Source organism: Molossus molossus, unplaced genomic scaffold (genome assembly GCF_014108415.1).
Source record: "Molossus molossus isolate mMolMol1 unplaced genomic scaffold, mMolMol1.p scaffold_m16_p_12, whole genome shotgun sequence".
In the NCBI taxonomy this organism is placed as follows: domain Eukaryota; kingdom Metazoa; phylum Chordata; class Mammalia; order Chiroptera; family Molossidae; genus Molossus; species Molossus molossus.
This window is the reverse complement of record NW_023425347.1, coordinates 99,517,783-100,094,498: the sequence shown is the minus strand read 5'-3', so window position 1 is coordinate 100,094,498 and position 576,716 is coordinate 99,517,783. Positions and strand designations below refer to the sequence as shown.

The window sequence follows — 576,716 nt, the reverse complement described above, 5'->3', positions numbered from 1 at the left end:
GCCTTCAGGATGAACGGATGGTCACCGCAGTGACACCCTGACCCAGGTCGCATTCCTGCTGTGCAGAGAGAGAGAAGCCCGGCCAGCTTCCTCTTACTGTGAGAACATCGCCAGTCTCTAGGTTTAACCAAAAAAAAAAAAGTCTAAAACCTGAGCATAAAGGAATTAAATGTAGCTGCGTAAACACAGCCACGAGCAGCCGGAGTGGAGATTTGCGTTTGATTTCTGTTCCCCACATTCGGGGAGCAGGGCGGGCGTCACTGGTCCGGGATGTTGCAGAGAACACCCAGGCTCAGGGCAGTGCGGTCCTTTGCTGGAAACACACAGCCGCCTGTTTCCACAGCTGCCCGCTGACCAGCTCTCGGGGGATGACAGGCTCGGTCCAGCTTGGCTGAGGGACAGCGTGGACCAAGCCTCTCTGGTCACAGAAATCCCGGCTTTCCTGGCTCAGGACATTTGAGGGGGGCCAGCCTGAGGGAGAGCCAGTCAGCCGGGGAGGACGGTCCCTCGGCCCAGAGACCTGGGATGTTAGCAGGAGAGAATCTGGGTGGAAGTGAGGTCTGTTAGGGTGGACCAAAGGGTCACGTCATTAAGGCAGAAAAGTGCTTGCATTTCTTTTTGTTGTTGTTGTTGTTTTTTATCCTCACCCGAGGACTTTTTTCCATTTTTTGTTCAGATAGAGTGGGAGGGAGGGAGAGAGAGAAGCATCGACATGAAGGGACACATCGAGTGGCTGCCTCCCGCATGACCCAACCGGGGCCGGGGACAAACCGCAACCGAGGTACGTGCCCTTAGCGGGAACCGAACCCGGGACCCTCTGGTTCGCAGGCTGAGCTCTAACCGCTGAGCCAAACCAGCCTGGGCTGCTTGCATTTGTTTAAAAAAGTGGAACAATTATTCAACTTCTTTCATCCTGCCAGGTGGACCGGTTTGATGGCCTTTGAGTGGTCACTGGGGATTGCACCAGGGCCCTCAGCCTGCTCCTCCAGCCGGCCCCTCGGGCTGCTCACGTGTGTTGCGAAGTCATTTCCGCTTGAACGTTTATACCCAAGGAAACCCATCCACACTGACGATCAAAATAACGCTAAAAAAAGAGACGAGAATGACAACATTTCTGCCAACTGGCCGGCACACGCGTGTCCCCAGATTTCTCAGTCGTTTTCACTCGATCAAAGTTAAATGTGTCCAAGAGTAAGAATGTAATGACAGTGGTGCCCAGTTTTGCTGTCATTTGTTAGGAATAAAGATGCTTCACGGCCCCAGGTGCTTTTGATGAGCAGCCCTTACAATCCACGCCTGGGACCTTCTCTCTTTATTGGCCATGCAGAAGCAAAAGGTGAGATCGATCGATCGATCTATCTCCTCAGATGTTAAAATTCTGCAAAGATTTCCAACAGTTTCTAGTCAAACCAGTTGCAATGTTGATGCCATAATGCACACTTCACTTTGGATCTAAATTTCTCACAAAACAGATCACTTTAAAATGTGTTGAGAGTCCGGCCGGTGTGGCCCAGTGGTTGAGCGTCGCCCCATGAACTCAGAGGTTGCTGGTTCGACTCCCGGTCAGGGCACATGCCCAGGATGTGGGCCTGATCCCCAGTGAGGGGCATGCAGGGGGTGGCCAATCGATGTTCTCTCTCATCGATGTTTCTATCTCTCTCTCCTCCCTTCCTCTCTCTTAAATTAATAAAGGAAAAACATTTTTTTTAATGTGTTGATAAATCACACTCTTCCCGATGGTTAATTTGAAGTAAATGAAGTCGTGTAGGTCTCTCCTTAAAGGTGATCAAGTTGGAATCATGTTTTTGTGTGAGTTGAGGTTTGGGGGTTGCAGTAGAAACCCACCGATTGGCACCGAGAGGGGTGGTGTGGGGGAAGGGCTTTAGTTTCCAACATGCCCTCCCCCCAGTTCTGGAATTTCCATCCTCCACCTTCCAAACAACCTGAAAACACCGTGGTCTGGAGGTGCCAGCGTCTTGCTAGGCCTACCCCCCACAGCAAAGTTAGCGGTCTTTGCCTGGCACCCACCAGACAGCTGCCCCGGCTCTGACAAGAAAGGCATGGAAGAATGTGTGGGGACTGTGCCCAGGCTCAGAAAAGGGAGGAAGACCTGAGTCACCTGCTCTCAGAACAGCTCCGTGGGCACCAGGAAGCAGTGGGCAGCCTCTTCAGAAGCAGAAGTTCCCATTTTCTCAAAGCGTTTGATATCCATTGCCAAATTGCTTCTAGAACAAGGTAGGGGCCTGTGTCTTGGTCCATTTGCCTCTTTCTTCTGCAGCTGCTCCCAGCTGGGCGGGCTCCCTGGTGGTCTCAGCTCTCCCCCAGGTTTCACATTCAGATCCATCAGAGCTCTGACCTCCCGGTGGTGTGAACAAGGTCGCCAGGTGTGATCACCAGGCCTCATCTCCTCCACCTCTCTTGTGACCCATCGATCCTGAGACCAGATGCCTCTAGAGCCACTGCTTTTGGCCCCTGTGTGTGGCAGATACCAGCTATCTTCCTCCTCTTTGTCCTCACCTTCCTGCTTGAAATGCGGATGTGAGGCTGGAGCTGGAGCAGCCATGTTGAGGCCACGAGGTCCAAAGACATGAAACCAAAAGCACAGGTTACGGATGGGGAAGCAGAAAGATGAAGGAGTGTGGCCTGGGTGTTGGGCAGGGGCCTGCCTGAGCCTCCGTAGGGCCTGGGCAAGGGCAGAAATGGAGGCCGACGCGTTTGGTCTATATTTTAAACATTACCAATCAAACTAGTAAATGGTAAACGAAGCAGATTCTATCCCCGTGCTTGACAATGTATGTCATAATGATGAAATCCGCAGTCTGTCAAGCCACGGTTTTTGCGTGAATTAAAGTCATATAGTGTTTTGGTACACGTCTCTGTATTCGAGCGCAAATTAATCAGGAATTATGACTCAGGACTGCACTGTGTCCTCACATCAGCACCTCGAACAGTAGTCACTGTGGGGGGTGCTGGACACGAGGGCGTGGGTGAGGCATAGCACACGAATAACCCAACTAACCCCAGAACCTTCTTGGAATTGTTGGCCTTTTTTTCTTTTTTAAGTAGATCTTGAACTGAGGCTTATTTCATTATGATTTATGTGCTTTTTAAGAAAAAGGAAAAAAGGGCCAAAGCCGTTGGTTCCTCGCAGTCTGGAAGGGGTTCGGCCTGCCGGCAGGCGGCTGCCTAGAGGCCGGGCTGGGCTCGGGGTGGGGAAGACGCCCGGGGCCCGGGGAGCTCTCAAGCCGACTGGACGGCCGTTCCCTTTCCGATGGCAGCCGTGCAGCTCGGGCGGAAGGCAGACTTAATAGGCAGCTATTATGTGCAACCACAAAGAACTCCGAATTCTGTGGCGGCGGACCCTCTGACCTCAGCGCCAACGCGGGGCCTTAAATAGTCCTGTGGTTTCAGACTCAGAAATGTCGGGTTCCACAGCCCTGCTCTGAGTCGTCACAGGAAAATGCTTCGGAACCGCAACTGGGTCACGAGGGGCTGGGCCGTAGGCGGGAGCATCCTTGTGCCGGGAGCGGACTCGGGCTTGCAGGGGACAGTCCTTACCGAGATCTCGTCGAGAGGGCGGCCGAGCCTGGCCCCGCTCCATGGCCTCCGTGAATTCCAGATCATTTCTACACGTGGTCGAGATTAGGCTCTGGCCACGGCTTTGGGACGGTCACGTCATCCACCACTGCGTCCCGGGAGACGGAACCCACGAAGAGGAGGGTGCGCACTGAGGACTGACCTGTGCCCCTCCATCGAAGCCCTGATCCTACTGTGACTGGATTCGGAGAAAGGGCTCTTCGGAGGTAATAAGGTTAAATGAGGTCACAAAGTTGGGGTCTTAATCCGATGGGTCCTCAGCCAGGGACAGAGCTCTCCCCAGAGCCCCCAAGCTGGCCCGTCAGCTTCCAGAACGTGAGAAAACAAACGCCCGTGTGTCTGGGGTTTGGTGGCCCGCGGAGCCTGCTGTGGGGTCCCCTCCCAGTTCGCTTCTCCTGACATCTGGGACAGGCTCAGTCCACACTCCTCCCCCGAGCTAGCTGCCAAGAGCTCAGCAGAGCCACTGGTGTAAAAGTGCAGGAGGCTCTGGCCCCTTTGGCTCAGCGGTTAGAGCGTTGGCCCGCAAACCAAAGAGTCGCGGGTTCAATTCTGGTCAAGGGTACGTACCTTGGTTGGGTTTTGGTCCCAGGCCCTGGTCAGGGTCGTGTGGGAGGCAACCAATCGATGTGCCCCACTCACACTGATGTCTCTCTCTCCTCCACCCCCCACTATATCTGAAGATAAATGGACAAATATCCTTGGGTGGGGATTTAAAAAAAAAGTGTAGGATAGTTCATATTTGGCTTTATGCTTTGCTCTCTCCTTACCTTGTTCATTGTATTGGAAGTAGGAAAGAAACGATTACTATTTGGCAAGCTGTTAAGATTGCCTACTTGTCTTAAAAGAAAAAGAACTGAGCAGATTATTGTGGTGGTAACAACCCAGGTTAACCTTCTCTAGTTCACAAACACCACCCACATGCGATTGCATTGGTGACTCATATTAACTCTTTGAGGCGTAACACAGCTGATAGTGTGTCCATTGTAGAGATGGGAAAACTGGCGCTGGACACGTCAGCCAAGGTTGAGTGGCTGCTGGTGAGTGCAGACTCAGAACGCAGTCTCACACGGTGAAGACAACGGGTATGCTGGGAGGTGCTGGGTAAATGGGATATTTGGGGAAATTGCGGTAATAAACAGAATTATGTCCTATAATTTAAAGAAGCTCCAAGGGAGAGAGAGTCTGGTGGTGTCTCCCTTCCCCCGCCTCGGCACGTGCTGGCCTGGGTCCCATTCGTCACATGTGGGCTGAAGGCCACCTACTCTCGGCTCCAACTCTCCTGACCTTTATCTGTAACTTCTTTTCAAAACAACAAATATTTTCCTAGAACTAGACCCATTTGTTATCTCTCTGGGTCATTCCTAAAATGTTCAAGCAAAACTCTTGGTAAAAGAAGCCATTCAGTGTGGCTTTGCTCAATAGTTTGCTTTTTCCCCTCCATCAACTCTTAGCAATCCCTCTCAAAACAAAGAACAAGAAACTGAAACCCAGACTCAGCCCCACACGAAACTGGGGTCCTGCCCCAGCTGTCGGATCACCTGCGGGGCTCCAAGATGCTGACGTCCCACAACCGTCCACCCATGGGTCTTCCCCAGGGCTGTGACTTCTGTGACCAGGGACGGAGGAGAAGGCCCTGGGCCGGCCGACCGCCTGTGCCCTTCCCCCTCTGTCCCTCGGGCTCCGCCAGCCCAGGCAGCAGGTGTCCCGTCAGTCTCGCCTGTCTGGAGAGGCTGCCGTTTTCCGGCACAGCTGAGTGGGTGCACTTAATTCTAGGGCACGGTGCCCTTGGCCAGCAGACAAGGAGCCGCCTTCTCGAACAGCCTCAGCAGTGAGAAGGCTGGTGTTTGGATCCCCATCTCCCTGACTCCAGCACCCCTTTCTGCCTACTTTCCCAGGGAGCTCCTGGGAGGGCTGGGCCATCAGGACGATGGAGTAACCAGGAACGGGCCAGAACCAGGCAGGCAGGAAATCCCGGACAGGAGGCTGCAGGAGCACGTGGGCCTTCCAGGGTGGCTGGGGTGGGAAGTCCAAGCACAGACCCATGCAGCCGCCAGGGAGTCAGACTTTGGCTGGGATCAGAAAGCCCAGGGCCCAGGAAGGGTCCTCTTGGAAACAAGAATGGAACCGACTGCTTACCAGGTGAAGTTAGCCATGTGGAATGGGGGGGCGGGGGTGGGGTGGGGAGACCACACAGGTGCAAATACAATGAAGGAAGCCCACATATAAATCAACTGATTAACTTCGGGACAAACAGAAAGTTATAAAAGAAAGAAAATAGAATCATAGTTTATTACTCGACTCGGCAGGGAATGCTATTTACATGGTCCTAATCATATAGATGTTGAATCCTGACCTAACCCAAAGGAGGGAGCAACAGTGGTAAATCCTTACCCCCAGAACAGAAAGGCAGTTGATGATGTCTACAGTGGGTTAAACTGTGCCTGAAAACACGATGTCACTATCAGAAGAAACAGCGAAGAGGTACAAGTATCCAGCGAAATTCTTTCTACTCATTTCTGCTTGGTAACAGGCCTTCTAACACTGCTTGTCAAAAACAAGCAGACAAAACCCCCCAAAGAACCAGACACTCATATTTCACTCTGATAAAAAAAAAAACAAAACAACAACAACAACGAAACATTTTGGGCTTATATTCAGTTCAGATCTCACAAAAGGCAAGCTTAACCCAACATATGCCCCATGAAGAATTTCTGCCCCTTTAAATCTCTGGCTTATAACCAAACTAGGCACACTCTAAGTGCACAGTTAGAACATGTCATTGATAATGAAAGCAATTAGTTGTATACTAAGAACTCTGTTGTGTTATTAATAGCAGAAAGGACAATTGTGTCCGCTTATTTCTGAGAAACAGCCATTTGAGTTAGATTCTACGTAGAATGCAAGATAACCGTGGCATTTGTCATCGGCACCCTCATGGGGTAGACCCCTGCTGAGTTCCTTGCCGCCCCACAGCAATGCTGGGTCCGTATCACACTCCCGTGCACCAAGCATGGTCCATATGCTCAGCCAGACCCCTGATAAACTTGATTCTAATTGGCAGGCTTTCAAAAACTGATGTTCTATGGTGTGAACTATCTTTTAAGCTTATTTCATTACTAATCGTACTTCCATCTACTTCCAAAAGGGTTGAGAACCAGCTTACAGTAAAATAGTAGTAGCGGAAATCATAGCTGTATTCATAATTGCCAAAAGTGACAAGCCCTCAAGATGCCCTTTGGTAGGTGAAGAACAAACAAACCGTGGCAGACAGTGGGAGTTTCTTCAGTGATAAGAAGAAACGAGCTATCGAGACTCAAACACCGGTGGAGGCTCAAACACGTATTTCCAAGTGAAAAGGCTGTATAGCCTATCATTTAACTAAATGCCATTTTGGAAAAGGCAGAACTAAGGAGACAGCAGAAAGATCAGAGTTGCCGAGGGTTACGGGGGAGGGCGGGATGAGCAGGTGGAATAGGGGGATTTTTAGTATGTAAACCATTCAGTATGATCCTGCAATGTGGACATGCCATTGTGTGTTTGCCAAACCCACAGAATGTGCAACACACAGTGAGCCCGACTGTAAACTATAAACTCTAGTTAATAGTTATGTATCAATACTGGCTCATCAACTGCAACTAAGTACCACAGTAATGCAAGATGTTACTAACAGGGAGTGTATGAGAACTCTGTGCTTTCTGTTCATTTTTTTCTATGAACTGAAAACTGCTCACACAAATGAATTAATGAATTTATTGAAAGAATCAGTATCTCAGTAAACCCAAAACCATAAAAATAAGAATGAAATGACGGGTACAATTACACTGGAGAAGTTCAGTTAAGAAAACATACTTAGCTGAACACAGACTTTTATTCTGAATTCCTGCCCAACAGGTCCGAGGAGAGATGGCGCACAGTGACTTGTCTACAGAAAGGACGTGGATCTGTTGGTTTGGAGACACAGGACAACTTGGAGGTGAGACTGTCCCACAGTTTCTATTTCTGAGGGACAAGGAACATAGGTGATGACTCTGCGTTTTCACTAGAAGTTGTAGGCATTACCATTTTGTATCAACCCTCTGGTTTAAACATTTGGGGTGGGCCTGATGTTACATTGTAGCTAACAGAGGCACATCTGTGGGGTGCGTGGCATGGAGGATAGAAACATCTGTCTTCTGGATGAGTGCTTATCATTGTTAAATTCTATGCATATTGATTTGTTCCTCAGCTTCCAAGTTGAGTCAAGGCTGGGCCGGATACATCTTCTATCCTTATCTTTTTTTTGAATCCTTACCCGAGGATATGTTTTTATTGACTTTAGAGAGAGGAAGGGAGAGAGAGAGAAAAATATGAATCAGTTTTCTCCTGTATGCACCCCGACTGGGGATCAAACCTGCAACCTTTTGGCGCATGGAACACAATCAACCAACTGAGCCACCAGCCAGGGCTGCTCAATTTTTTTTAAAGGGCTGCTTTGAAAATCAACGCATAAGCAGTGATCTTGCTATTATAGATTTAGGGCTTTAGTATATAATCCTCACGTTCCTTTCCTTGCATTAGCCGAGGAAATCACAATGCCACAGATATTAGAGTGGAAGGGACTTTGAACAGCAGCCCCCCACCCCACCCCGTTTACCAGTGAAGGGGCCCAGGTACATGTAGATGATGTGTTCGCTGTCAACAGCTGGTTAACACCAGAGCTGGTTCAAGTGAAGTGATGTGCCTGACCCTTCCGCTAACATAAAGTTACTGCCTGGGTCAGGCCAAATTCTAGGGCAGGCAGGATGATGCTGGGTGGGGGACAGTACCCAGAAGGAGGATGCCAGGTGACTGATGTAAGCAGGCTGCTGACTGCCATCTGCATGGCCATGCCATCCTCCTGAAGCAGCCTGCCTGGCCCTCAGGGAGACATGTGCTATTTGCACCTGCAGGTTTCTGAGCAGCCACGTAGAAAGCCCCATTTAACCCGGCGCCCGCTGACCTAGGAGTGGAGAGATGGGTGCCGGCTACAGACCACTAATGAAAGGACCAGGACATACTGATGCACACCCCCACCCCAGCCGAGCAGCAGCGCTCTCTAATTCAGCCTCCAAGGAGAGTCCTGCCACACTTCCTGTTGGCCTGACCGCCGAGTGTCATGAGTGGGCCTCAGGGGACAGCCGGAGCCATCCCAAGGCTCCCACGGCTGTGACTTGGTCTCTGCACTCTGTGGCTGAGCTGACATTCCTGGTGGGTGTTTATTTGGCCTGGTTGAGCACAGCCCCCACTTGGGGGTACTTCTGGTTCAGTGTTGATTGAAAACATTTTTTGTAACTAAGGGGTGGGTGGTGCAGGCGAACCTTACGGCCAAGGCAACGGCCTTTCCATGTTGATTCCGCACCAGTGACTGTCCCCGTTATCCGGAGACCGCTGACTCCGATGCCGGGACCCTGTCTGACCGGAGCTCCGAAGGAAGTGATGCCTGGGTTTTCTCCATCCCCCAGGACAAAGGACTTGTTCATGAGCATCCCCAGGCCCTAGTGGGCGGAGCTTTCAGGAGTGATGGATGGGTGGCCGCTCCCAGGGAAAAGCCCACCTCCCATACACGCAAATATCATCTTGTGACAACAAAACCCGTGCTGCATATGCAATAATCCCATTGTCAGAAGTGAAAAATCTAAATTGCATTTTTATCTTTAAAAAAATAAGACGGATGCGATTGCAGTTTTGCTTTCTGAAATCTCTCATTTCTTTAATGGAAGAAGGAAGACTTTTTTGTGTGTGCTACATCTTGGAAAATGATATGTTTTTATTTATTTATTTATTTTTTATTATTTTTTTTAATCCTCACCCGAGGGTATTTTTCCATTTTTTGTACAGATAGAGTGGGAGGGAGAGAGAGGAAGGGAGAGAGAGAGAGAAACATCGACGTGAAAGGACACATCGAGTGGCTGCCACCCGCACGACCAACCAGGGCCGGGGACAAACTGCAACCGAAGTACGTGCCCTTAGCGGGAACCGAACCCGGGTCTCTCTGGACCGCAGGTCAACGCTCTAACCGCTGAGCCAAACCGGCCAGGGCGGAAAATGATATGTTTTTAAAGAAGAAGAGATTATATATTTTTTTCAGAAATTTTTTAATTACGTATTTTTTGGAAAATGGAAATATATATATGTGTGTGTATATATATATATTTTAATATATATTTTTTAATCCTCACCCAGTATATATATCTATTTTAATATATATTAAAATAGATATATATTTTTTAATCCTCACCCAAGGACCTTTTTCCATTTTTTGTTCAGATAGAGTGGGAAGGGGAGAGAGAGAGAGAGAAAAAGAGAGAGAGAGAGAAACATCAACATGAAAGGGACACATCGAGTGGCTGCCACCCGCACGACCAACCAGGGCCGGGGACAAACAGCAACCGACGTACATGCCCTTAGCGGGAACCAAACCCGGATCTCTCTGGACCGCAGGCTGACACCCTAACCACTGAGCCAAACCGGCCAGGGCTGGAAATATTTTTGAAATAACGGGAAGTTACAGAGGGAAAATAATAAAAAGGGAAAAGCAATAAAATGGCATTGTCCTTGATTATTAGAAAAACACAAACCACCTTCTGACTCCCGTCCTCCGAAGAGAAGGTTCAGGGAAATTTACGTCCTAGACACTGATAAGGACCCAGGGTCCACTTCCTTCTTTTCAAAGAGCCCACCGGGCACTCCCCAGTGGAGCGGACGATGTTCAGGTTTAAATTCGTTTCAGGCAACGTGGGCTTTGCAGAGACTCACACGCTGGTGTGTGTTCTCCCCGCGTGGGCTCTGTTCCCAGCCAGGCCGAAGACACCGGGCAGCTGAGGCGAAGGCCCGGCCGCCCCAGGACAGGCTGGTCTGTCTCCGCCTCTGAGAGCTGGTTTGCAGGGGGGAGGGAGCGGGGAAGGAGGCACGCAGTGTGCAGCCCAGGCCTCCGACCCCCACCATCCACATAGAATTATTGCGTCTTGAACATAATCCACTGCGTTGTAAAGAATCTCTGGGGGCTCATGATGAGGGAATCGTACCTGGAGGTTGGGCTTCTCTCTCACAAAGGGGGCTCCTTCTGTTCCAGCTCCATGAGGCTATTTTATGAGTCCTATACTTTTCTCGTATTAACCAAGCAACATCCTGCTGGGTGGCTGGGGTAGGTTTCGCTGTGGGTAAGGGAGGTGCTGACCGGCTCATGCAAATATTCAGGTGCTTGGTGTGGCGCAGTGGGTAGTCACACCGCTCTTTGTCCCAGGTTCCTGGCACACCGCCCCTAAATCCCTTGGAATCTCTGGGGTGATAAGATTGCCTTTTGTATGCCAATGAGGTGCTGGGGGCTGGGGGCCCCTAGACAGCTTGAGCGTGGGGCTGGTTGACCCGGGCACCATTGGAACATTCAGCACCTCCCACCACACCTCCGTCTAACCTCCAAAGAGGGAAGAGGGGCTGGAGACTGAGTTACTAATCCATGGCCCGAGATTTAATCCATCATGCCTGCGCTCTGAAACCCCCATTAGAACCCTGCACAAAGGGGCTCAGAGAGCATCCTGGTTGGCGAACACACCAAGGCGCTGGGAGGGTGGTACGCCCAGAGAGGGCACGGAGCCCCGAACCCCTCCCAACACATTTCCCTGTGCGTCTCTTCCCTCTGGCTGTCCCTGGGTTGTATCCCGTGTGATACACTGGCGATGGTTCTGTGAGCTATTCCAGCGAATTATCGAGGTTGAGGAGTTCACTGGCTGAGAACCAGTCGGTTGGAATTACAAGTGGCCTTTGGAGTGAGGACAGTTGTGGGGCTGAGCCCTGAATCTGTGGGGTCTGATGCGATACTCCGTGGGGTGTCAGAACCAAGCTGAAGCCTTGCACACCTGGTTGTGTTGGTGTGAGGAAAACCCACACAGAGACTCATTCTGCGATGAGATGTGTTCTCAGGACGCTCCCGCTGGGTCCCAGGATGCCCACATCAGTGTGCGCCGGTCCCCAATCTGGAAACCAGGCACCTTAGCCTTCTCTCTCCTTGACACTGCGACCAGCCAGTCTCCAAGTCTTCCACCAAAACCCCTGTAGCACCTCCCTGAACCTCCCTCCGCTGGTGCCCACATCCAGGTACTCAGCCTCCCTCTCACCACAGGACAGCCACCTGGGTGGTCTTCCTGCCTCCTGGGTGGTCTTCCTGCCTCCTGGGTGGTCTTCCTGCCACCTGGGTGGTCTTCCTGCCTCCTGGGTGGTCTTCCTGCCCCCCTTCTTTTCTAAGCATTTTCGGTTTCATCCATCCTGAGGCCTTGATGGCTCCTCCCATTGCCCAGAGGAAAACGGTCCCTGGCTGGACCTCCACATCTGGAAGTCTCTGCACAGTTCTCCTGCTGCTCCTGTCCTCCACTGACCAGGGCTTTGCAAACCACGGCCCTTGGCATGTTTTTTTGTTTTGTTTTTGGGGGGGAGAGTTTTTTGGTAGAGAAAAAGGTTAGGATGGGCTAGGTCAGGCCACAGTCCCCTACAACCTCCAAATCCTACATGACGTGTCCTGTGTGGCCCGGAAGTGTCTGTAGTCAGTCACCCAGGCAGGGGTTCCAGCGGCACAGCTCCGGTGCGAGGCGTGGCGCGCTGGTCTAGGGCCGCCCGAGAGCGAGCCGGCGTGCTGTGCGCAGACCACGTGCTCCTCGAGGGAGCTCGGTGGGATTCTTGTCTTTTCCACTCTCATTTTATGTTCCCGGTGACAGCTGTAACCATACCATATTCTTCTTTGTATCTTTTATTCTTAAATGACAGTGGACGTCACGCTGGAATTCTTAAGTGACGTTTGAAAAGTGCTCCGGGTCCCTTTCTGGCTGCAGCCACACATCACTGTTGTCTGTCACTTTCACGAGCCCTGTTATTTCGGGGAAAATGACACGAATTCTTTCAGTACAAGTATGACTTACCCAAACTGTGTCCGCACAGAGCTGTTGGCTGGATTTCAATCACGGAAGCAGTGTGATTCGGGCTTCTTAGGGTGTATTCCCAGGAGTGGGGTCACTGGGTCAAGTGGCAGTTCCATTTTTAATTTTTTGAGGAAACACCGTATTGTTTTCCACAGTGGCTGCACCAGTCTGCATTCCCACCAGCAGTGTACTAGAGTCCCCTTTTCTCCACACCCTCGCCAACACTTGTTGTTTGATGATTTGTTGATGGCAGCCATTCTGACAGGTGTGAGGTGACACCTCATTGTGGTTTTAATTTGCATCTCTCTGATGATTAGTGATGCTGAGCATTTCTTCATATGTCTCTTGGCCATTTGTATGTCCTGTTTGGAGAGGTGTCTATTCAGCTCCTCTGCCCACCTTGTAATTGGGTTCTTTGTCTTCCTCTTGTTGAGCTGCATTTCTTTGCATGTTTTAGAAATTAACCCCTTGTCAGATATATCATTGGCGAATCTGTTTTCCCATACCATGGGTTCCCTTTGCATTTTGAGGATGGGCCAATCAGAAAGAATAGATGCACCCCCACATTCATAGCAGCACTATTTACAATAGCTAAGATCTGGAAACAGCCCAAGTCCCCATTAGTAGACGAGTGGATAATAAAGCTGTGGTACATATACATGGCAGAACACTATGCAGCTGTATGGACCTAGAGAGTATTATGCTGAGCGAAATAAACCAGTCAGAGAAAGACAAGTCTCACGTGATCTACGGAACAAAATAAACTGACGAACAAACTAGATCCGCAGGCTTGGAGGCAGAGAGCAAGCTGATGGATCTCAGAGGGAGGGGGAAGGAGGACTGGGAGAGACTAATCAGACTTCATGCACACCTGCATAGCCCATGGACACAGACCACAGACAGGTGAAGGCCTGGGGTGGGGTAGGAGATGGGTGTCGGGGGACAAACCGGGGAAAATGGGGGACGTCTACAATACTCTCAACAAACAATAAATGAACAAAACAAACAAAACCCTGTGCTTAGCCTCACTGTGGCTTGTCCAGGAAAACCATCAGAGACCTAATGTCCCCGCAAGGGTCCCGTGCAGGCCGGCCACCTGGGGAGCAGGGCCGATTCTCTTCAGTGACAAAGAGTGAGGAGGAACAATGGCCACACTTCAGGGCAGTGACTTCATAACAGCCTCTGGGCCAAGAAGACCAGGTGCACAGGCGTCCTCAGCAGGGAGTGCGGAGCTGGGTTTTATGGACTGCACACTCCTCTCGGCCTTGATAACAGTGGTTCCAGGCCATTGGTCCTCCGCTGATGGGAGAAGTGTTTCATAAGCCTCCAGTGTGCAACACCTACGCGTGAGTCATGCACACAGGCGGCTCTATCTATTGGCATAAACACACATACACACACACACACACACACCCCTCCCCCCAAGACAGACATGCACACCTTAAGCTTCGTAATCAGGACTTCCGAGGAAGTGGTGAAATCAGACAGATAATGTGCGGACCCCTCCCTCCCTCCCAACTTGCAGCCAGAAAGTGAAATCTGATGGAAGAGGTGGTGAAGGGGGAACCAGGAGACAGAGCTGCGTACAGACCAGGTCATTGCAGACAGCGCATTGCTGAGATTCTCGGGCGTGAGCATCCCAGTGGGCTGTCTCCTTGTACCCCACCCACAGCCTGCTCGGGGCTCTGGTCACCTGGTCCCTTCAGAAGGGCACGCCCAGGACAAACTCACTGCAGTGGCTTCTCAGCTTGTCACACAGTCACAGTGACTGAGGCACAGCTTCTCAGAGTTGGGCTACGGACGTGCGTGGGTGAGGACGGGCATCTCAGCTCTCGGAGTTGTCAAAAACCTGAGTGTCTTATAAATAGCCCTCTGTCACCCGCACCAAGTTCCTCGAGGGCAGCATCGGCGTCACGATCATCTTGGGGTCCCCACCGCACCTGTGCGCGAAGATACGCGTAGGGCAGCCTCTCGGGAGAGCGGAGTTCAGGGAGCAATGGAATTTTCCACCAGAATCTAACCCTCCAAAACCTTTTCTATTGGGGGCTGAATCTTCATTGAAATGAATAAAATTTAAAGCTCGTAAAAATTCCCAGATTGCGACATTTTTCAGGGATTGGACCTGTGAGATGAGTCCGTCACCGCGAAAGCTCTGGGTTAGATGACAGTCGGCAGGGTGCGGTCAGAGGGTCTCTGCCCCAGCTTCTCCTCCCCGGGGAGCCTGAGCTGGGGGCCTCCGGTGGCTCCCCCTCCTCTGGTCTGGTCTGCACTGTCCCAAGTCAGACTGAGCACCGCAATGGAAACGGGGTGAGGAGACAGTAACAAAGTCCGCCAGCAAGTTTAGGGTCCACAGCCACTCTCGGCATGAGGAAGAGGAAGAAAGACAGTGAGAGAGAAGAGGAGGGAGGGAGAGAAGGAGGGAGGGAGGGAGGAGGAAGGTAGGAAGGAAGGAGAGAGGAGGAGAGAAAGAAAGCAAGCCTACTTCCTGGCACCATGCCAAGCATTTCACCCACAAACTGGTTCAGGCCAGTGAGACAGGATGTTCTGCCAAGATCACGTGACCACGGTGTGAATAAACACATGGTGTATCATTAACAAGACGCAACGCTGCCTTGCGTCGTCTCTGCGGGGTGTCAGTGACCCAGGCAATTTAATTAAACACGTAAAAAGTGACAAAGGCCACAGTTCTATCCTGTTCAAACTCGACCTCATCCCCCAAGCAGAGGCGCTGTGCTGAGTGCACGTCCTCATATCTGCCCGGCGATCGGTGACGTGTGACCGACGTGCAGGTCTGTCCCCGTAAACTGATCTCTGGTTCTGCAGCTCCGTGGATGGCAGCCCGGGCACACTGGCCATCCCTCCCTCTTCCTCAGGGGAAGGAGTGCCAACTGCAGGGAGTTCAGGGGCCGTGAGGACCAGCCATGCGTAGGGTGAACCCTGAGCACACACACACGCGCACACACGCAGGTGTCTGGTGTCACCTTGGTCCTAAGAAGCTGACTCCAGGAGGCCCAGGAGCCCAGACTGTGGCTGTGGGGGAGCCCATGCAGGTGCTTGGCACAGTGGTCACCCGAGGCCCTACTCTGCTGTTGGCAGCACAAAGTGACGGTCGGGGTGCGTGGTTGGGGCTACAAAGCCTTCTGTCCGAATCCCTGCTCCACCACCACCAGGGCAGGCAGGCGGGCACCTTACAGAGGTGGTGTCCCTGTCTCACCTGTAGAATTGTGACAGCGTTTGCCCTTTGGGAGAATCAGTGGGGAAAGCGGGTAAGGGTCCCAGGGTGGCCTTCTGCACCCCACGTACTCCAAGCACCATGCAGGTGAGCGCGGTCCCTGCCCTGAGCGGGGTCCTTCCCCAGGGGCACTGCCTTCACCACCAGGGCTGAGCCGAGCCCCACATGCCAGCTTCGCAGCAGGGCGAGCGAGGGGGCTCTGGGCTGCAGGTTGCATGGGAAAGAAAGGGACAGGCAGAGACAGGAGAAAAGAGCCCAGTGTGATGGGGGCAGAGAGAAGCTCCCTGCAGCTGAAGGGGGTGGCACTGTGGAGAAATCACAGCTCACTTGCAAAGACACCAGCTTGCCAAGACTGTGTGACATCGGGGTCTTGGTGTCCAGGCAGAGACGCCGCCGGAGCCCCCAAGCACGGGGTTGGTGTGACGAGCCCTCTTCAAAGGCGCCCCGGGCTCGTGTGGAAGGAGCGTGGGCGCTGCGGGCTGAGGGCTTGCAGAGGCCTGGAGAGCCGAGCACAGCGCAGAAATCTGGGAGAAAGACGGAGGGTTTGGGGAACTTATATAACCACGGGCTTCCTGAGCATGTGAATGAAATCAGCCAACTTAATCCTAAACACAGATCACGAGTCTGAAGGACGCGTTTCTTCGTCTCACTCGGGGGAAAGGCAATTTGGGTGCCGTCAGGTGCCGACGAGAAGCGCAGACCTGGCCCCGAAGGCTTTCGAGAGGGATGCGCCTCTGTCCCACGCACAGCTGCTCTTAGACCAGCTGGCTGAGCGATCAGAGCCCACCCCACGATGAAGCATCCTACGCCCTCCCTGTCCTCTCAACATTCACTCACGGTTGTGCATAGTAACTGAGCGCCCATCATGTGCTCTGGGCCCGACGCCGGGGGGTGAACGAGGACCCTGACGATCTGGCCCGGTGAGGCTCCAGGGGGGGAAGGCAGACAGAAAAACAAAGAACAACGTCCTGTGGGGTGTAATTACTGTAGATGGGGCAGCCGGGAAGATCTCTGTTGTTAGACTGTGATCTGAATGACAAGGAGAATCCAGCAGCATGAGGAGTTGAGGAAGAGCCTTCCAGGCTAAGGCAACAGCTTGTGCAAAGGCCCTGGGGTGGCCACGAGCCTGGCCTGTTTCAGGAAAGCAGGTCCATGTCGCTGCTGTTCCGGGAGCAAGAGTGCGGGTGGAGCAGAAGGCGAGGCGCGGGGAGGGTGGCAGGAGCCAGGCACAGAGGGTTTTTAAACCCGGATAAAGGGTCTGACTTCCGCTCCAGGCGCACGGGCCAGCCATGAGCAGGAATGATGCTCACTTAGAGCATCCAGGATGCTTGTGGAGAATGGAGTCTGGGTGTCAGTGTAGAAGCCGCAACCCAGGGAGGGGGTTACTCAGAATCACAGTGACACGTGGTGGTTCCGACCCAGGTGGGGCCACAGAGACGGCCTGAAGTGGGTGACTCGGGACACACTCTGGACCGACAGGACTCTCGAGGAGCGGAGTCTGAGGGAGGGAAGAGAACAGAGGTTCTGAGGTCAGGGTGTGTCAGAATCACTAGGCGATTAAAATTCATAGCCGGGCCCTAACCCCCGAGTTCCTGACTCAGCAGGTCTGGTGGGCCCAAGGACTTGTGTTTCCAGCACATTCCCTGGAGGTGCCGGGGCTGGTGTGCAGTGGTCAAGGAGAGGGTGGGCGGGTCTTGGCGACTGGGAACGCGAACACCTGGAGGGCTGAGGGGAGTGCCCAGGCCTGCTGACGCCCACTGAGGTGCACGGCCAGAGTGGTCCCAGATGCAGTGTTAGGGCCCGAAGCTAAACCCACCTCACGCCAGTCAGCAGGGCCGGGGGCAAAGGAAAGCTCGGATTGGTCCGACATCACCAGACGCTTATGATTTAGTTTTGCCAGGATTTTGAGCTCTGTAGTGATGGCATCATGCTGTGCAAAACCTTCTGGAACTTTTCTCTCCATTTAGCAGTTTGTCTCTGGGGTTAATCTATGTTATGACATGCAACTGATTTTTTAAAATATAGCTCTGATAGGCAGCCACTTTGTTAAACGATCATGCTATCTTTTAAAAAAAATTCTTGTCGCCCTGGCCACTTTGGCTCAGTGGTTAGAGCATTGGCCTGTGGACCAAAGAGTCACAGGTTCGATTCCGGTCAAGTGCATATACTTTGGTTGCAGTTCGTCCCTGGACCTGGTTGGGGTGATGCAGGAGGCAACCAGTCGATGTGTCTCTCTCACATCGATGTTTCTCTCTCTTTCTCTCTCCTCCCTCCCACTGTGAAAATAATTGGAAAAATATCCTCGGGTGAAGGTTAAAGAAAAAATTTCTGCCTTTCTTTGGGGTTTATACATAGAAAATTAATCTGCAAATAGTGACTGTCCTGCTCCTTTCTTTCTAACCATTATGCCTGAGACTTCTGTTTCTTGTTAATCCATTCTCTAGAAGGCCAGTAAATCTGGGCGGAATCTGTGATCTAGGCATGCTTGTCTTATACCGAATACCTGGAACATTTGTAGATTTATTTGTTTATATTCTCTACCAGATTGAAGGAGTCTTATCTATCAGTAGTTTACTAAAATACTTTCAAATGAAAATGAGTAGACAATTTTATCAACACCTTTTGTGCATTCATTGAGATTATCAAATAGTTTTTCTCATTCAACCTGTTATTAGGGTGAATGACTACCCAAAGTTGGCCAAACCCACGCGAAGGGCACAGTCTCCAGACCACCAAGCCCGCCCCAGGCTTCTGACACCAGGTGGAATCCAGGGGCTCCCAGTGCCAGCCTCCCTCAGAGCAGCTGGCTACAAATTTGGGGGTCTGGACTCCTTCAGTCTCACTGGAATGACTCAGGAAACCAGCATTACTAGTATTGTTTTATTAGAGCGACATGTATCTGCTCTAATTATTCTGCTCTAGGTATCCCTTTTTTCCAGAGCAGAGCCTGGAATGGGGAGTGTTTCAGACACAAAGTGTCTAGGACCTGGGGATGCTCTGCCCTCCCAGCAACAATGTGTGGCAATACGCAGGGTGTAGCTCGCCCAGAGAACGCGCGTAAGCTCAGTGTCCAGAATTTTGATCAAGGCTCCATTATATAGGCATGACTATTGCTCACATAGTTGACTGCCATTTCCAGCAACAGCCTCCAACTCACCGCCGCCCCCTCTTCCTGTCTTCCCCGCTGGACTGATTTCAAGTGGCCCAATGCCCCAACTCCCTAATCACATAGCGGGTCTTTAGGGCATGTCCAGCCCACTCTGAGTCATTTTAGTATCATAAACTCTCATTGTGGCCCAAGGGACCTACCGTGAAGAACAAAGACACTCCTGTTACTCAGGACATTTCAATAGTTTAGAGGATACCTCCCTGGAGCTGGGACAAGGCCAGATCTCTCTTCGGGTAAAGTTAATTTTTCACTGCACAATAACAATCATAGGTTTTCTGAATTCAATCCAATCGTGTACTCCTGGAACAATATAACATTGTCTTTTAAAAACATTGCTGGCTTCATTTAGCTAATTTTAAAAAGAATTTTGCACCTATGTTTATGAATCAGACTGACTTTTATTTTTCTTTTCTCTTACTGACCTTGCTCAACTTTTTAAATTAAGATTAGACTGGCCCTGGCCGGTTTGGCTCAGCGGTTAGAGCATTGGCCTGCGGTCCAGAGAGACCCGGGTTTGGTTCCTACTAAGGGCATGTACTTCAGTTGCAGTTTGTCCCCAGCCCTGGTTGGGTCGTGTGGGTGGCAGCTACTCGATGTGTCCCTTTCACGTTGATGTTTCTCTCTCTCTCCCTCCCACTCTCCATCTGAACAAAAAATGGAAAAATGTCCTCGGGTGAGGATAGGAAAAAAAATAAAAAAAGATTAGACTGAGTTCACAGAGTGAGTTGGAGAATGTTCTCTCTCTCTCTCTTTTTTTTTTCCCTGTGTACTAGAAGAATTTTTGTTAGATTGGAATGATTGTCTCTGTAAAAATTTTGAGGAACTCAACTGTAAAACTATCCAAACCTGTTTTTGTTGTTGTTGTTGTTTTGCTGTGATAGGACTTTTAATATTGTTGCAGCTTCTTTAGTAATCGTAGGACTATTCAAGTTTTCTATTTCTTCTTGAGTCAGCATTAATAAATTATATTTTTCTAGACATTTGTCTGTTTCAGATAATTATCAAATAGCCTTGGCCAGTGTTCTCAGTGGTTAGTGCGTCAGCCTGCAGACCAGAGAGTCCCAGGTTCAGTTCCCACTAAGGGCACGTACCTTGGTTGCAGTTTGTCCCCGGCCCCGGTTGGGGTCATGTGGGTGGCAGCTAGTCAATGTGTCTCTCTTACATCGATGTTTCTCTCTCTTTCTCTTCCTCCCTCTCTGTCTGAAGATAAATGTGAAAATGTCCTCAAGTGAGGATAAAAAAACAAACAAACAAACCAAAAAACTGTTTATTGTATCTTCTCATCTTTTTTTTTTTACTCTGCTGTATTTGCAGTTAAATACCTTCTGTTAGGTTTATGGTTAAATATTTGTGCTTTTTCTTGATCAATATTACCTGAGATTTTTAAATTTTATTAGTCTTTTCAAAGGACAAACATTTGTCTCTGTTGATTCTTTCTACTATATGGTATTCTGCTCCCTGCATTCACTGATGCCTACTCTTTACTTTATTATCTTCTCCCTTTTCTTTCTTTGGATTTATGTTGGGTTTTTGACCTCTAACTTTTTTAGTTGGACTTAGCTCATTAATTTTCAGCCTTTATTCTTTGCAAAGAATAAAGTATTTAAGACTATTCATTTTCCTCTGAGTGCAGTTTTCACTATAATACACAAGTTCTATGTGTTATTTTAAAAAATGATTGTTCCAAACATTTCTAAATTTTTATTATGATTTATCTTTTGATCCATGAATAATTTAGAATTTCATTTTTAAAATTCCAGTATATAAAAACTTATCTTTTTGTCATTGACTTTCAGTGAATTACATTGTGTTCAAAGAATGTGGTGGTTATTTTTTTTAACTTGTTGAGATGTGTTTTATGACCCAATATCTAATCAATTTTTGTAACTGCTCCATGTGTGTTTAAGAATAATTGAGGAGAGTAATGCTAGCATCATGTGGAGTAAGGAGACTTCGTTGTTCCTCCCCTTAAATCTACAAGTTGGACAACTATAATTCAACAAAGGACCCCTGTTCAGCACATGAACACACCTGAAATGTACAGAGAAACAATCCATCAAATACCATGAACAACCAGTAACTTGGGAGCGCAGGAAGAAAATGAAAAATTTCCAAAAACCACATCACAGTCATGGAAGACTGTAGTAAAAATGACAGACAATTCAAGACTGCAGTTATGAAGAAACCCAACTTGGGAGCACAGGAAGAACATGAAAAATTTCCAAAAACCACACTCACAGTCATGGAAGACTATAGTAAAAATGACAGACAATTCAAGACTGCAGTTATGAAGAAACTCAGTGATCTGCCTTTCTGAGTTTCTTTGTATACCAATGAGCTCAGGAATAAAATCAATGAATGTCAGGAGTACTTTACGAAAGAGCTTGAAACTATATAAAAAGGGAAAAAAAGTACCAAACAGACATTCTGGAGCTGAAGAACTCAAAAATGAAATGAGAAATGTATTACAGAGCATCGGAGATAGAATGGTCCCAATGGGAGAGAGAATTAACACACTCGAAGATAGACCTAGAAATGACTCATGGGGAAGAAGGGAGCAAACTAAGAGTTAAAATAATGAAAGAACTCCCTGATGACACTAGAAAAAGCAACCTAAGGATAACAGGTATACCAGAAGGAAAAGAAAGGAGAAAGGGATAGAAGGCCTGCTGGAAGAAATAATTAATGAGAACTTCCAAAACCTATGGAAAGAATTGAAAAAAAATGAAGCAAAGAGAACACCTAATTATATCAGTGCACAAAGACCTTCTTCAAGGCATATTTTATTAAAACGGTCAGAACTAATGACAAAGAAAAAATACTCAAGGCAGCCAGGGGGGAAGAAGACTATAACTACAAAGGAAATGCCACTAGGTTATTACCAGATTTCTCAATAGAAACACAGGACAGGAAAGAGTAGAAGGAAATATTCAAATTACTGAAAGAAAGAAAACATCTGCCAAGAATACTGACATTGATATACAAGAAACTCCATGATATACAAGAAAACTCAGAAAGGCAGTTTCTTCATAACTTCAGATTATTTGCCAGACACTGTGGTAGGCACCAGGGCCAAACAGGCAAGTGGACGTAACCCCTGAGGAGAGGTGGAGAGGACTCCTGCCCCAGAGGTTGACCCCCCGGCCTTGGGCTCGGGTCTCGGAGCCAGTCTCTGGTATACCAAAATATGGAGGCCTGAAAACTGGCTGCTAACTACAGAAAAAAACCTGAAATAATTAATGTTTAAAAATCTATGAAATTGCCCTGGCCGGTTTGGCTCAGCGGTTAGAGCGTTGGCCCACGGACTGGGGAGTCCTGGGTTCGGTGCCCGCTAAGGGCGTGTACCTTGGTTGCAGTTTGTCCCCGACCCCGGTTGGGGTCATGAGGGTGGCAACCACTCAGTGTGTCTTTCTCACATCGATATTTCTCTCTCTCTCTCTTCCTCCCTCTCTCTCGCTCTATCTGAAGATAAATGCGGGGAAAAAAAAAAAGTCCTCAGGTGAGGATAAAAAAAAAATCTATGAAATTAGATCAACATTGCTAGCTTAGAATTTATAAAACATCTCATCACACACATTTCCAAGTGTGCAGGAAGACTGCCGAGAAAGTCAGAGGCCATCATAAGTTAGTTATCTGTAGACTAATAATCTCAAAGGCAAAATTATAAAAGTGGTTGCAAATATTTTCCCGGAAAGAGGTGAACTCGGGGATCTGTCTGGCGTGCTGTGGGAGGGGCCCCACCTGTAAGAGTCCATAGACCTAAGGCTTTTGTTTTATTTTATTTTTTAAAAATATGTTTTTATTGATTTTTTTTTCTTTAGAGAAAGAAATAGAAACATCAATGGGAGAAACATTGATTGACTACTTCCTGCACACCCCCTACCAGGGATCAAACCCACAACCCAGGCATGTGCCCGGACTGGGACTTGAACCAGGACCTCTCAGTGCATGGGACGACGCTCAACCCACTGAGCCACACCAGCTGAGCTAGACCTAAGGCTTTTCAAAACAGTCCTGGAGCACAGAAGAGCTGTGTCCTGTTTCCCTGATATACAAACGCACAGTCTTTGCACATGTCCAAGGATATGAGAAGGCGTACACAAACGGAGAGTGAGGGTCATCCCACACTTAGAGACGACCACTATTAACATTTTGATTAGAAATACTTTCCAAATTTTCCTATGCCTCAATACATATAAACAGGGTTTCCCCCACATTCCAGATATGTTTTATTTTATTTTAAATTTATTTTTATTGAAAGTATTACAGATATCCCTCCTTTTCCCCCCATTGACATCCTCCTCCCGGACCCTGCCCTCCCCCCACCGCACTGTTATCAGTGTCCATTGGTTATGCATACATGCATATAAGTTCTTGAAATATAATTTGCATGCCATTCAATTCACCCTCTTAGAGTATACATTTCAATGGTTTTTAGTATATTCGTAGAGTTATGCAACCATCATCACAATCACTTTTAGAACATTTTGTCATCCCCAAAAGAAACCAAAAGTACCCATTAGCTGTCACCCCATATCGCCCCCCTAAACCTCTCCTATCCCAGCCCTAGGCAACCACTGATCTACTTTCTGTTTCTCTGGATTTGCCTGTTCTGGACATTTCATATAGTCACCCATGCGGTCTTTAGTCTCTTTTTGCATTTTTTGCTTCTTTCCCTAAGCATAATGTTTTCCAAATGCATCCCTGTTGTAGCAGGTATCAGAACTTGATTGCTTCTTATGGTAAATAAAATCTCATTGTGTGGATAGATCACATTTTACTTGTCCACTCGTCAGCTGATGGACACGCGTTGTTTTCACTTTTTGGGTGTCATGAGTAATACTTCTACGGAATCCGTGAACAGACTTTTGTGTGGATGTGCATTTTCGTTTCTCTTGGGCATTTACCTGGAAATGGGATTGCTGGGTCACATGGTGACTCAACGTTTAATCTTTTGAGGAAATGCCAGACTGGTCTCCAAAGCAGCTGCACCGCTTCACCTCCCTGCCAGCAGGGTGTGAGGGCTGCAGCCTCCGCGCATCCTCCCCAGCGCCTGTTGTTTTCGGTTTTAGCCACCCTAGTTGGAGAAGTGGTACCTAAGCCGGTTTTCAAGGAGGAGGGTCAAATGTGTGGATAAACCGATGTTCCTCTCTCACCTGTGTCCTTGAAGACCATGACTGTGGATGACCTTGGCTTCCACGGGCGCCCCGCAGAAGCAGCCCGGCCCGGGGACACTCGGGCCTCCTCCCCTGTGACCGCCGAGTCTGTGAAGGGAGGTGAGCCCAGCTCACTGAGCCAGTTGCGTCCAGTCTGGTGTCTGATGAGCCTAAATCCCAATGGCAACACTCTCCACGGCCAAGACACTTTTCCATGGTGACCGGCCGGTATAGGTCCTCATTTCAAAATGGAACGGAGAACCCAGGAATTAACGAGAAAAATGCATCTCACCTGTGCAAACAAGGCAACCTGGTCCGTAGGGCAAAGATCGGCCACGGGAGGGCTCAGACATCATCCCGGGAATCAGGATGTGCTGTTTACCATCTCCCCGGGACCCAGAGAGAGGGAATTGGTTAAAACTGTAACAGGAAGTTTACAGTATAGTGAAAAAAAAAATCCACCCACAGTAAGTTGTTCTTGATAACATTATTGTGGTTCTGGGAGGACGTGTGTTTTGGTCCCTGCCTCCCGGCGATGGTCTCCAGCACACCCTCTTGTGTGGGTTCCAAGCACCGTGCTTTGAGGCTCAGGTGGATCAGAGCCTCGCAGACCCTGTTTATGAACCGGCGTCGTGGGCGAAGGCCGAGACGATGACAGACGTTTGCACGGCTGCCTGGGCCAGCCGGCGGAGGCATCCTGCCCGGGTCGCTCCGCTGTTGCTCCGCGCAAAGGCCACTTTGGCATTTACTGGGCATTACCTCACTCTCTTGTGACTTTAAATCCTTATGAAATATCAAGAAAGAAGGAATTAAATTTGGGGGCCTGGGGGCTGGGAGACGTTTAGCTGCAATGACCTCACGTAAGGTGACATCAGGAGGCTTATTCACCCGGCCCTTCCCTTGTTTGGACAGTGACTGGGCCATTAGCTGTTTTTGAAGCGACTAGAAATAGAATCAGTTGCCGTGTGCTGTGACATCAAGGGCACATGTCCTGGGCTGGGAAAGAGAAAACCGAGAGGCAGCAGACCATTAGAGGGGCGCTCGTCTGGTTACGCTCTGCACCATTCACAGACATGATGCATGTTCTAACATCCACGCCAAGGTTTTAAATCCGCTTTCTGAGAAAAGTGACACGCGAAGCCACCCAAGGCGCCCGCAGTTCCTGTGGAGCAGGTCACAGCAAGGCCATGTGGGGGTCATAGGACGATGGCCTCTGACCCTGGGCACAGACGAGGAGGGGCCCGAACCAGCCCGAGGTTCCTGCTCTTGTCCTTTTAGTCTCGTGGGCTGTCCCTCCACGTAAGTGAGGTGAGCATGAGAATTCCTTTTGTTAGAACTGAATTACTCAGAAATAAGGAAAACCCAGCGAATCAGTGTGGAGCCTGTTACACCCACTGCGCGGGCAGCAAGGTGGCGGAGCCAGGGCCCCAGGGCGGAGGGTCTGGATGCCCAGGATGGCCCCCCACATGCTGAGTCAGTGCCCTGTTGATTCAGGGGGAGTTCGTGCCCTGGGTAAACTAGGAGTGGACCAGGGAGGAGGTCCGAGGCAGGGCCAAGGCCAGAACCTTTGGATGCAGGGAGGAGGGGTGAGGGAAGAGGGAGGAGGGAGGAGGGAGGAGGGAGGAGGGAGGAGGGAGGAGGGAGGAGGCAGCAGGTGAACCAGAGGTGCTGGGCTCGCAAGGGAGGGAAGTCAGCCCAGGCAGCCTGGAGTCACACAGTGGGGGCTGGGAGACAAGGTCACCCTGGCCAGGAGGAGGGATGGAGGGCTGGCCTGGAGAGGAGGGGGTGTCGCTCTAGTTAACATTTAAAACACCAGAAGCACCCACTGTGTCTCACACTTCTCCTCTGCACAGTGAAGAACCAGGCAACCCACCCCTTCCAGTCTGCCGCCCGCAGCCCCGACCTCTCACCTGATGACTGATGGGATGACCACGTGAACTTCTGCGTAGTGACAGTGGCAGCTCTCGTGTCTCGGGGAGGGTGAAGGAAAAGCCAGCGTCAAGTCCTGGGTGTGTGTTTGCTTTGGCTCCGCCCTGGTGGAGGCGCAGGGAAGTGCCATCATTTCATTCCAAACCCCTTGGAGACTTGAAAAGGTGTGTCTTACAGGAGGAAGGGAGGTAAAAGCTTTTTTATTTGAGGCCCGTGGAGGGAGATTAATCGGATTGTCCCTTTGGGGAGGGAGGAGGACTCGCCCAAGGGGACAGAGGACAGTTTGGCAGAAAGCTTCTGCGTGTCCGGGAAGCGCAGGGCTCTGGGGAGTGACCAGCAGTGCAGAGAGACCCTTTGTGGGAAGGATGGGGTTGCACTTGACCAAGAGAGGGGAGTGAGGGTCTCTGGAGTCAAGTCCCTGGAGGGCTTGTGAGAGCGGGTGTCCACAACCTGAGAAGACTGGGAGGGGACACCCACTGCCTCAGACCAAAGATGGGCCCCTCCCCTTCACCGGGGACTCTGGGCCAGGAAAGACAGAGCCTTGATGTGGCCGAGGCTGCCCTGCCTGGCCCTGCAGGCATTCAAAGCACCCAGCGCTGTGGGGAACTCACCCCTGCCAGCCCCACCCCGCCCCCACAGCTAGAGAGGAACCTGGGTTTTAATGGATGTATACGCACATGGTCAAATCCTTCTTTCTTACATTTCAAATGCATTATGTATACATTTCTATTGTATATTATGAAAAATTGCAAACACACACACACACAAAAATAGTTGCCAACTCACACATAACCCTGTTCAACGCTAGCTGTCTTTGCTCCCTCTGTTACTACTTTGTGCGTCAACTTTTCAGGGGAGGCTAATATTATCTTAAACAGGACTGTAAGTCAGCTCGGTGAACTTCCACATCCTCTGGGCTCATTTAGAAGCAGCTTTGTCCGTGACGTCACCGATATGTTTTGTCCTCGTGTATGTGTTGACCGTGGCCAACTGCACCTGACGTCTGGTTTGCCCTCCCGTCGTGTCTCAGTGTGCAGCTCAGACAATGGAGAGGAACCAGAGAGGAGGGAGCACAGGGGAGGGTCAGAGGCAGCCCAGAAACAGATCACCGCCCAAGGGAGGTTTCCAGGCACCCTCTGGAGGGTCCAGGAATTAACCGGGGGGCCCATCTGGAGTGAGGCTATAATCTGCTTCCACGAAGGATGGGGACACCCAGCCGGAAGACCCTAGGCTAAATGTGTGAGCACACGCAGCACAAAAACAGCCACCAAACAGTTAACAGGAGCCCTCAGCGGTCACAGGTGGTCCCAGTCCAGCCATTGCTCAGGGCCTTGGTATATATCTATATTAAGTGTACAAAACCAGGGTTGCTGAAACTTGGTCCATGTTAAATAGTCAATCTTGTTAGAGTATCTTTGTATCCATATTTTCACTTGGTGATGATGAGAGAGTCTAAATTCAAGGTCCTGCTACAATGTAACACGCAGGTCCAATGGTCTGCCTGGGAGAAAGTAATAAAAGATGAGAAGAACAGGAAACAGTGTGCAGTCTGGGAGTGTCAGGTAAGTTCGGTCGTTGTATCGCAGCCACCAGGACTTTCTCGTCCTGCAGCAGGGAAACCGTCACCTATCATTTTCAACAAGAATGGTCGGAGAACTGAGCCGTCACATCTGTCCGAAATGACATGGGTACATCTGTCCAAAACGAGACGGGTGCGTTCGTCTTCTGTCACCATGTAGCTACAGAAGGCAGGAAAGGGACCCGTGGGTCATGACTCTATACCTGACACCAGAAAGGCTCTACAGACAGAAGGTCCCGTTGCTGTGGCCCCCTGGGCACCCTCCCTGCAGGCACAGTGATGACAGGGTGGGGACACAGTCAGTGAGGCCAGGTCCGGGCTCTGCAGCTCGGTGGCCGGCTCCTTTGCACCGAGTGACTTCTGCCTCAGCCCCACGAGGGCCAGGCAGCACCCTGCGGTCTGGAGAGAGTGGAGAAGGGAGCTGGAGGCCTTTCTAAAGGGCACAGCGGGGCTCCGGGCTTGGGCGGGTTTTCGTGTTTAACCCCGAGGCCTTGGACGGAGCCCAGTCTGTGCGGAGCTGTGGGCGAGGGCTGTGGACGGGCTGCTGCAACTCCTCAACCCGATTCTATCATTCTTATTTACATTCTGTCTTCTCTTTCAAGACTATTTTTTTGACATTTGCCTCCTGGCAGAGCCGGGCCAGTGAGTAGGAGTTCCAGGGAGGTGGACTTGGCTGAGCACAGGGAAGAATTTTCTTAGTCAGAGCAGCCCCAAAAATGGAACAGTCTGACTCAGAACACTGCGTGTCCCCAGCCCGGCGAGGTCCTGGTGCGGTCCCTCGGGGGAGCCCTGCCGGGTGCTGGGACATGTGTGCAGGGTGACGGCCACCCGCCCTGGAGCGCCCGCTGCGTATGAGCACCGTTCTGGGCACTGACTCATTTCGTCTTCACACGGCCCTCTGCGGGGGATGGGGATGGCCCATTAGTCCCTTCATTTCACAGCAGAGGAAACTGAGGCACTCAGCGGCTTCATGGACTGTCCAAGCTGACAGGGCTGCTAAGTGAAGGAGGCAGGCAGTGCCCTGCTGTAACCTCTGTGTCTGGGGACGTGGATGTCATCACCAGGGGTCCAGGGGTCACATGCCTGTCCCGGGGGTCGTGTGGTAAAGGGGCTTTGGTGGCAGTTGACCCAATATAAGTGCTCTGTTAGAAGCACAGGAACCTGGTCAGTGTGGCTCAGTGGTTGAGCATCGACCCATGCACCGAGAGGTCACCAGTTTGATTCCCGGTCAGGACACATGCCCAGGTTGTGGGGCTGATCCCCAGTGGGGGGCATGCAGGAGGCGGCCAGTCGATGTTCTCTCTCATTGATGTTTCTCTTTCTCTCTCTTCTCTCTCTCTAAAAATCAAAAAAGGGGAAAAAAAATGTAGAGGTCAGGAGGCTGCTAGCTACCAGAGCCCGTCGCTCGCAGTCCACCTGTCACCTGGCTGGGTTTGCTCAGGACAGCGGGCAAGTGAAATGAGGGACGCCAGGCCCGCGGCTCCCAGCGTTGGCATCCAGGTAGCTCTGCCCACCTGGCGCCCCGGGTTAGTGAGCAGCTTCATGCCTGTTCCTTCAAGCCATCCTCCGGTCTCAGGAATCCACCCCAGGCCTTCCCAGAGGCCGAGGCCTCTCCTGGGTCATCTGCCCAGGACACGGTTTCTCTGAGTGTGGCCCAGGGGTCAGTGACAAGAACCTGAGCCTTGGAGTCTGGGCTGGGAGCCTGGATCTCCCACCCCCAGGAGAAGCTGCTGACACTTCTAATCCTGGATTCCCGTGGCCGTGGGTCACCATGTGCCACTCGGGAAATCGCCCACTAGGTGGTTGGCCCCTCAGCTCTCCCTCCACGGACCGAGGGCCCGTCCTGAGCTGTGCACGGAGGACACGTGTCCACACAGTCCGAGAAAGGGTGCTCTTCCGTGTGAGGCCACCCGCGGTGGAAACAGCGAGTGGGCCGTGGTTCGGGCCGTGGACCGTGGTTCGGGCCGTGGGCAGGCCGTACCAAGTGACTCCTCTGAACGACGCTTTGAGTCAGAACACCTGGTACCAGGACCCACTGTTTGTAAAAAGAGAAAAGACCAGCATATCCCTACAACTCCTTCTAGCTATAACACATTCTGATTTACGACCGCAGGAAGGAGGAAAATTGTGGAACAAAATAAAAATACTTTCTGCTGCGGGCCGAGAGAACCCAGTGCCTGGCCTCCCGGCACAGCCCCACGCGATTTCAAGTCCCTGCTCCTGCGTGGGGTGGGTTTCCCTGGGCTCTGTCGTCATGAAGGCCCCAGCAGGGACATTTACAAAGTCCCCGACAGCAGAGGCTGCGACCCGGCAGCATGAGGCTGCCTGCGGCCTGGCCATCGTAGGCACTGGGGTGACAGTTAGCTACACGCCAGGTCCCTCTCGAGCATTGCCGGGCGAGGTGGAGAATACTCCACGGCAAGCTAAAAGCACTTTTTCTGACTTGGCACCTGGGAAAACTATGTACTGGGACAGGTCAGTCCATTTTTCAGAACGTGTCAGAAGAGGTAGGAGTTTCGATCCTGGCTTTTTTTTTTTTGGTCTCAAATTGCTGCACCTGCTATAAAATGAGAGCTTCTGAAGGGTCGAAATGGAGGGTTCTGTCTTTTCTCTTCCTTTCAAGTCACCTGGGACCTGCGGCCAAACCTTCGCTTAGAGTGAAGGAGGAAATACCTTCATGGCTAATGTCACTGTCTTGGGCAATAGTTTGGACCAGACGTTGTAACAGTATGTGTGCTCTTAACCATCTAAGCATCTGCTGGGATGACACCGTCTTTACAGCCTCCTGTTAGTTTCCCTGATGCTCACCTGTCCCGCGTGCTTCCCCCACGGCCGTCTGGCCCTTCTCCCTCGCCAGCTGGACAAGACACAGTGCCGGGCTTTCTGCGGTCCCAGCCATACTCTACCCCAAAGAATGACTTCGCTCCCTGGTGCCCGGCGAGTTGTTTTAGAACATGGGGCTCCGGCAGGTAGCAAAACAAAAAACTGGGACACTTTTATAATATGGGGTAATTATCAAATCGGAAGGACTTCAGATGGCAACACAGGTGCCCTTTCATCAAAGCCCTTTCCAGCCTGGCTGGGTGGCTCAGGGGTTGAGCGTCGACCCTAGGCACCCAGAGGTCACTGGTTCGATTCCTGGTCAGGGCACGTGCCCAGACTGTGCACCCAATGACCAGTGGGGGGCACGCAGGGGGCAGCCAATCCATGTTCTCTCTCATCGATGTTTCTCTCTCTCTCCCTCTCCCTTCCTCTCTCTAAAATCAATAAAATCAATAAAGAAAAAAATTAAAAAATTTTAAAAAAGCAAAGCCCTTTCCAAATACACAAATAGAAACGCTCTTCGTGTGGGACATTTCACAGGGTGGAAACACGGCTGCGGAGACTCTGTGCTCCACTGTAGAGGAGTGTAAAAGCAACCTCAGGGACTTCTGAATATGACTCTTGTCCCTGTGGGTGGAAAATTGTCTGTCACAGATCTGGGTCGAGAGAAAGGTCTCAGACGCTCGACGGCGTCACATTTCCCACGTGGGTTTGGACGGGCCGAGGGCGCGTGTCCAGCCCAGGGAAGGACGTGCCGGGCGCAGGAGGCCGCGGGGTTCTGAGGGGTCCTTGCCGGGGTCTCTACAGCACGCAAGGCGTGGAGCAGGCCGGCGTCTCCATTTCTGGGTCACTTTGGGCTTACGTCACGATCGGGAAGGGAAGACTTTGCTACCCACCTGGAACTTCCTTCCACCTTTTCTGAACACGTTTCTGTGGCTGTGGAGAATAATATCAGGGCGGGCCCCAGTGATAACACGCCACGCAGCCCACGACGGGCCCTGTGGGTCCACGCCACGTCAGCGCCTCTAGGGTCTGATGCTAAATCAAGTCTCGTGTTCTCCGTCTCCGTAACACAAATGCTAAAAGCGAGCAGGAAGTATGGCACGTTGGCATGGACAGGGTGTTGGTGACTTTCTATGCTACCGATTTGGTCGCGGCCCCTCCTGTTCGGCCCCAACCAGCAGCAGGACTGGTAGCAGCCTCTCCCTTCACCGCCCAGGGCCTGAGGGCTCCGAACCTCTCAGCCCCCAGCCCGCGGCACGGAGGGGCGCGTGCTTCCCACCCAGAGGCCCGGCCGTGGGCCCCGCCCCCCGCGGCACGTGTTTCTCGCCCGGGCGCCGGCGGCTCCTGTGCTGTCTATAGCCCAGCTCTCGCCGGCAGGAAAGGGCCCCCCACCGCGTCCTCAGAACCCTAGGAGAGTTTCCAAGAGAGATCTTGAAAACCATGTTGCCAAACCTCTTCACCGCGAGGGAGTCAGGCCTGGAGGGGTGACGTTGGGCAGCGGTGGCCAAGCCCCCAGGACTGTGGGGCCGAGTGGGGTCCTCCACCACCCCACGCGGACCCGGGCGATGGGTCTCTTGTCCAGCTTTGACACACAAAATTCTAAAATACAGGAACCTGAACGCATCCACCCGGCTAGCTCCTCCACGTGACACTCCGATGGCAGCGAGGGTCCTGTGCGTCTGCACCGCCACACGCCCAGAGGTCAGGGCCTGGCAGGAGGTAGCATCCGGTGGGGACCTCTGCGGTGGCCCCGGGGTGACGCAGGCTGGAGTGTCAGCCCTGCTCCCCTGCAGCCTCTGGTCCTGACCGCCCTGACCCTAAGGAGGGGGGCTTTGGGGTGGCCCTCTCTCCGAGGGCGTCTGAAAGAACCCCAGGTTCCCGGGGGAGTCCTGCAGTTTCCGGAAGCTCAGCTCACCCCTGGGAGGAGCGCTCTTCTGAGAGGTGCGCAAAGGGGTTGGACACGGCCCTTCCCTCGTGCACCCGAATCTTCTCGTCTGGGAAACATTTACGGTGACATCCTCCGGCCTTCCTTCCGGGGCTTCTGCGTCCACCTGGACGTGGGTCCCTGCTCTCTGCTGGGCTCTGTGGGCGAGTAACACTCAGTCCTGGTGGAGCCTTGGGATGTAACCCACAGAGACCCATGAAGCCCTCTGATGGTGAGCACCCCCTAACCCTAACCACCCCCTCAGTACCGGCTCCTGGAGCGGCAGGCCCAGGTACTTGACAAAGACAGAAACTTCCTGCGTCCAGTCACAGCCCTGGGGGACAGGCACTGCCATCCCTCCTGTCCTCAGCTGCGCAGCGACGCCCAGAGGTGAACCAGGGCTCACGGCCAGGGAAGGGGCGCGGGAGCCAGCCCAGCCTGTCCAAACCCCCGAGCCCCGGCTTCACTCCTCGTTGGCGTCGAGGAGGGGTTCTCGTCCGAGGAGGGGTGCAGGGAGAGCTGCCTCATTACCAGTCTGCCAAAGGCATTGAGTCACGGAGCAGAGACGGAGGTGATGAGCTCGAGATGCTGAGATACAGTCTGCAGGGCAAGCAGCGCCCTGGCGCCCCCCTGCCCGCTTCAGGGGGCTCATCACAGCTGTTCCTGGAGAAACTCAGGGGTTCCCCTTCACTGCTGCGGCCCCCCTCGCCCTTGGCAAATGTGGGTCTTATCAGCAACCCTGGGAAATCTGATTTTCTCTCCACCAAGTGCTACTCCGGGCTATTGGGCTTGGGGCCGTGACTATGGGCAAGCCGGCAGCAGGGGCCCCTCTGTTAGGGTGGGTGCTCGGGGCTCAGGTTCGAGGAGGACTCTGGCTCCGGGGCCTCTCTGTCTCACAGCTCGTTAGCCTGGTGGCTGGGCGCCCAGAGGGGGCTGGGGAGGGACCCTGGCTGCCCTCTGGAACATCATACACCTGCAAACCACGCGCTTTGTGTTCAGAGACAGTTGCCAAATTCTCGCCCTTGAGCCAATTTTCCCGTCTCCCTACTAGATAAAGGCTGAATTTGGAGGATGAGGGAGGGAGGACATATGAAGACCAGGAAGGAAGAGCCGAGTGAGATCCAGGCTTCAGGGACTCTGAAGGGCAGAGGGTTTATTCCGGGAGCCTATGCTGGGGGCAGAGCCTCCCCAGGCCCCAATTCTGCAAAGTGGATTTTCAAAACCACAGCGGCAGTCAAGGGCGTGCACATCTGGACGTGGGCATCACTGGTGCAGGCGCCGGGACCTGGGGCCCCTCTTCAGCGCTGGAGAACCGTGTTTACTCAGCCCCGCAGCCCCCAGACGTGGGGGGCACGCGCGCCGCCGGTCCTCCCTCCCCGCTCGGCTCCGCCACGGCTCTGCCGAGAGCCGGGGGACACTGAGTCACCCGCCTCCTTGTCAGCCGATGTGTTTCTGGGAATGTGGAGAACACTCCAGCGACGACATTCCTCAGCGTGTAGTCGGAAGGCAACTCCCACTTCCTTTCTAGTCACGTTGCATCATCTCTTTGAACAGGACAGGATGAGACAGATTTATTTGAAACTTACATGCCTTTAAGAGAGAAAGGCCGGGAACGCAGCTGGGCCCCACCCTCTGTGTGGGGCACCCGAGGACCCGGCCCAGGGGGCTTGTGGGCGGGCCACCAGCAGCTGCCCTCTTGCCTTTCTGGGGACAAGAAAGACAGACATTATGTACCTTCTCTGTTCCTCTCCTCATCACAGAAAAGCAGACATGACGGTCATGACACACGCATGTCACAGGCGTCCGTGGGTGCCCCCGTCCGGGAGGGGCACTGAGGGTCTCTGTGCGCATCAGCTCAGAATCCGCCCCGGGAAAGGGGAATGATCTCCGGAAAACCCTTGGCCTGTGGGTAGGCTTTTGTACATCGACATCCCAGAAGAATGTTATTGTTTAACAGTGCAGTTAACAAGCGAACATCGGGCTTTGCGGAGGGGAGCTGGGCGGTGGGTGCACAGATGGGGCTCTGCTGTGCCGAAGGGGTGGGCTCGCCACATCCCGCAGTGCAGGGTGTGCCGCGTGTGGGCTCGGGGGCGGGGGTGTGCTGAATGCCACCTGGCGAGGATTCGAGGGTTCGGGAAGACAGCTCCAGCGGGGACATCTGCGCTGGGCCGCGAGGCGCTGGGATGCTGGGGAAAGGTGTCCGTCGGGTGGCGGGACCGTCGCAGAGAGGATGGGAAAGAACAGAGAACAGACAGGAGGTTGCACAGTCCGGGAGAGGAGGAAGGAAGCAGGGTGGGTGGGGTGCGGCGGAGGAGTGACCCGGCCGGGAACGTGCCAGGACAATTCAGGCTGTAGGTCGTAGGTGGCTGTGGTTGGGAGCCGAGCAGGGTGACAAGCTCCGGACACAGCGTGGCCGCATGCCGAGAGTCGGCCTGGGAGAGCTGACATGGGGACCGGTCGGGGCTGGGCGGGGCTGGCCCCGGGCTGGTGCCCCAGCAAGGCCGGAGGGCGTGAGAGGCAGTGGTCATCATGCTGATGACAGCTTCCCTCCGAGCACTGACCTTGTGACGCTCGGGACGCGAGCACCTGCGTGAGCGATCTCGCGTCACGTGAGAGCCAGAGACTAAGTGGCAGGTCTGCTATCAACCCATCTGGCAGATGGAGAAACTCGTGCTCAGCAGTGTAGGCAGCAGGGCCGGGATCTCGACCTCCCTGTGTGGTGGGAAAACACAGCTGCCCGAAACCCAGCTGACTGTGTGTGGGGGGGTGTCCTGGTGGTGTGTGCCTGGGTGCCCCGGGTGACCATGACTAAGGTGGGGACAGGCAGGTGGGGAGCAGGAGCTTGTCACTAGGTTGCTTGGGACCAAGGGCAACTGACACCAGCAAAGTGCCATGGGCGGCAGTGACCGGCTGTGACGCAGCCCCGGGCCCGAGGTTCGCAGGGAAGATGCTGGGATAGATCCCCGGGTGGGAGTCGGGGGCAAACAGGACTGCAGGAGCATGGCCAGCCACGGGCTAAATGCTTGTCATGCGTTCTCAGGGCAGCACGACAGCCTGTGACACGCTGCTATTGCCATCGTGACTTTACAAGTGAGACACTGAGGGACTCGCCACAAGCCACGCCGCTCGTGGGGGTCCTGCTGAAGCCCGACTGGAGAGGCACCCCCGCAGGAGACCCAGAACCTCCCGCGAGGCTGCATGAAGCGCAGGAGCAGCCGGCGGGCCTGTGGGCTCCGCCCCCCCCTTGACGCGCTTGCTTATCTGTGTCCTGCCAGCAGTTCACACGCACTGTTTCTGTAACAGGACGAAAGTGTTTCGTTTTGTTTTTTATCCTCACCCGAGGACACTTTTGCATTTGTCTTCAGATAGAGCGGGAGGGAGAGAGGGAGGAAGAGAGAGAGAGAAACATCGATGTGAGAGAGACACATGGAGTGGTTGCCACCTACATGACCCCAACTGGGGCCGGGGACAAACTGCAACTGAGGTACGTGCCCTTAGTGGGAACCGAACCCGGGACTCTCAGTCTGTGGGCCGATGCTCTAACTGCTGAGCCAAACTGGCCGGGGCCTTTTTATTAAAATCCTCACTGGGCATGTGTCCTGACCGGGAATCAAACCAATGACCTCTTGGTGCACTGAGCCACATCGGCCAGGCAGAAAGATTGACTTTTAAACACTTTTTAAAACAGCAGCAAAGGCAGAAGTAGGAAGAGGAGAAGCAGGGGTTGGCTCAAGAATTGAGGGGAGGGTCTCCGGAAGCTGCCTTTGAAGGACCTCGGGGACCAAGACCGAGTGCGGTGAGGGGGCAGCCGCTGACGACCTTACGATTCCCGGCAAGAACGTTTGTTTATTGTGATGTCTCTCCAGCCACCGTCCTCTCTCCGCCACGACCCACGTTTTCCAGCAGCACCTCCTCCTGCTGCCATTGCCTGGCTTGGTGTGGGTAGCACACTCAGCATTAGACCTGCCTGCTCTCCATCCTCCCTGGACAGTCCGACGGGCAGACGCCAGGCTCGTCCCCTGGACTCTCGTCCGCTTCAGCTGCATCACTGGACAGCCAGTCATTCTGGGTTCCTTCCTACCGCTCCCTGTGCACATGTAAACGGCCCTTCAGCCATCCCAGTGACTGAGCTGTCCTCGCTAACCTTGAGGCCATGCCCTTGCCTGGCCTCCTCATCTCTGCTGGGCCAGCTCACCTCCGCCTCAGCCCTCAGCCCATCCCCCACACCTGGACGGTTCTGAAGGCGATTAGACCAGCAATCTTCAACCAGTGCGTGGCAAGAATCTTTAAAACATGCAATACCTGACTAGTTACTCAGAGGCACTGACCTCTTTTCCCTTAGATTGTCAAATAAAAAACTGACAACAGCCCCGGCCGGTTTGGCTCAGCGGTTAGAGCGTCGGCCTGCAGACCAGAGTCTCAGGTTCGATTCCGGTCAAGGGCCCATACCTTGGTTGCGGTTCATCCCCGGCCCTGGTCGAGGTCATGTGGGAGGCAACCTATCGATGTGTCTCTCTCACATGGATGTTGCTCTTTCTCTTTCTCTCTCTCTCATCCTCTGCCCCTTTCTCTTTCTCTACCTGAAGAAAAATGGAAAAATAGCCTCAGGTAAGAATTTAAAAAAAAACAAAAATGACAGCAGCCAACACAATATCTATCTGGTGCGAATGAATCAAAATTGTACCCATTATTTTTTATCAGACCAGCAAAAAATCTATTTTTTTGGTGTGCTGCAGAATTTTAGGAATTTGTTTATGTGCCAGGAGATGAAAAAGGCTGAAAACCGCTGTATTAGACCATTTGACTCACTCATAACACCTTCTCTCACTCTCTCCAGAGTAAGGTCTACCTTCCTGAAAATATTGCAAATAATAAAGCATTATGTTCGTGCAACTTACTTTTTTTTTTCACTCAAATTATTTCCTTAGGTAGATTCCCAGGATTTAAGGATTTGGGATATCCTTACACACCCACACTTCCGAAGCGAACACTAATGTACCCCACCCGTACATTCATCCCCGACAGGAATGTTTTTACAGTTTGCAGAAAGTTTGGAAATCTTCATTTTCGTGCCCTGACCCTGCCTTGATTTTTACCCCCTCTCTTTTAAACCAGGTCCAAATTATCTTTTGACTGAGAAAAAAAATATTTTAATTTGGAAACATTGTTTTTAAGCACCCCTCCCCCACCCTCCAGTGCTCTGTTTGTGTTGGGATTTTGCTTTTGTGTGGTTGGCTTCGGGTTAGAGAAACCTTCTTCTGTAGACTGCAGGCATTTCGCACGTTTTGCAATATGGCAATTTCTCCCCGGAGAACTCTTATTTATTTATTTATTTATTTTTGTTATTTTTAATCCTCACCCAAGGATATTTTTGCATTTATCTTCAGATAGAGTGGGAGGGGGAGAGAGAAACATCCACGTGAGAGGGACACATCGACTGGTTGCCTTCCGCACGACCCCGACCAAAACCAGGGACTGAACTGCAACCGAGGTACATGCCCTTGACTGGAATCAAACCCGAGACTCTCTGGTCCGTAGGCTGAGACTCTAACCACTGAGCAAATCGGCCAGGGGTCCCCAGAGAACTCTTAGAGAGCCGGACAGGCGTGAGTGGGAGGCTGGGCTTACTTTCTCCAAGCTAACAGTAAAAAAAAATTAAAAACCAGGGAGGGTGACATCTGTGTGCTAGAGGACACTTCTTTCTCACTAGCCGAATGAGCCATTTTCTCTTTTAAATCAAGAGCGATTTAGTAGGCAAGACCCTTGAATCAGGGGATATGGAAGATGCCCTGTGAGTTGCCGATAGCCGTCTTGGCTAACTTTGGATTGCCTGAAATTTTCACTAGGATAAAATGATAACTAAATCGGTGATTGGGACATTCTTCCTCTCCCGCGGGATTCAAGAATCCTACCCGAGAACGTCAGCGCCACGGGTACTTGCAAATGCTGGACTGATTTTATTTGCTCTTCTGGACCAGTGGAGACATTTCAGAAGAACTTGGATCATCAGTATAAACGATCAGCTTCAAATAAAATGTACTGTCCTGGCCACTGTGGCTCAGTGGGCTGGAGCATCATCTTGCATACCAAAAGGTCATGGGTTCAATTCCCCGGTCAGGACACATACCCAGGTTGTGGGTTCGTTCGATCCCTGGCTGGGGCGTGTATACATGCAGCAGGCAACTGATCAATGTTTCTCTCTCACATTGATCTCTCTCTCTCTCTCTCTCTCTCTCTGTCTGTGTCTCTCTCCTCTCTCTCTGTCCTTTTCTCTGCCTAAAATCAATTTTAAAAAAGAAAAAAAAATTACCATCTTTACATCAAATATGCATTTTCAGTGACATATCTTTTTCTCAAAACAGGGAGAGTCTGGAAATGCTATTTAAAAAAAAAAAAAAAAATGCTCGTATCAAACCCTCTCGGCTCTCCAAGCCTCTGACCTGCTTTCTCACCCCCGCAGATGACCCAGAGATCATTGTGGAAGCCTCCCAGTTTCCGCTACAAACAAACAAACCCACCCACATTTGTCCCCACCCTGCCTTCCCTATCTGCTCAATAAAAATTCCTGGAAGGAACCCTGACCTTCCTGCCCCAGAGCCTTTGCACATGCGGTTGATTCATCCCTCATGCTCTCTGCCCCGCCCCGCCCCTCCATGTCAGCTCCTCAAAGCCTGCTGGGCTGCTCTGGGTGGGTGAAAACCCCTCTTCAGTGCCCCTCCTGGCACAGTGTACCTCCCGCTCCTCGCAGGCTGGAGTCTTACCCCTTCATGTCTGTCTCTCCAGTGGACTGCCCCCGACGAAGGCGGGGCGATGTCTGTGATCACCTCGGGGGATACTTGCTATCTGAAGTGATGAAGGCCGACGAGGAGCCCCGCCTCCAGCACCTTCCGCAAAGTTAAACACAAGAGGAGCCTTAGAGCCCCCGAGGTGGGAGCTCACACGGACACCAGGAAGGTCCTGGGGTGCGATTCCTTTATTCTGGGGTGTGAATATGTACTGATACCCCAGGAGAGGTGGAGATGGCGGCTGTCCAGGGACAAGCATTTTCATCAAGGCCTACAAAACGCAGATCGGCCACTTTCATCCCCGTTGCCACCACCCTGGTCCAAGCCTCCATCAAAATGGAAGATGATCGGCGGGCCATTCAAAATCTCCTCGCTGCTTGCCCCGCTTGGACCCTGCCCCACAAAGCCCGCCTTCAGCAGGAGCGGGGGTACCTGTCTGCCATCTACAGGGAGCTGGGTCCCTGCTCTGCACCTGGCTGCGTGCCTTATCGCCCCAGCACAGGTCCCAGCCCCTGGTGCGCACCCCTGCGCCCACCGGCCCTGGCCTGGTTCTCATGCCCCTCGCCGCCCTGGCTGCTGGGGAACCTCGGAAGCTCCCCTCTGCCAGGAAAGCTCCGCACAGCTACCCCTTCTCTCATTCAGGTCTGCATTTCATTGTCACTCCCTGGAGAGACTGTCCCCGTCCTCAGGCACACCATTCTCGTCTGGGCCTGTTTTATTTTATTTTTTAAACGCTTCGCGCATTTGCGTGTCGTCCTTGGCCAAGGGCTGCGTTGATCCCGTATCATTCCAGTTCCGGTCGACGTGCTGCCACCGCGCGCCCACCAGGCCTATATCAGCTCCTTCCTGCTCCTTATCTCTGTCCGAGCTGTTGTTTATTTTCTTGCTGATGTGTTTGCCCACATCTTCCTCCCAGGGTGCTCATTCCTAAGAGCAGGGGCCTCCGGAGCTGTGACCTGGTGTGCAGGCAGGAGGGGACCTGGGACTTAGTGCGGACGTGCTGAAGGAGGAACACACTGAATTATCTCCAGGGACCATCACTGTGACCTGAGGTGGAGAAGACACACAGCCTGTTAGGAAAGCAGGGGTCCTGGGATCCATCTTATCTAGTGGAGTATCCCTGGGGAAAGGGTGGGGAGGGGAGGCGGGGGACCCAGACTCGGCCGGACCTCTTGCAGGGACCAAGGGCTCATTATTACTCAAGGGAGGAAGAGGCATGGACAAAAGTAGTCAATGCGGTGACGTTACCTAATTTCCCCGAGCCAAATACATTAATCCCACCCTGTTCACTATCTGGCATTTATTAAGCACATAGTCTATGGGGAAGGCAGGCAAGCAAAAACCAAGTGAAGTCGGCACCCCAGGAGAGAGGACCTTCCCTGCCTTGGGAACGCAGCCGGTGCAGAGCCCGGTCCCAGCTGTCTCAGTGTCGCTTACGTACAGTGCAGATTAAAAGGATGAGGTCAGGAAATGGCCATAATGCCTGGCACATAGTAAGTGCTCAATAAATCTTTGCTTGAGTTTTCTTGCAGAGCAGACAGCAAGTATTTCTCCCGGGGCAGGTGACTGTGGGTCGTGGGCCTGGGACCACCCTGCTAGAGATGACATTGCCCTTGCAGCTGGTGGGGCTGTGTGACCGATCCTGGCTGACAAGCGCTCCGGTGAGCTGTGCGCCTTTCTGGTAGGGCCGTAAGGCTCTGGGCATGACCCCTCACTCTCCTGTCCCCCCACTGTCAGCCGGGCAGGGACCTGGTTTCAACCACAGTGAGGGTGCAGCGCCTTCGAACACAACAGAAACAAAAAGGTTGACAGCCCACCCGCCTGGCGGTTATGGGGCAGGGGAAAGAAATGTCACTCGGGGGAGCTATTGTTTTCCAGGCTCTTCGTGACGCGACGTCACCTTTACCTCCCTAACACACGAAGGACCGGGGAGGGCTTCGCCCAAGGTGCTGAGGTTGGAACTGGACACTGAAGGATAAATAGGAATTCGTGGATGGTGGGGTGGGTGCAAATTCCAGAAAGAGGGGACCACGGGGTGTGCAAAAGTCTAGAGGCAGAAAAGCCTTGGCTGACCCTAGCCTGCTGTTTCTGCATTAGAATCTCCTGCCTTGTTATTTCAAATCCTCAGCAGAGGAAATTTTTCCATTTATCTTCAGATGGAGTGGGAAGGAGAGAGAGAGAGAAAGGGAGAGACAGACATCGACGTGAGAGAAACACATCAACTGGCTGCCTCCCGCACGACCCCAACCAGGGCCGGGGATGAACCGCAACTGAGGTGCACGCCCTTGACCGGAATCGAACCCGCGACTCATTGGTCCGCGGGCCGACATTCTAACTGCTGAGCCACACCGGCCAGGGCCGGAACCGCCTGCTTTTTGAATACCGAGCCGGGCTCCTGCACTCCCCACCACTCAGATCTTCTAATCAGAGTCCACAGGGCTGGGCCAGGAATCTGACCGTTCACCCAGGGCCTCAGGTCAGTCTGTGACCAGCAAGTCCGGGAATCGCGGAGCTGGGCACGCGGCTGTAGGGAGCTGACTGGGAAAGCTGGATCGAGTCAAAGTCAACGGTCCTACGTCCTGTAATGAACTTGAACTTCCACACACAGGCCACTTGCTGCTTCTCTTTTGGGAGAGAGGTCACGAATTCTTTTAGAAATTTGATGAAAAGTATAACCCTTTTCTCAGAAAATGCTCCCTCCTCCCCTGACATTAACATTGTTTTCAGGCAACCCTGGCTCGTTCGGCTCAGCGGTTAGAGCATCGGCCTGCGGACCAGAATCATGGGTTCGATTCCGGTCAAGGGCACGTACCTCGGTTGTGGTTCGGTCCCTGGCCCTGGTCAAGGTCGTGAGGAAGGCAGCCAGTCGATGTGTCCCTCTCATGTCGATGTTTCTCTCTCTCTCTCCCTCCCTCCCGCTCTATCTGAAGATAAATGAAAAAATATCCTTGAGTGAGGATTAAAAAAAATTTTTTTTTCCGGCACCGAAGAATCTGCTCTTTGAATCCAGTGGAAGGACTTTGGGGACACAGTGATTTCAGTCAAGACAGGGACCTGCTCGCATCAGATAGCTCTCACGGCAGTGTGGGGACAGACGTCCAACAGTCACATCTGAGCCAGAGTAACAAGAAAATAACCAAATTTAGTCCCATGCACGCACAGGAGCCTCACTTACACGAGAGAGTCAGAGACCTCCCCCCGCCCCCCCCGGAAAAGAGGTGTAGGCGACATTCTGAGCTGACAGTCACGTTGGGGCGTCAGAGGGGAGAGAGGACGAGAAGAGCAGATGGTCAGTAATTAGAAGTGTGCCCTGCCATACTGATACGTCAGAAAAAGTTATTCGCAGTGTTAACTCTTACTTTATGGGCAAGACTCCTAACTGAAATTCTTTAGAGGGAGGTAAAAGTTTCTCATGAGCCCCCAGGGTCTCAATTGCCTTCAGCTCAAAATAACTCCCGTGCCAAAGTGGTACATCTTGGGGAGGCCTGTTCTGAACCCCCACATGGGCAAAGGGCTTCAGGTGGGAAGTCCAGCTAACAGGCAAGGGAGGATGGGGATCTGGGCCAGGTGGACGTCATGGGCTGGAGTGGATGAGTCAGAATGCAGGCAGCCAGGGCGTGTGACCAATAACAGGGCAAGGGTCTGGAGGGGCAGAGTTCAAAGGTGAGAGTGCAGGGACAGTGACTGCAGTGTTCGGTGCGACCAGTTGACAGTAGGAGTGGCAGCGTGGCAGGGATGCGGGCAGTGGTCCCTAGGAGCCCGCGGGTGTTCAGGGAGGAGTGGAGAAGGCCCAGGATGGAGAGGCCGTGCTGGGTGAGTATGGCTGACGCAGGGGAGCCCACGGCCGCCTCCATGGGGACACCGGAAAATGAGACACAAGGCAGGGCCCTGGAGAGACTCACCTCTGAGGGGAGGCAGGAGAGGAGCCCGAGAAAGGGGAGAATCAGAGGAGAGAGACAGGGAGACAGAGAAGCCAGGGGACCGAATGGTCAAGCCAATGAGCCCCGCGAGGCCACTGCACCAGGCAGCTCAGAGGTCCCTGGACATTCTTAAGAGAGTTTGTTTTTGTTTTTCTGGTTTTTTTGTGCTAACTGTGCTATGAATGTCCTTAGCCAAACACTAGAGATAAAGAATTGTGAAGTCTGCAATTCACTTGCAAATACATACATGAGTATTAGGTGTACACACCCACATACCACATGTAAATGCACATATACACAGGGATACACAAGTACATATATTTCAACAGGATGAAGCCAATGTGGCACATGCGCACAGCTGAGACTCCGGGTGAAGGGTTCCAGGAGCCCCTGCATATTGTCGCACCTTCTTTAAGTTCATGCAAAATGACAAACACAGAGATCCTCTTGTTTGAGGGTATTTGAGCGAGCGCAGGGTGCCAGACTGGGGTGGGTCCGCCCCTAAACTGAGCTTGGAGAGGTCTGCAGGGAAGGGACAGGAGGGCGCTGGGCATGGAGGGCTGAGATTTCCTTAACGTGGGGAAGAGTGGGTGCTGGAGCACATTTTAGGGCTGAAACAGTCCCAGAGAGGGGGGCAAGGACGAGGGAAGGGGAGGAGGAAAGGTGTTGGGGATAGAGGGAGAGGGATGGAGGGAAGAAGGCCCAACTGGGTTGAAAACGTAGGACCAAGCCCAGAGGTCAGTCTCGAAGCCAACTGGGGTCTGGGGCCCGGGCCCGGTGACAAGGAGCCCCCTGCCCTTGGGTGGCTGCGGAAGCGGCGCCCCCTTAAGGCGGCGGTGAGCCAGGCGCTGGGGACCAGCTGTCCTCGCCCCAAAGCCCGGGGAGGGGGAGGGGCACACAGCGATTGAAGTGACTTCTAAGCATTTAGGGTTTGTTCAGTGAGCCCTTGCGCGGTGGCACCCTGTCCTCTCGCGCTTGTGCCTTGAAGAGCAGGTATCGCCCGTGTTTGCTTTTGCTGTGCCCCTGAGCTTCGCCAAGGGCTGTCGGAGCTGGTCTCCTGCCCCAGGTCCCGTCACACGTGGGTTTTCCCTGGGCCCAGAAGACGGACCCACCGAGTTCAAGGCTGGGCCGTCTGACCGCCCCCGCTGCCGGCCAATAGCCACGTGGGCCACATCCTGCCGGCCAGGCCTTCACCTTCCAGAAGCCCTGTCCCCGGCCCCTGTCCCCGGCCCCTGTCCCCCGACCCCTCTCCCCCGACCCCTCTCCCCGCCCTTAGGGGGTTTCCCTGTGAGGTCACCCGGATATCACACTTTTGAGGAAAGGGATTTAGCGTTTGAGTCATACACACTTCCTCTGACACTGGTGTCCTCTCTTCCGGGCTCACTGCGGTGACCTGGAGCCCCAGTTCCCAGAGAGTGGTCCCCAGGTCAGGTGGGTGGGTCCCCAGGAGATGCTCCCTCTCTTGCACCCTGGCCTCGGATGGCCTGTCCCTCTGCAGGAGCCACTTGGGAATGTGAGAGAGACCAGGGGTGAGGAGCCCCCCAGCTTCACGGCTGCCCCCTCTGCTGCGTTAATCACCGGGACTTACAGAAACTTCCCAGGGGCTGCCCAGGGAGGGCGTGGACTCCAGTCCTGGAAGTCACTTCTGGCAACCACTCTGCCTGTAAGTCGTTTGCTGCCTGCACCGGGTGGCTGGCTTGTTGGGGCTGGTGGAGCCCTTCGGGGTGCTCTTCCGGCTCCCGGCCGCCAGGCACAGTCAGCCCGAAGAAACTCCGTCTTGGACCTTTGCTTTTGTCCAGAGCAGAGAGCTGGTCCATTATCTCCCGGAGTCAGGGCCTTCAGAATTTATTTTACGTTTATTCTGAAACAGCCTGGAATTGGCTAAAGCCGCCCCATTCCGCTGTAGACTGTACCCCATTCGCCCAGCAGCTGTGTGGAGAAGAGAAAGGATCGGGGTGCAATGCTCTTTTGCTTGGTGTTGCTTTTACTCTTTCCAGGAACCGGGTGTGTGGGAGCGGAGGGGTGGCAGACCCCCCGTGGAGGCAGAGATTCCGCAGCTCCCGGTCACTGGCTGGGGCGCTTCCCAGTGAGGAGCCGGGGCGCTTCCCAGTGAGGAGCCGGGGCGCCCTCCCTGATGGATGGGCGAAGGGCGGGAGCACTATTAAAAGGGGGGCCGAGAGCTCGGGCGGAGACCACCCTCCTTCTGGCCGCCTTGAAGGTTCTCAGGCTGGCCCTGCAGGGAGGCCATCCCGGGCTGGCGGGCGGCGGGCTTCAGGTGTGGTCTGTCTCCTCCATCTCCACCTGGGCGCGTACTGCACCCCCTGTGTGCGCGTGGTTGTGGGCTAAGGTCTAACCCATCCTACAGGGAGTAGGCAAACACCCACCCTGAAGTCTGACCTGAACGGTGGGCTATTTAAACAGTGCTTTCTCCCCTTGATTTCAGTCCTCTGTGCCTCACCAAAGAGTTCTTTATGGTCCGGCGGGTGTGGCTCAGTGGTTGAGCATCGGCCCACACCACAAGAGGTCGCCTGTTCGATTCCCAGTCAGGGCACAAGCCCAGGTTGTGGGCCCGATCCCCACAGGGGGGCATGCAGGAGGAAGTTAATTGATGTTCTCGCTCATTGATGGTTCTCTCTCTCCCTCTCTCTCTAAAATCAATAAAGGGAAAAAAAAGTTATTTATAGAACAGTTATGAAAATTATAGCAATCCTCGGAGCAAAGGGCAAAAAGTACCTCTGACGTTCTAGTGGGTGTAGCTCTCCAGTTCATCTGGTCTTCTGTCACTTGGGCCTAATTAATTCCATCTTCTTACCTTCATGTTTCAGGAGGTGGGAAGAGTATGTTTAAATTTTGTTTCTATATCGATTTTAGAGAGAGAGGAAGGGAGAGGGGGAGAGATAGAAACACGGATGAGAGAGAATATCGGTTGGCCGCCTCCTGCATGCCCCCCACTGGGGATCGGGCCCACAACCTGGGCATGTGTCCTGACCGGGAATCGAACCGGTGACCTCTTGTGCATGGGTCCACGCTCAACCACTGAGCCACACCAGCCGGGCTATGTGCGTGTATTCCTACCTGGAAAGTGCAAGTTGGGGCCCAACCCCACCTTCTCACGGAAGTGAGGCACAGTATCAGTGTTCAAACGAGGAACATCACTCACATCACACGTGGTCAGGAGGTGCAGCAGGTGACCTCCAACACCGAGAAAATGGTCTGGAAGTTGAGTAGACGCCAAGCTGGTCCACACCCTCATCGGGTACGACTCCCCCTTTCATGAAGACAGAGACACATTCCACACGGTCACCACCGTCTAACCCGCGATGGGACAGGTGGTCGGATAGCTCAGTGCTGAGTCATTTACGGGACAGATGCTTTACTAGTGGCTTCCAGATGCCTCCTGGAGCCACGTGTCCATACCCAAGATAGTAGCAGAAACAAAACGAAGGCATCGGATGCAATGACTAGTTCTTGTTTGCTCCCTTCTCCCAAGGCCTCACTCCGATTCCTTTCCGTGTGCCCTTTACCCTGAGAGTGCCTTTGTTATTCCTTCGTCAGATATCTGCAGGGGGCTTCTGTCTGCCCACACGGAGCTGGGCACCAGGTGAATGGCTGGAGGTGGCTGGAGGGGGAGGCCACAGAGGGTGGAGAGAGGCAAGCCAGGCTCTTTGATTGCAAAGAATAAAACTCCAGCTAAAGCGATGAGAAAGGAAGGTTGGAGGAAGGTCCTGGAAAGCTCATAGAAGTTAAAGCTGAGCATACAGGAGCCCGGAAAGAAGTGGGGGGGCAGGAGTGAGGGGCGAAGGGTGGGTGAGCAGGAAGGACAGGCTGTGAAAAGAACAGCCTACTCTCCGGGGCACCACCTTTGAAAGAAATCTGCTCCATTGTTTTGTGGTTGTAAATTCTAATGCCACAAGGGTCAAGGGTCAAATTCCAGAGCAGGGAGTTTGATTGGCCAAGCTTTTGCCACACCCTCCGGGAAGGTGGGGCATATGGTTGCCACCCCGTTAAGGAGACAGGTAATTCCTCCAAGGAAAGTCCGTTGCATTCTTGTGGGAGAGGCATGATCAATTCTGATGAAAGAAGAGAAGGAGGTGCCATGATCAAGAAGAATACTTCTTAATGGGGTGGTGAGGCGTCTGGGATGACGCTGAGCTTCGCAAAGTCAAAGCCTTCAAGTGACAAAGAGCAGGAGCTGAGAAGGAACTTGAAGGCCCCCTCGATTGGAGGGGGTTGGAAGACAGGAGACAGGACACTGTATGGCGTTTGGGTTTTTTTCTCACTGTGTTAAGAATCCATAGAAGGTTGCAAAAGGAAGCGACATGATCTGATTTTCATTTTAAAAGACTGCCCTGGTTGGGGGCAGGGCACAGAATTATTGGAGTGTGCAATCAACAGAGTGCCCTTTGTGGTGCCCAGTCCTGGAATGTGTAGGGGAGGAACACTTTTCCTCTACCCTGTTAGACCCTGTATCTGGGGCATGCAAATGAAAATTAGGCTGACAGCCTGGCCAGTTTGGCTCAGCGGTTAGAGCATCGGCCTGTGGTCCAGAGAGACCAGGGTTCGGTTCCCACTAAGGGCAGTACCTCGGTTGCAGTTTGTCCCCGGTCCTGGTTGGTCGTGCGGGTGGCAGCCACTCGATGTGTCTCTTTCATGTCGATGTTTCTCTCTCTCTCTCTCTCCCCCTCCCATTCAACCTGAACAAAAAATGGAAACATGTCCTCGGTAAGGAAAATAAATAAATAAAAAATAAAATAAGACTGACAAAAGACAAAGTAATAAGAGAAAAGGCACAGAGATGTAATTCTTATTTTTATGTGTATGGGAGCATCACAGGAAATAAGTGAAAACCCTTTATAACGTTATAACTAAAAGCAATATATCGTGGGAAAATGTTGAGACAAAGGAAAGGGGTTTGAGGGACAGTAACATGAGGGAAGGCAAATATATGGGGGGGACTAGTGGTAGAGAAGTTTCGTGGGGTTAGATGAGAGTTGTGTTTGCAGATTCACCTTGGTACTATCTCCATCTCTGCGGCTAAGGGTTGCTCTCCTAGTTGGGAGAGGGGCTACATCTTCATAAGAGAGTTTATGCCCTGCGTTTAGGCAGATAAAAGGAGGGCAGAGAGCCTTTCCTGTGTCTGCTTTTTCTCAGTTCCCTTCTGCCCAAAACAATCCTCGTGCCAAAGTGGCATGTCTTGGGATGGCATATTCTAATCCTGTACAAAGGCATGGGACCAAGATCAGGCTGTTCCGGGGTGGGAGGGAAGGTCAGTTAGCGTAAGAAGAAGCAAACAAATATCACAGATGCAGGAGACACAAAGTGGGAATCTGAGTTCTTTGGCCCAAAGAAGAGCAAGCAGATGTCAGAGCCAAGTCCAACACCAGGGTGTCCTTGAAGGTGGGGAGGAGCCTGCAGGTATCAGGCACCCAAGTAGGCAGGTCACAGAAGAGGAAGGAACGGGAGACGCTGTGAGTCTAGGTACACAATTAGGTCCAAAGTCTGCAGAGGCTGAGACAGGCTGAGAGGAAGCAATGGGTCTACAGGACAAGTGCCAGAGACAGGCTCTCTGTCCTCTGTGCCCCTGGTTTGTCTTCTTGCCGGAAAGAAGGTGATGCAAAGACCCATGTGCCCTAGAGGATCTGGATTGAAGCAAGTACCATCTTCCTGAGTCTCCTTGAGGGAAGAGCAGGGTGTTCAGGAAAAGGGGTTTGAGGGTTAGACAATGGAGTTTAAAACTAGGAATTTTCTTATTTACCTTACAGATGTGCCTGCACAAATGTACAAAGATATATGTTCAAGGACGTTCATTGAGGCAGTATTTGTAATAACCAACAAACAGACTAATAAACAAATAGGGAAACAGCTTGAATGTTCCTTAGTAAGGAATTGTTTAAACCAATCATGGGCATCCATACAGTGGAATACTATGCAACCATGAAAAAGAATGAAGTAGACCAATGTGTACTGATATAGAATAACATTCAAGAGATTTTATTGGAAAAAAAAAAAGTAAACTATAGAACAGTATGTATGGTGTGAACTATTTGTGTGGGGGGGAAAAGGCATATAAATATGTGTTTGTATGTGCATTGAAATTTTTTGGAAGGAAAGACAATATGTTAACAGCGATTTTGTCTGAACAGAAGGGCTGGGGCTGAAAAGGTCATTCTACATTTCATCTATTTGACTGCTGTTTCTCTGAGCATATCTTATTTTCATAATAAAATATTAATTAATAAAACTATTTTAGAAACCAGGGTAAAGATTCATAACTCACCAGAAATAGTCAGGATCTTCCATAATTGGAGGGCAGGGACATTTGCTGAAAACTTACAGTAAATATCACACTTCAAGATTAAATGAGAAACATTCCTTTAATGTCAGGCATGAGGACAGCAATGCCCACTGTCACCACGTCCATTCAGGTGGATTCAGGTCTAAACCTCTGCATTAAGAACAGAAAAAGTTAGTAAAAGATGTCAGGTGGAAAGGAAAAATACAGAACTGTCATAGGTCACAGATAATATGATCGTCTACATAAAAATCCAACTGATTTTTAAAACTAACAAACTTTTTGGAACTAAGAGTTTACATGGTTGCTGGATTTCAGATTACTATTTAAAACTCAAGTGTATTCCTATATAACAGCAACACTGTAATGTTAAAATTACCATGTTCAAGAGAATTTGTATAACTAAGGAATAAATATAACAGAAAATGTGCAAGACATTTATAAAGCAAATTATAAAACAATAATGATAAAATTTATAAATTATACAGTTTATAAAATTGTTTAAAATGTGTGTATTGAGACAAAAAAAAAAAAAAGGAGGGCTATGTACTATGTTCATGGATAGAGTCAATATCTCATAAAGATGTTAGTACACCCCAATATTAATACACAAATTCAGTGTCATACAAATCAAAAGTGCCATAAGGAATTTTGAGGAATTGACAAGTTTACCCTGGAGTTTAGATAGAAGAGCAAACAGCCAAAACTAAAACCATTTTGAAGAAAGAACACAAGGCAGAAAATTGGCGGGGGAATTGCCCTTCTACATATCAGGACTTATTATAAACTTACAGGAATTAGGACATCTGGTATTGGCCCAGAAACAAACAGACTACAAGAATAGAGTCCAAAAATACACCCACAGATATAAGATATTATTTATGTGATAGAGATGACATTATCGTGACAGGGTTCAAGACACGCTCCCCCAAGATCATGGCACCTTGGCATAGTGAATGTTTTAAACTGAATGTTTCAAACTGCATTTGAGAAATGGCAGATGTAGGAAGGATTCTCTGACCTTGCCCTGAATTAGGTCATAACACCGTCATGAGAGGTGCCTTCCCAATACCTGGGGGAAAGGAGCATCCTTATCTCCAAAGACAGAGGGGCACCGAGAGGAAATGGAATGAACGGGCCTTGCTATTTGGCCTCCTTTACCACCCTGAGCTCATACTCCTTTGTCTTCATATTTTCCCACAACTTTCTACTCTTCACCAAACCTAGTACAAAAACACTGAGGTGTAACTGTTTCTCTGGGTCTTCATTTCCTTAGGAAGGCTCCAATGTCACATAAAACTTATATTAATTTGTTATGCACTTTTGTCTGTTAATCTTGTGTGGCAGAGCCCCAGCCGAGAACCTAAGAGGGTTGAAGGGGAAATGTTTTTTCTCCCCTGCAGTAGATCAGCTATACAAGGATGGGCTAGTCAATACTTAGAGCTCAGCAGTGAATGATACTTGTAGAAAAAATAAACAAGGACCTAAATAGACACCTCTGCAAACAGGACATACAAATGGCCAAGAGACATATGAAAAAATGCTCAATGTTACTAATTATCAGGGAGATGCAAATTAAAACAACTATGAGGTATCACTTCACACCTGTCAGAATGGCAGCCATCAACAAATCATCAAACAACAAGTTTTGGCGAGGGTGTGGAGAAAAGGGGACTCTAGTGCACTGCTGGTGGGAATGCAGACTGGTGCAGCCACTATGGAAAACACTATGGTGTTTCCTCAAACAGTTAAAAACTTAACTGCCAATGACCCAGTGATCCCACTTCTAGGAATACACCCTAAGAAGCCCGAAACACCAGTCAGAAAGAATATATGCACCCCTATGTTTATAGCAGGACTATTTACAATAGCTAAGATCTGGAAACAGCCCAAGTGTCCATCAGTAGATGAGTGGATAAAAAAGCTGTGGTACATGTACTCAATGAAATACTGTGCAGTTGTAAAAAAGAAAGATCTCTTATCATTTGAGAGGACATGGAGGAACCTGGAGAGTATTATGCTAAGCGAAACAAGCCAAGCAGAGAAAGACAAATATCACATGATGTCACTTATTTGTGGAATATAATGAACTAAACAAACTGCTGAACAAAATTAACCAGAGACATAGAGGTAGGGTACAGACTGACAAACCCCAGAAGGGGGAGGGGTTGGGGGGGAGAGATAAACCACAGAACTTACATGCATGTGTGCATGACCAATGGACATGGACAACAAGGCTGGGGAAAGGGCAGGAGAGATGGAGAAGAGGGTGTCAATGGGGGGAAAAAAGAAACATCTGTAGCAAAAACAAATTAATAAAAATAAATAAATAAATAAATGGCCAGTTTGGCTCAGCAGTTAGAGCGTCGGCCCGCGCACCAGAGAGTCCCAGGTTTGGTTCCCGCTAAGGGCGCGTACCTCGGTTACGGTTCCTCCCCAGCCCCGACTGGGGTCGTGTGGGTGGCGACCAGTCAATGTGTCTCTCTCACATCAATGTTCCTCTCTCTCTCTTCCTCCCTCTCTCCCTCCTGCTCTATCTGAAGAGAAATACAAACATGTCCTCGGGTGAGGATAAAAAATTAAAAAATAGAAGAAAAAAAATAAACGAATTTACTTCACACCAAACACACAAGTAAATTCCAGGCGAATTCAATGTAAGAAGCAAAATTGGAAACATTTGGCAGATTAGGAGAAAATGCTATTTTAAAAGGATTTTTTAAACACGACTCAGAAGCACGAACCACAAATAAACAGATGGACAGTGGATTAAAATGAGAAACTCGGGTCCGTCCAACAGCCGCCTGAACACAAGGGCAACGCAAGCGACGGACCGGGGATCAAGGCAGTTTGTCATCAGCTCACGATGAGCGTTTAGAATCTACAAAGGACTCCTACAGGGAATTAAGTAAAAGAGACCCCAGAAGAAAAAGGGGGAAAGGCACTGAGCAGGGAGCTCCCAAAGCAGAAACCCAAATGCCCCTTAAACGAGCATTAAAAGCAGGGCCGCGGCCGTTTTGGTGAAGTTTTATTGGAACAATTGGAACACACCCCTTTGCTCTCCTCGCCGAGGCTGTCGGCTGTTGTACAGCTGCCGTCACTGTGGGGTAGTTGCCGCAGGGAACATTTGACCTGCAAAGGCTGAAATCATTATAATCTGATTCTCAGTCTGTTGACCCTTGATCTAAATACTTATCGGGGTGTAGAGAGTAATAAATGCTGGTCTAGTTTAAAAATAAATGCTATATGTCAGTGAATATAGTCGGCCACGGCTACCTGTATCAACGTGGCTAAATCTAAAAAACATGACGTTGTAAAAAGCAAATTACAGATCGATGCATACATACGGTTTGATGCCATTTGTATCAAGTTTGGATACGTGCACAAAATTGGGTGCGTGTGTGTTTGTCGTGAGAGAATTAAAATGAGCGTGGAAATAAAGTCTGTAAAGTAGTTCTTCCTGGCAACGGAGGGGCCAGGATCAGGGACTGGGGAGCGGGGTACATAGCTTTGAACACACCTTTAATATTTTATTCCTCTTTTTTTTAATCATCACCCGAGGATATTTTTCCATTTATCTTCGGAAAGAGTTGGAAGGAGGGGGAGAGAGAGAGAGAGAGAGAGAGAGAGAGAGAGAGAGAGAGAGAAACATCGATGTGAGAGAGACACATTGACTGGCTGCCTCCCGCATGACCCCGGGACTGAAGCACAACCGAGGTCCATGCCCTTGACCAGAATCGAACCCGAGACTCATCAGTCAGTGCGGATGCTCTAGCCACTTAGCCAAACAGGCCAGGGCTAATATTTTTTTCTTTAAATGCTGTAACAGGCAAAGGTGAGAAGAAAGTTTCAAAGCTGGGTGGTGGGTTCGTGCGTGGTCATCAGATTTTTTTCTATACTTTTCAGTGTGCTGGAAATACGTCATGATTCACAAAAACCACAGCTCTAGTGCCCGCTCCCCAGTCTGGCTGGGTCAGCTTGCCCAGGCCACCTCCCGCTCTGCTCCTCTTTTCTCTGTAAATTTGAGGGTTGCGTTAGGGGGTCTGCCACGTCCCTTCTGGTTCCAACGCTGAACGGCGGTCGGCTGGTGAGTGGACAAGGCGACCGTGGTCTCTCCGCCCCAGGGGTGGTTATTATTTGGCAGGGAACGGAATGAAGTTCTGATACATGTTACAACATGAACCTTGAAAATGTGCTGAGTGAAAGACGCCAGATACAAAAGAACACATACTGCCCGGCGTGTGGCTCAGTGGATTGCAGGTCATCTCACGGACTGAGAGGTCCCCTTCAATTCCCGGCCAGGGCACGTGCCCGGGTTGCAGGCTCGATCCCCAGAGGGGCCCTGCAGGAGGTAGCTGATCGGTATTTCTCTCTCACATGGAGGTTTCTATCTCTCTCTCCCTTCCTCTCTCTCTAAAAAAAAATCAACAAAAATATATTAAAAAAGAAAAAAAAGACCACATATTGTATGATTCCTCTTACATGAAATGTTCAGAAGAGGTAAATCCATGGAGACAGAAGGTAGGCTGCCCAGGGACCAGGGACAATGGAGGGCTGCAGGGGTGACGGCTAAGAGGGGCGACTTTCTCTTTGGGATGATGAAAATTGTGGTCTTGGTTGCACACCTCTGTGAATATACTAAGAGCCATAGAACTGTACACTTTCAATGGGTGGACTTTACAGTATGTGAGTTATGTCTCAATAAAGCTGTTAAAAATGAAAAGGTTCCATTTTCAAAAAAAATGTTTTTCCAGGCATCTGGTATTCATCCTGAAACTATTCCCTCCATGAACCACTAGCCAATGTCATAACTAACACAGGTTTCCAAGCGCGGCTCACTTGCTAGAAAAATCCGGGACAGCTTATATTTGTAACGTGGGCTCTTGGTGTCTAAGGCCTGCGGCACCTGAGATGACTTTCGCAGAGCTCAGGCTCCGTGCTGGAGAGAGAAAGGGACCCCGGCGTCCCTGGGTCACTGATGAAGGGGACCAGGAAGCGGAGGGCCCTGCGCATCACAGCGCACATAGGCAGCGGAGGGGAGGGGAAGAGAATTCTGAAGCTGGTGACTGCCATCGCCACCAAGAAAGAAAGAAAAGCCCGGTCGGTGCGGCTCAGTGGCTGAGCGTCGACCCCTGCACCAGGAGGTCGCCGGTTTGATTCCCGATCAGGGCACATGCCCAGGTTGTGGGCCCGATCCCCAGTGCGGGGCATGCAGGAGGCGGCCAGTCGATGTTCTCTCTCATCGATGTTTCTCTCTCTCTCCCTCTCCCTTCCTCTCTCTCTAAAACCAATAAAGAAAAAATACTTTTAAAAAGAGAGAGAGCAAGGAAATGAAACCACTGGAAGCGAACGGGAAATTGAGCTTTCTGTGGTTTACTCTCGTCCGAGCTCGAGACCACAGGAGCGCTGCTCGTTTTGCAACCAGCCGAGATGGTTTCCGACCGCGAGGGTGCTTCGTGCTGGCGTCCGTGTCAGGGCCTTCCCCCGAGGGTGACACGGGAGGCGCCGTGAGGGTGCTTCGTGCTGGCGTCCGTGTCAGGGCCTTCCCCCGAGGGTGACACGGGAGGCGCCGTGAGGGTGCTTCGTGCTGGCGTCCGTGTCAGGGCCTTCCCCCGAGGGTGACACGGGAGGCGCCGAGGAAAACCTGCCCGTCATCCGGGCGTGCTCCCTGTCCACCCTCCGTCCGTCCTCCGTCCGTCCTCCCGCCTCGGCCAGCCGAAGAGCGAGCAAGCAGTGACATTATTCCGCAATAAAGCCCAGCATGTCCACAATAAAAGTTAATGATTAGGCACAAGGGCTCAGACATTCAGAAGAGTCTAGACTGGAAACACCGGGAGAAATCTTCGTACGTTCACTCCTTAGAATCCCACGTGAGTAGGATTCTGCAGTTATTTTAATAGCAGCCGAAAGCCATTACTGTCTTGTTTTTTGATTCTTTTGTCATCCAAATAGCCCCGCTTTGAAAAGTTCTGTTAGGCACCTCGGAACAGGTCCCGGCTGTAAAATATAGTTCAAGCCATTGAAAAGCAATAATAGCATGAAGACACACACGCCGAAAGGCAGGACACGTTAAAATGAGAAAATCCTTATTTAGTCCTTCCCCAGTGGGAAGAGAAGGAAGTAGAAACAGAAAGTCAGCAGTTATGTTCTGACATAGTTGTAGAATTTTAGAAGTAGGAAGATGATCCCAGGAATCATCTGGTTCAACTCTTTATTTCATAGAGAGGGAAACCAAACCTCAGAAAGGTCAAATGACTTGTTCAAGGTCATCAGCTTCAGGCCTCTGTGGGGGTTAACACATCAGGGTTCATGGACGACTTTATACATTTGAGACCATGACCTCTCACAGTTCAGGTAGCACTGTGATACTTCAGCCATTCATCCAACATGCATTTATTGAGCACCTACTATGTGGCAAAACCGAAAGTTTACCATCGCACCCATTTTGAAGTGTGCAGTTCAGAGAGACGTTGGTGGCAGTGAATGTGGAAGGACCATGTGCAAGGCGGGTGCAGGGCGGGTCTGGAGGTAGAACTGGAGAGGCCCCACTGACCGAGAAACGACCCTGGACGCCCCCGCTGTGGGGCAAGACCACGCGTGTGGTCTTGCCGTCTGTGCCTGGGCAGGTAGCAGGTGGTAGAAAGCAGAGACCTGGCGGAATGCTGAGGGGGCAGGATGCGGATCTGAGACGTTTCAGGGGTGATCAAGAAGATCGTCGACACACCGAACATTGGGGCGAGAGACGGATGCAACAGGATGGCCCTGGGTCACCACCTAGAGAGAAGGTGGTGCCGTTTTGTGGGAAAGGTCTTTCCTTGCCTGTCACCGCCTCCGCTTTGGTTCTGGGTGGGGTTCGTCTCGCTCACCGGAAGAGCACGGTTGGCCTGCACGTTTTATTTACGTTCAAGTTCAATGTGTCTCGCTCGCAGAGACTGTGGACCATGCCAAACCAGTGTCCGAAAAATAAGGTCCTCCGTGTCCTCTGAGAAATCACGCAAGGCCACGCAGAGCTCTTCACGTCTTCCAACGCCCGGAGAACCCCGGGTGCTTGCAATCAGCTCCCGGGCCCCCATCCTCCTCAAATCGCTGGTGGGACTGAAGACAAGTGTCAGACTGTAAACCGACAGTGGTGCCCGAAAGCAGCCACACCTGCTGAATCACTTCTTCAACAATCGCAGAAACAACAATTTCTCTTGTTCCCAGCACAGCTTCAAGCCGCAAAAATTAATTACATCACCTGCGAAATTAGCCCCGTGTTTTGTATCCAAAGGTCAACGTTCAGCCTGAGAAATGGTTTAGTGCTTCTAAACGCAGGGCTCAGCATATAAATATTTATCAGAGGAGGACAGGAACTCATTGTACGCGCCGTGTTTACCTTATCAGGCACTTACCTGAGCCAAGGAGTCCACTGTCTGCTTCCTGTCCCAATTTCTCTTGCCCAAGACTTTGGGCAATTGTTTATTTGACAGAGTGTTCTGTCCCTTTCTCCTGGAAATGAAAACATGTGTGCTGAACAAATACAGCGCCTGATCCACCTGGCTGCCAGAGGGGAGTGAGTTCTAGGTGTTTGCTAGAAAGATCCCAGAACAGTTAGGAAAGGGAGCCGGGGTGCTGAGCCCCGGAGAGGACGCAGAGCACGTGTGTGCCCCTGACCTGCGCTGGTCTGCGCGCTGGTTTGAACGCTCTCGGTGGGCTTTGTGGGATGTTCGAGGTTCTGATCGTGGAGATGATGTAACAGGGCTATGGGCAAATAATGATCACACACATGATCGCTGGCAAACATTTCTCTCTTATGACTGTTTTCTGTGTCCATAAACCGCACATGTTGGAGTGACACTGGCCAGGTTGGCTTTACCCCGGCCACGCTTAGCTGTTATTTAGCAAATTCTTACTCTCACTAGCTCGGGCCACTGTTACAGAAGGAAGCCCAGCTGGGCCGGGTGTCGAACGTTCAGCTGGGCGTTCTGCCCCCCACGGGGATCCGGAGAAATGACCTGTGGACCTGAACGGAGAGCTGGGGCTGGATTTGATGAGCTGATAGGCAGGGAACCTCAGCAACTATTCTCAAGTGTTGGTTTTCATAGCCTGCCATATCCAGGTTCTCAGTAATCGCTCGTCACATACCCTGCGTGGATTTATCAGGATCTATTTCCAATCTCTCTCTTCTTGGTCTCAAGTCGTTGGTCACTCCCAGCTGAGGAGCAACTGAGCACTGCTCCTTTTTAATCGGCACGTGACTTTGCATGTATTTTTATTTGCGTGTAATTTGTTTGCCCATTTGTCTCTCTCCTTCTGAATTGCCTGCTGTCCTTTGCCTATTTTTTCTATAGGAGTTTTAATATCACAGTGAGAATATCAACACTTCTTTTGTTACAGAAAGTCACCAACCATCCTTTGGCTGCCTCTCTAGTCCTGGGCACTGTGCATGGGTTTTTCTCCTTTTCTTTTCTTTTCTTTTCTTTTCTTTTCTTTTCTTTTCTTTCCTTTCCTTTCTTTTCTTTTTTTCTTTTCTTTCCTTTCCTTTCTTTTCTTTTCTCTTTCTGTCTTCTATTTCTTTTTGGATGGATTTTTCTGTTTCTTCTAAATGTACTCCTTCCAAGTTTCATGAGATAATCTTCCAATATTTGGCAAATGAATTTATATTAACATCCAAAGATCCCACAAGGGCAAGGCTTGGTCTGTCTTGTGCGTTTTTGGTTCCCGCATCTCCGGGACCGAGCAGGCGTGTGATAAACACTGTCTAACGGACAGAAACGCTATGCAGAAATGATTCTCTAGTTTGCCCCTGAACCATCCTCTTTCCAGGCTAAAACATTAAAAACCAGCAACAACAAAACCTAACCTTTTTATTCTAACACCAACATCAGCTTCTAATTCTTGTGATTATTTTAACAGTTCTTCCCCAAGACATGTTCTTGACATACAATAGTTAAGAATGCATATGGTAGTCTAGGTCGCATGCGAAAGTAAGGACGCATCTCCAGCTTTGCTTTCCAAAGTCCTTCTTGATGTGTTTTATGGGCTTGTGGCCCTAGCGATCTATTAGCCAATGTCTTCATTAGAATGGTCCACTCAAACTCCCCGAAAACGGATATCCCAGAGCTTATTGTCCTATTATAATAATTGGTATTACAATGCCAAGTTCCCCTAATTCATTCATTTGCACTTGTTCACCTGTATAGAGTTTTCAGGGCTATGCAGGTCCTGGGCACATGGGAACAGGTGATGTGTCGAGTCTGTGGACTAAACCGAGGAATTCCGAGAGGGCCCCTCTGGCCACATTCAAGTTCAGCGGTGCCTGGCTTCCACCTGCGTTCAGCCGTCCACTGTTTGTTGAGTGACATGTCAGGTGATACCGGAGACATTCTCTTTTAAAAAGTAGGTTCAACTGGGATAAACACCCCATGAATCACGGATGCCTTGGTGTGAATCAGTTCACGAAGTCCCTCATAATGTATCGATTATCCCTCAAGGTCAGATTGCTCAAGGTCCCTCAGCACTGTATCCTTGAAGCTCACCACGCCCGGGAGGGGCGGAGCCAGCGTCCCCACCCAGGCAGCCCGGCGCCGTCCAGGTGTGCCGGGGATGACTGTTGCCCTGCGTGGCATCCTTCCCCCAGGGCGCACACTTGCTGCAATGACCCTGCTGGCCCACAAGCATGTCTGGAATCTGATTAGAAGTGGAAGCGCTCAGGCTCCAATTCCAGCTCTATTAGTCAGCAGCCAGGACATCGCAAGAGACCACGCCGCTGCTCCAGCCCCTGCTGTCTCGTGGCCGAGACGAGGAGTCCAGACCCGGTCCTGCAGGGCGCCTCCGGCTCCCACAGCCAGCGGTCCTGTCTAAGCCTCAGCATCTCCTCCCACCAGGAGCTCGACCCCTGTGCTCCTCTCTGCAAGCTGGGGACATTCGGACTTGCCTGGTCCATCTTGCTGGGTTGCCGTGCGGATTGCGTGAAATAATGGCTTTGAGAACATTGGAAATATAAAGCACTAGATGGGTGTAGGTTGCAGTCCTGTTACTTTACGTCGCCTGGTCTGCGGGCTGCCGCTGCCTCCCCCAGCCCGCCACTCACTTTGAAACTGAATTTATAAAAATGTGTTGAACATCTACACTGTGGCTGTGCTTTGTGGGGCTCTGGAGAAACAGTGGGCACAGCGCTCAAGGAGCTTACCTTCAAGTGAGAGACACACGCACTTGTCTAAGATCAGAGAAGAACAGTCAAGGACACCAGCTAAAGACCGAGCTGAAGACTGACCGCCCACCTGGAGCGCTCAGCAATCTTGGAGGAAGGGATGTCTACTCTGACAGCTAGAAGTTGCTGTTAGGTTGGAGTCCTGTCCCCCAGTACCTGTGCATGCGACCTTACTTAGAAATCAGGTCCCTGCAGGCGCCGTTAGCGAAGAAGAGGTCATAGTGGACCTGGGTGAGCCTCAGTCCAGTGTGACTGGTACCCTTGGAAGAACAGGGAGTCAGCACTGAGGACGGTGCCATGTAAAGACGAAGGCAGAGACCCGAGTGACGCAGCTACAAGCCCAGGGATGTTGGCAACCGCCGGAGCTGGGACAGGCAGGAAGGACCCTCCCCGACAGTTTTCAGAGGGAGCGTGGCCCTGCCAACACCTTGAGTGTGGGCTTCGGGCATCCTGACTTGTGAGGGGTACATTTCTGTCACCCTAAGACACCCGGTGTGCAATGATGTATTTGTAGGAGACCGATAGCCGCGTACAGAAGCCAGGCACAAGGAAAGGGGCTGAACAGGGTTCCAGGGCTGAGGCAACCACTGGGCAAGTTCAAGGGCCCTGACGAAAGCGCATGAGGTCCAGCTGGGGCTTCCCGGGGACCTGTCTGGGTGCCCGCGGGGTGCAGGGTGCCGTGGGGGGCACGAAGCACAGGAAAGCTGAGCTGCAGGACGTGGAGGGGATGAGGGGCACAGGGACCTGGGACCTCACTGGGGGATGATGCGGGGACAGGGGTAATGGGCGGTCCTGGAGTGCAGGTTGGAGAACACAGCCGACTTGTGTGGGGCGGAGGAGGTGTGGGTGTCCTGGAAGGAGGGGAGCACACGTTTAACCGCGGTCATGAAGTGAGTGTCTGGGCTGCTGGACGCTCTTACGAGAGGGGAGGAGAGGAGGGCGGTGCGGGTGGGGTGCCGGCAGGACGCTTTGTTGGGCTGAGAGTACTTGGCCCGGTCTCTCCTCTTACTCATCAAACTTGGCTGCAGATGACGAGGCCGATTCCAGAGCCCCAGCCCCTCGTCCTCCTCGCAGGAGGAGCTGCGTGAACCCTGAGGCAGATACTCATGCGAGTGTCTTGCCCCGAAACAGCAGAGTCAAAAATGTCCTTCCAGAGGGCCTGCTCAGTGACTCAGCCTCCGGCTTCGAGGAGGAGAACACCCTGTGAAGAGGCGTCCCGTGCACAAGGTCGACCCCGTGGCTTTCTGGCCAGAGCTGTGAGCACGGGTCGGGAGGCCCCTCGGCACACGGCAGCGGGCCAGCTTCAGCGCCAGCCCCTGTGCTTGTAAACAAGCAATAAACGCCTTTTCCCTTCTCATTTCATTGGGGCTTCGGCAGCGCCCCGGGAGCTGAGACCGCCTTGCTGGAGGAGCGTGGGGCGCGATTCCTGGCAGCGCGCGTGGGGCCTCGGCCCCCCGCTCGGCCCCCCGCTCGGCCCCCGGCTCGGCCCCCCGCTCGGCCCCCCGCTCGGCCCCCCGCTCGGCCCCCGGCTCGGACCCCCGCTCGGACCCCGGCTCGGCCCCCCGCTCGGCCCCCCGCTCGGCCCCCCGCTCGGCCCCCCGCTCGGACCCCCGCTCGGACCCCGGCTCGGCCCCCCGCTCGGCCCCCCCGCTCGGCCCCCGGCTCGGCCCCCCGCTCGGACCCCGGCTCGGCCCCCCGCTCGGACCCCCGCTCGGACCCCCGCTCGGCCCCCGGCTCGGCCCCCCGCTCGGCCCCCGGCTCGGCCCCCGGCTCGGCCCCCGCTCGGCCCCCCGCTCGGCCCCCCGCTCGGCCCCCGCCGGCCCCGGCTCGGCCCCCGGCTCGGCCCCCGCTCGGCCCCCCGCTCGGCCCCCCGCTCGGCCCCCGGCTCGGCCCCCCGCTCGGCCCCCCGCTCGGCCCCCGGCTCGGCCCCGGCTCGGCCCCCGCTCGACCCCCGCTCGGCCCCCCGCTCGGCCCCCGGCTCGGCCCCCCGCTCGGCCCCCGCTCGGCCCCCGCTCGGCCCCCCGCTCGGCCCCCGCTCGGCCCCCGGCTCGGCCTCCGGCTCGGCCCCCGCTCGGCTCCCCGCTCGGCCCCCCGCTCGGCCCCCCGCTCGGCCCCCGCTCGGCCTCCTGCTCAGCCCCCGGCTCGGCCCCCCTAAGCCCTGCAGGGATGTTCACGACACTAGAAAGTGTCTGGTTACGTGGTGCCATTTTCACAGGAAATACTCTGTATAGAGCGGGGGTGGGGGGACTGTAAGTACAGTGTTTGGGATGGCAATAGAGAGGTACAGGCAGCCAGCCGAACCACAGAACAATTATATTTAAGATCACATGAACAACCATGTCTGTGCCAGGTCCCCGTTTCTCTCATGCCCCCTGGGCAATGCCATCACCCTGAGGGCTTTCGTTCTTATCCACATGGCTTGGTGACCCCAGAAACTGCACGGTTCGATGCCTGGTCCTGGTCCTCAGCTTCAGACGGGTCCCCGGTTCCAGCTGGGTCTCTGCAGCCAAAGGCTGCAGAAGTGACCATGGCCGAACGGAGCGGGTGGCCCCTCCCACCTTCTCGTCCCCGAGTTCTTCCCCCTGTTGCCTGACTTCCCTCCCCTGCCTGCCAGGGCAGCAGGCTCCGGGGTTCAGTTCCTAATCTTCACACGCACACCCTGTCCCCATTGCCAGCACCACTGTCCGGGCCACCAGCATCTGTCACCTGCTTCAGTGAGTCTCCTCGGCTCACTCCAGTCTCTTGCCCTCCAATCCGCTGTCTACACTGCAGCCCGATGATCTTTCAGGAATGCAAATCCACACGTCATGATCCTTGAAAGAAAACGACCCTTTGAAATCTTCCCATTTATTACTTTATAGGTAAAGCCCAATTTCCTTAACTCGACACTCCGGTCTAATTCCTCCTCGTCCTGCAGAGAAACCTCTCCCTTCCGCCTCCCCTGACCTTGGGCTGAGTGGAGTTATTGGGGTGCCGGGGCGTTCTGTGCCTTCGTAAGGCACACATTCGACAACGCATTGAGGCTGCTGGTTTACCATGTGAGTCTTACCCACACGTGGAGCATGGAAACATGCATCCCTTTTCTTTTTTAATGTTTTATTGATGTTTGAGAGAGAGAGGAAGAGAGAGAGAAATATCGATATGAGAGAGAAATATCCTGCACGCCCCCCACTGGAGAGCGAGCCTACAACCCAGGCATGTGCCCTGACCAGGAATCAAACCGGGACCTCTCAGTCCAGGGGACGACGCTCCATCCACTGAGCCACACCAGCTGGACTCATTTCCTTTTCAATCAGATTTGCCTCCAAGCCGGAGTCCTGCCAGGCAACCTCCATTCTTGGGGTTCCTGACTCTCATCGTGTCCAAGTCCAGAGCCCTACCCAGAGTGACACATGGGAGACAGCTCCTCCCAGGGGAGGGCCACACCTGGAAGGTCAGGACAACTTGGCCCAGCCCACTCTGCCCCTCGCCATCCCTGGACACTGGCGCTGGTGCCCAAGCTGCCCCGACTCTCCCCAGCCAGGAGCAGCCAGCTCTCTCTCCCCAGTGAGCGCAGGCTTTTCTGGAACACTGGGAGAGGGGTGGCTTCCACATAATTCTGACCCCACCCTGGGATAAGGGCTCTTGGCATGGAAGATGGGAGAATGCAGTGAACCCAACACAGACCGGCAGCCCTGGGACCCTGGATGGCGTCCCCGCTCAGCAGGGGGCTCCGAGACTGGCGGGAACCTTTCCAATGGCCTCGAAGGGGGCCTGGTATCCAGAGAAGCTCCACCCACCAAATGTCCATCCAGTGCACACGAGGACGCGGAGAATCGGGAGCCCTGGGAGGCTGCGGTGAGCTGTGCTCCCAGCAACCAGGTGGGAAGCAGGACAAAACATTAGTAAAGTTACAAATCCCCGCTCCAGTCACCCCACGATTCCCGAGCCCGGGGACCCCCGGGGGTTCCTGGCAGCACTGTCTGCAAGCATGAAAAACTGGAGAACCTGAGCGCCCCCCAGCAGGTACAAGACAAATCATAGAGTGTCCTATGTGGAGCAGCAGGTGGCCGAGGGTTCCAACGTGTTTGCTCGTGTGTTCCATAACGGGGCTCTGTAAAACTGTGCCCCTCCCAGCTTAAACTTGACATGTAAAACCCATGATCTTGCCCTGGCCCATGTGGCTCAGTTGGTTGAGCGGCATCCCAAGCACAGAAGGGGCTTGTGCCCTGCCCGGAATCGAACCGGCAACCCCTTGGTTCATGGGTCGATGCTCAACTACTGAGCCACACCGGCCGGACTAAAGTAAATTGTATATTAGTGTTTCGTATACTTTTTTTAAAGAAGACATTGCCTTTTGTTGTGTAACTTTTTAAGTATTAAAACATGTGTAACTATTTCAACAGATTCGAAAACAAATTTAAAATGTGGTTCCTCTTTGCCCGGCTTGTGTGGCTCCGTGGTTGAGCATTGACCCATGGACCAAGAGGTTGCCGGTTCGATTCCCGGTCAGGACACATGCCCAGGTTGTGGGTCCGATCCGCAGTGGGGGGCATGCAGGAGGCGGCCAATCGATGTTCTCTCTCACTGATGTTTCTCTCTCTCTCCCTCTCCCTTCTTCTCTAAAGTCAATAAAGAAGAAATAATAATAAAATAAAATAAAACGGTTCCTCTCTGTCCACTCCTAATTTTTCGTCCCTTGAGCTCAGCCTCTCAGGCGTCTCTGCCCTGCGCTCCGGAGAGCGGCTCGGGGACTCACTCCGGCTGGGGACTCACCCCGGCTCGGGGACTCACTCCGGCTCGGGGACTCACTCCAGCTCGGGGACTCACTCCGGCGGGGGGACTCACTCCGGCGGGGGGACTCACTCCGGCTGGGGACTCACTCCGGCTCGGGGACTCACTCCGGCTCGGGGACTCACCCCGGCTGGGGACTCACCCCGGCTCGGGGACTCACCCCGGCTCGAGGACTCACTCCGGCTCGGGGACTCACCCCGGCTGGGGACTCACCCCGGCTCGGGGACTCACCCCGGCGGGGGGACTCACTCCGGCGGGGGGACTCACTCTGGCTGGGGACTCACCCCGGCTGGGGACTCACCCCGGCTCGGGGACTCACTCCGGCTCGGGGACTCACCCCGGCGGGGGGACTCACTCCGGCGGGGGGACTCACCCCGGCTCGGGGACTCACTCCGGCTCGGGGACTCACTCCGGCTGGGGGACTCACTCCGGCTGGGGACTCACCCCGGCTCGGGGACTCACTCCGGCACGGGGACTCACTCCGGCGGGGGGACTCACTCCGGCTCGGGGACTCACTCCGGCTCGGGGACTCACCCCGGCTGGGGACTCACCCCGGCTCGGGGACTCACCCCGGCGGGGGGACTCACCCCGGCTCGAGGACTCACCCCGGCTCGGGGACTCACTCCGGCTGGGGACTCACCCCGGCTCGGGGACTCACTCCGGCGGGGGGACTCACCCCGGCGGGGGGACTCACTCCGGCGGGGGGACTCACCCCGGCTCGGGGACTCACCCCGGCTCGGGGACTCACTCCGGCTGGGGACTCACTCCGGCTGGGGACTCACCCCGGCTCGGGGACTCACTCCGGCTGGGGACTCACTCCGGCTGGGGACTCACCCCGGCTCGGGGACTCACTCCGGGGGGACTCACTCCGGCGGGGGGACTCACTCCGGCTCGGGGACTCACCCCGGCTGGGGACTCACCCCGGCTCGGGGACTCACTCCGGCTCGGGGACTCACTCCGGCTGGGGGACTCACTCCGGCTGGGGGACTCACTCCGGCTGGGGACTCACCCCGGCTCGGGGACTCACTCCGGCTCGGGGACTCACCCCGGCTCGGGGACTCACTCCGGCGGGGGGACTCACTCCGGCTGGGGACTCACCCCGGCTCGGGGACTCACCCCGGCTGGGGACTCACTCCGGCGGGGGGACTCACTCCGGCGGGGGGACTCACTCCGGCTGGGGGACTCACTCCGGCTCGGGGACTCACTCTGGCTCGGGGACTCACCCCGGCTGGGGACTCACTCCGGCTCGGGGACTCACCCCGGCTCGGGGACTCACCCCGGCTCGGGACTCACCCCGGCTCGGGGACTCACCCCGGCTCGGGGACTCACCCCGGCTGGGGACTCACCCCGGCTGGGGGACTCACTCCGGCTGGGGACTCACCCCGGCTCGGGGACTCACCCCGGCTCGGGGACTCACTCCGGCTCGGGGACTCACCCCGGCGGGGGGACTCACTCCGGCTCGGGGACTCACTCTGGCTCGGGGACTCACCCCGGCTGGGGGACTCACCCCGGCTCGGGGACTCACCCCGGCTCGGGGACTCACCCCGGCTGGGGGACTCACTCCGGCTGGGGACTCACCCCGGCTGGGGGACTCACTCCGGCTGGGGACTCACCCCGGCTCGGGGACTCACCCCGGCTGGGGGACTCACTCCGGCTGGGGACTCACTCCGGCTGGGGGACTCACTCCGGCTGGGGACTCACCCCGGCTCGGGGACTCACCCCGGCTGGGGACTCACCCCGGCTGGGGACTCACCCCGGCTGGGGGACTCACTCTGGCTGGGGACTCACCCCGGCTCGGGGACTCACTCCGGCTCGGGGACTCACTCCGGCTCGGGGACTCACTCCGGCTGGGGACTCACTCCGGCTGGGGACTCACCCCGGCTCGGGGACTCACCCCGGCTGGGGGACTCACCCCGGCTGGGGGACTCACTCCGGCTGGGGACTCACCCCGGCTGGGGGACTCACTCCGGCTGGGGACTCACCCCGGCTGGGGACTCACTCCGGCTGGGGACTCACTCCGGCTGGGGGACTCACTCCGGCTGGGGACTCACCCCGGCTCGGGGACTCACCCCGGCTGGGGGACTCACTCCGGCTGGGGACTCACCCCGGCTGGGGGACTCACTCTGGCTGGGGACTCACTCCGGCTCGGGGACTCACTCCGGCTCGGGGACTCACCCCGGCTGGGGGACTCACCCCGGCTCGGGGACTCACCCCGGCTCGGGGACTCACTCCGGCTCGGGGACTCACTCCGGCTGGGGGACTCACTCCGGCTGGGGACTCACCCCGGCTCGGGGACTCACCCCGGCTCGGGGACTCACCCCGGCTGGGGGACTCACTCCGGCTGGGGACTCACCCCGGCTGGGGGACTCACTCCGGCTGGGGACTCACCCCGGCTCGGGGACTCACCCCGGCTGGGGGACTCACTCCGGCTGGGGACTCACCCCGGCTGGGGGACTCACTCTGGCTGGGGACTCACCCCGGCTCGGGGACTCACTCCGGCTCGGGGACTCACCCCGGCTGGGGGACTCACCCCGGCTCGGGGACTCACCCCGGCTCGGGGACTCACTCCGGCTCGGGGACTCACTCCGGCTGGGGGACTCACTCCGGCTGGGGACTCACCCCGGCTCGGGGACTCACCCCGGCTCGGGGACTCACCCCGGCTGGGGGACTCACTCCGGCTGGGGACTCACCCCGGCTGGGGGACTCACTCCGGCTGGGGACTCACCCCGGCTCGGGGACTCACCCCGGCTCGGGGACTCCGTTGCTATGAGCGGCCTTTGCATGTAGCTGCTTTAACCAGCCCGTAGCTTTTGTTCTTCAGCAAGAATGTTCTTCTCAGATTGTCCCCAACTAATCAGAGAAAAGACACCGCTTTTCCTTTCTGGCCTCCCTTTACTCTTTTCCAACAGGAGAACAGGCCAAAAGTGGGAAGAGTTATAGCGTGTCCTCCCCCAAAGTGGGGAGGTCTGCCGGCTGGCTTCTCTCCCCTAAAGGGAGGGACCCTCCGCTTTCTCCCTAAGAAAGAGCAGCGCGTCTGTCTTCTCACGAACATCACCCGCTGCCGGGTCTGCCTGAGATTTATACCCGTGCTCTGGTGTTTTCCCGGGAACTTTATCGACTGCCTCAGATCTGGACGACTTTAGACACCAGAGTCCTTGGCACTTTCAAAGGAGGGTGGAGCCTTCTAGCAAAAGCCCATTTTAAGAGATTTAAGCAAAAAAAAAAAAAAAAGAAAGAAAAAAAATCAACAGGTTTATTGGTGTTTATTACACTCTCTAAAAAGATACTCAGTGTGAAAATGAACATCTTAAAATTCCTTCCGTGACAATTTTTGTAAAATCAGGAACCAAACAAGACAGTGGCCCCTGGAGCCAAGTGCGAACTGAGGCTACCGCACGTGACATGCGCCGTTCTCGAGGGACTGGGGTGCAGCGGGCGGGGCGGGGGCGGGGCGGGGGTGCGTGGTGTTCAGACCATGACTTCAACCTGGAGCCTATATTTGGAATTGTGTTCCCTGTGCTCTCATGAGAACCTTCCTTGTTTGATTTATGGGCCATGAAGGGTCTCACTGTGGAAATTAAAAAATGTTCTGCACTGGATCGTTCATGAAAACTTGAATAATTTCAAGAAGGGGGAACTAGACCTTCATAGGTTAAACCCCAGCCATGGAAACAGCGCAGGTGTGTCGCCTGCCAGAATCACACAATAGACGTTAATGTTCCCAAACTCGCCCCAGACCGAACATTCAGCGCGGTTAGCAACCTCTCTTCTGGGGCCGCTGCCCCGTGCATTCTGATGAAACCGCCTTCGGAGGACAAGAGCGACGGGAATAAATCTGCCCCGTCCCCTTCCTCTGAGTGAACGTTGCCTCTGTGGGCCTCCCCAGCCCCTCGCAGAAAGGGGGTGTCAGAGATTCGCCAGTGAGGAGCGGGGCACCATGGCGACATCCTGCCATGAAATGTCTTCTCTCGTTTTCAAAGTCAACAAATGTTATTGCCACCAGGAAACAGACCCCATGAAAAGAAAGTTGGGAACATGGAGGAGCTGCCCGGGCAGTAATTCTTCTCCGTTTCCAAGTTCATTACCCTCGTGAACTCCGGCCAGCGGGTAGAACAAAGCGTTCTGCAAAGCCCCTGAACGCGGCCTACGTATTTCAGAGCCGGGCTGCCAGACGACGAGGCCACCTCCTCCTGCCGCCACGCACGCCTGTCCTGACAGCTGGGCGTCGTGCTGCACTCGTAGCTGTCACACAGTCTGTGCCTCGGGCTCACGGACCGTCTGGGGGCGGGGTCAATAGTCATAACCGTGGTTCGTGGTTTTTGCTATTACTTTTCTGAAGAGCGTGTTACAATTTTGCTGTTGACATTATTATTAATGTTGATTTTCTGTCTTTTCCCTCTTTCTGCAGCCAGTATTTCTCTCAGTTCTCAGTCATGTCCAAAGACCCTTGAGATGCTGGTCGGCTCGAAGCATTGTGTGTGGAGAGCTCAGCGAAGGAGGCCGCTCCACCCGTGTAGGAAGAGGACGGACCCCAGGTCAGCTGCCCCGCAGCTGGGGGTCTGAGTCACCTCAACCCACAAAGAACGGGGAGCCAGCCGAAGGGGGACCTGCTGAAGGGGAACCTGCTGAAGGGGGACCAGCCGAAGGGGGACCAGCTGAAGGGGAACCTGCTGAAGGGGAACCTGCTGAAGGGGAACCAGCCCAAGGGGGACCAGCCCAAGGGGGACCTGCCGAAGGGGGACCAGCCCAAGGGGGACCAGCCCAAGGGGAACCAGCCGAAGGGGGACCTGCCGAAGGGGGACCAGCCCAAGGGGGACCAGCCCAAGGGGGACCTGCCGAAGGGGGACCAGCCCAAGGGGGACCAGCCCAAGGGGAACCAGCCGAAGGGGGACCAGCCAAAGGGGTACCAGCCGAAGGGGAGCTAGCTGAAGGGGGACCAGCCCAAGGGGGACCAGCCCAAGGGGCCGGCCTAGGGAAGGACAGGGTTGTAGGCATGAACTCCATACGTGTGCCTGCTGGTCCCTGATCACTGTACCTCCTCTTGTCTCTCCTCACCTCGGGGTCCACATAGCGTGTGTTCGTAGGGGCTCTGTGCACCTTTAACCTGCAGTTGCATTGTATCCGCATGGGACTGTGACAGACCCAGAGGGCGACCAGGGCCTCCTGATCCTGAACTTGAAGCCGGAAGCACCTGTGGGCGAGTGGCTGGGTGTTGGGGGGTAAGGAGGCTCATCTTCGTTTGCACAGATGGTGCAGGCAGTTCTGGGCCTCCCCGCAGACGGTGCTCGAAGCAGAGTGGGCAGCCGAGGGGTGGGCGGGCTGCCTCCCTCACCTCTGGCCGGCCGTGCTCTCCGGTTGCTGATACAGCCGGCTGATACCGGTTGGGAACCTACCCCTCCTGTTGGGTAGAGGCTTCATAAGACTTCCAGGTACAATGCCCCTCCCGAAATCGGACCCCAGAGCAGAAGCATGCCCAGGTTTCTAGTGGCCGGAGTTAGGTGATCCCCAGAGGGAACAGCCTGGTGAGACTGTCACTGTGTTTCTGTTCCCTAGGTCCCTGGTCTTGTTCTTTCTCAATCTGGTCTGCACCCCTCACTTCGGCCCTTCGAGCTGCTCCATACCCTCCCGGGAGGTTCCGTGTGGGCTGAGACTGGCCGAGCCATCGCCTCTGCGGCTTGAACAGATGGCGTCGGGTTCAATCACCCTCGCAGGGCGCGTGGTAGGAACAGAAGAGGAGACGGCAGAGATGACAACCAGCAGGAGACGCTGGGAGGCCGGGTCGGACCTGCGGGAGGTCCAGGGATGCTAGTGCCCTTCGGGTCTGCCGGTGGGTTTTCACCATGAGCCTCGATACGAGCACATCTCAGCTTGGTTTCAGGAAAATGAGGGGTAGAGAGCGAGCAGACGACATCCTAATTGATCTAGGCTGGTTGCTTCCACACGGACATCGGGCTCAGGCAGGACGGGAGGGTGACTTCTCTGTCAAAGCCCAGCGTGCATCAGGTGAGTGGCTCTGTCCCCTGAGCTCATCCTGAGGCTCCGCTCCTTTGACACCTGCTGTCCCCGAGGTGTCACCTATGCCCACCTGGTCAAAGCCAGCGCACGCCCTCGTGTCCACGTTCCCGTCCTCAAGGAGGGGGAAGGAAGCCGGGCAAACAGCCTCTTTGAGAGACGCCCCAGGAGCTGCCCACGCCCCACGGGCTGGAGCTCAGTGCCGTGGCCACAGCTGCTGGCAAGAGAGGCTGGCCCCACAGTCGCCAGCATGTGGCCAGCCAAGCCCAAAGGGTTTTACTTCCAAAAGAAAAAAAGGGAAGGAAGCCCTGGCTGGTTTTGCTCAGTGGTTAGAGCGTCAGCCTGTGGTCCGGAGAGACCCAGGTTCGGTTCCCACTAAGGGTATGTACCTTGGTTGCAGTTTGTCCCCGGCCCTGGTTGGGTTGTGCAGGTGGCAGCCACTCGATGTGTCCCTTTCACGCCGATCTCTCTCTCTCTCTCTCCCCCTCCTACCCTATCTGAGCAAAAAATGGAAAGATATCTTCAGGTGAGGATAAAAAAAAGGGAAGGGAGTAGACAATAGGGAATCGATAGCAGTCACCACCCCGGGTCACTGGGCAGCCGCCGGGCGGTGACGGAGAGAGACGGGACTGTAGCTGGAGGAACACTAGGGTCCCTGGTCCGAGGGGCTGTCAGACAGATGTTGAAGATACAAGAATAAGAGATGATGATGAGGGAGAACTTGGCCTCTCGTGGGAGGAGGGAAAGGAGGAAGGTCTGGGAGCGAGGGAGGCAGCCGGCTTGGTGTTTGTGAGACGGGGGTCCGTTAGAAATGACCCTGTTGAGGAGGCAGGACTGGGTGCAGCTGAAGCTGACGGCGGAAACCCTAGTCTTGGTGGCTGGGAGATTTGGGTCAGAGCGAACCAGGTCCAGGGTTTGACGCAGCAGACAGTGGGTTTCTCCAAATCCCTGGGAGGGAAGAAATGAGGGTGTTTTTATTGGAATAGTCACATAATCACTTCAATGTGTCTCCCAGAAAGCAGGACAGAAAAAAAAATTGCTTTATTTTTGCAATAGGAGGTCTGGGGAAAGGTATTGGTGAGACTCAGTCCATCTATAGAGTCAAATTTCTGTTTTTTATTACTTAGACCTTTTGTATAAAAATGTGTGCATTTTTCTGAGTGACAGGCATCATTCATTAAGGTGACAAAAAGATCCTTTTCGTTACGTTCAGAAAGCCATGGAGAGGGGCTGGCTTGGCGCGGGGTCGGGGACAGGCTGGCTGCCCGCGGTGTGGGGGCCGCACAGGAAGGATGTGACCGTCAGCCCTGGACCGTCGGTAATTGGTGAGCGTCACGGGGAAGGAGTTTTATGGTCCATAATAGTTTTCTGCAAATGGAAATTGCTCCTCCTCGCCGGGCAATTTAGCTCTATCTGAGTTAATCCAGGAAAGTCTCATTCATCCGAACTCTGACACATATGAGTCAGTGAGTGTCACCCGGAGACTTAAAGGGGCCTGCTCCCCTGTCAGCTCCAGGACAGTCACCTCCAGAGGCTGGTTGTGCGGTTTCGACCTCTGGTGGAAGCGAACGGAGTGACTGGTGATGGATGGGGTGGGGCAGGGGCTACCGTAGCCTTTCTCCTCCCAGATTTAGCCAAGTTCATAGGCTACCTGTTGAGTGTGGCCAGTGACTTTCATTTTCTCTTCTGAGCATCTCCCTTACTCATTCGATTTCCCCGAGGAACTAAGTTCTTGACCATGATTCTTGTAATATTAATAACAATAAAAAACAGTGGCGTCTTTCCTCAGTGATGTCCCCCATGAAGTCTTCTGTCATTTTCCCCAGGGAGACCCCCAGGGAGAAGGGAACCTCCCACCTGCTTTTCAGTTTTTCTGGAGGTTCCTGGACTTCCGCCTGTATTTTGTCGCATGTGTTTTTCCCTGAAGGGCTCTGTGCAAAACATGTCATCTTCTGAAAGGTGGTGGAACCCGAATCGTTGAAGTTTACACCAAGAGTGGTTCTCTGCTTGGCCCAGGGCAGCAGGCGCTCCTGGGCACCCCCACGTGGGCATCCCCGAGACTCACACCGCGTGGAGCCACCTGCCAAGCAAACTGCCTTCACCCAGCCTTTCTTAAACTCGACTCTTGAGAGAACCCAAATCAAGAGTAACTTGAGTTCTCGTCAAGAAAAATCCCCCACTTTTTTATTACTTCTAACATTTTAATTTCCTATCCATAGAAATTAAATTGTAATATTCCATAGCAGTTTTATCAACTGAGCGTCACTGTCTCATAAGGACACCTGCTGGAACGGTGCTGGTAACGACGAAGTCAGGTGTCCGCCCAGGAACCGTGGGGCAGGGTAGCGCAGTGGAAAAAAAATGGACTTTGAGTTTCTAGTCCAGCCACACCTCTTACCAAATGTGTGACCTTGGGCAAAAGCTCTCTGAGCCTCATTCATGAAATGCCATTAACTCAATCAAACTAGAAATTAATGACAAGTAAAAAGAATGAAAAGACCTTTTACTTGGAAATTTTAAAACTTCTAATAACTCAAGCCAGTGAAGAAATATAAAAGGGAATTACAGAATGGAAATAACAATGATGAAAACAAAACACGTCAGAATGTCTGTGATGGAGAGCTGAGACGTGGAGGAAGGTTATAACAATCATACCTCTGTCGGCAAAGATGAAAAGATGGAAATGAGTTAAACACCCAACACAAAATGGAAGAAAAACATACAAGAGAGGACAAAAGCTTATCTTTTCAAATTCAAAGAAAATCAACAACTTTCTGGAAAGATTGTTTGTGGGGAAAAGAAAAGATAAGAAAAAAAATAACACTAAGAATAAAAAAAAAGGACAAAACTATTAAATCAGCAGAAATGTAAAACAGAGTAAGACAGTATTGTATTTTACTTTGTGCCAATGAAGACAAGGACTGAGACTTAATGGGCAAATTTCTAAAAAATATATAACTTGTCAAAACTGACTGGAGAAGAAATCGAAAGCCCAGTCCCCCCTAAACTAATCTGTAGCACCATCTCAATGAGAATGGTATCTTGTTTGCTTCTAGAACTGGACATGTTGATTATAAAGGTCATTTAGAAGAATGACCACAGTATAGCCAGGAAGACCCTCCCACACCCACAGAAAAGAAGGGCAGTGTTGGGGGGCGGGTTGACTAGCATACCCAGAGAGTGAGCACATTCCAAAGCCTGTGCTGTATGTAGACAGGTAAACTAGAAAGAGAAAACACAGAAACAGACCCAACAAAATACAGACATTTAGTATAGATTAAGGTGAGATCTTAAATCAGTGGAAAAATTTTAATGGGATATTGAGATACTCAGAAGGCCCATTCCTACACCATGCAGACTTCATTCTGAGTAGTTTGTAGATTTTGATGTGAAACGAAGGAAACACGGGGAAATCCCTCTATAACATAGGAGTTATACAGCCAAGAAATGCCCGAACATGACTCAAATCCCAGAAGCAATAAGGGAAAGGGTTGATTAATGTGTTTACATAAAAATATAGTATTTGACCGGCCCAAAGCACCCTAAGCTAAGTCAAAACACAAATGACAAGGTGGGGGAAACATTAACAATTATTATTGCAGACAAAAGGGATTAATACATTAGGCCGATCCATCTGAAATTGCTGATATTTGACCATGTTTGAACTAACAAAATAGCCATTTCATATGGTTCGACTTAATACCTCATGTGTAAGGAACTTCTAAAAATAAAATGGGCACTATCCCCACAGAAGAATGGACAAGAGATACGCACACACAGTTTACAAAATAAAAAAGCAAATGGCTTGTAGCCATATGAAAAGAGACTCAAGCATCTCATGAGAACCGACCCCAAAGATACACCTGCGAAAATGCCCAGAAGCTACGGCAGAAGCAGCAGTTCGGCAAGACCTGGACACGACACAGGTGTCTTGATGTCTGTCGTCGGTCCTCCAACTTTCCCCTGGGGATCTTCTTGGAGATTCTTCAAGTTTTATATACATTTTAAAAATCTGTTTTGGAATTCTCTCTCTCTCTCTCTCTCTCTCTCGCTCGCTCGCTGAGATTTGTATTGCGATTACATTGATTACATTGAACCTGCTGACCCATTTGGACAGAGCTGACATCTTTACAAAATTGAGTAGTTAATCTCAATAATGTTTTATAGTTTTATATGTAGAGATCTTGGACGTCTTTGTTAGATTTAGTCCAGTGTCTTTGCTATTCTTTTAAACTTATAAATGGTATCTTATTTTTAAATTTTATTTTCTAATTGTTACTATAATATCGAAATATGATTTTTTTTAGAATGACCTTATATTCAGCAACCTCTTTTTTTTTTTTTTTTTTTAATCCTCATCCGAGGACATTTTTCCATTTTTTGTACAGACAGAGTGGGAGGGAGAGAAAGAGAGAGAGAGGGAAACATCGATGTGAAAGGGCCACATCGAGCGGCTGCCACCCGCACGACCAACCAGGCCGGGGACAAACTGCAACCGAGGTACATGCCCTTAGCGGGAACCAAAGCCGGGTCTCTCCGGACCGCAGGCGGACGCTCTAACCGCTGAGCCAAACCGACCAGGGCTCAACAACCTTTTTAAGTTCACTTACTAATTCTAATAGTTTGTCGGTCTGTTTAAACATTTTTTTTCTTCCCAAACCATTCATGAAGTCTGTGAATAACGACAGTCTGTTTTCTGCTTTTGAATCTTCATATCTTTTTTTTTTTTCTTTCTTAATTTAGCAAACTGGCTATCGGGTTTTTTGCTATAGGGTTTTTGTACATACACTTTATAATATTAAGGATGTTCCCTCCTGTTACTAATTTGCTGAAAATGTTCATCATGAATGAGTATTAAATTTTATCAAATAATTAGGGTGGTAAACACACAATATAATATACAGATGATATAATGTAGAATTGTACCCCTGAAACCTACATAATTTTAACCAATGTCACCCCAATAAATTCAATAAAAATTTTTAAAAAGTATCAAATGATTTTTCTGTATGTATTGAGAAGATCATATGATTTTCCTTATTCTGATAAGGTAGTAATTTGAATAGCAAACAAACCCTGAATTCCTGAAATAAATCTAATGTGGTCATGATACATAAATTTTCATCATAACTACTGAAATTAGTTTTTGTTTGGGATTTTATTTAAAAAAAAAAATCACAGAACTGAGTTGGGAAATGTTATTTCTTTTTCTGTTGGTGTTTCTTTTTCTCTACAAATTCAAAAGAATTCACTGATAAAGTCATCTGGGCCTGGAGCTTTTTGTGGGAAGATTTAAAATTATGAATCCAATTTCTTTAATAGCCATAGGTCTAAACATATTTTTGGCATGTTGTATTTTTCCAGGAATTTGTATCTTAATTTTCAAGTTCATTAACATAGAGTTAAACATACTTTATCGTCTTTACAACATCTGTAGGAACTGTAGTGATGTCCTCGGTTTCCTGTTGCACGTTGGTTAGCTGGGCAGGCTCTCTTTTTTCTTGATAACTTTTCACGGAATCAGTTTGAGCTTTGATGATTCTTTCTTTTTCACTTTTGTTTTCTACTTCATTAGTGTTTGCTCTTATATTTAATATTTCTGTCCTCTTACTTTCTTTGGGCTTAATTTTCCATTATTTTCCTAATTTTTTTGGTGGAATATTTATTTAATATTTATTTATTTATTTTTTTTAAATATATATTTTATTTCATTAGTTAGTTATTTTTGTCACAGATGTTTCTTCTTTCTCCAGTTGGTGGAACATTTAGATCACTGATTTTCAGCCTTAGAGTCATCTTTTTCGTCACTGTACTCTGAAGACTGTGAACCCTCCTTTGGCATGTTGCCACCTCCTACCTGTTTTACTTCGTGGTATATTCATTTCATTTAGATCAACATAGTTTCTAATAAGTTTTCTTCTTCGACTCTGGTTATTAGAAGCATGTTATTTATTTGCCAAATTTGGGAGGAATTTTCTACCTATCTTTTTCTCTTAATTTCTAGCTTAATTTTACTGTTTGCAGAGAACATACTCTATACAATTGAATCTTTTGAAATGTGTTAAGACTTGTTTTACATTTTTGTCAGTCTATGACCAATGAAATCACATTTGTTAATTATGTCAGTAAAATCTTCTTTATCCTGAAGGATTGTTTCATCGTGTTCTATTAGTTATTGAGAGAGGTTAAAATCTCATACTATAAATGTAGATGTGTTCATTTCTCCTTGTAATTCTGTCCAGTTTTGCCCCGTGGTAGTAACTACATTAAAATGTAGCATTTTGTCTTCCTGATGGAATGTCTTTTCTAAAAATCATCGTTAGGAAATGTACCTTTGTTTCTGTAATGATTCTTGACATAAACTCTACCGTGCCAAGTTAGCCAACGTAGCCAAGCTGGAACTACTTTTGCTAGAATTTTCTTCCCTGCACAGCATGGATTAGTGTGGGTGGCAGGAGACATTTGGACCAGGTTCCGGCGACAGAAGCAAATGAGCTGTCGTAGTGCAATAACACTCAGAAGGTCCGGCCGAGCACGGGGGCTGCTGCAGCTCGCACACCTTGACATTTACGTGCTCACTCACTTTGCAGGAGTGGGCATCAGTCAGGTCCCGTCGGATTTCTTCGTTCGGTCCCTCCAACTCCCAGGACAGGTACATTTTCAGCTCCATGTCCAAGGATTCCAGGTTCTTCTGCAGGACATTCATCATCAGCATTGGAGTCTTGGAGGTAATGAGAGACTAACACGGCTTCCAGTCCCTCCTTGTGGGTCCCCGTGTCTTCCTATCTGTCCTATTGACTACAGCGTCCGAAACAGGAGAATCTAACAGTGTGAGGACCTCCCAACACTTTAACTGGATGTACCCTTTTCCCACCTTGCCACATTTTCATTCTATATATATTTCTACACCTTTAACTCTTAATAACTTACCATTATGTACTTTATATAGTCAATATTTATTTAGATGTATTCATTTCGACTTCCCACCTTCTCACTTCTCTGTTGCCCTCCGATCCTTCCTGTACCGCCATGCTTCCCTCTGAAGTAATTGTCCCTGTGCTTAGAGAATTCTCCTTAGTATTTCCCTTAAAACGAATCTGCTCATGCGAAATTATCTCGGCTGTTATTTGTCTTTAAATGTCTTTATTTTGCCTTCGCGTGTGAAGCATATTTTTCTCTGGGGATAGAATAGAGGTCAATGCGATGCCTTCCGAAACTCTAACTGTCTTTTTGAAAAGGGAAGCCTACCCTAACATTCACATGGAATTTCAGGAGACCCAGAACAGCCCAAACAATCTTGAAAAAGAACCAAAATAGAGGGCTTATACCTCTTGATCTCAAAACATATTACAAAGCCTCAATAATCAAGACAGTGTGGTACTGGGATAGGTTATAGATCAATAAAATGGAATTGAGTCCCCAAATATAAAAACATACATCTATGGTCAATTGATCTTCAACAAGGTGCCAAGACTGTTCCATGAGGAAAGAATGGTATCTTCAGCAAATGGTGAGCGCTGAGACTACTGGCTAGCCACATGCAGAGAGGGGAGGGGGGGGGAGAGAGAGAGAGAGAGAGAGAGAGAGAGAGAGATCAGACCTCTACCTCACACCATCTAAAAATGTTAGCTCCAAAGGGATCAAGACCTAACTGTTAGAGCGAAAACTATCAAACTCCTAGAAGGAAACATAGGCTTAGGCAACTGTTTCTTAGATAAGATCACCAAAAGCACAAACAACCAAGGAAAAATAGATAAGTTAAAAATAATCAAAAATAAAACTTCTGTGCATCCAAAGACTCTATTAAGAAAGTGAAAAGACAACCGACAGAATAGGAGGAAAATGTACAAAACACATAGGATCTGTGCTCTGAAATACAGTGCAGCTCAATAATAAAAAGACAGATGAGCCCTGGCCAGTTTGGCTCAGCAATTAGAGCGTCGGCCTGCGGACTAGAGAGTCCTGGGTTCGGTTCCCGCTAAGGGCACGTACCTTGGTTGCAGTTCATCCCCAGCCCTGGTTGGGGTCATGTGGATGGCAACCACTCGATGTGTCTCTCTCACATCAGTGTTTCTCTCTTTTTTTCTCTCTCTCCCTCCTGCTTTGTCTGAAGATAAATGCAAAAATTGTCCTCCTGTGAAGATAAAAAAAAGACAGCTGACTTCATTGAGAAATAGACAAAGAACTTGAGCAAACATTTCTCCAAAGAAAACAGGCATATGGCCAATAGGCACATGCACAGATGCTCAGTGTCACTAGTCATCAGGACAATGCAAATCAATACAAAGAAGAACAATGTGGCACTAACTTCACATCATTAAGGGTAACTATGATGTTTTAAGTGGAAGAAAACAAGTGTTGGTGAGAACAGAGACACTGGGAACCTCACGCACTGTGAGTGAGGATGTAAATGGTGCAGCCTCTTTGGAAAGGAGTCTGGCAGCTTCTCAGAAGTTAAATAGTGTCGCCATATGGCCCATCAATTTCACTCTTAGGTATGTATACAAGAGAATTGAAAACACATGTCCCCACAAACACGAGTACACAAATGTTCATGCAGCATTCTCCGTAGTACCAGACGCAGAATGAAAACAAATGTCCGTAAACCGAGGAAGGGATAAAGGAAATATGTCTACCAATCAACGGAGTGTCATTCATCTGTAAGAAGGAACGAACCCTGCACCGTGCTAAGTGAAAGGAACTCGTCACAAAGGCCGCAGATGGTGTGATTCCATTGATAGGAAGCCTTCAGTATAGGCAAGTCCAGAGACAAAGAGCAGATTAATGGCTGCCAGGGGGTGAGAGGAAGGGAGAATGGGGAGTGTGAGGCTTCTTTTTGGGGTGATGAAAACGTTCTGGAGTCGGTTGTGATCATTGCACAACCTTGTGAATATACTAAGACCGCTGAACTGCACACTTCAAATGGGTGACTTTCATGGTGTGTGAGTTGTATCTCAATTGAAAATTTGGGGGGAAAAAACCCCTTGCATTTCTCGGATATTTTCAATACATTATATCAGTCTTTTATTTATTTAGGGTTTTTGCAAATCCATTCATTCATGAGACTAATCTATAATTTCCTTGTATAATATTGTTTTTTGTTCTGTTGATACTCAAGGTTCAACCACAAGAATGAAGTGGATAGTTTCCCTTATTGCTATTCTCCGGAACCGTTTCTTTTTTTTTTTTTTTTTTTTTATCCTCACCCCAGGACATTTTTCGATATTTTGTTCAGATAGAGTGGGAGGGAGAGAGAGAGAAACATCGACGTGAAAGGGACACATTGAGTGGTTGCCACCTGCACAACCCAACCAGGGCCGAGGACAAACTGCAACCAAGGTACATGCCCCTAGCGGGAACTGAACCCAGGACCCTCTGGTCCACAGGCCGATGCTCTAACCGCTGAGCCAAACCGGAGGCCTGGAACCGTTTCTATAAAATAACAGTTATTGCCCTGGCCGGTTTGGCTCAGCGGTTGGAGAGTCGGCCTGCGGTACAGAGAGACCCGGGTTCGGTTCCCGCTAAGGGCACGTACCTCGGTTGCAGTTTGTCCCCGGCCCTGGTTGGTCATGCAGGTGGCAGCCACTCGATGTGTCCCTTCACATCGATGTTTCTCTCTCTCTCTCTTCCTCTCTCTCCCTCCCGCTCTATCTGAACAAAAAAGGGAAAAATGTCCTCGGGTGAGGATAAAAAATAATAATAATAAAAAATAACAGTTATTTTCCCTTGAGTGCATGAGCCTAGCTCTTTTGGTGGGTGTGGAGGGTGGGCTATGTACTCTTTGACCATCCCTTCTCTCTCTTTAATTACTGCAAGTGGAGTCATATTTTCTATTTCTTCTTGAGTTTTATTAATTTATATTCTGCCAAAATATTGCCTGTTCATCTAACTTTAAAATTTTCTGGCATTTGCTTATTTGTAACATGAGCTGATGTTTTTTATATTTTATATACAATTATGGGCCTTTTGATTTAAAAAAAAAATTTTTTTTTCTTTATTGATTTTGGAGAGAGAGGAAGGGAGAGGAAGAGAGAGATAAAAACATCAATGAGAGAGAACATCAATTGGCTGCCTCCTGCACGCCCTGCACTGGGGATCAGGCCCACAACCTGGGCATGTGTGCTAACCAGGAATCGAACCAGCGACCTCTTGGTGCAGGGGTCGATGCAAAACCAGTGAGCCATACTGGCCGGGTGGACCTTCTGATTCTTAATGCTGTTGTTGATGCCTTCTCTTCCTTTTCTTCATAACTCTTGTCAGTGGCTTGTCTTCCTCTATTAGACTTTCAATCATCCCTTCCTTGTAATACATGCATTTAAAACAATAAACTTACCTTGAACTGCAAAAAGCTTTGAGATGTGGTGTTTTCATTGCTAGTTCTAAATATTTAATATTTTTGCCCTGGCTGGTTTGGCTCAGCAGTTAGAGCATTGGCCCACAGACCAGAGAGGCCCGGGTTCAGTTCCTGCTAAGGGCACGTGCCTTGGTTGCAGTTTGTCTCCAGCCCTTGTTGGGGTCGTGTAAGTGGCAACCACTCGATGTGTCTCTCTCACGTTGATGTTTCTCTCTCTCTCTCTTCCTCCCACTCTTTCTCCTGCTCTATCTGAAGGTAAATACAAAAATGTCCTTGGGTGAGGATAAAAGAATATATATATATATATATATATATATTCAATATTTGCTAGTTATTTCTTCTTGTATAGTGTTTTTTTTATCCTCACCTGAGGACGCTTTTGCATCTATCTTCAGATAGAGCGGGAGGGAGAGAGAGAGGAAGAGAGAGAGAGAAACATCGATGTGAAAGGGACACATCAAGTGGTCACCACCCACACGACCCCAACCGGAGCCGGGGGACAAACTGCAACCGAGGTACGTGCCCTTAGTGGAAACTGAACCTGGACTCTCTGGTCCGTGGGCCACCACTCTAACCGCTGAGCCAAACCAGCCAGGGCTAGAAGAATTATCTTAAACCTACCTTAAAAATAACTTCTAAATCAATTATCCTATGGTCAGAGAACATTGCATATAGTATATCAATTCTATGCATTTTACTGAAATTTCTTTATGGCCCAACAGTTGGTCAACTTTTACTAATGTTATATGTACTTGAAAAGAATGTACAGTATCCAATAATCAAGATTTACTATATATATGTTATATATAATATATATATTATATTTTCTTAATCATTATTATTCAAAGTATCATCTTTAATTATTTAGTCCATTTGCTATATTGATGTATTTATTTTAAAACTTTAAAAATGTTTTCAGTTTAGGGCAGAGTAGGGAGACTACGTTTTTTTCTTCGGATAATGTGCATCGTAGTTGCTTTGGTGTCGTGGGTTTTCTATAAGAGATCGTGGGATAAAACACTCACACATGAGACCTCTCACTCATTCTTCCTCCCTTCTCAGTTCGTCTCTGAATTCTGTGCCTACTTCCGGTGGGCTGGGGAGAAAGGTCCACACATTTCTAAGAAGCTGGAAGTGCCCGATGGCACCTTCATGGCCCAGCTGGTGTGGCTCAGTGGCTGAGCGTCGACCCAGGCAGCAAGAGGTCGCTGGTTCGATTCCCGGTCAGGGCACATGCCCGAGGTTGGGGACTCGATCCCCAGTGGGGGGCATGCAAGCGGCAGCCAGTGGCTATTTCTCTCTCTTTTTTTTTTTTTTTTTTTTTATCCTCACCCGAGGACATTTTTCCATTTTTTGTTCAGGTAGAGTGGGAGGGAGAGAGAGGAAGGGAGAGAGAGAGAAACATCGATGTGAAGGGACACATCGAGTGGCTGCCACCCGCACGACCAACCAGGGCCGGGGACAAACTGCAACCGAAGTACGTGCCCTTAGCGGGAACCGAACCCGGGTCTCTCCGGACCGCAGGTCGACACTTTAACCGCTGAGCCAAACCGGCCAGGGCGCTATTTCTCTCTCACATCGATGTTTCTATCTCTCTCTCCCTTTCTCTCTTTCTCAAATCAATAAAGAAAAATATTTTTAAAAAAATAAAAGTAAGAAGTGACCGTATGCTGGGAGGTGCCACCTGCACAGGCCTGCTCCATGCCTGGCGCCTGCCCCCCAGAGAAAGTGGCTCCTCCCAGCCAGTGCCGGTCCCCCCGCTGCCTCCGCTCTGGCCGCTCTACTCCACGCCTGCCTGCGGTTTGGACCTTGACCACCGAGCCCACATCTTCCCAGCACATATAGAACATTTCTAAACGTTGACCAAATATAGGCTGTAATGAATCTCAGTAAGTCAAACGGATTTGATATAATGCAGACCACATTCTCTGGCCATATGTGATTCATTTAAAAGTTTGTTGCTGTTTAAAAAAAAATAGCTAAGTCTTGGCCGGTTGGGCTCAGCGGTTAGAGCGTCCGGCCATGGACCAGAGAGTCACGGGTTCAATGCCAGTCAAGGGCACGGACCTCGGTTTCAGTTTGTCCCCAGCCCTGGTCAAGGTCGTGCAGGAGGCAACCAGTCGATGTGTCCTTCTCACATCAATGTCTCTCTTTCTCCCTCTCTCCCTCCCACTCTATCTGAAGATAAACAGAAAAATATCCTCGGGTGAGGATTTAAAAAAACAAACAAAAATAGACTAAAAAATAAATAGCTAAAAGAACCCCATAAGCCTAACATAGGGGAGGAAGGACTTCTGCTCTGCCCTCCGGGGTTCGATAGCCAGGTCTATGAAATACACAGGGACAGGCAGATTGGCAGGAGAAAGGGTATACGCATTTATTAACTGCATATCGTGTGCATGGAGCCTCACAGAAAAGAATTCCCAAAAAAGGGGTTAGGTTTGAAAGATTATGGACCATTTAGGGGGAGAGGGGAGCAGAGGCAGGGCTCGGGGAGAGGAATTGGTTCTAGGTCCTCAGAAGGGTGAATGGCCCTCAGAAGAGTAGACGGCAGGTGGGACAGATACTTTGTGACAAAGTCTAGGGGTGGCGGTGACTCTGGCCTCCTCTCCCGTGATAAGCTCACCTTCCCTGGTAATGAAACTGCTGGGAGGATCTGTGACCACTGAGCTGCTGTCGGAGGATCTGTCGAGGCAGAGGAGGGGTCCAGAGACAGCCCCTCCCGCACGGGCTGGCGTTCAGGTGTCCGCAGCTCAAAGCGAGACGTCAGAGCGACACATTTGGGTGGCGGGTCCTGAGCTCCTTTGCTAGCACTGTGCAGGACAGACTCTAAACGGAAAGTGTTTGCATCTACTCTCCTGCTGCTCTGAGTTTCGGGAGGCAGGGAGGGTTGGTTTCTCCAGCTCTGTCGCTGTGACCACTTTCGGGAGCCTGTTATTTCCTGGTGCCCCAAGGTGTCCTCTCTGGAGAGCACGTGTCCCCGGTTTGCACTGCCGCCCCAGCCCAGCCTGTCCCCCGTGGGGCTCCGTCACAGCAACCCACGCAGGGCTGGCAAGGTGGCCGCCAGGTCTGGCTAATTTCATCTGAGGTGCCGCTTTCTCTGGAATTTTTATAAACTTGTTTGTTCAGACCTTCCGCCTCCCCCCTCTTCCGTCCGCGGGGCGATGGAAACGCAGCCTTTTACGATGCTTCGCTCTCCACGCCGGCGGCGGGGTGGCTGCCGCGGAGGCGAAGGGTCGGAAAGTCTGTGCTGGGCTGGCAGTGTGGCCCTCTGGGGACGAAGGACGTCTGCAGTTGTTTATGGGAAACGACAGAGCCGGGCCGTGGTGCTTGGCCCCGCTGGGATTCAGACCAGACTGACAGACAGTCACATCCCAGAGCGCTCTCGGCCAGGGACGGCGGCCCGGGCCCTGAGGTGGCCCTGAGGTGGCCCTGAGGTGGCGGCCTGACTTCCCCTAACTCCGCTTGCAAGGCAGATGTTCCCGGCATGGCCCCTTCCAGAAAGACCTCAGGCTAAAACGTCACCATAGCTGCAGGAGGTGTGGAGAGATTGGATGAATCTAGATCACACAACAGTGAGATGAGACACATGCCACAGGGGTGGCCGAGTGCGGCAGGGATGGGGGGAACCCCTTCCTTGCCTGGGACCAGTCTCCCAGGGACACTGGACGGAAAAGTAAGGCAGTGACCGAGTCCAAGGCCAGCTCTTTCCTTCGCAAGGGGCCGAGCGTGGTCTGAGACCCAGGACTCGGTCGGAGTGTGTGAGATCCACCCCTTGAGCTCAAGGAGCTCACCGCTGACCCCGGAGGGCAGACGGGGAGGCGCACAGGGCTCTGCGGGGCTGGATCCCTGGGCCAGAGGTGGGGGGAGGGGTTGGACGTGGGAGCTGAGCCCCAGCTGCCCCACTCCTTGGGGGGCGCCAAGGCTCCTACCAGGCCTGGGAACACTACTGTGGACCTGTGGTGAGCAGACCCTCACGCTGAGCGTGGCGGTGCCACCGTTTCAAATGCCCGCTCTCTACCAAGTGGCAGGACTGTGCACAGTGCACCGTCTGAACGGAGCCTGAAGGACCCGCGGAGGCCAAGTGTGCCGGCCGGGACCTCAGGTCTCTCCAGCGTCCTGAGGCTGCCTGAGCGGATCCCCAACAGGCCTTCTGGGGGACCGCAGGGCAGCCCACAGGCCGCGCAGTGGGTTCTCCAACCAGGGTGGGAAGCAGGTCTGGCTGTCTCAGGGCTAGAAGTGGTTTCCCAGCTTCGCACCCAGCACCTTGAACGCTGTCCGTTGTCCAAGAGAGAATGCTTGTGAACGGCAGTGTCTGGAGACTAAGGACACCTCTGGAACCGCGCGGGACGGCAGTCCGTTGCTTCCAAGCAGACTCCTCTGGGCCTCCTGCCTGAGCAAGGACTGGCCGCAGGCAGGGCGCTGAGCGCATGCCCTCCCCTCCCCTCCGGGGCTCGCAGCCGCCCCGGACTCCTCTCTGCCCGCAGCGAGCCAGCTCGTTGTCCTGCACACTCCGCCAGGCCCTCAGGGAGCCCGGGAGGCCGTCGGGGCGGGGCCACAGCACCCAGGAGCCCGCCAAGGGCCACCTCGAGGTGCCCCCGCAGCCGGGCCCTGCCGGAGGAGTCGCTGCCTCGGAGATCCCAGGCCTGCCGTCCAGGGGTCTGCGCGGGGGTCTGGGCCCGGAGCCGCTGGGAGCGAGTTACACGGAGGAAGACGCATCCCCGGGAGAGAGCAGCGTGGGCTGCGTGGGCCGGGCCACGAGCGGAATTCCGCGGGGCAGGAGCGACTCTCGGGACCGGCTGTGGAGCCCTAGAGAGAAGCTTCCAAGAAACAGAAAAATAGTCCCGGTTCAAGGTCGGGGAATAATGGGGCGTCTGTCTGGCGGCAACTAGAGTGCTGGGTCCCAGGGAGGCTGGAAGTGGGGGTGAGCGCTCATTGAGGGGAACACAAAGCCCCGCATTAGTCCGAGCCAGCGGCTCGCCACAGAGGAGACGTCGGGGTGGGAGGGCCGCGTGGAGATTTGTGGGGATGGGAGGGTCCCCACGCCCCTCGCCGGGCAAGTGCGAACGAACACAGGGGCCTTTGCTGCCCTGGTCCGGCTGCTGGTGGACACAATGCCACCGGGAGAGACGCCGGGGACCCCGAGCCCCGGCTTGGGGGACTTCGGAAGGCACTGACTGATGTGGGGAAGTCCTGTCGGGGAACAATGCTGGGAATTGTGTAAAAGTGCAAACAAGGGCCCAGAGCGACCAGAAACCTTTCCCTTCGTTGGCCCTAAGAATTGCGGGGGGGTCCCTTCCCGGGCAACGGGAACCACCTTGTAAGGTCCTTCCAAGCCCCTAAGCACTTCAAAGACCCCCCTTCGGTCAGAGGAGACTTGGGACTCGGGTCTGAATTTGGCTGTGTTGTAAAACATGCCAGTAACCCCGGGAAGCAGTCACTGCGTAGAACACTGAGTACTTGTGCTGAATATTTGATTTTGAAAGACTGAGCGGGGGTGGTTGCTCTCTAACTCCTTTTTATTACAAAAAGTAGCACCTGATCTCTGTAAAACATCAGTCACCCCCCTTCGGGTCCTGAAGTGCAAGGTCGGTGTCACCTGACACACCGCTGCCCGGCCCACGGGGGACACTGTGGTCGTTAGGTGTCATTCTGAGCTCTTTCTCTGCAACCTCAAATGACGGACACCTGTACCTCTTCTCCCTGTGAGCTTCGAATTATAAAATTAAGAGCGACATGTAGGCATTCCTTTCTCTTGAGCTGTGTTTCATAACTGAGCGCTGCTCTGGACCGTGATCTAAACCAGGGCACCTTCTCGGGGACGAGCCCGCGGCTTGGCAGGCGCTGGGTCGGGGCCGCGTGTTAACTGTCTTCCTGCCCCGCTGTCGAGGTGTCGCCGCTCGAGAGCCGAGACCTCCACCTGCCTGGACTCTTCTGGCTCCACGGCCACTGGGAGGAAACACCTGGGACGTAGGGGGCCCCTGTGCCTAACGGGGATGGTCTCAACCCACTTCAAGCTTTGGATGACTTTTGACGGAAACCTGAAAGTAAACAGAGAACAGCAATTTCCCTGACAGCTGGGAGACGGGGGAGCCCGTGCGTGGAAGGAAGTGGTCCAGGAGCGCTCCGCTTCCAAACCCGTCCAAACCTCACGAGCTTGGCGTCTCCAAATGCGGCCACAGGCCCATCCCCCTGGAAGCGGCCCCGACATAATCAGAATCTTGGGGGGCAGGGGCAATGGTGGCAAGCATGTCTAAAAGCCCCCTGGTTGGACCTTAGTTCCACCGAAGTGTGAGAGCCATTGTCCAAGAGAACAGAAGGAAAGAAGGCAGAGTCCTGTCTCTGTTCTCTGGGGTGACTGCAGGCCATCCTGTGGCAAAGGAGACATTTCAGCTAAAAGATGGGAAGGGGGACCCATGGGGTCCCAGCCCCGGGGTCCCAGCCTCGGCCAACCACAGTGTACTGCAGGAGGGGCGGGGCCTCCCAGGCGGGAGATGAGGATCTCTCAAGTCAGAATCAGCAGCTCTTGATGTTGCAAATCCGTTGACGCGTGGGGAGTACTGACTGAGCACCGAGAAGGTGCTGAGCGTGGAGGCCGACAGACCTGCTCAGGGACAGAAGACCGGCACGGATCAAGCAGGGCTGAGAGGGAACGCCGTTGTGCAACTGGGCACTGACCGGACGAGCCAGCTCCCAGGAGACAGAGACGTCTAGAGAAGGCAGACGTCACGCGTTGGTAGGACTTGCAAACATTACCTAGGACACGTACAAACCAGGGATAAGCAGGGTGGGTTCACAGACAAGTGTGGGTCTGGGGTTATGAGAGCGGATGGTGCAGGCCGAGGAGAGAAATAAATAGTGGACAGAGGAGCAGAGGATGAAGAGCCTGGAAAATGAGGCAGGAGGGCAGGTTGCATGAGGTGGGAAGTGGCCGTCGGCTATTTTCAAGCAGGTGTTTAAGAAGCGTAGAGAACAGATCATCTGCTGACTCAGGACACCCCTATAGAAGCAAGTCGTACTTACACCCCGAATCTCCATGGGTTCCTACCATCGCCCATTTCCCTTGGTGAGTAATCAAGCAAGGAGCTGATCTGAGAGAGGAAATCAAGGGTTTTGGTTTTGGACTTGATAAGTTTGAGATGCCTCTCATATATCTAAGTGGAGAAATCAACTGGGCAGTTGGATATAAAGTCTAGAGAACAGAGAGAGCCACAGAGGAAGGAATGGTGTAGGGATGGTATTTAAATGGTGATTAGTGCACCAAGGTCCCTCTCAGTTTGCCCTGCCCCATCCTCACTGAAACCTGAAAGTATATCTGTTTCCTCATTCAAAATCCATCTCCAAATGCCCAAATCCAAACCTGGAAACACAGCCAAGCCCCAGGTCCATGTCTCCAACTCTCAGCCATGTCTTTTTCACTTGGACATCTTGCCAGAGTGTCTAACTCAATGATAATGAAAATACAGTGTGTGAGAATTTGTGGGATGCCTCTCGAGTCATGCTTAGAGGGACCGTCTAACCTCCGATGCTGATGCCAGGAGAGAGGGATGGCCAAGATGTCAACCGTCCAAGTATTCGGCTCAAGAAGCCAGCAAACCAGCCGCAGATTAAACCCAGAGAAAGTCGAAGGGAGGAACTAACACAGGTAAAAGCAGAAATTAATGAACATGAGCATAGAAAGTGAGCATAAAATAGGAGAGGCTCCATCCAGTTGGCTTTTTGAAGAGACTGACTGATAAACCCTTGGATGGACTGACCAAGAAACAAGAGAGAAAGACTAAATAATATCAGGAATGGGGACGCCCTAACAAAGAACCACAGACTTGGTGGCCCAAACCACAGAAATTTATTTTCTCAGTCACGGAGACTAGAAGTCCCAGGTGAAGGTGTCAGCAGGGTGGGTTTAGCATGAAGAGAGGTTTCAGGTCTCGCTCCTTGGCTTGTAGATGACCGTCTTCTCCCTGTGTCTCCACGTGGTTTTCCCTCTGTGGGTGTCTGTGTTCTAGCCTTCTCTGCTATGAGAGAACACTGATCATGGGGGATTAAGGCCCACCCTTATAACCCCCTTTTACCTTAATCATCTCTTTAAAAGCCCTGTCTCCAAATGCAGTCATATTCTGAGGTATTGGGGGTTAGGACTTCAACATCTGAATTTGAGGAGAGAGGGGAAGATACAACTCAGCTCACCACGCCGTGGGGACATTACTACAGATCGTATAGACGCCAGAATGGTAATAAGAGAATATCGGGTGTCAAAAATAATTTAAAAATTAAGACAGAGTGATGATTTCCTTGGAAAACACATACCCCAAAAGATCACAAAATGAAGTAGAAAATCTGAATGACCTATAACCATGAAATTCAATTCACAATTTAAACTTTGTCACGAAGAAAACTCCAGGCCCATCTGGCTCATTGGTGAATTTTTCTACATATTTAGCAAAAATTTAATGCCAATATTACCCAAATTCTTCCCAGAAATAGAAAAAAAAGGGAGGGGAAAAGAGCCAGAACGACCTTGGAATCAAAACCTGGTAAGACATTATGAAAAGGGAAATGTACAGGATAGTCTCTCTTAGGCAAAATATTAGCTAGGCAAATCAATCAGTGCATAAATAGGATCTATAGCACAACTAAATTGTGTTGTTTTCTCCTAGAAAGCAATGCTAGTTTAACATTTCATAATTAGTCAATACATTTTACCTTGTTCACAGTAACAAGAAGAACAATTATGGAGCTTATCAATGGATTTTTTAAGTCTTTGATTAAATTCAAAACTCCTATCTGAGGAAAATCCTTAACTAGAAATAGAAGAGAACAACCTTAATATGATAGGAATGCCTACAAAACAAAAAACAAAAGCCTACCCTGGCCAGTTTGGCTCAGCAGTTAGAGCATCGACCCGTGGACCAAAGAGTTGCAGGTTCAATTCTGGTCAAGGGTATGTACCTCATTTGGGGTTTGGTCCCCAGCCCTGGTCAGGGTCATGCGGGAGGCAACCAGTCAATGTGTCTCTCTCATCGATGTTTCTCTCTCTCTCTCTCTCCCTCCCACTCTGTCTGAAGATAAATGAAAATATATATATATATATATATATATCCTCAAACGAGGATTAAAGAAAAAGAGAAAAAAGAAATACCTACATATGCCTATCAAAAACATGTATTACAATGTCCATAGTAGCATTAATATGATGACCCTGGTGTAGAAATGGCCCAAAGACCTACAACAGGACAGGTGAGCATCGACAGCCACCCTGGAATAGATCCAGTTCGGAAAACAAACCGCATGCACAACACGGTGAGTCTGAAAATGATGAACAACAACAAAAGTAACTAGACATGAAAGAACACACTTCTGATTGCGTTTACACAACGTTTTAAAAGTGCTAAACGAAACCTGAAGTTCAGGGATGCACGCTGGAGCACGGAACCCAGGCTGCCGGTCGGCACTGCCCGGCCCAGCAGGAAACAAGGGCTTGCTCCAGAGTGACCCTGAACACACTGCTGAGTTCAGTGGCCTACTTTTTGGTAGTAGACTTTCCGGTAAAGGAAGCAGCGCGTTGACTTGAATCCTGGTGCAAGCTTTGCCTGTGGCCGTGGACTGCCACTCGGAGGAGCCTGCTGTGGACCTCGGCTCCCCTGGCTGCACCTACAGCGCAGGACACGGTCTCCAGCACCCAGGGACTTTCCTCAGGTGGCAGGAAGTTGGTAAGTAAATACCCCAGCTTCCCATTCCCCAGAAGCACAATGATAAAGCTTGTTCCATATGGCTTCTCAGGTGGCCCAACAGGACCGAGCCCCGAATGCCCCAGTGATGACCCAGTCGGTCATGTATTTGTTGTTAGCTTTTCTCCTTTCTCCATCTCACTCGCCTTAGTTCTGCTTCCTGGGGTCACCTTCCCAGTAAACTGCAGGTTTGTAGGGAAACCCAAATAAAGATGTGCACACGTGTTCCAGCAATTTTTTATATTTCTTTATTGATTTTAGAGTGAGAGGAAGGGAGAGGGAGAGAGAGAGAAAAAAACATCAATGAGAGAGAACATCGATTGGCCGCCTCCTGCATGTCCTCTATTGGGGATCGGGCCCACAACCTGGGCATGTGCCCTGACCGGGAATCAAACTGGCGACCTCTTGGTGCAGGGATTGACACTCAACCACTGAGCCACACCGGCCGGGCTATTTTTTTTTAAGCCAGAAAGTAATGAACATGCATCAGAATAGTGACTACCTCTCGGCAGGGGTCGCGGGAAGCGGGGTAGTGAGAAAGGCGGCGTGAAAAGGATTTCTAGCGAGCTGGCAAATATTCTATCGACCGGGCTGTGGTTACACGTGCGCCATAAATCATCCAGCTGTTCACTTTGTCTCGTGCACTCTTCTGCGTTATGGTTCATAATAAAAGTGCTTATAATTCATGAGCATTAAGACGGAAGAGTAAAACCACTTGGAAACTTATTCTAGATGTGCTACTTGTATGGACAGCGGGTAGTGTTAGAAGGCTGGGGAGTGGATTCTGGACTGTAGCCAGCAGAGCCGGGATATGACCCACAGAGGCCTCTGGAACCTCACAGACCCCAGCGAGCGGGGTCCCGGAGTTTCTGGCTGGGGCTTCTCTATGAGTGTTGGGTGCTCACTATTCTCTTAGGGGGACAGCAAATCAAAGCTAAGCTTGGGAGAGGCTGGCTCCCAGCTTCATGAACAAGGGCCTCGACTCCCTGGGGTGGCTTCTACTACATTCCAAGAGCTGTCCCAGCAGGGTGGCTGGAGGGAGCCCATCAAAACACAGGGTACCAGCTTTGCACAGTGGCAGCATCATAGCCAATGAGGTTTATCCAAGGCGCGATAATTGCTAATTGAAAAAAAAGACGAGAAATACAGGGTGCCAAATATTGCCTGGAACACACTTCTCCCTAGCTATTACTCACTGTTTATCTGAAATCCAAGTGCACTCTGAAGACGGTGTGTCCGTGGGCACGGAGTCCACAGCTACCTGGGCTGCCAACCTCTCCGGGGGCCGCCGCCTTGGTTCCGGGACTTGCATCCAACACGCTCCGGCTCTAGCGCCGCCAGACGTCCAGCCCTGGGTGCTTGCCCGCTCGGCTCAGACTCCGGCCACGACCCCACGGTTGTCCTCTTTGTCCCAGCGGTCTCGATGGCCCAGAGGGCAGGCACTGGCTCCACAAGCTCTCTGTAAGGAGGGGAGCAGGTGTTTGGAAATCAGAATTCATTTTTCTTACAGAAATAGTGGGAAGTTCCCCAGCCAGCCCATGACAATCTGCTTTAACACGAAATGTACCTGTGTGGACACAGGTAAGCAGCACACCTTCAACCAACGGATCCCACTGTATGAAGGTCAGATTAATATGTGGGAGTGTGTGCCACGTGCGTAGCGTGTGCCAGGTGCCACGGGGGGTACCAGAGGAGTGGGGCCAGCCCATCCTCCTGGAATTTGCGATGCAGTGTAACGAAAGGACTGGAATTCTGCGACTCACTCCCTAGGGAAACATGCCTTCTGGGTGTGAATGCAGTGTCTCAGGGCGGCAGGCTCCCCAGCAGGAGGAGCTTTGGCAATAGTGTTCAAGCATGTGCATGTATGTGTGTCTGTGCTCATCAGAGTGCGTCCAGGTGCGTGTGCACACAGCCTGTGGGGGTGAGCACTTGCGTGCGTGCAGGCAGCCATGCATGTACATGTGTGAGTGTGTCGGGCACGTGGTATCCATAGAGGCTTCCTCGGAAAGCAGTATTGACCAGAGGGCATCATAACTCGTGAGCTCCACACAAACAAGGAGAAGGCACCTTTCTCTACACCCGAGTAAGCATGCGCGCGCACACACACACACACACACACACACACGCACACCTGCGGCTCTATACCTGCCCAGATCTTCTGAGCCAGGACCCAAAAGGCAGCTCCCCTGACAGCCCTCAGTGCGGGGGGGGGGGGGGGGCAGCGCAGGCAGAGAGGAAGAGGCTGCGGTCTTGGGCAGACGGAGGAAGGAGGCTGGAGCCAAGGGTGTGAGGTCTGGGGCTGGTGGAAAGCATGCAAGACCCCAAGCCAGACTGCCAGACTGCACCGTGCCCTCACCCCGCTTCTGGGGGAGACGTGGGCGTCGGGGTGACGCAGCCTTGGGTTCCAGTGCCTGCTCCCCCCCTGGCTGTGGGGTGGCCTCACCTGCAGGCTCCACGGTCAACAACCACACAGTGGGAATAACGCCCCATTCAGAAAGTTAAGGATGATCCCAGGAGGCTCAAAGTACATAAAAACCTTAATCAGGGCCGGGCCCAAGATCTGATATTAGAAATAATGTGATTCACACAGCATCACGTGGCTGTGTGATCTGCAGAATAAACCAGCGCATTCACAAAGGAACAAGAAACACTGCTGCTTAGAACCAGGAGTCCCCGCCAGCTCGTGTTCTTGCGGAGAAATTCGAGGTGTGCGCGGGCGCTCCCGCAGGCCGCTCAGGCCGGAGAGTGGGGCTCTTCCACCACCTCGTGGACACCCCGAGAAGGCAGGTGAGCCGCCGGGCCCTCGCCCGCGGGAGGGTGGTGCCCACACTTGGCGCCCAGCTGCCCTCTCCCCGCAGGTTGGCTCAGCCGCTCGCAGCGCGCGGGGCGCGGAGGGACCGTGGAGGGACCGCGGAGGGACCGCGGAGGGACCGCGGAGGGACCGCCTCACACACCCGCCCCGGCTGAGCTTTCTCGTGAGCCGCCACCTACCGGGCTAGGAGGGGCGGGCACTCACTTCGTCAAACTCATGTAAAATTGGGTTCACTCAGATCGTGGCAACAGTCGCTTTGGGTCTGACTTGGTCTCTAACATAATAACGACCTTCCGGGTCTTCATGGCCCTCGTCCTCTCTGGGATGCCGCTGGGGGAATGGGTGGGCCCGTGGGACCTCCTGACATTGGGGGCAAGGCCTCCGTGTGCCCTGCTGGGGCTCCGATGCCCCTGGGGCCGGCCTGGCCCTGTAGGCCCCTCGGCTCTTTGCTCACCTCCACCCGCTCCTGGGCAGTCTGTCCTCCACACCCGTGAAGGGTAGCCTCCCTCGGGCCTTACCCCAAGGGGCCACAGTCCATTGCAGCTTTGAGTAGGCAACGAGACCCACCACCCACCACCCACCCCAGCCAGGCTGCAGCCACCAGGTTGGGCCCCGGTAGCTCATCCCAAAGCCCCTTTCCGGACCCGGGGAGGCCGAGCCGTGGCCCTCAGGGGTCCTCCCAACACAAAGCCCCCGAGCGGGACATCGCCCTGGCCTCGCCTGCCTCCCACACCTGCTTGTGCTCCCTCCAGCTCTGTGGGTCCTCCCACTCTGGCCCCGCGACCCTGAGGAGAAGACAGGGAAACATTCACACGGGAGACACAGGCAGACAGGCACAGTCTGGCCCTGGAGCTTCGGAATGGAGGGTTCTAACCCTGTTCTAATCACCTCGGAAGGCTCAAACATGCCGAAGCAATCTTTTCAAAGCCCTTTGTCAACAATGCCTAAATGGCAAGCCTCGTTTTCTGCTAAAGCTTACTTTGAATACTAACTTTTGTTTTCATAGCTTTCCCAAGCCCCCCCCCCCCCAAAAGCTGAAGAGTCAGCTGACAAGCCCACTTCCTCCTCCCTGGGTGTGGCCATGTCACTGAGTCCTGGACAGTGGCATAGGGTGGAATGTGGGCCTCTTGCAAGCCTGGCTGGACCAGAGCAGGGTGGGAGGGGCCTGGGTCCCTGAATGACTGCGTGGCGGTCCCCCACCAGCAGGGACACCTTTGGACTTCACGTGGGCCAACAATAAGCATCCGTAGTATTAAGCACGTTAGACGTTGAGGTTTCTCAGTTAAATCGCGGGTCATTTCTGTGTAAATGCAAAATAGAAAAACATATTGACATATTGTCAAACTACTGTATTACTCCTGTTTAGAGGAAAAATAAGAAGCGGTTTTCTGGTGGCTCATTCTCTCCCACCTGGCCAGCAACTGTTGCAATCCTCAAGGCTTCATCTGGAACCTTCCACCGCACCTCTGCCTGTTGACGTCGTGGGCCACAGTTGGGCTTCAGTCAGCTCACGTGTGCAGGTGATTTGCAGAGGACCATCTCTGATCCCCCAGATCCGCATCCCGCATGGCTTGGATGCCTCAAAGGCCCTCAGACTCGTCCTTCTCGAAGCCAACCCATGACGCTCACCGACCAGCCACCCGCTCTCCTCTCCGTGAGTCTACCTTCCTTCACCCAGGTACTCAAGCTCATACTTGGCACCTCCCTCCCTCCTTCCCACACCCCACCTTCAATCTGTCATCAGGTCTCGAAATGCCCAGCCAATTCACCACGTCTGTCCCTCTGCCCTCACCCCCATCCTACCCACCTGGGTCATTCCGTAAGCTCCTACCTGGTACACTCTCCTGGTCCCCCTGGCCCTCCAACCCATTGTCTACCCTCCGCTATATGGTCTTTGTAAAATATGAGTATAATGTCACCTGCTCTCCTGCACAGACCATTTCTAAGCTTCATCTTATTCTTGCAAATTGACAGGGCTCATGAGGCCTGGAGGCTGGGCCCGATCTGCCTCCCTAGCCCACCCCCACCCCCTGGGCGCTGCCTTCCAGCTGCACTGACTTCCTTCAGCTCTGTGCCCACCAGGTCCTCTCCTGTTGCCGGAGCTCTGCACATGCTGACCCCTCTGCCTTGGTGCACCTCTCAGCGCTCACTTGTTCTCTGGGACCACCTGGCCCACCCAACAAGGTCAAATGCCCCTATTATTACCTCCATGGAGCCCCACACCACCCCTCAGCAGCACTTTCTGCAGTTGTCGTTTCACTGCAGGTGTCTAATCATTGGCCCTGAGAAATACTCAGCCCACCTCACTGCTACCCCAGGGCCTTTGCACTTGCTCGTCCCTCTGCCTGGCATGACCTTCCCCAGATAGCAGCATGGCAAGCTCCCTTACCTCCTCGAAGTCTTTCTTCAAATGTCACTTTCTGGGTGAGGACTTACCAACAACCCTACTTGTAAAAACTGCGAGGGCACCCCCTCCCCCAGGCCCACACTCCTGATCTCCCTCTCTGGGGGTTACTGTCTTCTGGCATATCACTTATTTATGCCACTTGCCTTTTGAACATGCCTCTTCCTCGATAGTGTCGGCCACAGGGCCAGGGACTTGGGTCTGTTTTGCTCATTGCCGTAGCCACACCCCTGGAGCAGTGTCCGGCACAGGGTATCCCCTGACACATCTGCTAAGAGAATGAGTGAGTGCGGTCTAACCGTTCTGGGCAGCGCCGCCCGGTCCGTCCTGAGCACGGGCACAGTGCCCGGAGCACACGGTGCCTTTAGGGATCCACGAACTGAGTTTGTCTTTTAAAATCAGAGGAGGGGTGGAAAGGAGACCTCTCAGGCCACGGAAAATGTTTTAACATTCGGTATTAATATGGTTATCCATCGACGAACACAGTCGAAAAAGAAATGTGTAGTATTTTTTAAATCGAGAACGGGGCTTGCCACGGGACGGGTCCTGCAGCCCCCGAAGTCATCGCGGGCCTGTTTCTGGGCTCTCCTGCGGATCCCCGGCCTTTAAAGGTGCGGGTGGGTGGGGCGGGTGCGGGGAGGGTGCGCGGCGGGAGGGCGGGGCCGAGCGCGGAAGGGCGTGGCCGAGCGTGGAAGGGCGGGGCCGGTGCGCGGGAGGGCGGGGCCGAGCGCGGGCGCCAGGGGCCGAGCGCGGGCGTCCAGCGCCTCCGTGCGGCCGGCCCGCGGTGCTGCTTTCAGGCTGCTCTGCGGGTACTGGCCGCGGGCGGCGAGGATGCAGCCGTGACGTCACGGCCCCGCCCCGCGGGTGATGCTGCAGCAGCAGCGGCGGGCCAGGGGCTGCGGGCAGGGACCCGCGCTGCGCACGGGGCAGGCAGGAGCCCGGCCTCGGGAAGGGATGCCTCCTGGCTCGGACCACAGGTACCACATTCCCTCCCGCGCGCGCACAGCTTCCGGCGTTGTGCTGGGAGGGGGCGGCTTAGGCCCCAGGGTGATCTGAGTGCCCAGGCTGGGGCTGGAGGTGGGCACGGAGACCTTTGTTCTTCTGGGATGTCTAGTTAATGGAGCTGTAAATGGAGACCCCGACGGACGGGTCTGGCCCGCGGGGGGGAGTCGTCGGTGACGTGCGTGTCTGCCTCCCGGGGAGGAGCGCGGCCACAGGCTTTGCCCGGCTTATTGGTGCGGGAGGCCTGTTCCTGAGTCACCTGGGCAGGTGTCATCAGCTTCCGGTTCACTTCCCGCCTGAGGCTGAACCAGGGGCCATGATGTCACCTCTTTCAGCATCCCGGGGTTAAGTTTATCCCCAGCACCCGGGTTTTCTGCCTTTTTGCCAAGAGTAACGAGCAGAGGTTGGAACAGGAGGCTCAGGACAGCTGAGTTCACCAGTCCACGAGTTCACTCTGCTCCACAACAAATGGCCTCTCAGCTTCTCTCTGGGGTTGCCACCGTGTGTGTCTGTCGGCTCCATGGGGACGTGGAGTCAGGTGCTGATGGAACCCAGGTTCCGCTGAGCCTGACCAGGGCTTCTAGGATCGATCGGCTGTGGCGCAGGGACCACAGTTCAGTAACCAGATTGTTAAATCCCTGCCCTCAAGCCCACAGAGCCCTTTGCTGGCGGGGGCACCTCCTGGAAGTGTTCACGCGGAGAACTGTGAGGAGGCGGAGCGTGGAAGGGACGCGGCCCTGGGTGACCCCGCGGTGGGAAGGCTGGTTTCATACCGGGGAGAAAGAGACGAGGACATGGGCTTGGCTCAGAGCAGGATCGTTTTAAGCACTCAGATTACATGGACATTGTTTATGTGTGTTGATCATCTGCTGCTGAGTCTTCCCATGATGAAGTTACTTGAAACCCTTTCTATATTCTAGAAGGGCCGTGGGCTGGGCATGAACCGTGGGGTCAGGCATCTGGGTGCTTTCGTTTTGGACTTAATACATGGCCACCGAGTGTGAGCATGATAGTCTGGTGAATATTTGTATCCATGTATTAAAATTCTATCTCCTTATTTAAAATTTTGCTTTCATTTTTTATAACATTCAAAAATTAATTTTTAAAATATCCTCATCCAGCCCTGGCCGGTTTGGCACAGCGGTTGGAGTGTCGGCCTGCAGTACTGAGAGACCCGGGTTCGGTTCCCGCTAAGGGCACGTACCTCGGTTGCAGTTTGTCCCCGGCCCTGGTTGGTCATGCGGGTGGCAGCCACTCGATGTGTCCCTTTCACGTCGATGTTTCTCTCTCTCTCTCTTCCTTTCTCTCCCTCCCGCTCTATCTGAACAAAAAAATGGAAAAATGTCCTCGGGTGAGGATAAAAAAAAAAATAAATAAATAAAATAAAATATCCTCATCCAAGGATATTTTCCATTTATCTTCAGATAGAGTGGGAAGGAGAGAGAGAGAGAAACATTGATGTGAGAGGGACACAGCAACTGGTTGCCTCCCGCACGACCCCGACCAGGGCTGGGGACTGAATCGAAGCCGAGGTTTGTGCCCTTGAGCAGAATCGAACCCATGACTCTTCGGTCTGTGGGCCGACGCTCTAACTGCTGAGCCAAACCGGCCAGGGCTCAAAAATTAATTTTTCTTAGAACAACCTTTTATGGACAACTTCTAATAAAACGTATTTTTAAAATTAAAATGGTGATCCTGACCCCACATTTGGCGGTGAACCCTTGGTGAAGACTGGCCCGGAGGCTGGCTTGCACGTTTGCGAAAGCAGGCTGCTGGCTGCTTCCCAGCCGGCGGTGCACAGGTGATGACGAAGTCGTCGCGTCACAGGGAGAGACAGGGCCATCTACATCGCTCATCAGAAGTCGGGTCAGAAAGTCCCCCTTTTCAAAAATGTGCTTCCATCACATGCTACTGAAAGCTGACATTCTTCCCAAGTGGGCCCTGGGTTCTTCACCCGAAATGAAAGGGACCGTTTCCAACGTGCCCTCACTTACACACCGCTGGGAAAGAGGGGTGTTGTGTCCCTCAAGAGGCAAGTGGAGCCCTGGCCCGGGTGGCTCAGCATTTAGAGCATTGGCCCTCGGACTGAAGGGTCTCGGGTTCAATTCACAGTCAAGGGCACGCACCTTGGTTGCAGGTTCAGTCCCCAGCCCTGATCAGCGTCATGAGGGAGGCAACCAACTGATGTGTCTCGCTCACGCTGATGTCTCTCTTTCTCCCTCCCTCCCTCCCTTCCACTTTACCTAAAAAATTAATGGAAAAATATCCTTAGGTGAGGATTAACAAAAAATAAAATAAAAAAGAGGCAGGTGGAGAGGCAGATAGGGAACCAGCCACTGGAGCGGATATGAGCAGTGACCAGTCCGGTGGAGTCTGGTCCGGCTCCCCCACACACCAGAGTCTCCCCTTGACTTTGAGGAGAAAATGTGTGCGGTGTCCTGAGACCTACTGGCCGCAGCTCCAGCACCTGGGCTTCGGAAGGTGAGACCAGCCAAAGGGTAGATTCTTCCGAAGTATCTGCTACGTACAAGGGCCTGAGCTGGATGGGGAAATGTAAACAAAAAACGTTTACATCCTGATTTCATCTTCATGTGTGAATGATATTTTAATGAAGCATCGCTTGTGCACAAAGTTCTTCGTCGCATCTGCTCTTGGTTCAGAGAAGAGCATGGGACTTCTCTACGGTCACAAGATAAGCCGTTTATAGAAGTGAGAGCCAACTGAATCTCTGGCTGCGTCGAAGCCTGTCATCTTGGTATGAAATCCATCTCTCAGCAAGTCATCAAGGCCTTTCGTGATCAGCTAATCCCTTCCTGGTGGCTTCATCTCTCACCACGACACCACTGTGCCCGAAGGTTGCACACAATCTTTTTGTTGTTGTTCTTTATCCTCACTCAAGGATATTTTCCCATTGATTTTTAGATAGAGTGGAAGGGAGGGAGGGAGAAAGAGAGAGCCATCAATGTGAGAGAGACACATCAATCGGCTGCCTCCTGCACAACCCCAGCCGGGGCCAGGGATTGAACCTGCAACCCAGTTACATGCCCTTGACTGGGAATCAGACCTGAAACCCTTTGGTCTGAGAGCCAGTATTCTAACTGTTGAGCCAAACCAGCCAGGGTGACAGTAATCCTCTTTACGTGGGTGGTTCCTACTGTTTAGAAGGCCTTTTCTCCACCCCTCCACCTAACTGTGGGCAAGAACTATGTCTTTCTTTGATCTCTATGAAGTCAGTGACTTTGGACTCAGTACTCGGCTGAATTGAAGGATGGATGGATGGATGGATGGATGGATGGATGGATGGACAAACGGTCGGATGGATGGATGGAAGGATGGATGGATGGATGGATGGATGGATGGACGGATGGACGGACGGATGAGTGGACTGGTTGTTGAGTTAACAGTGTTTCGAACCCACTGGGATGTCTCTGCAACAAATCATTTCCACCAGTGGTGCCATCCAAGGCTGAGGAAGACCATCCCTGACTGGTAGGGTGGTGGGCCGCCTGGGAGGCAAATCTGAGCGCCGAGGCCTTTCGGAAGGCGGCCATTGCCTGGCAGTAGTGTGGCGAAAGCGGGGATGGTAAGTTAATGCCAGAAATAAGGGCCTCACTTCTGAAACGGAAAACTGATTTTAAAGGAAAACCTGTGAGGGTTCAGTAAATACGCCGTGTCCTCGCCAGGAAGCGGTCAGTGGTGGAATGGTGCCGTGGTCCGGGCCCCTCTCAGGAGGACGGCAGAGGGACTCAGGCAGCCGCCTCTGTGAGCAGACCGCCCTGTGGTTTTCATCTGTGTCCCCCTCCTAGAAGCTTCCTCTCCCTGAGCTTCGTAACCTCGACGTGGGCGAAGACACAGGCCAATGCCCTGCGTTACGCTCCTTCCCGGTTACAGTCTAAACTGATTTCACAGCAGTGGAAAGACGGCTGGACGCCCGGGTCTCTGTGCCAACTGCAAGCCCAGGGGCAGGGACAGAGGCTGGACAGGGTTTGAGAAGACCCTGCACACTTGCAAATTCCCCACGCGTAGGCTGATGGCGTCGTGACACAGCTTAACAGATACGCTGTGTGCGGGGACAGACCTGCCCCCCTCCCCCCGCCTCGACTCTCTCCTCAGTATGTTGTCTGACATGCAGGATTCAGGGAGTTGGTTTGTTTCTTTATTTAAATTGTTTTCTTTATTCATATATTAGACAGACAGAGGGAGGGAAAAGGAGAGAGAGAGAGAAACATCGATGAGAGAGAACATCGATTGGCCTCCTCCTGCGTGCCCCCACTGGGGATCGGGCCCAGAACCCGGGCATGTGCCCTGACTGGGAATCGAACCGGCGACCTCTTGGTACATGGATCGACGCTCAGCCACTGAGCCACACCGGCCAGGCAGGGAGTTGGTTTGTTTTTTTAAAGAGCAGTTTCAAACACTAAAAATGTCTCAATTCTGATTTGACTGGGAATTCACTTGTTCAATTGATCGATAAAAACCTGAATTCAACCCATTCAGCTGCTTTTAGGCAAGGACTCCCCACCCTCCACCCCCTGGCCTGCGGTGAAGAGTGAACATAAGTTCTAGGACAAGTGTTGCTGTGACACCACCCCAGGAAGGAAGGGCTGTCCCTTAACCGTGCAAGGGTGCTCGCGGAGCCTGTGGGTGGCTGCTGTCCACGCCTGTCTCCCCTCCGCTCCGCTCCCCTGCGACCTGCAGGGAAGGGCACCCGGCCCTGAAATGGGTCACAGGCTGGAAAGAGCATGGCTTTCGAAAGGCTCTCTGCTGCTCCCCGCTCAGGATGGCGCCTGTGTGGGGACCGGTCCCCTGGAGGAGGAGGGCTGTCCTCTGCGGCTCGGGAGGCCGGGAGAACCGCCCACCAGCTAGGCTCTGCTCTGGGGCACAGTGTGGCTCCAGGGGCTCCCCGTGTGAGCCCAGCTTTTCCCAAATGAAAAGGGCAAGTGGGGGCCAGTCTGGGGAGCAGAGTGGGCCCCCGGGAACGTTAGCTCCTGAGCGGAGGCCCGGGTGAGTAACTACTGGCCTCCCAATGGCCTTTCCCCACAGGCACTCCCACCGGCCCCCCCCACGATGATGCCCCCGGCGAGCAGCCCCCCTCCGGGAGAGGCCCTCTTCCCCACTGCGGGTCCTCAGGACTTCTGGAGGTCTCAGATCCCAGGCTACTCGGGGTCTGTGACCCGGCACATCAGCCACCGGGCCAACAACTTCAAACGACACCCCAGGAGGAGGAAGTGCATTCGCCCCTCCCCGCCCCCGCCCCCCAACACCCCGTGTCCACTCGAGCTGGTGGACTTCGGGGACCTGCACCCCCAGAGGTCCTTCCGGGAGCTGCTCTTCAACGGCTGCATCCTCTTTGGCATCGAGTTCAGCTACGCCATGGAGACGGCCTACGTGACGCCCGTGCTCCTGCAGATGGGCCTCCCCGACCAGCTCTACAGCCTGGTGTGGTTCGTGAGCCCCATCCTCGGTGAGCCGGCTCAGCCCGTGGGGGTGGCCTCCAGAGCCCTCTGTGGGGACAGGCAGGGGCAAGGGCTAAGTGCACTCATTAGCACAGGGCAGCAGGGAACCCACGCCCCAGCCCCCACGCCCGAACCTGCCTGGGGACAGGACCAAGCAGCCCCGAAGCGTGGGCACCATCTTGTACGAGCTGTCACCCAGGGGCCAGGCCAACAGCTTGATGTGGGCTGGGGCTGGGAGGTCCTGGGAGTTCTCGGATTCCCCGGGTCACGACTGCTCAGTGCCTTGCAGGGGCCTGCACAGAGCATTCGGGGAGCAGCTGAGTGATTCCAAGGGTCTGCTGCCGTCTGTCTCCCAGCTTGGGTTTTACTGCCGACTTTGAGTTCCATCAGCTGGTATTTCCGATGCGCTGAGACGTTGGAGCGCCCGTACTTCAGGGATGCGAAGAGGGTGTGTCAGGGTCTGTCCCCAGGTGCCGCGGGGCCCCCAGCAATGACCACCGGCCTCTCTGTTTCAGGATTCCTACTGCAGCCACTCTTGGGTGCTTGGAGTGACCGATGTACCTCAAGGTTTGGACGGAGACGCCCTTTCATTCTTGTCCTGGCTATAGGTCTGTTGTTTTGGAATCGAAATAACGTGGAAAGAGAAAAAAGCCCCCCGCCCCTTCCTAGTAGGAAAAGCTAAGAGTGTTGACCAAAGCAATTGTCCAGATAATTCCACTGGCGTTGCGCGGAGAGCACCCCTAATCGGGCCTGAGTTACCTATGAGACTAGACCGCGTTGGTTATTTTATTTTGAGATGGGTTCATTAAGGCCATGCCATTCCTGCTTGCTTGGCCATGTAAACACCCCGAGGCACGTGTAAAAAATGCAGTGAGTCTGCAGTGACTTTTCAATGGGCTCTGCTTGCAGTTTGATCAAAGGAATTATTGGGGCTGCTGGTCCGCATTTCCCGCAGGTGACTGTGTGTGTCTGTGCTCAGGGGCGTTGCTGGGCCTCTCGCTCTTGCTCAACGGCAGGGACATGGGCGCGGCGCTGGCCGACTCGGCGGACGACCACCGGTGGGGCATCCTGCTCACCGTGTGCGGCGTGGTGCTCATGGACTTCAGCGCCGACTCCGCCGACAGCCCCAGCCACGCCTACATGATGGACGTGTGCGGGCCTGCCGACCAGGACCGGGGCCTGAACATCCACGCGCTCCTGGCCGGTAGGTCCCCGCCCACTAGGCGCGTGCCCTGCGCGCCCCTGCCCGTGCCGTCCTCGCCCTGATTAAAACGGGAGTTGATGCCACGCGGATACGTGGATGAACAGTGCGATGATTGACAGTGTATATCTCAAACAACAGATACTAACAATAACACATATTGGCACAGATATGTAGTGTTAGGTGCAGTTGATTCATTTCTTCTTTATTGATTTTAGAGAGAGACATCGATTGGCCGCCTCCTGCATGCCCCCCCAACCCCCAGGGATTGGGCCCATAACCCGGGCATGTGCCCTGACGGGGAATTGAGCCAGGAACCTCTTGATGCATGGGTCGACGCTCAGCCACTGAGCCACATGGCCGGCAGTGTAGTTGATTCTTATTTTTGTAGCTATGTTCTATGGAGTCGCCGTGACCCCGGGATCGGCCAGTCCTGAATCACGGTCCCTGGGAGAAATACAGGGTTAGTTTCCTGCAAACTTCGGCCACGTTTTCACCAACCGACCACTACAGAGCCTTGTTCTGTGTGTTTCTGTTTAAAGACGCCTTATTTAACATGTATCAAATCAAGGGGTTCATGAGCAGTGAGCCCCGGCCAGCCGCAAGGCAACCCAGGCCTGAACGAAGCTTGTCTAACCCTGTATTTTCTCTGTGACTCATCAGGGCTTCCCGGACTTAGGAAGGCGACATGCAGTGCATGGGGCTGCACTTGGGGGCTGTTTCAAACGGTGATATCCCCATGGCCATCGTGGCTCAGTTGGTTGGACTGGCGTTCTCCACACCAAAAGGTCAAGGGTTCGATTCCCAGCCAGGGCACATATGTAGGAGGTGGGTTCCGTCCCTGGTTGGGGCACGTGTGGGAGGCAACCAATCAATGACAATGAATAAACGTATCCTTGGGCAAGGATTTTAAAAACTTTTTAAATATAATAAAACAGTGATGTCACCAAAGAAAAAGCATAAACATGCAAAAATGTGGCCCCAAAGAGGCTTTGGAGAGGACGGTTATTCTCGGTGTGAGAGGTGGCGCTGAGACACAGACCGTCACCTGCAAACCTCAAGCACCCCCTGGGTTGGGCAGCTCAAAATCCCGCTGCTCTGCACGTGCCCACGAGGGGCTGGGGGCTGAGTGTAGTGGGAACGGTGTATTGACTTGGGTTACAAATCAGTGATAGCGAGCAGGTCAATACACAAATACGGAACGCGAGAACAATGAGAAGCAGCTCTGTGTGTGTGCATATGATTTGCACGTGGCTGTGTAGGTGCACACACACACACCCCCCTTGATGTGCTTAATGGAGGAACGTGAGAAACTTCCACGTGAAAGTCAGGAGACAGAAGCACGCAGGCGCGGAGCGTGGGAATGGCCCTGGTGGTCTGAACTGTGTATGAAAACTTGGAGAATTAACTGTAAAACACAAAGAGAATTCCGTATGATGTAAGCCTCATAGATAAAATATGTTATATAAAAAAAAAATACCTCTAGCATTCCTATGCAAAACACTTCTTATAAAATAAAACGAAAGGAAACCACCCCATGTAAAATACCGAGGGAAAAATGTCTAAACATCGAGGGAACGCCCTGGCCCGTTTGGCTCAGCGGTTGGAGCGTCGGCCCGCAGCCCAGAGAGACCCGGGGTCGGTTCCGGCCAAGGGCACGTACCTCGGTTGCAGTTTGTCCCCAGCCCGGGTCAAGGCCCTGCAGATGGCAGCCAATCGATGTGTCTCTCTCACATCAATGTTTCTCTCTCTCATCCTCCCTCTCTCCCTCTCGCTCTATCTTAAGATAAATGTAAAAATATTCTCGGGTGAGGATAAAAAAATAATAATAAATCAGTAAAAATCAAGGGAAAGACAGAACAAGGCGTGTGCAGGAGCTGGACGGAGAGGCGGGGTGCCCAGCGGTGAGCGGGGTGGGTGCGGGGCTTTCCTCCTGGTAACTGTGGCCCTGCAAAGGGCCGGCCTCTCCAAGCCTCGGTTTCTTCTAGAAGATGCTGCTGCTCATCCGTGTTCCCACGCGTGTGTGGGTGTGAGCCCGGCCGCTTCTGCCTGGGTCTCGGCCGGGCCAGCGCTGGGGTTTGGGGGATAACAAGGACTTAGTTTTTTACTGTATGCTCTTCTGTATTTTTCTTTTCTTTTTTTGTGTGTTAGAATACATAGAACGAAAATTTTCCATCTTAGCCATTTTTAAGGGTAAGATTGAGTGTATTGAATGTGTTCACATGTTGTTCAGCCATCACCCCCATCATCCCCGTAACTCCCCCTCTCCCTCCCCAAGTCCTGGACACTCACCATCTACTTTTTCTTTTTTAAATTTTTTTCTTTATTGATATATTAGAGAGACAGAGGAAGGGAGAGGGAGAGAGATAGAAACATCGATGAGAGAGAACATAGATTGGCCGCCTCCTGCACGCCCCCCACTGGGGATTGCGCCCACAGCCTGGGCATGTGCCCTGACCGGGAATCGAACCGGCGACCTCTTGGTGCATGGGTCGATGCTCAACCATTGAGCCACACCGGCCGGGCCCACCATCTACTTTCTAGCTCTACAAATTGTCTGCTTAAGTACCTGGTATAAGTGGACTCGCACAGTATTTGTCCTCTGACTGGCTCATTTCACAAAGCACAATGTCCTCAAAGCTCATCCACACTGCGGCCTGTGTGAGAATCCCTTCCTCTTCACGGCTGACTGGTACGCTGGGGTATGAACGGACCACATGTGTATCCATGGACACTGGGGCTGCTGCAACATTGTAGCTGTTATAAACCACGCTCTGAGAGCATGTGCATAAGCATCGCTCCGGGACCCTGCCTTTTCCATTCCTCCGGGTGCATACCCCGAAGGGGCTCCGGGTCACACGGCAGTTCGGTTTTTAGTTTTTGAGGAGCTGCCATAGTCTCCCTCAGCACGTCCCCCAGCAGGGCCCAAGGCTCCGCCTCTCCCGCCGGCAGGCGGTTTCCGACAGCGGCCGCCCAGGGGGCTTTCATTTGCTCTGCCCTGATGATCAGCGACGCTGAGCATCTTTTCTTGTGCTTGTTGGGCATCTGTGTGTCCTCTTGGGAGAAATGGCCATTCCGTCCTTTGCCCATTTTTTTTTTTTTTTTTTTTTTATCCTCACCCGAGGACATTTTTTTCCATTCTTTGCACAGATAGAGTGGGAGGGAGAGAGAGGAAGAGAGAGAGAGAGAGAAACATCGACGTGAAAGGGACACATCGAGTGGCTGCCACCCGCACGACCAACCAGGGCCGGGGACAAACTGCAACCGAGGTACATGCCCTTAGCGGGAACCGAACCCGGGTCTTTCCAGACCACAGGCCGATGCTCTAACCGCTGAGCCAAACTGGCCAGGGCCCTTTTTTTTTTTTAATCCCTACGTGAGGATATTTTTTTCATTGCTTTTTGGAGAGACTGGGAGGGAAGTGGGGGTGAGGAGAAACATTGATGTGACAGAGACACATCGATTGGTTGCCCCCCAGATGACCCCGACTGGGGCTGGGGATGAAACATGCAACCCAGGTACGTGCCCTGGATCGGGAACCGAACCCATGACCCCGATGATCTAACTGCTGAGCAGCACTGGCCAGGGCCCTTTGCCCACCTTTGAATTGGTTCTATATTGCTATTGAGGTGATGTTCGATTTTTGAACCGTGAGAATGTGTCACTTCGGTCACTGATTAGTAAGCTTTATCTCAGATCTGACTTGGATTCCGAGTCCAAAATGGCACTTGTGTCTTCAGAAGGGGTAGGAGAAGCTAATCGGGACCACGGATGTGAGAAGTTAACGAGAATAAATGGGAACCTGAAATATAAGACCTGTCTGGGACAGATAAGTGGATTCAGAGTCCTGCCCCACCTAAGGGGCATGTGGAGGGTTATGCTGACTGTGTCCGGAGCCCAGGCTTTTCCATAGAAGAGACTGTTTACAGGGCAAAGCCCCAGTATGACCGGCCTTCCCCAAAGCAGAGGGCAGCCACAAAGCACATGCTGGCGGGGTGCAGGCTCCCCTCCCCTCGGTGAACCGAAAGAAGTCGCCTATAGCCCCCAAGTGAAGTAGTAGCACACAACACCCAGGACTCAGTAGTGCAGGGACGGTGTGCAGGCTGGGTCAGTGTGCAGGCTGGGACGGTGTGCAGGCTGGGACGGTGTGCAGGCTGGGGCGCTTAGACAGTGAGCACGCTGAGATGCTGGGACAGTGTGCAGGCTGGGGCGCTGGGACGGTGTGCAGGCTGGGACGGTGTGCAGGCTGGGGCGCTTAGACAGTGAGCACGCTGAGATGCTGGGACAGTGTGCAGGCTGGGGCGCTGGGACGGTGTGCAGGCTGGGATGGTGTGCAGGCTGGGATGGTGTGCAGGCTGGGATGGTGTGCAGGCTGAGGCGGTGTGCAGGCTGGGGTGCTGGGACGGTGTGCAGGCTGGGACGGTGTGCAGGCTGGGGTGCTTAGACAGTGAGCACGCTGAGATGCTGGGACAGTGTGCAGGCTGGGGCGCTGGGACGGTGTGCAGGCTGGGATGGTGTGCAGGCTGGGATGGTGTGCAGGCTGGGATGGTGTGCAGGCTGAGGCGGTGTGCAGGCTGGGGTGCTGGGACGGTGTGCAGGCTGGGACGGTGTGCAGGCTGGGGCGCTGGGACGGTGTGCAGGCTGGGGTGCTGGGACGGTGTGCAGGCTGGGATGGTGTGCAGGCTGGGGCGGTGTGCAGGCTGGGGCGGTGTGCAGGCTGAGATGGTGTGCAGGCTGGGGTGCTGGGACGGTGTGCAGGCTGGGGCGCTGGGACGGTGTGCAGGCTGGGGCGCTGGGACGGTGTGCAGGCTGGGGTGCTGGGACGGTGTGCAGGCTGGGGCGGTGTGCAGGCTGGGGCGGTGTGCAGGCTGGGGCGGTGTGCAGGCTGGGACGGTGTGCAGGCTGGGGCGGTGTGCAGGCTGGGGCGGTGTGCAGGCTGGGGTGGTGTGCAGGCTGGGACGGTGAGCAGGCTGGGACGGTGTGCAGGCTGGGGCGGTGTGCAGGCTGGGGCGGTGTGCAGGCTGGGGCGGTGTGCAGGCTGGGACGGTGTGCAGGCTGGGACGGTGAGCAGGCTGGGACAGTGTGCAGGCTGGGGCGGTGTGCAGGCTGGGGCGGTGTGCAGGCTGAGATGGTGTGCAGGCTGGGGTGCTGGGACGGTGTGCAGGCTGGGACGGTGAGCAGGCTGGGACAGTGTGCAGGCTGGGGCGGTGTGCAGGCTGGGACGGTGTGCAGGCTGAGATGGTGTGCAGGCTGGGGTGCTGGGACGGTGTGCAGGCTGGGACGGTGTGCAGGCTGGGACGGTGTGCAGGCTGGGATAGTGTGCAGGCCGCAGCGCTGGGCCGACACCTTGGGGCCGGAGCTGGGCCGGAGCTGGGCTGCAGGAAGCAGCACTGTGGGGACCGGTTGGCCATTTGCCGCTTCCTTGAGGCCACGAGAGGCAGGAACAGAGGAAGGACTGGCCCTTGCAGAGCTGTGGTCACCCAGAGGTTCGATGGCCCAGAGAGCTGGCCACCGGCAGGGCCATCCCTGACTCTGCTAATGGAGGTCTCGTCAAGGACCGTGTCATCGGGTGAGCAGGGCTGGGTGCCACGGGAATCCCAGGCGCCCCCCGTCGGGGTTGAGGTGGTCTGTGTCCGCGTGGCAGTGAGGCTGGGCCGGGATGTCGTGGACGGGAGGTGTGGCCCGGTGTAGACGGCACTGCAGGGGTTTCCAGAGGCTGTGCAGAAAGTGAAGTAAAAAGTGGCAGGGTAGGAGGTCTGGGGGCCCTGGAGGGCAGGGTCGGGGTCTGGGGGCCCTGGAGGGCAGGGTCGGGGTCTGGGGGCCCTGGAGGGCAGGGTAGGAGGTCTGGGGGCCCTGGAGGGCAGGGTCGGGGTCTGGGGGCCCTGGAGGGCAGGGTCGGGGTCTGGGGGCCCTGGAGGGCAGGGTCGGGGTCTGGGGGCCCTGGAGGGCAGGGTCGGGGTCTGGGGGCCCTGGAGGGCAGGGTAGGAGGTCTGGGGGCCCTGGAGGGCAGGGTAGGAGGTCTGGGGGCCCTGGAGGGCAGGGTCGGGGTCTGGGGGCCCTGGAGGGCAGGGTCGGGGTCTGGGGGCCCTGGAGGGCAGGGTCGGGGTCTAGGGGCCCTGGGAATTCCATTCTCATTCTCATGTTCGTTGGGATTCTCTGGGCCCGACAGCACCCAGGTCCTGGGCGTGGGTTTAGCACCGTGGGCGAGAGCCGGACGCCCCCTCCCGGCCCCTTCCAAGCCCCCTCTCCCCCAGGTCTCGGCGGAGGCTTCGGGTACGTGGTCGGGGGCGTCCACTGGGACAGCACCGGCTTCGGGAGAGCCCTGGGCGGGCAGCTGCGGGTCATCTACATCTTCACCGCCATCATCCTGAGCGCCACCACCCTCCTGACCCTGCTCAGCATCCCCGAGAGACCCCTGCGGCCGGCGGGCCAGAAGAGGCCGGCCATGAAGAGCCCCAGCCTGCCGCTGCCGCCCTCGCCGCCCGTCCTGGGCCAGGAGGGTGCTGGGGGCGCCGCCCCGGGCCAGGCGGACAGCAGCCTGTACGCCAGCTTCTCCAGCCCCATCTCCCCGCTCAGCCCGCTCACGCCCAAGTACGGCAGCTTCCTCAGCAGGGACAGCTCCCCCACGGGGCTCAGCGCCTTCGCCTCCTCCTTCGCCACGTCCCACATCGACAGCGTCCTCATCAACTGCTTCACGGGCGGCCACGACAGCTACCTGGCCGTCCCCGGCAGCGTGCCCAGGCCAGCCATCAGCGTCAGCTTCCCCCGGGCCCCCGACGGCTTCTACCGCCAGGACGGCGGCCTCGGGGACAGGCGGGAGGTGGCCCTGACGACCGGCTGTGACGGAGACGTCCTGAGGGTGGGCTCCCTGGACACCTCCAAGCCGCGATCCACCGGGATCCTGAAGAGACCCCAGACCCTGGCCCTGCCGGACGCAGCCGTGGGGGGCTGTCCCGACGCCAGCAAGAGGAGGAACGTGACCTTCAGTCAACAGGTACAGGCGGGGGCAGGCAGGGTCAGCGGGGCCGCGGGCCCCTGGTCAGTGAGGTGGCAGAGGGACTGTGGTCTGGAAAGAAGCCCTCGGCCGTCCAGGGAGCACAGGTGCTTGGACTCAGACAGACGAGCCCAGAGACAGCGGTGTCCTCGCCTGGTGTGGGGCGCCGAGCCTGGGCACCATGTGTCCACCGGGCGGCCTGTTCCCGCCATGGTGCGTTCCGAGGTTTCTGGCATTTTCGGGTAAGGCCACCGCCTGTGCTGGCCGCGGAAACCCGCCCGTGTCGCGCTGGAAGACAGAGCGAAGGGAGGCCCCGGCCACGTCCCCGTCCACGTCCCCGTCCTCGTCCCTGTCTCTCCGCCGTCTCAGTGTCAGCTTCGCTGTCAAAACTCGCCTCGCAAGGACCGTGAGCGGCCTATTCTGTGAAGGCAAAGAACCTTCCGGAAGGTGGGTGGCATGTGGCCACCGTGGGGTGGGCTGGAGGCCGCGGAGGGGTCTGTGGGGTGTGCGCAGCCTTCGGGGGCTGCCCACGAAGAGGCCGCAGTGACCGGCAGAGGCGGGTCTCCCCTGAAAGTGCACACAGTCCGGACCGCCAGCCCCCAGGACCGTCACGGCGCGAGGGGATTTCAGGGAGAACTTGGGCTTCTGGGCAGAAACCCTAGCAAACCCCGGTCAGGCCGCACGGCCGAGAGGCAGTCCGAGGGCCGGTGGCAGCAGCCACCCTGGGCTGCGTCTCCCCGGGACCAAACCCCACCCAGGCCCCCAGACCCTGGGTCCTCAGTCATGTGCTTCTCTCTGTGCCTGGAAGACCCCTGATTTCGTGGGAGAGTAACTGGAGACACTTTGAGGTGGCTGTTCATCTCCTCTTCCTTGTAAAATTCTTTTTTCTTTTTTAAATAGTTTATTGATTTTTAGAGAGAGATAGAAACATCGATGAGAGAACATCAATCAGCCGCCTCCTGCATGCCCCCCACTAGGGACCGAGCCCACAACCTGGGCATGTGCCCTGACCGGGAATCGAACCGGGACCTCTCAGTCCATGGGACTACGCTCAACCGCTGAGCCACACCAGCCTGGCTGCTGTGACATTCTTAAGCGTGACTGTTTCTCAGTCGCTTTCTTCTGGTGCCCAGTGGCCGGCAGGTGCTCACGCTGGGCTCAGCGTCTCGCACACGTCACTGCCGCCTCAGGTCCGGGGAGGACGTCCCAAGGTGGCGAGCATCCTCGCCGGAGGGGCTGAGGCTGCCGTGGGCACCACACGAGCTCAGATCAGGAAAGGGTCAGAAGAACCGAACGTCACAGGAGGGTCAGGAAGTCCGCCTTTGTCACAGCGGAGAGGCTCCCGCACGTGCCCGGGCCGGGGAGCACTGTCCTCGCCCTCGACGGCCACTCGGGCCTTGGCTCGATGCCGGTCACCCTGTCCCGCTCCCAAAAGTTCCAACTGGCTTCCAGATGCAGGTCGTTAGTTGAACATCTAAACTAAACGTGACAATCTCCTTTTAATCCTTTTTAAAATTTTCATTCTCAACACGGTGTGATTTACGAATCCCTTGAGGAAAGTAGAAATCCCGCGTTAACTATGAACCTATGAATGCTCCGGGCTCGGGTGGGGCCCGGGTGGGGCTCGGGTGGGGCTCGGGTGGGGCCCAGGTGTGCCGCAGCCTTCCTCTGCGGCAGTGGCCGACCTTGAACCAGCACCTGGGCTGTTTCCTTCCTCTTTCTGTCCCACCCGAACCCCCAGCACCGGTACCGGCACAGCAGGTCCCACCACAGAGCGGGACAGCATCTCTTTGCTCCAGACACCCCCGCCTTCCCGCATGATCAGCTCACCTGGCGGGTGTCGGCACCCCCCCCCCCCGCAGCCCCATGTGGTCCAGTTTCCATTCCGCTGACAGTGGCGGATGACTGGGTGCACACAAGCCCCTGGACCCCCGTGTAGGTGGCAGTCCCAGCTGTCCGCAGGGCGGCGGGAGCAGGTCCCTCGCTGTGAAATTGGTCTTTCACACCCTTCCTTGTGGAAGAGAAGGGACTCCTACAGCTGCATTTGAACTGACCCGTGTCTCGTTTATTTCAGGTTTATTTCACATTTGGCAAGGTGCCCACTTACTCCCTGGGAACAGATCCGGGGCCCCCAATGCGCACGCCTGCCCTGTGACTGTTCCCAGCCGCTCCGGGTCTCTGGGAGACGACCTGGAGTCCCTTTGCGGGTGGCCTTCGGTTAATGCCGTCCGGGCGGACGAACCGTCACAGCCCGTCTGTTTGTGCTTCTGTGGGTCGGCTGGAGCTCGGGGCTCTGATGAGGGGCTTTTGGGGGGCTGCCTTTGCAGGTGGCGAACATCTTACTGAACGGCGTGAAGTACGAAAGTGAGCTGACTGGCTGCAGCGAGCCGTCGGAGCCGCCCCTGTCCATGAGGAACCTCTGTTCCACCATCTGCCACATGCCCAGGGCCCTGCGCAGCCTGTGTGTCAACCACTTCCTGGGTGAGCTCTGGGCATGCCCCCCCATAGGTCAACCACTTCCTGGGTGAGCTCTGGGCGTGCCCCCCCACAGGTCAACCACTTCTGGGTGAGCTCTGGGCGTGCCCCACCACAGGTCAACCACTTCTGGGTGAGCTCTGGGCGTGCCCCCCCACAGGTCAACCACTTCCTGGGTGAGCTCGGGGCGTGCCCCCAGTGTCCTGTCCTGGATGGAGTCACCTGCATGGCGGGCACAAGGCTGCCTGATCCAGGGCTCCCACCACTCTCAGCCTCCCAGGACGCCCACCCCCATGTCCATTTAGCTCTCAGTCACCACCAAGGGCAGGACGTGGCGTGGGGCTGCCCAGAGGGCTCTTCTCCAAGAAGGCCGGAGAGACACCTGCTCTAGGCAGCCCTGGATTAAATCAGGGTTCAGACCAGAGGCCAGACACCCGGGTCTCCAGAGCCCAAACCTCACTGCCAAAGACTCTTCAGACAACTCAGAGTTGAGTGACCGATGAGACTAGTGGGCCTCTCGCAGAGCCCGGACACGCACTGGACAGACACCGGACATCCACATGCCCACGTGTGTCCAGTGCTGGGCTTGAGTTCACAGGGCATGGCATGCGACTCCCCGGGAAAGGCCCCGACTTGCATTCCATTCCATTCCCTCTCCCTGCGGCCGGGCTCTTGCGCATCAGGATGACTCAGAATTTGAGATAACCCAGGGCTCTCAGACATCGTGGGATATCAGTCAGAGCGACTTTCCAGAGGCCGTTTTGCCAACAGGCAAGAATTTAAAAAATGTCCATAACATTTACACCAGTGCTCCTGCTTGGAGTTCTGTGCAAGGACAGACTCAGAGATTTTATCAACAAAATGTGGAGAAGGTATTTATGACAGTGAGATACCTCACAGCCAAAAGCTGGGGTGGGGGAAGGTACGAATGTCCAGGCCTGGGAGAAGGGCTAAAGACATGGTGTGCGTCCACACTGTCACATGCTCTCCTGCCACTGAAACGGGGCTCTTTCCGAATACTCAATGGCACAGGATGTCGTGCATGATCATTATTGGGGTTCAGGAGGACCCATAGGGACCACCCCCCCTTCCTGCACCAAAGAGGAAATTGACAGGGAACTCAGAGGGAGGGGTCATGGCAGTTTCATCGGTAATAAAGTCAATGGGCCCTGGCTGGTTTGGTTCAGCGGTTAGAGCGTCGGCCTGCGGTCCAGAGAGACCCGGGTTCGGTTCCCGCTAAGGGCATGTACCTCGGTTGCAGTTTGTCCCCGGCCCTGGTTGGTCGTGCAAGTGGCAGCCACTCGATGTGTCCCTTTCACATCAATGTTTCTCTCTCTCTCTCTCTCTCTCTCTCTCTCTCTACCTCCCACTCTGTCTGAACAAAAAATGGATAAATGTGCTCGGGTGAGGATAAAAAAAGAAAAAAAAAAGTCAGTGGGATCTGTAGCCACATTGGTGCAGCCTGATGTATCCTTTTGATTCGATGCCACCTGTCCCCACGGCATTTTCTTAGAGTCGGGGCTTAGCGTTCTTCGTGCAACACTGTTCCGAGACACAACAGGGCACAACCCATGCAGCCCAGCCCATGTTCATAAGAACGTGTATTTGCTTTCCAAAGAGACTGCTAAGGACCTCTGACATTCTTCCAGAGGTCGCGCGACCTCACGGGTGAGGCTAGAGCTGGTTCCTTCTCCGTTTGCATCTACCTGAGACTCCATCAGGACCGGCTGCTGGCCACGGGGGCCCCGCCCTGGCGTGTCCCGGGGTCACGGCCCTTTCCCCTCCCAGGCTGGCTGTCTTTCGAGGGGATGCTGCTGTTCTACACGGACTTCATGGGCGAGGTGGTGTTCCAGGGCGACCCCAAGGCCCCGCACACGTCGGAGGAGTACCAGAAGTACAACCGCGGCGTCAGCGTGGGCTGCTGGGGCATGTGTGTGTACGCCTTCAGCGCCGCCTTCTACTCAGGTACCCGCGGGCCACAGGCAGGGCGCCCTCGGGGTCTGGCGGCCTCGCCTGCTGGGGGTGGAGTGTGCGGGTTCAAGGCCGGTGTGTCTTTCCAGCTACGGCACAATCCCGGCTGTCATTCAACAACCTGTAGGGGCCAGTGGGGTGCCCTGCCCTGTGCTGGGGGCTGAGGTCGGCCCGACGAGGCTGGGTGTGTGTCCAGACCCGAGTTAGCCACTGGGCAGAGAGGGTGAGCCTGTAATCAAGGGCAAAGTGGGGGCGCGGGGGCCCTCCAGGCAGGTGTACTGTCCTCCAGCCCCCGAGTCCTTCCCACATCAGTTCACGTGGCCGCTGGTGCAGAGGGAGGGCAGGTGAGGGCAGAGGGTGGGCCCGGTCAGAGTCAAGATGACCCCAAGTCTGTGCCTGGGTGACCCAGGGGACACAGAAACCACGTGCATCTATGCGTGTAACCCACAAATCTCTGGGGTCCGCCCACATTTTCTGTAGAAGGGCAGAGAGCAGGCTGTGTGGGCTTGGCGGGCCGCATACCCCGCTGGGCGACGCAAGCAGCCACCACAGAAGAGACAAAAATGAACGTGTGCGGCCGAGTTCCAGTAAAACCTCACTTGTGTTCCCGGGAATTTGAATTCTGTATAATTTTCACGTGACACAAACTGTCCATCTTCTTTTGATTTCTAAAAACCACTTAAAAATAAAAGGACCATTTTTAGCTGCAGGGGTGCAAACACAGGCTGCCGGGTGGGCTGGTCCAAGACCCGTTCTGTTTTCTGTCCTCCCATCTTAGCGAGTTCCAGCCCCAGGCACAGGATGTGACTTCTGCGGGGCTGAGAGACCCTGCTAGCCCCTGGTGGCACTGGGGTGTCTGGTTCCCCACAGCCGGTGGCACCAGGACATGGGGAAGTGGCCCCCAGTCCCTGACCCCAAGAAGCAGTGTTATGGCAGCTGGGGTACCATGCCCTCTCAGGGTCCCCGCCGCTGGCCAGGCCATGGGCTGCTGGTGTCCTCGTTTTGAGAGAGAGACAGAGAGCCAGGATCTGCTCGGGAACATGGGCTCTAGCTTGAAACCCTACATTCTCGAGCCTCTGGGAGTTCAGCCCAAGGACCCCTTCACCTGCAGCAGCACCTGGGGCCACCCTAGGTCCTGCCGACCCTCTGGCCCCACCAGAGCTGCCAGGGTCCCTCCGCCCCCGGGGCCCACACGCGGGTCATCTGGTCCAGGACAAGCTGCCCACCACGTGTGTTCACACCCCAGCCTCGGGGTCCGCCCGGGGCAGTGGCCCGGGGACACTGCGTCTCACCCCCCTGTCCGGCCTGCAGCCATCCTGGAGAAGCTGGAAGAGCACCTCAGCACCCGCACGCTGTACTTCATTGCCTACCTGGCCTTCGGCCTGGGGACCGGGCTCGCCACCCTGTCCAGGAACCTCTACGTGGTCCTGTCCCTGTGCATAACCTACGGGATCCTGTTTTCCACACTGTGCACCCTGCCCTACTCCCTGCTGTGCGACTACTACCAAAGCAAGAAGGTAGGTGCCCCCGCCTCTGGCTTTGGCCTGTGTCGCCTCCCCCCACCCAGGGTCTTGGAGAACCTCCACCTGGAAAATGGCCCTGGGCCCCGCCACACAGCCTGAGGGCTGGTACACAGGGGAAGTACAACGCCCCCTTCAAACCTCAGGACCGTGACGGCAGGGGTGTGGGAAGGTGAAAGGTGGGAGGCTGGAAGTGAAGCCCCAACCCCAGTGTCCCCGTCAGGCTTTGGGGTCACCTGTGAGCACAGGGCCTCAGGTGAGGCGAGTGAGTCACTCACCTTGGGCACAAACACCCAGCCGTCAAGATCAATGATATGGCCCTGGCGTCTGGCTCCGTGGTAGAGCCACGGCCCGAGGACCAGTGAGTCACAGGTTCGATTCTGGTCAAGGGCACGTACCTCGGTTGCGGTTTGTCCCCAGCCCTGGTCAGGGTCATGCAGGAGGCAACCAGTCGATGTGTCTCTCTCACGTAGACGTTTCTCTGTCTCCTTTTTTTTTTCTCTCTCTCTCCCAGTCTATCTGAAGATAAATAGAAAAATAGCCTTGGGTGATAATTAAGGGAAAAAAAAAAAAAAAGATCAGTGATATGTTCACGTAGCGTTTCTAAAAACAAGGCAATGCCCCAAATCCACGCTGAACAGAACGGCAGCACTTTAGCACCGGTAACAGCACGCTGAGCCCGGTGAGGCCGAGGTAAAGGCATGCCGGGAACCCGGCCGTCTCTACGGAAGGCCGGTGTCGCTCGGCGTGGGCTCGGTGCTGGCTTTACCGGGAAGCACTTCACCCCGTGCAGGGCACTCCCTGCAGGTGCACGGTCCAGGGGCCGGCACGTACAGGCCGGGGCCAAAGTAGGGTTACAGTTGTTCGTATGGAAAATAATACAACCGTGAATAAGTAATAATACAAGAATAAACTCTCTCTTTCGTGTACTCACAACTGTAAACCTACTTTGCCCCACCTTGGGTTCCCAGCCCGGTGCCCGAGTCCCCAGCCACCTCCAGCCCACTTCCCGCCTCTGGGTCGGCCTGTTCTGGACATTTCCGGTAGGAGGAGTCTCAGTTGGCCTGGTGTGGCTCTGTGGGCTTCAGGTTCGTCCACGGGGTAGCAGGAACGGGGCTTGTCCTCGTGGCCGAGTCCTGCTCCCGGCGTGGGTCTTTGCAGAAACGCTGAGATGTTGAGGCTGTGCATTGAGAACTGAGCTGCTCACCCCGCTTACTTCTGGGCCCAGCTCCGGAGACGACCTGATTTGTTTCAAGGGTCTGGGGTCTCGGTGAATTCAGCGGAGCTGGCGCTGAGCACAGACTCTGTGCAGAGTCAGATCAGCCTGGAGCCAGACCTTGGCACTGGGTGGTGGCCGGGCAGCCCCCTCCCGGCCCTTCCCGCTGCCTGCAGCAGACTCGGCCTGAGTGGCCGTGGCCGCGAGGACTGCACTAACTCCGGCGGGGCTGGGCTGTGAGCTGAGTGGGTCATGCACATACCCTACACCTCCAGCCAGCACTGCCAGCAGCACCCAAGGGACCCAGAGTCTTGTGTTGTCGCGTCTGCTCGCTGGAGCGCCCCACCCCCACCGTCCCTTCCCTGCAACCCTAAGACCCCTTAACTGGGTTAGATGGATGTGCCGGTTCTTGGTGAAGGGCTGCCCTGCCCCACAGGAGGGGACCCCCAGGGCCACAGGGCGTGCTAACAGGATTTGGTCAGAGCTGACTGGAAGGCTTGGGCCTCTGCAGCCACAGAGCCTTCAGGACACAGTCCTCTGGGTCTTCCTCAGGCTGCGTGTTCAGGGCTCACCTGCACCCTGTCCGCCACACTGGCATCCCCACGGGCCTGGAGGCTATGTGTATAGTCACCGGGAGGCGGGGTTCCCGAGGTGACCACCTCTGGCAGACGCAGGGCCAGGCCATGCTGGCATCCAGGTGGTGTACACACAGCAGTTTGTGGGGGTGGTCTGCGCTGGGGAGCAGAGTGGGGGGACCCACACCACCTCCTCCCATGTCACCCCTGCCTGGGTGCGGGGGCTGGGGGAGGCTGCGATGTGGCCCGCCAGGAGGCCCAGCTGCTGTGGACTGGCAAGGGTATTTCAGTGTGCGACAGTTAGGACAGGAGGTGGTCCAGAGCCCGGAGCGCCAGGTGAGTGAAGGAGCAAGGACCAGAATGTCCAGGCAGAGAAAGTGCCGCCCGCCAGGCCTGTGGGAACGCAGCCCTCCCGCCCCATTAGTCACGGGTTCTTTTCATTGCCGTCACCTCTCCGAACACAAATATTATTCCCCTCTTGGCTGGACTCCCCGTGCACGTTGGCCCTGGAAAATGTGAGCCCGCTGCACGTGGGCCGCCGGCGCTGACGGGCACCTCGGGTCAGTTCGCAGGGTCCGGCGCTGACGGCACGCGGCGCGGCATGGGTGTGGACCTCTCTCTGCTGAGCTGCCAGTACTTCCTGGCCCAGATCCTGGTGGCGCTGGTGCTGGGGCCCCTGACCTCGGCCGTGGGCAGCGCCAGTGGGGTGATGTACTTCTCCAGCCTGGTGTCCTTCCTGGGCTGCCTGTACTCCTCCCTGTGTGTGGTTTACGAACTCCCCAGCGATGCCGCCGCCGAGGAGCACCAGCCCCTCCTGCTCAACGTCTGACGCTCAGAGCCCCAGCCTGTGCCCGGGCATCTGGGGCCAGTGCAGACCAAAGGGCCTTGGTGGTGGGACGGGTCTCTTGTTGTAAATATGTGCTAAAACAATAAACGACAGCAGCAAAGCCTATGGTTTCTCGTGTGGCTCTCCCAAGGAGTGAGGTCTCACCTGAGGATTGGGGGCGTAAGAATCCTTTTTTTTTTTTCCAGATTGTTGACAGTATTACAGATGCCCCCACTTCCCATCCTTTGTCCCCTTCCACCCAGCCCCCACCCCACCCCACCCCAGGCCTTCACCTCACTGTCTGTGTCCATGTACTGTGCATATATGTTCTTTGGTTAGTCTCTTCCCATCCCCCACCCCCTGAGCTCTGTCAGTCTGTTCCATACTTCCATGCCTCTGCACCTATTTTGTTCTGCAGTTTATTTTGTTCCACATATAAGTGAGGTCATAGGATATTTGTCTTTTTCTGACTGATTTATTGTGCTTAGCATAATACCCGCCAGGTCCATCCATACTGTCTCAAAGGGTAACAGGAAACAGCTCCTTTTTTTTTGTCTTACAGCTGCATAGTGTTCAATTGTGTATATGTACCACAGCTTTTTAATCCACTTATCTACTGATGGACCCTTGGGTTGTTTCAAGATCTTAGCTGTTGTAAATAGTTGCTGCTATGAACATAGGGGTACATATATTCTTTTTGATTCATGTTTCGAGATTCTTAGGATGTATTCCCAGAAGTGGGATCACTGGGTCAAATGGCAGTTCCATTTTTAATTTTTTGAGGAAACTCCATACTATTTTCCACAGTGGCTGCACCAGTCTGCATTCCCACCAACAGTATACTGGGGTTCCCTTTTCTCCACATCTTCACCAGCACTTGTTTGTTGATTTATTGATGACAGCCATTCTGACAGGTATGAGGTGACATCATTGTAGTTTTAATTTGTATCTCTCTGATGATTAGTGACACTGAGTTATTTTTTTTTATATGTCTATTGGCCATCTGTATGTCCTCTTTAAAGAAGTGTCTATTCAGGTCCATTGCCCATTTTTTTTTTTTTTTTTTTATCCTCACCCGAGGACATTTTTCCATTTTTTTTTTTGTACAGATAGAGTGGGAGGTAGAGAGAGAGGGAGAGAGAGAGAGGGAAACATCGATGTGAAAGGGACACATCGAGTAGCTGCCACCCGCACGACCAACCAGGGCCGGGGATAAACCGCAACCAAGGTACGTGCCCTTAGCAGGAACCGAACCCGGGTCTCTCCGGACCGCAGGCCGACGCTCTAACCGCTGAGCCAAACCGGCCAGGGCCCATTGCCCATTTTTAAATTGGATTGTTTGTCTTCCTGGTGTTGAGTTATATGAGTTCTTTATGTATTTGGAAATTAACCCCTTATCGGATGTATCATCGGTGAATATGTTCTCCTATACAGTGAGTTCTTTTCATTTTGTTGATGGTTTCTTTTGCAGGGCAGAAGTTTTTTTGTTTGATGTAGTCCCATTTGTTTATTTTTTCCTTTGTTTCTCCTACCCTAGGAGATGTATTGGCAAAGATACTGCTACATGAGATGTTTGAGATTTTATTGCCTATGTTTTCTTCTGAAATTTTTATGGTTTCATAACTTACATTTAAGTCTTATCCATTTTGAGTTTATTTTTGTATATGGTGTAAGTTGACACTCTAGTTTTTTTATTGCATGTACCTGTCCAATTTTTCCAACACCATTTATTGAAGACTATCTTTACCCATTATAGGCTCTTGCCTTCTTTGTCAAATATTATTTGACCATAAAGGTGTGGGTTGATTTTGGGGGTCTCTATTCTGTTCTATATACCTGTTCTAGTGCCAGTACCAGACTATTTTGATTACAGTGGCTTTGTAGTGTAGTTTGATATTTGGTATTGTGATCTCTCCAACTTTCTCAAGATTGCTGAGGCTATTCGGGGGGGGGGGGGGGGATGTTCCATATACATTTTTGGAATATCTGTTCAAGGTCTGTGAAATATGACATTGGCACTTTAATAGGAATTGTTGAATCTGTTGATTGCTTTGACTGGCATGGACATTTTTAAATTTCATTTTTATTTATTAAAAATTTATCTTTTCCTTATTGATTTTAGAGAGGGAGAGAAACATTGATGAGAGAGAACATCGACTAACCACCTCTGCATGCCCCCCACTGGGGATTTGGCCCACAACCTGGGCACGTGCCCTGACTGGGAATCGAACCGGCGTCCTCTTGGTGCATGAGTCGATGCTCAACCACTGAGCCACACCAGCTGGGCAGTATGAACATTTTAATGATGTTAATTTTTCCAATCCATGAACACAGTATATGCTTTCACTTGTTTGTATCTTCCTGTTTCTTTTTTCAATGTTCTGTAGTTTTCTGAGTACAGGTCTTTTACCTCCTTGGTTAAGTTTATTCCTAGGTTTCTTATTTTTGTTATTGTTGCAATGGTAAATGGGATTTTTTATTTTTTAGGTTCTTTTTCTGAGAGTTCATTATTGGTGTATAAAAATGCCATTATTTTCTGGATGTTAATTTTGTATTCTGCCACTTTGCTGAATTCATTTATTAAATCTAGCAGTTTTGGGGGAGTCTTTAGGGTTTCCTATGCACAATATCACGTCATCTGTGAATAATGACAGTTTTACTTCCTCCTTTCCAATTTGGATACCTTTTACTTTTTCTTCTTGTCTGATTGCAGTGACTAGGACTTCCAGTATTATGTTGAATTAAGAGTGGTGAAAGCGGACATCCCTGTTTTGTTCCTGATCGTAAAGGAAACGCTTTTAGTTTGTGCCCATTGAGTGGATGTTGGCTGTAGGTTTGTCATTTGGTCTTTATTATGTTGAGGTATGATTCCTCTATTCCCACTGTGCTGAGTCTTACCATAACTGGGTGCTGGATTTGTCTAATGCTTTTTCCGTGTCTATTGATATGATATGATCATGTGACTTATCCTTCATTTTGTTTATGTGATGTATCATGTTTATTGATTTGTAAATATTGTACCAGCCTAGCATCCCTGGAATAAACACCACTTGGTCATGGTGTATGATCTTTTTAATGTATTGCTGGATCTGGTTTGCTGATATTTTGTTAAACATTTTAGCATCTATGTTCATTAGGAATATTGGCCTGTAATTTTCTTTCTTTGTAATGTCTTTATCTGGTTTTGGAATTAGGATAATGCTGGTCCTGTAAATAGAGCTTGGAAGTCTTCTCTCCTCTTAAATTTTTTGGTATAGTTTGAGGAGGATAGGTGTTAGTTCTTCTTTGAATGTTTGGTAAAACTTGCCTGTGAAGCCATCCAGTCTAAGACTTTTGTTTGCTGTGGTGTTAAAAATATTACTACTACTTCAATTTCATTAGTTGTTATTAGCCTGTTCAGATTTTCTGATTCTTCTTGAGTTTTGGAAGATTGTAGGTTTCTAGGAATTTGTCCATTTCTCCCAGGTTGCCCAATTTGTTGGCATATAGTTGTTCATAGTATTTTCTTACAAAAAGAATCACTTATTGAAAGTAAAGGTTTAACTCAACGGTTGTCAACTGGCAGCAATTTTGGCCCTTCATCCCCACCTCAGAAGACATTTGGCAGCGTCTGGAGATACTTTTGGTTGTCACGACTTGGGTGGCTGCTACTGTCCAGGGTTACTGTACATATCCTACAATGGACAGCACAGCTCCCCACCGCCTCCCTGTCTGGGTTCCCTCAGTGCCATCGCCTGCTGCCTTCCTGGAGTGGAGGTCTCCTGGGATTCAGGCCCTTCTTTTCTGTGCCCCCTATCTTGGTCCAGGACCTCTAGCTCCTTGCCCACAGTCTATTCTCATTGCCCATCTTTCACCCTGTAGGTCTGACCTCATCCCTTTCTTTTAACACCTTCTATGGCTCCCAGTGCCTAAGGAGCCAGTTCTGAAGTCCTCATGCCCAACCTGGACCCTGACCATCTTCCGGAGCTCACTGCCTTCTGCACAGCTCTAGCCTCCTGTACTGCAACCACACAACCCTGTCCAGCTGCAGACACACTCCATGCCTGTGCTCATGCTCTTCCCACAGGTGCTTTCCACCTCTCCCTATCAGTTTCTAAAAAGCTACCTCCTCCATGCAGCCCACCCTGGTTGGAATCAGTGAGTCTTTCCCCTGTGCCTTCATGTTATGTCATTTTACCTTCATGGTTATAAACCATGTCTCATCGTCCCTGCTCAATGTGTAGGTGAAGCACAGAGAGGTTCAGTGATTTTCCAAAGTCACACAGCTCCTTTGACCCTCCTGTTAGCCTCATGCTTTTCTGGGACTCCAGACTCATCCTCCCTACATTCATAGTGGTTAGAAGAGCTTTAGGTTTTTCCAGAAAATGTCAAATTGTGGTCGACTGGTTTGGGCTGTTTTTGCTGCAGAACGGTCAAATCTGAGACAGATGAGGACTGAGGGGCTCCCTGCTCACTCTGGGCTCGTCAAACCCTGGGGCCTCTTCCTGGAACTTCCTAAACACAGATCGCTGTCCAAGGGGGAATGGCTGTCGGCAGCCTCTCTTCCTGAGGATCTGCTTTAAATCAGGTTCGCTGTTCAGGGACAGCGACTGAGCACAGCAACAGGTTGCCCTCGGGCCCACTCCAGAAAGCTACCCTCAACACCAGGTCTGTTCCCTGAACATTGCAGTGGGAGTCACTACAAGGCCCAGGATTTGCTGAGAGCAACACCTGCTTGGTTTCCAGTACCAAAGCATCATTCTCTGTACTTAAAAATCGAGCTGTGATGACGGTGGTGACAGCGACCACTGCCAGTGGCTCATTAAGTCCTTCAACACACCCTGCGGGGAGCTAAACGCTGTCTGCACATCGCGCTTCACCCCCCACAGTGAGGAAGGTGGTGGCACTCCACCATCTGGCAGACCTGCAGCCTGAGAAGCACACCAAGTCCTGAGCCCAGGTCATATGCCTGTGCCATCTGACTTCAGACGACACCAATGTCTAGCTCCTGAGCGCCTTCCCGTGGCCTGACTGGCGTCCCTGCTCTGGGCTGACTCCCAGGGACGTGGCTTGGAGGGAGAGCCTGGTTCCACTCCAAGGGAAGGGGATAGGGAGAACAAGCTTTGCTTTGTGGTCCTGTGATGAGACTCGCTAAACTTCGTCCTCACCACCATTTCCGTCACTAAAACAAAAAATCTGTGATTGCCATGCATGTTGAAACCACTCCTCACCGTTCCCCGCAGCAAACTTGAAAATCAGCTCCTGTTCCTTGATGCTCTTGGCCATAAGGGACCTCTGCCTCCATGGTGGTCACATTTAGGATGACATATCATTGGTGGAGGGAAAAGATGGCAAAGCCACAGCCACCATCTTCCTGGGCTGTTGGACAAACCCTGGACCACGGTCTGGGATACAAGGACAGGGGTAGTTGGCATCTGACACCTATCACACTGGGCACAGGTTTTGAGGAATGGAGGTGGCATCCCCGGAATATGCCAGAGCCGACAGTGCCGGGCCCACATGGTGTGTGCTGTCGCCTCATCCTGACTGTGAGCATCCTCCTCCTTAAGACTTGGAAAGGAGATGTCTTGAGTCAGGGGCACATTTGGGGCACGTAGGACTCTCAGGGCAGCAGCAGCTCAGGGGGGTTTTCGTACGTGTGGGTACTGAGGGTGCACGTGGGGTTCCTCTTGCACTCGAGCACCTCGCCTCCTGTGTACACCCCATCACTGGGCCAGGTGCCAGGAATGCAGCTGAGAACAAGAGAAGCCAGTGTCCTCTACACACAGAATCTTCCCATGGTCAGAACATCCATGCCTGGGCCCTGACCACCTCACTGCAGCCCCCAGGCCCCTCTTCCCTGCCATCCCTCACATCTGCTGTGACCTTTTGCCCAAAACACCGGCTCCCACATGTTTGGCCTCCTGCCTCCAGGAAATGTCAGTTCTTTTACAAAGCACTCATCATATCCACATACCTGTCTCCGGGAGCATCTGAGGGGATTGAGTTGGGGAGGCCTTAACCCCCAGTTGTTGCTAGGGGCTTGCGGCCTGGATCTTAGATACTGCCACCTGGTGGCCAAGACTGGAAATGGTGGTGAGGACCAAGTTCAAATCTGCTGTGTCAGGACCTGGGAAGGATCTGGGTGGTCAGCCCTCTGAAAAGGCCATAGAATTCTATCCTTAATCGGATTCACCACACTGGATTTCCACACTAAGAGTTCACCAGGGGCCACAACTGTAAACCTTCTAAGAATGGTGCAGACAGGGCTAGAGCCGGGCTGAGATCCCAGAGCAGGCACAGATGGGGGAGGCAGGACTGAGCGCCATGCGGCGGCCATCTCCCTTTGCCGGTGGAAGGGCACAGAAGACAGCCACTAGAGAAGCCACGTAGGGTTGGAACAAAATCATTTTCCAGGGCCCAGAACTTGAACTGCCAGAACTCCATGGGGCAGCTGGGAACCCAGCAAAGACCCAGGGAAAGGACAGCTAAGACCTGAGACCTCCAAGGACCAAACACGCAGAACAGAGAACTCACGAGGGTGTCGAGTCCCAGGGTAAAGCCCGTGCTGCAGCAGGAGGCTGCTCCTGGCCTCGAAGGGACTGCATGGTCCGTCCACAGTAGAAACTGCTGCTCCTGTTGCCCAGTTCCGTCAGGACTTGCCTTCCAATGGGAGCTCCAGGATCCAGAGGGCTAGCTTTACCCTGCAGCCTGGCTGATTCTTTCTGTCCCTGTGTCTCCACAGGCCAGCAGTCAAGACTTGCTCAGGCGTCGTGTGCAGACAGACTTTCACTGGTCTTGAGTACTGTTAGCTTGGCCCCAGGTGCCTGGGTCCGGATTCCATAGCTCCATACCTGTGCTGGTGCCAACACACTACCCTGGGTTTCACTGTGTGGTCAGCGGGTCTACTGTAAGGCCCGAGACTGGCAGCGGGCCCCTGGCTAGATGAGGGAACCCTGGGACCTTCATCCACCAGCAGTTTGTACCCACGACTATACAGCTCTATGGCCCTGGCATCTGATGGTCTTCCAACTCCGTGTCTATGTGGGAGGTCACTGCTGAGTTCCTTGCCCTGCACATAAGTGACCTCGTCCCCTTCACCTGAGCTTACCAAGGATGTTTATCAAACCTCTGCCATGGGCCCCACGGAGACTTCAGGCCTTATGCCAGTCCTGAGAAGTGCCCTTTTCTTAGCCTACACTGCACTGACAGGGACGAAGTGGTGAACGGGCACACTGGTACCACTTTATCTGGGGAACAAGAGGCAAGGGCCTGGCAAGGGGCACAGTTGCTAGGCAGTAAGTAGACCCTTTCTCTCTACGAATCCCGATGTCCACTGGGGAAGGCCCCCTGCCTCAGAGTGGGTACAGAGCAGGTGGTGACCATGGCCACAGGCATCCACACCTGAGAAACTATTAAAACCTGTGCAGCCCTGGCCAGTTTGGCTCAGCGGTAGAGCATCAGCCTGCGGTCCAGAGAGACCTGGGTTCAGTTCCCGCTAAGGGCATGTACCTTGGTTGCAGTTTGTCCCCTGCCCTGGTTGGGTCATGTGGATGGCAACCACTCGATGTGTCCCTTTCACATCGATGTTTCTCTCTCTCTCTCCCTGTCCCTCCCCACTCTATTTGAACAAAAAATGGGAAAAAAAAGTGTCCTCGGGTGAGGATAAAAAACAAAACAAAAAACCTGTGCAGATCTGATGAGGGCCTTTTCTTCAGCATCCACTCAGACATGTCTTATTAACTCGGAAATTTGCATTTCATAAATTTATGCCCATTACAAACTGGTTTGTGAACAGCATGCTGCTGTAAGAGACCAGCAAAGATGACACCTGGGTTCCCTCTGCACCCCACCTTCTCATCCAGGATCCAGATAGCCACGTGTACCCCCACAGGTGGGCTGCAGCCCCCCCCCCCCCCCATCCAGGCTACCAAGCAGGATTCCCGCTGCAGGGCACAGCACAGAGGGCTGGTGCATCCTCAGCCTGCAGGGCAGCTCTGGCTGAGGGTGGCCGTGGGGGAGTCAGGGAAGGGGCAAGGCAGGAGGAACAGCCAGGAGTAGGTGGCCACTGTGTGGTGGGCGGCTCAGACCTCTCCTAAGTAGAAAGAGCTACGTGGCCATATCCCTGGAGGATGTCCACCAGAGGTGTTGGGTGAAAGGTAGGGGAGAAAACGATTTAAGGAGAGGAGAGGGTGTGCTTGGTCTCAATGCCATGCCTCCCTGGGGCCATTCTGCTGGGTGGGGGAGCCCACTGCAGGTCGATGACATCAACATCAGCAGGTCGGAGCGTCTCCCAAGAGCAAGTGTACTCACCTTCCTCCCAGATGGAGCAGACATGGATCTTTCCAGAAAGGTAAGCAGTGTACCAGCAACAGAAGAAGACACCAGACGCTTCCTCTGCCCTTCCTCACCTTGTGGGACCCAGGGAGGGCCCACAGCCAACATCCCACCCGCTCCCAGGAATGAGACACGGTCCATCGGTCCACCACTGGTCGACACCCAGCTGTTGTAGTGTAGCTTGGTTTTATTTATGTCCACAAATATTTCCAAAAAATTACAAAATACTCAAATGGAGAGAACACAGAAGTCACGATTTCTGGGTGTCTACTCTGTTTACACTGTGTTATCTCATGGCAAACTACTCATATATACATTTAGCTTCAAGATATATATAAACGTAGCAAATCAGAATGTACATTCTGCTCTGCTGCTGCTGCTGCGGTGAAACGTGACGCTCAACCAACCTTGACAACATTGAACAAGATACATACAGAACACAGAAAGCAAACAAACTCCAAACGAAAGGAAGGAAAACCCAAAAGGAAACCAAGGGGTCGGGCTTCAAAGACACCGTGAAGGTCGGGCTTCCTAAACTGTAGCTGACCAAGTGAGGGTCTTTAAATGGAAGAATCTCAGTGCTTCACCTTGTGAGGGGAAAACCAAAACCTAACAGGAAAACGCCTTCAGACAATTTTTAATACAGACTTCAAAGTACTAAACTCTCTCTCTTCTTTGGAAAATGGAGACTGGAGAGAGGAGATAAAGAGGCCTAACTGATTGGTAGGCATTGTGTTCTAGCAGAAGAAAAACAAAAGATGGGAGAAGGTGGGGCAGGTGCAGGAGTCGGGGCAGCAGGAGCCACAGGAGGCAGCCTGCCCCGATGGCAGGTCACTGCCCCCAGAGGAAACAAACGCCCCTGCCAACACAGCCACAAGTATGATGACAAAGGGTTCATTTGAGCTTGTCTCCCCTGTAGGGAGCTAAATTTAAGGCAGAAATGGAATGAAAAGAAAACAAAAGAAAACTACGAACATTTTCAACACGCAGAACAATCCGCTACCTGTCCCAAATGAAATCAGACATGGTTTCAGAGAGATGGAAATGCCCTGATGCTCGTGTGAGTCCAGAACCTGGATCTGAGCTAACACCTGCTGGTTTCTGGAGCAAAGTGCCAACCTCTCTTCCTACCCATGTGGCTCAGGTCCTGGACACACTTCACATCCACTGACCCACAGAAATAATCTCGTCTGACAATTCTTGGACGTGGCCACCACATACAACGGCAGAAACCGCCCTCAAGTCTGAGAACGGAAAAGGTCACACCCTGGCAGAAATAGGTGCAGACAGCCCCAGAATCTGCGCCCCCTCTGCAGCAACTTAGAAAGCAGATGGCACCTCCCTGCAGCACAGCCGAGGTGGCCCCTCTGGGGGAACCCTGCCTTCCCACTCCTGTTCCCACTTCAAGATGAAGGGTGGGCTCAAAGGTTTCCCAGTCTGACATGGGTCACCATGCTCCTGGGGCAGACACACAGGCCACCACCCACAACTGTGCCAACACCGGAGTCTCCCCCACGAAAAGCAACCTCAGGCTGTGGGGTGACGGCTGGGACTGACAGGACCAACAACGACATGCACGAAAAGGCAGGTCACTAACAGATTCCTTTGGCAAACATATGTGCTGAGTTATTGGCAGGGAATCATTTTCTTGAATTTTCTAGAATGTTTGTGCAACCGTCAGAGTATTAAGAAAGGCAGTTCATCCAGAACAATCAAATATGTGTGCACAGAAACCTGTAAGGAAATCTGCAATCAGACACACAGAACCATGTGCTTTCTACCCGGCAGAGACAGAACGGGTGGACACTTAGCTCCCGCACTCCTGGTGCAAATGACAAGAGATTCGATCTAACAGATGTCTGCACCACTGGCGAAGCACAAGCTAGGGACAGACAGAAGTGAAAAACCAAAGCAGCAAAAACGAAAACAGTTTGTAACACTGTCCCTGCAAACCCCTGGATGCTCACTGCTGCGACCAAACCTACTCCCAAGCTTTTGCCCGTTTGTGATTAGTAACGCCCATCTGTTCCCTTTAATTAAAGGGATAATTATATATAACTTTTTATTAAAAAATCAACTCTGTATTCTGTCAATAGCTGATAGGAATTCACAATTAGTGACATGGCTGGAAAAAATAGATCGGAACAGCAGTTTGTGGAAGGAAAAAAAGGCTGCTCTAAAATTATTTACACACGTAAAAAGCCGTGCTGCAGAACTTCCTCAAATTATGAAGATTTCCAACAATGTAGTAAAATAAAAGATTCTTTAAAAATTATAGCTCTTGGATTCCAAACTCATATGCCGCCTATCTGCATACCTCGTGGGGTTTGGAACACGTGTGACTGAGTGTGTCTGCACGCACAGTGAAGGGTGTGACTGGACTCTAGCACCTACTGAGAAGTCGAGGAAAGGAAGGAGACGAAAGCCGAACCCCAAGATTGCTGGGAAGTTTTCTGAATGTTCAGTCCAGTCCAGGACTCACTAAGTTTCTGGGGGACTGTCATGCAGGGAGACCCAAACCAGTCTCAAGGAATCCTCTCTACAAACAAACACTATTATGCTGATACATTTTTAGTTGTGGGGTTTTTAAATATATAAAGAAATCTTTAGAAGATATTCTTTTTACTTTTGCAGCTCCTATTGTATGTAAAAAGTCCTGTTTATCCCCCCAAGAACTGGGGTTTCCACAGCCAGCGTTAACAAATAAATAACTTATAACTGCTTGTCACTTTCTTTCTTCAGTCGACTGAAAAGAAAAATAAAGGAAAGAGGACTGAGTACTAGGGGTGGGCAGGCAGACCCAAGCTGCCTCCCATGCAGCTGGCCCTCCCCTTCCCTCCCCTCCCCTCCCACCCACCAGGATGACTCTCTGGGACGTCCCCTCTAGGGCCATAGGGCAGGGCCAAGGGTCCCGAGCCTGGTGCCTGCTGATATGGGAGGAGCTACGTGGGCACAACCAGGAGGGGCGACCATCAGGCTGGGTCAGTCAGTGGCCCACAGGTTGGGTAGGTGGGAGCTCGGCCGGCCAGCCAGCCAGCCAGTCCCTCCCTCCAGGCCGCTCCCCTCCTCACCTGTAATAATCTTCCTGACTTGGTAGGTGGCTGCCATGCATGTGGGGGTGTGCGTGCAGCCACTGCTGCTCCATGGCCAGTCTCTGCAGCTCAGCCGACTGGGCATGCATGGCCTGCAGCTGGTGGGCAGCTGACATGGGGGGTGGGATGGCCCCAGGCAGGTCTCGGGGGTAGGGGGTACCTGGCAAACACAAAACAGTCTCCTCTACAGAAAGGCCAGGGGAATGACCAAGACAAGGCCAAGGCCTGCAAGGAGGTCAGGAGATCCCCTGGCGGGCAGAGGGGTGGGGATGACCCAAAGTACTGCCCTTCCTTCCCCAGCTGAGTGGGGGGGGCCCTCTCTTCCCCCAGGCTTCAGGCCTCAGCCTAGTGTTCCTTCTTTAGAGAGGTCTACCTTCCTGAGATCTCAAATTTAAATTTGGAGTCTGCTATTCCTTCATGGCCTACTGTTCTCATCTAGGCTCCTGTTACACATTTATACCCCACCCCCAGCTCTGAGGGGTATTTGTTGAATACATGATTGAATGAATGAACAAATGAATGAATGAACAGGCCATAAGACCAGACCACTAACCCAACTCTCACTCTGGACCCCCTCCTTCCCCAGGTGCATTCTTACCAAAAACTGGGTGACGAAGCATCTCGTGCTCATGGGGGGGCTGTCCAAGCAGAGGGTTGGGGAGGGTGCCAGGGGGATAGGGAAATCGAGCCAGGTGAGGGCCAGCAGTCAGGGGGTCCACCAGCGGGTGAACTGGGCCTGCTGAACCTGAAAGAGGGGGCAGAAGTCCAAATACAGCCGGTGCAGGGCTGTGGGGCTCTCTTGATGTTTCCCTTCCTGGTTGGAACTGCTGGTGACATCCTCCTCACCACACTGACTACCGGTCACCAGGACCACCAATGACCTCAACCCGAAGTGCCTGTCCTCTGGCCCCCCTTCCCACACTCCCACAGTGGAGCTCCAGAAAGTAAAACAGAAGTGAAGAGCTGACTATTTCTTCCTCCCACCCCTGAGCACTCCCTACAGGCAGTGTCCCCCAATCCGTTCTGTTGAGGACCCTGGATCAGCAGAGCCCACCTGGCTGACCGCCCCCAAGCTGCTCTGCACCTGTTACATCCACGGGAATCCTATGGCTGCTCCAGCACTGCCCCAGCCAGCACATCCTGTCCAGGCTACCACCCCCCCCACCCCCAGTTCTCTTTACCTACAGAACCCAAAGGAGGCCAACAGATGGCTATGGGCAGGGACAGGGCTCAGCTCTGCCGGGGACTCCCTTCTGCTTGTCATTGCTGGCTCTCTCGAGTCCATGCTCTGGCCTCAGGCCCTTTGCAGTGGTGCTCTCTCTGCCTAGAGATGTTCTTTCCAATGCCTCACCCTTTCACTCCCTTCAAGTCTTTACTCAAAAGTCACCTCTTGGAGAGGCTTTTCCATAGCCCTCTTTATAATAGCAGCTCCCTTGTCCCCTCTTCCTGCTTTGCTTTCCTCCAGAACACTGGCTGCTTTCCACAGTCCCAGACTCATCCACTGACTGCCTCCCAGACTGGGACGATAAACATGAATGGGCTTTGTCAGCACCTACAACTGCACCTGGCACATCGCAAGTGCTCAGCGAACACTTATCCAATGAATGCATGACTGACTACCTACCCTTTTAGGGCATTAAGGCAGTCTGCTGGTTACACTGGAGCTTAGAAGGCCCCACTGGGTAGCATGACACTTCCCGGTGTCAGGGCCATGGGATAAAGGTGACAGACAGCTCCTTGGCTTCCCTGGACCATCTGTCAGGGCTGGGCACATGAGAAGGAAGCCAGGTACTGCCCTCCCTCCCCTGGGCCCTGCTTTATCAGTTGTCCTCCTCCCAAACATGGAGGTCAGCCCATGAGGAAGCTATGCCCACGGGCTGCGCCATAGGATCTCCACGGCAGGCCCCAGTTCCAGGGTCAGGCACACCTGCCAACTCAAGAGCAGGGCCAGAGAGCCCCCTACTCCGGCCCATCCACATGGTCTGCAGAGCTCTGGAGGGCACAGGGCTCAAGCTGTGCCCAACTCTGTCTCAGACCAGCCTGCAACCTGAGCTGACCAGTAAGCAGGCACTCAGTCCTAGAGTGAGCAGGGCTAGGTGGCCCTAATCAGGTGAGCCAGAAGCCTAAGCCTCATTCCTGAAAAGGAAAGGGAGACTGTTGCTTTAGGTTCTCGCTTAGTGACAACCTGAAGGCCCTCCCCTGCTCCTCAGGCCCTGCCTCCTGCCCCAAACCTGCCCCAGTGAGCACAGGCTGCTTCCCTCCCACCCTAGCCTACCCCAGGCACAGGGCCAAGAACCTAAGCTTTATCCAGGAGGCAGCAGGCAGAAGGTCACAGGGTGATGCAGCTTTCTGGGGACTGGCAGCTCTGGAGAGCTGGGAGGCTGAACAGAGACAAAGGCTGCCCATGAAGAAAGTGACTGATTTCTTGGTGCATGCTAAATATTCTAAGATCTGCTTGGAATTAGGACTCATTTAGAAAAGAACAGTCTCCGCCCTGGGCCAGCGACTCCATCTCTGGTCCACCCCTCCTCCCCACCAGAGCTGGACCCACAGTGCCCTAGCCAACCTGGGGACCCACCTTGGTGGAGGGGGTCCTGCTGGTGGAGGTGGAGGTGCGAGTGGATGTGTGAGTGCTGGTGATGGTGTGGAGTCACGTTGAACATCTGCAGTCGGGCCAGAGGGTCGCTGGTCAGTGATGCCATTCGCTCTGCATGGATCCGCTCGGCCGCCAGTCTGTCAGGGTAGCTCATCTCGGGCCGCAGCTGGGGGCCCGCCAGAGCCAGTCTCTCCCTCTCCAAGGGGTTTAGGCCCGGGTGGAAAGAAGCAAAAGGGTGGGGGCCGGCAGTGGGGGGGATGGTAAGGGCGCTGTGCCGGGCGAAGTGCTCCATGGGGTTGGTGGCTGGGTGCAGGGGATCCAGCTCAGGGGGCTTCACCTCGAAGCCTGGCTTCATCCTCTCTCGCAACTCCCGCTCCCGGATCTCCCGCTCCCGGATCTCGCGCTCCCGGAGCTCCCGCTCTCGGATGGTGGGGTCAACATTGTAGAGACCGGGCATGTGGTAGGCCAGCAGTGGGTCGGTGGGGTTGAGGGGCATGTAGAAGGGATGGTTACGGTTGGTGGGAGACATGACGTGGGGCCGAGCGTACTCGCTCAGAGTCCGAAGGGCAGGGGTGTCAGGCCCGATGTACGGGGGCACAGCAGCAATGGTGGTTGGTGGTGGCTCGAAGGATGGCCGCATGTGGCCAGGACCACCGAGCTGGGGGTCGCTGAGGCGGCCTTCATGTGCTGAGCTGGACGCCTTCTGCTGAAGAAAAGGAGGGTGTGAGGGGTAGATGTCAGCTACCTAGTGTTCCTTACAGAGGGGAGCTCTGCTCTGTGGCCATTCTGCACTGATCAGCCAATTTGGGCCCTCTACCCCAACACCGAGCGGTCTCAGCCACAGCCTGCGACAAGGACATGGTCCAGACCCCGCTGTGACAGTGTCCTCTGTGCCTATGGTTTCCCTCGTGTCCTAGATGGGTTCATGTACCGTGAGACAAAGTACTGCATGGGAGGAGGGCCTCCACCACAAAGGCAGGTGCTGGGTGGCCCACTCTACGAGAGTAGGGCAGGGCTGCCAGAGGGAGCGATGAGGCAGGTTAATGCCCCCAGTGCCTGGCTCTCCTCCTTAGTTTCTCTTCAATTTCCTCCAATTACACGAGACACACAAGTCAATAGGCCTGCCCACTAGATCACTGCTGTCAATCAGTGTGAACTTGCCAGGGCCAAGAAGTGGGTGCACGGTGATCCTCTGGGGAAGGGGAGGTCCAGGGCAAAGAGTAGGGGTGCAGACAGCTTCTGGAGAAGGGGGGTCCAGTGCTAGCTTGGATGAGCAGCAATGTCAGAAAAGCCTAGCTCAGGGCTCAAATAGCACCTGACCCTCCGGGTGCCATGACAGAGAACCAGACAGCCTCACAGAGTAGGGTGGCCCCAGTGTCCCCAGCCTGGCATGGCAAGTGCCCCTCACTGCACACACAGGCTGCCCGCCTGCCCAGGGCCGAGCACTCACGGCTGCACGCTCAGCCTCCCGCTCACGCTCCCGCTCCCGCTCGCGTTCCTTCTCCTTCTCCTTTTCCCGCTCCCGCTCCTCTCGAGCTTTCTGCTCAGCCTCCCGTTTCGCCTTCTCAATGGCCTCCTCCCTCTTCTTGGCCAGTTTGGATCCCGCCAGAGGCATGAAATACAGGTCTGTCCGTGCACATGAGTTGTAACCCCGATCCAGGTGTTTGTAGAACCTAAGAAAGGCCACATCTGTTGTGGGGGCTCTGCCGAGGCAGAGGCCTGCCCTGAGCTGCCCAGATTCCTGCAACAATACCTGGCTGACTGGCTGGCATGGCTGGGGGTGTCCACCACAGTGGGCTCAGGGGACGGGCTCCTTGGTGGTGGAGGGGGGCTCTCAGGCTCCTCAGCATCGTCCAGAGCCTCTTCCTTGATCTGGACAGTGGGCAGCGGGCAGGCTGCCCCTCCAGGTGTGCTGCCTCCCGAAGAAACGGCAGCAGCGCAGGGCGGCTGGGTCGATGGGCCAGGGCCCGTGAGTGGAGTGGAGGTAGAGGGGCAGGACGGAGGGGTGATGGGAGGAGGGCCTCCAGGGACAAAGGGGTGCTGAGAGAATGAGGGCTGAGGGGGCACCTGATGGAGGCCTGCAGGAGGATGGGAGGCAGCAGCAGGGGGGAGGCTCTGGCTCTGGGTCAGCACAGGAGGCTGGGCAGGGGAGGAGGGCAATGGCTGGCTCTGAGGCATGAGCTGCAGCGGTGGGGGGTGTGCTGAGGGAGGGTGGTGTGTAGACAGGGAGCTCAGGGGCTTCAGTGCTGGAGGGGGCGGGAGGTTGGCATTCATGGAGAAGGGTGAGGGCCCTGAGAGGTGAGGTGGGTGCTTGTGGGCCTGTGGTGCTGGAAGCTGGGGGATGGGTGTAGTGGGCGGTGGCTTAATGTGTGGCATAGCCAAGGGGGCTGGTGGCAGGGGCTGCTCCCGTGGGGGCTGCTGGGGCTGCAAGGCTGACTGAGAGGCTGGGGGCTGCATGGAGGTATGAGGGTGAGCTGCTGCCTGGGAGGCCTGGGGAGGGAGGCCAAAGGGCTGAGGGGGACCTGGGTGCTGCAGCAGGGGCCCAGCCTGCAGGCTATGAGGGCCGGGTGGGCCCTGACTATGCAGGGGGGGCTGGGTATGAGGTGGAGCAGAGGTCTGGCCAGCTGGCCCAGTCAGAGGCTGCAGCGGGGGATGCGGGGAGGGCAGCCGCTGAGGGTGCAGAGCCGGTGCCTGCTGGATATGGGCATGGGAAGCAGGACCTGGTGGAGCCTGGTTGGAGGGCTGGGAGGCTGAGGGGGAACCCTGTGGAGGAACTGCAGAGGGCGTGGGCCCTGGTGTGGGAAGCTGGGAGGTTCCTGGTGGGGCCATGGAAGGAGCTGGAGCAGCCCCACTGGGAGCCTGCAAGGCTGGAGGCTGGGCCTGCAGGGTCTGCTGCTGGGCAGAGGAGTCCGAGTCACTCTCATTGTCCTGGGGGCTGGGGATGCTGGGGGACGTGCTGCGATTGTCCTGGTCGATGTCTTTGGGGTCACTGCTGCCCTCATCGTTGACACTGCGGCTGTCAGAACTTTCTCCCTCACCTTCCGACGGGGAGTTGGGCCGGCTAATCTCCTAAGGCCGGAGTGGGAGGAGAGAAGCTCTAGTCTACCCTTCGTGGCCAGAGCCTGGCGTATGCACAGCAGGCAGCAAGCTTGGCCTCAAGGAGCAGCAGTCCTGCCCGGACCCGGACCCTCCCTGGGAGAGAGAAAGCACTGCCACCCCCAGGGGGACTGGCTGGGCGTTTCTCAAGGGGCGTTAGCTGCCAGCAGTAAACTTCACCTGGGTTTTCGTCTTCTTGGAGCTGGTCCTGTCAGTCTCCTCTGTGTCTGAGGCTACCTTTTCCCGCTGGCGTTTGGTGCTCTTCAGAGGGGATGAGGCTTCCTCCTTCACCTTCTGCAGTGGGAAAGCACGTGAGGAGGATAGGCCAAGACAGCATGTCCCATCAGCCTCGGGGGGGCTTGATGACACCTTGCTCCCACATTCTGAGCTCTAGTTCCAGAAGCAAGACAATTCTGGAAGGGGAGAGCCAGAGCCAGGAAGGCACAAGTATCTGGGGATGGGAATAACTTGGCTTTGGGAAGAGCCTCTCCAATCACCCCCCACATCCTGTGCCTCTGAGGCCCTGGGAGCCCCCAAAAGTCAGTGCTGGGAGCTAAGCTGGAGCCCCTTTCTCCAGGCCCCAGGCTGCAGACCCAGGCCAGGGCAATGTTGGTGCCCTGGGAGGCTCCAAGGATGACCTGTGGTCCCACGTGTGAGGGAGCCAGACACCAACCCCAGCAATCCTGTTTTCTTGGGAGGGTGGGGCCGAGCAGCCCCCACCCCTCACCCCCAGCACCTCACCTTGGCCAGCTTCTTCACAGTCTCCGCTTTACTGTCATTGCTGGAGGTGCTAGCAGCGCTGGGCGAGTTCCGGCCACTGGAGCGGATGTCTTCATTGATGGGCGAGGCGCGACCATCAGGGCTGGCTGGCTGCTTCTTCCGACCACTGCGCAGTGTAGACATCTGCCCACCCAAACCCGAGGCTGGTGAAACTGGCCCCTAGACCTGACATGGGCCACCTGAGCCCAGCACACATGCAGAAGCATCAAAAGCAGATCCCACTGTTGACCTCATGGCAAATCTGTCCCTTGCTGCACAAGGTCAATATGGAGTGAAGGGAAAAGGGATGAGTGGGTGAGTTCACATGAAAAAGAGCAATTCTCAGCTTAAACTCAAAGCATTCATCTCCAGAACTATCCTAAATGACGTGCACTGGAAATGAGCAAGTATTTCCGAGGGGCCAAGTCAGTAAGGACGGTCCACTCTGCAACATCCTCCAGAATGACAATTACACACAAAGTCAACTTTAAGTTACCTCACCTTTCTGTTTATTCCATGTAACTGCCCAACCAAAACAACAAACACCTGCTGACTCTATCTGCCAGGAGGAGGAGAGACCCAAAGACATGAGCTGTCAAATAACACAGCTCAGTTCCTAAACCAAGTGCTTCAGAATATTTCTGCAAAGTCATGGGGGCTCTGAAAAGAAGGGACATAATGATTCATGCTGGTCCATCTGCTCCTCTGAGCAAGCAGCAGTTGGGTGGGCAGGATGCTAGTGTCAGAGGAAGGTGGATGGTGCCACCCTCCTGCCTAAAAGGGCCACTAGGAAAGGCCAGTGCTCCAGGGAAAGACACTGGTAGTATCCTCAGTCCCTGACCTGGAAAAACTCTTGCTCCCAAAGTTCCCTGCCACATTTCCAACCTGGAAAACAGTCTCTTTATGGAAGGAAGAGGCTATGCAGTGAGTAAAAAAATGTACCTGAAAGTTTCCAAAACTGGATCATTTTTTTAAAAAGCCAGCAAGTTTCAAATGAGAGAGATGTGCCACACTAAAGGTGACTGGCCTGTGGGCCAGAGGAAGGTCTGAGGGAGTTCGAGAGCCTGCACTGATGCAGAAACTGAGACCACTGTCCCCACTGACTCCCCAAGGAAGAAGGAGAGGACAGGGGGCTTTTTCCCAGCCCCAAGGCAAAGCTAATGCCCCTGGGCAAAAACCATTCCAACCTCAGGGGATCTGTTTCGCTACCTAAGTAAAGCACTTCCTGTCCTCTTCCTGGTGACACAGCCCCCAGCATCCTAGCAACTTGGAGGTGTGGTCAGGAGGCCCGGGTAGCCTGGCCATGAGGGACTCACCGAGCCTCTACTCCTCCGCGTCCTCATGCTATGTTTCCCGCTGAGCCCATCATCTTCCTCTTTGACAGGTTTGAACATAAATGGTGGGGGGTCCACAGGCTTCTCGATGGGCGGGAGCTCGCCGTACTTCTTGAAGTGAATGCGGCAGTCTGTGCAGAGCAGGAGGTTCTCCCGGCCCCCGTGGTGCCAGTCTTTGGAGGCTGCATGAAGGAAGAGGAGTAGGGGGCGGAGCCTCAAAACCAATGTCCTTGGGATATCTGAGTAGGGGGGCTCAACCAACCCCAGTGCCATGAGAACCACGTAGCACTGGGCTCAGACAGACACCTTATACCCAGCTCAGGCGCTGGTGCTGCCCTGCTCTCTCTCCCAGGACAAGAGAGGGTTTCAGGAATGTTTACCTCCCCCACCTTATGTCGGGGTACACAGGAGGAGCTGACAGCATGCAACCCAGCCCCAACCTCGAGCAAGTCTGTCCTACCCACTGATCAGCACTCGGTGCTGACTGCTCAACAGGGGCGTGAAGTGAAGTAACACTTCCACCTTTCTCAGTGACCTGAAGCATGAGCCAGTGTCAAAGCCCCACTCACTGGTGCTGAAGCAGTGGCGGCAGGCGTACCCCTTCAGCTCCTGCTCGCTGTCCTCACTGTCAAAGTCGTCCTCGCTCGCCGAGCTCAGGTCCACTAGGCATGGCAGGCACACAACAGGGTGGGGGGAACCGTCACATTTGGCCTGCCCCAGGCTCTGAGCCACCCATCAGAGTGGCCCAGTAGGCTGAGGTGGGACACTCTGAATTTCTCAGGGCCAGTTATCAGAACAAAGAATTTCTGTGTGAGGGGTGGGGGATACCCAAGGGCCTGCCCTGCTAGATTGTTGGGGGCTGGTATCACACCTGAAACCTGGGTGGCAGGCACTGATACCCACAACTGGTGTGAATTTGAACAGGGTGAAGAGCATCCATGGTGCCTTCCTGACACATGCCGGTGTCCTTAGGACCTGCCTCTCCAAGTGCCACCCCGCCAGCTCTAGATGACCTGGTGGCTTCTTGTTTGCATGTGCAACTTAAGTGACCCTTGGAGGTTCATGGCCTGAATTCTACTGCTGCATCCTAGTTTTTAAGGGTTAATAGGTGTGGGCTTCATTGTCATATAGCACGTCACACTGGGACCAAGAGGAGGAGCTTGGTATATATAGCAGGAGGAAAAAAAAAAAGTTAATCTGATCTTATTGCTACCACAATACAAGTGCAATGAAAACTCACAGTACACCGTCCATTAAGTGGAAAACCTCCTCTGAAGTTATCAAAACACTTCAGGCCAAGGACAATACTTACTTTTTTTTTTTGGTACATGCTCCTAGCGGGAACCGAACCCGGGACTCTCGGGTCCGCAGGCTGATGCTCCAACCACTGAGCCAAACTGGCCAGGGCAATACTTACATTTTTGTAAAAAAATTTAAATGATGTTGCACTTACTAGAAAAATTTAAATGAACGAGTAAGTTGTAAAACTGTCCTACCACATCCCAAGTCAGTGCGACACTCAGGCCAGGCTGTGCACAAGCACACACACACACACGCAGGTGCGCACATGGCTCCCTGGGTCATCAGGTCTGGCCCACACTGTGACAAGGACGCCTGTGAGTGCAGGCCCAGAACTGGGACACGTGTGGTGCGTGTGACAAGTCTCCCACTTACAGAATTCGCTGGAGGGGGGTCTGGAAGGTGTGTTGACGGGTGTGGAAGCAGTGCGAGTCTTAATCCTCCTGAACACAGCCTGCCTGCGGTGCCTTCGATGGGCCCGGGAGCTGGCTGCCTCTGGGGTTTTCTTCCAGTAGTAATAGAAGGTGATCAGTTCCCCCTGCAAGGAAGATGGTCTGGCTGTGAGGGAGGTGTCCAGAAGGATCTGGCTTTTCCCTGTCCCCCCCCCCGTCGGAAGCAGAAGCTGGGTTTGTAACAGCTATACTGGAGACCAGGACAAAGAAGAATAGTTTGCTCCTGGAGTTTCGAGGAGCTTGCTCAGACATTCCTGCTGAGCTGCCCGAAAGCTGGGGAACGGGGCCTGTCACCTCAGCCCAGTAGAGTACAACTTCTAGACATCAAGAACATCCATTCATTAAACAAGTACTTGTGGGTGCCTACGAAATGCCAGATGCCCCACTGTTCTAAGCACTGGAAGTCATCAGTAATCTCATCCTCTAACCGTGTGTGTATATATACAGGCCAGATAGATGATTCCAGAAACAAGCAAGGATACAACTGAGGTGGTGGGGAACGAGCACCAAGTGGGAAGTCAGGAAGAACAGAACCCCAAACCAACCCAGGAAGCTGCTCTACAGCCTCCCCTCCAATCTGAGCACCCACACTGGGAACAAGCTGGCACGAAGTCCGAAAGCAATGACTGGGCTAGACATAGAAAGACTAAGAGAGGACACACACAGTGGTGCTGATGTGCAGATGAACTGCCACCTGTCACAAGGTCAATCTTCAAGACAAAAGGTGCTACTCTTTTCACAGCCCAGCAGAAAGAGTCAAGGCAACTTAAAAATATATATATACAGCCCTGGCCAGTTTGGCTCGGCGGTTAGAGCATCGGCCTGCGGTCCCAAGAGACCCGGGTTCAGTTCCCGCTAAGGGCATGTGCCTTGATTGCAGTTTGTCCCCGGCCCTGGCTGGGTCGTGTGAGTGGCAGCCACTCGATGTGTCTCTTTCGCGTTGATGTTTCTCTCTCTCTCTCCCCCACTCTCCCCCTCCCACTCTATTTGAGCAAAAAATGGAAAGATGTCCTCGGGTGAGGATTAAAAAATAATAATAATAATTACACACACACACACAGCACTTTTGGCACCCCATCTCCAGGGACAGTAGGCACACCATACACACAAATGGGTGAATGACATTAAGCTAACCCTGGCTGACTAAAGACCGATTTCTTAAAAATATCCCAAGATAAAATATCTTCAACTTTTAAAAAACCACTTAAAGCAGCAAGAGAGCTGAGATCACACTGATCTTCTCTAATTAAATAAATATTGTGGAAAGTCAATTAACTTGGCAGGTGTCGGTATCCTGGGAAGTTACCCTGGGGTAACCTGAATCCCAGGGTGGTGGGAGGCATTTGGCCAGAGCACCACTGTGACCCAGGAAAGGCTCATTGCCTTGTGAATGGAGGAGCCAAGAAAGAGAAGAAAAGATTTTACTCTCCAGTGACCTTAGATCTAGCTGGAAATACCAGTATTGGAAGGACTGAAATAGACAAAGAAGTACAGATACAATGTAACAAACTCGAATGACTGATAGAGCACCCAATCAGATGAGGTTTCATTAAAAACACTATGCAAGACTTGAAACACCACCACAGTAAGTTGGGAAAGAAGGGGGCAGGTTTTTTTGGTGGGAAAATGGCTTCTGCAAAGCAGGTAATGTATGTGTGCTGAGTACTCACTACTCAACAGTTGGATCTGTCTGCGCATTTTCTAAGGAGGACAAAGTTGTCATCAGAGCCGTTAAGGCTCAGTATAAGCATACAGTGTGTATCTCTTGGAGTTGTAGATGTGTTTCTTTCCAAACACCACTTAAAACACTAGTGACTGCCAATATTTAACAAACAAAGCCTGACCCAAGGCCAAGGAGACCTGGAGCCAGCCACTACCCCAACCCCCTTTCCATTCCATGAGAAGGTAACTGAATAGGGAAAATGTAGAAACTGCCCTTGAATTTATAACTTGTTTGTCTATCTTGCTATTCTACAAATGCAGGCTAATTGTCCCTGTGGTGACTGGAGCACCCTGAGCCCCTAAGGCCACGATACCAGAACCTCCTGGCTCCAGACTCTTTACTTCCTACCTTCCTGATCTGGAATGTCATTTATCTATACTGATCTTTTGTTGTAGGCTGGCTGGAGGGAACAAACTCATAAATCAACTAGGAGATTAAGAAACATGTGCTTACGTGAAACTGATCTGGCTCTGGTTTTACTATGAAAAAATACAGAAGAGATAAACCACAGAACTTAAACGCACGTACGCATAACCAATGGACATGGACAACAAAGCTGGGGATGGGGCGGGGAGGGAGGAGGGTGTCAATGGGGGAAAAAGGAGAAATATCTGTAACAAATATAAATTTTTTTAAAATTTAGAAAAACAGAAAGAAGTCGAGGCAGGTCACTGTCACCCCTCAAATACTTTGTCAGAGTGGTGTGCTCATCAGTTTAGAAGGGCAACTGATGAAGTAAATCAGAGCCTGATCCTAAAGATGGAAGGAAGAATGAGAAGACCCAGGGTGGTTCCTCCCACCTCCTCCTTCAGTGGAAGTTTAGGGCCAGTGGATGATAGAGGCCTGGAATCTAAGATAAAGTGTGAAACTACAGGAGATGAAAGGAAATAAAAATGGAAGGGAAAATCTGGTGGAGGGGTGTCACCAGGGTCTCTGTTAAACCTCAGTCTTATTTTAAGGCTGCTAAAAAGCAGCCGCCCTGACATTTCTACATAGCAGTGGTCTGTAAAGCAACAGTACCTCACATGGTTACCAGGGATTATTTTCATCTCTCAAATATCAATGTTTCAAAAAAATTTAAATGGTTTTAAAAAATGTCATAACTTGCAGATTAAAATAGGGAAGCCAGAGTTTAGCAAGGCTGAGACTGGTCCAATGCTGGACACCGGACAGAAAAAGGCTCAGGAAAAGCCTAGGTTCACAACTTTAAACCTTAAGTCCTGCACCGTGTCCTCCTCTCGCATGTGTGAAAATTCAGAACATGGAAAAGAAACATAATGTTGAAATAAAGATCAACTTTTTGTCACCATTTAAGTAACAGCTTTTAAAAAAGAATGGGACCAGCCCTAACTGGTTTGGCTCAGCATCAGAGCATTGGCCTGTGGACCACGGGTCTCGGGGTTTGATTCCTGGTTAAGGGCACGCACCTGGGTTGCAGGTTCTATCCCTAGCCCCAGCCGGGGTTGTGTGGGAGGCAACCAATTGATGTGTCTCTCTCAGATCAATGTCTCTCTCTCTCTCTCTCTCTCTCTCTCTCTCTCTCTCTCTCCCTTCCTTCCACCCTATCTAAAAATCAACATAAAATATCCTTGGGTGAGGACTGACTGACTAAAATAAATTTTTAAAAAAGAATGGGACGAGAAGTGATTCTATCATCAGAGTGCCAAGAATCAAAATGACTGAGACAGAAGGACCCTCCCTCCTCTGTAAGTCTAAAATTAGTTGATGAGAAAATGAAAGAATATAAATTTCAAAGTTCAGAAAAGATGGGGGAAAAGTCATATCCTAGAAATATAAGGTCAGACCACTTTGTAAAGCTGTTTGGCAATTCTTTTTTTTTTTAATCCTCACCCGAGGACATTTTCCATTTTTTGTTGTTCAGATAGAGTGGGAGGGAGGGAGAGAGAGAAACATCGATGTGAAAGGGACATATCGAGTGGTTGCCATCCGCACAACCAACCAGGGCTGGGAACAAATTGCCCTTAGTGGGAACCGAACCCGGGTCTCTCTGTACCGCAGGCCGACGCTCTAACCACTGAGCCAAATCGGCCAGGGCTGGCAATTCTTAGAAAGCTAAACAAACATTTACCATATGACCCAGCAATTATTCCACTCCTGGGTATTTACCCAAAAGAACTAAAAACATGTGCTCACGCCAAGGACTTTTACACAAAAGTTTATAAAATAACTCAGACACCCTCAAACAGAAGGATAAACACGGTGCACACCCATCCACTGGAATACTACTTGGCAGTGAAAAGCAACAAGCCCCTGATACATAACAAGGATGAATCTGAAAAGCATCATGTTGAATGCGAGTGGCCAGACACAAAAGGGCATATGCTGTGTGATTCCATTCTAAAAAAGGCAAACCTGTCATCACAAAAAGGAAGTTAGTGGTTGCCTGGAGTCTGGAGAGTAGGAAAAATACTTATAAAAGGATATCAGGAAACCTTTTGGGGTGATGGGAATATTCTATAAAGCAATTGTGTTACTTACATGGATTTATACAGTTGTCAAGACTCACTGAACTGAGTACTTAAAGTGAGTACATTCTTATGGTATATAAAAAAGTCGACAAACAAACAAATAAATAAATAAAAGTCCAGACCAGGTTTTATGAGCTGCCTCTCAACCACTGTTCTGTCTGCTGAAGGGATTAAACACTGGAATGGAGCAGATCCAGGAGGATTAGAAACAGCATACTGGTGACTGCATGGGTGGCTAGGTCTTGAGCACAAACAAAAGAACGCATCAGGGAAGCTGTGGTTCTACAAACAGGGAGCGAAGCAGCGCGAGCCTCACCAGGAGTGAAGTCAATTGAACTTTAATCAAACATGCAGAGTGTGTTCTGCAGAGACCAGGGGCACATAAATTCAGGGAACAAAAGCTGCTGCAGAAATCAATAGCTTACTGAAACATTAACACAGGCAACCATTGATCAAAGGCAGCTTCACAAAGGCAGCCTTGCAAATTAGCTCCTGCTTTTGCTTGCAAGCAAACACAGAGGTATAAATGTTGTCGACATGAATGGCCTATAATGACCATTTTGTTCCTGGCGCTCTCACCTCATCTCACAACAAGGCCTCACAGTCAACACACCTCACATCTCAGAACTATAATTGCACACGGCACGAGGAACTAAACTGCTTTAGCGCCTGGGCACAATGAAAAAGCAAGGGGCAAAGTCAGCCCCAATTGCCAACACCATGGGCTGCAGCTCTTGCCAAAAGAAATGCTCAAATCCATTTAATAGAGAGTCTCTCTCTCTCTCTCTCTCTTCTCCCCACATCGCTATCCCCAACTCCTTTGCCTTTTCTTTTTGGTGATGGTGCAGGTCCTTTGGATTTTACTGAGTCCTATGCACAAAGCCACTGGCAATCAGAGACTGGCTCTAGGTTTAGGTAGCATGCCCCCTCCCTACTGCAGGTTTTTTACGAAGTTCCCCGGCAACCCTCTCAGCCAGGGCTGGAGAACTAGGCACCGCTAGGTTTCTCAGCTTTTCCATCAAAATAAAAATGGGGTAGGTGCAGAGAAGAATGAAAAGAGAAGACATAAGTTGCTCAGCTCAGCACTCTATCTGGGTGGAGTGGGGGCCAGGAGGAGAGAAAAAAAAAGAGATCCAGAGAAGAGCGGGGGTGACAAAGACCCCGGCACCAGTGGACAGCTCAATCACGGGCCACTCCCGGAATCAGTAGGAGGAATGGTTCCTCCTCCTCAGCCACTGTTTTCCTTCTGTGCCTTCCCGTGTTAGCCTGTGAGTCCATCACATTCGCTCAACATAGAACTGAAGCAACAGGGGCTGGAGGTACTAAGTTCTTACAGGTGGCTTTTCAGGCATAAATTAATTTCAGGTAAGATCTGCTGGTACGGCCTGGGCCCAGTTCTGCTTTAGCTGAGGTAAACAAGAGACTGGAGACACGTGGGCACAAGCAGATGTGAGGAAGGTGGGGCACTGGAGATGGGAGTTGCCAGCCCTGCTGCAGGAAACAACCTGACTGGGCCTCCTTCCAGCCTACAAGCAGGTCCATTTACCTGCAGGCATGTGGTAGGCACAAACATAACTGCTCTTTAATATCCCGTGGGTACTGCAGTGCTAAGGGGAACCTGTGACCTGTCCTGCCCAATTAATTTCTTTTCTAAAGTTAAGATACACTACATGTCTTCTCTCGCAGGGACCTTGAGGAAATGAAAGCAGAGAACAAAGTGTTGAAAAGGTAAGACGCTGTAAGCATTTCAAGTACCAGAGGCTCATTGTCAGCAGGCTTATCTGTCTGCAGTACTGAACACAGTAGCAGGCTCCCCACGCCCCAACTTCTCTTATGCCCTAGACCAGCACCAACTACTCAGATGCGCTCTCTGGGGGTCTGATGTGGAGGCAAGTAAAGGGAGTTAATTATTATGGTTCCATATTAGAAGCATAAGGGTACACACCCAAGACTGAGTCCAAATGTTTGTGATTGTAACATATTATTACCACACCATCCAAAGAAATCTGGACACCCGAGGAGGGATGGTGCTTGCTAGATGAGGTCTACAGGCTCTCACACATGAAGCCCAGGGTGCCTACTATCACGTTTTCTCTAACAAGCCAAGGAAAGCCCTGTCTTTTAGAAATAACCCTGTATACACACATCCTTTGCAAGTCAGTGTACAGATACTGTATTCCTGTACCTTCCATTCTCACAACATGGTTCTGTGACCAGCAGATAAAAATGACCACCAGTGTTACAGTTACGCTAAGGCAGGCAGGCCCTGGAAAACCAGTTCCCCCTCCTTACACGAATAAGAATGGCGATGCAGGAAGTAATCTAATCCAGGTCCCTACATGTGGGGAGTTACAGGTGCCAGCCTCAGAAGGTACCCCATAGAGGGTGCCCACTGGTGGCGAGGGAAAGCCTCAGCAAATTTCTTCTTTGCCACCAAAGTTTCAAAAGGCATCCTCTGAGGGCCAAGCACCACCTACTAAAAAGAGGGGCCAGCAGAGATGGGAGATGGGGAGGCAGGTGTAGAAGCAGCTCATGGATAATGGCATTATAAACACCTACACATCTTGCTGAAGTTATTGTCCAGGCCCTATTCAGACCCACCTACCACTGTCAGCTGAGTGGACTGCAATTATGCGACAGGACAGGACCCCTATGTGGCAGGGCTGGCACATACACCTCTGCGTGCACCTGACACACCCACTGCAGGGTGAGAAAGTGAGCATTAAGAAGGCATTCTCTGAATTTTTTTTTTGAGTACATGCCCCCAGTGGGAACTGAACCCGGGACTCTCTGGTCCGCAGGCTGACGCTCCAACCACTGAGCCAAACTGGCCAGGGTGATTTAAGAGATATATTAACTGTTTCAATACCAAATAAATATTTTTATATTAGTATGTAGAAAAAGCACAGTTAAATAATCTCTACTATACAATGCCTAGGTCTAGTTGCTAATGTAGAATTAGTTAGAATCGAAGTGTTTTGCTAAAACTTTTGTTTTGAAGAATGTCCTTCAGTTACCATCTGACTCCTTGGTGGTCCAGATAAAGAGGGTAAAGGAATCCACCACTTACTTTCTGGATGGAATGGAAAGATCTAAAAAGAAAAATTTTTTAAGGTGTTTGTTTCCAAGGAGAAGTTCCAGGAAGCAATGAAACAAGGCCAAACCCAGTAGGGGCAGGAAGGAGAAGGAATCATGGCAGAGCTGCTTCTCAGACTTCGTTCCCCAACCCGGGGCCCTGAGAAAATGAGACTCTGCTATGGGCGCTGGTCCCGGGAAGCCTGCATGAGGCATGTCCCCTGGGGAGAGCTACTCTAACTGTGGTGCTGTGACCCTGCAGCTGAGCTTGGCCCTCTGATTTCCACGACCACCCTGCCTGGGAATTACAGCCGCACTGTTTCTTGGCAAAAACTATTAATTCAAGGGTAGTGAAGCAAGTCAGTAAAATTTCCTGGCACAGACTCCTACGCAAGTCATTCTTTCCTTTCTCTCCCTGAGGAGTCGAGGGCTGGACTGACAAGTGTTCAGAACGTGAGGTGAGAAGCCGGGCACTAGGGAGAACCATCAGCCATGTTTTGGAGCAGCCACCTTGACACAGCTTTTTCCTGCAGGCAACTGGTCGTCTTCCAGCAGTGCCTACGGTAATTAAAGTGGTGCTCTCCTGGGCTCCTTCTTTTGTTAACCAACCGAGTCCCCTAATCCCTAAAGGAGCCGGACACTGTCAGCAGCCCTGCTGCTGATGGTTTAATACCACCTCTGTGGTCTCAGAGAGCATTTGGTAGAATCACAGCCTCCTATATGCACAAGACTGGAAAGGCACCTGACCTAACATGCAGCACAAGAGGAAGCCCAATAAGGGGCAGCTGCTTCTGGGGAGGACAATTCCTACCTACCTACCTCCAGTTCCACTCCTGGGGAAAGGCAAAGGGAAGGAAGGGAAGGGAAAACTCTGGAAGTATGTGAAGGTCCCCTGGGTTTCACTTGTGATGATGAGGCCACATGAAGACGTTCATGGAGGTGCTCCTAAACCAGAAACTTCCCCGACCCCGTTAAAAAAAAAATCCCAGTTAGGCAAGTTAACAAATTTTTTTTTTTTTTACTATTATTACCACTACATTTGTACACTGTGAAGGAACTGGAACAGACTTAGTGTGTGTTGTTTTTTTCAACCAAAGTTGTAATGAGATTTCCTAGGCTCTAAGTTGCTTTAGTAGCTGACCTCAGCCACCTGCAGATCCTACCTTTGGTCCCCCACCTCCACTTGGATGTCCAGAATTGGGATCCCCTCCCCCACATACACTAGGTCAGTCTTCCCAAAGCCCAGCTCTGACCTTGTTACCAGCCTCTCCAAAGTACTGAGGGCTTCTCAAAGCCAAGAGAACAAAGGCCCAGCTGCTTCGTAACTTCTTCCAGCCATTTCTCTCTGTCCCTGCAGATCTTCTTCGCATTCCCCACCTCTCATGGCCTTTGACTTCTACCAAACAAGGCAGCCAGTCTGCTGTTCCTCAGTGCTTTTCTTCCACTGGTGGGATGCAGTCCTATGAACCCCTCACCACTCCATCTCCTCAGTGTCTGAGTCTAGGTCCTCCTCACTACTCAGGTTATCATGAATGTCATCATTCCCTTAAAGCCTTCCTTTCCCCCGTTCCCCAACCACCGGAGGTCATTCTGGGGTTGCTTTCACTACCTCTCCATTGCTGCCTCTCTCCTGTATATACAGGCCCGGCCTCGGACTGTTGTCATGAATGAGCCAGTCGGACTCCCCATATCTGTGACCACTTCATCTGTGAGTACCACAGAGGTCTAGGACAGCATCTTGAATAAAATGAGTATTTACTCAACTTTTTTTTTTTTTTAATACTCATCTGAGGATATTTTTCCATGTATCTTCAGATAGAATGGTGGTATGGGGAGGGGAGAGAGAGAAAGAAACAGCAATGTGAGAGATACATCAACTGGTTGCCTCCTGCATGACCCTGACCAGGGCCAGGGACCGAACTACAACCGAGGTACGTGCCATAGACTGGAATTGAACCTGAGACTCTTTCGTCTGAGGGCCAATGCTCTAACCTCTGAGCCAAACTGGCCAGGACATTATTCACTAAACTTTTGACAAAATGAGTATTTTGTGAGAATAAAAATCACCTGAAATTAACTCTAAAGGATAAAACTTTTGAGAAATAGTTACAAGATTACCAACTTTATATTTTGACAAGTAAAGTCATTAAAAATAACACCTCCTGATCTCACCATTATTTCATAAAATAAATGACATTTTATTTCTAAAAAAATAAAAAAGATAGACCATCACCAAATAAGAAGAGTTCCTTAATTTGGTTATTTAGTGTTATAAAAAATGGCTACATTGTTATTTTTCAACTCCCATGGGCCAGTGAAAACTTAATCCATGTGCCCGCACTGGAGTTTGGAAGCAGCTGCTCTAAAGGTGGCCATCTTGGGCTGGCAGGAGGGTGAACTTTGGAACCCCATGCCACCACTTCCTCACTCACGGCTTTATTTACAAACCAGCAAACCACATTTTACTGAGCTACAAAATCTACCGTGATGATAGCTAAGCACTACAACTACGCACTTTCCATACCTTAATATATTTAATCTTCATAGGTACCTAAATAAATATTTACATTATCCCTGCTTTACAAAGGAGAAAAACTGAGGCACAGGGTGACAAGTCATGTGGTCAAGCTCACATAGCTTCACAGTACTGCCCTTGAGATCTGATCTTAACCACTCTACTCTGAACTATGGGAAAAATGTTTTTCTAAGCCAGAGGCTCAAATTTGGGTTATCTTTTATCTATGGAATTCAGTGCAATAGCATCTTATACCTCTTACCTGGACCCTAAATAACTGTGGCTAAAGAGCACAAAACAGCACAGTGCATTCCTGATCCACTGCAGGGTGGAACTACCCTCAGCACCCAGAATTCAGAATTCAGATGCAAGAGATGACGGGAAACCAACATCAGAAACACATTTGGTAGGCACAAGTGCAAAACGAGCATTATATACAAATCTACAGAAAGTTTCCACTTCCCACACCAACAACAAACTCCACTGACTGTGAGAGCACCTAGGCTAGGGGAGGAAGCCCTCTGGTCTACTTTTGTCTCTAGGCTTCATATGCCTCAGAGATGCACCGAGCAAGGGGCCTTCATAGGCCTCTGGACCCCAAAGCAGTGTGTTGTCCTCTCCTGAGGAAAGCTGAGTCTAGATCAAATGGAGTTCCTTAAGAAAAAACCTCTGCACATGTTTCAATGCATCTTTCCAGACTGCCTTCAGCTAGAAGCATCTAAAGCAGTGCTTCGAACTGTGCTCAAGACCAAAGAGGTGACCTAAGGGCTGCTGGGGTGGCTATCCTGACCCTCCAGTTTACACACTCGTTGCTACCTGTCCAAGCAGCTCCATTAAAAACCTACCTATCACTCAAGCAACAGGAAAGGATTTTCTACTTCACTAAAAATAACAATAAAAAATAAATGACAGATCTGGAAATGACTCAGTTGAAAACAGAGATCAAAGCCATGACAAACTGATCTAAAGCCCAGCCTGAAAGAGGGGCTCCCAGCCACGTGTGGGGCCCACAGAAGCCTGGGCAGTCCTGACACAGCGACAAGACCGGCCTTCATTGAACACAAAACCCATACAGCACCACTCAAGGGCCTTTATTTTTGGTTTTACTGAGCTGTTTGTTTAAATGAAGACTGTTAACATTTTAAGTATAACAATGCCAACACCAGGAATCTAGTTTTCTCTGTAGGGCCTCCCAAACCCCAAGAATTCATTCACTGAAATCAGTTTTCTTTCCCACAAGCTGAATACTTCATTATTTCCTGAATTCATTTTATTGGAGTTCAGCAATGGGGCAAGTGGGATTTCACTGCTGCTAGTTCTATCACCACGTCACCCCTCTTAATATTTTCTAGTTCCTGTAACAAAACCACGGTTCTACCAGCAAAGGTTCGGAAGAGAAAGTGAGGAAGAGGAAAAATAAGCCATAAAACTGTTAAAACCGCCCTTCTCCATCTCGTAAACATTTTTTCTATTTATCGGCCTTTCATTATATGTGCAATCTTATTATCCCTGCACAGTATCAAAGTGACATCCGTCAGGGTCACCCTATAAAATATACATTGGCACTGTAACATTTAATGACAGGAACGGGACAGAAGATGAAAGATGGGAGCGGTGGCATGCTGCAAGATGTTTTAAAGGGATCATCACTTACATCTGTGCATTTCCCGAGGTGATAATTGAATGACAGGGGCTGAAGGGAAATCCATTTTTGAGCTCAAAAAGGATAGTTAGGAGAAAAATGGGTTTGTATTGGAAGCATGTAATGATGGCCAGGAAATGAGAACGGCTACTCTAGCAACATTGCTTCTTATATTTTATGGTTTTTATGGACACACAGCAAATTATGAAGTACAATCCATTCTGCAAGTTGAATTTTAAAATAAAGAACAGACTCCCTCATTACAAAGAAAGGAGGGAAAAGGGTATTTAATTCTGTCATTTTATCACATTTGTTTAATAAAAGAAGCAGAAGCAAAGATTATTCTTTAAAGCACAAAAACACAATGACAACACTACAGCCTCCTTCTTAGACATGGAAGACGTCATGTCTTTCACCTGAATTCTGGATTTAACATGCAAGGCACTCTGAATGCAGCTGCCTGGTAGTCCTAGGGTCTCCAAGAGACTGTTCTGGGTTACTCACACCAATATGCATACCACAGGGGATTTGGGATATCGCTTATGAAAATAACTATTAGGGGACGTGCAGGTCCCCTAATCAGCTTGTGAAGCAGGATTGGAAGGCTCACTGCTCCTGGTTCTTATCTAGGTCTCCCCAAGGGTTCTTGTCAAAGGTTGGCTGGCTCCCCCCAGGAGGTCCAGCAGTGCATGGTTGGCACTCCTAGCCCATCTACGTGTACTTCAATGAGTGTGGAGCCTGTGGGGCACAATGAGACTGATTACCCAGAGGAGAGCTGGGGCTTCCTTGGCCACGTGATACGCATCTTGAAAAAGACAGATGGCTCCAGACCTCTGGAACAAACTATGTGGCAGGGAAGACTCTAGGGCTGATTGGGATCTTCCCTCCGGTGCAGTATGGCACAAACTTATAATTAGCATGCCTTATATTTGCATCAAAATTCTTCAACTCTTGTTCTGGAGCCAAACCACCAATGTTATCACAGGTGACCTCAGTCACTCGACTCTTAACTACCCCTGTCCCCCGGACTGATGTGGGGTGTAGCAGGAAGAGGTTTGGCAAAGTGCTCCTGGGAATACCTTAAGCACCCCCCAATTTTATGTTGAGGTTGATTTAAGACATGAAGATGTTCTTGGTCTGCTCCTGAGAAGTAATTTTCCCTCCATGCCCCATGTACTATTGAATGGTTACTCTTGGGCATTAACCATCTCTAACAAAAAGTCCACAAAGGGACGAGCTTTGTATTCTTATTATTCAAACCCGAGATCTCAGAAACAACTCAGAAAGTCAACAAACTTCTCATTAATTTAAGAGCTCTAAAAGTTTAATAGTTTCCACTTGCAGAAAGCCTCAGAAACTGGCCTTTATCCAGTTCTCCTTCACTTCCCAAAAGAAGTCAAAGCCCACTGCAATGAAGGAGAAACTTCTCTGTGCAGCGACTTCAGGCATGAGCTCTTGGTCAATAAGCCCTATTGTGGTGACAGAGAAGCGGAAGTCAGAGCAGAGACCAGCTTTTCAGACACGTTCCTCAGGGCCCTGGTCCTGAAAAGCTGCTCTGACACCTTCCAGGACCTCTGCAGCCTCCATTTCCTACTACATTCACCCTCAGACAAAGGGGACTGGTGGCTTTCCCAAATGTCCTGCCTGCTGGCCCAGGCCCTCAGTGCAGGTTCCTGGCCGCTGTCAGCCTACTCCCTGGCTCCCTCCATCTGTGGAAATCCTAGCCATCTTTTAGGGCATCTCGGCATACATGCCACCTCACGCATCCTATCTTTCCTGACTCACAGAGAGCAAGGTTCTTACGAGTCTCTTTTTATGAACACCAACTCTTTGGCTTAGTTGTGGGCCAATAGTAAGTTATACATGGCTACAGTTGAACCTTCCTCTAAAGGTCAGTGAGAACCTGAAAAGGTTAGTGAGGCCCGAAGCTCAAAGCCAGGAGAAAGGGAGCACACCCTCCTTTAGGGTGCCAGAGTGCACACGGACTTTCTGCCGACAGATCCAGGAGGCTCTGGGATTATGTTTTCACGCTAGCTGTTCTGCTAGACTCTTAAAGAAACAAATCCAAACCAAAAAAGGACAGACTGCTGGGCTGTGTGGCCTGGTGCACCAATGGTAACAAATCACTGCCCAGGGCAGTATCCATGCTTCTACTAGCCTGGCTGCAGTGATCTCAGGGTCACCTCTGTACCCACAAGTATCCCAATGTCAGCAGAACTGGGTGGCACTCAAACCTCCCTCCTCACAGATGAGAAAATTCAGTTCCCAGTTTAGGTTATGGTTTGGTAATCTTGGTCAAATGGTCAATGTGTGTGTGGGGATGGGATGGGTATGTTCCTGAGGAGGAAAACAGTGAACTCATGGCCTTTCTCAAGTGGAGTTTCTCATATGAACCACAGAATTTATAAATGAAGTGACTATTTTCTCAATTCTTTAAAATTTTTTTTGTTGTTGTTCAGATAGAGCAGGAGGGAGAGAGAGGAAGAGAGAGAGAGAGAAACATCGATGTGAAGGGACACATCGAGTGGCTGCCGCACGACCAACCAGGGTCGGGGACAAACTGCAACCGAGGTACATGCCCTTAGCGGGAACTGAACCCGGGTCTCTCTGTACCGCAGGCCGACGCTCCAACCGCTGAGCCAAACCGGCCAGGGCTATTTTCTCAATTCTTTTAACAATGGAACATAACGGGTACCATTCCAGATGAACAAGAAATATGTTACTACATTACATGCAATGGATGTTTAGCATACTAGGCTTAACTCTCTCTCAGAACTCAGAATGAGAAAGGCAGCCAGTGGCTGTGCAACCTCGGACTGGTTACCTAACCCCTCTGGGCCTCTGTTTCTTTATTTTTAAAATGAAGAAAAATAATAACAACTCACTCATTGCACTGTAATATTAAGAGCTGATGCACACACAACACTTGGTATGGTGCTTATCTATTTGAAAAGATACGTGAAAGTTGGCATCAGTATTACTTGATGTGCGACACTGGGACAAACAAAAGATCAGTGGTGGTGACTGGCAACAATGCTTACTTTCTTGCTTGCCTGGAAAATAACTGTACCACTGTCACAGATAAAACACCAAGTCCTAAGTAAGAGAAAGCAAAAGCCTCAGTATTTCTAGAAACAGCAAAAGCATTAAATATTTTAAAAATCTGACTGAAAAAAAGCAGAAATGAGCTGAACTGGGTGAAACTAATATAATTATATTTAAGAAGAAACAAGGATCTGGACAGTTCAAATGCTTACACTGGGCCTAAGAGATGAACTGGCTGGATTTCCAGGCTGGCTATACCTGTCCCCAGAGTCACAGGCGCAGTCTCGCTCTGGGTAAGGCCTGAAACCTCACCAGTGTGTCCAAACAAGACCCATACACCAAGGTCAGCACCATCTGCTTCAAGTGACCACCTCTCATTGGTACCCATTAGCCTACATTCATCACAAACCAAAACACTTGTGAGCCAGAATGTGCCTCTGGAATCCAGTAACACACAGGCTTCATCTGCCTGCAGCCCTATTCCTGCACCGAGTCCTTTCCAGTCCTCCACTGCTAGTGATGTGTTCATGGCAAGGCTAAATAACCTCTTGGAGACCCTATTTTCCAAAGGATGGTTCAACAGTAGCTCACTCCTTTACATAGTGGTGGGTAGGATTAAAGTGCTCAACAGAGGCCTGGCACATATGCTCAATAAACGACGGCTATTATGTTTATTCTGTTTCCATTTGGAAAAAGTACTAGTTTAATAGAAGGGTCTCTTAAATGACTTTCTTCCTCTAACATGTCTCCTCCCCAAAACTACAGGTACTTCATATAGTCAAAGAACCAGGGCATATTAGGGACAGTGAATGACAATGCAGTTTTGGACAAGTTCACAGTATGAAAGATAGCTCAGGTCAAAGAGATCAGCATTCTTCCTGAGGATCTTAAATGGAGCCATCAGAACAACACATACCTACGTAATAGCCTCACTGAGACAACGTAAAAGGTCTTGTCTTTCCCCAGCCCAGGCTTGTCCTCAGATAATCAGCAAGATAATGAGAACACATGGTATCATTAAACATTTCAGGAGGAATGAGAACAAAATCTAAGAGAATGGCCTGCTAATCTGTAGTAGGCTACTCTGGGGTTTATCACAGTTTATCAACTGTGGCTACCAATATTGCAATGTTGAATTAGCTTTGATGGATAGATTAAAAAGGTCCAGCTTGGGGGTACTTGGGACATCCTATTATTTATTTCATGACACCAAAACTGTACTCTTAGAAGTGTCAAAGAACATGTACTTAGGTTAACTATTATGCCTAACTATAATTAACTCTATTACTGAACTTTAAAAATATTCCCTTGCCCTGGCCAATTTGGCTCAGCAGTGGGAGCGTCAGCCTGTGGACCAATGAGTCGCAGGTTTGAGTCCAGTCAAGGGCACGTACCTTTGTTACGGTTCGTCCCCAGCCCTGGTCATGCAGGAGGCAGCCACTCGATGTGTCCCTTTCACATCGATGTTTCTATCTCTCTGTCTCTTCCCCTCTCTCCCTCCCACGCTATCCGAACAAAAATGGAAAAATGTCCTGGGGTGAGGATAAAAAAAAAAAATTCTCTTGTACTAGTATGGAACATACTAGAGTGTCACACACCTCAGGATGAAAATTGCTGGCGTGGATCACAAACTCTTTAAGCACAAAGAAAGTCTAAAAGACTCTCCAGAAGTTTACGTTAAAAAGATGAGCTGAGGATGGAAACAAGTTTAGTTCTCCTGGGAACTAAACAAGTATTGTACAACTCACTGTATCGTCCTCAAAGCATCCTTGGGCCCAATGACTCAGGGGACCTGGGCTCTACAATCTGTTCCACATCGTGGCTGTCCCTCTGCTGCTCTGTGCTGTGTGTAGTCTGGGAATGTGTGAGCTGGGACATCTGCGAAGTTGTCTACCCCGAGTTACACATGTCCTCTTCCACTGTCCCACTTTTTCCTATCAGGACACAAAGTCAGCTCCTGAATGCTTCCTACCACAGAGGTTGTGCTGATGTGTCCAGAAAACTAATGTGCTGCTCTGGAGGGACTGAGTACTAAGGCACCTATATCCGAATACAGCATAAGAAGAGTAGGGATCCTGCCCTGGGAACCAAAGCAATCACTTCAACAGTGACTCACACATGGCAGCAAATAAAGAGGCTCGCTGCTAAGGCGACAGCAGAGACAGGAGGGTGTAAACTAACCCAGATAAGAGGAAAACTGGCATGAGGAGTATCACTTAAAAATTCTCGTCACATGTGACCTGGATCACAAAGACTCTGATGCCACAACCAGATGCTTGGAAGACATTTTCTTTGGTCTCTCTAGGTATAGGAAACACCACGATTCTGTACACCCTTTACTCAGTTGTTCCTGGAAGGCTATTAATAAAGAAAGGCTACATGTTTTTTAGTCCAATGACTTAAATTCTAAGCAGACCCAGCTAAACTTTGTCTCACCCCGTGGGGAGGAGTGAGGATGGAATGTGCTTCGTGATGGGTAACAGAGGTTAACAACTGCCATCAATATGTCCATCAGGGCATATTTCTCAACTGATGAAATATGACCACTATCACTTCACTAACAGTCTGAAAATGAACCCAGAACAGTCTCCTCCAGAGCCTGCCTGCCCAACAGCAGTTCTGCAAGACTTTCCACCAGCCATCAAATCTTAGGGCCCCTATCTTCCATTCCCGGAATTCCTAGCAAGACTAGGTCAAGTGTGGCCTTGGGCATATGCTGCTCTCTAGAGAAAGCGCAGAAGGAAATACAGCTCCCAAATTGTTCTAACTGCATTTTTGAATTTAACATGTTCGTTGTCTAAAAATGGATTACAGATATAAATAGTTGAATATATAATACCAATACCTGCCATAGTATAATGCTGAATTGACTATTAATGTCTAAGGGTCTGCTTGCCCTTTGCCCAGATCAAGGGTCAGTTTCCTTCCAAAGCCTTCGGTAAAGCACAGATAAATCACAAATGATCCAAGGCAGATCTGGTTTAATTCATGAATGCTGAGCAGTAGGGTGGCAGGCTACCATGGAACTTTAAATTCTGCTTTATGTTACTTCACAAAGGAAATCCATGAGTGCCAAAAAGAACCTTTAAGAATATCAGATAATGCTGTACCTTCTAGCTCCTGGTGGCAAAACAAAACAAACTCAATGCCTGAAGAGGCCTATCTGGGTGAACTTCTACCCAAAAAAATCCTGGCTCAGAGTCAAATGAAGTAAATAAAGCAGTTTCCAAGCAGGTAAGAAAGGGAATTTAAATGAATTTAATGTGCACTTTTGTTCTAATTGGTCAAAAAAAAAATCAGCATTTGTGATACTTTGGTTAACCTCTCCTTAAAATTATTCTTTAGAGTCAGAAAGACAAACATAAATAATAAATATATTACTGTTGCGTCCTGTAAAATTCTAAGGAGAAAAGAGAGCCAAGAAAACTTCCCAGGAACTTCTCTCATTCTAAGCCAAGATATACTTCCCAGGTCTGGCAGTTCGCAGTGAGAGCGTCCACGAGGCCCTATCAGCTCCTGCAGCACTGCCCCGCAGACAGGAAAGCCATACCAGCAAGGCTCCCCGCGCCGCCAGACTGGCTCTGACACACGGCCAAAGCAGAATCAAAGAGCCAGCGTTTCCCTTCGGGAGGCAGCAAATTGAGGAGTGGCCCCAAATTCTTAGGGTTGGATTTTCAAGCAAAGTTTTCCTCAAAGACATAATACAGGAGACAAAGATTTTGAAATCTATTCTATATTCTCTCAAGGGAAGGCTGCAACTTGGGATGCTGGAGCAGCGTGGAGAAACATTTTCAGATGTGACTTGGAGGGACTGTCCAAGTAGGAAAGGGAAGAATAAGGAAAGCCCAAAACTCAAATGGATCTAGAGTTGCAGTTCAATGCAATTCCATTTAAAATCCCAACTGGTAGTTTTCTGGAGCAAGACAAGCTGTTCCTAAAAACTTTAAAATGAGCAAAGGGCCAATAACAAAGATATTACTGAAAAAGTAGAACAAGGTAGGGGACTTGCCACACCAAATATCAACAATTAATTCTAAAGCTAGACCGTAAGGTACTGGTAAAGAGGTAGATAAATAGATCAATGGAACAAAACAGAACCCAGAAACAGGTCACACATTTCTGAAAATTTCATTTTTGACATAATGGAAATACAAATTAGTGTTTGTATTAGGAGGAAAGGCTGGACTTTTTAAAAGATGGTACCGGGACATCTGGTTGTACTCTTTAAAAATCAAAAACAAACTATTCCCCTACTTCACACCACACACAATAATCAACTCCAGGGAATTAAAACCTGTAACATGAAAAGCAAAATTATAAAACTTTGGAAAGACAACAAATATAGGAGCCTGCTATTACAACCATAAAGAAAGATTTCTTTAACAGGACACTCACACCACAAAGGTTGATAAATTTAACTACAATAAAATTAAGAACATACGAGTTCTATCATAAAGAACATGAAGATAAGCCACAAACTGGAATTAGCTATTTGCAACATACATTATTTAAAATAAGGAGTTATCCACAACTTACAAATCAAAAAGAAAGAAAAACAAAACAAAACACAACAATTTAATTCCATGTCCTTTTATGGAACCGGAAACAAATGGTCAATTAACGCATTACAAGATGCCCAATACCAGTAGTAATCAGGGAAATACAAACTAAAACTACTGAGATATTTTAAACTCAAAATATTGGCAAACATTTTAACGCTTATCAACTGTTGGCAAGGATGTGAGAGTGCTATAACTCTTATATACAACTGGAAAAAAACAACAACGCTGGCTTTATTCAGTAAAATAAAAGCTACACATAACCCAGAAATTGTGTCCCTAGTTATACCCTAAAGAATTCCTTTTGCACACACACACCAGGAGACATGTACAAGAACATTCACAGAACTGTTTGCAATAGCAAAAACTAGAATCAACCGAAATGTCCATCAACAACAGAAAAGTAAAAATAAACTATATTCATATAATGCTATGAAATACTGTAGAACTACACATGATATAGCTGAATCTCAGGATAAAAGTGAATGAAAAAGCAAGACACAGAAGTATATTCTTCCTCTGTGATTCCATTTACATAAAGTTAAAAAATATGCAAAACTAAACAACATATTGTGTCAGGATACAAATGTCTGAGGCAAAACCATAAAGAAAAGGAAAGGGGTTATAACAGAACATTCAAGATAGTGATTATCTCTGAGTGGAGAAGACAGGGATTTCGACTGGGGAGGAATACTCCATGCAATCTTAAACTTCGTGATAGCATATGGGAATTCGTGCTGTTCTTATTTTTATACCAAACATGTATTTTATAAAGGTTCTTCTGCAATTCCACAATATTTACTAAAACAATGGGAAAAAAAACACTCAAAACCCAGAAGATTGTCATACGTTCCAATTCTGCCATTTGAAAAGCCTTCTCATCTCTACAGAGCATTTGGAAGTTATATGCAAGTACTTCCCAGTCATTCGCCAGCAGGGCAAGGGACTTATTCTGCCCCTGCTCAGCAGTTTCTGTACTGCTAACAGTTTCTTCTACCTGCTCTCCCTCTTCCCCACCCCCACTGCTGGCCCACTTCAATGCTGCTGCCTGAGTCTCAGGGTACACCAGCTAAAGGGGCACACCCACTAAAGGGCATACTCACTGCAGGGCCACTGACACTGTTTTCCTGCATCTCCCCATGTTCGAGCTCCTCAAATCCAAAAGTTGGGCCTCAGGTCTGACCTTTCTTTCCCTTACTGGCCCCTGTGTTAGAATCACTATCTTCCCGAGTGATGTAATATCTTAAGGAAAGTGCAGTGCTTATAAAATGACACTCTTTAAAAATTGTGTGTATGCTGAGAAGGGTGACGTGAAGTCCCCCATTCCCCAGGTTAGTCTTCAAAATTATTCAAATCAGCTTAAAATAAGCTGAGCTGTGCTACTAGAAAAGGCCAAAAATGGCTATCTATAGATATCAACAGTTTCCAAATTAATTAACCTACAGGACCAGGAGCCTCAAGTTGTGTGAAGATGTCTTTGAACTCAAGTCAACCCACTCTGCAAAACCTGAAAAACTAAACACATACACAGTGATACCTCGGTTCTCGAACGCCTTGACTTTCGACCAAATCGGTATTCGACCAGGAGATTCGAGAAACTTTTGTCTTGGAATCCGAACAAATATTTGGAACTCGAACTTCCGAGATGAGCCGAGTTGAGCCGAATGGCGTTCATTCGGCCCAGCGCGCCTTGCTTGCGCCATCAGTGTGAGTGCAGAGAGAGAGTCACGCTTTGTGGAGAGAGTCACGCTTTACACTGAATTTAACCCTTAGACATACTGTACACTTTTATTTCTTGTTGAGACTTATGTTTTTCTACATATTATATACAAATTAGGCCAGTAAATAGGCATTTTCTGGGGCTTGGAACGAATTAATCCAGTTTCCATTATTTCCTATTGCTTCATTGCTTCGGTTCTCGAACAATTTGGTTCTCGACCGTCCTCCTGGAACGAATTATGTTCGAGAACGGAGGTATCACTGTATCTGGAGAGACAAAACACTAAGTTCTCATTCCCAACACCTGCTGGGTGTGTCCTGTCACTCACTGTCCTGCTCTTTAGTCACAGCCATTTCGGAGCCCTCCCTGCTATCCCATTGGTTTATTTAAAGATCATTTTGTTGTCTGGCCCAGCAGGGGCAGACAAGTACACCACACCAGCACCGTGGCTGCCCAGTTTCTCAACACCCACTCCCGGCATGCTACAACCAATGTCCATACTTCATCTTAAAAAAAACTGCCCTACTATTACTTCCTTGTTTGAAATTCTTTAATAGCTTATCATGTTACTTAGTTTACAAACATAATGAGGTGTTTAGGAGCATGGATTCTGAAGCCAGATTGCCCGAGATCAAATCTCGGCTCTGTTACTTTAGAAACTTGGACAAATTACATAGCCCCGAGTTTATGAGATCAACGAATCAATGCATGTAGAGCACCTAGAACAGTGCCTCACACATCAGAGGCCCTCAGGACACACTAGGAGTACAGCTGAAACCTGCAAGGGCATCCCAGTCTGACCTCTCCCCAGCACTTCTGCCTTGTCCCTCCCCATTCTCCTTTGTGCTCAATACCCAACTGCTATACTTACTTTCTTTTAGTTTCACCTGAGATCTAAACTCATCTTATTCCAGGGCCTCTGTACAGGCTGGTGTTGCCCTGGGGGCTCTTCTGATTCCACCCTTCTCCCTTCCCCTTGGGGCCTTAATGTAAATGAAACATCTTCAACCATATTTTTATTGAAGTTAGGTCACTCTGTTATAGTATATCCAGTAATATATGTGTATACACACACACACACATATCTATATCTCTCTCTATATATCTCTATATATACACATGTATGTATATATGCGTGTGTGTATATAATATATACACACATATAACATTACAGTGGATCCTTGAATCATTTGTTCAACATTGTTATAATGTCGATGAGAGAGAGAAAATCGATTCCTGGCTGGGACCACTGTCTATGGAGTTGGCACGATTTCCCCATGGCTAGGTGGGTTTTCTCTGGTACTCCATTTCCTCCCACATCTAAAAAATGTGCACATTAGGTAAACTGGTGTGTCTACACAGTGTCCCAGTTTGAGTGAATGCAGGTGTGGGTGTGAGTGGCCCTGGGATGGAAGGGTGTCCTGTCCAGGGTTGGTTCCCCTCTTGCGCCCCTCTTGCTGCCAGGATAGGCTCCAGCAACCCTTGACCTTAAACTGGAATTAGTGGGCTGAAAAAGAATTATCTTACTTGTTTATATTAATATATATATATTTTTAAATCCTCACCCGAAGACATTTTTGCACCCATCTTCAGATAGAGCAGGAGGGGGAGAGGGAAGAAAGAGAGAGAGAGAGAGAGAGAGAGAGAGAGAGAAACATCTATGTGAAAGAAAGAGAGAAATATCGATGTGAAAGAGACACATCGACTGGCTGCCACCCACACGATCCCAACTGGGGCAGGAGACAAACCACAACCGAGGTACTTGCCCTTAGCAGAAACCAAACCCGGGTCTCTCTGGTCCAAAGGCCAATGCTCCAACTGCTGAGCCAAACCGGCCAGGGCTACATTAATATTTCTTAAATGTGTGCATAGCTCACATTTAAAATAAATGTTTAATATCAGAAGTATTTTGGGTCTGAAGTTTGGTGATGTTTTTGTCACCAGAAGTATGTCCTAGGAACTTAACTCTTACTTAATATCAATTAACCTATAGTAAAATTAGTTTCATTATATACCCTTTCTCTATTTTTTTATCCTCACCCGAGGACATTTTTTTGATATTTTATTCAGAGAGAGAAAGAGAGAAACATCGACGTGAAAGGGACACATTGAGTGGTTGCCACCCTCACGACCCAACCAGGGCCAGGGACAAACTGCATCCAATGTACGTGCCCTTAGCGGAAACCAAACCTGGGTCTCTCTGGACCACAGGCCGACACTAACCGCTGAGCAAAACCGGTCAGGACTATACCCTTTCTCTTAAAGTCACAGTTTCCAAGAATCCATCTGATGCTAAGTGAGGACTTACTGTATATACTTAAGGGATTATTCACTTAATCTGTCATCTTCACAGATTTAAAATTCCATGAACCAGGGAATGTACCTTTAGTTGAGTGCTATGTTTCTAGCACCTAATACAATGTCCAGCATTCTGTAGATCATCAATAAATGTTTACAAAATGAATGAGTACAAGAGCATTTAATACCAACTTGATTTCTCTTTTAAGAACTAACCTAGATGGTAGGAGATAAACCAAAGAACTATATGCATATATGCATAACCAATAGACAGAGACAACAATGCAGTGAAGGTGGGGAGGAGGGTGTCAATGGAGGTGGAGAGGAGAAACATCTGTAATACTTTCAACAATAAAGATAAATTTAAAAAAAAGAAAGAACGAACCTAAAAAATCATTTACATGCTCAAGAGATTACAAATTGAGCATAACGCCTCATTCTTTGCAGGTAAAAATTCTCACAGAAGTCACTGTAAGAAACAGAAATCGACAAAATATCATACAGTTGAAAAAAAAAGTCCAATCTAACCAAATCCTTCCTTGATCTTTTTAGTCTGATATTTGTACCTAACCTGGACACTGAATGTATATAACAAGCTTTGGAAGGAACCCGTTTTCCTCTCCCCTGGGTCTCATTCAGCTTTAGTAGCTTTACTTCTGGTAAAGCTATCCTTCCCTTTAGTAGCTTTACTTCTGGTCCCAAAGCTTTCAGGATTCACACTAGTGATGGGGGTCCATGTACAAGGACTGTGGAGAGCCCGAGGTGTTAGGACACCCAGAGGAAACCTCTGATGCAAGGCTGTGGGGAAAACACTTCTATCAATTGGACTCATCTTGTCTGGGATGTTTGTGATCAAAGTTTCAGTCATTTGTGAGGTGACACTCTGACCAATGCAAGTGACATGCACTGAACGACAGGGCCAGAGAGAACAGGATGTGCCATCTCCATGATCATTCTCAAGGGTCTCTATTCTACAGAAAACAATGTAGGAATTCTAACCTATGTAGAGCATGGCCAGAAATAGTTGGACACTACTCAGCGAAGATGTGTGCTGAAAAGGTAGGGAAGTTTATCGTGAAATATGAGGACTGCGTGGTGGGCTTACTCATGAGAAGGAATAGGGAGACGCTCAGACAGCACTTCTATAGAATTAGTCTCTAAGTGACCAGACATTCGACCTACACAACAGGGTGTTTCTTTGCCAGACATTGTCCAATACTTTATTTTTACTTTCCAGTGATTTCTGTGAATTTTTTTAGTTTGAAGCCTTTTCCTTAAGTTCACTAATTGTTCTGGAAGGATTCAAATGTAATAGGTCTTCTCTCCATCCCCATTATGGGAAATACATTTAAAAGAAGAAGCAGTCTCCCATTTGATGAGGCCTGAGCCACGACATATGAATCTTCTGGGCTCTTCCAAATGGGGCCACAGCAGGACAGCAAACTGCCCTGGGCCTCCTTTCTCCTGCCGACGCAGTCTAGAGACCTGCTAAATTGCTCTTTATCAACACCCCCCAACCTTCATGTCTCATTTTACTCAACTTATAAAGTGGGGCTGATTTCTGGCCCCACAGGTCTGGATGCTTTAGTTATATAGCACAGAATGTTCTGTGTTACTGGCATTCTACTACTGGGCCCTCCCAACAAGGGCAAGATAAAACAATAATCCTCTTCTCCGATACATCCAGAACTGGCAACTACATAAAACAGAGACAATTCAAGCAGTGAAAGTTTAATGGTATCAAATTAACTATGAATTTACTAGTACCCTGGAAAAAATGAAAACTATATAAACTGAAGTTTAAATTATCTCAAGAAAAAGTATTAAAATGTAAGAATCTCTCTGTTTATAATTTGGAGAGCTATCAGAAGCTTCAGCTAACAGAAGCTCAAGGCCCAGTCTTCCCCTGAAGACTGACCACTAGCGATCCCACCTAGTTACTTACACAGCAGCAATACTCTCTAGCACCGTCCAAGGGAAACCCTTGGCTTCTCTAGCAAGGGCCCCTGAGAGCCTGAAGACAGCCAGATGGAGGGATGGTGACTGATACTTTGGGAAGACCAAATCAACTGCATTTCTTAGCATCCTAACTTCTAAATTTCAATTTCTAATTCAAATACTCTTAACTATACAGGCAGGACAGAGCCAAAATCCAAGATAAATTCACACAATTTATCTTGGGCACACAACACTGTCACACAGAGCTCTCCGTGTTGTTACCTGAGGCGTGTAATAGAAATTATGATTAAGTAAAAAAAAAAAAGTGAGTCAAACACATTGTATACAATTTCAAAATGTACAATTTTGAGTAACATTTTTTGCTTTTCAGATTCTCTAAATATTTTAGATTGACAACTCTATAAAGATCATTTTGACCATTGAGTAGTACTCAATCCTCCTAACTGCCCTAGGATGTAGGTCATACTATATCCATTTTATAGATGAGAAAACTAAAATGAAGAACAATCCAAAGTAACTTGTCCAAGGACAGAGAGAGTGAAAGAAGGTCACTGCGGAGATAACAAACTCATCAGTCATGGAATCTCACCCCAGGAAGAGAAATGTTTACCACCACTCAGTGCCTCGAGGTGGAACAAGCAAGTAAAAAGTGATGACGCATCACAGATCTGCGTCCCCAAGTCCTAGCTGTATTGCCTAAGTGCTTCAGAAGCCTGTCATAAAGATGAAGTGAGATACCATATGTGAAACTGCTCTGCCATCCATAGAACCCATTCTACGTGTCTGTATTATAACTCCGTGTCCAGTGATCACACAGATTCACACTTGTTTTTCTTAGTAGACTATGAACATTTTAACGGTAGAAGAAAATATCCTACTCATTTTTGTATCTTTAGCAGCTACCTAAAAAGTCTCTCACACAGACAGTCAAATATCTATTGAGTGACTGGCCCAGCTGAATAAATAAATGTAAATAAAAGAAAAAAAAAAATTTTTAGGGGACATTCAAAAAGTATTTGATGCAGGAAGTTTGTAAACTTAGCAATAAACCATCATATAAGGTATCAATATTTCTCTTAATAAGATATTGCATCTTACCCCTCTCCTCCGTCCAAAATAAATCAAGTACTAAGAAACTAAAAATAAACCTAATAATACCAAAGAATGAGCAATTTCCTCTTTGACTTGTTTGCATTGCTAGTTTAGGGAAAAAAGGAACCTTATTTCCTGCTCAGCTGTGCAGGCATCTGAGGACACTTGAGGCCAGAAATGAAACAAGGTGGCGGGGTGCTTGATTCAGAAGAGCAGCCTATCTGCTCAGGACTCTGAACAAGGTGCTTTGAAGAAACAATATCAAACTTGTCAGAGTATTTTTATAAATAAGTTAATTTTCAAAATTCTTCTGTGGCAATGTAAGACATCTGTGTTTCTAAATGGGGAGAAAAACCCCAAACCTTCAAATGAATGCTTGCAATGAGAGGACAGCAGGGAAGAGCAGGGCCCTACATACCTGGGTTAGCTGATGAGAAATCTGTGTAGCATTAGACAACAAGAGCCCAAAGAAAATGAGGATACAAATTAGAGAAGGAATGCTCAAAGTATTATTTTAGTATTTATTATTCTGCTCCAACAAGGCACTGGGGTCAACTACCCCTCTATGCTTAAAGGATGGCCATTTCATTAACTCCTCACTTAGCAAAAGTCTTCAAACCAGTGCCAAGAGCCTTAATGATTCGTAAGAAGGTACAAAACAACTGGGCATACGGCCCTGGCCAGGTGGCTCAGTTGGTTGGAGTGTCATCCTGTATACCAAAGGTAATACAAAACACATCTATAAAAAGCCTAAACTTAGGTGCACTGAGATTTTTTTTCTTTTATCCTCACCTGAGGACATTTTTCCATTTTTTGTTCAGATAGAGTGAGAGAAAAAGAGAGAGAGAGAGAGAGAAATCCACGTGAAAAGGACACATCGAGTGGCTGCCACCCGCACAACCAACCAGGGCCGGGGACGAACTGCAACTGAGGTACATGCCCTTAGCGGGAACTGAACCTGGGTCTCTCTGGACTGCAGGCCGACGCTCTAACCACTGAGCAAAACTGGCCAGGGCTAGGTGCACTAAGATTTTAACTGAAGTAGTAGGATTTGAGGTGAGCCATCCAGGTCAGGATTTGATTCTAGGTCAGGGCACATAATAGGTAGCAGGTTTGATCCCTGGCTGGGGCACATATAGGAGGTGGCCGATCTATGTTTCTCTCCCACATTGATGTTTCCTTCTCTTTCTCTCTCCCTTCTTCCCTCTAAAATCGATAAAAAAACATTCTTGTGAGGATTTTTTAAAAACCCACAAAAATCAACCAGGCATATAGATCTCTGGGTGACATAACTGCTGTCCTCAGAGACACACTCACTCCCATCACAGTGTCTGTGGGGAGGCCCATGGGGCAGGGCTGCTGTAGGATCACTCGGGGTCTATTCTGTGATGACACTGTTTCTGTGTGGCACAAACTTGAACCACAGCTTCTAGATCTGAGTTCAATATGAGGTTTGTTGTCCATGCCCAAATGCAAAAGATGATAGAGTTGTACATGAACATGACTTAAGTTATATGAAAACTCACATAAAAAGTGCCTGTCCTCTTGGGATCAGTCCCCTATAATCAAATCTTCTTACTCTTGACTAGAGTGATGAATTTGGGAGGAATTTGGCAACTGAATTCTAAGGACTGCTCAACTACAAGCAGGATTTTCACATCCTCTTCAGCTGTGGATAACAATGAAAGCAGTCAGCAGTCTAATAAATTTGGTTTAATTCTAATAGTATTAAGGATCACCCACTACTCCTCTTTGTAATTATATTTCCAAAGGTAAAATCAAACTCAGAACAAACCACTTTAAAGTATACAATTCAGCAGTATTTGAGACATTCACAACGGGTGCAGCCATCACCTCCATCTAGCTTCAAAACATGCTCATCACCCCCAAAGAAAAAAACTAATGGCATTCATTGCGATTATAGCATTGTTTTCTCCACAAAGTATCCGGTTATTCCTTTTCAATAGCATGTTTTATTTTAAAGGTAAGGGAAATTCAAAGATCAGTGGGAACTAATACCCAGTAATATGTTTTTCAATCTGCTGTGTGATTTTCTATCCATCTGGTAGGACAGCTATGGTGAGCAAAGTGTGTGTCTTTCCTGGGAGGAAGTAAAAGCAGTCGACACTAAATGACTACTACGTGACAGAGACTGCATTACACAGTGGCTAAGATTGGCTTTCTGCAGCCACACTGTCCAAGTTCGAGTTCTGCTTCAGTGTGAACTGTGAGTACTTTTGGACAAACTAATGTAAACTTTCTACCTCCGTTTCCTCACATGTAATGGGAAGAGAGTACTGACTTCAACAGTACTTACACCTTATGCAGTTGTTATGAAGATTAAACAATTTAAATGTTAAAAATAGCACCTGAACATAGAACTCAACTTACGTTACCTGTAATCACTGCCGCCTTATTTAATTTTTGCTATGAAAGAAATAATTTACAACTCCTTTAAGGTTCTAATTGTGCCCCCATTTTACTAGTGACTAACCTAGATTCCCCAGTATCTGAGAGACTTATCAAAAGCCCTCAGGGAATGAGTGGCAGAGCTGGGCTTTGAATTCAACTGTCTGCTTATCAACTATGCTATTCTACCCCAGAACAAAAACTTTCTTGTTACATTTACCAAACTAAGCAAAATCACATGTGAAAGTAAAAATGTAAAAAACTCAATTTTTCTAAGTAAATGGACATGACCCTAAAATAAGAGAAAGCTGTTCATCAAGGGAAAAAATGTTAACAGTGAAAAAGAGTCCAAAACCTGGAAACTAGAAATAACTTAAATGCTCAAAATTGGAAGTTGATATCTTTTTAAATACAGCCACCCAACATGATGACATATATACATGTCTAATGTAAAAGATCACAGTTAAAAAAACAGTTTCAAGAATAGAGATCAAATGTTAAATGGGGCTTATCTCTGAGTGATAAAATTATCTGGTGATTTTAATTTTCTCCTGTATGTTTTCCAAGGAAAAATTAGTAAAAACACATCTACAAAGGCTAAACTTAGGTGCACTAAGATTTTTAACTGAAGTAGTAGGATTCGAGGTGAGCCATCCAAGTAAGTATTTTTTAAACAGAAGTGGACAATACAGCTTTCAACAAAAAAAAAAATCTGTGCATGCTAAAGTATATTAAAAAATAAAGCGACAACAGGTCTGCAACTTACCCTCAGAGAAAAAACACCACACACATGGTTTTTAAAGGGAGAATTAAAAAGAGAGTTAGAAGTAATGTGATAAAGTGATAATATTTAGGGATTTAGGTAAAGGTTATATGGGAATTCTTCGTATTATTCTTGCAACTTTTCTTTTAAGTTTGAAATTCAAACTAAAGGATTTTAAAAGGTAACTGTGCCCAGCCAGTGTGGCTCAGTGGATTGAGCGTCGTCCCATGGACTGAGAGGTTCCAGTTCAATTCCCAGTCAGGGTACATGCCCAGGTTGTGGGCTCAATCCCCAGCAGGGGGCGTGTAGGAGGCAGTTGATCAATGATTTCTCTTTCACACCAATGTTTCTATCTCTCTCCCTTCCTCTCTCTTTAAAAAAATCAATTAGCCCTGGCCGGTTTGGCTCAGCGGTTAGAGCGTCGGCCTGCGGTCTGGAGAGACCCGGGTTCGGTTCCCGCTAAGGGCATGTACCTCGGTTGCAGTTTGTCCCCGGCCCTGGTTGGTCGTGCGGTGGCAGCCACTCGATGTGTGCCTTTCACATTGATGTTTCTCTCTATCTCTTCCTCTCTCTCCCTCCCACTCTATCTGTACAAAAAATGGAAAAATGTCCTCGGGTGAGGATTAAAAAAAAAAAAAAAAAAATCAATTAAAAAAAGGTAACTGTGCATAGAATAGCCCAAACTTTAAAAACTTACAGTATGACATACGTAAATGTTTTTATGTGTCTGTTTGTATGAGAGAGAATAGTTGAGAATAATTATAAGTTTGAGATTCCTATTCCATTTAGTCCAAGTAGATTCTTTAAAAATCCAAGAGAGCCCTGGCTGGTTTTGCTCAGTGGTTAGAGCATCGGCCTTGGTCCAGAGAGACCCAGGTTCAATTCCTACTAAGGGCACGTACCTCGGTTGCAGTTTGTCCCGGCCCTGGATGGGTAGTGTAAGTGGCAGCCACTCGATGTGCACCTTTCACATCAATTTCTCCCCCCTCCCCCATCTGAACAAAAAATGGAAAAATGTCCTCGGGTGAGAATAAAAGTAAATAAATAAATAAATAAATAAAATCCAAGAGATATTGCTTACATGTATAATTTCAAGCAAATTTTCATCTTGGGCAAGAATCAGAGTTCACACGAGTTTATGGCAGAAGGAAGGAAAAGAACCATGACACAATGTTCTAGAGAGCTCTCCATTATCCCTGCATTAAAGCAAAACAAAAACCTAAGCCTCAAAAATCAACTTCATCAAAACAGGGCAAGAGCAACACTGCTTAAAATTGTTAAATCATGGGAAGTTCATGAATACTGAGGGTAGAAGAAGTCCAGAAGGTGCTGTCTGCAGTTTCATGGTGTAGCAGAGTCAGTACTAGGAAACCCCTTTACAGAATTCCATTTTCTTGTGTGATAGAACTGTGACAGGCTCTCAGGATCTAACCCAGAGGGAGCAGGCCCACATTTTTCCCAAGAGAAAGAGACTGAGCAGATTCTGGGACACTGATAAAGCAAAAGTTTCGATCACAGGGCCCTTTGCTAGCTTATCAGAGGGTCCACTCTGGGAGACAGGGAGATTACCTGTACTTACACTTCATTACTGTAAGTTGGCCAAGGAATCCCACTGTGAACAAAGAATTTCTATGATAATAAAACCTCCCTTTCCCCTTATGAAAAGCAAACATGACCCCAAACCTAAGCTCTCATATCACAGAGGCTCCGTTCTTAGCTCACCCCCATTCCTGACCTGAACAGTGTCTCTGAGGACCCCTTTTGTGTCACTGTGCCTCAGTTTCCTTCCCTGTGCTTATGCAGTGACTCCGGCACCCCCACAGGTTTATCAGGAGAACTGAAGAAATACCGTCTGTAGTGTTCTCACTTGCGAGGATGAAAAGGGCCATGGCTATCAAAGTCAAAGCGGTCTTAAAGAACGCTTCTAGGCTGCAACCACTTCTGTCTTTTGAACTGGAGAACCACAAGGAGGATCAAAGGAGTGTCATTGTGTGTTGACTGCTGCTCTGCAGGCCTCCTCCCTCCACCTGGGCAGAAACCCTGAAGAGTGAGGTCTACCATGATTGTTAACTTAACCAGATCTCAAGACAAGTCGTCAATGGTTTCCTGGAACACGGTGAGTAGAAGAAATGGGGGAAACCAATACAGCTTGCATAGCTTGTTACATTCTTCTATGAAAGCAGGCATTAGAAGGCAGCCTTGGGGGGGAGAAATGCAAATATGCAGAGAAAAAGTTGTTTTGCCTTGTCTCTTCTGCCATAAAAGCCTGGCATAGTGACTCTACTAAGGCTGCAGCAGCTTGCATAATGAAATGCTTAACCTTGGCTAAGTTAACCTCCTTTGCCATAAAGAAAGGGAAGGGGGGGTGCAAAATTAAGCTTACGGGAAATAAAGCTAATCAAAGCTGAACAGTAACAAAGGGCACCAGAAACATTTCTACTGTATCACATCCCACAGGCTGGCCTAGAGCCCAGAATTTTCATTACAACTTTTCAAAGAGAGGGAGAGAAGGAGAAAAAGTATTTCACAAAAGCATTATCAAGGCCTCAACCCGGGATGCCCTGCTGTACAACCAAAATTTGTGAGAGGTCAGCCTTTCAGGGAGTCAAAAACCCAGCATGTGGAAATGGGCAGGCCTTTTATATAGTAGGAGGGGTTCATAAAACGACTACTGTTTTACACTGAGGTCTCAGAGCTTCATAGATCATTAAAGGTTTCGGAACCACAGAGTAAGGAGGGCAGAGTTAAGGAAATAAATCAAAAGTTCCTCTGGGATGCACAAATGCCTACTTGGAACAGGCTTTCAGCCGAATATCCTCCACATTAAACAACAGGGAGGACTTTTCAAAATAAAAGCAAAAAAGAGATTCATTTTGTTACAAGCAATGCACTTTCTTTTAAAGGTTATGTGTGCCATAAAAAATGACTCCTGTGGTGAGCGCTGGGGGGAGGTGGAGGCTGGGCTGGGGCAGGGGTGGTGGTAAAAGAAAACAGTTGTAAGTGAACAAAAAGTCAAAAGGAAATGCTCTGGGGCACCCCCCCAAAAAGTTAAAAATGTCTTGTCATATATTAGGGGTAGAATATTAGGGAGGGGCATGGTATTATTAGAAAGAAATTTCTATTACATTTACTCCTTGTCATCCTTGCCTAAGAACTAAAATAATTCTCCCAGAGCCAGAAAAAGAGTTCTGTCTGACCATGTAACATACACAGTTGAAGACTTGGGGAAATAGGTCGTGTCATCTTAAAAGCTAGGAAGCATCAGCTGTCTCAAAACCAGCAGAGGGAGCACAGCATCTGAGAATAGGAAATGGTCGACTCGATAGTTAAGGATTTGTGTTCATCCAAGGCAATGGTCCAGAAGCGGAGTCACAGACCTTCTGACCTTTCCTGTATGTTACCCGGGCAATGGCAAACATCCGATGTAAGTGGTAATATCCAGAATGAAATGCTAGACTACCTACTTATCGAGGTTTGTTACAACACTCAGGTGAGTGTACGGAGGAAAGTGGATCTACCACAATTGGGACAGGACACAATTACTCTGAAGCACAGTGTTGTGGGACTCTCCCCACCAATCTGGAAAGAAGAGGGAGGGATCTAAGAAGGAAAAAAGCTATGTGAAAGGCAAAAAAAAAAAAAAATCCATCTGGAAAACTGACAGCAAGCACCAGAGCAATGACTTTACCTTAAAATCCAGGGATTCCAGTTTAGTTCATGAACAGCAGTTCAAGACTTTTTGTTTCTGAGGGTTGGGGAGGAGGTGGTTGAAACAAAAGCAGCAAAACAGATGAAGGCATATATATGCTAAATGACTGCCATCTTATAGTTTATCAAATATGGGGAACTGACTCAGCGCCAACATTATCAGGTTCTGGGGCCTGGGATAATGGCTATGGCCAACGATCTAGCCCACAAGAAAGAGCCTACTGTTTCAGGCATGATCGTGCTGCACTTTGTCACTGGAAATATCTTTGCTCAGGTCCGCTCCAGGTGTTAAAATGGCCTAATTGATGGTTAGTCTGAGTATGCACTGCTGTATCAGGTGTTGTCTTTTACTAGATCCTAATATTAACTATTTTTTCATTGTAGGAAATGACAGATAGGTTAAAAATGCTAACTTTAAGACAGGTTAAATCCAACAGAATAAACAAAACCTATAATGCAACTTTCTTTTCCACTAGGAAGTGTGCCTGCCTGCTGGGTGAAGGAGAGAGCCAGGACAGGCACAGGAGCTATCCTGGCTGCACGGTATGGGATGCAGAAGCATGCTCGGACAGCCTGGAACCAGAAGCCTGGGCAAGGATGTGTCAACTACCCTGCCCCATCGTAAGGGCCTCCATGAAGGAGAGTCATGGCAATAATTTTCTATGTCATCAAGGGACATGACCAGAACAATGTATGGGAGATGAAATGATTTTGATTCCAGCTTAATAAAAAGAGGACAATTCATTCAATGGAGCTGTCCAAAACCACCATGGTCATACATATATAATGAGTTCAATGTCACCAGGTTCTCAGGAGCAGCAGGGCAGCCAGTTCAGCAGGAATGCTATAGAGGATTCAAATGGGAATTTCCTCAATAGACAACAAGGATACTTCAAGGACTTTCTTTGGCAAGGTATTTCAAGCAAGTTTCAAACACCTATCCTTCAGATAGCTTCCAGCCCTAATTGCATCACTTCCAGGATGCACACGATTCCCTCAGCCCTCATCTTCAGCATCTCCAACTCCCATTACCATTTAATGTCCATACCACACAGTTCAGCACTTGGTTTCGTGCCAGCTCACACTGTGGTAACTAGTCCGAGGTCCCTAGGGAGCAGGACCACATCTCTAATCTTCTCATCAGACTCAATGAACTCTGTAAGTGCTTGCTGAGTGACTATTAGGAATAAAGTGTAAAGTTTTTACATTTATACTAGCTAAACCCTCTAAGTCACTAATTTATAGAAAAATTTTATAACACATACAAGTATCTTTAGACATACCTGGTAAGGCACTTAGCATTTGGGAAATTAGTAATTAGCATAGAAAATAGTACAAAAAAGTATATTAGTATGAGTCTAAGACAAATATACTAGAAAATGGGTACATGTACCTAATTTGTAAATTGGCACATTTTAATTTACATACAAAATGACTACATAAGACATATTCTATCCTTTAACCATATTATCCTGCCTAATCATCTGGTAGACACAATATGGTACAGAGAAGCACATGCATGGGCTTTTCTCCTGAGTAGCCTGATAGGCTTACATGGTCAAAAGAAATAAGGGCTTCTGCCCTGGATGATGTGGCTCAGTTGGTTGGGCATCACCCCATGCACTGAAAGGCTGCTGGTTAGATTCCAGGTCAGAGCACATGCCTGGAGTGTGGGCTCGATCCCTGGCAGGGGGTTGGGCAGGAGGCAACTGATCAATGTTTCTCTCTCTCTTTCTCTTTCCTTCTCCCTTCCTTTCTCTCTCTAAAAATCAATAAAAAAATATTTAAGCCCTGGCCGGTTTGGATCAGCAGTTGGAACGTCGGTCCGCAGACCAGAGAGTCCTGGGTTCGGTTCCCGCTAAGGGCACGTACCTCGGTTGCAGTTTGTCCCCGGCCCTGATTGGGGTCGTGCGGGTGGCAGCCATTCGATGTGTCTCTCTCAAGTTGATGTTTCTCCCTCTCTCTTCCTCCCTCTCCCCCTCCCGCTCTATCTGAAGATAAATGCAAAAATGTCCTCAGGTGAGGATAAAAAAATATATATATATATTTAAAAAATAAATAAAAACTTGAAGTTTATTTTCTTAAATCTTCACCCAAAAATATGTTTTTATTGATTTTAGCGAGAAAGGAAGGCAGAGAGAGAGAAATATCAATGTGAGAAACACTGAATGGTTGCCTCCTGTACGCGCCCTGACTGGGGATCAAACCTGAAACCTGGGCATGTGCCCTGACTGGTAATTGAACCCACAACCTTTTGGTGTACAGGGCAACTGACAGAGCCAGCCAGCCAAGGCAGGGCTTCAAGTTTTAATTCAGTCTACAGGACAGAGAAAATTTTGAAATTTATTTTAAAAGTTTTGTTTTGCACCGTAGTCGAGGGGCTCAGCAGGTTGGAGCGTCATCCTGTACACCAAACGGTTTCGGGTTCAATTCCTGGTCAGGGCACATACTCAGGCAACTGACTGATGTTTCTCTCACATCAATGTTTCCGCCACCCTTCCTTTCTTTTCTAAAAACATATCTGTGCTCTGGCTGGTTTGGCTCAGCGGTGGGAGCATCGGCCTGCAGACCAAAGAGTAGAGGGTTCAATTCCAGTCAAGGGCATGTATCTCAGTTGTGGTTCCGTCCCTGGCCCTGGTCAGGGTTGTGCAGGAGGCAACCAATCGATGTGTCTCTTTCACATAGATGTTTCTATCTGTCTCTCTCCTTCCCTACCACCCTACCTGAAAATCAATGAAAAAATATCCTTGGGTGAGGATTTAATATACTAAAACAAAACAAAAACATATCCTTGTGTGCGAATTAAAAAAAAAAGTTTTGTTTTGCCCACCCCCCACCCTTTTAAATCCCACATCTCCCATAATGTCTAGAGTTTGCCCAGTTCACAGCTGCTGCTTAACTCGGTTGAAGTTGGCCGAGTTAAGGTACACAGATTCACTGAGCCTGTTTCCTTTAGAATTTAATTGTTCCACAAATTCCAAATTCTTCCTCCAAAACTTAAATACCTGCCTTAACAACTTAAGGCCACAAACCTCTAACCTGATTCCAAAATGGAGCATTTGAGGGAAGGCAAACCAAGTTATGATCTTAGGAGATGTGTGTCTGAATCAATAATCACCAAATCCCAAAGGTGTTGGACCTATGCTATTCCAGCCCTCTATAATAATAAAACACACAAAAGTAACCATTTGTTGCCAAATTCAAGAAAAATCCAACCTCTGCACATGGGAACAAAGAGATAATGGCTGCAGCTGAAAATACATAACCAGAGCATCGTAGGAAAAAAACTTCAACCTAATATTGTTCAGAACATCCTTAGTGGTGTTTCACTCATAAGCAAAAGACACAGGACAAAAATTCCAGACTGTTTTCAAGATAATAAAATGGCATATGATGGTGACTCACTAACTGACTGAAAGGGGAAAAAAATCCATAAACAGTCACAGGAACCTTGCAAAGCTGCAGAATCTGGCAACATTGAACCTCCTCCACCTCACTTGGCTCTCACCTCCAGTTCGCGCGCGCGCTCTCTCTCTCCCCCCCTCCCCCCCCTCCAGTGACCAGTTAGTTTGAAGCCAAGCTGCAATTGGCTAATGGCTTACTCCACTGCTTAAGACAATATTTTATTCTTGACTTGCTCAATAAAACTGCTGAGGAAAATAAACAATGGGCTTCAATCTTATAAATAATCTAGAAAACAGAATTGCTGTGCAAACAGTAAATAGAGGTGACTTACTGCCCATGGTCAATAGAACAGGAAAGTCCAATGTGGCACAGTGAACCCCAAGTCCTAGTCTCACCATCTTGGGACACTATAGTTAACAAGGACTTTCTGTCCACTAAACAGTATAAGGCCTGGGATGTCCAGGTTTCAACTGGTCTCTAAAACAGCACCAAAGCAGATCTTGAAAACCAACACAAACAGCAAAAGAAGAGGAAAACTTTTCCTTAAAAACACAGAGACGTTTTAATTCTTTAGGATCATATGTATCTATGGCCACCATGTATTTTTATCCCTGATTCACACGAGTGAATACATACACAATTTCATTTTTAACAAATATGAAGTAAAGGCCTGTTATACGGCACTGAAGGTGACATAAAGTATTAACATATGGTTCCTGCCCAGAGGGCCTTATATTGTATCTAAATACATGCATGCAAGCAGGTATAAAAAATAAAATGCAAGGAGGGGGGGCAGAATCTAAAGGGCAAGACTAAAATAAAAGAAATATTAATGTTTAAAAGGCAAAAAATACAGTTCAGCTGAGAGAGGAGTTGGGCTCTTAGTGCAGCAGCTCAGTTCACCCAGAAGGACTCGGTGGCTTTCATAGGTGTGCGGCCCAGAGGACCTCTGTGACTGAGGCTGCAGAGGCAGCCTCTGGAGAAGAACACAAGCCCCGCTGGCCTCTTCACTACACTGAGCTCCTGAGGGTGAGCACCCTCTCCAGCACCTCAGACACCCAGAGTGCGCTTTGGTACCTAAGGTTCCCCAAACAGTTCTCAAAACACTCCAATTTGCTAACTATGATGATAGCTCAGACGCCTCTCCAAGGCCAAATCCTGGGATTAATGATGCCACAATTTAGAGGATTCAGAAGGATTTAAGACACTTGAACAGAACAAAGAACCATGTTTCCAAAGCAGCAAAAAAAAAAAAAAAAATAGAACAAAGGCCATTAAAATGGAAACAATTTCAAAATTCAACATTTCAAAAAGAAAACTTTAGCTTAATGGAATTCTGGCATCCTAAGCCAGGTTTCTCCTGCTTGTTTTTCCTATTTTCATAATACAAGTAATGGTTTTCAAATTACATACAAGAATAAAAACTTTTTTATGCACGTGTGTGGGATGGTGTTTTCACACCACTGGTAAGCTGTGAATAAGATTGAGGTGAAATGTTTTCCTTAAAACAATACAATTAATTTTTACTCTATTTTCTATGTGTTACTCAAGGGCATAACAAAATTAAAATGAACCAATTATACAAGGATTATGATTTCAGATACATTTTGAAACTTATTTTCAATGTCAGCTTTTAACAGACTAGATATATATTTTAAAACGTTAGCAGACAAGATTTTCAAAGTTAGGATGGGTTCACAGATCTATAGTAACGTTTAAAAAAATCTATTAGTGATATAAAATATGAGCTCCAAATAGATAAATTCACTGACTATAACCACAGTAATCAAAACTTAATTCCTTTTTTTTAATCCTCACCTGAGGATATTTTTCCATTGATCTTTAGATAAAGTGGGAAGAAGGGGAAGAGAGAGAGAGAGAGAGAGAGAGAGAAACATCAATGTGAGAGAGACACATCGATTGGTTGCTTCTTGCATGACCCCAACCGGGGCCAGAGATGAACCTGCGACCGAGGTGCCCTTGACCCGGAATAAAAACCAAGACTCTTTGGTCCGAGGGCTGACGTTCTAACTGCTGAGCCAAACAGGCCAGGGTGTATAATGACAAAGTCAAACCATTCATTTGTTTTACTAGCTAATAAAATGGGCAAGTCTATTTTGGCTTAAAAGTCATAAATGTCTCCATCTAAAAGTCACCAGGTAACCAAGGTCCAGCCGGATCATGACAAATATGCGTTAGCAAATACCAACAGTAAATAAATAAAACTGGCCCTGGCCGGTATGGCTCAGCGGTTAGAGCGTCGGCCTGCGGACCAGAGAGTCCTGGGTTCGGTTTCCGTTAAGGGTACATACCTCAGTTGCAGTTTGTCCCTGGCACCGGTTGGGGTCATGTGGGTAGCAACCACTCGATGTGTCTCTCTCATGTCGATGCTTCTCTCTCTCTTCCTCCCTCTCTCCCTCCCCCTCTATCTGAAGATAAATGCAAAAATGTCCTCGGGTGAGGATTAAATAAATAAATAAATAAAACTGACCCTTAGGAGCAGCATTGTGTTCAATAATATTTTAAAAGTCCAAGGCAGTTTTCTGAGTGCAGTTTCTACAAGTACTACACTGTGTGCATCGAAGCACTCTCATGCCATCCCCACCAGTTCTAACACGCAGGTAAGGCTAAAGACAGGCCTAAGACGTTAACACTGAGAGCAGGCCCTTAAAAAGTCACTTAAAAAATTAAAGACCTCCTTCCCCCTCCAACATCAGCACCAAGTTTCTTACATGAAAATTTCTTAACTGCTTCATTTACACAAGGAATCAACCAATCTCACTTAGATTACCCCAGTCAAAACTAGACCACTGCCCAGTCAAATATCCATATAGTGTAGACTATCAGAATGAAGAGATTCAAGCCTCTGCTCCATTTTAATAGGAACAAACCCCCTGCATGGGAATAACTATAGGATCACACACAGTATTTGCTGCCAAAATGCAGTGTGTTTGTAGCAGTGATCACTTTCGCCTTGCATGGAAAATTCCAATTCTTATCTCTATCTACTTAGGACAAGTTATTAAAAAAAAGGTATGGCACTTAAATGTCTATCCTTTTACTCAATCTTGCCAACCTCAAAGTACTTATATTTCTTATTCATATGTAAGGTGTGCCAGTGAAAGAATGTAATGCCTGAAAACAGTGCAGTATTAAATATGTAAACTTCATATTAATAAGAAGTTATTCTTTCAAATAAAAAGGTTTCTATTAGAAACCAACAGGGTCTAGCCTAGCCTGACTCAAACAATGACTGTATGTCACAAGGTAAAGAGGAGGACAACAGTTTCTATATGAAGTATGACAGGAGTTACAATTGAGTTTCTAGGGAAAACTGGGAAATGGGAAGAGGGAAGCTATATTAAGAGAGTCTATTATTGATAGTGAAAATAAGCCCAGATACTTTTCTATATGCTTGAAAAATTTTGTAATAATTCAAAAAAAACCCCAAATCCTAATTATTCTAAACAACAGTGCTTCCTAACTGTACTGTGCATTGGAATCACCTGGGAGCTTATTAAAATGCAAATTCTGGTTCAATAGGAATAGACTGGAGCCTGGGAGTGGGTAATTTTCACAAGCTCCAGGTGATGTGATGATACTGGTCTGAGGACCACCACACCATGAGCAGTGAGGACACACAGCATTTGCAGTAGAGGTCTCTGGGTTGAAACCAGAGACTTTCTAAAGTATTGTTATGTGGCTATAACACGTTTGTCCTCAATGGTATCAACCTATTCAGGAAGTCCATACTTTGTTATGTAACATTAGATTAAGTATTAATGAGACTAGAAAACTGTTTATCTAAGGTTGTAATCTGAAGTTAAATAAAACTTCATGCTGAACGTTCAAATTGAATGCTTGAGTCATTTTTAACCTATTAATATTAACAGAATCTTGATTACTCAGTCCTAAAGCCTTTTCTTACTAGTAGTTATATTTTGCCTGAAGAAATGAACAATTAATATTCAGTAGTTATGTACATATGTAATAGAACTCCTTCCCAGAAACGTGGCTGAGAAAGGTGGTTGATTTCCATGTTATTCTCAAATTAGAAATTTAAATCTCTAATACTTTTCATCTTATCATCCAAAGTTAAAAAAAAAAAAAAAAATCCTAAACATCAAAACCATTTACCCCTTTGCTGGGCTCTTGGTCCCATTAAAAAAAAAGGGACAAGCCCTGGCCGGTTTGGCTCAGCAGTAAGAGCGTCGGCCTGCGGACCAGAGAGTCCCATGTTTGGTTCCCACTAAGGGCACGTACCTCAGTTGCAGTTTGTCCCCGGCCCCGGTTGGGCTCGTGTGGGTGGCAACCAATCAACGTGTCTCTCTCACTTCGATGTCTCTCTCTCTCTCTCTCTCTCTCTCTCCCCCACCCCCTCTCTCCCTCCTACTCTGTCTGAAGATAAATGCAGAAATATCCTTGGGTGAGGATTAAAAAAAGGAAAAAAAAGGGACACATTTTCAGTAGAGAAAACCAAGATAAAAGACAGATTTCCATTTTTACAAGTCACTTTCAACTCCCCATTTCTGGTCTTACTACAAGACTGAATTATTATAAGAACATTCAGGACCTCAGCTTGGATGCTCTCACTTCTCTCTTTAAAAGCCTTCAGGGGGTCCCCAAAGTTACTCTTTGGAGAGATTGCAAGATCCCCCAAAGTCAACCTGCAAGCCATAATTCTGGCCTAAGTCCCACTGCATTGCCTTGTGCAACCTCCTCTTCGGCCACACTAATGTACTCGCTGCGCATGTTTTGCAATTTCCTGTCTCCATGCCTTTGCTCATGATATTTCCTACAGCTGGAAAGTCACTTTCCCTCCACCTTCCCAACCATGGCCTATCAAATAATGTATCCTTCCTTTAAAGTTCAGTCCAAACACCACACTCTCCAAAGAGCCTTCCAGAAGCCCTCAGCCTCTGTGCTCGCTGAGGGGCCTGAACTTCTACCAAGGAGGGCTCTGAGCACATGTAAATGGTTCATCGTCCCTGCTGTAATGCCTGTTCCCTGCAGGGCACAGATGGCACCTTGCTTCTCTTTATAGACACCCCACCCATTACTGTTCTCAGTGCATATACAAAACTTCTAAAAATTGAATTATAAGGAATGTTTAGTTCTGAAAATGGGAAGTGGGGCAAAATTAATTTTTAGTACAGTAAATATAAGTGTACCAGCAACTGGGTTTACAAATAACATGAGCTTAATTTCTATTGGACTAGGTGCTCACAATAAAACTATCAAAATGAGAAAGTTAGTTAAGGATGTATGTCTCTTCACCTTCTCCCTCCACAGGCTAATTATAACTTTGGGGGCACCTCTTCTCTTTACTAATTTGGAGCAGATCAAATGTTAGCTGTATCTGAGACAGGTCACTGAGGAAGTGCTCCCTGTCTATGATCCAATGCTGGCTAAATTTGTCTGAGCAAAAGCAGATAGAGAGAGCCACGCACAAAGGCCAGCCAATATTCAAGGGGCAATCATTCAGGTGTCAGACACAGAAAAGTCACTAGTTCACACAACATGAACATGTTTTGAGCATGAAAGATAAATGTCACTGTCACCTGAGTAATCATCTCATAATTTTGAAGAAAACTGCAATGTCTGTATAAAAATCAAACAAAAAACTATTTTGGAACATCCATGATTTTGTATTATTTATATCATGGGTTCCCTTCCTGGTAATTAAAATTTGACTCTACCTGGTCTCTTCTTTTTTCAGGTATTACCTTAGTATCAAAGGTCATGTAACTCATCAATCCAAAGAGCACCTAGAAGTTCTTAAAGCAGAACCCAAGGGGGGCCTGGTTCTGATTATCCTCTCAGAACCTCAGCTAGAGGACACTCACTGTAATTTACACAAATGGACTCATACCCAAGACTGATGTGGTTTAGATCCAAGAGGAATCTTATATATGCTCAGCAAAGATTCTTTACTATATTGTACTACTAATTATACATCTTATAAGCATATTGAGGGAGGCCAATGGTTACAGAGAAGGATAATAAACTTGAGGATATCTGTACAACCATGACACCAAAATATTCGACTTGCGGTTATTCTCTGGGGTACCATGAGGTTAACATGTAATACCCACTCAACTAAACCTCTATAAACAGTTGGTTTTCCACAATCACAACCACTATTCCCACTTCAATGGGCAGCAGTGTTCACAGAAAAGCCAGATTTAGTGCCTGTGTAATAAACACCAGACCAAAAGAGTTAGGAAAGCTGTTTATGTCCATGCCCCCCAGGAACCTTTGTCTGCACAACTCACTTGAAGGAACTGGTGAGAATGGAAGTCTCCTCAACAAAGTTTCAAGACAAAACATATCCCTTAAACTCGGCACTGCCCTCCACCTCTTCCCAGTTTTTAAACTGAAAGTATTTTTGGCAAGTGACATTAATGAAAAACAGGTAATTTCTTTTTATACAGATTCAATTTGTTTACAGGCAGAAAATTATTCTGTACTTTCATAGCATTTAGCTACTCTGTATAGTATTGAGGGTAAATGGAAAGAACAATCATTTTCAAGTGTTTTTAGGCACTCTTCATAAATAGTATCTCATTTAAATTCTCAAAATTATTCTCAGGAGTAGAAGGATCAGCCCATTTGACGGACACAGACATTAAAGGAACAGAGAGATGGAATCATCTGTGCAAGACCCCATAGCAGGTAAGTGGCAAAGGAGGCAAGTGCTGTCATTCTGTTCTCAGGCACAGCGATAGCCCAAAGTGTGAGAACATTTTATAAAAACTGTATGTAGTACCTATAAAATTCTTATGCAAAGAAACACCACTTGAGAAAATAACTTCCCAGTCCTTGTCAGGATCTGCCCTGAACTTCCCAGTAACAGCTCAAGGCAGACTGCACAGTCAAAAGAGATCATCACGTACTACAGTTACTGGTGAAACCAAGAATAGAGCACAGGTCTGCTGACCCGCGTCCAGGCCCAATCAGGCGTATTTGGATGCTGACACCCTTCTGAAGTTTCAAGTCAGTTGAGAATAGCAAAGAAATGAGTTAATAATTCTGGTAAATAGAAGAGAATGTGGAAAGAATCTAAGGATTTGCTATAAAAAGAGGCATGACCATATGAAGATTTCTACCAAGGAAGTTTTCAACGAAGAACACTGGTGACTGCATATTTGCTCATCTTCCACAGCAAAAATGAAAAAGAACCTTTGCCCTCCCCTCCCCATGAGTTGTGAATGATTAGCCTGCCTATGTTGATAACTAAGGAAAATATGAGTGCCTCTCCCAGCTGATTAGAATACTTACAGATTTACCCTACTACCAAACTCCTCCAATTCTATGCAAAACAGCCGGACACGAGGAACAGCTAGCCAATGTCAGCCATAATAAATCTTCTGGTGAAATAAACCTCCTTCCCATTAGCTCTGATGGCCATGCCCTGAAGAGGTTGAAACAGGAAGACGGAAGACTGCTGGGTGCCAGAGGAGAAGTAACGAGAAGAGCCACGTGACCAGGAAACCAAGATAGCAGAGAAGTGATGGGGAAGGTCTCAGGAAAGAGACACCAGGAAAGACCAGAAAACCAGCTTGAAGAGTTGGTGTACTGACAATTTCTCTGTGGGAGAGAAAAGGCTACTAATTGAATTTGACATCATCAAGAAGAATAAGGAACAAGAGCAAGAAGAAAACAGTCAAAGACTTTTACCTAGCTTACCAAGGTTTCCACTTGGGAGTTAAAACAAGATAAAATTGGTATTTCCAAATGCTAGACAGCAGATTTTAGATTTAATGCTTAATCTTGTTATTATAAATTTATTTTCTAAAACAGAATGATAAAGTAATTGTCAAGCCACATCTTTTTATCAAATTCTTTATGGTTTGCGAGTTTTAGCCGTGCACAGGGATAAATAAACCTTGAGTTGAGAGGTTATGATCTAGTACATTACATCAAGTCAAAGCTACACATTGATCTTTCTCAATTTCACACCAATTTGGCCATACCAGAATTCCTACACTCAGGTATTTTTAAAAGTATATATCAGCCCTGGCCAGTCTGGCTCAGCGGTTGGAGCGTCAGCCGGCGGACCAGAGAGTCCCAGGTTTGGTTCCCGCTAAGGGCACATACCTTGGTTGCAGTTCATCCCCGGCCTTGGTTGGGGTCGTGCAGGTGGTAACCAGTTGATGTGTCTCTCTCACATTGATGTTTCTCTCTCTCTCTCTCTCTTCCTCTCTATCTGAAGATAAATGCAAAAATGTCCTCGGGTGAGGACAAAAAAAAGTATATATCAAACTTCAAATAACTGAAATCCTCAGAAAACTTTCTTCCACTGTTCTACATTAAATACCTCTTTCTAATTTGTTCTGGAAAGAGCAAAACATTAAGTTGGTTTTATAGACTGATTACATGTTTTATTTTAATGTCTGTGAACAGTTTTCTCTCTTTTAACCATTCTCGAAATGACCATCTCTCAGTATATTCAGACGTATACTAAATACTAAAAATGTAATCTAGTTATGACTTATGATAGAAACCACTGATTTATAGGAGGCTATACCTGAGATCTTGGAACCCGTCTTCCCTATGGCATTACTGCTGTTCTTCAAGTACCGTAAAGAAAGTATCCAGAAACAGTTCATTAAAACAAACAAACAAACAAACAAACAAACAAAAGTAAAAGAATCCAAATTGGAGAAGAAATAAACAACACCCAATTAGAAAACCAAAAAAACAAACCAAACAAAACCACCTACCTACTTTTACAATGAATATTCTTCATCTACCACCCCCTTCCACTCCTGGAGAAAATGTTTAAATATTATCTCATCCCCAAGTCCTGAAGAGCACTTCTGGTTACTGGATTCTGCTTCAGCCACAGACACTGGGAGTGGCTGCTCCTACTCAATGCCCAGTCTCCTCTATTCCTTGGCCTAGCCAGAGGACACTCCCCTTCCCACCTCCAATAGCACCTGTAGGAAATTACAGATAAATGAGACAGAACCCCATGCTAATATTTTCTTCATATAACTTCACTCTGAAGTTTCCTCAGCAAAACCCTCCTACCCCAAGTTTGGTAAATGTGCTCATTAAATCTGAATCTCAGCTTGGTGAAATATCATATGAATTTTTAAAAGCCCCATTTAGCAATTTATAACAAGTCTTGTGCATCTGTCAAATGAAAAGTGCAACCTTTTAGGGCTGGAAAATTAGAGTTAAAACTACTCTTCAAAACATAGCGACATTAAATACAGAAAAAGTCCCAATAGAATTCAAAGTATATGAGCTATAAGCCACATCAACCAAATCCAAACTAGTGATAAATGACATTTCCTATTTCAGCCACTGTATTTAAAATTAGATGTTAACTCTCCAACATCCCCACCCCCCACCCCCAACTTAACCCTCCATTGGCAAAGACCCTTTTGTTCTTACAACAGAAGTCCACTTTCTTTGGGGAGATAGGCATAATCTGTCACTTTACTATCTAGAATCATTATCTAAAACTAATAGTGAAGGAAGTAAAAAGAATAGGATGCTAGAGGCCAGCCTGAGTCTGAACACAGTGCAGGGTTAAAGGAAACCATTTCATAAGATCAAGTGTGGAGAAGCAGCAGGAGCAGAGAGGAAAAAAATCAAGTTACATAAAGTCCAGTTGTACTCACTGTTTCCTTATTGGGAAGCAGCTCCTTTCTAATTCTGAAGAAGTTCTTGCCGTACTGCCTGAGACCCTTAACGAAGCGTTTCTGTGATAAAAAGAAACAAATGGGATGTAAAAACCGAAAACAAAACAGGATGTCAGCAAAGCAAAGAAAGATATCTGCAATCAGCAGAATAACAACTACAAAAAAGTCTTAGCCAGGGAATACCGACGAGGCTGGGGTTGTATTTCAGCAGCAGACCTGGGACCCACCACCAGGACAGGCCTCTCACAGCCTTCATCAGAATCCCAAGCCCACACCCCACACAGGTTTAGGGAAAGAACATCCCGCGTCTGAGGCTCAGAAGCAATCTGTGCCCTCTGAGCACTGGTCCACGAAGGTATAAACAAAAAATATGCTCTGTTTCAATAAAACAGCACAATGCTTTCCACCTGAGAACGAGTGTGGAACAGAAGGGAGGCAACAGAACCAAACCTGGTGCATTTTCCCCAGAAGGGCACCCTAGAGGGTTAAAAGGCCCTTTCTTTAATCCGAGGAATTCACTAGGAAGGCAGGGATATCAGAAGCCCACTGGGGGTCTGAATATCAGCTGGCCTGCCCGCCACCCCTTCACTAAAAGCCACTCCAGGACACCAAATAAAGAACCATCAGCACCCCTTCCTTCTTCCCCAAGCCCCTCATTGCACTCCCTCCCTCCCCACCGGGCCATTTCCTTAGCAGTCTGGAGACTTTCACTTCGTCCCATTCCTCCCGGGCAGCCCCTCCCTGCCCTAGTTGGGGCAGCTCCGGGCTGCTCCTGGCTCCTCCAGCCCCCACCTTGGGGTGGGGGCCACACCGAACCCCTCCACAGCAAGTCCAGGCCCAGTGGGCGCCGGTGGCTGGGCAGCCACAGGTACGCGGGGCCAGCGCCTAGCGCACTCAGGGTCCGGGGCAGCGAAGAGGCCGCGCCTGTCACTCGGCTCTGGCTCCACAAAGCACAGGGAGGAGGCAGCGGGGTGGCTCGGTATACGGCCCGCAGAGCAGGGCCACCGCTGCCACCAGGGGAGGAGGCTGGAGCACAGCGCGCAGAGCCCAGCCGCGGGCGGCTGCAAAAGGCGGCCTGGATTGCCGCGCTGCCCGCCGGCCCCGCACTCCGGCCCCCACCCCGGGACTCTGCGACAGAGCCTCCCGGGACCTGGGCGCTGGTATCTCGGTTCCTTCCTTTGGAACCGCAGGAGTAAAACCCGGCAGTGAAGCACAGAAACTTCCTCCCTACCGCAGCGAGAGTGAGCAGAGGGCGCCCACGGTGCTGGGGCCGCGCCGGCACTCGGGGCCCTTCCCAGGCCGCTCCGTTTCTAGTCCTCCCTCCTGGCAGGCAAGAGTCAGCAGCGCTACCGCCGCACGTCCACCATCCTTGGACTCCGAAATGGGAGGCTGGCCCCAACGACCCCTGCGGTCCCTTCCGGCCTGGGATTGTGGGCGGCCGCTCCCGCTCGGCCCAGGCATTAGCCTGCACCTCGCAAGGCGCCGTTTCACAACTAAATCACCGCGGAAGCTTCCCAGCCAATAAATCACCTGCCCACCGGGAGGAGAGTCCCTCCCACTCCCCGTGTTTGAGACCAGCCGGGCAATTTCAGTGAGGAGCCAGACTTGGCCTGCAAGACCGATCTGAACCTCCTACTCCATTCCTAGAGGCTCTGCATTTTCAGATTTCATACCTTCTAAGATATGACTCATCACTGTCAGTTTTCAATATAATTCTTACAGTTCAAAGGGAAAGTCTGTCAAGACACAAAAAAGCCCTCCTCTAGTCTGGAAAAGAGTGACCTGGGTTACTTGACCAAAGTATCATTCTTATGATCAACATGCATCCTGGACTAGTGCAAAGCATCTCCGTGGGAGATATGGAGAGGCATGAGGCTGCCCTGCCCTCAAGGAGCTCCGTGGCAAAGAGGTAAACAGATCAATCTCTGTCTGGGCCCAAAGAAAAGCATCAGAGGAACAAAGGGCTGTGGGTGGGGCGAGGAGTAGGAAGCAATTTACACTGCTGGTATCTTAGAGGAAGTGACAAGGAAAAGCATGAGCCTGCCAGGTGTGCTCAGCAGGGCTTCAAGCAGAGGAGTCAGGCAGGAAGGGCACAGAGAACATTCTGGGAACTGCAAAGAGGACAAGGTGTACAGAAAGGAGTGGCCAGCAGGTAAGATGGAGTGGCAGGAGAGGTTCAGGTTGCAGAGAGCATTTTAGACCAGGCTGAAGACTTATGGTCCTAACTGCAGACCAGCACAGAAGTTTAACCATGAGTGGTCCATGAAAAGACTGGATAAAGACGGCTCCAGTGGCAGTGTGGCTGTGGCCTAGGGATAGCCTGGCTGTAATAGAGAAGCCAGTTAAAGAGGCTGGTAAGATAACCCAGGTGTGAGATGAGGAAGGCCTGAACTCAACCTCAGCCATCAGAATTAATGCTTCTTCATCCACTCTTTGAGTATTTACTGAGCACCTAGCGCTGGGAGAAATTTAAAAGTAGCCATGGACCTTTATTAAAACATTCATTTTTAGCAGGTAAAATAAATGTGTGTGGAGCCATTACAGAAATGTCTGAGACTTAATTCAGCCAAGCATAAAGCAGTAAAGTGCAGCTCCTCAGAGGAACAAGGGAGCCAAAAGGGACAGACTGTGGAGTCCAGAACGCCTTCCCCAAGAGTCTTGGGCCAAGACCGTGAGGCATGGCCAGATCAGGAAGAACAAAAAGCATTTGCAGAGGTGGAGAGGGTTTGGAAGGCCCTCAATGAAAGACAGAGGAGGAAGATGGGAAGTGGTTATAGGAGAGTCCAGTCTACACAAAGTTGAGGTGAGTGATCCGCGTGAGTCCGATGGTGGAATGACAGGACCGTGCGCCAAGGGACACACAGCAGGTTCATTCACTGGGAGAGGCCGGCACAATGGAGGCAGCATCTGAGGAGGGCTGACTCTCGAACTTCAGTCTGATGTGGTGAAGCTGAGCAAACTTCAGTTCAGACTCTGATTCTTCCTTTGATTATCATCCATCCAACTAATAATTATTAAGTACCTACCATATGCCACGACTTCACATATATTAATTTAAAATCCTCATGATCTACAAGGAAGCACTATTATTTTCTCCATTTTACAGACAAGAAAGCTGAGGCACAGAAGATTAAGTAACTAGACCAAGGTCACCCACCCCCTCAGAGGAAAAGACAGAATTCAAACCCAGGCTCCAAAACTCATGCCCTTCACTGCCACACTCTCTGTAAAATGGGAGTTAAGAGTCTATAGACTTAACCATTTTCAGTCATGGTACCATTATCTGTGACTCTGCATTTCCTGTTGGCCCCAACATCAAATCACCAAGTCCTCAGTATTCTTCCTAAGAAAGGTCTTTCAATGCCCTCTTTTCTTGTCTATTCCTGTGCTAGTCATGAGCCCCATACCATCCTGCTCCTAGCCCCTCCCTAAGAGTAGCTCTTTAACCTACTCAGAGTGGTGTTTATACCCCTTAGCCCTGAATTCAGTGCACTCCAGGATCCTGTCCCTGTCTACCAGACATCCAGTAACACCAATTGGCCCACGATGCAACTGTCTGAACTCCAGACTCTGGGCTACCTTTTCTACTACTCTCTACAGCCTACCCAAGATACCTCCAGTTTACTTCAACTTAAAACCCCTCCCAAGTTAAAACCCCTCCCATTCCAAAATGAAAATTTCCCTGACCATTCCTTCACATTCATTTGGCATTTATTTATGTATATAAGGTCTCATGTACTGAAAAGATAGGTACTGTATCTTACACCACTTTGCTGCCGTAATGGCATTAGGCAGGTGGAGCTCCCATGTTTTTCATATATAAGGGAAACAAACCATGAGATGACAAGAGCCTGGGCTAGGATGGTCACAGTGGAAATAAGACTGTTAAAAGTCAAAGGGTTCATTTTGAACTGTGACAACTGTGTTGACTTTCCTGGCTCCATGACATGAAACTCTCCTGATTTTCCTCATATCACCTGGCTTCATTCTCTATTCAATCTCTAAATGTTGCAGTCTCCCCATGGCTTTGTTCAAGGCTTCCTGCTCTCCAAACTCCCTCCCAAAACATCTCCCATTGCACCCTTGGCTCTAAATATCATCCAAGATTCTCATGACTATTTCTAAGGCTAAACCTATGGTCCAAGCCCATTGGGAACACTTGCTTGAATGTCTCAGACATTTCAAACTAACTGCTTCTGGAAATATGAGTTTGACATCTGGTGAACACAGAACACTCTGTCAGTGTATTTCAATGACTATGCTATTAAGTGCAGAATACCATAGGCTCCACTTAAAAAAAAAAGGGAAGTAAAAGCTTCATGTGGCCTGCACTGTTACTTCTCTATGGAAAGCCACAAGGCCTCAAAACGGGTAAAACATCTGCTTCTCAGAGACCAGCCTTTACCTTGTGGTTTACCAGAAACGTAGAGTAGCCTTTAAAATCGAAACAAAGCCAACCCACTCACAGCAGTCAATGATTAGAATAGGTCAATATGTTAAATAGGCTTCTGAGGTTGTAGTCTTCTTTCTCTCTATTAATTCATCTCTCTTCAAATGAAGACACTGAAGTTTTTAAGACTAATTTAATAACACTATCAACTTAAAAAGAGACAGGTATAGGCATACCTCGGAGATACTGGGGGTTTGGTTTCAGGTCACTGCAATAAAGTATTATAATAAGCGAGTTATAATCTTTTTGCTGGTGGAGGGTCTAGCCTCAATTTGTAAAAAACAAACAAAAAAACCCCAAAGGCGCAACATCTGTAAGTCGCAATAAAATGAGGTCTGCCTCTACTCTAAGCTTCTGAATGACAGTTCACAAGACACAATCTGTTTCTCAGTAGTTGAACTGAAATTCAGCATTTCCAGTGCTGAAATTCCAGACCTCATGAATTATTTCTATGCCCTGTAGTTTTTCTGTTCCTGACAGTGTATCGATATTAGAATGCTAGGGTGCCAAGGGTAAAGGAGAAAGAAGACTGCACTCACATAAAAGATGGTAATGTGGGCTGGGTCACTGCTCCAAGTTCTTAGCAGCCCTGCTTTTCAGCCACACAGACTCTCGGTCGGCCACTCTCAGAAGCAGGAGCCGAAGGGCTTGCAGGTGTTTGTTTCCAGTTAACCTGAGTGTGTTCCTTGGGAGCACAAAACAAGTCCTTTTCTATTTCTAAATCCCCATAGCCAGATGAGATCCGAATGTAAATATAGATTTATTTATGGCAAGGAGATTATTTTTTGCTTTGTTTTACAAATTTAGTGTGTGGTTGTGCTCCAGTTTTTATTTATTTACTGAAATATATTTTGACATATAACAGTGTATACATTTAAGGTGTACAATATGTTAATTTGATACACATATAATGTAATATGATTGCCATTGTAGTGATAATTAGAACCTCAGTCATGTTACATAATTATGCTCCGGTGTTTAGACAAATTGCTATAGTTTTCCATTATTGAGCTAAAGCTTCATATCGTCGTCATGAGTTAGTTACCTACCTGTAAGTTTCTAATAGAGGATATTTAACTCCTGGCTTTAAAAACTCTATTTCTTATTTTTGGTAAAATGGAAAGAATATGAGATTCACACTCAGAAGTCCTGGGATCTAGTCTGCTCCTCTGTTTCATAAAGGAAATTTTAACATGACTGTTTATAGACAGCCAGTTTTTAAATGGGAGACACTTAATAGGAATAAACATAATTGGGTCAAAATGTAGTAACATCTTCTCTTATGATCAAGTAATACATTCAAAAGTTCCTGGTGCTATTGCTGAGCCTGCCCCATGTTAAAGCCTCCTGAGCCTTGTCAGTATCATGGCTTACCCAGATGCTGACCCTCTCCACCCTCGAAGTAGCAGGGTGGCCTACAGCAGGCAGCTTCACTGTTATGTATCATATGAAACAGGAAGGGAACACCACCCTATACAACAATAAAAGTAGCTAACACTGAGTAGTGCTAGGACATGTCTTAAGGGCTACATGCACTGACTCATTGAAGCATCACAGCAACCTTGCAAGGCAGGTACTACTACTACATTTTACATATCAGATGGAATAACCATGCCACCAAGTCCTTGGACCAGGGTAGGAGAGTCAAGGGTGACAAATGTCAACAACTGGGAGCCTTGGGGATGGGGTGAGGCCTAAGAATGGAGTAAGGACAGGGTGTGGAACATGGGCACAATGGGCATCTGTTGCCTTTGTTTGCATTTCAAGGCTTGAAGTGTTCCCAAAAATCTATAAAGAAATAAGTAAAGATTATAGTCTTATAACTTCATTTATTCTTGTTTCCATTTGTTCACCTTTTAAATTGGCAAAAAATACCTGCCTTATTCATTTCAAAAAAATTATTCTGAACATCAAACTGGACAGCAAACAGAAGACTCGGCTGGGAGTTAAGTCCTTCAAAAAATAAGGTGTACTTATCTCCCTTGCCTACACATGAAACTCCCAAAATGGTTCATCTCAAGTGCTGGATCTGACCGGTGTCTGCAGCAACAAAGAGAGGCAGGATGAGGGGACTATGCCTCAGAAACGGCTAAAAAATAGCTCTGCATTAACCCCTGGCTGAGAACTTTCAAAATTAACTCCCTCTGGTGAATTTTAACTAGTGCACCATAGTCAGAAACTCACCAGGACTTCTGAAAAGCGACTTCTACTCAATCCTCTTACGTAACTGTTTGGAAAACACTGTCGGTATTAAAATGATCCCCACTGTGAAAATGGCTCCTTCTGCTCTACCCTGTTTTCTGCACAAAATTTTATGTTAATAACTTACTGGTTTCTCAGGGGACTGAAGAGCAGGCATATTTGCAAGTAGGCAATCCACAGTGTGCCCTCGCTCCCGGCTAGAGATATAGAAGTGGAAGCCCATAAGCCAGGCAAGGAGTAAGAGGAGTGTGCCCACTGCTTTCTGAAAGTCTAGAGCAATGGAATCATATCAAAGAGATGTGTCCTAACTATGGGCCTATATTAACAAGGGAGTAAGGTGAAAAAAGAGAATACTGATGCCAAGCAGAAGAAACAAAAGCCTTTCCATACACCTGTATTACATAATGCCTACCTGTTCATCATGGTTCTTACTGACCAACCACTAGATGAGAACCTATTGTGTTTCATCCATATAACCCTGTTTGTTATAGATTCTCATCACCACATACCTAAAATATATTTCCTGCTGAAGGTATACTATTGATGCTGCTTTGAAAAGTATCATTTGGGTCTTGGTTTCAAATATTTAACATATTAATGAAAGGGTGACTGTACTACTTTTTAAATAAATAGCACCCAGAACCAATTTGTCTGGGAGGAGACATGCCAGCAATCATGGTGGGCATTTCCAAGAGTTCTAGAATGTTGCTCCTCATTTCTGACTCTACTTTGTAAGTACGCTTTGAACTTACTAGTATTATTCCAGGATAACTACAGTAGTTACACTTGGATTTTCAACTGGGTGGGAGGTTGGTGCCCTTAACCCTTGAGTTTGTTCAAGGGCCAACTGTAGTCAAGAGTTCATTAAACTAGTTATAGTTTTAAAAGAGCAAGCAGGAAAACTATTTAAAATAATAACCACATTTTTATTATGATTCTCCTCTCTTCTAGTTATGACATTTTTTATCTAGCTCAGACTTGCACCATACTTTCTAGTCAGAGTATCATCTTCCACAGTCTCACAACATCACAATCTCAACATGGAGAGTGATGGGTCCTGGACCAAGTCCTCCGCAAGGCTCTTCAATACACTCTCCCAGAGAGGTGTCACTGGACCCGTTCTACAGATGGAAAAAGAACTGCAGCTTAGGTAAGTTAAATACCCTGCCCCAATCAATAGCTAATCAGAAAGGGTGGAGAATAAATGAGATTTCAAAATAGGACTAATTACCTGAAATCTTGCTATAGAAAACATTCTTTGTATCTACTCATTTCAGAGGAAAAAACCTCAAAAGGAGATTGTTCTTTGAAGCAAAAGCATTTATCAGAGATTATATCCTGTTACAATTTTTCCCACAAAACAACCTGGATTAAAGTGCATGGCTCTGCCACTAAATACCTACACATCCCTGGTCTAGGTCACTAGCCTCTCTCAGGGCTTCTGTGTGCCCATGTGTAAGATGGGCATGTGGACCTGCCAGCAGCTACAAAGCCTCAACAAATAATTGATATCTCTAGTGCTGACTACTAGGGAGCCTCTTTCTTGCACAGAGACAAAAAGATGGCTAAGATCCTTTCTAAAAAGAGACCTTACTGCCCTGGCCGGTTTGGCTCAGCAGTTAGAGCACTAGCCCACAGACCAAAGAGTCTTGGGTTCGATTCTGGTCAAGGGTACATACCTTGGTTACAGTTCATCCCTTCCCCTGGTCAGGGTCATGCAGGAGACAGCCACTCGATGTGTCCCTCTCGATGTGTCCCTCTCACGTCGATGTTTCTCTCTCTTTCTCCCTCCCTCCCTCCCTCTCTATCTGAAGATAAATAGAAAAATATCCTTGGGTGAGGATTAAAAATAAATAAAATAGCCCTGGCCGGTTTGGCTCAACGGTTAGAGCACTGGCCTGCGGACCAATGAGTGGTGGGTTCAATTCTGGCCAAGGGCACGTACCTCGGTTGCAATTTGCCCCAGCCCTGGTTGGGGCCGTGCGGGAGGCAGCCACTTGATGTGTCCCTTCCACATTGATATTTCTCTCTCGCTCTCTCTCTTCCTGTCTTTCCCTCCCACTCTATCTGAACAAAAGTGGAAAAGTGTCCTTGGGTGAGGAAGAAAGGAAGGGAGGGAGAGAGGGAGGGAGGGAAGAAGGGACCTTACTAAGACATGATAATGTTTGGTCAACCGTCTTATCTGGAAATTCAGAAGACTAGTCAAAGATACCTTTAACATTAAATAAACCCTACTTTTAACAAAAAAGACTTGTTCCCCACCTCATCCCTAAAGATTCAATGGTACTTACAACAGAAGCCCAAATCCAAGCCTGTCCATTTCTAATACAAGTCCTCTGTAGGGTCAAATACCGTAGTTGTTTAGCTGTCATGGAAGAATAACACTAAAGTGTTCTCTATCCTGGTTTCCTTCCTTTCTAATCTTCTAAAGGCCAAAATATATGAGAATGAGAACTAATGAAGGCAGGTCTGATATGATCCTGCCCTGATTCTTCGACCTTCCTTAGTTGGCAAGTATCGTGATAATGGATAGCTCCTGGTTTCAATCATCGTTTTATCCACTCTCCGCCCCTGTAAGATTAGTTCTAGATCCAAAGAGTGTTTAACCCCCATACGATTAGCTGTAACACAAAGCATAACTGAAGTGCTAGGTCCTAAGGTGTTTTAGTTTGAGGCCAGTGAGAAGAGTCCAGCAGTCCTCCTATCCCAGTTGCCTCCTCTGCTATGTGCCCCAGAAATGTCTACAAAAGCCAGGCAACTGTCAACACTCATTCCCTGCCACATCTGTAATAGTAGAATCAGAGTGTTACAGTTGGAAGGAAGCTTTAGAGCATCTTAGATGATGAACTCTTACTTTACGGGCAAGGGTCATACATTATTTAAACAAAACAAACTTAAACACATATACCCACGAAAGCTCATATTTGTGACAGACTATATTTCCCTCTCATCTCACATGCTGCGATTCCAATGTGATGAAGACACTTCTCCACTGAGAGGTGGGTCTCTGTCATTGTTTTGACCAGTAGGACAGAAGTTGACACTGGTGGACTGCTGAGTCTGGAGTGTAAGCAATACAGCTTTGGCATGGCTCTCCCTCTGCAGACCCAGAGACCTGAGCCACCATAAAAAGAAGTCTGGCGTTCCTGAAGCTATCATGTAAGAGTAGAGAGAGCCTCCTCAGAAGCTCCCGCTGTTCCAGCCCCCAGCTGTTTGAGGCTTCCTGGCCCAGACTCATGAGCGAAGGAGATTTCAGTCTGGCGTTCCTGAAGCTATCATGTAAGAGTAGAGAGAGCCTCCTCAGAAGCTCCCGCTGTTCCAGCCCCCAGCTGTTTGAGGCTTCCTGGCCCGGACTCATGAGCGAAGGAGATTTCAAGATGGCTCCAACCCCATCTACCAGGGGCCTCACAAATCCCTGCCCTCAGTCAGAACCACACAGCTGAGCCACCACTAAATTCTCATCAGACACTGAGAGATAATAAATGATGGTTGTTGTTTTAAGTTGAGGTAACATTATTATTAATATTATTATTATTATTGAGAGGGAGAGAGGGAAGGAGAGAGAGAAACATTGATGTGAGCAAGAAACATCAATTGGCTGCCTCCCCCCTGACCGGGGATCTAATCCGCAACCTGGGTATGTGCCCTGACCAAGAATTGTATCTGCCACCCTTTGGTGTACGAGATGATGTTCCAATCAAGCCACACTGGCCAGGGCAGTTGAGGTCATTTTTAGTGTTGGGAGTAATTTGTTATGCTGCAAGAGGAAACCAATATGAAATTCATTTAAAAAAACAATAAAAACTGTGACTACAATGTTAGTCAGCTATTAATTAATTAAACGAACCAGTACACAACCTTCCAATTAGACTTCCTCAATCTGCATGCCCTGTCACTCTCTATAACCTAACTGTGCTTTAACACATAGCTCTCATTACCACATGACATGACATGTTACATATGATACTAAATACATCAGGAAGTTTGTTCACTTCTATATCCCAGCACCCAAAACAGCACTTGATAGGTATAGCAGGTAATCAACAATCAATCACTGGCTGAGTGAGTAAATGAATGTATCTGGAGATTAGCTAGCTTGGTCTTCCCAAAACACTATCTGATTTCCCAGTCATTTGCCCTCATCTTGACTCAGTGTCTCCTGACATGTGTTCACTGTTAAGTTTCTGACTCTCTGATTCCTACTTATAAAATGGTTTAATAACGACTTTCCTGTCCATTTGGACATACAAAACCCACTAGAGAAACCACACCATCCCACTCCATGATGCCAGTTCAGTACCCAGAGTGAAGCTGATAATTTTTTCAACACACCTGTGTACTAAACCCTTCCCAGGTGGTCTCAAATGTCAAATAAAATTACTCCATTTTTCATTCAAAGACCACATGTCCCACAGGAAAATGACCTCATGTTGGATGGTTTACACAGCGACCGAGCCATCCTATATATCTCTATCTATATGATGGTTACGTGAGTCCACTAAGTCCTTTCACTATGGCAGACCTAACAGAGCATTGTCCACTGGGTGAGTATCAGAGCACGCTTCAGTGCATTTCAAGTCAAATGAGAACTAGCTAGTTAAGTAGCAGCATTAACAGATGTAGAAATACCACCAGTAAAATATCTCTGACCAGTTATGGCTGCCAGCTACACCCAAATTAAAAATAACCCAACACTAACAACAGAACCCAAACGGGCATTAGAGACTCCTCTCCCTGCAATGTCACCTCTCTCTCTGTCTCTCTCAGGTTTGTTATAACTTATTTTTTTATCAGATAGAGTGGGGGGGGGGGGGAGAGAGACAGAGAGAAACACTGATATGATAAGAGCCACATCGACTGCCTCCTGCACGACCTGACCAGGGCCAGGGATGAACGCAACCAATGTACGTGCCCTGGACTGGAATTGAACCCGCGACTCATTGGTTCGCCGGCTGATGCTCTAACCATAGAGCAAACCCGGCCAGGGCTATTATAACTTATTTTAAATTCTTGCCTGGACTCAAAATTCTGTAAGTCATTCAATTTGTTGTCTGTCCTTTATGGCTTTTGTGCACTCTGAGATGTCTAGCACTTTCCCCCATGATTATTCTGCCTTGTCTCTTCAAGATTTTGTTGCGGAGAAATGACTGTGAAGTCTCCCGTAAATGTCCCCGTAAAATGGCTCATAAACAAGTCATTAAAAAGTTCACTTTCTTTAACAAAGTAGATCTCAGCATGAAAGGAAAGAAGAATAAACTGAAAAAAAGAAATGTGGCTTGTGCCCTGGCCAGTTTGGCTCAGCGGTTAGAGCGTCGGCCTGCGGTCCGGAGAGACCCGGGTTCGGTTCCCGCTAAGGGCATGTACTTCGGTTGCAGTTTGTCCCCGGCCCTGGTTGGTCGTGCGGGTGGCAGCCACTCGATGTGTCCCTTCACGTCGATGTTTCTCTCTCTCCCTTCCTCTCTCTCCCTCCCACTCTATCTGTACAAAAAAACAAAAAAAAAACAACAAAAAAAAACAAAAAAAAAAAGAAATGTGGCTTGCCCTGGCCGGTTTGGCTCAGCGGTTGGAGCGTCGGCCTGCAGTCCAGAGAGATCCAGGTTCAGTTCCCGCTAAGGGCACGTACCTCGGGTGTAGTTTGTCCCCGGTCCTGGTTGGGTCGTGTGGGTGGCAGCCACTCGATGTGTCCCTTTCACATCGATGTTTCTCTCTCTCCTTCCCATTCTATATGAACAAAAAATGGAAAAATGTCCTCGGGTGACGATAAAAAAAAAAAATGTGGCTTGTTTATAAGTTACAAGGGAACAAAATAGTAGAACTCTTTAGTGAAGAATCCTTATGCGAAAAGTATAATTAAAAGAGTCTAATTTAGTGGCTGCCCAATAGAAACTGAGTGTGAGCCAAACATGTAACTTTAATTTACTAGTAGCCATATTTTTTAAAGATAAAATTAATTCAATGTCCATTTTAACCTGATATATCTAAAATATTATAAGTTGAACATATAATCAACATAAATATTTTAAGAAATCGTTTACATTATTCTTTCCTACTGGGTCTGAAATTCACAGTGCATTTCACACTTGCAGCGCATCTCAACTTGGGTGGCGCACTTCACTGCTCCACAGCTACAGGTGGCTGGTGGTTCCAAATCAGACAGCACAGGTTTAGAATGATCCTTACTTCTTTTTTTGTAAAACATTAAAATACTCAGAACACTAAAAGTTTTCTATTAGGGAGGTAAAATAAATATACTGTTAGAATTATAGACAATGATATCACATAGTTCCAAATGAAATAAAATAATAAAGGCCTGTTATTTTAAATTAAATGAAACCTGTTCACCAGAAGAACTCAGCCAAATCCAGAAGTTATGATCTACCCACAAAAAGGGGAAACTGAGGCCCTAACAACCAGCGGCTTGCTTCAGCTCCTGCCATGGGGGGCTCCTGGACTTTGTTTCTTCTTCACCACAACCTGACAAGGGCCAAGGCTCCTCATTTAACTTTGTTCACTTTAAAGGATCTCCAAATAAGGAATAAAATCAATTATCCCTTTTGGAAACATAGGGGGAAGAGAGTGTATTTCAATTACAGAAGGCAAACCTCAGTGGTAAGGCAGATCCCTAGCTAACCAGTGGTCATTGTTTTCCTTTTTATTACCGTTTGGTCTCCTGCTGTCCCCATGCTGGACAACTACCATAAGAGTGTCTCAAGGGAGAGTCCCTACATTGGGGGCTGGGAATGGCCCCACCATGAGGCTGCTCTGCTGGCTTTTGTTTGGAACAATAGCGTTCCCATGATACCTCACTCTTGCTGAAAATATTGGTATTAAGGGAGCATGAACACAGCTGTGTGTAAATGAGACACACAAACAGATTAGATCTGTATATTTATAAGGAACACAAACATACTAGTAGCACATTTACATACACAGTTGGGGACACTGGGCTGCATGCAGTGTGGTTTGAGTTCCAAAGTATTTCTTTAAAATTTTACAGAATGAAATGCTTAACCTAAAGTCAGGCTGAGATTCTTCTGCTCCCTCCTCCCATGCAGAATGTCCCCAAAATAAATTTCTCTTCATCCTCATTTGCAATATGGGAGAAATTATTTGAAAACTCTATGAAGGAGAAACCTCAAAGAGCTTTAAAATTCACTTTTATAGTAAAAATAAATCAATATGGGGTAATTTTCACAGTTAAAAAGTAAGAAATATAAATGGGGGGGGGGGCAAGAGAAGGCAGTGTAGGCAGAAGCAGAAAGTGGAGAGAAACTGATAAGTTCAGAATTAACTTGTCCTAAAATGACAGCGCTCCCTTCTCTACAACGAAGCATGCCTATACAAAGAGGAAGACCTGTTACACAACATAGAGTAAGGCAAGGTCTGTGCATTTTTCAGCTAGTTTTGAAAAACAGGGAGAAGAGCAATCAGCATTTTATGATCAAGGCATTAAATCCAGATATGGACACAGGCACCAGGAAACCTGGGCTCTGGTTCTATGTCTGATTCTATCAAGGCTTCAGATGACCCCAGGCAAGCCATTAACATTCCCTGGGCTGAGTTTCTCAAGGAAAGATGGCATCCCAAGTATCGTAATTTACCAGATAAAAGCACTAACTTTTAAAATGTTGAGTGTTCCAGGAAGATAAAAGAGAAAGAGTAAAAATCCAGCTAGGCAGAAATGTTAACCTATACATATGTGGACAGACACATAATAATAAGCTCACTAAAGGCCTTAATTTTACTCTTTAAAAGTTAAAAAAAACAAAAAACAAAAAACCTCCAACTGATACTCTTTGTCTTTTATTTTTTTCTCGATGTGGTTTGTATTAACTCCTGGTTTAAAAAGAAAGAAAAGGTCCATTTCTGAGGCTTGGGTTTACCGTGCTTACAGTTCCACCAATAAATCATCTCCCAATCTGGGCTTGGAAAAGCACTGGCCACGGTTTGATTGCTCCAGCCCCAGGTTGCCAGGCAACCAACACAAGGGGGAAGTCTGAGAACCGCTGACAGATAGCCAAGTGGCTGAAACAACAGACTTCTCTCTGTCAAAAATGTGTTTCAGAGAGCCACTTCCCCACCTCTGCTCTCTGCTAAACACTACATGATTGTAAAATCAAAATCAAAAGGCCACTGTAATAAAAACACTTCCTGCTCAATTACGAATTGTTAAAAAGCTGCGGGGAGGCCCAGATCACAGTGTATGGCAACAGAAATGTGATACTGTAAATGAGATAAAGTCAGCAGCATGCAAGAAACCTGATCTAAATGCAGCTCTGTAGCTTCGAGTCAGGGAACCTGGTGCGTAGAGCAAATCAGCTGCCTAAGAAAGCACCAGGAAGAAAATAATAAATGTTGACATGTTACAGAAACAAACCAAACAATAACTAAAAAGCTGCAGGTCTCCATTACTGAATAATAAAACCAAGAATGTTCTCAATTGTTGTGAAACAATCTGGAGATAATGAAAGATTTCTCTCTGGATGGATTAAAGGTCAAGGACCCTTAGGAACCACGCCCCCTGGCGGATGGGTAAGTGGGTGGAATTCCCTAATGCCTGACAGTAACATAGATTACAGCAGATACTAATATCCTTCAGATAATGCCTGGTAATACCAGGTCTGAGGTCTGACAGTCTACTGCAACATTTGAAACGCCTAGGGTGCTTGCTCCAAGCCAGTAATGTTGCACCCCAGTCCTGGCCAGTGTCTCCCTCTATGTAACATCCTTCCATGAAACCACTTCACTGACACTGCCATCTAGGACTCTGGAAACTGATTATTTGGAAGAAACCAGCACTAAGAACAGTTCATCTTTCTTGTACCATGCGTCCTTTTTGGCAGCCTGGTCAAGTCTAACCTCTTCTAAAATCAATTTTTAAATGCCTAAAATAAAATATATGGATTAAAAAGGAAACCAGTTGTATTGAAATTCAGTTATCAAAACATTCAAAAAAGGTAAATGTATATACCTTATTGACATTAAATAACAAGATCTCCCAGAGGGTTTTGGTTTATTTGGTGGTGGTGGTGGTGGTGGGATTAGTTTTATTTTATAGTAAGAGCTCAGATTATAAACTCATGGAGGGCAAGAAGAGCAATATATTATTCATCACTTATATTACCAAAGCAATGCACAGCCTGGTTCACTGCCCAAAGTTGACGAACTGAATCCTGAAAGATGTGTGCTAGGCTCCCAGGCTGGCCCCTTTCCATACCGTCAGCCCTGATCAGACAGGTCCTGACTTTCCCTGGTTTTCCCAGTGCCCAGATCAGGGCCTGGCAAGAAAAATTTGTAGGTCTATCATCTGCAAACTGGGGTGTACAGACATAAAAGACTTTCTTAAGGGAATGTGGACTGAAATAATTTTAAGGAAATAGTCATTTCCAAACCTTCAACTTTCATGTTTTCTTTCCTAAATTTGTCTGCCTAGGGATGAGCCCTTGTGTGGAAGGTAAAGGGCCAACCTTCCTTCCACATTCGCCCTCCTCTCACCTCACACAGGCATTGCTCTCTCCTATCTGGAGGGCTACGAGGCAGCTGGGCCCTGTGCAGAAATTCCAGGGCAGAAACACAGGTCAATTCAAAACACTGGTGTGGATGTTGGCACAGTGACTAACTCTACATTCACCATAAGAGCCATAAGCAACTCAGGTACTTTCCAATTCTTTGCTTTCAACAAATTGAAGGAGGGTCTAGTGGAGGTGTCATCTGATAGATTATTGAACATATGTCTGATGATAAATTACAATTTTGGTATTATGATGGAATTTTTAAATAATTAGGTAACAGTGTAAGACAAAAACTATCATTCCCATCTACTTGTTCAAGTAAACAAGGTTTCTGAGCATTTATACCTACAAATAAATAAGAATAAAATTGATATAGGAAATGGCCTCATTTGAGCAATAAATAATATTCATCCAAAAACTAATGTTCAAAAAAACTCAATCCATCTTATTTCCAATGAATAGTAAAAAGTAAAAATTTATCAACATTTATAATACCTTTTGTTCAACTGTACACTAAAAATTACTGTTAATATTATAATTATAGGAGGTAATTTTTCTTTTAACACAGAGCTTTATTTCCAAAGGAAATCACAATATGTATACATATTTTGGTACACATACTTTTTTTTGTCTCAGAAGTATGAAAGGCTGATCTGATCTGATCTGACAATAGAGACTCTCAAGCACAAAATGCTTTAAATTAGGAATAAAGTCTATGGGGTAGTAGATTCAAAAGTTACTGGTTATATAAGTTAAAGGTAGGGGAAAGGTAAAGCATAAAATTTTACTGTTAAAAATGAGCTCATATCCACAGACAAGATAAGCATGCACCAAAATTTGAATTTAGAAACACTTTTTAGGTCAATGACAGGATTTATTTTTTTGGTAAAATTTTATTGATAGAGAAAACTGTGTGTTGACCTACATTCTGTTGTAAGTGCCTCATCAAGGACTAGTAGCAAATAGTTCGTGGACCACACTGTGAGAAATACTGCTCTAGACCATAAAACACTAGGATAGTGTATTCTCACCATCACTGTAGTTTCTAGATGAACTAGACACTGGAAAGATGGGGCTTTTAAAGCAAAACTTGCAAGGTTATGTTATAGTTCAAAGATTTAATCTAAATTCTAACAGCAAATTTAAGGTAGTGGTTTTTGTTTTTTTAAGTCATAAGAAATCATACTATATCCCAGTGTCTTTTTGTCTATATAAAACAGTATAATACCTTGTGTTTTCATTTCTGTGATTGTAAGATGAGAGAGTCTTAACTGTAGAGGCATTTGATAATTCAATTTCTGTGTATTTTTATGGAAATAGTATTAAGTATAAGCAAAATATGGTCCCTTGGGAACGCCTAGCCATATTCTTAGACTATACATGTCCATCTTTGCAGCTTTCTGGTAGTAATTTTATTTGTTATTTGTCTTCTGAAATGTACATGTATATACATGTACCTACTAAGTGCTATGTGACTTTAAAAATGTATTACTGTAGAATGCTTCTGCAAATTCAATAAAGTTGTTAAATTTGAAAAAAAAAGAGCTCATACATGTATTTTTAAAATAGATAATGGGTATAAATAATAATATTCAAAATATACTAGATTTTAAGAGTGATGGGACAGTTTTATTTTCAAATGTCAATATTTATAATATGTTAGAAATTACATACTTGTGATGAAAAAAGTAGATACCAATTTAAACTTGGGAGGGAGTATATGGCTTTTTTATTTTTATCCTCACCCTTGGGAGGGAGTATATGGGTTTTTTTTTGTTTTTTTTTTTTTATCCTTATCCATTTTTGTTCAGATTGAATGGGAGAGATGGAGGGATGGAGGAAGGGGGAGGGGAGAGGAGACAAACAGCAACCAAGTTACATGCCCTTAGTGGATACCGAACCCGGGTTTCTCTGGACCGCGGGCCAACACTCTAACCGCTGAGCCAAACCGGCCAGGTCAGTACATGGCTTTTTAAGCAAAATTTTTTTAGGGGCTTCATGGGAAAAAAATATTTAACTTTGTATCTAAAAGGAAGAGTCAGGAATTTTTGGAAGCACCAGGCATGCTTCCACATCTCAGGTAGATAAATTAGACTCTGGTTTTACCTAACGGAGCCAAACTAGGGTTACTAAAAACACTTTCTAGAACCAAGACAGATGGCATCACAAAAGCTGGGTTTATTGGGTGATCACTTTGTAGGTCATATAAATGTCTGATCACTGGGGTGAAATGTGTGTCCACTGCAACAGAAAAAATAAATTTGGGGAGTGAGGGGACTATTGTTCAACCAACCATTCTTTCCACGAATTTCAAAACTGGTTCCGGCACTTGTCTGTTCAAGAAGAGTAGACAGCTCCAACTCCTTAGTATGCCAATTAATGTGCTTAGCAACCTCCGTCTGATCACTCCAGCCTCAGTTCCCACCATACCCAAGTGTTTGGATTAGAACTTGTTTTAAAATAGGTTCAGTTCACGAGGAGACTGCGCTCTGTTAAACAATGTCCACAATGAGTGCAAGGAAGAAGTGGGTGGCACTTGGGCGGCTTATCTGTCACTACTGTCCCAGAGTCAGCTAAAGCCAGGTCCTGTTGCTCCCGGAACAGCAAGCATGCTCCTCTCTGTCTCTCCTCACACGGTCCCCTGCACTGACTGTCCATGGAGCTGTTCCTCACTTACCACTGGGGTGACCCTGAATAGTTTACTCACTGCCTCATGCCTAGGTTTTGTTATCCTCCTCTAGGCTCCATCTTTCTGTGTACCCCATCAAGGAACTTCCTCCATTCGGCCCAGCACTGGGTCTGGGCACCCGAGTCCACCACTACCATTAAAATTTCTCTCCTTGTCTGGCTGGTGTAGCTCACTGGTTGAGCGTTGACCCATGTATTAAGAGGTTGCCGGTTTGATTCCAGGTCAGGGCACATGCCCAGGTTGTGGGCCTGATCCCCGTGGGGGGGCATGCAAAAAGTGGCCAATCGATGTTCTCTCTCATCGATATTTCCATCTCTTTCTCCCTCTCCCTTCCTCTCTCTCTAAAACTCAACAAAGAAAAAAATAAAATAAAATAAAATGTCTCTCCTCAAGGTGGGATAGACAGTCCAGTCTGGGGTCATCTGGCAGAGTTCTTTCCACATACAAATCATGTTTCTTCAATGACAGATCCTATTATCAGTTCCTGAACTTTTCAGGGCTGGACAGGGCCTAATTATTTAATTAATACTCTTGTTTCATAGAGAGAAAGAATCGATGACTTGCCCAGGTACAGCAGCTGCTCCAAGGCAGAGACTCAACCAGAAACACGTTTACCAACACTTTTGTTCTCTACCACCAAACTTTAATTACATTACTAGGGGGTGATTTCCTACATACAGATTAGGAGTTATCTAAGAAAAGCAGAAGTGACGCAAGAAGGTAGAGGGAAAAAGGAGGAGGAGCTGGAGTTCCTTGTTTTTGAACATATCACGAACTAAAAAATAAGCGGACACAGTGGCAGCAAACACTGGGAGGAAAGCTCGCACCAGCGGTGGGGCTCTTCGCCCTGGTTAACCGGGGAGTAGTCCTGAGACCGGAGCTCAGCCTTCAGAGCCTTTTCCCAGGCTGGCAGAAGATCCAGGCTGCAGCAGGCAGGATTGTGGGACCTTAACATGATCTAGGACAGATAACAGTGAAAATACTTCTTGTGGCCTAATAAAGGATGAAAAGGATGTGTTCTTAATAATGAGGAAATGAATCATCTACCCATCAAACTCCTTCATGTCTTTTATTTTGCTTTAGGCTCTTAGGTCTGTGTGATAAAACATATTGCACTGAGAAAGCATAGAAGAAAACGAAACCACAGTGACATCTAAAGGGAACTCCATAGGCTGGACAGAGCCCCCTTGGGGTTTGGCTGCTTCTCCGCGTCCTCTCTACTGACCACAAAGAACAATCACCCAAAACTACCATGAGGTTATCAGCAAAGGCTTTAGCGAGAACCAAACCTTTCTCTTCTAATCTTTCACCAATCCAAAAAGTCACGACAAAGGTTGTAGAGAATCTTTTTGGCGTTAATTCTGTTATTGTGTCCCCTATAATGGAAAATGCACATCTATGCATGACAAACGTGTTTACTTTTACTTCAATGACAGCCACATGATTTTACTTCTATAGCAAAGCTCTCCTCTCTCCTTTTAGCCAAATTCAGTCAGTTTTAAGCTCTCAAAAGTTCCTAAGTCCTGTAGACATTTATCTGGTGCTGACAAGGACACAGTTTTATAGACATTATCCCAAAGATCACCAAACAGTGGTTAAGTAATATAAATTATTAGAAAAACATATCTCACACTTGATTAACTGACTTGCATTATCAGAGATATCATTTGCCCAGAGTTACTTAGAAGAACAGAAATATGGAATGAGCAGTGGCTGCTACCCTGAAGGCAGCCCTACAGCTATGTAACCCTACCCTATTCAGTCTTCCCTTACCCAGTGATTCTCCACGAGGCTGAACAACCCTTTCTCTATCCTTTTTGTTGTTGTCATTGTGAATCCTCACCCAAGGATATTTTTTCCATTGATTTTTAGAGAGAGTGGAAGGTGGGGGGAAAAAACACTGATGTGGTAGAAAGACATTGATTGGTTGCCTCCCGCACATGCCCCAACTGAGTTGGGGATCGAACGTGCAACCCAGGTATATGCCCTTAACTGGTCATCGAACCCATGATCCTTTGGTGTGCAGGCTGATGCTCTAACCACTGAGTCATACTGGCCAGGGCTAGATCCTATCTTTTGATAGCACTGCCAGGAACATGAGAAATCTTGCTCACAGCCCTTCTAATTCTCTGTTTGCACTGACAATTCTTGGTGCCCTTTATTCCAACCTAGCCATCCACTGATGGGACACCATGAAAACATCTAACTGCTAAGCCAAACTGGCCAGGGCCCACCGCAGATATTTTGATCGAACTAGTCTGAAGTGCACTCTGGGCACTGGGAATTTGAAAGTTCTCCAGGTGATTCTACTGTGCGACCAGAATCAAAACCACTGATCCCTTTCTCTACCCACTTCAATTTGTCCCATGTTACTGCCAGGTTAATCTACAATGATGGTGGCAGTGCTATCGTTCCCTGCATTCAAAAATATGTACTTATTCCTTATTTCCTATTAAACATAAACTTCTCTTCCCATAAAGAGTAGGTGGCTTTGAATCAGCTATCTTATACACTCCTCCATCCAGCTTCATTTAAACTGGGCAATCAGCTTGTTATAACCACCCACCCACATTCTTTTATGCCTTTGTTCTTCCTTTAACCTCTATCAACTGTGCATGGTGGAATCCTATCCTTCCTTCAAGGTTCCTCTCAAATAACACCTCCTCCTCCCCCTCGCAGCACTTCCTGATCTCCCTGACCAAGGGGAAAGCAGCAGCACGTTCACCCCCATATCCACTGTGATTCCCCAACACACTGTCAGGAGTAGAAGAGGCACTCAAACAGAGTTTTCAATTGTGTGGTTGCCACCTCCTCTCTAGGTTGCCAGTGGCAGCAACATCCAACCCAAGTGCTCATTTACACCCACTGCCAAAATCAGTCAAAGATGCCACACTGCCAGGCAATTATCAAGGTTAGTGGTGACTCCTGCGGAGATCTTAGCAGTTAAAGAACAAATGCAGTTTATTTGCCTAAAGTAAGAGATCTATTCCCTTCCTTTTGGATAAAGGAATCAATACATTTTAAAATCTTGTTTCTGAAAAATTAGTCACTTGAATAACAGAAGACCAAACAACAACCAAACAGAAGATTCAATTAGAGGAAGCAGGATGACAGTGGACAGTGGTTCAAAGGTTGCACAAGCACCCAGCAGAGCCTTGCACAGAGCAGGTATGAAGTGCAATGGAATTAAGTTCAATATAAGGTGAAAAATAGTCCTCCCCTTCTCTTTCTCCATGTATGTATGTTTGTATGCATGCATGCATATATTTTTTAATCCTCACCCAAGGACATTTTTTTTTTCATTTATCTTCAGATAGAGCAGGAGGGACAGACAGAGGAAGAGAGAGAGAGAGAAACATCAATGTGAGAGAGACACATCAAGTGGTCACCACCCACACGACCCCAACCAGGGCTAGGGACAAACTGCAACCGAGGTACGTGCCCTAAGCGGCAACTGAACCCAGGTCTCTCTGGTCCAGGGGCTGACGCTCTAACCGCTGAGCCAAACCGGCCAGGGCTCCCTGTATAACACTTTAAAAGGCAAATCTAAAGTAGGTTATCCAGAAACAATGTTTGGTTTTGCACATTAAGAATCCACCACCTCTTTTGTAAAGATATTCATGTGAAGGTGGGTGTCTCCCCTACACACACAGATCCTTGTAACAATGGGACGGACTCTCGAGTGCCTGAAATTATTTCAAACCCGTGGAGGATAATATGGTGTGATGCTAAGTGACTTCTCTAAATGTGTGAGCAACAGAACAATCCATCTGAAAGTTTATCTAAAAGCAAGATAATCTAAATGGATCCTTGGAATGTATGATGGGGAGGGGGTAGAGGGAAGAGGAGGGGGAACGGGAGGAGAAAAGGAGCAATGGAGAGGGGAAAATGTGAGCTGATTATAAAGTCAGAGAGTTCCAGTGAGGGAGACAAACTACCAAGGTCAGCCTATCCTGGGGTCAAACACCTGGGAAGCTGATACAGAAATTGGGCTGTTCCAAAGAATGATCTGAAGATAATTTTCTAACTTTTGTTACTGCTAAAAGACTGAAGAACTCTGTTACCATGGACTGGACTGAAAGGGAGAACATCAAATTGTCACTGTTCGTCCCACTCTGGCTGCTCTGGGAACTAGAATGGCTCTGCCTGAGAAATTAAGTTCCAAGTAGTGTTCTGCTGGGAACACAGAAATGGGAACCACAGAACAAGGGCCCAATGCCTTCTACAAGCAAAGGTATTTTGTTTTGTTGTTGTTTTTGTTCAGATAGAGTGGGAGGGAGAGAGAGGAAGAGAGAGAGAGAAACATTGACATGTAAGAGACACATCGAGTGGTTGCCACCTGCACGACCCAACCAGGGCCAGGGACAAGCTGCAACCAAGATACGTGCCCCCAGTGGGAACCGAACCCAGGACTCTCTGGACCGCAGGCTGACGCTCTAACCACTGAGCCAAACCGGTCAGGGCAGGGTATTTTGTTTTTAAATTAATGATCTATGGGTTTCTGGGTCCCAGTCAACTGGTTCCCCAAATCTATGCTTAATTCATTTTCTAAAACTCCCCTTTCAAAAATGAATAACTAAGCCTACTTAGATCTGTTACCCTAATTAATAAGAGGCCCTAGATGGAAAAAGAAAATGACTAATTTAGGCTGAACATGCCTGTTTGAAAAGCAGCTTATTAGCAAATGTGACATGTCCAAGGGCTTCAGTAAGGGTGACCCAGAGAAGACGCAGCGCTGTCAGGAGGAAAGGGACTGAAGTAACGTAAAGCAGAGCCACAGGTGAAGGCGCATCCTTGCCTCCCACTCTGGTATGGCTTATAATTCAGAACATGCATCTCTGAAGTCTAATGGTTTTGTTTTATTACTGCTGATTGGAAAGATTAGAAAAACAAATTTATAATCAAAAGTTACAAAGCAGCTGCAAGGGTAAACCAAGACTGCTTAGTACGCAAAGAACACATGAGTGTGTGTACATACATGTTTCAAATTTCTTAAATGGAGATGATTCCATCAGCTTTAGATGAAACATCTGCTCAATTTTTAACCTGAGAGGTAGAAGGGTAGGGTAGGGAACAGACTGAGACTGCTGTCAGGTCCTGATTTCCTACCTGTCAGCCATTGCAAAGGGCATCCTTTCCCCCTTCCTTCTCCTTTCTTACCATTACTCAGACAAGAAAACTAAGACCCAAGGGGAGGTTCTGACTGTCTTAAGGTCCCAAAGGTGGCTGCCAGTCTGAGGACTATCATCCAGGCCTTCTGGCTCTCAGGTCAGCATTGTCTCCACTAATCACCAGGTCTCTTCTTGTTTGTGCCCCCACTCTAACCCTATCTCACCCCAACAGTGAGTCCTCCAGATGGGAGACAGCACAACTTAATCTCCTTTCCTGCCCAGCATTTCAGGAGTGGAGTCTGTGCCATGCAGGACCCTGGGCCACGGCAACAAAGCTACAGGGACTCAGCAAGTCCCAGGGCATCCTACTTTCAGATAGAGAACTTCCTAGTGTTCTTGGACATGTAATAAAATGATACAGCATGACAGTGTACCCACTTTTAAAAAGGCTCTAGATACATACTTTAATTATTAAATATGGATTGATAGACTTTCTAGCCCTCAGGCCATATAGTGCAATGTCATTCATTCTGCTCCATTCTCTTATTTTCAGGTTCATTTTTTACTTGCAACTTTCCTTGCCCCTTCCCTACTTGTTCCTTGGCACATTTATTTGATAATTATTCTGTTTCCTATTGCTGGGATAACTACATAGGGTCTAGCCCTTTGCAATGGAAGAAAACATTCCAAAAGTGACCTAATAGAGGGAGCACACTAGAGACTTGGAGGAAACTTGAGAGCAAAGGTATATTACCCACAGATCACAGTCACAAAAAATACCACCCAAGACACCCAGACAGCCTTAAAATCAGCAAATAGGTCATTCCACTTCAGAAAGAGTGATGGGCTATATAGATAGGAAGGTGGGTTAATCAGAGGCCAGATTAACACTGGGCTACCTACTGAGCCTTCTTCTCTCTCTCTCTCTCTCTCTCTCTCTCTCTAACACTCACTTTCTCAGCAAAAAATTTCAAGCACACATATCAATAAGTATTGAACGATAGTGGCAAAGAATGAGTTTTTTGTTTTTGTTTTTTAAGTCCAGAAAATAAAACCACAGACAACTGGAAGGGATTGGCTGCTTGTTCCAGGGGAAGCTACCAAGACGGAAAAAAAAAAACCCCAGAAAACTGTCCAGCTAATTCTGCTGCAGTAAGAACATGCACTGGCCCTGTGCAGGGTGGAGGAGAAGCCCCCTTGACTGCAGCACAGTAGGAGCTCAACCAAGTACATCAACTCAACTGAAGTGATTTGAGGATCTGGAGGAGAAAACAGCCTCTACTAGCTTTCTCTTCTCTTCAACTGGTCAAATAGTTTCGGATGATCAACCCTGCTGGCCTTGGGCTGTTTCTAGGGATACAAGAAGACTCAGACTGCAGTCCTTAACCTCAAGACCTCTTAGTCCAGTGTGGGAGCACCCTTAGGAATCTGCCATCATGACCCAGGGGGCACACCCCCACTCTTTAGCACTTAGCTAACATACTGGGTATGTCACTTAGAGATCTTGTTTTACTCTGTCTTCCCCAGTAGAATGTCAGCTCCACAAGGACAGAGATTTCTATCTGTTTTGTTCACTGCTGTGTCACCAGCACATAAAATGGTGTCTGGCAGAGTTTTGGTGCTCTATAAATATTTGTGGAATGAGTAAATGGACAGCAACCAGTAATCTAAAATCGGAAACGAATAAGTAACCTGATACACAACAAGAAGGGGTCATCCTATCTTCATGTTCACACTGGATGGACAATAATGGAGAATGGGCAGATACGCCATCGGCCAAGCCCCAACACCAAACACAGGAAACACAGAGCCAGAGAAGACAGACCTGGGCCTGAATGCTACTGATTAACTGCTGAAAATATCATTCCCATCTATAACCACCAAACATATTCTGCTTCCTAACACCTCAGTACTTTGCTTTATATATGTGGAAAATTCTCCCATATAAAGGTACTTTGGGAAAATGTCTTAAAGCAAGTGCTGAAACAGTTGTGTCACTTAGCATGCAGGGGGAAGAAGAATAACAAAACACTGCTGGGAAATATAAAATAGGCTGGCACTCTAGTGAAGGTAGCAATTAGGGGACTACTGAGGCCATTATTACCTCTACCTAAGAGAGAGTTTAGATTTCAGAACAGCAGCCGAGGAGACAGCTTTAAATGAGTTACTTCCTCTCATTGTAGGGTTCCTATTTTTTTTTAACCTCCTGTTTCCTTCTCCCAGGCCTGAATTCCAGTTACCAGGCTAATACAGTGCTTCACCTGTGAAAATGTAAGGCTCCCATGTCACTATACATGGCCTATTCTATGCATACACATTAAAACTGACTCCAGTTCTGTTGCTAAGGAACTGCAGAAGGAAAGGGTTTTCCACCCTCTTCATTTATAAAATAACCACTTTATCTATGGGAGAACAAATGCAATCTCTCAAGTCCCCTTGTGTCTTGTTCGCATTTTTTAAAGGAACAGAGAAAGATGATTGAGAGTGGCTGAAAGTGTATGCTAGCTCCATTTTTTTACACGCCCTTGAACATAAGATAGAAAACATGGTTTCAGTAACCCACTCCTCTAGTGTTTGTTAATCTTTCAAGCTGAAGATTCTCTCCAAGGCTTCCCTCCTTCAAGCAAAAATGAAAAATGTCCCATAAAAACTACTCTTTGATTTTAAAAGATTATTCTGAGTAGCAAGGAATAATTTACATGAAATGCTTGTATTCCATGTGGGGTTACTTCTGTTCTGCATTGTCCCAAGGCCTGAACATGTACATATACATACATACACAGCCCCAAAGACCAGCAAAATTTCTTGTTGGTTTAAAATAACAACAACCCTAAAATTAGGGGTAACGGGTAAGAAACTTAAAAAAATATATTGGCGCCCTGGCCAGTTTGGCTCAGCGGTTAGAGCGTTGGCCTGCGGTCTGGAGAGACCCGGGTTCGGTTCCCGCTAAGGGCACGTACTTCGGTTACAGTTTGTCCCCGGCCCTGGTTGGTCGTGCGGGTGGCGGCCACTCGATGTGTCCCTTCACGTCGATGTTTCTCTCTCTCTCTCCCTTCCTTTCTCTCCCTCCCACTCCATCTGTACAAAAAATGGAAAAATGTCCTCGGGTGAGGATTAAAAAAATATATATATACAGTATATATTGGCAAAAGAATAGCCATGTCTAAAAAAAAAGAGAGAAAGCTTTGGCCAGTTTTGCTCAGTGGTTGGAGTGTTGGCCCTTTGACCAATGAATTACAGGTTTGATTCCGGTCAAGGGCACGTACCTCAGTTGCAGTTCATCCCTGGCCCTGGTTGGGGTCATGCCGGCGGCAGCCAGTCGATGTGTCCCTCTCACACTGATGTCTCTCTCTCTCTCTCTTCCTCTCTCCTTCCCTCTCTGTCTGAATATAAATATCCTCGGGTGAGGATTTAAAAAAAAAGGAAAGAGAAGAACAGATACACTAACTTTTTGGACCACAGTATAAAGAGGAAGCTTAGAAAGCAATGAAGCCATGTATGTGAAAGGCAAGGTCATCACAGCTGAATTTGTAGATTTAACCCATAGGCAACTTCTTTGGACATGAAATACTGAAATATATTTTTGAAATATCTCTCCCGTTCTAATGCTTGGCCTACCTTATTTACTAAAGGATTCAAAAATACATTTCTCTTTACAGCTTGTTACACAGCAGAATCTTACTGCAAACTGACAAAATTGATTAATTGCCTTACACCAACTTTTCTGCACATATAATTGATTTAAAAAAAATTTTTTTAATCTTCACCCGAGGACATTTTTCCATTTTTTGTTCAGATAGAGTAGGAGGGAGAGAGAGGAAGAGAGAGAGAGAGAAACATCGACATGAAAGGGACACATCGAGTGGCTGCCACCCACATAACTCAACCAGGGTTGGGGACAAACTGCAACCCAGGTACACGCTCCTAGCGGGAACAGAGCCCGGGTCTCTCTGGACCGCAGGCTGATGGTCCAACCGCTGAGCCAAACTGGCCAGGGCTATAAATGACTTTTAATTTGCTGTCTCATTTCTGAAAGAACTTGACAATAAACTCTATCACACTACTGACTTCTTTAAACAACAGTCTGATTCAAAGGCTGCTGGGAGCCAATCATATTAAGGATTGGTTTTTACCACGAATCATCATAAGAATACATAACATGCCCTGGCCGGTTTGGCTCAGCGGTTAGAGCGTTGGCCTGCAGACCAGAGAGTCCTGGGTTTGGTTCCCGCTAAGGGCACGTACATCGGTTGCAGTTTGTCCCTGGGGTCGTGTAGGTGGGAACCAGTCAATGTTTCTCTCTCTTCCTCCCTCTCTCCCTCTCGCTCTATCTGAAGATAAATGCAAAAAAAAAAATGTTCTCGGGTGAGGATTAAAAATAAAAAAAAATACATAACATGAGTGAGTAATATATAATAAGATAACATTTATATTTCTCTTACCTCTTCTACTCTCATATCTAAGCATTAGGAAACAGCACCGATTTAGTATGAAATTAGAGGAAGAGTAATCAGAAAGAAAAACCTGCTTTGAGTCCATTTAAAATTACTAGTACCTATTATGTGCTGCACTAAATACGGCATGTCTACATTTCAGGTTCCAAGTGAACTATAAATATTTTCAAATTAAGATTTCATTAGAAAGTGAGACTATCAATGTTACAATTCAATTTAGATAAATGTGCAATTACATAAAACAATGTATGTACCTGCACGCAGATGAAAAGAGAGCACAAAACCCCAAAACTGTGAGAACCAAAGTTCTAACGATAGAAAAACTGACGTAAGTTTTACAAAAGAACAAATGGATTCATATTAGATTACCTACTGGACCCTCCTATCAACAACATTTTCTGAAGGACTACACAAAATGCTCAACAACTCTGGGAATCTGACCATTCCTAAAATGAATATCATGTAATGAAGCCATCCCCTATATCGAAAAAATAAAATTTAAAACTAAGCACCAAGACAATGGACCTCACTGTAGGCCTGGAGAGGCCCTTTCCCTGCCACTAGCCCCGCTCTCACCTCCATGGCCTCCTGCTGCTCCAGAACCTTAACTTTGGTTTTGCTGTGGATTCCATTTTCTAAAGCTGCCACACAAACAGTAAATAAAATTCATTGTATTTCTGTCCCACTAAGCAGCTCTGTCGTCTGGCACATCCAGATGCCTGACTTGAAAAGAGTGAACAACGAAAACAACGTTTTCTTGAGCAGACATTCCAAAAGAGGCACAACAAAGGCATCTGAAGACACTGCTGGAGGAAGACCCCATGCAAACAGCTGTGTGTATTCTGTGTAAGTAATTCCTGCACCAGCCACACGGGGTTCATTGGATTACAAATATTCAGAAAATCAGTTTGCTGTGCCATGTCAATTTTGAAAGAATGATTTTCATTTATATTTGTGATAAACTGAGCTTTAAATTGAAGGATAGTTCAGACGTTTTAAAATTCGTGAGTTTGAAAATCCATATACATGACCAATTAAGGTTTATTGCCACCACAGATTAACTATCTTTGGGTAAAATTTTCAGAGGTTATTTGTATCTATGTTGTTCACCTCAATGTATTACATCAAAAACTGGTATAACATATTTAAAGGCAAGCATATTTCAAAATAAAAGTACAGTGACCCAAGATGAAATGGAAACACTGCAGGAACATCGTAAGCAACAATACTTTTGCCTTATGTAACACCTGGACTTTTGCTGAAAGCTAATTCAACATGAAAAAAAATTCCAAAACAAACACAGCCCAATAGATGGGAAGCAAAGGGTGAAATGCACTGCTCAGTGGACCACCCAATCTTACAACCTTGCAAGCCAGGCCAAGTTCCACAAGGGAAATGCAGGCCCTGAATTTTAAAAAGAATTCAATTAGCATCCCCAGTATTTCCATAATCAACAGCTGAATGCTAATTAAGAGCACAGCACCAAGCAGCAATGGAATCCCAGTGCAATAAGCAACAAGACAACAGCAGCATTTGCTACCTTCAGCTTGCATGCATAAATAAACAGAATTAATAACTATCTGAGCATGGAAGGGTGACTTAATCCATTTCGATTAGGTGCAGTTCAGCCTGGGGCCTTTGTGTTATATTTAAATGTGTTCATCATGTTTAGTTAAAAGCCTAATAATCGAGTGTTTCAGGTTTTTTTAAAGTTCAGATCTGTGTTTTTGTCCTTCTCTTCATAAGTTCTACTGATTTTGAAGGCTTCCTGAAAAGGAACAGTATTTTTAGCATAATGTAAGTGAAACTGGTTAACCATCAATATGACTCTCAAATGCAGCAGCCAGCATTCACTTTGGCTCCATCCTGGCCCACACCAACGGTACTTAATAAACTTCATGAACTGACCTAGCATTTCTTCAAAAATGCTTCTCTAATCTGACCCAGTTTATTTAGCGTGAAAGACTGCCATGAGCTAGCTACCACGGTGTTTCTCAGTCACTCTACCAATGTAGAGTTCAGGTGTCACTATCTGGCCTAGGATTTGACAGAAACTGGCACGAATCTGCCTTAGTCGAACAAGATTTGAAGCATCTAGGCCCCCAAGCAACTTCAGAAGGATGCATCATATCTATACACACAGACACTGTCATAGGAATTACTGAAAGTGTGAAACAAAAGGCCTCCCACTGTGCAATTTTGAGGCCTAAAGTCTCAAAAATTAGTAAATGTCTGAAAGATCTGAGAAGCAGAGGTTAGTGATAGTATCAGTAACATTAACTTGGGAACATCTTCCAAAAGTAAAACTTTTAAGGTCAGCTTTGGATGCGAGTAAAAGTTTTGCTCTTTCATGTTGATGCATAATTATTAACTATTACATCTTCAGTGAAGCGTTATCAATGTTCCTCACGCCCCTCACAGGCAGAGACGTTCTTCTCTCCCGGACATGATTCCCACCATGAATAAACTTCCCCTCTTAATTTTACAAATCAGGAGGGTAATCGACTCAGAAATAAAGGCTGGGGAACAAGAGCTGGTGATGATGACTCAAACTTAGCATGAGGAGCTAAGGAGTAGGTACCAATAAATGATCCAAAGAGGAGATGAAGCTCAGAGAGGGACAGTCACCATGGGATAAGGACAAGTGCTCTAAGCCTTGGAGAAGGTTAGGGCCTGGACTGGCAAGGGAGAAATCAGCCCGCTCCATAACAGTGGCCCAGAGGAATCAGAAGTACATGAGATGCCCGTTCGCGGACCAGCCGAGGATTCACACATCAGGTGCTCATCCTACCAACCCTCTCAGTGTTCAATTCAGATAAATGCAAAGGAAAACACTGATGTTGCTGTAGTCAGATCAAACGCAGGTACTGGAGGCAATGAAGTTTAAACATAACTAGAATGTCCAAGTACATAAAAAAACTGAGAGGGAAAAAAAGGTGAGGAAGGCCTATATACTTATTTTAGTAGGAACACATTTGTTTAGCTTATTCCTGTGCTTCCCAGATCAGAAAATGTAAATTCAACAGAAGGTGGCCACACGCGCACACACACACACAGGTGTTTTCTCACAGTCTAAACCAAACTAAGCTCAAGAGTCCTGTCAGTTCATGTGCCTACTGCCACATGACAGTATTCAAAGATTTGATCTGGTACTTTCATCAAAAGATTCCCTCAGTCTATCAATTATTTAATCACTCTCATTCATTCTTGAGGTTTTAGAAAGTGAAGCTGAACTTCGTACAGATAAGGACAATACGCTATCCCAGGCCCCGCAGGACTGAATAATGACCAAAACTTCCCCGGACACATTATCCTGTGCTTGGAAATGTGCAGTCTGGACTCCTGTTTCATTTTTTAAAATAAAGCTTGACTTTTTCCAATGTGTGAGACTCTCCCCTTCTCATCCCACTCTCTGCTCAAAGTCCCCAAGCAGCAACTGTGAGGACATAGTCCATATCATGCCCCACATAAGCAGGTGCTGTAGAAAAAGGGAGCCAGCTTTCTTTAAAGCAGTAAGAGCTTTCTTTTAAGTTGGAATTTTAAAATTCCAAAGGGAATGAAGGTCAAGGCAGAAATTAGGAGGAGAGGGTCATGGCTAGTGAGGAGCTGGGGAGGCATGAGTGAAAAAGGAGGAACAGGAAGGCGGAAGAGAGAAGAGACCCGAAAGGAAGGAGGGAGAAGCTCAAGAACTGAGGGAGAGTAAGGACGAGAAGCCATTATCGTGGTACATGTGTAATGACAAGGATGTGCAGACTGGTCACATTCTACACATTCATTCCACCCTTTTCATCTCCTTATGTCTTTCTTCTACAAAGGCCTGGAGAATTTTAAATTTTTATCAAGCAAATGTCTTATCTTCTCACATAAGTAGGTCTATAGTAAAGAACAACATCAAATGACTTTTCAAAACAGGTGAGTTTAACATCTTTACTTTGGTCACTGTCTGAACAATCACAGATGTTTAAGATGTTTCCATCCCCTTTGTAATCATGTAAGGTTTTTAAAGTCTTAACTTCAAACAGCACCACCAACTGCATGTAAAGTCTGATAAACTAGATAAACTCAGAGTCTTAAAGGATTACTATTACCCTTCAAGGGCCATGGCAGTCCATCCCTGCTGTGCCCTAGATTTTCCCACTCCTCCCAACATGAACTCTCACGCCCTCCCTTCAGTATATATACCCATGATCTCACCACTGCCCACTGCCACTGCTGCTGCACTAACAATTCCCAGTCTTGGACCTGGACTCCCACACAGCCTCCAAAGCCCACTCTCCACTCAGCACAGTGTATCCACTGGCAGACTGAGCCACCCCTCTGCTCAGACTCTACAGAGCAAATAGCAAGGTGCTGCTCATAGGTCCACTGGCCACATCTGCTTTGTCCTAGCAGGACCCCCTCCTGACAGGGTGTTCCCACTTAGTTCTCGAACATGCCAGGTGTGCTTTATTTCCCATTAGGGCCCAGAATTCTGTTCCCCCTGATATCCAAAAGACTCAACTTCTTACTCCACTAAAGTCTCTGCTCAAGTGGTACTTCCCAGGCCTTTCTAAGCCCCTTACAAAAGACAGCAAACACCCCTCTCCAGTTGATCCCTGACCTCCAGACCCTGTTCTGTTCTCCTCAGTATGTGTGCCTCCACTTGACCTATACTGACTTGCAGGTGATCTCCCTCTTAAAGTATAAGCCTTATGAGGAGGGACCTTGTGTTCTTGATATCGCTCCTGGCACATTATGAGCACTCAATAAATATTGCTGAGAAAATGAAGGAGCAGGAGCGGGAAAGCACATAAAATTTCTAAGCACTCTTTCTTAGCATATTTCAAAATATAGGTGAAGAACTTACAATCAATATGTGTCTCAGTGCCAGCCTTCATCTTAATTTCATTCAACCTAAACGGCAAATGCCATGTGGTAACACTTATATTTGCAAAGCACAAGAAATCTCTAAGTTTTTCTAGCAATACCTTTTACAAGTCACAAGATGGGGATGTGGCTTCATGAGAACTCTGCCAAGATAGGAATCTGTGGGTTTGCAAATGTCTATTTGTGGGCACATTTCTATCTCCCCACCTTCTTTAATGGACCATAGTAACAGGATGCACATGGAAGATGTATTTATAAATAAATGTATTTATTTGAGTAAGTCTATGCTTCCTGCTTTTGACTAATGTCCTTCAGCAGGTTAGGGATCCTGCCAGCCCTCAAGATAAAAAAAAAGTCACCTGTCCTACTCTAGGTTTGTATCAACTGGTTTTAACATGTTTGTGTTTGAAAACAGGGAAGTGTCAAACACTAGCTTGCACCAAACACCAACCAATAAACCACAATGAACTTTTTTAAAGAGTACTTATCAATTTTTTCTCTCTTTCCATGAAAGCTGAGACAACCTTTATATGTGGATCCTAAGCTTCCTAAAATCAAGCTTTGCTGTACAACCCTTAAGCTTAAAGACTCTTTCCCTTGCCTGATGGATGCCATGGCTAATCTGTACACATGACTGGTTCTTTGGAATGAGCCCCTTTCCCCCGAGTAGCAGGAGGTCACACATTGAGAAGTAAACACCCAATGACCCAACCACAAGGCACACTCCTGCCCAAGCTCACCACTTCATCCTCGGTCCAGCACTTTTCGATCAGCTTAGGCACAGGCTTCTTAACGAGGCGCTGCAGGGCTTTGCCAGCATCATAACCGCTTTCATGTAGCTAAAACAACAACAATTTTAGTTAGTTAATTGCACCAAATAACACAACTGGAAGCAAATCAATAAAGGGAAGCCCTGCATTTACTCTAACAGAAGGATTGTTACTGTTACTGAGTTTTCACACAAACTCACAATCATTTTAGTCAGCATGATAATTTGTTCTTATCCAACCACCCTCCCAGTTCCAGTTGTTCTGAGAGAGGAAGACAGGTAAGGCAGATCTAACTTTTTGGCAATAATAGAAATAGAATTAAGGACAACAATAACATTTACTGAACAGCTGGCCTGGCACAGTGTTAAGCACATTCCATGTACTCATTATTTTTCTTAATCCTACAAAGAAGGTATTCTCTCATTTAATCTAATGGAGTAGGCACTATTATCACCCCATTTTAAAGATGAGGACACTAAGGTAAAGAAAGGTCAAGTAAAGGTGCTCACCACACTAAGCCGACAGGCAATGGAGCCAAGACTCAAACCCAGCCAATGATCCCTAGTCTGTCCCATTCTGCCCAAAGCAGCCTAATGACACACTAAATTATGCACTTTCCCATTAGCATTTCTTAAGCCTTTCAACTGTAGTAATTTCACTAAAAAAATAAAATAAAAAAATTTTCAAGTACCTAAAACAGAAGAGCTCTTTAAAGAAACAAGTAATTCTGTAATGGTATACTAACATTTGAGTACATATGAATGAAGATGCTAGTTTACCTACACAGTCTAATGAACTTTTCTCACTCCACATCCTTTTCAACCCCAGGCAGTGCCTCTGTCTCTGGCAAAGACACTCCTGCTTGATTCCTGTGAGCACCCCACTCCTAGTCCCAACTTGCAGACAGTAGAGAGAAGTAGCAGGCAGAAAGGTCTTTGGGGCTCAATCTACATTTCTAAACTGTGGCCATCCCTCCAAAATTCTCACTGGTGATCTGCCTTTCCCTCTCAAATCTAATTCTCTGATACAAGAATCTGTTTTGGGAATATAATGAACATAACAGTCTGAGGAATGGGGTAGTCCCAGAGACGTGGAAGTGGGGTACAGACTGATAATCCCCAGAAGAGGGGGTGGCGGGGGAGAGATAAACCACAGAACTTATATGCATGTATACATGAACAATGGACATGGACAACAAAGCTGGGGACAGGGCAGGGAGGGAGGAGGAGGGGGGAATCAGTGGGGGGAAAAGGAGAAACATCTATAACAAAAATAAATTAATTAAAAAAAAAAGAAAAAAGAATCTGTTTTGGCTAAGACTTGTATCTCTGGTGCCTAACATGGTCCGTAGCATAAGGTGATCCAACAAAAGAAACACCTGTTAAACTAATTAATAAATGCCTTTGACTAAGGTCCCTAGGTAGCCTCAACCCAAATTTAAATCTCCATTTATTTGAATTCATTCAGCCTTATGCTGACTAAGAGCTGTTACATCCCAGTCACTGTACTAGACCCTGGGATACAGCAGTCAGCAGAACAGGCAGAGGCATCCATGCCTCATGGAGTGAGCATTCTGATCTTTTCACCTGGGCTTCAACCCCTTATTTGAACAAGTCACTAGTATTTGCTGAACATTCAGAACAAATAAGGCACAATCCTTATTAGGTCACAGTTTTTGTTTCTAGAAAATTCACGAACTAGTAGGACTGTGTTATGAGGATGCAACATATACAAGGTGACAAGATAAAGTAGGTTGTAGTAATTACTACCACCAAGGTACAGGCAAAGAGCTGCGGACTCACAAGAGGAGAGAGCCCTGTGTTTCTTCTCTTTAGTAGAAGAGTCATAAGAAGGATGTATAGATTGCCTTCCTAGCAACTGCTGCAGCACCAGAGCTGGGTATAAAGCCTGTGACAAATGTTTGTTGAACGAAATAGATATTTGAAACATACACAGCGAATCTCCCTTCTAACTATTAAACTACTATTAGAAGGGATATCACAAATACCCACGTTCATTGCTCATTCATCAAACTGAATGTACTATAAATTAAAATGTCCTGGGTATTCTCACAGTTTAGAGGACCCCAATTTATATTACTGTCCAAGGAAGTCGAGGCTATCTATTAATTATAACAATAAGTCAACTACCTTAAACCAAGACAAAGCAACGATCAATGCTGGATTCGGTGGTGATTCAGTGTGGAGCAGAGGGGGTACAATTATATGAATACTAGATATTATCTTATGTATTCTTATGACATTTAGCATTAGACTATTTTTAAAATAAAATACTATAAATACGATACTAAATAAACTAAATACTAAAAATACTGTATTTTGCAAATGCTTGAAAATTATCTGCTATCTAGTCTTCTTTCAGAAGTATAAAAATAAGGTTAGATTTTCTTTTTCTTTTTTTTATCCTCACCTGAGGACATTTTCCCATTTTTTGTTCAGATACAGTGGGGAAGAGAGAGAGAGGGAGGGAGGGAGGGAGGGAGGGAGGGAGGGAGGGAGGAAGAGAGAGAGAGAGAGAGAGAGAGAGAGAGAGAGAGAGAGAGAGAAAGAAACATCAATGTGAAAGAGACACATTGAGTGGCTGCCACCCGCACGACCAACCAGGGCTGGGGACAAACTGCAACCAAGGTACGTGCCCTTAGCGGGAACCGAACCCGGGTCTCTCTGGACCACAGAGCCAAACCGACCAGGGCTAAAGTTAGATTTTCATACGTTGCCTAATATCCAGAATAAGCAGGTATTTGAAAAATTCTATACTATAATGAGGATCCATACTAAGAGCTAACAAACCTTAATTGGAACTAAATAAAAGGAAAAATTGCATGCCTACTTAATTTTTTTAAAAGCACACATTTAGTAATAATTTGAAATCAATTCAAGTTGATCAAATGATGAATTCTTCATAAAAAGGTCATGGTAAACTAACAACATTTTACAAAAGGTAATTATAGTATATGGGTTAATTACAGGGAGAGGTGAAAAATGGTGGACTTTGGAGCCAGAATATGGACTCAAAATTCTGGCTCTACTGCTTACTAGGTGTGTAACTTCAGCAAGTTACTTACCCTCTTTGGGCCACAATTTTGTCACCTTTAAAAATGAGTATAATAATAACATCTAGATCTCAGGCCTTCTGTGAGCATAGCATTAGAAAATACACGTAAATTGCTTAGGGATTGTACCTGGCACAGAGTATGCCACATATTTTTAAAAGGAAAGAGAAAAAATAAAGAAAGCAGTCTCATATCAATTTTCATCAATTTTCTAGATTTAGAGAGTAGCCTTTTCAGACACAGAAAAAGAATTGTTAAAAACTATAAATAAAAACCACTTACGTGTAACATAATTACTCATATTAGTAATTTATGAAATTTTATTAAAACTCTGGTTCAGCCCTGGCCGGTTTGGCTCAGCAGTTAGAGAGCCAGCCTGTGGTCTAGAGAGACCCGGGTTCGGTTCCCACTAAGGGCACGTATCTCGGTTGCAGTTTGTCCCCGGCCCTGGTTGGGTCGTGTGGGTGGCGACCACTCGATGTGTCCCTTTCATGTCGATGTTTCTCTCTCTCTTTCTCGCTCCCACTCTATCTGAACAAAATATCGAAAAACGTCTTGGGTGAGGATAAAAAACAAAACAAAAAACTCTGGTTCAGTATGGCTATTAATAGGAAATTACTCATAAGAACATAAAGGCCATTCCAAAAGTGAACAAGTGATTGAAGTTAAATCCAATGTCCTTACTCCCTGTGACATCCCTGCCTTTTGGTGAACCAAGAGGAACCGTATGTGATAGCTGGAAGAGATGTTCTGAATAACTTACTGAACTTGTGTTTGTGGTGGTCTGGTTTCTCAGAGAGGCTGACCACTGCTTGCATGACACTCTTCAGTTCAATTTCTAGTGAGCTGCTTACTGGAGAAAGAGGCATGCCCCTAAACACAGCCCAGCACTCGCACCTTCTTTACAAATCTTGATTTGAGATCACACTTCCCTTGAAGAAACTGCTGCAATTTCCGAGGTAACCCGAGCTTCTTTCCACTACTCTGTGTTCTGAATTGTGGTAACCCCCCCTTTCATTTGCTCTACTGTCAGCCTGTCCTATTAAAATATTCCGATTCCTAAAGCCCAAGTGTCCATCAATAGATGAATGGATAAAAAAGCTGTGGTACATTTACATAATGGAACACTATGCAGCTGTAAGAAAGAGAGATCTCTTCTCCTTTGAGACGACATGGAGGGACCTGGAGAGTACTATGCTAAGTTAAATAAGCCAGTCAGAGAAAGACACATATCATATGACCTCACTTATTTGTGGAATATAATGAACAAAATAGAGGCAGAGATATAGAAGTAGAGAACAAAACCTCAGAAGAGGGGGGGCGGGGGAAGGGAAGAGATAAACCAAACAACTTATATGCACATATGCACAACCAATGGTCACAGACAACAATGCTGTGAGGGGAGAGGGAGAGAGGGGGGAGTTTGGGAGGAGGGTGTCAATGGGGGAAAAAAGGAGAAACACCTGTAACAAAAGTAAGTTAATTAAAAAATAAATAAGTAAAAGTGAATTTAAGAAACATTTAAATGGTTGTAGCACACATTTTTAAGTTTTCAAAACATGTGAAATATATTCAAACATAGTCATAATTTAAAAATAAATATAAATATTTCAATTCCTGAAAATATTATATTCCATAGAATAAAACTAATAAATATGTAGAGAGTCTCTCTCCCACCTCTATACTAATACACATTTGAAAAGTAAAAAGATTATTTACCAATAGTAAGAAAATCTTTATGAAACAAACAAAGGTAGTACATTCCTGTCAGCAATCATGCAGATAGGCCAGCACAAAAGCTTGGTCAAGGGGCTGTTCTAGCATACCCTCTTCCTAGGGACCCAAAAAGAACCTTTCTAAATAGCCACCCTCTTCTTTAAATTATATATATAAAATCTTCACCCAAGGATATGTTTATTGATTTTAGAGAGAGGGAGGGAGGGAAGAAGAGAGGGAGGAGGCAATTGGTTGCCTCCCATTAGCACCTCAATCAAGGATCGAACCTGCAACCTAGGTATGTGCCCTGACCTGGAATACAACCAACTGAGCCATGTGGACAGAGCAGTCACGTTCTTCTTAATGTTAAAAACATTTATTTCCACTTTCCAGGGATCCTGTCTGAGAAAATTCTGAGAGCTTTACATCTTTAAAGAAATACTTTAATTATATTTAACTATAGATATACTTTTAACATACTAAAAGTGTTAAGATCCACATAGCTTCACAAGAATGAAGATTATCTGTTGAGTGCTTTGGGAAATTAATGGAGTTTGGGATATCCTCATTCCTTCCACAAATATTTATTGAGTGTTAAACTGTGCAGATACTATTCTAGGGCCTAGGGACAGACAGAGCTGTGAGTAACACTGGTAACGAACACTGGAAATGCACGGCTGAGAACGGGGCAACCTCTGAGAAGCAGTCAAGTACTGGTCTCGTATGACATCCAACTAAATGTCACATTCAAACTCTAGGATCCTAAAAGGCTGGGTTCTACCTACTGTCTTTGCCAGATGTATCACACAAAAGTAAGCCTTTCTTGAAAGGGGTTTGTTTTCCAGATGATTATGAAGATTTTGTTTCTTCACACTGGGGTCAAAATAATGTTTAAGGAAGAGCTAACCAGATATTTCAACTGTATTCCTCATGTAAATTAGAGTTACTAAGTTTACCTAAATACCGGCTATCTTAAATCTGTAAAAATTGTCATTAAAACATTCCCCTCAAACATAGCATCTAGCGCTGAAGAATTAGGATAATTTCATGTCCTGAAAAACATTATGTGGGTTTCAAATGTTGAACAACTGATCATGACCACACACATACATCTATATAGTCAGGAAATTCAGTTCAGGCTTCCCAACACTGCTAAGCTAAAAGGTCCTTTAATACGGATAAGATTTTCTACCATTTCCCTAGAGAAATTGCTTCAAAGAAATTGCCATGAAGATGGAGTGCGGGTGGGAGGACGAACCCTCAAATGCCTTACAGCTTCACTCTGTAGCCTTGGAAAAGCAATTAAAGCAAGATAAATAAACCTGTTTGTCCATTGTGCAGCCGAGCCAGGCTGGTAAAATCTGGGAATAAATGCAGTTTTAATGTGGAGGATAGAGATCTGTACCATTCTGGAGCCACTGGGGAAAGATCATGGCAAAAAGCAGGGACTAAAAACACAGCATCTTTACTCACAACTTCCAATCTTTGCAAGCTACTAGGGAGAGAAGCATTTAGCTTACACCATCCCAACCACCTTGTTGGTCACTACAGCAGGATGTCATTCAGCAGAAACCACTGCTTTCAAATTCAACCACACAGGAGGACATGCGTGTGTCTAATCCAACGATCAGGGAAGCACAGGGACTTGTCAATCTGCTTCCACATTACTGAACTACAGGGCTGCTCTTCCACACATGTCAACTCCATCGTCCCCTAAAGCACAGGTCGAGATCTGGAGAATCTGATACAACATGGAAATGCTTCACCAACCCATGAGCCGTTCAAGTCACTCTTTTGTGGCACTGTCCTTGTTCTGCTATCTCCAGCAAGGGTTCAGCTGGTCAGCTGGGCCTGCTCCACAGAATCTTCAGGTGGTATTCTTTTATTCACCTCGAAAGAGCTAACAAGAACTCTTCCCTGTCGGGGATCCAGCCCTGCCCTGCCACGCCTTCTAGTGCCCACACGATCCAGTGGGATGTGTCAGCCTCAGAGGCGTGCCGCTCATTCTCTCTGCCTTCCATTCATTCAATGAAGAGTTACTGAGTACCTCTTTCTGCCAGATACTATGCCAGCAGAGGGCAGGAATGAACTTGCAGAGTGGACTCGCTAGGGAATTTTGGTGCTAAAACAAGAGCAGCTTCTGAGTAAGAAACTCCTGGTTTGGTTCCACTGTAACAAATGCAACTGCTACACTGAGTCACAGAGAGTGACAGACTCAGCCACATGTAATGAACCCATTTAGCCAGTTATATAAAAAGCTCTCAAGGGTTCTAGGTGGACTACCCTGTAGTCAATGCCTTCTGTAGTGTAGTAAACACAGTGCAGGCTCTGAGGCAGGAGACAGATTCTTTTTTTTTTAATTAATTAATTTATTTTTATTACAGATGTTTCTCCTTTCTCCCCCAATGAGGAGACAGATTCTTGTTAGCTGCTTTGTCACAAACCACCTGAGCTGAGGTTTCCATCTGCTGAATGGGCCTAACACCACCATCCCTCAGCTGTGTCAAAGGAGTATGGAAAGCATTAAATGAGACACAATGTGACAAGAGACTCCGAAATATCAGAGGGCTATCATCTGTACAGTGGTATCACCATGAGTAGTAACATTCCAGGTAGATAGCCCTTACCTAAGACTATTGAAACAGCCAGGAGTTCGATCAAGCCAACACTGCTGGTGACAACACATCCTCAACTGTCTCCTCCCAGCCTCTGACCTCGCTGTGATCAGCAGGAAGAAGGGATCATGCCACCAGAAGAAAAACACACTTCTGCATAATTGCCTAAGTTAAATCTGCTCCTCTCACTCTGCCTGACAAATCATTCCCTGCTTATTACTTTCTATAATTTAATATATATAAGTGCTTTACTGGCAAGCTTCTCGAAAGAATAAATAATACTTAATGACTGCCTACAGTTTAATTAACTCTTGATTGAACTTCTCATGGATTGCTATAAACATTAAATTATATCCTTCCTTAAAGCTACCATGATGGAAATCTTGTTTCAAGCCTTAACTCTCCTGCCTAAACAATTCTGAAATTTCAGCAAATCTGTATATTGGACAGAGAGGTGAGAGAATCAACCTTAATGCCTGGTTATAAAGTGTGTTATTTTATAGAGCAAAGACGAAGTCTTAATTTAAATAAGATTGAAAATGTGCACATGCCCCAACACCTCATTTATATTATGGCAATCATTAAACATCCCTGGATCTCGGGCAGTCTTATTAGCATAAACTGCGTATTACCACAAGGTTTCAAGTTCCCACTCTGGCTTCTCATCTTAGCTGCCATTTTCTGTCTGTGTGATGTTGCAAATAAATTTTCCTTTTGGCATGGCTCAGCTGTCAGGCACCTCTGTTCTATAATGAACCCATGAATTACATCTCCCTGCTCTGACATCTCTGGTCTCACACATCAAAATATTGTTCTTCAATTGTAATTTATAACTTAATTTAAATGTCTCTTTTACTGTGACCTTTTTAGATCAAATGACATTGCATCTGGCAGTTCCCACTACACCAAAGCAACCTTTTACAAGTATAGCCATTACAGTAACTGCAGAAAAAGCCTATCTGAGTTAGACTGCATTCATACTAAATATTAAATAATTGCAGTCCATTTAGAATAACATTAGATTTCAAGTATTTTATTCTGCAAACTATGCTGCTTATTTGCAAGAAACTGCCAAAATAACTCAGAAAGAAAAAAATGTGAGATTTAGAAGAGATCTTGAAATTCTCTGTGCAGTTTTAATTATGTCAATCATTAACACAAATTGAGATAGATCTTGCCCAAATCTGAGACAAAAATTTTTCCTCATAATGCATGATTAACAGATGTCAATATATATTTTCATTCATACCACCATCATCAATCACCTAGTACAAAGCTCAAAATCTGATACAAATCTAAATTAAGAAACTATAACTAAAACCAAGAGCACAATATTTATTTTTGTTTGGCCACTGTCATCCCAAACAATGCTGTAAGCAATAGAGAGGCTAAATTTGGCTAAATATTCTTATGGGAGCACATTTTAAAGATAATGGCAAAGATAAAAAAATTTAACTGCTGAGAGTAAGGGTTGAGGGAAAGATCCAGTAACTTTCAGAAAGAAATACAAGTTACTGAGCCAACACTCCCTCCAACGCTGAGTAACTGCAGTGCTCAGGAAGTATGCCAGCCTCTGAATCACAAAGGACATAGGAGGGGGGACCAAAGTTTGCTGAACATCAAACATGGTAGGAACTGTATTAAGTCTTTGTGTGATTTCATCATTCCTCACACCACTCTATTGTGTTAAGAGTATTAAAAAGCAGGAAACAAAATTGGAAGATTTAGTATCTAGTTCAAGGTCACGTTCCTAAGTAAGCAGCAGAGATTCTCACATAAATCCATGTTCTAGGAAGAAACCGAGACTCAGTCCTGGAACAGCACAGGACTGGCAACCTGGTGGCCCTGAGGGGATCAGGGACTTCTCCAGCTGCAGTGACACCACAAGCACACTGTCATTTCTTCATTTGGGAATAAAGTGTGTCAGCAGGAGGAGGGAACCAATAACTCAGAGCAGAGGAAACACACACACATAAAATAACAAAATTAATGCTATCATAAAAATACAGAGTGCCAGTGAATGCTGACTGGGGTGACATTTTCTCTGTCTTGAAAAACCGAGGTGACTTCACAAAGCAGGTTTTGAAAATCAGCAATCAGTATAATATGACTAACCTTGGCTATACTCATAAAAGCAAAAAGAAAAGAAAAATTGAGATGGAGAACAGAAGAAACACCAAAAGTTGTTAAAGACAAGCAAGAGGCTAGAGTTAAAGGTGACAAAAACAGGGTTAGAATCCTGAACAAAGTTTTTCAAGGACTTATCACATAGCGATAAAGAGAAGTATTACAACAGTCAATGTGAGGAGATAGAAGAGAGCAACAAAAAAGCAAAAACAAGAAATAAAAAGGAAAGTCAACCTAAACTAGAAAAGCTGACCGCCAAACAAGGAAGCACATAATCTGGCCAGGTAAAAATAAAGGGAAGGTGGAAACAGGAGACTGAAAATCTATGTAGAAGAGACAAAAGAATGACGACATCTTTGAAGAAGATTCCTATGCAAAAGAACCTGAATTCTAGAAAGTGAAGTGAAAGCTGCCCTGAAAGTATTGGGAAGAAATAAATCACCAATGTAGATGGGATATCGACAGATTTATTTCAAGTCACAGAGACTGAATCTGTCAAAATCCTAACAATATGTCAACAAAGATAGAAAGCAAAGCAATGGCCTACAGACTAGAAACATTCAAAATATATCCCAATGTTCAAGAAAGGAGATGCCAAGAAGCGCAGTAACGCCCGTCCAGTGTGGCTCAGCAGTTGAGCATCGACCCATGCACTAAAGAGGTCACCTGTTTGATTCCTGGTCAGCGCACGTGCCCAGGATGTGGGCCAAATCCCCAATGTGAAGCATTCAGGAGGCGGCCAATCGATGTTTCCATCCCTCCCTCTCCCTTCCTCTGTCTCTCTTATACATCAATAAAAGGAAAAAAATTGAGAGAAAAAAAGTACAGTAACTATAGGATTATTCTGTCCTCAAGTTTAAATTAGTATGTATATAAATGTATGACTGGGCAGGGTTATTAACCTAGAGGTGATAACCTTATTTACTCATAAAATTGTTATGAAGATTATATGAATTCATTAACAGAAAGCACTTAAAACTTCTGCCTAACATATAAGCACTAGATCAACAAGTAAATTTTAATTATATTACTGTTAATTTTGTTATTAATGACATCAGTCAAGGGACCAATAGTTGATATCTAATAAAATGGAAATAACAGTGATAAACTTGAGGTCCTGTGCCTAGTTCAAACTTCAGTAAAACAGCTGAGGGTGAGAGAAAAATGGCTTAGCAAAGGCAAATAGTAAAAGAAAAATAAAGCAAGACAAAAACACAAGAAAACAAAAGAATGTGTTGCATTTCATGAAAGCTTAGACTATATTAAAATGATGAACTTGTAGGAGAATTAAAGCTAACTCCTTGCCCTGGCCGGTTTGTTTCAGCGGTTAGAGCATCGGCCTGCGGTCCAGAGAGACCCGGGTTCGGTTTCCGCTAAGGGCGCATACTCGGTTGCGGTTTGTCCCCAGCCCTGGTCGGTCGTGCGCGTGGCAGCCACTCGATGTGTTCCTTTCACGTCGATGTTTCTCTCTCTCCCTCTGTTCCTCTCTCTCCCTCCCACTCTACCTGAACAAAAAATGGAAAAATGTCTTCGGGTGAGGATAAAAAAAAAAAAAAGCTAACTCCTTGCCATCTTATGCTGATCAGATCTGGGGAGTGTTACTTTTGTGTGTGTGTTAATCCTCATTAGAGTATATTTTTCCATTGATTTTTAGAGAATATGAAAGGGAGGGGGGAAAGAGAGAGAGACAGAGACAGAGAGAGACATCGATGTGAGAGAGACACATTGCATGGTTGCCTCCTTCACAACCCCAATCGGGGCCAGAGATTGAACCTGCAACCCAGGTACATGCCCTTGATCAGAACTGAACCCACAACCCTTTGGTCCGCGGTCCAACACTCCAATCGCTGAGCCAAATCGGTCAGGGCGAGATGCCACATTTTAACAGACATACAGACAAAGCTTACCAAAAGAGAAATAAAATTATTATGTATAAAATGGCTAATACTATATCATGGATGAAACTCAAAAACATTACCCTCAGTTAAAGAAGCCAGTCACAAAAGTCCACATATCGTACAATTTCATTAATAGGAAATGTTCAGAAGAGGCAAATCCACAGAGATGGAAAGTGGAATAGCGGCTGCCTGGGAGAGTAGGGTAGTGGGGAGTGACAAATGAGCACAGATTTCTTTTTGGGGTGATGAAAACGGTCTAACATTGATTGTAGTGGTGTTTATACAAACCTGTGAACATACTAAAAGCTATTAATCTATACATACTGAAATATATAGTATGTGAATTATAGATCAATAAAGCTATTATACAAAAACGAGGTAAAAAAATGGCTAAAGAAACTTGAGAGTGGTTCACATGGAAAAGCAAAATGCAGGCCACAATTGGGAAGAGTTGCCTTGGGAACAAAGATACTTCTGTTAAAATGATCACAAGTGAAGTCACTGCCACATGAAGTAATGACGGTGCTATCATCAGAGGCTGTCACTACAAGCGGCCTCTATTTCCTACCTACTCCTGAGGAACTGTCATGTTTGGAGGAAAGAGCAAAGTGGGGCATAAAGTTCAACTTTAAGTCAAGCTACAGATTATCTACAGAGAAATAAAACATTGAAGCATTATGTTTAAAAAGTCATCTTCATCCAAATGAAACAAAAAGGTTAAATCATATATTTTATGTTAAAAGTGTTGTTGCCTAGAGCTTATGAACAGAGTGAATTTATGAAGTTCTCAGCTCAAAAAGAGCCACATTGGTAAATTTCTAAACAAACACTTCTCAAAATAAAAGTTTAAAATGTTCCTGATTGGTCCAAGTACAATAAATAAAAACCCAAATTTATATATTATGCTGATAGTTGAAAAGGTGTTTACTATATCAGGAAACCTCAACTGAATGGCCTCTTCCTTCATCTTCACTTATGCTATGATTAACATATAACACACAGTAGACTCCAATATCCTGCTATAAGAAATAAAACAAGGTATTTGTCAAGATTGATTTATATAAGGTACTGTTCTAAAATGTACTGAATTTCCATAAAAAGAAATCATATAGTATATCGACTTCTCCCATTACTGTTTTCAACATCAAAGCCCTGAGAGGAAAAAACCCACCATCCTATAACCATTTAATCAACAAATCAAAACCCTGACAGAAAAATCACCATCCTATACCCATTTAATCATGACTGATCTGAATGGAACAATAGTAAAAAGAGAAGAATGTAAGTAAAGGGTGTGGTATGGAAAGAATGTCAAAAGACTCCTGATCATATTTTTAGACAAACTGTAATAAAAAGGCCTTCTGGCAATGCCTTAATGGGAGCTGGAAAATACTTGACATTCATTAAAGTCCTAAGCACTGCAAAGTTGATCAAGGGCCAGATGCTTTAGTGAAGTCCATTTATGATGAACAAACAGAAAATCTCCAAAAGAAATTCTATAGACTTAATATTTTATTTATTTACTTATTTAGTTATTTATTTATTGTTTTAATTTTTAAAATTTTTTTGTGGTACATGCCCCTAGCAGGAACCAAACCCAGGACTCTCTGGTCCGCAGGCTGACACTCAACCGCTGAGCCAACCTGGCCAGGGCTGGACTTAATATTTTAGAATAAAGGAGAGAAAGGTGAAAAATGATCCTTTGAATAGGCATATCTGCAAACTCTGCTATGTCAACTTTACACCACCAAGTTCTGGGTGATCAAATGTGATTTGGACTCGAACCTGATTCATTCATTCATTCAATTATTTAGTGCCTCTCTACCATATACCAGGCATAGAGCTATAGTTCAGAAACCAAAGATGATTAATATTCAATGGTTAACAAATAGTGATATTTATAAATTAGAGATTTAAAACAGTAACTATTAAGCTATTGGAAGCCTTGAATCCTTTGTTCAAGATATGGATATGCATAAATAAATAAGCAAACAAATATATACTCTCTTGAATGTGTAAAAAGCTTAATCCAAATGTCTAATAGCAATCCATATTTCAGGGAATAAAATTGTCCAGAAAGAGGTGAAATCTTTGCTGCATGATTATAAATTTTACTTATATGAGTGTGTGTGTGTGTGTGTGTATTCAGTGTTAGTGAGAGAAGGTAAACATAAAAATGCAAATAAGTTTCTGAAAAACAGAAGTCATTGTATTAGGAAATGAGAATGATACCTGAGCACAAAGAATGAAATCCAGTATCAATTTAGTAAAAATAAGTCAGCATGGTATTTTCTAGAAAACCTTAGTCTGAAACTCTAGGACTCTGCTCTAATTTCTACACATAAATATAAAGGTCTATTTTGTAAAAGGCCCAATAAATACAAGTACTTAAAGATGGCTGAATTAATCCCATTAGAATTATATAGGCCATCTATATGTTATATAGCATTATGTTTACAAAGTGTATGTATGCTAAAAGTATATAGAGTGGCCCAATAAAACCATGTATGAGAAATACAAACCTAGAACAGTATACACAGAAACATTTCTTAGCTAAGATCTTCCAGAGGGAGCACCACTGCTTTGTCATATTTTAACATAACATAAAATTATAAATAAAACAATTTTGCATTTATAGGTGTTCACAATTTAAAATAGTAAAATATAATAAAACTTCTCTTTGCTGATAATACATTAAGAAGTATTCCAATTGCAACTAAGAACACCTTCCTCTTTAGTAAGACAGGCCAACACATTTATTACATCTTCCTCCTCTACAAATGTTCAAAACTGTTTATGTAAGTAAAAAGAAATACATTTTAACATGAATGAGCAAATAAAACTGTGTACCTAACTATTGCATAAGTTCACCATTAGACCAAAGGTAAAAATGAGATATTTATATATCAACTACTCCTGTGTTCTCCAATGAGGGGCTCTGCTATTAAGAATGTATATATGTGGCTCAAGTTTTACACAACCTGAGAATCATCTGCATTAAATTAAAATGGACTAAACACTCCAAACAAAATAGAGCTTGCCAGACAGGACAAAAAAAAAAAAAAAAAAAAAGCAAGAAACAATTAAAGAAATAAAGTACACAAGAGATGTACTTTAAATAAAAAGAAAAAGCAATATTCATAATAAGAACCTGAAAGAAGATATACCATGTAAATAAACATGAGGAAGCTATAGCAGTTTTATTTCTTATTTTCTAATTTTATTTTTTTATCCTCACCCGAGGATATTTTTGCATTTATCTTCAGAGTGCGAGGGAAAGAGGGAGGAAGAGAGAAAGAGAAACATCAATGTGAGAGAGACACATCAAGTGGCTGCCACCCACACGACCCCAACCCAGGTGGGGGACAAACTGCAACCAAGGTACGTGCCCTCAATGGGAACCAAACCCAGGACTCTCCGGTCCACAGGGGCTGACATTCTAACTGCTGAGCCAAACCAGCCAGGGCTATAGTAATTTTATTAATGTCAGACAAAACTAGATTCAAGACAAAGGGTATTACTAGACACAAAGAGGATCACACTAAAAAGGGAAAAGGGCCAATACATGGAGAAAGATAAATGTTCATGTGCCTAATGATAGAACATTCCAATATATGAAACAAAAATTAACAGAACCAAAAAGGAGAAATAACCAAATCCACAATGGTAGTTGAAGGCTTGAATGCATCTCTCTCAGTAACTGATAATACAACCAAATTAAAGAATTAGCAGGGCATAAAAGAGCTAAATAATAACATCAACCATTTTAAACAAACACAATTATAGAACAGTACACCTAATAACTTCAAAATATAAATTCATTACTAGTGCACATGGAATATTCACCGAGATAAATCACATGCTGAGCCAAGAAACACACATCAATAGATTTTAAAAGACTGAAATCTTACTGGGTACTTTCTGACCACAACAGAACTAAATAAGAAATCAATAACACTGATAGAAAGAGAGAGAGAGAGAGAAAGAGAAAGAGAGAGAGAAAAGGGAGAAGGGAGGAGGAAGAAGAATGGGAGAGGAACCTCTAGTCTCTGATAATTAAGCAATTTAATTCTACAATCCACAGGTAAAAGAATAACACATAAAAAAATTTCACATTTGAACAGAATGATAATAAAAGAACAACAAATCAAAATTTGTGATAAGATTTCACTTTAGAAAGCTACAGGAAAACTGATCAAATTAACCCCCCAAAATAGAAAAGAAATAATAATAAGACTGAAGATCAATGGAACAGAAAACAGACAAATAGAGAAAAATCAATGAAACCAAATGCTAGCCATCTGAAAAGATCAATAATGTTGATAAACCTCTAATTAGATTAAGAGGAAACAAATGAACAATATCAGGAATAAAAGGTCAAAATTATAGATCCTATAGACATTAAAAATATAATATAGGAATAATTTGATATTTTTAACAATAAATTTGATAATCCAGATAAAATGGATAAAACATTTAAAAGACACAGATCAACAGATTACCAAACTGGCACATGAAGAAATGTACAATCTGAAAGGCCTATGTCTATTTATAATTCTAAACTCCCCATAAAAAAATATTCCCAGATGGCTTCACTATGAAAAATATCAATCCTTTACAAACTCTGTAAGAAAAGAGAGGAGGAAATACTTCCCAACTAATTTTTTGAAGTTAATCACTCTGATATCAAAACTAGACAAAGATACTACAAAGAAAGATTATAGCTCAATTTCCATCCTAAACACAAATGTAAATTTTTAACAAAATATTAACAAATTGAATCCAATAGTACATAATAACTAAGCAGGATTTATCCTAGGAATGCATAGTTAGTTTAACATTTGAAATCAATCAATGTAATTCACCAAATTAACAAAATAATGTATAACAAAAACAACAACAAAATAATAGTACCTGCCAAAATTCAACACTCATTCATGATAAAAACCTCAATAAACATATATCAAATAAACATAGATATGAAAGGGAACATTTTCAACTTGATTAAAAAACAGGGAAGAAAAAACACTACAATGTACTTAACGGTGAATGACAATATTCTCTCCCTATGATATGAAAGAAGGCAAAGATGGTCAGTCTCATCATTTCTGTTCAGTATTGTACTGAAGTCCAAGCAAGTACAATAAAGCCAAAAAAGAAAGAGATAAAACTGCTTTATTTGCAGATGACATAATTGTGTACACAGAAAATCCTAAGGAACCAACTAGAGAGCTACTAGACTTTAGCAGGACCCAAGAATACAAAGTCAACACATAAAAACTGATTATATTTCTATGCTATCAATGAACACTTAGAAATTGAAATTTAAAAAAGAAAATTTTATTAATAATAGAATCTTCAAAGTGTAATTACTTAGGATAAATGTAACAAAGCATGTGTAAGCCTGTATATGAAAAACTACAAAATCTTACTAAAAAAATTAAAGAATGCTTTTATAAAAATGAAGAGATATGTTATATTCACGGACTAGAAGATTTAATATTGTTAAGATGTCAATTCTTCCTAAACTGATCTATAGATTCAATGCAATTCCAATTAAAATTCCATCAAGCCTTTTTAATAGAAACTGACAAGCTAATTCTAAAATTTATATGAAAATGCAAATGAACTAAAAAAGTCAAAGAAATCTTAAGAAACAAGTACAAAAGTAGGAAGACTTACACTACCTGAGTTCCTATAAAGCTACATATATTCAATATACTAAGGTACTGATAAAAAGATAGGTATTAAATCAGTGAAACAGAATAGAATTCAGAAAAAGACCAAAAATATACAAGCAATTGATATTTAATAAAGGTATCAGCCCTGGCCGGTTTGGCTCAGCGGTTAGAGCGTCGGCCTGCGGTCCAGAGAGATCCAGGTTCAGTTCCTGCTAAGGGCATGTACCTCGGTTACAGTTTATCCCTGGCCCTTGTTGGGTTTGTATGGGTGGCAGCCACTCGATGTGTCTGTCCCTTTCACATCGATATTTCTCTCTCTCTCTTCTTCTCCCTCCCTCCTACTCTATCTGGACAAAAAATGGAAAAATGTCCTCGGATGAGTATAAAATAATAATAATAATAATAATAATAAAGGTATCAAGATAATTAAATGAGAAAAATCTGTTTTCAACAAATGTTGCTCCAATAATTGATATCTGTGTGGAAAAGGATGAACTTTCACCCCCTACCTCCCATCACATACAAAATTAATTCCAAATGAATCACAGACTTAAATGTAAGAACTAAAACTTCAAGAAACACAGAAATAGGCCTGGCCAGTTTGGCTCAGCGGTTGGAACGTCGGCCTGCAGACCAGAGAGAGGGTCCCAGGTTTGGTTCCCGCTAGGGGCACATACCAAAGAAAAGAAACACAGAAATAATCTTTGTAATCATGAGGTGATCAAAGACACTTTCATAAAAAAAAAGAAATACATTGGACTTAAACAAAATTAAATATTTTACTCTTTGAAAGATATCATTACAAAAAAAAGTCATAGTATGGGAGAAAATATTCACAATACATATATCAAATAACTTGTATCAATATTTTAAAAAACTCCTACAACAAAGTTATACTAAATACAAATAACTAAATTTTTTTTCCTTTATTAATTTCAGAGAGAAAGGGAAAGTGAGAGGGAGAGAGAGATAGAAACATTGAGAAGAGAGAACATCGATTGGCCGTCTTCTGCATGCCCCTGACTGGAGATTGGGCCCACAACCTGACCAGGAATCGAATCAGAGACCTCCTGCTGCCTGGGTCAATGCTCAACCACTGAGCCAAACCATCTAGACCAAATAACTAAATTTTTAAAATCAGGCAAATGATTTGATTGGGCAAAGATACTTCACAAAAGAAGATATACAAATGGGCAATAAAACATGAAAAGATGCTCAACATCACGAACAATCAGAAAATTCAAATTAAAACCTTCAATGAGATACCACTATAAACCCATTAGAAAAGAATGACAACATCAAGCTTGTTGAGGATGGTGGTGAACTGAAATTCTAACACACTACTGATGGAAATACAAAATGGTACAACCAGGAAACCTACCTGACAGTGTCTTAGGAAGCTACCTGCACACATACACTGCATTCCTAGCATTCACAAGAGAAATGAAAATACAAATCTACACAAAGACTGCTGTAACGATGTTCATAAGACCTTCATTCCTACTGGCCAAAAGCTTGGAACCAGCCCAAATGTGAATGGATAAAACACTGCCAATATCCATATGGTGGAATACTAATCAGAAATAAAAAGTGAACAACTGATACTGCAACCCCATAACTAAACCTCAAAGTTAGTATGCTGAAAGAAGCCAGACCAAGAAGACAACATAAAATATTCTAGAAAATACAAACTAACCTAAAATGAGAGAACAGTGGTTATCTAAGGCTAGAAGTTGCAAAGAATTATAAAAGGGCATGAAGTAACTTTTAGGGGTGTTGGAAATGTTTTGTATCTTGATCACTGTAGTAGTTCCTTCTGTATATATCTCTGAAAAAATTCATTAGATGGTATATTTTATAGAGAAATGTGTTATACATAAATTATACGCAGTAAGTTGTTTTTTAAATTACACACTAAAAATCTCCTTGGTGAATAAAAAACAAACAACAAAAAAATTGGGAGTCAAAAGAAATAATCCAGAAGAGCTTATATTTAAAAACAGGCCCTGCCCAGCTGGTGTGGTTCAGTTGGTTGAATGTCTTCCCATGCACCAGGAGGTCACCGGTTCAATTCCCAGTCAGGGCACATGCCTGGGTTGCAGGCTCAATTCCCAGCAGGAGGCATGCAGGAGGCAGCCAATTGGTGTTTCTCTCTCATCGATGTTTCTCTCTCTCTCCCTTCCTCTTTCTGAAATGAATAAAATAATATTTTTAAAAATAGGTCCATGTAATTATATTTATCATAAAGAACTGACAGTTCAAAAATTTTCAATTAGTGACTGCAGTTTAAAAAATAAACTATTTAAATGCACTTATATTTAAATAGTCCTAATGAGTGTTACATACACTTCAATGTGGCCATACTGCAGTTTCTATGTATTTTAAATTTCTATACTGTCTGGGGGAATAGGAAATAGACACAGGTTTAGTCTAAACTGACAAATGCCTAACCCTGTTTTGACTCTATGCTATATATACTCTGAGAAAACAATAAATACTTCTCACATGACAATCAATGTATTTATCTTTTTAATTTATTACTTAACACAGTTCAAAACTTCTGTTACTTCAAGGAAGTCAAATAAACATTAACTTCTCACAAGATTTTTCCATTCATTTCACTTTTCATTAAAGAAAGTGCCTACAACTAAAACTCTCTGTGAACTACTACAACAATGAATTACAAGCCATTAAATTTTCTATTCATCACAAAATGAGCACAAAACTCTGTCCTTTGGTGACTAAATGCACTTGTATTGCATAACCCAAGACACCTGAGCCATCCGGGGCTTTTCTTGACAAAAAGAATTTCAAAAGATGGGAAGGCAGCTTCATAGAAATAAAAACTTATAAAACCAACCCCACCCTCGGCAATGCTTAAAAAACTTCAGAAGAAACTCGATACAAAGGACCAGGGGCAAAAATAGCTCAAATTATTTCTGTGTAGAAGAATGTTCTCGCAGAAACCGCAGAGGGTTTGGAGTAGAAAGGGAATAAATCCGATAAAAATCATGAAAGTGCCAAAAATAAATTTAATTAAAAATGGTAGTATCTTCATTATTCAGAATTCAACTGATCACTGTACTCATGAAAGGAGAATTTTTTCATAGAGCTTTTATACAAAAAACTCAACAGAAAACAAGCTCATAACCAGGAGTTCCTTTGAACATACATACAATTTTAGGGTATTTTGAGTTCAGGGACATTCATACCTACATCTACCATAGCCACTGTTTGCAGTACCACCAATCTCTGAATCTCAGTCTCCTCATTTGTAGAATAATCTCAAAAACCCTTTTAGCTGTACCAATATATGTTCAGAAAACGATTCTTTATAAAAACAAAAACTAAGTATCAAATAGGTGAGAAAGTAAACAAATATATACTTGGGAATGTAAAAAATCATTCAGTTATTTAGAACATGGTATATATCCAGAGCAAGATCATTCAACCTCCAACATACAAGAAAGTACCATAATGTTATGTAATACCCCAGAAACACATTTAGACCAGGAATAAAAATCAAACATCACATATCATATATTCAAATACCTACATGCTTCCTTAAAAGCAAGGTGTGTATTAGAAAGATCTCTAAATTGGGAAACTGAGTTATTTTTTACCCTCCATTAAGAACCTTTTGGGTTCACAAGTCATCTGGCCTTTCTGAGCCTTTGGTTTTGATCTATTTAGAAACTGAAACAGATGATCTCCTAAGTCCCTGCCAACTATAGTAACCTCTCAAGAAAAACCAAAAAGGGTGCTTACATTTAGTTAATAATCAGAAGTTGCTCAGCCTCATACTCAATGTCTTATGTAAAGATATACATAACCATCTAAACTCTGTTTTAGTATATCAAAAATCCATAAAACTTATTACTACTTCCTTCAGATTTAATGATTTCACAGTAGTAACCACATAAAAAAGAATTACTTCAAGAAACTTTAAAATACATTAAGTTCCTTAAACAGCCCCTATAGGATATAATCAAAAGTCCAAAAGAAATATCCAAAACAGTAAATGGTCTGTATAATCACATTGTGACGAGGTTAATCAGATGAGTAATCACAGCGAGATGTCTTACAACCACCTCAGTACCTTTAGGCTCACTTGTTACATTTTACTCTAGGTTTTTTTATGGACTTTATTTTTAAAACTTAATTTTGTTTTATAATCATGTGAAATATTTACATGGTTCCAAAGTCAAATCTATAAAAAACAAATGTGGTCAAAGTAATCTAGATTCTCCAGTCCTTCCATACATTTTGAATACAGGGTCTCAGACACAGAGACAGCATTGCTGACCATAAAAAGGCATGGGCCCTGGATTCAAATCTTGAGTGTATGACCTTGGATCATGGCTTCATGGCTCTAAACTGTTTCCTTGTGTCTACAGTGGTAATAGCAACATTTCAAAGGGGGTGTTGTGAGGATTAAATAAGATCATCTATGCATAGCATTCAGCTTTGTGAGATCTCAGTAAAGATTGACCACTAGCCCTAGGCTCTCCTTTGAGCTCACATAGTCCAGGAATTCAGGTGCAGGTTAGGAGATGAACCTGAAGATGCTCCATCACTGGCCTGAGGTTAATGGAGTCCGATGACTAAGAATACAGCTCATCTTTCAACCCCAGCACCATACCACAGTACTTACTCCTAAGATCCCAGGGTCCTCCAAGTTCCATGCTCATCACATATTCCCTACCGTCAGCACAAGGGATAAAGAATGTTCTTCCCACCAGGGTGACTTCAAAAGACTCACTGTGTGTCCCGGCCACTGTAGCTCAGTGGTTGAGCATCAACCCATGCACCAAGTATTCGATTCCCAGTCAGGGCACATGCCCAGTAAGAGGCATGCAGGAGGTGGCCACTCAATGTTCTCTCTCTCTCTAAAATCAATAAAAAAAAATTTTTTTAAAGTTAAATATTAAAAAAAAAAAAAAACTCACTGTGTTTAGTGCATTGAGAGTGGTGTCATCCCGAGAAGCTGCGACACAGCCATCCTCTGTGGAGCCTCCATCACACATGCCTGCAAATGCCGCCATGCTCCTTGGAAGGCAGAAAGGGAAAACATCAGTACAGAAATGTTAAGCCTCAATTATCGGAGTACATTTGCAGCCCAGACCAAATTCCATTACTACATGCATGGTAAACCAGAGTTCTCAGTCCTGTATAATTCACCCTTCACTCAGACACAAAAATGTTTCTCTCTCTTATTCTTACCATGCTTTTTCAGTACCCAGATTTTAATTTTCAAGGCATGTACAATCTAAAACTATTTGCCACAACAACTGGCTAGATTATAATCTTATGAAAGAAAAGTTCCCAGGAAACATACAAAATTAAATCCTCTGAAACTTTACTTAATTCCTTCCATGCTACACATTAAGTATCTGTAGGTGAATTAAAAGTAAAAAAAGGAGTCTTAGTAGTCATTCCCTCTGCTACAGCAGTGTCATTGCTACTGTGGGCCTCCATGCATAGCACCACTGACCAGAGAGCAGCCAGAGCTGAAATTTAGTCGCCTGGCTTTATTTTAGCATTTTTGTTGTACACGGTGCTGCAGTGAGTCCAATAAATCACTTCAGACAAAGGAAGTCTCTCTACCTGCACTACTTCTTTGTATTTAGTCATATATAGGTTAGCAAGTTCTCATACAGGGAAGCCACAAAAATGTCACATTTATGCCTAGCACCAATGAACAGCCATAAAGTGGAAAAATTTGTAATGGGATTTAAAGATGGACTGAATGACCAAATCACTCAATGTACTGAGGAGTGTTGACAATCGCTTGTATGGCTTTAGAGGTTTTCCTTCTGAAGAGTTCCAAAATCTGATGTGGGACAAACACAAGAAGAAAAAAGTGACTTTATCATGGTAAAATTATTTTTCTCTGCTAAGAAGGATCAGGGCTCTGATTACAGAGGGTATAACAAAACTGACACCAGAGAATGCCCAATATATAAATAAAATTTCAGGGGACAGGAGAAAGTTTATTGCCTACTAATCAATTCAGATGGCCTAATTCAGAAAGCAGGATGCGGCGTATTCCTATTACCTTGCTGCGCGCAAGTACATAAGGAGGTCACAGTCATTAACTCCAGGCATCCAGACCAGCTCCTCATGTTGGGTCACAGTGTCACCATCTGGAGAAGGGAATGGTTGCAAATCGGGAAGTTTGGCCTGTAAGACAGGAATGAAGAAGTCATAATCATGGCTCTTTAAAGAGCTGCCTCAGGCAGGCCCTGGGAACAGATACAGGAGCTTGCTAGATCTCTAGGCAGCACTGAAATAACAGCAAAACCCTGAGTCACTGAAACGCGCCTGCAGCACATTTCAGGATCATTTCAACATAGATTTCACAATGGACTGCTTAATCTCTATTTACAAGACCAGCAAACAGTGTCAAAGTTAAACCAAGGCCAGAAAGATCCAAAGAGCAAAACAGAAATGGACATGTATGAATAAAAAAAATAAAAAATGTTTCAGGAGATTACAGCACCCTGATAAAGAAAGAAAAAAAAACCCACACATTTCTAATATAACAGGTTTATAAAGAGACATCTACAAATAATGAAATCTCACCTAAGGATATTTGTTTAAAAATTAAATGAACTATCCTGTTAAATTAATGCTCTTCTCAAGAGAGTCCATGTCAGTCATGGTAAACATCAAAAAAAGACATAGAACTGGAGCTAACGTTACAAGTAGAGTAGAACGAAATGAAGGTGGCAGAAATTAGATGAGCAGTGGCTTCAGGAGAGGACTGCTTATGAAGGGGCAGGAAGGAACTTTTGGAGATGACAGAAATGTTCTGTGTCTTGATATAAACTGTCACAGCAGACTGAACAGAATATATTAATATATGAACAGTTCACTGTATGCAAAGTACAATAAAAATCTTTAAAGAATATTTGAATATGAGTGCTCAACAACTAAGATTCTAAGTCAGCTGTAATTTAGAGACTCGAATACCTTTTCTCATCGTCACTCTGCTGGGGCAAAACAAGCAGGTACTACCATACCCATAAGAGATCTATGAAAAGACATACATGTTCTTATTGTCCTAAAATTTGAATATGAACATGTTAGTCTAATATTTTAAACTAAGAACTGCAGTTTAAAAGCTCCGGTGTCCACAGAACCCAGGCAAAAAATCTGAAATGAATTAAACAGGCTTAGTATAAGGCAGCACTGTCTAATAGAAATAAAATGAGAGCCACATAATTCTGTTCAAATATTCTAGCATCTACATTAAATAAAACACCACACCCCAATTTGGACTAGGTACATTCCAAGTGCTCAAAGGCACCTGCGGCAGTGGCTCTGGACTGGAAGTGCAGGTATTAGGTCCTAAAGAATGAAGGGAACCAGGGTGAAATAGAGAGTGGTGCCCCATCCTGGGAATGCTGCCACTCAGGAATAAGAAGTAGCATTCGTGCATTGTCCAGTTTTTTCCAAAGTCCAAAAATCTTGATTATTATGAGAAAGCTCATGGTTTTAATGTTCGTCATTCAAGTTTTTAAAACAATTGTTTGCCAAAACAAATCAGTAGGCTATGTGGCTCTCAGGCATTGAAGAAAGCATTGACTTGCTCCAAAGATCCTCTTCTTTAATTTAGTACTGACTTCTATCACATTTTATTGGGTGCCACAGTTAGTTCTGCTTAATATACAGTGAATGTATTGAAATAACATTAAAACACAATAGATATTCATATCAAAAGATCTTTTAACATTTGTACTGAGCTCTGCTTCCCCAGTACCAGGCACAGAACCTAGTAGAGCAGCTCTCCAATGGTTGGTTGTTAAATTAATTAAAAAGTACTATTGTTGTGAGGGAGGACCAACTCCCCTAGAGAAAAATGGGCTAGAAATATAATTAGTTAGTTTACAAAACGGAAATGCATATGGCTTTTAATGGTAGGAAAAGATACTCTACTTGCTGAGAAGAGAACTATTAATTAATGACAGTAAGATACCATTTCCCCATCCATCAGGTTAACATAAATCTCTTAAGTGTGACAATACATAAGTCTACACTGCTAATATGAATGCAAAATGGTACAATCTCTATGGGGGGAAATTTTGGTTTGTTTTTTTTTAGTCCTCACCCGAGGACCTTTTTTGATATTTTGTTCAGATACAGTGGGAGGGAGAGAGAAAGAAACATCGACGTGAAAGGGACACATCGAGTGGTTGCCACCCACACGACCCAACCAGGGCCGGGGACAAACTGCAACCGAGGTACATGCCCTTAGCGGGAACCGAACCCGGGTCTCTCTGGACCGCAGGCCGACGCTCTAACCGCTGAGCCAAACTAGCCAGGGCTATGGGGGGAAATTTTGTAATATCCTAAGCATTACATGTGCACTTGCCCTCTAAGCCAGCCAGCCCCCTTCTAGAGATATACCCCACAGATATGTTGGCAAAAATGTAAAAATCTATATGTACAGGTTATTACAGCATCACTTGTAACAGCAAATTACCGGAAGCAACCCAAATACCCATCAATAGGGACTGGAGAATGAACTGTTACGCGCACTCAATGGAGTTCCATGAAGTGAGAAAGGAAACAAGGGGACTCTGTGCTGCTGTACTGTTAGAAGGTAAAGAAAGGGGGTATAGATATGTATATTATGCTACTATTGATCTAGAAACAGAAGGTGGGAGAATATAAATAGGAAGAAATCATAACCTTAAATTAAAAAACAACTATCAGCCCAGCTGGTGTGGCTCAGAAGATTGAGCATCATCGCATGGACTAAGAGGTCCCAGTTCCATTCCCAGACAGGGCACATGCCTGGGTCGTAGCTCGATCCCCTGTAGGGGTGTGTGCAGGAGGCAGCCAATCGATCTTTCTCTCATACATTGATGTTTCCATCTCTCTCTCCCTTACTCTCTCTCTAAAAAATCAATAAAAACATATTTAAGCCCTGGCCGGTTTGGCTCAGCAATTATCGCATCAGCCTGCAGACCAGAGACTCCTGGGTTTGGTTCCCGCCAGGGGCATGTACCTGGGTTGCAGTTTGTTCTCTGCCCCAGAAGGGGTTGTGTGGGTGGCAACCACTCAATGTGTCTCTCTCACATCAATGTTTCTCTCTCTCTCTTCCCCCCTCTTTCCCTCCCACTCTATCTGAAGATAAATGCAAAAATGTCCTCAGGTGAGGATTAAAAAAAAAAAGGAAAGAAAGAAAACATATTAAAAAAACAACAACCACAATTATCTGTTAGGAAGAGAGGGAACAAGGGGAGGAGACAGGGATAGAAGGTAGACTTTTGGATATACTTTGTTTATATAATTAACTTTGGAACCGTGTAAATTATTTTACACAATTATAAATACAAAATTAAGTTTAGAAAATAATAATCCCTTAAAAACTCTGAAGCAAAATGAAACAAAGCACCTAAATATGCATTGAGTTACTTCCTCTTCAGGAACTATCTTAAGTAACTAAAACGCCTTGTTTTGCCTTTACAACCCTAGTGGGACATACTGTGAGGCCCAAAAAAAAAAAAAAAAAAAATTAATAGTACACTGTTTTGGATAATCATATTATTTGTATCAGTGTGAGTACTGCTATTCTGAGCTGCTCAAATGTATTATGGGATTAAAGCAAATACTTATGCTGGTGTCATTTAAAAAAGGAATTTAAGAAATAAGAAAAAGATACAGATTTGGATGAAAGAAAAATAAAATTAATATAAGATCTATATAAAAATTTGAATTTGAACTATTAAGAAGCCATGATATATTTTATCTTTAAAAAAAGAAGAAAATGAAAGCAAAAGCCTATTTCCTAATCCATTCCCTAAAAAGGCCTGGAAACAGTAGCCAACCTAATAACAATAAACTCCCTAGCAGCCAGGAAAAAAAATACATCACTTCCCACTGAAATAATGAGGGCTCTTATGCGAAAAGTTTAATTCCAGATCTAGGGTAGAGAATGTAACAAGATGAGACATTACAATCATGTCATACCAGATAAAAGGAACCTACCAAAGTCCACTAGGGTGGAGTCAAAAGGACACAGAAGACAGCAGGAAGAGGCTCTTATCTATCCCCAAAACAGATCATTTAATCATCAATTAGAATAACTGCAACAGTTAGCATATAATAAACAATCTTAAACCTATTGGTCACTGCTGAAAGGTATTGGGGGAACCAACTCTGTATTTTGAAATCTGTACACTGAGGGGAGAGTCAAGCATTAATCTTTCTTTTCCTATGATCCAGGGAATCAAATAGTTAAGGGGGAAGCTTCATGTAGTCAGCTAATAAATCAAGGAATGGTAGGATGAGAATATCACCATTTTGAGATCCCTAATTAAATAGTGGGTCTAAGTAACAAGCAAAGGCTGCAAATCATCATTAAAAGACACCAGTGCCTCCTGGTAGACCCACAGAGCACCAACTTCAACTATTCTTGCCAGGTAAGAGTACCAAACTAGAGTATGATTAAATCCCTAGACTTAACTACTAATTTTCAAGATATGCCCAGGACAAGGGAACAAGTTTAATGACACACAAAGATTCGAACAGCCAAATCCAGACAGTGGAACACCCTATAGGGCAAAATACTCAGCTTATTCAACCCACATATTGAGAGGGGGGAGAGAAATATGAGAAACATGAATTAAAAGAGATTTATGAGATATATCAACCAGTTGCAAAGCACGACCCTTATTTAGATTCCAACTTGAACTGTAACTCCCCAAAAAAAGAGAGAAAGAAAGTGAGAGAAGCAATTAGGGTAACATGGACATGGTGGACAAATGAATATTAAGAAATTGCTCATTTTCGTCGGCCCGTGGACCAACGAGTCGCGGGTTCGATTCCGGTCAGAGTCACATACCTCGGTTGCGGTTCGTCCACAGCCCTGGTCAGGGTTGTGTAGGAGGCAGCCAGTCAATGTATCTCTTTCACATCAATGTTTCTCCCCCTCCCTCTCTATCTGAGATAAATGGAAAAATATCCTCGGGTGAGGATTAAAAAAAAAAAAGAAAAAGAAATTGCTCATTTCTATTAGGTGTGATATATTGTGACTGTTTCTTGAAAGAGCTCTTATATTTAGGATATTTACAAGTGAATGATACAGTTCTGATTCATTTCAAAATAATGGTGGAAGAGATGTGAGAAAGAATAAATTAAGCAAGTTTTACAATAATACGTGTGAAAGGAGAGTAATAGGATTAAGGAGGTTTACTGTACTTACCATTCCCTACTTTTGCATATGTTAATATTTTACCTAATAACAAAGTTAAAAATTTTAAGAAGGTAAATGTTTCCAATTCATAAAAAGATCCTGTTATATTTGGTGCTCTGAAACATTTCTTTTTGAAGATAAACCATACAGAATATATTTAAAATCTGACATTAAAAAAATATCTGATTTTAAGTGAAAGTATACAAAAATCCAAGCATAGTAAATCTGTTAACTTCTAAGAACTTAAGCATCTTTTACTTAAAAACCACTTTTTCTGTTACGGTAGGGAGAAAAAAAATCTGTAAAATAAAACTCTACTACAATGATCTCAAGCCACTGGAAACACACAGAGGAAGAAAAAAAAATAGGTGTTAAAATAGAGTGGGAAGAAAGAGCAGAGAGAGGGAGATGTAATCGAGTGGTACCAGGCTGGTACTGGATCCCCTGGTTAAAACATAAGTCCTAGGCCTGAAGGCACAGAAAATACAGTGGAGAGATGGTAGTCAGCACTACCGAACAGGTCACACCAAGAAAAGAATATACAGTAGGTCCTTTTGTTCACTGTCATTTCATTTTAATGCTGGAGATATGCGATAGGAACTTTAGTTTACTCTTGTTTGTATTAATCAGCCTATGGTAAAATTGGTTTCATTATATGTTGTTTCACTTAGTCGCAGAACCTATCAACAATGTTAAGTGAGGACTTACTACACCTGAACGAGGCAGACATTAAGAGAAGTGTCCTCTTGCAGCCTCTTTCTGCCTGTCTGTTATAATCCTAGTTCTGGGATGAGAAGTATCTTCTAGTAATTAGATGCCCCTGATGGTTCTGTGTTTTGGTTTTAATATTCCTTTGCTTCTTAATTTCTTTCTCATTACAGAGTTAAAATAAATTTTTAAAATATGAATGACATACAAGAAATACTCAAAACCAGACAGAAAAATGACTAACTAGATAGACTACTAAAACCTCTGTACCTTATACGGAATTTGCCTGTACCTCGCATCTCTCGTATGTGCTTGCCACAGTGGCTGACTCCAACCAACATCCATTCCAAATCCAATCACAATGATCTAAACCCATTTTCCTAATGGCTTAGAAGTGGACACATGACCCAATCTATGCCAATGAGATGAAGATTAAGGGAAACCTTCTGGGAGAATGTTCCTTTCTTCTAGAGGGAAGAGAAGAATGATCCCCTCAACATTTGCTGTATTTCATTCACTGTAAGATCCACTATTAGTTTATGTGCATTTAGTAAGGAGAAATGCTGCCCATTACATTATAATCATACCACAGACTGTACAATGAAGTCCGTCAGAGATAATGAGAAGTGAAGGAAAGAAGAGCATCTTAGGATCAGTGAAGTCAGCTAACGGCTTGAGGAGGAAGCCAGCACACAGGGGACAGCCAAGCACCAGGATAGCCACGGAGAAGCAGAGCCTGGTCCTGCTTGACCAGGGTGTGATGATTTGTGGGACCATAAACAGCCAAGTTCAGCCCGAGTTTTCTGCTCCTGCCCATCAAAGCATCCTAACTGACAGAGAGATCAAAGGAAGAGATGACAAACATGACACCAGAGTCTCAGTAAACCAAATAAAGCATGAGAGGGGGCACAGGTCACAATACAACAAGCTACCATCTGACAAGTATCCTAACCATCCTAACTCTTCTGAAGGAAAGAGAGCTTTTAAGAAGTTAAAATCAATGTATGTGGTAACCAACTGTTCACGGATGGGTGAATGGATAAACAAAAGTTGATATATACGTACGATGGATCGACTATTCAGCCTTAGAAAGGAATTGAATTCCAACACGTTACAACCTGTGTGCACCATGAAGACATCGTGCTAAGTACAATAAGCCAGACACAGAGGACAGATACTGTGTGGTTCCACTCATCTGAGGTATGTAGACTAGGAAAATTTATACAGAGAGTAGATTTGTGGGTGCCAGGGGCTGAGGGGCAGAAGAATGAGGAGTTAATGTTTAGGGGGGACGGTTTCAGTTTGGGAAGATGAAAAGTTCTGGAAGTTGATGGTGGTGATGACTACACACTATGAATGTACTTAATGCCACTTAATTATATACTTAAAAATGGTTAGAATAATTTTTACATCATGCATATTTTACCATAATTAAAAAATAAAAGTATGAGGTAATCTGGAAAAAGAAACCTGTGCATTTATATAAAAATGCCTGTAGAGATATCAACAGTTCTAAGTTGCTCCTCAACAGAATAAAAGGGAAGCAGAATAAGAAATAAAAACCTATCAAGGAAGCTACTGAAATGCACTTTACCTGATGGCTAGGACCGACACGAATTTCTCCCTGGGTACTGTTCAGCCTCCTGTCAGGAAAACAGATTTTGTTAGCAAATGTAGTTTTGACATAAACGTTCACATATTTTTCAAGGAAAATAATCCACTTCAAATAAATGAGGTATAACTCAGGAAGAATCCACTATTTCTAATGCTGCCTTGTACATGTACACCCCCCACCTCATACATCTCTCAACTTTTTCTCCTAAAAACCCCACGACTGCAGCTTCCTGGTGGAGTGCCTTTACCATCACTGCTTCCATGCCTCAGAAAGAGGCGCATGCCGACAGTGTAATTCCAATAGATGCTTATTCTTTTCAAACATTTCAGGGTGCCCTACAATAAACCTTATTAAAATATAAACAAGGTAATTTATGGTTCCGAGCATACATACTGGGTCATTCACTCATTACTTCATTCAACAAATATTTATTACGCATCAACTATACGTCAGGAATTATCCTAGGTGTTGAGATTAAAGCAATGAACAGAACACTGTTCTTGCCTTCTTGGAACTTATATTCTAGTTCAGGTAAGAAACAAAAACAAATAATAGGTCAGATGATGATAAAGGCCAAGGAATTGTGTAGATGGTAAATGATGAAATATTTTTACAGCTTTCTACAGGACAGTCATGAAAGGTCTTATTAATAAAGTGAAACCTGAGCAGAGATGAAAGACATGAGAGGGAATGAGCTCAGCAGGTCTTGGAGGTGAAAGGGCTTCTCTCATTTCAGTCTATGCTGTTCTTTTTTTCTTTTTTGTTACACAAATTAACTCATTTACTATAGGACAGCAGTGTTTCGACGTGTGAAACTTCTACTGGTCTTTCAGTTCCTGTCCTCTAATGGCAGATGTGGCTGCAAGGGCAGCGCCAGCGACTGTCTTCATGCAGGAACCACAGTGCCAGATCCCACAGCTCGTCTCTTCATCTTAGTTTCACCAAAGAAGAAGCATATGTACTTGGCATACTGGTTAATTTCAATTTTCTTCACCATTTTCCTGAAGGAGGCACCGTAACAGGTCCCACTTTACCAACGATGTGGACCTTCTTGGTGTTTAGCCATGTCACAGAAACCTAGGTCACAACCCCGAGACAGCAGGTCTATGCCATTTTTACTGCACTTGCAAGGCCCACCCCTCCCTTGCTCCAAATCCTAACCATCCAAGTTCCTTTTAAAAGCCACTATTTCCAAGAAGTCTTTCTTGATGTCCTCCCCATTTCACTCCACACACCCAGAAAAGTGTAGGGAGTCTTCCTCTTTTCACTCCATGAAATATTCATTGAATATCTTTTTTGTCCCAGGCCATGCATAGGGTACTTACTGAGTGTATGACGGAGAACAAAGAAATATAGTCCCTGCCCTCCCAGAGCTCACAGTTCCCAGCTACCTGTGTGTAACATTAGGAAAACCTTTTCTGTGTCCAGTGACCAGTCTCTGTTGGGTTTACAGTCACTGAATTGACACTAGTGCCCAGGAGGAGACTTTACATAGCGAGAGCTGATCAGTGAGTATGTGTCGCCTTGCACTAAGCTGAAGAGTACTATAAAACAGCTGCCCTGGCCGGTTTGGCTCAGTCCGTTAGAGCGTCGGCCTGCGGTCCAGAGAGACCCGGGTTGGGTCATGCGGGAGGCAACCACTCGATGTGCCCCTTTCACATCGATGTTTCTCTCTCTCTCTCTCTTCCTCTCTCTCCTTCCCACTCTATCTGAACAAAAAAACAAAACAAAACAGCAAAGCACCGAAGAGGAAGCAGTCTCTTGTTTCTCTCCTGTGGATCTGATTTGCCCACCATTATGTATGAAGTTGTTAAAGTGAATTTAAAAAACTATTATTTCCTTCAGAGGCCTTGGGTCCAGCACTTCCTTCATTTTTAATCCAACAATTTTACTCATGAAGAGTCTTATCTGGGCAAAGGTGGCCAGTAGATATGACAAAGGAGAGATGAGTAACAAAAAGAAAAAACGTGTGTCCCAGTACTTTTGAGCTTACACCCCACCTACCAGGGGAGGTAGCATCCATCCCCAAAATACCAGAAAAATTTCAATCTCTATGTTCATGAGCACAAAGCATTTCAGGAGAAACAGAGTACAAAACTGATAAGGGGAGTGGCCAAAATTAGGCAGGCTTCAGGAGCAGACAGTCAATGAATGGGTTAAGTTCCAAAGAGACCTCTGAAGGAGACGACAAGCACAACAGAGGGCTGGCTCCACAAATGGGAGGAAAGCCCTGCAAAGACAGCAGGTTGAGGGAGAGAGAGGGACATGGTGGGGGAAAAGCTTGCATGAAGTGCAGACATAAAATATAAGCCATCTTCGTGTCTTCAGGAGGCGGACATGTTGAAAAACAGAAGCCAGAAGATAAACTGTTCTAGCAGGGCTCTGTAAGAATCATAAGAAGCTGTTTAGGGAGGTGTGGAGAAGAACCACTGGACCAGGAGACTATCAATCACCAGTACCGTTTTTAAAAAAATAAGCAGTTAGTATTACCAATTTCCCTTCTAACTTGTCCCTTTGTTTCATAACTAGCTATGAACCAAACTAGCTGCCAAAAGTTTCTCCTTTATTTCTAAATACTTTCCAAATGTTTGTGTGCCTACATTTAAGTCCAGCCAAAACATTATCATCTCAGAAAGCTGCAGCCACAGCCCATCCAGTAATTTGTACCCACAGCTCCTCTCTCAGGTTGTTCTAGAAGGTCTATGTTATGCCAAGATTTTCAAGTGTTTGGTTATGAAAGCATTTCCCATTACTGCTACAGATACTGCTAAGTCCTTCATAATTCCAAGACAAACATTCCTGGTTCATTTCATTTTAATACTTTTTCTCTTTTATGTTTTTTTGTTCTTATTTTCTTTTAATATTTTAATAAACCAATGTCATATTAGCTTAAAATTATACCACAATTGCCCGGCCAGTGTGGTTCAGTGGTTGAGCATCGACCCATGCACTAAGAGGTCGCCAGTTCGATTCCCAGTCAGGGCACATGCCCAGGTTGTGGGCCCAATCCATAGTGGGGAACATGCAGGAAGTGACCAATCAACAATGTTTCTCTCTCTCTCCCTCTCCCTTTCTTTCTCTCTAAAACTCAATAAAGAAAATGTTTTAAAAATTTCAACAAGAAATGTACCACATTAATAAAAACAAACCCCCCAAATACCTTATTGAATAGAACTAATTAGACCTTATTTATATGTGTAAAAATGGAGGCTAATAATTATTAATACTGCTAATAATAATACAAGTGAGGGAAAAAAATGTGTTGGGGAAATCTTAAGAGCCTAAATTGAAAAAGTTTTCTCTCATTCATGAAGGCTACTATAAGGTGAGTAAGTAAAAAGTACAAAATAAAGGTAAAACAAAGAACTTTAAAAAAAACATATTTACAAATCAATTTTTACAACAAAAGCATTTCTGAATCATATGCAGCTTTCAAATATTAGGATTTCACACTAAGAGACACAACAGTTATTTTTGAGCAGGGTCAGGATCTTAGGGAAGCAGACACTGGCATTAGCTGCCATGTCCAGGAACTCCCAAACACAGAATAAATGGCAGAAATACTTTTTAGGTCCATGATAAAAAAAGATAGATAGCAACAGAACCCATTAGTGAGAACTGGCTGCATCCAACAGAAGAACTGTCAAAATATGAACTAAAGATGAAAGATAAGAAGTAGGCTTCATAGGAAACTGCCAGGATCCAGCTATACCTAAAATCCACAGAACTATCACCACCCTCCCCTCTTCTGACAGCATCCAAACTGTTAAATCAAACATTCCTCCCCTGCTGCCTCACTCCTCCCTTCTTCCCGAAGGCTCCTCTTATGGCTCACACTGCACTGTAGAGGATAAGTCTGCTATGTGAACATTTCCTACCTCCACCACTCTGGGACTATCAGCTTCTAAAATACAAGAACTGAGATTTAATTCATTTTTTGTATCCCCCCAGAGTCTAATACAGTCCCTGCCTGGCATTATTATGCATTCGGGACAAATTAAAAGTTCCCTGACTGCATAAATATCTCTGGACTACTAAGATGTAAAACTTGACAAAAATCACCAGGAATTATTACTTAAATGTAGTATCAACAGTGTGTAGAAAACATTTGATAATCATATGCTGACTACTACATTTTTCCCCTTAGGTAAACAATTCTCAAACCCCTTCACATTTTTTTTACAGTGTAAAAAGTGTATATTTAGAATTAGCTAGCTGAACTCAGTTTAGATGATCATAATTTTGTTGGAAATATCCCAAGCATCATAGTCAGGAGTCAGTGAAACATATGCCTTCTTCTCTTCATCAGGTTTGATCAGGGTGTTGACCTTGGCCACGTCAGTGTCATAGAGCTTTTTCACAGCCTGTTTGATCTGGTGCTTGTTGGCCTTGACATCCACAGTGAACACAAATGTATTGTTGTCTTCTATCCTCTTCATGGCTGATTCAGTAGTCAGAGGGAATCTGACGATGACAGTAGTCAAGCTTGTTTCTCCCGAGGAAGCTCTTCCAAGGACATTTAGGCTGTCTTTGGCCGTCAGAAGGTGGGTGGTGTGCGGATCTTCATTTTTTGTGTGGCATTGCTTTCCTTTGTCTTCAAAGTTTTGGCTCTGGCTTTGAAAGGGGTAGGGGCTCCCTTCTCAACTTTCAGTGATATCTTTGTAAAAAGCCCTTTCATGTTCTTCAAATTACTGAGCATCCCAACTAAGTTTCGAAATATTTATTTATAGCAATAAGCTCATTATTTATGCATATTAACACGCATAAAATTTTTTATAAAACATGACTGTACTTACACAGAAAAACAGTGAAAATAAAGGCACTGTTTCACATTTTTGCAAATCTCTTTAATGGAAGATAGCTGGATTCTCATATCTGCTTCTACATTCAATATGTTGCAACATGTTGGTTTGGTTAATATACAGTATATGAGGAAAATCTTGTCTCATACAGATATGTAACTAGAAAAGCAAAAAATATTTTAATACCTTTTTGCTAATTATGGATATTCTTTTTGATACTACACCGAAACTCAACAAGTGATTGTTTCTTAAAGAATTTTGGCCAATGTGAATCTGAAACCTTATTAATGACCTTCTGGATTCTTACATTAAAATCCATTAGTCTGTCTTGGTCTATGGATAAAGCTTCTACCAAGACATGATTTTGTAATGTCATTCATTGGTTAGATGGAAAATATTAGTTCACTAAGTTTTGCAGATCTTCCAAATATCAATACAATTCATTACACACTTGTTGTTGTTGTTGTTAATCCTCACCCAAGGATCTTTTTCCATTGATTTGGGGGGAGGGGCATCGATGCGAGAGAGACACATCAACTGGTTGCTTCTTGCTCAACCCCAACCGAGAGTGGGGATCAAACCCTCAACCCAGGAATCGAACCCACGACTCTTTGGTCTACGGGCTGACACTCTACCCACTGAGCCAAACTGACCAGGGCACATTACACTTAAAAAAAAATCACACTCATTAATATCACCACCTGTCTCATAAGAAAAGCCTATGGGTGCAAAAGAGCTGTCAAACTCAAAGTGGTGGGTCCAGTTTTTCAAAATCCTAATTTTTACTCTGAAGCTTAAATCTTACCATTAGCAAATATGAGCTATTGTTTTCCTTGAAATGGCAGGCTTACTTCTTCCACTTTCAATTAAGTGTCTGCCAGTTACCCAAGTTTGAACAACCAGTTTGTCAGTTATTCTCTCAAATAAAAATGGTGTGCATGGGAAAAGTGGCGAGGTGAGCCTCTAAACAGTCTATGTCCTTGGGCATGCAACAGAAGTCTTTCGTGTCACTTCCCATTTCTTCACAAAGAACATCACAAAGACAGACCTCAAGGGTTAGGGTTTGATACAATTTATAATGGGGTCCACAAACCACACTTTTAGAAGTGCTGCTTATGAAGCATTCTGGACTTTAAAAAGTATCGGAGGCTAAAATTCAAAAGGTCCCTAATCCAGACAATTCCAGGGTTACCCATCGATTAGTAGCACAATAGCTAACAATTGAGTACTTTACATCTGTTCTAGGGACTCTACAGTATTACCTCCTTTTACATATTAATTCATATCTTGAAATTGATTGAAATATTAGTACTGATATTCACAGAAATCCAGATCTCATTCTATCTTGTGTTTAAACAACACAGCTACATAAGGTTTCTGCTTGATATACAGCATTGCTTAATTAATAGCAGTATTAACTGTAATATCAATAAAGAATCTAACATATACACTGAACATTTGCTCTGTGCCAGGCATTTCAAGCCAAGCAAATTCAATATATTTTCTTATTTAATCTTAAGGATGACTGTAAAGTAGGTGCTACTGTTACCTGGCCAGATAAGGAAACTGAACCTAAGAAAGGTTAAGAAATTGACGAAGATTACAGAGCCAACATGTGAAAAAACCAGGATTCAAAGTCAAGTTTAGCTAACTCCAACGTCAGAACTCCCAATCACAGTCCCATATGGCAGAGTGATTGAGTTATGGAACCAGAATTGTACTACTTACAAACAAATAGAACCAGAATGAGAAACCATATCCTTTTCTCTAATTCAGTTCTATGTTCATTTCAAGCACTAAAGCAAGACAAAATAATCAAAAAGAGGGTTTTTTAAAGCTTGAAAATCATATTAGAAAAGAAAAGCCACGTTAAAGGCCAATTTATGTATCACTATGACAATGACAAACTTATAGAGATGGAGAAAAGATTAGTGGTGGCAAGGTGTTAGGAACAGTGAAGGAGAGGGGAGAGGGTGGGTAAATCTGTGTGATGATGGACCACATAAATCTACATTATGGTGGTAGGTACACAAAGCTACACTTGTGATGAAATGACACAGGACTATGCACACACTGTACTGATGCCGATGTCTAGGTTTTGATATTGCACTACATCATATACAATGTACCTATTGGGGGAAGTGAGAGAAGGGTGCAGGGCAGCACTCTGTAGCATCTTGCAACTTCCTGTGCACCTAAAAAATTCAAAGTTTTTAAAAAGTCAAAAGAAGAGGTTAGCTGAGTACAGCATTACAGACAAACTGAGGATAAGAAAGCCAGACATGAGAAAAGTTGATTAAATGACAGATTCCCCGCAAAATATACTGTAGAGAGATGAACTAAAGAAAGGATGCCACAGCTAATGAGCAATGAAATTCAGGAATTAACTCAAGTCACGAATTTCTTTTTTTCTCTGTTTATTAAAGGATCTCTGGTATGGGTCATCTTTTTTGAGAAATCCTTAACTGTGAATCATACGTTAAAAAAAAGAACTGCCACCATCCTCACCAGCAGAGAGAAATTCCTCTGTGTGGCTAATGTAAATAATACATGATTTTCAAATCAGCTGAGACTCAGTCCTCATTATTCTATAAATCTGTGCTTTGGAATATGAAAAAATAGTCCCAGAAGGCAAATTACAATAATGGTAAGTCATTGTGTTTATTCCTTGAGTATTAAAAAAAAAAAGAAATACATTGTATATGAAATCGGATACAAAAGAAACCAATGTAACAAAGCAGTATCCATGGCAACTACAACTTAATATTTCAGGCCTCTTCAGCTGCAGTGGATTAAATAAAATGACAAGATGTTCCCTTTGAAAAGTAACCTGTTACCATGGAAACATTTTAGTCTAAGAAGTAAACAGGGAATGGACAGAAAGGAGCAGGAAGCCTGCAACTGAATATCAAAAAGGGAGATGCCTCTATGCAAAGGAGATGAGAAGGCTGGCTGGCTAGACACAGAGAGGACTCCTTGAGAAGAGCGTGTTAGCTGGAAAAAGGAGCCTGCCCAGACAGATTCGCTTCTTCATCCTAGTGAGATGGGATGGAGTGAGGGAGGCAAGGGTCTGTGAACATTTGATCAAGGCACCCAAATATCTCTACATGAGCATGGTAACTGCTTGAGACAAGGACTTGGGTATATAGGGGAAGAAGAGGGTCAAGAACATGGGATCTAGGGGAAATGACATGAGATGGTAGAACAGAGGCCTTTTAGAGGAGCTGGCATTAACTTCCCATCATAACCCAGACCTCGTCCCCACCCCAAACACAGAATTAATAGCAGTGTGGCCTTTGGCCAATTCCCAAAAGGCTGGGCCTGATAACTCTCAAGTCAGAGCCCTGCTCTGTGGCTGGTGTCACGTGTGAATGAATCACTGTGCAATCTTCCTTTACCTGTCCTTCATATGGCAACGCTCAGAGAGATCATTCTTCTCTTTTCTACACTGTGTTGAATTAAGCAGGAAGACTGACATGAAATCAACAAAAAGAAGACCAGATATTCTATTACCTCATTCAGAAAATGACCACAGAAATGGACTGTAGGTCAGGAAAAAATACACCAAATTTTAGGAAAACAGAAAGGCAATCTATCAGAATCACTTCCTTTTAGAAGGGTGGACAGGCATGAAAATTAGGCTGATGAGGAGGAAGACTGGAACAGTGCAGAGGGTTTCTCAGATTTGTCCAACATGAATACATATTCTAAAGGATAACAAGCCTGTGATTTCTTTAAAGTCTAACATCGTATCTTAAAAATTCATGTAAATTTTGTATTCTATTCCAGAACATATTCTCATTCATTTTCAGATAGAAAATATTTTCCCTAAATCTGAAAGAATCACCATGTTTTTTTTGTTGTTTTTTTTTTGTACATCCTACCAGGATGCTCCACAACTTTGGCACCCCACTACTAGGAGGGAAGAGCTATTAGACACACCTGTGTCTAGCTGCTCAGGAGCAGGGGAAGAGCTCAGATTTCAGAGTCTAATGAACGTGGATTAAAATGTTACTACCAAGGTTTTGCTAGCTCTAAGCATGACTTTGAAGACATAACTCAATCTCTCTGAGCCCGTTTCCTCATCAATGAAATGACATTTTTAACAACTAGTTTACAAGGTTGCTGTAAAAATAAAAACTGATCTCTGGAAAGAAGTAGGCACAGCTCCTGTTGCATAGTAGTCATTACTATTATTAGCTCAACGTACTGGCAGTAAGTGAGAACAGAAGCTAATTCCTCTGAGCTCCCAATGCAACACCTATCTCTTCTTCAGTCCTTATCACAGTCACGATTTTATATTTATTTTGCGTAATTATTTATTTCAAAGGATGCCTGCCTGTTAGACCAAAAGCACCATGTGGGCAGGAACCAAGTCTGTTTTTAGCTCCCAATTACATGTCAGAGCACACTGGCATTCACTAAATAGATCTTAAATGAACAAATGACTCCAATATTTTAACTCAATTATTAGTTAGCCATAGATAGCAACTAAGCATTCAGTCACTTGTCACAGACGATTAGCCCTCCAAGCAAAATTAATCTGAAACAAATTTGATAAAGTGTTCAGCATGAACAAAATTCAGTATTCATGAAAAAAAAGAAAGAAAAGAAAAAGAAAATCAGTCAACAGCTGAAAGAGTTAATGTTCCAAATTCATACACAAATGCAAAGATCAAGATAGGAACTCCTCCAAAATCGAGAATCACAATATTCTAAACACTCTCTGATGGAAGTCCCATCTAATCAAATCTTCCAGTTTACCAGAAGAAACCAAGGATTAAGGGGATAAAGGTGCTCTTTCTAAGGGTTACAGCTCAGTTAATTACAGAGGACTCCAGGCCACAGAGCCGCTTCCCTCCACAGGGTCTCCTACATATAATTCAGAAGCCAAGCTAAGAATTTAGACACTGGCTGAGGATTAGGAAGAATTTCCATGCCGACAATAAGGTACAGTAAACATGGCCTCTACACAGTATTTAATATCAGAAAAAATGGTTTAAAAAATTTTAAACAACATATAAGAAAGAATCTGGTTTCAAAGCAATACAATGACTTTACTCCACTGTCTATATGTCTTGTCTGGCCTTGCCTGTTACATAACAACATTCAGTGTATCTGCCCATGGAATATGTCTGCATCCCACCTCAGGCTCCTCCTGGGGTTTACTGTCATCACTGGCTGCAAACAAGGAAACAGCTTTAAGGACCACAGTCCGACACAAAGCTGTGCGGGCACGCGTGTGCGCACACACACACACATATCTGATACTTTAGAACAAACTTACAGTCGTCCCTCGCCACTTCGTGCTTCGACTTTCGTGGCTTCACTCTATCGCATTTTTTTCAAATATATTTGTTAAAAAGTTGATCGAGACAGTGAAAATGATACAGCGTGTGCTCAGCTGACTGAGTCAATTATACACCCCTATATTACAATTAAAATACTGTATGTATCTATCGACTGTGGGCCTAAGTTTTCGAGCACCCCAAGAATCCTTTAACACCAGGTGCAACTGCTAGAGTCTGGAACCGATTAACCGCGATAAACGAGGGATGGCTGTACAGTGATACCTCGGTTCTCGAACATAATTCGTTCCAGGAGGACGGTCGAGAACCGAATTGTTCGAGAACCGAAGCAATGAAACCAATAGGAAAGCGTGACTCCACAAAGCGTGACTCTCTCTCTGCACTCACACTGATGACGCAAGCAAGGCGCGCTGGGCCGAATGAACGCCATTCGGCTCATCTCGGAAGTTCGAGTTCCAAATATTTGTTCGGATTCCGAGACAAAAGTTTCTCGAATCTCCATTTGGTCGAAAACCGAGGCGTTCGAGAACCGAGGTATCACTGTATTTTTAAAATCCCACTGTGATTCAAATAATTTATAAAGCAGCAGTATTTGAAGATTAAGCCAATCTCCTGACCAGAAATGTTGCTGGGTTGTTGCACACTGAAATCAAACTTTTTTTTTCCCTTTATTGATTTTTAGAGAGAGAAAGGAAGAGGGAGAGAGAGATAGAAACACTGATGAGAGAGAACATCAGTTGGCTGCCTCCTACATGCCCCACAATGGGGATCGGGCCCACAACCTGGGCATGTGTCTTGACCGGGAATTGAACTGGTGACCTCTTGGTGCATGGGTCGACGCTCAACCACTGAGCTACAGAGGCCGGACTGAAATCAAACTTCATAATAAACAGAAATAGAGTGTCCTCAGAAAAAGAGGGACTTTGGCACAAATAAGTAGGTCTACAATGCACATCTAAATGTCATTTTGTTCTGAGTGGGAAGTCTGAAAAATGCTATAAAGCCCAGCCGGTGTGGCTCAATGGACTGAGCATTGTCCTATGGACTGAAGGTCCCAGTTCAATTCCCAGCCAGGGCACATGCCTGGGTTTGAAGCTCAATCCCCAGGAGGGGGCATGCAGGAGGCAACTGACCAATGTTTCTTGCTCACATTGATGTCTCTCTCTCTTGCTCGCTCTAAAAAAAAAAATCAATAAAAACGTATTTTTAAAAAATTTTAATGCTATAAAAAATATGACCATCACCTTACTCCTCTTCACTGTAGTGGTGAGAATATTGGGGAAGGGAGAGAGCCAGCAGCACCTCTGGTGGCAACACAAGCACACACATACACGTTAGAAAAAGTGGTAAGAAAAGAACAGCACTAAATGCTGAACATACCAAATGTTATGCAATATGGAAGTAAAGCTTCTCTAAAAAGCTATTCAAGAAGTGTAAATAAAACTATAAACACCCAAAGACCATAAGAAAAAAGGAGATCAGGAAATAATGGTTAAACATATTGGTCACTAACTTACCAGAATTCCTAACATAATTCTTAACATTGTTTTCATTAAACAGGTTGACCAAAAAATACAGATGTTGTTGAGAGAAGCATACCTACAAGAAACTGTAGAGTTGGCCTTTGAATGAGTAACAATAATACACTGAGCAACTATATGCCACTTTCACACTGTTTCATCCAATCTTAATAACAACTGTCAGAACTATTATTTATCTCCATATGACCCAAGGGAAAACTGAAATTCAGAGAGAAGGAATTTATCCAATGTCACGTAGTAGGTGGAATGTGAGCCATACCTCTAACTCCAAATCTAGTCTTTTCTTTTACCATAGGTGCCACTGATTTATGCAACATATTTAGGCTGGAGGTCCATTTGTCAGGCACTCTACTGGGAACTGAGGCTAAAGAACAGACATGGTCCATGCCCCAGAAGCTTAGAATCTAATAGGGAAGATAATCAATCATATAGTCACAAATAAATGTATAGTTCAAATAATTCTGAACTATAGAAATAATGTCTAGTAATCCCAACTGAATTAGAATAAACTATTTTAGCTTAGACCCAAAGTATCAGAGTATACATCATGAGACTAGATTAGCTTTCTTTCAAATTTGCTTTGAAGATATGTTCAAGAACCTGTCTCTCGCTCTATCAGACACTGCTCAATACAGATAATGATCAGTTTGAGAGGAGATTTGTGACCACATACACAATTTCAAACCTCTCTTTAGCCCATATTTTCTATTTTCTGTCACCTCCTGATACTCTGACGTACAACAGGAGGGGAGCAATTAGCTAAAATGAAACTAGCATGTTTTCAATGTCCAGGCAACACAGATCCTAGACAACTTAACTAAATTAAATTAGTGACCAATATGTTTAACCATCATTTAATGATCTTTTTTATAGCTTTAGAATGAATGCCTCTCTAGTGGAAAGAAAATGCATTTCAGTAACGACCAAAAAGTAAAACGGAAAAGGAAAAATGAATTTAAAAGGAAAAAGAGCCCTGGCTGGTTTGGCTCAGCGGTTAGAGCGTTGGCCTGCGGTCCAGAGAGACCCAGGTTCGGTTCCCGCTAAAGGTATGTACCTCAGTTGCAGTTTGTCCCCAGCCCTGGTTGGTCGTGCGGGTGGCAGCCACTCGATGTGTCCCTTTAACGTCGATGTTTCTCTCTCTCTCTCTCTCTCTCCCTCCCTCCCTCCCTCCCTCCCACTCTATCTGAACAAAAAATGTGCTCGGGTGAGGATTAAAAAAATAAAAAATAAATAAAATTTTAAAAAGGAAAAAGAATGAGGAACAATAAACAACTGTAAAATCAAACATAGTGAACATCAGTCTTAGGGCGTATCAGTCTTCTGATACATAAGCTAACACACCAGACAAGAGTCTAGGAAGCAGTAGAAAACAGACCTATGTTATGAGCAGATTCATAGACTCTGCAAAATTTATGCTGACAGAGGAACACTTTAAATGTGATTCAACCTCAGATTCTGATTCAAGATTCTAATGTAATGATAAGGAGTTAAAATCAGGACAATATTTTGGTAAACTCTTACTTTCACGTTCTTTTGGAAACACTGTCTATATTCACCAACACATCCCAATACTCAGAAGTATAACAGGAGGGAAGTAATTAGTTAAAATGAAACTAACTAGCATGTTTTCAATGTCCAAGCAACACAGATCCTAGACAACTTCACTAACCAAGAGAGTAACTTCCCATGTGCTGTTCTTCACCTCTACCACCGCCAGACAAACATAGAAGCCCTAAGCCAGGAGATGGCTGGCCAGCAAATAATATTCCCAAAATATTTTTCCAAAACAGGAACATATAGAACAAATGCAAACCACCCAAGATATAGCTCTAGTGACTTACTTTACTCGATTTGAAACATAGACATTCAACTCTTAACAACAAAGGGTTCCCATAGATCGCCATAGTAACTACAAGCCCTCACCACCTAAACAGGTAGCTGCATGTAAGCTCCACAAATACACAAGGGGGAGGAACCTGACCAGTGTTGATTGAGCTACAAGTACAACTTCCTGTTCACATATAATTTGCTAAATGTAAGAGAGAGAAGAAAAGTTTCAGAAGAATTAAAGACCCTAGAACAGAAAGGCAGCTCCACAACTGTTTCCCTAACAAGTATTCTCTTAATTCAAGTAAAAGGTTTTCTAAAATAAATCTGAACCTTCAGTCCTACAAGGATCCCACATGTGAATGACCAGCAAGTGCTACAATACCCAGTTTCTCTAAAGAAAGGACAATTTTATACTTAGAAGAATAAATATGCTACTAAATAGAGGGAAATAAGACACATTCCAGAAGCACTACTTCATGGTTTGGGGGAAAGTGGTATCTGTCCCAAACTCTCAAATGTAATATTCAAATAAATACAATCATAATGAGAAGGCAGCTCTCACATGAATAAAAAAGAGATTAAAAACCAGTAATAAATGCGCTAACCCTAAATTATCCCTGTATAATTCACGTCCTTAACCATAATCCCAAAACTGAACCTGCTACGAGCCAGATTACACTTTAGCAATATTTTCAGTGTCTAGAATGCACTATTACTTTCCAAAAACTTTCCATCAAAATTAGGGGCCTCCTCTTGTCATTGTTTCACTACGTGAAGAATTTCTCCCTGTGTCAACCTAGGAATTTGTCAGTTGCACATTCACCTATACTCAGTTCCCCTTCATCCTTGCAAATGCACAAAGCTTAAGTGCCACTTCAAATTTTTTTCCAATCTTCATCAAAAGAAAGAAGGGGGAAAAGAAAGAGAAATAAATGATACAATTTAAACACTTCATTTAGTATTTTCCTGGGGTAAGACTTCAACTTAGATTGGCTCCTCTAAGTTGACCATGGTGACAACCATCTTTCTGAGCATCATCTGTAAACAGGACACATAAAAGTGGAACTTCTGCTCCCAGAAAAGACTAATGTCCAGCCCCATCAAGCAGTGGGCACAAAGCCTGGCCTGGTCAATGCCTCCTCTTCAATAGGCATCAACTCCTCTTTTTACTCCTCTCCTCCAGAATTCACAAGTCACACAACAAAATACACATACACAAGTTCCATCCTCTGCTAATACAAAATAAATAAACAAAATACCTGAAACCTCAACTTCTAACACATGTCACTGCACATAATTTTTTTTAATTTCCAAGAAAATTTCCATAAGCCCCAAAAGGAAGAAAAGATTGCTTCCTTTTACAGCACTGGATGGTAAAATGTGGCGTGACATAATCTTTCATGTTTTTAAAATTCATTTTAAGGTGATATTGTTGCAACTATAATCTGCAACTGTCCCCTGCATATGTCAAAACATGTGCACTATTTCATTTTCAGACTTCGCGAAAAGATTACAAGAATTATAATTTGCTCTGGCAAACAGGCTCTCAATCAAAACAGGTTCCACCCACCTTCAAAGCAACCAATAGCTGCCCACCTACCACCCTTCCTAAAACATCCAAACAGAGCTTCTCTGGGGCCCAAGCATTCCCTAACCCAGCAGCCTGCAGGTTTGCTCTGCAGGTGCTTGAAGGCAAACAAGCTCGGCACAGGGCACCCAGCAAGTTAAAACTACACCCAGAGAGGAAGAGATGAGAGAAAGGGTAAGAGGACGGGGACAGAGGGACCCACAACGTTCCCCATTTGCTTTAATGCATCTCCGGGTAGACCCCATCCTTAGCTCTGATTTCACGCCTCGCAACACCACCTACATACATGGCCAGCCGGGGCTGAATTAAAGGCTCTCAGGAACATGCACTATGAATGATGAAATGATTCATAAACATCTTCAGAAGTGAGAAAGAGCAGCAAAAACCATCACTGTCTCGGTGAGGCCAGAGGAAGATTAGCCTACCTGCAGGGGCTGAAAGGATCATCCATGACTAACAGAGGCTCTGGTGAGTCTAGCTGCCTCCCTGAACCTCTACTTACTGCTAAAACTCTGCCCTTTTCTACTCTAACAACTCAAAATGGAGGCACATGCAGTCTGAGAGACCTCATAGAGCTTTCACTGAGCGTGTGCTATGACCTAAGCCTTCACGCAGAACGCAGAAACTTCCCCCTCACACTGACAGGACTGAGCATGTGCTGTGACCCTCCCTCATCCATACACTGTCTCTCAACGCAATCAATCTCAACCCTGCTGTTTCCGTAAATAAAGCCCAGCCAACAGACTCTGCAGCTTCTCCCCGCATACCAAGCTAGTGTGCAGGGAAGTGGGGCCTTAGAAAGGGGATCTGAGACAGCCAACACCCGGGAACTCAATGAGCAGAGCCATTGAGAGGCTTCAGATAAATGCCTTGTTCTATCAAGACAACAGCAAGTTTTGTCTTTAAAAAAATATAATAATAAATTGTGGTTTTAAATAGCAAGATCTTCAAGAGGAATAGAATCAAAAGACACAGGTGTGAATAATTATACATAAGATTAATAGAAAACACCGCAATATATTTAAAAACATGGCAGTAGCTACTTAAGGGGAGCAACCCCACAAATTTCTTTCTGAAAACTTCAAACATTTAGGAAAAGGGCACAGGAACAATCCCGGCAAAGCTATGGAGTGCTGGGTACTGTCACAGCTACAAACGCAGTGTAGATGGGTAGATGGTATAGCGAGCAGAGTGTCTAAACATTTCTTCTCTGCGAAGAGCTTCATCTTCTCTAGATAAGAAGTTCTAAAATCTCCCCAAATAACAAATAAAAACATTTCCTAAAGTGATACTAACCCAATTGGGTATGTCTAACTTAAAGAATGCACTTCTAACATAAGAGGAACAGGAAGGGTTCAAATCAAGAGGTCAAAGAACACCTGCCACCAATACCCGACATCTAAAGACGTGGAGGTCTGACTCAGAACTTGAGGCAATTCTCTTTTTCTTTTTTTTTAAATGTTTTTCTTTATTGATTTTAGAGAGAGAGGGAGAGGGAGAGAGAGATAGAAACATCGATGAGAGAGAACATTGATCGACCACCTCCTGCATGGCCCCCTCTGGGGATTGGGCCCACTGGGCATGTGCCCTGACCGGGAATCGAACCGGTGACTCTCGGTGCATGGGTCGACACTCAACCACTGAGCCACACCAGCCAGGCTTGAGGCAATTCTTTAGAACACAGCCCATAAAGCTGAATTCATTTAAAATTAATCAGAAAAGACTGCTAAAGCCATGTAAGCAAGGCCACACCATCCCAGTCGTACTGAGCACTATGAAGTATTCCTATTTCCCACAGTACCAGTCAAGGCATTTTCTGTTAAAATCTTTAAAAACACATTCACGCCCTCTCCCACAACCTTCTCCTCCAAAATAAGGCAAACTGGGCTGTCAGCCATATAAGAATCCTAGTTGTGGATGTATATGTACGCTGAGTTTTTGCAAACTAAGAGATGATTCTTTATATTATGACTTAGTTATAATTTTGAAAAAGAAGAGAAAGACCATGAAACTCCCTAAAATGTATAAAGACGAGACAGAGTAGGAAACAGCAGTGCCAATTCTGTTTCCTCCAAATGTAATGGAGTGTGAAGAAATTAAAAAACCGCTTAACAGATACTATGTGTCCTCGAGATTCCTGAAGTCAAGGCAGAACCCATTGCACTTCCTAGTGCTCATGTTTGTGCGACTAGGTTCTGACACTGTGATGAAATAAAAACTCTCATCATGCTGAAAATGTAATTTATACAACATAAGAAATGTCGGGTACACCGAAATAAGTTGTGCTTTTGACCCAGCACATGAAGCAAGCATCTACAGGTTGGAAGACCATTTCCCCTATTGGTATATAACAGGACTCAGAAATAACTAGAAATAATCTAGAGAAAAAGACTTTCTAAAAACAAGAGCAATTAAATTAGAACCTAGCAGCCAAATAGTATAAATATGACCACCAAATTATTTCTTTCAAATGTGTATTTAAACCAACCAACCAACCAACCAACCAAAACCATCATACCCCTTCTCATGGAAAATGCTTCCTTGGAGAAAGCAACCGAAGATAATAATAAACTCATCATTACTCTGAAAAAACCATGGAACTGTTCCATAGAACACAGCACAACACCCTCACTATAATAGCAAGTCAAGAAACATGGACTATAGTTTTGGTCCCACAAAGGCTCTGAGTAACATTAAGGACAAGTTACCAACATCTGATGGCCTTTTTGTTTTGTTTTTGTTTTGTTTGTTTGTTTTATTCCTCACCTAAGAATATTTTTCTACTTATTATCAGATAGAGTGGGAGGGAGGGCGAGAGAGAGACAGAGAGAAACATCGATGTGATAGAGGCCACATTGACTGGTTGCCTTCCACGTGACCCGACCAGGGCCGGGAACAAACCGCAACGGAGGTACATGCCCTTGACCGGAATCGAACCCATGATTCATTGGTCTACAGGCCAACACTCTAACCGCTGAGCCAAACTGGCCAGGGCTGGCCTTTCGTTTGCAACACTGGGTTCCAATAGTGACCCCAGACTATTTCAACGTCCTCTTCATTGTCTTTCCTGACACTGTCTCCTTACAGCTGTCCTTTACATACCAATTAGACAAACCCCCGTCCCCTGCCACCCCTCAGTGGCAGCATACTCCAGGGCTTGATTCCCTTCTCTTTCACAACGCTTCATGAGGAGAATCTACCCATTTGACCGCAATTACAACTGGCCCCTCTCTGGAGATACCCCCTTACAGAACTGGCTTGGAAATGTGGGAGAATTTTGTTCCTGTCTTTCTGTACCTTAACTCATCACAGCTTCTTCTGGGGTAACTCCCCTCTCTTAACAGGTTTTAAGCTCTTTGGGGGCAAGAAACGTATCAAAATCATCTTAATTGTAACCACTCAACTCTCTTATTTTGTATCTCAAAAACTTCATCTGCTCTGTTTGGCACAGTGGTTAGAGCGTCAGCTCGAAGACCAAAGGGTCGCAGGTTCGATTCCCAGCCCAGTCGGGGTCATGCAGGAGGCAGTCAATGGATCTGTTTCTCTTACATCAATGTTTCTCTCTCTCTCCCCTTCCACTCTAAAAATCCATGGAACAAATAGCCTCAGGTGAGGATTAACCAAAAAAACATAAAACAAACAAACATAAACCAAAAAAACATAAAACATCTGATGCACTGAGACGGGCACAATATCACTTATACAGTATTTCTTGGCAAAAGTTACATAACCTAAATCCAATCACAAGGAAACAGGGAACAAACCCAAATGGAATAATATTCAACAAAACTGGTTTCTAGTCTTCCACAAGTCAATGCCATAAAAACCAAAAAGGCCTAAGAAACATGTTATGAAAACAAAAGACAGGCCAAGGATATAAAGAGACACAACAACTAAATGCCAATGTGTGATCATAGGGGGAAATTTTTATGAACGTCGATAATTGAAAAACTGGCAAAATTTCAATAGGGACTATATTAGACTATACAGTATTATGTCAATGTAACCTTTCCTGATTTTGATAACCATACAATGGTTGTATAAGAGAATATTCTTGGTCTTGGAAAATATATACTGCAGCCCAGCTGGGGTGGCTCAGTGGATTGAGCATCATCCCATGGACTGAGAGGTTCTGGTTAGATTCCTGGTCAGGGCACATGCCTGGGTTGTGGGCTGGATCCCCAGTAGGGGGCATGTAGGAGGCAGACAATTGGTGTATCTCTCACATCGATGTTTCTATCTCTCCCTCCTTTCCTCTCTCTAAAAATTCAATAAACCATATTCTGTTTTAATTTTTTTTTTTCTTTATTGATTTTAGAGAGAGAGGAAGGGAGAGGGAGAGAGAGAGACAGGAACATCAATGAGAGAAAACATTGCATGCCCCCCACTGGGGATTTGGCCCACAACCTGGGCATGTGCCCTGACCAGGAATCGAACTGGCGACCTCTTGGTACAGGGTCGATGCTCAACCACTGAGGCACACCAGCCAGGCAATAAAACCATGTTTTTAAAAAATTGTTTTAAAAAGAAAATATGTCACAATATTTACAGAAAAGAGAAGCTTGGTGTCTGATACTCATTTCCAGGTATTTCAGGAAAGGAAAACACTAGAGAGATAGTAATGAAGCAAATATGGAAAATAATATGACAAAAACAGAGATAATAAAGCAAAACTGTAATAAAGTTAAAAAAAATAAATAACAAAATCAATAAAAATAAAATAGCAAATATTACAAAATATTAACATTTGGAGAATTGGGGGAAACGCTATATGGTAGTTCTATGTACTAAACTCATCAATTCTTTATGTATATAAAATTCCAAACTGAAAATTTAAAAATATGTCAAAAAACAAAAACTACTTCCACTCATCTTCAACTATCAGTTCTTATGGAGTCTGAAGAGTGGACACACTAGTGGCAATGAGTGACCTGACCTGCCTGGCTACCTGCTTCCACTGAGCTCTAATACCCAAACTGAATCCACTTAACACTCAGCTAGCTCCAAGTTCAGTTCAACTTCAGAATATGGGTTCAGTCCTCCTTCTTGTCACAGAAAATCAAGGAGCCCTGAAACCTAGTGGTGTGGTATTTAAGTAAGGCAATGTGCCACATTTAATCATAAATTACAGTTCTAGAAATGGGCTCTGTTTCCACTGACCAAGCCTTGTCCTATGTACCAAAAGGTTGCTGGTTCAATTTCCAGTCAGGGCACATGCCCTGGTTGTGAGGTTGTGGGCTTGAGTCTCAGAAGGGGGTGTGCAGGAAGCAGCTCATTAATGTTCCTCTCTCCCCACTCCCCTCTTAAAGAAAAAAAATCAATAAAAATATTTTTTTAAATAAGTAAAGTCAGAATTGTAACATGGAAGTTTCCTAGGTCTTATTTTTTAAAAAGAGTTTTCTAGTTATCAGAATTATAATAGTGTCTAAAATGTTTTATTTACTAATAAGAAATTATAAAGCAAAAATAGCAATGAAAATTAAGGAAACTTTAAAGGAAAACACTTGAAAAAAGTTATTCTATTTGACCTCTAATTAGTCCTAACTTCACATCAATAAATGAAGCTTTCAGTTTATTTAAATGTTATTTCTGATGTCACCAGTGTAAAAATGGAACTGAGTTTTATATATATCAATTTTATATCCAGCAAGCACACTAGTTTATCAGTTTTAATAATGTGCTCACATTTTCTCAGATAAATTTATTACACTGTATTCATAAAGGTTCATTTCTTCATTCCCAGTTCTCACATATTTCTCTTTTATGTCTTCATGGATATGGGAACCCTTACATTTTCTCTGACTTTAGATGGAATACTCCCAACACCCTACCTTAAGTGTGGTGCCTGTTGCATCTTGTTGGTAAGTATTCCCTAAGAGTAAGAAAGTTTCATTCTACCATCCATTTGTAAGAGCACCACCTCCCCCTTCCCCACCCCCCTTACTATTGAAAAGGTATCAAATTTTATCAAGTGCTTTTTCTACAATAAAATGATTGCATATTTTTTCTTCTTCAATATTTTAAAGTGGTAAAATATGTTAATGGATATATTTTATTAAACCATTCTTGCCCAACTTAGCCAAGTATATTTTTAAATGCATTACTAGACTCCATTGTCTTATAATGTACTTAAACATTTTACACACATGTCCATAAGTAAGACTGATCTATGAATTGTATTTTTTTATCTGGCTTTAGTATAAAGGTTTACTAGCCTCATAAAATAACTCAGGGAACCTACACAACCTTCCTCTGTACTCTGGAACACTGGTAGAATGCACCTGTAAAGCAGGAGTGTAACTGTTTTTTCGTCTAATGTGAACAAAAAGGTGTCCTGTACAAGTTATGAAGAATACCTTTAAAGGGTGGAGGCATGCATTTTTTACCCACTTATTCTTTCTTCCAGCTCTGATAAGTAAAAAAGGTGACTCTATGAACATAGAACTCAATCCTGAAATACCTCAATTCCAAATTAATTGAAATAAAGGAGCTCTATGCCACTTTTCAGCTGCAGTATAAAGAATTACACTGAAAATAGATGGTCACAATGTTATTCAAATATTGGAAAACCCACAGATGTTCAAAATATGAGAATAGATCAATTATAGGATATCCCTTTGATGGTATACAAGGTGTTCATTATAAATATTTTTGTAAAATGTTTAATAACTTGGTACTAAGTTTATACAGAAGAGTATCTAATAAAGGAATGCATGGTTATATGTATATCATATATAAAAAGTATTTTAATTGCAATCTTAATACATACACATATATCAACACACACATAAATGTATATTCAAGGAAAACCAAAAATATAGGTTACAGAATTATGTTATTATTTTGGTTTGCTTTTCCAACTTTTGTATTTGTTAAAAATATGAGCACATATTTTTTTCTTCATTAGAAAAACTACAATATTTTCCAACACATTTAGAAGAAAAGTAAGTTGTACATGAATCAATCTATAATGAAATCATAGAAGTTAAGAGCAGAAGCTTTGGAATCAAATAGGCTTGGGATTTCCTATTTACTGACTGTATGCCTTAGGCCCTTATTTAATATAATATCAATGTCTTCCTTTATAAAATACAGTACCAACATCACTGAGTTATTATGGGAATTAAATTAAATGATCTAAAACAGGGTGAGCATTCATTATAAGGTAGGAATAGACGTTATCTGATGCACCTTGAACAGATGACATCATAAATTTGATTCCTTGAGGTCACACTAAGAAATATAGAATGCTGGGCATTGTACCATACACCGAAATGTTGCCAGTTCAATTCCCAGTCAGGACACATGCCCAGGTTATGGGCTCAATCCTCAGAAGGGCATATGCATGAGGCAGCCAATCGAGATCTCACTCTCACATTGATGTTTCTCTTTCTCTTGCCCTCTCCCTTCCTTTCTCTCTAAAAATCAATAAATTAAAACAAAAGAAATATAAATGCTAAATCTACTGAAGATACAACTCAAGTCAAAACCCATGCACTTGTCAGTGATAGAAAATTGGAAGTAAAGATATTAAGAATAATAAAATAAGGTTTTTCACTGTTAAAGATGAGAATTTTAAAAGAAATAGAAAAGGTAAAAAGTAGTAAGAACTCTGTGACATTAGATTAGAATTAGAGAATTTGGTATGAAGTCATGGATACACAAAGGTACAGAAATACAGATGTACACACACACACACACACACACACACACACACCCCTAGCTCTGTTTACTCAAAGGCCTAAGAGTAGTGACACAAAATAATGAGCACATCTAACTCCAGATCTTGATTTTTAAGTATCATTCTCCAAAATCTGTGACAAATTGACTTCAAAATGAGTAATGATAACAAGAGAGTATAAACAACTGAATAAAACAGAAACCCATCAACCATCCTGATATAAATAAGTAAGTTGAGAGTTTGATGAGGAAGAAGATATCTATATGGTCTCAAAGCAAACTTCCACAAAATGGTCATTAATTATAAAAAGAAAAAGAAATTTTACAGTTGCAGAGTTGGCGGACAACGCTTTAATCAACTGATCAACGTGAACATTACTAGCAATATGACAAACTAGAACTGTGTAGTGATTGATAGAAAGCAGAAAAAAGAACATATGACTTCTGCGCAATCCCTGTCAAAGATAGATTTTCTAAATCTAATAACAAGGAACCATCATAGATGCAAACTGACAGGCAGTCTACAAAATATTAGCCTATAATCTTCAAAAGTACTAAGGAAATAAACTGAAGAAAAGACTAAAAAACTGTTCAAGATTAAAGGAGACTAAACAGACATCCCAACTAAATCCATAATGCTGAACTATATACCCTTTTGCTTTAAAGGTCTTTAGTGGGAAAAGCGATAAAATTTGAGTGGTGTCTGAAAAATCCATGGTAATAATATTTCACTTTTTTTTTTTTTTTATCCTCACCCGAGGATATTTTTCCATTTGTTGTACAGATAGAGTGGGAGGGAGGGAGAGGAAGGGAGAGAGAGAGAGAGAGAAACATCGACGTGAAGGGACACATCGAGTGGCTGCCACCCGCACGACCAACCAGGGCCGGGGACAAACTGCAACTGAAGTACGTGCCCTTAGCGGGAACCGAACCCGGGTCTCTCCGGACCGCAGGCCGATGCTCTAACCGCTGAGCCAAACTGGCCAGGGCTAATATTTCACTTTTAATTTCCTGATTTGTGAGGGCTATCTTGTGGTTATGTAAGAAAAAGCCCCCTTTGCCCTGGCTGGTTTTGCTCAGTGCTTAGAGAGTTGGCCCGAGGTACGAAGGGTCACAGGTTTGATTCCAGTCAAGGGCATGTACCTGGGTTGCAGGTTCGATCACCAGCCCCAGTCCGGGTTCAACCAGGAGGTAACCAATTGAATTGTCTCACATTGATGTTTCTCTCTCTCTCTCTCTCTCTCTCTCTCTCTCTCTACCCCTCCCTCCCGCCCTTCCTTCCACTCTCTCTAAAAATCAATGAAAAAATATCCTCAGGTGAGGATTAACAACAAAAAATGCCCCTGTTCACAAGAAATACACAAAATATTATAGTGTGAAATAGCCTCATGGTGACAATATACTATCAAATGCTTCAGTTAGAAAAAGGTCTTTGCCCTGGCCAGTTTGGCTCAGTGGTTGGAGTATCGAACTCAGCAGCTGGAGCATCGGACAGCAGACCAAAGAATCTCGGGTTCCATTCCGGTCAAGGGCACGTACCTTGGCTGCAGTTCTGGCTGTGGTTCAGTTCCCCGCCTTGGTCCGGGTCGTGAGGGAGGCAACCAATATGTGCCTCTCTCACATTGATGTTTCTCTCTCTCTCTCTCTCTCCTTCCTTCTCCCACTCTATCTGGAGATAAATGGAAAAGTGTCCTCGGGTGAGGATTAAAAAAAAAAAAGATCTATTGTACTTACAATTGTTCTGTAAGATTGAGACTGTTTCAAAACAAAGTGGAATAAAATGAATCATGCAAGTACAACACTCAGAGTAGTGTTAAGCACATAATACTCACTAACTAGCTATTATCAGTAACATTATTGCCATTGTCGGTCCAGGAGAAATTAAATGTAAGATCTTGCAAATGCCTCAATTTATGATTGCTACTAAATACAATAATAATAATCCTTAAGCCTCATTATTACTTTAAAACAAAAAAGCTCCTCCCTGGAAGAAGAAAAGTAGAGAGGGTACAGCTGATTGCAAGTGATCAAGAACATTCTCTCCTGGGTAAGACAGAAGATTAGATCTGAACCCTCAACTTGATTTCCACCTGATTACTAAGAGAAGATTCATGCTAAAAAAAAATAAAGAACCAAGAATATAATCAGATGTTTCATGCTACAGACCCAAGAAAGACAGTATTGGGGGAGAGGGGAGAAAGAAGAAAATGAGAAAATATATCAGTGATCATTAACATAAAATGCTACACTTTAAATTATGTTTCTTTCCTTTTTTTTTTTTCTTTTTTCTTTTTGTGGTACGTGCCCCTAGTGGGAAACGAACCCAGGACTCTCTGGTCCGCAGGCCGACGCTCAACCACTGTGCCAAACTGGTTCAAACAAAAATTATATGTTTCCTTCGCTATCCTTAAATGTACTTTGGGGACCTAAATAACTCTTTTTAGCAAAGGAAAACAAATGGATTGGTCTTTGGGAAAGTTCATGCTTCATAATTTAAAGATAAAGGCATCTCCTCTCAAATGGCCACTCTAGTTTTTCTTTTGGGGACTCCAATTCACCATTACTTCCCCTCCTAGCTCACTGGACTGAGTCAGAATATTCTAACTATATAAGTAAATTTGGAATGAATCTTGTGCACATAGCAAAACTGAACATTCCCTGAGTGCAGAAATGTCAAAAAAAGAACCTCCAAAAGTGAAGCCCCATTACCTAAGGGTTCAAAGTTTAGGCCAGCATTATATTCAAGCCTCTCTCATTTGTCAGCCCCTTATAGCTTGTATCTTACTTGAAGCTAGAAACATCTGCCCCCAATTTATTTTTCCCCAATTAAGTGTTGTTCCTTCAACATCATGGCTAGCAAAAATACAGTGTCACAATCTCTTAGCTAAGATCCTCAGGTAGAGGTTTTTCAGAATTCAGAACTTTTTGGATTTAGAAAGGTACTACAGTTAATGTAACACCCGATAGATAGTATCTGAAGAATGATCACTACTCTTTTCTGCACAAGTTGTATAAACTCACACACAGTGAACAAAATTAAAAATTAAATAGCCTCATATAGGTTCACGTTAAGTGGGGCCATCAAATGAGTGTCAGCACCTAACGTAACATGAAAATCTTTTGATTTTTTTCAGTGTTCAGATTTCAGAAGTAAAGAGAAGAGATTGTGCATCGCTCAAATTTTAAAGGCAGTGACAAGTCTGTTTCCCCCTATTACACGTGTTCAACAAACTAATACTATTAAACCCAAAAGTTCTGTACAACCAGGTCCATGACAAGACACAACATTCAGAAATATAATAACCAGGTTAGGGGCAACTATAAAAAGGCGGCCAAACATTGGGGTTTGCAGTGAGTGGAACTAGCATGGAATCGTGGGTGCTGTGGTGCTGTGTGCTGACTTGCAGTGAGTGCCTTATGCAATAAATGTGAAAAAAAATTCCAAACTTTCAATGCTGGCTAATGTGCTAAATAAGTTGTGGAAAATTACACTAATCAACTTTTAACTACTATAAAAAAATCTGCTTTGAGAAATATTAATTCTATCTTGAGATTCTGTTTCAACTGCTTACTTAGAGCAAAGTTCCCGCATTATTTAAGGGGAGGAGAATAGTCATCAACGTTTGCAGTCAAAGAATCACCATTCTTTACCTTCCAGTGGTCTTACCCATGCATGCACTACCTCCCCCAGAACTGTTACCACAGTTTGACAGTTCCTCTCTAACGGACTCAGGGCACTCACTGCAAGTCAGCACACAGCACCACTGCAGCCACAATTACATGCTAGTTCCACTCCTTCAAATGGGGACTAAACAGCTCACCACACAGTCCCATTCTTCACAAACTTGAAAAAACACAGAAATAGAGGTATCAGAGGAAAGTTCTACAAGGATACACACCCTGAGCATTGTAAAGATTGGGCCGTGCATCATCAGGTGGAGAAAGCATAGTTTTTCTATAGTCTGTTAAATTACATACACTCTCTTGATCATTTGAGCAGCTACGGGAACTGTACACCCAACCCTGGGCTCAGAGGTCTAAAAGTTCAGGGTGAAATAGGGCAGTGCATCACACTGGCTCCACAGATGCAAATTTTTACTCACTTTGTGAGAAGTTTGAGATCTGCCACATTCAAATATTTGTTCACTTCAATTTATCCAACACCCCTATAGCACTTACAATAAACCAAGCACAAGATGGACATGGGGAACACAAGAACAGAGATGAAAAAATTGTGGCTAGGAAGTCAAAGCACTAACAGAAGTGACTCAGGAAGCAGGGCCTATAAGTACATTTTACAGGCCTTGTGTTGTTTTTCCAGGTGAAAGACAAAGAATATCCTGCTGCATACCTAACCCGTATTTTAAAACAGATGGGAAGTATCACTCTGAATGACTGCCAGCAATGCACAATGAGTCTCTAGCTTACACAGCTAAGTTTCATACCTCTTTTAATAAACATTCAGCAAAAACAGATGCAAAACAAAACTAGTAAAACATAATTAGGTTGGTTGTGATCAATCTAAGAGCTAAACATAAAACACAAAAGTGATTTAGTCAATTCACTGATACAATCTAGCTTGTGCAGTGTGACAGCTATATATCAAATAGTTAAATAAACATGACATCACTGAAATAACAGACTCCTTTGTATCTAAACAGAAATCCAAGTTCAACTGTTCCACACTTCATCTAGGCAACAGGAAGACATGACCAGGCAGTCAATAAATGCATATGTAAAATAAACAATTCAAAATATAAGACACTTTTGAAATATTACCATTGGTCAGCTTCATCATTGGAACAGGGTAAACTTCAGAAAAGAAAAGAAAAGTTCAAATTCACCGTATTCTAAAGAAAAAGGTAAGCAAAATAGGTGACCATTACACTATTACTATAGCTGTTGTCTAGTCTATCTATAGAGACACTAATATATGTGCCCTGACAGAGCTTCGTGCAGTCTCTTACACCCACAACAAAGAATACGGTGCCTTTTATTGACCCTAGGTTGACTGAATTAACGGCAACATTCTAAATTTTACATATAATTTCTCAGCATCCTCTAGGAAAAGGTTCTTCCTAAAACAATTACCCATCTTGGTATTACACTTAATGTTCTTCTTTCACTAACTTCCATGAGCCAAGCATCTTTTATTTCTTTCTAAATCCTTATATTTGTAGAACTTTCCATAAGGTCCTAGTGTTTTCAATATGATATCATGAAAAGTGTGACAGAAAGTACATTAGGGTAATAATCTACCCATTCATAGTAAGTTCAAACTAAACATGTCTTTATCTTCCCCTACCTAAACCCAAATTTTCTCACATTCCCTTTTCTTAATATGAAGACGCCAAAGACATTTATTACAACTCCTTCCAAAGAGGTTTGCTATAGGATTCTGGAGTCTTTTTTTTTTTTTTTTTTTTTAAATCTTACTAGTATATACCCAGATGTGCACACACTTACACACACACACGAGAAAAACAGAAGTTCTCACTGAGTGGGCCCAAATGACTCACTTACCTTGTCTCAGGGTTATAGCCTAGTATGTAGAAAAATGAATCCACTCGGGCTTTAAACTCTCTAGCAGCAAATATGTCAGAAAAATGGGAGATGTTACACTTCCCTCTGAAAATAAGTAAACAAACAAAAATACATTAGCAATACTCTTAACTGCTTTGCAAACCAAAATACTATTGGAGGGGTAGGGGTGGGTGAAGATATAACTAAATCCACATTACTCTAAGAACACACAGAATATAGCTACACACTCTGTAATTATCCATTCAGAAAATCGGGAGGTCCCAAAAGAAGAAAATGTCCAATATTATATATATATTTTTTTATTTCATGACTGCTTCAACCTACAACTTTATAACTTAATTGCTTTTATCTCAACACTTTCATCATAGAGTAAAATTAAACCACAAAGATAAACTGAGGGCAGAATTGTGATGAAAGAATATTAAGCTAGAAATGATGGGGGGGAATGAAAACCACAGTTAAATTATGAAAATATCCCTCTAAAGCCCTTCTACAACATCAAAGCAAAAGGGGTCCCTTCGTCCTGCTACCTTACACAGGCAGAATGAATAACTGTTAAATATATTTTCTCTTTTAACATACAAGAAATAAACTGACCTGAAAACTGAAACAGCAATTAATTAACTTTTTAAATATATGAATGGGTTCTAATTTACAAACAAAAACTTCCCAAATGTTTAAGTAACATAGAATGACTGTAAGCTGGAAAACACTTTCCCATGGAAATACTGCAATGAGGAGTACTGAGGCTTCCAGGTCCATCTACCAACAAAGTTAAACCAAAATAGAGCTGAAAATCCTCCAGTACTGCAGAGGTCCTCAAGCTGGGTTTCCACGTACCAAATGTGAGCATCAGAGACATTATGCCATACAGTAGGGCCCACCTACCCACACCACACACACACAAACGTGTGTGTATATGTGCATACATAGATATAGATACATACATATACATGTATGTATATGTATAACTCCCTCAGTGGTCACATAAGGTAAGTGGAAGCTAAAGACTATGATTAAAGTTGATGGAATGGGAGGACCAAAAGCTCATCAAGACTGCTCCAGGATGCTTCCAGGGGTGTGATCTCCCACTACCTGAATAGGCATTCCATTTCCAGGGGAATCCATGAGTTGGATGTTAAAAACATACATACCAAAGTGTTAGTGAAAGAAACTGGCTGAGATGCCAGTTTGGCTGAGCAGTTAGAGCATCAGCCCTCAGACCAAAGGGTCATGGGTTCAATTCCAGTCAAGGGCACGTACCTGGGTAGCAGGTTCAATCCTTGCTCCGGTCAGGGTCATGCGGGAGGCAACGGATCGATGTGTCTCTCATCAATGTTTCTTTCTCTCTCCCTCCCTTCCACTCTGTCTAAAGATCAATGGAAAAATATCCTTGGGTGAGGATTAACAATAACAAAAAAGAAAGAAAATGGCTGAGCGTCCAGCTGGTGTGGCTCAGTGGTTGAGCACCGACCCATGCACCAAGAGGTTGCCAGTTCAATTCCTGGTCAGGACACATGCCCAGGTCTTGGGCCCAATCCCCAATGGGGGTCATGCAGGACAATGCCAGTCAATATTCTCTCTCATCGATGTTTCTCTCTCTCTCCCCCTCTCACTTCTTCTCTCTCTAAAAATCAATAAAGAAAAAAATTTTTAAAAAAGAAAATTGCTGAGAAATATCCGTGTAGGAATGGCCATTCATTCACTTCCCACCAATGGAAAAGCAATGTCCTCCTTCCCCACAGGGCTTAAGTAACTATGACCAAATCCTCAGTAATGGGCAGAAGCCAAGATGGGCTCAAAAATTTCCATTTTTAAAATTAAGTAAAAATTCTATTGATTTACTAAAGTTCCTTTGGAAACTACTAATTAGAAGATAATGCAGGGCTATTGAGCACTTGAAATGCAGGTGGTACAACAGAAGAGAAATAAGTTTTAAATTTTATTTTATGTGACTAATGCCAACCATACTGAACAACACAGATTTATATATTTCCATCATTGCAGAAAGGTCTATTGGGAGCATTATTTTGTAGGTGTAACAAATTACACCTAGAAAAAGAAAATATGGTACAGCCAGTATGGTTCAGTGGTTGAGCGTTGACCCATGCACTAAGAAGTCACCGGTTTAATTCCCGGTCAGGGCGCATGCCCTGGTTGTGGGCCCAGTCCCCTGTGGGGAACATGCAGGAGGCAGCCAAACAATGTTCTCTCTTATCGATTTTTTTCTCTTTCCCTTTCCCTTCTTCTCTCACTAAAAGCAACTAAGAAAAAAAATTAAAAAAAAAAAAAAAAAGAAAATATGGACTAGGTAGCAACTCTCAGGCCCAGGATCTATATCTCCAGTATTTAGCTGGAATTAAGACAAAGTGGGTACCCAGCCAGAATAGCTCAGTTGGTTGTCCTGTGCACTGATAGGTCACCGGTTAGATTCCGGTCAGGGCACCAAAAAATATAAAATAAAATAAAAAAGAAAGGAAAAAAAATCAATGTTCTCTCTCATTGAGGTCTCTCTCTCTCTCTCTCTCTCTCTCTTCCTTTCCCTTCCTCTCTCTAAAATAAAGAAAAAAATTTTAAGTAAAATAAAAAAAAGATCACTTTTACATATAAAGAATGTACTCACTCTGCAACTTACTACCCATCTATCTGAAGCGATTTAATCCCTGAAGACAAAAAGAAATAGCTAAGCTTCCTCATCAGATAAATAGGGACAAAAATACCTATTGTACCTATCAGTAAAGTATTAAGAGCAAATAAGAAGTCTATGAAAAAGTCCATGAAACTCTGTATACTTCAGTGCTACGTAAAACAAGTTATTTTCACCATCATTGTCCATGAATTACTAAAAAAAAGTAATTCTTCTTTTATTATTCTTTGTTATTTCTCAAATTTAAGTTTACCCTTAAACTTAAATAACTAATTAATGTCTTAATTAAAAATATAAAAACCCTACCCACCCTCAATTCTAAACACAGGCATTAGAAATCAAATATGTTTCAGACAGGGTTTCTCAGCCTGGGCGCTATGGACATTTTTTTTTTTATCCTCACCCAAGGACATTTTTTTTTTTCCATTTTTTGTTCAGATAGAGCGGGAGGGAGTGAGGGGAAGAGAGAGAAACATCGATGTGAAAGGGACACATCGAGTGGCTGCCACCCACACGACCAACCAGGGCCAGGGACAAACTGCAACCAAGGTACGCGCCCTTATCGGGAACCGAACCTGGGTCTCTCTGGACCGCAGGCCGACGCTCTAACCGCTGAACCAAACCGGCCAGGGCGCTGTTGACATTTTGTCACCAGGGACTCTCTTATACTTAGCAGCATTCCTGGCTTCTACCCAACAGCACCCCCACAGACATCACTGTGACAATCAAAAATATCTAAAGAGATTGCCAAATGTTCCCTGGGGAGGGCACCCCAACTGGTTTAGGGAAGACAAAAGCAGAAGTAGAAGGATATTGCCCTGGCAAGATTGGCTCAGTGGTTAGAGCGTCGGCCTGCAGACCAGAGAGTCCCGTGTTCGGTTTCCGCTAAGGGCACGTACCTCGGTTGCAGTTTGTCCCCGGCCCTGGTTGGGGTCGTGTGGATGGCAACCAGGATGTGTTTCTCTCACATCGATGTTTCTCTCTCTCTCTCTCTTCCCCCTTCTCTACCTCCTGCCCTATCTGAAGATAAATAAAAAAAAATGTCCTCAGATAAGAATGAAAAAAAAAAAAAAGTAGAAGGATATCAACTGATAAATGATCATGAAGCTATAATAAATGGGATTTTATCCACCACTAATTATATGTCCTCTATTTGCTTCCCATTTAATTATATGAAGGGCATTGATTTTTTATATGCTATTTTTACAGCCTGCTAATCAACTGAATTCTTCAGTATTTGATATAGTTTAATCGTTGAAACTCTGAGACTTTCCAGATATGCTGTTATTTGCAAATAAACATAGTATTACTTCTTCTTTACCCTTTCTTAAGCCTCTAATTGCACTGTACTTCTAATACAATGTGGAAATAGTGGGCATCCTTGCCTGGTTCCTGATCCGAGTGGAAATGTCTCTCAGGTGTTCCCATTAAATATTCTAGAGCTTTAGAAATGATATCATAATCATAGCCTTTATTTTATTTTTATTATTTATTTTTGTTACAGATGTTTCTCCTTTTTCCCACACAGACACCCTCCTCCCTATCCTCCAACCCCCCCACCCCAAGCATTGTTGTTTATGTCCATTGGTTACGTATACGTGCATATAAGTTCTTTGGTTTATCTCGGTCCCTTCCCTCCTGCCCCCTTCTCTGAGGTCTGCCAGTTTGAACCATACTTCTTTCTATGTCTCTGGGTCTGTTTTGTTATCAGCTTTTTTTGTTTATTATATTCCACAAATAAGTGAGATCATGTGGTATTTGTCTTTCTCTCATTGGCTTATTTCACTTAGCATAGTATCTCCGGGTTCCTCCACGTCACCTCAAAGGATAAAAGATCTTTCTCTCTTACAGCTGCATAGTGTTCCATTATGTATATGTACCACAGCTTTTTATCCACTCATCTATTGATGGACACTTGGGTTGTTTCCAGATCTTAGCAATTATAAATAGTGCTGCTATGAACATAGAGTATAGTCTTTCTGATTGGTGTTTCAGACTTTTTAGGATATAGTCCTAGAAGTGGGATCACTGAATCAACTGGCAGTTCAATTTTTAATTTTTTAAGGAAACTCCATATTGTTTTCCATAGTGGCTGCACCAGTCTGCATTCCCACTGGCAGTGGACTAGAGTCCCCTTTTCTCCACACCCTCGCCAGTACTTGATTTGCTGATGGCATTCAATGTTTTTCCAGAGCCCCTTTACATCATGCTCTCTATGAAAAGCAGTACATCACTGACAGTGCTTGTGGAATGCAGGAAGAAGACTGGTTTCAGAGACCCCGAAGGTCCTATAAACCCTATTTCTTTTTTTGTACATGCCCCTAGAGGGAATCGAACCTGGGACTCTTGGTCCACAGGCCGATGCTCCAACCGCTGAGCCAAACCGGCCAGAGCGAAACCCTATTTCTAAAGTGACACTTCACTGTTAACAGAAACATGGCTAAAGACAGGAAAGACCCATGCCATAAGGTCTTTCATTGATCAGTAACAAGGGCTTCCTGAGAAACACTTGTTTGGGTAGCCCTCAGTTGTGGTGCCCCACAATTACACCTTGGGCAGTGCATCATTTGAAAAGTCCTCTGCCTAGTGGGAGGTGACCATCTGAAGGGTATCAAGGAGAGAGGAAAGAACCTCCTTATGCAAGAAGAGAATACAAATGGAAACCATGGCCCAGAAATTCATTCCCTTCAAACTACCCAAAACTGGGAAAGTCTTCGTATATCCCCAGGCACAGGCAATCCTCGGAGAAACTGGTGAAGATGACAGAATGCTTATAGTAGCATGTTTGTTTATAGGTATTTCACTCTTACCTGAAAATAAGGGGAGGGGGATTTTGAGACAGAGTCTATATGCTGTCTATTGTAAGCTATTTGATTAATGACATAGTATTTTTTAAGTTCTTCTGTTTCTCTGGCTTTCCTATGAGTTCCTTGCACATATTTAATGATTCCATCGTGATTTATTTACAGTGTTTTAGTATATCACTCTGTATAGTTTTCTCAGTAGTTGCTCTAAGTATAACAATATACAATCTTGTTTCCACTTAAATTCCTGAGCTTCCCCACTTTTTAAATATAATTGTCTTAAGTATTTCCTCTACATACATTTAGCACATCAGTTCATTCTTTTTTTTTATCCTCACCCAAGGACATTTTTGCATTTATCTTCAGATAGAACGGGAGGGAGAGAGGGAGGAAGACAGAGAGAGAAACACTGACCTGAGAGAGACACATTGAGTGGTTGCCACCCACACAACCTCAACTGGGGCCCAGGACAAACTGCAACCGAGGTACGTGCCCTTAGCAGGAACCAAACCCAGGACTCTCCAGTCCACAGGCCGACGCTGTAACTGCTGAGCCAAACTGGCAAGGGCTCAGTTCATTCTTTTGATTTGTTGTTCTTTTTATCATTTAAACCGGAAATTTAATTCATTTAATTTTATTTTTTTCATTTAAATCAATGTGTTTAGGATAACTTATTTTCCTTTGATCACTGCCATAGATTTTGATATATGTATTTTATCCCCACCCAAGGACACTTTTTCCATTTTTTGTTCAGATACGGGGAGGTGGGGTGGGGTTGGAGAAACATCGACGTGAAAGGGACACATCAAGGGGTTGCCACCCACACGACCCAACCAGGGCCAGGGACAAACTGCAACTGAGGTACATGCCCTTAGCGGGAACCGAACCCGGGTCTCTCTATACCACAGGCCGACGCTCTAACCGCTGAGCCAAACCGGCCAGGGAGATGTATAGTATTTTTATTGTCATTTTAAATTTGTGTTTCCCCTTATATCCAGGAGTTGTTCAATAGGACATTTTAAATTTCCAGGCGAAAGGGACTTTCTGTTCTTTGTTTTTCTTTGTAAACTTTATTAGTACTGTACTTTAATCAGGTAGCTTCTTTGTGATGTATTATATGATCAATTTTTAAGAATATGCCGAGGTACATAGAAGAATGTGTATTCTCTATTGATAGCGTCTAGAGTTCAATATATGTTGATAAGATCAAATGTGTAGGAATAAATGTAACATGAATGGGAAAATGTGCATGAGGAAAATTCTCAAACACTCCTGAAAGATGTAAATGTAAATGTGAACAAATGGAAAAACATCCCCCACTCTTGGCCTGGAAAACCCATCATGGCATTTCCCCACAGCCTGATCTCTACATTCAATGCAATCCTAATATAAATACCAACTATCAATTTTATGGACTGAAACAGTTAATACTAATATTCACAGAGAAAAACAACTTAAAGGAGGGGGGCAAAGGGGAGACTAGCCCTATCGGACAATAAAACATACTTTAAAGCCTCTATAATTCAAAGAGTGTGGTGCTGGCACACAAATAGACAGAAGAAAATAAAATGGAAAATTCAAAATACTTATGGAAAATAATATATGACCAAGGTAGCATCTCAAGCTGCTGAGGTAAAGACAGACTTTGTAAATAAACGGTGCTGGGACAACTGGGTAGAATTTCTCTTTAAATCTGGTTAGGAAAAGGCTTCCTAACTATGACTCAAAGTCCTGAGAGAATAAAAGAAAAGACTGATATTTTATTTGACTAGATAAAAACAACCTTTGCATAATTAAAAAAGAGAACACAGAATTAAAAGTGATAGAAGTGATGTTTGCAACATACAACAGATATATGAAAAAGTTTTAAAACGAGACAGAAAAACAAAGACATAAACAGACAATTCGCACACACACAAAAGGAGACAAAATATATTTCATAAATACGAAAAAAGAAAATGCTCAAACTCACTTATTGCTAGCAAAATAAAGTAAAACAACACTGAGATACTATTTCACCTATCAGACTGGCAAAATTTTAAAAATAAGACACAGTCTGTTGGGAAAACAGGAAGTCTCATATGTTGTTGGAGGAAATGCAAACTGGTATGTTTTCTGAAGGGAAATTGCATATACCTGAACCTTTCAACACAGCATTCCCTCTCTTATGAACCCAATGTGAAGATACACATCTAACAGTAAGGAAATACATGTGCACAAGCATATTCATTGCAGCATCATTCATGATTGAACCATCCTGGAAACAACGGAAATGCCCATACACAAGGGCCCAGTTGAATCAACGATGGTCCATGACACAATGAAGTACTAAGCAGCTTTAATAAAGAACGAAGAAGTTCTCTGTGTGCTGATATGGAACAATTTCCAGAACATAACGCTAAGTGAATAAAGCAAAGTGTAAGAGTATCTGTAGCATGCTACCCTTCAGATAAGAAAAAAAGAGGTAAGTCCTGGACGTTCGGCTCAGCAGTTAGAGCGTTGGCCCACAAACTAAAGAGTCATGGGTTTGATTCCGGTCAAGGGCATGTACCTCGGTTGCGGTTCGACCCCAGCCCTGGTCAGGGTCATGAGGGAGGCAGCCAGTCAATGCGTCTCTCTCACATTGATGTTTCTTCCTCTTCCTCTCTCTCTCTCTCTCTCTCTCTCCCTCCCTCCCTCCCTCTCCCTCTCCCTCTCCCTCTCCCCCTCCCACTCTGTCTGAAGATAAATAGAAAAATATCCTTGGGTGAGGATTAAAAAAAAAAAGAAAGAAAAAAAGAAGAGGTTATAAGAAAACAGATGTGTATTTGTTCATTTGGGGAAATAAAATGCAAAAAGAATACATTAAGAAGTAAAGAGATCAGTTTACCTATAGCAGGTGGGTGAGAAAGAAGTGGGGACTGGGAACATGACAGCAGAGTTGGAGACCATATGTTTGTATAACTCTGACCCTTAGAACCATAGCAATAGTCCACATATCCTTGCATACCCAAAAAATAAACAAACAGTCCAAATCAACCAGGAGTGACCAAAAACAAAATGTAAAGTCTAACAAATGAACTTAACTATATCACAAATAAATAGCACAACTACCCTTAGGAAGGTACATAAGAACAGAACTCACATATATAAGCAACTTTGGAAAACAGTATCTTGCCCACACACTATAAGACTAAAGATAAAAATTTAGTCAGTAAAGGTGCTTCTCACAGGGACATGGATTACAAAGTCTGAAACTAAGTTACGTGTATTCTAGAACTGAAGAAAAAGAAATATAAATATATTTCAAACAATAAGAACTGTGTTCTTCGCTGCTGAGGGGAAAAGTTACAAAGGAAAGAGGAAGGACAAAATGGGTCTTGTGGTGTTGGACTGGAAGCTTGCTTCCCCTCTCTGCCCTCAGCCATCTGAGGATACAGGAAGTTGGCAGTATATAAACCAGAAGAGGGCCCTCACCAGAACTCAAATATGCTGACACCCTGATCTTGGACCTCCAGCTTCCAGAACAGTGAGAAATAAATTTCTGTTGTTTGTAGGCCACCCAGTCTACAGTATTTTGTTATAGCACCCTGCATAAAATAAAACATTAGTGAAATTCACATAGGGTCTTTAGGTCAACGGTATTGTACTAATATTAATTTTCTGATTCTAATAACTGTACTACCATTATGTAAGATATTAACACTGAGAAAAATTGGGGGATATATAAAAACTCAATTCTTGTAAGTTTTCTGTGTCTAAAAGTAGCTCCAAATAAAAGAATTTTTAAAAGACCATGAGGGCAGAGAGAGAGTTGAGTGTCCCCAGTACTCATAGAGTCCTTCCCCATAGGTGGCTAAATGTGTGAAATGATGAATGAATAAGTAAGTAAATGACTGACAAGTTATGGTGTCTAATGAAATATTAAGCATGTATAGACAAAACAATAAAAATACTGTAGGTTGAAGTTATTTCACATATAAAAACAACAGTACATTAAAACCAGGGAATGAATCTTAAACTGCAAAACTAAGACCTCTGAAGGATCATGAAATTCCTTAAGAACCTGCAGGAGCGCCCTGGCCGGTTTGGCTCAGCAGTTAGAGCGTCGGCCTGCAGATCAGAGAGGCCCAGGTTTGGATCCTGCTAAGGTCACGTACCTCAGTTGCGGTTTGTCCCCAGCCCCCGGTTGGGGTTGTGTGGGTGGCATCCACTCGATGTGCCTCTCTCACATCGATGCCTCCCCCCCATCTGAGGATAAATGCAAAAATGTCCTCGGGTGAGGATTAAAAAAAAAAAAAAAAAAAGAACTTGCAGGAGCTAAAGGTATTTTGTAAATGCTAAGGGATGGTTGAGGAATTATACAAAGATGTAATTAATCTGTTCTAATCACTATATATATACGATCCTGGATGACCATAACAAAGTAAGGAGATAAATTAATTTGGGATGAAAAAAGGAAGATCAGAAGCCCTAAACAGCTAATTTAGCATTTCTTGGTCCTGGGTTTCCAGAAAATACACTCTAAAACATATTCCTATACTATCAATTCCTAGTAAGATGACAGTCTGTAACCTGGCCTATTTTAGGATAATTTTTCCCCTAGCAATTACTTGAAGTAGGAAGCAGATTATCAGAAAGTTGAAAAACAGCCTTCAAGCTGATGAAATGCTTATGCTCTCCTATGCTGCCCCCACCATCAGAACTAGAGAATTCACTGTTACAATGCACAGTAAACCTGAAAGCATTGCCCAGGTCACAGTTCAAAGTCCAGTCACAAAGCGATTACTCTAGATCCTTTGACCATCAGTAAAACATTATCCTTAGGGTAAAGAAGGTAACATAGCAAACAAACTGCAAGCTACAATTTTTTTTCATTCTCGGGAAAAGTTTACCTGCTCATTCTTGGAGCACCTAGAGATGGCTCCTTGAGCTAACTCTTCTCCCCATACCTGAAGTAGTCTGTGTAGCCAATCAATCCATCCAATAAGCCACAGAAAACTAAAATAAGTGGATGCTGAGTAACTGTAACTTCAATAACTCAATATAGAATTACATTTAATTTCACTTTTTTTCTTCCTTTTACACTTTTAAGAACCTAATTCAGATTCAATGAGCATAAGCACTACACATGCTATTAAGCATGAGACATTCTGTGAATAACTCTTATACACCTTATCTACTGAATACAGAACCAGATTTATCTATGAAGTCCTATAGGAAACCAATTCTAACCATGCATTCATTACTTCTTCCCCTATAGCAGGGTTTGGCAAACTCTGGCCCAATGCCTGCTTTTGTAGAACCCAAGAACTATGAATGACTTTTACATTTTTAAATGGAAAAAAAGAAATCAAAAGAAGAAGAATATACCTCCTGACATGTGGAAAATAATTGAAATTCAGATGTCAGTGTCCATAAATAAGGTTTTTTTGGAGCACGGCCACCTCACTCATGCTGCCTGTGGCTTTTGTGCTACAATGGCTGAGCTGAGTAGTTGCAACAGAGACCATATGAAAGATTATCTGCCCCAAAAGTTTGCCAAAACCTGCCTTATATTAAAAGTTGTACTAATTTGCCTTGAAATAATTGGCTTTAGCTATGCAGCTTTGCACAAGAGATTCCAGATGGTTTTACTGAATACCATCTGAGCAACATAATAGAGAAATTATTGTATCTCATTGTAGTTAAGCTTAAAAGCCAGCATATCCCTATAGCTGCTTTTGAAAAAAAACATACTCTTTAACAAAGTAGTTCTTCCATCACTTTATAATTTCCAGTGGGGAAAGTTATTACTTGCCTTACTTCCTCTATCACTTAAGAAGCCCAAAGTCTTCCACTTATATACAAAATATGCCAGAATATATTTGTATCCTTTTCTTGAAAGAGAAAAGAAAGAAAATAGCAGAGGAAAATAGCAGGGGCTCATGGTCACTTTTTGGCATAATTACCTAAGGTATTAAGAGTAATTTACATTGTTACTTGATTCTGTCTCAGAATAAAGTCTTCAGTATATTTCTCCCTACCCCAAGCTTTTTAGAAAATTTTTCATACATAAAACTGAAAGAATAGGTCAATGAAACTCCCACAAACTTTGCCTAGATTAATAATTACATGGGTAATTAATTACATGCTGCCATATTTGTTTCTTCCATTCCTTCACCTGTCCTTTCTAGTGGCAGTGACTGAATCTTTAGGAAATAATCTGCAGACCATTACAACACTTCACCCTAAATAATTTAGTAATCAATACCAGGATAATAATTTTAAGGAAATAAAGATTAAAAAAAAAAAACAAAACAACTATATAGGGGGTATAAAAAAATGAAACAAAAAAAAGAAATACAAATCCTCCCCCCCCAAACCCCTTCCCAATACATTAGTGAAAACACAAACAACCTCTAAAAACCCAATAATACACAGAGTGAAAATTGGAATGTTGGCGTCTGAACGCCACAGAAGTAATCTAATTTATCATGATTATCAAATGAGATCGGGATAGCTTAGCCTCCCAGCTGCATGACTTTTCCTTCACAGGCAAGACCATGCCTCTGGCACTTACCTAAGGGCAGCAGCATGGTAGGTATCTACATAATCAGAAATGAAGAGCTCTCGGTTCTTGATAACTGGGTCTGTAATGACAAGTTCTCTTCCAGAGTCTGTCAAAAAAAAATAACGATAATAATAATTCATTAAGAGGCTATTAAAATTGAGTTTCCCAAAACAATTCGGAAAATTTTGCAAAATTTTTCTTTCAGGGTCACCTCCCACTAACGAAATCACAATAAATAACCAGGCCTGATCAGCAAAACAGAGAAGAGGAATGATGTAGAGCAGGAATAACAGGAACAAATATTCTGCTGGGTGTGTTTTATACCCTTTAGTCCCCACAGTTTGCTGAAATGCATTAAGTAAAAAAAAAAATTCTTAAAAAGGAAAAAAGGGAAGATATAACTATCACATTTTAGCAACTTGTAAGTTACTAGTCATCCTGTCCATCTAACTAGTCCAGGATGGAGTGAAATCAGTTTCCATTGAAAAGAATAACCAGATTACTAGTTTTCATAACAAACCATACTTAAACTGCTTTAACAGAAAATTTTTTAACTTAAGAGGAGAAAAAAAATCAGTAAGATATAAAGGAATATCATTCTTCAAAACTATTTTTGATGACAGTTTGTTGAATTAAAACCTAACATCAAAAGCAGTGTGAAGAGTGAAGGGCAGACAGGGACAGAGGCCATCACTTAGAACATATATGGCCTTGGCAACTTCCTCAGCATCGATAAGCCTCAATTTTCTCATCTGGAAGTGGGGAGCAACATATAATTAATGGGTAACAAACATGAATCAGCTATCATGAGGCCTAACACATCTCAAAACAAAACAATCAATAAAAATGAGTTATACATCTGAACAAATGTAATATGCATTTTATATACATATCTCATGTGTCTATAAAGTTATTGGGTAGAAACTACAATGCCACAGGAGAAAAAACATTAAAAGATGCTTTGAACAACCTTCCTATTATTCTGAAAGTCAAGAGACAAGCCAAATCCCAAAACATTCAGAAAAGCTTTGTTTGAAAACTGAAGTTCAAAACCCTGAATAGAGAGATGTTCAATGACACAGACTGTTGAAAAAGAGAAAAGAAATAAAATACAATCTTGTAGGGTTTTAAGTATTATTAGTTCATTATTGGGTGAGAAAAATAAATAATGAAATTACTGTCATTTCCAAAAAAGACCTATCTCTATTCCAAATTTAAGAGGAAGATGCCATTAGTACATGCTCTGGTTGTTTCTTTTTTAAGGCAAAAATAATTAAAGAATTCAACAAAAAGTAAACATTTTAGTAATGTCCTTATTTCTAAAAGAAGCTATTTTAGAAAAGTGTTTTCATAGTAGTTATTTCCATTTAATGTTTCTTTAAAATGAACCTTGCCCAAAGCTAAGAAAGTATAAAAAGCGAACCAGAAGAGCATATTTACCATTTTCATTATGTCGATCCTGAACCAAATGCTGATACACAGAATCTGGAACTTCAGACTGACGGTAGTACCATTTGACGTTCATGAGTAGGTGGTCCCTCTTACTCTGAAAAGGAAAATCTAACAGCATTAGGAACAGGATTTCAGGTGCCCACAGCTGCATACCATACCCATGAACAGAAGCCCTGGAAACAGGTGGAGAGGCAGAGAGGGATACTCACAATTACCATCAGGACCACAAAATACAATTATGAGGTCAAATTTTATTTTTACTAAATTCCAGGCACAGCACCCCTCTGACTTGATCCCTCAAAGTTGCTCATTTTGGGAAAACAAAGGCGACCAAACGTGAATCTATAAATCTCTCCAGTTTGATTAATTCATTCAATGTTATATTTTTTTTTATTTGGTATTAACTACATAGTACTACATGAAAATATCCTCTTATCTTAAGTTTTAATAATTTTGGTAAATATTTATCAACTGTGTTATTTATAAATATTTACAAATACCGTGAAGCCATTTAGGGGAATAAGTTAGAAAGAAATTACCCAACAAGGCCTGGTACAGTCATCTCGCCAGGGTTTGCCAATCACCCAGACTGAGTTACATTCTCCCTCCATTTTACTGCCACTTACTTGCAGTTATTGCTACATGGCAGACTAACACAGCAAGCTGTGGGTGGTGATGAAGTTTCCGTAAGTCCATGGAATATGGACCTGACTTATTTATCTTTGAATTTCCAGAGAATAGAACATCTTGTACATAAATATTTGTAAATAATGAAGAGTTCTATGATGATCAGGGTCTCATAAATGTTTGTGGGACACTATAACTGTGTTATCCCTAAAAGTTAACTTTGTTCTTAGTTCATTCAAAGAACAGAGGATCAAACACTGTCCTTACATTTGAAGGATATGAGGGCTATACCATGAGGTACATCCTCTGTGTCCCCGTTGTGAACCATCTCAACATGCCAGCGCACTAAGACTTCTCATGGCCTCATCAAATAGCTTCCCAAACCAGGTGCGGGCCTTAAGAGATACCCAAGATAAATGCAATATCACTCTTCTTAGCAGCTTCTATTCTCATCATAAGTCAGTGGGTCAGAAATGAATGAGAGCTAAAGTCTGACAAATGCCTTATGTTTATAAAGGAGATAGCAAAATCCTCAAATATGTAAACAGAACCTTCTTTAATGAAGTAGAACACTTTCTGCTTAAATGAGAGATATATATATATAATACACACACACACACACACACACACACACACACACTATTCACTGAAAGGCCAGGAAGGCAAAAAACAAACAAATAAACAAACAAAGAAAAAAACCTTTGCTGAAATATTTAAGCCGTTTAAAGAAATAGAAAAAACTGCCAAAAGCCTTGACTCAATTCAAATGTGAAGAAATCTATTCCTGCGTAAATATCATAAACATTAAGATTCTTCCTTTGCAATTCATTGTGCCAAATAGACAGGCTTATAAAAATAGGGCAGCATTACTGGTTTCAATAAAATAGACTGTATACAAAGAACAAGCCTACATAATGGATACTCTTTAGTTTTTATCCATTTTGTACTTTATATTCCACACTGCTTCCACTACAGGTGGGAAGATGAGGACAAATCAGTATGTTAAATAACAAGAATAAATGTTACATATAGAAGCTTATAGACAAGAGCAATTACTTCCAGCAGAGAATTATGAAAGAGGTAAAATCTGACCTGGAGAAAAAATGGGAAAGGTTTTGATGGACTCTTTCTAGGCAAAGGATGAGACCCAAGAAAGATAAAAAGAGAAAATATAAGACTTACCAGATATACATGGTCTATCTGTTTGCGGCATAGGGAAATGTTCTGCATGGTACTGAAAAGAACCTGAATCCTAACTGTAGCTTGGCCTGCAGTGGACCTGTAACTCTCTGGGGACAAATGGGATCTACTAGCCCCACTGCTGACCAAATCCATAGGCAATTAGGCTCAACACACAGGAGAGCAGCTACAAGACCACAGTTTCATTCCTAGGCAAGGTAATACACAAATCAGGGGAAGGGCAGAGTCTGTTTGGCAGTACTCAGGGATAAACTCACATAAGTAAATATACTTAACTAATACAGGGTTTCTCATCCTCAGCACTATTGCCATTTGGTCCAGCTAAGTCCATGTGGAAACCTATCCTGTGCACTGTGAGGTGTTGAGCAGCATCCCTGGCCCCCAGTCACTTAAATGCAGTGGCACCCCTCCCTCACTGTGACAACCGAAAATGTCTGAGAGCATTGCCAAATATCCCCTTTGGGGACAAAATTACCCCCGGTTGAAAACCAATGGTCTAACAGTTCCCCTTTTAATGAAATCTAAACCAGAATGGTAAGAATAAAACCTAGGTCAAGCACTATAGGGTGAATGAAGAACATGGACCACAGGTAACAGAATATGGAAAGTCTATTGTGATTCAAATTCCAGCTCTACAAATCCCAGCAACACCACTCTGGGCACCTTACTAAGACTCTTTGAGTCACCCTTTCCTGTAAAATGGCAATACTGAAACCTACCTAATAGGACTACTGAAAGTATTAAAAAGATGAAAACGCATCTGGAACTGACTAGGTACTCAAAAGAGTAGTTTCCTCTGTTAGTATGTTAATGTAACCAGTGGTCCACAGAAAATTTTCAAGAACTTTGAAGAGAATTATACGAGTTATTTCTCCACCAAAATATGGTTTGTTTCAAGAGATGACAGTTACAGTCCTGGCCAGTTTGGCTCTGCAGTTAGAGCTTCAGCCTGTGGACCAAAGAGACCCGGATTCAATTCCGGCCAAGGGCACGTACCCTGGTTGCGGTTTGTCCCCAGTCCCAACTGGGGTGGTGCAGGTGGCAATCAATTGATGTGTCTTTCACACTGATGTCTCTGTCTCTCTCTGTCTGTCTGTCTGTCTGTCTCTCTCTCTCTCTCTCTCCCTCTCCCTCCCACTCTGTCTGAAGATAAATGTAAATATCCTTGGGTGAGTATTTAAAAAAAAACAAAACAAGAGATGACAGTTACTAATAATGGATGCTTCAATGCTTCATAGTAATGAATTACTTAATAGAGCAGAAAAGAATTCAGATGTACTAGCAGTCCTAGCAACAATGTTCTAAAATCTATACTTTTACATATTTCTGTAACACCTCTAAGATGTCTGAAAACCTGAAGGGCAACAGAAATAACCTTTTAAAGGTACCATAACTAGCAACTGAACAATGTCTATTTTTCAGAACCAAGCCAGTGATTCTGAAGAACATTTGAGGTTTGATATCTATGTTATCTTTGACCCAAACACAATTAATTATTACACACACACACAAATTACTGCCCTGATTTATTTGTACCTAGATTATGACTCCTAATGTTAGATTTCACAAAGGCAGTGGTAAGCCTATTGGATTTTCTAATGCAGTACTACCTAATAACCAGAGAGTGGCAGCATTGCATTAAAAAAGCCTCCAGACCCTTACTTCATAACCAAGCTAGACTCCATGTAGTAAACAAAAGTTTTAAACAAATTTAAGTAGCTAAAATAGATACAATCTTTGTAAATTTGGTTAAAGATTAAACATCTATAAAGGAAGGCAGTAAGTTGTTTCAGAGGGTACAAAACTAAAATTAGATAATCCAGAATCCTAGTCCTGTCTGCAGTCACTAGTTAGCTGGAGGTGACCACCAAGCCATGTGACCAGTAAAGGGATAGAACAAGATAATTTCTATGGTTGCATTCCATCTCACATGCTTATGCTTAGATTTCTTCCTCAGACAAAATCAAGTAGATAAAATGGGGCCGGGGGTGTTTTCTCTACATCATTAGCTAACATAACTATCCTAAAAAAGTTTTACAAATTAAAATGTCATCTTTCATGGAAGCTGATAGCTATGCACTAAGGAACAACAAAAGGGAGCAGAGAGTAGACCCTCTCTCTCAGTGAAACTACCAAAGCCACCTCAGACACATGGGTGCTGCTCAAACGTTAACCACAAGAAATCTTCCTCCCACTATTCATTCAGTAGTCAAAGATTCTGCTCAAAATCACAGAAAATAAAAGGCAGAAGTGAACTTAGAGACCACCTGACTCAACTCAAACCACTTGGGTTTGAATCATGGCTTTACAATTTACTAAGCAGTGTGACTATGGCAAATTACTTTTCCAAGCCTCAATTTTCTCATGTAAAGTGAAGAAAAAATAATAGTCTCTAGCTCATTAGGTTGTGAAGAGTAAATAAATGAATATAAAAGAGTAGATTGGCTCTCAATAAATGTTGGCTACTGTTTTACAGATGAAAAGAGGAGACAAGCTATAAATTTGCTTTTCTCCCATTCAAAAGAATGCTAGTAATAATAATAAAAAACTAATCATGTAGTAAATTAAGCAGAAGTATCTTCACTTTTGCAACAATTCGAAAAGCATATTAAGTATTTCTGACAAATATGCCTCATTATTGACTAGTGATATAATTGTACAATTGCATAAAGGTCAAAGTGGTTATAAATGACACATTTTAAACAGAATGTGGTGAGAAGCTTCCTATGTAAAAACACCCTAGGGTATATTTCTGAATACAGAGATGAGCCCACTGGGAAGTAAATAATTTCCTACCATTTTATCTTTACAGGAGAGATTGATTTTGACTGATTCCAGGTGGTTGGAAACCACCAAACAGGAGTGGCTCCAATCTACTTACAGTAGTTTCACAAGAGTGGCTCTGTGCAAAAAAAAGGGGGAGCAGCAGATTCTGGGTTCAATTATGGATTCTTCCACAGCTCTGGCCTGGATTTCTTTGAAATGAGGGATTATATAAATTTAAGGCAATTAAGAATTTAATAAAAGACAAACCTATCCCCACCAGGGTTTAGAAAAAAGCTAGCCTCATGGTGGGTGTTTGGGGGCAGAGGAAGATACCTAGAGTTCTGAATGTCAGCCAATAAGCTACAAATTAATGAATTAAAGTCTGAACTGAAATTAAATTTTCAGAATGAGATAATGCACAAAGGTAAACTAGGGAGAAAGGAAGGCAACCGAGAATGGAAACCAAACAAGAGGCTGCTGTTGAAGGGATATTGGTTCATTTATTTGTATTTATTTTATTATTAATTGTTGAATCATCACCTGAGGATATTTTTCCATCAATTTTTTGATAAATTGGAAGGGAGGGAGGGAAACAGAGAGAGAGAAAAATGTTGATGTGAAAGAGACACACTAACTGGTTGCCTCCTGCAAGACCTGGACCGGGGCTGGGGCTGGGGCTGGGGCTGGGGCTGGGGCTGGAACCTGCAACCCAGGTAACACGACCATGACTGGGAATCGAACCTGAGACCCTTTGGTCCTCAGGCCGCTGCTCTAACAGCTGAGCCTAACTAGCCAGGGTTGGTTTATTTTTATCAACAACATACAACATAACCATCCTGAATACAAATACAAGATCCAAGGCTGAGACCTTTCATAGAGATCTTCCATGATAATTAAATCAATAATTAATATTGATTTAAATAGCCAATCTGAGTCCTTCCTAAGACCAGTCTTATTATTATCCTCCGGGCTAAGGTTTTAACATATTAGAAAAAAAATAAAGAAAGCACAGAAAGGTGGGGATGCGAAGGAAAGGACAGGAGTTCAGAAATTAACCAGACATGTGCAGAGATTCCTATCCACAGTATGGAGGAGGACCCAAACCAGAATGGGAACAACAATCATTTTAAATTCACCTGCTCTAGAGGAAAGACCATCTGAGCCCCGTAAGTCATCAACCAGGTCTTGGCAGATACCATCAGGGTTCCCAAAGCCCTCCAAACAGGCCACTCTAATCCCTCTGCTGTTATTAAATGTGACAGAGATCAGGCCAACGACAATCTAATCAGGATATGAAGATGGATTCATCAAATGAAAAATTTCACAAAGCCAAATTTAATTTTAACTGCTTAGTTCTTGAAATTTTACATTTCAAATAATGAAAGATTGAGATTCAGATTCAGGTGAAATCAGACTAAATTTCTTGTTTTATAAAGCCTGAAGAGCTTTCCAGAAATTTGGAAAGTAGAAGTGGCTTAACATTTGCATACTATATGGCTTACGAAGATAGCTTTTGAAGAAACTTTCCATGTCTTTCCATAAGATGTTCATATAAGATTGACAGTTACATGAGTATTAGAGGTTTACTGTGTAATTCAGAATTGTCTACAAAACTCTGAGTTTGTGACATATGCACACAGGAATCCAATCTAAAGGATGCTTTCTGTATCAGTCAGAGGATCGTCCTTACTCAACTTTGTGGATAAACACTGGAACTGACTGAGATCAATGAAAATGAAATCAGGTAGGAAATATAATAATTCAAGCCTCTACTCTCCTCACATAAGACACTAGGAATGTAACATTTTCCTTATCTAAATATAGCTTTATCTATAGCTTTATAGACAATACAGCTCAAAAAGCTATGCAAGAGTCACAGGAAAACTAAGTTCCACCAGGGCTCAGGTCATCCAGGTCCATCCATCTCGGAGTTCTGCTTTGACAAGGGTACCAGGGGATTAGGGAAAAACCAAAGCAATGACTCCAGAGTTTCCTTCTCAAAGGAGGTGAAGGGCTTTGAGTATCTCCTCTAAATCAACACTCCATCATGCACAGATCTCCCTAATGTACTGAGACATTTTGATTTCTTTTAACTAAATTTCTTATTGCCACTGAGTAAACAAAGGAGCCATTTTTGTTTTGTCCTAAAATAACCTGAGGACACTGGGAGAAGGGAAAGTGTGCAGGTGGGCCTGAAAGAACACCACTGGCAGGAGTTACCATCTACATACAGCTCCTAAGGTGTGGAAAAACTATGATTACAGCACCTCTCCCTTCTGGGGGCCACACCACTAAACAGCATCCTGTTTAGTGGTGTAATGGTTAATTGTATGTGTCAACTTGACTGCTCTAAGAGATGCCCCAGATAACTGGTAAAACATTATTTCTGGATCTGCCCATGGGGATGTTTCTGAAGAGATTAGAATTTGGTTCAGTAGACTAAGTAAGGAGACCTGCCTTCAGATGTGGGCAGACATCATGCAACCTGTCGGGGGCCCTGAATGGAACAAAAAGGTGAAGAAAAGGTAAATGCTCTCTATTCTTGAACTGGGACATCCATCTTTTCCTGCCATTAGACACTGGAGCACCTGTTTTTCAGGCTTTCTGACTCCAGGACTTACACCTGTGGCACCTCAGTTCCCAGTCCTTTGGACTTGAACTGAATTATACCACCTGTTGTTCTGGTTCTCCAGCTTGCAGATAGCACATTATGGGATTTCTCGGCCTCCACAACCTCATGAGACAATTCCTATGGTGTATATATACATGTATCCCCTGTTGGGTCTGTTACTTTGGAAAACCCTAACTAATACAAGTGGCTATTTATCATTTATTAGCATTTGCAAATGGACATAAAACCTGGAAGTACACAGGAGTCTATTTTGAACAAGCATAATGAATTCTTTCTTTAAAGATAAAGACATAGACGAAGGAAACAGAGAAATAAGCCATATCCATTTGACCAAGACACTTACTACCTTTCAGCACTACAATCAAGGTTACAGCTCATTTCCCAAACCTGTAGCACTCAATATAAAAGACTGCTTTCAAGAGATTATATCAGCATCTGGGTTGGTGAGAGGATTTTAATCACCTTGTATCAAATGGTGAAGCAAGAAGGTGGAACTCTGGGAGGGCAGATGACTTTTTACAGTGTTTACAACTAAGATGAATAAATAACTGGTTATATACAAATCCCCAGAAAGATGATGCAACTAACAATGTGCTGAGGCACAGGCTCTGATGATCAGAAATAATTTTCAAAATCACCATTTCTTGATGATGTCTTATTTATTAAATAAATTCCTGCTGTTTAGTTAAATTTACAGTTTAATCTGGACAAAATTCAATCAGTATTTTGGTAGAACCAAGAAGGTTCATGAAAATGAATCTCTCAACTGCCAGCTATGGAGTCAAAACTTACTATGACGCCCCGGCTGGTTTGGCTCAGCGGTTAGAGCATTGGCCTGAGGTCCAGAGAGACCAGGGTTCAGTTCCCGCTAAGGGCACGTACCTCGGTTGCAGTTTGTCCCTGGCCCTGGTTGGGTTGTGTGGGAGGCAGCCACTCATTGTGTCCCTTTCATATCGATGTCTGTCTCTCTCTCTCTCTCTCTCTCTCTCTCTCTCTCTCTCTCTCTCTCTCTCTCTCTCATCTCTATCTGAACAAAAAAATGGAAAAATGTCCTCAGGTGAGGTTTAAAAAAAAAAAAAAACTTACTATGGCATATTCTACCTAGGATTACACTGAGTATGAATAATAGAATTTTCAGACGACTAATTCCGGTATTTGCAGTGGACAGATCAAAACTGAGTACAGGTATAGCCTTGGGAAAATTCCTACTATTTGGCCTCCCTTATAAGATAGGAGACAGTCACTAGGTAACCTCTGCTGTTCTTGTACTCTTCAACTGAATAACATTTATGTCACACACAAAGATAAGCTACACTTAAAGGGGGCCTTAGTAGATGGGGACAGACATACCAACCCTAAGAGCACTCCTGTAATTTCCCACATGTATCTTGTTGATGTACACCACCACCCTGACAAAAATACAAAATGTCAGATTCAGGATTTAAAAGATCTCAAAGTGTGGTTGAAGGCTCAAATTAGGAAGGTAAAATTTCACAGATAAATTAAGACTTATACTTGGGTCCCCAAAATCTGCTGCTCAGACCCAACATAAAACCCTGTCTAAAAGCCAGCATTCACAGCTTTGGTTACATCCGATAAAACTATGACCACAACTTTTCTATTTGGCCCAAAAGATTTCCTCCATAAAGGAAGAGAAAAATAGTTGTTCGTAAGGCAGCACCACAAGTAATTGCCAAATCACCCCTACTCCCTACTAAACAAAATTAACATTCCACTGAATTTCTTTCTTTTTCTAAAAAAAAGATAAAGGCCAAATTCTAGAAAGTTTGACATCTTTGTAATACTTTGGTTGTTGTTTGGTGATAGTGGTGATAGTAGCAGTGATTTTACTTATTCTGGGGGGGTTAATGACTTGTTATAGGTGAGATAGCCAGAAAACTTAGGAAGCTCTACACAAATCAATAATGAGCTCAGATGTTGCAGCAGTAAAAAGGAAGTTAAAGTGGGTGGGGGTAGAGGGCTGAGCTGTCTGTTGGCTTTCAAAATTCTCTAGAATGTTCACAAATTAAACGTAAACTATCGTACTATTTTAAAAATAAAAATTATTAACATAGGTTTAAAGATACATCACACAGATTTTGCTATTAAAAACTGATGCTGAACCATCCTGAAATGATTTCACGGAGTCAATATGTGTTTTACAGAAGTGGTTCACAAACTTGCTAGATTCATGATTTCTTACTCTCTTCAAAATTATAGGGGGATTCAAAGAGCTTTTGTTTGTGTGGGTTATTTACTATATTGGAAAAACATTTCTTTTGGAAAAATTTTTTTTTTTAACTTTAAAGATTTTTTTTACTAACTCATTTAACAATAACCCCACAACATGTTAATATAACTACTTAAAACGATAACTGTAATTTTTAAAACAAAGAAATTTTTGGAAATAAGTAATATTTATGTTTTTACAAATCTCTTATGTTTGACTTAAGAAAACATTCTCCCCTATCTGATTCTGCATTCAATCTGTTGAGATATATCACACATCATTTAGCCTTTGTAGAGCTCCACTGTACACTTGTGAGAGAATGACAGTGATAAAAGGCAAATGATGTCCTGGTGTAATTATAAAGATAGGCTGACCGTGCAGACTCATGGACCATGCTTGAGAACAGCTTGCTCAGTGGGAACAAGCTGCACAAAGGGTCTCGGATGCCCTCCCTCCCTGAGACTGGAAGTTTAAACAATGTGAGCATGCTCCCTAAACAGAACCATGACTGGGGATTTTAAAGCACACATTTATTCAGAAGTGAGATCATATTTTTAAAATGGATAATTTTATTTTTATTTATACAATCAAACATTCCAGTAGTGAGCAGGAAGTTAAATTCTTTTTGAGAAGAACAATCTAGATAAGAAGCCTCTCATCAATTTAGGTATTTCTCTTTCTGAAATTTGAGCTCATGATAGAAAAATATTTAAAGCTTGATTCCAACAACAATAGGTCTACACTAAAAAAGGTGCACTTTAAAACAATGGCAAACCCACTGAGCTCAAAGCACGCTTGCAGAAAATAGTAATCTGGGTAACTTTAGCAATCTGCAATTCTAGGCAACTTTTGGCATTTCAAACAACAAAATAGCTTCCTGCTTGAAACAACTGGCAACATGAAACTTTTAAGGAAAAAAAGACATTTGGCTAACAATACTATATTGAATCATCACCTTTTATAGAAATGAACATATCTATTTTATGTGAATCCAGAAATATTCCACTCTTTCTAGCCGATAACCTTTTTGTACCATTGCTTTCTGAATTAACCTGCAAAGTGTATGGCTGGAAGCACAGTGAAATAACATACCTTTTAGCAGCACAGAGATTTTTAGAATTGAATAAGTATTTGCACTTTTAAGGAGTACTAATATAGGTTTGGAAATTATTATTGATTTAAATAAAGTCAGCCTGCATGATAAAAGGAATCCAATTACAGCTAGCAAACATTTTCAACTTGCCAATAAATTCAAATAGTTTGGTTAAATGGGATGGGCCCTGAAAATCTGTTTTCCTTTTTCATTCCTATGTCAACGAGTCTATCTTGTTTTAAACATCTTACTTATTCCTCTCTTCTTTCGACTTAAACCAAAACAAAGACTGTAACCTTCAAAACCTGTTAGTCTATTTATAACTGTTTCATCTACAGCCATTTTTCTAATACAAACATGCCCTGGTAGCTTATCTCGGTCCACATGCCAGACAACAAAGGCCGCTGGCCTGCTGGAGAGGAGGAGAAAGGGAAAGCAGGAAATGAGAAGGCTTAGTTAATCCCCAGATAATCGATCAGTGTATTCAGTCAAGTGTGAGCTGAGCTGGGAAATGCTGTTTAAAAGCAAGCAAGAAAGAAAATCAAAAAGTATGACCAGAGCCACAATGCATTTTAAAACAAGTTAATTTTTGTCAAAAAGATTCCCCATCATGTTCAAGTACTAAAATAACATATATAAATGTTAACATCTTTGGAAAGAAAACCTTTTTCTTTAAAATCCTTGATTCTCTATCCTTTTTCAGAAATGAGTTATAACTTTTGGATTTTGTTATATTGTGTTGGTTCATCCTCCCCACCCCCACCCCCCAAATCAGCTTTACTGAGGTTAAATTATACCTATTTACCATTTCAATTAGTTTGACAAATGTGTTGTGTAACCACCATCACAATCAAGATAGGGGACATTTCCATTACCACAAAAAGACTAACTTCTTTTAAATTGATGAATCTGCTTTGCTGAAAAGGCTTTTGTGCCAGTGAATGCTACAAAAACAACGTTCTAACCTAAATTCATTCCTCCATTTTAACACACAGAGCTAAGCGAATGTGGGGAAAAACTGCACTCAGTTAGCTGTGACACTTTTTTCTCCTTGCCACTGCTGGAGACGACCACAGACAACTCCATGTTCTTTAAAACCAAAGAATATGCTAGATGAAACTTGTGGGTTGAGGCTTTATATGGTCTCCTAAAATTCCCAGAATACAGACAACCGTTACAGTAATAATAGTAAATGAAAATTTTTTTCAAATTAGTTTTATGATATACTTTCCTCAAATCATGTACTAACCAACATTTAAGGAGCGTCTATGAGCACACGTTGCACTAGAGCCCAACACCAAAGATTCAGGAGAGGAAAAACAGCTAAGTCCCACTCTTGATAGGGCTTACATTCCAATGGAGGGAAAGACCCTTTGCAACTCCTCCACCACTGAAATAGTTAAATGCTTTAAAAAGAGAGAAACAGAGAGAAAAGCCATAAGCAACAAAATCTGCCCTTCAGTAACCATATAATCCTAAACACGTTAACATTTTTTTTACACAGTATTTAGTCTCTTTAGGTACTATTTTCCTTAAAACTAGCAGTCATCTCAAAAGCACCTGAGGATGCCCTGGCCAGCAAGGCTCAATGGTTAGGCTGTCAGCCCAAGCACCAGAAGGTCTTGGGTTCAATTCCCAGTCAAGGGCACATACCTGGGTTGCAGTTCGATCCCACCCCCAGCCAGGACACCTGAGGGAGGCAACCAATGTTCCTCTCTCCTCCCCCCACCCACTCCACCTCTAAAAAACAAAATATATATCAATGGAAAAACTATCCTCCGTGAGGATTTTTTTTTAAAGCACCAGATGATGGCAGGAAAACGAGAAACAGGTACTGTGACTTGACTGCTTCATATGGACAGAGAAAGGTCTAAATAACCTCGAAAATTGCACACATCAACTTCTCCAACCACAGGAACAAGGCAGAAACCCAAGTGTGCATGTCTCTGTCTCTCAACTAAGGCAGAGAGCTCTATTCATGAAAACTTCCAAAAATTCTTCTCTGCATCATTTTTTATTTAATATGTTTTTGATGATTTTTTTAGAGAGAGGAAGGGAGAGAGAGAGAAACATCAATGTGAGAGAGAAACATTGATTGGCTGCCTCCTGCACACCCCCTACTGGGGATGGAGCCTACAACCTGGGCATGTGCCCTGACCGGAAATCAAACCAGGACCTCTCAGTCCATGGGACTATGCTCAATCCATTGAGTCCACCAGTCCAGCTCATTTTTCTTTTAAAACTTAACAATGAAACATTTCACAGGTAGAAAGGTATAAAAATAATATAACTATGTAGCAAATGTAATTTTAGAAATAAAACATTACCAAACCTCAAGACGCTGCCTGTACACACTCCTCCTAGACAGGTCTCTCTACTGCATCCCCCCAGGGTAACTTTGAATTTACTGTTTCTCATTCTCAGGCAGTCCTTTATGCATGGGGTATTGTTTTGCAGTTTTACACTTTACATAAATGACATCGTAGTCTTTGGGTTCTGTACTCTGCTTTGTTTATTCAGCATTATACATCCATGATTCATTCATGTCCTAATTCATTCATTTTCAATGATACTTATTACTTCTATGTACAATATAATACAACTTATTCATAAATTTTCCTGCTGATAGACATTTGGGTCATTTCCCTTCTGATACAGTGTTAGTGCCTATGGGATCTATAGTGCTGTCCCACTTTTATTTTTCATTTTGGTAACTTGATGCCATTTTCTTTCTTTTCTTTCATATCTTTATAGGAACTTAGCAGCTTAAGTCATTTCAAAGGAACACTTTTGTTTGTTTGTTTGTTTGTTTGTTTACTTCTCTCCTAGTACTTAAAGTTCTTTTTGAAAAGCCAAACCTGTCTCAGAAGTGTGGAGGAAACATAAGAAAATACTGTCCACTTTTTTGTTTTAATTTTCCCTCAAGCTAGAAGTTTAAAAGGTAAAGAGGCAGTGAAGACGTGGTACTATTAAAGGAACCAAAGGGAGAAAATCTAAAAAACGACACAAAGCAACTTTTGATGTTGTTGATTATCTTTATTGTACATTTCCTTTTAATTCATTAACTTGAGCTCTTATCTTCATTATTCCCTTCCTTTTCTTGGGTTTAATTTTAACTTCTTTTTAAATTTCTTGCCCGGCCGGTGTGGCTCAGTGGTTGAGCACTGACCCATGCACCAAGAGGTCACCGGTTTGATTCCTGGTCAGGGCACATGCCCAGGTTGTGGGCCTGGTCCCCAGTGAGGGGCATGCAGGAGGTGGCCAATGGATGTTCTCTCTCATCAATGTTTCTATCTCTCCCTCTCCCTTCCTCTGTCTAAAATCAATAAAGAAAAAAAAAAAGAAAGAAAATAATAAATTTCTTAAAAAATATATATTTAGATTATTGGTTTTATCCAGCTTTCTTCATTTTCCTATATACATTTAAGGCTAAAAATCTACTTCTGAACATAGCTTTAGCTAGAACCTGTAACTGTGATATGTCATAATGTCATTACTAATTCACTGTAAAATATTTTCTAATTTCCACTGTAATTTCTAATTTGACCCATAGACTACTTAAAAATGCATCACTTTATTCACACATTTGTGAATTGTGCAGGTAATCTTTTTTTTTTAATTCCTAGCTTAATTATATTTGGTCAGAAAACATCTGTATGGTATCAATCTTCTAAAACATGTTAAGACTTACTTTAAGATATAACACAGTCATTTCTGATAAATATTCCATATGCACCTATAAAAAAAAGTGTATTCTTCAGTTGTTGAGGATAGTGGTCCATATATAACAATTAGCTCAAATGTTTTAATCGTATTGTTCAATATTCTATATCCTTACTAATTTATGATCCACTTGCTTGCTCAATTACTAAAGATGTGTTAAAATCTTTCTTATTGTCCATCAATAGTTTAGGATTAATCGCTGTATGTTCACGTAATGCATTACACAGCAATGAAAATAAATTACTACAACATACAAAAACATGGATGCATCTCACAAACAATATGCTGAGCCAAAGAAACCAGACACAGATAAATGAAAACTGCATAATACCCTTTACATATAAATTTCAAAAGCAGGCAGACCTAATCTATGACTAAGAGCTCACAGCCACTCCCTGGCAGGTGGCTCAGTTGGTTGGAGCGTTGTCAACCCGGTCAGGGCACATACCTAGGTTGCAAGTTCAATCCCTGGTGTGTATGGGGGCAACCCATCAATGTCTTTCTCTGTCTCTCTCCCTCCCTGCCCCCCTCTTCACCTTGGCATGTTTGTGGTTTTTTTTCATATTGCTAGCCTTTCCTGGATGATAGACAGTGTCTGACGAACAGAGTTGGCACAGACATCAACCAGATTGTTAGAGAATAAAATGAACAGGAACAAGCCTATTTAATTACAGTTGCCTGTGCCAACAATCAGGTACCCAATCTTTTATACTTAAGACTTCTAAAAACGTTAATAAGGCAAGTAAATATAAAGCAGTCATGTGTGTTCTCAACTCCTTGTAGAAAGAAATCATATCCTCCTTTGCTCCATACGTGCCATAGCATCCTTATACAGATTCCCTCACCTCAAAAATGCTCACAGTGCTGCTGAATTTAAAGAGGCACAGAGCCCTTAAACATGAAGTCTAAAGCCTCTAATTGAATTTAAGGGGTTCTACTCAATGCCTTATAAAACCTGCCCTGAAGCAAAAACAGAGCACTACCACCTCCTACTCAACCTGTGATACACCACCGCAGCTGTGTGCACACTTAAAAAGGGAGGAAGGACGTCATTAATAAGATGTAATTGAAACCTCTCCTGAAAAAAGGCACTGAGCACTATTTTTTAATCATAACAGTTTTTGTCTGTGTTTCCTATTTCCACAAACTCCTCCTTGATTACAGCTTATGTCTTTCCAAGACAACTATTTGGCAGCAAGCTGCTAACCAAGTATTGATGGCAGTCCTTACATACAGCCTTGTTAGCATCGCTACTGCAGTGCCACACATACTGGCATGATAAATCACATGCCCAGTGTTATGCACAATAACCAAATAGTTACCTAACTACTAAGAGTATCACAAATGCATTGAACTAATCTCTGATAATTAAATTCCATTATGATTGCTACTTTCAAACCTAAAGGAAACAACACTGAAATCGAGTGCCATCCACAGTTCCCTCACATTTGCCATGAAATGTCACTTACATAGTTCACATCCAATTACTGAATACAACCAGCCTCAGTATCTATCACTTACATTAAAACAAGCAGAACCCAGCAGCGGGCTGTCGGAAGCCATCACATGGCTTAAATGGATTCTCACCTTTCAAATATCAAGGGGTCTTCTTTCCCAGAACATCTCACTACGGGGTTTGGCCTTTTAACAAAGAGCTACCCACGTTGAAAGAAACATTCAAAAGGCAGGACATGTTGCAAAGACCAGCTCAGAGCTGAAGATATCTGCCCCTTCTGTTAAAATACAAAACTGAAAAAAAGAGCCTTTATATGAAAAATAAGTATACACAAAAAAAAGAGCCTTAGTCAAGGCTAACAAAGATGTAAAGTTATATTAATACCTATGAAGTCCTTGTTTTTGACCAGTGTCCCACAGACATTAGGAGGCCTCCTGGCCAGAAAATTAACTAATTTCCCAGGGGTTTTTTGGTTTTGTTTTTTTATCCTCACCCGAGGACATTTTACCCCCAATATTTTGTTCAGATAGAATGGGAGGGGGGGAGAGAGAGAGAGAAACATTGACATGAAAGGGACACATCGAGTGGTTGCCACACACACGACCCAACTAGGGCCGGGGACAAACTGCAACCGAGGTACGCGCCCTTAGTGGAAACCGAACCCGGGTCTCTCTGGACCGCAGGGCAACGCTCTAACCGCTGAGCCAAACCAGCCAGGGCTAATTTCCCAGTTTTTAAGAACAACAACAAACCTTTCCTGAAGTCCTTGCTTGAAGCCCCAAAGCTAAACCAACTTCCAAGCACAAAGCTATATTCCCGTGTTGCTGTCTGTTATTCATACAGTCACCAAAGATTAATGCCAGCGAAATTCCATAGATTTGTAGAAATACAGATTCAAGTTCTCCACCAATCACCAATGACGATCTTTAAAACAAGGATCAATGCCCTGTCCAGTTTTGCTCAGCGGTTGGAGCGTCGGCCTGCGGACCAGAGTCCTGGGTTCGGTTCCTGCTAGGGGCACGTACCAAAAAAAAACAACAAGGATCAAGATAACTTTCCAATCCTCAAATTCAGAAAAGCTTTTACTGTCAGAAAGAAACACTAACAGCTGACTCTTGGCAATTAATACACAATACAGCTACCACTCACCTATGAACAATATTACCACAGTCTACCATTTGAGGGAGAAAGATACTATAAAATTATGTCAGATAGGCTCAGAGTTCTAATTGGCAGTAATTTTGAGACTAAAATTAAAACAATGCCCTAGAAAATTTAATCTGATCACACAGAAGAGGAGATAGTAGAATCAACTGCCAAGGGGATTCATAGTGGCTATCGATCGCCTTTTTGCATATATATAGGAATCAATACCTGGTAATCTATACCTCAAATCAGACTCTATAACAATGGTTCTCAACCTTCCTAATGCCATGACCCTTTAATACAGTTCCTCATGTTGTAGTGACCCCAAACCATAAAATTATTTTTGTTGCTACTTTATAACTGTTAATTTTGCTACTGTTATGTCTTAGGTGACCCTTGTAAAAGGGTCTTTCGACCCCCAAAGGGGTCGCGACCCACAGGTTAAGAACCGCTGCTCTAGACCAATGGTTCTTAACCTTTGCTAAGACCTTCTCTCTCAAGAGAAACTTATGTCATGCAAACTATTGCATAAAATGTTTGAATGTTCAGAGGCACCCAGTTTCAAAACCACTGCTAAGCACCACACTGTAAGACTTGTTTACATACTGTCTATATTCTCACCTGAACACCAACAGAATCTAAGACCCACAAGGGCAGCCATATGAGCAGCTTTGTTCCCAGTTATTCTCAGGAGCTAAAAACAATGCCTTGCTCAGAGTAGACAGTCAAGAAACTGAGTAGCAATAAAATACAAAAATATTTTGACGTAAGTACCTCAAGCAACAGAACATTAAGTTGTCTTAGACTCTAAAAAAGACAATTTACAATACAAAATTTGAAAACCTTCACCTGGCCCTAGCTCAGTGAACAATATGATATTCCTATGTATTAATTAAAGCCGGTGCCTCGCCCAGTGTAGCGTTATCCTATCAATATGAAGCCCTAATCCTCTAAGCAAATGGTGTATTACCCCTAGGCAGCTCATTCAAAACATGCTGGCTCCAATAAAGTTAAGTTTTATGTTTTATTTTTTATTTTTTTATCCTCACCCGAGGACATTTTTCCATTTTTTGTTCAGGTAGAGTGGGGGGGGGGGGGGAGGAACAGAGAGAGAGAGAGAAACATCGATGTGAAAGGGACACATTGAGTGGCTGCCACCCGCACAACCGACCAGGGCCGGGGACAAACTGCAACCGCCCTTAGCGGGAACAGAACCCGGGTCTCTCAGGACCGCAGGCCGATGCTCTAACCGCTGAGCCTAACCGGCCAGGGCATAAAGTTAAGTTTTAAATAAACCAGTTACTTAAATAAATCAGTTTCTAAACAAAAGTATTAAATTTTAGGTTTTCCATTTTTGTGCATTATGTATAAATCTCTGTCACGATACCACGACTTAGATTCACTTATTGTATAACTATTCATTATTGTGTCTCTGTAATAGAAGCAAAGAAATAACTACTGTTTTTCCAGATAAGCAGAAAATAACATGGCTTTCCTTAGTTCTCTTTCTCCAAAGGGTTATAAATGGAGTCGCAGTATACTTCTAGCTGATCTGGCCATGATAGTCCATGTGTAGTCTATCTTGTCATACCTGTATATCACACAGTATACAACAGCCAAAATTAGGTAAGAATGGTGAAATCTATTTAAAGAAAAAAAGCACCAAGAATCATTTTTTAATGACAGTTCATAAAAATTATGCTATATTCACATCTCATCAAAATGGTAGCTTCTTACACAGCAGAAATTTACTGTCTTTTAAAAATCTGGCCACATTTATATTTCGCTTTTCCTGAGGGAGGCAAGATATGAACAGTTACTAACTCACAGCAATTCAAGAAATAAAGAACGCCACGCTGTTTTCTTGTAAATACATTTGAACAAACTCTTAAGAGAGTCCTTCTGTGATTTTCCACAACAAAAATGTATGCTACATAAAGGATGAACTCAGAGATCATCATAAAAATAAAGTCTTCCCAATTAACACTGGGAAAAGCGTATTATCTAGGTATAATGTCCCCCTCTCTTGTAAAAGAGGACACATTCATAAAGTGGACTATGTGATAAATATAAAAATTTATGAATAAGTGCTCTTCATGCACAATTGAATTTTTTATATAAACCATCAACAAAGTAGCAGGAGATGAAATACAGGGCATAGAGGAATACATACTAGGTTATATCTGTAGGAGCTAGCACCTTCTAGAGGTTAACTATAATAAAACAAGATAAAAGAAGCTAAAAACTATCCTGGTCAGTTTGGTTCAACTGGTTTGGACCAAACAGTTGCGGGTTCAATTCCGGGCAAGGGCACATACCTCAATACCTCAGTTGTGGTTCATCCTGGCCCTGGTCAGGGTCAGGAGGCAACCAATCGATGACTCACTCTCTCTCTTGCTCTCTCCCACTCTATCTGAAGATAAATGAAAAAATATCCTCAGGTAAGGATTCAAAAAAAAAAAAGGGCAAAAAACTAACCAAATGTAAATAGTAAATAGAAGGACAGTTAAATAATTAACATTATAGTCCGGCCAGTGTGGCTCAGTGGTTGAGCTTTGACCCATGCACCAAGAGGTCGCCAGTTTGATTCCTGGTCAGGGCACATGCCCAGGTTGTGGGCCTGATCCCCAGTGAGGGGCATGCTGGAGGGGACCAATCAATGTTTTCTCTCATTGATGTTTCTATCTTTCTCTGCCTCTCACTTCCCCTCTCTCTAAAATCAATAAAGAAAAAAAGATTTAAAAAAAATTAACATTATAGATGATGTCAATTAACTTGGCAAGATCTCGTCTTTGAAGTTCATCATGCTATATATCACAGGGCCCTCAATAAATAGCCCCTTGTGGGGGATAATTAGTAGGCAAATTATCACAAGGTAGTACTAGATATCCTAAACATCTAAAAAAAGATCATGAATAATTGAGGTGATTCAAACAGTCAATAGCATAACCAACCAGCTTTTAATAATACTGACCATATAACTTGATCCATTTACTTTGGAACTCATCTCATGTACTACAATGACACCAGCTAAATACTAGTCAGCAAAACCAAATGTAAAACCTCTAAGTTCTATTCCAATATATTGCATAAAATAACTAAAATGCAAATATAAATGAAATTTAGATTAAAAAGATGAAATTTTATGAAATAGCATAAAATTTACATTAAGTTGTATGTTTTTAATCTGCATTGGATATTTTAAATTGAAGTATAATTTATATACAATAAAAAGCAGAAAGTTTAGGTATATCATTGAATTTGTTTATAAAGATATACACACACCCCATTATAACCCAAATATCAACATTTCTACCATTCCACAAAGTTCCCTTCAGCACTATTCCACACTCAATCTCTAGCCGGTCTGTAGAAGGAACCCCTATTCTGATTTCTATCATAGAGACTAAATTTTTAAGAAACTGCCAAACTGCTCAATTGGTGATATATCACTTTCATTCCCACCAGCAAAGTACGAAGAGTTTGCCAGTGGCATCCTCACAACCACCAGGGTCAGCAGTCTGGTCCTGTTGGCCATTCTAGTGCTATGGAGTAGCAGTTACTATAGCTTAATTTGCACTTTCCTACTAATGAAATTCAGCAATTTTCATGGGCTTATACACCATTCATGTTTATTCTTTTGTAAAGTGTCTCTCTGTTCAGTCTGTTCATTTTCCAAAAGTGAGTTGTCTTATTATTGAGTTGTAGCAGTTTTTTTGTTTGCTTTGGGGGCTTTTTTTTTTTTTTTTATCCTCACCCGAGGATATTTTTCCGTTTTTTGTACAGATAGAGTGGGAGGGAGAGAGAGAGAGAAACATCGACGTGAAGGGACACACCGAGTGGCTGCCACCCGCACGACCAACCAGGGCCGGGGACAAACTGCAACCGAAGTACGTGCCCCCAGCGGGAACCGAACCCGGGTCTCTCAGGACCGCAGGCCGATGCTCTAACCGCTGAGCCAAACTGGCCAGGGCGTGGGGGCTTTTTTGTAGGGTTTTTTTTAATCCTCTCCCGAGGATATTTTTCCATTTATCTTCAGATAGAGTGGGAGGGAGAGAGAGAGGGAGACAGAAAAACATCAATGTGAGAGAGACATATTGACTGGTTGCCTCCCACAGGACCCCAGGCCAGGGACAGAACCGCAACCAAGGTATATGCCCTTGACCGGAATCAAACCCAAGACTCTTTGGTCCATGGGCCGACGCTCTAACCACTGAGCAAAATTAGCCAGGGCTACTTTGGGTTTTTAAATGTATTCTGAATTCAATTCCTTTCTCAAATACATGTATGTAAGCATTTTTTCACAGTCTGAGGCTTCTCTATGAATATTCTTAACAATGTCTTATTTATTGATAAATTCTTTTTTTTTTAAATCCTCACCAGAAGACATTTTTGCATTCATCTTCAGACAGAGCCGAAGAGAGAGAGAGGGATGGAGAGAAGAAGGAAGAGAGAGAGAGAGAGAGAGAAACACTGACGTGAGACAGACACATCGACTGGTTGCCACCCACACAACCCAACCGGGGCCGGGGGAAAACTGCAACCAAGGTACATGCCCTTGGCGGGAACTGAACCCCAGTCTCTCTGGTCCCCGGGCCGACGCTCTAACCGCTGAGCTAAATCAGCCAGGGAGTTAAATTCCTTTTTTCCCCCGCCTTAAGGTAAGTACTTTCTGTTTCCCCCTACAAAATCTTTGTCTACATCAAGGTTGTAAAGATACTCCCCTGTTTTCTTTCAGAAGCTTTATAATTTATACCTTATATTTATTTAGAGGTCAATGACCCACAGAAAATTAATTTTTTTTTAAAATTCCTCACCTGAGGATATTTTTCGATTTATCATTAGATTGAGTGGGAGGGTGGAAGGGAGAGAGAAACATCGATGTGATAGAGTCACATTGACTGGCTGCCTCCTACACAACTGGAACAGGGACAGGGATGAACTGTAACTGAGGTACATGCCCTTGACCAGAACTGAACCCGCGACTCATTGGTCCACAGGCTCTAATTGACCCAATGATTACACATTTTGAGATTTTTCCATCTGAATTATACAATTACATTTCATAAATATATACTTATTTAATATGTATGCATATACACTAAACTGTTGTGATACTTGTAATGGCTAATGTTTATGTTTGTAGAACATTTAAAATTTCAGCTATAATTGTTTACTGATATATCAGATATGTGTATATATCAGAAACAATCATACAAAACAGTTCCTCCAATCTCAAACCCCACTTACCAACCTGGTTGCCTCCTTCAGCTCAAAGTAAAATTATCCTGAAAAGTTAACATGTTTTAAGTTACCCAGTAAGGGATACATCAAAGCTCTGGAACTTACACGATGTGGGTAGGGGTTTGGAGATAGAAGGAAAAGAGCATGTTTTCTCCTCATCAAGGTGAAATTTCAAAGGCCAATCTGAGTATCTATTTAAGAAACTAGGCCCTGGCCGGTTTGGCTCAGTGGTTAGAGTGTCGGCCTGCGGTCCCGAGAGACCCGGGTTCGGTTCCCGCTAAGGGCACGTAACTCAGTTGCAGTTTGTCCCCGGCCCTGGTCGGTTGTGCGGGTGGCAGCCACTCGATGTGTCCCTTCACATCGATGTTTCTCTCTCTCTCTCTCTGTTCCTCTCTCTCCCTCCCACTCTACCTGAACAAAAAATGGAAAAATGTCCTCGGGTGAGGATAAAAAAAAAAAAGAAAGAAACTAGGACCAGGAAAGCCTCTTGTATGCCTGGACCTGACGTAGAAAAAAACTTAGTAGGAAACTCAGTATCTGCGTCTCTGACATGAGCTGGACCAACATGTAGGGCAGTGGTTCTCAACCTTCCTAATGCTGCGACTCTTTAATACAGTTCCTCATGTTGTATGTGGGCGTATGTGCATGTGGGCGGACCTGCCTGGAGACGGACAGAGGAGCAGTAGTGTCTCGGTTCCTAAGACCATCAGAAAGTATGTGTTTTCTGATGGTCTTAGGCAACCACTGTGAAAGGGGTCGCGAGCCACAGGTGGAGAACCGCTGATGTAGGGGAAGCTCAGTGAGGTTAGGAAACAAAAGGCAGAAAAATAAACTGGCCCTTTGTTTGGTCTTGGAGTCTGCACCTATCCCTCCCACAGGGTTTAACAGAAATGGTGGTGAGCATGACAAACAGCAGTTCTGATTTAATAATTTATGTGTTTGTGGTCCTGGGGCTTAGTAGAAAATGATTTAAATAAAAACTAACATAGTGGAAATTCCCAGAGGATGGCAGCAATGGCAGCAGAGTTTATGGATCTTTGTAAATCCCTACATAAAAGCAGATCAACTCCAGAGTCAAATCAAACCTCCCCCTGACAACACAACAAAATGAGGAAACAAGGTAGCTTCACAAGCAGGTGGGAGAGCATAAACCACCAACAGCCATAAACCTATGGTTATCAGCATCAATAGGGGAAAATACAAAAGGAAAGGGGTATTTCAGATACCTAAGATCAGGAGGATCTCAAAATAGTTAACAAGCAATGAGGTGGGCCAATGTGATAACAGTGGCTGGAGACAGCAAGGGTTTGGTCCAGATAAGGCTAAGCAGTCATCTTGCGAACTCTAAAAATTCACCCACCTCAGCTCTGTTCCAGGACAAGTCCTCATAACATGGAGGAAATGCAGGGAATGGAGCATAAGTTGAGGAGAATAGGAACAGCAGGCAAAAGGAAAACAAAGATCAAAATGAAAATGCAGAGGGGAACAGAGTCAGGAAGTCCCAGAATGTAAGCCACCATCTTTTTATCACTACATAACAACAGAAGAGGGAGCTTTGTGAAGTTAAAAATAACTATTCTGAATCTTACCTCCTTCTAAAAGTTCATGAAAATTAAATCCACATAAAAATGAGCAAAAGAAAAGTATCGAAGTTAAACCTCACACAATATCACTAATAGGAAAAAAAAAAAGAGTAACACCCCTAAAGATAATAAAAACATAGCAAAAACACTCGTCTGCACAGAGCCAAAACTATAGTGCACTGCTTCAAAACAAGCTAAAAGATATTATTAAATTATGATACAAGATATTATATAGAGCAATATAAATCAGACACAGAAAAACTCAGAAATGTCATACAAAGATAATTTTAGAAATGAAAACTAAAAAATGAGGAGCACAAGAGTGAATAAATACAGCTAACAAATAAATGCCTTACAAGAAAGAGGTGAAAAGAAAACTTTTAAAAGTAAAAAATGAATAAAAAACCATAAAAAGGATTCATGAGAAAGAAGTACAAGCTTCTGGAAAGGAAAACCAAATCTAAACCTAAGAACAAATACTAAAAGCCATAGTATGAAAAAAATTTCCAGAAATAAAAAGATTTGAGCCCTGGCTGGTTTATCTCAGTGGTTAGAGCATCAGCCCACGTACCAGAGAGTACTGGGTTCAGTTTCCGCTAAGGGCAGTTCGTCCCTGGCCCCGGTTGGGGTCACGTGGGTGGCAACCAGTCAATGTGTCTCTCTCACATCGATGTTTCTCTCTCTATTCCTCTCACTTTCCCTCCCACTCTATCTGAAAATAAATGCAAAGAGTGTCCTCGGGTGAAAATTAAAAAAAGATCTGAAACATTATACTTCAAGAGCACACTTTACATTTAATCATACCGTTCCAGAAAACCAACATTAAGACATATTCTACTAAAATTATTGGACTTCGAAGGAAAATAAATTATTCAGGAATGCAGGCAAAAATAATATGTGAATTATAAGAAAAAGATAAGTAGATCACCAACAGACTGACTGACAGTAATGCTTTACTAAGGCCAGAGGAAAATGCAGTTGCATTTTTAAAGCATCCAAGAAAAAAAAAAAAAACATGACTTGATGACTATACTAACTGTATTGCATATTTGATAGTTGCTAAGAGAGAAGATCTCAAAGTTTCTCATAAGAAAAAAATTTCTATAACTGTGTATATGGCAATGAAGGTTAACTAGACTTATTGTGGTTGATCATTTAGCAATGTACACAAATATCAAAGTATTATGTTTCATTCCTCAAAATAATATAATGTATGTCAATTATACTTAACTTTTTTAAAAAAAGAAACGAAAGAAAACATGAGTCAGCAACTCTGACCTGCAAGTACGTATAAGAGTACAAACAAACATGAACATTCAATAAGTCAGGGACTATGGTTCCTATGAGCCCTTTCTAAGAAATCTACTAGAAAACAAACTTCAGACAACTAAAATGACTAAAGAGTCTATATAAAGGACTAGTGATAAAGATTAAATATATACAGCAGGTCCTTGAATAATATCATTTTATAACTTTGGTGTGATGTCATAGGAATTTAACTCTTGTTTATATGAATTAGCCTATGGTAAACTGGTTTTGTTACATGTCACAGAACCTATTGACAATGAGAACTTACTGCAGTTACTTGAAGAACTAAGACTTTAAATGAGGGTTTAATAGAAGAGACAACAGTATGTGATAGCTGTATAATCTGAAAATGTATAGTACTATCATTAAAAACATGGAGAGATAAGACGGAGAGTGACAACAAAACTTTCTTTTTTTCTCTTTCCAGTCATCATAATTGGCGGTGACAGTATTAGTGTTTATTGTTAATCTGAGACTACTGAATGGGGTAGGTGAGATAAAGGGTATAACTGAGATACTCTTGTTCTGTCACTCCTGTGTCCCAGATAGCCAGGCATCCTTGTCCCAGATACAAGTGGAATATAGATGAAGTTAAATAAAAACTCTATAATCCTGAATGTGAATCAGAAATATCAGTCTGATTTATAAGATATAATAGATCATATTTCCCACCTCTGTCCCCTGAAACTATAGAAATTTTCACCTAACATATAAATCAAAAGATCTAGGTATAACGACCTACCCAGTAGCAATGAGATCCAAACAGCTCAGATATGCTTTTAAAATATTTCCTCCCAGAAACCAGGGATTCTAAAAGAAATGCCAGTTCTAAGTCTGCTGTACAAGATGAGGATGGAGCATCCAGATATACAGATGACAAGGACATATCAGATCACCAGGATCATATCAAAAGAACTCAGAAGCCAACTTGAAGAGGCTCCGGTGCAGCCATCTGCACTTCAACAGGATTAAGAAGTGCAACCATTTCAACCCATCAAACATGTTGAAGGATCCCCACTGCATTATTTGACAATTGAGTAAATAAAAAGAAAGAAGTAAGTCTTTATCTTGCCTTTCCTACATAAACTGAACAATTAGGTAACCAAGTAGTAAATGACAGGAAGCACTGCCATAAAAAATTACCCTAGCTAATAAATGAAAGTGAAATGATAAAATTGGAACCTCACTTCCAACTCCTAAGGAGTAAATGGATACAGGTAATAACAAAAAACAAAGAATAAAAGAAAACAGACATGATGTGCCTCCTGGTAAAAATATACTACAGCATCTGTAACCTTGCCTAAATGGACCACAAGCAAGTCTGACCAAACCTCTGGATTCAGCTACTAATGTGCAGGAAATACAGAGGACTGAGGTTTATCTTTAACTGTGCTACAAAATCAGTAATACCCAGGTTGTAGGAGACTCTTCACATCAAATGGCTTCTGCTCTTCAGTTGCTCAAGTGTTCAGAAAATAAAGGGATGAAGGGGTAAAATCTATAGATTATAACTGACTTAAAAGACACATCATAGGCAAAATTAAACTAGTGTACCGATAGTGACGTGGAAGATAAAACTAGAAAAGAAAATAAAGAAATGACTACTTTAAAAGTCAAGACAGCCCAGCCGGTGTGGCTCAGTGGTTGAGCATTGACCCATGCACCAAAAGGTCACCAGTTTGGTTCCCGGTCAGGGCACATGCCCAGGTTGTGGGCCCAATCCCCAGTGAGAGCAGCAGGAGGTGGCCAATCCATGTTCTCTCTCATCGATGTTTCCATCTCTCTCTCCCTCTCTCTAAAATCAATAAAAGAAAAAGAAAAAGTTTAAAAAAATAAATAAATAGCCCTGGCCAGTTTGGCTCAGCGATTAGAGCATCGGCCCTTTCAGACCAGAGAGTTCCGGGTTTGGTTCCTGCTAAGGGACATACCTTGGTTGCAGGTTGTCCTCGGCCCCAATTGGTGTCGTGTGGGTGGCAACCACTCGATGTTTCTCTCTCTCTCTTCCTCCCTCTCTCCCTCCGGTTCTATCTGAAGATAAGTGCAAAAATGTCCTCAGGTGAGGATAAAAAATAAATAAATAAGAAGAATAAAATAAAAGTCAAGACAGTAGTTTATTTTGTAGGGAAGGGGGAGATTGTCACTGCAGAGAAACTGGGAGATGGCTGCAAAGTCCTGTTTCTTGACCTGGAAGGTAATTACACAGTATAATGATTCATTAAGCTATACATATGCTTTGTGTGGTTGTTTGTATTTGTGCTTTACAATAAGGAGATGGAGATGGAGGAAGACGGGGTGGGAGGGGGGAGGAGAAGGAAGGAAGGAAGGAAGGAAGGAAGGAAGGAAGGAAGGAAGGAAGGAAGGAAGGAAGGAAGGAAGGAAGGCACGAAGGAAGGCACGAAGGAAGGAAGGAAGGAAGGAAGGGAGGGAGGGAGGGAGGGAGGGAGGGAGGGAGGGAGGGAGGGAGGAAAAAAAAACACTAACAGCATACCTTACCTGCACTGTACAGAAGAGCAGACATCAGCAACAGCTCTGATAACCAGAGAAGGAAACTCAGGAGAAGGAGAGAATGTTCTACCTAAAGGACAAGTCTCCTCGGAAAAGGTAAATGAACTTCATGCCTCAGACAGATTTCAGCTGGAAACCAGACGCCACAGATGCACTATGCACAGTAGATAAAAGATGTATTTTACCAATGTTCACATATTTATGCATTTCAGAATTATGTGGCTTCTAGTTAAAAGAGAAAATAGCAACAAAACCAAAAGAACTAAATTAGAAAATGTATGTAAGAAAATGGAGACAAGATAGAAGAAAGCAGCTGGAACTGTCATGGGATTCCACAAAAGGAATAGACAGCTGCTTAGCACATACTAAACAATCTCCTCCTAGTCTGGACTGATCAGAATGACATCCTTGCAGTAAGAATATAGGCCAGGAAACTAAAATTTAAGGAGAAGTTTGAAATATAAACAAGTAAAACAAAACTTATGAGAGAACTAGCATTAAATTATTTTCTTACACTCATAACAAATGCCATGGCTTCTGATGATAGAACAAACCTCTTCCTAGTCTTTGGGGCATCTCCTCCTCACACACATCTAACAGAGTCCATGATGAGGATCCTGGACATCCTGTCTCTAGTGCCGTGCTCCTCTGTCCTCTATAGAAAATTTTATAGGGAAAAAAACACAGGCTAGGTTCAAAATTTGACTGGCAATGTGCCATATTACATTAGGAAAATAACTCCTCTGAGCCTGCATTTGAAATCTGCAAAATCAAAATCATTGCTACCTACTCTTATAAGGAAACACTACAAGGAGTCCTCAGTGCATATAACACATACCTCCAACTATTCCACTAACTATTCCCTACCCACAATATAGACTGATTGACACTAAGGACATGTGATTTTGGTCCCCAGCAGATAAACTAAGTTTCTCCCTTCCCCTCCTGGATCAGGCCCTCTTTCTGGTTTATCTGAACTATTTTAGTAGCTCCCTCATGAGCTCTATCTTTAATTTTCTAAAACCATAGTTCTGATCATGTACTCATCCACTATAAATCCATCCACGGTTCCCCGATGGCTAACAAATAAAACCAGTTTCTCAACATGGCTTTCAAACCATTCCCTTCACCAAACCAAGATAGATTCCAATATTCAACAAAAATATTCTGCCTCTAACATTTGCTAAAAAGCTTTTCTGTTCTCTAGTCAAAATTCTTCTAAACCTTCAAGGTTCCAGTTCTTCTAACCCTTCAAGGCCCCAGCTCAAAAGCTACTTTAGGGCCACCTAGCCCAAGTCCCCCACTTGGAAAGCAATCACACTTCTCCAAGATCCCTTCTCTACAGAGTGTTTGATGATCCCTGACAAGCATGTTGCATCTCTCCTACTTGTCTTGAACCATTTGCATGCAGAGGCCATATTTTATTCATATTTTTACACTCAACAAATATTTATTAAGTTCCTACTATGTGTAGGGCACTATACAGCCCTGGAGTTACTGCAATACACAAAACAGGCAAAGATCTCCCCCACCCCCAGAGCTGGCCATTCTTGAAGGAGAGATTAATTTATATCTCCTTCGTTCTACACAATACACTTAGTGTTGGGCAAACGATATTCATTTAAAGAGCATTGGCTGAATTATACAGAAACATTAAAGAAAAACAATGAATACACTGGGGTAATTTAAAATAAGTCATTGAAAACCCTCATTTAAACTTCAACCTGCAAATCTGGCATATTCTAATACTTCTCTTTTTTTTTCAGAAATACATCTGCATCTTTTAACATTCATCAAAAGTCCCTAAAAAGGACTTCCGGTCAAGATGGTGGCGTATGTAAATGCAGTATCACATCCTCCCACAACCACATCAAAGTTACAACTAAACTACAGAACCACCATCGTTCAAAACTGCCTGAAATCAAGCTGAATAGAACTCCTACAACTACAAAATTAAAGCAGCAGCTGCATCCAGACTGGCAGGAGGGGCGGAGGCGCGAGGGGCGGTGGCGAGACGGGCTGGTCCCATACCCACGAGTGGAGGATCAAAATCAGGAGGACACCTGGGCTGGGAAGGTCCTTCCTGAGGACTGAGGGGTCCCTGTCCCACACCAGGTGCCCCACTCAGGGTTCCAGTGCCAGGAAGACAAGTCCCCATAACTTCTGGTTGGAAAAACAAGCAGGAACTGAGGCTCAGGGAGCTGAAGCGGCTGGAGCCCCAGGCAGCTCCTTAAAGGGCCCGCACATGGACTTATCGGATTCACTACCTCTGAGCTTGGAGGGGAGGCAGCTCAAGGGGCGCCAGAGACATACAGGGAAGAACTGAGCTGTTTAGCATTGGAGCGAGGGCTGGAGAGGGGGCTGGAGAGGGGGCTTTCTCCAGGACAAACGTGCTGTCAGAGGTCTTTGTTCCTTTGGTGAGCCCTTCCCTGGGGTGGCAGACAGAAGCCATATCTGGGACTCCAGCAACCTGGCTCACACTGGTAGCCCCGCCCTGCTGACTCCCTGAGGCCCCGTCCCACCCCACCCAACTTTCAAGCCCACCCAAGCTGTTGCCACTTGCTTAACCATAGGATTGGCCTGTCTTGGATCCTGCTTCAGATTTTTCCTAAATTCTTTCAAACGGGCAGCATCTGGTCTCAGATAGCCCCATACTGCTCGTTAAGTAATACACAGAAACAAACACAGGGAGGCAGCCAAAATGAGGAGACAAAGAAACAGGTCCCAAATGAAAGAACAGAACAAAACCCCAAGAAAAGAACTAAGCAAAATGGAGATAAGCAACCTAACAGATGCTGGGTTCAAAATACTGCTTATAAGGATGCTCAATGAACTCAGTGAGAACCTCAGTGAACTTACTGAGGGCCTCAAGAGCATAAAAAAGGACCAATCAGAAATGATGGATGCACTGCCAGAATTGAAGGAGGCATTAACTGAAATAAAGAATGATTTACACAGATTCAATAGTAGAGTACGTAAATCCAAGAAGCAAACCATCGATTTGGAATATAAGGAAGCCAAAAACACCCAATCAGAACAGCAAAAAGAAAAAAGAATCCAAAAAAATGAGGAGAGTGTAAGGAGCCTCTGGGACAACTTCAAGCATGCCAACATTCACATCTTGGGGGTGCCAGAAGGAGAAGAGGGAGAACAAGAAATCGAAAACCTGTTTGAAACAATAATGGCAGAAAACTTTCCTAACTTGGTGAAGAAAACAGACGTACAAGTCCAGGAAGCACAGAGAGTCCCAAACAAGATGAACCCCAAGAGGCCCACACCAAGACACATCATCATCAAAATGCAAAAGGTTCAAGACAAACAAAGAGAGAATCTTAAAAGCAGCAAGAGAAAGGCAGCTAGTTACCTACAAGGGAGTTCCCATAAGGCTGTCAGCTGATTTCTCAAAAGGAACTTTGCAGGCCAGAAGGGAGTGGCAAGAAATATTCAGAGTGATGAAAAGCAAGAACCTACATCCAGATTACTCTATCCTGCAAAGCTGTCATTTAGAATCGATGGACAGACATATAAAAACTTTCCCAGACAAGAAAAAGTTAAAGGAGTTCATCACCACCAAACCGTTATTATATGAAATGATGAAGGGTCTTTTTGAAGAAAAAGATAAAATGTATGAACAAACAAAATGGCAATGAATACATATCTATCAACAGTGGAATCTACAAACAAAATGAATAGGCAGAACAGAAACATTATCATAGATACAGAGAACATTTTGTTGGTTGCCAGATGGGAGGGGGTTGAGGAAATGGGTGAAAAAGGTGAAGGGATTAAGAAGTACAAATTCATTGCTAGACTGACAAACCTCAAAGGGAAAGGGGTTGGGGTAATGGGAAGAAATAAACAAAGAACTTAAATGCATAACCAATGGACAAAGACAATAGTGTGGGAAAAGGCGGGAGGGGGGGCGGAGAGAGTCAATGGAGGAAAAATGAGGAACATCTGAAATACATTCTACATTCATCAATCAAGATTAAAAAAAAAAAAAGTCCCTAAAAGGTACGTGGGTTAAAGAAGTCCCCAGACCCAATTTTCTTACAACCCATTCCAAGGGTAGTTGCCCTGTCCGATCTCTTTGGGTATCCATGCTTTTTTTTACATAACTCTGGCCCAAAGCTGACTGTAAGAAGTGTGACTACCTGACCCAAAAGATAGCCAATTCCTGAGCAACCAACAATATATATGGTCCAGGATAAAAAGATAATCTGCCAAATTCCCTCAGCAACCTGAAATGGCAACTTGGCAACATCAGTTACAGTGGAGCTCAAGATGCACAGATGCTATAAGATAAAGAAAGACCTTTTAGTTATCTTTTTCTAACAAAATTTTTATAAACTGAAATCCAAATCATCCCTCAAGTGTAAACAGGGGCCCAGAGCTTCTCATGTAACCTCCCTGTGACTGTGTTCCATGTGGACCACCAAAATGCATGACTGCAGAATATGGCTTAAGAATCCACTGCCCCAGATGAAAGCCAAATAATTACAGTTTCACTAACTCACAAATACTTACCATTTTCATTCATTCAACAACTATTTATTAAATAGTCAGAGAATAAGACAATTGAGGTGTTTGCTCTCAGAGAGTTTTGTTCTCTTGGAGAAAGGTAAAACAAGCAAACAAATAAACCAATATGATAATTTCAGATGATGATCAATGTCATTAAAACTGGGCAATATCTAAGAAAATACAGAAGGAAAGGGAATGAGGATGCAGACAGAGTGTTCAGAAAAACCTTCCAGAGTCAAAGACATCTGAGTTGAGACCTCAAGGATGAGGAGCCAGTCACTCAAGAGATATAGAACAAATTCATCAAATCAAGAAACAGAGCCTACAATCCACACTGAGCAGTACTAGGGACCATAAAGAATATAAGGAATGTTTAAAACATTGTCTGTTCCCTCAAGAAGTTTAAAATGCATTTACAGAAGTAAATTAACTCATGAAACAAATTTCATGAAACTATACAGAATTAAGGTAGAAAAAGGCAGAGAAGCCTGGAGGAGAGAGGGGAAAATGTGAACTGCTTTGCAGCCTCCAAGTCATGTTCACCCAAAGGCCATGCTAGTCTATTGGGTATTTTGATTCTGATACTGCTGGGGAAAGCACAGAAATCATGCCTTGAAGCTTTCCAAAGTGAAACATGAAATTTTTCTAATCTTAATTAGTTCACCCTTCGAAAGGCAATATGAAGGCAATGCTTCCAGGCAGCAGGATAAACATACTTAATTTGGTAATCTGGAAAATCGAGTCCTCAAATTGCATTCCCCCACTCATCAGTAAGGTTACTTGACTTCCCACTCCTGCAGTTCCTCAGCCGTGCTGACTCACAGTTGCTGCTTCCCTCCGATTGACCATATTCCTGGGGTTACCCAGAATCCTCTAGCAGTTTCTTTTTCTGGAAACACTTGAAGAATTGCTGAGTAAAAAGAGCTGCCAACCAATTAGCCTCCAAACTATCTTGACTCAACTGCATTGTTCTGTCAGTATCTGGGGCAATGAAAAGTTATCCAGCTATTTCAGATGTTAAGAACTGAACAGGAGCTTCCTAAATGTCTGCTCACTATAATGGAGAAAGCCTATGGACCTCTTCCAACTGAGACCTGCAGAGAGGGCTGCAAGAGATCCCCATGGCACTGCCATCAGATCACTACATCTTGTCCCAACATCCACAGGGCAGCAAGGAAGTAAAGATCAAGCCACCTGTGCTGGTAGATAAGGCAGGTTTTTCTCTGTGAATAAGTTGGTGGTGTAAAGAGGCTTTTCTGGGATAAAACAAGAGAAAGAGGTACATATTCTTCAAAATGGTGAAGAGAAAGATGATGTGAAAGCAAGAAAAGTCCTGACATCCCAGCAGCCACTGACCATGAGTGATCAAGAGAGGTTTTCTTACTGGCAGTGAATGGCAAAGGACCATCAGCACTAACTTCACTGATTACAAGGAAAAGTAGCCCTGCCCAGTGTGGCTCAGTTGGTAGAGTGTGGTCCCGTGCCACCAGTTCAATTCTCGCTACGGGCACATACCCAGGTTCCACTTTCAGTCCCTGGTCAGGATGTGTGTGGAGGCAACTCATCGATGTTTCTCTCTCACACTGATGTTTCTTTCCCTCTCCCTTCCTCTTTCTCTAAAATCAATAAAAACACAGGAAAAGTAAAATACCAATTACTACATTCAATGAAAAGTCATGCATAACCATCTACTTTCAATGCAAAACTGTCTACATAAACCAATTAATGGACCCTCCAGACCATCCTCCAACATTCCAAAGCTAGTTACTATGACTAAAAAGTATCCCTATGATAAGAACTACAGAAGACAACTAACAGTTACAGGTAACAGTTTCTCCAGCTAGAATCCACTTCCCTCTCTCTTCCACCGCGCCACATCTGTAAAAGCCAACTCCAAATGCACCGATTCCTTAAGATGCCTCCTCCTGAACCTTAGCCAACAGACAGGTGCCACTATTTTGTGCCTCCTCTGTACTGCACACCATCATGGTAAATACACTGCTTTCTAGCTACTGTAAGGACATCTACTTATGCCCTGCACCTCCCGCAAACATTTGCACATGTTGAGAGTAAGAATTCAGATTTTCTCTCATTCTTTTTTTAATCCTTTCCTCTGAAGGTGCCTAGTACCAAATGCTACATAATATGAGGGTTTAATACATATTGGTTTAACACACTGGAAGGAGACAAAGATTTTACAGTGGGAAAAATATTGCAAGGCCAATGTGAAATATTATATTCATAGTGAAGACATTTTACCATACATCTCAATAAAATAGGACAAGAAAATAAGATTTAAAAACACAAAATTCAATTACATCAAAGCCACTTCATTCTTATAAACTTATCTTTTAAAACCCTCCCTACAATTTCCACCCTGTATATAACATACAAAAGAGGCTTGTGTCTTTTCTGAACCAGTTAAAAAGGTAACTTTCAAAAGTCATCTTTGCAAGCTCTACTTCCACACCTTACCCTAGGAGAATCAAACTTAATCATATTTTCATAAAGATAATACATGTGAGTTTAAGATGAGGTTTTAGTTACAGTTGTAAATAAATTCACAAATTTAGTTCTAAATTAGGAGAAAATTAATAAATTAAAAATCTGCTGAAAATGCTCTTTTCTATGAATGACAACTATATTATTTCTTAAGCATTTTACTTTGTGTTTGGCATTCTTAGAGTGCTTTTCCATCTGAGACGTGTTGTAGTTTTCCTAATCAATCCCCTGAGGTCGTAACATTCAGGGACTGAGCTGTTTATGGATCTGATTCTGTGTTGAATGGTGCTGACTAAGGTTTCAGACATATCCAACTGTGGCAGAGATTGCTGGTTGCCTAAGTCAACTTCCATTCTCCTCATTGGAGCACTGCCAAAACCAACTCCAACCTCCTTTGAAGATTTATGTAAACCAAAGTTGTCAGGTAGAACTACTAGCAAAGCTCCGGAATGGGCCTACCTTAGCTTTTGCCTGTGTGCCTTCCTCCAGCTGCCTGGCTGTAGTTTGCTCCAATCCATTGAGGACTAATACTTTTTTTTAAATCACAATTAAAAAGTTGTGGTAATGCCAAACAACTATAAAAGTTTCTAAACGATTACTTCCAATTTCTGCAATTATCTCATGGTGGACTAGTAACAAACAGTTCAGTCCATAGGCCATGACTTACATAACTGTCCTAGAGCTGTAGCTGCAATCTGTGACCATCTGTGACCCTGAGAAGTCCCTGAGAAAGGGAACCTGCACTCAGGACAATCAGGACAACAGAGCAAACAGTAGAAACTAGCTACCTGAAGATCATGGTCACTTCACCAAACCTAAATGGCACACCCTGGAAAACACCTTGTTTTATGAGAATACAGACTTTTTAACCACTATGAATTTGGGTTTTTATCATATACTACCAATCCTAATAACTGATACTCCTATATTTGTAGACCACTATAAAATTTTCAAAGCACTATATCACCTCTCTTTTTATTCTCACATAAGAATAGCTCTCTGAAGTAAGCAGAGCATGTCTTCTCAATTTGACAGATATGGAACCTAATGTCCTAAAAGAGTAAACAGCTTGCCCAAAGTAGGCAGCATTGACAGTAGAACTGAAAACAGAAGCCAACTGGCTACTCACTCAGTGAAGTGAAATTACTTATCGTGATCATAAGTAAAATAAAATATAAATGATCAGTGGTGCACATATAACACATTACATAAAGTGAGTATATCACTGAGTAGAACGATATCAGAAATATGCCATGGTCAACTAGTGAAGACAAAATCAGATTTAATGGCAATAGTCAGAATACACTACATTTTTACAGTCGTGACAAAGTATTTCCGAAAAGGAGGATAGAAATCATAGGCAATTGTATAATAATTTAGCCAGCTGTGTGGCAACTAAAATAAGAGCAAGTGATACAAATCACATTAGTTTAAGTTATAACAAACATAAACCCTCAAACCCTAGTCTCAAATAAAATTTGAAACACTAATATTCTATCTGAATATGAATAAAATTTGTCGATAAGTGGTAATATTTCTTAAAAATAATTTGGGTAAAAATGTCATCATTGTAATAATATACTGTCTTGTAATATAAATAAGATTTCTGAGAACCACTGTCAATCAGATGAGTTCTGTACTTTCTTTCAATGGTGAAAAAGTTTGGCACAGAGCCATCCCCATTCACTTCCCAGGACAGCCTTTGTGAGCAAAAGTGTGTTACTAAAAAGCTGGTGGTTAGGATCAGCCATTTCATCTGTGACAGTGCACTAATTTTAACTCGGGTAAATTTTCTTTGCTTATGTGGGTATCAAATGTTTTATTTCATCAGCAACAAACACTAAACTATTTCCCAAATCAATACTTATCTATTAAATATTAAATTAACAGGAAAGCCATTCATTTTATTAAATGTACATTAAAAGGCTCTTCTAGCCCTGGCTGGTTTGGCTCAGCGGCTAGAGCATCAGCCTGCAGTCCAGAGAGACCTGGGTTCGGTTCCCGCTAAGGGCACGTACCTCGGTTGCAGTTTGTCCCCGGCCCTGGTTGGTCGTGCAGGTGGTAGCCACTCAATGTGTCCCTTTCACATCGATGTCTGTCTGTCTGTCTCTCTCTCTCTCTCTCCCTCTCTCTCTTCCTCTCTCTCCCTCCCACTCTATCTGAACAAAAAATGGAAAAATGTCCTCAGGTGAGGATAAAAAAAAAAAAAAAACTTAGAAAAAAAAAAAGGCTCTTCTATAGTTCTGAATATTTTATTGCAATATTTTTTTTTTTGAAAATTAAAAAAAAAATCCACGAGAAAAATTAAGTTGAAAACTTAAAATTGTGTTCTCCAGATGACTGTGATAGAACATAAGTATGTGTTCCAAAGATCTCCTTATGGTGTTAGAAAGTGTGCAGTGAATCCACCTGCTGTAATGCTACATCTCTCTCCTGGACAAGTCACCGCCCATGCCCTTTACTTATTCATTCAACCAAAACAAACAAGACAGGAAGTAGGAGCTATGAGTCTGGTCAGGGAAACAGGAAATAAATGGCATACAGTATACCATAAAAAGCAGCACAAAAGATCAGGACAGGCAGAAAGATAGCGCAGCAGAGAAAACAATGAACTGAGGAAGACCAGGTTGCCTACAGTTAGTGACAGGTGGGACTCAAAGGGCATTCCCAGCCCCCCAGTTTACACAAAATCATGGAGCTGGGCGTGAGGTGGGCTACAACATTCAAAAACAGCATCTCTCTCTCCAGAGATTCTTTCACACTAGAACACAGCCTGAGGCTCACTTCTCCCAAGTGAGCTCTCCCACGCCAGAGCCTCTACACAGCAGCTGTGCATACGCTGTAGCTGGACATAAGCCACTCCTTCCAAGGCTCTGAAGTCAACTATACAGTTTTCAAAGACCTTGCTCTCTTTCCACCCTTTCTTCATTAGTCTCCCTTCCTTCTCAACTCTCTCCTCTCCACTCTAGATAAACGGATTTTTAAATCTGATCAGTTTCCCAGGAAAGCAGAAATGTGATTTTATACAACCTCACATCATGGTTCCATTACAGGGACTAACATCTCTTAACAGGGCTTTGTTAAGCTGACCATACTCTTAAATGAGGCTGAATCAAAAATTCTTTCATCAACAGTACTGTCTCCACCAAAAGAATATAAATGTATCATACCACCAATTTTGAAACACTGAGAGAGTCTTAGCTCCCCTCAGACTGGAGAAAAACAGAAGGCTTAAAAACTTTACCCAGAAGATTCCAACTGTGCCAGTCCAATGGACAAGTCCAATTATGCTTCCATGTGACAATGCCTCCTGCTTAACTTCTCCCAGCTTGGTGGATAATGGCAAAGCACTTCCTTCTCTTCACCCCCTACCTTTGTATTATACGGGGACCAGTTACACTATCAGCATTAAAATAACACAGTGCTAGTTTCTTTTTTCTACCACTGAAGCTCACAAGATGGGGTTGCTTTCTTTGCAATTAGTTGCCTGAAATCACACAACAGATTATGCCCCTGCCCCCATTAAAAAACCACAAAAAAAGGAAGTCAACTTCTTATAGCATTTTATTCACATGGGAAGAATACGAAACTCAGCATATATTAGTCAATGTGTCAGGCTGACATAATATGCCAACTGCATTTGATGTTTGCTAAAAGTATCGCTAAAATAATCTGTTAACCACCAGCCCACAGCTACCAAAGAGTGAAAACAAAACAAAACAAAATCAAGGTTTAAAAACTGTGTATATGTGTCCAACACTGTTTAATAACTCCAAAATATACAAAGCCACTTAGGGATAAGTAAATCACAAATGATTCAAGAGCATTATAAAATGGAAGGGAATTATCCAAAGAGCTCCACTGGCCGCCAACGAATACTTTTAAAATAAAATGCCTCACAAACACCCCTATACTACCAACAAATCACTGGCTGAGGCAAATCCCAGATAATGAAGCATTGCAAGAATGGCTCTTTTTAATAATTTAGCCCATCAAGGAGTGTGTATTAATTCATGTTTGCAGCAGAAGGAAAGAGTGTTATCTTCAGTTTTATAGCTCAGTGACATCAATGAATTTAATCAAATGCCTTTCCTGCCATGCAATCCTTAAACTGTCACTTAGGTTTTTTTGTCATTTCTCAGTTCATTTCTAGAAAACCGCTGGTCTCATGGATGAGACTTCCTTACTTAACCCACAGTAACCAAAGCAGCATTTCAAGTTCTACAGATTAAACCTGTCAATTATTATTTGCCAGCTACTTTTCTTTTAAATAATTTTCACAATGCATCAGATATCTTTCTGCATTCCCATCTTGTTTGTTAACAAATCTGCTCAATTTCTTAAGAGCAGATTGATATTCAATCATAATGTAAGTGTACCAATCTATGGACATCTGTGGACATTTCCAATATATCCAAGAAGATGCTACTAACAAAAGAATAAACCAGGGGGAAGCAGCAGGTATCAACCTATTTCCCCATCCCAACATGGAAGGTCAGAAAGTTCCTAAATTTTCAGGGAATATGAACTAAGTGTTAAATTTAGCAGTAATACTATTTTATGAGTATTCCTGCAACTTTATATACCAGAAAAATACTCAAAACAATCTTAGACTGAAAACAAGCCAATGATTTCTGATTCAAGTACAAATCAAATTGTTATCATCCCTGACAGAATGTTCTACACTCAAGGCACTCTACCCAAATACTCCACCAACATCACTAAGTTTTCATTATGTTGACAACGTGCTCTACCTTCCACTGAGTGTGTGAGAATGAAAGTTGGGGGCGAAGGAGGGATCTCTCTGCTCAGGATGTGATTCTGAACCATCCCTCCATGATCATTTGGATCAAGGTACCATAATCCCAAGGGTTTCACATCCAAGGTGACACATCTTTTATTATAGGACACCACAGGCATTTTACAGCTACCTTTTTAAGTCCTTCTGCTTTTGCATCCAAACTATCAATTGTTACAAGGCCCCGGGGCAGTGCAGCAACACACTCCATTGATTCAGGCACTGAGGAGAATCACCTTTGTCGAGAGGCTGCAACCATGAGCAGCAGCCGCACAACACATTCCTCTGTGTAGAGATACACTGTTTTTCTGTTGTAAGAGCACAGCAAGTTCTGCGCTAATAAAGATTCAAAAGTCCAAAACCCAGTATTATGTACGGAACATCAAATAAATTAAAACAAAAGCACATATTAAAATAGCTCCATGCACCCTGGTCGGTTTGGCTCAGAGGTTGGAGCATCGGCCTGCGGTCCAGAGAGACCCGGGTTCAGTTCCCGCTAAGGGCGCGTACCTAGGTTGCAGTTTGTCCCCGACCCCCTGGTTGGGTCGTGCGGGTAGCAGCCACTCGATGTGTACCTTTCACATCGATGTTTCTCTCCCTCTCTCTCTCTCCCTCCCTCTCTCTCTCTTCCTATCTCTCCCTCCCACTCTATCTGAACAAAAAATAAAAAAAATGTCCTCGGGTGAGGATAAAAAAAAAAAAAAAGCTCCATACTATGTTAGCTGAAAAACTGATACACATGTGTACAAGGTGTATGTTATATGAGTTTCACAAGCCCATGAGAATTCTAACACGTTAGGAAAAAAAATTTACCTTGAGTTATATATTGATATTCACTGGCTAAAACCAGAGCAGCCAGGAATATTCCACTGGTCCTACACCACTCTCCTTTTCATGGGAGGTAGAAGGAAAATGAGAAAGACACCAACAGTCACTTCTTCTAAAAAAATAATAATAATAAACATTCATGCTAGGTTTTTCTGGCTAGTATTGGCCAATGTTTCTCTTGACTGTATTAAATGTAATACTCCCTCTGTTGATGGTCCCATTCAGTCACATTTAATGTACTCCTTTTTAAAAATCCTTAGTTACCTGATTTAAAAAAGAAAAGTACTTTTTTTCTGTCTTGTAAATGAAGCAAACTATTTAAAAAATTTTTTCTTCTTTATTGATTTTAGAGAGAGGAAGGAAGGGAGAGGGAGAGAGATAGAAACATCAACAAGAGAGAACATCGACTGGCTGCCTCCTGCATGCCCCCTACTGGGGATCAGGCCCACAACCTGGGCATGTGCCCTGACCGGGAATCGAACCGGCGACCTCTTGGTGCATGGGTTGATGCTCAACCACTGAGCCACACCAGCTGGGCTGAAGCAAACAGTTTCAAACTTCTCAGAGTCAGGAACTGTTCTAGGTGCTACAAACAAAAAGGTGGATAAACGTTACCTCTTCATTCAACCTGGCCAAAAGGAGACTACAGACAGACATAAAGTAGCCATCACATGATGTAAGGGTCACTGGCTTGTTGTCTCTCTCGAAGAGGAGCAAGAGATGGGGAGCTGAGAGATGAAGAGGACTAATTATTATTTTCATTTTAATTTGTATCTTAAAATTTTTAACATATTCATCTTCTGGATTATCCATTTTATAATTTCATTAACAGAGATTAGAGCTACATGATTTTAACTCTGAAAAAGTTTACATACAATCAAATAATAAGTAGTACTACCATAATTATCACAAACCATTAAGTAAGATAAACGCAATATGCTACATGTGTGCCAAGAAAGGGCAAGAGTCACATAATGGCAAAATACACCTAATATAGATTTCTCAGTGATAACAAAAATGAAAGCAAGAGAAAAAGTGTGTAATAACAAGGAATCCAGTAGTCTTAACATGCCATATATAATTCCCCCAGTCCCTAATAATCTGAATGATAAAAAAATCAGTCATAAATTTGTCATAAGTGGCTATTTCATTTCAGCAAAACATTATCACCCATTATATTAAATTAATGCTGGTAGTTAAAATTGCATTGGTTTTGTGGTTTGGTCTGAATTAATTTATAAATTGTCTCTTAAAGCTGTATTAAAGATATAAATAGGGAGATTATGCACTAGAGAAGGTGGGAAATTAAGTAATATGGGAAAACCCCCCCAAAAAAAATTTTTTAAGGTACATAAGATATTCATGGTTTGAGAAACAGAGGTACTGGAACTGCACCAGTTCTAGATCCTGCAAAGGACATGACCAGATCTTCATTTATAACAGTCACTGGGGTGGACGCCAGACTTCCATTCACTAAAGCTGGCTATCCATCAGAATCTTGGGGAATTTCTGGAAAAACTATGGATTCCTGGGCCTTCCTCCAGAACCACTGAAATAATATTCTGGTTTTACAAGTGAGGAAACTGAGGTGAAGAGAGACTAAGTAATTTGATCATTAGCAAATGTTGCCAACATGAATCAAGCCAATACCATAATTTTAACAGTAAAAATGTATATATATATTTTTAAAAACCACATCCATGATCTATTTCTTTTAAGCAGTTTTTCTCTCCCCCAGGAGCCTAAAAATGGAACAAAATACCATCACAAATTTTTCCTCTTTCTACAAAAAAAGTCTAGAAATTCATAAAGTCCTTGCATTACTACAATGAACAAAAAAACTGAGGGCTCGAAAATTCTCTTCCATCCCCCACTTATCTCTCTCACTTTTTCTTTCTTTCTCTTCCTCCGTTTCTTTCCTTCTTCATTTCTTCCTCCCTTCCTCCCTCCTTCCATCTCTCTCTCACTTTACTCAAAATTCTCAAATTTGAATTAATGACAGGTGAGTGCTAATCAATTTTTCAAAGACAGGAATTTAAAGTTTTTAAAAAGGGTAACATTCTGTAACTGCCCCAGAGATTCAGGCAAAAAATAATAAATAAGTGATAATAGGTATGTGAAAACTTGATGAAAAACAGGATATTTACCATAGTCTCAAAGTTTCTCCCTACAAATTATGTATTAATTACAAAGAAAAAGTTAGTAACTTATCCAAATGATCAAAGTTAACATCACCAATAATGTGACAAACTGATCTCATGTGTCCTCTAATGTAAGGCACTTAGGACACAATACCACTAATATAATAGTCCTGCCTAAAATGCCTAACCTAAATCTAATAACTAGGAAACAGCAAACTACAGAAATCTGGAATGTACTCTTTAAAAATATGTCAATGTCATGAAAGACATAGAAAGGAGAGGAACTGTTCCAGATTAAAGGAGATTAAAGAGACACAGTAACTAATGTTAAGTGTGATGTTGAACTAGATATTAGGCAAGAAAAACAAACTGCTATAGAAGGCAATTGTTGGGACAAACGGCAAAATGTGTTCATAGATTTTAGCATTGTATCACTGTAAAATTTCCTGGTTTCGATAACTATACAGTGGCTATATAAATGAATGTTCTTGTTCTATGAAATATATACTTAAGTCTTTAGGGAGTAAAGAGTCAAGATGTCTATCTGCATACTACTCTCAATTCAAAACAATGAAATATAGAGCTCAAAAACAGACCCACATAAATAGAGTCAAATGATCTCTGACACAGGAGCAAAGGCAACACAATGGAGAAAGGAGAGTTTCTCAACAAATGATGCTAAACGTGAGACATTAACATGAAGAAGAAAAAAAAGAACCTAGCTTTATGCCCTTCACCAAAATTAACTCAAAATGGATCACAGACATAAAAGTAAAACACAAAACTATTAAATTCCTAGAAGATAACGTAGAACCTAGAGGACCATGGGTATGATGATATCTTTTTATTTTATTTCTTTTTTTTATCCTCACCCGATTACATTTTTGCGTTTATCTTCAGATGGAGCAGGAGGGAGAGGAGGAGGAAGAGAGAGAGAGAAACATCAATGTGAGAGAGACACACTGACTGGTTGCTACCCACACGGTCCCAACAGAGGCCAGGGACGAACTGCAACCGAGGTACATGCTCTTAGCAGGAACCGAACCTGGGACTCTCTGGTCTGTGGGCCAATGCGCTAACTGCTGAGCCAAACTGACCAGGGCTGGTGTTATCTTTTTAGATTCACTATCAAAAGCGTACACGATCCACGAAAGAAAGAACTGGTAAGCTGGACTTCAATAAAGTGAAAAATGTCTGCTCTGTAAAAGACACTGTCAAGAAAAGAATAAGTCATACACTGGGAAAAAATATTTGCAAAAGACACACATGATAAAAGATTGCCATCCAAAATATACGTGAACTCTTAACACTCAATAATAAGAAAATAAGCAACTCAATTAAAAAATAAACCACAGACATCTCACCAAAGAAGATATACAAGTAGCAAATAAACATATGAAAAGATACTCCACATCATATGTCATTAGGGAAATGCAAATTAAAACAACAGTGAGATACCACTATATACCTATTACAATGGACAAAATCCAGAGCACTGACACCAAATGTTGGCAAGAATGAGGAGCAGCAGAAACTCTTCTTTCATTACTGGTGGGGATGCAAATTAGTACAGCTACTTTGGAAAACAGTTTGGTTGTTTCTTAGAAAACTAAACATATTCTTACCATATAATCCAGCAATCGCACTCCATGGTACTTACCCAAAGGAGATGAAAACTTAAGTCCACCCAAAAACTGATACACAAATGTTACAGCAGCTTTATTCACAACTAAAGAACTTGGAAGATGCCTCTCAGTAGGTTAATGAATAAACTGTGGTACATCTAAACAATGGAATATTATTCAGCTTGATAAAGAAATAAACTATTAAGCCAGGAAAAGATATATTACTAAGTTAAAGAAGCCTATCTGAAAAGGCTACATCCTGCGTGATTCCAAGTGTATGACATTCTGGAAAAGGCAAAACTATGGAAACAGCAAAGCAATCATTGGTTTCCAGGGCTTAAAGAGAAGGGAGGGATGAATAGGCAGAGCACAGAGGGTTTTAGGGCAGTGAAAGTACTCTTTATGAAACTATAATAGTAGATTTATGACTTCAGAAACTTGTCCAAACCCACAGAATGTACAACACACAAAGAGTGATCCCTAATGTTCACTTTAGATGATAATGATGTGTCAATATAGATTCAATTATTACATATGTACCACGCTGTTGAAGGATGTTGATAATGAGGGAGGCTATTCGTGTAGGGTAGAGAGGTTTGTGGGAAATCCCTGTACCTTCCGTTTAATTTTGCTATGAACCTAAAACTGCTCTAAAAACTAAAGTCTATTTATTTAAAAAAAAATAGAGAGAGAGAGAGAGAAAGAGAGCACGCACGCGCGTGCGCGCGCAGGCCAATGCTCTAACCACTGAGCAAAACCAGCAAGGACTATAGTCATCCCTCATTTATCGCAGTTAATCTATACCAGACTCTAGTGGTTGAACCTGGCATTGAAGGATTCCTGGGGTGCTCAAATACATAGGCCTACAATCCATACTTACAGTAATTTTAATGTTAATTGTAATACTGTACAGGGGTGTATAATTGACTCAGACAACCAAGAGCACACTGTATCATTTTCACTGTCTCAATCAACTTTTTTTTTTTGGTATGTGCCCCTAGCAGGAACCGAACCCGGGACTCTCTGGTCTGCTGGCCGACGCTCCAACCACTGAGCAAAACCGGCCAGGGCTCGATCAACTTTTTTAATGAATATATTTGAAAAAACTGTAATAGAGTGAAGCTGCAAAAGTCGAAGCGCGAAGTGGCGAGGGATGACTGTATTTTAAAAAAATTTTTTTAAGTAACAAGTACCTGACATTCAATCTAACTGTAAAACATGAGACCAAAGATGAAAACAGAAAATACAAACTTCTAGGCAAGAGACATAATATTTTCTATAGACTCTGAAAAGGATTGATTAGCCTTAGCTGCATTATGTAGATTTCATACCAGTCCCTAAGAAAGATCTGGTACTCCACTGACAGCCCTGACATTCATAAAAGATACTGCAACCAGAAGAAAGTGGTATGATACCCTAAAATGAGAGGTAACACTAAAAACAAAACTGCAAGCTCAACTTCCATGGAATGGAATGCCATAAAATTAGTAAAGCTAACTCTGAAGAACTTGTAAAAGCCTAGGAACTCCACATTTTTGCTTAGATATTTTTTGAACAGTATGAAACAGCCCAAAAAAGGCCAAGATTGAAAGGCCTAACAGTGCCTGTACGTAATAAAGGGTAATGTACTATGCCTGAAGGAAAAGGAGGCTCAACAAAACTGAGAAGTACTCATTGCGTCTCACATAGGCCCGTGATTACAAAAAGACTGCTTAAATAGTAGGCAGTTTTATAAAACCATAAGGTTATTCAATCTATGTTCTGAAAATGTGGCTTGATGCTCTTTTCATAAGAAAAAGAGCAGATGAATACAACGGAAAGACAGCCTTAAGAACAAACTAGCTAACAATTAGCTTTTATTGGGAGAGTAGGGTATGAAAACAACTGTTCCAAGTGAAAGGAATTAATCAGGAAGCAGGAGTACATGTTGGTTGGTTGGATGTTTTAAGAATTTTTAAAACTTACTACATTAAAATCCAACAGCTATTAATCATATTTCATTTAGGGTAGTTGGAATAATTCCAGCATTTACACTGGCTTTTTTCCCCCTGAAAATTCAGTCATTTTAACACCTTTACTAAAATCAAAAGTAAAAGGCATAGTGATTTTACACATACTGGGGAAGCCACAGTAAACACTGAAAAAGCAGGATATCCTCAGAAACTCCTGCATAACTAAACAAGCAACCAGATCCCACTTCTTTATAAGTAGCAAATAGGTAAAAATATAGCCACTTTACTTTTAAAATAGCATTTTATAATAAATGTTCACTTTTAATTACTAAATAGCACTGAAGTCCCAAGTATGAGAAGTACTAGTGTTAGAACCAATACTTAAAAATAATGTCTTACATAAGCAAAAAATAATAGTTTTAACAGTGGTTTGAGATGTAGTCACAGAAGTTAAAACTAAACATGAAGCAAAGGATTCTTAGCCTTTAAAGAAGTAAATGGCATAGAGAAGAGGGTATCTGTGGGGAAAAAGGAGAAACATCTGTAACAAAAAAAAAAGAAGTAAATGGCATACTGCATGGACTAACTTGAAGAACATCCCTTACGGGTGGCAGAAAGTCACTAGGAGCAGTGGAAAGAGCTCTAAGGAGCACCCAGGAGACCTGGCTTCTGGCCTAAGAAGCCCCTCATGAACCAGGAGGCTTCAGGGAAGCTATCAGGCCTACCTTCCAGCTCTGTGTTAATGGGCAGGTTTATCTAGATGGGGAAATGGATTTATTCCAAAGGAAACGCAAAGCCCAATTTCTTATACGTACTGATTTTTCCAAAACAAGCACATACAGACTGACAAACAAAACGACTACAGAAATTATTTTTCAAATGTGTATACACAGTTAATGCTTGAAGAATATGGGTTTGAACTGCATAAGTCCACTTAGACTTGGATTTTTTTCAATAAGTATGTACTGTTTCTATCTGCAGTGGGGAGTCAGCAGATGTAGAGGGCCGACCATATACAGAGATCTGTGCTATTTTATACAGCGGGTTTGAGCATCCTTAGATTTTGGTATAACAGGGGTCCTGGAACCAATCCTCTGGAGATACCAAGGGACAACTTAAGTTTTAAGGGAGCCAAAGTTATACATGAATTTTTGACTATGTACTGGGGGGCTGGGGTGGGGGGACAATCACCACATTGCTCAAGGGTCATCTGAAGAAACTATTAAGCTGAATGAAAAGGTAACTCACAGTAGCTGTTGTTCATCCATATGTTACAATTAATTTTTATTTTTAGAGAGAGAGGAAGGGAGAGGGAAAGAGAGAAACATGGATCTGCTGCCTCCTGCACATCCCCTAATGGGGATGGAACCTGCAACCTGAGCACGTGCCCTGACTGGGAATCATGGCAACCTTTCGGTGCATGGGACGATGCCCAACCAACTGAGCCACACTGCCCAGAGCTGGTCATGCATTTTTTTAAAAAGGACGCTAAAGCCCTGGCTGGTTTGGCTCAGCGGTTAGAGTGTCGACCTGCGGTCCTGAGAGACCTGGGTTCAGTTCCCGCTAAGGGCATGTACCTCGGTTGCAGTTTGTTCCCAGCCCTGGTCGGTCATGCGGTGGCAGCCACTCGATGTGTTCCTTTCACATTGATGTTTCTCTCTCTCTCTCTGTTCCTCCCTCTCCCTCCCACTCTACCTGAACAAAAAAAATGGGAAAATGTCCTTGGGTGAGGATTAAAAAAAAAAGACACTAAAGATATGATGAACACAAGTGCCAACAGGAAAACAAAATTTACTGATAGTAAAAAGTGTTCTCACACCACACTGTTAGCACCATGGTCTATTTGTTCAAAGCAAGGATCAGCCTGTAAAACTCAGTGACAGAAGCTTTCTACTCTATCAAGTGATTGAACACATGTGAGCTCAAGAACTATCTAGTAAAGTGGAGGCAAAGGTAGGCATCACTGCAGGGTCACCAGGAGGTACAAAAGGTGCCATGAGGCCCAGCTGGTGTGGCTCACTGGCTGAGCGTGGACCCATGCACCAAAAGGTTGCCAGTTCGATTCCCAGTCAGGGCACATGCCCAGGTTGTAGGCCCAATCCCCAGTGGGGGGCATGCAGGAAGCGGCTAATTAATGTTCTCTCTCATCGATGTTTCTATCTCTCTCTCCCTCTCCCTTCCTCTCTCTCTGAAGTCAATCAAGAAAAAAAAAAAAAATTTTTTTTTTTTTTAAACAAAAGGTGCCATGAGGCCAGTGAAGATTACATAAGGCCAAGGTGAGTTCATGAGTCCTACCACTCATTCAGGGCAAGATTTTATACAAATGCAATCCTCAAGTTTTCTCATCTGCAAAATTAAATAAATTATCACAGATTGTTGTGGAGATTAAACAGGTTAAAAGAGTAGCAGTGCCTGGGCATAAAGTAAAGGGTCAACGTTAGTTTACTTCCTTAAGAGAAACAGCTAACTGATTTGAGGTTTCAAATGACCCACCGGTTCTTAATCTTTAAATTTTTTCAACATTTTAGGAATCTACTGATTACAACTATGGTTGAAAAGTATACTCTCTCCAGAATATTGCACATCCATGTAAGTTTTCAAGTAATTTCAGAAACCTTCTTAAACTCAAAGAAACCACCTAGGGGCCTGCGTCTAGATTAAGAATGTCTAGAAAACTATTTATTTATTTATTTTATTATTTTTTTTGGTGGTACGTGCCCCTAGCGGGAACCGAACCTGGGACTCTCTGGTCTGCAGGCCAATGCTCAACCACTGAGCCAAACTGGCCAGGGCTAGCAAACTAATTATTTAAAACTTGAATCTGTATAATAAAAGTATATGTGATAACAGATAATGCTTAATGAATGCTTATTATATGCTATTTAATGAACTATTTCATTAGTCTTTGCAACAACTCTTTGAGGTAGCTAATAATGGTATATGCATTTTCTAAGTGAGAAAATTGAGCGTAAGAAAGGTTAATTAACATGTCCTATGTTACACAAGAACACATCAAGGGGAAAAAAAATGTTCTCAGACTAATCTCAGAGGGAAGGGGGTGGGAAGGGGCAGGAAGACACAAACCAGAGAACTTATATGCAAATATGCATAACCAGTGGTCACACACAATAGTTGGTGAAGGTAGTGGTGAGAGCAGGCAGGGGCACGGGAAAGTGTCAATGTGGGGAAAAAGGAGGGACATCTGTAATACTGTCAACAATAAAGATAATAATAAGAAGAAGAATATGTTCTCTAAAAGACAGTACACAAATATCAAAAAAATAACTGAAATAGCTCAACCCACTATCTTATTTATATATGTTTTAGCCACTCAACAGAGACTTAAACACACAAAAATATATGTCTAAAGAGTAAAAAAGCTCAATAACTAAATCCCCTAACTAGCCTTTGATCTCCCTGCGAGGAAGAGGACAGGTGCACCCAGTACAGCTCAGCCTGCCGAGCCTGGATCTGTGACAGTAAAAATGAAAGTACATCCTTTTTTTTTTTTATCCTCACCCGAGGACTTTTCGATATTTTGTTCAGATAGAGTGGTAGAGTGGGAGGTAGGGAGGGAGGGAGGGAGAGAGACATCGATGTGAAAGGGACACATCGAGTGGTTGCCCACACGACCCAACCAGGACCAGGGACAAACTGCAACCTAGGTACGTGCCCTTAGCGGGAACCGAACCCGGGTCTCTCCGGACCACAGGCCGACGTTCTAACCGCTGAGCCAAACCGGCCAGGGCGAAAGTGCATCCCTTTTAAATGGCTGCACCATTTCTGCTTTGGAGAGCTTGTTGTACCATTTACACCACCTTACACTAGGATCTACTGAGGATCTGGGCAATGTTTTTCTTTGCCATCTCACATCCCTCACTATCCCAGAACTACCAATAAACACAGTGGTGTTTGCTAGAAACATCCAAGCTAACAGATTCTCAGTAACAAGTAAAAATGTTGCCCTCCCAGCACAAATACTTTAAAAATAAACAGTAAGTCAGAACTTTATAAAATTCAATCGGATGAGTTGATGCACTCATTAGTGTAGAAACACAGATCACATATACCTGAATATGCAAAGAAAGTTAAATTATGAAGCAATCAATGCCATCCTATAAAAACTAAATTAACAAAAATAGTCTATTAGGGAAGACATCTGGTGTATCATGGCAAGAAATGTTAATGATATTGTCTGCAACCCTGTAATCAATTTTTTCCGCAGCAGCTCTCTCATTACACTGTATTAGATCTGTGTGCCTGCAGAACTTATGAGAGTTCCACACATGGGGTGTGGGAGGAAGCTTTGCCAACTGCATCCGATTCAGATTCAGCTCAAATGACTTTGGCAGCATGAAGCGTTGTTAAAGAATAATCAATACAGTTAGCTTTATGCAGCATCATCTTGACTGAAAGATTTATCAACTTATTACAGAATCTTCTCAAAACTACATATGATGGTATCTGAATGCACCACCAATCATAAATGTGTTTTCTTTTTCTTTATTGATTTTAGAGATAGAGGAAGGGACAGGGAGAGAGAGACAGAAACATCGATTGGCCGCCTCCTACATGCCCCCCAGTGGGGATCAGGCCTACAACCTGGGCATGTGCCCTGACCAGGAATCAAACCAGTGACCTCTTGGTGTATGGGTCGATGCTCAACCACTGAGCCACACCGGCCAGGCTCATAAACGTATTTAAATCCTCAGTGAACACAACACTTTTACTGCTAAAAAATTAAATACTGGTCATCACTAATGCTAACAGAAAAAGTTTACTGTTATGGGAAAAATTCTCAATCTATTAAGCAAATCCTGGTTAGTGAGTATTATGATAAATAAAACAGTCTATCAATGACATCCACACTGATAAGAGAATAAAGAAACAATCAGCCTGAAAGATAACCATTTCTTGGATACATATGGAAACAGATGGTAACCAGTAAAGGCTGAAGATTTTGAAGTAGGTAGAGTCAAATCCTGACTCTGTTAATTTATCCCTTAAAATGTCAGTATCTCTTCAGAAATTAAACTTAGACTTTTATCCACTATATTGGGTTTTATCTTACATCGTGAATGGCTGTTATATCAAGAATCCAAGGCTTCCATAATGTGAACATTTTTTCTTGTCTTTCTTGGTAAATTACACTGGCAACTAGCTAAACATGAAATTGTTGTTGTGACAATTATTCCTGATTTTGTTATAATTATTAATATCTCATCTCTATTGTCTTGGTCCTCTTCATTTTATGCATGGATGACAGCCCTAGCCACCTAATTGAAACTTTCAGTCTTTCCTCATCCACACTGCATTCTGCTTCCCAATGAATCTTCTTAAGCAGTGATTTGCAAATTGGTTTGCAGGAAATAAAAAAGGCTGCAAAGGCTCTCTTCTGCCTATCACATAAAACCTTATCTTTTCTAACCTTTAAGATTCCCTGTGTGATCTGGCCCCATTTTATATCCCCACCTCTGCCTCCCAAGACCCACTAACCTGTGCTCTTCATTGACGTCCTGTGGTCTTCTTCTCACAACTCCCAGCTTCACCAGGCTCATTGCCTATGTCGCTCATAGGGATAGGCTGACATGTACACCTAGAAGGCTCCTCCACTCTGCCTGGCCACAAGTTACTGATGTATCAAAAACATACTCAGCTCCTCAAAACCTACTGAGTGTCACAAAACTTTCCCAGTGCTATCATCCGTTTGAAGCACTCTCTTCTCTTAGTCTCAAGATGTGAATATTCAGCACAGCAACTGAACAATTCACTACATATTGCCAGTATCTTACATTGCATGTGTGCTTCTGTGATGGCTATTTTCTTGTGTTATTTTCTAAATGAGTATAAATTTGAGTGCCACATGGTCAGACAGATTACATGTAAGAGAAAGACAGGTCTTAAATTTCTTTAGTGATTAACAACAGTTGATCAGAACAAAAACACCTGTCTTTCAGAAAACTTTACCATTAAATCCTCACAAAGGAAGAAAAAGACAGGCGTGTACACAGCTTTCAGAAAAGGTAAGATATAAGACAAAACCAGCCCTCCTGGATCACAACCACCAGGTCCTGTGTTCTAAGGGATAACTAACTAGGAACATTTCATCCTGCTACATCTCACACACATCCCACATCACTGCCAGGTAACAGAGGAATTACCAGAGTACAGCTGAGAGTATTATATCTTCACCCCAACCCACGCCTTTCAAAGTGTTTTATTCTATAACTGCCATTGCAGAAAAGACTAGCTATTTCTGAGCAATATTCTGCAAAAGGTCACCTGAGAGGACAGCACCCAAAATAGTTTAGATTCATGGGCCACAAGTCCCAATGGTCCTGGGGAAATGCACATTCCACACTCGATCTCAAACTTACCCCCTTTTCCCCCATTTCAGTTGCCAACATCCATACTCGCTGCTGATTGCCAGCTCCTGCTCCTTGCAGCAGCCCAGCATGCTCTCTGCTGGTGCCAAAATACCCTATACCACCAAACCCCACTAACTTCTGGAACTGTCCTAGAGGGGTAAGGCAAGTCCCGTATTTTGCTTCCTCTGTGCATGTACTTGTTACTCCTTTAAAAACACATACAATACAGCACATTTTTAAAGGGGCTCTGGGGAGGGAGGTAATATTCCTATTTTATACCCTATGGGATATAAAATATTGACAGCTTTTAAAAACGGGATTCTCCTTACCCCTACAGGCCCTCTCCCGGCTTCAGAAAGATGCTGTGGTGGCTGTGACGCCACCGGCAGAGAGCATGCTGGGGGGTCACACAAAGCAGGAGTTGGAGATCTGCAACAGGCCTGGGAGTTGTGGACCTAAAAAAGAAAAAAGTTTTAAGTTAACATGCCCAATGTCCCCTCATACCCTGGTTACTAGGGGCACTCAGCACACAAGCAAGTATCTGCACAAATCCTTTAGCAGATGGCCTCTGAAATCTCAGAGAACTTGTTCTACCACTGAAGTTAACCTTTCTGCATGATCAAAACTGTTTCCTTAGCTCAGCGTGAACAAACATATGACCCTTCCAGCTTTACACTTAAACCTGGATCCTGTCACAAAGCAGTATGGTGTGTGCCCCTCAAAATAACCAAGTTAAGATGACACAATGCCAAAGGTACAGTGACTGTGGCATGCTTTGCTTACAATAAAATTAAATTTTCAGTGGTGTCAGACAAACACAACTATAAAATGAACCAAAAGTGGACAAAGTGAGCTTTCAGAAGTATTTCTAATGAGAGAGGCTAGAGTCCTAAGACATGTACTTAATAAGGAAATATTCAAATCATTACAGGTGTCAGTGAAAGATCCTACCATTTTCTCAAAGTCCTAGTTTAATTTTGTAAAGCTAAAGGCAAGGTAAAGGACAAAAGCTTAATACCAGAGGGAAAAAAGACACCATTCAAATGAGTTTTAATTTTCTCCAATGTCCAAAAGGTAAGTATAATGAAAAGGCACATAGAGCATAAAGTTCAAGAAAGACATTATTTCTTTTAGGAGCAAAACCAGTTTGGTATGTATCACTTTAAAAAAAAGAAAAAGAAACTTTGAAAAAATTTAATACCATCAAAAGATTAGAGAGTAACTTCTGTAAGCCAGCACAATTTTAAGTATCAAAAAAGATACCTCAGATAATAGTTTGAATATGATCCCTTTCAAGCATTCTAGAGAGCACATAACACTTCCAAAAAAACCTTAACCAATTCAATTACATGAGGTTTTAAATGAACTAATAAAAATCCCATAAAATTCTAATGTTTATATAAGATTTTTGTTCTTAAAGTTGTTTAAAAATTACAGATAAGCAAGTTTTTTAATATTAAATCATTTTTAAGAATTTCTGTCACATAACTTCCTTTTGAGAGGCAAAGAATCACTCTTTAACAACGTCCTGTAATTCATTTAATATGCTCTGTTTCTTTTAGAACAAACAAAAAAGACAAACACCAAGAAAATAAGCTAACATTGGGATGTCTTTATCATGGTGGTTTTTTCTTTCCTTTCTCTACAGATCACTCTCTACAGCACAACCTGGGCTCCACACATTCTGTGTGGTCAGTCTCTGGCTCCCACCGCCTCAGTTACAATACCTGATAAAATCAAGTGTTAGTAGCCATAATCTTCTCTACCACACACCTCCCACCTCCCCATACCAACACTGTAAATTCCAAATCAAAAATTCAACTGTGCACAAGAATGCAGAATGTACGGTATACACAATACTTTTTTTTTTTTTTTACCATAATCATCAAATAGAAAATAATTTCTGGTTAATCTCTTGCACTAGGAATTTAATTAATCAGACCACTCAAATCCTTATATATTCAAATCAAGGGTTTTAAACAAAGACACCTAGTAAAGCATTTCTAAGCACTTTGGCATTTTTGTAAATATGCAAATATTCAGGTAATTATTAAAACATTTTAAGCATTAAAAAAGGCATCATTTCAAAGCATATCACTGTTCTTATTTATGAATCAGAAAACACTGACACAGTATCTCAGTTTCCCTAGTTTTATTTCAGTTCTTCTAATGAACTTTATCTTTGACTATTTTGAGCTGGTTCGTAACACAAACATCCACATACAAATTACAAATTTCTAGCTGTAAGGAACTGAGTTTGAATAACAAGACTTTACAAATATGCTTACACAGCAGCTCTCTGCAAATATCTAATTATCTCAAATTTTCTTAAGCTTCTTTTTAAAAAAATTAGAATATCTAGAGTTTTCTACTTGAAAAAATTTCACATATGGAGAACAGGTTTAGTAAATAACATTTTTTAAAAATATTTTATAAAAATAATATAATTAAGTACAACTTCAGTGATTTCTTGAGAGTCCTGAAATTCAAATAAACTGGACACAATGAATTACCTTCACGGTAACCATGAACCCTTAAAACTTTAAATCCCATGTGGTCTATAATGGCTTTCAGTCATGAATGAAAACAGATCGCTGAGAAACTGACTAAATGGAGCCAATAAGGTGCTCTGAGATTATTTGTTCCCAAAGCCTCATTTTGATTTTCACTTACATGAATACCACCTCCTCCATTTATAAATTGACATTTATATCATGAAAAATGGTTGTGATTAAAAATAACTTTCAACCTCACTGCTCTGGAACTGGGGGGAAGGGTTTGCAGCGGATATCCAACATCACCTCATCTGACTATGTCCATCAAATTCCGGGCTAAAAGATTTCATTCTACTCTCGGTTCTTACAGGATTAAATGTAAATAACTTCAAATTTACATGTGAAAAGGACACTTAGTACTTGAACATACACAGTAGGTCCTCAAATACCATTATTTTGTTCATTATCTTTATGAGATGCCTTAGAAAACTAACTCTTGTTTATATCAGCCTATGGTAAAACTGGTTTAGTTATACATCATTTCCTATCAACAATGTTAAGTATGGACTTACTGTATTTATTATCGGTGGCTTACTCCAAACATAACACGGAGTAGGCCCAACACCCCATTGTACTGTATTATAATACTTATGGATAACAACAAAGCAACCATGGCTTTTACTTAAAACAAAGGAGGAAAAAAAAGTGGCCCAACAGGAAAATTCTCTAGCACCAAGTCAGTAATGCACACCTTTTGGTAACTGAGAAACCACTGTAGAAGAGTACTGCCTCACTGATAAACTCACTCCTGACAGGTGAAAAAACTAAACTAACAGAAAGGAACAACTCCTTTTAAAGAATTATCTCCCTTTTTTTTTTTTTCTTTTAAACAGGCTTTGCTGCCTTTTTTTTAAACCCTCACCAGAGGGCATTTTTGCATTTATCTTCAGATAGAGGAGGAGGGAGAGAGGAGGAAAAGAGAGAGAGACACATAGAGTGGTTGCCACCCACATGACCCCAACCGGGCCGGGGACAAACTGCAACTGAGGTACATGCCCTTAGCAGGAACCGAACCCAGGACTCTCTGATCCGCAAGCCGACACTCTAACCACTGAGCCAAATCGGCCAGGGCCATCCCATTATCTCTTTAAGTAACATGTAATTCCTCACTCTATAAACTGAAAAACTTCACAGTTTTCAAGTACTAAGTGTTCAAGTACACAGTTCACACTTACCTATCCAAAGCAACACTCAAGTAACAAAGCTATAACTGGGTGGTACTGACCTTTTTGTAAGGAACAAGCCAAGAAGGTAGAAAGAAGGAACTATATAAAGCAGTGGTTCTCAACCTGTGGGTTGCGACCCCTTTGGGGGGTCTAACAACCCTTTCACAGGGGTCGCCTAAGACATAACAGTAGCAAAATTACAGTTATGAAGTAGCAACGAAAATAATTTTATGATTAGGGGTCGCCACAACACGAGGAACTGTATTAAAGGGTCGCAGCATTAGGAAGGTTGAGAATCACTGATATAAAGAAATACTAATTCTGCAGGCCTAACTTGAGGGACTATGAAAAACAAAAGGAGACAGAAACGAATCATCGTACTGTAAGATATTTTTCATATCAGCTGGCTTTCTCTGGGATAATATACTGAGAGCTCTCATTTATCTTTGCTAAAAGTATTATAGAAAACTCAAAACATTATAATAATGCCTAAAAAATGTTATGATTTTGGCTGCAGTCATGTAAATTTCCTAAAGAAAATAAGAAACTGAGTTTTAAAGTATCTTAAGAATAATTAAGAAACTAAGTTTTAAAGTATCTTAAGAATAGTTTTATTATTTAAATATATAAAATAATACATACTGCAAGCTTAAAAAAAGGTAAAGAAGCAGATCTCTTTGGCTTGTTTAATAAACAGAAGGTTCATCTCTAGCTAATGCAAGAATTTTATCAAACTATTACTATAGCTTTTAGAAAACTTGACCCAGTGAATTCCTTCCCCTGAAATGTTATTGTATTCAATACTCAATAAATATTTATTGTAGATCTTATGTGGGCCAGGCAATGTCCTAAGTGCTCAGTGTACATCAATGAATAAAACTGGTGTGGTGTCTGCCCTCACACAGCTTAACCCTAAAGCCCCAAATACACATCAACATCATGATCATTATCATTCCACAACCCAGGCACTGCACTGCCCACTTTGTAGACTTATCTATTAATCTAAAAACAATCTACCTGAAAGGTATATGCATTTACAATCCCAAATTAAAGCAAGGTTAGGAAGGTTAAGTGTCTTGCCCAGGTCATGAAAGAGAGCAACTGATGAAGCAAATTGATGTCAAGCTGTCAATCCATGCAATCTACCATCCCTTATCTCAGTCCCAGAAAAGCATCTCGAATTCTGAATTAGCCATGTTCAAATTAATGTGGACTTCCTGCCCCACCCCAAGAACAGTTTTAATACAAGATTTACCTAATATTAAAATGGCATATAATGCATAAATAATAATTAACTCAATGTGTACACATGTATGTGTGCACAAAGAGTGCATGTAAATGAATCTCTCACACCTCCCAGCATTCTCTATATAAAGGTCTCTAACAAAAAATTAGAAGATATAATTACTTATCCTCAATGAGTTTTCATATTAAAGAAGGAATAGCAGCTTCTTACTTTTAATCCACTTCTGAGAGACTCAACTTGGTGTAGAGCGGGCAAGTCAATAGTAAATGGAATCTAAGCTGAAGCTAATTTTCCTGCAGTTCCTCTTTGTTGTGATCAGTTCTTGGGTATAAACCTATCAAACCAGGAATCAGAAAGAAATTCCAAATTCTCCTCCCCTGGCTGCTCACATTTGGCAATGAAACAAGGGATATAGTATTGAATCTTAAATAATTTGGCCCCCACATTCACAGCAGTAATGAAGATGTGCCTTCTCCAAGATAACTAGTGGCAAACTAAGGATTCAGCTATTCTGCATTCACAATCAGTACTTAGGACGCATGCTGTTAGGGACATAAAAGATACAATAGCACACTCATCCATGCAGAGCCATAACAACACACTGAGCCCTAGACTCAACTGGAAAAAAATCATAATATCCTTGATGACATATCCCCAACTCTGAGGAACGTTTAGATCAGGTATAATTTTAATAATTTTCCCAGTTTTAATTAATCAAATAAGAGCCAAAATGAATCAATGTTATTTGCTCAAAATAATGTGTGTAATAATCATATATCCTAAATGAAAATTCATTCCATATAACTGAATAATTTTATGTAACTCTAAGAAATCAAAATCATTTTTTCTATTGTATGAATGATAGAAATTCATTAGGAATCCACACAGAATTCCCATGTAGAATATTAAAGGAATAACTTCAATTACTTACCTATGAATGAAGAACTAGGTATTAACTACTACAGCTAGACCCAGACCAAGAACTCTTGGTATTATACTGAATGGAAATTACTAATCCCAATGATCTTCTTTGTTGAACATTCTCAGAATCTATGATTACTACACTTCTAGATAGGAAATTAACTTTATTATGCTAAGGCCTGGATTTCTATAAAAATTGAGTTTTGTTGTTTTTTAGTAAAAGCAAGAAAGAAATCTCTCTTTGGGGACAAAAACTGAATAACTTCCTCCACATCAATCCTACTTAATGTTGTCCAAAGAGGACTGATATCAAAAAATGCCACAGTTGTCTGTCTAGAACCTACAATCACCGAGGGAAGGAACTATATCTCACATTCTTCAGTTCCCATTATAGTGCTGCTTTCAGCAGAGAACACAAAGTACGTTTTCAATAAATGCCTGTCAAAGGCCCTGATTACAACCCGAAACATTCTTAATTGCACTGTGGGACGCAATGCTCTGTGGTGATACTGACTCATTCAGGAACAACATTCTCAAAGAAACCAAGTCACACAGCGCCCGGGAAAAGCTATGAGAGTGCTGCAGAAGAAAGGGTTGGAGGTGTTATGCTAGGCTCTTGGAGTTACGATTACTGGAAATCAGCACAAACTGGCCAAGAAGAGGCCTTCACTGAGAGGAAACATGGACACTCTAAGATCCAACAGGAAGCAGTATCCGGAGAGCTCAAGGAGATGTGCATGCTCTCTCCCTTTGGCCCCGAAGTTGTTCCAATCCTCTGCTTTCCCTGGCATCCCGCCTGATCACATCAGCTTGCCTATGACCTGTTTATGCCTCCCCAACTCTCTCTGCACTGAGGCAATTCTTCATTCATCCCATCAGCTTTGCCCTCCTTGCTAGCTACTAAATCTCTCAGTTCAACTTTTGAAGCCAGGCCACAAAGATCACAGATTGCCTTTCTACATTACTGTTCTTTCAACGGGCTAAAGATTCTGCCAACTGCTTTAATATTTACTTCTGAAGCCTAAGGTGTAAAATTGCCTTATTTAATTGATGATCCCTCTTTCTTCATGCTTGTAAGCATACACTATCCATAATTCAACCATACCTCTCCTGCTGTCTAGCCCTCACTTTTGACATGTTCCATAGATACCTTTGTCATTGTAGTCAAACAAACCAAGGTCTCGCAGTTTGTAAATAAGCCCATCTAATGAACACTTCCTAAGAGAACAAAAACTGCCTAACACATAATTCCCTTCCCTTGAAAATGCTGCTTCCAAAACCTCAGTTCTGTTAAAAACTCATTTTTTTTGCACCATCATAGCTTATCCCTACCCCTGTGAAAGTACAGGCTATAAATATATCTACCAATGTGGGATGGAGAGGCTATATGTGTTTTGATAGTCAAATGTTAACAAAATGGAAGCCATGGATCCCATCTCCAATATAACCTATCACCCAAACAGAGACACCTTTGAAAGTGAAAAGGAAAACTGTTTAATAGTTTACCAGGACAACAGATATAACCTGGTCAATAGAAGCAGCTATGTTTTACATTCTGGACTCAGATCCTGCCAGAAGACAACCAGATCCCTGTGTAAAATCCAAAGACCCTTCTTATCTTACACTGAACTAGTTCATAAACTATTACTCAGGATCCTGAATTCAGTACACTGGCACTGTGCTAGTGACTAGTGGTAGTTGTCTCCTTATGTCCACTTCTCACTTCTTGAGCCTCTGAAGTGTTTAACACTGTATTCTTAGCTAACATGTATCATAAAGGGCATTCACCCAGTTCTTTTTTACAATCCCAAAATATTCCTATACTCACAAACTCACCATGATGAAAGGATTAATTCTAACCAGCGGTGTAAACAAAGAAATACATCTCTCAGTTACAACCCTAAAACAAATAAAGCTAAAAAGATAAAATCATAATTAAGCAACAACATTTCGAAGCTATTGGGTTTTTGTTTTCCACTGCTCCACTTGCCATACATGGTATTTCCTGTGGGCAAAACCAACTCCAATTTCTTCTTTCTAAAATCTTGCAGAGGAAGGAAAAAAAGCATATTTTCTTTTGTTCACTTTTCCCCTATACCTTGGTAAGCTGAAGGAAACAAAAAAACAACCTATGATTATTCTCCTCCATTAGGTTACCTTTTTGTAAATAGTATTGAGAACCACGAAAAAAAGAAAGCAGATATCCAGATAATAACTACATTCCTTCCAGTAGTAAATATTTCAATATCACTTATTTTTACACAACTATGATATGTGCTGAATAAAGAACTCAAACAAAAACATAAAACATAGCAATGTGTGATTTAGGAAAAGGTAGCTAAACGTACTGTACACTACACTACTTCCTACATTGTTTTTCCAGACAGCTTTAATGTGTTGTACTAGACCGATACTGACAACAGAAGCTTCAGCTTTTATTGCTGTTAATACCCTGAGCAATTACTGTAACACAGCAGGAACCTCTGCCCCAAACTATCACACTGTAATCAGCATTTCATAAGGAATGCTGTGCAAACATGAAGGCACCAGCTAATGTGCAAAAACTGTACAAAAGGGGCTCAGATTGTAATGGTAAAAGAAAAATCTTTGCGATTTTATTTCACAGCTGTATCTTTTCCATGGTGCCTTGGTATTACATTTGGTAGAAATCACACACAAAGACACTGACCAGGAAAAGAGCAGTAGCAGCAGCCACTAGTGCAAAAAAAAAAAAAAAAAAGCTTCAGGAACCAAGGCCACCACCCAGATTTTCAGATGTCAATGTAGCTTCTGTAAAAAAAATGTTTGGAAGAAAATGTATAATAAATAGCAAAGTCCTCTAAAAATAATAAAACTTTATGTTGACATAAAATCTGAATTCAAAGCATTTGACTTTATAAGATTCAACTGCCAGGCCACCATACAAAAAAAACAGGGAAGTTGAAGCAGCTTACCAAGAATGAACCTTGGAAGTAAAGGGCACATTTGACTCTCTTTTAAAACAGTAAGAATATATTACTTATGTAATAATTTTTTAAGAAAAATAAATAAATGGCATGCAATTTTTTAACTAACTAGATTGGAATATACTATTTGGATATTTGGAATCATTATAAACAAAGAAGATGCAGAGTTAAAGATCTCTTCAGACCACTACATTACTTTTCCTTAGACTGAAATATCACATACAATGCATGTCAGAACACAAATATAGTCAAAAGTTTCAAAGGGGTTTGGAAATAAGGGCAGTCACAGACACTGATAAATATCTCTACAAATTAGGATTAGGATTTCTCTACACCTAAGACCAGACAATGGTTAACAACCTCCAAGTACAAGGATCCCTTTTTAAAGAACTAAATGTTTCAAAAGATATCCAAATAACAGTACTTCAATTATCAACTGTTTGAAGAAAATACCTAATAAACCTAATTATATAGATAATATCTTAACTACATATTATCATTAAATAAGTAAATTTTAAAAATCACAGTAGCATATTAATACATTTGAAAAGCATCTGTACAGACATGTGAGGTACATTTATTTATTTAAGACTGAGAATGTTTATTTGCAGACCTTTGCAAAATCTCTGCAGATATCCAGGGATCCAAAACCCGTAGTGTGGGGACCACTAGTCTGAAACCAAGAGATCATAGCGGGCAACATCAATACTTATGAACTTGGGAAAAGTTTTTAATGAGAAAGTTTATAGCTATACTATCCCTGAGCCAGACCTCCTTCCTCCAACCTCCACTACTGGGAGACCCCAAAAGAAGGGTCACGATAACTCCATACTCACTAAAATATCTAAGTAAATTAATTATAGTCACCACAAAAACTAGTCTCTGGCCCATTTACATACACCCCCCCCCCCATCAAATTTACTTTTCTTCAGGCTCTTCACAATGGCTGACAACAAACAATTTCAGAAACTCAAGTGAATCGCTGAAATTGTTGTCGAAATAGCTAGGAAAGGAAGAAAACTTTACACACATTATTTACAGTATGAGCTGTACAACTCTAAGTATTACAAATCTGAAAAGATAAAATTGGTGACTGCCTTATGTGGGTGGTGCTCCAGCCACCAGGGAAAGTTAGCACTCAGAAGGTAAACTGATTATCAAGTTAATACGATGGACAAGCAACCAAGAGACAGCCAACAGAACTGGAAAAAGAGAAGGTCCAGAGCAGAATCAAGAGCACATTAAAAAAATGCTTACCAGTTTGAAGTCTTGAATGCTACAGATGAAATACGGTGTGTTTGGCCTCCGACTCTCGATATACACACAGTCTTTAAAAGAAAAAGAAATTTTAAAACAATGGCATTTACCTTTAAGGGAACAAAGACAGGGCCCATTAAGCCACTGCATAAATAGATAAATGACAAAGCACACACATTTTAGAGAAAATTTTTTCTCAAAGGTTAATATCAAATTACAAGTAATTTTAAGCTAAAGGGAAGCAGCCCTTGGGTTCTTTTTGACCATTTCCCTGTTAATTTAAAGAACTTGATAAAGCCTCAATTATTGTTTTCGGGGTCCCTGAAAGAGGAGGAGGAAATCCCATGGGATTATCCATATTCAGGTGATGGTAACTTGCCTAAAGTTATGCATCAAGACAAAATCCTGAATCTTAATCAAATAGATGCCCTCCATATCTTCACAAAAAGAAATGGTTTAGCCAAGTACTACTTTATTTTTATTACCTACTATTTTGTGAGGAAAGAAGTAAAATATAATGAAGACTAGCTTGAACATGCCATTACAATGATCTTTTCACCTAAACCAAGAAAAAGAAATTAATCCTTTGTGGGTAATTTACTAAAAATTTTAACCTAAATGTATTTTATTTTCTAATTGTAAAGAAAAACAAGGCAGCCAATCAGAGATGGAATGAAGTAAACCAAATTACATTTTCCTCTAGGAAGAAGAGCACTTTCTTAAATTACATTTGACACGGCACGGGTTGATTGATTATGTTTGATGCTCTCAACTGCTAAAGTCTAAAGGCTGCTTTTTAAAATAGCAGGCTAAGATACAGTTTTTTAAAAAGCAATGATTTTAAGGGAAAAAGTGCTTATAAAGAAATATATAAACCCTCTATAACCCTGGCTGGTGTGTCCAGTAGTTAGAGCCCACACATCGAAGGGTCTCAGGTTTGATTCCCAGTCAAGGGCAGTTACCTGCATTGCAGGTTTCATCTCTGGCCCAGGTCAGGGTGCATGTGACAGGCAACCAATCAATGTGTCTCTCTCAACTCTCTCTCTCTCTCTCAACTCTCTCTCTCTCTCTCTCTTTCCCTCCCTTCCTCCCTTTTGATCTCTCAAAAATTTAATGGAAAAAATATCCTCAGTTGAGGATTAACAATAAATAAATAAATAAACTCCACACTACAATCCAAGATTATTATAAAGTTTAGGACAAGAAAGTCATGTATTATTTACTGAAAAGTAAAGGCATCGGCAGTCAATCAAATTTTCTGGAGAGTGGCCACTGTAATACCCATATTTAAAATGTCCTTTGTTTTGCCCAGTCAGTGTGGCTCAGTAGATTGAGTGTCTGCCCATGGACTGAGAGGTTCTGGTTTGATTTCCAGCCAGGGCACATGCCCAGGTTGCAGGCTTGATCCCCCGTGGGGAGCATGATGGAGGCAGCCAATTGGTATTTCTCTCTTACATCAATGTTTCTATCTTTCTCACTCTCTAAAATATCAATAAAATAATTTTTTAAAAAAAAGACAAAGCCTGGCTGGTGTGGCTCTGTGGTTGAGTGTCGACCCATGCACCAAGAGGTCGCTGGTTCAATTCCTGGTCAGGGTACATGCCCAGGTTGTGGGCCCAATCCCCAATGGGGGGCATGCAGGAGGCGGCCAATCGATGTTCTCTCTCATCATTGTTTCTATCTCTCTCCACCTTCCTTCCTCTCTTTCGAAAATCAATAAAGGAAAATAAACAAATAAATAAAATGTCCTTTGTTTTATCTCATGACCCTTCATAATGAATATGTCTTAGAATAACTCAGATGCCTGAGAACTCAGGCAGATTCTACTACTGCCTCATTGTATGCATGGTAAGAGCCAAGAAATAGCAAAGGAGCAAAGATTTGGAGCCACTCAACCAGTAGACAGTGCAGTCCCACCACAAGTGCTAGCAGACCCACTAGGACGTAGATCATGAAGAAAGTCCTCACTAAAAAAAACGCTTTCTGCCCTGGCTGGTTTGGCTCAGCGGTTAGAGTGTCGGCCTGTGGTCTGGAGAGACCCAGGTTCGGTTCCCGCTAAGGGCACGTACCTCGGTTGCAGTTTGCCCCCAGCCCTGGTTGGGTTGTGTGGGTATGTGTTCCTTTCACGTCAATGTTTCTCTCTGTCTCTCTCCCTCCCGCTCTATCTGAACAAAATATCAAAAAATGTCCTCGGGTGAGGATTAAAAAAAAAACTTTCTTTCAAAAAACTTTCTGAAAGACATCAGAACTTTTTGTAGACCAAAGACATTCCAGAAAGATAAAAAATCATGTAGGCATCCAGAATTTCCTAACTGATTTCTCTATTCAGATGTAGACTCAACAACAGATTTAATCCCTGTATCCATGTGAACAGTTGACTAAGCTTTCTATCTTGTTCCAGAACCCAGGAGGCTAAATAACTCTGTTCAACATTCAGGCAACATCCATTTAACATGCTAATCATCTTAAGAAACAAACAAGAGCACTTTTCCCCGTATGGTACATACCTCTCTTCCTAGCCCTAATTTGGTGTTTAAGTAAAAACAGAAGAAATCAATTCCTAAGTAAAATTTGTAGCTCCAATTTGCACAATTTTGGGACGCCCAAGGGTCTAAATTTCTGTGCTCTAATCCCTATTGTACTAAACTACCAGTATTTCAAATCTCTAGATATCAATTATTTACTTATCCCACTCAAGGTGAAAACAAATGACAGTCTATATGCACTCTTCTTCCTGTTTCATACATTACACTGTCATTCCTAGCTACTATTAATAGGTCACTTTCTTAAATAATGATTTACACATTCTTAAAGCCCATGTGACAAAAAATTTTCCATAGTCTATGGTCTGGCCCACACCACATCTCATTCTCCCCTAGGCTGCATTCTCCAAAAGAAACAGCAACACGCCTACCTCCATCCATGCCAAATCCTCTTTACTCCTTCATTCTACCAGCACCTGCAACCTTATAATGAGTTATCTCCAGCAGCAGTAAATGTTCATAGATCCTCTGTAAAGAAATGGCAACATCTCTTTCCTTTTACATAAAATTAACAATTTACATTCCCTGTTTGTTCAGTTATTTGGCAGTCAGATGGTCTACACTATCGACATTACTATTTTTGAACTTTTGAGCTCAGAGAAACTTACTTCAGTATTCTCTGCAACCACCAAGAATTGGTATCTGGCATCATGTTGGTTAAACCAGACAAAATAGAAGTAAATGACAGATGCACAGTGAAAACTAAGTGTGACTTTGGTCTTTTTACATAAAGAAAAGTTCTATATACACTTTTCATAATCAATAGAATCATTATTACTATAAACCCTCTTATTTTGAGACATAAAGTAGCTATTAACTTGTAGTATATGAAAATGCTTTCCAGGAAAAAAATAATCTATATTCTCTCATTTCTCACTGCAAAGTTACATTCAGGAAAATGATTATCTATAAAGACACCCAGATGGAACTCTGTTGGAGAAGGGAAGCAAGGAACATGTTGGTATGTCAAGGTTGACTACTGACATCTCTTTGCCTAAACACTTCTTTGCAGTCTTGTTGGAAGCTGCCTCGCACTCTTGACTTGAGAAAAACTGCCATGAAGAGATAAGGCAGACTGAGAGAGCAGATTCTCAAATTTGACATATGCAATTAATATATTTACTTACTGATGCCTTATTAGTAGATAAACAGTCACCTCTTTCTGTTTAAAGAGTTACCATGGTAACCCAAATTAATCCACAGCATAAAAATTCACAGATTCCAATGCCCAGGGTTAGTAATCTGTAAAACAGGTTACTATGTCAACAATCTCTATCAGTATTTTGAAACTTATACATGAAAAATAAGATGAGCTCACTTCAAAATTAAGTGACAAAACTTAAGAGTTTACTGTGTTTATAGTAAAACACAGAATGGCTAAGATCAAGGGTAGTATAAACTGAAAATTTTCACGTCAAACTTGCCATAGAAATTGCTTTGATTTGACTCTGATAATTCATTTTAAAAATAAAAGCATGAGCCCTGGCCAGTCTGGCTCTGCAGTTATCAGCCTGCGGTTCAGAGAGACCCAGGTTCGGTTCCCGCTAAGGGCACGTACCTTGGCTGCAGTTTGTCCCCGGCCCTAGTTGGGCTGTGCAGGTGGCAGCCATTCAATGTGTCCCTTTCGCGTCAATGTTTCTCTCTCTTTTTCTCTTCCTCTCTCTCCCTCTCACTCTACCTGAACAAAAAATGGAAAAATATCCTCAGGTGAGGATATAAATAAATAAATAAATAAATAAATAAATAAATAAATAAATAAATAAATAAATAAAAATAAAAGCATGAGCCCTGGCCAGTTTGGCTCAGCGGTTGGAGTGTAGGCCCGCAGTCCAGAGAGACCCAGGGTTCAGTTCCCGCTAAGGGCATGTGCTTCGGTTGCGGTTTGTCCCCGGAACTAGTTGGTCGTGTGGGTGGCAGCCACTCGATGTGTCCCTTTCACATTAATATTTCTCTCTCTTCCCTCCCACTCTATTTGAACAAAAAATGGAAAAAATGTTCTCGGGTGAGGATAAAAATAAAAATAAAAGCATGAAAAATTACTGTAGAGTCAAACTTTCCTTTTTAGCCCATAAAATTAGGGTGATCCAACTAAAAGAGAAAATATTCTAAGAAACAATTTGGAATTTAAGTCTCACACACAAAAATCATCTACTTATTCCTCTTAATGATTTTCGAAACAAGGTTAAATACTCATAAGTATTCCCCTTGTCTCACTGATTAAGCAGGTTTTTAAGGAAACAGCTTTATATAGATGTCTACAGTTAGCCCCAAAATAAAGTAGTTTATTTGGAAAGGGAAAGATGAGAGCCTAAGTCAAGAGCAATATTAAAATCTCAGTTGGAATATATGCCCAATAATTTCTTAAAGCCAAAATAATTTTCAAAAAATTTTGATGCAATTTATGAGTGCATGGATTGTCTAAAGCTGGTTTCAGTTAGCAGGATCTATGATCCTCAACCTGAAAATCTCCCATAACCAACACAAGCACTGCAGATACCTTTTTTCTAAGAGCTGCTTCTTCTTTTTTTTCTTAATCAGAAAGCTAACATTTCTGCAAGAACTGAACAAAGCTGATGCAATCTATTAAGTGCATAATGCACATTTTCAAAATTATCCATATGAAAATGCATATTTACCAGATTGAGCAAACTGCTGCTACAGGGCAAATGTGTGTGTGTGTGTGTGTGTGTGTGTGTGTGTGTGTGTGTGTGTATTTAATCTAAAAGTCAGCAAGCCTGAAATGGGCTAGAAAAATAAGAGAGGCTATTACCATCAATACCAATTATGCCAAACAGCACATGATAACTAATTTTTTCTTTATAGGGGTGTCTGGAAATGAAACCATGGATCTAGTTATTCTCTAACACCTAGCCTCTGCCTAGGAATGATCCCACAATTAAGTGACCTCAAATCCTGTATCCATGATTTGGGCAATGATACTGAATAGGGGTGTTTCTGGCTGTTTCTCACAACCTCAAAACAGCTTTGTGTCCAAGAATCGAATGTGCCATCTGCAAACAACAAAGCATGTGCTAAGCTGGGGAAGGAAGTCAGCCAAAACGTGAAGGCAGATTCTCAAGGCAAAGAAATCCCTCTCTGCTTTTTCAATGTTCAGCAAATCAGCACAAATAGAGCAGCAATTTTCAACCCATGTGCCACAAAAAATTTTAAAACATGCAAGACCTGACTTTAGTCAGGGGCACTGAACTCTTTCCCCTTAGACTGTCAAATAAAAAAATGACAACAGCCAACACAACGACAGCCATCTGATATAAATGAATCAAAATTATACCTAATTTTTTTGTCAAATCGGCAAAAAAATACACTTTTTGGTATGCTGAAAAATTTTAGTAATTAGTTTGTGTGCCATGAGATGCAAAAGGTTGAAAAATCACTAAAATAGGGTGGAAAAGGTAGGAAAGAGTAAAAGGGGGATAAAGGATTATGGAAGGAGACTTGACTTGGGGTGGTAAACATGCAATACAATACACAGGTGATGTAGTATAGAATTGTACTCCTGAAATCTATATAATTTTATTAGCCAATGTCACCCCAATAAAATCAATGAAAAATAAAAACTGAAAAGTAATAATAAAAAGAAAACAAAAATGCTGAAATAGAGCAAGAGCACAGTCCTCTCAAGGGTAAAAACCACAGTCTGGAGCATCAGGCAGTTTGTCATCCTGAAACACAAAGAACCTGTCAGCATCTTTTCCAAGAGCCTCCTCACAGAGCACAGTGGACATTTACTTCACCCACTAATTGAGCAAAGCTGCGCTGTGAGCCAGCATTAAAGCCATGGTCAGGCAATGTTCAGCCACAGTGCTGTCCCTTATAGAATTTCCCTCTCCAATTAATGCCTTTCTGCCTGTTCACTTTTGAAATACCTTCTCATCCTTTGCAGAGCAAGGCAGTGCCACTCTAATATAATTTCCCATAGAAAACCTCCACTACTTGTAAAGAGCACGCATGAACAAAGACTTTCTCACAAATTTCACAGAGAGCCAGCTGGGTGGCACAATGGGAGACATGGAAGCTGACCCCGGGCCTGCTCTGCTCTTCCACTTTCAATTTCTCTTACAAGGGTATCTCCACCCTGGACACTGAACCATTCAATGAGGTAACAGCAGGTTGGTCTAGTATTACAGAACAGAAACTGCACAGGTATCTCACTAGTTAAACTAGTATGTTTCCAAATTTTCAACATACAAAAAAGAAGTATATGCCTATATGTGCACATGCTAGAAACACTGAATTCTGATACCCAAATTCCAATCCACACATGCTGCACACCTCTAGCAGAGTTCCCATCTCGTTTCCCCATCTGCATAACAGTCAAACCTATTACCACTGTTCCCCTTAGTAAACTACATGCTACATTCTACATGGTAACCACTCAAAAACTGTATGAGGAACAAATGAATCGAATCAAAATGTAAAATCAGAAAGAAGTTAAACAAGATCCTAGCAAGAATGTTGCTGTGCTCTATCAATATAAAAATAAAGGATGTTGTTTTCTAATAAATATTTCTTTAAGAAATAACTCAATTGTAGGACAGCCCACTTTTAGTTTTCTGCTAGATTCTTTTGTGGAGAAGGGATACTCGCAATGTCTGGGAATGATGGAGTATGTAAAAGGGAAAAGGAAACAAAAATTGGGAAAACAGCAATTCAGTAAGTAAAACCTTCTGTCCTTACCCTTATTCTGTTTTTTGACCCTGAAAACTGTCACCAAAATTGACTGGTAACATGTTCTTAACATTCTAAACTCAGTAGAAAAGAGATCTCAGGAAACATACATCCTTGGTTCCTTCCTTTTAAAACTTCATGAGCCCTGGCTGGTTTGGCTTAGTGGTTAGAGTGTCAGCCGGCAGACCAATGACTCTTGGGTTCGATTCAGGTTGGGGGCGCGTACTTCGTTTACAGTTCATCCCCGGCCCTGGTCAGGGTCATGTGGGAGGCAACCAGTCAACGTGTCCCTCTCACATCCATACTTCTCTCTCTCTCTCACTCCCACCCACTCTACCTGAAGATGAACAGAAAAATATCCTCAGGTGAGGATTAAAAATAAATAAATAAAAATTAAAACTTCATGAAAATTCAATTCCATGTATTCAAATATCTACAGATCCCCTACTAATACTACAAAGCTCACACCAGCTATTGTATAAAAACAGAACACTATAAATTTCTAGTTAACACTGATCTGTCCTTATTATCCTTACTGCTAACAGGGAATTATTATGCTAACAGGGAATTAAATTATGAGAAAAACCAAATGGGTGTGGTGGTGGAGGGGGAAGAACAGGTCATAAAAACAAAGGAATTTTTGTTTAAATTTCCCAGATTTTTCTTTTCTCCTTTAGGAGTTAGAAAATATTCCATTGAGTCAAAAGCTTAAAGAATGATCCAAGACTATCTTTCTAACTTTAAGAAGTGATGCAGACATTTTTGGACAAAATGCTGCAGCAAGAACCCCCTTCCTAAATCAATCATATTCTACATAGACTTGAAAACTCTGTAAAACATGAAAAAGCAAGATCATCCTTCCAGCAGCAGAAATCTTATTAGTTATGCTGATATGCTAAATGTCAGCCATGGTTTGACATTTGCATTACACTCTCATCACCACATTTTATTCTGAAAATGTTCCTTAAAAAGCTCTCCCTGTAACCTATACTGAATCCCTATTATGAAAAAGGATTCTCACCAGCTTAACATCCAAACTCCATTAAGTGATGTGGATCTCGCTGATATTCTAACTACTGTGCTTGTATAGAGCTCATGCGCCATAAGAAAACAGAGGGACTAGAAGGGCAGGAGGAATCTATTTTAAAAATCAGTGATGGCCATCTGCTCCAGTGTCTTAGGGCATTAGAGACACTAGGGAAGGGAATTTGTGACCCCTCGCCCCCTTGCTACCCCACTGTACCTACCCTTCTAATGCTTGAGAAGGCGGGTAACAACCCTATCCTCAATTCAGTGAGCCCTATAAAAAAATTAATAAATTCTACTATAAATTCCCGATTAGGTAGAGAATGATTAAGTGGAAATGCCGACAGGTCCTTAACACAAAGATTACAACTGAACACGACTGTAATATGTACATTTAGGAAACCAATAAGGAGAAAACTCAAACACTTCTAGGAGCACTATGCCCAGTGTTCATAGGAAAAAACCACCAGGGGCAGGTAGGCTGGAGTGCAGATTCTCCTCTCCCCATATGGCTGACAACAAACAAACTGCTGGTCTGATCTTCTGGTATCACATCCTGCAGAGCGGATTTCTAGCAACACTGCTTGCTTCTTTTCAGAAAACACGCGCTGAGAGCCTGGGCTTCAAAATAAATGGTTCAACCAATTTGCAGTGCTCACTGGAAATACACAGGAGAATTCACAATGCCTGGCTATAATTCTTATTTGGCAAATGATTTTATTATAAACTGGTATCATAGTGAATCCATTTTCTTTACGGGTTTTCTGCTACTGTTTAATGGACTGTCAGTATAATTTAGGTTTCATCTATTTAAACTCATTCAAGCCTGGCTCCGGATTGTACAGTAAATGGAACATATTTCTATTCAATGAAATTAATGACAGTTAATTTTAGTCTGCAGTTCTCAATTTTGTAAAAGCAACTGTTCCACAGTTCAAGCATTAAGCTACAAAATTTCCACACCAATTACTTTTTTTGTACTTTATAAGCACTCACATTTTGTAATAATTCCTTGTAAGACTAATGTATATATTCATTTACTATTTCTTCCCATTCAAATATTTACTACCAACTTTCCAGAAGGAGTTGAAACTTAAATTATAACTAAAAGCAGGGGAAATAAAGTTAACTGTCAGTCTGAACAGAGAGATGCTCAATTATTATGATTTTTTTCAGCTAGTGAAACTAAAGATGAAAACTTTCTGCCATATATAAATATGTTTTTAAACTTACTATTAGATAATTTCCTTATATATTTCAAATCAGTCACAATGCAAATATTAAGTGAAATTTATTAGAAGTAAGCTAAATTGCCCTGGCCGGTTTGGCTCAGCATTTAGAGCATCGGCCTGCGGTCCAGAGAGAACAGGGTTCGGTTCCTGCTAGGGGCACATACCTCAGTAGCAGTTTATCCCCGACCCCGGATGGGGTGGTGCAGGAGGCAGCCACTCGATGTGTCCCTTTCACATCAATGTGTCTCTCTCACTCTCTCTCTCTCTCTCTCTCCCCCCCCCCTTTCTCTCCCTCCCACTTTACCTGAACAAAAATGGGAAAATGTCCTCAGTGAGAATTTAAAAAAAGTAGGCTAAATTTACCCACATGGATTTAAATAACAATCAAGGCACACAACACAAATTACTAAATGCTGTACTGAATAACTTCTGGGCCTGATATTCTATTTAATAGAAATTTACTCGAGTTTTATTTATCAGACAGTACAACAATCCCATGAGTGATTTTTCTTCAAGTAATTAGATTTGTCTTTCACCTAAGTATCCACACAGCTGTGAAAGAGATGTTTAAAAGTGAAAAGGGTATGCAAAAAAAAAAAAAAGCACCTTAAGAGAAACTTATTAAATCAAAACCCATATAATAAGAAAAGCATCCAGAATTTGCTATATAACCACCAAAGTCACAGACTGACAGATTGTAATTCACACAAAAATAAGGAGAACCACAAGCTAGTCTTTCCCTTCCTTTTATCAGCTTGATATTCTATATCTGCTCAGCTGATTTTTCATTCTCTCATAAGCACATTCCAATCATGCCCCCGTCCATGAACCACCTCACGCTGTTCCTCTGTCAGAGATGCTCTTCTTCTATTTGGTCCTACTGTAATTCTGTCCAATTTCCAAGACACAATCAAGGTTTCTATGATGCTCATGTCTTTCTCAATGTCATCTGTCCTGTGCAGTTGGTATCTGCCCACTCACTGCCTGTTACTGACACAGAACATTACTTGAATGAGTGTACTTTATCCCTGTAAAATGAAGAATCAAGAACTAGAATCCTAATTTTGTACCTTGCCCTACCTCACCTCAATTAAACACCTTGTACAAAGTTATACACAAAGAAGATTGTGCTTTTATGATATCAGTTGATTAATAAAATGCTAATAATACTATAGTTGGCATCTAACACACCTCATTAAATTGTACTAGCTTATTCAAAGTCTACTAGAGTTTCAGTGGGCTTCATATTTAATCATTTGCTTTAATTTATAGAAACTTCTAAGGCCAAATGAAATCTGTTCCCTGACTCCCTTATTCTATCCATACCTCTTCCTTCTAACTCTCCTTAAATCATTATTGTCTTCATTTGAGTTATTCTTATGTAGTAACTTGTTTAAAATTAGATTTTAAAAATCAAATACTAAAGATAGTTTAAGAATAAAAAATATCTAGTCACTTTCACATGACTGAATAAATATTGAGACCTCAGATTTTCATTAAAGATATTCAGCCAACTATGAATTATAAATGTCATTTTATAAGTATTCACAGGTATTTGGAAAAAAAATAATTCCACCTATACAACGATTTCCAATTATCTATCTCCTTAGGAGTCTATATGTTGTAATTTTGCTTTGTAACATATACATCATTCTCAGGCTGAAAAGTATGTGGGTGGGGGAGTGGGATCTGGTCTGGTAATCTGCCATCCACCTGTCATATTATAATCAAAATTACCAAAGAACTGAGCAAGGTAGCAGTATCTAAAGTATCTAAATACCTCTTGATTTCTAAAATGAGATGTGAGATTTATCATTTGGGCCATAAGAAGCTCTGGATGCTTTCTGTACAAAACTGTACTAAACACACTTCAACAAATTGAGTGCAGCTGCTCTGGACCAATATAACACTTAATGAGTGTTTTGTTTTTTGTAATTCGTACCTTGGAAAAATCATGTTTTGAACATCTGCTAAGACAAAATGAATCAGAATGAAAGGGGGGGATTAAGACCTCCATTTTAAGCGAAATGATAACAGGCAAATCTTGTCAAGATTACATTAAAGCTAAAAATGAAGATAAATATATTCTACAAGGAACAGAATCATAAATTCATGAAAAATTCAAACACAGACTTATAGGCACCACACCACCAATGTGCCAGCTAAGTGCTAGAGATACTGAATACAAAAACATCCTCCCTCCCTGCCCTGGCCAGGAGGCTCAGTTGGTAGGGGTGTTGTACTGTGCACCAAAAGGTTGTAGGTTAAATAACCCAGTCAGGACATGTACTCACGTACTAGGAGGCAACAGATACATTTCTCTCTCATATCTCTCTCTTTCTCTCTCTCTCTCTCACTACCTTCCTTCTTCCCTCTCTCTAAAATAATTTGAAAACATATTCTCAGGTACGTATTATAAATAAATAAACAAACAAACAAACAAACAAATAAATATTGTTCTTCCCTTGACAAGTTCACAGTCTAATAATATTAGAGTTAGGTATGGAAACAAATAAGTATGGAAACAAATGAGTAACTGTACGCCTTCAATACTTTTCAACGGGCCTGGTCAGTTTGGCTCAGCAGTTGGGGCACGTACCTCGGTTGCGGTTTGTCCCCAGCCCCAATTGTGTGGGTGGTGTGGGTGGTGACCACTCAAAGTGTCTCTCTCACATTAATGTTTCTCTCTCTCTCTCTCTTCCCCCCTCTCTCCCTCCCGCTCTATCTGAAGATAAATGCAAAAATGTCCTCGGGTGAGGATAAAAAACAAAACAAAAACTTTTAATTGTACTTGTTTTTTTAGTCTCTGTAACAAACACTTCTAGCTGAGCATTTTTTTTTTAATCTTTATTGTTGGATGTAAAATGTATTACAGATGTTCCACATTTTTCCCCCATTGACCCCCTCCTCCCCACTCCCGCCCCCCTCCCACCTTTTCCCACACTATTGTCTGTGTCCATTGGTTATGCATATAAGTTCTTTGGTTTATTTCTTCCCACCCCCACCCCAACCCCTTTCCCTTTGAGGTTTGTCAGTCTAGCAATGAATTGGGGCTTCTTAGTCCCTTCACCTTTTTCACCCATTCCCCCAACCCCCCTCCCAACTGGCAACCAACAAAATGTTCTCTGTATCTATGAGAATGTTTCTGTTCTACCTGTTCATTTTGTTTGTAGATTCCATTGTTGATAGATATGTATTCATTGCCATTTTGTTTGTTCATACATTTTATTTTTTTCTTCAAAAAGACCCTTCATCATTTCATATAATAACGGTTTGGTGGTGATGAACTCCTTTAACTTTTTCTTGTCTGGGAAAGTTTTTATATGTCTGTCCATCGATTCTAAATGACAGCTTTGCAGGATAGAGTAATTTTGGTTGTAGGTTCTTGCTTTTCATCTCTCTGAATATTTCTTGCCACTCCCTTCTGGCCTGCAAAGTTCCTTTTGAGAAATCAGCTGACAGCCTAATGGGAACTCCCTTGTAGGTAACTAGCTGCCTTTCTCTTGCTGCTTTTAAGATTCCCTCTTTGTCTTGAACCTTTTGCATTTTTGATGATGATGTGTCTTGGTGTGGGCCTCTTGGGGTTCATCTTGTTTGGGACTCTCTGTGCTTCCTGGACTTGTATGTCTGTTTCCTTCACCAAGTTAGGAAAGTTTTCTGCCATTATTGTTTCAAACAGGTTTTCGATTTCTTGTTCTAAGAGATGCGAATGTTGGCACGCTTGAAGTTGTCCCAGAGGCTCCTTACACTCGCCTCATTTTTTTGGATTCTTTTTTCTTTTTGCTGTTCTGATTGGGCGTTTTTGGCTTCCTTATATTCCAAATCGATGGTTTGCTCCTTGGATTTACGTACTCTACAATTGAAGCTGTGTAAATTATTCTTTATTTCAGTTAAAGCCTCCTTCGTTTCTAACTGTGCAGCGATCATTTCTGACTGGTCCTTTTTTATGCTCTTGAGGCCCTCACTGAGTTCATTGAGCATCCTTATAAGCAGTATTTTGAACCCAGCATCTGTTAGGTTGCTTATCTCCATTTTGCTTAGTTCTTTTCTTGGGGTTTTGTTCTGTTCTTTCATTTGGGACCTGTTTCTTTGTCTCCTCATTTTGGCTGCCTCCCTGTGTTTGTTTCTGTGTATTACTTAACGAGCAGTATGGGGCTATCTGAGACCAGATGCTGCCCGTTTGAAAGAATTTAGGAAAAATCTGAAGCAGGATCCAAGACAGGCCAATCCTATGGTTAAGCAAGTGGCAACAGCTTGGGTGGGCTTGAAAGCTGGGTGGGGTGGGGCGGGGCCTCAGGGAGTCAGCAGGGCGGGGCTACCAGTGTGAGCCAGGTTGCTGGAGTCCCAGATATGGCTTCTGTCTGCCACCCCAGGGAAGGGCTCACCAGAGAAACATAGGCCTCTTACACCACGTTTGTTCCCGAGAAAGCCCCCTCTCCAGCCCTCGCTCCAGTGCCTAACAGCTCAGTTCTTCCCTATATGTCTCTGGTGCCCCTCGAGCTGCCTCCCCTCCAAGCTTAGAGGGAGAGAGTCCGATAAGTCCATGCACGGGGCCTTTAGGGAGCTGCCTGGGGGGAGGCTCAGTTCCCGCTGGTTTTTCCAGCCAGAAGTTATGGGGACTTCTCTTCCTGGCACTGGAACCCTGAGCGGGGCACCTGGTGTGGGACGGGGGCACCTGGTGTGGGACGGGGACCCCTCAGTCCTCAGGAAGGACCTTCCCAGCCACGGGAGCCTCCTGATTTTTATCCGCCACACTTGGGTGTGGGACCAGCGCACCTCCGCCCCTACCACCAGTCTGGATGTGGCTGCTGCTTTAATTTCGTAGTTGTAGGACTTCCATTCAGCTTGATTTCAGGTGGTTTTGAATGATGGTTGTTCTGTAGTTTAGTTGCAACTTTAATGTGGTTGTGGTAGGATGCAATACCGCGTTTACCTACGCCGCCATCTTGACCGGAAGTCTAGCTGAGCATTTTTTAATAATAGAACATGATGCTTAGCAGGGCCTATGGCCCTCCAACGAAAGACCACAGTCTCCCAGCCTTCCTTATATCTGGCTTGGTCATGTGACTAATTCTGGACATGGGATATGAACAGATATAGTATTTCAACTTCTGGAAACAGAAACCAGAAAAGAGAAGGCCTTGCTCTTCTTTATCCTTCATGTTAGCCTGAAGGCAAATGTATTGGCTGGAGGTAGAGCAGGACATGTATCACTGCGAATGGAGGCCACCCACTATGGAATAACAAACCCTTTGACTGTTGCAAAAGAACCAGACCGAGAATTTATTGACTCACCATTCAGTATGTCTGGCCATTAGTACACAAATATCTTTAAATTATTTTAAAGTGGGGTAAAACAGACTACATTCATGAAGAGTGACACCCAAAACAATGATTTGGAGAAAACATTCTAATTTTTTAATAGGGAAAGCTAGGAATGAACAGATGACCTTAGCAAGACTATAAAAACACAGAACATAGAGTTCTTGATTTAGAAAAACTAAAATACCTTGATTAAACAGCATAAACTATAACCTTCCAATGGGAATAAGGAATCAACCCCTACAGCCAGATGAAATAAGGCAGAACAAAGTCCACCAACTGTCTCCCTAAAGAAACTTCACAGTTAAGTCAAGTTCCTAGCATGACTCTACCCCAAGGTTTTACAAGTAGGAAGAAACGATGGTAACTTCTCCTGCACAATGACTGGCACTTTGTGTAAAGGACAGGTTGATGGTGTCTAGTGCATCATTCAGGCTCTCCCGCTCTTTTCTATTTCTATATGGGTTTGATTTCAGAACTCAGGGAGAGTATGTGGCAGCTCCTCCAACAAAAATACAGGGACCACTGATAATCAAATTTTCTGAAAGATTCTATCATTAACAAAGGTCAAAGCTGACCAGAATTCATACTACACTAAATTCTCAGAATATACTCCATATTTTACTTCACATTAGAAAGAAAATATTCTCTCTAATGTCACAGCTTTATCACTTCCTTTCCACACCATTAACTGTGGATAAAAAACAGAGCACACAAATGTATCCCATGCATTCTCTGAGGTGAAGATTACTATCCAAAGATAACGTAAAGTCTCTTGTTCTACCTAGAAAACACTTCTCTAATTTCAAAGCCACAAATCCAGCCACTTGTAGAGGCCAAACTCCTATGGTACACCAGAGCTAGTTCGAACAAATTGTAATGACAATACACTGAAATTCTTTAGAACTCCAGATATACCCTTTAATTCAGAAATTCTACTACTTAGAAAAGCTAGCAGAAATGAATAAATGTTTACCACTGTTGCTTATAATGGATACTATCTGAAAAGAACCTAAAATCTATAACTAGTTACATTATGGTATCTACCCATTAATGTGAGCGTGCCTAATGTTTTTTTGTGCCATGGATGCCTTCAGCAATCTATACACCCATTCTGTAATTAAGTAAATAAATAAATGTATGTTTTGCATTTACAAAAACATGTCTTAAATATTTACCACAATATGACCAAAAAAATGTGCTATAACATATGTACTTCTTTATTGAGTCATTAAATAATAAGATTTACTAGAGGTTATTCCCATAATAACCTCCAGTCATGATAAACATTTTTTTATTTTGAGATGTTTTTCTCTACGTGGATTATGAAAATATTTATGATTTATATTAGTGTCACAGGTATTGCCAATATTACTATGGCATATTACCTACCTTCATAGTTGAAGCAAATGCTAAATGTAATTTAAATGCAATGAATTAGTGAAAACAAAGATGTAATTTTTACCCACCCAAGTTCATAGTCAGGAATTCTATTCAGAGTCCACTAGGTTGCATATGGACCCCAGGTTAAGAAATCTACTATTGCCCTGGCCAGTTTGGCTCAGAGGTTAGAGCATTAGCCCACAGACCTGTGAGTCTTGGGTTCGATTCCAGCCAAGGGCACGTACCTCGGTTGCAGTGTTCCCGGCCCTGGTCGGGTCAAGAAGGAGGCAACAAGTGGATGTGGTGCTATCACATGGTTGTTTCTCTTTGTCTCTCTCTCTCCCTCCCCTCCCTCCGCTCCTCCCTCTGATGATAAATAGAAAAGTATCCTCGGATGAGGAATAAAAAAAGAAATCCAGTATTAATGGAATACTAAGCAGCAATAATGATTCACATTTTAATTACTGCCATGGTAATAAATTCGGGTCAGAAATGTTAAGTTACAAAACAAAAAACAAAAAAACCCACACATTATTACCGAACAGTGAATAGCATAACCCCATACGTTTACTAAAAAAAGTGACCATACAACACATTATTAACAGTTTAGTGGTTTTAATGTTTAAATGTTGCTTATATGAATGCTTCAATATCATTTGTTTATCAAAAGAATAAATGCAGGAGGGAAAATATGAGGGAGAAATAAAAAGAAAGGCCTATAGCTAAATATTATAAATGCACTCATAGGGCAAAGGCAAAAAGCAGCAGGTGAATTCAGGGAAAAACATAAAAAAAGGTTATAGAAACATTGCAGAAGTTGGGTTATAGAAACAACACTGAATACAGAGTTGGAAATCCATACATCAGTGCAGCAGATGCCATAACACTGAGCATCCTAGCAGCTGATAAATAGCACAAGTAAAACATTATGACAAAACTGATGGTCTCTACAAACAACTAGCCTCCACCAATCACAGTTTGAATGCCAAATGCAATTTGAATGCCAAATATCTATTTTTTGGACAATTGTTGTAGGCTTCAAAGCATTCTAGTTTGTCAGACAGATAATCCAGGGTTTTTCTCCCTCAAAATATCTTCTAGCCAGGTCAGAGAGCAAACTGGAAATCTAGTCTCCACTGTCTAGCTTGCAACTTGAGGTACAAAATCCCTTGTGAGGAAGAAGCAGAATCTCCCCAAGTCTGAGTGCTGCTAGAGTTCATTCTTAAATTTCATGCAAACACTACTTTTCAGTTAAATTGTTCTGGCAATATAAAAACACAACATACCAAGTGAGACCTTCGTGTGCCATTTCCCTCCCTACTACTAAAAAGAAAAAAATTATAATAAAACAAAGCATTATTAACATTCATTCAATCTGGTAATTGTGCATTTCCTATGTTTTATAATACCAGCACAATGGGATATTAGGGACAAGTGAAGGCTAAAAATTAAATACCACCTAATAAACAATAATAGCTTGCCTTAGAGCCAACACTTATGCATAGATTTACTATGGAGCACAAATTAAAATGTTAATGTAAAAATTAAGAATGAAAAACAACATACTAAAATAATATTTAAAAGATATATTATAAACTCTCTATTTTTCCTTTTTAAAAGAAACTTACAACCATAATCAAAATGCCCCCCATTTTTTTTTACTATAGTAATCTCTATTGATCAATCTACAGTAAGACATTAGCACACCATCTGCCAAGCAGTAGCATCTGCCCAGTAAGCAAAGAAAGCTAGAGCACTGCCTGCAGCCTTCGAAGGGAACGTAAGACATTCCCTTTGCCTTTTCCAGTTCTTCTTACACACTAGACTACCACATTTTACATCATTAAAGATAGTCCCTGCAAAGGCAATTGGATAAGAAAATTTAGAGATGTGAGAAAATACACTTAGGGATCAAATGAATGAATATGGAATATCTTTAATATGTAGCATATAGTATGCTGCCTAATTACTTTGAGCACATATTTAATGGTGAAGTAATGGAAAAAAACTTAATGGACTAGATATTTCATACACAGATAATGATAAAAAATCATTATGTATGATTTTAATAGACTTGGTAAAGTAACTTTAGAAATTTCTCAATTTCCAAGCATTTTAAGCAGTAACTTAAAAGAACCAGGTAACTTACCTTCCCCCATCTATTTAAAATTCATTACAAAATTTACACTAATACAAACATATAAAGGAGTAGGGAAAAAATCATATATATTTACTTTTTTAAGTATTTAGGATATTCAGATATCTCCAAAGCAAAATTCATGCACATAAAAATCTATTCTGGAGTGTTTAAATGTTTTGCAAAAGGAAAAGAAATCACTCTTGTGCACATACATTTTAAAGCAATCAACAAACATAATACACTGATCCATCTTTAAATTCACAGACAAAATATTTTTAGTTTTGGTAAGTCTGGTTTTCTCAGCGGGTGAAGCTGTCAGAATAAATAGAAGGCAGTATCTGGAAAGATGACAAACATATGAGTCAATGTCAAATAAAAGCCCATGGCTGTCAAAAGCAGAGCCAAATCCCTGCTTTTCAAATTTAAATGATGTTATCCAACTCAAATACCACCATGCCACTTCAAATAAAAATTGTTTCCTTTTAAAAAGAGCTTTTTACAAAACTGATAGAGTATAACAGATTAAACAACTCTTTCAGCAATTTCCTCAGCTACTACAAAGCAAGGCATCAATGTATGATTATAATAAAGGGAACATTTAACAATTAATTGAGCCAGCAAAAGCTAAACCTCCAGAGCTTAGGAGTTCAAACGCTTGCTCACTAAGCAAAAGGGCAGAGGATTTTAACATAACTGCAGGAAATCTCAGTCCAATTAGACTCTAGGTAAATATAAATCTTATTCCACTGTGATTGGGCCTCTATTCGTCACAGTCCACCAGAATGATTTTAGTGTCCAGCTTGGAGACTGAAACAAAAGAACAGCACTCCTCCCTCATCCCACTGTAGCTCCCAGTGCTGGTGCTGTGCTGTTAACCCAGTTCCTCTAGTAGGAAGTCTCCAGTTAGCTTGCTTTTATAACCAACAAACCAATAAAATTCCCAAAATGTATCACACAACTGTGGGGTAATAACAAACGTGTCTCAAGATATTCAGAATGTGTGCCAGTTCATAATGGTGACATCTTAATTAAGTCACTATCTTCATTCAGTATTTTTTCAGATTCTATGTAGAAGATACATACAAACACTCTTTCAAAAAGAAAACAGGTAAATGCATAGTGTTTCAAAGTGGCATCATTTGGGGTGGCAACTACTGTACAGGGATATCTCTTCACTGGCAAGCTTCTGGAGAAGAATATATACAGAATTAAAGGAGGTGGGGAAATGGCATTCCATGCCTCATAGTTTGCTAGGAAGCAGAAAAAGTTATAATTTAATACCTATATGGTTTCAACAATACAAACTAGTAAAAATTATTTTTTAATTTAACTGAACAAATCAAAGCAAGTTAAATTTTAAAGTGTAACATAAAATACTAGATGATGTAAGGATTTTAAGAACAGGCAGAACTAGAGGCCAAGGCAGGAACTCCACAGAGAAGTGGCAGAGCACTATGGCCTACAATACAGGTCAGATCTGACCCGCTGTCTTTGTAAGGCCCACAAGCAAAAACTGGTTTTTACGTTTTTTAATGGTTCGGGGGAATGGGAAAATAATATTTCTTGACAGCTATAAATTATATTAAATTCAAATTTCAGTGTCTATAAATAAAGTTTTATTGGTAAACAGCCGTGCCCATTCGTCTGTATTTTGTCTATTGCTGCTTTCATGACAAGGGCAAAGTTGAGTAATTGCAACAGAGACCTACAGCCTACAACGTTGAAAATGTTTACTCTCTGGCCCTTTACAGAAAAAGTTTACTGGCCACTGCTCTAGAAATGCTCACTAAATAAGTAAAGCATCTCAACTGGTAATGTAAATTTCACACCATAAAAGGCTACAATGTAAATGGGCTGTTATTTGATAATGACACATTTGCTCAGAAACTTTCTGATTATAAAATGCTCAAAAATTTTTCTAGAGGTTATTATCAACCATTCAGGCCCAAAGCATACAAAATAAATGTAAGCCAATGCCTTCACAAAATAACAGAGTACCTCTAAAGTCACATCTCCAAGTTCCTTGCCACATATTTTACTGGAGCTGAAAATTTAGCCTATTTTTGCGAATCTAGATCAGGATGGTACATATTTCCATACCTGTGCCCAAGAAAAACACTGTCAATGATCAGAACATTGGCTCACCTGGAACAGGAAACAAAACCCATCTGCCACCTACCTAATCTAGATGGCTTCTTCCACTTGTCTCATCTATTTTGTACTTCTTTACCACTCATTCTTCATTTATCACAGTTCCTGTCCCTTTTCTTGTATGAAAATCACGTTTGGAACTTCAGAGAACAAACTTAACATGAAAGTAGAACAGGTATGCTTACTCTCTGTTACCTGTGAACAGGGCATTAACAGGCCAAAATACAATCTAAAAAACAAACTGGGCTTCTAAGTCTTTTTTATCAAACTACAGCGCAGGACAGAAGTAGGTTACAGTTGTGAGTACGCTAAACACAGAGTTTATTCTTGTATTATTACTTATTAACTACTGTATTATTTTCCATACAAACAACTGTAAACCTACTTTAGGCCCACCCTGTATTGAGTATGATGGGGTTGTTGATTAACCCTGCATCTGCCTTCTCATTTAAACTTCGTATAATGCTTTAAAGGAACTAGATGGATGCAAGCTCCACTGCTAACACCACACCCACCCAAAAGGGCTGTCTATGTTTTCCATGACATTCCAGAGAGGGTTTCAAGGAGCAATGACTGAATTTGGTAACCAATACAACCAAAAAACAAAGCTCTATCAACAATGGCAAACTGAAATCATACCAAGAGTCAAGCCCAATTCAGGTTCAGACACATATATGCACGTAACTGGGAACGCGTCACAACTGACCCAGCAGCATGTAGTACTCAACAGCCAGAGCCTAATATTCAACAGGAGCCACGTTAACAGCAGAGCAATGTTTGCTCTCAACATAACTTTAGCCAGGTTTTCCACACTATATTAAGCTGCTTTTTTTTTTGAGCATTTGTACCATCAAAACAGCCTCCTAAGAAAAACTTTGCCTAAGCCTACTCCTGAGTCACAGAATAGTTTCATGAGCTGTCACCACAGGCAAGCAAGCATTCTACTGAACAGTTTAAATATCCATAAGGATTACAGAGTCCTAAGAAAATGAAAGAACATAAGATCCCCAAAGGGTCAGAGACCTTCTTCATCTTGGAGAAGTACACATTATATCTTGAGATCCCATTATGTTCAACAATCTGTAAAGCCAAACCTGAAACAAATGTTTTACTAAAAAAGGCAGGCAACCAACCATGATTGTAGACTCTTGTGACTAGTAAAATAATTAAATAATGTGAGGTCAGATGCTGTCTCCTTTTGGAGTTTTAAAGATGGAGACTTAGTGACTATAATTATCTTTTCAACCTAGGAGGATTATAAATTAAGTAACCCCAATTAACTGAAGTGGTGTTTGTTTCAAATTAAACTGATATGCACCTTTGTTCCTATGAAGATTTAGAATTCAGTTAAAACAGATTCAAGAGTCAAAAGTACATTAACATTTTGGGGGTCAATTTAAAAAATCAGGATATAGTTGATATTTTTGTTCTTTTTATAGTTTAAAAAATTTGGCTTAGAACACAGCCTTGTAATTCCTTTCTTTTTTTTTTTAATCCTCACCTGAGGATATTTTTCCATTTATCTTCAGATAGAGTGGGAGTAAGAGAGGGGAAGAAAAAGAGAGAGAGAGAGAAACATTGACATGAGAAGAACACATCGACTGGTTGGTTGCCTCCCGCATGACCCCAACCAGGGCCAGGGACAAACCACAACTGAGGTATATACCCTTGACCGGAATCGAACCTCAACTCATTGGTCTGCAGGCCGATGCTCTACCACTGAGCCAAACCAGCCAGGGCTGTAATTCCAATTTTAAAAAGACTTACCTAGGACTTTATTATGTCTGGTCCTTTCTAAAGAAGCCCCAAACATATCCATATGTTGTCTGTGTATATGCTCATTTAATTCCCATTACAGCCCTTGTGGTGGGTACTGTGATCCCTATTTTACTGATGAAGAAACAGGCACAGATGTTGTCCCTTGTCAACCCCACCCCCTCCATCCCCAGCAGTGGAAGTGACTGGATTGTAATATATTGCCTCTTGATGTGAAAACTGAATTCAGGTGTGCAGTCAATACTGCAACCTAAGTGAGTTTATGCACAGCACTGAAATATCTAAGATATCTTTTTAGGTTTATTTCATTTATAATAATTAATTTCATTTACAATAAAAGTTAAGTACTTAGGAAGGTTTGTAGTAATAAATCCCTTAACAACAAAAATCAAAATTATTTTATCTAATAAGCAAGCCCAAATGTTGAAAAACTACTTTATAAACAAGACTAATCATAATTCAAAAATCCTTTAAAAGTGATTGTCAAAATTTGTTTAATTTATAAAAGGGGTAAGATTTATAAGCTGATTTTTTTAATTGAGCAGTGTATTTTAATTTATAACTTGAACAAACTGGATACCAACTTTTTGTTTGTTTGTTTGTTTGTTTTGGTGGTACATGCCCTTAGCGGGAACCGAACCCGGGATTCTCTGGTCCGCAGGCTGAAGCTCAACCGCTGAGCCAAACTGGACAGGGCTGGATACCAACTTTTTAAACCAAAGTGAGGTTTGGATTTGAACTTTGTACATATAAATACCAACCCTGAGGGTCCTTCTCAAGAAAGCCCTTACATCAATCTCTCTGTTCACATATATTACTATCCAACCCCTAAAGGAAGCACAATGGAAATAATGCTAGTCAAGATAGGACAACCAATAAACACAGGGTAAACATTCAGTCTGTAGTTGTTATCCCTGCCTATGCTAATAAATATTTGGGAACAAATGAAGACATGCCTAGACACTTTTCTAGGCACCTGGGGTACATCAATGAGCTAAAAGGAAAAAGATCCCTGCCTTCCTGATGCAGACCAGCAAGGAAAAGACACCAGAGAAATGGGAATGGAGGTATTTAAGAGAATTGGGAATGGAGGTATTTAAACCAGGTGTGAAACAACAGAAAGTAAGAGACTAGAAAAAGGTGGTGAGGCCCATGGACTGGAGGTCCTAGTGGGGTCAAAGGAATACTGGAGTTGGGGACTGCATGGCTAAGAGGTGGAAGAGTGGATGACAGAAAACTAAAATAAGCAGATTTCCAGAAAGCTACATTCTTTAATTTCATGATTAATTGCTCATAAAAATACCTTCAAAGATTTACCATTTAACATATTCTTGCCATTATCAAGGGTGATTTCAAAACAGCCATATATAAACATTCCAGTCTCTTTTGGAATACAGTTTTGCAACAATGTGGCTCACTGTCTTATTAGACATTTCTGCTGTAACACAATATATATGTTCCTGGGGAAACCATGCTGAGCAAAAACTGTTCACTAAAAATAAGAGGACTAATATAAAATACAGAGTAAGGGACAAATAACCGAAAACCTATGCAATGCTAAATCAGATTACCATTTTTTAAATAATCAATAATTATAACCTTAAGAAGTAAGATAGCACAAGAAGGCACCCCAGAGTGACTGAAGACTGTTTTACCAAGTATTTAAAATAGATAAAAACAACAGATGCTAGCTTGAAGGCACCAAAACAATGCAGATTAACCTGGGGCTTTTGTGAAGGGGAGCACAGCAGGCAAGGCAGCCTGCCAGAGTAGTCAGAGTGCAGTGGGGTGCACCTCTCTGGGGAGGGAATCCCAGGGTGCAGGTGCTCATTTTTCATTCCATTTTAAATACAGATGAAAGGGCTCTTGCAGATGCAACAGCCAAATTAAAGGCTTAAGTTCTCACCTACTTTTTTCTGTTCTGCTAAAATATAATCAATCCTATGTTATACCATGTAATTATAGATTATAAGTTCCTCTCTATTTGTGGTCCTCTTCCTAGGAAAAGTTGCATGTAAACCACCATAAAGTGTACAGCACACTCACGTCATTCCTCTATTTACCTACCACATACATAGCAAAACAAACTATTTATAAATATCCCTATGTCCTTATAAGTTCTCACCAAATCTAGTACTATGGTGTAAGTCTCCTTATGAAGTGGTAAATATTGAACATGTGTTGTTTTTCTGGCCTTCTCGCATCTATTTTCTCTACTGAACAGCTCCCTAATTTCATTGTGGGGAATTATCTTAGCCCCACCCTGTGCAGTTTTAGGGAGAACAATAAATCAAGGTTTCTGTCCTTTTTATCCAAAACACAGGCACACAATTCAAGCCTGGCCAACTGAGTTTACTCTTCTGGGGCTGTGACTCGAGCTAAGTGACAGCAAGGACAAGAAAATGCTAAATGGCACCCATTCCCAGTAGTTCCCACTGACCAAAAATCAGTGCTGCCCTCGATCCTAGTCAGGTTTCCACCCATTCTGTGAGTTACCCTACTAAAAAATTAGTTTTTGTGTGATGCACCCAATGTTCTCCAGCTTGCATTAAAAAAACTTTAACAGCCCTGGCCGGTTTGGCTCAGCGGTTAGAGCGTCGGCCTGCGGTCCTGAGAGACCCAGGTTCGGTTCCCGCTAAGGGCATGTACCTTGGTTGCAGTTTGTCCCCGGCCCTGGTTGGTTGTGCGGGTGGCAGCCACTCGATGTGTTCCTTTCACATCAATGTTTCTCTCTCTCTCTTTCTGTTCCTCTCTCTCCCTCCCACTCTACCTGAACAAAGAACGGAAAAATGTCCTCGGGTGAGGATAAAAAAAAAAACAAAAAAAAAACAAACTTTAACAAATACGATATGCTCACTTTTATTAGATCACAAAAACTATGTATTCTCCCTTTCAGTTGCGGAGTTAAGGGTTCAAATCCAGTAATCGGCATTAGCCTACATATTCTGAAACAATTTACCTCTCCCCATTCAGCTAACTTTCTAAAACTGCTGTGCATTTACCTTTTGAACAACTACTCTATGTATTTAGTATTTTAACAAATGAAAGATAAAACAATTTTTGAAAACAGACAAGATGTAACTAATTTTAGGAGTGGAAAAAAGATAAAGAGCCAAATACAGTTGATCTTTGAACAACATGCATTTGAATTGCATAGCTCCACTTATATGCATATTTTTTTCAATAAATACAGTAAATGTATTTTCTCTTCCTTATGATTTTTTAAATAACATTTTATTTTCTCTAGCTTACTTTATTGTTAGAATGCAGTATATATAATACACATAACATATGAAATACGTGTTCATTGACTACTGATGTTATTGGTAAGATTTCTGATCAACAATAAACTATTAGTATTTAAGTTTTTAGAGAATCTAGTTACATGCAGATATTTATACTGTATGTGTGTGTGGGGGGTGGGGGTAGTACCCCTAACCAGTAGGTTTTTCCAGGGTAAATGGTAATTACATTATTTGCATTTTCTAAGAAATGCAAATACCCCTTCTTTTTCTTTCAACATAGATGTGTTTGTTTTTGTATTATTTCAGTATTTTGTGCAAATATCCATCCATTCTTGGCTTTCACCAATTCTCACAGGCCAGTGCCATCTTACAAACTAGCTGTGTGACCTTGGCCTCTAAGCCTTCACTTCTTCAGCTAGGCAAACAATGCCTAGGTTGTCAAGGGAAATTTTTAAGGACTAGAAACAATGTGTAAAGCAAGCCCAACACAGGAACGAAGCAGGTGCTTTAGAAACGGTGATCAGTTATCTTCCATGGGCACAGTTCCCTCACTCCCTCATGTCTGTCTATTTGCACCCAAGTTCACAGTTCCCTTTATAAGCAGGCACTTTAGAAGATCCAAATTCTTCCCAAGTGAGTGGTCAGAATTTAATTATACAGCTGCCTCTGCTCCCTTTGAACCATGAGTGCTGTATTTCACATCAAAATTTCAAGCCATGGCCCTGGCTGGTTTGGCTCAGCGGTTAGAGCATTGGCCTGTGGTCCAGAGACCCGGGTTCAGTTCCCGCTAAGGGCACATACCTCGGTTGCAGTTTGTCCCCAGCCCTGTTTGGGTCGTGCAGGAGGCAGCCACTCGGTGTGTCCTTTTCACATCGATGTTTCTCTCTCTTCCTCTCTCTCCCTCCCACTCTATCTGAACAAAAAATGGAAAGGTGTCCTCGGGTGAGGATTAAAAAAAAAAAAATTCAAGCCATGTAAAGTCTAGCCCACTTTTCCCTTTAAAAGAATATCTTCCTTTTCCTCTTTCTTTTTGAATTTGCCTAAATTCCAGTTTGCCATAAATGAGTGACAGGTGTGCTGGGATGCTGATCCTCTCAACCCTCAAGGCAATGCACGGATTTTCTATTTGTGTATTAACTTGAAAAAGACTGTAAAGCACTGGGCTAGATCAGTGGTTCTCAAATTTTAATGTGTAATATTTAAATTACCTGGGAATCTTATCAAAACAAAAATTTAGCCCTAGTGGGTCTGGCTCAGCAATTAGAGCGTCGGCCCTCAGACCAAAGAGCCTCGGATTCGATTCTGGTCAAGGGCACGTACATCAGTACCTCGGTTGCGGTTTGGTCCCCAGCCCTGGCTGGGGTCGTGTAGGAGGCAGCCAGTCAGTGTATGTCTCTCACACTGATGTTTCTCTGCCACCCCCCACCCCCCACACCACTCTATCTGAGGATAAAGGGAAAAAAGTGTCCTCGGGTGAGGATTAAAAACAAAAAAATCGGATTCAGTAGACTGGGAGTGGAAGCGAGATTGGGCATTTGTAACCAACTCTCAAAGGATGCCAGTCTAGCCCTGGCCGGTTTGGCTCAGTGATTGGAGCCTGCGGACGAGAGAGTCCCAGGTTCAGTTCCTGCTAGGGGCACATACCAAAAAAAAAAAAAGGATGCCAGTCTGTGGCCAACACCTGGAGCAGCAAGTGCATATCTACGTGCCTGTTTCACTACACTTAATGACGAAATTGAGATGAAATTGAGAAAGATATGGTTAATTAGTCAAATTTCCACCACTTTCTTTTTTGGGTTAGAATATTAGAATAGCAGTTTCTCTTGTTTCTTCTACCCTCAGAGATAAAGTAGTAACTTTTTATGTGCTAAAATGTTTCCTTTATCCATGCATAACTTGAATAACTTCAAAATATAAACTAAGAGGCAATTATTTCTTGGGGCTTGGAAAAAGATCAAACAAAATTTCAACAAAAACAGAAAAAATAAAAATTAATGTAATCCACAACTGAAAGTATACTATAAAATGCTAAAAAGAAATACATTTTTACAACTGTTCCAAGGACACACAAATAAGAGAGCTGAAGCGGTCACTAAAACTCGAGTCACTCAAACGCAAGTCCACCTAGTAACAAAGCTCTTCCCACATGATAGAGGTTAAATTCCACCACCACCCCCAAAAAGTGTTGAAGTGCTAACCCCTAGTGCCTTAGAATGTGACCTTACTTGGGAAAGGAGTCATTGCAGATATGATTAGTTACAACAAAGTGGGCTATAATCTAGTATGACTGATGTCCTAATAAAAAGGAAAAATTTGGACATGGAGATAGGCACATAAAAAAAAGTGCCATGTGAAGACTGCAGTTATGCTAGCACAAATCAAGTAACCACCAGAAGCTAGAAGAGGCTTGGAACAGACAGATCCTTCCCTAGCACCTCAGGGGGGGGGGCATGGGCCTGCCCACACCTTTAACTGGAACTTCTAGCTTACAGTACTGAAACAATAATATTTCTGTTGTTAGCCACTCAGTCTGTGGTGCTTTGTTATGTCAGCCCCAGCAAACTACAGTGCCTCATTGTGACTCCTCATTGTGACCAAATAAAAGTAAGGTCTAAAGATGGTTGTGCAGATATGTAAGTAAGGTCTAAAGATGGTGTGGCAGGTAAAAATTTTGGACTTCATCCTACTGGCAATAGGCAGCCACTGAAAGGCTTTAAGCAGATTAGCATTAGTTATGTTAAATTCAAATAAACTTGTAACATGTGCCAAACCACTTTCATTTAAGTAGGGTCTAAAGGTTAAGTAGGGTCTAAAGGTTTCTTCATGACAGAATTCATGTTTCTTGTTACACAAAAAGTCTTGTAACCATCAGAAGAAGTTGCACCCCACCCCGGAAAAAGAATGCCTTAAGAAGACACCTGCGCCCTGGCCGGTTTGGCTCAGCGGTTAGAGCATCAGCTTGTGTTCCAGAGAGACCCAGGTTCGGTTCCCACTAATGGCATGTACCTCGGTTGCAATTTTCCCCTGGCCCTGGTTGGGTTGTGCGGGTGGCAACCACTCGATGTGTCCCTTTCACATTGATGTTTGTCTCTCTCTCTCCCTCCCACTCTATCTGAACAAAAAATGGAAAAATGTCCTCGGGTGAGGATTTAAAAAAAAAAAAGAAGACACCTGCATTTGCATGTCATATCCAACTAAAATTCTTCTAAATATAACAGACATGAATAATAAAAAGTTACAGATAAATGAGCTTTTATTTCTCCCAAAATGTATGTCCTATAACACCAAATGCCAGAGGAAATGTTTGTTTAAATAACTGCCACAGATAAGCTTTCAATTATTCAGAGAATCAAGACTTTGAAACAATTTTGGCCTCTTTATAGGTCAGATACCCACCCCTCAGAAAAAAATCAGTAGCTAAACGTGAACCATTTTGTTAACAGGTTAGTACCTCCCTTCCCTCTTTAAATAAGAACTTGAATCAAAGGAAAACTATCCATTAAGAAAACAAATTTCAGGTTTTTACTTTTTTTAATAAAATTTTCATTGAAGTATAATAGGACACACTTAAAAAAGTACAAAGCATGCTAAATTCTCACAAAGTAATCAAACCCATGTAACCAGCACTGTCATCTTGAAATAAAACAGGACCAGACCCCTGAGGGTCTCCTTTATGCTCCTCTTCCAGACATCAGTGCCTGCGTGTAACTACTATCCTGACTTCAAAACACTAAAAAGTAGTTTTGCCTGTTTTATAGAAAAGGAACCATACAGTATTACACTCTTTTGTGTACACTCAACATTATGCTTGATTAACTAGTCTACTTTTAACTTCAATTATGGTACAAATAAGAACCCCAGGTTTCATTTTGTTTACTTTGAATTTTTTTCCAGCTTAAATTTCATTTTCATCCAAAGAAATGAACACCTCAATGTTCAATATATAATCAATTCTAGGTTCTAAGGCCTTTTTCAGTTCAAGTTCCCAATTTCTAACAATAATGAGGAAAATCTGGAAATAAAAAGGAGAAATGTTTATTTCATCTAAGATTTCACAAGCCAAAAACTTAAAAGTTCTTTGTCTTTTATATATAAAATCTATCTTCATGTAAAATTTCACACTTTGTTCAAAAAGTAGAAGGAACACAGATATATCAAATTTGAAAATCCTGAATCTTGATTTGTCCACCTCTCGTATGTGATGAAGATTTTTGTTATTGTAGGAATCATATCTAGGGTAAATACTCCACAGTCAAACAAAATCACCAACTGATATGACAGAATACAAGAAATGGAGAACCACCTTAATAAACACTTTTCAAAGTACATTTCTTTACTGAAAGAGCAAACAAAACTGATGTGCCAAAATGAAAAAATACCTCCCAATAATTTGAATTGTTTACTATTTACCTGGTCAGGAACCACAGTATCTAACTGAGAAGAGTGGATACAGCCTTGCTGGTGTGACTCGTGGTTGAGGTTCAACTCCCAGTCAGGGCACATGTCCGGGTTGTAGGCTTAATCCCTAGTAGGAGGTATGCAGGAGGCAACCAATCAATGTTTCTCTCTCATCTGTTTCTCTCTCTTCTTTCTCTCCCTCTAAAAATCAATGAAAACATATTTTTTTAATGAGGTAAAAGAAAATAGGGAAGAATGAATAAAGAAAATGTGGTATATATACAGTGGAATATATTCAGCCATAAAATATTTTTAAAAAGAAAGAAAAGAAAATCCTACCATTTGCAACAATGTGGATGAAACCTGAGGGCATTTTGCTAAGTGAAAAGTCAGACAAGGAAAGACAAACATTGACTGTATGATCTCACTTATAGGTGGAATCTAAAAAACACAAAGAACAGATCAGTGGTGGAGGGCTTGGAAGGTGAAGGTGAAGGTGGCCAAAGGGTACAAACTTCCATTTATAAGATGAATAAATTCTGGGAAAATAATGTACAGCATGGTGACTATAATTAACAATACAGCATTGTATATTGTATATTCTGAACATTATGAGAATAGATTTTAAAAGTTCTTACCACAAAACAAATTATAACTGTGACCTTGTGGTAATTATTTTACAATACATACATATATAAAATCACTATGTTGTACATCTTAATATTACATGTCAATTATATCTCAGTATAGCTGGGGAGGGGAAAGTGGAAAGAAATTAATATGCTACCCACAGCAAATTTTAGAAATCAGTACGTTATGCTAAAGCAGCCCAAAAGGGAAATCTGACTGCACACAGCTGTGTAATAAATCAATTTGTTACTGTGACAGTCATCTCAAAAGTAGACAACGGCTGACAGACAACAAAGAAGTTAGATTAGACACAGGGGCAATATATAATAGAGCACCACAAAGTTTCTGTTTTGAGGGCTTTTTTTAGAACAAGTCTGTTATATCACTCATTGGGAAATAAATGATTCAAAACAGACTTCCAAAAATATTACTCTAATTTTGACATCATTAATCAGTCAATAGATTTTTTAAAGGTTTCAGAAATTTATTTATTCAACAAATATTATGGAATGTACACTATGTGTACACTACTGTCACAAATGCCAGGAATACAATGAGAAGCAAAAACAGAGCTGCTGCTTTTATGGAGGAGATATTAATCTTAAAACAACAGAAAAATGTAGAAAATGTTTAGTGCTAGAAGAAACTATACATATAGTGCCACGACATTACCTATGAAATATGGGTAACCTGGGAGAGGAAAGGTAATGACCCTAGAATGGAAGAACTGAAAAGAGGGTAAGGATTAAGGATTAAGTAAGTGTTTTGGGGGGGGTGGGAGGGGGGGTTTGAGGAGATGCTCATCAGCCTGCTGCAACACCAAGTACAAAGGCCCTAAGGCAAAAAGTAACATGGCAGTGTAACTAAATGTCCATTATGCTGAGCTCCTATGAACAAAATAAAGATAATTCCAGAAATAAGGAGCTGGGGCAAAAAGAAGTTGGTTGTGACATGCATGAGGTTAAACGTTAGCTAGTGATAGATTATAAATAATACCCAATTTGCCAATAAAATCCCATTCTTCTCAGACCACATAATGTGATTACAGACCTGTTCCCCTAGGAAAAGAAGTACAGTTATATAATAGTCTATTTTTATCCTCACGGTGTCACTCACTACTGGGCTCATTCTTAATGACATTTTGAGAGGTATCTATAATTTATACTTAATTTGAGTATTAAAACCAATTCAGAAGAGTACAAAGAAAAAGAAAAATCTGTGCTTTACATCCTAAAGAAACAAATCAGCATAAAAGATCTACCATTCAACTAATAATATACTGAAGAAATCCCTTACGATGTCCCATAGCGTTCCCACCTCAACATTAAGATACAACTAAGCATACTAAATCTCTGCCACTGGGTGAGGATAATGGTTTTTCATCATTAACAAAAGGTGTTATTGTAGTACTCTGCACCAAGAAAGAAAAAGGTCAGAAAGGAAGACAATAGAAAGAAAAAAATCCAGTCCCATCTAGGAATCTAATCACATACCCTACTTCTGATTCTTCAGTTTAGGTAATCCTAAAGAATAGGCAAGCCCTGGTTGGTTTGGCTCAGAGGTTAGAGCATCAGCCTGCGGTCCGGAGAGACCTGGGTTCGGTTCCCGCTAAGGGCACATAACTCGGTTGCAGTTTGTCCCCAGCCCTGGTTGGTTGTGCGAGTGGCGACATCGATGTCTCTCTCTCTCTCTCTCTCTCTCTCTCTCTCTCTCTCTCTCTCTCTCTCTCTCTCCCTCCCTCCCTCCCTCCCTCCCTCCCACTCTACCGGAACAAAGAATGAAAAAATGTCCTTGGGTGAGGATAAAAAAAAAAAAAAAAAAAAAGAATAGGCAATACTTAACAAACTTCCATTTAGAAAGATGCTTTTTCAAGAAGGCAACCATGTCATTTAGCATCAAATGTGTCCCGCCAAAAAGAAAAGAAAGCACTGAGGAGGTCAAAGACAGCCTCCTTACCAAACAGAGAACTATTCACTGGATCGGGCAGGGTGTAGACCCCAGGCCACAACATCAGCCACAGCCACCAAGCACAAGGAGCCCCTTGCATAAAGTGGTCATGCTCTGAATGCCCTAGAAAACTTTCAAACCATTTTTAGTTTCTATAGATCCTCTATAACAGCAGTTCTCAACCTGGGGGTCGAACAACCCTATCACAGGGGTCACCTAAGACATAACAGTAGCAAAATTAGTTATGAAGTAGCACTGAAAATAATTTTATGGTTGGGGGTCACCACAACAAGAGAAACTGTATTAAAGGATCACGGCATTAGGAAGGTTGAGAACCACTGCTCTATAACAACATATTTAGTGTCCAAAGAGAGCTAACTTTTCCACATTTCACAAGGGTCCTCAGCTCTTCCCAAAACACTTTGTAAATAAGTTCTTAGCAACCACCCTCTACATACTCTTATAAACATCAAGTAGGAATGATTTACTATCATCCTGTAGAAGGTGTAATATGGATGTGCAAGAGTTCCCAAACTAGTTTTCTCAAAACTGGTTTTTCTTGTAGAGATATTCAGAAGAAACAGGGTGCCATAGTCCCATAAACGTAGAAAAAGGCAGGGTTGTTTTATGTTGACTGTTAAAGAGGTTTCCTTAACTGCAGGAATTATGACACTCTCTCATGAGAGGGGCACTGTGTGCAGCATTTCCCACACATGTCTGACTATAAACATTTGGGGGAAATATGTCCACTGACAAGGAGTAAGGTTCCACTGAGAAAGTCTGGCCTTCTGACAGTGATCCAAATGATCACATTACCACATTGAATTATTATGTATCAAGAGAAAGGATAACAAATAAATCTTACTTTAAATTATTATGCTATAATCTATATCTAAAGGAGTTAACACATTCTGTTCCTTTCTCATGATCTAGAACTAAATAGGTGCATAGCAAGCATTTTGTGGTAACTCTGTAATGAGACAGTCTTTGGTGGCTAAGAAATTCTTCCTGTCCAAGATGTAAGTCTGAATCAAAGACACTGACAGTACGGAATCTACACATTATTAAATCTCCACACCAGAACTCTAATCTCTCTACAACCTGAACTTTGATAATTTTATATTACATAAACATCTTCTAAGTTAATCATCAATCAAGAAATTGTAGTTGTGAATACAAGTTTATCTATGTAAATTCTAATATTGATTCTTTTGCTATTCAAAACTAATTCTTATAGAGGGGGATCTGGTACTTTATGTGAAGTTACAGTATACTTCAGTAATGACACCATAACCTCCTTATAATCTCCCTTTCCTGGAAAACCATCAAACTGGGAGGCTTTTAAACTGTTCATTACAGCTCATATAAAATTCATGTCATTCCTCAGCACTATAAGTCAGGCAAACAAAATTATTTTTAGCTAGTTTTACTGGTTTCTATAAGAAAAGTACTTTAATATACACAATATATCAAATGAAAAAGGAAAGTTTTGCTGGTGCCCAACAGGTTCTGAATCACTTGTTGCCCTGCATCTTATCTGAAACCTAGATCTGTCTCTTCTCTGAACAATGCTATAAAACTCAGTAGACTTAATGAACTTTACATATTTTCTGAAAAACAAAGCAGGTTACTTGGCTTCATCTATTATCATTGATTAGAGAACCTGAAGATCAATTCTTTAGAAAAGAAAGTTATCAGGAGAAATAAACCTTGGTCTGAAGACCATTAAAAATACCTCTCTTGCCTGTCCAGTGTGGCTCAGTGGATTGAGTGTCATCCCATGGACTGAGAGGTCCCGGTTCGATTCTCAGTCAGGGCACATGCCGGGGTTGCAGGCTCAAACCCAAGTAAGGAGTGTGCAGAGCCGACTGATGTATAGCTCTCTCTCATGGGTGTTTCTATGTCTCTCTCCAAACAATCAGTAAAAACATATTAAAAAAAAAAAAGAGTAAGAAAAATGAAAGTTAAAAAATATCTCTCTAGCTTCTGATAACTCCTGTTGCCAATGTAAAATTTCTTGTTTCCAAGAATCTTAAGGTTTACTGGTCCCACCAGAGTCACTAGATCCTAATTTGTGTGAAAAAGTCAAAAGAGGTGAAGAGAGAGAAGCAGCAGCATGAGAAAACAAGAGGACTGACAAGTGCACACACCAGGAGAGGGGTCTGTGCTGAGGCAGACACAAGAAAGAAGTGAGGACATCCAAATGACCAAATATGGGTTAGTGTGCTTATTGCCTTGAGCTTGTCTACCCAAACTACTATTGACCCCTCTAAGCTCCAAGCCTGCCTTACCAGGTGAAAACGCACCTGAATGCTGCTGTTGTTTCCCCTCCACAAACACTGTAAAGACCCAAATGCCATGCACCTCACCTCCTGGTCTGTAGACAACATCATCCTCAGTGATGTAGGAGGTTATCTCTCCAGTGTCTGTTCTTTCGTAGCGAGATTTTTTTTTCGGTGGCTTCTTTTTGTTCTTCTTCGTGGACTCCTCTGTGGTGGCACTATTGTTGTCATTGTCCTCATCTTCACTGTGATCACTCTCAGCATAATTTTTGGCTCCTCCTTCCAAGGTACAGCTCCTGCGTGGCCTTGAATTCTCACTTTCTCTTACTTTGTCTCTTTTATCTCTCTCTCGGTCCCGATCTCGGTCCCGGTCCTTCTCTTTGTCTTTATCTTTGTCTTTGTCAGCTGTCATGATTCGCCACGTGCCTTCTTCTGTCCTCTCACGGCTAGGCCTCCGTGAAAGGTAGACAGTAAGCCTGGGCTTCAGTCTTCTGAATTTCTCACTCAATTCCAGGGAAAATCCAACCACTCCAACAACCCCAACGTTTCAAAAATGCTAGGAGAAAAAAAAGAGAAATATTGATTTTACTTTATCATTTTCTTATATTTTTTTCCCTAAAATAACATCTAGTTAAATAAATGTCTTACTCATGCTTTGACCCTAAAAACTTCTCACAATCTATAGGGGGAAAAAAGTACAAGTGATAAAAAATAGTAATAATTATGTACAGCTTTGGCCTCAGCTACCATGTTTGGGATGTTCTACAATAGCAATAATGAAAAAATGTCTGAATGCATAAGATGAACTATACTTTCTGTACACCAATTGTTTTCCCCTTTTTAAGGAAAAAGTGTACCCTAGTAGACAACATACAATGGGTAAAGTTATACAAAAGGCACTTCACAGCCATAAAATTACTTTTAAAAGGAAAAACCCTATAGTAAAAATTATTTCTACCTGGGGGGAGGACCTGGATAACCTTGGGAATTGTCTCAGTGTTACTGTCTTCTGAAGTCTCTCTTTCTAGTCACTTTCCCAAATTTCAAGAACTCCTCCTAACAATAAGCATAAGAGTTGACTCAAATAAAACGACAACTCCAAAGCAATATTCTCTGGCCTTCTATTACAATTGTTCACATCTTCTAAGTCTACTGTTCTAGTTATTTTCCAATAAAAATGATTCCTCTAAGGATATATTATCTCTGCCTTAACCAAACATAATAGCTTCCAAAAATAACCTTCTATCTTTAAGGAATATTAGGTGGTTATTACATTCTTCCAAACTTCCACTATTAATAGCTTCCGTAATAAACTCCTCCCTAGAACTAAACCCAAAAAGGAAAGTGTGAAGTTAAGGGTTTAAAATGAGAAGAGTGAATACCAAGCTTTAACCCAATACAACTCTAATAAAAATTTCATAGGAGGGAAAAACCTGTTTCGTTTAAAAGTCAGTTTGGGAGCAGATATAATAACCAGTAACTTGCAATCTTTTATCCTCTTTCCCAATATCTCATCTAATCTCATCAACAATCTGTACCAAATACTATCAGTGTGCCAGGTGTTAGGAACTAAACATACAATGAGGGAAAAATTCAGGGTCCTTGCCCTCAATGCTCTAATGAAAAATAAAGGTGGGGGAGACAATTGATCAATATGAGAACCATCTGTTTCTCATGTTACTAGGGTCAGATAAAAAACATATGAAAAAATTAAAAGACTGGTCCTCTTTATTTTGACAACAAATCAGTTTGCAATTATATGCCTCAGAATCAGAGGAAATTCTCATTGGTCATGCCAAATCCATAAAACTTATCATCTACTTTTCCCAAAGCTCAGAGGTCAAACCTGATACCAGGAAAAAAAAAGTCCTCTTAGCACTTCAAATTCATTTTTTATTTTCCTTAGGCATTCAGGAAAATAAAAAAATGTTAACAACTACCGTTGGGAGACAGACCAATTAAAAAACAATAATGCTAACAATCTATAAGCAAAGTCAGAGAGATGAAAGCATGTAGCACAAACCAAGAGCACTTCCTTCTACAGATGAAATATGCTTTCAGATAGGGTTATAGTCTGACATGAGCAATTGGATGGATGAAGCTGACATATGCATTTGGGGAAAAGATTAGGAGCTCAGGTATAAACATGTTAAGTTTGAGAAGCCTATAAAAACCACATAAAGACTTTAAGTAGAGATCCAGACTAGAGATAAAAATTTAATTTTTAATTCAGTTATTAAGGACATGAAATTGAGTGAGATCACCAAGGCAGTGAGTGTAAATTTTCCAGTACAAATTTTAATATCCTTTTGCAGACTTCCACAACTGTAATTTCACATTTATTTGTGTGATTTGATTAACTTCAGTCTCTAACTCCAAGCTAGAAGCTCCATGAGCAGGTGACCCTTCACTGTTTCTGCCTTCTCTTGTATTCTCAGATCCTAACTCACTGCCTGGCACATAAACATGAGTAATGAATTACTTTTTCTTTCCTCCCCTTTCACACATAAGCTAGATCAATCAAGAGGGCATTATGAGGAGACTTTTATTTGGGCAAGAAAATATTTCATGCGTAAATAACTGAGGTGATGCTGGAGCTGGCTTATAAACCATGAACAAGGTAAGGAGGAGCAAAAAGAAGAAAACATTCGAGGTGCAAGGAAATTCAGTTTTTAAAAAATAGTGTTTGATTAAATTGCTGTCCTTGATGGCAGCGACAGGGAAAAACCAGTAGGACACAAGCTTAAGCAAAAAGGGGGAACCCCTAAAACAATATAACAGCTAACACTCACTGAGCACTAAATATGTGCTGAAGAATTTTACACGTGTTAAGTCATTTAATCATCACTATAATAAGAGTGACAAAACAATTTATTGTCCAACCTGAGACACATCTGAGAGCTAAAAAGATTAATAATTATTCAGGAAAACATGTAAACCAGGTTATATGATCATCCTAACTATATCTCTAATCAGTAGGTACTATCATTATGTACATTTTCCCAATGTAAAAGTAAGCACAGAGAGGCTGAGCAAGTATACCAAAATCACATGGTATTTCGGTAGACCAAAATAACACATCTATGTGTTAGACCTAGAATTATGAACTAAAGCCACTGGCTACACTGCCTTCAATTACACAGCCTTAAAAGCCAAATTATCCAATACAAGTAGGCTAAGCAAATAGGGTATCTGTCACTGTAGGCTCTTGAGATGAAAACAGTATTTTGAAAACATTTATTTTGTCTGGCAGGAGATATTTTCCATCTAGAACTGTTAGACTGCTATCCAAACAAGCTTGCTTTCAAATCCACTATCTCTGAAAGCCTAAACGGGGAAGGAACCAAAGCATTTCAAGAACTTCTGCCTTTTATTTTATCTCAATAAATATTTTAGCATTTTTCTTTTACGAACAAAATGGTCCAAGTGTGGAAGACCTAAATGAGCTACCCACTCTGCTGGGCCCCAGGAGAAGCAGCTAAATTTGGAAAGAGTCATGCTGAGGCTGGGCAACTGCCTATTCCCTTTCATACCCTCATGTAATGTAATGACTTTAGATCTGGAAAAGGAAATGTCCCGCTAATACCTGTACTCACTGGATAAAAAAATAGGCATTCTCATAAAGAGCAGCCTCCTGCAGAGAATATATCAAAATATGCCACAGAATCACTGATGAATATGCAAAGTAACAATGAAATGTGAGTCCAGCAGATCTGTAAATCCATGCAGAGGGAAACTGGGTTTTATCTGAAACTGCTGTAGGATTGAGAATCATTCTTCCATGTAAAAATAAATGGGTTGTGAAGTTCTTCCACCTGACCAAGTCCAACCACATAAGCAAATGGCTGTGTGTGCCCCTCCAACGATTCTCTACATTTAGGGTTAAGGAATATTTAAACTCAACCAATCCTATGTTTATATACTCATTCTCAGAACACATGTCTTATTGAAAGTACCTAAATAACCAAGATGGGATGAGCTAGTCAAATTCAGAGAGTGGCCTCTGTGGTATCAAAACAGAAGCACAGAATAAATGCCCCTTAATTGGAAGTGTCTGTAATACTTAGAATAAGTAGCACTTCTTCAACTCCTTGAGAAGTTTTGGGGGAAAACTGAGAGAACTAAAATCGGTGAACTCTGACAAATATCTTAATTTCTACCAAAAAGACATAATAACAAAACACAGGACGTGCAAAAGGTGGGGAAAGTACCCAACACAGCAAAACTCTAGGTTAAAATTAGCAACTCAAAATTAAATAACAAACAATAATCTTTTTATTTGCAGTGGGAATAAGGAATTACCAAAAATGAAGTGCCCAAGGAGGTTTTAAAAAATAAAAATACAAAGTCCTTCCTTTCTTTAAAGAACACACACTCATTCATATAAGCAACCATTTCCCCATACTGTTCAATATACAGTTTTTGCCAATCACATATGGATTTTTTTACTTTTGCACATTGCCCACAGTTGTGTCTCTTCTACTCAGTGGATAAAGGAAACCAGGGCTTCTCAACTATAGCACAATAACATTTGGGGCCAGATGTGGGGGAGGTGGCACTCATCCTGTGCATGATCTTTTGTTCTCTCCCCATGTAAATTTAGTAGTTCAACCCACTTGCTCCCCTCAGGACAGCAGAATACACACACACACACACACACACACACGTGTGTGTGTGTGTGTATATATGTATGTGTGTGTATACATATGTATGTACATACACATATATACGTGTGTGTGTGTGTGTGTGTGTGTGTGTCTCCATCCCCTGGGGAACAAAGCTGCACACAGTTGAAAACCAGTGCTTTAAACAAAATTGTCTATATCAGAAATTTTATTATTATTTTATTTGTATTTTTTTTAATCCTCACCCGAGGACATTTTTCCATTTTTTGTTCAGATAGAGAGTGGGAGGGAAAGAGAAGGAGAGAGAGAGAGAGAGAAACATCAATGTGAAAGGGACACATCGAGTGGCTGCACGGCCAACCAGGGCCAGGGACAAACCGCCCTTAGCGGGAACCAAACCCGGGTCTCTCTGGACCGCAGGCTGATACTCTAACCACTGAGCCAAACCGGCCAGGGCTATCGCAGAAATTTTAAAGGGTCAAGTATCTGTGTTTATTCAAAGGTATGCTTGACCAATATGGAATCCATAAAGCTAACACCATTATAAAAATAATGCAGCATGTTCTTTGTTCTCTGAAATAAACTGAACTAATTCAAAAATACTGCCTGAAATAGTGATTACACAGATATATGAAACTGAATTTGAAAAACATATGTAAATATCCTGAAAATCTTGATGTTTCCTGGCAAGCCCTGAAGGTAATATAACTCACTGGTGACCTGTTCTAATCATGGGGCCAAGTGGATGCTTCTGTTATCACAAAACTAAAGAGGAAATCTGGTGTCTACAATGCCAAGTACAAGGGAAACCAAAAGCCCATGAACTAAATCCTGCATGTGAAAGGGGATAGTAGTCCTAATCTCACTTTCCCTAAACATGGCCATAAACAGAAAACAAAGAATAGAAAAAAATAAATACAAAAACCAAACAGATGGATAAATAAAAGATGGTATATCCATACAATAAAACAGTATTCAGCAATAAAAGAAAATACTAATACATGCTTACAACCTGGCTGAAACTGCAAAACGTGGGGAAAAAGTCAGTCACAAAAGACCACAAATTATATAATTAAATGTCCAGAAATGGCAAATCCATAGAGACAAAAAAGCAGATTAGTGGTTGCCTGGAGGTCGGAGAGGTGGCTGTGGAGTGACTGCTATGGTTACAGGGTTTCTTTGGGGGGATGATAAAAATGTAGAATTGATGGTGGTGTTGGTTATACATATCTGTGAATATTATAAAAACCATCAAATTTTACACTTTAAATGAGTAAATTATATGGTATGTGAATTACATTTCAATAATGCTATTAAAACACACACACACAAAGAGCAATACTACAAACTAATAAAAGCTTAAGCTTTGCTACAGTTTTTTGTTTTTGTTTTTCTTTCTTTATTGATTTAAGAGAGACAATAAGGGAGAGAGAGAGAGACAGCAGAAACATCAATGAGAGAGAACATCGATTGGCCTCCTTCTGCATGCCCCTCACTGGGGATTGGGCCCACAACCTGGGCATATGCCCAGACCAGGAACCGAACCGGCGACCTCTTGGTATATGGGTCGATGCTCAACCAGCAAGCCACACCAGCAGGGCTTGCTACAGTTTTTTTTAAAAAATGCATCCGGCTATAAAATTCACAAGGATGAGCTCTATCTTGACCATTGAGAAAACCCACCTCTTTTTTTTTTTAATCCTCACCCGAGGATATTTTTCCATTTTTTGTACAGATAGAGTGGGAGGGAGAGAGAAGAAGGGAGAGAGAGAGAGAAACATCAACGTGAAGGGACACATCGAGTGGCTGCCACCTGCACGACCAACCAGGGCCGGGGACAAACTGCAACTGAAGTACGTGCCCTTAGCGGGAACCGAACCCAGGTCTCTCCGGACCGCAGGCCGACGCTCTAACCGCTGAGCCAAACTGGCCAGGGCAGAAAACCCACCTCTTAAAGATGTAAAAAGTATAGTTAACTAAACAGAGAGAAGTTTGATTTCAATCTTCTTTGAACCACAGTAATCTTTAATATACAGGAACACCTGGTCAGGCTTACTACCTCTGCACAATATGTTCAAAAGTAGATAAGCTGGACATGGTTTCTTTGAGTTTGCAGAGCTTGAATATTAAAGTAATTTACAACCATGGCACATAAGCTCTGAGCATTTGATGAATGGAAATGACAGACTAACTTTTACACTTTAGACAAAACACTTCATAAATAGACGAAAAACCAAAAGCATTCATAATGCACTTCTACTCCTTGGGTACAAATTATATAAAGGGGGAACTAGAACCATAAAACTCACTTGAGCAGTCCTTCTAAATACACTTAGAATCTGAGTCTTAGATGAAAAGCAAAAGTAGCTCTGACTACTAAAGCAGAAGTCTAAGCCAAACTCAATTTGTCATTTTCTATGTCTTGAGCTATTCGAACAAGGTGTGACCAAATGTATTACCTTGCCATCTTTGCTAAATCTAATGTCATTTGAAGAGAAAAGCAGTAGAACCAATAGAACTACTCAACTCCAAATGCCAGCAACTCATGAGTGACCAGGGAGGGTGGCGGTATGAGGATCCCCAGGTCCTGAGCCATAGTATTTAAATGTTGTAGCTGTAACACTCATCATCAAACATCAATGTCCAGAGCAGAGGACCTGTTGATTTCTCCACTAATTCAGTAAATATTTACTGAGTACCTATTAAGTGCCAAACACTGCCCTAGGAGCTCTAGACACATGCATGACTAGAACACACACAGTCTCTAACTTTAGAGAGCTTACAGTTTAGTAAGGGAGGGAGCAGACAATAAACAAGTAAATACATAGTATATTAGCTGGGGATAAGTGCTATGGAGAAAAATTATGCTGGGCAATGGTGATGGAGGGGTTGTTAATTTATTTAAGGTAATCACTGTTAAGGGATCATTTAATCTAAAGGAAGTAAGGAGCAAGTTGTATAGTTATTTGAGGGTAAAGCATTCCAGACACAGAGAAAAGCAAGTACAAAAGCCTGACACATAAGCATGCCTGGCATATCCAAACAGTAAAAGACTGAAGCAGTGATGGCAAAGAAGAAAGTCAGAAATAAGTTGGGAGCATGGGGGCATTTAGTAAAATAAGAGAAAAGCCATTGCTGGGGTTTGAAAAAAGAATTAAGACAGACTCCCTCTTGCTGCTGTGGGGTTAGGAAACTAACAAGCAAGGGATTCAACAAAGGGAATGGTTATGGAGCGCTAAGGAGTGGTCAGACTGTGGATCAGTTCTATAAACAGAGCCATAGGAATCTGTTGTCAGGTTGTGCTGGACTGTGAGACAAAGAGGAGAGTCAAAGAAGAGGCCAAGATTTGGGCCTGAGCAACTGGAAGAGAACTGTCATTTATTGATATAAGGGGAGAAGGAAAACTGGGAATTCTGCTTGGAACATAAGTTTGAGATGCCTAGTAGATATCCAAGCAGAGATACATGTATGGGTTGAGAGGTCAGAAAGCTCTGGGCTAGAAGATAAAAATCTAGGAGTCCTCACCAAACAAACAATACCAACAACCATGAGACTGGACGGTTTCGAAACAAATGGGGATGAAATATTCAAGGTGGCAAGAGAATATTTTGAGCAAATAAGGTATTATGGACAGGCCTAGTAAGCTGGTTAACTGCCAACGAAGCTGCAGTGGAAAGACTGTAACAGAACTGGTCCTGAAAATCCAGGGATGAAAACGATACACTGTTTCTGTCACATGAAGCCCTCTACATGTGTAACAGTTTCTGATAGACAAATTCCATATTAATGATGTTACAAAATGCTTCATTTAATAGAATCCAGGATTCCACAGTCTTGGCTGGTTTCCAATCTAGAAAGACACAAAAGATAGGAACATGCTTGCACCTCCCCAAACCTCCCATGTTTCAAAAGGAAATACACCAGCTGTCCAAATAAAGACTTGGGGGGTGAGGAAGACCATTTGAAAGATTCTTAACTTGCAAATTAATAAAGAGAGTAATTGAATTTTAAAAATACCTTTCCTAAGTACCATTTTTGAGGCCCTAAAATAAACATTGTAAGGTTTACAAGAAAGAAGAGAAAGAAAACTTAACTAAGTATATGAATTCAAAACAAAAGCTCAATTCCAGAAAAATGAGATTTTAAAGGCTCACTAGTGATATTTATTTGGTGTCATGATTTGAATCCTAAAGAAGAATTAAGTCAAATAGAGGGGAGGGAGGGCATATTGTTTTTAAATCCTTGATATGAAAAGGTTTAAATGGATTCAAAATCTATGTGCATTATCAAGAAATTACAATTATGTTTGTCAATGAAAGAAGGGGAACATGGCTAGATTTAAAGAATAATCATACTCTGGAAATATAATTTAAAGAGATCAAATACCAAATTTTGGCTAATGACAAGAAAGATGTATCCAATAACTAGAGAAAATGCAATATTTCTCTATCATTTGCTACCTCCTCCTATATAAACAATTTTCCCCATTAATGGTGATCTTCAAGAATTTGATAATATGTTCATCAAAAAGTCTTCATCAGAAATTGCATGTAGTCATTTTCCACCTACAACCTCATATGAAACATTTGGTTTACAGAAGCATGCTCAAATTTGCCATTACAAAATTTTAAGACACTATTATATTAGATATTTTAGGCAAATTCAACATTTATTATCTTCCCTCATTGTATTCCTTGTCTTAAATATTAGAGAATATGTAATAAAATTTTCACAAAGTACCATAATAACCACTCCCAAAATGTCTAGTGTACCCAGTGTGCTATATAAATGTCATCTCCCATATGTGGAATGACAGGAAGCACAAACTCCAGGTACACTTTGACAGGGCATGCATGCTTCACAGTCAACTGTTTTAGATTCCCAGTACTTGTTGGCATCAAATTATTGATTATATTAACATTTGGAGTAGGAAGAGCCAAAAAAGGAGGGAAGGGGTCACTACCCAGTAAGAAAGCCTGGACTTCTAAATAGTCTTACATATAATCATCTAGCTACTCTCCTTCATCAGCAATGAAAGAATCATTACTTTTTCTCTGGTCCACAGGCCGACGCTCTAACCACTGGGCAAAACCAGCCAGGGCTCATTACTTTTTCTCAAGACTAAAGTGTCTCCATGACCTGGAATGGCACTCAAGACTGTCAAGAGCTGTTGAGTGACGTATGATATACAGCAAGAAGCTGAAAACACAACAATCAAATCTGTAGGCACTAATAAGCCAAAGGAACACTTACCAGTTTGGAACTTGAAAATGAGGAAATTACAAGTAGAAAGACAGAAATTATGAAAGGAAGCATGGGACAGCACAGACCTACAAAATGTCATCTAAAATTCCCACTGCAGGTGTCAGAATTAATTTTTCTGGTTATTCAGCTTCAGATATACCTGGCTTCTGGCCTCAGTTATGTTAACCCCACTGCACTTCACAGTTTCCAGAGTCCTCTCACAAAATAAAAATAGCTCTTAAGAATATGCCAGTATGCCCTGACTGGTTTGGTTCAGCGGTTAGAGCATCGGCCTGCGGTCCAGAGAGACCCAGGTTCAGTTCCCGCTAAGGGCGCGTACCTAGGTTGCAGTTTGTCCCCAGCCCTGGTTGGTCATGCGGGTGGTAGCCACTGGATGTGTCCCTTTCACATTGATGTTTCTCTTTCTCTCTCTCTCTCCCTCCCACTCTATCTGAATAGAAAATGGAAAAATGTCCTCGGGTGAGGATAGAAAAAAAAAAAGAATATGCCAGAACTCTTCTATCAGGTGTTTACACAAGAAATCTTTATACCATTTGCTCAATGTGAAATACCAATTCTACCTGCTAAAAAAAACTTTAAAAGAGCCCTGGTCGATTTGGTTCAGGGGTTAGCACGTCAGCCCGTGGACCAGAGTCCTGGGTTTGGTTCCCGCTAAGGGCACGTGTACCTGGGTTGCAATCTGTCCCCAGTCTTGGTTGGGATTATGTGGGTAGCAACCACTCAATGCATCTCTCTCACATCGATGTTTCTCTCTCTGTTTCTTTCTCCCCCTCTCCCTCCTGTTAAAAAAAAACAAAACTAAACAAAAAAAACTTTTATATAATCAGTAATAAGTAGAATAAATTCATATGGAGGGCAGAATTTTTTTCAATTTTCACCCTCTTGATAAGAGAAACAGCTATACATTAAAAAAGAAATTAGTCCCTATTACAGAGTAGCCTACTTGGTTTATTACAACAAGCTTTAGAGGCTCAGCTGGTGTGGCTCAGTGGTTGAGTGTCGACCCATACATCAAGAGAATGCCATTTCAATTCCAGATCAGGGCATATGCCCAGGTTGTAGGCCAAATCCCCAGATGGCGGCATGCAGGAGGCAACCAACTGATGTTCTCTCTCATCAATGTTTTCATCTCTCCCTCTCTCTTCCTTTCTCTCTAAAATCAATAAAGAAAAAAAAATTTAAACAAAAAAACAACAAGCTTTAGAGGATGGTATAATGGCCCCATATCACAGATAATACACCCCAATCCTACTCAGCATTTAACATTCTCTAATCAAAATCTCATTTACCTCTTATACCACGTCCACCTGGGAATGAAAAGAGACTAGCCATCAAGTCTACATCAGGGGTTTCTAATATAAATATGGCACCCCTCTAAAGCAAGTATCTGTAAAGATCTTGGAAAGGAGATAATTACTGAAAAACCCATTAATTTTTTTTAACAAATAAAAGGCTCAAAATATGTGCCCAAATAAGAAAAACTAAGTATGTTTCTTTAAAGAATGGGGTGAGAAAGCTTAATGCTATAGTTTATATTAAAACATACCCAAATGAAATCTATAGCATTACAGTTTACAATGCAAATTTTATTAAATAATATGTGCAAAGTTGAAGCTTTTTCTATAAACCTCATCTTGACATTTATAAATTATTAATGCAGCCCTCTATCACTAGACTAAAAGAGAAGCTTGTGATTTAAAGACCTGAATATTATCATCAGAAGGAAAGTAATATGGGGGGGGGGGGGGCTATGTCTTCAGAACTTTCCAAAATAAGTTTTTTAAAATATAAAAGCAACTGAATAGAATCACACCTATGAACAATAACTGTGATAACAATGAACAGGACTAAAGGAGGCAGAGACTGCATTTCTTCCAGAAGCAAGTAAATCTGCTAACAAGAGTTGTATTGATAATGTGTTGGCAGGCTTAATCAATACCACACAGGTATTATTTTCTAAGCTTTCATCTCATATAGTGGAAGATAAAAGGATGGTACAGCAATTGCCAGATTAAATAAGGTCTTATCCCAACTGTTCAAAGTCAAGTTCCCTTGACAGATTTTCTCTATTTTATTGTCAAGGAAAAATTAAACCTACCAGCAAATTATTTGTTCCATACTGAACAACCACAAAGCTCAGTTTATTGCCCAATGTAAATATATAATGAAGAGCTCTAGTCTCTACTGACCTTTAAGGACACCTGGAAAATGCAAGTAAGGCAATACTCAACTGCGCGAACATAAATCTCAAAGGCAACTGACAAATGCAACCTGGAAGGCTGAAATGTAAATAGAGCAAAGGAGTACAAAGCATTCTCAAAAGAAATCATTTCTCAAAAGAAAGCATTTCTCACTTCAGAAAACAGAGGAATTTCTTCTCAAATGTTTTCCCTGGAAAAACTGCCACTTCTGATTGAAATTAATTTGATTCAATCTATGGGACCTGGGGAAATGCAGAGATTCCTTTCTTTACTCTCCTTCCTGCTTTCTCTTGCAACTTGCAAATTGACTAACAACATGACTAACTACAGAGAGACATCTGTGCCATTTTCAGCAACTGATAATTTAGTTTTGTCTTTCTTTTTTTAAGCCAGCTGGATATGATGTGTTGCTTCTTCCCTATAGGTCTGTCACTTTTGATATTTTTTAAACAAATGATATGAACAAGTAAAAGCATTATTTTTAGAGTATTACAGAATTTTCACCCTAACCAATTTGGCTCAGAGGTTAGAACATCGACCTACGAACCCAAGGGTCTTGGGTTTGATTCTCAGTCAAGGGCACCTACCTGGACTGCAGATCTGATCTCTGATCTCCGGCCCCAGGGACATGCAGGAGGCAACCAATTGATGTGGACACATTGATATCTCTCTCTTTCTTTCATTCTCTCTCTCTCCCCCCTACTCCCCCTCCCTCCCACTCTATCTTAAAAAATAAAAAGGAAAAATATCCTCTGGTGAGGAATTAACCCCCCCCCCCAAAAGAATATTACAGAATTTTAGAATTGTGTAGAAAAGGCAGTAATTGTAGAAGGCATCCCTTCTCACCATAAAAAACCCATGAGGTCCCCAACAATAAAGTGATTTTTAAGCATCCTGGGAGCCCCATTACCAAATCTACAATTAACCCTACTCCTTAGATCAAAAACAACAGGGTACATGTTTGTAGGTGATCCTATTTAACCTTTTCCATAGATTGTAGGTTTAGTAATCAACCAGATGGGAATCAAAGACAGAACTGAAGATGATGTGAAGGCTCATCCCTAGTTTCTACAAAGAGGGGGGAGGTGTTTGGCGAGGTGTTTGGCGGGGAATACATGTAATTGAATGGAGAAGAGATTTTTAAGTAGCTATACAAATAGCTACTAGGCAGCTGGAAATACACATGACACTCAGGAAAAAGACCAAGGCAAGAACAAGGACTTGGGAGTCATCATCATATAGGAGATACTAAATGAGATGACCCAGGAAAGAGCATTAGATGAAGAGTATAGGGCAAAACATAAACACCATAAGCATTCTCAAAGCTATATTCCTTAAAAAAACTGGAGGCCCTATGATAGGCAGCCCAAAACCAACAATAAAACCTCGTGTAAAGTAAGTGTAGGACACACTGCTTATAAATATTCTTAACGTTTATACTATTGTCATATTAAAAAGTCTAATAAGCCTATGGACAAGAAAACTGTTCAACCCTGGCTGGTTCGGCTCAGCGGTTAGAGCATCAACCCAAAGACCAAAGGGCTGTGGGTTTGATTCCTGGTCAAGGGCACGTACCTGGGTTGCAGGTTCAATCCCCAGCCAATTGATGTGACACACACTGATGTTTCTCTTTCTTCCTCTCTCCCTCCCTCCCTTTCACTATATCTAAAAATCAATAGAAAAATATCCTCGGGTGGAGAGTAACAAAAAAGAAAGAAAGAAAACTGGTTCAACAAGTTATTATCAATAAAATAAAATAAAATACCCACAGCATACTGCCCAGTGTAATTCATCTCCATGTTGCAAAATTTATAAATGGTCCATGCCAACTATCATTCTTCTTTAGAACAATATGTGAGTCCTGGACAAGAATAACAGAAATTCTACAACTTAACTGCACTTAACTAATCTTAGGAGTTCTTGGTGGGAATCTCCCCAAATACCTGCTACATCAACATGTGCCTTAACCACTGATCAGTTTAGCAAAGTAATCCAATGATTTACTTCAAAAAACATTCTTAGATGGCAAGTTGAAGGACTAAACAAAGCAAATCAGTATATTTTTATAACAGAGAGGAGAGGGGAGGCGGTGGAGGGAGGGAGAAAGAAGAGAGGAGAGAAGGAGAGAAGGAGAGCAGGAAGCAGAGAGAGAGAGAGAGAGAGAGAGAGAGAGAGGCAAAAAAAAAAAAAAACCTACCTGTAAGCAAAAGGAAGAAGAATCGACTCCCTCAACTGGGACATTAATTAAAATGTTAACAAACAGAAAGCTAAAATAAGGAACTGAAGATAAAAAAGACTCTTGAAGCCTAAAACCACCTTAGGGTAACCAAGGCAGTGGGAGTATCTCTGGCCTCAGTGCGCTCTAGCCACAACCCAGCTCCAAGCCAAGAAAGAGAACAGAACCTCCAAGTAGTTACCAGAGAGGACCAACAAATCAAAGTGATGAGCACCACACAACAGGCCGGAGATAATGGCAAGCAAGTGGGTATTGCTGGTCCTTCACATGAATTTGGAGAAAAACATTTGAGAAAATGTTGTCAATCGTTTTCTCCATTCCCAATGCCTTCAATTATCTTGGACCTCAATTCTTACTCTCTATAAACACAAATAACACCTACCTTTTGTCTCAGTTTTGAATACCCTCAGTCAAGACTTTTGGAGAATGCTCGAAGTAGGTCAAAAGGCACAACCCTTCCAGTTATAAAATAAATAAGTCATAGGATATAATGTACTAGAATTGTGACTACAGTTAGTAATACTGTAATGCATATATAAAAGTTGCTAAGAGAGTAGATATTAAAAGTTCTCACCACAAGAAAAAAAAAGTGTAACTATGTGTAGAGATGAATGTCAGTTAGACTTATTACGAGTGACCATCTTGCAAAATACACAAATATTATTACATCACTATGTTGTACATTTGAAACTATTATAATGTTTTGTGTCAACAATATCTAAATTTTTTTTTAAATCCTCACCAGAGGCCCTGGCCGGTTTGGCTCAGCGGTTAGAGCGTTGGCCTGCGGTCCGGAGAGACCTGGGTTCGGTTCCCGCTAAGGGCACATACCTTGGTTGCAGTTTGTCCCCGGCCCTGGTTGGGTCGTGTGGGTGGCGACCACTCGATGTGTCGCTTTCACGTCGATGTTTCTCTCTCTCTCTCTCTCCTTCCCACTCTATCTGAACAAAATATCAAAAAATGTCCTCAGGTGAGGATTAAAAAATAAATAAATAAATCCTCACCCGAGGACATTTTTCCTTTTTTTGTTCAGACAAGAATGGGAGGAAGAGAGAGAGAGAGAGAGAGAAACATCGACGTGAAAGGGACACATCAAGTGGCTGCCACCCACAAGACCCAACCAGGGCCGGGGACAAACTGCAACCAAGGTACATGCCCTTAGCGGGAACTGAACCCGGTCTCTCTGGACCGCAGGCCGACGCTCTAACCACTGAGCTAAACTGGGCAGGACTCTAAATTTTTTTTAAAGATTTTTTTAAAAGAGAACTTTCAAGGAAAGACTACATGAGGTTTAATTTCCTCCTTCACAAAACTGCCTCTTCAGTCCTCTCTATATAACCTTGTTCACCCACAACTCTCCAATAACAGCCTCCAATATGTTTACGATCTTTTTGTTTGTTTTTTTGTGGTACGTGCCCCTAGTGGGAACCAAACCCAGGTCTCTCTGGTCCACAGGCCAACACTCAACCGCTGAACCAAACTGGCCAGGGCAACAGCCTCCAATATGTATCCCCAACATTTGGGCTTACTCTCTTTAATCTTCTTTCACACTTTCTTTACTGCTAGCTCAATAAACATTTGTCGAATAACTATGTACCATTTAAGTCAACTTCAAGCCCTACACTGACGAAGAAGTAATCCTTGAAGTCTCCAAACCATACCATGCAATTTTTGCCCTCTTTAATGAATTCCTTTTGCAATCGTAATCTGTATTTTACAGCTTAGCATTTTAACATATATTACTGATGTAAAATACCTTAGTACTAACACATAATTTTCATATATAATCTCTCATCCTTCTCTGTAAATTCAGAAACATAGCCTGGTCCTTGCTAGCTTTATAACTGTGGGCAACATAATTCCTTTGCCTACACTGTGATTTCTTCATCTATAAAATGAAGACAATAATACAACCCCATGAACTTGTTGTGAGGAATAAGATAACCCATATAAAGTTCTAATCTGCACAATGCCTAGAAGATACAAGATGTTCAGCATATGTCAGTTAACACCAATGGTGATAACAGACAGTATTCTACACATACTTAAGACTCCCCACAGCATAGAGGAACATAATAAACATTTTTCAAAAGACTATGTTAGAATACATCTAGCTAGTTCTAAAATGTTGTTTTAGTTTGTATTGCTGAATAGAAAAAGTTGTCAGTTCTCAGAGGATTTTGCTCTGACTCCTTAAACTCCTCTAAAGGGCTCTCACAGTTCTCAGGGAACCTGTTTTCCCTACACCAATCCTCACTATGGCTGTATAAAGCATGGTCTCCTGGTTTCTGCTTAGATTTCTGAGAATAGAAATTGTGCAGTCTTTAACCTTGAAAGCAATCAAATATTTTATGAACAAAGTCCATTTATTAATTACATTTCATTTTTCATTATCCAACACCAAGTTTTCTGAAAGGGTTAGTAACGTTTTGTTTTTTTTCTTCCTTTATTGATTTTTAGAGAGGAAGGGAGAGGGAGAGAGAGATAGAAACATTGATGAGAGAGAACATCTATTGGTCACCTCCTGCATGCCCCCACTGGGGAATGGGCCCACAACCTGGGCATGTGCCCTGATGGGGAATCGAACGGGTGACCTCTTGGTACATGGGTCAAAACTCAACCCCTGAGCCACACAGGCTGAGTGAAAGGATTAGTAAAGTTTTAAAGGGTAAAGGTAAAAGCTTACAAAAGGTGGAAACTGAAAAATGCGTTGCTTGCATGACCTTTGCTCTATTGGATTATCCAGAAGACAATGAATCACCCAGCAGATGCAGGATATGATACCAGACCAGTCCAACTGTAAAGTGGATGATGGGCCAGGCAGAGTAGTCAGCAGGAACTGCCGTAAGCCAGAAGTAGAATATATAACCTACATCCCAACTGTTGTTCAAGGCTGACCCCTTTTCGGTTCAGCCCGCCTGCACTCAGGCGCATGCAATTACAGTGATACCTCGGTTCTCGAACATAATTCGTTCCAGGAGGACGGTCGAGAACCAAATTGTTCGAGAACCGAAGCAATGAAACCCAATAGGAAATAATGGAAACTGGATTAATTCGTTCCAAGCCCCAGAAAATGCCTATTTACTGGCCTAATTTGTATATAATATGTAGAAAAACATAAGTCTCAACAAGAAATAAAAGTGTACAGTATGTCTAAGGGTTAAATTCAGTGTAAAGCGTGACTCTCTCCACAAAGCGTGACTCTCTCTCTGCACTCACACTGATGACGCAAGCAAGGCGCGCTGGGCCGAATGAACGCCATTCGGCTCAACTCGGCTCATCTCGGAAGTTCGAGTTCCAAATATTTGTTCGGATTCCAAGACAAAAGTTTCTCGAATCTCCTGGTCGAATACCGATTTGGTCGAAAGTCAAGGCGTTCGAGAACCGAGGTATCACTGTAAAATCATTTTCCACTACACTGGCCTTGTGTTGTGGATGTGATCTCTCACTGGCTCAGACCTTTTACTTTCCTCTTATAATCAAAGAGCACAGATTCTTAAAGCAGAATAATAAGGTTCTCATTAATGTTTTTCTTAAATACATTAAAGCAGGCTACCTTTAGGATTTTTGTTTTAAAATTAAATTGTAATTCCCTTTTCACACACTAATAATGCCTTATGCCCCTTCATTCCAACTTTTTCTAAAAGAAAATAAAGAAATAAAAGCAGCCCTGGCCGGTTTGGCTCAGCGGTTAGAGCGTCGGCCTGCAGTCCTGACAGACCCAGGTTCGGTTCCCGCTAAGGGCGCGTACCTCGGTTGTAGTTTGTCCACGGCCCTGGTTGGTCGTGTGGGTGGCAGCCACTCAATGTGTTCCTTTTGCATCGATGTTTCTCTCTCTCTGTTCCTCTCTCTCCCTCCCACTCTACCTGAACAAAGAATAAAAAAATGTCCTCAGGTGAGGATAAAATAAAAAATAAAATAAAAGCACATGTCCACAAAATTATAACATGTCTGTATGTGAGAGAATACACTGAGATGTTATTCCCCTTGTACAGTCTTGTGAATAACTTACAAGCTTTAATCTAGAGCTGTGCTGTCCAATACTGTAGCCACTGGCTACATATGATTATTTAAATTCATTAAGATTAAGTAAAATAAAAATTCATTTCCTTAGTCTCTCTAGCTGCATTTCCAGTGCTCACAACCACATGTGGCTAGTGGCAACTGTACTGGGCAGCACAGATAAATGACATTTTCAACATCACAGTAAGTTCTATTAGACAGTACTGATCTAGATCTGAATATATATAAATAAGAACATTAAGAATCCATTTCATCAGTAATCCACTCCCTTTTAGTCAACTCTATTAGCTTTACATACAATATGCATAAATGCGAACCCAGGGACTTTATCCTGGACTCTCACATAAACAATAGATGGCAACTCTTAAAAAGATTAGGGTTGGAGAGGCCCATAACAATCTAGGCTTTACTCTTCCATTCTTTCAGCAATTTATACAATTTGACCTGAGGAAAAAAGAGCAAGAAAGCATTTTTTCTCCACTGGACCTTTTATCCAACATAGTCACACCTGCCAAGTTTTAGAATCACATGTTCCATTATCTTACACCGTCAGCACTCCTCTTTGTAAATTCCCCTTTCCACATTGATCTCCTCCGACTCACTCAACATATTATACCATCACTCTAACATCAGAACTGAGAGTCCCTGGCAGATATGCTCTATGTAATGACAGTCTGGATAAAATTCTAAGTCTATCCACTCTCAAAGGATTTTTACAATCTTATGGAATTGCTGTGTGAGTGTGTGGGAGGCTGCACACTTTTCTTCATAATAAAAATAAAACCCCAATTTCTGCAAAGATGGTTAAGTTACCTCTGTATTTATAACACAAGCTGACAGGCAGTGTTCTGTTTTTCTACAAAACTAGAGCTTTTAGGAGCATATGTTTTCAATCACTTATTTTTCAATAATGACTGAAATATCTCAAAGCATTCCCTGAGCACTCTGCTAGTTATCTGCCACTTGTGTTGATTATCACAGGCTGCTTATACAAAGAAAGGCGAAAGGGGGGAAGAACTCATGATTTTGGGCAAAATATTTTTTATTTTTATTTTTTTTATCCTCACCAGAGGACATTTTTTGATATTTTGTTCAGATAGAGTGGGGGAGAGAGAGAGAGAGAGACAGAGAGAGAAACATCGACATGAAAGGGACACATCGAGTGGTTGCCACCCACACGACCCAACCAGGGCCGGGACAAACTGCAACTGAGGTACGTGCCCTTAGCGGGAACCGAAGCCGGGTCTCTCCAGACCGCAGGCCAACGCTCTAACCGCTGAGCAAAATCGGCTAGGGCAGGCAAAATATTTTAATAAAATTCCCTTCTAAAATTAAAACCATAAAAATCCTTCCAGAATGCAATACCATGGTACTGGCTTTAAAACAATAATCGGGGAGACCTGCTTTCTGAGTGATGTATTGGGTGGAGGGGGCTGTTACACAACAAGGGTGCGTGGCAAGGGATTTAATGTGCTGAAAAAATGACAGACATATGACATCAACACCCATTTCATGGAGACTTGGGAGAAAGTGTGCAAGGCCAGATAAACTTGTTCAATGATGATCATTCTGGCATTTTGGCTACAATTTTATTATAAAGAAGAAAAACAACCTTAGGTGTATGCATGACTTGCATTTCTCCGGAGGACTCCTTTTTACCCTGCAAGTCCAATGATCTCTGAGAGGAAAGGTCAGCTATCTGCCAGGAGAGGAGGCCAAAATGAAAGCAACTATTCCTTTCCATTAAAAGAGCTTCTAATGAGAAAGTCAGCAAAAGTAGGGTGGTGATCTAGAAAGCAAATTCTCCCCAGGGAACAGAAAATGTTTCCAGAAGAATTCTGACACTAGGAAGAAGCAATCCAAGAGAGAGTGAAATTTTAAAATGATTTGAGATTTCCGGAAAAGATGGTAAACATGGTATCTATCGCCTCCTCCCACAACCACATCAAAATTACAACTAAACTACAGAACAACCATCATTCAAAACTGCCTGAAATCGAGCTGAATGGAAGTCCTACAACTATGAAATTAAAGAAGCCACATTGAGACTGCTAGGAAGGGCGGAGGTGCAGACGGGCTGGTCCCACACCCACGAGTGGCACATAAACATCAGGAGATCCCTGGCCAGTTTTGCTCAGCGGTTAGCGTCGGCTCTCAGACCAGAGAGTCCTGGGTTCAGTACCCGCTAAGGGCACATACCTTGGTTGCAGTTTGTTCTTGGCCCTGATTGGGGTTGTGTGGGTAGCAGCCAGTTGACATCACTCTTATGTCAATATTTCTCTCTCTCTTCCTCCCTCGCTCCCTCCTGCTCTATCTGGAAATAAATGTAAAAATGTCCTCGAGTGAAGATTAAAAAAATCAGGAGGGTACCTCGGCTGTGAAGGTCCTCTCTGAGGACTGAGGGGTCCCAGTCCCACACCAGGCGCCCAGCTCAGGGTTCCAGTGCCAGGAAGAGAAGTCCCCATAAAACCAGCAGGCACTGAGGCTGAGGGAGGCTGAGGCTGCTGGCGCCCCACGCAGTTCCTCTTAAAAAGCCCACACACAGCCCTGGCCAGTTTTGCTCAGCGGTTAGAGCATTAGCCTGCGGTCCAGAGAGACCCGGGTTCGGTTCCCGCTGAGGGCACGTGCCTCGGTTGCAGTTTGTCCCCGGCCCTGGCTGGTCGTGTGGGTGGCAGCCACTTGATGTGTCCCTTTCATGTCGATGTTTCTCTCTCTCTCCCTCTTTCTCCCTCCCACTCTATCTTAACAAAAAAGTAGAAAAATGTCCTCGGGTGAGGATACAAAAAAAAAAAAAAAAAAGCCCACACACAAACTTACTGGGACTTGCTCCCTCCAAGCTCCAGTGTTGGGGAAGCAGCTAGAAAGGCACCAAATATAAATGGGGAAGAACTGAGTTGTTTGACATAGGGATGAGAGCTGTAGGGCAGCTTTTTCCCAGACAGACCTGCTGGTGGAGGCCTTTGTTCCTTTGGTGAGCCCTTCCCTGGGGCAGCAGATGGTTGCCATATCTGGGACTCCAGTAACCTGACTCACACTGTTTGCACCACACTAGTGATTCCTTGGGGCCCTGCCCCACCCAACTTTCGGGCCCACTGCAGCTGTTTCCAATGGCTTTACCATAGGAATGGCCTTTCTTGGCTCCTGTTTCAGATTTTCCTAAATTCTCTCAAACAAGCAGCATCTGGTCTCAGTGAGCTTCATACCTCTCACTAAGTGGCCTCAGGCTCGGCACTAGGAGCAGCCAGCCTTGGTTCACAGCTTGGTTTTGTCTGGGCACCTCCAAGACCAACACAAGAATCAGTCAACCGCAAATCGCTTTGTAGCTTATGCCTGGTGGCCCGGGGTAGAACACAGGCAGTAGCTGACCTTGCCCGAGAGCCAGTACAACCAGTAAACAGCTTCAGACCACAGCCATGCATCACCACTCAACTACCTGTACAAGCAACACACTCAAAGAGTGGAGTCAGTGGGTACCAGAGCCCTGCTGAAGTAAGTCTTGCTCTGTGTGGTGGGCCCCTACATAGCTGGTCCTCCAAGGTAGCCAGAGGGCAGTGGGCACAGCCAGTCCTGGAAACAGATCAGCCTGAGTAAATCCATCCCACTGACATACCAACAGCAATCAAGACTAAATTACAACAGAAAGGTGTACAATCCACCCAAGGGGTGCACCTCAAGAGCACAGATGTAGTGATCAGGGAGTCTGAGCCACTGGACCCTACAGGACAGGACACCTAATACAACAGGCCACCCTAGGAAGCCTAAGAGACATAGCAACTCTATCTAATACATAGAAACAATCACAGGAAGGCAGTCAAAATGAGGAGACAAAGAAACATGTCCCAAACTGAAGAGAACAACACTCCAGGAAAAGAATTAGACAAAATGGAGATAAGCAATCTAACAGACGTGAGTTCAAAACACTGCTTATAAGGATGGTCAATGAACTTAGTGAGGGTCTCAAAAGCATAAAAAAGAACCAGTCATAAATGAAGAAAGCACTAACTGAAATAAAGAATAATTTACAGAGAATCAATAGTAGAGTAGGTAAAGCCAAGAAGCAAACCATAAATTTGAAATATAAGGAAGCAAAAAACACCCAATCAGAACAGCAAAAAGAAAAAAGAATTCCAAAAAATTAGGAGAGTGTAAGGAGCCTCTGGGACAACTTCAAGCGTGCCAACATTCGCATCTTGGGGGTGCCAGAAGGAGAAGAGGGAGAACAAGAAATCGAAAACCTGTTTGAAACAATAATGGCAGAAAACTTTCCTAACTTGGTGAAGGAAACAGACATACAAGTCCAGGAAGCACAGAGTCCCAAACAAGATGAACCCCAAGAGGCCCACACCAAGACACATCATCATCAAAATACAAAAGGTTCAAGACAAAGAGACAATCTTAAAAGCAATAAGAGAAAAGCAGTTAGTTACCTACAAGGGAGTTCCCATAAGACTGTCAGCTGATTTCTCAAAAGAAACTTTGCAGGCCAGAAGGGAGTGGCAAGAAATATTCAGAGTGATGAAAAGCAAGAACCTACATCCAAGATTACTCTATCCTGCAAAGCTATCATTTAGAATCGATGGCCATATAGAGTTTCCCAGACAAGACGAGGCTAAAAGAGTTCATCACCACCAAATCATTATTATGTGAAATGTTGAAGGGTCTTCTTGAAGAAAAAAATAAAAAATATGAACAAACAAAATGGCAATAAATACATATCTATTGACAACTGAATCTACAAAATGAACAAGCAGAACAGAAACATTCTCATAGATAAAGAGAACGTTATTTTGGTTGCCAGATGGGAGCAGAGTAGAGGGAATGGGTGAAAAAGGTGAAGGGATTAAGTAGTACAAATTGGCTGTTAGACTGAAAAACCTCAAAGGGAAGAAGGAAGGAGGAGCAGGAAGAGATAAACCAAAGAATTTGTATGCATATCCAGTGGACACAGACAACAGTGTGGGGAAAGGCAGGAGAAGATGGGAGCGGCAAGAAGGGGGCCAATAGGGGGAAGGGAGGGACATCTGTAATACATTCAACAATAAAGATAAGTTAAAAATTAAAAAATAATAATAGTAAAATAAATAAATAAATAAAATAAAATGATTTAAGACACCCACACAAGCCCGCTGGTGTAGCTCACTGGTTGAGCATCTACCCGTGCACGAAGAGGTTGCCGGTTCAATTCCCAGTCAGGGCACATGCCCAGGTTGTGGGCATGCAGGAAGCAGCCAATCGATGTTTCTCTCTCTCTCTCCTTCTCCCTTCCTCTCTCTAGAATCAATAAAGAAAAAATATTTTAAAAAAGACACACACACACACACAAAGAGACAGGAAATAAAGTCATATGGATAAGAGGAAAGGGGGAAGTAAGGATGATGGAGAAGTCTGAAAAAAATCTTAGATCTTGAGGCATGAGAATCAAAATTGTAGGCTTCAAGGTAAAAAGGACAGAAAGACTATGAAATATAAAATCTATGCTTAAATGGGTCCTTGGGACAACAGAAAGCACTCAAGTTAGGATAAAAGGAAAAGAAACATTTACACTACACCTTAGTTCCTCACCAATTTACAAGTGAGAAAACACCCTTTCATTGCTCACATCCAGCTCAGATTAGGGATTACAAACATTATAACCTATGTAAAGGACACAGGCAAATAAAGAATAAAAGAGCCCTGGCTGGGTGGTTAGAGTGTCAGCCCGTACACCCAGGGATCTCAGGTTCGATTCCCAGTCAAGGGTATATACCTGGGTTGCAGCTTCAATTCCCAGTCCTGGTCGGGGCTCCTATAGGAGGCAACCAATCGACGGTGTCTCTCTCACATATCTATCTATCTATCTATCTATCTATCTATCTATCTATCTATCACACACACCACTCCCTTCCGGTCTCTCTCAAAATCAATGGTAAAAATATCCTCGGGTAAGGATTAACAAAAAAAAAAAAAAAAAAGAGAGAGAGGGAGAGAGAAAATTGCTCCCCACTAATATTGGTCAAATTTTCAGGAATATACATAAAAAAAACATTACCATGTGTCTTCTACAAATGATAAATACAGGTCAAAATTTCCAATAGCTCAACCACTTGAGTGGAGGGCCAGAGAAAAAGGAGTAGGATATCATGTAAAACAAAAGAGAAAATGGAAATTCAAAAACTCACCATAATACAGTTTTAAGCACCAAGATATAGAAATGCTATAAAAGGAGAGGGGAGGACCCTACAAACAAATTTAATAGGCTTTTTAAACCACTAGTCTCTTCTTATAAAAAAGTTAACAGAAACCAACTAGAAAGAAAAATAAAAGGGAGAAGGGGGTGGAACAGTAAGAGATGTATACCAACAATAAGATACACTCCTATCGAATAGCTCTTACAATGCTGCAAGCATTTAACAATCAAACCAGATATGCATTTTATATAAAAGGAATAAATTATAAGGATCTCATAGATCACTGTTCATATACTAAATTATTTATTCACAGGAACCTGGGAGTTTTTAAAATATTTTTGTCAGGTGCTTTGAAAATGAGGTTTCAGAAGCCACATCTTACCCATTTTAAAAAGACAGCTGGTTCTTTAGCTGAGCTAAGCTTTAATTTCTATAGCAATTATTTGACTTTAGAACATCTAACACTGTGGCAAAGTGCAAATATTTACTTAGCTTAATCACTCTATATATATTATTCTACCTTCCCCTATAAATATGAAATGTGAGATGAAACCTTAAAATCATTAATGCCTAAATTTGGCCACAGATTAAAAAGTGCTATTAAACAGAATTTGAAATTCGGTAACACTTCAAGTTCTGTATCACAGGACTTCTATTAAATCAAGAAAATAACATGTAATATATCTATAGAACAGACCAGCACAGACAGAAATTACCTTAAATAAATATTCAAATGAATATCACAGACTTTTCACAGATCCCAGTAAAAATAAACTGCAGTCTGTAGTTGGAATTTTCAGGGTAGTATTAAGAAAGTAGGACAGACCCTGGCCAGTGTGGCTCAGTGGTTGAGCGTCGAGCCACGCACCAAGAGGTCGCCAGTTCGATTCCGGGTCAGGGCACATGCCCAGGTTGTGGGCCCGATCCCCAGTGGGGGGCATGCAGGAAGCAACCAATCAATGTTCTCTCTCATTGATGTTTCTATCGCTCTTCCTCTCCCTTCTTCTTTCTCTCAAATCAACAAAGAAAAATTATTAAAATATGTGTGTGTGTGTGTGTGTGTGTGTGTGTGTGTGTGTGTATGTGTTTTGTAGCCCTGACTTTTTTGGCTCAGAGGTTAGAGCATCAGCCTGTGGACCAATGAGTTGCAGGTTCGATTCCAGGGCATGCACCTCGGTTGTGGTTTGTCCCCAGCCCTGGTCAGGGTCATGCAGGAGGCAACCAGTGGATGTGTCCCTCTCATGTCGGTGTTTCTCTTTCTCTCTCTCTCTCTCTCTCTTCCCCCCCCCCCCCTTTCTCTGTCCCTCTTTTCCACTCTATCTGAAGATAAATGGAAAAATATCCTCGGGTGAAGATTAAAAAAAATACACACACAAACACAGACACACACACTGTTGGTTTTTTTGGTATACTCTACTCTAATTTTAACATAATCATGCAAAGTCCTAGTGAGACTTGGGGTTTATTTTGATCACAAGTCTCATTTACTCTGAGTCCTAGCCTATTTTGGCTAAGGGACAAAGATTTCTTCCTTCCTCTACCCCAGGTTGTCCCTTGTATTGTAGCTGTCATACCAGGAGATTAAGTCTGTTCAATGACATGTGAAATGCTGACGGTTCCTTTCCTTATACTACAGGCTAGCTATAACAAAGTCAGGCTCACCCTGGCCGGTTTGGCTCAGCGGTTAGAGCGTCGGCCTGCGGTCCCGAGAGACCCGGGTTCGGTTCCCGCTAAGGGCGCGTACCTCGGCTGCAGTTTGTCCCCGGCTCTGGTCAGCCGTGCGGGTGGCAGCCACTCGATGTGTCCCTTCACGTCGATGTTTCTCTCTCTGTTCCTCTCTCCTCCTCCTACTCTACCTGAACAAAAAATGGAAAAATGTCCTCAGGTGAGGATAAAAAAAAACAAAACAAAAAAAAACAAAGTCAGGCTCTATATTCTTCATAATTTCATGAATAATAATTGCAAGTAAATTACATCTCACTTCCTTTATAACAGTTAAGGAATACGACAGGATAAATTCTTCACATTTCAACATAATCTTGCTATCAAAAGCACAGTCCTTGAACTTAAACCACACAACTAGTATCCGTTCTGGGGCACTGAAAATTCTATGTGGTTTCTTAGAGGCTTTTTGTTTTATTTAAGCCAAGCTTTTCCTATGTGCATTTTGTTATTGTACTGACTTTAATAATCTATCCAACTGAGTATGACCTCCCATGAACTTTCACAAAATGACTGTGATCATGTCTTGTTTTATGAGTATATTTCCTGGTTTCTTTGAGGTCGAAATGTATGTTATTCATTGACAATGAACCTTCCTATGTACAGATGATGAAAATTAATTTCATCTACAAAACAAAATTAACAGTATACTAACTCACAAATGTCTCTATATCCAGGAATGTGAAGGATGTAATGATCATTTAAGAAAAATGCTGCCTCTAGTAATACAGCCTACAATAAAAAGCAGAGTCAAGTAATGACATGTGTTTCACAGGTACACCAGCCTCAATCAGGTTTTTTTTAACCAAGCCTTTATTAGAAATGGCAAGTGATTCTTTCACATGCTTTAATTCAACCCAAAGAGCAACTGAGAATCCAAGGCTCAGGAAGATAACTGATTCAAAAGTGAGAAATAAAACTACTCAATGCTCTAGTAGAAGGAGCACTGGTGAAGCCCAAAGAAGCCAATCAGAAATTAGGCTGTATTGTTTATCAACTCTGTGCCTCATTTTCTTCACCTTAAAATGAAAAATGGGATTCTAAAATTCTATTAGTATGAATCACCAAAATTCAATTGAATAACTTTATAAACCAAACATAACAAATGTTATGAATAATCAATATTTTAGGTGCCAAATACTTGTATGATTAAGAACACTAAAGCCTGAACATTTTAGTAGGAGGCAATGGGGGCCCACTGAAGCCAAGTGGCATGCATCTACCACAGACAGCCATTTCCTGTTCCAGAATTCTACAACTCAATACCACACACATGTACTATTGCCCCTGTTTTTCCTTTTTATCCCATTCCTCCCTCCAGGCTTGCTCTTCATTTCTCCCCAAATTCTCTGTTTAAGATCAGTACCAAAGGGCACTACTTAGATCTAATGATTCTATTAAACAACTAGAGAAATTAAATTACTAAACCGTGCTAAAGAGAAGAAAGGGGGGGGGCAACATCTTTCCACAAACCTCTTTAGTAACACACAAAAACTCTACAAACTGTGCTATAGATTTCCTTGGAAAAACCTTCTCCCAGAGTTAGTTACTGGTGCTGTTTTGAAGAGAATACCAATAAAAGTATGGTCAAGCCCCAGCCAGTGTTGCTCAGTGGTTAGAGCATCAGGACACAGACCAAAGGGTCTTATGTTCAATTCCTGGGTAGGTTCAATCCCTGGCCTTGGTTGGGGAGCATGCAGGAGGCAACCAATCAATATGTCTCTCTATATCACTGTTTCTCCCTCTCCCTTCCCCTTTATTTTTTTAAATTTTTTTGTTTATTGATTTTAGAGAGAGAGGAAGGGAGAGGGAGAGGGAGAGAGAGAAACATCAATTAGAGAGAACATTGATTGGCTGCCTCCTCCATGCCCCTACTGGGGATTTGGCCCACAACCTGTGCATGTGCCCTGACCGGGAATCAAACCAGCGACCTCTTGGTGCATGGGTCGAAGCTCAACTACTGAGCCACACCAGCTGGGCTCCCCCTCCCACTTTGAAAATCAATGGAAAAAATATCCTCAGGTGAGGATTTAAATAAATAAATAAATAAATAAAAAGTACAATCAAACCTCGGTTCTTGAATGTCTCCCATCTTGAACAATTCATTACTCAACCCAACAAGTTTTTCATGCTGATGCCTATATGATCAATCACTCGTCTCTTGGGTGACAAAGGAGAGAATGCATGAGCATGAGTTAGTTTACTGCTACAACCCACGTTGTTAACATCTCGGGAAACTGTGCTGTGGATGTTTTCGTAATTTTTTGCTTTTATTGCTGCTTATTATTATTAAATTTTCATTTTTTACTGTACATTTCATTTCCTTTTTGTTAAATTTGTTTACATTTCATGACTTTTCTGTTTTTAAAGTATTTATAATGTTTATAAACAGTACATTAGACATGTACTGTATATACAAGAAAGGTTAGCCCTGGCCAGTTTGGCTCAGCGGTTAGAGCATCAACCTGCGTCTGCCTGCAGTCCAGAGAGACCCAGATTCAGTTCCCGCTAAGGGCGCATATCTCATTTGCAGTTTGCCCCCAGCCCTGGTTGGGTCGTGTGGGTGGCAATCACTTGATGTGTCCCTTTCACGTAAATGTTTCTCTCTCTCTCTCTCTCTCTCTCTCCCCCCCCCCCACTCTATCTGAACAAAAAATGGAAAAATGTCCTCGGGTGAGGATTTAAAAAAAAAAAGGTTAAAACAGGTAATCACTTGGGAGTCTGGAATGAAGTAATTCAATTTACATTTCTAATGGGGAAAAAATGATTTGGTTTTCGAACAGCCTTCTAGAACAAAGTAAGTTTGAGAACTGAGGTTGTATTGGAGAAAATATTCTTTTATGGCAGAAAGTAAATATAAAATATATCTACCTACTATCTAACTTTGTCTTAAAATAAAATAACTATAACAACTCCATGGGACTATTAAACCTAAACTTAATTTAAAAAAAAAACAAAAACACTCCATAGGCCCTTCTTCAAAGCTGGGCTAACAATACGAACAGTTCTAAATGCTAAGTTCTTTTTTTCAGTTGATCTTAGAGGATCTAAGTAATAAAAGACAGATACTAAATAAAATTTCCATTTATAGTCATACTAGTGGATGACTTAAACTTTTCATGGTTCAACAAGTGCCAAAAGCCTTTATTTTAAAGCACACATCAATGACTTAATCTACCAAATAATACATTAGGCATATTAAAACTTCATCCTCTTTAATTATAGACAGCTTGCTAGAAAAGCAAGTATTATCAAGCTAGTGTCATTAAACAAGAAATCATTCCTTATTTTTAAAAAATGTCTTAGGCATAAACAAATAAAACTATTCCTTCCTTTCACATGGTTGATTAATGCTGAAATGCAGAGACTTATTATTAAATCATTTGTCAAATTGTTATATTAGCGCTAAGGTCTGACTTAAAAAAAAATCATGTATTTCAAGTAGAGATTAAAAAAAACAAGAACGATGAATTAAGCAATAATCAAGTTCAAAAGTACTTGTTTAAATAATTATTGTGGCTCCTATAGAAAACAATCAAGATCAAACACAATCATATGCCCTCCAGTCCCATCTCTCCTCATTATGACATGATCCATACATCACCACCATCTTGCCCCCTACAGTGGCAGTGAACATGGAAGACAAGTTGGTCACCTTCAGAAGCAAAACACCAAAGTTGAATTAGAAACCCCTTTACTAGTACAGATCTTTAGAGCTAACCTCCTAAATGCCAATACATAATTCACAAATGCGTTCAATTTAAGCAATCAGTTTTCAATTAAAGTCCTTTTCTTAACTAATCCTCATCAGATCCCAAGTGATGCATCAAAGAGCTACAAATGTAGTTTACTAGCTTCTGAGTTTTTACTGCTCTGAAACCAGGAAAATTTTCCCATCAGTTTTTTTTTTCAAATGAGTGTTTCAGAAGTTAAAGGAAATTGAAGTTAATTAATTATAGGAGTACTTGAATACTACACATTAATATGTAAGATTTTATTTTAATCTTAGAAGAAAAGGTATTAAAGATGAAAGGGGGAAATCCTATGTGATCTACCAAAAGTAAAAAAAGTTGTTTATTTTTCTGTTTTCAGATTTGGCACAATTCATATGAATTAACATAATAATCTGCAATCTGTTCTTAGTTAAATTCCACCAAGAACCTAGAAATGGTTTATTTATCAAGGCAACATTAATTTCAACAAGTCAAATTAGCCCTATAGCACTGTCGCTCAACCAAGCTTCTGCTTACTGGTGTTTTATTATCCAATGCTGAAACTGATTTTTTTTTAAAAGCAGATACTGAATATAAACATAAACACTCTCCCTACTCTTTATTTTAAAATTCAACCCCTAACAGAACCAAATTGAGGACATCTCCTGAGAAACTAAAAAACTAAAATCACAGTAAATGTTTTCATTTCAAAGATATATTATTGGGAAAAGTCCAATAAAATTATCTTGCCTCCCAAAGCAATCATCTAATACACCTCCCCCTACAAAAAGTAGTAGATATGACCAAAACTAACCTTCTAAGGATTCTCTCTAAGGTCAAGTCATCTACCCAAATCAACCATATTCAAAGTATAGCCCTGGCCGGTTTGGCTCAGTGGGTAGAGTGTCGGCCCGAGGACCAAAGAGTCGAGGGGTTCGATTCCAGTCAAGGGCACATATCTTGGTTGCGGTTCATCTCCAGCCCTGGTAGGAGATGTGTGGGAGGAAACCAGTCAATGTGTCTCTCTCACATCGATGTTTCTCTCTCTCTCTCTCTCTCCCCCTCCCTCTCACTCTATCTGAAGATAAATAGAAAAATAACCTCAGGTGAGTTTTAAAAAACAAAAAACACAACAACAAAGTATAAGCTTCCTCTCCTTTCCTTCTCTACCTCGACACATTCAATCACATTTGGTCGACAGAAATCTCCCTCCCAGTGGTCCACTTGTGCTATGTCTTTCTCAACTCTTTCAACAAATATGAAGGCTGTGATGTAGTGGAGACTGCATCAGACATGGAACTCAAACTAGACATAAAGGGGCAGCAAGGCAACTTGATCTCTCTGTTATTTTCTCCTCTGTTAAATAGGAATTATGGTCTTACCTCAAGACATTACACTGATGATTAAGTTTAAATACCTTTTTGTGTTGTGCAAAGATAATATTATCAGACTTATAAACCAATGGCTGTATCTCTATCCTTACAGCTAATCACAGACCTACCACATACTAAACTATTAAAAACAGACCCTACATTAATCTACTGGATGCATAAAGGAAACACAATTTAGTTAAACAAAATCTTCAGGCAAATTCCTCCTTTCCCCATCTACCAAATGCCAACCAACTTTCTACCAAATGCCAACTAACTTTTTCACTGATCAACTGGGTTGTCTTGGTGTGTTCTGAATACAATCTGACTGCCTTACAACACTGCACTAAATTAGACTAAACAGGATTGTTCTGCTGATTTGCTGGTTCGAAAATGAGAGACCAAGTTCCTTTGATGTCTATCATCTAGGGCAGTGGTTCTAAACCTTCCTAAAGCCGCAAAAACCTTCCTAAAGCCGCAAAAACCTTCCTAAAGCCGCAACCCTTTAATACAGCTCCTCATGTTGTATGTGGGCATATCTGCATGTGGGCGGACCCGCCTGGAGACAGACAGAAGAGCGGTGTCTCGTTCCTAAAACCATCGGAAATATGTGTTTTCCAATGGTCACAGGCGACCCCTGTGAAAGAGTCGTTCGATCCCCAAAGGAGTTGCGACCCACAGAGTGAGAACTGCTGATCTAGGGGAATGTAACATGGAATTAAATACGTGTGTATTTATTTATGTTTATCTAAAATAAATATATGTATAATATATATAACAAATCACTAGTAATTTTTCCACCTAACAAGTCCACCTATGTCCAGATAATGTCCTGTAAATTATCAACATACATTAATCTACCAAGATAAGATTCCCTGAAAGAGTTTCATGGGGGGAAAAAATTCTAACAATTTAATGATAGATGGTAAATGTAATTGCCAACTTCAATCCGATTTGAAGAAGCTACCTCAATATTCATGATGTGTAACCTGATCAGCAGTTACAGAGGAGATGCCATTAACTCTATGTCTCAATAAAACTCTACATTTCGAGTTTGGATCTTAAGAGGGATGATTTGATCCTCCCAAAGAAGAACTTTCACAGTTTCCTAAAAAGTATTTTATATTTTCTAAGTACTTGGCAATTAAAATATTTTTAAATCAAAGTTTCAATAACAAATATTCTTAGTTCTTTACTTTAAAAGCTAAGACCAGGCCAGCCGGTGTGGCTCAGTGGATTGAGCATCGTCCCATGGACTGAGGGGTCCTGGTTCCATTCCCGGTCAGGGCTCATGCTTGGGTTGCAGGCTCAATCCCTGGTGGAGAGTGTGCAGGAGGCAGCCGATTGATGTTTCTTTCTTTTTTTTTTTTTTTTATCCTCACCCAAAAACTTTTTTCCATTTTTTGTTCAGGTAGAGTCGGGGGGAGAGAGAGGAACAGAGAGAGAGAGAGAAACATCGATGTGAAAGGGACACATCGAGTGGCTGCCACCCGCACAACCGACTAGGGCCGGGGACAAACTGCAACCGAGGTACGTGCCCTTAGCGGGAACCGAACCCGGGTCTCTCAGGACCGCAGGCCGACGCTCTAACCGCTGAGCCAAACCGGCCAGGGCCAATTGATGTTTCTATCTCTCCCTCTTCCTTTCACTCTCCCTCAAAAAACAAAAAACAAACAAACAAAAAAACAATAAAAACATATTAAAAATAAATAACTAATAATAAAAGCTAAGACCGTGTTTCCAAGTATCAAACAAAACACTAACAAAATGCACAATAAAAAAGTTGTTAAAGTGAATTGAATAATGGACATTGATTTATTTTCATTGGTACAGTACAGTGTAGAATTTTTTTCAATATTCAAAAAAATGTTAACTGCTATTAAGGTGCCAGATAAAACTAAAGAACTCAAGATTGCTGCAGTCCACCTCTGACATTCTGCATGATACAATTTATACACCAAAGAAAAGGGCTGACAAGTAAAATCCTACTATCTGAGAGTTTATAAAACAAAAACCCCACAACTGTGTGTGGTATAGAAGAAAATACTGGAAGTCCCATTTGGGCATGTTACATTTTAAATGTGAAGAAGGTAGCTGAATGGGTCAGGACTAGAGATACAATTGTTAGTTATATTCACTTAGATAGTTTTTAAAGCCATGAGTTCCAGGGACAGTGTAGAGATTCAACAAATATTTATCAGAGACCGACTATGTGCCAATTACTGTTCTAACTGCTGGGGATACATCCGTGAACTACACAGTTAAAAATCCTTGCCCTTCAGGACTTTATATTCTAGTGGGAGGAACAAGACAATAAACAGTAAAAATAAATACATATATAGTATGTGAAAAGACAATATTCTAGAGAAAAACTGAGCAGGGTAAGGGAAATCAGAAGCAGACACCAAGGGTCAAGGTAGGCCTCACTGAATCTTGAAACCACACAAATATCTTGAGGCCACACAAATATCTGGAGAAATGTATTTCAAGCAGAAGAAACACTCTGCTGGGAAAAGGAGCAGAGAAATGAGCAATAGCCAAGAGGAGTAGAGTCAAAAAGGGGGGTTTTGTTTCTGTATTTGTTTTACGATGGGAGAAAAGCAGCACATTTGTATACTGTTGAGAATGATCCAGTAGAGACTGAAACATTAACAACATGAGAGATAAGACAGAAAATTACTACCTGAAAGGGCAGGAGTGGGAGTGGAGGGACTGCCTGGGCTGGGCTGGGCTGGGCTGGCCTTGGAGGGTGTGAGAAGGGCACTATTTCTACACAGCCAAGAAGCAGAGCCTGTGCTGTAAGGTAGGTCAAGGTGGTAGGAGTCTATGGAACTTCTCTTCTGGCTGCTTTGATTTTTCTCACAGAAGCAGGGAGTCCAGCACAAAGACAGGGAGAAAGTGTAAAAGGAGAAAGTATGAAACAGTCATCTAGGAAACTGGGCAAGTAAACGGAGGAAGAAAACTGAATATGATTGTTCCACAGCCTTAATGGCCTACTTGAAATTAATGAACTGTGGGAAGGACTCAACAATAAGAAATTCCCCTAATCTGAGACTAACAACTGGCAGCCCTTTTACTAACAAATGAAAAATTATCACAAACTGCAGAAAATGGCAAATGTCTAACACATTTTTGAGTATAGCAAATATAAAAACAATGCTCTGGGAAAGTTGTAATTTCTCCAGATAATATGCAGAAAGAAGACATCCCATTTCACACCACATTCATAACTGCCTTATCCCTTGAAGGGAGTCATCTAACCTTGAGCTGAAGTTAACTCCCTTATATCAGACCACCATAAACAAAAGCTGGGTTTGAATGCCTTATGCCAATTATATATTGTAATAGTAAAGCATATAGTTAAGTTATATTCTTACTCACAGTAGTACAAATTTACAAATAAAGATTATCTAGGAGCATTCAATTAATCACTCACTAGAAACAGTCATATAAAAATTTATTCCTAATGATATTATGGTGATGGTTTGTACAACTCTTTGAATATACTAAAAACCATTGATTTGCACACTTTTATAACGGGTGAAATGTCTGTCATGAGAATTTTATCTAAATAAAGTTTTTTTTTTAATCTAAATTTTTAAACTCAAATAAACCATTTTTATCACCAGGAAGTAAAAATTTTATTTTTTTTCCATTTCTTTGTTAAAATATAATGGAAAATGGCCCTAACTGGTGTTGCTCAATGGTTAGAGCGTTGACTCACTGACAAAGGGAAAAGGGTTCAATTCCCAGTCAAGGGTACATACCTGGGTTGTAGGTTTGACCCCTGGTCCCAGCCAGGGGCACATGTGGGAGGCAACCAATCAATATCTCTCTCTCACATTGATGATTCTCTCTCTCTCTCTCTCTCTCTCTCTCTCTCTCTCTCTTCTCTCTTCCTCCCTTCCTCCCTCCCACTCTCTCTAAAAGCAATGGGAAAATATCCTCAGGTGAGGATTAACAATAAAATGGGAAATGGAGCAAATATAGCATGTTCTGACGGCTCATAAATATTAACTTTGTACAAATTCAGAATTCTTTCAGAATGAAGGGCAGAGTTGAGGTTAGGGTTTTGGGTTGATTTTTTTTTTTTCCTTTTAACTACTTAAAGTTTGTAGTTTCTAACACTCCTGCTTTATCTCCTTGATCAAGACATTCTCAAATCATCTTAACTAAAATGAATGGTAATCTTTTGACTATACACAGCTCCTAAAAACTACCACATTCTAGACACTCATCAGTAAGACTGAATGACCAAAATAATGAACCAAAATAAAAAGATAAAATGTGCCCGGCCAGTGTGGCTCAGTGGTTGAGCATCAACCCATGCACCAAGAAGTTGCAGGTTCAGTTCCCAGTCAGGGCACATGCCCAGGTTGTAGGCCAAATCCCCAGTGGGGGGCATGCGGGAGGCAGCCAATCAATGTTCTCTCTCACCGATGTTTCTATTTCTCTCTCTCCCTCACCCTTCCTCTCTCTCTAAAATCAGTAAAGAAAAAGAAGAGATAAAATGTTATAAGTACTAATTCAAATACCACATTTCTTAGAATTCAGATACTTCACAGAAATTGTATACTTCAAATATTACCAGCAGGCCAAATAATTCTAAAATTCTATTTTCCTTCCTGAGAAAAGAAAGATAAATTCAATAATTTCACCACTGATATTTCAGTTCCCATGTCAAAATGTAAAAAGGAGATTTCTCCACTTTGAGAATAATATCCCTACAAAGACTAAAAATGAAGGTTAAGTTCAAAAGGATTAGAACACTGAACTGACAATATTAAGGTATTTATGGAAGGAACACCAGATTAGAAGACAGAACACAGCTACTAAAAGGCTTAGCCACTTCCAAAATGGAAACTGTGAATGCAGGCAACTCAATTAACTTCTCTAGGCTTGGCTCTCTCATTTTGTAACCTGAGAAGCCAGCATCTGCTCTGCCTCCTTTCACAGGGTAGCTGTGAGGACCAGAGGTCAGAGAAGGCTGTTCAGTAGATGTAAGGCCTTCTGCAAACAAAAGCATAATCCCCATTTCACTCTCAAAAAGCTCAGCCTCTATGATAAGCTATTGATCACCTTCTACTGTGCATGTATGAAATTTACTCTCTGTATTAGGCTGCTATAACAGAATACCACAGACTGAGTGGCTTAAAGAGGAAAAATTTATTTCCCATGGTTCTGGGGCTGGGGAGTCCAAAATCCAAGCCCTAACCAATTCAGCTCCCTGCCTTCTCACTGTGTCCTAGAATGGCAAAGAAAAAGAAAGAGCACTCTGGTCTTTCTCTTCTTATAATGACACTATTATCATCATGCCCCCCGCCACCCCCATGACCTCATCTAAACCTATTTACCTTCAAAGGCCTCACCTCCAAATACCAAAATGTTGGGGATTAGGGTTTCAACATAAAGAACTCTAGGGGACACAGTTCAGTCCATAACACTAGCCTATACAATTTCTTTAATGACTGTCTTCAGGCAAAAATTAAACCTTTGTATAAAAAAATAAACAGGGTGGGGAAGATTTAAAGCATGACTTACTTTTTTTTTTTTTTCAGACGACTGGCATTTTTTTTAACTCATCTTTATTGTTGAATGTATTACAGATATTCCCCCCTTTTATTACCCATTGACCCCCTCCTCCCCAATCCTGCCCCCCTCCTGCCTTCCCCACACTATTGTCAGTGTCCATTGGTTATGCATATATGCATAGTTCTTTGGTATATCTCATTGGTCCACCCTCCTTCCCCTTCCCTTTGAGATTCATCAGTCTAACAACCAATTTGTACTTTTTTTTTTTTTTTTTTAATTTTTTTTCCTTTATTGATTCTAGAGAGCGCAGAAGGGAAAGGGAGAGATAGAAACATCGATGAGAGAGAACATCAATGGGCCGCCTCCTGCATGCCCCACATTGGGGATTGGGCCCACAACCTGGGCATGTGCCCTGACCTGCGATCGAACCGGTGACCTCCTGGTGCAGGGTCGATGCTCAACCACTGAGCCACACCGGCTGGACCAATTCTTAATTCCTTCATCTTTTTCACCCATCCTCCCAGCCCCCACCTATCTGGCAAGCAACAAAAATTTTTCTGTATCTATGAGTCTGTTTCTGTTCTGCTTGCTCATTTTGTTTGTAGATTCAATTGTTGATAGATATGTATTAATTGCCATTTTATTGTTCATATTTTTGTTCTTCTTCTCCTTCAAGAAAGACCCTTCAACATACTGGTTTGGTGGTAATGAACTCCCCTTTAGCTTTATCTTGTCTGGGAAACTCTTGATATGTCCATGGATTCTAAATGACAGCTTTGCAGGATAGAGTAATCTTGGTTGTAGGTCATTGCTTTTCATCACCTTGAATATCTCTTGCCACTCCTTTCTGGAAGCATAGCTTACTTTTAAAAGGGTTTACTTAAGGCAGCTTACTGAGGTTCATATAATATGAAATAAAATTCAAAATAAATGAGGGAACTGAGATGATAACAATAGATGAGATTTGTTCAGCACTTCCATGTACAGATACTGCTCTATGAGATTTCCATTTTATCCTCACAGTAGCCACGCAAAGTAGGAATGATTTATAGAGGAAGACCCTGAGCATATAAGGTGAAACAGGTTTCCTCAGGTCATAAGGCAGGTCTCACAGTTCATACAGGCCAGAGCCTCCACTCTATACTATATTGCCTCTCTTTCTGCCGGGACAAATGAAAGTTGCAGGGGAAGAGAGGAGACTAAAAAGATGAAATCATGAAGGAAATATTCAGGTTCATTTTATACCTTTTTAAAGATGTGGCCAAAATTTTATAAGCAAATAGCGCAAAGAAAACGTAATCAGCCACAGGATTCTAAATACTCAAGTTTAAAAAATACTCGCATACTCAGGAGGTCAGTTCTTTCTGGTACTAAGAGCTAAGAATAGTTTCTCCTCATAAAGACAAACTGCCATGGCAAATAGCATCCTGAGGACCCCTGGATAAACCATTCAGGACACAGATGGCAAGCTTCATAAGGCTCCACACAGGTCAGTGGCCTCACACCACACTATGCAAGTACAGCAAATCTGCCAAAAAGTAAGAAATGCTAAGATGTCCTAATAATTTCAACAGAGATTTAATGTTCACTAGAACAGGAGTTCTTTTTTTTTTGTTGTTCAGATAGAGTGGGAGGAAGAGAGAGAGAGAAACATCGACATGAAGGGACACATCGAGTGGCTGCCACCCGCACGACCAACCAGGGCCGGGGACAAACTGCAACCGAGGTACGTGCCCTTAGCGGGAACCGAACCCAGGTCTCTCTGTACCGCAGGCCGATGCTCCAACCGCTGAGCCAAACCGGCCAGGGCAGAACAGGAGTTCTTAATGAGAGGTCCATGGATGGTCTTCAAGGAGCTCTATAAAGTATCTGCTATTGTATATTGTGAAATGTAACCACTAACTATTCCGGGGGGAAATCATAACTTGTACCAATACTTGATGGAGTCCCTGATAAAAATCAAGTGAAAAGCCCCCAACGGGGGAATTAATGAATTGCATAACTACCAGGACAGCCTATCCAAATCATCTTCACAACCACGGCTTTGGGTAGGGATAGAGCACAGTTAGGTTGATGGCAAATTCCAATAATTGTATAAATGCAAAGTCAAAAATGCTCTAGGTAAGCTTAGCTGGAAGCAACTCATCTTAGAAGTGTACAATATCTACCCCACAGTAAGCTCTTGAATATTCGCTGCTGTAATTATTATTAGGTACATTATGGCCTCCAAGGACAGGATCAAATCTTCCCCATATCTGAGTGCCTTGACCATTCAGTAATACAAATCTTTATATACATACATAAATATCCAGCAAATAAAGACCTTTGACAGAATGAGTTTATCTCAAAACATTCAATGCATTTCTTTCCCTTTATAAAATGAACTCTATTGCAAAATGAGAAACACTGGGTAACTGAGGGGAAATAACATTTTCACGGACGCACTAAAAAATTAATACTACTACATTTTACATGAGTCATAACCTAAAATCATTATAGCAGAATTATGCCGTTTTTTCTTTAAGTATAATCAGATTATAGGATTCCTAAACTTATACCTTTATGACTTTTTGCCTACAGGATGGAAAATGAGACACATATATACAATATCTATGGTCCTCATTTCTTCTTCTCTATAGCAAAATAGTAGACAAATTCAAAACTACAACATAGCTGACACCAAAATGAGTAGTTGTTTACATTTTTAATAAATAAAAACAGCTAAAATCCAAAATAATGACAACACCAAATACTAGCAAGGATGTAGAGCAAAGGGGAACTCTCATTCATTGAAACTGGGAATACAAAATCATATAGAAACTCTGGAAGACAGTATACCAGTTTCTTACAAAACAAAACATACTCTTACCATATGATCAGAAATTTATCCAAATGAGTTGAAAAGGTATCTCCACACAAAACCTGCACACAAATGTTTATAGCGGTTTTATCTGTAACTGCCAAAACTTGGAAGAACAAAGATGTACTTCAACAGGTGAATGGATAAATAAACTCTGTACATCCAAACAATAGAGTGTTATCAGTGAGTGATAAAATGAAGTAAGCTATTATGCCACTAAGTGACATGGGGGAATCCTTAAATTTATATTACTAAGTGAAAGAAGCCAATCTGAAAAGGCTACATACTCTGTAATTCCCACTATGTGACATCTGAAAAAAGCAAAATTATGGAGGCAGTAATAAGATCAGTGGTTGGAGGGTAGGAATAAATAGGTGGAGCCAGGGTATATTTAGAGCAGTGAAAATATTGTTTGTGTTACTATAATGGTAAATAACATGTTATTAACATTTGTCAAAACCCATAGAATATACAACAAAAAGACTGAAGCCTAATGTACACTACAGACTTTAGTTAATAAGAAGTTTCATCAACTGTAATAATATAACCACACTAATACAAGATGTTAATAACAAGGAAACTGAGTGGGAGGGGGGCATATAGGAACTTTGTACTTTCCACTCAATTTTCTTTTTTTTTTTAAATTTTTTAGCTCTCTTCTTTTTTTTATTTTAAATTTTCTTTTCTTTATTGATTTTTTTTTTTAGAGAGAGAGAGGAAGGGAGAGAGAGAAAGAAATAGAAACATCAACATCGATGAGAGAGAACATTCATTGGCCACCTCCTGCATGCCCCCGACTGGGGATCAGGCCCACAATCTGGGCATGTGCCCTGACTGGGAATCAAACCGGCAACCTCTTGGTGCATGGGTTGATGCTCAACCACTGAGCCACACCAGCCAGGCCCACTCAATTTTCTGTAAAACTAAAACTACTCTAAAGAATCAAGTCTAACCCTGGTCAGTTTGGCTCAGCGGTTAGAACATCGGACAGCAGACCGGAGAGTCCTGGGTTTGGTTCCTGCTAATGGCATGTACCTCGGTTGCAGTTTGCTCCCAGCCCTGGTTGGGGTTGTGTGGGTGGCAACCACTCAATGTGTCTCTCTCACATCGATGTTTCTCTCTCTCTCTCTTCCTCCCTCTCTCTCTCCTGCTCTATCTGAAGATAAATGCAAAAATACCCTCTGGTAAGGATAAAAAAAAAAAAGAAGCAGCAGCAAGTCTATTAACTTAATTTATTAGTGATTTAAATTTTTAATGTCTTAATTTATCACGTACAATAAAATATTACTTATACAATAATAATTGTTTATGCAATCAACTTAAGCCCGTTGGCAAAACTGAAGAAAACTTTCCTCAAAAAATACCAAATTGACCTAATCATTAAATTTTTCAGCTCTTTTCTTCCTTTCCAAAGATCAAAACTCAAACTACTCCTACCCCAGCACACTTAAGAATAAACACTAATTGCTACACTCCCTTCCATGAACAACTAACATCTTCAAAAACAAAACAAACAAAAAAGCCCTGGAAGGTTTGGCTCAGAGGTTACAGCATTAGCCCACAGACCGAAAGGTCATGGGTTAGATTCAGGTCAAGGGCACATGCCTGGATTGGAGGTTTCCCCAGCCCAGACCAGGGCTGTGTGGGAGGCAATCAATTGATGTATCGCTCTCAACGTCGATGTTTCTCTCTCTCTCTTCCTTCTTCTCTCCCTCCCGCTCTATCTGAAGATAAATGCAAAAAATGTCCTCGGGTAAGGATAAAAAAGAAAAAGAAGAACAAAGTTGGAGAGATCATGACACTGGATATCAAGTTATACTACAAAGCTATCATAATCGAAACAGCCTAGTACTGGCTCAAGAACAGGCATAGATAGATAGATAGATAGATAGATAGATAGATAGATAGATAGATAGATAGATAGATGATAGATAGATATAGATAGATCAATGGAACAGAACAGAAAACCCAGAAATCAACACAAGACATTAGACACAATTAATATTTTACAAAGGAGACAAGTGCATAAAATGGAGAAAAGACAGTCTCTTCAATAAATGATGCTGGGAAAATTTGACAGTTACATGCAAAAAATGAAACTGGACCACCAACTTACACCATACACAAAAATAAATTCAAAATGGATAAAAGACTTAAATGTAAGTCACGAAACCATAAAAATCCTGAAAAAAAAATGTAGGCAGCAAAATATCAAGCATCACAACACAGCATAATTCTCACTGATACATCGCTTAGGGCAAAAGAAACAAAGAAAAAATTTAATAAATGGGACTACATCACACTAAAAAGCATCTGCACGGCAAAAACAAACCAGCATCAAAACAAAAAGGGAACCTACTCTCTGGGAGAACATATTTGCTGATGATACACTGGATAACGGGTTAATATCCAAAATATATACTCATACAACTCAATAAAAGGAAGATAAACAATCCAATTAAAAAATGGGCAGAGGACCTCAATAAAGACTTCTCCAAACAAGACACAGAAATGGCCAAGAGACATATGAAGAAATGTTCAGTGTCACTAATTATTAGAGAGATGCAAATTAAAACAACTATGAGCCCTGGCCGGTTTGGCTCAGCGGGTGGAGCGTCGGCCTGCGGTCCAGATAGACCCGGGTTCGGTTCCCGCTAAGGACACGTACCTTGGTTGCAGTTTGTCCCCGGCCCTGGTTGGGTTGTGCGGGTGGCAACCACTTGATGTGTCCCTTTCACATCTATGTTTCTCTCTCTCTCCCTCCCTCCCACTCTATCTTAACAAAAAATGGAAAAATATCCTTGGGTAAGGATAAAAAACAACAACAACAACAACTATGAGATATCACCTCACACCTACCAGAATGGCTGCCATCAACAAATCTTCAAACAAGTGCTGGTAAGGATGTAGAGAAAAGGGGACTCTAGTACACAGCTGGTGGGAATGCAGACTGGTGCAGCCACTATGGAAAACAATGTGTTTCCTCAAAAAAATAAAAATGGAACTTCCATTTGACCCAGTGATTCCACTTCTAGGAATATATCCTAAGAAGCCTGAAACACCAGTCAGAAAGAATATATACACCCTATGTTCACAGCAATGCTATTTACAATAGATAAGATCTGGAAACAACCCAAGTGTCCATCAGTAAATGAGTAGATATAAAAGCTGTGGTAGTCCAGCCGGTGTGGCTCAGTGGCATTGACCCCTGCAACCAAGATGTTGCTGCTTCGATTCCCACTCAGGGAACATGCCTAGATTGTGGGCCAAATCCCCAGTGGGGGGCATAAGGGGGGTAGACAACTGATGTTCTCTCTCATCGATGTTTCTCTCTCTCCCTCTCCCTTCCCCTCTCTCTCTAAAAATGAATTAAAAAAAAAAAAGCTGTGGTATATTTACATAATGGAGTATTATGTAACTGTAAGAAAGAACAATCTCTTACCCTTTGGGGCAACATGGAGGGACCTAGAGAGTATTATGCTGAGTGAAAAAGCCAGTCAGATAAAGATGAGTACCACATGATCTCACATATTTATAGAATATCATGAACAAAATAAGCTGACAATCAAAACAGATCCAGAGACATGGAAGTAGGGAACAGACTGACAAACCTCAGAGGGAAGGAGGGGGTGGAGCAGTTGGGAAGAGATAAACCAAAGAACTTATATGCATAAATGTATAACCAATGGACACAGACAATAGTTTGGGGAAAGCAGGAGAGGGGTGGGAGCAAGAAGGAGGGGGTCATTGGGAGGGGAAAGGGGAGACATCTGTAATACTTTCAACAATAAAGATAAATAAAAAATTAATTAACTGCTGAAAGAGATACCACTCAGAAGCAACCTCAGAAATTCTCAGAAACTGAAGGCAATATTGAAGACTATAGTAAAGGTGGAGATACAAACAAAAATTTGGTTCAAAGTCTACATAACAAACACTTAGACCCCTAGATCTTCTCCCCTCTTCTAACAAATCAGGCTAGTGAACTTCTCGCACCTCAGCATGGGAAGTGAGGTTCTCTGCAGAAATTAAGTCGGAGAGGCTCCAGAGCCACTAGGGACTGAAAACAGAGGGACTGAGTAGAAGTCTAGTTGCTGAACTGGGAGACTCAACATCAACCTACCACAAATACCAGAATATTACTAGGCAGACTTATAGCTTTCCAAAAGAGACTAAAGGATGCGTCCTCTGTATTTTGGTAAAGTCCCAAAGAAAAAAACTATAGTTACTGACTTTTGGAGAATCCCAAACAAAAGAGCCAACTGGCTACCAAACTATAATGAAGTCCACTGAACAGAGCTGCTAATCAGCTTTATAGAACCTCATTCTTAAATATGAAATGACAGCCCAGAATTATCACACATTTTAGGAACACCTCTAACATGAAAGAAGGTAAAACAAACAAAAAAATTAAAAATTAAAAAATTAAAGATAGTAATCTTAGAGAGATAAATGAAACATGGTAAGTTCACCTACAATCAAATGTGAGAACAGAATAAAGATATTTGTCATAAATTAACAAATAAAACTGAAACCAACTCAGATACAAAGAACAAACTGATAGCTGCCACAGGGAAAGGAGAGTTAGGGGCCTGGGTAAAAAGATGAAGGGATTAAGAAGTACAAACTGGTAGTCACAGGGATGTAAAGTACAGTATAGGGAATATACTCAATAATAATGTAAAAACAATGTATGGTTCTAGGTCAGTACTTGAAATATAGAGGAGATAAATGGTGACAGACGAAGACTTGACTTGGGGTGTACAGATGATGTGTAGAATTGTGCACCTGAAACCGATATAATTTTTGTTAACCAGTGTCACCACAATAAATTCAATTTTTAAAAATTCCTGGATAATGTTTCAAACTATTTTCCTGTTTGACATTTAATTTGTGCAACTGCTTGTTCTACTAAGCAAATAAACAGTCTTACTGTGGCCCTTCCAATAAATTAAGACCTAGTAATTTGAGTCCTTCCAAAGAACTTTTATTAAAGAGTAGATGTCAATATTGCAGGGTTTTTGTCTTGTTTTTTTGTTGCTAATACCAAAAAACACAGAAAGCTCGCTGTAATATTATATATGTGTAAGGTATCACCTCCATATATTTAACACTAAAAAATGTTTTTTAAAAAAAGCTTAGTAAACAAAAACATTTTTAAAGATAATCAAGAGCCATTTTCCAATCTACTCCTAAGAGACTACATTAAAATATATAATTTTAAAGTAAAATAAAAAATTTTTATTTACACATACACTCACACACATATTTTTTTCTTTTCTTAAACCAGGTTATCTACTTCTGTATGCAAGCACTCTGGCTGTTTGTGCAAAGTATAATCTGGCCCAAATAAGAAATCTTGAAAGCAATACAAAAGGAAGTCATTTCAACTGGCATTTTACTTAAACGCATACAAGTCACTGTTGCTGTTGAGGTTCACAACTAGCAAAGACTTGAATACACCACTGCTTCTACCCAGCTATTTTTACATTATTAGTAGATAATCTGGTGAGCTTACGGTAAATACAGCTGTGAACACAGCAGCACACACTATCTGGAGGTTTCTGACTTAAGCAGTTTTTCAAATGCACAGTATATTCACTCTATTTTGTTCCTTTGAAGCTCAACAGCCACATATAAACTGACGCTTTGTTAAAACCACAACTAAAAAAGCTCATTCACTTGGTGGAAAACAAAATTTGAGAAACAGATATAACTGTTCATCTCTAAAACCAAGTGATTAGCCCTAGCCGGTATTGCTCAGCGGTTAGAGCATAGGCTTGGGGACCGAAGGGTCACAGGTTGAATTCTGGTCCAGGGCATGTACCTTAGTTGCAGGTTCAATCCCCAACCCTGGTCGAGCCATATGGGAAACAACCAATAGATGTGTCTCTCTCATATGAATGTTTCTGTTTCTTTCTCTCCATCCCCCCTCCCCCGCCCCTTCTCTCTCTCTCTAAAAATCAATGGAAAAATATCCTTGGGTGAGGATTAACCAAAATAAAATAAATAAATAAAAACTGAGTGATTATTTCAAATCTTACTAGCATAAATACTTCAATTTTATAAAGGATTTCCCAGCCTGGCCGGTGTGGCTCAGTGGACTAAGCGTTGTCCCATAAACTGAGAGGTCTCGGTTCAATTCCCTGTCAGGGCATAAACCCAGGTTTCAGGCTCAATCCCCAGTGAGGGGCATTCAGGAGGCAGCCAATCTAGGTTTCTCTCTCACATTGATGTTTCTATCTCTCTCTCCCTTCCTCTCTCTCTAAAATATCAATTAAAAAATATTTTTTTTAAAAAAAGGATTCCCCATACCTATCTACCATATTCTTAAACACTCTTCCTAAGTATCTTCAGATTAATCCTCTAAATATTAAAATGTTTTCTACTTCCTAAAGTGATTCACATCTATTACCTCATTTTAATCCCAAAACCTAAACACCACAGTCATCTTAATCTACCTACAGAATGCTACTTCCCTCAACCTCTTGATGCATCAACCAGTTAATTTTATTAACCGGCAGCCTCTTCTAGCTACCTTCTTATCATTCTTTCTCTTATTGTCAAGCATTTCAATATTTTCTTACCAACTGCAAACTAGCTTCCATACATCACTGGCCATAGTCTACCTCCTTGGCTGCTCTGCTCTCACCAAATACTCCTGATTAAGTAAGTGCTATTTTTTCAACAGTGTTTTCCCTGTTCTCATTCTCTAGTCCAAAGCCTAGCACAATGTGATTGTACTGTCACTCCCACTTTGAAGCATCTCCTCCCTTTTTATCCTTTTATGTTGCTGTACCTTTCAGACCTCTTTCTCAAATCATTCTTCCACTTCCTCCTCTAGCCAGTATATTGGCTTTTCTTTTCCAATAACTACAAGTGCAAGCATTACCGCAGCATTAGCTCCTTCTATTTAAGTTTCGGTGAGCATCCTCTGGTTAACAGCTTGGGGTGGGGTGGGGGAGGCTAGAGGAGGCCCTTTTACAGAGATCACCTTTGTAGGATAAGAGGTGGTCAAGTTAAAAACGGGGTCAAGATGTGGCTTGGAATCCTGGCCTCACCACTCACTAGCTGTGGGGCCTTGGTCAAATGGCTTCTCTCTAATCTGTTTCCTCCTTTGTACTTCAGAGGCAATTAAACCTGCAAGAATCAAGTAATTCATGCAAAGACAGAACAATATTAAGGAAATGAAATAACCCATAATCCCATTATACAGAGATTAGCACTATTAACATTTTGTATATTTCTTCCTAATCTTTTCCCTTAGCCTCTGTGAGTAAATGTGAGTGTGCACATAACTGGAACCAAGCTACATAAACAGATGGGCATCTTACAGTTTTATCCATTGAGCTTTACATTAAGATATTTTTTGTATCATGATTTTTAAAGGATGCATGATATATTTTTTTAAGGATAAGCCATGATTCAACATTCCCCTGGTGGGCACTTAAACCGAGAAATCACTATCTTTAATTTCTTCTCTGTTACTTTTTTCCCCCCCATTCCCAGAAAAAATATCTTCCTCCTTTTCTATTCCACCTGTGAGCCAAAAATGGTTAACAATGGCTAATAAATCACATAGCATTGTGAGAAAAACATTTTTACCAAGGAAGAATAAAAATGTGGCTTAATGACTGATGTAAATTAGCCCTGGTGGGTGTGGCTCAGTCGGTTGTACGTAGTCCTGTACATCAACAGGTTGCTGGTTCAATTCCAGGTCAGGGCACAACCCAGGGTTTCAGGCTGGATTCCTGGTAGGCAGCGTGCAAGAGGCAGCAGATAGATGTTCTACTCTCACAGCGATGTTTCCCTTCCTCTCTCCCTTTTCCTTCCCCTCTCTCTAAATCAATAAAGAAAAAAAAATTTTTTTAATCCTCACCCAAGATTATTTTCCTATTTATCATCAGGAAGGGCGAGGGGTGGTGGTAGTAGACATCACCTGTTTGCCTCCCGCATGACCCAACCAAGGCTGGGGACAACCACAACAGAGGTACATGCCCTTGACCGGAATCAAACCCACTACTCATTGGTCCGTGGGCCAACGGTCTAACCGCTGAGCCAAACTGGCCAGGGCAGGAAAAAGTTTTTTGTTTTTTTGTTTTTTATCCTCACCCGAGGACATTTTTCCTTTTTTTTTTTTGTTCAGATAGAGCCGGAGGGAGAGAGAGGAAGAGAGAGAGAGAGAAACATCAATGTGAAGGAACACATCGAGTGGCTGCCACCCGCACGACCAACCAGGGCCGGGGACAAACTGCAACCGAGGTACGTGCCCTTAGCGGGAACCGAACCCGGGTCTCTCTGTACCTCAGGCCGACGCTCCAACCGCTGAGCCAAACCGGCCAGGGCAGGAAAAAGTATTTTTAAAATTTAGCTAACTAGCATGCCCAGAAGTTATCTTTGGAAGGTTCAGAAATCATCATGCTCCTTTTAATTTGTTTTGTCTTCCTCCACTGAAATGTTAAGTGCTATGAGGACAAGAAACTTATTTATTTGTTTCTTCAGCAACTAAAACAGTACCTAGAGCATAATTAGTACTCACTATATTAAGTATTAGCTATCATTATGTGCCAGGCATATTCCTAAAAATTTTGCACACCCTATGAGGTAGAGTTATCATTTTCACTACAGTCATAAGGAGGCTAAATAACTTATACTAGGTCTCACAGTAAGTGGTAGAATAAGGAATGAAACTCAGGTAAGCCCTGGCTGGTTTGGCTCAGCAGTCAGAGCATCAGCCCACAAATCAAAGAGCCACAGGTTCAATTCTGGTCAAGGGCACATACCTCAGTTGCGGTTCATCCCCGGCCCTGGTCAGGGTCACACGGGAGGCAATTGATCGATGTGTCTCCCTCACATCAATGTCTTGTTCTCATCCCCCCTCCCCCTCTATCTGAAGAGAAATGGAAAAATCCTTGGGTGAGGATTAAAAGAGAAACCCAGGTTCGGTTCCTGCTGAGGGCACATACCTCGGTTGTAGTTTGCACCTGGCCCTGGTTGGGTTGTGCGAGTGGCAGCCACTCGATGTGTCCCTTTCATGTCGACGTGTCTGTCTGTCTGTCTGTCTGTCTCTCTCTCTCCTTCCCACTCTATCTGAACAAAAAATGGAAAAATGTCCTCGGGTAAGGATAAAAAACCAAAAAACAAACTATACTGAATAGTTTAATTAATTACACCAGCAGAGCTCCAGGTGATGGCATTAAAAATTGAGTATGGTTATGCTAATTTCCATGCTAATTAAATGCCAACATTACTGTTTTATTGTTTTTTTATTACAAATATGTATTATGTCAACTATATCAAGGACTAGATAGATTTTGGAGGGCAAGTCTACAACCATGAAAATCTGGGATCAAGAAATATGGTCTCGAAAAGAAAAACATACTTACACATGCACTTTGGAAATAACCTGTTTAGATCTAAAATACTTCCTTCCCTCTATTTTTCCTTAGACTCAGCACTCTCTGCTGCCAATCTAAATGTTATTTATTTTAATTAAAGAAAACATTTTCTATATCAGTTACATTGATATTACCAGATTTTTCTTTAAAAATGCTACACTCTCCTCATCCAGGTTATTTTAAGAAGGACCTGTTTCTCCAATGACTTAAAAGATGTCTCAAACTAAACCAAGCTCCATTCCCCCCTATCCCAGCAGAACCCAACACCATCCCTACCAGTTCCTCCAACAACAACCCATGGTCTATCAGTAAATGGGTCCTTTGCAAAAGGCATCACATTCACTCTATGTATAAACAGTGTTCACTCAACTTGGCTTTTGACTTTTGCTCCTTTTTAAAAAAAATGTAGTGGAGAGCCTTAGAAGCCTGTGGAGCTATCTCAAGACAAAGACAACAGTAAGGAGACCAGAAAGACCACTGAGAAAAATATGTCCGTCACATGACAACCTATTTTACAGCTTGAAAAGCCTGACTTTGTCATAGGCCTATATTCAAAGACACAAAGCTACTCAATCTTAAATACTTTCCAATAACTTGAAGCCAAAAACTCATTTTATAATTTAAAGGTGACCAAACATGAACAGAGACATTTCTAAACCCTTCTATTAATCATCCAGCCAAAGGCCAAAATGCTGTTAGTCAATAGCTCACTAAGTCCCTTTGGTACAGTGTAACAAGAGGTAAGAGACAGGGGGAAACATTTTAACCATGTTAATTGTCTCCACTGAACTAACATTTATTTGTTTGAGTTTTACAGACTAATCTTGGAATAACAAACAAAGAACCAGTTTGGGGGGGTGAGGGGGTGGCTGGCTTCCTATGTCATTATAAAATGGATGGTTCTACTGGCTACTCTGACTACACAATAGCAAGCAAAACCCTTTGACCTTGAAAAAGCATAGTAAATGTAATATCTACTAATAAATAAAACCAAAAATAAATCTCTCACAAGTAAACTATTACAAGAGTAAACAAAAGCTTGTCTTGTTCTATCATTTGCTTAAAAGCAAGCACAGTGGCAGTAGGAGAAGGATTAAGAAACACAGCCAGACAAGTCCATAAAACCTCCAGTGTAAGATAAAACCACCCTGCAGGAGCAGCCAATGCATTCTGACCTAACAGCTGTACACAGTTGCACTAATTAAAATGAAAGGCTAGTCTGCATAACACACAGGCAATTCACTGAACCTTACTGACAAGTTGGCAGGGTTCACCATCACACTCTTTCCCCCACCCCACTCCCGAAGACCTACAATGTAAACAATAAATTGGCACAAAGCTGAAGGTACCCAGTTGAAAATATACACACATTCAAGCATTTCAGAAATAATCAAAACCATGTAGACTGGAACGTATCCTATAGGAACACAGGCTATAAAAACCCATACACACACAAAGGAAGTGGTACAACTACATTACGTCAGCTCTCGCCTCAATTCATAAATGCAAAACCACAAAACAAGACAAAAATCTAAATGGCCTTTTTTTCTGGAAATCTTCTTAGAGTGAATGAATGTAGGTTGAGTCTCTAAATATGTTACTGCACAGTACTTGTTGATGCATCACTTTCAACAGCCACGGGGAGGGAAAAAGTGTAATCTTAGTCAATTCTATCATGCAACCAGATCAAATAACATTTCAAGCTCTGCCTGCCAAGCGCGCCAGGGCCTGCCAGAGTACAATGAGCACTCAAGTGCTCTGGACTGAAAACCACCTTTCACTGGTCCCAGGGATCTTTATAAAACAGTTTAAACACTACTAAATTACAGAGTTGGAAAAAAACAAATACAAGCTTCTAACTGCTGCTCCCACACTATTGTGAAGTTACTGTAAAGCCTCTAAAATGTCTGCCTTGTGTTATTTTACTAGGCAATGTAAATACTCAGAAAGGCAATTGCCTCTTAGAGCCTAAATCTAACACACACAAAAATGTAGAGATGGTTGTGCATCTGGAAATAATTGCCCACAGATCAACGGGCTTACATGGGATATTGTTCCCATCTGTAAGATTTCTAATCATGTCTACTTTAAAGTTGGAGAAGGAAGGAAGGAAGGAAGGAAGGAAGGAAGGAAGGAAGGAAGGAAGGAAGGAAGGAAGGAAGGAAGGAAGGAAGGAAGGAAGGAAAAAGGGAGGGAGGGAGGGAGGGACTCAATATAGTAATTTTGGCACAGAGGACTTTGTCAACTCTGTTATCAACTTTTACTCAGTGTCTCAATCTTAAAGCACAATGACACACAATTTCAAAGGGAAAATTTAATCTCTCTGTTGACCCCCGGCATTCATTCACATACCTCCCCCAACACTTTTTTAAAAAATTTCCATATGGCTGAGTGGAGGCCTAACAATGCCCGAAGGAGAACAGTGGCACATGTGCACCAGGAAAAGAGTAAAACAAAGTAACCTGTTACAGGAGTTTCTTTCTCAGCAAAGAGTAGCCAAGCAGGTCTCCCCATAGTTTCCAAGAGAGTACAAGATTTGAGTAAACAAGGGGAAGGGGGCCGGAAAGCCACCATCTCACACCAGAAAAAAAAAAAATGTTTAACAATTTAAACTTCAAGCAACCTTCTTCAAAACTATCTCTGCATTTTAGCTACTTCGGTAAAATAGCCATATTTTTGGTCTTTGAAACAAATTATTTGTAAGATACCCCCAAATTACTTTATAATCAAGTCCATCAAATCAATTTTATTTTTAAATTTAAATTTACTCCACAATAAGCAGTGAAGTTTCTGATCAGTGACTTCTGGATTACACATTGTTCATCTTCAATAAAGCTTTCCTTTCAGAGAAGACAAAAATACACACAATGTTCTTTAAAAATCGTGTTTTCTCTGCCCTAAAGATGTTTCCTAACTGATTTATTTGGGACCAGTAAATCCAGCCGAAATGCAGTGGGTCAAAACCAATACCGATTCCTGATTCCTGGAAAGTCACTACCATTCTTAATAACACCCAAGTTGTTCATCTTTCTAGGGTCAGCTACAACACTCCCATACACCCACCTCCAAGAGCCCCTGCGCCCACACTTCATCAACTTCCTGGCCTGAGACCCGCATCCCTTTCACAGCCCAAGGCGCTGGCCACTTGCCTGCGGCCGGTCAGCGGCAGGAGCTGAACCTGAGAGCCTCGTCCTCCTCCGGCGCAGGGCCCGCACACTCAGGCCGGAGGGCAGGGGCGGGGCGGGCTGGGGCTCAGGGCATGAAATGCACTTGCTAAACAAAAGGAGGCCCGGGCGGATGCAGGGCAGCGCAGAGAAGCGGTAGCAAGTCCCCACAGCTCGGAGGCTCCGGGAGGGGTGTCGGGAGAGGAGTCGGTGGCCACGCGGCCCCCCGCCAGCGGCTGGGGGGATGCAGCCGCACTCCTTCAGCCCCAGAGGCTGGGCCAACACTGCCACATGCTTGAGACCCAGACACCGGGAGAGAAAGAGCAGCCTCCCCAAGGCGGCGGTGGGCAGCAAAACCCGGGCTGGAGTTCGGTCTGCTCCTCGCGCGCTCCTGCCCGCAGCCAACACAGACCCGCGCGCGCGCACACACAGCGCCCCTGCAGTTTTATCTCCTTCCTAGCTTGGCTAGCCTCTCTTCTCCGGAATCCTCCCTCCCCTGCTGACAGCCGGAACTGAGCGGCTCCGTGATTGATGGCAGCTCTTGATAGCGTGGTCAGCTAGAAAATGCATCTGTAAGCAAGATATTAAAGAGGCAGCGCATCGCCTTGAGTGATCAGCAGTTCACACGTCCTCGAGGTGCCTCTGCTTCTGCCAGGAATATTAATACCAGCTACCTCTGACGTCTAACAAATGCAGATGAAATAACCAGCAATCAAAGACACTCCCAACATGTGTTTGAAAGATGCATAGGACAGAGAATCATTATTTGGTGTCAAACAATAACTGTGACCCCAATTTTCCTTACAATTTAAGAATTTTCTAAGTCATTTGTTTAAAAATCTTCTCTCCAGTCCTTTTACCAAAGAAAATAAAGGTCCATCTTCTATACAAGGCATATAGGGATTCACTGTCTATCCATTAAGGAAGCAAAATAAATGCACATTCCTTGCCAAGTGGCCTTAAATATACATATAACACAGAGGCTACTAGATTCCAGACCTCCCCATTAATTCCATTGTTATGTGCATCTAAATAGAATTACCAACTGTTGATTTAAAATCAGTTTCTTCCTCACACGCAATATGGTAAACATACATCACTTGCTGAAATTTATTAAAATTGAACTACATTCATAACATGTACTCCCTAGTAGTAGCAGCCAAGCAAGATAAATTTTCCTATTAAAAAATGCACTCTATAGAAAATGTTCAAAAATATATTCCTATAGAATATGAATTCAGTGTCAACCCAAATTTGAAAGTCACAAGCTCAAAATATAAATGATCACTTTCAATATCTTTAATATTACACCTTTTATCTTCCAGGCAAGTTTCACTGAACTCTCAAATCATTACATAAATGTTACTGGACTGTCCAAGGTCCAATTATGTCGCTGAATTATTAATAGGTGCTCTCTTAACCAATAGTCAGAGATTTAGACAAGCGATTTGCCCAGTCTCTCAACTGCCAGGGGGGGGGGGGGCACTTGCTGACACAGACAACCAAACTGACATGCTGACATGCATATTTGCTATTTAAACAACATTCTGCTGATCTCTTTTGAAGAAAAATCAGGTTATTCTACGGAGATAGAAATATCTATCTAAAACTACTAATAGCATAGGCTCTGAGAGCAAGAGTGGATGAAGCATAATACTTCTGCCACCCTAAAAGGTGGTTGTGGTCAATACAAATCAGAAGTGGCCTGGCCCTGACCAGGTAGCTCAGTTGGTTAGAACACCGTATCCTGAAACACCAAGGTTGCAAGTTCTATCCCTAGTCAGGGCCCATACAAGAATCAACCAATAAATACATACATAAATAAATGTAACAACAAACTGATATGTCTCTCTCTCTCTCAAGAAAATAATTAATTAAATCAGGCCTGGCCAGTGTGGCTCAGTGGGTTGAGCATCAGCCCATGGACTGAGAGGTCCCAGTTCAATTCCCAATTCCAGGTCAGGGCACATGCCTAGGTTTCAGACTCCATCCCCAGTGTGGGGCGTGTGGGAGGCGACCAATCAATGTCTCTCTCTCTCTCTCTCTCACCTCGATGTTTCTATCTCTTTCTCCCTTCCTCTCTCTTTAAAAAACAAAAAGCAGATGTTGTCTACAGAGCAAGTACAGTTCTGCTATAAGTAAGCTCTGTTATAAGCCCCACTAAACACCATTCCTCAATGAATCCATCCTCAGAAGACATGCAGCTTGAAAATCTGCATATAACCAAGTGGTTCTGAGATCATCCATGTCAGAGATGAATAGACCCTAAAGCCCAGCTACAGAAGCCACTCTTGTACGGGGATACACTTCCATTTTCTAACCAGCTATATCAGACACATGGCAGAGGCTCAAGAGAGTTGTTTTATTTTGTTTTCCTGCAGACCTTTTTAAAAATGGTGGTTTAATGTGAGTGGAAAAGGGCTAGTGAGAACAACCAAACTGCTCTTCTGAATTCATACTGTACCTAGTCTCTCAGGGATTCTAAATGCTTTGACAGCACTTTACGACACTTATATTCTTTTGTCCTTGTCTTGCATCCTCTCTGATAAACCATCCACACTCAGGTCCCAACCTTCCAATTACACCAGTCTTTCAGTTTCCCCAAGGTATTAGGATTTCTACTGCAGGCTATCACTACACCTTCCCAGGAGAACAGGAATATCTCCTTCCCTCCCTGCCACCCTCCTCACCTTCCCACCATACACACAGTTAAAGCCTACTACTCCTTCAGATCTCAGGTCAAATACCACTTTGTCAGAGAAGCTTCCCCCGAGACCCCATTCTAGGTCAAGTTTCTTTGTTATAAATTCTCAAGGAACTGTGTTCCTTTCCTGGAGAGCATTTATCTGTTTGTAGTCCATTGGCATGATTCTCTGATTAATGTCCACAGTCCCCTATAGACAGCAGGTTCCATTGGAGAAAGTTCTATATATTTGCCCATCATAAGGTTTTGGTCAATATGGACCACATACACAAGGGCAGTATACCTTACAGCCTAGGTGTGTAGTAGGCTATACCATCTAGTTTGTGTAAGTACACTATAGGATGTTCACACAATGACAAAATAAAAAAAGACATATTTCTCCAAACATCTCTATCATTAAGTAGTACCTAACTGTATTGAGTGTCAAGCATACAGATCTATGGAATGAATACGTGAATTGAGGGCAAAGACCCTGTTTTATTCCTTTTGAATATTCTCTGCATAGTTCCTGGCACAAAGAAGCCTCTCTCAAATAAGCAGCATCTATCCAAATAAACAGCATTTGTTTTAACCTTTACAAGTCTAGTAAAAGGAAAATTTTCATCCCCTTTATAGAAATGCAAATAATTGTGCTAGGGGTAACTCATAAAAACACCAAGACCCCAACCCTATCTGCAAACTGTACTTTTTTAAAGTTTTTAAGATACAGAAGCCATCATTAATTTACTCAAACCAAGTTCTTCCTACTTGCCTGGCATTTAAGCAAGGGGCAAACAGCAACAGGTAAACTGGATAAATCACTAAATCCTGTACACAAACAGAGCAATATAAATAGAACATAAAAATGAGAGCACATTGTACACTACTTTGTCTTCCAGTTTCTCTGAATGTAAAAGTACTATGAAATTCGAAATCCGGCTGTAAATGAGGGGAAAGGAATAATCCTTCACCTCTCTTTTACCTTAAACTTTTTCTTTATTTTGTCTTTCTCTCTAAAAGACCTCTGTTGCTCTGACAGGGAAGCCTCTGTCAGAGCTCTTTTGAGCTAAGGATTACTAGTCAGTTGTGACATACCATTCCAAAACCACTCTCCCAATTCCTCAAAGTAAAAAATTAATTTTAAACCCCATTATTGTGAGCTTGTATATTAAGAGATCTGTATATAAGAAATGGAAATTGTTCCAATTTTTCAGATGTTTTGCAAATGAGCACATGAAAAGGTGAAAGAAATAGTATGAGAGGAATGAATAAAAAAATTAGATATATCCCATCCTCACCCCCACATTAATCCTCATGGTTATTTTCAGCATTCTACATGGCACTGCTTAGTTCCCACAACTCACCCTGGCCCCTTGTCTGTGTCATTGCTTCCTTTTGTCCTAAGTTCCATTCCACATAAATTCCAGCTCCAGGTTTTATACCATCCCTCATTTATCAAAACAACCCTGTCAAGTTGAGTACCATTAACAGATAATGAGAGGAGACAACAGATGCGGTTAGAAGCAAAGCACTCCATATTCCACAGGCCTCAGCATGCAGCCCAGTGAGCTGACATCTGACTTTACCCTAACAGTTATAATTAAATACAAAGTCTAGTTAAACTAACATTAAAGCTGTGACCAGGAACAGTACACAGGGGGAATGTGAAGTATAACCTTAGCACTAGTTGAACAGGACCCAGGTTATTCCAGATGCTTTACCTCAAACAACTACCCCCTGCATTTACTCACTCTGCTACTCTGATTCTGTCACAGCAAGGAAGACCTGTGGCCACATCTTCCAAAGATGGTGGCTTTGACCTACTTCTTAAGACCACCAAAAGGGGAAGGAGACTGCATTTTTATATGCAAGTTGAAAAGTAACATTGATCTAACAATAACTAGTGAGGTCTGCCAAAATTATAATTATCAAGTTGAGACAATCAGCATTCTTTTTCAAGCATTATCTAGTAAAGTCATTCAGGTCAAGTAACTTAACTCACCCCGCTGTCAAAATGTCAGAAGAATATCAAAGTCAAGCAAACATTGACTGAATCAAGGGTTGTTCTAGTACTAGTTCTATGTTTTTGCATACTATCCTAAGATGGGGAGGTTTTGTTTTGTATTACTATGCAGAATACAGAGTTATAATTTTAAACAAACCATCAACTTCTTTCCTTTGTCCAACTCACAAAATGGTACCACACAACAAAACCTCTAGTTTTCAAAAAAAAAGAATATATATATTTTTTGAAGTCCTTTTGGATTTTGACTAATATACATTCCTACAGAAAATGCAAACAATTCCATTCAACAAGCTGAAGTACATCTCTTCAGACTCTCTTCTAGAACTCATGTATACAAACATACACAAATATTTAAAAACATATATATTCATTTGTCTGGGGGTTCATTCCCTTGATTTTTATTTCATGAAAATGAAATCCTACATGCTATATGACAACTTGTTTCTCTCACCATACAGCAGATCATTAACATCTGATTCCTTTTTATAGTTGCAGAGAATACTATAGTATGGGAGTGCCATAATTAAAAAGTGCCTAATTATGCCCTGGCCGGTGTGACTCAGTTGGTTGAGCATGGTTCCAAACACTGAAAGATTGCCAGTTTGATTCCTGGTCAGGGCACATGCTAGGGTTGTGTGCTCGATCCCTAGTAGAGGGCATGCAAGAAGCAGCCAATCCATGTCTCGCTCTCACATTGATGTTTCTCTCTCACCCTCTCCCTTCCTGTATCTCTAAAAATCAATTAAATAAATAATTCTGAAAGTGCTTAATTATCATAACCCAGTTCTATGTGTATCTGTGCATATATTTCTGAATTTCTATACTGTTCAAATCTCTCGTTCAATGGCTTTGCATTTTTTAGTCAAAGAGATTGAATCAAGCTACCCTCCTAAAAGCTGAACCAATCTGTACTCTTCTCAGCAGCAAGCACTGTTCCCACACTAGCATTCTACAGGTCTGTTTGAGTTTTACTTTATGTACTCTCCTGGATTTCCTACCCTCTGGCCATCCTCTGTTTCTTTCCATGACTGCTCCTAAGGATAGGTAGTCAATGTTGAGCCCCTTATCACATTCCAGCATCTCTCAAGAGTGAGAAGATTCATTCTCAAGCTGCTTCTGTGCTGATGGCAATTTTTTTTTCCAGCTCCGAGCTTGCTTCTTAGCAACAGATCCACATTTCAAATGCCCTCTGGGCTCCATCAAGATAGTATACCACAGACACTCTCAAATCATCCTAAACCAAATCAATGTTCTTCCCCACATGTCCTGGTTTCCCCCACATAATCCCAGGATACTCCTGTTACCCTGGTATAAGCATTAATACCATGTCTTTTTTTTTTTTATTACAAAAGAAAGAAAATTATGACATATCCTAAAATGTATGTGAAATCAGAATTAGCACATTAAATGTAAAATAATTCTCGGCTTTTAGCATTACCAAATGACTTTTATTATTTTAATAACAGGTAACTATCATCTAATCCATAGTTTTCAAGTCTTAAGTAAATCAAGGTCAGGTATTTACTAATATGAATTTTTAAAATGATTTTCCTACATAATTTCATTTATCACCTCATTTCCCATTCAGCCAACATTTAATGATCAACTCAATTTCTTTGTAGGTAAAGAACAGAAATATAATTTGGTTGGTGATGACAATTATATCCATAGAAACAGACTTAACAGAAAACCATGGACATACATGTTGTAATAATTAAGAAAATATTCTAAAATGTTAAGGAAAAGTGAGTGTTTATGTCCTTTAATGCCAGAATCTTAGTATCTGCTTTTATATTTAAGAATAACACTTATTAGTTAATTTCCACCTAGATAATGTTGGAATCTACATAAAATATTCTTAAAAAATAAGTAGAAATAATATCAGATTCTAAAATTCAAGGAAGCTAATTTTTAGTGAAATTAAAAACAGTACATACTCAATATATAGATACAACATTAAAGATGAATGTTAATTACAACTTTCCTTTTTGTTTAACACTTTCTAACAGCCCAAACATATATTTGAGTGATAAACTGCTAATATGTATTTAAAGTGTAATTTCATAAAGTACAAAATTATCGACATTAAAATAAAATATATTCAGAGAGGGAAGGGGGAGGGTGGGAACAACAGCTTGCAACACATCAAATCCCTTTTTTCCAAGAACAGAGGGCAGATGTTCAGTGTGCACTCACAGCAAACTCATCTGACACAGTAAGTCAATCAAAGGTCAGGCCTGGAGGTTTTAGTTTTTGGAAGTGGGTAGCCCTCCCAAGGATGCAGGATGTGAAATAAGCCTTAAAGTAACTTAAGAATGAGACAGACAGACCTCTAAAATGGCATATGTTTTAAACATATTTAAGGGCATTTTTATCTCTATTTTAAACTCACAAGAGAGCTCAGATTATACAGATGAAATTATAATGTTCCAATAGAGTGATACTTTGAAAAGGCAAAAATAGAGTTAAGAAGAGAGATTTTTTTCATCTGGAAAAATGCTACAGTTAAAAAAACAAAGAGAGTTTTGTGGAAGAAGTAATAGCTTAGGGACTCAGGACCCTGATAGGATGCATAGAATGGGTCTGATAATATGTGATAAAATCAGTGGGGAGATCCAGCCAGGTTTATTGAAAGTCCATAATCTTAAGACAACTGAAAACCTCAACTGGATTTATTATACCAAGAATTCAAAATTTCAATTAGATGGATAGATATTTGTGCAACTAAAATAACACTTTAAGTCCGAAACACTGCTTTGCCCTTTAAAAAGAATTTTAAGTATGTCTTGTCTGGCACTATACCTCCAATAAACTAATTTTTTAAAAATAACAAATATCTATTTTAGGAAAAATATAAATTTAAATGTTTCAAAAGATTAAATCAGTACCATTTGTCAGGTTCAACATCATAGGCAACATTAATGATCCAGTACTCTTCTGCTTAAAACCCAATCACACTTCTCCCTAGAAAATGTGAAAAGACTCTAGTTCAAAATATCCATTCAAAGATGCAATACATTAGCTAAAACAAAAATCAAAAACCACAGTCTCAAGAATGTTTGACCTTAAGAACACAGGGTGGTTTCTTTTGCTTTGGAGAAGGGAAGTGTTAGGGTTGAGTAAGACTGTCATGAAGATAAATTTTGAACATCCATTTGACATTAATTTTAACTGACTAGAAAAAGCAAATATCTTGTACACAGGAAACAAAACTTAGTACAAAGGAAGACATTCTAACATTTTCATTATTTAATTAATTCTAACAGTGAAACCTAAACACTGACCATCTCCTTCAATCTTCAGAGTAAGCTAACTCTACAGTGAAAAAATATGAGAGCCCTAACAGCAGACTCTGGTATGTTTAAACAATTATAATGTAAAGCATGTTCATTCTCACAAGTGAAAGGAAATGACTGCCAAATGCTTCCTTTACAATCTCTCCAGAATAGAGCAGGTCTCTTTAATGTGAGATTTTCCTAACATTCCAATTGTAGCGCACATTGAACACAGGCACATTAGAGGCTGACCTGGTTCTATTATCTTTTATTGAAGGCCTAGCAGAGATCAGACATGAGTCCACTGCTATTTACATTTTTTGGTGCATTAATCACTTGTATACTCAAGGGCTTTAGAAAAATTCAATAGATTTTGTTTTTAATGACAAGAACCACAGGATGTAACCATAGCTGCATTGGTCTTTTTCTCAGGAAGGTCAGACAAGCTTTAAAAACAGGAAGTCTGTGCTATAAGGTTGAGAAATGTTTGTTTAAACAGTCTAAGGCTTTCTGTTGCAGCTTGCAGTCAGGTGTTATGGAAGACTACAGTTTATTCTTTCCAGCCAAGGATTAATGTCACTGGGGAAAAGGCCAAAAAGATGCCCAAACAGCTTTAAAAAGCACATTATCCTAAAGTAAGACTTGTTATAAAATCTGAACTATCAATCTTCCTAGCTACCCTTCAACATTACATAGAAGCTAATTTAGTAAGTGTAAAAGAAGGTACATACAGTTTATCTTTAGTGGTAATTTATAAAAGCTAAAGGAATATCATGATAACCAATACTAAGACAGCCACCTAGCAACAATTAACAGGTTAAGAATTGATACCTGCCATTTTATACATGTGTTCTATTGATTTCCTCATTTATCATATTAAATTAATTACTGTAATCAAATATAAGAATGACAATTGTTCTTGCGTGCAAATTCTTGCTAAAAAAAAAGAAAATTAATGCAGGCCCTGGCCAGACAGTTTAGTTGGTTAGAACCTCGTCCCAATAAGCCAAGGGTGTGGGTTCCATCCCCAGTCAAGGCACATACAAGAATCAACCAATGAATGCATGAATAAGTGGAACAACAAATAGATGCCTCTCTAGCTCGCTCCTTCTCTCAAATCAATTTTTAAAAAAAATCAATGCAGCCCTGGTTTGGTTCAGCGGTTAGAGCATCGGCCTGCGGTCCAAAGGACTCGGGTTCAGTTCCCACTAAGGGCGCGTACCTCGGTTGCGGTTTGTCCCTGTCCCTGGTTGGGGTTGTGTGGGTGACAGCCACTCAATGTGTCCCTTTCACGTCGATGTTTCTCTTTCTCTCCCTCCTACTCTATCTGAACAGAAAATGGGAAAATGTCCTTGGGTGATGATAAAAAAAAAAAATTCAATGCAGATTAAACTAAAAAAAAAAAAAATTATCTCCAATGAAATGGTTAGTTTCTGCTTTTAAAGACATTATTTAAAATTTTTAATTCTACTAGAGTGCAAAAGAAATTTGTAACATATCCAACAAAGATATTTGTTTCAAAAAATTCCAATTTCATAATTCTAGTCTTTATTTAGCCTTTGCTTATATAGACTATCAAAAAGAATGGCATTATCATTTGTGGACTCCAATTTATATGAAATTAAATGTTATATTATGAAAACGTTAAGGTAAAAAAAATCCAAACATCATAATATGCATCTTACCAATTTAAAATACATTTGGCTTCTAAAAGGCACTTTGTGGGAAATTAAATCAAGATAAATGTTTTAAAATATAAGCACAGCCCTGACTGGTTTGGCTTAGCATTTAGAGCATAGGCCAGCAGACTGAAGGGTCTTGGGTTCGATTCTGGTCAAGGGCATGCACCTGGGTCGTGTGGGAGGCAATCAATCAATTTGTCTCTCATATCGATGTTTTTCTTTCTTTCTCTCTCTCTCTCTCTCTCCCTCCCTCCCTCCCTCCCTCCCTCCTTTCTTCCCTTCTTCCCTCCCACCCCTCTACTCTCTGTAAAAAAAAAAAAAAATCAATGGAAAAATATCCTCAGATAAAGATTAAAAAATTAAAAAACATACACACAAAGGGCTATTACCAAAACATTCTGTCATTTATCCCAAGGTGTGTCAAGAAAGGAAACAAATCAAAGTGATTTTCTATTTGATACTTAAAAGTACCTTAAAAATTTTTAATGTTTACCTCCTACAATATTCCCACAGGGACTTGAACTATCTTCATTTAACATATGAGAGTAAAATGACATTTCCTTAACTAAGTAGGTGTCTTCCTTATCTTACAAAAGGGATTACCCTAATAACAACTAATCCTAAACCAGGTCCTACTGGTTCTCAGTTTAGTGTACACTGTATAATAGTCAGGCTTCTTTCCTGGGAACTGAAAGACAATGGAGAAATGCCTTCAAAATTTTGAGGAAAAACAATATCCGACCTAAAATTCTATATCCAGCCAAACTATGAGATCAATATGAACATAAAATAAAGACATTTTAAGATATACACAGCCTCAAAACATTCATGTCCCATGTACTGTTTCTCAGGAAGTTAACTCCACAAAAGAGAGAAGAAATCAAACAAAAAACTGTGGGAAATTATCTCTAAGGGGATGTCCAGAGTGATAAGGTAGGTCTGGACATTAAATCAAGATTAGGCATTCTAGGAGGAGTACCACCAAGATTGATTTATAGATTCCCTAATACCTTCCATTACACTGAGAGGAGTTTTCTATAGTTTTGTTGGAAAATGTGAGGCTGATTTAGATAGAAAAATAGAAACTAAGCAAAGAAATAATGAGAGTGAGAGAGATGAATTTTTAATTCCTGAAAGACCTTAGCTACTTCTTTTGAAAAGTTCGCTGACACATATCCATTAGCATTTTATAATGTGATTTGGTTCCCTGGAGAACAGAGTTGTAAATTTCAGAACTTCAAATTAAAAAAAAAAAAAACTCTAGCCAAAGACAAATCATTTTTTAAAATATTCTTTATTTTTTTATTTTAGAGTGAGAGGAAGAGAGAGGGAGAAAGAGAGAGAGAAATATTGATGAGAGAGAACATTGATTGGCCGCCTCTTCTATGCCCCCCACTGGGGATTGGGCCAACAACCTGGGCATGTGCCTCGACCAGGAATTGAACCAGCGACCTCTTGGGGCACAGGTTGACAGTCAACCACTGAGCCACACCGGCCGGGCTTAAATATGTTTTTATTGATTTTTTAGTGAGAGAAACATTGCTCAGCTGCCTCCTGCACACCCCCTACTGGGGATCAAGCCTATAATAGGGGCATATGCTCTGACCAGGAATCGAACTGGGACCTCTCCGTCCATGGGAAGATGCTCAATCCACTGAACCACACCTGCTGGGTGAAGCAGTCAATCATTTTAAGTAAACGCAGGTACCGGAACTGAAATTTATTATTCTTCATAGAGCAGGCTGTATTACATTTTGCCACCTGCTAGCAAGACTCTTAAAATTTAGTCACTCTATAATAATAATCTTTTTTTTTTTTTTTTTTTTTTTTTTCCTCACCCAAGGACATTTTTTGTTCAGGTAGAGTGGGAGGGAGAGAGAGAGAGAGAAACATCGATGTGAAAGGGACACATCGAGTGGCTGCCACCCGCACGACCGACCAGGGCCGGGGACAAACCACAACCAAGGTACATGCCCTTAGCGGGAACCGAACCCAGGTCTCTCAGGACCGCAGGCTGACGCTCTAACCGCTGAGCCAAACCGGCCAGGGCTATAATAATAATCTTAAATCTTAAAAAAAAAAAAAAAAAAGGAAAAATACGGAAACAATCACAAGAAATAAAATAATAAATGATATAACAACCAAATTCAATCACTATAATTTTAGTATGAATAAATGAGAAAACTATCACCACCTAAATAGCTTTTAAAAGATAAATGCTTTTATAAAAGCAAAGGTATAAATATATCATCTAGCTTCAAAGAACTTAAATTTTTAAGATAATAATTGGTATTTTACCAACTTGTTTATTCAAAGTTATGTTCTATAATCAGCTAATGGTTAAAAAAAAAGAATAAGGTGGATAAAATTAAGGAAAATTGAGGATGTTTCCAAATACTAGTTAGAGGCAAAATTACAAGCTTATCATTAGGTTAACAGTGGTGTTTTTCAGTATCTCCCAAATCCCATGCCTTGTCTTTGATTGAGAATGATGCTGAATTTTAATGTCATTGTTTTGTCAATAAACAATGTTCCCATACACTTCGAAAGTTCATTAATAATCCTCTAAGAAGACCTAAATTAAAGCTTGGCAAGCAGTTTCTCATGAAACAAAATTTGCTCTGGTTTGTTAGAACTAAATGTGCCAAGTGTGGGAACACACTTTAAAGGTTATGCTTTGAAAGTATTCAATGACTCAAACAGAAGTATCATTAGGCAGCAGCAAAACAAATACTAGGATATCTATTTCATTTGCAATCTGTTAAGTTTCAGATGGATTATTTTATGATGACCACCAAGAGCTATTAGGATAAACTCTGACAGGAGACAGGCATAACACTCCCTAGCTTTCCATTAAAGAACTGGAAGAAAACCAGAATGGATCCCAATTCCAGTATTAAAAACAACAGAAAGAGTCTAGTTATTCACAGTGAACCTGCCATTGCACGGACTATACTGTACGTGTTTAGCATCCATGGGAATGCTGACATGTGCAAAGCAAGTTGTGATTGAAGAGTCAATTAAGTAGTGAAAAAGGGCTTGCAGCAAAAATTTATACTAAAAATAATCCATTTACAGGATAGCAGTAAAGGAAAAGTTGGCTAAACTATAATTAAAGTCTGTATTTCCAGTTTCAATAGTAAACACAGTTGTTAAGAGTGGTTAACACACAAGACCATAGTGTATGCAATTTCAAGTAAGAAACATCTGTTTTACCAATAGCATCCTTGTTATATCCTCCACTTTTTGCTCAGAGACAGTGTGAGAATAAGAACAAGAGCAGGTATGACACATGAAAGAACAGTTCATTTACCTTAGGAAATACTGAGCCTTGCACATAAAGCTCTAAACGTATAAATTCTTAAGCTGTTAGATTTCTAGAATGTTATACACCTTCTTAAGAAATAAAGTCAAATGATAAGTGCAGTCTCTCCTCCTGCTGTTTTTTTGTCCCCACCAGCTGAAGCAATGTGCCTGTTTCCACAAGGAAGAGTGGCAAATTTCAGAAAACCAAACAACTAGACAGGCCAAAGCAAAAATATCTTCTAGTTCATGACCGAAAAAGCAACTGAACCAGTCAATGATCTCTGACCTCAAACTAGACACAATTGAAATTTTTTTCAGTTCTGAGGATAAAACTGTTGTTTCATTTTACCAATGGCAAGGTGTAGTCCTAAGTATTTTTCCAGGAGATTCTGAACAGTGAGTGATGCTCTCTTTATCTGCTGCTCTAAGAGCAAGCGCACCTTTTCATCCCTAGCTCTTGACTGAGCCTCCTAGTCTTCATGCAATTTAGCAGAGTAGTGAAGGGTCCCAGCTCTGGAGTCAGATGTCCAGGGTTGTCCTTGCTCTACAATTTACTAACAGAGTAATCTTGAGGAAATCTCCATATGCTCATCTGTAAAATGTTGACTAATAATTGTACCTACTACACAAGGTTATCACGACAATGAAATGAAATGATTCTCAAGTAAAGCATTGAATGCTGGGCCCACAATAAATACTCAATGAATACTAGGTATTATTAGCACTGTGATCATGAGTTCCATCATGGACTCCTCTAAGAACCTGATTAAAACAATCAGTCTGGGCCTAAATCGTCAAGGTTAGCAATTCATTTTTTGTTTACAAAGCACATCACTCAGTAAAAAAGGGGGGAGGGGAAGCAGGAAAATCAGCATTTTGCTTTTTCATTCTTGTTACCACCACTGCTGCATTATTTATATAAAGGGCGGGGGAATATGTCTGGACAGATGCTCAACTGTGTCCTGCAAGCAGAGCATCCATCACAACAGGCAATGCCTATCTCAGCAGCAAACCCCTTCCCTGTTTCCTCCCTCCCTTTACCACTCATGCCCCTGAACTGAGAGTGCAATGGAGACACACAGCGGCCACACAACGTCAAAATGCTATTGTCTAAGCATTCTGGCCATAGATTTTGATGAAATAAAATGATCACCACTAAATTATTCTTTTTGTTCCCAATGTATGTCCTTAAGGTATTATTAAATATCCAAAGAGACCCAAGGTATATTAGAAACAAAATGAAAAGGGAGGAAGAGGGAGGGGGAAAACACATTCATTTCCAATAGGTATTCTACTATATATTTACCAAAGCAGAACTAATAAAATTATTGAAATAACACCAATTAACATAACACAGAGGAACAGATGATAGATACATGCCATCTGCTTAATTCAAATTAGAGAAAAGATGTGTCTAACAAAGAAAGGGTTTTTATAAGGTCACAAGCACTATATTCAAATAAATTTCCTCATTTCTATATTCTCTGTACTAGTAAAAGTAGGACTAACACTTAAAATAACTTATTTAAATGCTTACCACTGGAGGAGAGGAAACATTTAATTGGCCAAGGAATAGGTGTTTGGTTTTATTTAAAAAAAAAAAAAGATCATTGTGTTTCTAGTAAGCAATTTCCACCCCTCCGTAGTTTCATATAGAGATGCCGCTCTTTGTCTATGTTCAGTGCTAGGTACATAGTGAGTTTTTGTAAATAAACATTTAAGAATTGATCAGTGGTTGAAGATAACCCAGACTTGCCGGAGGCATGGAAAGTACAGGGTGAAACAGGGAGAGAGGGACTAGGGATTGGTGAATTGAGCATGAAAAGCACTTTCCTTTCTGGTTAATAGTTTGGGGGGAGGGTGTGTGAAAATTTCCAAAAGATCTCTCTCCAAGAGTAGACTATTATTAATCTAATTCTTTAAAAACAAACAAAAAATAAATTAGTAATCTTGGTATTATAAATCTTCCTCCTCTTTTCAAAGTCCATTGTACATACATTACATAAACAAGTTCAGCTTTATGCAAGTTTCTACACATTTAAAGCTTTTACATTTAGACCATCCCTTTCAGATGTATTAATTTTAAAGTGCCTGTACCCCAAGAGTTAATTATACTCTTCTCAATCCTACCTCTCTACCCCCACATCATTCTACTGCTGCAATTCTCATAGATTTAAAATTATGTTCTTATATATTGGTCTCCATTGCTACATGGAGCTATTTCAGGGCACAAAATATGTTAGAGATTTTTATATTTCCAATTTTCCTGGATAATTTATTAACTCATTAAGGGAAACCTACTGCGCCTACTATGTATCAGATGCTTTATTCACTCAAACAAAAATGTATTAAACAGGCACTGCTCTAAAGAATTTGGAACACATCTGTGAACAAATTCTCATGGATCTAACGTTCTGCAGGAGAAAACAAACCATAACCAACAGATATAATACATACTAACAGAGCACACAGTATATCCAAAAGCAGTAAGTGTTAAGAAAAAGTAGAGCAAGATAAGAAAGATTAAGCATGTACAAGGGGCAAGGCACCAACTGCAGTACTGAAATGAGTAGTCAAAATAGGACTCCCTGAGAAAGAGCATTTGAGCAAACCCTTTAAGGAGATGAGGAGATTAGCTAAGAGGGTAAACTGGATGGCTGGAGAAGGGCATTCCAAGAAGACAGAATCACCAGGGCAAAGGCTGGTGGTTCAGCAGCCTTTCAGGAAACAGCAAAAAGGCCAGAAGGGCAAAAATAAAGTTTGGGGGTATTAAGGAAAGGAAGCACTATTAATAAGGTAAAAGGTCAGAGATGGCCTCAGAGGCCATTTATAGAGGTAGTCTTATAATTGCATTAATTCCAAGAGTAGACAAAAAATACACATCCCAAAACATGTATAATTGTACATGAAGTACATCCAGGCCACCAAAATTTAAAAAGAAGAGCTTTAGTGTTTCTGGTTCTGGAAATGAGAGGCGCTGAGTCTGACTTTTGGGTGTGATGTCCAAGGCCAAGTGGAAGACCTGGAGGCAGAAGGTTGGTTACAAGCTTAACTATAAGTGTCTGAATCAGAATGCTCAACAGAAGGCAAACCTGCCAATCGACTGTTTCCATATCTTACATGCCTGGGACCATGCCAAATCCATGTAGCAGAACCTGGCCAAGAAGGGGTTGGCTATGGAACCCAACAAGGCAGTGCCCCTCTGTAAGAGAAAGATTAAGGCCACACAGGTGGACATAGAGGAGAGGCCTCCAAAGCTTGTGCAGAAGTCCTAAGTGCTAAAAATGACCTGGAGGCAGGAGTCAGCCTCCCAGAGAAAGGAAATATGCTGTCTCAGGACCTCATAGACTATATATGCTACATGGGGGAGAACCATGGGGAAGACTATAAGGCCATGGCCCAGGATGAGAAGAATTACTATCAAAATACCCCAATACAGATTCAGAATTAGATCGACATCTATAAGCATTTTTACCCAGTGGAGTGGCAAGCCTTTGTTTATTCTCTGAAGAATAAGATGGAGGTTGAGTGACTGGTTTATGCCTGCCCCAGTCTGAAGCCTCCTGCTGGGCCTGAGAAGCTGGAGCCAGAGTTAAGGTAAGGAGGGGCATGTGGCTACAGGGAGGTTGGCCAAACCCCAGTCTTGGGGCCAGGCCTGCCAAATTTGAGTGACATGAGGAAGCAATGAATGTTCCATAGCAGGATCACAGACAGGGTGTGGGGTGGGCACTGGACATTTTCTTAGTCTTGATACTTTATCCTCAGCTATTAATAATACAAAAATTCTTCTGTTCTAAGGTTTTTCCTACAAGCACATAAAATATCTCTCAATGCTCTTGAAAAGAAGGGCTTAGTGTTTTTATATAGATCATTTCACATTTTTTTTAAAAAGGAGCTTTAGTGTTTCTCCTGCACCCCAAGAGATCATCCTGAACATCATGTTTCTTGGAGAAACACCTTACTTTAAAGACCACCCCTATGCTGTCACACTTGGAAGGTTAACACTGTGTTCTCATAACAGATGTGAGCAGCGCAGAAGGTCTGCTTTCTTAAGCCTGAAAACACAGCCTGACACTTCCCTGCAGGACTTATAGAAGATCCCAGGATGTGACAGGATTGGCCTGGAAAGGTTCCCCCTACCCAACCACCCAAAAATTTCTTAAAACCTTTTCCCTGAGATAAGAGAGAGGCACCTGACCGTGGCCAATGGGATTGGCAACTTGGTCCCACATCTGCCTTCTTTCTGCTAGACGAGCTGCTGACCTCTACTAGAAATTTTCATTACATTCTAGCAAATATATTGTCCTTTCTGACTGCTTAAACAGTCAGAAATGGGTCTCTCAGTGCTAGTTAATATCAAAACTAAAAAATAAATCATCTTATTAATGCAAAACCCTCATTTCTGTCTTAACAGCCATGACATGAACCTAGATAGTTAGCTACTGCTAAATGATCATAAACAGCTCTATTTCTCACATGGAGTAATTTACTTTTATAAATACATTTTTATAAATGTATTGTTTAAGTTTGTTTCTGTCATATTCATTTTTAGTTACCCTCTACTTATGGCAAGTGACACAGGCTTAATTTTAGTGGTGATATAAAGTTTCATTTTAAAGTAAATATGAATTGTCCAGCCAGTGTAGCTCAGTAGATTGAACATTGTCCCATAGGCTGAGAGGTCCTGGTTCATTCCAGGTTGGAACACATGCCTGGGCTGCTGGCTTGGTCCCCAGTAGGGGACGTGCAGGAGGCAGCCAATCTATGTCTCTCTCTCACATCAATGTTAGTCTCGCTCTCCCTCTCTCTCTAAAAAAAAAAAAAAAAAAAATCAATAAAAACATATTTTTAAAGAAATATGAATTTAGGCCCTGGCCGGTTTGGCTCAGCGGTTAGAGCGTCGGCCTGCGGTCTGGAGAGACCCGGGTTCGGTTCCCGCTAAGGGCACGTACCTCGGTTGCAGTTTGTCCCCGGCCCTGGTTGGTTGTGCGGGTGGCAGCCACTCGATGTGTCCCTTCACGTCGATGTTTCTCTCTCTCTCTCTCTCTTCCTCTCTCTCCCTCCCACTCTATCCATACAAAAAATGGAAAAATGTCCTCGGGTGAGGATAAAAAAAAAGAAATATGAATTTAGGACTTCCGGTCAAAATGGCAGGGTAGGTAAACGCGGTATCGTGTCCTCCCACAACCACATCAAAGTTACAACTAAACTACAGACCAACCATCATTCAAAACTGCCTGAAATCGAGCTGAATGGAAGTCCTACAACTACAGAATTAAAGAAGCAGCCACATCGAGACTGGTAGGAGGGGCGGGGCGGGGCGGGGGCGGACGGGTTGGTCCCACACCCACGTGTGGTGAATAAAAATCAGGAGGATACCTCGGCTGGGAAGGTCCTCCCTGAGGACTGAGGGGTCCCCATCCTACACCAGGCACCCGCTCAGGGTTCCAGTGCCAGGAAGAGAATCCCCGTAACTTCTAGCTGGAAAAACCAGCGGGAACTGAGGCTCAGGGAGGCTGAGGCAGCTGGAGGCCCAGGCAGCTCCTCTTAAAGGGCCCGCGCACAGACTTATCGGACTCTCTCCCTCTGAGCTTGGAGGGGAGGCAGCTCAAGGGGCACCAGAGACATACAGGGAAGAACTGAGTTGTTTGGCATTGGAGCGAGGGCTGGAGAGGGGGCTTTCTCCGGGACAGGCGTGCTGTCGGAGGCCTTTGTTCCTTTGGTGCTATTATGAGCAGTCAGATTCTAGAACCATGATTATGCCATATTTACTAGTAGGTTGGGGGATCATTACGTTTTGAAATGGCACATATTTTACTAAGGTAGGATTCCTAAGATATGATACACTAAGGTCCCTGCCACCTTGCATTCTCCCTTCTTCCCATATGGGTGCTGCAAGCACCATCAAAAGACTTTAAGCAAGGGAGTGAGAATCAGACTTGATTTTATAAGGTCACCTTTGCTATTAAGTGTGGACAACAGACTGGAGAAGAACATAAGTGGAAGTAACTAAGGTGGTTTTGAATCTAAGGCAACATTTCCGTAAAAGATTATGGGAGTCTGGGATTGACTGTATATAGCACTGAGGATGATAAGATCAAGAGAGACTGAGGAAGCAGACTCAACAGGACTAGATGTTGATTAGGGGGTGGGGGGATAAGTCGAAGAAAAAAACTTTTTGGATGACTTATGACACTGGCTGTTCTCCATTTATAACCTCAGTATGTTCCAAAAGTTCACTGTGGATTCATTAATAAACATTCACATTTCCACATTAATACTTTTAAAATCTGTAGTTATGTTTCCAGGCTATTTCATCACTAACCTACTAAATCTATTAAGTGGCTGACATACATTTTCCAATGAAAAATTATAGAAAATAATATTGAATACCTATAAAAGTCTTGAAAGAAATTAAAAAGCATTTTCTATTTATTTTAAATGTTGGTATTTGAGGCAAAACCGTATTTAACTGATGGAGGAGGAGATACTTACAGAGGGTTTAAATGGATCTTCTGGGTACTTTCAAGGGCTGTGAAGAGGTTCTTTCCGGTATTTGCTTTTGCTTTTAAATGTACACTGCTCTCTTCCTTAGTTCAGGTACTCCTACTTTACTTTCCATACCTAACCAGCCATTATCAGGGTCAATTTTTAGAAAGAAATATTTTCCTGAGACAACCAAGGAGGAACTGAAAGAGAAAACAGAATGGATGGACACTAAATCCTGCCTGAGGCGGAATGAGATGGATAAGAAAAGAATGAGAGCAAGGGAGTTAGTGTGTCAAGCCCAGTAAGGGGTCAAAGAAAGGGAGTAGGGGGAAGCCAATTATCTCTGATAGCTTGTTCTGGGACATAGCTGAGGACAGAGGTGACAGAAGGAACATGCCAAAAGACATCATTAGTCAATTGTGTGTACAGCTAAGAGGGAAAGAATAAGAGACCAACAAGTTCTAAGTCCCTTGATTAAATCCCAACAACCTTCTTTTTTTGAAGTACATTCCATCCTCTGGACACTTTCCAACTTACTCTGAGAACTGACTTGAAAGGTTCAACTGTAGCCATCAAAAGCTCTAAAGGCCTCTGCTGACTCCATACCCAGCAAAGGCCAGCCACCTCTCAAATCCTCTCACCAACACATTCCACTGTCTCACTTCCTTATCTTCCCATGGTATTTTAGTCAAGTTTCTGCCTGGCTTAAACTTCACCCACACAGGATGGTTTTAAGGCTATCATAATATTTGGTGCAAATGCCTAAAGAAAACAAGAATTTTAATTGAGAAAGGGACTCGAATTATATAGAGCAGATAGAGATGCAGTCTTCTGGATATTTATATCGCACTAAGTTCCAAAGCACTTTTGTATATTTTAACTTAATTGATTAAATAAACTGAATGCTAATAGACAATCTCACAATTCAAATACAAATCAGAAAATATTTTTGAGATACAAATTTTTCATCCACTCCTCTTTAAAGTTACTGAAAGGAAACAAATTCCACAATTTAGTATGGAAATCATCAATTCTCTCAAAAGGGCTATTTCATAGTTCCTACCTTCAGGGATATGATACTGCCAAAAATGCAAATGACAAGTGTTTGCACACATTTGCCCATTATTTGGTACACAGTGGTCTTTATTAAACTATTTAAAACAAAACAAAAAACTGGTTACAATCAAAGGGGGTACTTTACAAGATAAAGTTTAGCAAATGGAAAACTTGATAAATTTACTCTCTCTTCGCTCTCCTTTTAAAAAAGAGCCAACAAGTGAGCCTTCATTATGAATGCATATTTCACACAAGCATAACCAGACACACAAGGATGGGGATTATGGGCCACAGGACTGAACCACCTAGCTCATCATTCAACCACTACATGAGCCCCCTTGTATAGTACAGAATGAAATAAAACCTTGGGGATGCAAACATTTTGAGCCAACTGTCGATTTGATTAGGAAGCCCTAATGCTCAGCATCCCCCCTCACTCCACAAGCCTTCTAGGTGATGATTAGACTGTCATCAGGCAAAACACAAAGACCAAGACTCTAGCCCATCAGTCTGTGGGTTCAGGAGACTACCTAGTACTGGAAACTCTTGTTTATGTGTCACGGCAGTAGTCCTTGGTCCAGGAACTTGGCTAGTTTTAGGTATAAAGTCAAAGATGTATCAGATTTAGATGGATTTAGCAAACTTCACCCAAATGAACTATTTCTGGAGAGTCATCTTGTCCTCTTGGAGACAAGAGACTCTGTCTTCTTGTCCAAATCATGAGTTTACCTTGCTATGAAACTAAATGACACAGATGCAATAGTCAGAGAATTAGCTAATTGGGAAACTTTTTCTTCAGGAAATCTTCAGAGCCCATCCCATCCTTAATTCAGATAGGAGCTCCACACAATGGGAGAGGAAAAGATACTTCTTTTAAAGGAGGCCTTGTCAAAAAGGCAACTTATAGAAGTCTCCATAAAAAATAAAATGCCCTGGCCAGTTTGGCTCAGCGGTTAGAGCATCGGCCTGCGGTCCCCAGAGACCCTGGTTCGGTTCCCGCTAAGGGCACGTACCTCAGTTGCAGTTTGTCCCCGGCCCAGGTTGGGTTGTGCGGGTGGCGACTACTCGATGTGTCCCTTTCACGTCGATGTTTCTCTCTCTCTTCCCCTCCCACTCTATCTGAACAAAATATCAAACAATGTCCTCGGGTGAGGATAAAAAAAATAAAAATAAAAATAAATAAATAAATAAATACCTCTTTAACATGACTTAAAAACTACATTTCAAGCTAATATTCAATATTCTCATGAATGTGAAATATTACAGGGATCTTGAATAAAACAAGGATTGACACCATTGCCACTTTTACTTAACTTTGTTTTGGGAAGTTCCAGTTAGTTAAAGACAAGAAAAAAAATGAGGTGTCAAACATGAAAAAGAGACAATTATATCTGCAGACAATATGACTGCCTAACTGGGAATAACCTAAGAGAATAAACTGGCCCTGGCCAGTTTGGCTCAGGGGTTAGAGCGTCGGACTGCGGTCCAGAGAGACCTGGGTTTGGTTCCCGCTAAGGGCATGTACCTCGATTGCAGTTTGTCCCCGGCCCTGGTCGGTCGTGCGGGTGGCAGCCACTCGATGTGTCCCTTTCACGTCGATGTTTCACTCTCTCTCTCTCCCTCCCACTCTATCTGAACGAAAAATGGAAAAATGTCCTCTAGTGAGGATAAAAAAAAAAAATCGGTCCAGAAAATAAACTGGAAAAGTATCAGAACTAATAAAAGTTTAATAATGTTAATTTGCAATAAATAAAAATCAAATGTTTTTCTAATACTAAAAATAATCTATTAGAAATGGGGGGGAGGGCTGGCCAGTTTGGCTGAGCGGTTAGAGCGTTGGCCTGCAGTCTGGAGAGATTTGGGTTCGATTCCCGCTAAGAGCATGTACCTCAGTTGGTTTGTCCCCAGCCCTGATTGCGTCGTGTGGATGGCAACCACTCGATGTGTCCCTTTCACCTCAATGTTTCTCTCTCTCTCTCTCTCCCTCCCACTCTATCTGAACAAAATATCGAAAAATGTCCTCGGTTGAGGATAAATTAAAAAAAAAAAAAGAAATGGGGGGGTTCACGATACAAATAACATTCTTAGGCATAAATTTAAGAGAAGACACAAAGGATGTATATAAATGAAACTTTATTTGTCCTATAAAAATAAATTTTTTATATATTTATTTTATTGAGGGCTTGAATAGAGTAATATAATGTTCCTACCAGAAAATGTCCTTATGTCTTATTCCTCAAATTAGTTAAAACTACTTCCATCAAAATCTCAGTAAGTTTTTATTTCGTTTATTTCTGGGGGTTGAGGAAGTTGGCATAGAAAAAGGACAAAATGACTTTAAATTCTCAGGAATTCAGCCTTTGGCTTCAGTAAGAGAAGTCTTTGGTCCCTGTTCCCTGTTGACAGAACTCTCTCCTCCTGCCCATTTTCCTGTCACCCTCTTGGTTTTCAGTGAGCATTACAGTCCATTGATCTGTTCCTTTTGTCCTAAACTATCACTCCTGGTATAGAACTGAACCTTCCTTTTTTCTTCCACTGCTCCTTCTAGCATCCTCACCCCTCAATTTCCTTTGTTCTTGCCTCTTATCTACCCAGAAAATGTTCAACCCTGAATTTTTGGTTAGGAGGTACCCTCATACAGTAATTAAGAATTCAGGCTCAGGAGTCAGCCTATCTGGTTTCAAATCCTGACTTTACTGCCTACTCACCATGTATCTGAGGCAAGTTACCTAATTTTTCCAAGCCTCAGTTTCCACATCTGTAAATAATAATAGTACCTAACTTAGAGTTGTATTGAGAGTTAAATACACTAACATATAAGACCTTGACTTGATAAGCACTAAAAGTATGAGCACCTATCTATGGGCTGCTGGGCCCTGTGACAAAATCATGTCAACATGTAGACTGGAAACGTTACTGATCTAGGTCTTCCAGTCTCAGCAGTCCTCAGCACTGCCATGCATGTGTCTCAGGTCAACTCCTGTTTTCTGACCCACAACTACCCTTTTTTGCCTGCCACTTTTAAATGTGAATATTCATAAGAGGGCCTGTCCACAGACTCATATTCACACATCACACACTCACTCTAAGCAATTTCATCCTCCAGTGTTCTAAACTCCTACTCACATAATTGATAAGTACCTAATCTCTAGACCTGACGTCTCTCCTGAGTTTCAAATACATAATGTCCACTGCAAACTCAATACATTGCACACACCTTTTCCTCCTTGTGTATCTTCAGTATCCATTAATGACAACACCATCCACTTAAGCAAAACAACCTCTTACTCCTCCTGCCTCCTCACAGCCAATCATTACTAAGAATTACTGGTTCTGCATCTCTCCTTTTCTTCAGTATCACCACCACTGCCTCAGTTCTGAAATTGTCTCCCTACCAGATTGTATTAGTTTCCTAGAGATTCTCTAACAAAGCCCCACAAACTGAGTGGTTTAAACCATAGAAATGTATTGTCTCACAGTTTTGGAGACTGAAAGTCTAAGATCAAAGTGTCCACAGGGTTGGTTCCTTCTGAGAGATATAAAGCAAGGATCTGTTCCCAGGTCTCTTTCCTTGGCCTGTTGATGGCCATTTTCTCCCTGTGCCTCTCCACATCATTTTCCCCTATATGTGTGTCTATCTCGGTGTCTAAATTTCACATTGCACCAGTTATATTGGATTAGGGCCCACATTAATGACCTCATCTTAACTAATTAGACAGCAATGACCTAAATTCCAAATAAGGTCACAGAGCAGGGTTAGGCCTTCAAAATACAGATTTGGGGAGGGCACAATTCAACCCATGACTCCGGTCTTCATGCCTTTACTTTTGTTCAGCCGACACTGACTACATCTTCCCCTTGGCTATGAAAGCAATCTTTCTGAAATTCAATTCTGAAATCCTTTTCTGCTTAAAACCCACATTAGCTATTTTTTCATCCAAGGTGTGAATGACGGTGATGATGAGAACACAAATCTTTACTGAGTGCCAACAATGTGCCTGGTACTGTTCTAAGTACTTTATATACAGGAAACTCTTTCTACAGGATGGGTACTAATATTATCTCCATTTTATCAATGAACAAACCAAGCAACAAAGGTATTAAATACTATCTGTTCGATGAAGCCATGCAGTCAGTAAGTCTCAGAACCAGGATTTAAACTCAGGATCTGCCCCCTAAAATAAAAAAAGTACCTGACATGGGAAGTCAATTAGTCAATTTGGTTTCCCATTTTGACCCTTTACCTACCTATCACATACTAGCCTCAGTGCAATCCAATGAAAACTTTCATTAGAGGAAAGAGGAAGGCTTGGAAGGTAATGCTGATTCACATTTACACAGCTATCAAATCCTGAATACCCCACAAACATCAAGTCACCCAACCATTACCAAAATAAGGAGGCAGGGAGGAAGTGGGGGTAAAGAGGCAGAGAAGGATAAAACTGAAGAATGATAAGAGAGGAAGAAAATCTAACAACTCCACCAGAATATACCCTCAGGTTAGAAATAAAGTGTTTGCCCTGGCCGGTTTGCCTCAGCGGTTAGTGTTGGCCTGCGGTCCCGAGAGACCCGGGTTCAGTTTCCGCTAAGGGCATGTACCTCGGTTGCAGTTTGTCCCCAGCCCCGGTTGGGGTCATGTGGGTGGCAGCCACTCGATGTGTCCCTTTCTCGTCAATGTTTCTCTCTCTCTCCCCCTCCCATTCTATCTGAACAAAAAATGGAAAATATGTCCTCGGATGAGGATAAAAAAAAAGAAAGTGTTTTTCAGTGTCTGAAGGGGTTTTTCAACTAAGAACATATTAGTAATTACACTGAATGACTATTGTTCAATATAAATATAGGTATTTTTACTATAAATAATACATAGGAGTAACCCCAGAAGTTATTTAAGGGGGCTTGAAAAAGTAAGACTACAAACTAAAACAAAAAAATATTTTAAGTGCTAACCATATTTTTCCTTGAATATGTTTTAGAATACTATCTGACAAGGTCTTTAAAGGGTTTACTGTTGCCCCGGCTGGTTTGGCTCAGCAGTTAGAACGTTGGCCTCCGGGCCGGAGAGGCCCGGGTTCGGTTCCTGCTAAGGGCACGTACCTTGGTTGAAATTTGTCCCAGGCCCCGGTTGGGGTCGTGTGGATGGCAACCAGTCGATGTGTCTCTCTCACATCAATGTTTCTCTCTCTTCCTCCCTCTCTCCTTCTGGCTCTGTCTGAAAATAAATGCAAAATGTCCTCGGGTGAGGATTAAAAAAGAAAAGAAAAGAAAGGGTTTACTGTTAATGAAACCACCTTCATGGCCTAATGAGTCCCCTGGCCCTGGCCAGGTCATGTGAGAGGCAACCAGTCAGTGTGTGTGTCTCTCTCTCTCCCTCCCTCCCTCCGACTCTATCTGATGATAAAGAGAAAAATATCCTCGGGTGAGGATTAAAAATTAAAATAAAATAAAAAAACTGCAATGCTAAGAAAGAATCAAAATTAAAGACAACCTACTTTCCAGCTCTGAATTACTGTCATTAGACTGCACAAACCATCAGGTAGGAACAGAATACACAGAAATAAAAATCACTAGCTAAAATAGCCTTGAAGGCACTTATTTCCTTTAGATGAAGACTTTATATCAAATCTATACAGTTTCTGTGTATTCTAGCCTTTTGACAATGTGTATATCAAAGATTTTGTTCTATAGCCATTGGCAATTTTCCGATTTTAATATGTCATAAATAAAACCAACTTTAATCTACTATATGAATAGATCCAAATATTTAAACTTACCATCAGAAATAACATCATTTATATCTCCTATCATATTAATATTTATTTTATTTTTTATAACAAAAGTAAACCTGGATATGTGATAAATTGAAGTTGTCAATGAGTAACCACTTCGCTCTGTCCCTCCTTCTTCAGGTTATTAGTACAGGGTTTGGCAATTCATGAGCTAATGGTCAAACAGCCCACTACCTGCTTTTGTATTGCCCACAAGGGAAATAATGGTTTATATATTGGTAAATGGTTTGGGAGAAAAACAAGTCAAAATAAGAATAATATTCCATAACACATAAAAATTATATGAAATTCAAACTTCAGTGTCTATAAATAAAGTTTTACTGGAAACAGTCACATCAATTCACTTAAATATTGTCTTTGGCAGCTTTTGTGCTACAAAGGTAAGGTTGAATAGTTGTAACAGACTTACATGGCCCACAATGCCCCAAATATTCACTATCTGGCTCTCTTCAGAAAAAGCTTGCCCACTCAATGTGCTAGCTATTGTCAGTGACTTGACGAACATGTTTTTAAGCATTACTGGACAACAAAAAGTGGTATAATTACTGAAAGAAAATATGTTCTGATGGGCAAATCTGAAGCTGAAAATAAATTCCTGCTAGCACTTATCAGGTGACATCTCTGTTTCATGAAACGCACCACATCTGAAGTTGTCATAACCAACAACATGTGATTCTCTTAATACCCAAAGGGGTGTATCTGTATATAAGACATTTGGACAGAAAATTCAAGACATTTTATAATCAGACTTAAGAACATTTTCTCTAGAGCAAAAGGAGCTACTGCCATCAAAAAGAACAAAAACAGCCCTAGTCGGTTTGGCTCAGCGGTTAGAGTGTCAGCCTGCGGTCCAGGGAGACCCGGGTTCGGTTCCCGCTACGGGCATGTATCTCGGATGCAGTTTGTCCCCAGCCCTGGTTGGGTCATGCAGGAGGCAGCCACTTGATGTGTCCCTTTCACATCGATGTTTCTCTCTCTCTCTCTCTTCCTCTCTCTCCCTCCCACTGTATCTGAACAAAAAAAAGAGTGTCCTCAGGTGAGGAGGAAAAAAAGAAAAGAAAAGACAAAAAACAAAATCAACAAATGGAGAACAAACAGGTAAGTTGGGGAAATCAAAACAATGAGTATGGATAAATTGTGGGAAGATAGTAACTAAAATTTGCTCCAGCCCTGGCCAGTTTGGCTCAGCGGCCAGAATGTCGGCCTGCAGTCCAGAGAGACCCGGGTTCGGTTCCCACTAAGGGCATGTACCTCGGATGCAGTTTGTTCCCAGCCCCGGTTGGGGTTGTGCGGGTGACAACCAGTCGATGTTTCTCTCTCTCTCTTCCTTTCTCTCTCCTTCCCGCTCTATCTAAAGATAAATGCAAAAATGTCCTCAGGTGAGGATTTAAAAAGTAAAAAAATAAAATAAAATTTGCTTATTTGCTCCAAAGGATAGGGTAGGGGGAACTGTATATAGAAAAGTTTTCAAAAGTGTGAGAAAAAAATTGAGGATTATATATTGAATAGAACATTTAAATTGAATGCAATAACTTAAATGGTATTTAAATCTTAGGTTAAGGAAAATATTCTCATGTATTTCAAAACACTAAAGACTTTGGCAATTTACATTAAAAGAAAACCACGATGATGACTAATACTATCTATCCACACCAAAGTAATGCTCTGTCATTTCCTAGAATTATAAATTTAAACAAATTTTTTAAAAGTCTGTTAATTGCAAGTTTGAGAATTAGACAATGTCTCTTCAATCCTTTGCAAAACAGAAATTTAGTTGTTTTCTCTACATATTACAGCTGCTTACAAAATTTACCTTCTCTTTCTAGATACAGTGTAAATGAATATTCAAACGCAAACCTCCTTCCCCCCAAAATATTCTCTGTAATTTCACATTTTTTCTTCTTAAAAATAAAACTCTGGCCCTGGTCGGTTTGGCTCAGCGGTTAGAGCGTCGGCCCGTGGACCAATGAGTCGCAGGTTCAATTCCAGTCAAGGGCATGTACCTTGGTCGTGGTTTGTCCCTGGCCCTAGTCAGGTCATAGGGGAGGCAACCAGTCGATGTGGCTATATCACATTGATGTTTCTCTCTGTCTCTCTCACTCGCTCCCACTCTATCTGATAAAAAATAGGGGGAAAAAAGCGTTCTCAGGTGAGAAATAAAATATATATATATTAAAAATAAATAAATAAAACTCTGGCTTGTCTACATACCATAACAATTCTTATAAAACTTTAAAACACACAATCTCAGTCCTGGCCAGTTTGGCTCAGAGCTTAGATCATCAGCCCTCAGACCAAAGGGTCTGGGTTCAATTCCCAGTCAAGGCACATACCTAGGTTGCAGGTTCTATCCCCGGCCCTGGTGGCACATGCAGGAGGAAACCACTCAATGTAGACACATTGATGTTTCTGTTTCTCTCTCTCTCTCTCTCTCTCTCTCTCTGCCTCTCTCCCTTCCACTCTCTCTACAAATCAATAGAAAAAAGATGCAGGTGAAGATTAACAAACAAACAATCTAAATTGAAAGTACACTTTTAATTATTCTAATAGGTCAAAATTAAAGTGTAATGTTCAAAATCACAGATGTCTATTTGTCACACTTAACAGTAGACATACCAATTTCCACACTGTAAGAACACCAGGAAACACAGCCACAAGAACTGTTTCCTAAATTTAAAATCTCATACCTAAACTTCTAAGAGGTTTATTTATTCATTTGTCCTTTGTAATACCATTTTGTGCTTTTTTTAAAGCCTCACCTGAGGATATTTTTCTATTTATCTTCAGATAGAGTGGGAGGGAGAAAGTGGGAGAGAAAGGGAAAAAAAAGAGAGAAACATCAATGTGAGAGGGGATACATGGACTGGTTGCCTCCTAAACGACTTCAACCAGGGCCAGGGACCGAGGTATGTGCCAGGGCAACCTTTCTACTTTTAAAGAGAGGTTTAAAAATGTGTCAGGCCTTTTTGTCCACATCTTATCGAGGCAGCAGTGGTAGCAGCCACTAGGTTTTGCTTTGCCGCCCAAGGACAAGGAGAAGAAAGATGCCAGAAAGTCAGCCAAGAAAGACAGAGACCCAGTGAACAAATCTGGAGCCAAATAGAAGATGTGGTCCAAAGGCAAAGTTCTGGACAAACTCAGTAACCTAGTCTTGTTTGACAAAGCAACACAGGACAAACTCAGTAAGGAAGTTCCCAACTATAACCTTATAATTTCAGCTGTTTTCTCTGAGAGACTGAAGATCCAAAGTTCCTTGGCCAGGGCAGCCCCTCAGCAGCTCCTTACCTTAGAAAGGGCTTATTAAACCAGTTTCAAAGCACAGAACTCAAGTAATATACACCAGAAACACCAAAGGTGGGAATGACCCAGCTGTTGGTGAAGATTAATGAACAGGTTCCACCAGATGTACATTTTGAAAAATTAAACTTAATTAAATGTTTTCAAAGTTTCAAAATAAGTCAAACTCCCATTTGTTTGAATTCTCTACTAAAGGGTACATTTACTTCAGACCCAAAATATCTGAAAGTACAAGATATACCATTTCTTTGGCTTAATGTTCCCCAAATGCTTAAAAAGCAAACTATATTCAATTTAGTTGAAAATAAGAAAATTCCACATTTTCTAAGTCCACATGTTTTAAACTAAGCATGAATATTCCCTAGGGCCAATAATTGTGATATATTATCTAAGCAACCTTTCTATGCCAAACCAGAGCACTTCTTTCCAAAACATACATTCTATCAAATTGGGACACTGTATAGTGGGGAAAGAGTTCAGAACACATGAATTATTCTTCCAAAACAAAACTTAAATTCCAGAAGCATGAACATGCTGAGTTATACTGCCCTCTAGAGTCAGTTTCTGATATTTTTAGCCTGAAATAATTAAATTCTAATCATAAAACCATTCTAATTAGCAAGTTTTCACTATTCTAATATTGTAGACTGACTTTTTTTTTTTTGACTGACTTTTTCAAAATGGATTGGTAGTTGTTATTAAAATCTATAATATTTCTGCCCTGGCCGGTTTGGTTCAGTGGTTAGAGCGTTGGCCTGCAATCCAGAGAGACCCGGGTTCGGTTTCCGCTAAGGGCACATATCTTGGTTGCAGTTTGTCCCCGGCCCTGGTTGGGTTGTGCAGGTGGCAGCCACTCGATGTGTACCTTTCACATCTATGTTTCTCTCTCTCTTTCCTTCCCAGTCCATCTGAACAAAAAAATGGAAAAATGTCCTCGGGTGAGGATAAAAAAAATTTTAAATTAAAATCTATAATATTTCCAATACCCACCATTATTAAAGGTTAGCTATACTTCCCAAAAAAAAACAGGAAAGCACCCAAAACAGATTTTTATTATTATTATTTTTTTTTATTTTCTTTATTTATTTTAGAGAGAGAAGAAAGGAGAGAGAGAGAGAAACATCGATGAGAGAGAACATCGATTGGTTGCCTCTTGCATATGCCCCCACTGGGGATCGGGCCCACAACCTGAGCATGTGCCCTGACTGGGAATTGAACCGGCAACCTCTTGGTGCATGGGTCGACACTCAACCACTGAGCCACACCAGCTATAATTTGCATTTTTTAAAAAGTTTTAAATAACACAAATTGCACAGATCTCTAAAACAAAGGTGACTTATAGCATATTATAATTAATCCAAGTGGCCAAAGTTCACTCCAGCAAAAGCCCAAGTTCATACATTTAACAGAACATACAAATATTGGCCCCATATAGCCAGTGCACCCCAGAGCTACACCTCAGCCTGCATCTGTCCCCTCAAGTACTAACCAGGCAGCCAGAGACATAAAGGGATCTTAAGGAGCTAATGAGAAGCCATGGCAACAAAGACCTATGTTAGCTGCAAAGCACTAACACCAATATCCACTTTTCCTAAGCATGCAATAAGCAACCTGACAAGGACTCAAAATAAATTAAAACCATCCCTCTAACCCAGCGGTTTTCAACCTGTGGGTTGCGACCCCTTTGGGGCTCGAACGACCCTTTCACAGGGGTCGCCTAAGACCATCGGAAAATACATATTTCCGATGGCAATTCATAATAGTAGCAAAATTATAGTTATGAAGTAGTAACAAAAATAATTTTATAGTTGGGGGTCACCACAACATGAGGAACTGTATTAAAGGGTCGTAGCAATAGGAAGGTTGAGAACCACTGCTATAACCTAATAACTCTATAGGCACCTCTCTCATATCATAACTTGAGATTTCCTAGTATTCTTTATCTTCAAAAATTTATTAAAAGACATTTTTTACCATGCACCACAGGTTATATAGCTTACCTCAGCTGTTATAGCAAGGGACCAGAGTTTTTTTTTCTTGTTAGATTCACATGAGACCATAAGTAATGAACCCTGCTCAAACCTTATTTAAAGGGGGGAAAAAATCTATACCTCTTCAACACCAAGAACGCACGTCTCCAAAAAGAAACCAAAACTAAGATGCACTGTTCCACAGCAAAATATCTATTATTATTTTTAAAGCAATCTAATGAAAGTGATGTTGGGGGCTCCAATTCATTAAATAAATATAGCATCCTTTGAGGCATAAAAGTGAAAATAAAATTTCTATAGGCTCTAGATCAGGGGCTAGAAAACTAGGGCCCATGGATTAAATGCATACAACCTGTTTTTGTTTGTAAATTTTACTGAAACACAGTCTATTCCATTCATTTACACATTGCCTATGGTTGGCTGCTTTCTCCTACAAGGGCAGAGCGAAGCAGGTGTAACAGAGACCACATGGCCTGCAGGAGCTAAAATATTTACTATCTGGCCCTTTACAGAAAAAGTCTGCCAATTCTGCTCTAGAACAAAGATTCCCCAGCCTTCTCCAGACAGAGATTGAGAAGCATATCATGTGCACAAATGAAGGAGGAAGACTGGTTTGGAGAAAGAAAAGGAGATTACAGCTGCTAAAATAAAAAAACCAAAACAAAATTATGGGAACACACAGGAAGGAAGAACTGGCAGATGCAGCTGATTCATCCCCTATAATGGTTCACATTAGGCTTTCTAAAACACTAAAGCACTCTAAGGGTTTCTTCTAGGTACTTTAAAATATTTCTATAAGCCCTGGCCAGTTTGGCTCAGCGGTTAGAGCGTCGGCCTGCGGTCCGGAGAGACCCGGGTTCGGTTCCCGCTAAGGGCACGTACTTTGGTTGCAGTTTGTCCCCAGCCCTGGTTGGTCGTGCAGGTGGCAGCCACTCAATGTGTCCCTTCACGTCGATGTTTCTCTCTCTTTCTCTCCCTTCCTCTCTCTCCCTCCCACTCTATCTGTACAAAAAATGGAAAAATGTCCTCGGGTGAGGATAAAAAAAAATAAAAATAAAAAAATAAAAAATAAATAAAATATTTCTATAAGAATGGAGATAATAGCCCTGGCCAGTTTGGTTCAGCAGTTAGGGCATCGGCCTGCAGTCCAGAGAGACCCGGGTTCGGTTCCCGCTAAGGGCACATACCTCAGTTGCAGTGAGTCTGCAATTTGTCCCCGGCCATGGTTGGGTCGTGTGGGTGGCAACCACTCAATGTGTCCCTTTCACATCGATTTTTCTCGCTCTCTCTCTAGAGAGACACACTCTCTCTCTCTCTTTCTCTCCCTCCCTCCCTCCCACTCAATCTGAACAATAAACGAAAAAATGTCCTCGGGTGATTAAAACAAACAAACAAACAAAAATGGAGAAAATAGCCCTGGCCGGTTTGGCTCAGCGGTTAGAGTGTTGGTCTGTGGACCAAAGAGTCGTGGGTTCGATTCCAGTCAAGGGCACATACCTCTGTTGCGGTTCAGTCCCTGACCCTGGTTGGGTCATGCAGGAGGCAGCCAATCGATGTGTCACTTTCACGTCGATGTTTTTTTCTCTCTCTCTCCCTCCCTCTCTATCTGAACAAAAAATGGAAAAACGTCCTCGGATGAGGATTTAAAAAAAAAATCTAAGGATTAAGAGTTTGACATCTTGACATCCTGACAATTTCAGAGAAGCACATAAATAAGCAGGCGAGGGTTTTAAAAACTTGTTTTATATATAAATATATACACACTGTAGGAGGCAGCCAGAAACACACCCACTTTTATCAGTTTCTTGTTTAAGCTTTCTAGAGATATTCTATGCATATAGAGCATATATGTATGAATACCTTTTATTCTCATACAAATAAATAGTATACTTCATATATCCTGCAACTCTGTGGTTTACTTCATTAATCTTGGGGATTGTTCTAGGTCAGTACTCACAAAAATGCCTCATTCTTTTTAACTGCTCCATAGAACTGTATTAGCCCTGGCCGGTTTGGCTCAGCGGTTAGAGCGTCGGCCTGCGGTCCTGAGAGACCCGGGTTCGGTTCCCGCTAAGGGCACGTACCTCGGTTGCAGTTTGTCCCCGGCCCTGGTCGGTTGTGCGGGTGGCAACCACTCGATGTGTCCCTTCACATCGATGTTTCTCTCTCTCTGTTCCTCTCTCTCCCTCCCACTCTACCTGAACAAAAAATGGAAAAATGTCCTCGGGTGAGGATTAAAAAAAAAAAAAAAAAAAAAAAAAAAGAACTGTATTGTATGGGTGTACCATATTCACCGAACTATTCTTGTTCTCAGCCTTTTGTTATAATATAAAATGCTGCAATGATAATCCTTAAATACAAATAAAGGGGCAGATAGAGGATAAATATATGATTACATAATACAGTAATATGGTAAATGTATATCATATAGAAAATATAATAAAATGTAACTGTACAACTAAGTGGTAGATATGAGGTGTTCACCATATAATTTCTTCAATTATTCTATATTTAAACTACCAAATTTATACTTGTTCTTAATCATTTTTTTCCATTTTTCAATAAGTCACTAATATGAAATACTTTATCAACCTTCAAAACAACCCCAAAATTTAATAATCTATGAATGGCTCCTGCCCTTGGTTTGTAACCCAAACAAGCAGAAGAGGTAATTATCAGAAGAATCACACTTCAACTTCTGTCATTTTACAAAGTACATAGTCAGGGAAAGTAGAACTACCCCAGGAGTCTTATTTCCCTTGGTCTGTAAACGTTCTTTTACATAAATAGTAGGTCTTTACCAAAAAACAAAGAGTTCCCTATAGGTGTCTGTTACATCTAAGAGAAACAAGGGAAAATGAAAACAAAAACCTTCAGAGGGTCACAGTTTGACATCTTCCTTCTTAGCTTCCTTCCTGTAAAACTCCCAGAAGTCCTAGCCAATAAAGAATGGTTTAACTCTTCTTTCTGAAAAAAAAACCAATGATTATTCTTCTAATATTTCTTTAGAGAATATATTCATCATTCTTCTGAAGACTGAGAAGCAGAACTTTCAAAAGAATTTCTGGATCAGAATGCCATTCCAGCCAAGGAACATCAACCAGGATCTTATGACAACAAATTCCAAAGAATATTTGTTGGCTTGTTTTTGTTTTTTTACTCAAAGGTCCTCCCTGAAAGCATATCAGCATTATAATTGACTTCTCTTAGAACAGTCCTTTGATAGGAACAAATATTCAGAAACTTCAGGGAAGGATTTCATAGAAAACTGACATTTGAGCAGCAAATTCACAGAGGGGCAGGAGTTTGCCAGATAGAGAAAAAGAAAAAAATGAAGGAATATTCCCATCAGAAAAGAGAGTTTCAAAGGCTGAATTACTGTTTTTTTCCTCCAAGGAATCAAGTTAGTCATACTTTTATTTCCTATCTCCAAAAACTTGAGTTCTTGAAAGAACAATACAATTCTGAGGAATATTCGTTTCTTTAGTTGTTGAACTTTTCAGAAAGAATTTCAAGCTGGAGAAAAGTATGCATTGTAAACAGTTCTGAGCTTTATCAATGTCCAGGAATCAAGCGGTTATTCAATCATGAGTAAATCCAATGGAGTGGCCCTGGTGCAGTGCTCCAACTTCCCTTCCAGACACTTCAACTCACAGTACACATAAAAGTCACATTCAACGAAAGCCTAAGGGAAATGTTGGCACCAAATAAAAGTTCTAAATAATTTTAGATTGTTGTTAACTAGCAACAGTTTAGTAGAGAGAATAAAAAGCAATACATCTAGAAATAAGAGTGAAGTGCACTATGGAACCCAGTGACGTGAAATAAACATCTATTCTAACTGAGGGTGTGTCCAGTTTAGGTACACCTCTGTTATCACCAACCCCAACTCCAGGGCTGGCCATGACCCCACTGTGGACTGCACTGTCAAACACTCCCCTTCTCCCACTGCTAATACTGCTCCCTCTATTCAGAAGGCCCTTTATTCCCCTCCTCCATGTGGCAAAACTGTACCAGCTCCAAGATCCAACTCAGCCTTCACCTCCTCTGGGACTCCTCAAAAGACTCTCTTGGGCATTTTATGACATTTAATAAGCCTCTCCCCACTCCTCATGCCCTCAGGGTGAAACCAGCAACCCTGGTCATCTCTCTAGACCTGTCACCCATCACAATGCCCAGCATTCCAACAATACAAACCAGGGGGTTGTGTGACAGACACTGTGCTCAGTTCTTTACATACATTCAATTCATTTCACCCTCACTACAACCCTGGAATAATATATTATAAACAACACATCACTTCAACCCTGTGAAAAGTGTATTATTCCCATTCTACAGAGAAAGAAGAGGAGGAGCATAGTCTATCCCTCTCCCCAAGTATGTTCTTTCTAAGGTATCACATCAGAACACTGTATCAGCCTGAGTCCAATTGGGAAAGAAAAATCGCACAATAATTTGAATAAGTTTTTAAGACGAAGAATTATTGACTATAGCAGGGGATTGGAGTAATAAGGAATTGGCTGGTACGAATTAAAAAAGGAACTCTTAAGCCTGGCCGGTGTGGCTCAGTGGTTGAGCAACGACCTATGCACCAGGAGATCATCGGTTCGATTCCTGGTTGAGGGAAGCCCAGGTTGTGGGCCCGATCCCCACTGAGGGGCATGCAGGAGGTGGCCAATTGATGTTCTCGCTCATCGATGTTTCTGTCTCTCTCTCCCTCTCCCTTCTTCTCTCTCTAAAAATCAATAAAAAATTTTTTTAACTCTTAAAAATAACAGATAATATAAAATATAATAGTAAATATAACATAAATATAATAGCAAATAATATGATATACCGCTACTACCCTTAGAGCTGAGACAGAGTACCCAAGGAAGAATTCCTCCAACTCTAGAGCTGAGAGCCAGGCCTTGTCGGAGTGGACTCACATCTGGTGCAACTTCTGGAAATCCACTCTGTGGAATTTTACAGAAATTTGTCCTCTAGAATGACAAAGAAAGTTGTTTGTGGAGAAGTGTCTCACTGTAGGCACTCTACTACAAAAATCCCCAGGGTGGAGGACGAGGAGACAGCTTCTAGGTTGCTGAGAGCTGCAGGAGCCTAACTAAACACTAGAGAAGTTCCCAATGCCATAGGACCCTGCCAGGCAGGCACACTGCAAGTAGCACGTGAAACTCTTTCCTCCTTAAATCTCTCTCTTAACATCCTCCCACTGGTCAAGGGAAAGTATCTAAAGGGTCCACATTAACTTTCACAGGGCAGGCAGTGAAGGGTACACTTGGAGGTGAGAGGTAGTAATTGGTATAAGCACCATCATCATCATCATCATCATTCTGGCCCAAGACAGAAACCTAGGCACATACTTGATTCTTCCTTCAATACTTAAGTCCTGTATAGTTCTATCTTCTAAGTATTTCTTGAATCCATCCCTTTATCTCCAATCCCACTGTGAATGCCCCAGTCCTGGATCACAACATCTCTTACAAGTATTGCCATTACAGCCCTAGACCTCCAGCCCACAATTTGCCTTTGCCCTCTTTTTCCCTGCAACTGAAACCACTGTGTAAACAGTAAATCCAATCCTGTCAATCCACAGCTAAAAAAAAACCTCTCAGGCATTTCTAGTGTCTATAGGACAAGATCCAAAGTAAGTAATGTCTTTCAAAGTTCCTTGTATCATCCCTCCTTATATTGTTTGCCATGTGAGAAGATACCTGTTTTGTTTGCTTGTTTTGTTGTTTTGTTTTACCCGTGGGTTACTGCACATGGGTTTTCTCTCCCCGGAATCACCTCCCTTTTCTCCATATTGCCATACTCACTTTTCAGTTACTTAACTCTTTATCATTCTTCAGGTCTCAAATATCTCTTGCTCCAAGTAAGGTGCCCCCTGCTAAGTACACCTCTTCTTCCCCATTTTGAATGCATACCACACATTATTGTAATTGTTAACTATCTCATCTTCTATACTTTTACTTCTATGAAGGCAAGAAAAATTCCTTCCTCACAAGTGAATCCCAAAGAAATGTCTAGAACAAAGTAGGCACTCAGTAATAAATGCTGAATGAAGGAGGGAAAAGATTTTATGAAGTAACAGCTTAAAAGAAAAAGATTTTGGTTTTGACATTATTCTTGGCATGCTGATCAGTACACTGTGATAATATTGCTCATATTTCATACTAAGGATAAGGAGAAAATGCCTTTGTTCCATGCTTAACAATTAAGATAAAGTAAAATATAAATTCCTCACAGGGAAAAAAAAAATAATTCAACCAGCTGATAATATTAATTTATATGATTATATTATATAAGGAAGAAGACTACTAGCTTTCAAGGTGAACAGGCTATTCTAATATAATATAATATAATATAATATAATATAATATAATATAATATAATATATATAATATAATGTAATGTAATATATCAAAAGATTCAGTTTATTTATACCCAATAGTGAAAAACAAAATTACAAGATGACACTTCATAGCACACCATGCTTCCACAGTAAAAAATCAATATTACATATTCGTTTTCAGTACCTTGTTTACCCAACCACAGTTCTAGAATCATTATGCAATGCAAAAAGTCTTCTCAAGCACTTTGAAATCATGTGAAATCAAAACTAGACTGACTGTCTCTGACACCTAACTCCAAAAGGGATTCTCCCTCTTGCTGACTCTCCAAGAATTTGCTCAGGGCTCTAAGGAGCAAAAGCTGCAGAGCTGAATTGGTATGTAAAGTTGTTCTGCCACTATAAAAGTATATTTAACTGCTGCCATTCAATCATGCTGGTTTATTTTACTGTATCTATAGATGACAGTCTGGCCAATCTGACCATAACATTATGTCTTGTTCTTTTTTATCTTCCCCAATATTCAGCATAGTACTGATCTAACAGCAAAAACATAATAAAACACAGACCAATTACAACTTCCTCTATAAGAACATTCCACAATGTAATTACTAGGGCCACCTTAGAAATCTTCATACACACACAGCTAGGGACACTACTTGCTCACACACACCACACTTTTTTTTTTTTTTTTATGTTTGTTATTTATTTGTTAGTCTTAGAAAAGCTCATTTTTGACTGGACTCAGACTTAGAGGTAGAAGTTCCCAGAGAGGACAGCCTTAGTCTCTTGGCGATCTGTTCCTGGCATTTTTCTTTGTCCTCCTTCATTCTCTCTTTTTTTTTCCTCCTTCATTCTCTTAGCCAAAAGTTTAGCATATTCTGCAGCCTCTTCCTTATTTTTCTTAGTACATTGTTTCTTCAGAGCAATGCGCCAACATTTGTGTTGCAGGACACATGGAGTAACAAGACGCTGAATCTTGGATGCTTTAGTTCTAGGTTTCTTACCTTCTTTGTTTAGGGGCTTTCTCACAACATATTGGTGGACATCATCTTCCTTAGAGAGACTGAAAAGTTTTGGGTTCTGCTAGCTCTTTTGGGACCCAGGTGAGGAGGTACAGTAGTATCAGCGAGACCAGGAATGTCTTTCTCCCCTTTGTTTATAATGACCAAATTAAGAACACTGAGATTGGCATCCACACTGCAACCCCGAACAGATTTGCGTTTCCTCTCTCCAGTCCTCCTTGGTCTATAGCACGAATGCCCCTTACTCAGGAGGAGGACACAGCCATGGGTCAAGACGCCCTGCTTCATGGGGAAACCTTGTCTGTCGTTCCCACCACTGATTCAAACCACAGAGCCCTCCCATTCTTCACCCAGGACATCAGCAACTTCTGTGGCCATGCACTTCTCATAAAAGGTACTAAGTTTGAGTTCATTGTCCACTTCACTGAATTTCTGGAAGCCAGTGGCTGGGAAAGAGATGTTCAGCTTCATCCCAAAGCAGCCGACCGCCTCCAAGGCGCCACGAAAAAAAGGCTCTCCACACATATCTTTTGTTTTTTATTTTTTTTTCTTTATTGATTTTACAGAGAGAGGAAGGGAGAGGGAGAGATAGATAGAAACATCGATTGGCCCCCTCCAACATGCCCCCCACTGAAGATTGGGCCCACAACCTGGGCATGTACCCCAACCGGGAATCAAACCTGCGACCTCACTGGCCGGGCCACACGTATCTTTAACAGTAGTCCAAAATCAAGAAAAATGCAAGTACCAAATATGTTCATGTGCTTATTTTCCTGTAACTGTTTTTATTCAAATTGATGTATAGTTCCTTTTCTTTCTTCTAAAATATTTTTTCTTTATTGATTTTAGAGAGAGGAAGGAAGAGGGAGAGAGAGAAACATTGATAAGAGAGAACATCGACTGGCTGCCTCCTGCATGCCCCACACTGGGGATCAGGCCCAAAACCTGGGCATGTGCCCCGACCAGGAATCGAATCAGCAACCGCATGGGTCGATGCTGAACCAGTGAGCTTTTTGTTGAAATGTACTTGAGCAGTTCGTTACTCAGGGGCAGTCTCAGTGATCTTTGGGTGCAGCTTGAGTAGCAATTTAATATCATGAAGTACTTTGGGTTTAAGTTAAATGAAAGAGAATCACCTTTCAAATATATGTCCACTCCCACTTGGAGAGCTTTCATTTCACAGCCTCTGTATTAAGATCAATTTCTGGGACTCTGTTTTCATGTACTCAACCAGTATCTATTGAGCATCTACTGGGTTCCACACACAGTGCTAAGAGCTGAGGAACTGCAATGAATAAAACAAACTAAAACATTCTTTTATTCATGGAGAAACAATCCAGTGGGATAAAATGGGTAAAAAAAAAAAAAGTACAGCCCTCGCCAGTTTGGCTCAGCAGTTAGAGCACTGGCCTGCAGACCAACAAGTCACAGGGTCAATTCCGGTCAAGGGCACATACCTGGTTTTGGTTCGTCCCTGGCCCTGGTTGGGGTCGTGCAAGAGGCAACCAGTCTATGTGTCTCTCTCATGTAGACCTTTCTGTTTCTCTTCCCCACCCCCTACTCTATCTGAAGATAAATGGAGGAATTATTTTGAGGAAAATTATGTTACAAATGTAAAAACTATAGTTAGTCTGGACCTTATAATTTTATGAGAGGTATAATGTAAAATCCTAACTAGCCATGTATGGAAAGTAATCTACATTTTCTGGTTGGTGACTCCCAACCATAAAATTATTTTCGTTGCTACTTCATAACTGTAATTTTGCTACTGTTATGTCTTAGGCAACCCCTGTGAAAGGGTCGTTTGACCCCCAAAGGGGTTGTGACCCACAGGTTGAGAACCACTGTTATAGTAAGTCATGGTAGTTGCATTCGTCAATACTCTCACTACCTAATATCCTGTACAAAGCAATGCAACTAATGGATAAATTCTGAATCAAGTAATTCTGATGGAGAAAATTATAATATCAGGTGTGCCATTTGGCCTTTCAACCAGAATAGGGAATGCAGAACTTATCAAATAGCTCACAATATTTATTTGGTTATGAAGAGATCACCTTCACATTTTAATGAGGCAATAAAATAAGAAAAGCATTGAAGTAAAGGTGTTAACATATATTCAATAAGCCAAATGCATAGTTCTATACTGAGTTTGTGGTAAGAGATAAAAGAAATAAAACATATGGGCCCCATACTAAGATTTATAAAATCTAGCTGTGACAACCCAACCAGTGTAGCTCAGTGGATTGAGCATCATCCCAAGGACTGGTTCAATTCCCAGTAAGGGCACATGTCCAGGTTGAGGGCTCATTCCCCAGTAGGGAGTGTGTGGGAGATGGCTGATCGATGTGTTATTCTCACATTGATGTTCCCCCCCCCTCTCTCTCTCCCTCTCTCTCTCTCTCTCTCTCTCTCTCTCCAAAAAAAAATCAGTAAAAACATATTTTTTAAAAAAATCTAGTTGTGACAAAATAAATAGGAATTGCAGCATCATGAGAAAAAAATGTCTGTAGTCTAAAATAGAAAACTTCAAAATCACACAGACCCAAGAAAACAGACGCCACATATTACAGAACAACCTGATTTTTCTTTGACATTAATGGCGCAGTGGATGTAGTTTTTCCTACCTGCAGTCAAGTAGGTCAGTGTACAGAGACTCAGAGGTGTATGTTGTTCGTGCTGGCCACTTTACCCCAGGCTATTTTAATTACTTCCATGGTTATATTTCTACATCTACCGATGCTTGGCATGTCCAGCTATTATTAAATACTTTCAATACTATCTCCCAACTGTTCTCCAATCTGCCCCCTTCTATATCACACTACCCTTGGCCTGGTTCATTCAGCCCTCTTGATTACCAGGCTAATTCACTATAGAAAGCAGTCTGATGAGATTGCTCCCTTGCTTTTGTTTTTCAATCCTCACCCAAGGATATTTTTCTATTGACTTTTAGATAAACTAGAAGGGAGGGAGAGAGGGAAGGAGAGAAACATCTACGTGAGAGAGACACATCCACTGGCTGCTCCCACATGACCCTGACAGGGGCCAGGGATGGAACCTGCAACCGATGTACGCGTGCTCTTGTCTGGGAATCGAACCCTAGACCTTTCAGTCCTTGGGGCCATGCTCTAACCACTGAGCCGAACAGGCCAGGCAGGATTGCTCCCTTGCTTAAAAAATTCTACTTGGCCCTGGCCAGTTTGGCTCAGCAGTTAAGTGTCAAGGGCATGTTCAGGAGGCAATCAATCAATGTGTCTCTCTCACATCAATGTTTTTCTCTCTCTCTCTCACCTTTTCCCCCATCTAAATAATTAATGGAAAAATATCCTCAGGTGAGGAATAACTGAAAAGCAAAAAAAAAACTTCTACTAGATTCCAACGTCCATTGAATAAAGTCTAAACTCTTTAGCACTGAAATTTTAAAGATTAAACTTCTGGTCTCAGTCCTTATTCCTCCATGTTCCAATCGCCATGTCTTGGCTTACATACTTTTCTACCACCTAAAGTACATTCCCTTTCTTTTCTATTTTCCAACATCCCTCTTAACTTTTCAAAGATCCAGTTTAAATGTCATCTATGTGAAGAGTTCTCTGATTCTCACAATCAGGATTATCTGATGCTTCCTGGGTATTATCAAAGTAGTTTGTACCTCTATTAAAACAGATGGTATAGCCCTGGCCGGTTTGGCTCAGCGGTTAGAACGTCAGCCTGCGGTCCAGAGAGACCCGGGTTTGGTTCCCGCTAAAAGCACATACCTCGGTTGCAGTTCATCCCCGGCCTTGGTTGGGTTGTGTGGGTGGCAACCACTCGATGTGTCCCTTTCACGTCGATGTTTCTCTCTCTCTCTCCCTCCCACTCTACCTGAACAAAAAATGTCCTCAGGTGAGGATTAAAAAAAACAAAACAAAACAAAAAACAACAGATGGTAAATGTTCATGTTAAATTGAAGTCTGGCCCTGGCCAGTTTGGATCAGCAGTTAGAGCGTCGGCCTGCAGTCCAGAGAGACCCAGGTTCGATTCCTGCTGAAGGGCACGTTATCTCTATTGCAGTTTGTCCCTGGCCCTGGTTGGGTCATGCAGGTGGCAACCACTCGATGTGTCCCTTTCACGTCAATGTTTCCCGCTCTCTCTCTCTCTCTCTGTCCCTCCCTCCCACTCTATCTGAACAAAATATGGAAAAATGTCCTCAGGTGAGGATTAAAAAAATTAATAAATAAAATAAAAATAAACTGAAGTCTGATGACAGTCTTTATCTGTCTCACTCCCCATCGCCCCCACCTTCCTGCACCTTTCTGGAAAAAGAATCCCTTCTTTGGGGACCTAAGAACATGCAGTTAGGTTGGATCCAGGGCTGCACAATCAGTATGCAAAATCATCCTAGCCACCACAATTGGTTCAAAAACGGGCCCATGTTACAACTACAGCCAGTTGGAACTTTCCCCAGAACTTGTGATAGAACCATTAGGAAAAAAAAAATCGTTTTGCTGGATCTCCTAGCCATAGGGATGAGGCCCAGCACTGCACACAACCATTTCTGCTATAACATGAGAAAAGCCTGATGAGAATGAAGCTGACCCAAAGGAACACAAAGGAAGAAGATGGAGGAAAAGAGAGATTCTCATTGCTTCTATGAACTTCTGGATCTACCCAGGTTCACCCACAAAGCTTACACATTACAAAAACTCATATTCCCTTTTTTGTTTGAACTATATTTCTGCCACCTGTTAACTGACAAAGTACTAATACAAGTTATCATCATGGTCTGCTTTACATTATAATTAATAGTGCTCAGGGCAGAAGGAAAAGAGGCATACCTGACAGGTAAAGAGAAATGGCGAGACAGTCAATGTGGCTGGAGTGACTGAGCAAGCATGGAGGGATGGGAATGGGGTAAAAGGGCTAAACAGCACTGTAAGAATTTTGGCTTCTAATGAGTGACCTATCAGGCCACTGCAAAATCTCATGTAGAGGAAGTGTAGCATCTCACTTAGGTTTTAAAAGGATCACTACCTTCAGTGTTATGAAAACAATATATATTTGCTTAGGGAAGGAGGGTGTCTTAGAAGCAATAGATCTGTTAAGAGCAACCAGTACAGAGATGATGATACTCAGACCAGGTTTTGCTTGTTATTTAAATATCCCATTTTTTTTTTACCAATCACAACTTTGGAAAGAGAGATAAATCAACACATGGTATTCGTGTTTGATTTGCTGAGTACTGACTATGTGTAAGGTACTCTTCTTTAATTATTACCTCCTTGCCAGATCTAGCTATCTAGCCCCAGAAATCTTCCCTAAACTCAAGGCCCATATGGAATTCTCTAACTAGATATTCCATATACTTGACCCCCAAAATCTCCTCCTCCCTTATTCCCTAATCTGACTGTCATTAATAATATCCCCAATCCTATTTGTTACTAAAGATAATTAAAAGGTATATTTACCAATCACTTTCAATATTACTATATGATTTACTACACACTAAATATCTCATTTAAACCTCAAGATAATTCTGTGTGACGAACACTATTATTTTTTTTCCATTTTTTAAAAATCCTCACCTGAGGATATTTTTTCCATTTATCTTTAGAGTGGGAGGGACGAAGAGAGAGATAAACATTGATGTGAGAGAAATACATTGACTGGTTGCCTTCCACATAACCCTGACCAGGGCCAGGGACAAACCACAACTGAGGTACATGCCCCAGAATCAAACCCACAACTCTTTGGGCCGACACTCTAACCACTGAGCAAAACTGGCCAGGGCAACAATCACTATTATTTACCTCATCATTTTATTTATTTATTTTTTTAATTTATATTTTTTTATCCTCACCCGAGGACATTTTTCCATATTTTGTTCAGATAGAGTGGGAGGGAGAGAGAGAGAGAAACATCGATGTGAAAGGGACACATTGAGTTGTTGCCACCCGCGCGACCCAACCAGGGCCGGGGACAAACTGCAACCGAGGTACATGCCCTAACCGAACCCGGGTCTCTCTGGACTGCAGGCCGACGCTCTAACCGCTGAGGCAAACTGGCCAGGGCTACCTCCTCATTTTAAAGGCAAGACCACTGAGCTCAGAAAATAAACCTGTCAAAGATCACTCGGCTGGGAAGTGGTAGAGCTGAGATTCAAACCTGTACCCCTAATTCACTCAGTCACATCAGTCAGAAACCTAGGGATTACCTTGGACTCTTAGACTCTCTCTCAGCCCCATTCTTCACCAATCATGAACAACCAGCCTCCATTCCTCACTGTTCATTCTCACACCATTACTACCTTAGTTCAGGGCCTCCTCATATCTAACCTCAGTTACCACAGTAGTCTCATAGGTAATGTTGCTATTTCTTGTATTGTCCTTCCATCCTTTCCCCATATTGTCATTCCCCAAAACAAACTCTGTGCTCCAATCCAAGACTAAGATTAGGATACCCTATGGTTTAGAAAAATAGAGTTAAAAATTGAAAAGCTGAAGGCTACAGCTTTCTTTATCAGTATGTATATATTAATTCTGGCACCAGAAACTCACCCAGCAATTTTCAGTAGCATTCCAACTTTGAGAATTGTTAATACTGCCAAGTAGAAAAAACCAACTTTCCCTTTCAGCCTTCATCTTCCCAATCCCAGAAGCCAGGACATTAAGCATCTCAAGAACTTCATCTCACCTTCCTAAGTTATTTCTTCCTCCTCTTATCCAATCAAAACTACCATTCCTAAAAGGCCCAAATAGGCACTGATTGATAAAAAGTATCTCATAATGAGGTATCAAGGCGCACATATTTTAAAAAAAGAACCCGATTAGCCCTGACCAGTTTGGCTCAGCAGTTAAAGCATTGACCTGCAGACTGAAGGGTTGTGGGTTCGACTCTGGTCAAGGGCACGTACCTGAGTTGCAGGTTCGATCCCCTGTCCCAGTCAGGATCATGAGAGAAGCACAATGTTTCTCTCTCTCTCTTTCCCCCTCTCTCCCTTCTTTCCTCCCCTCCACTCTCTCTAAATATCAATGGAAAAACATCCTCAGGTGAGAATTAACAAAAAAGAGAGAGAGAAAAACTGATTAAACAAATGGGTCTCTATTCTGGCACATCACACACTTAAAAGACATTGATGGTGATAATAAAAATGGCTGACAGTTATCAAGATCTAGTAAGCTGTGTGCCAGGTACAGTTTTACTTGCTTTACAAGTATTTAATCACCTATTCCTTTAATCATCACAACAACCCCATGAAATGAGTATATCATCATCATCATCATCATTATCATTATCATCACAACTTTTGGATAAAAAATTTGAGATTTGGAGGAGTTAAGAGACATGTCACACATGGCCAAGGGTCACACAGTAAATAAATGGTATCAGGATTAAAATCCCAGACCCAGTGCTCCCAACCACCTCATTACTTACAACTTGACTTATAATGATGACTCTAATAGAGGTATGTGGAGGAGATAACTGTAAGCTTATTCATTCATTTTTAAAATGTTTCGAGAGCTTACTATGTTCTGAGAACTACTCCTGGTGCCGGGAATTCAATTTTAGACAATACTTTTGTGAAAATTGGTCAGTGGAGGAGGTAAAACAATATATAAATAAATAAGCAGACGATTCAGATGATAAATGATTTAAAAGAACAAGACAAGGTGATGTAGCATGATGGGCTACTTGAGACTGTGGCCAGGGAAGGCTTCCCTGAGGAGTACAGCTGAAGGGAGGCCTATATTATACAGCGGAGCAAGCAAAGCAAATACCCGCGGGAAGAGCACTCAGGCTGGGGTCACCATAAATGCAACAGACCTAGGGTGAGAGTCAGCAGGATCCCAAACAACAGAACAGACAGGAGGCCACTGTGACAGAAGTAATAGAGCAAGGCAGAGAATGGTCAGAGGTTACATCAGAAGCTTGGAAGAGCCAGACTATGCTGGCATATGGTCATGGGAAGAAATCTCTATTTTATTCCTAGTGGGATGAGGAGTTCATAAAGGATTTTAAGTAGAATGATGTGATCTATGTTTCTGAAAAAAACGACTCCCACTGTGTTAAAAATGGATTTTAGAAGGACAAAAGTGGAGGGCTACAGAGGAATCAGGAAGCCTGGCACATCAGTAGTCAATAAAAATTTGCTGAATGAATGAATGCTGCAATAGTCTAGTGAGAGAAAATAAGGGCAAAGGCTAGGCAGGAACAGTGCTGCAGATGTACACACAGTACTGCCCCTATGCGCTACCTAGTAAGCGTCAGAAATCTCCTAGTCTGCTAAGAACCAATAGGCATTGTTTTACTGAGCAGGGTCCAGGCTCTTTCAGTGGCTTCTAGCTCATTCAGGTTCTGGTTAAGGGCTTAGACTCTTGAATCTTATTGTCTAGATTCAGACCTTGGTTCCGTCCTCTACTAGCAAGTTATTTCCCTTCTCTGTGTATCATCAGCAGCAGCTATCCTACTACAACTCCCCACTCCTCTCCCATCTTAGCCTTTTCTACATTCTGCCACTGCAGTCTTTTCCTTCCTCTACTGAATGCTACTAATATCCCTAAATAACCTAAAAACTGTGAACAATCAATTCACTTAGATTAGTTTGCAATACCCCCTTACACAACTATTTACTTCTACAAAGAGCTTAACTAAAGCAGCTCTATTCTTACACATACTACCTTTGTTTAGCCTTAATATTTTATCTTCTATAACTTTCCTATGGCAATTTATTATTACCAATGTATAAAATGTTTTGTCAAGAAAGGTACAATGTTGAATTTTCTTCAGAATAATACTGACTGCCAAATTAAATCATTCTTTTTTTTAAGTTCCCATGCTAATTCCAGTACCTTTCAGAACTATTGAATATTCTAATTATTAAATTCTAGAATGTTCTATTATTGTGTGTCTTCAATATACCTATTATCAAAATAAAATTCCCTCTTCAAAACAGCCAGGGGTTCAGAAAAATACTTTTTTTAATATGTTATTATTGATTTTTTTTTTTAGACAGGGGGAAAGAGAGACAGAAACATCGATATGAGAGAGAAACATCAACCAACTGCCTCTTGTATGTCCCATATTGGGATTGAGCCTGCAACCTGGGCAGATGCCCTGATCAGGAATTGAACTGGGACCTCTTAAGTCCATAGGATGATGCTCAATCCACTGAGCCACACAGGCCAGGAAAGAAAATACTTTTCTATCAAGCATCCTAAGGGGTTGCACTATTCATCTAAAAATAGTCATGGTGCCCTAGTAGCCTCTGGCTCTGATTTGTGTGATTCTACACTGTTTCCCTTTTGTGCCATAAAACTTTTAAATATTAGCCACCAAATACTCTTGCCACTGACTAGCTCATATCAAATATCACAGATTTTTAAATATCAATAGTGCCTTTAAAAATAGAGTTGAGCCCTGGCCGGTTTGGCTCAGCGGTCAGAGCGTCGGCCTGCGGTCCCGAGAGACCCGGGTTCGGTTCCCGCTAAGGGCACGTACCTCGGTTGCAGTTTGTCCCTGGCCCTGGTTGGTCGTGCGGGTGGCAGCCACTCGATGTGTCCCTTTCACATCGATGTTTCTCTCTCTCTCTCTTCCTCTCTCTCCCTCCCACTCTATCTGAACAACAACAACAAAAAATGTCCTCGAGTGAGGATAAAAAAATAAAAAATAAAAAAAATAAATAAAAATAGAGTTGAGCCCTGGCCGGTTTGGCTCAGCGGTTGGAGCATCGGCCTGTGGTCCTGAGAGACCCGGGTTCGGTTCCCGCTAAGGGCGCGTACCTCGGTTGCAGTTTGTCCCCGGCCCTGGTCGGTTGTGCGGGTGGCAGCCACTCGATGTGTTCCTTTCACATCGATGTTTCTCTCTCTCTCTGTTCCTCTCTCTCCCTCCCACTCTACCTGAACAAAAAATGGAAAAATGTCCTTGGGTGAGGATAAAAAAAAAAAAATTGAGTTGAGCCCTATCTGGTTGGTCTCAGCAATTAGAGCATTGGTCTGCGAATCCTAGGGTCATGGTTCAATTCCTGGTCAGGAGCACATACCTGGGTTGCAGGTTTAACCTGTTAACTGAGCGGGACATATAATTCGTCAAACGCTGCATACAGTAAAAAGGGAATTCCCCAGTTAACAGGTTACTATCCAGCCCCGGTCTGGATTCATGAGGGAGGCAAACAATCAACGTCTCACATTAGTGTTTCCTCTCCCCCTTGTCTTCCTCTCTCTAAAAATCAATGGAAAAAATATCCTTAGGTGAAGATTGACAACAACCAAAAAATAGATTTGGAACAAATACATCTTTTACCTATTGCTGAAATCACATAATTTCTTTATATCAAATGCCTTAAGTTGTTACAAACAAATACTATTGTTAGGTGCAGAATCTTAGGATACTGTTTTCCTCTCCAGTGACAGCTGAAGCTATGTACAAACCAAAAGATAGTAAACATAGCAAATATTCCTTTGAATAAACTGCCAAGAAAAAGAGTAGAGAAATGCTTCAAACTGAGGATACAGAACCCTCCAGGCTCCATGCTGCAGCTCACTCTAGCACATAGATTGATGTAACTGCACAACCAGGATCCATCAAAGGCAGTCACCCCAGGGAATTTCCCAGGAGGACTGGATTCTGCGGACAGCTTCTGTAACTGTCAAAAGCTGCACATAATAGACAGAAAGAAAAAATACTATGAAAATGTCATGCCAAGCCAATTACCAATAAAGATTTTCCCACTGTACAAATATTCTTCTGAAAAAGTTAATAATTTAATCAGTAGGATTTTAATGAATTTAAATGCTTCTGATTAATATATGCATAAACATATTTCCATTCCCTAGTACATGCATATAATAAAACAAATGCTATATTAAAATCTTTAGGTTCTTGATGAGAACTGTGTGTGTAAAAAGATCTTTAGCCCTAGCCGGTTTAGCTCAGCAGTTGGAGTATCAGCCTGTGGTCCAGAGATCCGGGTTCGGTTCCAGCTAAGGGCACATACCTCGGTTGCAGTTTGTCCCTGGCCCTGGTTGAGTTATGCGGGAGGCATCCACTTGGTGTGTCCCTTTCACATCGATGTTTTTCTCTCTCTCTCTCTCTCTCTCTCCCTCTCTCTCTCTCCCTCTCTCTCTCTCCTTCCCTCCCTCCCTCCCTCCCTCCTACTCTATCTGAACAAAAAAATGGAAAAATGTCCTCGGGTGAGGATTAAAAAAAAAATCTTTACATTGAAAAGTAGTATAGTTAAAATAGTAAAAGATGAGAAAAACAGCAATTAAGGAAAAAATAAACATTTAAAATGGGAGTGGGATCTGCACACTGAATTGTAGAAAAGATATACTCAGTCTATCTTTTTTAGATAATTCCTCCTACATACCTTTTCTATAGTGTCTGTCATTGGTTTGTCATCTTCCATCCTCTCAGAGTTAATGGTTACATTAAACAGAGAATATCAGAGATTTTCACTGTCAAAGAAAAAACTGAGAAATGTTTTAGAATTATGAACAATTAGGATTTTAAGGTCTCATTTAATTTTGGAAGTTTCTTTTTAAATATCACCTTTACTTTTAAATGAAAAGAAAAAAGTCACATATATCAACTATAATTTTTTCACAACCTAAGAGCTTAAAGCTTGCTTACAGATCACTTTCTAATCAGAAGAAATTGTTTTTAAGTACCTAGTAGTAAGATAAGAATCAAGACATAAAGTTGCTTTTGATAACTTATCAATGAGACTGGGAAATTGTCTATTTATTTAAGGTTTCTTGCAAAGGTAAACTTTAAATCTTATTTAACTGAAGATTGGTGAAACAGGTGCTATTAGCACAGAAAAATCATTTTTTAATTTCTGAACCCCTTCCTCTTGAAATGTTTATATATATAAATTTCTTTCTTTTTTTTAATCCTCACCCAAGGATATGTTTTTCATTGATTCCAGAGAGAGAAAGAGAGAAACATCGATGGGTTGCCTCCCACACACGCCCCAACTGGGGGCTGAACCCGTGACCCTTTGGTACATGGGATGATGCTCTAACCAACCAAGCCATACCAGCCAGGGCAAATATATATTTTTCCATATGCAAAATCCATCTGCCTTCTTTTTTCTATTCTCTCTGGAATTAATCTCTACTATTTATCAGCTCCCAGGTTAATAAGATTTTCAGTCAGTTTGCCTTTCATCACTTCAAACTACTACAGTTCTGAATATATCATTTCAAAAGCAATTATCAACCCTGTCTGTTTCCAATATGAGCTGCTCCAAAGTGCTTGAAACACCTGAACACACTTTCTGAACAGCTGTTCTGTTGCCCATCATGACCATCTCTCATTAACTCTAAAAGGTACTTATCCAAGCTCCCTGTTTACATACACCCACCAATCCCAACCTCTGCCCACCCAGTCACTGCAAAAAAAAAAAATACTCAGGATGTGCCAGGAATTATACCAAGCACTTTTTATCAATTCTTTCATTTGCTCTTTACTATACCCTAAGAGTAGGTATTATTAGTGTTATACCCATTTTAATGAAAGGAAGCTCAGTTTGCAGTGATTAAGTACCTTGCTAAAATATACATAAACTCCCGATTTAAATGCAACATTGTCTCTAGTATTGACACTTTTAAGCAGACATTCAGAAGAATAGGAAGGAAAGGAATTGGGGCAAGCAGATAAATTGTGGGAAAGTTTATTTTCAGGCAATACAGACCAGCCTCAATGAAAATGGAGAAGGTAAAAATCTCTTGCATCTCTCTCCCCAACTCTCTCCCACAGTTAACACACACACACACACACACACACACACACACACACAGGCATTTCACCTAGGCTACCTGGAACTTTACCAAATGGAAATCCATACACATAGACAGAGGTAGTTCAGCATTAATGATGCAGCACTTTGGCTGTGGATCCTGTCTACCGGGGTCTGAATCCCTGCTCTACCACTTACTACCTGTACAACCGTGTTTAAATTACTCTCTCTACTTCGGTTTCTTCAACTATAAAACGGAAAAACAACAGTATGTTCTTCATAGTGTTGTTATAATGATAAATCTCCTTAACACAATGTCAAGAAGCTTGAGACAGTGTCTGGCAAGCAGTAAGCATAAAGGCTACCTATTATTTATTTATACTTTCTTTTAATACAAATAATTCTAGGTGAGCTATGAGTAAAACATCTTAATGTGTAACAGTTTAATCTGATGGCTGAGAGCAGGAAAACGAAGTACCAAAATCTATTCTCCAGAAGTTAAGAAGGCAAAGTTGCTACTTGGAGCACCTGAGGGGTAAGGAAGGTATAAGGCAGAGGTAGGGAACCTTTTTTGTGCCAAGGGTCATTTGGATATTTATAACATTATTTGCAGGCCATACAAAATTATCAACTTAGCCCAGCCAGTGTGGCTCAGTGGATTGAGCGTCATCCCATGGACTGAGAGGTCCCAGTTTGATCCCCAGTCCGGGCACATACCCCGGTTTCGGGCTCTATTCCCAGTGGGGAGCACATGGGAGGCAGTTGATCAATGTGTCTCTCTCACATCGATGTTTCTCTCTTTCTCTCCTTTCCTCTCTCTCTCTCTCTCTAAAAAAAAAAAAAAAAAATCAATGAAACATATTTTTTAAAAAAATTATCAACTTTGCCCTGGCCGGTTTGGCTCAGCGGTTGGAGCATCGGCCTGCGGTCCAAAGAGGCCCGGATTCAGTTCCCACTAAGGACACGTACCTCGGTTGCAGTTTGTCCCCGGCCCTGGTTGGGTCGTGCGGGTGGCAGCCACTCGATGTGTCCCTTTCGCGTTAATGTTTCTCTCTCTCTCTCTCTCTCTCTCTCCCTCTCTCCCTCCCTCCCTCCCTCCCACTCTATCTGAACAAAAAATAGAAAAAGTGTCCTCGGGTGAAGATAAAAAAAAATCTACTTAAATTTAGCCTGCTATATTTGGTCAAACATTTAATTAACTCATCCCTAATGTTATGGTTGGAACTGCTTCTCTTTGGTAAGGAGTGTAATGTTAGCCGGTATTGAAGATGTTGCTAACTTGCAACTGCTTTTCCAGGTTTGTGATGGTCAGCCTGGAGCTCAGTCAACTCTTTGTGATGGTAAGTTTTGAAAAGAACTGCTCACAGCAGTAAGTTGTTATGAACACAGGTGCATATTTCAATGCATGTCTCCTCAAAGTGGGAAGTTCATCACTGCTTAAGTAGTATTTCTAGAACTCAAGCAGTGGGAGGTTGTTGTACCTAGCTTTCAGTTCATTATCGCTTTGCAGCTGAATGATTCGTGTCGTAAGTTATCAGGCACATCAGCTGGTTCCACATTGAAAGGTGTGGCAGAGATGTTCAATTCCATTTGCTTACTTTTCACATCCTTGAATCTTTCATTAAATGCCTCAAATAATTTTGCACATTCACCAGCATCTTCAAGTGTCAGTAGAAGGCATTTCCAGGATGAGAAAATGCACCATGTCATTCCTTTCGAGTTGTACTTTCCACAGCCTTAATTTACCTTCAAATGATTTCACATTTGAAAGCAAGAAACTAAGAAGTTGGTTGGGGCCCTGCAGCTTGATGTTCAGCTCTGAGAGGTACTTGGTAATGTCCACCATGAACACTAAATCACACAGCCACTTGCTATCACTGAGTTCCCTGACAGGTTTTCCCTTCATCTCCATGAACTGCTTGACTTCATTCCTCAGTTCGTAAAACCTCATGAACATGTTCCCGAAACTAAGCCACTGCACTTCACGATGATAAACAAGATCACCGTACTCAGACTCAAGATCCTTCAGTAGCTCCTCAAACTGGTGGCTGTTAAGCCCTCTGCTTTTGACAAAATTTATGCATGACACTACTGCTGACATCACGTTGTTAAGTCGCAATGGCTGTGCACAGAGACTTTCTTCATGTATGATGAAGTGGCATATAATTAAATCACCTTAATGAAGACTGAGTTTGATTCAGTTCTTTCTTGACAAATGCAATTAACCCTTCTGGGAACCAACCATATAGCTACAGCTCCATCTGTAGTAAGGCCACTTAATTTTTCAAATGTTAGCCCAAGCCCTGGCCGTTTTGGCTCAGCAGTTAGAGCATCGGCCCACAGACCAGAGTCCCGGGTTTGGTTCCTGCTAAGGGCATGTACCTCAGTTGCAGTTCGTCCCTGGCCACAGTTGGGGTTGTGTGGGTGGCAACCAGTTGATGTGTCTCTCCCACACTGATGTTTCTCTCTCTCTTCCCCCCTCTCCCTCCTGCTCTATCTGAAGATAAATGCAAAAATGCCCAAGGGTGAGGATGGAAAAAAATGTTAGCTCAAGTTTTTTCACTGATAAAACAAGTCTCTCAAACAAGTCCTCACCTCTTCTAGTGCCATGTATGGCTTCCAGTGACAGCAGTTCCTCATGTGTCAAACTCTAAAGTTATCCCAAGAACAAAAAAGGCCAGTTGGGCAGTAACTGTTAGGTCCGTTGTCTCGTCACAAGCCAGAGAGGAAAACTGGAAATTTCCTGCACAATCCTTGTGTTTTTTCAGTATCTTGTGCTAAATCAGTAATCCAATCTGAGATGGTTCTCTGAGACAAACTAACACTCTGAAACAATTTTCCTTTGTCTGATGCTAACAACTCCACAGCAGCCACCATGCATGCACTCTTTCACAAATTCTTCCTCTGCGTGGGGCCTCAGCTTCTTTGCGATTAGCTCACTCACTATATAACTCAGCTGAATAACATTGTCTCTGTCATGTCACAACGAGGCCTTGTGAATGCAGCATGTTGTGATTCCAAACTCCAATAAAGAGCCTTGATTTTATACAGACTCATTTGGCCTCCCAATTCATTGAGCTTAGCATGTTTTGAGCTGTAATTATGCTCCAGATTGGCTTTTTTCACTACTGCTAATGCATCACCACAAACTAGTCACTTAAGTTTGTCTTTGACTTCCACCAAAAAATAATCATTTGTCCATTTCTCTCGGAAAGATCAACACTCTGCATCAACTTTTCTTTGTAGCTGCCATTTGTAGGATGTCATACCACTTAAGTTTTAATAATTATCCAGTGTGTGTGTCACTAGTGACACAATTATTTTGCTTTGATCACTTTTGGAACATATCCAACATTTGTATCACTGACTCTTGCAGTCTTTTTTTTTTTTTTTTTGGTACATACCCCTAGCGGGAACTGAACATGGGACTCTCATTCCACAGGCCGGTGCTCCAACTGCTGAGCCAAACCAGCCAGGGCTGTAGTCTTTTTTTTTTTTTTTTTTTTATCCTCAGCCGAGGTCATTTTTCCTTTTTTTTTTTTTTTGTACAGACAGAGTGGGAGGGAGAGAGAGGAAGAGAGAGAGAGAGAAACATCGATGTGAAAGGGACACATCGAGTGGCCGCCACCCGCACGGCCAACCAGGGCCGGGGACAAACTGCAACCAAGGTACATGCCCTTAGCGGGAACCGAACCCGGGTCTCTCCAGACCGCAGGCGGGCGCTCTAACCGCTGAGCCAAACCGGCCAGGGCAGGGCTGTAGTCTTTTCTGTGTACTGTCATTTCCTTAATCTTCATCTGAGATTCAGTTTTTGCAAGTATTGTTGATTGTGGACGTGTGCATAAAGGTTGGTTGCAGTTGTCTGGGTCGACAAAGAAGTCGACTACAAAGTTATCAATCATCAGAGGCATGGCCATCAATGTCGTGAGGAATTAATCTCAACACATTACTACCAGATCACCGTAGTTTCACCACAGCATGTTAACACTTTCCCAACATGTACACTCCCAGCTTGCCTGGCATTGACTGTCCTCCAAGTCACCAAGGTACAAGCAGATGGGCCACAAGCAGCCAATGAGAAACATACGTGTCTGTCCCATCATGTACTTGTATGTGCCCTGTCTATCCCGTAATGGACGTTCCTTGCTTGTCCCTCAAAATGTGTTATTATTATGATTCACTTAATATAAATTTTTGTTGCTATGAAAAAAGCTCCTAGATTTATTTAATTTTGAGTCCCACATGGGGTTGCCTTGGCAGGACCAGACCAAATGATTTTGTGGGCCAGATGTTCCCTGCCCCTGGTGTAAAACAAGCTACTTACATCAGAGGGGAGGGTCTTTGGGCTGAAGAAAGTAAAAAGGTCACATAAAAGTAAGTGGGAGGATCCCCCAAACAAACTGTCAATTTCCTAATCTTGCATAAGGTAAGCACTGTTCCTAAGGAAAGAAACTATTCTCCGTAATATTTCTTTTTTTTTCTTTCTTTTTTTTTATCCTAACCCGAGGACATTTTTCCATTTTTTGTTCAGGTAGAGTGGGAGGGAGAGAGAGAAACATCGATGTGAAAGGGACACATTGAGTGGCTGCCACCCGCACAACCGACCAGGGCCGGGGACAAACTGCAACCGAGGTACGCGCCCTTAGCGGGAACCGAACCCGGGTCTCTCAGGACCGCAGGCGGACGCTCTAACTGCTGAGCCAAACCGGCCAGGGCTCCGTAATATTTCTTCAGACAAAAGGTCACCAGACAAGATTGGCAAGGGATTGGGAAAGAATTATTAAAATATGGATTCAACTAGAATTATATTCTTTGATTTTCTATGGCATCCTCTCCTTCAGTCACTATGAAAAGACAAAACATTAAGAACAAATAATTCTCCCACCCTAGAGTATCTAGGAACCACCCCCCTGCTGGTCTCAGAGTAGCAGGGAGCCTTCACTGAGTGGGCAATGTCTCAACAAGCTGCCACTGCCAGGGTCATCACAAATTAGCAACCCAGTATTCCAGTAACAATCGGCCTGACTACATATGATTTAATATTTGTTTAAATTTAAAAAACAGCCACCATCAACAAATCATCAAGCAAGTGTTGGCGAGGGTGTGGAGAAAAGGGGGCTCTAGTACACTGCTGGTGGGAATGCAGATGGTGCAGCCACTATGGAAAACAATATGGTGTTACCTCAAAAAATTAAAAATTGAACTGCCATTTGACCCAGTGATCCCACTTCTAGGAATATACCCTAAGAAGCCTGAAACACCAATCAGAAAGAATATATGTACCCCCATGTTCGTAGCAACACTATTCACAATAGCTAAGATCTGGAAACAGCCCAAATGTCCATCAGTAGACAAATGGATAAAAAAGCTGTGGTACATAAACACAATGGAGTACTATGCAGCTATAAGAAAGAAAGATCTCTTATCCTTTGAGACGACATGGAGGGACCTGGAAAGTATTATCCTAAGCGAAACAAGCCAAGCAGAGAAAGACAAATATCACATGATTTCACTTATTTGTAGAATATAATGAACATAACAGTCTGAGGAATGGCGAAGTCCCAGAGACGTGCAAGTGGGGTACAGACTGACAATCCCCTGAAGAGGGGGTGGGGGGTGAGATAAACCACAGAACTTATATGCATGTATGTATGAACAATGGACATGGACAACAAAGGTGGGGACAGGGTGGGGAGGGAGGGGGAGAGAGGAATCAGTGGAGGGAAAAGGAGAAACACCTGTAACAAAAATAAATAAATAAATAAATTTTAAAAACAATGAAGTCATTTTATCTCCAAATAAATGCCAATGCATGGTAATGAAGGTAATATTCTCATATTTAACAGGAAGCATGTTTTCATATTTGGTACCTACCTGAAAATCTCTCTGATGGAAAATTTAAAGGACAGGATAAAGGTTGGCAAATTCCATGTTTCTGCCAGGGTTCCCGAACTATACCAAAGTTAAACTTATGGTAGCCTGGTTAGTTTTGGTCTGCTGATTTCCTCTACAACATCAGGTGAAAAAACCTGTAGAATATGCATGGTTTTATTCTGAAGAGCCCAAATGCTGTGCTTATTCCTATAGCAAGTAGTAAACTAAACAGTTCTAGAGTTAACTCCATAGACTTCACATAGAAGCCTTTCCTTTGCACTTTTATATTATGATACAAAATCTTTAGCTGAGGATTCATTTGAAAGGGGGAGGGAGGTAACTAGATAACTAACTACATCATAAGTATCATCACCTAGTGATATACAAGGCATTAAAGAGGTAAAATAAAAGGCAAGTTAGGGGAGAAAATTTGATTTCAAGAGTAATAATACTTTCTCCCACTTGACCGTTCTTACAAGAACATTCCCCAAATAACCCTACAGTCACTGCAAAAAAACTAAAAAATCAAAATAAATAATAGCTAAAAACTTACATAGCTCTCTAGAGCAAACCATTTAATCTTCACAACAGCCCTTGAAGGGCCACTATTATTATCCCCATTTTACAGAAAACAAAAGCTATAGAGGCCGAATATCGTGCCCACATGTCATACATACACAGCTAGTAAGTAGTAGAGACAGGAGTTGAGCACACTGCCTCCTACATCTGTGCTCTTAATCACTACATTATGCCACTTTTCAAATGGAAAGAAATAAAATTGGCTGTCACCCAAAAGACTGTCATATGATGCTGAATTTTGACTTTGCTTTATATTTCTAATCCTTCTACCTAAGAGGAGTGTTTCCATTGCTGTTTTTATATCCTTGTACCAAAATCTTTACCTTAGAAACATTTTCATTTAAAAAAATAAAAGGACAGCAGCACATCTAGTTAGGTCAGACATAGAAGGCAGTGAACTACATGATTCCTACTGACCCGTGTTCATAGAAGAGTATTCAGAACAATACACAACTGCAAAGTGCTAATACAGAAAAATATCAAGGTAATTTCACACATGCTTCATCTCGTTGAGGGACATATTCCAAAAGTAAGAACAATGACTACTGACAGATAATATGACTCGCCCTCAGTCATAAGGGTGTAAATGAATCAAGGTTTCTTGAAACCTAGCCAATCTCCTTTCCTCTGCTACATTCAATGTTTCAAGTAATAAACCCATTTCCTCTGCAGGAAACTGATGTAATCAAAAGAAATAAAGAAAAATAAATGAAACTTATCACAGATAGTTTAGGTTGAAAATACTTTAAAGTGCCAAACTTTAAATGATCTCATAGTTTTTTATTTTGCTTTCATAGCTATTACTTAACATAAAAAAATATTTTCCTAAAACATTTTAATCAAAGTCCTATTTAAAGAAACTCTGATTAGAAATTATTAAACTGTTCATGTATTGTTAAAAATAATAATGTCCTAAGCTATTAGAAAGAGATGTATAGCATGCTATTTTAATATGCCTAAATGAGGAAGGATCAATATTATTTTAATTTTTAAAGGTCTGTTTATGAAACGCAATCATCCTTCATTAAAAATGCAAGCTGTGCTTCAGCAAGAGGTTAGCGTAAATGATTCATAGAGAGATCTCTCTCTCCAGTATAATCTTCATCTCCTGGGAGTTTCCTTCAGATGCTTTATCAAACCACTCAAGCTATTATTAAAAATGCTTCCCTGCGATAAGAGGAAAAAAATACATCTTCCCATTCTCATTCACCATTGCCTCTTCCATTTGAGTGATTTATATCTTTTCCATTTACAGGGAAATTAATTCTTTATTTCCACACACTTTTTCAATCATTTCGTTTCACAAGCATTTTAAGATTATTTTATAATATACAAAAGAAGGAATTCAGTATTTCTTTAAATCAGAGGCTTTGATTCACTATGTATCCTGATATTTCAGTGTGAGTGGTGTTGTCTTTCATGGAAATGTACCTTTTATTTGATGGATTTTTTAAGATTTTAAAATGTTAACTCATCAAAGTCAAGGCACTCCAAATTTAAATTCAATTCTCTTCAATTTCAAAATGCTAATGAAAATGGCTGTTTCAATGCAGCAGCATCTGGCTCATTACAACATTCAGTTTTAACTAATATATCCTTAATTATTAATCTCTGGTGTTCATTTTCTTTCACATGGATAAGCCAAACACCTATTGCTAAAATTATAAATACCTGGGAAAAATTAGTTACAACAACATATCACAAAAAAGCCTGCCTTTTGCTTCTCTGGCTGTTAAATAAGGCCTCAAGTATCTTGTAAGGAACACACATTTGAAAGGCCACTGTTAAACATTTGGGCTCTGGTGTATGTAGGTGTGCATTTATTGGCTAGCAAATATTAACTCTGCTGGGTACTCAAGCATAATGCATAGAGCAATTTGTCTGCCTGTGCAAATGGGCCAGGTTTTTTCCAGCTGCTTTTTCACATAAATGTGTCAAAACTGAAGGTAATCATATGTCCTAATTCTGGCTTTACAAAGCCGAATCTGCCTCCACCCAACTGGATGTTTTTATTAAAGTGTTCCTGAATATACTTAAGCACATTATGATGTCTGGTAAAGGTTGAAATCCCTGAGAGAATATGTTTGGTTTTAAGCCTCAATATATGTTAGGGAGTTTTTCTCTCCCAGCCCCAACTCTTTTTTTCTTTTTCTTTTTTAATCAGCAACATCGACAGGACTGACTGAATATTTTACAATAGAGTTGCAGAGTATGTGTGTTCAATCGTTTGGCTTCCCAGAAGATTCATTACAGTTACATTAGAAAGTCAAATCAGGCAATTCTGCAGCCTGGTGAAAGCTAGCATATGAAAGGAGGTTAATACAAAAGAATTCATTTTAAATAAAGGACATTTAGGACTTTAAAAAGCAACATTATAATAAAATTTCTAAGATATTTGTTCTGGTGTTAGCATGCATTACAGGTCTAATTTCAGAGATGTCTAAATGCTTTTCTAGGAAACAGTGAGAGAACGTACGAGAGAAAATTGTCTGATCTGTAAGGTCTGCCATCTTAATGATCCTCATGCTAAGAACACTGCAAATGTATGTTCTACCCTCCTTCATGGGAAAAGAATCCATGTATTCTCCGACTATGTTGATGGAGGAGGAATTAAGTAACATCAAGGTGTATTCATTTAAATCCTTATAAAGGTTCTAAGTGATTTTAATACTTGTTTAACACTTGTATAAGTAAAACTAAAAATTTTCAGATCTTAGTATGTATTTGACAAAATCAGTAAGTTAATTTTTTCCATTAGTATCAGGAAAAAATCTTCCCAGGCATACATATCTCTAACTGGCACTTGTGTACAATGATTTCCCTCTCACTAAACTTCAGACTTCAATAAACTCCTAACTAATCTTATTTAATTTGTTTACACTGGTTTATAGATAAGATAAAATTAAAAATGACTACCTACTGAAAAGAAAAATGCAAGCCTCTCCATTCAGTAAAGTAGATTTACAGAATACAAATTTCAAATACAAAGGCTCACCTTTTGCATGAGTAGTTCAAAGCCTAAATATCATGGCAAGTGAGAAAGAGCAGCTAGCAGTGGTAAAAGACAGGACAGGCGCTGTTTTCGGTGCTACCTCTGGCAGGAGTGCAGATGGGCTCTGGAGGCCACTAGCTATGCTTAATTTAATACGAAGCTAAATACAGTCAAAACATCTGGTGCTCTACTGATGATTATCATGATAAATTAAATCTGACATCACACACAAGCCCATTCAAATATTCTATTTATATCCTTTTTACCTAAAACACAAAGCTAAATTATCTACATTTACTTTTGTTTTTCATCTCCACTAACAGTATTCTATTTTAGAAAAGACAGATTTTGTCTGATGTTATACAATTTCAGAGACTTCTTTAAGAAAAAGACCACTTCATTAAGAAAGAAATTTGTATATAAAATGCCAAGGGGCTCATGCAAGTGAGGGTCCCTTTGGTTTAACCTCCATTAGCTCCATGGACAATCTGCCTCTGGGGAGGGTTTAAAGACAGTGTAAGATAAAGACTAAATGGTACACAAAATGGCACATGGAATTGGCACAAAGAATTAAAAACATCTAAAAAGCAGGCAATTTAACTGACAACCTGCAGAAGAGCAAAACAGACTTTCTAGATAGGCACTTCAGCAAAAATAAATTCTTATAATGATATGAAATATGTTCATAAAATGTAGAACCCCAAATCTGTGACAGACCACTAGAACAAAAGTACCCTTATAAAGGGGAAAAGTTTAGCCCTTTGATCAGTTTGGCTCAGCGGTTAGAGCATCGGCCTGCGGACCAGAGAATCCTGGGTTAGGTTCCCACTAGCAGCACGTGCCTCGGTTGCAGTTTGTCCCCAGCCCAGTTGGGGTCGTGTGGGTGGCAACCAGTCGATGTGTGTGTGTCTCTCTCTCTTCTCCCCTCTCTCCCTCCCGCTCTGTCTGAAGATGAATGCAAAAATGTCCTCGGGTGAGGATTAAAAAAAAAGCAAATAAATAAATAAGGGGAAAATGTTTATGGGGGAAAAAGCAAATTATCAATTCTATGATAGTTGCAGGACAAGGAATAAGTATAAGTTCTATGAGCTAATACCTATTTCATAAAATACTTAGTCTCTAACAATTTGCTATTTACAAAATGCAAAAAGACCACTTGTAAATGAAATAACTACTGCCTATGCTGCTGTATGCAAATTATTGCATTTTTATTACATTGCTTTGAATGATACTTGGTGAAGAGTATTTTTATATATAAATTTGCCATATAAAATTAGCCTCACCCACACTTTTAAACAAAAAGGACCTAAATCTTGATTCTGCATCTAAAAGGAAGATAGTATTTCATATAATAAAGTCAGTACAATCAAAATGAGAACCATAGTTCTGTTTAACATTTCTCATCTTGACTCAAGAGCTGGGGGGGGGGGGGGGGGGGGGTTTAAAATTAATGCATCAAACTATCAGAATTCTGCCCTTTTTATTACTGGTAATATTCTTTCTAAAATATCAGTCTGCTTTGCTGTACTAGTGTATCTTTTTGAAAGTTCTCTTTGACTACTGGAATCACTTTAACATTAGAAGAAAAATGTGAACTGAAAATAATCTCTTTAGTTTTAATGGGTTTAAAACTTTGAAAACGATTCCCTCATTATCTTCACTGCTTCCAATGGTGAAAGATAATGAAGCTACTTGCCACTCAACATAAAAAACACATATACAAGAAACATATTGTCAATTGGCAAATGTCACAAAGGAAACATATTCCTTTTCCAGTTAAATAAAAGTTATTTCTATCAACCACCATCCTAGGTTAGCAAATTATTGCTCCATTTCTTCTTCATTAGATAACCAATTTTTTCTGAAATTAACAATGAAGAAATACCACTGAAAACTGTGGTCCTCTACCCACGAGTAGGTGAATGAGCTTCACAGACTGCCAAAATCAAATTCTCTGCATCATTTATCTACTACCAAATGTGATGCTCTACCAAAAGGGACCAAGATTTTACAGAATTCCACATAATCTTTTTTTAACTTTTTTTTCTTTATTAATTGTACAAGAGAGAGGAAAGGGGGGAGAGAAAGGGAGGGAAGAGAAATTTCAATGAGAGAGAACATCGACTGGCTGTCTCCTACATGCCCCACCTGGGGATCAGGCCCACAACCTGAGCACGTGCCCTAGCCAGGAATAAAACTGGCAACCTCTTGGTACAAGTGTCGACACTCAACCACTGAGCCACACCGGCCGGGCAAATTTCGCATAATCTTAACAGAGGAACAAATATAAGACAATGAAGGAAAAAAAAAGAAACAGGATAAGCTCACTCTTACTGGATTGTATTTTCCTGTTATGCTTAACTCTCCCCACAGGTGATTAAACTTCACAATTAGATTAAGAGAGCTAGAAGAAAATGCTGACACTTTTTATTTAGTTGGACTTCAGCTTTTCTTTCTTCCATTCTAACGTATTCAATTTCAGCCAAAATACAATTCTGTTTATTAAAGACACTCATCTTCCCCATCATAAAGATGTAGAATATTTGATACTCGTAAGGACAAAAATGGGATTATTTTCTCACCTCAAAATCAAGGTATAATCTAAGAAGGTATTTAGTACAGACTGCCAAAGAAAACAAATAAAAGTAATAAATCACTAAAAGGTTATCATTTACTCTCAGAAAAACTAAAAATCATTATTTTATTTTCAATTATTACCTCTTTCTGACACATTAATTTAAATGTAAGAATCCTTTGCCCAGCCAGGGTGGCTCAGTGGTTGAGCATCAACCCATGCACAAAGAGGTCGCAGGTTGATTCCCAGTCAGGGCACATGCCCAGGTTGTGGGCCAAATCCCCAAAGGGAGGCATGCAGGAGGCGACCCATCGATGTTCTCCCTCATTGATGTTTCTATCTCTCTCCCTCTCCTTTCCTCTTCTCTAAATATCAATAAAGAAAAACAAAATTTTTAATGTCAGAAGCCTTTTATGTGAAAAATTATTAAAGCAGGCTCCACACCTCAGAATTTACTAGATGTAACATAAAAAGGAGCATCATCTTTTCAGAAGGCAAGGATAAAAACCAAAACCACACAGGTGAAACAAACCCAGGCACCTTAGGCCTTTTTTTGGTACAGGCTCAAACTGCAGCAAAAAAAGAAATGAAAGACTTATTCAGTTAGTTTACAAGTTATAAAATTTTCAAATCAGATTCTTCCTAAAGTAAGGAAAGTAATAACAGAATAAAGACTACAAAATTATTTATCCTTTCCTTCAGAGAATACAATTTAGCATAGTTGTTTTTTTTTAATCAAAATCAGGAGATTCGGGTTCCAATTTGATCCCAATAACTAAGTTACTCTTATATTTTGATTGCAGCTTGTGTGCAATTATACACCCACCAGGCTCAATTGCAAAAGAGCCACAAAGAACTTAGAACATTAGCCAATTCAATATACATGGGGAAAAAAATCCTACAAAATTCAAATATGAGGGAGCAGCTTTCTGCTAAGACCTGAATGGTAATTACTAATTCTTATTATATACCTAAGATATTGATGATCAATGCACTATTACACTGTGCAACTCTAACTGATCAAGGCCAATTCCCCATATGAAAAAAGAAAGATTTATCTGAGAAATATTTCCAAATAAATTACCCACAAGTAGCCCTGGCCGGTTTGGCTCAGCGATTAGAGTGTCCACCTGCGGTCCGGAGAGACCCGGGTTCGGTTCCCGCTAAGGGCATGTACTCGGTTGCAGTTTGTCCCCGGTCCTGGTTGGTCGTGCGGGTGGCAGCCACTCGATGTGTCCCTTTCACATCGATGTTTCCCTCTCTCTCTCTCTCTCTCTTCCTCTCTCTCCCTCCCACTTTGTCTGTACAAAAAATGGAAAAATGTCCTCGGATGAGGATTAAAAAAAAAAAAAAAAATTACCCACAAGTAAATAGTCTTAAATCTATCATTTATATTTCATAGGACAAACATTTATATATCATTTACAATAACTTATATCAATCACCACAGTCCAGAAAAGTTAGCCTTGGATTAAGATGCCAAACAAAATCTGAGTTGAATGAAAAGAAAAGGTCCTAGATCAGTAGAACAGCTTTGTTAGCATGAGTCTGAAAAGCACTTGATTAGAAGTGTAGGGCAGAAAACTCTTTGGTGTGGAAAGTAGGGACCCCCATGTGGAGAGCTGGATGTCATGGGGGAGGGTAGCAAGAAACCCAAGAATAGCCCTGGCCAGTTTGGCTCAGCGGTTGTGTGTCGGCCTGTGGACCAGAGAGTCCCAGGTTCAGTTCCCATCAAAAAAAAGAAAAAGAAACCCAGGAACACGTAATAAGCTACACAGGCCTTTGATATTGTAAGTCTAACTGTTTCTATGTTTTTTTGTATTTATAATTCTTCTCTATTAATGCTAAGTTAAATTATTCGTGAAAATCCAGCTGTTGTCAATTATGCTGAAGGGGAAAAAAGGATTTTATACAAATTCAGATTTAAAAAGAGGAGTGCAACCTTTAAGACTGGAAGCAGTGAAGTCAGCAAAAATGTAGTGTTAACATTAACTACATTTATGCAGCACTTACTATGTTCTAGGCACCAAGCTAAATTATTGAATAATTCCTAAACAACCCTAAAAGGTAGGTATCATAGTCTCCATTTCATAGACAAGGAAATTGAAACACAAAGAAGTTACAAAACTATAACATGGCAGCCAGGTCACAGAACAAGGATTCAAATGCAGTCTTTGTGCTAAAACCCATTACACTTCACTCTCTCTCCCAAATGAATATCGCACTGAAAGCACCCCAAAGAGAAATAAAAACTCAATGAATAAGTCCAAGTTTTTAAACAACATCCTTTCTTCTGGAGCACTGCTGTCCTAAAACTGGAAGATTTTCAGGCTTTGCAACGTGACATTCTTAATAAAGACACATTTGATTCTAAATCCTTTGGCACTCTGGCTGGTTTGGCTCAGTGGTTAGAGCGTTGGCCCTCAGACCAAGGAGTCACGGGTTTGATTACAGTCAAGGGCACGAGCCTCGGTTGCAGTTCATCTTAGGCCCTGGTCGGGATAGTGCTGGAGGCAAAGCAGTCAATGCGTCCTTCTCACGTCGATGTACGTCGTCCCCCCCGACCTCCTACTCTATCTAAAGATAAATAGAAAAATATCCTCAGGTGAGGATTTTTTTTTTAATCCTTTGGCAATTTCATTCCAAATCAAGGCTTCAATTATTCCCATTCTCAATACCTCTCTCTTCAACCCTGACTTCCTCCCAGATCTATCTAAATATTTCCATCTGCCTAATGACCAAAATCACTCAGATTTCTCAATGAAAAGTTATCTTACCTCTTCCCTCTCAAATCATTTCTCCTCCTATGTTCTCAGATTTTGAATGGCCTTGCCATACTCCTAAATTACGTTTCAAACCCCCATTTAACACTCTACCTTGCTCCAACAACTGCCAAATGCTCTTGAGTCTACCTCTACATCTCAAATCGATCTCACTCTCCATTTCTACTACCTCTTGGAAAGGTTAGCTTCACATTACATTTCATCCAGTCTCCTAGAAAAAGCTTTCCTAAAGTGCAACAACTCTACTCATATCACTCGTGTGCTAAAAAACCTTCCCAAAAAGCTCATTTCCAAGATAAAAATTTAAAAATTAAAATAAAAAGCTCATTTCCCACTTTACTTCAATATTCAAATAAATGCCCCCCCCTTCCCTATGGAACCTTGTCTAATTCCTTTACCCCTTAGAGGTCATTGCTTTCTCTGCTGAACTTTATAGCACTTGACCTCATATCACAAGTACATATATTTACATTACATACATGTGTCTTCTCCCTACGAAGTTTCATAGTAGCAAGATCAATGTCTGACTCATCTGAGTCTTCTACAGATTTTGGTGAAAACACAGTGCACATGGGTAGGAACTCAAATATTTGATAACTGAATGAAAGATTCTAAATCAGCTTACTAGATATAACAAGGTTTTTTTTTTAGCAAAAAGCTTGTGTCCATTTACTTAATTAAAAAAAAAACATACAGCCCTGGCCGGTTTGGCTCAGCGGTTGGAGCGTCGGCCTGCGGTACAGAGAGACCCGGGTTCGGTTCCAGCTGGGGGCACGTGCCTTGGTTGCAGTTTGTCCCCGGCCCTGGTTGGTCGTGCGGGTGGCAGCCACTCGATGTGTCCCTTCACGTCGATGTTTCTCTCTCTCTCTCTCTCTTCCTCTCTCTCCCTCCCGCTCTATCTTAACAAAAGATGGAAAAATGTCCTCGGGTGAGGATAAAAGAAACAAAAAACAAAAAACATACAAATAAATCTGTGAAAGATAATCATAACTTCCTTCAAACCAGCTCTTTATCAAGTTTTATTTGGTTCCTAGAATCGTCAGGGAATAGTGCTTATTTTATTTGAAGACAGAAAAAAGCATCTGTCAAGTAGGTCAAGCAACTTCTAATCCTACTATTCACTCACTAAGCCAGGAGCTATCACCTCATGAGACCTCAGTTTTGGTACTTCTGGATTAAATCTCAAGAGAGCCTTTGTCTAACAATGCACTAAAGTCTTTGAGATGTCTGCTTTTATTTAAAACGCCTTCCTCAGCCCAGCCGATGTAGCTCAGTAGTTGAACACCAAGAGATTGCAGATTCATTTCCCAGTCAGAGTACATGCCTAGGTTGTGGGCTTGATCCCTGGTGGGGGAGCGTTCAAAAGGCAGCAATAGATGTTTCTATCTTTTCTCCCTTCCTTTCTCTCTAAAAGTCAATAAAAGCATATTTTAAAAATATATATCAAAAATAAAAACATCCTCATATCCCCAAAACTTCTCTTCCAAACATTTAGATATTTCTACCGTAAGGGTCAGCTCCTCTTTTTTCTCTCTGTATGGCAAGGTCCTCAAGATATGGCTTATGGAGATACTAAGCCACATAAATGAAGACTAGGAGTTTAAAATACCTGCATATCCTGGACCATGGAAAATTAATATTTTCCCTCCACAGTAAAGTCGCACACTTGGGTAAGGAAGAAAATCTGAAACATTATCATTCCTGCAATCAACAACAATCCAGGCATGTAAGAGGCAGGGAAGTTAGGACTTGATAAACTTAGGAAGGAAAACATGAATTCTAGCCTTGGCCAGGTAGTTCAGTTGGTTAGAGTATTGTCTAGATATGGCAAGGTTGCAGGTTCAATACCTTGTCAGGGCACATACAGGCATCAACCAATGAATGCATGAGAACAACAAATCGATGTTTCTCTCTCTCTCACCCTTCCTCTATCTCTAAAAATAGATAGATGATAGATAAACAAACATGAATTCTGTGAAATTTCTTATCTGCAAAATGTAGCTTTTGGAGTACAAATCTGAAAATGGAAGACCATTTTTAGATATTCTGATAGAGAAAGATAATATTTACATCAGTAAAGTAACAATCACAGAAACAAATCCAGATTGTTTTGCTTTGTACAACCCTGTAAAAGCATAGGTAGTCTACCTTTACAGGTCAGAAATAAGAGTTCTTCTTTAAAAATAAATAAATAAATAATGAAGAGGTCCTTCTGAAAAACTAAAAGGGAAAAACCTATTCCCATGATCAGAATTTCCATGCAGTATTAAAAGTGAACGTCTGGCCTAATCCAAGAACTAAAGGTAGAAGTAGGGCACCAGTTGACTGAATATATATATCTTTCCATGTAAAAAGCTAACTCAAGGTCAGATATCTGGCCCCTGCTGCAGAGTACCACCAGTCCTAGGAGGCTGTCACTCAGAGCCCCAGACTTCTAATCAACTCATTGTTTTCCATCCTTCCACTTCCTTTCCCTTATCTCTGCCTCCTCCAGGTCAAAGAGCACCCCAGGGCAGGCAGGAAAGGGCCAGTGAAGAGCAGAGTACACAGATTTCCTAGAGCAACAGGCCTGTAACGCTCTCTATATATGATCCTCCCCCTTGTGTCATCTGTAAAAACAAAAACAAAAAAATAGGGGAAACAGGCATACACAAAAATCATAGAATACTGCTTTACATCCGACTAAAATTCCAAGACAATAAGTGTTAAAAAAAAAAAAAAAAAAGACCAACTACACTCATCCATATATTCAGTCCTTCAGCTAATCAATCATGTGCCAGGCACAATCCCTGCTCACTAAGCAAAGTGTCTGGTTGGGAATCACAACATGGGGGTCAGAAAAATCCTGAAGGAAGCCAGCTGGTGTGGCTCAGTGGATTGAACATTGTCCCATGAACTGAGAGGTCCCAGTTCGATTCCCAGTCATGACATATGCCCAGGTTTCAGGCTCGATCCCCACTAGGGATCCCGCATGCAGGAGGCTGCTGATCGAGGTTTCTCTCTAACAATGTTTTTCTCTCTCTCCCTTCCTCTCTCTCTAAAAAAATCAATAAAATTATATTTTTTTAAAAGGATGTGGAGAAATCAGAACCTTCAAACATTGCTGGTGGGATTGTAACATGGTATAGATAGTTTGGAAAACTGGCAATTCTTCAAAATGTTAAACGTAGAGGGACCATATGACCCAGCAATTCCACTCCTAGTAATATTACCAAGGGAAATGAAAATAAACATGTCCACACAAAAATCTGTACAAGTGTTCAGAGTAGCATTTATTTTTCCTTATCCTTATCTGAGGAGAAAGTCATTGATTTTCAGAAAGGGAAAGGAAGAGATGGGGTGGGGAGGTGATGTGAGAGCAAAACTTTGATGGGTTGCCTCCCATACAAACCCAGACTAGGAATCAAACCCGAAACCTAGGTATACGTCCTGACTGGAAATTGAACCCCAGACCTTTCAGTGAACAGGATAACAGGATGATGCTTCAACCAACTGAGCCACACCAGCCAGGGCAGAACAAGATTTTTTTTTTTATCCTCACCTAAGGACATTTTTCCATTTTTTATTCAGATAAAGTAGGAGGGAGAGAGAGAAACATCAACATGAAAGGAACACATCGAGTGGCTGCCACCTGCACGACCAACCAGGGCCGGGGACAAACTGCAACCGAGGTATGTGCCCTTAGTGGGAACCGAACCCTGGTCTCTCCGGACCACAGGCCAACACGCTAACCGCTGAGCCCAACCAGCCAAAGCTAATTAATTAATTTATTTTTGTTAGATGTTTCTCCTTTTCCCCCACTGAATGCCCCCTCCCTCTCCCTCCCCGCCCGGCCCCTAGCTTTGTTGTCCAGAGCAAGATTTTTTAATAGCCAAAAAGTGGAACCAATATAAATGTCCATTAACTAATAAATAAAATGTGGTATAGCCATACAATGGACCATTGGCAATAAAAAGGAATGAAGTACAGAAGTATGCTACAACATGGGTGAACCTTAAAAACATTACGCTAGATTTTTTTTTCTCCGGTCAAGATGGCGGGTAGGTAAACGCGGTATCGCGTCCTCCCACAACCACATCAAAGTTACAACTAAACTACAGAACAACCATCATTCAAAACCGCCTGAAATCAAGCTGAATGGAAGTCGTACAACTACGGAATTAAAAAAAAAAAAGGAGCTACATCCAGACTGGTAGGACGGGCAGTGGCGCGAGGGGCGGCGGCAGCGAGACGGGCTGGTCCCACACCCACGTGTGCTGGATAAAAATCAGGAGGCTCCCGCGGCTGGGAAGGTCCTTCCTGAGGACTGAGGGGTCCCCGTCCCACACCAGGTGCCCCATTCAGGGTTCCAGTGCCAGGAAGAGAATCCCCATCACTTCTGGCTGGAAAAACCAGCGGAAACTGAGGCTCAGCTTCTGGCTGGAAAAACCAGCGGAAACTGAGGCTCAGGGAAGCTGACCTGGCTGGAGCCCCAGGCAGCTCCTTAAAGGGCCCGCGCACGGACTTATCAGACTCTCCCTCTAAGCTTGGAAGGGAGGCAGCTCGAGGGGGGCCAGAGACATACAGGGAAGAACTGAGCTGTTTGGCACTGGAGCGAGGGCTGGAGAGGGGGCTTCCTCGGGGACAAACGTGCTGTCAGAGGCCTTTGTTCCTTTGGTGAGCCCTTCCCGAGGGCGGCAGACAGAAGCCATATCTGGGACTCCAGCAACCTGGCTCACACTGGTAGCCCCGCCCTGCTGACTCCCTGAGGCCCCGCCCCGCCCCACCCAACTTTCAAGCCCACCCAAGCTGTTGCCACTTGCTTAACCATAGGATTGGCCGGTCTTGGATCTGCTTCAGTTTTTTCCTAAATTCTTTCAAACGAGCAGCATCGGGTCTCAGCGAGCCCCATACCTCTCATTAAGTAATACACAGAAACAAACACAGGGAGGCAGCCAAAATGAGGATACAAAGAAACAGGTCCCAAATGAAAGAACAGAACAAAACCCCAATAAAAGAACTAAGCGAAAGGGAGATAAGCAACCTAACAGATACTGAGTTCAAAATACTGCTTATAAGGATGCTCAAAGAACTTAGTGAGAACCTCAGTGAACTTAGGGAGGGCCTCAAGAGCATAAAAAAGGACCAGTTAGAAATCATGGATACACAGTTAGAATTAAAGGAGGCATTAACTGAAATAAAGAATAATTTACACAGCTTCAATAATAGAGTACGTAAATCCAAGGAGCAAAACATCTATTTGGAATATAAGGAAGCAAAAAATCCCCAATCAGAACAGCAAAAAGAAAAAAGAATCCAAAAAAATGAGGATAGCGTAAGGAGCCTCTGGGACAACTTCAAGCGTGCCAACATTCGCATCTTGGGGGTGCCCGAAGGAGAAGAGAGAGAACAAGAAATCGAAAACCTGTTTGAAACAATAATGGCAGAAAACTTTCCTAACTTGGTGAAGGAAACAGACATACAAGTCCAGGAAGCACAGAGAGTCCCAAACAAGATGAACCCCAAGAGGCACACACCAAGACACATCATCATCAAAATGCAAAAGGTTCAAGACAAAGAGAGAATCTTAAAAGCAGCAAGAGAAAGGCAGCTAGTTACCTACAAGGGAGTACCCATTAGGCTGTCAGCTGATTTCTCAAAAGTAACTTTGCAGGCCAGAAGGGAGTGGCAAGAAATATTCAGAGTGATGAAAACCAAGAACCTACAACCAAAATTACTCTATCCTGCAAAGCTGTCATTTAGAATTGATGGACATATAAAAACTTTCCCAGACAAGAAAAAGTTAAAGGCGTTCATCACTACCAAACCGTTATTATATGAAATGATGAAGGGTCTTTTTGAAGAAAAAGATAAAATGTATGAACAAACAAAATGGCAATGAATACATATCTATCAACAACGGAATCTACAAACAAAATGAACAGGAAGAACAGAAACATTCTCATAGATACAGAGAACATTTTGTTGGTTGCCAGTTGGGAAGGGGGTTGGGGGAATGGGTGAAAAAGGTGATGGGATTAAGAAGCACAAATTCATTGCTAGACTGACAAACCTCAAAGGGAAAGGGGTTGGGGGGGGGTGGGAAGAAATAAACCAAAGAACTTATGTGCATAACCAATGGACACAGACAATAGTGTGGGAAAAGGTGGGAGGGGGGCAGGAGGGCGGAGAAGGGTGTCAATGGGGGAAAAATGTGGAACATCTGTAATACATTTTACATCCAACAATAAAGATTTGAAAAAAAAAAGAAAAACATTACGCTAAGTCAAAGCAGCCAGTCACAAAAACCTGCATGATTCCATTTATGTAAAATGTCCAAAATAGGCAGCTCTATAGAGATAGAAAGTAGATTGATGGTTGCTTATGGCTGGGGAAGGGGTGGGGAGTGATTGCTAATAAACACAGGAATTCTTCTAGGGGTAATTAATGTTCTAAAATTGATTGTGATGATGGTTGCCCAACTCTGTGATCATACTAAAAATAACTGAATTGTATACTTTAAGTGGGTGAAAGATACAGTATACAAATTACATCTCAATAAGACTGTTATAAAACAAAAGATCAAAAGGACTACAGGGGTGAGGAGTACTTTGGAAGACCACAGAATTTGAACAGGCAGACTGGCCTTTATGTTATAAAGTAACTCAGGAGAGACAGTGTGGCCTAAACTAGGGTAATTGGATGAGGAAGAGAGAGAGGAAAAAGAAACAATACTTGGTTACAGACTCTGGAGAGAAAAGGGAATTCACACTATGCAGGGTTTCTGGCTTAGAAAATTGAGCACCATTTACTGAAACAGAAAAACAAAAAAAGGTATGATTAGGTGAGGGAAAATTTACAGATTTTTTTTTTTTAGTTTAATTATATGTATAAAAGTTGTAAAGTACTTATAGAAGGTTTTGTTTCAAGAGGCTAAAAGCTTTTCGCAGTCAGGCATTTGTTTCATTTTTTAAGGCAGTTTAATGTTAGTTATGTGTATAAATGAAATTGGATGTTTAAAGAGAATTGTCTATTCAATTTGAATTAATCACTGTACATCAAAAGCATTCTATTTGTCTTAATTTTTATATAAAATGTATTGGATACATGAATAAACTAATAAGATTTCTAAACTGAACTTAGGACTTAAGGAAAACCAGATTTTACATTTTATTAATTTTGAACATCAGTAACTAAGTACTTGGGTATCAAAGACATGTAGCATTAACACCTAGAAATTAGAAGTTCCAATTTGATGACTTCTATTTTCTCTGTGAAATAGCAAATGAAGTCATCTGTTCAAGAGATGAAAAGGAAGGATGGGTGGACAGAAAAGGGAACAGGAATCCTTGGTCTAATGCAGTGGTTCTCAACCTTCCTAATGCAGTTCCTCATGTTGTGGTGACCCCCAACCATAAAATTATTTTCGTTGCTACTTCATAACTATAATTTGGCTACTGTTATGTCTTAGACGACCTCTGTGAAAGGGTTGTTCAACCCCCAAAGGGGTCGAGACCTATAAGCTGAGAACCTCTGGTCTAATAACTAGTTGAAATAAAAGTGACAGCAGCCCTGGACAGTTTTTCTCAGCGGTTAGAGCATCGGCCCTTAGACTGAAGGGTCCCGGGTTCGACTCCCTGTCAAGGTCACATGTCTGGGTTGCAAGTTTGATCGCTGGCCCCGGTCAGATTTGTGCAGGAGACAACCAACTAATGTGTCTCTCTCACACTGATGTTTATTTTTTCTCCCCCCACCCCCACCCCTTCCATTCTATCTAAAAAAAAAAAATCAATGGAAAATGTCCTCCAGGTAAGGATTAACAAACAAACAAAAAACGATGGCAAAAGGGTGGGGAAGGGGGAATATAGAGGGACCAACAGGCACTGTCATAGGCCTAGCTTGGAGTGTGGAGATCATGACTTCAAAGACACACATCAACTGAATGATGCCTTTTTCTTTACAATTACTTGGCATGACTTTCTTCAAAATAATGTTATGTGAAATTGGTTACTCTGAAGTACTAACAGAATATGTTTCTAGAATTTTTATTTTCAGCCATAAATTAAAGACAGAAATAATGAAAAGGAAAATCTGTTTACATAATGTACTTAAGGAAGAGTACTTCTGCATTCTAATCCTGACCATGGCAAAATTCTTTTCAGTAAAAAAGTATAAAAAATAACATCTCTTCTAGAAGATAATAAAAGTAGTATTTACTCATTATATTTTAATATCATATCCATGTCTTTTTTTCCTCTAAACCCCTAAGTCAGGATTCTAGACCAGTGATATCCAATAGAACTTTCAGCAATGATAGACATCTTCTATATCTGTACTGTCCAATACAGTAGCTACTGGGCACAGATGGCTATTGAGCTAATGTAAATGAAGAACTTAAATTTTCATTTACTGTGTAACTTAAGTAGCCACATGAGGCTAGTGGCTACTATATGGGACAGTGCAACAGACTTTTCTATTAAAGAAAATGAAGAAATTTGTGGACCCACTAGGTGCCCAAGAGTCCTACATTTATAACATGAAAGAGAAAATAAATATGTGAAGTCACTCATCCACTCATTTATGAATATATGTAACAACATTAATCCCTGTCCCTAAAGAGTCTTGGGTTCAATTCTCATAAAACAACCACGAGTTCTGAAGCCTCAAAAATGTGGGTGTGGACTAGAAGGACAAAGGAAACCCATTTCACATGCGAAGTTTCAAGAAAATCCAGTACACTTAAGAGAAGGAACCATCATTCTTAGAGTAAAACTGTTTATCAGGCATCTTCTAAAGGCTAGAGGTGGCCTGAAACCTGTTTTTGTAAATAAAGTATTATTCGAACACCCATGCCCATTTGTTTATATATTCTCCATGGCTGCTTTGGGCTAGGTTAGTAGTTATGCTCACACAGCCTAAAATATTTACTATCTGGTCCTTTACAGAAAAAGTCTGTCAATCCCTGTTCTAGTCTAGGGGCTTCAAAAGCTGCTTACACCAGGTAAGGAACTGAAGACAGAATTCCTGGTATCTAAACCATTCAACTTATAAGAAAAGGTAAAACCTAAAAACTATTTTTAAAAATCTTGAACCTCAGGGCATTTCCTCTTCATTTGTGGCAATGATTTGGTAGAGTTTTACCTGGGGAAAAACTGCTGCTGCTTCATTTTATTCTTAGGAAAGAAGCAATTTCACGGAAACAAAAACAAACAAAAAAATCATATATAAAAGATTTAAAATACTGCACTTCTAATTCCAACCCAAAATAGATACTCCATAAGAATCAAGGTAAGTTGCCTAATTCACAATTAGAACCAAATACACTGAACTCTGAATCATTTAAAAGAATATAAAACACATTATTAAATATGCTAATATACTGATGATTTTCTTACACAAAGTTTGAAACAACCACCATCAAAAGTTTCTATTTTCTATAATACAAAGAGTCACTACCACTGAGCACACTGTCTTCATCTGTAATGGTGACACCACTCTAATCTCAGAATGATGCAACAATTAAGTAAAGTTTTGTTTTGAGGCAGTATCTGACACAGAGTAAATACTTAATTTTTTAAAACAACAACTGACTGGAAGGGGTCATTCCCCACGTATTATGGATAATTAGGGCCTGACTTTCTCAATAACACAAAACTACATTTTCATCAATATAGTAGTACTGAATGTTTTGGTCAAACCTAGATCTAAGAGGAAATGTCACCTAATGATTAAGCAGACTGCCTCAGTTTATTTGCAGTCCTCCTATTTAATAGTTATGTCCTCAGTTTCATCATCCTCAGATATAACAGCACTTACTTCAGGAAGAATGTGGGGAGGGTTACAGTGATAAAGAACTAGGGCATGTTGCAAGCACTCAATTAATGCTGCAGTTTAAAAACCTATGGCTAATGTACAGTCCATCAGAATGCAAATGCATACAACCTTTTTGAGGCCAATTTAGCAATTCTATTAAAATTCAAAATGCACCTAATTTTTTAGTCAGTAATTCCATGTTAGAAATCCATCCTACAAAAATATTCACAGGCTCCTGTAAAACTATTGACAAAAATGTTCATTGCAACCTTGTTTATGATAGCAAAAAACTAGAAAAGACTAAACACCATCAACAGAGAAATAGCTAAATTGCAACATTAATATACCATACTATGGAATATAATTATTAAAAATAGACTGTGTGTACACTGACATAGAAAAATGTTCAGGATTTGCAGGTAAGTGAAAAAAGGAAGTTACAGTATAATATTTCTGTTAATTAAAAAAAAAAAATAGAGCTATGGCTGGTGTGGCTCAGCTGGGTGAGCGTCATCCAGCGCACCAAAAAATCGCCAGTTGATTCTAGGTCAGGGCACACGCCCAGGTTGCAGGATCCATATCCAGTAGGTGACGTGCAAGAGGCAGTCAATTGATGTTTTTTATATCTCATGGATCTTTCTCTCTTTCTCTCCCTCTCCCTTCCTCTCTCTCAAAAATCAATAAAATAGCCCTGGCCAGTCTTGCTCAGTGGTTAAAGCATCAGCCTGCGGACCAGAGAGTCCTGGTACAGTTCACATGCCTAAGGGCACATGCCTCAGTTGCAGTTTGTCCCCGGCCCTGGTTGGGTCCTGCAGGTGGCAACCACTCAATGTGTCCATTTCACATCGACGTTTGTTTCTCTTTCTCTTTCTTTCTCTCTCTCTCTCTCTCTCTCTCTCTCCCTCCCTCCCTTCCTCCCTCCCTCCCTCCCTCCCTCCCTCCCTCCTTCCCACTATATCTGAAGAAAAAATGGGAAAAAATGTCCTCAGGTGAGGATAAAAATAAATAAATAAAACATGTTTTCAATGACTTTAATATTGTAAGAAATTGTTCGTGCTACAAATACTGTTTTAGGAAAAGCTATAAAATTTTTTCTAATATACATGATTAGAAACTTTCCAATACATATAATTAGAAGAAGATATGGAAAGAAATGACATCAAAAGGCAAACAACTGTTATCTATAAATTTCATGAAGGTAGGGTGTAACAAGTCTCATCCAAAGAAAGCAGTTGCTGAAAGTAAGTTACCATAAAAGAACAAGCACAGCCCTGGCCAGTTTGGCTCAGCAGTTAGAGCATTGGCCCGCAGACCAGAGAGACCTGGGTTCGGTTCCCGCTAAGGGCACGTGCCTCAGTTGCAGTTTGTCCCCAGCCCCAGATGGGGTTGTGTGGATGGCAACCAGTTGATGTGTCTCTCTCGCACCAATGTTTCTCTCTCTGTCTTCCCCCCTCTCTCCTTCCCACTCTATCTGAAGATAAATGCAAAAATATCCTCGGGTGAGGATAAAAAAAAAAGAATAAGCACAGCATCATTTCTATAATATATAGCACATCAAATAATGTTCTCATTCACCCTGTGAGAGAGAAACATGGATTGGCCACCTCCTGCATGCCCCCTACTAGAGATAGAACCCGCAACCCGGGCATGTGCCCTGACCTGGAATCAAACCAGGACCTCAACAGTCCATGGGTCGATGCTCAATCCATGAGCCACACAAGCAGGGCTGAATCCAGTTTTATATCTTTAAGTTTTTTAGTAAAATATTTACAACATATAGGCAAGTATTAGAGAAGATAAGAAACACCATGTACTTACCACCAGAATAACAAATGTTAACATTTTGCCATATATGTTTCAGATCTCTTTTCCTCTAAAGCAATTAATAAAACATTACACATATAGTTAGATCCTCTCCAGCCACATATATACATATACACACATATAACACACACACACATATATATTTTTTAAATGAGGTACTAGAAGTAACCAAGCTTTAGACCTGTTGGATTTTTTAAAAATCTGTAACACATTGCCTGTCCAGTGTGGCTCAGTGGTTGAGCATCAACCCATGCACCAAGTCACTAGTTCGATTCCTGGTCAGGGTACATGTCCAGGTTGTAGGCCAAATCCCCAGTGGGGGGCATGCAGGACACAGCCAATTGATGTTCTCTCTCATGGATGTTTCTATATCTCTCTCCCTATCCTCTCCTCTCTATCTAAAAATCAATGAAAAAAAATTTTTTTAAATAAATAAAAATCTGTAACACATTTTTATTATCCTGGTTAAACCCTTCACTAATTCAACGTATAAATACCAGCCTACAACAAAAACTTACTATTGTTATATGAACTTACCTGTAGCAAATAACCTTAAAAAAAAACAAAAAAAAAACTATTAACGCTATGCTCAGAAAGACTATCTAAATGGATATCTTTGCCATCACCTACATTATTAGCGTTTTGGTTCATAGTTTTGTTTTTAAATGATTCCTTAAACCTTCAACGTCCAAGAAAGCGAACACTAGCCACAAGTGGCTACTGAGCACTTGCAATATGATAATCCAAACTGACATATGAGGGTAAAATGCACAATGGATTTCAAACATTTAGTATGAAAATTTTTTAAATTAATTTTTATATTATTACATGTTAAAATAATATTTTGGACATAATGAGTTAAATAAAATATTGTTAAATTTAATTTCACCCTTTGTCTTTTTTTAATGTGGCTACTATGAAATACTAAATTACATATGTGGCTTGTATTTAAAGCCACATTGTAATTTCTATTGCACAGTGCTGTCCTAGATACATCAAAGTAGCACCAGAATAAGAACTACTATTTCAGAATCAAGACTTAGAAAAACATGCAAAGGTTGAAATGGTCAAATGGTAGCACAGTGGTTGTTACCTAGAGGATTTAGAGGGAAGAATACTATTTAGGGAAAAGCAGGACTCCCAGATAATCCTTCTACATCACCAAAACACCCCAGATAAACTCTCTTTGCTTCCTTTCATTTTACTCATGTGTTTCTGGCAAATTACTCTCCTAAAAAAGTTAATAATTTAGTTAGTAACTTAAATAGACTGAAAATAGATCTAATACAATTGGATTCATTCATTTAACAATTTTTATTAACTGGGACTAGAGACACAGAACTGTGGCTTGCTTTCTGGTGTTTGTGGGGCAGTCACATGCAAACAATAAACAAGTTAACAAGTAAGTAAAAACTTATTTCAGAATAGTGCTTTGAAGAAGTCATGTGAAAAAAATAAGTAATCAACCTTTCCAGTCCAATCCTATCTTTAGAATCAGCTTTTAGGAGTCCTTAAATGCTGCAGACTCAGATATATTTTGGGTGATAAATTACTTATTTTAATGTGTTCATTTTTTGTGTAAATATTTTCAATCAAAGCATTCTGCAAAACACATGTACTGTTCCCAAGGACATCTCACAAGAAAATGCAAGACAATTTATGTCATTGCCATGACTCTCATAACGTGTCCAATTTGGCTTATAATGATTAAGAAAAAAGAAAGGCAAGTGAGAAGTATCTTGCTGTAAACATGGCAAAATAAATTCCAAATTGTTAAGCATCCAGCATTTTAAAATAAATCTTCTGGTCCAGGAAATGGCACAAAAACCCAGGCTGACATGGTCAGCTTCCTCTCCCACAAAAAAATCAATTTCAAGAACCCCAGAAGTTCATACTACAGGTGAAATGTTCATGTGTGAGGCCTTAACTACACAGTTGAATGGCCTCCATAAATCATGTGTCAATCAGGTCAGGGGTTAACTCTAAGTGCATCCACCCACCAAAACACTACCCAACCATTATAAACAACATTAATTTAAAGGCACAATACACAATTTGTTGAGAAAAAGCAGATGTTAAAATGCTCAATAATAGACTCAGTCATTAATTATAGCAAATTCATGTAACAGTGCATTACAGTTATTAAAAATAATCCTGAAAGTATATTGACATTTAATTACAAGAAAATTCTCATGTTTTACTGAATGTGCAATAATTGTAAAAATATATCTAATGTGATACCATTTTTAAAATGTATTTATACAGCCTCTGTAGGAAAAAAAGTCTGGAAGAGTATATGACAAATAGCTATTAACTATCTATGGATGCTTTTTTAGTTTCTTCTTTTTAACCCTATTTTCTAATTTTTATTCAATGAACATCTAGTACCACTTTATATAGTAAGAATAACATGCCCTGGCTGATGTGGCTCAGGTGGCTGAGTGTCGTCCCATGCACCAAAAGGTTGCCAATTCGATTCCAGGGCATATACGCAGGTTTTGGGTTCGATATCCAGTAAGGGTGAGTACAGGAGGCAGCCAATTGATGTTTCTCTCTCACATCAATGTTTCTCTCTCTCTCCTTCTAAAAATTAGTAAAAATATATTTTTAAAAAAAGAAAAACATAAAAATTCTTTAAAGCCAGTTACGAAATAGTGTGTGTGTGTATGTGCGCACACGTGTTATCAATGACATTCAAAGACAATGAGATAAAAAAAAAGGGAGGGGAAATTACACAAAAGAAATACCACAGACTGTTAATAGAACAATCTCTGGGTGGTACTCCCACTCCCCTCCATTTCTGGAAGTCTTTAATATCTGCTAATCATCTACCTTCTCACCTGGGTCTTACCATAATCAAGAGGACAACAAGTGGATATGCCCCTCTAACAGCCAGGTATCTGGTTCCTAAGTATCCTCATCACCAATGACCTCTACCTTTACTCCATGAAGCCATCCACTTACACAGCCACAACAGGCTCCATATCTAAAATCACCTATCAAAAACAGGCATCCCATTCTCTTACCACAGGCCCCAGCAATCTGAATACTCAGATACATTTGTCCTCCAACCTCCACAGAACCCTTTGTCCTTTCATCCTCTAATTTCTTCCTGTCAGCATCACCTTTTAGATTTCAGTTCCATTTACTGTGACTTACACACTCACTGACTCTAGGAATTTCATGTTAAAAAAAACAAACAGAAAAGGCTACTATTGCCAAAGCTGAGATTTAAATACAGGATTCTAGTTTTCTAGTCTGTGCTTTTTAATTTTTTTTTTTTTTAAACCTCACCCAAGGACATTTTTCCATTTATCTTCAGATAGAGTGGGAAGGAGGGAGAGAGAGAGCGAAACATCGATGTGAGAGAGACATACATCGACTGGTTGGCTCCCACACGATCCCAACCAGAGCCAGGGATCGAACCACAACCTAGGTACATGCCCTTGACTGGAATCAAACCCACAACTCTTTGGTCCACAGGCCAACCACTGAGCAAAACCGGCCAGGGCCCTAGTCTGTGCTCTTAACCATCATGTCACAATGCCTCTCAAACTAAAGACAAACTTTTGCTTAACTGAAAAACCTTTCAATTAAAAACATGGTTAATAATTTCAACATAAGTAAGTATCCAACTGGTATATAGTTTTCATACCAATTGTAATAATCCCAAGATTCTTAGTATCTGCTTATCATTTAAAATACAGTAACACATTCTTTCTGTTTTCACAAACAATTTCTTATATAAATTTCCTGAACTGATTTCACTTTAAATGTCTAGTGACTTCCTAAATTTTTTCATTCACTTGAAGTCACCAGGTACTTTCTTCATGTTCTATTTTAAATATGTAATGCTCAATTTATAAAATTTTAAAAATAAGTTATCCTTTCTTCTCTCAAAATAACATCAATATTTGACCTTTCCCTTAAATATGCTTTTTGCTGAATGTTAAAACAACATCAAAGTCAAAAATCAAAACTACTTACTCTAAGTGAATCCAATAAGCACTTCAACCTTTGAAGCTATTCTAAGTGGAGCAATAAAGAAAGTTATCAATATTGTATCTGTTAACATTTACATTGCAACCTACTTATAATAGTAAGTTATATGGCTGTTTCAATATCTGGAAGGTTTTGGCTTATCTAAGAAATCCAGATTATCATTTTTGTCCTCCTAGAAAAAAATATACTTTCAAGTGTCACTGAATTATTTTCTTATGTCTTATACCATTAAAATTTAATAATGGAACTAACTGTGAAAGGAAAGGAATAAGAAAAGAGAAGAAGGGGAAACAGTGGGAAGGGGAGGGAAGGAAAGTATCTATCTTGGGTTCAATTTTTAAAACTTCTTAAAGGGCCCTGGCCGGTTTGGCTCAGCGGTTAGAGCGTTGGCCTGCGGTCCGGAGAGACCCGGGTTCGGTTCCCGCTAAGGGCATGTACCTCGGTTGCAGTTTGTCCTCGGCCCTGGTTGGTCGTGCGTGTGGCGGCCACTCGATGTGTCCCTTTCACGTCGATGTTTCTCTCTCTCTCTCTCTTCCTCTCTCTCCCTCCCACTCTATCTGTGCAAAAGGTGGAAAGGTGTCCTCGGGTGAGGATAAAAAAAATAAAAAAATAAAAAAAACTTCTTAAAGGGAAATATCAATAAAATGGGAAAATAAAACACAAGAGAATGTTTTATTTTCTAAATAAAAATTTTAAAATATATAGTTTCACCCGGCCCCGGCTGGGGCCATGTGGGTGGCAACCACTCAGTGTGTCTCTCTCATATTGATGTTTCTCTCTCTCTTCCTCCCTCTCTCTCTTCCACTCTATCTGAAGATAAATGCAAAAATGTCCTCGGGCGAAGATTAAAAAAAAAAATTTTTAATATATAGTTTCAGACAGGTAACTCTAAAACGAAAAAGTCAGCCCCAGCTGATCTGGCTCAGCAATTAAGAGTGTTGGCCCATGGACTGAGGGGTCACGGGTTTAATATCCAATCAAGGGCATGTACCTGATTTGCAGGTTCAATCCCTGGCCCCTGTCAGGATCATGCAGGAGGCAACTAATCAACGTATCTCACATGGATCTTTCTCTCTCTCTCTCTCTCTCTCTCTCTCTTTCTCTCTCTCTCTCTCTCTCTCTCTCCCCCCTTCCCTCCCTCCCTCCCTCCCTTCACTCTATCTAAAAAAAGTCATAATTTTAAGGAAAGAGGCATGGCATAATAGAAAAGGTTTCAACTACCCAGAGCTTAGTATGAACCCTAATCTGATAGTACTAGTGGTGAGACCTTCCTGAATCTCCATTTCCTCACCTGAAAATCAGTAATAAGACCACCTCTCCTGTGCTCCCTTCATCAGTACATATACTAAAACTGGAACGATACAGAGATTTACACGGCACCTGTGCAAGGATGATACGCAAATTCGTGAAGCGATCATCCTCACACCTTTTGATTAGTTCAGAAGAAAACATGAGTCAAAGCATGTGTTACACTCAATAGTATAATCATGACTTTTCATTATAAAAATATTTGTGTAAGGCAATGTGTGAAATGGAAACAAAAGTTATACCTGGGGTATTTGTGCTAATATGTTAACTTGCATTTCCTTTATAAACCTTAAATGTTCTAAAATTAATTTATTTCTTAAAAAATACCACCACTCCTAAAGAATGGGTTATTAGAAATAATGAGGAATACAGAAGCTAGATCATTCCTCTTTCTCCAACCCTTTCTTATATTAAACATACTAAACAAACAACAAAGAACTAATTCACCTCAAGTTATCAGCCATTATATAAAATGTATCTAATGTATACAATTAACATGCCTCAAAGCACACCACCAAAATAAAGTGAATATTACAAGTCACACAAATCTTTTGGTTTCCCAATGCATATAAAAGTTATGTTTATACAATACCATATTCCATTAAGTGTACAAACAATGTACATATCTTAACTAAAAATACTAACCATCATCTGAGCCTTCAGCAAGTCAATATTTTTTGCTGGTGGAAAGTCTTTACCTCAATATTAATGGCTGTTGACTGATCAGGGTGGTGGTTGCTGAAGGTCAAGGTGGCTGTGGCAATTTCTTAAAAAAAGACAATGAAATTTGCTGCAGCAGTTGACTCTTCCTTTCACAATTAATCGGTAGCATGTAACGCTGTTTGATAGCATTTCATCCATAGGAGAACCTCTCTAAAAATTGATGTCAGTCCTCTCAAACCCTGCCGGCTACTTTATCAACTCAGTGTATGTAATATTCCAAATCCTTTGTTGTCATTTCAACAATCTTCACAGAATCTTCACCAGGAACAGAGTCCATCTCAAGAAACTACTGTCTTTGCTCATCCTTAAGAAGCAACTTCTCATCTGTTAAAGTTTTACATAAGACTGCAGCAATTGCCCAGCCAGTGTGGCTCAGTGGATTAAGTATCATCCCATGGACTGAGAGGTCCATTCAATACCAAGCCAGGGCACATGCCCAGGTTGTGGGCTCAATCCCCGGTAGGGGGTGTACAGGAGGTAGCTGATCAGTGCTTCTATCTCTCTCTCCCTTCCTCTCTCTAAAAAAAAATCAGCCCTGGCTGGTTTTGCTCAGCGGTTGGAGCATTGGCCTGCGGACCAGAGAGTCCCGGGTTTGGTTCCCATTAGGGGCACGTACCAAAAAAAATTTTTTTTTTAAATCAATAAAAATTTTTTAAAAAGATTACAGCAATTCAGTCGCATCTTCCAACTCCACTTCTAATTCTGGTTCTCTTGCTATTTCCATTACATCTGCAGTTACTTCCTCCACTGAAGTCTTAAATCCCTCAAAGTTATCCATGAGGGTTGAAATCAACTTCTTTCAAACTCCTGGTAATGTTGATTATTTTGACCTCTTTCCATTAATTATTTTGACCTCTTCCCATGACTTACCTCTTTCCAAGAATGGGGAAGCCTTTCCAGAAGGTTTTCAAATGACTTTGCCAAGATCCATCAGAGGGATCGCAATCTATAGCAGCCACAGCCTTACAAAATGTTTATTATTATTATTATTATCATTATTATTCCTCACCCAAGGATACTTTTCCATTGATTTTTAGACAGGGTGGAAGGGAAAGACACATTGATTGGTTGCCTCCCACATGACCCTGACCAGGGCTGGGGATGGAACCTGCAACCCAGGTTATGTGCTCTTGACCTGGAACCAAACCCGAGACCCTTCAGTCCTCGGGCAGACACTCTAACTGCTGAGCCAGACTGGCCAGGGCTAAAATGTACTTCTTAAATAATGAAACTTGAAGTTGAAATGACTCCTTGATCCATGGGCTAAAGAATGGATGTTGTGTTAACAGGCATTAAAAAAAAATAAATCTCATGAGTAAACAGAAACACTGTCAATGAGTAGTAATATTTTGAAAGGAATCTTTTTTTTATTCTGAGCAGTAAGTCTCCACAGTGGACTTAAACTATTAAGTAAACTGTGTTGTAAACAGATGTGTTGTCATCCAGGCTTTGCTGTCCATGTTAAGAGCACAGGCAAAGGAGACTGAGCACATTCTTAAGGACCATAGTATTTTCGGATAGTAAGTGAGCATTGGCTTCAATGTAAAGTCATAGCTGCATTAGCCCCTAATAAGAGAGTCAGCCTGGCCCAACCGGTATGGCTCAGTAAATTGAATGTCACCCCATGGACTGAGAGGTCCTGGTTCAATTCCCGGTCAGGGTACATGCCCAGGGTTGTGGGCTCAATCCCCAGTAGGGGGCGTGCAGGAGAAAGCCGGTTGATATTTCTCTCTCCCATCGATGTTTCTATCTCTCTCTCCCATCCTCTCTCTCTAAAATCACAATAAAAATATATTGGAAAAAAAAGAGAGTCAGCCTGTCCTCTGAAGCCTTGAAGCCAGGCACTGGCTTCTCCTTTGAGCCTTCTCTGAAAATCCTAGATGGCGTCTTCTTCCAATACAAGACTGCTCCATCTGCACTGAAAGCCTATTGTTTAGTGGAGCCACTTTCATGAACCATCTTAGCTAGATTTCTGGATAACTTGCAGCTTCTACATCAGCACTTGCGGCTTCACCTTGCACTTTGATGTTATGGAGATGGCTTCTCTTCTTAAACATCACGAACCAACCTCAGCCAGTTTCAAACTTTTCTTCTGCAGCTTCATCACCTCTGACAGCCTTCATAGAACTAAAGAGAGTTAGGAGCTTGCTGTGGATTTAGTCTTTGGCTTAAGGAAATGTGTGGCTGGTGTGATCTTCTATCTAGAGCATTAAAAGTTTCTCCAAGTTAGGCCCTGGCCGGTTTGGCTCTGCGGTTAGAGCGTCGGCCTGCGGTCCTGAGAGACCCGGGTTTGGTTCCCGCTAAGGGCGCGTACCTGGGTTGCGGTTTGTCCCCGGCCCTGGTCGGTTGTGTGGGTGGCAGCCACTCGATGTGTTCCTTTCACATCGATGTTTCTCTCTCTCTCGCTCCCACTCTACCTGAACAAAAAATGAAAAAATGTCCTTGGGTGAGGATAAAAAAAAAAAAAAAAGTTTCTCCAAGTTAGTAATAAGACTGTTTTAATTTCTTATCATTCATGTGTTCACTGGAGTAGCACTTTTAAGTTCCTTCAAGAACTTTCCCTTGGCATTCACAACTTGGCTGTTTGGTGCAAGAGGCTTAGCTTTTAGCCTATCTCAGCTTTTGATATGTCTTCTTCACTAAGCTTAATCATTTCTAGCTTTTGATTTAAAGTAGGAGACTGGTGACTCTTGAATATTTTGAGGCCACTACAGAGTTACTAATAGGCCTAATTTAATAATGTGTGTCTCACCCCGGCCAGTTGACTCAGCAGTTAGAGCATCAGCCCATGCACCAAAGGGTCTCAGGTTTGATTCCTGGTCAAGTGCATGTACCTGGGTTTCAGATTCAATCCCAGACCCTTGTCAGGGTCATATGGGAGGCAACCAGCTGATGGATCTCTCTCACATCAATCTTTTTCTTTCTCCCTCTCCTCCCCCCACCCCCACCTCCACCCCCCCGCCCTTCCACTCTGTCTAAAAATCAATGGAAAGATATCCTGGGTGAGGATTTAAAATATATATATATAACGTGTCACAGGGAATACAGAGGTCCAGAAAGAGGAAGAAAAACAAGGGAAAGGCTGATTGGTGGAAGAGTCATAACACATACAACATTTATCAAGTTTGCCACCTTATATGGATGTGGTTCATGGCACCCCAAAATAATTAAGAGTAATATCAAAAAACACTTATCATAGATCACCATAACAAATATAATAATAATGAAAAAGTATGAAATACTGGGCCCTGGCCAGATGGCTCAGTTGGTTGGAGCATCAGCCTGCGGTCCTGAGAGACCCGGGTTCGGTTCCCGCTAAGGGCGCGGACCTCGGTTGCAGTTTGTCCCCGGCCCTGGTCAGTTGTGCGGGTGGCAGCCACTCGATGTGTTCCTTTCACATCGATGTTTCTCTCTCTCTCTCTGTTCCTTTCTCTCCCTCCCACTCTACCTGAACAAAGAATGGAAAAATGTCCTCGGGTGAGGATAAACCAAAAAAAAAAAAAAAATCAATAATGAAAAAAATTTATTAAAAATAAATAAATTCTCGTTGTGATCATCCTGTATAAACTGTTGTCTTTAAGTCTGCTGTATTCAGCTATAGAAAGCTGTTTATTGGTGTGTAGTGTGAATAAGTCATGTTTTCTTTCAAGCTAAGGTTTGGTTATAACTTTTCTTTTTTTAATATTTTTCCTTTATTGATTTTTAGAGAAAGAGGAAGGGAGAGGGAGAGAGAAAAACATCAACAAGAGAGAACATCGACTGGCCGCCTCCTGCATGCCCCCCACTGGGGATGAGGCACACAACCTGGGCATGTGTCCTGACTGGGAATCGAACTGGCAACCTCTTGGTGCATGGGTCAATGCACAACCAGTGAGCCACACTGGCCAGGCCTGGTTATAACTTTTTTAAAGGACTATTTATTTGTAACTAAACATAAGCACATGTCATTTTGAGTGAAAGTTCAAACTGGGCATTTCAGAGCAGACTGGATCACATCAAATACCATCCATCCAATCATCCAGTTTATTAAAGATTTTGCCAGGTCTCTAGAGAATTTCTAAAATGAAAGCAGGATGTGGGGAGAACCATACAAAGCAAAGCAGGAGAAATTACTAGTCAACTTCACAACCTGAAATTTGACTTTACTACAGATCAATTAAGTTTACAATAAATTGACTGAAAAATTTCTCAGCCATACCAAAAATAACAAGGCCTACTTATACTTTTTAGCTGATTAGTGAAAAAAAAGCAATTAACCAAGTTCTCTAATTATCAAGAATTGATGATACTTAAAACACTTCCTTTTAAAGGTCCCTATTTATTTTAATTTTTGATAGCAAGCACTTGTGTGGTAAAGGGGCAAACACTATACATTTTAATCAAAGAAAATAAATACTTTAGAAGATTTGAGGTTTTTACCATTTAAAAGAAAGTATGTTCTAATATTTAGAAATGCAGTTACGGAACAATTTTGTTTGTTTTTTGTTGTTGTTTTTTTGTTTTGTTTTTTATCCTCACCTGAGGACATTTTTGCATCTATCCTGAGATAGAGCAGGAGGGAGAGAGGGAGGAAGGAAGAAAGAAAGAAAGAGAGAGAGAGAGAGAGAGATCAAGTGGTTGCCACCCACAAAACCGAGGTATGTTTCCTTAGTGGGAACCAAACCCAGGCCTCTCTGGTCCAAGGGCCAACGCTCCAACCACAGGGCAAACCGGCCAGTGCTGCTACTGTTGTTTTTTTAATGTTTTTATTGATTTTGTTTTAGAGAGAGAGAGGAAGGGAGAGGGAGAGAGAGAAATAAACGTAATGAAAGAGAAGCATCAACATCGATTGGCTGCCTCCTGCATGCCCCCTACTGGGGATCAAACCCAAAACCCTGGCAAGGGCCCTGACTGGGAACTGAACCAGCAACCTCTTGGTGCATAGGTTGACACTCAACCACTGACCCACACCAGTCAGGCTGAACAATTTTATTTGTAATATCAGAACTCACTTATACTGTATCCTAAGGAAATAATTATAACTATGAGAAGACACTTAATTGTTATAAGCTCACTGAGAGCAGAACATTTTTTTCTATTTATTCATTACCATATCTTCAGTGTCTGTATTATAGGTTTACTTTATTTAATTGGGGAGAAAAAAATCCAGCCTTGGCCAGCATGGCTCAGTGATAAGAGCATCCGCAGTTAGAGCATCAGCCTGTGGATCAAAGGGTCTTAGGTTCGATTCCTGGTCAAGGGCAGGTGCCTGAGTTGCAGGTTCAACTGCCCCCAGGTTGTGGGAGGCAACCAATCAATGTGTCTCTCTTTAATCAATCTATCTGTCTCTCTCTCCATTCCTCCCTTCCACTCTATCTAAAAGTCAATGGAGCCCAGCCGGTGTGGCTCAGTGGACTGAGCGTCATCATCCCACGGACTGAGGTCCCAGTTCGATTCCCCATCAAGACACATGCCCTCATTGCGGGCTCGATCCCCAGTAGGGAGCGTGCAGGAGGCAGCCAATAGTTGTTTCTCTCTCGCATGAATGTTTCTATGGCTCGCTCCCTTCCTCTCTCTATAAAAAAAAAGAAAAAGAAAAAATCAATAGAAACACTTTTTAAAAAAGGAAAAAATATCTTCAGATAAGGATTAACAAAAAAAGGGGGGGGGGCATTAACCTAGACATTAAAGGAAAGCTGGGTTCCAATTTCAGCTCACTCACTAATTTGACTTGTGCCCTAGAGTCTGGCTCTGGCTGGTCCATTTGGGGGTAGAAATTATAGGGAAAAGAATACGCCTGAGTTACCTTTGGAAGCAAAGACTGACTTGGAGAAAAGGGGTACACAACTTATACCACAGCAAGTGGAATCTGAACTATCCGTTGTACTAGGAGACCCTTCAAGTAATATGCTCTTCAAGCCACACTGACAGAATCATCCATTTTAACTCTGGGTCCCCAAAGGCATACTTGAACCAGTCTACAACAAACAGTCAGTAATTTAGGTAATCTGGTCCAACAGTATAACGCCATCCGGGTACACCAAAATATCAAGCCTCATTGTCAAAGAAACCAAAATATAAAGTAGAGATGAAGAGGGAGCAATTTCACCTGCTAGAAATAGAATATGTAGATCTCTGTGCCAGCCAACTCTTATACAATGGAAAAAGATGCTCACCATAAGCTAGAAAAAAGCAGCTATTCTCAAGTGGTTGGAATAAAAACTATTACAATCTTACATTTTCATTATGTATCACCTGGGACAAATCCATGAAGAAAATTTTCTCTTTTACAGAATCTTTCAAATGAAAATCTCAAAGATTTCCTAAAGGCATCCCTCAACTCGTATCTCCAACCCACTTCCCTCACGCCACACTCACACACTTTATTACCATCCACAACTAAAGAACTATGACAGGAAGCATACAACAGTGGTTAGGAGAATACACTCTGGAGTGAGTTCAAAACTTGGCTCTGCCACTTCCTAGCTAAGTGACTTTGGGCAAGTCACTGAACCTTTCTGGGTCTCCATTTCCCCACCACTGTAAAATGGATATACTAATACCTATTTCATAGGATTACTATAAAGATTAAATACGTGCCCTGGCCAGTTTGGCTCAGAGGCTGGCATGCCAGCCCGGACTAAAGAGTTGCAGGTTCGATTCCAGTCAAGGGCACATACCTCCTCTGTTGTGGTTCATCCCTGGCCCTATTTGAGGTCGTGCAGGAAGCAACCAGTTGATTTGTCTCTCTCACATCGATGTTTCTCCCTCTCTCTCTCTCCCCCACTCTATCTGAAGATAAATGGAAAAAAGAAAAGACAGAAGATTAAATTCATGTAGAATAAGTGCCTGGTAAGTACTAAGTGTAATATACATGTTTTTAAATGTAAGATAAGTGATTTGCACCAAGGCCTGCTCCTTATCAGAAAAACTGAAGATATCCAGAAATTCTCATTCTTTGTGGTCTAATTACCAGACCATGCAAACTTTTAAAATGAAAGAGAAAGCTCAAGAAAGTGAGGTTGCTGCTCCATTGTTTTGCTGAAAGTTACAGGTCAAGAGTTTCTAAATTGCAGATTCACAGAGAGATTCTGGGAACCTATTAATCCACTGAAATTATACAAAATTTTGAGGCGGTAAGATACTTTTATACTGCTATCTCTCCTGTCTTAAAAAAAAAAAAAAAAAAAAAAACTGTCCTCGCTCAAGTTCCAGTACTACAGCTCTATTTCTCTATTTTCCTTTACAACAAATATCCTCCCAAAAGGTGCTATATTCACTTTCTCAAATTACTCTTTCATTCTCTTTTAAACCCACCCAAACACTCCACTGAAACCAAGCTTGTCAAGATCACCTCTGACCTCCAGATTGCTAAATCCAATAATCAATTCCCAGTTCTACTGTGACCTGGTTTAGGAGATTTTTTAATATTTAAGATTTAAAAATATGTTTTTATTGATTTTTCAGAGAGAGAAAGAAATATCAATGTGAGAGAGAAACATCGATCAGCTGCCTCCTGCATACCCACTACTGGGGATCGAGCCCACAACCCAGTCATCTGCCCTGACCAGGGAACCAAACCAGGACCTCTTGGTCCATGGGAGGACACTCAATCCACTGAGCCACACCAGCCGGGCTGGTTTAGGATATTTTGACACAGTCATCTCCCCCCTCTTGCTTGATACATTTTTCTCACTTGGCTTCCAGGGTGCCATCTACAATCATCTACAGTCTCTTGGTTTTCTTTTTTCACTGATCTCTTCTCAGTGGTTTTTGTTGCTGATTGTTCTTCTCCCAGACTTTTTAATACCCTAGGATGGATCCTAAATCCAATGACAGACAGATGGAGATGAGACAGAGAAGCAGAGATTAGAGCAACGTGTCTACAAACCAAGAAATGCCAAGGATTGCTGGCAGCCACCAGAAACTAGGAAAGAATCATGGAATGGATACTCCTTCAGAGATGCCAGAAGGAAACAACCCTGCCAACAACACCTTCACCTTCTGGCCTCCAGACTATGAAAGAATAAATGTCTGTTGTTTTAAGTCACTCAGTCTGTGGTACTTTGTTAAGGTAGCCCTAAGAAACTAATACACCACTCTGCCCTTGCTCGTCCTGCTCTGACCATGTCTTCTTGCTCCCGCCTTTGTGCTGGCGATTCCCCTCTTCCTAGAATGCTCAAACCTCAGAACTCCACATTGCTAATTTTATCACCCCTTCTATGAAACCTATCCTGACTCCCCTATTTAAATCACAACCACCACCATCCTTCCCTTTCATATTTTCTTTTTTCCATAGCACTTATCACATTCTAAAATACTGTATAATGTTCTTACTTATTGTTTCTTGCTTGCTGACTCCACTGGAATATAAGCTTCACACTGACCATTGTTTAGGTTCTTTTTTTAAAAAAAAAATATTTTTTCTTTATTGATTTTAGAGAGAGAAACATCAATGAGAGAACATCAACTGGCTGCCTCCTGCACGCCACTCCCTGGGGATCAGGCCCACAACCTGGGCATGTGCCCTGACCGGGAATCGAACTGGCAACCTCTTGGTATATGGGTCGATGCTCAACCACTGAGCCACACGAGCCAGGCTAGGTTCTTTCTCTCTTTCTCTTTCTCTCTTTCTTTCTTTTTCTCTCTTTTGTTCACTGAGATATCCTGAACATCTATAACTCTGCCTGGCAGAAAACAGACATTCAATCAAGGTATGCTGAATAAATTTGTTGAATGAATATGTGCATGGCTTTTTCTGAAAAGAATCCACAGTTCTCCTCAGATTAATAAAGTGTTCTACTACCCAAAAAAGTTTCTAAATCTTTAAGTAACTAAGGAAAACTAGATTATAAAATTCTATCTTAAAAGACCCCAACCCTTTAAATAAAAAAAGCAAACAAAAGCCAATAAACACTCTACACCACGACTTAATATCTTACATCTCGTGAAGAGCATATATCATAAGTTTAAATTTCGTACTCCCAAAAACAAATTTTGCAAAAAATTGGACACTCTGTTTCAACTTGGTGGCTTGAGAAGTACCTTTACCCACTTTTCACAGGACCTTCTACACTACAACGTGTCCCTGGGCTAAGCTAATGTTTTTCTTTAAATAAATAAATACTTTTTTAACTGATTTGAGAAAGAGGAAGGGAAAGGGAGAGAGAGAAACATGGATGACAGAGAAACATTGATCAGCTGCCTCCTGCACAGGTCCTACTGAGGATCGAATCTGAAACCCAGGCATGTGCCCTGACCAGGAATCAAACCAGTGACCTCTCGGTACATGGGAAGTCGCTGAAGCAACTGAACCACACCGGCCAGGGCTAAGCTAATGTCTTAATCTCTTTCTATAGCTAAAGGAATAAAGTAAAGTGGGCATTTGTATAAAACAATCACATAAGCCAATGTAGTTTCACAAAGCTCGAGAACATTGTCAAATACTTTTCTCTACCTGGCTAAAATCCTTTGCAAAATAGAACCAAAGCAAACTTGTCTAGCATCTATCATTATTACAGAGTAAACAGATGTTTACTCAAAATACAACCTTACTGTTTGTAAAGACTTGAGAAACCACTGTAGAATAAATGTCATCTACATCTACAGCTTTAGCATGAACTATAAAGCATAACAATGAAGAGCAATCAAGCACAGCAAAACTTGTTAGTGGATTTTGATAACAACAGAAAGGCACCCACTCCATTTCTTATTGCTGCAACCTATTTCACAGTTAATACTAAACAGGTCTAGTTGAACACAATCACACTAAGCCTCAGATTCAGTATATAATTTATCCAAGCATACATTCTTCAGACATACCTTTCATATTAAGTAAATGACCAATACAAATAAAAATTTGCACATCTGCTGCTATGGAATCTTTCTTGTTCCATCAGCAAATGGATTACCAACACAATCAAGTCGCAGCCCTTCCCTTTCCCGGTTCCTTTCCCCACTTCGCCAATTTAGTAATTTCAAGGATACAAACTATACCAAACAGCCCAGCTGGTGTGGCTCAGTGGTCGAGCACTGAACCATGCACCAAGAGGTCACCAATTCGATTCCCGATCAGGGTACATGCCCAGGTTGCGGTCCTGATCCCCAGTGGGGGCATGCAGGAGGCACCTAATTGATGTTCTCTCTCATCGATGTTTCTCTCTCTGTCTCCCCCTTCCTCTCTCTAACATCAATAAAAAAATAAAAAAGAAAAAGAAACAGCATTTAAAAAAAAAAAATATATATATATATATATATATATATATATACACACCAAACACTCTGAAGAGAAAGGCAGTCTGAATACTATTAACTCATATTCTCAACAAGAGGTTTGCCTTAAGCTATTTTTTCACTAGTGGTAAAATTTTCTTCTCAGGACATACCATTTCACCAAATCCCAAACCTGATCACTCATCACCTCCATCACTCCCACCCTATCCAAGCCCCCATCATGTCTCACCTGTATTACTGTAATAAACAGCCTCCTTACCAGACTCTGTTTCCACTCTGTCAGTAGCCTAGCTTTTACACAGCAGCCAGAGGAAAAGAGAAAATTAAAAATTAGATCCTGTCATACCCCTGATCCAGTGGCATCCCATTATATTTAGAGCCTTACTGTGCTCTACCTGGACCTGTAAGAACTGGCCCCTGACTCGTGCTCGGACCTCACCTCCCACCACTCTCCAGAGTTCCACTGTTCCTTGACCATACCAGCAGATTCCCACCTTGAGACTTTTGTATTTGGTGTTCCCTGTCTGGAATGCTTTCCCCATATCTCTGCCTTACTCAGATGTCACCTCTTCAGAGAAACTGTCCCTAAATGCCTATTTAAAACCCATATACGGCCCTGGCCGGTTTGGCTCAGCGGTTGGAGCGTCGGCCTGCGGTACAGAGAGACCTGGGTTCGGTTCCCGCTAAGGGTACGTACGTACCTCGGTTGCAGTTTGTCCCCGGCCCTGGTTGGTCGTGCGGTTGGCAGCCACTCGATGTGTCCCTTCACATCGACGTTTCTCTCTCTCTCTCTTCCTCTCTCTCCCTCCTGCTCTATCTGAACAAAAAATGGAAAAATGTCCTCGGGTGAGGATAAAATAAATAAATAAATAAAACCCATATACGCCCCCAACAGTGTCTCTCCCCTAAGCAACACAGTGGCTTTACCTTATAATTTGTTTAATCTGAATAAGAATAGAAGCACATTTTCTTTGAAAAAAATGAAATATGGACAAAAACAAATGCTATTATTTTAAACCTCATCTGACGATATTTTTCTATTTATCTTCAGATAGAGTGGGGGAGGGAAGGAGAGAGAAAAATATCAATGTGGGAGAGACGCACCACTTGGTTGCCTCCCGCACGACCCCAACCAGGACCAGGACTTAACCACAAACAAGGTACGTGCCCTTGACTAGAATCGAACCCCTGACTCTTTGGTCCACAGTCCAACGCTCTAACCACTGAGCCAAACTGGCCAGGGCAAAACAAACACTATTTTATAGGCCATTCACTATGAAGTTAAACATAATATATCTTAAGAATAAATATGTGCTTTATGTATGATTTTCCTCTATCATTTTTAATTTAAAGTATTAAAAAGAAGTGCTAGCCCTGGCCGGTTTGGCTCAATGGTTAAGCGTTGGCCTGCGGTCGGTCCAGAGAGACCCGGGTTCGGTTCCTGCTAAGGGCGCGTACCTCGGTTGCAGTTTGTCCCCAGTGCTGGTTAGTCGTGCAGGTGGCAGCCACTCGATGTGTTCTTTCACGTCGATGTTTCTCTCTCTCTCTCTTCCTCTCTCTCCCTCCTACTGTATCCGAACAAAAAATAGAAAAATGTCCTCAGGTGAGGATAAAAAAAAATTAATAATGAAAGAAAGAAAGAGAGGGAGGGAGACAGGGAGAGAAGAAGAGGGGGGGGAGAGAGAGAGAAAGAAGAAAGAAAGAAAGAGGAAGGAAGGAAGCAAGGAAGGAAGGAAGGAAGGAAGGAAGGAAGGAAGGAAGGAAGGAAGGAAGGAAGGAAAGAAAGAAAGAAAGAAAGAAAGAAAGAAAGAAAGAAAGAAAGAAAGAAAGAAAGAAAGAGTGCTAGCCCTAGTCAGGTGGCTCAGTTGATTGGAGCATCTTCCAATACACCAATCAAGCCCTGGCCGGTTTGGCTCAGCGGTTAGAGCGTCGGCCTGCGGTCCTGAGAGACCCGGGTTCGGTTCCCGCTAAGGGCACGTACCTCGGTTGCAGTTTGTCCCCGGCCCTGGTCGGTTGTGCGGGTGGCAGCCACTCGATGTGTCCCTTTCACATCGATGTTCCTCTCTCTCCCTCCCACTCTACCTGAGCAAAAAATGGAAAAATGTCCTCGGGTGAGGAAAAAAAAAAAAAAAATCCCAATACACCAAACAAGGTTTAATTCCCAGTCAGGGCACATTCCTAGGTTGCAGGTTTGGTCCCAGGTCAGAGTGCATACAGGAGATATTTCTCTCTCTCTTTCTCTCTCTCCTCCCTTTCCTCTCTCTCTATAATCAATAAAGAACATCCTCAGGTGAGGATTAAAAAAAAATAGTAAGCTCTATATGTACAAGGACATTTATGTTAGCAGTAACTAGATATGTAGGAAAAAGAATAATGGAAATAATCTAAACGCTCAATAACAGGAAAATACTTAAGGAATACATATACATATTTTTTTAAAACATAATACAATAATAAATAATTATGAGTACATGAAAGCAGAAAACTGTTTAGAAAACGTTAAATTTAAAAAAGAAAAAAGGCCCTGGCTGGTTTGGCTCAGCAGTTAAAGTGTCGGCCTGTAGACCAGAGTTACTGGTTCGATTCCAGTCAAGGGCACATACCTCAGTTGCAGTTTGCTCCCAGGCCCTGTTTGGGGCTGTGCAGGAGGCAACCAATCAATGTGCCTCTGACACATCAATGTTTCTCTCTCTCTCTCCCCGTCCCCCCCTTCCACCCTGTCAGAAAATAAATGGAAAAATATCCTCAGGTGAGGATCAAAAAACAAACAGAAAAAAGAAAAAAGAATTACAATGACAAATCAGCCCAGCCTTTACATTGCTCAAATATTTACTAACCATGTGACATGTGCCTGACCTGCCCTGGCAGATGAGGATTCAACGGCAAATAAGACTAGTCCCTAAGCTCTCTGAGCTCCCAGGGCTGAGTGCCCAATTACAGTGCAGTGATAACAGATGTCTCAAAACAGTACAGGAGCCATGGGAGAATAGAGCTGGGAAAAATCCTGACTGAAGAAAGTCTTTCTAGATGAAATGATGCTTAAACTAAGACCTGAAGAATAAATAGGTGACAGAAAGAAAAAAACAGGAGAGGAAAATAAGTTTGAAACAGAGTGGTTGGGGTAAGAACATTAAATTATAATTTATGTATGATTCAGTTTCATCTCATACTTAAACTATAATTTATTTATTTTTTTGAAAATCTAAAATAGCCCTGGCCAGTTTGGCTCAATGGTTGGAGCATCAACCCATAGACTCGAGTCCTGGGTTAGATTCAGGAACATGTATCTCAGTTGTGGCTCGATCCCCAGCCCTGGTCAGGGTCGTGGGGGAGGCAGCCAATCGATGTCTCTCTCTCACATTGATGTTTGTCTCTCTTTCTCCCTCCCGCCCTCCCTCCCACTCTATCTGAAAACAAATGGAAAAATATCCTCGGAGGAGGATTAAAAAGAAAAGCTACAGTAACTTCTAGATTTGGTAATAAGGTTTTGGTAAATTTTTATTTTTTATAAAATATACTAAATAAAAGCTAACAGCGATACATCAACCACTTAAATTTCTAAAAGCCTATTTTGTCCTGCGACTATTTCTCTTTCCTTCTATCTGTCCTACTGTGTGACCAAATATAGAAAGGGACAGCAAGCAGTTTTAACATAGCACACAAGTGCACATACATGTCTTTTCCAGAACTGGCCAATGCATCTCCTATCCTTATATTGCAAATTGGGGACCAAAAATACTCAGACCTCCAAAGACTCTGGCTGTCCTGCTACTTTTTACTTCTTTCCCCATTCCTTTCAGGTGCCAACAGGAATTCTGTGCTTAGCATTCCAAACCTCTACCATTTGGTCCACCTAATTTATCTCACCTCATTCCTCCCCACAGAGTCTTCACTCCATCTAGACTCTCTTTATTTGACCCTGTACGTATCACATTCAATCTTGCCTCAGGCTGGCCCCTGCTTGGACTGTCCTAACTTGCGCTCCCAGTTCCTATTCAAACAGTACCCATTTCTCATGGCCTACTCTTAGCTCCTCAATGAATCCTTAGTCAATTTCTCTAATCCACAATATCTCTAGTTAACCTGAATTTGAACTATATTTATTTGCTATGCTAAACAATGAAGTTACAGCCCTGGCCACTTTAGCTCAGTAGTTAAAGTGTCGGCCTGTGGACCAAAGAGTCATGAGTTTGATTCCGGTTAAGGGCATGAACCTCAGTTGCAGCTTGGTCCCTGGCCCTGGTTGGGGTCATACAGGACAATGTGTGTCTCTCGCATCAATGTTTCTCTCCCTCTCTCTCTGTTTCTCCCCCTACTCTACCCACCCCCCCCCCCCCCCCCGGAAGATAAGTGGAAAAATATCCTCGGGTGAGGATTAAAACAAAACAATTAAGTTACACTGTCTGGTTATAATCCACTTCTGTTCTAGAAATTTCTCAATGTTATATTCTTGCAAGGCTTGCCTCCTAGTTGTGAGGCCAAAGTTAATAGTTTTTATTTATTTTATATCCCACTTACATCAATATTAAACTTGGAAAACACACATTCAATACCTGTTGGCTGTCTGACAGATCCTGGGTGGAAGGTTGAAGTGAGGCAGAATTCAGTACCAGCTGCTTCTTTCTGAAACTACATGTTTAAGCACCATGATAAGGGACAGAATGTAGATGCTTTTTGGGATAGGCAACAGAGCATGTACACATAATGCAAGATATTTAATGAAACAACAACAAAAAGAAAGAAAAAAACCTAAATAGAAGATTTATTTATTTAATTTGAATGCAGGCAAACACCACCATATTGCAAGACTCCCCATCACCCAATATGTTATCTAACAAATAATAAATAATAAATCTGTTTGGCAAATGAATGAATAAACTTAATGCCATAACAGAAATATGGAGATAATAGGGATGACTAACAGCTTAGTTTTGTTGTTGTTGTTGCTGTTGTTAATCCTCATCCAAGGATATTTTTTCCACTGATTTTTAGAGACAGTAGAAGGGAGGGAGGGAGGGAAGAGGAGAGAGAGAGAAACATCAATGTGAGAGAGACACATGGATTGGTTGCCTCCCATATGCACCCAGACCTGTGTTGGGGATGAAACCTGCAATCCAGGTACCTGCTCTTAACCGGGAATTGAACCCGAGACCCTTTGGTCTGCTGGCTGAGGCTCTAACCACTGAACAAAAGTGGCCAGGGCAACAGCTTAGATTTTTAAAAAGCCCCAAGGTGCCCTGGCCAGTTTGGCTCAGCGGTTAGAGCGTCAGCCTGCAGTCCAAAGAGACCCGGGTTTGGTTCCCGCTAAGGACATGTACCTCGGTTGCAGTTTGTCCCTGGCCCTAGCTGGGTCGTGTGGGTGGCAGCCACTCCATGTATGTGTCCCTTACACATCGATGTTTCTCTCTCTCTCTCTCCCTCCCACTCTATCTGAACAAAATATCAAAAAATGTCCTTGGGTGAGGATAAAAATAAATAAATAAATAAAAATAAAAAGCCCCAAGGTGATCCTTGTGTTTTTTAATGTACTTATTTTTACACAAATGATTCAAATTCTCCATACAGAGAATCTTAATTTTTCTGAAAACTAAGTAAGCCATTTCCCAGGAAGAAAAAAGATCAGGATTTTCTTATTTAGGGAAGGAAAACAGTTGGCAGGAAAGAATGAACTGAAAAACCAAATACTGTGTCCCCACCCCCTGCCACCCAACAAAGAAAACATGTAATTCAGATCAGTACCTAATTTACCTGTACCATGTATCCACAAAAAAATGTCTACAGGTTCCCACGACAGAGGAGAAGGTCAAGGGCAATGTTAAGTCTTTCTGGTTCAGGACTCTTTGTTTGAAAAGAGCTCTTTTTCCCAAGGGGCTCAGGTAAAATTAACAAAATTATTTTTAGATAAGCTCTGAGAGAATGTTCTTAAAGTAAACAAAACATATCAAAAGGTATTTGGTTCAGCAGAATACAGAGTTAGGGTGTCCAACCTCTTCCAAGAAGAGATTTACCCTTTACTGCCTAGGAACCACTAAGGACATGGAAAACCTCACCCAAGTTACATCAGGCCACATATACACAATAAATGTAGCTGCCTGAAAGTGGGCTGAAGAACAGATTTGTTGACAAAGAAGATATCTTGTGTTTTAACTTCATAGTGCTATGTAAATGTCCAGGGTGTATGTACACCTCTCACTCCAGGCTGCTGGAGCATGATGTTTCTACTTCTATTACAGTTCTTTTCAGACTGTATTTCAGTGATTTTTATTCATATCTGTTTCCTTTCCTTCTTTTGGTCAGAACTCTGTGATAGGAAAGACACACCTTACTCATTTTTGTGCTCCCAGTGCCTAGTACAGTGCCCTGCAAGAGACATGAAAAGGAGAAAAAAAAAATAGTGCAAATAAATGGACAAGCCCGATGTATCACTTTGCAAGAGACATGAAAAGGAGAAAAAAAAAATAGTGCAAATAAATGGACAAGCCCGATGTATCACTTGGGATGCTCCCTTATTAACAACCAATTGCCCAGAGAAAAGACAACTTAGATGAGAGCGGCCTCCTAGAAGCCATGGCCTGAAATTACAGATCATTTCTGTAATTGTTATGTTTCACTTATTAATCATCTTGTCTATTCCTTTAAAAAAAACAAGATTGAGCCCTGGCCAGTTTGGTCCAGCGGTTAGAGCGTCGGCCTGCGGTCCGGAGAGACCCGGGTTCGGTTCCCGCTAAGGGCACGTACTTCGGTTGCAGTTTGTCCCCGGCCCTGGTTGGTCGTGCGGGTGGCAGCCACTCGATGTGTCCCTTCACGTCGATGTTTCTCTCTCTCTCTCCCTCCCACTCTATCTGTACAAAAAATGGAAAAATATCCTCGGGTGAGGATAAAAAAAAAACAAGATTGAGTCCTGGCTGGTGTGGCTCAGTTGGTTAAGTATTGTCCCATGCACCGAAAGGCCGCCAGTTCGATTCCTGGTGAGGGCACATACCCAGGTTGCAGGCTCAATCCCCGGTCAGGGTGTATGACCGATCAATATTTCTCTCTCACATCAATTGTTTCTTTCTCTTTCTCTCTCTCTCCCCCCACCGCTTCCTCTCTCTCTCAAATCAATAAAAACATATACAGTTTGGTTTTTTTTTTAAAGCAAGATTGAGTTTTCACCCTGGCTGGTGCAACTCAATTAGTTGAGCATCGTCCCATGTACCAAAAGGTCACTAGTTCAAATCCTGGTCAGGGCACAGGCCTGGGCTGTGGGCTTGATCCCCGGTTGGGAGGTAGCCCATCATTGTTTCTCTTACATCGATGATTATCTCTCCCTCTCCCTCTAAAATCAATAAAAACATTTTTTTAAAAAAAGATTGAGTTTTCCTTTTCATAATTAGTATAGCTACATGGAAAGTATGATGCTTTTGAAATCTCTGTTTCAAATTAAACTCATCACTCCTAGGCACCCATAGGAACTACATGAGAAGAAAAGGGAGCACACTGTATTTGAGAAAAAGACATTAGTTTCAACCTATAATTCCCTAAAAATCAAGCAAAACAAAAACTATGCAGAAAAAATCTTTGCAGTAACCCTTTAAGGATAAATAAAGTATATTATCACTATAAACTTAGAACAATTCTCACTCAGAATTTATCAACAGAACAGGTAGAACTTCATAAAAAAAAAAATTGGAAGGGCACTTTCTTCACTTAATGAAGTTCAAGTTTTATCCTTCTACAACCCATAAGTTTATCATTGAAAGAGTCCCAAGTGTATTACTTTCCTATGCATCTAAAAACAAACCTCAGTTTAGTAATTCATAGAACCAGGTAGTCACAAGCATGTCTCTGAAATACACTTTTAACTATGCATCTGGCTAATTTCACCATTACTCTATGGACCCTCTTACATATCCACTGAAACAGAGAATTTCAAATACTGACCTCTAATTCAATGTAATACAAACAACAGGTCTTCTGTCCAGAATTACATCAAACAGCCACAGTCCCTTTTTTAGTAACACCATGAATAGGAGTTTAAAGCCTTTGTCAAATCACCTCTGTAAGAGGGTCCTGCAGTGACTATGAGGGTGCCACAGGTGCACATGGAGTTACTCCTAGACAATCACCTCTTAAAAGACAGACAACTGTCACTGCATCTAAAATGAAGCTAAACCTCAAAAATGTAGCTATGCCAACTCAGTGTCAATGGAGTTTTCAGGTGTCACATATGAGTACAAAATAGGTCAAACTCCTCCCTCCTTGGTGCTTTAGCAACATTCAATTCTTTAGAGCTTTCCCCAGATGTTAGATTCTTTTTAGTGGTGTCTTACACCTAGTATTTTTTCTCAATTTTAAGGTTTAAAAAAGCTGTGAAGGGTGGGGGAAGAGAGTACAACAGAGAAGCACGGGACTATTTTTATAACTGAATCATTTCAGGGCAATGCACAGACTGGGCTGAGGCCCACCTGATGACAGCTGTATCAAAGGCCTAAATTTCCAAAGATCATAAATCACTATAGTAAGCAAATCAACAGCATGTGGTATTCTGTAAGCATTTTGCAACCTTAACATTTCCATCCTCTACAGTCCTTTGATATCCTCAAAATATGCTTGAATTTCAAAACCAGCCGCACATCAGCAAGGCTGGCAATCGGCATCCTAGAAACTGTAAGAAGAAAGGCAAGACACAAGCAAAATGAAATTGGGGGATGCAAGGACTTTGAACACCTGTATTCTTCTAAGAGAAAGATACAAAGATGGCCATTTCCTACAGAATTTTATTTTTAATAGGAGAAATTACCCCAGATATCCAAACCAAGTGAGAAAAATTATATGAGCATTGCATGGGAAGAAGCACTTACCCAGATAACCCCCACCTGATTCAGGACAGTTTGAAAAATAAGACCTATATTAACTGTTTTAATTACCGATTAATCTTTGACTCCCAGAAATCAAAAAAGCTTCAGAGATTCGCTCCTGAATGAGCAACCTGAGAGAGAAAAATGGCCTGAAATCTAGCTCCCTCTGTATCTTTCCATGAAGAGTTCCTAGGCCCATGATTGAGGTGGCAGGAAAAACTACTACCTGCTCTTATTCCTAACTCAAACAAAAACATACTGATGTCATCCCCATCATATTTTTCCAAACAAAATAGTATGTTTACAGAGTTCTAGGATTTAAAAATTGCTAAATTTGTTAAAAGAAAAAGGCCATGCATTATCACTGACATAAAAATGCCTTTTTTAATGTCTCATATCATAAAATGAAAACAAAAGTCGTTATTTTATGACAAAACACCTAAGAACAAAACTACAGTTTTCTACTACAGCTGAAAATGTACTGAGCACTTAGTAGTATCTGCATAAAAATATTTGGAACACATACATCTGCATGTAGCATTTGTATAAGAAACACATCAACAAAACAATAGATTTCTCTGGCTAACATTACAGAGGATAAATATGGCTGGATTAAGGGTTGTTGGCTGCAAGAGCCCCAAGTTCCTGAGAAAAACATAACAAAAGTACTTCTGATTTGTAGAGTATGTATGTACTTTCAAACCTTTTTTTTTTTTTTATTTCAGTTTATGTACTACAGTTGCCATCTGACAGCTAAGGAAGCAAGGCCCTTCATCATACTTCAAACCCACGGTACAAGTGGAGTCAGGGTCCATGTCTCTCCATGCTAAATAGGAAACATACACAGAGTTTATTTATAATGCTCATATGCTATCATGGTTCAGCACACTTTGGTGAAACAGGAAAAAACATGAATTACACAGTACATACACAGTGTGCTTAAAAGACCTAGTTATTCTATCAAATCAACATACATCTCTTAGCAAAACATTATTTCTAGATTTATACTGCTCCCCATAAGTCATCCAGTTCTCATATCTCACTTTGACTCAACTGCACATATACACAAGAATTTTATTTTGTTTTTTTTTGTTGTTGTTGGTTGGTTGGTATTTTAAATCCTCACCCAAGGATATTTTTCCATTTATTTTCAGAGTGGAAGGGTCAGGGGAGAGACAGAAACATTGATGAGAGAGACACATTAATCGTCTGCCTCCTGCACAAACAACCTCAACCAGGGCTGGAGATCGAACTGCAACCGAGGTACACGCCCTTGACAAAAATCGAACTCACAACTCTTTGGTCGGCAAGCCAATGCTTTAACCACTGAGCGAAACCAGCTATGTTTTTTGTTTTTTGTTTTTAGGACAGTGTCTCTAAGCCAAGAAACAACCTTCAAATGGAAATGGAAACATCCACAAGCTGATCTAAATGCTACAGTCAAGCCACTCAATGTTCACATTAGTCTCATCCTAAGTATTCATGCCACTGACCCAAGTATCAGTCAGCATAACCTTCAATCTTCCTCTGAGGAGCTAAAGAAAAAGAAAATCTAATTAAAAGCTCAAGGAAAACTCCATTTTAATCAAAACTACAACCCAAAGTCCAAGGGACTTTACAGTAGTAAAAAACTTTAAAACATGCCCAGCCAGTGTGGCTCAGTGGTTGAGCATCAACCCATACACCAGGAGATCGCAAGTTCAATTACTGGTCAGGGCACATGCCCAGGCTATAGGCCCAATCCCCAGTGGGGGACATGCAGGAGGTGGCCCATCGATGTTCTCTCTCATCAATGTTTCTCTCTCCCCCCACTCCCTTCCTCTCTCTCTCTCTAAAATTAATAAAGAAAATTTAAAAAAACAAAACTTGGTAACAAGAGATGTCAAGGGGGCAAAAAAGAGGAGACACTGTAATTTACAGTATTAAAATCAAACCAATTAAAAAAAGAAGAATAGCATAAAAAGATGAAAAAAAATAATAAAAGATGAGGGGGTTAAATGACAGAGAATCACAATTTTAAGGATATTTTACTAAGAAGAACAGGAAACTAAATGTTTAAATCATTACTTTACAAAATCAAAAGGAAAGAATGAAACATTTGGTTCTATAAAGAGCAAAAGAAAACCATCTACAATGAGCCTCTGTCAACATCTTTTCCCAAGTGGAACAACCATACAGATGACAGTCCAAGACTCAGCCAGTAAGGGTCACTGACCAGGAGATGCTGGGGACCCTATTAGATGGGAGTCAATGCTAAAGGACTATAAGAGCTTACTCATATACTGTCTTAACAAATTACCGTTATGCATTCTCCACACACAAATATCTGTGTGAACTCACGCAGACTAGATGACTACTGCTTGAAAAGTGAAGCAATGTAATCATCTTATCATAAACACATACACACCCACACACTATTTTAGTAGATATTAAGAAATCTCTGAAATAAAAAATGACCAGAGTAACTAACAAAGGAGTTGAATAACCCATCAAAAAATAAAATAAAAACCTACTTCTAAACACTTACCACATTTTCAAATTCTTTTTACCTCAGATTTTTTGTAATTAAAAATTTTCAGAAAAAGTGAAAAAGTTTGTATCACCTCTAGCAGTTGGAAATCAGTTTCAACTACAAGTTACTCAAAGAAATCACTTCCCAACAGTACCAAAGCACTGAAATTCCAAAGCAGTTGTTATGCATAATTCCACTTCAGAACCCAGCTAGCCTGACTGGGACTGGTAAGAGAGGCCTACAAACTGGAAAACTATCAAGAAAATTTGCATTTCCCATTTCATATCTTGGACCTTAATAGGCTGATGAGCTTGGAAAGAAAGACAGGACATACAGTTCAGTGTGATAGTTATTTACTACAAATAATAAAGCAATGGTTAGCATTCAATTTTAAAATAAATGACTAAAATCCAAAAATTATACACTTTAAAAGGGTAAATTTTAGCTCACCTGGTATGGCTCAGTAGATTGAGTGTCGTCCCATGAACTGAGAGGTCACCAGGTTTAATTCCTGGTCAGAGCACATGCCCAGGTTTTGGGCTCAGTCCCCAGTAGGGGAGGTGCAGGAAGCAGCCAATTGATGCTTCTCTCATCAATGTTTCTATCACTCTTTCCCTCTTCCTTACTCTCTCGCTCTAAAATCAACAAAAAACTTTTTTTAAAAAAAAAAAAGGTTGAATTTGCCCTGGCCAGTTTGGCTCAGCGGTAGAACATCAGCCCGTGGACCAATGAGTTGTGGGTTCAACTCTGTTCAAGGGCATGTACCTCAGTTGCGGTTCGTCCCCAGCCCTGGACAGGGTAGTGTGGGAGACAACCAGTCAATGAGTCCCTCTCACATCAATGTTTCTTTCTCTCTCCCTCTCTCTATCTGAAGACAAATAGAAAAATATCCTCGGGTAAGGATTTAAAAGTAAAAATAAAAACAAAAAAGGGTAAATTTTATGGTGTAAGCTGTATCTCAACAAAGTTGTTTTGTTTTGTTTTTTAAATAAATAAGTGGTACTTAGAAAGAAGTACTACGTATAACATATAAACCACCTGGCTCTATTATTGAGAGATCACCAAATGTATATTTTTAAATTCTGATATTTAAAAAGAACATCAACTTCACTCATGGTCAAGGAAATGCAAATTAAGATGTTGTACACTCTTCACCTGTCAGGTTAGCAAAGATTAAGAACTTTCATAATATCCAGCCCTAGTTGATGTGGCTCTATTGGTTGAGCAGCATCCTGTGCACAGGTTCAGTCCCCAGTTGGAGTGCATACAGGAGGCAACTGTTTGATGTTTCTCTCTCACATCAATGTTTCTCTCTCTTTCTCCTTCTCCCCTCCTCTCCCTAAAATCAATAAATACAGTCCAGCCAGTGTGGCTCAGTGATTGAGCCGGTTCGATTCCCAGTCAGGACACATGCCCAGGTGGTGGGCCCGATCCCCAGTGGGGAGCATGCAGGAGGCAGCCAATCGATGTTCTCTCTCATGGATGTTTCTCTCTCTCCCCCCCTCCCTCTTTCTCTAAAATCAATAAATGAAAAAATTTAAAATAAATAAATAAATAAATAAATAAAATCAATAAATACATTTTTTTTTAAATCCTTACCCAAGGACATTTTTCCATTTTTTGTTCAGGTAGAGTGGGAGGGAGAGAGAGGAAGAGAGAGAGGGAGAGAAACATCGACGTGAAAGGGACACATCGAGCGGCTGCCACCCGTACAACCGACCAGGGCAGGGAACAAACTGCAACCGCGGTATGCGCCCTTACCGGGAACCGAATCCGGGTCTCTCTGGACCGCAGGCCGACGCTCCAACCGCTGAGCCAAACCGGCCAGGGCAAAAGCTCTTTTTAAAATACATATTTATTGCCCTGGCCGGTTTGGCTCAGCGGTTGGAGCGTCGGCCTGCGGTCCTGAGAGACCCGGGTTCGGTTCCCGCTAAGGGCGCGTACCTCGGTTGCAGTTTGTCCCCGGCCCTGGTCGGTTGTGCGGGTGGCAGCCACTCGATGTGTCCCTTTCACGTCGATGTTTCTCTCTCTCTCTCTGTTCCTCTCTCTCCCTCCCACTCTACCTGAACAAAAAAAAAAAAAAAAAAGGAAAAATGTCCTCGAGGATAAAAAAAATAAATAAATAAAAAGAGCTTTCATGATATCCAGAGCTGTTGAGAAGACATGGAAATCTAAACCCTAAAACACTCTGTACACTGGCACATCTTGGAGGGCAAGTAATTAACAGCTTTCAAAATTAAAAATGCACATATCTTGCCCTGGCCAGTTTGACTCAGCGGTTAGAGCGTCGGCCCATGGACCAATGAGTCGCAGGTTCGATTCCGGTCAAGGGCACGTACCTTGGTTGCGATTCATCCCGGGCCCTGACTGGGGTTGTGCAGGAGGCAACCACTCAATGTGTCCCTGTCACGTCAATGTTTCTCTCTCTCTTTCTCTCTCTCTCTCTCTCTCTCTCTCTCCTTCACTCTATCTGAAAATGGAAAAATATTGAGTGAGGATTAAAAAAAAAAAAAAAGCATGCCCTGGCCAGTTTGGCTCAGCGGTTAGAGCGTCGGCCTGCGGTCCGGAGAGACCCGGGTTCGGTTCCCGCTAAGGGCACGTACTTCGGTTGCAGTTTGTCCCCGGCCCTGGTTGGTCGTGCGGGTGGCAGCCACTCGATGTGTCCCTTCACGTCGATGTTTCTCTCTCTCTCCCTTCCTCTCTCTCCCTCCCACTCTATCTGTACAAAAAAGAAAAAATATCCTCGGGTGAGGATAAAAAAAAAAAAATAAAATAAAAAAAAAAAATAATAAAAAAAAAAAAAGCACATATCTACTGATTTAGCAATTCCACTTCTAAGAATTTACTGTACAGATATACCTATACAACTGTACAGGTTCAAAGGATATTTCAAAAAAGAATCAGAACCAATTTAATTGTCCATCAACAGGAAATTAAAGTATACATCCATATAACATCCCATTATGCAGTTGTTTTAAAACAAAACCCAAAAACCTGAGGTATAACTACAGGTATTAGCTTGAAAAATATGGGTTTGAAATATTAAGTAAAAGCAAAATTCAACATAGTATGTATAGTGTGTAAATATGTGCTTATTAGTACATAGAAAATGTCTGGAAGAATATTGGGCAGTGGGCTTTTCAGACTGTATGAATGTGTATGAATGCATTTAATTTGAATTCATCAGGCTCTCAAAAGTCATATCCTAGTGTCAAACCTCTCCATACTATGACTCTAAATGTCTTTCCAGTGTCCTATGGTTCCAGCCAAACCAATCTTCTTCCTTTGAGATATCTGCCCAAAGGAGACTCCTCATCAAAATGCTCTTACAATATGGTTTGAACAGCTACCAACAACAGCTTCAAATATAAATTACCTAAGTTGAAAGAACTATGTCTGCCTGCATCTGCTACAGAACATTTTAAAATAATATTTTTGAAAAAAGGAAATCGAAACACAATTTAATAATCCTCATCATAGAAGCAGCAAAAGCACTGTACTCACCATTTCCCATGCTTTCTAACCTCTGTGCCTTTGCTCCAATTTCCTGCTTGAAATCCTCTCAGCTACTAATCACATGTCCAATCCTGCCAATCCTTCAAAACACAGGTTAAACACCTCCTCCTACACCAAATCTTCCCTAATGCTCCAGCCAGAGCTAATTCTTTTTTTTTTTAATTCCTCACCTAAGAATATGTTTGTATTGATTTTTTTTTTAGGGAGAGAGACTGAGAAACATCGATGTGAGGGAGAAACATCGATCGATTGCCTCCCGAACAAGCCCCGGCCAGGGATCAAACCCACAACCTAGGTATGTGTCCTGACCGGGAATCAAATCCACAACCGTCATTGTGTACAGGACAATGCTCCAACCAACTGATCAAAATTAGCCAGGGATAATTTTCCTTCTTAAACCATAGTATCATCATCATCATCATCTCTTGAGGCACTTTCCTCTAGCAGTCAACTTGGTTACACATCTCAGTCCCATTAGTGAAAAATTCGTCAAGGGCACAGCCTGTCTTGATCGTTTTGGATGCCCCTTTTCAAACATAAATTAAATTGCCTGGCCAGGGTGGCTCAGTGGATTGAGCATCACCCTATGGGCTGAGAGGTCCTGGTTTGATTCCCAGTCAGTGCACATGCCTGGGTTGTGTGCTGGAGCAATTCCCAGTAGGGGGCGTGCAGGAAGCAGCAATGGCTGTTTCTCTCATATGATGTTTCTCTCTCTCTCAAAAAATAAATAAATAAATAAATCAAACATAAATTAAGCTGACATTTCACTAAAAATTATAAGAAAAAAAATTACAAGAATCTAAAAAAAAAAGGAAGAGACTTCCTGGCTGGTTTTTTTGGCTCAGTTGGATAAGCATCATCCCATGCACCAAGAGGTCAGGGGTTAGGTTACCAGTCAAGGGCACATACCTGGGTTGTAGGTTTGATCCCCAGCCCTGGTCAGCGCATGTGCGGGAGGCAACCAATAGATGTCTCTCTCATATTGATATTTCTCTCTCTTCCCCCTCTTCCTTTCCACTCTCTTTAAAAAAAAAAAAAGGCAATCACGATGATCAATTTCTCAAGACAAAGTTTTAAGGGGTCCTAAGACACTATAACTTTATAATACATTCAAAACTTTGGGTCTAAATTGACAGAAATTATTCTTGGCATTTTAGAGTAAATTTATTTATGACAATTATACAACTGCACAAATATACTTGTGACCAAAGCAGATGTGGTCTCTACACTCCTGGAGTTTACAAAACAGCAATAAACCTGAGGTGGCAGAATCTCAGCACAACAGTCCAGATGCCTCTTTTCTAGCATTCAAGTTAATCATCCCTCTTCTGCTGTCATATTATTGTTTCAGACTGAGCATAATATGATTGGGCCTCAGTTTTGCTCTGCTAACTTAATCATATATAATCATAGTCTTCAAAAATTACACTCCCATTACTAAAATTAGAATCAGCATATTACCAAAATGCCACAGCAGCTAATGGTGGGTCACTTTTCCAAATGGCAAATCTTATTTATCTCGTGATATTTCTCCTTAATTTCATCTCAAAGATCCTGAAATTTAAAAATATCTTGCAGGTCCCTTCCCCTACCCCTGCAAGTCCCAGAACTGTCACTAATAAAGTCAGGCTGTAGGGCTATTGGACAGATGGTCAACTGTTTTTAGTTATTCCTCACAGACCATTAAACCAAGGTACTAGAGAGCTGAAGCTATACCAATAAGATGCATCTCGCTCTCCCTCTCTCTCCCTCACCCTCCCACTCTCTCTCTATCCTCTACCATCTAGAAGGGAATACTAATCTGATCGAGTCAGACTGATTGGGATCTTCTTTATAAGTATAAAGATTAAATGCAGATTAAAAGCTACATATATATGTGAGGGTCTTCTGATACCTTGTTCTTGTTCATTTCTCTCACATATGCTCTAAAAAACTACTGTAGGCCCTGGTCGGTTTGGCTCAGCAGTTAGAGCATCAACCTGCAGTCCAGAGAGACCCGGGTTCGGTTCCCGCTAAGGGCATGTACCTCGGTTGCGGTTTGTCCCCGGCCCTGGTTGGGTTGTGCACGTGGCAGCCACTCAATGTGTCCCTTTCACGTTGATGTTTCTCTCTCTCTCTCTCTCTCTCTCTCTCTCTCTCTCTCTCTCTCCCCCCCCTCCTTCCCTCCCTCCCTCCCTCCCACTCTATCTGAACAAAAAATGGAAAAATGTCCTTGGGTGAGGATAAAAACAACAACAACAAAAAACAAACCACTGTAGTATATTAGTGAGATTTAGGAGGAAGGGAAATCCCTTGCCTAGGCCTTAAGCTTAAGCAATACACTCCAAGCATTTTACTAGACAGTTCTACATTGGTATTGCAGCCAAGAGCCCAATTAGTAAAATAAGAACTTGAATTTCCCACTTGCCATTGTTCTACATACACACACACACACACACACACACACACACACACATACATATAAAAAATATCCTTCAGGAATATCATAAGAGGAACAACAAGGCTATCATATTCTGATCATTTATCAACTCCTCAAAACTCATCATTACTCCATGATTTGTGCCATTTATTTGGTATTTAATCAATGTACTATTTTGTGGCATTTCCTACATTCAAGGGATAGTAAAAATTTTACAACTGATAACTTAAAAAGAACTTACACAAACCTTCTAGAGCTCACCCATTTCTCCTACATATCTCCTGGTTGAGTGTTGCAGACAACAAAGAAAGGGAACATAGTGGAAAGCTAGGTCTCTGGATAATGATAACTATAATAATAATAAATACAGGCTAATATTGATTGAGTGTATTCTATTTACCAAAAACAGTTTAAGCACTTTATATGTATTACTTTGGTCCTCACAACAAATTTATGAGATGAGTACTCTTATTAAGGTAAGTAACTTGCCTAAAGTCACAAGTTACCAAGGAGCAGGTTCGGAATTGAGACTAGAGCTCCTAACTACTTTGCTACAATAGTAGAAAGGTTAAGAGCGGACAAATACAGACTAGTAAATTTTGAGACTCAGTGCCCAAAAGCTATCCAAGAAGGCAGAGGGCTACATTGATCTGGATTGCAAGAGAGAGAGGAAAGCTGTATTTTTAAAATTGCGGTAGGAAGCATTAGATGAAATAAGGTCACTTCTGCCAAGGGAGAAGTTAATGGACAGAATCAGGAAGAATATATATATATATATATATATATATATTTTTTTTTATCCGAACCCGGGTCTCTCTGGACTGCAGGCCGATGCTCTAACCGCTGAGCAAAACCGGCCAGGGCTTACATAGTTTTTTAGAGCATATGTGAGAGAAATGAACAAGAACAAGGTATCAGAAGACCCAAAAAATGGACATTTCTCCATTTTTTGTTCAGATAGAGTGGGAGGGAGAGAGAGGAAGAGAGAGAGAGAAACATCAACGTGAAAGGGACACATCAAGTGGCTGCCACCTGCATGACCAACCAGGGCCGAGGACAAACTGCAACCAAGGTATCCGCCCTTAGTGGGAACCGAACCCGGGTCTCTCTGGACTACAGGCCAACGCTCTAACCGCTGAGCCAAACCAGCCAGGGCCCAATATTTAAAATAAAGGTAACATGGTGTCAGGGTGATCACTTCGTAAATTATATAAATATCTATTCACTATGTTGTACCCTAAAAATAATATAATATTGTATGTCAACTGTAATTGAAAATATAACATTAAAAAATAATAAAATACAGTTGACATATTTCAGGTCAAATTGATGGCACAGTAGGGTGGTATTTTAGTACATTATGAATATAAAATACATATTTCAAATCAAAATATACAATGGTTATATCTAATCTATGGAAACTAGAACATAATTTAACTATAATGACTATAGGTTTATGGCAGCATCTCTGTTTTTATTGTTCGTTGGTCATAGTTTAGGTTTTCATACAAAATCTTTAGGTAAGACCACCACCTATAACATTGTTCCTATAAAAAAAAAATAATATGCTTTAAGATCTATCTTCAGCCCTGGCCAGTTTGGCTCAGCGGTTGGAGCATCCGCCTGCGGTCCAGAGAGACCCGGGTTCGGTTCCCGCTAAGGGCATGTACCTCGGTTGCAGTTTGTCCCCGGCCCCTGGTTGGTCGTGCGGGTGGCAGCCACTCGATGTGTCCCTTTCACGTCGATGTTTCCCTCTCTCTCTCTTCCTCTCTCTCCCTCCCACTCTATCTGTACAAAAAATGGAAAAATATCCTCGGGTGAGGATAAAAAAAAAAAAAAAAAAAGATCTATCTTCAGACATGCTTTTCAGGGAATATACAGTTGTGAAAAGAAAGATGGCCTAAATGACCACATTTCAATGATTCTAAGATGCATGATGTTTTATATTTGTATAGCACTGAAACTAGGATAGGTTTTACACAGTTTAATTGTAGTATATATTTTTCATTCTTATGGTACATAAAATAATGGTACATGTTACTACTGATGGCATCAATGAACTGTGCCTTTCAGAATATATCTAATTCCATGTGTAAGCATACATACATATCAGTGTAGTTAAAGGAGAACTTCCGCCTTCAAGGGGTTTACAATCTAATGGAAAGAATAAAATTAATACTAAGATACAAATGCAAGTAACAAATCTTTACACAAGACATAAAGTGATAAAATGAGTGAAAAGGTTAAAGAACTGAAAAAAAGGTACTGAACTGGTAGGAAATAAGAGTGGCCAAATTAAAAAAAAAAAACTTTAGGCAATACATCCTAAGCACGGTTTTAATTGAAATAGATTAAATCTAATGTAAGAACAGGAAGAAAGTAGGAAATAAATGATATCTCAACAAAGGTAGAGGGAAAAGATGAATAATGTCACATTTTGGTCAAGTTACTCTCCTCAAAGAACCAGAAACTACCCTCTAGTTAAAGTAAAACATTGCTTGAAGATTACTAATCAAAAGGAAAAACACTTTTTTTAAATCTTCTGTATCTCTCTCTTGTGAACCCCTGTGGTGGTTTTAAAATAAATCTATAGCCCTGGCTGGGTTTGCTCAGTGGTTAGAGTGTTGGCCTGTCATCTGGAGAGACCTGGGTTCGGTTCCCGCTAAGGGCACGTACCTCTGTTGCAGTTTGTCCCCGGCCCTGGTTGGGTCGTGAGGGTGGCAACCACGCAATGTGTCCCTTTCACATCGATGTTTCTCTCTCTCCCCCTCCCTCCCATTCTATCTGAACATCTGAACAAAATATCTAAAAATGTCCTTGGGTGAGGATAAAAATATAAAATAAAATAAATCTACAAATTCTTTGATACTCCTCCTTCAAGGAGTGAATCTTAACTCCCTTCCCTTTGCAGACATCGGCTGGACTTAGTGACTTGATTCTAACTAATAGAATAAGGTGAAAGTAATGGCATGTCATTTCTGAGACTAAAGCATAAAAGGCTTCTCTCTTTCTCTTTCACATCACTTGTTCTGTGAGAAGCCAAATGCCATGTCATGAGGTCACTCAAGTAATTATATAGAGAGGTCCATGTGACAAGTAACTGAGGGTTCCTGCAGAGGCCTTCTGCCCATAGCCGAGTGAGCCATCTGAAAGCACAGCCCCAGCTGACAGCTTGACTATAATCTGAAGAGAGACCTGAGTAAGAACCACTCAGCTTAGCCACTCCCAAACAACTGACCACAGAACCCGTGAGATAATAAATGTTTACTGTGTTGTCATTAAGCTTTGAGATAACCTGTTATGCAGCAATGCATAACTAATACAACTCTACGGTATTTTGTGTCTATAAAACACTTACCTTTATCTTCTAGCAATTATGTATATACCGACAGCCAGTAGAATAAGTCGTTTCTAGAAAGCTGTTCTCTTCATCTTTACATGTCTATAAGGCTTACCTCTATAACCTGCACAGTTAAGTACTTGTTTTTGTTTTCATTTGTTAAAAGTCTCTTGTCAGTGCCTATAAAGTTGACTACCGGTATCCAAAAGTAAAATAATTAAACCTTGAATAAGAGCATAGCTACTAGAGTGGAGGCGAAAAAGAAAAATATTGATTTGATTGACCTTATTGAAAATGGAAGAAAAATGATGGATGAACAATCAAAAACAGCTTCAGAGTGACACATGTATAAGGGGACAAAAGCAGTCGTTTTGTACCCTTGAAGTAGTGGAGTACAAAACTTGCTCAAAAAGAGATAGTACATGCCCAATTGGAGTGGCTCGGTTTGTTGAGTGTTATCTCATGCACCAAAGGATTGCCGGTTCAATTCCCGGGCAGGGCACATACCTGGGTTTTCGGGTTTGGCCTCCAGTCAGAGCATGTATGGAAGGCAACCAATCAATGTTTCTCTCTCACATCAATGTTTCTCTCTCACATCAATGTTTCTCTCCCCCCCCCCCACTTCCTCTCTCTAAGCACATCCACAGGTGAAAAGAAACAAAGACAGTACACAGCAGCAAAGCATTATAATACTTACACTTAGAACTGCATTATTAAGGAGAAAAGGACACGCCACTTGATAAAGAAAGGATTAATTTTACATGTGTTTCACAAACTGTTCTATAGAATACCAGTTTCTGTAAGAAGGTCATAGAACTCTCTGGGGGAAGGAATAAAAACAGCAAACCAAACAAACAAACAAAATGTCCTCTATATTCTAGAGAATATTTCTGAGGCTTTAAGGTGCTAATGTGCATCACAAATTGATTTGGCCTCAGAACACTTAAAATACTTGCAGCATATTAGTATGCTATGGATAGAGTTTGGGAAACACTAACTTGGGTAAACAGACAGACAGGTAAGTGGATAAATTCACAGGAAATAAAAAGAGAACAAAGCAGATGTAACAAAATGATCTCACCTAAAAGAGATGATAACTGACTACCAGTTATGCCTATGTAGAGTTTCTTAAAGCAAAATAAACTATTAAATAAGCTATTAAAAGCAACAATAGCCACACCAGATGTCAGGGAAAAAGAAGATGGGAAAAACATGATAGGATATAACAGAAATTCCCTTTCCATAGGCCATGGCTTAGAATGCCTCCCATTCCCTTGGTTCCTACTATGTACCTCCTTGAGAGCAGGCTTGAAAGGATGAGCACCCCGCCATCTGGAAGGCTGGTAGGTAGCTTAAGAGATGGTCTGGCCCCAAACTCTTAACCAACAGTGATGATAACTAACGACTCATCTGATCTTCTCTCTTGGAAGTGTTAATTAAAGGCATAGAGAGTCCTTAGGAGCCCTGGCCAGTATGGTTCAGTTGGTTGAGAGTCATGCCATGCACCGAAAGGTCACTGGCTGGATTCCAGGTCAGGGCACATGCCCAGGTTGCATAGGGGAGGCAACCAATAGATGTTTCTCTTTCTTTTCTCTTCTCTTCTCTCTCTCTCTCCCTCCCTCCCTCCCTCTCCTTCTCCCTTCCTTTCTTTCTAAAATCAATTAAAAAAAAATTTTTTTTAAAGAGTCCTTAGGAGTGGAAGTGGAAGCAGAAGCATAAAGACATAAATAAACCTTAGGAGATAAAACAGTGGAGTGGACAATAAAAGATTAGGTGAGCCAGCCCCATCAAGGAAAAGTTTAAGTTAGTATATTATTGTCCAATCTGAACAGCCTTATGTGGTGGCCCTGCCAGTGACAACAGGATCACAGACTGATGATGCCCCTCCAGTCATATTCAGTGACCCACACATAAGGAAGAGAGGGAAAGAGGAATCAGGGGGCAGGGGGAACACAAGTTTCTGGGTTTAATAAGGAGCATTCAGGTTAAATTCACCTGAATGTTTTCATGCATCAAACATATTTTTATTTTATATTTTTTATCCTCACCCGAGGACATTTTTTCCATTTTTTGTTCAGATAGAGTGGGAGGGAAGGAGAGGAAGAGAGAGCGAGAGAGAAACATCGATGTGAAAGGGACACATCGAGTGGCTATCACCCACATGACCCAACCAGGACCGGGGACAAATTGCAACTGAGGTACGTGCCCTTAGTGGGAAGCAAACCTGGGTCTCTCTGGACCACAGGCCAACACTCTAACCACTGAGCCAAACTGGCCAGGGCTCAAAAATATTTTTAAGTCAGTGGCCATAGCCTACGTGTCCCATTAGGAATCAAACTCCAAATTGGATACAACTCCCAAGTGTGGCCAGATTATTCCCAGGGAGGGAGAGGTTTTCAGAACCTCCCAGGTAGCTTCTCTGAATTCATACATGCAGACACTTGCCCACATTCTCACCTATTCACACTCCTCCTGAACCTCACACATGTTAAGTGCCACCACCACTATCCCACCCCCATTCCCAGAAGTAACAGGGTCAGGAATCAGACCTCTGGGAGCCTGGTGGACATGCATAGGTGTTCATGAATGTGTATGTGCACACTCTGCTGAGTGTGTGTATGACCATGTGCTGGATTTGGTTTTTGTAGGAAGACTCTTCCCTGCTGTTCCAGAACTCTAGAAATGCTGCATGGCCATGCTTGCTCACAAGCTTTCTCTCAGGTTAGTCCAGCCCACAATGTAAATACTGTCCCCTTTAGAATGGTATCCTTATGCTACCCACAGGATGAACAACCATACACAACACTGGCACAGGGGTATGGCTCAACAAAGTCTTCCTGCTAAGCAGGCAACAAGGTAATCTGGTCACTAAAGCTGGGTGGGATCCCTAACAGTATACCAGCATCCATGAGGCCCAGCTGAACCTGGGATTCTTGTTTCTCTGTGAGGCCTGCTCTCAAGGTTTACATTTCTGTTCCACTTTTCCCCAACACCTGAGATGCCTTGGGAGACTTACTATTCTTGCAACCAAAGAAGCCTAACCAAAACCCTTACAAATCACAAGTATAATTCGTTTAAAATTAGGGCCTGACTGGTGGCTTCAACTTCTGATGCAAAAGCCCAAGACAAATAGGCTGTGAGGATTCTTCAAATACCAAGTGTTCTACGAATTAGAGGTCATATCATTTTGTAATTTAACCACATAAGGAAAAATTCCACAGTTAAATATATTGCTTATGATTGATGATATACTGGCAAATTTTACCAAATAAAAATAATTTTACACTAGCACAAATAGTTCACTTTACAAAAAACGTTCTTGTAAGAGCCATCCTATCTAACCTAATTACCTAATATACAGACACCTGTTACACCTTACATTGCTTGGCATACAAAGTTACACAAATCACAATTCCACCCAAAAAGCTAGTAAATATATTTAGGATTTGAGAATTTTTTAGTTATTTGTGATCAAATATTCATTAAAATGTTTAAACAATCTTAACAATTTTCTAACACATGAATGTTCATTTCTCCTCATTATTTAAGAAAAACTAGAACTCTGTTAGATAAGAAACCAGGCAGAAGCCAACAGGCTCACCAAAATCACACTTAAAAAGGACACTCAAAGCTATACATTTGGAATAATTACCAAGATACTAATAATTAACAATCACTTAAACATGATTCAAGAGAAATCCCTGGTTGGTGAAAACCCCTATGATCAACAAGAGCACAGTATTATCAGGAACTGATTATGTAAGACAACAGTGCAGTTTCAGGGTGTGCAAGTATTTGTATTGAAGTTCACAGCTATGTTACACTAATGACTCACTTAAACATCTGAATTTTTTGCTATCTTAACCTTTAAATCAACTGCAAAAGATGCCAAAAGCAGTTAGTAAGGAAGTATACAATTCCAAAAGAACTTTGTGTATGCAACTCATTTTACTACTTAAATGTTTTTTTGATGGCTGATATTTGAACAAGATGTTAAAGATTCAAAACTAATTTTAAAAGTGATAGGTGCTTACTAAATCCATAATAATATTCAACAACCACTGGTTTTTAGAAAGGCACAGTCATATTCTTGTGTGTGTGTGTGTGTTTATAGCACCTGGCATATTTCTATCCAATATTACATATGATTATTGCAGGACCTGACAGTGGTTACTGTCCCACTTTTTAAAAACTCCTTTACTGACCAATAAGTAAAAGTTGAAAAAATAACTGGTGCATGGAAAGAGATAAACCAAACAAAAGTAAAAATAAAAAAATAATAAATAACTGGTGCACATATTTCTTGATTTGCATTACCTTTTTGTTGTGAACTGGTTCTAGATACTGTAGTTACCTTAAAATAAAACACTGGCAGAGGCTATACTGGATTGAAATTATCTGACTCTACTCATACTGAATAAATAATACATTTCAACTATTCATATTTCATTGTAAAAGATATACAACTTTGGAGATTTGCTCTAAGTTTTGAAAGCAAAGTGCATCAGAAATTACACTCCTATGAGGAGCCAGTCTGGAACAGAAGACATTTATTCTATACTGAGTTCCCCTTGCCACTACAAACCTCTCTAATAGTTTATTACATTACGACAACTGAGATGGGAAAAGATGTGTGATCATAAAAACCCTTCAATGCATTTATCAAGCAGATTATCTCTGAAACTACACCTTGGTTAAGAAGCCTCTGAGCAGAAATCTGGCCTCTGTTAATCCATGTGTACACTCGTTTCACATTTTCTCTTACCTCTAATTTTTTTACTCTAATTCATAGAGTAAGTCATTCTATCAAACAACTGTCTTTACGTTTATATGACTATTGCAAACAACACTATTACAATGCAACACTATTTTACACATGCAAAACTGCTGATTGTAGCAAGCTCCTCTCCTACTCCTCTACCATCTACCTGCCTCACCCCACTCCCACACCCCCACACACCCTCCCCCTGTTAAATCCCAGAGGAAACTCTGAGTCCAATGCTGGGATTTTTCTTTCCTATAGGGAAGGTCTATTTGACTTTTTATTAATGATAATTGAAAACTTTTTAAAGACGGCTTATGTATATACAGTTTCCCACACCCAAAACACAAATAAACCCCCCTACTTTAATATTTTAAGAAAACTAAATTTCTCACAAAAGACAGAAGAATTATAGATTCAAAAGAGTCCTTGGAAGTCACAATGTGTAAATACTTCTGATAATAGAACAAATTAATGTCAAGACACAGCCAATCAAGTAAAAAGCCTCCATGCAACCGTGCCTGTCAAAGGGCATCTGTATTAGCAGCTCAGGGAAGTGACATTTCCAGAAAAGCACTACAACTACGTTCAAAAGAAAATATTAGGCCTCAGCCGTTACTCCCCTCCCCCATCCTCTTCATCTGGATCCTTCAAAGCAATTAACCAGTAGAAGGTGCTATTCTGCAACCCACCAGTATACACACCAACCTCCATCCTTGGCCCAGAGCTGGGTTTACCCAAGGTGGACTCTCCCAGCCTATTCCCTGTCCAATGTTCAAGAAAGCCTCTACACTAGCTCCCAAAGCAGAAAATCAGATCTTGTCTTACAACTCCTATTTATAAAACAAAACAAAACAAAACACACTGACAGCTCAATAGCCAGCAAACCTATCAAACCATCAGACCACTGATATGTCAAAACACCCACACACGCTTTGCTAAATATTAACCTCAAATAGGATCTTAGCCTTAACTGAGACAATCTACTTCTACCTAGAAAAGACGACCCTGGTCGCATTCACTACAATAAATGAGAGTCAACTGAACAAATCAGTCCCCAACAAAGTCAGAGGCAACGAGGAATGCAAAAGCGGACTATCAGGCCACGACATATAAAAAGAGGGATTTTATCTTCACATACACAAAAAAGAGCGAACAGCAGAAACCAGGGCTGCAGAGGGCAGAAACGAAGGCGGAGGGGTCTGAATGTGTTTTTGAGTGTCCTTTCCTTTCCACTGTACTCTTCTGCCTCTTACAAGGTTGCAAAAAGGGCCAGACGTGATGAGGTGGGTGAAAAAAAAGCTGAAAAAGAAATGCACCCACCCTTCCCCCACCTTCTCTCCTCTCTCCCAAAAAGAGCTGTGTTTGTCTGTGCAAATGTAGTCCCCAATACGGGAGAGAGAGGACGAATGTATGAAGAACAATGAGCCCTCAGCCTGGTATTGTGTGTGTGTCTGTGTGTGTGTGCGCGCGCGCTTCTGCCTCTCTTCCCTGCGACCTCAACAACAACAGGGAGAGCTGGAAGCCAGCTTTCCCCCCAGCCTAGGCCACCGAAACCAAAACGGGTGTATAATGTACGGTGGGATGAACTCAGCAAGCAAATCCGTGGAAGGAAGCAGCTCCCCAAAGATGATTGCATTATTGTATGGATCCATCCTCTCTCCCCTCCCCCAACAGACTGAGCCGAAAGAATCCCGTGTACACCAGACAAAAAGGTCTCCCTTTACCCGGAAAGCAACTATCAGAACTGTTTCCAATCTGAGCACGGGGTGCCCTCCTTGGTGTCACATTAACACGTTTGTTTTGTCATGCACCGAGTGCTCCTTTTACTAGTTGCCTTTTCGTGTGTTCCAAAAAAAAAAAAAAAAAAAACTGCTTTGGAGAAAGCTATTTCAGGATTCATACAAAACTACTTTCTAAATGGACCTTCAAAGAGTCACACACACTGAAACATTTAAGGCACCCAGCTCCTCAAGGACACATTTTGCTTAAATCAATGTTTGAAGTCTGCGATCCAGGAAAAAAAAAAAAAAACTGTAAGCAAACCTTGGAAAAGCAGCCGAGGAAAATGACAATCCGACAATGAATCATGTTGTTTTCCTTTCAACAACTTCTCGGGCCACCCGTTTCAAAGGAAACCTCAAATACCTTCCCCTCCCAACACGCCCCGGCGAAGTCACACCACGCTCCCTCCCTTCCAAACCCCCTAAAGAAACATAACACGAGACGCGACGAAAGCCAGAGCCGCGCTCCCTCCCAGAGCAGGACGAACGCGGGACCCCGAGGAGCTGGGCGGCGGGCTTGGGGTTTCTCTGGCGACCCGAGGACAGAGCTGGAGACGGAGCACAAAGAGCGCAGCTCCTCCCGACGGGAAGGGGACCCCTTGAGGGAAGCCCCCCCCCAGGGCCCCCAAATCCACCACCGTCCGAGGAATGGACCGCTCCGGCCCGCGCCCGCCCGGCCTCTGCGCGGCCAGCCACGGAGCCCCGCGGGGCGCCGAGGGCAGACAGGTCCGGCGCGAGCGGGCGCCGCGGCCGGGACGGAGCGGGGTGCGGGGTGCGGCGGGCGGGACAGTTACCTGGCCGCCCGGCCCGCGGCCCTCGCCCTTCCAGCCCGGACGTGCGCGGCGCCGCGCCGGCCCCGGATTCCACGCCCACCCCTCGCCCGCCCCACGCCCGGTGCCCGGGACCGGGGGCCAGAGAAGCCAGGCGACGCCACGCGCGGGCAAGTTGGAGACTTACCTTCCCCGGATGCGCTACACCATCAATGGAGGTGTGTTCGGCCGGCTCCTGGGAAAGTGGGGGGACGCGGCGGGAGGCCCGCGGGGCTGGGGGCCGCCGGGCTCGGGCCGAGGAGGGGCCGGCCGCGGGGACAGAGGCGGGGCTGCTGGGGCTTCCCTCCCGTGACCTTCCGTGCGGGCTCCACCGGGCTCCCTCTTCGCTCGGCCGGTCCTTCAGGAGCGAGCGCCCAGGATCATGTCTGGTTTTGTTTTTCTGAGGGCGAGGGGGGCTCCCTGAGGGTGATGGTGATTTTTTTTTTTTCCCTCAACTAGGCGAGAAAATGAGGCAGAGACAATGTGGGAGGCGAGCGAAGGGAGGCGGAGGCGGGGACGAGACCCGAGCCGGGCGAGCGTCTCGGGCGTGCGCGAGGAAGACGAGGCTGGGAGCGCGGGGGGCGGCTCGCGAGCGTCTGTGGGAGCAGCGGCGCCTCAGCGATGGAGGCCGAACCGCGGCAGGGTTGCTGCACCGACCCGCCGCCCACTCCGCGCTCGGGGCCGGCCCACCTCGCAGTATCGCGCCTCGCCATTGGTGCCCCTCAGCGTGACGCAAGCGGAGGCCGGGCCAATGGGGGGCGGAGGGCGGACGGAGGGGGGCGGGACTTTTCCTTTTTTTTCTTTTTTTTTTCTTTCTAGTAAAATGAGCAGAAGAGGAGGTGGGGAGCGGCCGGCTTCAGGCGACGCCGCGGCCCGGGCTCGAGCGCGCGCTCCGGGAGGCGGCCGGGCGGTGGGCTGGGCTCCCCGTCGGGTGCGTCTTTGTGCCGCGCCGGGGCCGCAACGGGCCGGTCCCGGGGCAGGATGGGCCGCGGGCCGATTGCTCCTGTTATTTGCAGGGTCACAATCTGCCTTTTCAGCCACTTGAGAAGCGGATTCATATCCTGGGGGAGGGAGGACACGGAGTGGGTTCGAACGAGTCGCTTCGGGACCCTCGAAATTCTGATGAGCATTAACGTTTTCAAAATAAGTCTCTGGCAAAAGATTAAGAAAGAGAAAAACGAAATTGGCGGATCGCGCTGCTTTTGCGAAAAGAATACGAGGAAAAGCCTGAAAAGTCTCATCAGGGAATAAAGAGGGGACTGTAACCACCGACAGAGGGGATTTTAGAGAGAGGGAGCGGTGTACACAACTCCATGCCTTAAGTTTGGAGGGGGTCCCCCGAAAGAAAAATCTAAATACCACCTTTCATTCTGTCCCATCTCCCCGAAGACTGATAAATCACAGGGTCTGCGATGCTGTTAGGGGAGTGAGGGGCAGGCCAAATGCCCTGATTCTATTTAATGTAATTTATAGGATTGAGGGGTTTGGATATTTTAATTATGATTAGCAGTTTTTGAAATGCGTATCATGTTTATTGAGTTCTTTCACAGAGCCTGGCGTGACTCCAGGTCGAATAATCAACCTATTGTTTGTCTGTTAATATACTGTAAATGCTTATTGGTGTCCTTATGCCATACACTTTTCCTGAAGGAGTTCAGATCTGTACGTAAGAGAATAATTAAGGGACAGAACGTAGCACAAAATAATTCACTCATCTATTTTAAATAAAGTGATCACTCTTCATTTTGTAATATCTATTCAGATTATAATTTCACATCCAGCAGTTTCTTTGAGGTATAAATTAACTAGCAGATATTATTGGACTGTGACCCAAGAGATCTAAAACCAAATGGGACTTTGCCACTACCTTTCTGAGTACGGTGGTGGTGGTTTTTTTTATTGAATTTATTGGGGTGACATTGGTTAATAAAATTATATAGGTTTCAAGTGTGTAATTCTATAATACATCATCTGCATATTGTATTGTGTGTTCACCACCCAAAGTCAAATCTCCATCACCATTTATCCCCCTCTATTCCCGCTGCCACCTGCCCCCCTCCCCGGTAACTTGAAGAAAGAAAAATCCTGTCTGCTGCAATTCCTTCATCTATGAAATGGGAAAACTGGATAATACTGCCCTATATACTAATAATGTGACAACTGAATTTTACAACATAATAGATTCAATAAACAGCTCTCGATATCCTAGATATGGATGAAACTATTCTACATCAATGTGGAAATAATGAGGGGTAAAGTGTATTGAATGGCTTCAGTTTCCATCAAAATCTACATTTACAGGAACACTATTTCTAATCAAGGTTCAGCCTGTGGTGGGCGAATGGACATTGCTTCCAAGATGATGCCTGTGGATCCTGTACAGTCATTCAGCAGCGAAGAGAATGGCTCTCAAGATCAGGAAACTACATTTACAGTAGCATTAGGGATGGGCATCTTTTTCATTTATTTATAACCATGTAGATTTAGAAATCTCAAAATCCCACATAGTTGCAAAGCATAATGGTTTGGTATGATGCCCTAAAATTAGCAAACTAGACCTGTTTTACAGTCTCACGCAAGAGTTGTGGTCCAGTCATACCGCCAGAGAATACATACAGCTCCTTCCAAGGATCTGAAAGGCTAAAGTAATAATACATAGTAATAAGAACAACTATGAAACCATTGACTGAAAGCTTATACATCCCAAGCACCAGGCCAAGCATATTGCATCCCTTAGCCCATTTTGTCCTGACAACAACCTGTGAAGTGTGTTGTTATAATTTTTATTATTATCATTATTATTATTATTCCAAATAATTATTTTTCATTTTAATTTATTAATTTGTTTTTGTTTCAGATGTTTCTCATTTTCCCCCCATTGACACCCTCCTCCCCTTCCCTCCACCTTTGTTGTCTATGTTCATTGGTCATGCATACATGCATGTAAGTTCTGTGGTTTATCTCTTCCCCCCTCAAAACTCCCTTCTCTGAGGCTTGTCAGTCTGTACCCCACCTCTATGTCTCTGGGTTAATTTTGTTCATCAGTTTGTTTAGTTCATTATATTCCACAAATAAGTGAGATCATGTGATAGTTGTCTTTCTCTACTTGGCTTGTTTCGCTTAGCATAATACTCTCCAGGTCCTTCCATGCCATCTCAAAGGATAAGAGATCTTTCTTTCTTACAGCTGCATAGTATTCCATTGTGTACATGTACCACAGCTTTTTTTTTATCCTCACCCGAGGACATCTTTTTTCCATTTTTTGTTCAGTTAAAGTGGGAGGGAGAGAGAGAGAGAAACATCGATGTGAAAGGGACACATCAAGTGGTTGCCACCCGCATGACCCAACCAGGGCCGGGGACAAACTGCAACCGAGGTACGTGCCCTTAGCGGGAACCAAACCCGGGTCTCTCTGGACCACAGGCTGACACTCTAATCACTGAGCCAAACCGGCCAGGGCACCACAGCTTTTTTATCCACTTATCTACTGATGGACACTTGGGTTGTTTCCAGATCTTAGCTATTGTAAATAGTGCTGCTATGAACATAGGGATACCAAATAATTATTTTTATTATTATTATTATTATTTTCTCTATATTATTATTATCTCAAGAAAGTATCCAACCAGTGTGGTTCAGTGGTTATCAACCCATGCACCAAGAGGTTGCTGGTTCGATTCCTGGTCAGGGCACCTGCCCAGGTTGTGGGCCAGGTCCCCAGTGGGGGCATGCAGGAGGCAGCCAATCGATGTTCTCTCTCATCGATGTTTCTATCTCCCTCTCCCTCTCTCCCTCTCTCTAAAATCAATAAAGAAAAAATTTGCCCTGGCCGGTTTGGCTCAGCGGTTAGAGCGTTGTCCTGCAGACCAATGAGTCACGGGTTTGATTCTGGTCAAGGGCACGTACCTCAGTTGTGGTTCCTCCCTGGCCCCGGTTGGGGTCATGGGGGAGGCAACCAGTCAATGTGTCTCTCTCATATTGATGATTCTCTCTCTCTCTTTCCCTCTCTCCCACTCTATCTGAACAAAAATAGAAAAATATCCTCAGGTGAGGATTAAAAAAAAAATTTTTGTTTTTAATAAAATGAAAGTCAAGAAAGTGGCCTGAGAGAAGGTAAATAACTTGCTTAAGGTAAAAGGTCAGATGGGTTGTTTTCCCATAATGAAATTAGAAAAAGGTTCCTGTTGTTTTTTCAGCAAGCTTTAGAAAATGGGAATGAATATTTTTTTCTTCTTTTTTTTTGGATCTCCACCTGAGGATACTTTTTTCCCATTTGTCTTCAGATAGAGTGGGAGGGAGGGAGGGAGAGAAACATCGATACAAGAGAGACACATCCACTGGCTGCCTCCAATCAGCCAGGGCAGAAAATGGGAATGATTTTGGTTATTGAAACTGAAAAACATCAAAAAGAACTTTTGTCAGTTATTTTATGTATCTTACTACAGGCAGAAAAGACTTTATGTTGTATATAGACGTCACAGCAGAAATATAATACCATTATTTAAAAGAAGCCAGGAGGAAAGAGGGATTATTTAACTAATGATGTGACTACCAGATAGCCATATAGAAAAATATAAGCAATACAAACTTTTTTTAACTAGATTCCTATTATTTCTATACTCTCCCCAAAATTACAGATGGATATTTTTAAATGTAAAAACTGAAACCACTAAGCCATTAGTCCTTAAGCTGAGTTTACTGGTGTTTATTTTATTATTGTCTTCTGTAACTACATAAAGGTTATGCTCATTCTTTTGTATATGTCAGATATTTTTATAAATGAAATCATAAAAGTATTAAAGGAATACTAAAACTTTTTCAAATCATGACTGAAGAAGTTCTGCCTAAGCATGACAGGAAACCCAGAAGCCATAAAGGAAAAACACTAATAAATTTTACTGGATAAATATTTTACTGTTTGGCTCAGCGGTTAAAGTGTCAGCCTGAGGACCCAAGGGTCGAGAGTTCAATTCCTGGTCAAGGGCACATACGTGGGTTTCAGGTTCGATCCCTGGCCCTGGTTGGGGTCATGTGGGAAGCAACCAATTGATGTGTCTCTCTCACATTGATGTTTGTCTCTCCCTCTCCTTCCCTCCCTTCCACTCTGTCTAAAAAAAAAATGAATGCAAAGAGATCCTCCTGTGAGGATTAACAACAACAACAAAAATTATATATATATATTTTACATCTCTGTACGACATAAAAAACACCAAAGCAATGCAAGAAACAAGCAGAGGAAAAATATTTTCAACACCTATAATAAAAGACTGACTTCCTTAACACAATATAGTCATAGTGAAATAAATGCAAATTAAAATCATATCTTAGGTTAGAACATTTCTTTAACTTCATAATATCCAGTATTGATGGGGATGTGAGAATACAGACACTGTGATGCATTGTTGGTGAAAAATATAATCATACCATTTTTTAGAACACAATTTGGCACCCTCTATGAAAATGTTAGCCATACCCTTTGACCCAATGATTCTCCTAGAGAGCTATTCTACAAGTCATTTTGCATAAATAAACAAAAAGCTTGCAGCATTATTTATAATAGTGAAAACCTGGAAAAATCCAAACATCCACCCACGAAGAAAGTTTAAGTAAATTACGGCACAAACATACTTGACAGTGTTCAGAAAGAACTAGGTAAATCTGAATTGATATGGGATAACCAGGTTTCAGAGTTAAATGAAAAAGCAAGTCACACAACAATTATGTAAAGTGTAATTCTGTTTGTATTTTTTAAAGGACAGTTTGTACACGCTTCAAAAATGTCTAGAAACATAGGCACTAGGAGAACGTTCAGTGTCAGTCCACTGGGTGTGGCTTGCGGGGGGGGGGAACAGGAGGCTGACTTTTACTTCAGTCCACTGTTTTGTTTGATTTTTTTTCTCTTCACATCAAGCATGCATAATTTTTATAATTAAAAAAAGAAAATTAAGTTCTTTGAACATATGGCTGGCAGCTAGTCTTTATAATTCACCAGAAGCACTCATGTTTTAGAACAAGTAAATTTTTTGTTATCTTCACCTGAGGACATTTTTTGTTGTTGTTGTTGTTCAGATAGAGTGGGAGGGAGAGAGAGGAAGAGAAAGAGAGAGAGAAACATCAACGTGAAAGGGACACATTGAGTGGTTGCCACCCGCACGATCCAGCCAGGGACGGGGACAAACTGCAACCGAGGCACATGCCCTTAGCAGGAACTGAACCTGGGTCTCTCTGGTCCACAGGCCAACGCTCTAACCGCTGAGCCAAACTGGCCAGGGCTAGAACAAGTAAATTATTTTCCTCTAAATAATGTCATAAAGAGATGCCCTGGCCAGGTGGCTCAGTTGGTTGGAGCGTAATCCCATTCACCAAAAAGGTTCCATTCCTGGTCAGGACACAAACCTAGGTTGGGGGTTTGATCCCCAGTTGGGGCACATATGGGAGGCAGTCAACTGATGCTCTTTCTCTCTGCCTGCCTCCCTCCCCTCCCCCTTTCTCTCTCCCTCTTCCTCTTCCTATCTCTCTAAAAATCAATAAAACATATCCTCAAGTAAGGATTAAAAAATAAACGTCTTAAGGAGAACTGGGATGCTTTATCAAGCCCGATAACAAGCTGAAGCTTGTTTCTAGGCATTTTCTTTGAAATTGCCTTCCGAGTTTATGTAGTGCAAGTACAAGCCAATAATGAGCTTCAACTACCTGCCATTGCACTTGAGTAAGGGGGTGTGGGGGCTGTCTACTCCCTTCCCACTGGGGTCCTGCTGCAGGCACTCACCGCTCACCTTGCATTTACTCACAGTGGGTTTTTGCTTTATAATTTATTGTAAATCAGAGTTGCTCCCTCTCCAGTCTTTTCCCTCAGACCAAGTGAGTACCCTTGATAGCCTTTCTAGAAGTCCCTGCACTGAATTGGCATGGAGAATGGGTGATTATTTGAGCTTCTTGCAGGAGGCCATGTCATGCAGGCAAACACATACAAAAGTGAAACAGATTTTCCCCAAGAAAGAATCACCAATCAGAAACTTTTTTCCGTTGTTTGGACATGACTAATGGTGGCTAGCAATTAAGGTTCTCAATTCAACTCCACACTCCGATGAATTTTCTTTCCACCAAAGCAGCAGTGGGTCTGTTTACCAGCACACTTATTAGATAGATTTCCAGGACACTGCTCTACTAGACCACATCAGATCCAGTGGAGTGACACTCTTCTCCGAGTCACATGTAGCCAGCCAATGCCACAGCATGCTGTCCAAGGACACTCGGATGAGTTTTGGATGAGATCTAAATCTAGCATCTGATTTCTGACCACTTGTGGTTATTGAAAAGTCTCATAGGGCTTTGTGAAAGAATTAAAAGGAGGAGATGCTGATTTTCCTTGTCCTGGCCCAATTCCGACTTTGATCACTGACAGTCCTCGTCCTTTGTCTGAGATCTCACGGAGTTGTGCTATTCCATGACCCCTGTTATGAACAGCTGACCACTGTTAACTGAGCAAGCCAGCAAATTCCACCCTGGGGGAAGCTGCGTTTCAAGATAAACACTTTCTACTCATCTATGGGTAGATTACTTAGGTTTACCTGGGAGGAAAGGTGTGGTTTTCTAGGGAGAATAAGGGCATAATTATGGGGAGTTAAAAATGATCCACAAACCCTATTCTGTCTAAATGGTGAACAAAGAAAACGGGCATTGATCACAAAGGGGTCCTTGGAAGACAGAGTCCAGAGGAAATGTATTTTAGAGTGTCACACTAATTTTGCGGGATCCAGAATTTAATCACAGAACATTGATGTGGCAGGTGCTGTTTGCCACCAAAATTCAGTTCTTTAATCCAAGGCATATATAAATAGAAGCAAACAAGCAAGTAACTAACCCAGAAGAAACAGCAAATTTCACCCCTTGCTATCCAAACTCCAGCATCTATGTTGGACATGTCTGGGCACTCAGTTTAATGCCTCCCTCCTTTTCATTCATTTTAATTTCAAAATATCCCCATTCCCAGTCCTCTCAACCCCAAATGTCTCCTAATACAATAACTTCCAAAATAAATTTTGCTATGTTTGTTTTTGGTTTTTGTTTTCTTAAAAAGAGCATTTTAACTTGGAAGCATCCAAGATGTCCTTCAATAAGTGAATGGATAAACTGTGGTAGATCCATTCTATGCAATGTTATTCAGCACTAAAAACAAATGAGCTGTCAAGCCACAAACAGACATCAAAGAACCTTAAAGGCATTACTAGGAGAAAGAAACCAATCTGAAAACGGTTGCATACATACTGTATGATTCCAACTGTATGACATTCTGGGAAACTCAGAACTATGTCTGGGAAAGACATTATGAAAAAGGAAGTAAAGCCCAGTGGTTGCCAGGGATGGGGGGATGGAGGATGAATAAGTGGAATAGCAGGGAATTTTAGGACGGCAAAGCTGTTCTGTGTGATACTATAAGGCTAGATACATGTCATTATACATTTGTCAAAACCCACAGAATGTACAACACACAGTGAACCCTATTATAAACTAGGGACTTTAGATAATAATAATGTATCAGTGTTGTTTATGGGTTGTAACAAGTGGACCACACTAATGTAAAATGTTAATAGAAGAATCTAGGGTGAGGTGACAGGGTATATAGGAACTCTGTACTTTCTGCTCAGTTTTCCTGTGAACCTAAAACTGCTCTAAAAAATAAAGTCTATTAAAAAAAGAAGAAGAGCCCTGGCTGGTTTGGCTCAGCGGTAGAGGGTCGGCCTGTGGACCAAAGAGTTGCAGGTTTGATTCCCAACAAGGGCATGTACCTCGGTTGAGGTTCCGTCCCCAGCCCTGGTTGGCATCGTGTGGAGGCAAACAGTAGATGTGTCCCTCTCACATCAATGTTTCTCCCCCACCCCCGCCTCCCTTCCATTCTCTCTAAAAATCAATGGAAAAAACATCCTTGGGTGAGAATTAACAACAACCAAAAAAAGATGACGATTTTAGTTCTGCTCTTTGTGTTGTAAGGAATGCAGATACACTCAACATCTCCAGTAACAGGAGATACATGTGTGAATGCGTCTGTAGGGAAGGCCAGGCAAAGCTGAGCCATGTGACAGAAGGAAAAGAAGTGACTAGAAGGGGGGCCACAGGAAGGATGACGCCCCAGCTCTCTCCACCACTAACATCACTGGCCCACGGGTCTGCTCATCGGTCCCGCCAGCTGGTCTCCTCACCTTTGACCACAAGCTTTTCCTCACCTCCAAGTGTCTGCTTTCTCGGCATTTCAACTCCCTCGTAGTCTTGGCTCGCTCGGCCTCTCCCCGCTTCTCTGGTTTTCTGTAGCTCAGGACTTCTCAGCTGCTGCTGCTTCTGCCGAGCACCTCATGACCCGAGGATTTCTACTCAAACTCCCTGAGGGGGGGAAGCCTGGTGGGCCCAGCTCATCATTTTCGGCTTGGCCCTGTCCTGGTCCCTGGGCCCCTGTGGGGTGCCAGTAGCCGTGGAGGGACCAAGGGTGACCTCAACAAAGCCCCAGTGCTCAGGGTGACCTCCCTCTAGAAGGGCTGCTGGGTGTTGGGGCATTCTCCGTGTGCTTTTGGAATGGCTTGTGACCAAAAAAATGACCAGAGTAAAATTGAACCTTAGCAGCTAGTTATTTCAATACATTAAAAAAAAATTTTTTTTTCTGCCCTGGCCAGTTTGGCTCAGCGGTTAGAGCGTCGGCCTGCGGTCCGGAGAGACCTGGGTTTGGTTCCCACTAAGGGCACGTACCTCGATTGCAGTTTGTCCCTGGTCCTGGTTGGTCGTGCGGGTGGCAGCCACTTGATGTGTCCCTTTCATGTCGATGTTTCTCTCTCTCTCTCTCTTCCTCTCTCTCCCTCCCACTCTATCTGTGCAAAAAAAAAAAAAAGGAAAAATGTCCTCTGCTGAGGATAAATAAATAAATAAATAAAATTTTTTTTCTTTTTTGATTAGAGAGAGAGAGAGAAAGGAAGAGGGAGAGAGAAAGAGAAACATCAATGAGAGAGAACATCAATTGGCTACCTCCTGCATGCCCCCCACTGGGGATTTGGCCCACAACCTGGGCATGTGTCCTGACCGGGAACTGAACTGGTGACCTCCTGGTGCATAGGTCGACGCTCAACCACTGAGCCACACCAGCCAGGCTCAATACGGGTTTTTTTTTAGTTACCTTTACAAAGGACATTCGACCTCTCTTAAAGAGAAGACCCTCCCGAAAAAAGTCCACAAGTTACAGAACATTCATGTTCTCTTGATCTGTAAAAATTCTGTAACAATGATCTCTGAATCTCCCTCCACAAAAGGCCTGCCAGCCAACATCCAGAAGAGTCCCCCACCTTCAAACTAACCACTCATACTTGCTACTAGCAAGGAGAGGAGAGACAAAGCCATGAGAAACTGGATCTTCGAGTCCCACTGAAGCCCCCTCTACCCCTCTAACCTAGTAATAGGTGACTAATTTAATCCCAGGGTGAAAAAACTGGTCTAGAGTTAGTGAGCCAGAAAGAGGTGACTAGAGTGATTTTCTCCCAGGACATAAAAAACTTTAGGTATGTTGATTACCACAAGGAAAGGAAATGAGTTTCAGTCTCTATAATTAATAAAATAGAGGAACAAAGAAACTAGTGACAGCAACAGGCTCATAGATCATGGCCAGGAAAGGTAAAGAAAAGACATACAGACTAACACAGCACAGAGCAAGATACTGTGATAGAGAAAAGCAAAGTTGATAGTTACCCGGCTGTGTTTTATAAAATCTTATATAAAACATAATCTCAATTTTAAAAAATAATTTTTAAAAATTTTACAGAATAGCCCAGCCGGTGTGGCTCAGTGGTTGGAGTGTCAGCTCGTGGACCAATGAATCATGGGTTCGATTCGGGTCAAGGGTATGTACCTTGGTTGTGATTTGTCCCCAGCACTGGTTGGGTTCATGCATGAGGCAATCACTCAATGTGTCCCTTTCACGTTGATGTTTCTTTCTCTATCTCTCTCTCTCTCTCCCCCGCCTCCCTCCCACTCTATCTGAACAAAAATAAAATAAAATAAGAAATAAGTGAAAATCACAAATTGGGAAAAGATCACTGCAATTTCCATAACCATGAAAGGATTAGTGATCAGAATATATAGTGAAAGAAAGCTTAGAAACCTATCTGAAAAAGACAATAGAAAAGTTGGCAAAAGATAAGAATAGGCAATGCACAAAATAATCCGTATGTCCAGGAAACATTAAAAAAATACTTAGTCTCGCCCGGCCGGTGTGGCTCAATGGTTGAGTGTTGACCCATGCACCAAAAGGTCACCAGTTCAATTCCTGGTCAGGGCACATGCCCAGGTTTTTGGCCAAATCCCCAGTAGGGGGCGGCCGATAGATGTTCTCTCTCATCAATGTTTCTCTCTCTCTCTCCTTCTCCCTCTCTCTCTAAAATCAATGAGAAAAAAAAAACTTTTAAAGATGCTGTCTCTCATGTCTTAATTCTTGACAATTTCAATATACACAAATGTTCCTTAGCTCTGTGTGTGTGTGTGTGTGTGTGTGTGTTTTAATTGTGGAGAAACACACACAACATAAAATGTACCATCCTAATCATTTTTATGTGCACAGCTCAGTAGTTGCGCAACCAGTCTTCAGAACTTTTCATCTTGCAAAACTCTATGTCCATTCAATAACAACTGTTCATTCTCACTCCCTCCCCGTGCCTCTGGCAACTACCATTCTCCTTTCTGTTTCTCTCAGTGTGACTACTTTAGATACCTCAAGTATGTGAAATCAAACAGTATCTGTCTTTTTGTGACTGGCTTATTTCACTTAACATAGTGTCTTTATAATCATTTCTAGGGCTGCCATAACAAAATACCACAGACTGGATTGTTTAACAACAGAAATTCATCTTCTCATAGTTCTGGAGGCTAGAAGTCTAAGATCAAGGCGCCAGCAGGGTTGGTTTTCCTGAGGGTCCTGTCCTTGGTTTAAAACAGCCTCTTCTCACTGTGACCTTACCTGGCCTTGTCTGTGAGTGGGCATCTCTGGTGTCTCTTCCTCTTCTTTAAGGACCCCAGTCCTATTGGATTAGGGCCCATTTAAAAGAAGTGACTAAGGTTATCCCATCTCCACATATCAGTCACACTCGATGGGCTTCAACATGAATTTGGGAGGAACACAATTCAGTTTATAACAGCCTTCAAGTTTCATCCATGTTGTTGAATGTACCAGAATTTTTTTTTAAGTCTACATAGTACTTCATTGTATGCACATACCACATTTTGTTTATCCATTCATCTGTGGATGGACATCTGGGTTGCTTCCAACATTCAGCTATTATGAAAGATGCTGTTATGAACGTGGTGAGACTCTGCTTTAGATTCTTTTGGGTATATACTCAGAAGTGGAACTGCTGGATCATATGGTATGTTCTATTTCTAATATTTAAAAAAATTTTTTAAATTGATTTTAGAGAGGGAGGAAGGAAGTGAGAGAAATACATTGATTGGTTGCCTCCCAACTGGGGATCTAACCTGCAACCTGGTTATGTGCTCTGACCAGTAATCAAACCCACCACATTCTGGTGCATGGATGGAACAACACTCCAACCAGCTGAGCCACACTGGCCAGGGCAATTGTTTTTCTATTTTTATTTATTTTTTCCAATTACAGTTTACATTCAACATTCATTTGTATTAGTTTCAGGTGTACTATTTTTAATTTTTTGAGGAACCTCCACACTGTTT

General features: G+C 43.1%; 2 protein-coding genes, 1 non-coding gene and 2 pseudogenes across 6 annotated transcripts; 4 read left to right on the top strand and 1 right to left on the bottom strand.

Moving 5' to 3' along the window:
- Positions 1 to 96,538: 96,538 nt before the first annotated feature.
- SLC45A1 (solute carrier family 45 member 1) lies at positions 96,539 to 118,911 on the top strand. Its single transcript, XM_036256708.1, has 9 exons — positions 96,539 to 96,585; positions 101,654 to 102,074; positions 102,582 to 102,674; positions 103,046 to 103,270; positions 109,522 to 110,261; positions 112,589 to 112,742; positions 114,525 to 114,701; positions 116,019 to 116,224; positions 118,584 to 118,911. The coding sequence occupies exons 2-9, from the start codon at positions 101,678 to 101,680 to the stop codon at positions 118,845 to 118,847; spliced, it is 2,256 nt and encodes a 751-aa protein (XP_036112601.1). The 5' UTR covers positions 96,539 to 96,585; positions 101,654 to 101,677; the 3' UTR covers positions 118,848 to 118,911.
- Positions 118,912 to 127,312: 8,401 nt separating this feature from the next.
- On the bottom strand, positions 127,313 to 536,304 carry RERE (arginine-glutamic acid dipeptide repeats). Of its 4 annotated transcripts, XM_036256631.1 has the most exons (30): positions 536,247 to 536,304; positions 526,676 to 526,767; positions 525,728 to 525,848; positions 499,228 to 499,382; positions 491,980 to 492,082; positions 476,133 to 476,228; positions 449,268 to 449,343; positions 389,482 to 389,950; positions 354,631 to 354,701; positions 353,987 to 354,046; positions 344,849 to 344,974; positions 292,257 to 292,362; positions 290,826 to 290,922; positions 278,813 to 278,917; positions 250,519 to 250,567; positions 243,069 to 243,193; positions 241,960 to 242,059; positions 219,871 to 219,969; positions 185,826 to 185,906; positions 139,712 to 139,874; positions 138,607 to 138,699; positions 138,020 to 138,219; positions 136,686 to 136,847; positions 136,125 to 136,238; positions 134,602 to 135,917; positions 134,299 to 134,521; positions 132,831 to 133,551; positions 130,851 to 130,997; positions 130,232 to 130,412; positions 127,313 to 129,906 (listed from the first exon to the last, which is right to left on the bottom strand). In XM_036256631.1, the coding sequence occupies exons 8-30, from the start codon at positions 389,804 to 389,806 to the stop codon at positions 129,873 to 129,875; spliced, it is 4,698 nt and encodes a 1,565-aa protein (XP_036112524.1). In that variant the 5' UTR covers positions 389,807 to 389,950; positions 449,268 to 449,343; positions 476,133 to 476,228; positions 491,980 to 492,082; positions 499,228 to 499,382; positions 525,728 to 525,848; positions 526,676 to 526,767; positions 536,247 to 536,304; the 3' UTR covers positions 127,313 to 129,872. The 4 variants fall into 4 exon arrangements, with proteins under 4 accessions (XP_036112524.1, XP_036112525.1, XP_036112526.1 ...); XM_036256632.1 differs by lacking the exons at positions 278,813 to 278,917; positions 290,826 to 290,922; positions 292,257 to 292,362; ... (9 more) ...; positions 526,676 to 526,767; positions 536,247 to 536,304 and adding an exon at positions 266,035 to 266,177; XM_036256633.1 differs by lacking the exons at positions 219,871 to 219,969; positions 241,960 to 242,059; positions 243,069 to 243,193; ... (13 more) ...; positions 526,676 to 526,767; positions 536,247 to 536,304 and adding an exon at positions 187,078 to 187,326.
- On the top strand, positions 457,642 to 458,174 carry LOC118626652 (annotated as a pseudogene).
- LOC118626840 lies at positions 469,057 to 471,359 on the top strand (annotated as a pseudogene).
- LOC118627346 lies at positions 525,096 to 525,204 on the top strand. Its single transcript, XR_004959104.1, has one exon. It is a non-coding gene; the product is annotated as a U6 spliceosomal RNA (small nuclear RNA).
- Positions 536,305 to 576,716: the final 40,412 nt, after the last annotated feature.

What these genes read in the sequence shown, in the direction of transcription:
- SLC45A1 (XM_036256708.1), top strand. Translation starts at nt 101,678, where the DNA reads ATGATGCCCCCGGCGAGCAGCCCCCCTCCGGGAGAGGCCCTCTTCCCC. An exon ending in GTTCGTGAGCCCCATCCTCG is followed by an intron (nt 102,075 to 102,581) that starts GTGAGCCGGCTC and finishes TCTCTGTTTCAG; the next exon opens with GATTCCTACTGCAGCCACTC. An exon ending in ACGTGACCTTCAGTCAACAG is followed by an intron (nt 110,262 to 112,588) that starts GTACAGGCGGGG and finishes CTGCCTTTGCAG; the next exon opens with GTGGCGAACATCTTACTGAA.
- RERE (XM_036256631.1), bottom strand. Translation starts at nt 389,806, where the DNA reads ATGACAGCTGACAAAGACAAAGATAAAGACAAAGAGAAGGACCGGGAC. An exon ending in GGCTATAACCCTGAGACAAG is followed by an intron (nt 250,568 to 278,812) that starts GTAAGTGAGTCA and finishes TTTTCCTGACAG; the next exon opens with GAGGCTGAACAGTACCCAGG. An exon ending in CCGCCACTGCTTCAGCACCA is followed by an intron (nt 138,220 to 138,606) that starts GTGAGTGGGGCT and finishes TCCTTCATGCAG; the next exon opens with CCTCCAAAGACTGGCACCAC.